This window comes from Anastrepha ludens, chromosome 6 (genome assembly GCF_028408465.1).
Source record: "Anastrepha ludens isolate Willacy chromosome 6, idAnaLude1.1, whole genome shotgun sequence".
NCBI classification, from domain to species: domain Eukaryota; kingdom Metazoa; phylum Arthropoda; class Insecta; order Diptera; family Tephritidae; genus Anastrepha; species Anastrepha ludens.
The window spans coordinates 27340322-27806818 of record NC_071502.1 but is presented as its reverse complement, the minus strand read 5'-3'; the positions used below and the strand labels follow the sequence as shown (position 1 = coordinate 27806818).

Below are 466497 nucleotides of genomic sequence, written 5' to 3'. Positions count from 1 at the left end.
TTTTTTGTTATTTTATTTTTATTTTTTGCTTCTTTTTTTAATTTTTTTTTTTTTAATTTTTATTTTGTTTTATATTTTTTTAATTTTTTTTATTGCATTTTATTTTATTTTATTATTATAATTTTTTTTAAATTTATTTTTTTAAATTTTTTTTTTTAACTTTTTTTAATTTTTTTATTTTTTTTTTGTATTTTCTTTATTTTTTAACTTTTTTCATTTGTTTTATTTTTTTTCACTTTATTTTTTATTTTATTTAATTTTTTATTTGCTTTGTTTTATAATTTGTTTTTTTTTTTTTAATATTGTATATATATTTTATTTTATTTAATTTTTTGTTTGTTTTATTTTTTTTAATTTTTGTTGTTTTATTTTTTTTAATTTTTGTTGTTTTATTTATTTTTTTTTTTTAATTTTATTTATTCTTTTTAAATTTTATTTTATTGTATTTTATCTTATTTTAATTAATTTTTTTTTTTTTTACTTTTTCAAATTTTTGTTGGTTGGTTGGTTGGTTTAAGGGTGACTCCGCATCGGAGTGCCACATATACCGCAAGTTGGGTCCGTTGTGTTGCCCTAGAGCTCATTATGTTATATGATTTCCCCACCTAACCGAGATTTTTATTGTTGATTTTGGTCAAAGATATTAATTCGTTTCGAGAATTTGATGAGAGATTCGATTTTCAGGTTCGAGAGTACTGAAAGATTGTCAATTGTTGGAGAGCCTAGAAGAGCGAGTCGACTTCTGGCTAGACCGGAACAACTGCACAGCAAATGTCTGCTCGATGCTTCCTCATCTTCGTCCTCGCAGTATCTGCACAGGTCGTTCTGAGGAACCCCGAGCCGACGTGCGTGAGTGCCCAAAAGGCAGTGGCCGGTGATAAGAGATGTTATATGCCTTAGTTCGTGTTTCGAAAGACTTATAAGGGTTTTTGTCTGTTTCAGATTGTAGGATGGCCAGATTTGTCTGGTCGTAACGCAAGTAGTTTCCACTCGCCACCTCCGATCAGCAATGCTGTGAAATTCTCGATCGATGAGCATTTTACATGTTGAGAGCGGAATGTGGATTGTGGGTAAGTCACTAACATTTGATTGCGCAGCTCCGGCTCTTGCGAGCTCATCAGCTTTGCAGTTACCTTCGAATCCACTGTGACCCGGTATCCAGATAACTTGGACAGAATTCTGAACACTTATCTCGTTAAGAGATAAGAGACAGGATCGAACCACATCTGAGTGGGCATAAGAGGAGCTGAGTGCTCGAACGGCCGCTTGACTGTCGGTGAAAAAGCGGATATCCTCTAGTGATATTCTATTTTCTAAGAGAGTTTTCGCAGCATACCAGATAGCGCATACTTCCGCTTGGAATACGCTACAGTAGTCGGGTAATCTAAATGATAGATTGATGTGAGGGGAATTGGAAAAGATTCCAAATCCCACTTTGCCGTCTTGTTTTGAATCATCTGTATATATAATCAGAGGGCCATCGATTTCGGTTAGATTTGTCTTCCATTCTTCCCTAGTTGGGAGTGAACAGGAGAATAGCAATATTTTTAGTTTTTTTATTTAAAAAATTTTTTTTTTTTAATTTTTATTTTCTTTTTTTTTTCTTTTTACTTTTTATTTTAACTTTTTTTATTTATTTTTAGTTAATGTTTCGGTTGTTTTTTTTATTTAAATTTTTTTTTTATTTATATTTTTTTTGTATTTTATTTTTTGTTTGTTTTTTTAACTTTCATTTTTATTTTTAATTTATATTTTATTTTATTTAATGTTTTGTTTGTTTTATTTTTTTTTTTTATTGTTTTATTATATTTTTAATTTTTTGTATTATATATTAGTTATTTTATTTTATTTTATTATCATTACTTTTTTTTATTTTTTTATTTAAATTTTTATTTTCTTTTTTTTTACTTTTTATTTTTTGGTTTTTTTTGTAATTTTAAGGTTTTTATTTGCTTATTTTACATTTTTAAATTTTTATTTTTTATATATTTTTTTATTTTTATTTGATTTTATTAATTTTTTATTTGTTTTATTTATTTTTTTTTTATGTTGTTTTGTTTTTTAATTTGTGTTCTTTTTTAATTTTATTTTATTGTATATTATTTTTTATTTTATTTTTTTTTTATATTATTGTTTTACTTTTTTAATTAATTTTTATTTTTATTGTTTTTTTAATTTTCTTTTTTATTTATTTCATTTTATTTGAGTTTAATCCATGTCGGCTATTACCGGAGCTTACACATCCCGCATAAAATTGTCAAGGGATTATGCTCTGGTGGAGCTGGGTCCAAGTTCTACGCCCACGCGATTGCTCGTTGCGCATTGCACTTTTAATATCCGCTTGCTTTTCTTTTCTTACATATTCGTGTTGGAAGATTGCTTTTTTTCTTGTAGCAAGGCTATTTTCGGAAAGCTTCCCATTTAGATGTCTGTATCTTCTCACAACTTGTAGAAATGTAGTAGCAGCGCAGGACATCATTTTCGCTGTCTGTTGAATGCGCTGTCTAACATAACCTGCTCTTGTGGTCCTAAGTTTAACTTGAGAAACACTGTCGTAGTGTTGGGGTTTTCGTGATGTTGTTGTTGTACCACTGGCAACTAGGCTATTTGATGTCGATGAGCAGAGCCATCGCCGGCAGCCGTGGCTTCTGCCGGCACTTGATATACGACGCCATTTGCAAAAATAATAAATCTTCCGATGGGTGATTAATTTTGCGCCACCTTGTATAAGACATTTTTATAACATCAAACCTGCAGAAATTTCAAAAATCTAAGTCACGCTTGAAATGTTTTCGTTATTCAGACTCTGCTCTTCAAAGAAGCTCCTATAACGCTGATATTTTTTTTTTTGAGCTGAAAGTTATGCTGCTTCTGGTTCAGTAGAGTTCTTATAAAGTTCTTATAAAAAAAAGGATTCAATAAGTTTCATCTTGCATTACAAATCAAATTTTATCATAAAAGGCAGCGGTCAAATATGCAAAAATGTGAAACTCGCTATCACAAAGTAAAAATAAAAAATTGAATATATAAAAAAATCATACAAAAAATCCTGTAAAAAATGTACTTAGCTAAACAGTCTAGCGCAGTAAGTAAATGTGTGAGTCGAGTGAGTATAAGTAGATTACACATACAGACACACGTATGTAACTATGTATGAATCAATGGAAGGTGGTGCAGCCGAGATTGTGCAGCATATAAGGCAGTGTTGTAATTTTTGGCATTGTTTTCGTCCGTCCACGTTGTTAGCTTTCATAAAAGAGGAAACAAAAATTAATTATAAAAAATATTAAATTATAAAAAAAAATTATTGAAAATGTTAAACTCTCAAATAGAGCGATTAAAAGCGAATAGCGAATGAGCAGAGTGTCACTTTAAGGCAAACCCTCAAATGTACTGTTAAAATTTCTTCAAATATAACGAATATAAAAACTATTTAAGATTATGACAAAAAAAAAAAAATAGAAAAAACTGTAATATTCACAAACTCAAGCAATAAAAAATCTATCATCACTTAAAGTTTTCCAAAAATAAATTAATAGCATACCATATAAAATATAACTGTATATATGTACCATACTTAGTAACAGTTAAACACAACAATACTGTAGAAAATGCAGCTGCAGAAAGCAACTTCTGTGCACGCAATCAGCCAAAATACTTGCACACCTGAATACAGACCCTGTACAGATACTAATGCGCACAAACACACAGTTACCTAAAGCGTATTTGTGTTTTTTTTTTTTTTGAATTTGAAAATAGAGAATACAAACAATTCAATGGCATCCAAAAACTCATAGCCAGTCTGCATGAAAATTAAAATACGACACCATCCTGTTCCTGTTGATTATGACGATCAGTCGTCTACCGATCAGCACATGAAAATTATTTATTTATCAAACGGGCGACGAAATAAGAGTAATAGAGAGGGGGGAAAAATGTAAATAGAACAGCAAGGATGAGGTGTAAAATTGCTACTTGCCTAATTTTGAAGTTGTGCCTCATTGAAATAACTGCCTCGTCTCCATTTGTTGGGCTATATTCGTTGCTTAATGCTTAATGACTCGACCCAATGCTTGAGAGAATACAGAAGACTGCACGTATCGTAGAAGCGCTACTCGGCTTGCGGTGAATTTGACAGAAACAGCTATTCTGTTGACGTAGTTCTTGAGTGAGCTAAACTAGAAACGTCGGGAGCTTTGTTCTGATAACTTCGAGTTTGTTTATTCGAAATAGTCCCCTCTGGCCTCGATACACTGTTTAGCGCGATCTAAAAGCTTTTTGAAAGAGTGTTTCAGTTCATTGACCGGAATCCGGAATGCCCTTCAGGGTGTAGGTACAAGCCTTTCGGATGGCCTCTACGGACGCAAAACGTTTTGTTTTCATGGCGAAATGCAATTTTTCGAATAGATAGAAGTCACAGGGAGCCATATCAAGTGAATACGGTGAGTGATTGATGGTTAAAATGCGATTTCTAGTCAAAAAATCAGTCACAAGAGTGGATGGATGAGATGGTGCATTATCATGCAATAAGCGCCAGCTTCTTCCTTCCCGGTATTCAGGGCGAGTTCGACGAATGCGAAGCAACAAACGCTTCAAAACGCCAAGATAGAAATTTGCATTGACGGTTTGGCCCGTTGGCACGAACTTCTTGTGAGCAATTCCCTTGGAATCGTAAAAACAAATGAGCATCGACTTGATTTTTGAATTCTCCAAACGCGAATTTTTGGGTGTTGGCTCGTCTGGGGCCTTCCAATCGGCACTTTGACACTTAGTTTCAGGTTCATGTTGCAAGAACCACGTTTCACCACTAGTTACAACGTTGTAAAGGAAGTTCTTGTCTTTTCTCGTCTCTTTAATGGTAAGAAAGAGAAAGTCTTTCGAGTGTTGAATTGTGCGCAATTTTTGGTCCTCAGTTAACTTGTGCGGAATAAAACGTGCATAGACCTTTCGTAGGCCCAAATTATCAGTTAAAATGTGATAAATCGATGTTTTGGAGGTATTATATTTAACTCCGATTCCTTGAATTTCGATGCAGATTTTAGTTCATTTTTGATAAATTTACGAACAATTTTGCTGGAGTTTTCGGTGATTACTGTTTTTGGGCGGCCCGTACGTTCGTTGTCATTTACGTTCTCACAACCATCTCTGAAACGTGGAAAGCACTCATGAACGTTGGCACGAGATAGACAATGATCGCCCTTAATTTTTTTCATCAATAAAAAATTTACCGATTTTAAAACAAAATTCGATATTAGCTTTTTTGTCGAAACTCAGTTTTGTACCGATAACATAAACATACTGAGACTTTAGACGCATTAACTTCGCTTCCACTGAACCGCATGTCACCAAACTTTCACTGTAAGTCAGTTAGGGATATCACTTCCAACGCAGTAACTCATTAAAAAGATGGCGCCATCAAAAATATTTTTATGACGCCAGTCTTGTGTATTGGGGACTTCATCTTGTATACAGGCGTCCCTCGTATAACACGGCTAATTCGTACCGTGCTATATTGAAACCAAATCTTAAGGTGTAAAATTTTATGATAGCTGAAATTTCGTTCCAAATACTATTATACATAAATGAAAAAGGAAGTTACCTTGAAGTTTTTATTAAGAAAAATAAATTAAATTCAATTTTATGATGAAATACAAAAATTTAAAAATACAACAAAAAATATATTCAAAGAATAATAATAATTACATAGAAGGTATTCTTCTTATTGAACGGAAAAAAAGTTCAAATTTAAAATGCATATTTTTCAAAATCGTGTTATATTAATATCAATTCTTGAACCGTGTAATATCGAAACCGTGTTTTACAAGTACCGTGTTATACGAGGGACACCTGTATACCATAAGCAAGTTTTTTCTTCATATGCCGGATCTGACCGGAAATGCATCACGTTCGCAGATAGCGCACAACGGACAGGGCTGCAGAGTTGACATTTGAAATTAATGAATGAAAATAAAAAAAAAATGATTTGGATTAATGGAAATCTTTATTTTGAGCTTTACGCGCCCCCCATTGCTGCAGGTGTCTACTTCGCAAGTGCCAAATATGATTGACGTACGACGCCATTTGCAAAAACTATAAATTTTTAGACTGGAATCCACAGGGAGCACGAAAGAGGTGATGTCCAAAGTGCTCATAGCGACGTAGCAACATGCGTAGATGACCTGGATCGTATAGACGAAACCTTGCATGGGGACAGGTTGAGACAAAAGCTGAAATCAGTGGGAATCATTTGTTCTGGCACCATGCGCCGAGTGATCGTGATAGCAATTAATCATCATACTGTGAAAAACCTGTAAATAGTCACACCACGGACAAACGTTTCATTATTTAATTAATCATTCTTTGGATGTAGTTTATATAAAAAAAGTTAATTGGAAAAATACAACCAGTACATTTTTAAAGATATACACAAAATTCTACTCTCTAATATGAAAATTATCTTCCAATCAAATTTTATGTCAAGGCTGAACACGAGCACAATGGGCTGAAGTGGGTTGATGCAACAGCGTAAAAAAATTTTCAAAAATGTTTGGGGAATGCCGCTGACTTGACAGTTCTTCGCCGAATTTAAATCCGCGTCGTTCCGATTGGGTAGAGCCGACTATCGAGGCTGGGCGGTTTTCAATGCTGGTTATTAAGTAGTTTTGCCAAAGAGGAAAACCAAAGGCTAAACTTAGTGCAAGGGGTTTGTTGCAAAGCAGTCAAGTAGAGGTGCTTGAGAAACATTTGCTGCTCTATGATGAGCTGTGAATAGCGAGAAGTGCAATTTTGTGTTATCTTTAGGAGGGCAACCGATTTGGAAAGTAGTGGCGGTCATCAGCAGTGTCACTTCAATAGAAAAGGGTAATTCGTTGCTGTCATTACTGTAAATGTTTATTTAATTTAAATTCGAGCACAGTCCCGTCAAATAGTTACAAATAGAACTCATAAATGCATCAAAATTGTTCTAAAAATAACACGCAATCTGAGGGAAGAATCGCAGAAACAATGAAGGCATAGAAAATCAATGGGCAGGAAATAATGAAATGCGATGTAGGAGCAGAAAGTAGAATGGAATATTAAAGAGAAGTACGTTGCTGTCTGAAATTCATTGTTGCTTCACTCTGGCAACATTTGAGTGCACTTGTAATTGTAATACTTAAAGTACCTTAAGCCATTCGGCATTAAAACTCTTTTAACATAGAAAAATTAAAACACTAAATGAACAACCCAATTTAGGTAAGGTAAAGCAAGCAAGCAATTAAATAAAATTAAAAAAAAAAAATAGTTAAGAACAAACCATTAGACGACACATTTTGACTCACACTTAAATGCATACAAAGACACAGAAATGCATACAAAGACATTAAAACTTGCAATCGCAGATTTGTGGACAACACCAACCAAGTTTCTTTAAACTTCCTAAAATTAGAAAGAAACCGATTAAAGTAGCCAAAAAACAAAGGAGCGCCTACTGGCTAGCAATTCGTATGCTTTGGCGAAGCCATACTCGCATTCACACACACAAACACATGAAAGGCCGTAAAAGTGCATGCCCTTTGGAAGACACAGGCAGGCGCACTTTTTATCAAACTCACATAGAAAATATTGTATAAATACACACACATGTACATATACGAGTACGCATGCCACACATATACATATGTATGTATATGTATTCAGCTCATTCATATTAATTTGTAGAGTCAGTTAGTTTCTACTTCTAATATTTGCATAAGGAAAATTTTATTCTTTTATAAAATTATCATAAATTCCACTTATGTACGTATAAAAGTAGATATGTAAAAATGCGTGCCCATATTAATAAAAAAATGTAACTGTTACACATAAATATGAGAGGCGTTCAATAATTGTATTTTAGGGGTATTCATACAGAGTTTCGGACGCTGCTTCTTTTTAAATTCAACTGCTGCCGTGATTTGGGCAACAGTCATTGGCCAGTACTAATGACTTATTCGTGGCTGACTATTCGACTTTTTTTAACGGCTGTTAATTATGAAAGGGATTACCAATTATCTTTACGTTAAAAAATCTAAGAAATATAACTCTTTTATTTCTAAGTAACCCTTCTTCTAGTTAATAAAAGAAATAAACCGCCTAATGAACCCATCAATTTCTTTATTGTTTTTTGTTTTTCGTTTTAAGTGAAACTAATCTGATTTAATTTGTTGGCATTTGTAAAACAATTGATTCACTAAACAGCTTTTTGCGTTACGGCCAAGTTATTCGGAATCTGTCTAGGCCCTTAAGCGAGGTATGGCTGTATTTTGGAAATCGTGGTACATTTTTCGCAAATTTTTTTTATTTGTAGAATTGAGCATGATAAAAATAAAAAGTAAAATGGAAAATATTCTATAATTCTGATATTTATTTAATGAAATATCTTCAGTTATCTTTTTAATTAAAAAAAATTAGTTTTTAATACAATTTTTATATTTTTGTGGGCAAAAAATAAAACTATAAATATTTTTTGGAAAAAATTGGATATCTTCATAAAAAAAATTTGTTAGAAAGAATTAAAAAAAACATATTTATTTTGGAAAAAATATAAAAAAGTTTTTTTGGAAAAAAACAATTTTTTTTTTTAATTTATGAGAAAAATATAATTTATTTCTTAATTTATGAACAAAAATAAAACAAAATGTTTTTCATCGAAAAAATGTAAGGTCATTATACATAATTTGTGAAAAAATAGACATTTTGTTTTGGGAAAAATTTAGTTTTATAAACAAAATTTATAAACAAATATTAATTAAAAAATTTGTGAGCAAAAATTTAAAAACAAAAATATGTTTTGGAAAAAACGAAATTTTTTCTGACAAAATTTGTGAGAAAAAATTAAAAACAAAAACGTTTTTTGGGAAAAATTTAAATTAAATTAAATTGTGTATAAATTTCTGAGAAAAAATTAAAATGAAAAATTGTTTGTGGAAAAATTAAATTTTTTTTAAGTAAAACTTGTCAGAAAAAATGTGGTTTTTGTCATGTATGAAATTTGAGAGAAAAAAATTGTCCAAAAAAATTTTTTTTGTACGACATTTATGAGAAAAAATTAAAAAACAAAAAAATCATTAATTAATTTTTAAATTTTTCAACAAAAAAAAAAAAATTAAAAAAAGTTTTTAATTAAACATACATATTTTCCGATTTTGGGGGAAAATGTAACTAATTTTTAATTTTTTTAATTATTTTTTTAAATTAATTTTTTTAATTATTTTTTAAATTTATATTTTCTTATTAATTAATTTTTCCTAGTAAAAAAACATTTTGAAATTTTAAAAAGAATCAGAAATATTTCACTCCAATCCAAAAGCAATTTTTTAAATGTTTTGTTTTTTTTTAATTATTTTTCAAATTTATATTTTCTTATTAATTAATTTTTCCTAGTAAAAAAACATTTTGAAATTTTAAAAAGAATCAGAAATATTTCACTCCAATCCAAAAACAATTTTTTAAATGTTTTGTTTTTTTTAATTATTTTTCAAATTTATATTTTCTTATTAATTAATTTTTCCTAATAAAAAAACATTTGAAAATTTTAAAAAGAACCAGAAATATTTCACTCCAATCCAAATATAATGTTTTAAATGTTTTGTTTTTTTAAATTATTTTTCAAATTTATATTTTCTTATTAATTAATTTTTCCTTACGAAAAACATTTGGAATTTAAAAACAAAAATATGTTTTGGAAAAAATGAAATTTTTTCTGACAAAATTTATGAAAAAAAATTTAAAAAAAAGCGTTTTTTGGAAAAAATTAAAATTAAATTAAATTGTATATAAATTTCTGAGAAAAAATTAAAATGAAAAATTGCTTTTGGAAAGAATTCATTTTTTTTTAATAAAACTTGCCAGAATATTTAGGTTTTCGTCATGTATAAAATTTAAGAGAAAAAAATTGTCCAAAAAAAATTTTTTGTTGTACAAAATTTTTGAGAAAAAATTAAAAAACAAAAAATCATTAATTAATTTTTAAATTTTTCAACAAAACAAAAAACAACAAGGAAAAGTTTTTAGTTAAACATAAATATTTTCCGATTTTGGGGGAATATTTAAGTAAAAAACAAATTTATATTGGTTTAAAATTTTGAACAAAACAAAAATTTTTGTTTTTTTTTTTTCAAAAAAGAAAAAAAAATGTATTAAAATTAGTTCGTAAAAATTTTTTTTTCATTAATTAATGTTTCCTAACAAAAACATTTGGAAATGTTAAAAAGAGTCAATGCCAAAATAATTTTTTTAATTATTTTTATAATTTTTTTTTTTAATTATTTTAAAATTTATATTTTCTTATTAATTAATTTTTCCTAATAAAAAACATTTGGAAATTTTAAAAAGAATCAGAAATATTTCACTTCAAAAATCTATGCCAAAAATAATTTCTTAAATGTTTTTTTGTTTTAATTATTTTTCAAATTAATATTTTCTTATTAATTAATGTTTCCTTACAAAAAACATTTGGAAATGTTAAAGGGAACCAAAAAAAATTCATTTCAAAAATCTATGCCAAATATTTTAGGCGTTAGTCTATATCGGCGAGAAAAAACCACAATCTGCTCATAAAAATCTCTGTTGAATATAGAAAAAGATTGGAAAAATACTGTGTATTGTACTGTGTGCGGTTCCACTATTCTAACCCGTATCGATAAGCCATCCGTGAGTTGAAAGCAAACGAAATTGTCCAGGTTCCAGTCTCCGGCCATGGAACATCAAATGATAGAAAAAGTGTTTTCTAACAGCGGTCACACCTCGTCAGGCAATGGCAAGCCTCCGAGTGATTGTTTCACAGTCATTGGGACGAATGGGCAGGTGCGTCACTATGATTCGAGAGTGCGTAGGCGAATCTCCGTGCATGAAACATCAAATGATAGAAATAGTTGTTTCCAGTATTAATCGCCCCTCGGCAGGAAATGGCAAGCCTCCGAGTGAATTTCTGCCATGAAAAAGTTGCTTATAAAAAACATCTGCCGTTCGGACTCGGCTTCTCTTAGGTTTCTCCATTTGTGGAGCACCATGAAGATGCACGCCACCCAAATAGGAGGAGGAGCTCGGCCAAACATCTAACAGAAGTGTAAGCGCCAATTATTTATTTCTTATCCATATCTATTTCTGACGCGAAAAAGTTCCTCATAGAAGCGGTCAGGCATAACCGTACATACCCGTATTTATAGCAGATTCTACATAGTATTCTTATTGCCTTTGGCAGGGCATATTTCTTGGTATCTGCTTCACAATATTGGAGTTTAAATTCAAGCTGAGAAGCGGAATCTCGAAATTTCCTACTCGCTATGAATACCCCTGCCAAAAATGAAAACAGGGTCATTTGAATATTAAAACCCAAATTTAAACAAAACACCATTAAATGTAGTAAAAACTGTAATTAAAAAAAAAACTTAAAAAACTAATGGATATTTATTAAACACAACAACACGCAACATGCTAAGCTTTAAAAAACGCACACAACTGGCGCCACAGGATGGACCTTAAGCGGCAAAAAATTTTAATTCAAAGAAACCAAGGAAACAAAAATGAGAGAACCTACTAATAAAAAATAAAGCCAAAAAATGAACAGCAAACATTTACTGTAAAGGAACATAATGTATTTAAAATTATAAAATTAAATTAACATTCGATTTTTTTTTCAACTAAGCTAAAGTTAACAAGAAAAAAGTACACGAAATAGTAAAGAAAATCTCAAAGCACTGTACTTAAGGAAGGAAAACAAAAAAAACCAATGCAAATACGCGGTGTTGCAGAAGATCAAAACCATGGAGTTAGAACTTTACTTATGTACTACTACAACAAAAACAATAAAAGAAATTTTAAGTAAAAATATTAAAAAAAAATTATTAAAAAAAATAACTACTTATAAAACACTGTAACTTGTTTGAAGAACTTTTGGCTGCTCTCACCAAATGCTGCCAATGATTTCACACCCAATTGTAAGTTGTATAAAATTATAAAATTATATTAATTACTATTTCTGTAAACGAAAGAAATGTTAAAAGTAAAAAAATCGAAGCAAATAAATGGCAAAACTGACCACTTCACTTCGCATATTTAAGAAGTAATAGCTAAAAATTGTTAAAAGAAAATCAAACTGGTGCTCAGCAACCACTCTAACCTACACACGCATACACACACATATACATATACACACCCATCCATATACACCATCTAAAATTACCATATTTCCAAACTCACTAATCCACTGGTTGGCTATGCCAAGAGGCTGAGAGGCGAAGAGTTATCGGACTTATGCTCGTAGATATTTGTAAATGAACAAATTATTCTCTCAATTCTCCTGTCAAAAATATGCAACTCTTTTTCCAAAATAAAATTAAAAAAAACAAAAACAAAAAATCTATATTTGAATTTATTTCTAATTTTTATGATTATGAAAAATATTTTTTAATTGTTAACTGTGACGAAAACCTTATTAAATTTACTAGTTATATAAATATATATACATACATATATAGATTATATATTCTACCTATACATACATGCATACGTACGTATTGATAAGTGAAGAAATGCGATAGTATGGAAGTGCTGCAAACGCAAGCGACAGACAACACTTTCCAGTTTCTGTATAAATAAAATAAATAAATTACATCAATAAAGTTTTATTAATAATACTTTAGTCAAAAGTAAAAGAAAAAATGCGCGTTTTTATTCTCATTCCCATGGACTATACGTCGCGTATGCGATAGAGCCACAAACACTGGATTTTTAGGTTGGCAACTAAGTAATTGCGGGTTTTTTTTAGAAAATCAAAGGCAATTTTCCCATTGAACTAAAAAACTTTATTCTGTAATGTATGGCCCATTTTGATCAATGACCTTTTGCCATCTTTCAGGCAGCATCATAATCCCACGTTCATAGAACTTCTGGTTTTTATTAGCGACAAGCTGAATCACGTACGATTTGACATCATCATATTGAAATTTTTACCATTTAAGGGGGTATTCTGGTCTAGAAATGTGAAAAAATCGATTTTTTTGCATATTTTCAAAGTTTAAAGTTTCAAAAATATGCCCTTCAACGGATTTCTCAAAATTCGAATTATTTTCGGAAATACAGCGGATTTTGTGACGTGGCGTCTAAGCCGGCAGGGTGGAGCGAATCGCACAATGAACGGCAGATGTTACTGGACCACTTGAGGACTCGTTCTTTCCAGAAAATCTTTTGTATCCCACACAACCTTTATTTATTCTATACATATACATATAGGGTATATTCAGAAACGCATTATAAATGCGCAGTAATTACAGCGCTGGCAACACTGCCAATGTGACAAGTGATGCTATTGATAGATTTGTTAACGATTTGCAAAAATATTTGTTGCATTTATGAACGCGTTTTACACTAAAATGGAAGTATTATTCATGGTGATTATGTTAAACGACGGATGAACTGCGGCGGGAGTTGACTCGATCCGCACTCGACTCACTTTTTTCTTTAAACTGTATTATGAACACCGACGAATGCACTGCATTACAATCCGTAAACTTTGTTATCAACACAATCAGCTGTTTAAATTTTCAAAGCACAAATAAATTTTTGTTTAGCGCAAAATATGGATACTATATTCTTTTACCTGGATTTTGGTGAAAATACAAGAGGTAATTTAAGGCGAAGCCGCCAAAAAGTTAGGGATACTGCTGATGATGTACTCCGGTTGCCTGATGATGCGTAAGCTTTTCGTTGCGGTATATGTACGTAGAGTTACGATAATGTGAGCTCCTTTTGAAGGTTTTTAAAACAGTTTCGGCTTAATAAAGCAGCCTTTGAATATATTTTGAACATATTGAATGGAAAAATGCCTCCCGTTCGAAGATCATGGTTGATATCACCAAAGCTTAAGCTTGAAGCATGCTTAAGGTTTTTGGCCGAAGGGGGCTATCAAAATGGTACTGAACAAGATTTTAACATAGGAATGGCGCAGTCAACAATTTCTACATTACTTTCAGATGTTTTAAATATCTTAGAGGCTACATTATGTCCTAGATGGATAAGCCTAGTCATGACGGACAGTGAAAAGCTAGAGGCCAAAAGATATTTTTTTGAAAAAAACGACAATTCCGGGAATAATTATGTGTGTAGACGGTACTCAAATAAAAATTTTAAAACCAACTGGAGAGAATGCGCACCTTTACTATAATAGAAAAGGATGTTATAGTATAAATGCAACGATAGTAAGTTAATTGTTAAAGTCAGACTAAATTAGTTCACTAATATATTGTGCGGCTTAAGATATGTGACCATAAGCAGCGAATAAGGTATGTAAACAGTAGGTACGCAGGTGCAAGCCACGATTCTTTTGTTTGGGAAAATAGTGATGCTTCGACTTATTTTCAAGCCTTGTATGAAAGTGGAGAAAGAAGCACGAGATTGTTGGGTAAATATACACCAAATAATAAAAAAAAATAATATAGTTTACGTCGCAATATTTTACATAGGAGACTCCGGATATCCACTTTTACCCTGGTTGATAACACCCTTTCGTAACACTCGAGCAAATACGCCAGAAAGTCGGTTTAATAAAAGCAAGGGCCGCAACATTGTTGAAAGGGCAATAGGAGTCTGGAAGAATTGGTGTCGATGTTTGCTTTCTGCTCGCCAACTACACTATGCTCCAGAAAAAGTGGCGCAAATTGTCAACGTCGCGGCTGCACTTCATAACATTCGCATTCATTACAAGATTTCCGACGAATATTTAGATGGGGTTGAAGAAAGTGATGAATATGTAGGCGAACCTATACAAACCCAACGGTACACAGCTGAGGCTACTCAAATTCGCAATGAGATGTTACGCAGCTTTTAGTAATAATAACTACATTCATCTTAATTCATATTCATATATATTTCTTAAAAATTAAATTAAAAAACCTCCATGGTATGTGCTAAAAACTAGTTACAAAAAAAAGTTATCCAATAAGAAAGCTAGTATTCAGTCATTTTATCAGTTATTACAGACCCAACTGTTTATTTATTCCTCCAAGCTGGAAAGCTCTCTGGTGGTTGTGCGTTTGCTAAAAAATATAAATTTTGCCATTTGTATAAATTTTGCCAATATATATAATCCGAAAAAAAACAAATAAAAATGTTTTTCCTTACATTTTATTGCTCTCCATCTTTATTATAATAATATCCGCAACACAATGACCTGCGGATGAGAAACGAGTAAATTTGTTTGAAACGCGTATTGAATGCGTTGTTGGTAATGCCATTTTTTTTAATCGATCCGTAAACCACATTATCGATCCGCATACTGCTTTATCCGACGTTTATTATGATACCGAATACTGTCGGATCGAGTATAACTCCCTCCGCAACCATCCGGCGGATACCATAATAGGGGTGATTGAGTTTAGTTGTTGACGATATATTTGAAGTAAAAAGTGATAGTTTTTTGCTAAATTTAAAGACGTGTAAAGCTAAAAAGAAGATCACATATAGTAAGATTTTCATTAAAACGTAAAATTCCCAAAAATAAATCTTTTTTTTTCCTAGTCGCTAATGCTTTTTAATTTATTGTGATTGTAATTCATTACTTTTCCAATTTTCAAAAAAAAAAAAAGAAAAAAAAAAAATCTTTTTTTGAAACAATTAGAAAATTTTCGCTGCGCGATTTGCCCGTCTATTTTCAAATCTTCATTCACTTTTTTTATTTCTTCCGTCACCTTATTCCACAAAACACTCTTTTTCCTCCTCCCTGAAGCAAATTCACTTTCCATGCTCAGTCGGACTCTGAGAAGCAACTTTACTTCCGATGTACTTAAATAATCGCTAAAATCAAGAAAAATGCAATAAAATATTGTTTTAATAACGTATATTTAATATATCTTTGCATTAAAAGCTAAAAAAATTAGTTTTTTACTCACTTTTCATCAGACATCATATTAGCGTAATCAGCGGCAGTATTAAAATTTTTCCTGCAAATAATGCGTGACGTTTGATACAAAAATGGAGTTTTGGAACGCGATGCATTTGCAGTACTGTCATATTTGCATTTGTGAACGCATTGCCAACACTGCAAAAGTACGTTGCGCATTATAATGCGTTTCTGAATATACCCATATATACTTTATACTTCTGTAATACATACCTGGAAATATATCGCCGATTAATTGTTGCTCAAACTTCAAACGCGATTTTCTCAAACCTACTTTTATTGAGATCGTCGTCATGATATCTTAAGTTCTACTTGACCGATCGCTTTGAAGCTTAATAAATTTTTTTTATTACACATCTGTCTATCGGGCCTGCCTCGGATTTTGAAAAATTTAAGTTTGAAGTATTTTTAAAAAAATTGAAAAGTAAAAAAAGAGGGTAAAAAAAATGTTTTTTTTTTTCAAGTTGACGCCATTTTATGATTGTTTTTTTTCTCTTTGATTTGGGATAATCCGACAGCTACATCCTAACTAATGCAGAGTTTTTTAATTTGTTTGTTTTAGATCAGTGCAAGGGTTGGATTCATGTCAGCCATGGAACACCATTTTTTATGTAGCCCCCACTCCGCCGGCCTATAATTCCACGATTTTTTATTATTATTTATTAATTTTTTTATACTTTTCCAATATTAATAAAAACCACAACAAAATGTATAGTAAAAATGTTTTTCATTTTTTTTATCTTAGTTTTAAAAATACCTAAAATTACAATACTTTTTTCGATTTGACAACTCAGGCCGCTTTTCTTCAACTGCATTGTTTAAATTCGTTAGTTGTTCAAAGGAGACATAAGAATTGATCGTTCGGTTGGATGAGAAGAGTTCAAAGTAGACAATTCCTTTGTAATCCCACCAAAGTGATAACAAAACCTTCTTTTGATGAATATCAGCTTTTGATGTTGTTTGAGTTGGTTCACCTGGCCTGCTCCACGATCTTTTTCGCTTGATATTTTGGTAAACAACCCATCTTTCATCGCCAGTTATCAGCCGTTTTAAAAATGGAGCATTTCATCAGTTTCTTTAGCAAATCGCAGCTGTTAATGCGTTGCGTTAAATGCGTTTCTTTCGGTTCGTGAGGAATCCATGGCTCGAGTTTTTGAACGTAGCCAAGTTGTTTCAAGTGATTTTCAATGGGTGTAAGTGTTACATGAAGCTTCTCTGTTATCATAATAAATCCATTTTTCAGCACCAGGCACGATGTGATGCAGAAAACTTTTTCTTTTCTGCCGTTCAAGAAGCATCTCACTCGTCACGAATCGTCTCTTGATATCTCCTCGGGTGCCGCCGTCAATTGATGTGGCTCCCAGTTACCTGCTTTCTGGACAATTCCCATCGCGTGCAAACGTTTCTGGACGGTTGATCTGTCAATATGCAACTCTTTGGACATATCTTCGAATATTTTCGGTGCCCTTTGCCACCTTTATTATGACTGTTTTTTTCGGGACGAACGTAGACATTTTTGACGTCAGATAAAATAGGATATTTACGCTTCAATCGAGTGTCAACTACTACCATGGAGACCTCAAACATACACCTTCAAATCACCAGTATATTACTAAAGTGAACACAAAAATAGTATCAGCAGCGGCACCTCTTTCACGAGGACGGAAACTTATTCCCATACCCAATAATATGCCATAATCGATTCTACTAAGAAAATATGGTAATGCTGCCATACAATATTACAATGTGAATGAATTATGAGACAAACTGTTTGTCAGTAGCGGCAGGTGAGCAAATCTATTAAGACACCTTCAACCCTGAAACTTCCTCGCACTTCACTTCCTCTTTGCGATTAGCTGATTGAAATATTATACAACGCAAGCAGCGAATAGGACGTAGACTTAAATTTCACGCCGGACACGCCCATTCCACAAGCCCCTTGTCGCAACACTCTCACGATTCTTTGCGAGGAATTATGCAGCTCATTTTACATTATCTTGTATTGGCCGTCGACACAGTTTTGAATCGCATTACTTTTCACATTTGTTTTGCCTGTTCATGAGTTTGTTTGTAAATACAACAAAATTAGGCTAAACAATCGTTAAATAAAAAATATGCAATCACAGCAGCAGCAGCAGCCACAGCAGCAATAATAATGCCAATAAACTACTCGTATAATAAAAGCAACAATAATAAAAAATTGTAATAATACCATAATAGACGCGCAGTGGACAGACAGACAAATGAGCGGAACAGTTCACCAGTACTCCAGCAGGCAGGCAGGCGGCAAGCAACGCGGTGCAGTCATCATGCGAAGTGAGTGATGGAGTGAGTGAGTTGCAGAGGGATTTGGCGAGGCGGACTGCAATTTGATATGCTTGTTTGTGCGATTGATTTGATTTGTAACGCGATTGTTTATTTACAAGTATTTGTGCTCGAAAAATATTGTCGCATTTGTCATTGTTAGCATTTCGATATTTATTTCGCTGCTGTTTTTGCTGTTGCTGCTGCCATTTTTAGGTGTGTGAATACGTAATCACTTTTGTCCATATGTATAAAGGAATGAAATTGGACTGTCTGCTTGCGATTTCAATTTGGTTGCAACTTTTGAGTTCTTATATATCTTGTGGTATACGTATGTATGAGTATGTGTGTATGTAACCAAAGGCAGTTCCATTAGAATTTTTATTCTGCTTTTGAATGGATTTTATTGGAAAAAGTGAGCGCAGCCACTGCAACCCCAAAAAATTAAAATTCCATACATGGATCTATGTCTCAAATTTGTTTCACAGATGAATACATATCCACACACACTGGCGAGCATAAATGAGTTCATGGTGTTTACTTTTCAAATATTATTGTAAAAAAAAAATTCGAATTAATAAAATTTTAATTTTTTTCAAATTTTTTTTATACTTTTTTGAAATAATGTTTTTTAAGTTTTTTGTTGCTGTTATTTTTTATACTTTTTTAAATAATATATTAAATAAAAGTATAAATAAAAAAATTTTTTTTTAGTATTTTTTTTGTTTTTATTTTTTTATACTTTTTTAAATAATAAATAATATTATAAATTAAAAAAAAAAATTGTTTTTTCTTTATTAAAATATTTTTTTAAATATTTTTTTATAATTTTTTTAAATATATTTTTTAAACATTTTTTTTTTATTTTAATATTTTTTTATAAATATTTTCTTCTTCTTTTATTTTTTGTAACCAAAACCATGCAAATTTGCGAGCGAACTTTGGAATAACAAATTTTTGGTTTAGCGAAATTTTTTTAAATATTTTTTAATGCTTTTTTTAACCATTTTTTTTTAACATTTCTGTTTATTTTTATTTGATTTATATTTTTTTTAAATATATTTTTTTAAACATATTTTTTTTATTTTAATATTTTTTTGAAATATTTTCTTCTTCTGCTTTGTTTGTTTTGTAACCAAACCTATTCAAATTTGCTAGCGAACTTGGGAATAACAAATTTTTTGGTTTAGCGAAATTTTTTTAAAATATTTTTTTATACTTTTATTTATACTTTTTTTGTTTACTTTTTTATTTTTTTTTATACTTTTTTATATAATAAATAGTATTATACATTTTTAAATTTTTTTTTAAATATTTTTGTTTATACTTTTTTTAAATATTTTTTTTTTTTAATATTTTTTCTATTTTTTTATAATTTTTTTAAATATATTTTTTTAAACATATTTTTTTATAACCAAAACCATGCAAATTTGCGAGCTAATTTTGGAATAACAAATTCTCGGTTTAACGAATCATCAAAATATTTCACTGATAGCCTTTGCCATAGCGACTTTGTGACCTCTGCTTGCCTCCGCTTGAGCTCCTGAATGCGATAATAAAAACTTCAAAACTTCCATTTGCTGTTTCATGCACGGAAATTCAAACCTATGTACTCCGAATGGTAGTCACGTGCCAACCCATTCGGCTACGGCGGACGTACAATTAAGTTAAGGCGTCTCGGTGGTCTAGTGGTCGAAAATTTAGGGTATTTTTAGGAATTTTTTTACAATAAACAAAATTAAAAACGGTATTTAAATTTTTTAGGTTTTATATCCAACTTCTTTTACATACAAAAATGAATTTTTTTTTTTTATTTAAACAATTTAAAAAATAGCGCTGAAATTGGCCCTCCCGAAAAATTGGACCTGGACGATGTTATCCATTTTGGCTCTTCTCTTTACCTGAAACGCAAAAACAAAAACAAATTCTTAATCAGTAGGACTGCAGCTATGTCCCGCTACTAGAATAAAGAAAAAATTGACGATATGACGCAGTTTTGAATTTGACACTCTAAAAATCGGGATATTTTCAGTTTTTTAATAAAAAAAATACAAAATAATTGAAATAATAAGATGATTCTAGTACAAGCGATAGCCATTGATGTTGTGAAAAAGGTATTAAAATTGCAGACGATTCGGTTGAAAAGTTTTTGTTTTTTTGTTGACAACACCAGGCCGCAAAGAGTCGTTTCGAGATAAATGAGTTTAAAATTTGAGGTGCAGCAGCGCGCGGACCGCTCTCTACCAGTTAATGGGCTGTAGAAGCTATAATATTGGCAATGTCTGCATGAAAATTTGACAGTATATTCTTAAGATACCAAACTTTCGAAATATCGAAAAAACAAAAAATCGATTTTTTGAAATTTTTAGACCAGCGGGTGCCCTTAAGCAATAATTACGGAATGAATTTTTAAGATTCAGTGTTAAGAAATATTATCCAATTCGCCACTGCTTTCGGAGGGTACTACCCAACGGAACGACCTGCACGTACAATGAAGTCATATGGGGTCACATGCCGGCAAAGACATCCAGGAAGCAATTATGTCTATCAGCGGAAAGAAGGATGAACCAACCGGCCTACGGTGTAACCTTCAAAGCTTCCGGATAGCAAACTGCGACAAATTTAAGTCCTGTAGCCTCTTTGCAGCCGATAAGCCCCCAGGTCAGCGTTACCAATATCCAGATTAGTTGCGAGACTAAGACCTCTTTACTACACCCGCATAGATTTCAGTAGAAAGAATAGAGATAGAAAAGATAAAAAGTGGGTGGTAAGACGGATAAATTAGTTTGAGTGACCTTAACCCTTCCACAAATCTCTTGGATTCATTGAGGAATCTTAAGAGATCCGGAAAAGGAAGAGTATGAACCTTATCCATACTCAGTATATCGCAACCCAATATTCTAAGTCTGATTCTGGAAAACGCCGCACAGTCTAAAGACTGGATAGGCATATCGGGCTGTCTACGACCCCCATGGCAGCCATATGCTGACCACTGACGTTGTCCTCTGCGATTACACCCACCAGTACTCTCAGGTTCTTTCTGCCTAAGTTTTAGGAGAAACGTCGCTATTTTCCTGTTTGGTTCTTTCACAAAGCACTTAGCTACTCTGCACGAGTCCAACCCAGACCAACGTCCTCTATGGGTAGACCTCATGAAGTCGTCAATCCATAGTTGAATCGATGCAGAATTGACACCTAGAAAGGGTTCAGAGCCTAGTGGCATACTTGAAGAGCCTTCATTAGCCAATTTAGCAGCTAACTCGTTCCCTCTAATACCACAGTGCCCAGTCACCCAAATAAGACTAACTTTGTTGTGTTTGCAACACTGTTCAGTTTTGTCTTACATTCACAGACTAACTCCGAGGAGCAGCATAGGTTAGTAAGTGCTTTCAGTGCAACTTGACTGTCACTACAAATTCCCATACTGCTGTACTCAGTAGAACTTTCAGGGTTTGATGGCCCATCATAATGCCACTTGTTGGGGCTCCGGATGACTGATTCCCGATGTACTGAAACCAATATTTCCTACTATGTAACGATGAAATGCTGTGGATTCCAATTCTGGTAGACATCTAAAGAAAGAAGAGTTCAGACAGCGATGTTGTATTCGGGCAAAAACGGGGCAGCATCAAAGAAAGTCCCTGCACTTCCTCATTGTTTCTGCAGCTGCGATAGAAGCCATTGATGGCAGAAACAGGTATGCCAATGCTGGTGGAGTGACAATCGTTGTTATAAAACATTTCCTTTGAGTTTTATGTTGTGTACACGCAGTGAGTTTGGATCCTGGTCAGGGAGTTGTTTTAAGTGACTTTTTTTAAGTGAGTAGTAGTCACGCACAGCTGATTCGGCTACGGTGCCCGCTCCCTATTGCGCAATAGTTAGTGTGGAACAGTCTTTCTTTCAAAATTTAATTTTATAAAATTAATGCATTTTTCATGTTAAAATTTTTTAGTTTATTTTGATGTGTTAACCGACCAGTGAAGCCTCTGTGAGCAGGAGAGTCGCCACATAAAATGAGTTAAGGAGGATGTTCTGGTGTTGATAAAAACGCATTGAAACTATTTGCAATAAACCTAACAAAAATTCATCTAAAAATGTGAAATAGACGCGATCCATATTATCATACACAAACACCCACAAAAGTATGAAAAATGCTAATAAAAAAAAATGCATCGCTATTTCTGGCTTGTAAAATACTGCTTGCCATAATTCGCATAAATGTATTAATTAACGAATAACGCAGCGTTCAACACCTTCATCGCCAGACACAATACCAAAATGCCACTTAGCCATTCGGCGCTACTCAGCCTTACAAGCAATTCAACACTTCAAATGTAACAGAGCGTCGGCCCCTTGCCTTTAACTCACCTGAATGCAATGGTGGCTATGCACTGGCACAGTACAATAAGAGCAGAGGAAACAGGCAGCCGGTTGCTCGGGCGGGTGGCCACACACGCCACGACACCTTGACAGCCTGTCTGCGTTCATGTACTTGTGTGTAGCTGTCATTGCGGTATCTTGCGCATTTGTTGGCAATGTGTTAATTGAGCAGAAAATGCACTCGACGCGGCCACGGCGGGCAGACCCTCTTGAAACGCAAGCATTCAAGCCACTCAGGCATTACTCGGCACACACAATGCATGTTTATCGCTGTACAACAACAAATGTTTCTAAGTGGAAGACTTCGAAGAAAAAAAAAACAAGAAAATTGAGAAATTGAAAATCGAAGAAAGTTGGTATTAGAAAGCAGACGACCCTTCTGCGGTGGGCGCACCAGCAGCTGTCCGAAAGAAAGAAGAAAGATAGGAAAGGGCAAGGATGAGTTGAGCAGATGCACGTACCCAAAATGCATACGGATATGTGTATGTATGCATGTGCACTCACTTGTGCATCTTATGCGCATGCGCTGCGCTCTGCTATCATAATTTATGCCAACGCATTAGATAAATGGGAATTTTCGTCGAATATTTATGGAGTTCCATATTCCATTTGACGCTATCGGCAGGCAATTAAAGGACGCAATCCTTTACATTTCACAAAAATTATATTCTATCGGTATAAAATTAAAAAAAAATTATGTCTACATATCTATTAGTGCTATTGTTTTTGTGTGCGCATTGGCGCCATGCCTCCAAATGCGGTGCGCATTCGCTCAACTTGCCACCAGCTGCGCTGCTGTCATCGGCTCACTTTGTAATTGACAAATTAGTCAACTAATTGGCTCCATTTGTTTGCCGCTACAAAACAAATTGATTAATCAATTGTTGTTGTATCCTCTGGCATTTATCCATATAATGAATAAAGATCTTTATACACTATGCAAAATAATTCTTAAAACTTCAGATGCTGGGAAAAAGTTTTGTTTAGAATAAATAATAGAGAAAACTTTTCAAAAATTTTAACATAGTAACTTTTTGACAACCTGGGGCAGTGCGCCAACCTAAACCCCATCAATCTTCTTCATTATATCAACAGCTCTGGCTGGCTGTAGATATCTGCCTGTTGGAGGTCTCGTAATGGTTTCAAAACGGCACTTCGGTGCTACTTGAGGAGTGCCAGACTGGCCTACCTACCTACTTTTTGAGCTGAAAGAGCTCTTCAAGCGAAGAAATAATTACTTATCTGGACAATGAGTAGTTGAGGGTATGGTTTTCGGAATGAATTCCCAAGAAAACGTTTGCCGGTCTTCTTTTTACCAACGTCTTGATGGCTACTTGGCTATTTGAAAAGATAATCGTGAACTTTTATTGAGGTTCATGTAGGCACAGGTCCAGATGGAATGAAAAAATGTCGCTAATGCAAAACTGGGTAAACATCGACATTTAATATAAATATGATCTGAAAGTACCGGGAATGTTTAAATAAATCAAAACAGAGTTAAATTTCAGGCAAATTTGTTTCATCTTCTTCAAAATATGACCCGCCTAAAGCAACACACATGCACCAACGTTTAACCCAGTCCTCCATGCACCCCTTGTAGGCCGACGAAGGGATGGCCTTCAGCTCCTTCGTCGCATTCTCTTTGATCTCCTCTATCGACTGAAATCTCCTTCCACGAAGTGGTAACTTCAACTTGCGAAACAAAAAGTAGTCGCACGGGGCCATATAAGGTGAATACGGTGCTTGCACGATGGTATTTACTTGGTGTTCGGTCAAATAATCCAGCACAATTTGGGCTCGGTGCGATGGCGCGTTATCATCATGCAAAATCCAAGAATTGTTTGCCCATATTTCCGACCTTTTGCGACTTACAGCTTCTCTCAAACAATCCGGTAGCGCTAAAGAGTGACAGATGTGTGTCCTACAGTCCTACGAACATAAGAAAAAATATGGACCGGTTCCCACGAGCGCGGTTCCTTTAAATTAAACATTCCGGGTACTTTCTGATCATAGGGTACTCAGAGAGGGTAAGAAAATACATTTAAGTAAAGGTTATGTAGTGCTGGCTGATCTGTAAAAAGATCTCACATATACCTCTGGAGTCCATTGTTTTTTTTTTAGAAAGTTCAGCGCTCAGACACAATTAAGTCCATTGTACTGCACCCGGGTTTCCTTTTTGTAATTCTCTTTAAATCCACCCGACCTCCAAAGAAATCTGAGTAGAACTTGTAGTGCCAAAGAGGTGGTCGCTTCTTAACACATTAGGGCTAAAGACCTAAAGCCCGATTCGAGCGAAGCCCGGGTAGACGAGCAGAAAGTGGTCTGCTGTCACATGCTCCTCTTCTCAAGCTGGACAGAGTGTACCGTCTGAGATGCCTACCTTTTCCATGTGCTTCGCTCATAGATAGTGGTCCATCATCGGTACAACCAGCTGTCTTCAATCCCTTCTGCTTAATGGCAGGAAGTTCTGCAACAGTCGGTCACGCATCAACCCATTAAATACATAATGGGCCTGCTATGGCCTGCATCAACCATTTTTTCAATTTTTTACTATATTTTTAAGAAGGGGATAAACTTATGCTCTTTTTTTCCTTACCTCCAAATTGCGTCAATGGATTAAGTAAGTAAACTTTAAACTCGAATTGCGGAGTGTACGGGCGTTTTTGAAGTGAAACTTCTAAGGCGTCGACGGACAAGCGAGAATAGAGAGTAAAATTTCAAGGCCATGCAACGTTTTGGACATTTTCGTTCCGCGAGCGAGAAAAAAGATATAACGTAGAGGAAAAGGCGAGAGAGAGCTATACCCTATATATATCTTAGATAGAGTTTAGGCTATTCACGTCTTCCTTTTGTGCGGGCCTTCGTCTTTTCTCCCACTCCTACGCTAAGTTTATAGTCTAAGTCGTACGACGTTACTCGTATTGTAGGAGCAAGAGAGAACCACGTATATATTATACTAGCTTTAATCCGTGACCCAGCTCGCCTAGGAGTAGTTTTGCGGGATTTAGGATATGTATATAAAAGAATTACAAACAATAATTTTATAGAAAATAATTTTTTATTAATAACCATAATATTACAATACCCGGCATCCGTTGCTATGCCTCGTTGAATAAAATCAAAACAACCAATCAGAAAAATATCAAGAAAAATTATTTTTATTAATTTTCTATCTCAGACCGTTTTTGAACTTTGCATTTGGGTCATAGTTGAACAGCTTATGCGGATTTTGAAGTCTAGAGTGTGCTATAAATAGTGGGAAATAGGAAAAACTAAGGTGTTTTAGATTAAATTTAACCAAATATTCGATTATTAGTGACGAATGAGAGTGGCGGCGCGGCTGGGGGCTGTGGGAAGGGAGTTCCATCATAAAAACATGCCTATAACCTTCATTGGGTGAAAATATGAATGTATAAAAATTGTTACGTCATTTGGTGTTGTCGTTTCGTAGTGATGCGCGGACAACCTACAGATACAAGGCGTTAGATAGTATAGTATAGATACAAGGCGTTAGAATATAACAGAGAGGGAGAGAAAGAGAATAACGCGTAAACGTACATCACTAACGCCATAGTACTATATAGAGCGAAAGATAGCAACATATTGTTCTTCTAAATTTTGTCTATTTGTATTCTCTGCAAATGCTGTGAATTTATTTTTTTTTTTTATTTAATTAATTAATAGTCTAAAAATACAATATTTCTTACAGACTATGAAAACAGATTAATGCTGAATAAATTAATTAAAGTAAAATTAAACTTACAATTAACTAGTTTCAATTGTAATGAGTGAAAGAAAAAGAATACATTTTTTATAATTTACAGAAGAAGATTAGATTAATACTAAGAATTTAGTTCAACAATTCATTTAGAACCAATTTGAAGTGATTCTTTGTGGAACAGAAATCCAGGCCAGTATGATTTGAAAGCGAATTAAAATCACCCAGAGTTCTAGAAATCGGAGCATTGGAAGCATAATTAGCTCGTGCCATCCCTAACCGGAAAAAATCATGATTCCGTAAACTTCGCTGAGGAATATTGAAATTGATTTTCTCGAGTAGCGATGGGGAGTCAATAACCCCATTTATCAAATCGAAGAGGAAAGTAATGGAGAGAATAGTCCTTCTAATATCTAGTGATTTTAGATTTATAAGCAAGCACCGACTTTTATAGGATGGAATTGGATCAGTGAAATTTAAAGAACGCAATGCATAACGCACAAAAGCTTTCTGGACACGTTCAAGCCTACTAATATGACAAGCATAATATGGTCTCCAAATAAAGACGGCATATTCTAACTTGGAACGCACCAGAGACGTATACAACAACTTTAGAGTATATGGATCAACAAAGTCTGAACTAAAACGTCGAATAAACGCAAGTACTGAATAAGACTTTGAAATAGTGTGATTTAAATGTTTTTGAAAAGAGAATTTAGAATCAAATACCACACCAAGATCAGTAATTTCACTTCGATGAGATAAGCTAGAACCACAAATGTGGTAGGAAGTGGGTATAAGAGAACAAGATTTAGAATAAGAAATATAAAAACACTTGCTTATATTTAAATCTAACTTATTTCTTTTACACCAAGAATCAACGTTATCTAGATCAGATTGAAGGTTTAAAGAGTCCACTGTACTTGCAATCCTCGAGTATATCTTTAAATCATCGGCATACAAGAGAAAATTTGCGTTATTAAAACAACTAGAAATGTCATTAATAAAAAGTATAAAAAGTAAGGGGCCCAGTATACTTCCCTGAGGTACACCAGAGGACGCAATGAAAGAAATAGATGTCACACCATCAACATTAACAACACATTTCCGAGAGGAGAGATAGGATTTAATCCATTTTAAAAGAGTGGAATGGAATCCTATAGCACTCAATTTGGAAATTAAAACCCTGTGATTAACCTTATCAAATGCTTTTGAAAAGTCTGTGTACACAGCATCAACTTGAGTTTTTTTTTTAAACGATGATATACAATATTCAGAGAACACAGCAAGATTTGAAACAGTAGATCAACCTTTCATGAAGCCATGTTGGTCTACTGAAATATAACGACTAACTACGAAATAGATTTTATCTTTCACTATTAATTCAAATAATTTTGATACCGTGGATAATTTGGCAATTGGATATTTAGATGCATATTCTTTCTCTCTCTCTCTCTTCTCATACTCTCTCGGCTCTCTTCCTCTTCCTTTGTCTGCCTTGAAAGTTTCACTTCTCATAGGTGTACTACACGCACTTTTTTGTTTTCTTTTCCTTCCGTAAACGTGTGTCAAATTCTCAAGCAAATCAGAAGAAAACTGAGGAAGATATACAAGTAGAACTTTGACTGAAAGAATTTAGTACTAGGAACTTGGTACTTGCCAGGCTTTAGATATATTTTTAATTTTTTTTATTTTAAAATTTTTTTAATTGATTCTCAGTGGGCTTTTCATTGCTATAGACAAAGACATTTTTTTTTATGTTTCCTAAAAATGGCGCTCCAGTACTATGAACATCCTATAGAATCTAGCATACACGCCCATGCTCGCCTGCAAATTACAAGTGAGAGCGCTCTACTGCTGTTAAGCATACGGAATACAGCACAAAGCAAGAGTTGTGTATGTAAGAGTAGTAAGTAAACATGTAAGTCCCCCTGTTAATGTATGAGTTGATTCTTATGATAAATAACAGATATGTACAGGCGATGGAGAAACCATGTACGGGATTATGTTGAGTCGTTTATGTTACAGTAAATCAAACTTTTCTAAGATCACATACATTTTTATGTGCAGGTGGTACATACATGTCATCATTATATCTTATGTTTATAAATACCCCACAACGAAATATTTAAACCCCATTTTTGAGTGTACGGATTTCAATGAAACATGCACCGATTTGAAGGAACTAACTTTCTTTATTTATTTATTGAATTCAGTAATAAAACACAGAGGCTCCCACAAACTATTGACTTAGTGCTAATATAAACAATTTATTAATAAAGATTAACAATTTTTTATGGCCGGAACTGGATGGTATTGATCTGGACAACGTTTATTTTCAACAAGACGGCGCTACGTGCCACACAAGCAACAAAACCATTGTTCTTTTACGGGGAAAGTTTGCGGACCGTGTTATCGCTCGAAGAGGTGATCACAATTGGCTTGTGACTTTTTTCTTTGAGGCCATGTGAAAGAGAAGGTCTACGCCAACAGCCACCAGCCCAGGGTCCATTCAAGACCTCAAAGATGGAATTCGTGAGGCTGTCGAGGACATAGGGCAGCCACTTTGCAACTCGGTTATGGAAAATTTCATGAAAAGGATAATGTCCTGAAAGCGTGGTCGTGGTGGTCATTTGCCTGATGTTATTTTCCACTATTAACGGCATACCTTCCTCTTTATAATGAAAAAAATATCCGATCATTCATATTAAAAAATAGCATTTTTCTTTGAATATCAAAATAACACCTCTTATTAAAAACCCCTAGAATAACAAATAAAATGAGCTAAACTAAAATACAACTTAATTAGAAAGAATGCAATTACATTTGCGAATTAAATAATGCAACAAAGAAGAGAATTGAGTTCAAGTTATTAGAAAATCTAACGACGTGAATTCGAGATCTCATTTAATTCGCGAAGAGTCCGAGTGATAGGTGCATTGGACTCGAAATTCGTTTTGAGTATCATGAGATAAAAAGGGAAAGAGCGTCGTGAAATTTTCGGCGAAATATGAAAGCTAATGCATTGCAGAAGAAGATTGTGCCTGCAAAAGAAACGGGCAATCAATGTCACCATGAATTAAATTAAACACAAAAGAAAGCGATAGAATCGTCCTTCTGTACTCAAGCGATTTTAATCCAATTAATAACAAGCAGGAGTTATAAAACGGATATGGGACAGAAAATTTGATTGATCTTAGGGCATATTTAAGAAAAATCTTTTGTTTCTATTATATTCTTATGATGGCAAATTAGTGATAAGGTCTCTAAATAAGTAAAGCATATTCCAACCTAAATCGAACAAAATCGCGCTGAACATTGATTTCATCGTGTAAGAGTCTGAGAAGTTTGCAGTCTTACGTCGAACTAAGCCCAAGATCGAGTTGGATTTTAAGATAATATAATTAATATGATTTCAGAATGAAAAATTAGAGTAAAAAATTACTTCATGGACTTTGATCCCATCCTCAGATTGATGGACATTATTAGAGATAAAATACGTGGATGGTTGAATATCACGTGATTTAGGGCAAGTGACTTACATTTTTTTTTTTTTTGATTTTAAAGAGGTACGAGAGTACAAATGTACTCCAGGAAGAGAGTTCTTTAAGGTCAGCTTGGAGTCTAAGCACATCCTCTGGGCTTCTTATTGAAGCAAATATTTTTAAGTCGTCTGCATATAGTAGGTGCCTGGCAATCGAAAAGCATCTGTTAATATCATTTATAAATAAGATAAATAAGGCGTTTTTCAATAGGTGCGCTTCAACTTTTTTCTGATAGGGAGGGCGAACGACGCAATATTTTTTATTTTTCGCTTGTCATTTGTAAACTTCATTAGTATACATTTCATCATGGAACGCTACACACTTGAGCAACGATTGCAAATCGTGCAAATTTTTTATGAAAATAATCGTGCAAATTTTTTATGAAAATTTATAAATTTTCCAAAAAATCATCTTCAGTGATGAAGCTCACTTTTGGCTCAATGGCTTTGTCAACAAGCAAAATATGCATTACTGGGCAGAAAGCAATCCACACGTGATTCATGAGGCACCGTTGCATCCCGAAAAAATCACTGTTTGGTGCGGTTTACATGCCGGCGGCGTAATTGGCCCATATTTTTTCGTTGACGAGAACGATCGCCACGTTACTGTGAATGGAAATCGATACCGCGACATGATAAACGATTATTTTTGGCCACAATTGAATGGTATGGACTTAGACGACATGTGGTGTCAACAGGAGGGGGCCACAAGCCACACAGCACACGCTACAATTGATTTGTTGAAGAGTAAGTTCGATGAGCGCATTATTTCCAGAAATGGATCGGTCGAATGGCCGCCGCGCTCGTGTGATTTGACGCTTCTAGACTATTTTCTTTGGGGTTATGTGAAGTCATTTGTCTACAGTAACAAGCCGGCGACGATTTGTGAGCTCAGAGCCAATATTGAACGCGAAATTGCTGGAATTTCGTTGAAGCGCTCTTACTGAAAAACGCTTTAGTAGAGGGCCCAGACCACTATCTTGAAGTACCTCAGAAGTGACAATGAAAGGGGCAGAAGATTCACCCTCAAACAGTAACAAAACAATTCCTTTTACTTAGATAAGATTTTGACCATAGATGGAAAACCGAGTGAAAGCCAAGAGATTCCAGTTTACATAAAAGAATTCTGTATGGTCTTGGAGAAATCTCTGTAGTTGCAATCAACTTGAAATCCACACAAAAATGATTCTTGAGTGCCGGAATGGTAACTCCGATATGCAGGTCCATGACACCAGATATATAGGCAAGAATCTGAAAATCAATATATGTACATACATACATACATGTCTTAAACCAATTAGCTAGGCCACTGATACTTGGCAGGAATGCATAGATTGGCCATGTCGTAGTTATAGTGAAAGTGGTAGGTAGGTGGAAAAGGGGCATAGCAGCCCCATACAAACTGAAATCTCCAAATAGGTTTTCCTTGGAATCGATGGACGTTAGATAAACATTTAGGATTTAAATTCCAATTCTAATGTTTCCCGAATCGAAAACCAGATTAGAGAACTATTTTAGAATTCGATTGATTAGAAAAATACTCGGATTGCCCACATAAGAAACATCCACATCAGAAACTAATTAGAATATAACGTTAGAAGACGATTCGATATCTAACCTTTTCTCGATATCCAGAACTAAGCCCCCTTTTTGTAGAGAGCGCTTTATTTGTCAACAGTTTCCCTAATCGCATTCTAACCTTCTACCTTAGGGAAACCTATTAGAATTCTACTCATTTTCTAATCGTTCTCTAACCTTAATGTTTGCTATGAAGGTACTGAAATTTCATGCATCATTACGTAAATAACGCATGCCCTACTTAAGGCGAAAAGCATTAGGTGTTGAGAAAGGAGGCATGGTGCCTCCCATATAAGCTGAAATTTTCAAATCGCTTTTCTTCGGAAACACAAAAGCGAAGATAAAGAACTTTAATACAGTCACACAAAATGCCTGTCTTGGAAAAGGGTGCTTGGCACCTCCCACACAAACTTAAATCACAAATCGTGCGTACAAAATAGATCAATCAATGGATCTTCAAACTCTTAAAACAATTTTTACAGATCGCTACAGGTACTATATGAATAAATATACTGTAAAGGAACTAGACGAGGAACTAAGCATTGGAAGCACAGTGTACATATATGGGAAGCCTCGACCTCCTTCAGATTGCGAGAGTAATGCTACGAACTTGCAAAGCGAAAATAATCAACTGACATGACATTGTCTCACTTCATATCACACACCTAAAATAGGCTTATTCCAGGACGACGCGTGTAATTTATGCGAAGAAGAACACTTCATTTGCCACTGCCCTGCTCGAAGTAGAACTCGTTACAACTGCCTGGGATATTTTACTCTCCATCTCTGAAGGATATTGTGGACAAAAGTTTAAACTGTTTTTTAAAACTCGCCAAGACATGCACTCCGGTCCGGCACTCGAAGTGTAATCAATTAAAAAGGACATCAATTTAGTTTAGAAAAGTACTTTTATTCAATTCAAAGTAAAAAATGTGTGAAAATAATACAAAACTAAGAATCTATTTACTTTTGCTCGATATGTCCACCTTTTGCCTTGACTATTATGGCCTTGAGATGGTCCAGAAACGAATCGCAAGCTGCTCGAATGTGACTTACAGGTATTTTGGTCCACCCGCGGACAATGACATTTTTCCGCGCCTAGAGACAGATGAATCTTTTAGTTTGGACTTTGTTCTCCAAATTGGCCCAAAGAGAATAATCCATCGGTTTCGCATCTGGTGAATTTGAGAGTCATTGTGTGGAAGTTATGAAGTTCGGGCGTTGTTTTCTAGCCGTTCTTGGTTCACTCGAGCTTTGTGAGACGGTGCCGAGTTGTGTTGCACCGTCCTTGGTCTGCCACCAAAATGTTTGTCTACCCACGGCTTCAAAGCAACCTCTAGAACACTTTCCCGATAATATTTCGCATTTACCTGACGCCAGGCTCGATAAAAACGATTGGAGAGCGCCCATCTATGGTTACAGCGGCCCAAACCATTACCTGTGGCTGTTGCTGCGTTCTGGTGACCAATCGATGACTCAAATTGTCGTATGAACGGTCGGCTCAAATAAACCCTAATGTTTTGTGTACATCAATTTTTTGAAGTTTGAGTAAACGAAAAAACTATCGCAAAGAGGAGCCCTTGACTGCGATTAACAGCGCAAAGTGGACGCTCAGATATAATAAACGACATATTAAATTAACAACAAATTAACCACTAGAAAAAATAAATGGAGAAGAAGTGTAGTTGTTGTTGTAGCAGCAAAAACATACCCCATACATGTGCGAGGAGTGCCGCTGGAGTGGCAGTTCTTGGCGGGATATAAGTAAATCCAGGTCATTCCGGTAACGTAGAATCGACTGTCGTGGGAACGAAGTGAGGCGGAAGTGTCGTATAATTCGGTGAATGAATCAACTGGTTATTCAGTCGAGCTTTTAAACATCCTCAAAAAGTAGAGAAAAAAATTCTACTAAAAGCAGAAATGGTTTGTTACATTAAGTATTTCATTTTATACCCAAGCAAAGCCGCGGGCATCAGCTAGTAAAATTATGTAAAAGCCTCTCTACCGAATGTGACTGCGAGCAATGTTTTATTTTACAATAATTACAAATTTCTACGAAGAATACTCACCAGGGTTTTGCCAAATTTATGCTTTAAAGAGTTTACAACAGCATTCGATATTTATTTTCTCAAATAATGGATGGTTAAGTTTCAAGGGCCGATGTAGATTTTGAACAAAATACAATTTTTTTAAAAAGCTATTGTCAGTTTTCTTTATTATGATAATATTAGTATGACTCAATTACGTTTAAAACAAAATATTGGCCAAATAGCCGCCGCAACCTCGGCGGCACACCTCCATCCGATGGTCCAAATTTTCGATGACGCTGAGCCATAATTGAGGTTCTATGCCGTTAATGTGCCGAATTATCTCATCCTTTAGCTCTTGAATTGTTGCTGGCTTATCGACGTACACCTTTTCTTTCAAATAACCCCAAAGAAAGAATGGCAACGGTGTCAAATCACATGATCTTGGCGGCCAATTGACATCGTCGGCCATCAAATTTTTCGCGCAAAAGAGCCATTGTTTCGTTAGGTGTGTGACAAGTGGCACCGTCCTATTGAAACCACATATCGTCCACATCCATATCTTCCAATTCGGGCCATAAAAAGTTCGTTATCATCTCACGATAGCGAACACTATTCACAGTAACTGTCTGACCGGTCTCATTTTTAAAAAAATACAGCCCAATGATGCCGCCGGCCCATAATCCGCACCAAACAGTCACTCTTTGTGGGTGCATTGGTTTTTCGGCAATCACTCTTGGATTATCATTCGCCCAAATGCGGCAATTCTGCTTATTGACGAATCCACTGAGGTGAAAATGTGCCTCGTCACTGAAGAAGATTTTCTTCGAAAATTGGTCATTCACTGTTGCCATTTCCTGCCAGCATTCTGACCATTGACGACGCTTGAAATGGTCAAGAGGATTTAGTTCTTGAGTCAATTGCTCCTTGTAAGCGTGTAAATACAAATCACGAAGTGCGCGATATGCATTTTGATTTGAACGCCCATTTTCATAATAAGCCTGAATAACTTTAGCGCGTTGCTCGATTGTGTATCTTTCAATGTTTCAAATTGAGTTAGTCTGAAATTGAAAAATGTCAAATGAAATCTAGAAAAAAACTTGACGTTTAGGTGTGGTTCACATTCAACATCGGCCCACCATTTACAATTTAATGTGTGCCGCAGCTAGGAATTTTCACACTTGTGTTGTTCAGTGTATGCACATAATGACATGCATGCAATTCAAATATCTTGTCAAGTGTATCTACATTTCTTTGCATTGTTGTTGTTCGCTGCATTGTCAGCAGAATGATTAATTGTCGCGGAAGCATGAAAGCTTTGTTGCTTTTCAATACATGAAAAGGTGATGAAAGGTTAGACAACAACTTTGTGGCGTGACATTTGATTTGTGCTTTTTAGTTTCATATTCAATATTATTTTATTCTAATCGTTTGTTAATATGCCAGTATTAACCCTTAACTATCCAGTATGCTTTTGTGACGTACCTGAGCAGTAGTGTCCAACAGGCAGTCCACTTAAATCTGGCGCATGAGAAGGAAAGCATATTTATTTTTAATGCAAAAAGTATTTTAAGGTAGTAGTAGTCTGGTTAAAAATTGAAAAAAAATTTATTTTTACATATTTTAAAAGTAAAATATGTGGAAAATATGATGTGAAAACTTTAGACTAAATTCAAAATATCAATAAAGTTATAGCGTATATCGAACAGCACGTCGTAGCTGCGTTTTATTAGCCACACAACAGAAGGACCTTTCTTTTGTTCTGACATCACCTTGATCCCTTCTCTGCTCGATGCACCTAAATGTAATATATGTATGTACATCACTACACATTTATTTTGGAGCATAGTTCCATGAGAATTTTGAAAATAAGCATCAGTATACGTTCGTTCTCTCGTGCGTAAATATCGACGAAAAGTGAAAATGGATAGAAAAGGAAAGAGAGGTACCTCGCAGCGCCTGGTCCTGGTAAACGTGAACGTAAGAGAAGTTTTCGAGGTAATATAGTGGTTTAATGTGAAGTACCAAAGATATAGAGACGACAACTCCAACACTCTTAAAAATTGGATTGATGCTGAGGTTTACGGTGGTAATCCTTTTGTCGAAAAAGGCGAGTGTGTCTTGCGTGTGGAAAAATGCTTGTACAGACGTGTGAAAGAGGCAATAAAAGCCCTTACGCAATTGCAAAAAGCGCAGTAGTTGAAATAGAAAAAAAACAGACGAAAACAGAAAACTTACGGGTGAAGCTGAGCCTCCGAAAAATAAAGAACGCAGCTCGAAAAAAGATGAGAAGATTGATGATGCACCAAAAGGCAAATATTTTGCGGTGACTAATAAGTTAATGGTCAAACTTAGTGCGCATTATGGATTAGCAATTATTCGAAACGAAAGCTCGGTGGAAGATATGTGGGCGACTTACTACCATTTGATTTTTACTGACGAAAATCCCCAGCATTCCCATTGTCCGGAGGGTGCGGAGTCCTGGTGTGAGTATCAAAAAATCAAAGCCGAAAAGAAGCAACATACTTTTGTTCATCCGTCTGTTTTTGACGAGGATACCGTATTGCTTTTGAAGCCGATTTATGAAGAATTGTCGTCGGAGAATCTTTTGAAACGCTACTTAGGCGACAAAAACCCGCAAAATAATAATGAAACATTTAACCATTGCGTATGGAATTTGGCTCCAAAACATATTTTTATTGGGCAAAAGACCTTTGAAATTGCCACATTGATGCTGTATGCACTTTCAATGAAGGAGTTCATTCTATTTTGAAAGTTATGGACACTATGGGAGTCACAATCGGTCCGCACGCTGCTAGCTACGCTACGAAAAACAATGCGGCTCGAGTATCAAAGGCGGATAAAGACGCTGCTAAGTCTTCTAAAGCGGCCAGGTCAAGTCGTAGAGCAGCAAAAATTGCTGAAAATGATGCCTACGAAAAAACCGCAGATTATTATGCGCACCAGACATAGACGAGTAATGTAAGTACGAATTTTCTCAAGAAAATCTATTCGAAAACTTTAAACGTGTTTTCTCCAAACAACATTTTTCTGGTTCGTCAACGCAAATTCATTTAACCGATTGATCTGAGAATTCAGCAAATTCTATTTAACTGATTTGAAATTTTAAACAGTTATTCCACACATGACTAGTTCTGGCCGGTGCTAGTTTCGTTTCTTTTCAGCCCTAACTTTCCATATTACAGTCTGATTTCCACCCGAAAAACATACCTTCTTCTTCAAAAGTCCACCATTTTGTTATTTTTCAAACAAAAATTTCCCTATGACAAGCCTACAGAATAATAATCAGTTTAACTTGTTTGTTTCACATGTCCTGAAGAGCTAAAATCCTGTTGACAAGCCATCTATCTTTTTTTTAAGACGCCAGAGGGCTTCAAACTAAGAGAGGAACTTAAGGTTCAAACATGATTGAAAAATAATCTAAAGGGATAGTGGGAACCTAAAGGTGACAAATATTTATAAAGTGAGTGCTTCAATGACAAAAGATAGAGGTAATTAAATATTTATTATTATTATTATTAGCATAGGGCTAATAACCGATATAATAAAGAATAATGAAATAAAACGTATATAAGTATTTTCAAAAACTTTGAGGAAAGTTAATGCAACCAGTCAAGGTGTCTATAGGAAATTCGCCATTACCAATGTCAATAAGTTATTTAGAGAATATGTCTCCATATGGGAAATTTTGCAACTCAACACGCATATTCTGGCTTAAGCGTAATACCTTGACATGTTTCCACAAATTGGAGGACTTTAAACATGCATTGAGTTCATCAGCTGGCGTTGATCGTGGAATCACTGGCAATATTTGACAAAAATCTTCTGCTAATAAAATCATTGCACCACCAAATGGGTTATGATTGCTCCGTAGATCTTGTAAAATATGTTTGTCTTTTGGTATTCTTAAAATATGTTTGGATTTGTTCAGCCCTGCATGATTATTCTTAGAATTTACTTAACTATTTTTATTTATTATTTGTGAATGAAATCATTCCGTAACTCGTTGTGAAATTAAAGCAAAAGAAAGAATATTGCGAGGCCAATTAAATCTTTGGCTCTTACATTATTTGACTTTTCAATTTGGTCGGGTTCGCGATATTATCACTTTTGTGTGAACGCATTAGATCCTCCAACGCGAACACGCACACACACGAACGTGGAATATTTGTATGGGGAAAAGAAAAGAGCTGTTTTAGGGATTTCCCGGAAATTATTTGAATTTTTCTTGCCGTAAAAGCATCCTTGGACTTCAAGGAATATTTTAAAAAAAGAATTGTTAAGATTGGTTCATGCGTTGTTGAGTTATGCGCTTACCAACACATTTTTCGATTCATTTTTATATTATAGAATAAATGCATTAACTCAGTTTTTTTTTTGAAAAATAAATACAAAATACGATTCTCCAGTGTTATGATTCCTCTTGCAATAAATGCATTTTAACAATAACAATTTTTTATGGATTTGTTTAAGATATAACCATAAACAGAAAACAATAATTTCAACCCTCCTATGTTTTTGGAAAATATTTTCTGTGAATAATAAATAATAAACATTTTTCTGTTGAAAAAAATAGCCTACATACATATACACACATACATACATATATTATATGAATGGCATTCAACAATTCGTCATTTATAATTACAGCAGTTTTTTGTTTACTTATTTTGATTTTCCAAAAAAATTATATTAATCTAAATAAAACCGAATGTTAACCCAACAGTAACGATGTTGTACTTGTAGTTGGCCAAGTTGTGTCGCGTGATGAGTAGTCGCGCGTGGGAGAAAAATACGCTTCATATAACGCGCACACACGCACGCACATACACATGCATACAGTCTGTGTCAGAAGAAAAGCACCCGTTTTTTTTTCTTGTAACTTCAAAATATATTTCGTTCTGCTTTTTGCTGTGTAATAGTGCCACTCAAGGGCTACGACGCCAGTGCTAACACAGGTTAGTGTCGTTCGAAACTTTCACGAAAACGCAACCAAACAAAAATGAGAGAAAAAAAAGTACACGAAGCGTTTCGAGGCGGTATTTTTATGCACGCAATCGAAAGGGCCGAGATTATCGTACGCCGCGACTGCGAAAGTAATTAAAAAATCAAAAAGTTTGTTGCGAGAAGCAACAAAACAAGAAAATGGCGTCACAGCATTGGGCTGTCCTTCCCAGTCCCCAGACGCCAACCCCATTGGAAATGTGTGGGGAACTATGAAAACGCATCTTGCCGGAAGGCCAGCCCATGAAGCGTTAATAAATTTGTACGTCAAGTTCGCAAAATCTAGTCCTCTTTGTCGACGAGCTACGCAGAAAAGCTGGTTGAAAGCATGAAGAAGATGCCAGGCTATACTCGACAACGATGAAGACTACACAGCTTATTGAGTAATTGCGATGCGTATTTTACATTTTGTACATACTTTTATGTAAAAAAAATTTTTAAATATATATCTTTCATACTTCAAGAATAATCGCGGTTCCTTTTTTCTGACACAGACTGTAGTTTGTGTGGTATAAACTTTTTTCGAACAAATATTTGCATTGTCTTCATAAAAATCATTCATTTAGTTTTGTTATTATTCATGAGCCGCCTGCTTGTTTATTTTCATGAATATGTGTCTGTATTTATGTATAATATATATGTATGTGTGTTTGTGTGTAAGCATTGTTCAATGCTCTATGCTTGCTGTTTGACGAACGGAAGTGATATTCGTCTGCACAATTCATAAATTTGACAGTAATTTGATGCCATTAACGGCGAGTTGGTTGTCGTTCGCGATTTGTCTATTTTCGTTAATTTATTCAACAGAAATGCTCACTTCATAAAAATATCAACAATCATCTCCCAGTAGAATGTGGAATCATGTTTCACTATGGCATAGCACTAAAGAGTCGTTTTCATATCATTTTGAGACATCCAACGGGCTGGAGGAGATTGATGGCATTTAGGCTGGCGCACTGCCAACGAGCTACCAGTGACCTTAATCGCTTTGCTGCCAAACACGAACATTTACAGAGTAAGCATTTAATAAACTCTTTCTCTGAACGATACCCAGAGCTTCTACCATGGGGGTTAAATAGTAAACCTAGCTTTTCCGCGTGTATACCGATCGTCCAGTGATCGTTAAATACAGCAACGAGATTGGAAATTAAATGATTGGGAGTCCTTAGGACATTTTTAGCCCACCGTTTATTGTACTGGTACCAACGGATTTTCGAAATAGCACATGAAGAAATAGAGCTCCATATTTTCTGCGCTTTGCCTAGAAATAAGTTGTGCCATTCCGCTTTAATAACAGTCAGGGGGATGCCGATGGCCGGGTAGAATACCTCTGATACCAATTCAGTTGACCCTTTACTGGCAAGCTCATCAATAACTTCATTTCGCTCTATGTTTCCATGTCCTGGATTCCATATCAAGGAAATGTTAGCTGCACACTCAAGAGATTTGATTTCCTCCTTACAGCAGTTGATCAATTTGTATATGGCGTCGTGATCGCGGCTTTACTATCGAAAAAAATGTTAATATCTCCCACGCTCCCACGTTCCCTAAACATTTCGCCTGCCTGCAGAATCTAAAAGACTTCTGCCTGAAAAGCTCTAGCAGTATTCGGCAGTTTTAATGAAGTAGATAAGTTGGTTGATTTAGAGAAAACCTCTGCTCCGACTATCGATTCCGTCTTGGAGCCGTGAGTGAAGACAGAGGTGCCAGCTTCGGGGCAGATTTTCCCCTCGTTCCAATCCTGCCTATTTGGAAAGAATGCCCTGCCATGACCCTCAAACTCTAGTTTTGCGGATAGAGAAATTTGTACGAAGTTCAGAGAAATACGGTGTTAACTGCCCAAAAATGCTACCATATCCTAAGAGAGATTGCCTCCAGAGGCCAACCTCCTTTAACCTAATTGCACTTTGAGCTGCGATGAAAATGACGCGAAAGTCGATGGGAAGTAAGTGCAAAACGACAGTCAGGGCAGCACTGAGGCAAGTTCTACATGCTCAGGTGATGCCAATGCATGCAGTCCTTTGCACCCTCCCCAGTTGAGTGATATTAAGCCGCTCCGAACAGCTTCCCACCCAACCAGGCATCCATACATTGAAATTGGCAGATCCACTAAGTTGTATATCCAGAAAACGTGGCTTGAGTCCCCATTTTTTGCGGAACATGGATTTGCAGGAGTAGAAAGCTATGCTGGTTGATTTTTAAAGTGTAGTGTTGGAGTCAAGTATCAATAAAAAATACCTGACTTTCGATGAAAGCGGGAGAACGGGGTTGTTTAGTTGGGGAAGTCGAAAGGGTGGAGGTTTATATTTTCTGGTAAATAGCACCAGCTCCGTTTTGTCAGAGTTGACTTGGAGCCCACAACTGGCAACGCACCGACTGAGTACAGCAATCCTTTCTGAAATCTTAACTATGACCAAGGGAAAGCGGTCCCGATACTATTAGGAGCAAGTCATCTGCTACTACCTCGTGTAATGTAAGCGTGCTGCTCTGGAGATAATTTATATTCGATGTGCTCTCGGATGTGATAATCATTCAATCTTTCAAACACTTTCAGAATAAATTGGATATCCAAATCACCCTAGTTTTCTTTCAGTTGGGGCGACATTATTAAGAAAGATACACGCCATGTAGATTTTTTGCAGAACATGCACTACCAATATTCATGTTTTCTGAAGCATTACAGGCAAGATATACAAATATAAAAAAAAATTAAAAAAAAAAACAATTTTTACCAAAATTTCACACCTTTTAATTATCGTTTTCACCATCAAATAATAGAAAAAGTTTTTTCTAACAGCGGTTGCCACTCGGCAGACAATAGCAAGCTTCCGAGTGTATTTCCGCTATGAAAGAGTTTCTCATAAAAACAATTTGCCGTTCGTAGTCGGCTTCACACTGTTTTTTTTTTTGTTTTTTTTTTATCCGTAGGGGAATCTTACATAGATACCATCTACCTATACATCATACACGATTTATACTGCTTGCTAAAAGTACACCTTATTTGGGACCACGGACAGGCAGTATTATCTTACTAAACTGAACTTGCGATACTGGACACCGACGTACTAAACCCTTAACTCGAACCTCTGTAGCTTTAATTTCGCCCTGCTGTACCGCCGCTTAAACATTGCTTCGCAGGGCCAAGCTGGTCAGAGTGGCTCTTCGCATACGCTTCGGTCTACTCTTCGTCACTTCCTTGTATCTTTTCTTTACTGCATTGCCATTCTCTTTTCCGCAGCTCCCGTAGCGCATGCACAGACCATTCTTTCATCTTGCCCCACACCAACTTCGATTGCAGCATAGGAGTCACATGATTTTTCTGGCGTTTCTCTCCCTTTTATTATTTCTTCGATTGACGTTCTTTCAATTACTTATCTCGAGCGGGAGAAGAAAATATGTTCCGCATTCTTACTACAATTGCCGCAGAACGAGCAGTCCGTTGCGTTAATGTGGCCAAAACTTTGCAGATACTTTCTGTAGCAGCCATGTCCCGTCAGAAATTGTGTCAAGTAGTAATTCGACTTCTCTCAACTCATGCCTGTACGTTTCTGTCCTGAAAGCACAGGAAACTCTAAGGGCGTTTAGTCTAAAAACTGTTTCTGTCTTCTTCGTGTATGTATCCTGCATCAGAGCAGCATCCATAGGGGGGCTGAGTACATGAGTGTAGATTGGATAACTTTAACCAGGAGCGCTCTTCTGCTCTGAGCGAGACCAACAATATTGGCCATAAACGTTGCCAGTGTCGCCGGCACCATGGCTGCTTTTCCACATGCTTTTTTGATATACTCCTTGAAACTTCGATCATAGCGTCCAGATATCTTAGTGCCGCTTCTGTTGGGACGTTATACTCATCAATATTCAGTGTAGTCGTTTCTAACTTTTTCCTGCATGTGATAAGTACGGCTTTCGTTTTTTGTTCTGCTGGCTGAAGTTTAGCGCCGAGAGCTATTTTTTCATATTCGCTGTTGCCTCGCTGCAGATACTTTGAGGAACTGTTTTCGCAACTGTCGTCAACGCAATGTCGTTTGCGTATCCAATTATTTGTACTTCCTCGGGCATTGGGAGTTGCAAATCGATAGGATCGGACCCAGTACAGAATCCTGCGATACTCCGCACGTCACTGCATATACCTTAGGTCTTTCAACTATATCATATAGAAGTATTCTGCCCGACAGTTAATTACTTATGATTCGTAGGAAGTATGCCGTCGTTTTTTCTTCTCCAGTGCGTTCATGGTGTAGGGTCAGTATGCTGAGTTGAAAGCATTCTTGACATCCAAAGTGATACTCGCACAGTTTTCTTTGCTGCCATACATCCACCTGTCGGCCCTAATGGCTTTTTTTTAATATGCATAAATTTTAATAATTATATTTATGTGGTTTTTTGATGTTTTCCTGAACATACCACCGCTTCCAATCGACCTTGAAAGGGAAGCTCGCTCGAGTGCCTTAAGATTAAAAGGTATATCTGAACTTAAAAGTGGGGATATGAGAGGACATTTAAAGATCTTAGAAGACTTCCTACATAGTCCCATTCTTCAGAGGGATGATATACTATCACCCAAACCAATACTCTTCAGGAACTTCCAAGTTGTAATTAATGAAAGCACAGACTGGAGAACTAATTCTATCACTTTCAAATCTGGCTCTCAGCTATGATTTACTGATGGGTCCAAATTGGAAAATGGTAGAACAGGCGCAGAAATCAATAGGCCTAAATTCAAAAAATCGATTCCAATGGGACTCTACCCAACAATATTCCAGGCAGAAATACATGCCATTGAAATATGTGTGATAAAATGCCTTAGCAGGAAAATGAGAGGTACTCACAGCTACATACTTTCAGATAGCCAAGCGGCTCGTAAAGCCCTTCTATCAACAACTATCACCCCTAAATTGGTAAATGATTGCCTTGATGAACCTTCTCAACACGTTAGGAAACCTCAACATAGTAACACTAGGCTGGATTCCGGGACATGAAGGACATGAGGGAAATGAAATGGCTGATGACCTTGCAAAACAAGGAGCAAATATGCAAATTACTGGTTCTGAGCCTTTCTGTGGACTCACATTAATGAATTCCTTAGGAAATGGGAAGAAAGAAAATTTGCTACACCCTGGCTAAACTGTGCCGGTCAGCGTCGAGCCAAACTATTTCTAAGTCCCAACAAAGGAATATCTGATAAGCTACTCTCACTAAGCAGAGTATCTGCGTATCACTAAGCAGATCTGCGTCTCAGAACATATGCTTTGTGAATGTCCTGCGTTGGGCAGACAGAGACTTAATCACCTTGATGGTATCGTAGTATCTCCATGCAATCTTTGGAACAAAAAACCTAAAATTGTGCTAAAATTTTTAAAAAGCCTAAAACTCTAGGGTTACAAAAATAGGCCTTTCACAATAGAAAAGCTCTGGTCGCAGTGCGTAATGGCCTTCTAATTATAATAATGTGGTTTTTGTAGGAGCATTAACTAGATTTTCCTACAAAGTTATTAAAATTAAATCAGATATAAAAAAATTGTCCACACTTGTCAATAAGCGCCTTTCCTTTAGTTTTTTAATGCGTTGTCCGATATTTGCATAGCTAATGGAACAACCAAAAATGTTGTTTAGCCACAAACGTTGTGAAAATACACATTTTATATTCAAGCTTCGCAGCAGCAAGGCGTGGCTGGGTACAAGTAGAATTCATATGATATATTAAATATACGAATGTGTATTAGTTTCATCACACATGGCCATTATTTAATACATTGACTATGTGAACAACAAATAAATTGGCTAAGGCATTGCTTATAACACAGAAAAAGCTAACACAAAGTATCTGTTCTACTTATCTCCTTTTTTGCTTCTAATTAATTGAAGTACTCTGTTATATCTCGTCTTCGCAGATCTCACTGCTGCTTCTACTAGGTTTTTTTTTGATCTAAACAAATGCATAACTATATTTTCTGTTATATTGGAACACTTTTTCACAGGCAATCTTATGAGTTTTTAAAGTTGTACAACTGAAATTATCTGTGCTAGCGAAGTCAAACCACCTGACATTTTCAGGCGAATCAAAGCAAATACTTATTTCAGCTTTCAAACGAATTTCGATTTATTGCTTCAAAGAAACGACTTGTAAGTGCGAGTTACGCAGAATTTAAATTTATTGCTTAAAACGTGCGATTATTTGAACCAGATAACTACGATAAATCATTCGCCAGCGCTGCCCAAGTAGCCAATGCTAAGTACAACGAAAGACTTAAGCTGCGAACTTTTCTTAGTTACTGAAGTTGAAGGTTGAACGCAATGCGGTGTGCCTTAAAAACTTGACTTTTATCAGCTTTTACACTTTATTTACACCGGTCGCCTGACATTGTATGTATTTGCCTACTTAAATACGAAAGTGCTTAGAGGTATTATTTGCTTGTTGTAAATATTAACAAAGCTTTAAAAGCGCATATTAATGGCGGTGAATGACATTAAAAGTACATTAGGCTTAATACAGGGTGTTTGAATCACTTTGGTGGCGGTTTGAATAACTTTGCTAGCTGTAGCTTGAGTTGCTTCTTCCATAGCGTTTTAGAGTTTTAGAAGCGGCCAAAGGGTACAATTTTATTTAGCCGCAGGACACGTGAAATTTTCGATTGGAAATAACTCGTCGAATAACTTCACTTCAAATATCGATTCATTGCGTGGGATGAGGCGCATTTCACTCTCGTTGCAGGAGTAAAGAAAAAAATTGTTGGTTCAAGGGTACCGAAAATCCTCGCGCCCTGCATGAACAACCTCTAAAAATAAATAAATAATTGGCGCGTACACTTCTGTTAAGTGTTTGGCCGAGCTCCTCCTCCTATTTGTGGCGTGCGTCTTGATTTTGTTCCACAAATGGAGGCAACTACAACTTTAAGCCGACTCCGAACGGCAGATATTTTTTTATGAGGAGCTTCTTCATGGCAGAAATCCACTCGGAGGTTTGGTCTTGCCTGCCGACTGGCAACCGCTATTAGAAACAAATTTTTGACGGGTCACAGATTATCGTATTTTCGACTAGCGCAACGTATGCATGTCGGTATCTTACCTCCAAAAAAGGGGTTCTCGCCTGGCTTTGTGGAGCGCTCGATTCGATAGCACTGGACTTTGTTTTGTAGCTCTACTCAAAACCAACAAAAATACCTTCGAATCGTGGATTGTAGGTGGAAAGCCCAGACGAAATGCAAAATTAGCAGAACGTTAAGGCTCACTTACAACCACAAGCAATCTTCGGCATTAATAAGAATGAAACGACGGGACGCCGGAGACTAACGGCAGTTTATTACTGGCTATCGGAGAACAAGCAGTCAAAATGGATATCCCTCACAACGCACACTGTCACAGTTGTAAACAACCGGAGAAAAAGGAGACAATCTTCCATTTCCACTGTAAATGCCCTGCTCTATGGAGGGACAGAATGTTAACTCTGGGCCAACCGCTGCTCGAGAATTTCGAACAACTGTCTGGCTTAGACGTCAACAACCTAATAAGGTTTTTAAACCGCACAGGCAGGATAAAGTAATGCTTTAAATAACCGTTAAATAAGTTGTTAACGAGGATTTGGCAACAAAATGGTGCGGAAGCGCTAGTTGGATTCTGGAAGAATCACCACTTTAACCAACCAACAACTTAAAACCAAAGTTGCACACTAGTTGATCTCAAATACTCGACTCAGTTAAAGCCAATATTCGCCACCAAATCGATGCCATAGTACCAGACATCAACCAAATATTCACAAAAAATGCAAAGAAAAGATCTTAAATGTCTGCCATTGGAAATAATGACCAACTCCTCGATATTATTTGCGCTCATAGATCCTAAAAATCGTATTTTATTAAATTTAACTAAGTAAAATTGTAACTTTTTTTTACATATTTTTGACTAAATCCTTCATAGTTCGCATGTGTCAAGTGTGGCTGGAACACCCTGTAATGTGTGGATCAAAATGAAAGTGTTGTTTTTCACACTTACCTAACATATTATTAATCGAGTAAATATTTATGGTCTGCTTCCGATCAAGCGCTGGCATACACACACACACATTTATGTTTGCAATGTTATGAAATATGTGCAACATTGTGCCTAAGTGACAGCTGCTATAATTGACTAACAATTAAAATAGTTTATTATAGACAACACTGAAACTAGTTTATTACAGTAATACTCTGAAATTATTGTTATTTGAAGGCGGTTCTAATTAACAAGCGTAAAATTATAGATATCGGGTAGTAAAATTGTAAATTAGTTTGATCCTCATCAAAGTAAATAAAGTTTCAGACTGACACTTTTTGTAGTGGCGATCGAAGTAGGTGAGGTTAATTTAGATTCGATGGATTCCACTCTGCACGTGGTCTGGAGTGCTAGCTCTCAGTTTTAAATTTTAGTACTGACCCTCTTTGGTTTCCCATGAGGTGAATTTACTTGATAAGGCATACGAGTTGTGCTAAGTTCGCTTTTCATATAAAATGGCTATCAATTTGGGAAGTGAACTAAGTGAAGACCAAAGAAAAGATGGATAGATTCGGTTAGCGATGACCTCAAAGAGATGTACATACAAAACTGGTGGCGATTATGAAGATATGTGTGGAAGCAGTGGTCTACCCAGGACTGTTATGCTAAGAGAAAAGGCTATTAAAATCCATACATATTGCATTACCATGAAACAGGCGTGAAATTTCTTAGATGCGTCACGGTAAAGTAGCACTCATTTCGTGCCATGAAAACACCGCGAAATATGCCAGCAACATTTTTTCAGACCAATTTAGTGAGTGAAGTGCTTGATTTTGAATACCCCGAAGATATAGTATATAATTTCTAAACGAAACGTCTTCGCCAACTTATTTCACCTGGTGTTGCCACAAGACTTTTATTTTAAAAAATATCTACTTATGCCACATTTCATTTGAGTTCTAAATTTTGTATATTATATCAGAATGAAAGGTGTTTAAAAAAGTTTAAATAAAAAAAAAATTCTGGTGTTGCCACCTGAGTTTAATTGCAAATCTAGCAATTTATTACAAATTTTAATTCAATATTAACATATATGCAAGTATCAAGTGAAAGGTGTTTAAAAGAGTCTTAATAAAAAAATATATATTATATTATTTAGCTTGTATTGCCTCCTGACTTTTTTTTACAAATATAGGGTTGGTCATGTAAAATTTGCTTTTTGAATTGGCTATAAAAAAAAACTAATTAATATTTTTTCAATCTTTTTTTTTTATTTTTAAGATTGAACATTGTCATTTATGAATGAAAAATAATATCGTTCAAATGACTGCCACGACTGGCTTTACAGTAGGCCATTCGATCAACCCAATTTTTAAGCACATTTTCGATTGTTTGGGCTCCAATTTCATGAATGGCAACTTCGATTTCGTGTTTTAAAGCATCAATCGTCTCTGGATGGTTCGCATAGCATTTGTCCTTAACGGCTCCCCACAAAAAATAGTTCAACGGGCTTAAATCACAGCTCCGAGGCGGCCAATTGATATCGGAATTTCGGCTGATTATTCGGTTTTCAAAAACGGTAGCCAAAAGTTCGAGTGTAAGTTTTGCAGTGTGACAAGTTGCACCGTCCTGTTGAAACCAAATGTCGTCCATGTCATCCTCTTCAATGTTTGGAAACAATTCGTTGATCATGTCACGGTAACGTTCGCCATTTACTGTAACCGCGGCTCCTCGCTCATTTTCGAAAAAAATGGCCCGATTATGCCGCCAGACCAAAAACCGCACCAAATAGTGACTCTTTGTGGATGCATTTCCTTCTCTACAGTAACGTGTCGATTTTCTGAGCCCCAAATCCGACAATTTTGCTTATTGACGTAGCCACCGATGTGAAAATCAGAAAAGAAGAAGAAGACTCACCACTTTGGAAATAGGTTTTCACTATTTCCCAATTTTGTTTCAGCGTATAGCGTCCCATTTCGTAAATGTCAAACCTTTGAGTAAATGAAGTATGAACACATTTGACATGTCATTTGTGTTACCATTCTCAAAAAAATAGGTGGTTCAAAAAGCAAACGCTATGTGGCCCACCCTGTACTTCCACCTGGTGTTGCCACAAGACTTTTAATTCAAAAGTATCCACTTATGACACATTTCATTTGAGTACTTAATTAGATGAAAGTACTAAATCTAAAGATAAAAGGTGTTTAAAAAAGTTTAAATATATAAAAATATTTCTTTCTGGTGTTGTCGCCTGAATTGTATTGCAAATCTAGCAATTTATTGGAAATTTTAATGCAATATTAACATATGTATATGCAGGTATCAAGTGAAAAGTGTTTAAAAGAGTTTTAATAAAAAAAATATTCTTAGCTGGTGTTGCCACCTATTTTTTTTTAATAAAGAAATTGGCTAGAGAAACCAATTAGATGTAAAAATGTGAAGATAAAAATATATTTAATCCAATACGAATTTTAAATGGTGTTGCCATCTAATTGTACATAAAAAATAATAAATTAAATTAAATTTCACTCCGCTGTAACAAACCTTATAATTCTAGAAAAAATAAACCCAGTTGAAATGATTTCGACACTTCGTTATATTCGGCTGTCGAACAACATGAATTAGCTGCTTGTCCAGCCGAATTTTTAAATAACCTAAAGGATTTAAATGGCGGCCGCAATGGGTTGGTGCGTGACTACCATTCGCAATTCAATTAGTATATATATACATATAAAGGATTTAAATAATCTAACGGCTGACGCGCTTTGTTAAACTCGACAAAAATCGCTTAAGCGGTTATCACACCAATCAAGAAGACGAAAAATTGTCTACGATAAAACTAACGCCTAACTTTCCAACAGTTAACCAGCCTTACGTTAATTACAAAATTAGCCAGACGTTGAGAAAACGGCCCGTAATGCTTCATATCTACAGTGGGTAACGAACGTGCTACCGAGCCCAGAACGCTAGACGCTAGCCACATGCGACATTCCACTACATAAACACTAAAAACTAGTTAATATCTTCCACTTGCCTTCTAAGCGCAAATCGCAACCAAAATCGACAACATTTTTATGTGAAAATATCAGCAAATCATCCGACCGACGATGTTGTTACATGTGCGAGTACGAGTAAAAGTGATTTATGATCATGACAATTAGTGACAGTACAACAACTTCCGTTCATTTGGTATTTTTGTCGCATACCAATCGTGCAATTATTGTTGTTCAATCGAAAAAGAGATAAAAAAACGAAAAAGTGTGACCAACGGATCAGTAACTAATGGAAGTTCCATGTAAACATGAGAAAACTATCACGACACGCGGAGCAATCCAAGCGATTGCTCATAAAAACAGAAAATTGTATGCAAATATTTTACTCACCCACACATATGCGCACACACTTACATATATATACATATATAATCTATACGTTTAACCATTAGAATTTGTGCTAATAGCCATCATTTTGAAATTGTTTGTTTATTTTTCAGCACAAATAATTGGAGAATTGCAATTAATTTCAACATCAAAGTAATGCCTGGCGGCTGCGCTTGTGTGGCGATGGTTGTAAAAATGCTAAAATATGTTGCCACCAAAGGTGATTATATTCGTATGACTTGTGTGTATGTATTTGGGTATATATGTATAGGGTGGGTTATGTAAAATTTGCTCTTTGAATCGGCTTTAAAAAAAAAAAACTAATCAATATTCTTTCAAACTTCTTTTTTTTTATTTTTAAGATTGAACATTGTCATTTATGAATGAAAAATAATATCGTTCAAATGACTGCCACGACTGGCTTTACAGTAGGCCATTCGATCAACCCAATTTTTAAGCACATTTTCGATTGTTTGGGCTCCAATTTCATGAATGGCAACTTCGATTTCGTGTTTTAAAGCATCAATCGTCTCTGGATGGTTCGCATAGCATTTGTCCTTAACGGCTCCCCACACAAAATAGTCCAACGGGCTTAAATCACAGCTCCGAGGCGGCCAATTGATAGTGGAATTCAAAAACGGTAGCCAAAAGTTCGAGTGTAACATTGGCAGTGTGACAAGTTGCACCGTCCTGTTGAAACCAAATGTCGTCCACGTCATCCTCTTCAATTTTTGGAAACAACTCGTTGAGCATGTCACGGTAACGCTCGCCATTTACTGTAACCGCAGCTCCTCGCTCATTTTCGAAAAAAATGGCCCGATTATGCCGCCAAACCTAAAACCGCACCAAACAGTGACTCGTTGTGGATGCATTTGCTTCTCTACAGTAACGTGAGGATTTTCTGGGCCCCAAATCCGACAATTTTACTTGTTGACTTAGCCACCAATGTGAAAATCCGGAAAGAAGAAGAAGACTCACAACTTTGGAAATCGGTTTTCAATATTTCCCAATTTTGTTCAAGCGTATAGCGTACCATTTCGTAAATGTCAAACCTTTAAGTAAATTATGAACACATTTGACATGTCATTTGTGTTACCATTCTCAAAAAAATAGGTGGTTCAAAAAGCAAACGCTATATGGTCCAACCTGTATGTATGATGTATGGGCATATGTAAGACATTCATGTAAGTATGTATGTACGGCTATGCGAATGTATGTATGTATGTACGTATGCAGGCACAATTTTAAGTTCGCTTTAAATGCGCTATTTGTCAACTACCTGTCACTGATACTTCGTCTGCAGTGCCTGCACTGCTTCTGACTGATTCATTTTTCTTGATATTGGCGCCGAAAAAGTCAGCTTGATTTCAATTAACTATCATTTTTAAATCGTTTTCGGGCTTGCACTTGTTAGTAAAATGTTTATGCTCCGATTGGTTCACACATTTACATGCAGTTCTAAATTTTCGAGTTTATACCCTGCCGAAATCGCGTGTGGTCCATGCACAAATGCCAGAAGTACTCCATAAGGGATCGGGAGTGGTCCAATAATAATCCAAAGAAATGAGTAAAATGTGGTCGAATTAATATTGCGTTGTCCTAAAGCAGGAATCTGTACTCCAGCTTTGCACTGCAATTTCAATAGGTCGAGCCAGGGAGTACCAAGAGATTTGGTGGTTCCTGAAATACTCAGGCTCATTGTATTTATAGCTCTGGGAACATGGTAGATAGTGAAGGAGGAAAGGAGAGAAGTATCCATAGCGTTATTCCGTGCATTACCCCTATGGATTAGAAGCTTTAAAAGCTAAGAGTGCATAATTTTGTGCTTTCGATAATTAGCATCTGAATTTGGGCATTAAAATTTATTTTTTATTATAATTTATTATTTATTTAAGAAATGAGGCTGTATCTGCAGGATAGGATAGGATAAATCGCTGCCCATGCGAGGGCGCCCACTTGGGTAAATAATAAAATTTCGTCCGCTACTGATGAATGTCACCAGGAGTGTGATATTTAAACTCGCAATATACGTTGCTGTAGCAAAAAAGTGAGCGCCCAGATGTCTAAGACTTTGCCCGAGTAGAGCCGGGTTGCTGAGATGATTCCACCGCATCCTCCTAACAGCTTCTGCAGAAAAGACTTGAAGCAATCTCAAGTCTCATCGCATGGGTACCTAACGGACAATATGCGGTAAGGATACCTACCGAATTCGAGAGATGCAGCTGTGTTAAAAAACCATAGGGCTGTTGTTCGCTCGAGCGCCCCCGATCTATCCGTGGCCAGAAGGATTTCACGACTTTGCACATTTACGCACAAGGCCAGCGCGTGCTGTGCGGATGCAAGACTTATCTTTCCAGGTGCAGATCACAGGATCTGAAGGGATCCACAGTCGTCTCGCTTTGCGATGAAACTGTTTCTGTAAGACTTTCAAGTCTTTGGTAATACATTGCTGTTGGAAGTTACAGAATTCGTATATAGTATCAACCCATCTCACTGTGATGGGTCTTGAGCAATTCTGTTGCCAAGACCTGGTAGCGGCTGAGGTGTGTTACAGAGGTAGACGCGGATGGTCGAAGTTTGTGATTGCCCTTCCAGAGCATCGTAAGGAAAATAAGCAGATCCTTACGATGCTCTGGTAGGGCTAACACCTGGGAAGGCCACTAGCCTCGCGAGGTTCTGTGAGCGGCGTAATCTGGGCCTATCCTATGTTGCGATGCTAATGCCCAGCATACAATCTGGGGCAGCAGCAAGTGCAATGGACGAGGCTCTCGACTATTCGAATTTATCTCTTCCTCTTGCCTAGACATACATAACAAGGGCTCACAGCCAACTTTTGTAACTGCTAGCAGGTAGGAGGTGATTGATCTTACCCTATCAAACTCAGAACTTGGGCGGTCAAACAAGAACTGGAGAGTCCTTGCCGAAGATACGTGCTCAGACCACAGGTACATTGAGTTTCAGTGTGGCGAGGAGGCACAAATGCCATTGCCCTCTAGAAACCCCAGACAACCAGACTGGCAGAAGTTTAGGGGGGCGCTGCGGGACCTTGACGTGACGCCAACAAGACTTCGAAAAGAACAGGCCATTGAGGCGGCTGCTGAGAAACTCAACGCTACCCCAACCGAATGTTTTGAGTCAGCCTGTCCAATTCGACATCTCCCTCAGCGGACTTCCGTTCCTTGGTGGAATTGAGAGCTCCGGATGTTGAAGCGTGAGTCGAGCAAGCTTCCAAACCGCGCACTCCAGACTAACCTTGCTGAGGACTGGGAGCGATACCGTGATGCTCGGAGGAACTAGAAGAGGCTTATTCGAGAATCGAAAAGAGCCTAATATAGGGAATTCTGCAGAGGTAGTGAATCTCTGAGTGACACGGCCAAATTGGTTAGAATCCCAAGTGCAAAGCTCGAGTTACTTAGAAAATCTGATGGCTCCTTCACGAGCGGCAAAGTGAGACACTCAGCTTGCTGATGGAATCTCACTTTCCTGGTAATCAGATAAGCGTCAGCCGGCAAAAGCCCTTATTGATAGAGGCGGTTGTCAGAGTTGTTACACCTTCTCGGCATGACCGGTTCGTTGCCAGATCTGTGGTGAATGAGGCCGCCATTCGATTTACCATCAAATCTTTTGGCGGCTACAAGTCACCCGGACCAGATGGCATATATCCTGCCATGCTGAAGGAAAGCGCAGAGTCCGCGACAGCAACCTTGAAGAAAATCTTCTCTGCATGCCTGGTACTGGCCTACATAACACGCCCCTGGAGGATGGTGAGGGTCGCCTTCATCTCAAAGGTTGGAAGAGACGACTACACCAGCCCCAAAAGCTTTAGATCCATCAGCATGACTTCTTTCATGCTTCTAGCTTCCAGTTTCCCTTAAAGCTTCTGATGTCTCTCACGACGATTGCGTGCGATTTTTTTGGTCTTGATGTGATGTAAAGGGTGGTTAAGTTTTAAGGGCCGGTGTTGATTTTGAATAAAATCCAAGTTTTTAGGAAATTATTGTCATGTCTCTTTATTATGATAATACTGGTATAGCTCAATTATGTATGTAACAAAATATTGGCCAAATAGCCGCTGCAACTTCGGCGGCACAACTCCAGCCGATGGCCCAAATTTTCGATGACGCTGAGGCATAATTGAGGTTCTATGCCGTTAATGTGCCGATTTATCTCACCCTTTAGCTCTTGAATTGTTGCTGGCTTATCGACGTACACCTTTTTTTTCAAATAACCTCAAAGAAAGAAGTCCAACGGTGTCAAATCATATGATCTTGGTGGCCAATTGATATCGCCGCGAAGGGAGATTATTCGGCCATCAAATTTTTCGCGCAAAAGAGCCATTCTTTTGTTAGCTGTGTGACAAGTGGCACCATCCTGTTGAAACCACATATCGTCCACATCCATATCTTCAAATTCAGGCCATAAAAAGTTCATTATCATCTCACGATAGCGAACACTATTCACAGTAACTGCCTGACCGGCCTCATTTTGGAAAAAATACGACCCAATGATGCCGCCGGCCCATAAACCGCACCAAACAGTCACTCTTTGTGGGTGCATTCGTTTTTCGGCAATCACTCTTGGATTATCATTCGCCCAAATGCGGAAATTCTGCTTATTGACGAATCCACTGAGGTGAAAATGTGCCTCATCACTGAAGATGATTTTCTTCACGAAGTGCGCGATATGCATTTTGATTTGAACGCCCATTTTCATATTAAGCCTGAATAACTTTAACGCGTCGCTCGATTGTGTATCTTTCCGTGGTTCAAATTGAGTTAGTCTGAAATTGAAAAATGTCAAATGAAATGCAGAAAAAATTTGATGGTTAGGTGTGGTTCCCATTCAACATCGGCCCTTGAAATTTAAGCAGCCTTTATAAGAATTGAATGGTCGGAACCGGAAAGGCTCAGTGCCCAGTGCCCTTTGAAACTGCGTTTATCTCTTATGACGATGAGGCAAATTGGTGTTTTCATGAATAAAAAGCATTATTTTCTGCACCCGCAGCTTTCCAAAAAGCTTCGACAGTACAGATAATAGACTAATTGGCCGGTATGAGGATGCTTGGCTTATAATGAAATTGAAATTTTTTACAGTTTATGTCAAAGCAAATCTATCCCCTTTGGTGTTGTTTCGTCAGTTGATTGGCGCCCGATTGTCAAAGTGCTGGTATTTATACCACATTTCCCGCTTCTTCCTGCAGCTGAAATTTGACAATAGTGCACCAAGTTGTTGTTTTTGTAGCATCAATATCACCTCGCATAGATTCGCATTGGTTTCTGTTTTGGAAGTGTAAAAACAAGAGAAAAAATATACTAACTTTGACTTGCCTTACTTCTCTATGACTTTGAAACGAATTTAAAGTTAGAAGAAACGAGTGCACTAAAACTTAGTTACGGTAGTAGTTGACTGGGAAATCACCGGCGGGGTATGTTTTCTTGTATATGCTGATGTGTGTACGCATGCATTTGGGTTCATAATCGTAGCTGTTGATTTCAGCATCACCTTCGCGAAAATATCAATTTTTCGATTGGGCTACGACAGCTAGTAATTGGCCACTCATTAAGATTTTTTCTTATACACAAATATACAGAAATTTATACACATTTCAAAAAAATTCCATACATTCATGCGCATACGTCGTCGTCGTCAATTGCCTTTCAACACAACAACAATTTGAAATAGACAACAGATAGTCAATCAGTTAATTGCGAGTTTCAAATGCACCAACTTTGCAGTACAAACACTAAGCACATACAGACATGCATACATACATATATACAAACATACAAATACACGCATAGATATGTGCACAACTATGTGTGTGACAATTTGCTGTACATTCACAATAGCAACATCTCTATTTGTTAGAATCGAAATACCAAGAAATGTTGTGTTTAAGTCGGAATTGAAAAGCTCATAAAGCGATTTTGCACGCAAGTATTTGCGATAATATCGAATGAAAAATTTATTTGACGCTAGTACAAATGCCGATAAGTTATGACTTTAGCAATGGCTAACCTGCGCCTTGTCTCATTTTTCTACGAGTATACATACAGATGCGTGTTCGAATACTACCTTTTTTCGTGTTTGGTTTTTGTTTTTTGCTTTGTAAATGCCAACATATGAATATTTAACAGTTGGCGTTGCATATTAAATTAAAAGAGGTCGAATGTTTTTTAAAATCTGATTGTCAATCGGAAAATGTGAACGCCAATGGACGCTGTCTATCCAATGTAATGAATGCATGCACACAGATCCATGTGAGAATACATATAAGTATGCGTGAATAACGAAGAAAATATTGAGTTTTATCTTAAATCAATTTGAAATTTAAATTTGATTGAGTGTGGTTGGTTAGGTTGGGTTGCGAAGAGGGATTACAAGAATGATGAATTAAAAGATTTGGTCATGCGAAGCAAGATTGTGGGCGTAACTTTGGCTGCTAGATTATAGCGGACTTGACAGCAAAATTGTGTCCTCTCATTTCTCACGTATTCTTGCGCTCTTCCAATCCGCCGTTGCTCATCCGGTAGGTTAGGTTAGGTTCCTATGGCAACCGGCTTGGAATAGTCAAATCACTTGGCCTACATATGTAGGTCCGTTGCGGTATCACTGTGTAACACGGGAACCTTAGTGTTTATTCATCGTGGAAGAAGCGTAGGAACCACATCAGACGCACGCCGCAAATATTTATTTATTTATTTTATTATTTTAATAATTTCTCTATTTTATTTATGAAGCGTGGAGTACATAGTATCCCAACACCGGATAGTTTCGTAAGAGAATCGAAAGAGTATTTGCCTAACAACATCGCTCTACTCCCCGATAAGGCTACATAATTACGGGGGAGATGCTATACTGTTTCTTTCTCTTCCTCGTCTCTACAAGTTCTGCAAAATTCTTGAAGAGCCTAGAAGAGTGCTTATCTAACCAAGCCAATGACCGGTGACACAAGCCACAACCTTCGAGATGTTTTCTCTTGAGAGATTGAGCAATTCTTTTGACCTTTTCTTATCTATTTGCGGCCAAATTAACCTGGTGGTAGCACAACTATTTTCTTCTCTCCATGACCTATTGGCCTCCTGAAGAATAATATTTTTTAGCCTTTTGTAATTTGCAAGTCGCGATAGGAATTCCAATATTGTCTCGGTTTTCAAGAAGTCCCCCTCAAGAAGTACCCTTTCTGGCTAACTCATCGGCCTTGCAATTTCCTTCAATATCTCTATGTCCCGTAACCCATACATGGCTGACCTTGAAGACAGTGCTAATATCATTTGGAGCTGCCAGGCATTCCTTAGCAACCTTTGATCTTAGTATAACTGCCTCCTTTGATTTGAGGCCGCGATATCCGAGATGATACAATATTTATCATAGTTTTTCTTACGGTGTATGTGTTAAGGCCACCACCGTAGCCGAATGAGTTGGTGCGTGACTGCCATTCGAAATTCAGAGAGAACGTAGGTTCGAGTCTCGGTGAAAGATCAGAATGAAGAAAAAAGTTTTTTCTAATAGCGTCCGCTCCTCGGCAGGCAATGACAAGACTCCGAGGGTATTTCTGCCATGAAAAAGCTCCTCATAAAAATATCTGCCCTTCGGAGTCGGCTTGAAACTGTAGGTCTCTCCATTTGTGGAACAACATAGGCGAAGGCGACGATAAAGTCGAAGACGAATTGCTTGCGAACGAGATGTAATTAACAGTTAAAACGGATTTGTCTTTAGATGATCAATTGTTTCTAATTGCAAACTATTTCTTTTAACGTAAAACTAACTTTAAATAAATTTGTCTCGAGAATTACACCACTTGTATAAAGGGTTGTAAACTAGTACGCCTGATGGGCATGACTTTAGAAAACACTTGGGCAAAAGTGAGAATCCAAGATAACCGTTTTGAAGGGATCTCAAGTGTAAAACAACGAGATGCGCTTTCATCCCTGCTTTTCAGCCTGGTACTACACGCGCTTATAACTGATATATGTAGCTCCCGGTGGCACAATTTTTTGCAAATCTACACAAATTTAGCCATAATTTCAGCCATAACTTTGGAATGGTTATTGAATTTAAGCATCTTGGAGTTATGCTGAGCGCACAGCACATTTTGCAATACAAGTCAGGATACAAACTGCAAATAAGTCTTACTTCGCTCATATAAAGTTGATGAAGTTGAAATTACTTTCCAAAAACCAGAAACTTCGAATTTACAAAACTGTCATAAGATCTACACTCACATACGGCTGAGAAGTCTGGGTTCTGAAATCTAGTGAAATCGATGAACTAAATTGTTTTGAAAGAAAGATTCTGAAAAAAATATATGGACCTGTGCGACTTGACGAGTTAGACACATTTATCAGGTGTGCAAATGTAATGAGGTATGTCAAAGCACAAAAGGTTCGATGATCACATTTCACGAATGAGCAACGATAGAACTCTAAAAAAGATTTTCGAAACAAATCCACAAGGCGGTCAAGAAAACGATGAACGAGATGACATCGAAGGCGACTTTGCAGCCCTGGGGATATCTGATATCAAACGAAAGGCTGATAACCGAGTGACGAGGGGACGAATTGTAACAGAAGCAATGGTTCACCCCGAACAGTGATGCTATAATAATGATGATGATGTATGAAGAGTTACGGCAAGACAAACGGGTGTTTTTTGAATACTCAAAAATGTCAATTGATACGTTTGATTACATTTTGTCAAAAATTTAGCTATTTATTGTAAAACAAATGAAAAGTTTCAATAAAACGCCGAACGTGACCGCTGAAAGATTGTGTGCATGTTTAAGAAGGTAGATATCCTAATGGAAAATGTTTACATATTTGCCCATTACTTTTGGGGTAGTTAGCACATAAAAGCACTATCTAGACTTTTCGAAAAGTAACCCTTCCTCCATGTGACCCCTGGGGACCCATTTGAAAATGACACAGAAACCCATTCGCAGTATTTTTTTAATCCAAGATAGTTTATTTTAATTACGTAAATTTTCATTAATATATTTTTCAAAAGTAGCTCGTTTTTACGACACAGTTGCAAGCAATTGAATGGAATGTAAACATAACACTACAAGCGATTCGCCTTCGACAAAAGTACCGCACAGCTTCACAGCTTGCGCAACATCTTCTTCTTCATCCTCATCTTCATCCTCATCTTCATCTTCTTCTTCATCTACATCTTCATCTTCATCTTCATTTTCATCCTCATCTTCATCTTCATCTTCGTCTTTGCTTCCAGTCTGTCTGCTACCTAAGAGCTGTGCGCCGAAACATTCCTCTAAACGGGCTCCTTTTAACAAATTCAGATGTTATTCTGTTCACATACTTTCTATCACATTTTCTTTAACTACTTCTGCAGGGAGAACTTGCTGGTAAGGAGCGTCAAATGATGATTAATACAAGAACCCTTTGCCTAGTTTTGGTTAGCCTTGAGTGAAGTTTAGTATTTGTCATATCTCACCAATGTCATAACTACCTTAAACTCTACACTCATTGCATTTGTCCCAATAGGCCATTATGGGTGATTATAATATTGTATTATAATTATTATTTGCGAGAGCGGCAACCAGGGGCACAAAGTGTCGAAATAAATTTAATTCATTGGCATCAATTTGCAGCCTTTAACTTTATCTGTGGCCACGTGAGCGAATCGTCACAGTCTCCACTTCACCTCCATGTTTGGTCATCCTCCACGACGAAACCTTGTGGGTTCTATTCCGACGACATTCTGTTGATGTCAATAGCAGGCTTACGGAATTCGTTCGTGAATCTCAATTTCAATTGGTACTTGGAGTAGCAGCTCGTCATTTGATAGTCAGTTATCAAACCATCAGATATGCAAAATGGCTCTAAGACAGCGATTTATAACAGTTTTAATTCTTTTTGTGGTTAAGACCTCTACAGGCCATCTTTTACAGCCCCATTTGAGTTAAAAATCCGCAGCTTTGTTGTACCTGAACTAACAATTACCGACCCACAAATATCGGCGGGAATTCTTTATCTCCACATCACCGCCGTCTGGAGCAATGAAAAGCTGTCTTCGTCTTGGACAAAAGACATCATCGTGAAGCTGCCCAAGAAAGGCGACCTGCGTGACTGCATAGTGATCATACAAAGTAGGCTCAAAGATACCGCACGCTTCTTAAAAAACGAGCAAGCTGGTTTTCGCCCTCACCGAAACTGTGTTGACCAAGCCACCACACTTCGGATTGTACAATAGTAGAACAGTCAGTTGAGTGGCGTTTCCCGCTAGACTTTAAGAAGGTGTTCGACACTATCAAACGAGACGCAATATGGCTGGTACTGAGTAGAAAGGGAGTTCCCGCCAAGATAATCCGCCTCATCAAAGCTCTCTACGAGAACTCCGAACTGGCAGTGCTTCACGAAGACGATATCAGCGATCCATTCACTACCAACGCAGGCGTAAGGCAAGGTTGTCCCTTGTCGCCCCTTCTCTTCGCTATCGTCCTTGATGCCGTCATGAACCAACTGACCCTGCACAAAAGAGGCATCGTAAGGGGTTTCACCAGACATCTTGAGCACCTGAACTTTCCTGATGATATCTGCTTCCTCTCTCACAAATTCACTGACATGTAAGCGAAGGCGAACAGACTAGTCGCGCTGGCACGCACTGTCGGACTAGAGCTCAACATCGCCAAGACCAAGGCTATGAAAGTTACCCGCAATAACACAAGACAGATATTTGTTGACGGATGCGCGATGGAATTTGACGAAAGCTTCTGCTACCTCGGCTGCATCATCATGGCTGCATCATCATGGCTGCATCATCATCAACTGCTGGGAGTTCGCAAATCTCCAGGCGCACTAAACTACGAATATTCGGCTCTTGCGTAGTCCGTATTGTTGAACGGAAGCGAAACATGGCTGGTCTCTAACACCATCACTCTGAGGCAACAATCCATTGTCAACAAATGCCTCCGCATCATCTGCAGAATATTCCGGTCAAACACCATCAGTAACAACGCACTGTGGAGATTAACGAACGAGGAAGTCATCCTGAGGCACTTTGCTTGGCAGCGCTTTTTGACATTACATTTTGGACCTGCAAAGACGCCGCTTCTCCAAAATGGTAAGTCAACTGAACCGTATTCTCTATAAAATCAATGTTCTCTGGTGATTGAGGAACTCATCCTGAGGCAAATCAAACGCAGAAAGTGGCGATGGATAGGTCACACATTGAGAAAACCACCAGATAGTAGCTCGAGAATGGCACTGGATTGGAACCCGCAAGGGAGCAGAGGTCGCGGTAAACCAACAAAACACTTGGAGAAGGTTGTTGTTGCGCGAACTAGCAGATGCCGACATCTCATGGGACGGTACAAAAATAACAGCACAGAATCGTGTACGATGGAAGAGTCTTCTCGAGGCCCTCTGCTCTCGAAAGGAGTGAACAAGTAAACAAAAAAAAAAAAAACAGTAGATTTTAGTAGCCCACGACTTAACTTAACTTAACTTCTTTATATCAGGGTCGAAATCAGCTAAAAAGCATTATTTGATAAAGATAGCAAGTGAAACAACACGACCCCTCGTCGTAGATAGTTTTTTGCTGTTGATTAGTGTAATGGCACCAAGTTGATAGATGCGCACAATTTTTCATCGCTTGCACTTCATACAACATAGAAAAGTCTCCACCTACGCAGCCAACTAAGTATGCATCTCCGCTCATTTGCATGCCAACTCTATTATTATCGAAAAACTTAAAATTTCATTCATTATTTAGTTTTCATAAATCTCATCATTAGTCAGTCAGTTACTCAGCAGTTATCTGGCCACTTAGCTATTTAAACGCTTAATTGCTTAGCTACTCAACGCTAATCTCAAAACGAAAAAAAAAAAATTCAAAAACAAATAAATAAATTCCGACATGCCACTGAGTTACATCCCATTTCAATTAACTTTTTGATTTATCACCATTTCATTGAGTTTTAACGCCAACTAAATGTTCTCACTCATATCTATGCATGTGTGTGTGAGTGTATTAGCAAATGTGAGCATGAACTCGGTAATGAATGAGAAGATGTTTGAAATATTAGATATTAATCGATAGTAGCTCAATTTTATGAGTATCGAATGCGCATAAAATTAAATTGGAAATTTATGGTCGATAGGCGTATGCAGCCACCTCTTTTACCATTCAGAATACAAAAGCAGAAACAAACAACAAATGAACAACGCAGCAAAACGCTTTTGATTGTAACCAACTGGCGGTATATACACATAGCCATACCTAGTTTTTGGTACAGCATCGCACTGCTCATTATAGGTTGTATACAGGGTGCGCCAACACAATCCGTTTAATGGAATTACGGAATAACTTTGACTATTCTCAAACGATTGTAGTCATCAATTACGCTTTTTTAATTCCAATTTCGTACATACTCAACTATATATCGAATGGGGGTATTGAAATAGCGTCGCTTTACATTGTAAATAACGCAGGCCAATTTTGAATTAAGAAGCAGATTACCTTTGGTTTGAAAATGCTGTAGCCGAATCTGACTGGGAATAGCCGGCGGCTTGTTAGGCTTTCGAAATACTCCTGCTTAAAAGTGCACAAAACACAATTTTTTACTTTATTTGGGGTTATGTAACATCGTGAAAAAATCTAACTTATGGTATTATGTATTTTTTTCTTTCTTGTTCACTCCTCTCGGGAGCAAAGCGCCTCGACAAGACTTCTCTCGCGTTGGTTTCGTTAATCTATTTCATTTCTGACAGAGTAGGTGATTAGCCTGCCGCTATCAGTCCTAAGTAGTGGGGATGGCCAACTACCGTTGTTTAAGAACAACGCCTTCTTTACTGCTTGGAGCGCCATCTGTGTTTCACATTTTTCGGACAGAAGGATCACACGGATGGTTGAGGACTTCACTAAATTACGTGTGTCTGCACTATTACCGCGGCTGCCCGCTTCCTCTTGCTGGCGCCAAAGATGCAATTTGTAGCTATGTGTTTTTCTTTGTTTTTTTGCTTCATTTAGCAGCCACAATGCAAATAATGCGCAAACTATTGTGCGGGAGTAAGGATGGAAAGGATAAGTTTTTGTGGTTGAGGAATGAAATTGGAGGATTTTTTGTTGTTTTTAGGTAGGTAAATTTGGAAAAGGGCAAGGGCCATGCTTTACGTGGGATTCGAACCCACAACCTCTGGGATGGCAGGCTAGTGCACTTACGCTAGACTACCCGGGCCTAGACTACCTATAGTATTAGGTTGGGGAATAAATACGTAGCGTTTTTTTATTTAAATTAAACAAAAAACAATAATTATATCAATAAGTTCATCTCCCCACTTCTCGAACAATTTGTTGATGCCGTTCCAGGTTCGGAAAATACGGCGGATGCAGAAGGACCTCTCATACGAGCTCTTGGAGAGCGGCTTTGACAACTTGTGCAACATGAGGTCTGGCGTTGTCGTGAAAGAGTGTCGATCAGATATTTTCAGTCGAATAGCCTCATTCACGCAGTGTAGCTGAGAAATGTTGACCAAGGCATTCATTTCGAGCATTTCCTAATACTCCATGCCATCCCAGTCCCACCAAACTCATATCGTGATCTTCTTTGGATGAAGATCCGACTTGACTCTCGGCTTTGGCGTATCTCATGAAGCCACTAACTACTTTTTTTGCTTCATATTGATGTACCTATAGGCACCATTTCTCATCTCCCGTCATTCGATACAAAAAAGCGTTGTTTATGACGGCGTGTTGCTCGAAGGCCCGCAAGATGTTAAGAAGCAGTCTGAAGACGACTTTCTTTGTTTTCTTCGTTTTTTCCGCCAATTCACGACTGGTTTGGCGACTGTTCGCCTTTAAAAGTGATTTGAGACAATCTTCATTGAATCAAGAAGGCCTTCCGCCTTTCGGGACGTGTTATCGAAGTCAAAGTCACAATTTTTGAATTTTGCAAACCGTTTCCGTGCTGTGGACTCGCTCATGACAACTTCTCCATACTTGTCGCAAATATCCCGGGCTGCTTCGACAGCTTTTTGACCTGGATAAAAAGCAAAGAAGAGCAGTTGTCAAAAATGTTGATTTTTGTCTCCTCGATATTCCATTTCTAAACCTCGAAACTAATAAAAAATTAAAGTACTCAAAAAAAGTTGTCAAAATTAACATACATAGTTTTGTAGAGCAGAAAGAGTTCTATCGAGTGAATACTTACCCTTTGCCAAACAGCAAGCAAATCGTTTTGAAATAAAAGAAAATATAAAAAAGCCATGAACTTATTCCCCAACCCAATACTTTAACTTATGATAAAGACCGAAGTTGCAAAAGGGTAAGAATGTATTGAAAAATGCAAATTGTACCTCTGTAAGTTACAGTAGACATTTTCCGTTTTGACTTATTTCTGGCATTTAAGTGGAGTTTTGATCTATGGTGCATTAAGAGACTTTTAGTAAAATGGTATGATTAATACTTTTACTGTACATTTTAACTCGTTTCATGCCTCTGTTTTGCTTATTTTTGGCCCTTTTCTAGAAAAGACACAGAAAGGACCCCTCAAAATGTTCTTTCAAAATGTTGCCCGTTATTTTTTCCATAAAACTGCTGAACACATCATGTATCTAAAATCAAAGGATCACATACTTTTCTATGCCGATTTTCCATGAAAATGCGCAATATGCCTCATGACATTGTATTTGGCTAAGTGCGATGATGTTCAAGCAATTACGCTGAGGTTCACCATATTGCATCGAGCACTTGGAATTTTTTGATGTAAAGTTCTGATCTCAAAGTTGCATACGCTGTCGAAGAAGCTTTGAAAATGATTCGCAGTAGCATTTTCTCTTAATGAAGCAATGGATTTCGAAGTGAAGTAATCGACCTCTTTGCACAAATTTTCGCAAATTTTTTCAAACCTACTAGCAAAGATCTGGCTCAAAAATTGTAAGTTCGATGTAAAAGACTTAATCCAACAATAAATAATAATAATAAATATAAACTACTCGATAACTAAAGACTTTAGATTTTAAGACTTTAAATCAGGGTTATCACAGGCAAATGAAAAGTTCACAGTAAATTTGCTTTCGTTTACTTAGACCTGCCATAAGTTATGTTACAAGTTAAATAAGTTATAGATATGAAAAGATAATACTTTTTTAATGAAGTCAGTTATATTTAATGATGCAAATATTAACAAAAAAATTTTAGATTTTCATTCGAAATGATCACCATTTGCTTTTACGCAAGCCTTCAAACGATTAGGCAGCGTCGCTGCTCGAACCAAAGATTGTTTGAGACTCTCCAAATCTACTTGAAGTCTTCGACAGGCCATGTTCTCCAATTCTGATCCCAAACTGTAGCCCAATGGACTCAGATCCGGGCTTCCGGACGACCAATCTTCAGTGGCTATGAGCCCAAGAATATTATTTTTCGTCATTGCTGGGTGTTTTTTGTCTTATGGGCTGAGGCGGAATACTGTTGCAAGAGCTAACGCCCTCTTGAAGAGAGTACTACTCAATTGCTTCATCACGCCTTCTAAGATATTCTCCTGGTACACTTTTGCCCCGGTTTTAACCACTTTCTCGCAGAAATGAGAAGATGTAACACCTTTACAAGGTAGTCCCCACCAAACCATTACGGAGACAACTCCGAGTGTATTTCTACTATGAAAAAACGCTTATAAAAAAAGTCATCTGTCTTATCAAGAGTACTTATCATTTACTTAGTCAAAGCTGTCTTTGGAAATTAGTTGAGATAAATTGTAAATAGAAAAGCAGAAATTTTCCAAATCCATTCCGCGTTGTCGGCGTAATTCCATATTTCCATTAACCAGACTGAGATGGCACCCCCTGTGCGTATAAATGTATATAAGTATGTAAATAAATAAAAAAATAAATGCACACACACATGCACTTACACACACACACAGCTACAGTTTCATTGAAGGCTACCACTTATAGTAGAAATATTCAGCTACAGATCTGTAGTTGTAAATCTGGTTATTTATTGAATAGTTAGAGCAATAAATTCCAAGTATTTAAATTGCTTTCATTTTATAAATGGCTTATCACAACTATATAAAGCCTTAATATTTATTATGTCGTTTCTGCATTTACATATTAATTTTGAACATAGAAGCTCATAAAGAAATGATTTGCGGCAAAGAAGTACTATTTTTATTATATTTCTGGCGAAGCGGCTTGTTGTTCTTGACTTTAATTCCTGATCGATAAAATACTCGTGTAGAATTCCAACTAAAGGGTGTTTCAAGCGGCACACAAAGTTACATCTCAACAGTCGAGTATAGCGTATCCGCCGATTTGACGTTTTTAAAATACTTATAAATATATAATAAATATAAGAAGAAGGTGCCGTAATAACGGAACGGACGAGTAGAGTTTTATGATGAAAAAATGAAATGAAAAAAGTAAAATACCCTGGAATTTGTGGATTTTCATCTGGTCATTTAAATAATAGTTAAATCAAAACCAAAAAAAAAAAAAACAACGGCACCCTCTCAATTTGTTTGGTTAACAACACCTGCCAAAGTTTGCAAGTAATCCACAAACAATATTCCATCCCAAAAAACGGATGCTAACAACTTCTTGGACGATTTCTGGACGCGAAGTCGTTTCGGAGCCGAAGAACCAAGTTCACACCACTCTTTAGCCTCTTGTTTTGATTTAGCATCATAGTGATAGACCCAAGTCTCATCCATTGCCATGAATCGATGCACAAAATTCATTTTATTCTTCCGAAAACGTTCTAAATGTTGATGAGAAAGTCGCATTCGAATGTGGTTTTGTTCCATTGTTAGTGAATGCGGCACCCATTGTGTGGCACAGCTTTCGGCTTTCTGAATCTCAACACCTCAGAAAAAGTATTGCTTACACTTCCCAATGAGATGCCTAGGGCTTCTACCTAATCTCGTTCAGTCATTCGACGATTTTCCAATACGATTTCCTGTATTTTTTCTATGAATTCTGGTGTTGTTGCTGGGTTTGTTTTTGGTCGTACTTGGTGTGGATCGTTTTCAAGGCTTGTTTAAATTCAGCAACCCATCTTTCTACTATACTAATTGATGGCGAAAAGACCTTATATACGTTCTGCATTCGTTCATAAATTTCCTTTCATTTTAAACCTTCCAAAAATAAAAATTCAATCACTGTACGAAACTGGATTTTTTCCATTGTAGTGATAATTCTCCAATGCTGTGACACATCGATACTAAATGGTTTATAAGCAAACAATGAATTGACGGATTGAAAAGACACACATTCGTCCATATAAAGAGTGCCCCCACATAACAAAAAAAATGTAGACTAGTCTCAATTATGGAACCTTAAAAGCTTATTGAACAACCTGTTGTTGTTGTTGTTGCTGAAGTGGTTGAATATTTCCCCTGAAATAATCCTAGTTAGTGACCAGCACTATTTTACTACCACCGTCCTCGTATAATGATGTTTTTTTTTTGTTTTATGTTCTAAGTCATATCTATTTTGTGAGATCCAAGTATAGCAGCACATTCTTTATCTCGATGCCTGAGATCTCATCAATTTGCTGCAATAAAGGCTTACCAAAGGGAGCGGAGTCGTGCCCTAGCTAGCCGAAGCTGGGCATACACATAAGTAGTGGAAAAGCCTTTCCTTCGCTCCTTCCGCTTGACAGCTTCTGCAGATAGGATTGAAGGGCAGGTTGAGTCTAGCTGCATGATCCCCTACTTTCCAATGGCTTGTAAGGGTTGCAGTGATGTGTGAGATTTTTGGCCGAGAGCATCCTAACAGACAACACAACCTACTATACATTTAGGTTTTTCATGTCAATGCCTTTCAGCGAAACGTAGCCTATGAAATCAAGAGGTAATTCTAAAGAAATGCAATTTTTTGATGATTCGTTAAAAGTTTTATACTGAATACATTTCACCACCACCAACTGATATTGACAGCTTTTCTTCCTGCTTGCTTCTGCTGAAGTTCTGTTTTTTGGGCTGCTAGTTCCGGGCTGGCGTTATTCAACCACCTTTGAACTCTTGTTATGGCATCATTACATACATGTTGCAATCAGTCTATGTGCTTATCAATCCCGCCGAGTGAGATATCGTCGGCGTATCCCACTATGATTGTGTTAGCTGGCCTTTCGATTTTAAGAATGCCATCGTACATAGCATTCCATAGGGTTGGTCCAAGAACAGATCCTTGCGTAGTGCTCCTGACACGCTGTAGCTCTTTGGGCCCTCCTCTGTATCGTACTGCAGTACTCTCTGGTTTAAGTAGGCGCGGATGATTCTAATAAGTTACTTTGGTACCGAGAAGCTGCTGAGTGCATACAAAATATTTGCCCAATCGGCTATATTAAATGCGTTTTTTATGTCTAATGTTATAACTGCACATTTTTTCGTCGCGCTGTTGCCATTGATTGGTGCCTTTTTGGCCAAATCAACTACCATCCCTATTGCATCAACTGTATATCTGGCTCTACGAAAACCGAACTGATTGTCTAAGAGACCTCCTGGCCCCTCCAGATACTCCCGCAATCTTTTGCAAAATTACCATATAATCAAAAATCCTTACATCAGTGATAAAAGCACACATTTATACATCTTTCTGTACTTTTGCCTGTATTCTGTATAAATACCCAAGTATGCTAATTTTTACCTAGCCGACAGTCCTGATAGTCAATGCTTTAGACTTAAATGCAACAATTATTTATCATTGTTTCGCTTTAAATAAATAAATAAATTATAGGAAATGAAATGTTATTTACTTGAAAAGCTATTTAATTTTTTAGAAATAAATTTATTTTAAAAATAAACTTTTTTTTGTAATAAAATAAATTTAAAGCAACGTTAAGTTAACGTTTTAAAAAGTGACTGCATTAGATTAAGAATTGAAAACTTGTTTCTAGTTTCCATTCGATAGGGAATTATTAAATATATCTTATGGTCACTGAGGCCATATGCTCTACCACTGAGGCCCTGGTTCCTACCACAGGAAAATATGCAACCTTGGCTAAAAGTATTGGCACCCCATTCATTACTGGATTTTTCGTTTTAAAAAGTGAAGTAATGACCTTTTATGGGAGGAACTAATAATAAGAACATTAATATTTAGTAGGCCCACCAAAATATCTAGGACTTGTACTGGATATGAAGCCAAATTGGGGGCTCACAGTCGCAAACAGAGCATACAAAGCTATGACCGTGTTGTACTCCTGCGGAAGACTATTTGGGGAAAAATGGGGATTGGAACCCAGAATGATACATTGGCTGTACAAAGCAGTGGTTAGTGCTTAGGTCAATTCTCTACTATGGTATTGCAATATGGTGGAATGCCCTTGAGAAGGGTGTGAACATCAAAAAACTTGACAAGGTTCAAAGACTAACATCTGTTCTTATAACCGGTGCGATGTCAACCACACCTTGGAAAGCATTATATGCGAAGATCTCAGTTTTGCAGAAAACAGAGATATTCTAAAATTTCTGAAAAGCACACACTGGTTTTAGGAGAGATAGACAAGCTCCCCACGCGGCATCACAATGGGCTATGAGTCTGAGTGTGCCGCACAGGACAACCGTTAGAAACTAACCTCAACCTCACCTAGTAGGCCCACCCTTTGCTTTGACATGGCATGTCATGCTACATACAAGCTTTGCACACTCTGCTGTACTAATGGTGCCCCACTCGTGGATTAAAGCATTTTCCTGGGCTGTTCGTGATGTTATGCTGTGTTGCTTTACTTTAAGTTTTAAAATGGCCCACATGTGCGCTATGGGGTTTAGATCTGGAAACTGTGTTGGCAATCTAACAATTGAACTTTATTCAAATTAGTGTCGCCGAAATTGCTGTACTTTTGCCTATCCATGCCACCCTCGCAAATGAACATTTCGCCGACACCATCAGCAGCCATACAGCCCCAGATCATAATTTTGACTCCCCTATGCTTAGCAATGGGCGCCACGTAAACTAGAAGGTATTCCCCGGCAACCCATCGCCTCTCGACTGACACACCAGGTGCTCCAAATACCTGTAGGAAAGAAAAAAAATCGTTTAAGGTAAGATTTGAGTTTTTTCCTCGAAATTGGACTACGGTAAGAAGCTATGGTTTTTGATATTTTAAAATATCGATTCATCAGGCCACAAAACATTCATACATTCTTCCGTTTGTAAAATGTTTGTGTATCGGAGAGCTCAATCTAAACGCTTTTGCTGTTTTTTTTCAAAGGCTTCTGCGATGACTTCTTTCGGACTTAGTTCTTTTCAACCTGCTTCATAGCTTCTAGCTGTTCGAGCACTAACGGATTCTCCAATTCTTCCCGACAGCGGAGATGCAAAGGCAGACAAGGATTTTGTACGATCCTTGAGAGACTCGCGTATAAGTTTTCGGTCTTCTCGTGCATTAGTGAGGCGTTTTTTCCACTTTTTGGCTTCTTATGGTAGGATTTTGTCTACGTGAATCGCTTAACAGCACCGCGAACATCCCACCAAATGGGCAATCTTAGCCCGGGATTTCCCTTCCTCACTTAAAACATGGATTCTCACTCTTTTGTCGTAAGAAAGTTAACTTTTTATAGGCATTTCGATTAAAAGAAATTATTTGGAATTACTTACAATTCATTGTTGTAATCAATGGTTAGAAACTCCAGTGACACATTTGCAAAAAGCGGCCGTCCCTTTGGTAGCCACATTTGAAATTATTTGTATTTTAGTGGGGTGCCTCATTCTTTTGGCCAAAATAAATATTTTTTTCCAAAATTGTGTGTCCCGTTTTTTCAAAATAAAACTGGCATGCCAGTCAATGGTACAATTACAAGCGCCCCCCATTGACTGTAAGAAACTTCTTGTAGCCTAAACTGGATGAAATGTATCTAGAAGTGCAAGTGTGTGTGTGAGTTAGCGCGCTGTCTACTTACCAACCAAACAAAAATTCGTTACACGCTTGTGCTGACATCAAAACTTGCATATTAAACTACAACAACAACAACAACAACAATAACAAAAACACACATTACACAATCACCATCGTTGCCCAACAACGAAATTGCACTCGCGCCAAATTAAAGTTGAATAACCGCCGAAAGAGTTGCTAGAGTCAGAATCAAGGGTAAATAGTTTAAGTGCAAATGTAATTCCTAAAATGCGGGCGATCGATTAAAATTAATGCAAATTCCTTAATTTTAATCTGGGTATAAAAGAGTTTTAGTTAATGAGATCCTATATTGAGTTCCGTCATTGAGATTGCAAATAACTTATGAGCCCAGCTGAAAGCCTCCGTTGCTAGCGCTGCCGTTCTTTTTGTTTGTTTAACAATTTTATAGTTATTAAAGCTTTTAAAAAATAAAAATAAAATAAACTTATTTGCTGCCGACAGGTGTTTCTAATGTATGGCATAACCCACGATGTACCGAATACAAAGGTGTGACCAACATTAGAACACAAACAGGCTACTACCGATTTTGAGAGAATCACCTGATTTGCTGACGTAAACGGGGATATGACACTGAGACTGTGTTGGTGATATACGAAAAAAGTTGACATGTGTGAATTTTTAATTATTTTTATTTTTTTGAAAGAGTAACAACTAATTAATAATTATTACACTTATAATATTACAGCACTAGCTACCAGGACCCCAGGCTAATTGCTAAAAGGAAGAAGATAGTCTAATAGAATTTAGAAATGTTTAAAGTTATTGGCAAATGCATGACTCATGTTCATTCGTACTAACATGTGTGCGTAACATGTATACGCCCATCGTGTGCACGATTAAACGTCTAGATGTACACCCGCACATTCACTAACGAACTTTTGTACAAAGTCAAACAAGGATTATTTACATACATATATTAAAAATAATATATACAAGAAAAAAATAATGATTAAATAGGTATCTTACACAGATAAATAAATTTATAAGTGATGTTAGTACTATCGATATGGTTTGGTATTGTTATTATTGTTTGAGTCCAGCACATTCGTCCAGAAGTTGGAGAACAGTGTTGTCGGTAGAGCCTTTGTCTTGCGAACAAATATTTTGAGTTTGCCGCATGAGACATTGGATGAATATTTCGGCGCTTCCCTACTAGGTTTGTAATTTTTGTAGCAGTGATGATAGCTACACCAATGGCTAGCGAAACATTCCTGAATATATTTTTTTACGAGCTTCTTAATGTCTTTATCCAGGAAGTGTTCAAATAGATGTAAAGTTTGTCTGGAAGCTTCTTTAGCAAGCTCGTCAGCTTACTCATTTCCGCGAATACCGGTATGACCTGGTATCCACATAATTTTTATGGAATCCTTATGGTTTAGAAGTATTGTGCGAATTTTTTCAATTAGTGGGGTGTTGATGATGTGGTTAGCAAGGGCTTCGAATGTGGATTTACTATCACTACATATCAGATATTTATTTCCATTATGAAAGCTAAACCGTACCGCTTCAAATAATGCAGATGCTTCAGCTGTAAATATCGAGCAATACGTTGACATTGCACCAGCCGAAATTAAACCACCAAGCTCGTTTGTCACTGCAAACGTAGTGGTGGTGTCAGACTTCGATTCGTCTGTAAAAACAAACTCGGAGTTACCCTTAAGAGGTTCAACAAATTTGTTGTACGGAAAAAATTTACGTGTCTGAATTTAGTTTTCAAAATTCAAAATAGCTAATATGGCCGACAAGTTTTAAAAATAATCATTCGATTTCAGTTAAATTTCGTATAGCAGGGTTTTTAAGAATCTGAATTTAAAAAAATTAAAAAACAAATTAAAACTTTTTGTAAGATCATATACTATAATATGTTAAGAGCGACCCTAATGTATATGTAAGATTATATACTATGTTAAGTACAACCCTAATTCTTCACTATGTTTTTCCGTTATCACTTTCCAATATGATACTGTAACATTATATTACATTTTAATAAATCTTGAACCGCCTAACGCTAAACAACGTGCTTAATAGCTAACACTTTTAATTAAAAAAAATTATTAAAATCTTAAATAAAAAAATTTGAAATAATCATCAGATTTTAGTTAAACTTCACATAGGAGGTTTAGGAATCTTAATTTATAAAAATTAAACAATTAAAAAAATACATAAAGTTAAAATTTTATTAAAAATACCTATGAAATTTTAATTTCAAAAAAGTTAAAAAAAGTTTGAATAATTATCCGATTTTAATTAAATTTTTGAGGTTTAGGAATCTGAATTAAAAAAATTAAAAAAAATTAAGCTTTTATTAAAAAAATGGAAATGTGAAAAAATTTTTTTTTAATAATTTCTGCTTTTAATTAAACTCCACATAGGGAGGTTTAGGAATCTGAATTTATAAAAATTAAAAAAAAAAAATAAATATAAAAAAGTTAAAATTTTATTATAAATAATTATGAAGTTTTAATTCAAAAAAAGTTTGAATAATTATCTGATTTTAATTAAACTTCACATAGGAGGTTTAAAAATCTGAATTAATTAAATTAAAAAAAATTAAAACTCTTATTGAAAAAATTTATGAAAACGTTAAATAAATTTTTTTTAAATAATCATCAAATTTATAATTAACTTCAATTTAGAAGTTTTTGAGGTCACTGATAAGGAATCTGAATTAATAAAAATTAAAGTTTTAATAAAAATAAAAAAATATTAAAAGTTTTAATAAAAATATTAATTAGGAAAATTTAAATTTAAAAAATTTTAAATAATCATCCGATTTTAAGTAAACTTTACATAGGAGGTGTAGGAATCTGAATTTACACACACTAAAAAAAAATTAATCCATTTGTGGAACAACATCAAGACGCACACCACAAATAGGAGGAGGAGCTCGGCCAAACACCTAACAGAAGTGTACGCGCCAATTATTTATTTTTTTTAAAAAAAAAATTAAAACTTTAATTTAAAAATATTAAAATTAAAATTAAAAATTAATATCTGAAAAACAAAATTTTAAAAATTTAAAACTGGTCTTCAAAACTAGTATTGCAAACTCCTCGTGGTGGAATTTGAAAACTTCCCTTTTTGCAGACGAATTGCAAACGCTACAAGACTCAAACTCAGATTTTTAAATAACACAGACAAAGCAGAGGTGTTAAAGACAAAAAGTTTGATAGTGAATCTAAAAAGTTGCAAAAAGTGGCATAAAATCCTTAAAGTGTATACTAGGTTTTTCCATAAGTTTCGCGGTTCGATAAGAAAACACAAATTTATGGTTTGAAATCCACTTTTGCATTCAGTACAGACTATCCGAACATCAATACATTTGTTCCAATGAGATTCCAATTTATGAACTCCATCCCTCAAGTGAGAATCTGGAAGGGCTGCAAAATGCGCTTCCACAGCTCCCTCATAATTTGATGAAAAACGCTTTTCACGCATGCATTTTTTTATGTCTAGAAACAGATGTAAGTCGCTAGGCGCAAAATCTAGCGATACTGTAGCAATCCGATCTTTAATTCATGCAGTTTAAGCCATTGTCGAAATGCTCTGATACGACCTGATGAAAAATATTTGTTTTTCTTTCACAAACTGGGTGTTTTTCACGAATTTTTTCCTTCAGCTGGTCTAAAAAGTTACAATAATATTCAGAATTTATTGTTTTACCCGTTCCCAAGTAATCCACAAGCAAATTTTTTTTTGCATTCCAAACACTGATGCTAACACCTTCTTCGACGATTTCTGGACACGAACTCGTTTCGGAGCCGAAGAACCAGGTTCACACCACTCTTTAGACACTTGCCTTGATTTACCATAGCATCAAGGTGATAGACCTAAGACTCATCCATTACCATGAATCGATGCACAAAATCCACTTTATCCTTTCGAAAACCGAAAGCGCTTTAAATATTGTTGTTGTTGCATGCGAATATGGTTTATTTCCATTGTTAGCGAATGCGGCACCCAATGTGCATACAGTTTTCTGCTTTCTGAACCCAATACTTCAGTCCAAATATTTCTTACACTGCCCAATGCGATGCCTAAGGCTACTACTAAATCTCTTTCAGTCAATAGACGGTTTTCCAATATGATTTCCTGTATTTTTTCTACGAATTCTGGTGTTGTTTCGGGATGTTGTTTTTGGACGTCCTTGAGGTGGATCGTCTACAAGGCTTGTACGACCACATTTCAATTCAGCAACCTAGCTTTCTACAATACTAATTGATGACGAAAGAAAAAGAGAGCGCCCACAAAGGAGAGGGTCTGATGACGTCGAATCAGATCTTAAGGGAATAAACGTACACATTTGGAGAGATGAAGTCATGGACAGAATAAAGTGGAGAAAAATTGTTGATGAAACTATAGTCCACCACGGACAGTAAAGCTAAAAAAAAAGAATTGATGGCGAAAAATCCTTATGCACTTTCAACATTCGTTCATAAATTTCCTTTCATTTTAAACCTTCCAAAAATAAAAATTCAATCATTGCATGATTCCTGATTTTTTTCATTGTAGAAAATACTGTGGCTTATAAATAAAGAATGAATTGGCAGATTGAAATAAACTTCACATTCGTTCATATGAAGAGTCTCGCCACATAACCAAAAAAAAAAACAAAATAGACTAATAGCAAAGCCCGCTCCTATGGATCCGCAAAACTTATTGAAGAACCTAGTAAATATTAGTGGATGATACAGATTTTAAAAATACTTTTTCTTGATCTCTCTAAAAATTGGACTTCATTCATGAAGTGTTCCGCGGTGTGGGAGCAGGTGTTTGCTTGAAGATTGCTGTGGTAAACGAGGTTTTTTTGTGGCTGGTATTTATTTTTGATTATTTATGGTTAAAATGCAGCCAATCTGATTCTCTATACGCGATAATATGCTGATATATAAGTGTCTGTTTGCTCAGATCTCTCTCATCCAGTGATAGAAAAATTGAATATTCGGTGCAGCTTTAAGGAAATGTGCAGTCGTGTCCGCACTTCCACTACCACTTATTCCGGCATGAGCAAGCACCCAAAGCAGTACAATTTTCATTACTATATTTCCTACAAAGCTCATTAATTTTGGAAACTGTGATAGAAGTGCTATACTCGTGCATATCACAGCTTAGACAAGATTAGCTACCAGGTCATATGTAAAATGTTCCCTTTCTTTGTGTGGCGCTTTGACAATTGCAAACAAAGCAGAGTAGGACGGAATGATTCATTCAGCAACAGTTTTCCCGCCTTGCGTAGCAACTGTAAAAGCTGTATTTATTCGTTTAGAATTATCTGTGTCCTTAGCCGTCCAATTTAGAGATTTATTTTTCTTTATTATTTCCAAAAACATTTGCCGGAATGGGTGCTTGCTGATAATTAATTTTTCAAGCTATGCAACAGGTTGGTCGCCTATTTTTGCACGCGCCTGTTATGCAGATCAATGCCAAGCTGTTTTGCATAAACTACAACAACAACATCGCAGCGTACAACTGATTTTAAATTTGCGTTTATGTCGCGAGACCGTAACCAAGAATTTCAATTTATTACCTAAGTAATTTGTTACTAGTAAACTAAGTAATGTTATCGCAAAAATCGTTTCAGTGTTGGCCACTTCTTAAACTGCACTAAAGTTTGGTCAATGCAAAAAAAATAGTTTTATGCTCATGCAAATAAGTTTTACATCTGTTGGACATTTTTTTATGACTTAGATTTTGTTTTAGATATGTAAGGGTAAGGGGTGAATAAACAATTTTTTTTTTTGTGAAAGTAAATTTCTTATATATTTCTTGTCATATAAATCGACCACAATTTTAATATTTTTTCAAAAAAAATTTTTTTTTGTTTTGCCAATGAGTCGAAAGGACTTAATTCCAATCTAAAATTGAATAAATAATTGGCGATAGGTGTTTGACTGAGCTCCTCCACCTATTTTGTTGAGTTTCGCTCGATGTTGTTCTAAAAATTCCGAACGGCAAATGATTTCTTATGAGGAGTTTTTTCTTTGCAGAAATTCCCTCAGCGATTTGCCATTGTCTGCCGCCATTGAAGAAAACTTTACCGTCAATTGGTGTTTCGTGCCCGGAGCTTCGAACCTGTGCACTTCCGAATGGTAGTTACGCACCAACTACGCACCAATTCGGCTACGGCGACCACCCGAAGAAGACATTTTTTTACTTGATTTTCTTCGCTTAACGGATTCTTCAGATATGAGAAATATTTATAATTTTTTTTTAATCCAAAACCATTATTTTGTGATATCTCAATCACCTAATGAAGGCTCTGGAAGTATGCCACTAGGCTCTGAACCCTTTCTAGGTGTTAATTCTGCATCGATTCAACTATGGATTGACGACTTCATGAGGTCTACCCATAGAGGACGCTGGTCTGGGTTGAGCTCGTGTAGAGTAGCCAAGTGCCTTGTGAGAGAACCAAACAGGCAAATAGCGACCTTTCTCCTAGAACTCAGCAGGAAGGACCTGAGAGTACTGGTGGGTGTAATCACAGGCCCAACGCCCGTGGTCAGCATATGGCTGCCATGGAGATCGTCGACATTCCGATATGTCTATACTGTCTTGATGATGAGGACACTGTAAAGCATTTTCCCTCTAGCTGTGCGGCGTTTTCCAGAATCAGACTTAGGATATTGGGTTGCGATATAATGAGTACGGATAAAGTTCATACTCTTCCTTTTCCGGATCTCTTAAGAATCATCAATGAACCCAAGAGATTTGAGGAAGGGTTGAGGTCACTTACACTAATTTATCCGTCTTAACACCCACTTTTCTATCTCTTTTCTTTCTACTGAAATCTATTCGGGTGTAGTACAATGGTCTCCTGACTGAGTGCTTGGACTTGTCCAACCACCCCACAAATGAATGATATTTTTTGTGTTAGCAAAAACCCCGTGGTTTTTTTATTTGTTTTTGTTTTTTTTTGCTGACCCTGTCGGGTGCATTCGTTGAGCGACTCCTAAGATTCGCAAACAATACGCGCAGCCAGCCAGTATAACTTAACCTAATCTAGTGGACTTTGCATTATGATTACATGAGTTCTGTCCACCTGTTCCCTCTAACTCAAATCGTAAAAAACACTGCAACAGATCTGATTTTTGTGCAAGCTAGAATTATTTATACAGTCAACGTCAAAAGAAAGTATACACCGAAAGTTGATAAGTCTTGATTATTTAATTATTTAATTTGCAATTTCAATTTTTTTTCTCTAAAAATATAATTCATACTCCAACAAAAACCATACAAAACAACGTTTCGAATGTGTTTGGTGAGGCGACTTCTCACTCTAAAATTTTGGGTATTGGCAATAAGGGAGGCACATGAAAGGATGCGCTTGTATTTGCTGTTGACGTACCCAAAAAACAAGAGTGTAAGAGTGGCAAAGCGTTCATACAAACTAAAGGGTTTTCCAATAAGAGGTGTTATTCCCGTAAAATATCAAAGGCTTCGTTGCTTGTGTGTCTTGTTGGAAATAAACGTTGTCCAGATCAATAACATCCAATTCCGGCCATAAAAAATCGTTAATCATCTCTCGATAGCGCAATCCATTCACCACAACTGTGGATCCAGCTTAATTTTCGAAAAAGTAAGGTCCAATGACTCGCACCAAGGATAGAGACACGTTGAGGATAGAGAGGTTTTTCAACAATAACTCTTGGATTGTCTGACCTCCAGAGCCAACAATTTTGCTTGTTGACAAAGCCACCGAGGTGGAAATAGGTTTCATTGCTCAAGATTATTTTTCGATGGAATACCGGATAATTTTCATGCATTTCATTGATCCAATCAGCAAAGACACGACGTTGTTGATGATCGACCGGCTGGGGTTCTTTATAAGCCTTAAGACCCAAATCTTTATGCAAAATGCGGTGTAATGACGTTTGCGGAATGCCTAATTCCAAAGAACGACGAGGAATGGACAAACCTGGGTTTTCTTCAACACTTTCGTCTACAACAGCATTATTTTCGGCTCTTCTTCAGCGACGTGCACGAGTTTTTATTCTTCATATCACTAACTTGTCCGAACAGCTCGAATTTTTTCACCAATTTCTGTATTGTGGTCCGACAAGGTGCTCCACGATGACTCAAAAATGTTCGAGCTGTACGAACCGTCTCTGACAAATTTTCACCATTTTTATAGCGAATTTTAATCACTTCAATGCGTTGTTTAAGCGCGGATCTTTCCATTTTCATTTATGGCGTAGTTTCTACTTGTCAAATGTCAAAAGATGACAGCTTCAAAAGTGACATCTACCGAAGTAGCGAGCCAATCAAAATAACACCTGTTATTGGAAAACGCTTTATTTTGACAAGTCAAAGCAAAATTATTCGAAACAAGAAGGGGCAGTATCAAAATATTACAGTTACAGCTGTAATCTAGCGAGAAAACAGATACATAAATTCGTGTAAAGATTGAATCGCTTCACAACTCATAATATCACTCTTATTGGCTTAAAATAAATTTGAATTTTGAACGTAAAAATATTGAAAAAAACGGAAAATATTTTTGTCTTCACTCAAAAGTTTGCCGAAATGTGAAAATCTGTGTTTTACTTGTAGATATGTATGTGCTTATGTATGTATTTTGTGTTTTTTGTATTTTTTATATTTTTTGTATCTATTTATTTATTATAATAAACTCATATCTGAAGCGAGTTTGGGGCAAGCACATATAAAAAGTATACAGACTTGTATCTAAATCTTTTTATATTTCTTAGTACATATATATATATGTACACATATTATATGTTATCTTAATGCTTTAAATGGCAGACAGTAAAATCCATTGCAAAAAATATAAACTTTGCAGAGCTAGAAATACACAAATTCTTGCTGTAATTAATCCATCGATTGCTTATTTAGAAGAAACAAGAATTTACCCATTGATCATAAGCAGTACGTAAGTATATAAGTATAAGGTTGATTATGTGGCATTTACGGTTTTCCGGAGACTTGTTTAATATTTGTTATAAATTGCTGATCGTTTGATATAAAAGTTTCATTCAGTCAAATTAAAATTTATTACGTCTACAGTGGCGAGCATAACTGAGTACGTGGACATTTTTGTGTTGTCATATTTACAATGTTTCGAGTTAAAATGTGCTTTTTTTAATATTTTTCAAACGGGCTAATAAAGGCAAAGCATTGAGACAGCTTTCACTGTTTATTTTCTAACATTTGCTGTCTTATATTTTGTAGTTTTGCCTTTATTATTTAGATCTCTCATGCATTGCTTTTTAATTATTTATTTATTTTTTGTCTTTGAATGGATATATTCTTATAGACTATATTAAGCTAATGTACAATAGTTTAGTAGTAAGAAAAGAACGATTTAAGATGATTGACTAAGATGCCAAACGGCCATGTAAAATCAGCAACAGAATAATTTAAAAACATATTTAAATCTGCACATGCCCTAGGAATCGGAGCATTCACCCCATAGTTGGTTGCCGAGAAGCCAATTTTAAAGGTTTCCTACTATCAGAGCCTCATGTTGGGTATATTAAATTGAATTTTACTTAAAAGGGAAGGACAATCAATAGATCCAGAAATGATACGAATAATAAATGGGCCCGATAGAATAGATCGTCTGCTATCAAGTGGCTTTAAGTCAATCAATAAACATCGAGAGCGGTACGATGGTACAGGTTCAGAAAAGTTTAAAGATCGGAACGCAAAACGAAGAAAAACCTTTTGAACTCTCTCAAACCGATTAGACAGACCTATTTGGTACGGTCTCCAAATAACAGCGGCATACTCTAATCTTGATCTAACAAAAGCACAATACAATGTTTTGAGAGTGTGTAGGTGGTCAATGCAGAACAATTTCGGCGCATGAATGCTAGCATCGCATGATCGTCTTATGACGTGGTTAACATGGCTAGTGAAATTCACCTTAGAGTCGAAAATAACGCCTAAGTCTTTAATTTCCTCAACGGATTGCAAAGGTTAGCCAACAATACTATACGAAGTATTTAGCATATTTTACGTGAAAGCATTTGCTTATACTTAGTGACAAACGGTTTAAATGGCACCAATTCCGGACATTGTGCAAGTCGGTTTGCAACTTTTCAGAGTCACTAACACTGTTAATCACCGCAAATATTTTAAGATCATCAGCATACAACAAGTGTTCAGCAAAAGAAAAGCATGAACCAATATCGTTAATAAAGAGTATAAAGAGAAGGGGTCCTAGGATACTTCCCTGTGGGACACCAGAGGACGCAATAAATGCACGGGATGTCGTATTATCAACGGCTACAACGCAGTGCCTGTTGGACAAATATGATTTAATCCACAACAAAAACGCGGAGTGTATACCCAATGACGCTTTGTCAAACGCTTTAGAAATGTCTGTATAAATTGTATCAACTTGAGATCTGTTCTGGAAGGCTGAAATGCAGTAATCATTAAAAATAGACAAATTAGTGACAGTGGAGCGACTTGTAACGAAACCATGCAGTTTGGTAGATATTAGGCCTTTGACAGCAAAATATAACTTATCATTCACTGTTATCTCAAAAAGTTTTGAGACAGACGAAAGCTTCGAAATCGGTCTGTAATTGCTAACATCGTTTTTATTTCCACTCTTAAAAAAGGCATGTACATACACTACCGGTCAAAAGTTTGGGTTCACTTACATTATTTTGGAATTTTACACAATCAAATCGGCTTATTAGTGGTTTTGGTTTTTAAACGTGCGTTCTGCTACTAGTTTGAGTTTGGGAGATTGTTATTGTTTACAAAGTGACTGTGGGAGACGCTCAGATCAAGAATAAATGTTATGTGTTAAATAAGTGTTATGACTTGCTGCATTCTGTCAGTGCGTCTAGTGCCTATTACGCGTAACATCTTATTGCTGCAAAACTCGCTTCAAGAGTTATATTTTTAATTTTTTGTGTAATCTTTGTTATCAAAAAGGTAAGTAAAACAATTTTTTGTATTCCAAAAAATAATTGTTTTACAAAAACTTACATACAAGTCGACGTTATACAAAAATTATCTTCTAATTATTAAAATTTAAATAAAACTACATATTTCATGTTTTATTATTTAAAATGGGTCGGAAAGCAGAGTTTAGTGTAGAAACACGAGCAGTCATTGTAGCACTACGTGGAGAAGGCTATTCAACGCAAAAATTTGCTTCGTAGTGTAATGTCTCTCAAAATGCTGTCATGAGAACGTTACAAAGAAAGAGCGATACTGGGTGCAATCAGAGTCGTCATCGTTCTGGGAGGTCTAAAACTACGTCAAAAGGAGAGGATAAGTTCATATGTGTTGTAAGCAAAAAAAATCGTTTTCTAACAGCCCCTGAAATTCGCGGACAACTCAATTTCTCGCGCGAGGCTCCAGTATCTGTTTCGACGGTATAGCGACGACTAAGAAACTACGGCCTAAAAGGGTGTGTCGCCGCCAAAAAACTTTTACTTCGAAAGCAAAATACAGTAAAGAGACTTATTTGGGCTAAAAAATATAAAGAGTGGACAACTGAACAATGGTCTAAAGTCTTGTTCACGGACGAGTCCAAATTTGAAATTTTCAACAAACGACGCCGCCAATATGTTCGCCGTTTTGTCGGTGAACGCATGATGAACCAATGGGTTATTCCCACATTTAAGCATGGTGGAGGGTTAGTGTTAGTCTGGGGATGCTTTGCTGGAGATAAAGTTGGAGACATTGTGCAAATTGAGGGTATCATGGACAAAAAAGTCTACCGCAACGTACTTCAACGGCATGCTTTTCCGTGTGGGAAAAGACTTGTGGGCAGCGGATTCGTTTTCCAGCAGGATAACGATCCTAAGCACACTTCATAATTTTGCCAGGATTACATTGCAGCCAAAGAAAATCAAAAACAACTCAAATATGTGGAATGGCCTCCTCAGTCACCGGATTGTAACCCGATCGAGTTGCTGTGGGGCGAGTTGGACAGAGAAGTACGAAAATTGCAACCTACTAATACAAAACAACTTTGGACATTTCTGCAAAATTGCTGGAATCAAATAACAGCAGAATCTTTGCGTAAATTAATTGATAGGATGCCCAGAATATGCGATGCTGTAATAAGAGCAAAAGGCAGATATTTCGAGGAATCGAAAATATGAAAAAATACTTGTGGGTTTCTTTAAAAGTTAACATATTTTGTATTAAACACAATTACTTTTTGTAAAATAACAATATTAAAAAATATTTGTCGAAGAAAATCATGATTATTTGAAATTTTTTTACAATTTTTCAAGTGAACCCAAACTTTTGACCGGTAGTGTATACCTCACAGAAATAAGTATGTATATGTGCAAGCGTATTTTCAAATGAAAAACTATAAAGAAGAAAAGAGCCTTTCCCCTGGGTTCAACCAAGAATTTTAATATATATTTAGGAAAAATAGGAACAAAAAACTATGCAACAAATGTTCAACTTAATTCAATTTATTAAGGGGACAGATACAAGTAAACGGCCATATTTTCTCTGATTTTCATTAAAATTATTTAAAATGAAGAAGTCAATATATTTTTTTCAAAATTGGCATACAGTTTATTTATACACGAAAATAATATATATTCTTTTTTTTTAATTTAATCATTTAAAATGGCGGATGTACACTCAATTCTTCCAGGAAGGTCGCAGCGGGGCTTCTCAATCGGCGCGAATTGTGGCATCTGTGTCAGTGTCCTGAATACAAAAAACCAAAAATTTATTTTTTTGTTAGTGGCATCATTTCTATATGAATAAAAAAAAGAAAAAAAAACAAATTCGCGGTATGAAATGCTTAAAAAAAACAAAAAAAAAGAATTTTAAGGGCGAATTTTCCTACTATTTTTGCTTCGAAAAATTATTTTATCCAAAAATTGTACATTCACATTGAAAGTAATATCATAAAAAAAGATGTGTGCAAAATTTCAGAGAGATCGGTCGAGGCGTGCGTGACAAATGGAGGGACCTACAGTTTCAAGCCGACTCCAAACGGCAGATATTTTTTATGAGGAGTTTTTTCATGACAGAAATACACTCGGAGGTTTGCCATTGTCTGCCGAGGGGCGGCCGCTATTAGAAAAATGTTTTTCTTAATTTTGGTGTTTTACCGAGATTCGAACCGACGTTCTCTCTGTGAATTCCGAATGGTAATCACGCACCAACCCATTCGGCTACGGCGGAAAAACTCCATAGCCTACTTTATTTTCTATATTGGATCCATCCGTGTTAAAATTTATTTCTCTTCTTCTCCATGAGCTCTGAGTTTGTCACTCTCTCCTGCTCTGTAATTTTACCCGAATATACTGAATATAAAACCCTAAGCAATTTTTAGTATTTATTCGAACAACTGGTTTGAGCGATACGCCCGCCGAAAGTTCTTTGGGTACGTCTAAAAACCACCTGTTTCCCAAATATTTATTGTTGTTGTTGCACGCATTTACTGTTACAACTGCGGCTAACAAGCTGTCAACACTAACAAGCTCCACAAAGGCAGACATATTCACACACATTCATGCAGCCTCACTTAGATATAAATCGGACATATTACTGTTTGCTACAATGTTGCATTACATATACCATACATGCATACACATACACACACACACACACACACGTTTATGTGCGCACATTCTATGTGCAATGTAATGCAAGCCTCATTTGGCTGTTTGAGATGCTTACGCCAGCTTAGGCCAGTGTTGGTGGTGATTAGCCGCAAAATTGTTTCTAATGCGATATGCAAATGAGCCGCTAAAACCAACAACAACAACAACGACAACTAAAACAAAAAATACAAAATGCATAGTAGCCCGTACGATGAAGTGCAATCAAAGCAGTAGTCAACTGCAAATAGCAGCAAACTCAAAAAGCGTTTTCAACATTATTGGCTAATTATTTTAAGTAACTTGAAGAGAAGCAGCCAACCACAACAACCAGCCAGCGACACGAAGGGGCAGGTAGGTAGGTGTGTGTGTGAGTGCAGGTGGGTGAGTGAGTGAGATGTTCATTCACATGCGAGTATGCAGGCATGCGAGCAGGGGCCAGTGCAATTTAAGACGTTGAATTATAGCTGATAGTTTCACGATAATAAGATGAGCGATTCTTCAGCGTGGCGCGTGTTGTGGTCCAACTTATTTCACTTGTTTTGGTTGTTGGTGGTTGGCTTCTCTTCCTTTTTGCATAAATTAAGCAGCTACATTGATTGGAAATGTTGTTAAAATAAAATTAAAATTATATAAATTACAAACTAATAGTTTTTATGTTGTTATGTTGGCGTTGCGGCAGCTGTCGATTCTCTGATTGCTTTGACCCACATACTAAATATATATGTTCACATGCACACACACATACATGTGTACACTTTTTAAGGCAATAAAATAAATTGCTTGAATTAAATTTGTACACAGCTGTCTGACCAACTCCAAACGAGCTCTTCGCCTATTCTTTGCTCTCCATTTCTAAACACTGGCATCTGCGTCATTGTGAGTTATAACAAAAATATTATAATTTTCCTAATCTTGGCCCAAATCATGCACCTATGCGAGAGCCAGCCACAGGTTTGAGGAAGAAGCAGTTAAAAGCGACACAAAACACATTTACATAAGAAACGTTTAGCTCTTTTGAACTTGTCACCGAATAAAATCTAAGAAGAAAAAAATGTTAAAAATTATGTACCGATTTTCTTATACCCAATGCCTATACTAGAGGGTATATGTATACTTAAAATATATTGAATTAATATACGGCGGTCGCCGTAGCCGAATTTGTTGGTGCGTGACTACCATTCGGAATTCACAGAGAGAACGTCGGTTCGAATCTCGGTGAAAACACCAAAATTAAGAAAAACATTTTTCTAATAGCGGTCGCCCCTCGGCAGGCAATGGCAAACCTTCGAGTGTATTTCTGCCATGAAAAAACTCCTCATAAAAATATCTGCCGTTCGGAGTCGGCTTGAAACTGTAGGTCCATCTATTTGTGGAACAACAGCAAAAAAAGGAGGAGGAGCTCGGCCAAACATCCAAAAAGGGTGTACGCGCCAATTATATTTATATAAATATATATATGATGTTGGTGCATCAGCTGCGCGAGCGGTTTGAAGTTGGTTTCACTTCCAGTGCTGAACCCTGTATTTATGGAGTGCGTCTTGATGTTGTTTCACAAATAGAGGGACCAACAGTTTTAAGCCAATTATGAACGGCAAATGGTTTTTTATGAAGAGCTTCTTCATGACAAAATACACTGGAGGTTTGCCCTTGTCTGCCGAGGGGCGACCGCTATTAGAAACAACTTTTTATATCATTTTGGTGTTTCATGCACGGTGATTCGAACCTACACACTTCCGAATAGCAGTCATGTACTAATCCGTTTGGCTACAGCAGCCAAATATTTCATTATTTTACGGAAATTTACTGAATAAACCAACACGAAGCAAAAAAAGTACTCTTCAAAACATGCCTTTTCCCCGCAGATGCAATGAACTATCAAATGGAAACCAATTGATTTTTGGTGTGATGAAATAAACTAAGTAAGTTGAGACAGCGGACTGGGTCAGAGCTGCACCTTCTTGCCTTCATGCGTTCTTTACCTTCAGGCAGAAGATTTCAAGCCACAACTAATGCAAATAAGATCAGATGAATTGTAATCCCATTGTGCGCGTATGCAGTGGGTATAACAATGATACGGGTCATAAAATAGTAGCTCCTTATGTTCATACAAGAAAGCAATAAAAACAACAATAGATGTTGCTACAAAAGAAAGTTGTTGCCAATTAAGCTCGTAAATTTGTTAACCAACACAAAAAATGGACGTCTATATTGAGAAGCAGAGAAAAAGTAATGACACACAAAATAAAGCATATTAAAAATAAGAAAAGAAAATCTGTGAAAAAAAACAACAATCACACGATAATGCCCATAACTGGTCAGCAGCTTGGAAACTGGTAGTCAACGATCAAGCGACGATCTTCATAAAACTGGTTGGAATTTCGTCACACGCGCTAGTGAAGATGTCGCGCATTTGGCATCAACACCCCCGAAAAATCAGTCAATGGCACATAAATATTTATAGCCATAACCCAACAACGGACAGACCAACCAACCATCGGCGTACATCGACAGCCGGCGCTCCATAAGTCAATTTGTCATTTAGCTACTTAAGCCGCTTAGAAAGACATACACCACATAGCCCACGCATAAGAGGCCAAAAGCGGCGGTAATAAGTCAAATAAAAATGGCAAATATTTTTGGTAAATAGTATTAATGAAATTGGCCATAAAATTTGTGTGTGTAACAAAGTACGGAGCTAACAACTTTATTCATAAATGTCCGTATGTCCGTACGTTTGTATGTATTTATGCGCCGGCATTTGCATATAGATTGGCCGTCGCTTGGGGCATGAACGTGGCAGCAGCCACATTTTAATTGCTGCATTTCAATTGCAACTGATTTTATTGTCGCTGCTTGTAGCAAATTTGGTCATTTATGGCTGCTACTATCGCCACCACTGCTGCTGTTGTGGCCATGCCGCTAGCGGGTTCGCCACTTCAGCGCCAAGACAAATCAGCAAATCAGCATAGCCGCAAAGCTGCAAAGATCACAGCAATCCATCAGGCCGTATGTGCATAGAATTGTTTTGAAGCTATTAAGATTTGCGAACGTGCGAGTTTGTTGGCACCAGCCACGGTGTGTGATGTGGTGCGGCATGGGGTTGATGATAAGTTAAGTTTAGGCAGGTGAGGCGCTACGCTATCAGGTACAGAGCTTTTGTTTCAGATTTTGTAGCGGCCCGCCAAAACGGGGAGGTAACTCAATTCTACTATTTCGCGCCTGTGTGTTTGCTTTTATTGTTGTTGCCAATTTTTTTTTTGTCTTTCTTGCTGCCAATCGGTAAGCCATTGTGTGCTTGCCATTCGAGCAATCCTCCAGTGATTGAGCAGATCAGAGTTCAAGCAGTAGCTGCTGTCGTATGTGTGTGTGTATGTATGTATGTACATTAATATTCAAACACACATTCATACTCAAGCGCATGCACACATACATACACGGGAACATATCCATCCGCGTGTTTCAGAATAATTGCAGAAATATTTTTCAATTTTTGTTTCATGATCTTTGCAAAGCATTGAAATAAAATCAACACAAGCACCCATACATATTTATCTATGTATGTATGTATGTATGTATGTATGTATGTACATATGTACCTTGACACAAAACATTTGTTTTTCACACATGCAACATTGTTGCTCGAATGTTGTTATATCGCACCCCCCAAATATTTTGCTTGTTTCACCTAAAGTGAATTTACTAAATTTGAACTTAATTATTACTTCCATACAAAATTACTGCATCCGCACACATCCACATTAAACTGAACGTCATTTGCTATTTCAATTATGTGGTTCGTGCGCTGCAACATGTTTGAGGCTGTTGCAAGTTCGTTGCTAAGGTTCGCTCCGACAAACTGTTGTAAGGGTTTGGAATGCCACAAGTTCGCAGTGGATAAGTTGTAAAAGGATTTTGAACATGGAATCATACCCATCTGTGGGCTTTTGACAAAGCAACTTGTTTTGACTTATCACTTTCTACCTGTGAAGCGCTAAATTGCGGACTCTTAAAGCAATATTTAAACTTTAAACTGTTCGTAGTTATTGCAAAGAAGCATGAATTGTTTGTCCGCCACAGCTAGTGATCCAAATATTTTGAATATTGTTGTAAAATGTTCTGAAAATTGGTTTAGTTGCAGGTTTTAGTATAATGACAAACAAATCGAAAAATAACAAAATAAAATAAAATTTATAATTTCAAAATTTATTCAAAAACATTTATTGCAAATTTTGGTATAAAGTTTTTAAAAGGGAAATACCTCCGGATCTTCTCAACATTTCTAAATTTTTGTTTTATAATTTTTTAGGATCACATTTTAATTTTATTTCAATTTAAATGGGAGCAAAAATTTTTTTTTGTTTTAAATTATATTTTCTTGAAAATTTTGCTTTTGAAATATATATCTTTTTTGAAAATAAATTTTTTTTTGAAAAAACTATAATTTTATTGAAAAAATTTGTTTCACTGAAAAAATTTTGCTTTTGAGAAAAAAGTATGTTTTGAAATCTTTTTCCTTCAAAATTTTGTTTAAACAAAAATATTCTTCTTTTGAAAAATTTTATTTTCCAAAACAAGAGTTTATGTTTTCGAAAATATTGCATGCTTTTGAAAAAAATTTTGGATTTCTTAATATTTGTTTCTTTGTTGAAAAATGACAAAATAAAATAAAAATTTGTAAGAATAAAAAAAAGAAAATAAAGTTTATAATTTCGAGATTTATTCAAAAATTTTTATTGCAAATTTTAGTATAGAGTTTTTAAAAGGGAAATACCCACGGCCGTTTTCAGCCTCCGGTTCCTTTAAATATTTCTAAAATTTTTGTTTTTTTAATTTTTTAGGATCAAATGTAGTTTTTAGAACATTTGATTTTTCTTCTTTATACTTTTATTTTTTTTTTTAACATTTTGTTTTTGAAAAATATACCTACCATTTTCGAAAATAATTTTTTACTGAAAAAGTTTTATTTTTGATTCAAATTTATGCTTAGAATTTGTTTACTTTAATTTTCTTTAAAAATTTAGTTATTAAAAAAATTTTTTCCAAAAAAAAAAATTGGAAAAATTTTTTTTATTTCCGCATAAATTTAATTTATTTGATTATGCTTTATTTTCAAAATTAAATTTTATCTTTTTGTAAATATAAATTTTGTTTTGGAAAATATTTAAATAAAATAAAATAAGATTTTGGTTTTTGAAAATATTTTATGCTCTTGAAAAAATTTTACATGTTTCTGAAAATTTGTGCTTTTTAGAATTAAGTATAATGAGAAACTAACTGAAAAATAATCAAAAAAAAAAATTGATTTATAATTTCGAGATTTATTCAAAATATTTACTCCAAATTTGGGTATAGAGTTCTTAAAAGTGACACACTTCCGGTTCCTTTAATTATTCCTAAAATTTGTGTTTTTTATTTGTTTAGGATGAAATATAGTTTTTAGGATTTTTTTTTATTTTCTCTGATATTACTTTTATTTTCTTTAAAAATGTTGTTTTTGAAAAAATATTATTTTTCTGAAAAGTTTTGTTTTAAAAAAATTTTTTTTAATTATTTTTTTGACTGAATACGTTTTATACTGCACATAATTTTTTCTACATTTATTTTCTTTCAAAGTTAGGTTTATATAATATACAATACAATATTTTTTTTTCAAAAAAACTTTGTTTCTGAAAAAATTTAATTTTTTTAAGAAAACTTTATTTCAAAAAACAAAACTTTATGTTTTTGAAAAAAATTATGCATAATTTATATATATATGCTTATATATGCTTTCCAAAAAAAGTTTACAGTGCTGTGCATATGCTAAGCAACTCGCACCAAGTTTCAATAAACTGACTATTTACTCTGAAAAAATAGTCCTTACCGTTTGACTATAATTTTTATTTATTACTTATATGAGTACAAAAAAATATATAATGACCAAAATAACAACAACTTCTTTCTTAATTAAATACTACAACGAAACAAAATCAACCCAATTTTAAGCTGTACATAACTTAAGCAACTATAAAGAAAACGTCAATGCAATTTAGTCGTCTAAAGGTTACAATTGGTCAAAACTGTGAAATTAAGACATGCAACGTGTTAAATACGATATACCTTTAAATCTTAATATATGTTATTTCGTTGTACCAGGCTGCCAAAAGTCAATCTGACATTTCAAAATCAATGAAAATTAATAAATCCATGGTTTCTTGATGGATTCGTAAATTTAACACTACTGGTAATGCCACAACATTAAGAAGTGGCGGGCCTCCACGCAAACTACAAATATCGTGACGATATTCAAATTCAAAAATCGATAAAAAAACCCATTTATTTCTTCAAAAGAAATATTTAAAACTCTTAATTTGAATGTTGATTCAAGTACAATACGAAGACATGCAATCAAACTTGGATTATAAAGTTATAAAGTATGTAGTAAGCCAATGTTGACAAAGAAGCATATGAAGAAACGGTTTCTTATATTTAAGTTGCTAATAGAACAACAATAACATTGTTTTTCTAATTTTTAGTCTTGAATTCGCAAAAAAATATATTGATTGGAGTGTTGAGAAATGGAATACGGTTCTGTTCAGCGATGAGGTTAAAGTCAGCCTTTTTAATTCGGACGGTATGTGCACATTAAGACATCAGAAGGGTAACAGACTACATCCACGTTATTGTAAGCAGACTGTGAAACATGGTGGAGGTAATGTCATGGTGTGGACATGCTTCTCCGGAAACCGGCTTGGTCCTGTTCGTCAAATTGTGGATAAAATGGACCGTTTTATGTATAGGGACATTTTAGAAACCAAAATGCTTTCTTATGCAGGATGGCATATGCCACTTCGTTGCGTGTTTCAGTAGGATAATGAACCGAAACACACATCGAAGTTCGTTAAAGATTGGTTCAGTGCAAATAGAATTCAAGTGCTTGATTGGCCGGCACAATCAACCGACTTGAATCCGATCGAGAACTTGTTTGTTATTGTCAAACGGCGAGTGGGGTCGTATCGATATACGAACAAAAAGGCCTTGTTCAGAGGATTTAAAAAGGGGTGGAAAAGCATCCCAAAAGTTATTTTAAGAAATTTAATTGCCTCAATGCCAAAAAGATGTGCTGCAGTCATAAAAAATGCAGTCAAATACAAAATATTGAAAAGTTGCTTAAGTTATGTACAGCTTAAAATTGGGTTAATTTTGTTCTGTTGTTGTATTTAATTGAGAAAGAAGTTGTTGTTATTTTGTTCATTATATATTTTTTTGTACTCATATAAGTAATAAATAAAAATTATACTACTTACCGTTTGACTATTTTTTTTATTGAAACTTGGTGCGAGTTGATTAGCGTATGCACATGTTTCTGAAAATTTGTTTTTTTGTAGACTTGAGTAAAAAGAGAAACTAACTGAAAAATTGTAAAAAACTTACATTTATAATTTCGAGATTTATTAAAAAATATTTATTGCATATTTTGGTATAGAGTTTTTAAAAGTGAATATTTAATAAATATTTCTAAATTTTTTGTTTTTTAATATTTGAGTATAAAATATAATTTTTATAATACAATTTTTTAATATTTTTTTAATTTTACTTTCTTTAAAAGTTTGGTTTTTGGAAAACAGTTTTTTTTTGAAATTATTTTTGAAATTTTTTTTTACTTTTATTTTCTTAAAAAAAAATTGGTTTTTGACAAAAAATATATTTTTGAAAACATTTAATTTTGGTTTTTAATTTTATCTTTGAAGAAATATAATTTATTTTGACCAAATTTTTTTATTGATAAATATTTTTTTTGAAAAAAATTTCCCAAATTGCCTTATACTATAATATAAGTTACCTTCATGTATTTTTACAAGCTGCATTAGACAAAAATTATTATCGAACTTAGAAATTTATTTCAGCATCTTTCTCTTGCAGTTATTTGGTTACGTCACGCGTACACTCACCACATAAACACAGCTGCGGTGAAAATAGTAGTAGTGCTCACATAGTGGGAAAGAAATAAAAACAAGTAAGCTTTTTTAAATAAATGCTTTTGTTGTTGTTATTTTGATTATGACTGTTAACAACAAAATCTTGAAAGTGAACTTAGAAAAATAATTCATTATAAAAATTTCAAACGAGTTTTTGCATATGGGCGATCAAATACATAGTAGTGTGATTTTGTATGACTTTCTTTTCACCAAATTTGAAGGAAAAATAATACTTAATTTGCCATAATAAAAATTAGTATTTAGTAGCTCATTCCTTGCTCGATATTACCACATAACATCGTCGATGCATCGAATTGATGAGATTTTCACATCGTTCCTTATAGTACCTGGCCATTAAATTTTGACCGATGGCATTTTTTCTGAAAACTTCAAATATCAGGTAAAATTTTCAATCTAATTTGGGCTTTTCCAAATAAAAAAAATGTTCTTAGATGTTTTTAAGAATTTCCGGTCAATTGGCCGCGACGATTAGAAAAGGATCAGTTTTTTTGCTTATAAGTGAAAAGTTAAGTGTGCAAGTGCCAGTGCGAATTAATTCGATCATGTGTGAGGAGGACAAAAAAAATTTAGATCGTCTGAAAAGTGAAAGAATTGAATATTGAATATTCATATATCTAAAATGTAACAACAGTAAGTACAAATTATACATATCTTTTGAATTTGTCACGTGGATTATCCTTTTTTTTATTTATCCAGTTTTTTTAGAAAATCTGCCGAAAGTCGGATTTGACATCGGGACAAAAGCAACAAATTGCAGTTCTTTTGAAAGCCAAGAACCTGAGCTATGCAGACATAGCCAGGACCGTTGGAATATCCAAGGCGTTTGTGGTAAATGTTGCCAAAAATTTGAAAAATACCAACAACATTTTAGCGGTAACTTCAAACAAACACCAAAATTGTCGCTGAGAATTCATCACCTCAACCAGGCAGGATCGCAAAATCGCCTAAAATCTGTTCACTGGAACAGAAATGCTTCAAGTCGGATGATTTTAAGAGGGGTTCAGGAATCTGGAGTAAATATTTTGGAAAGAACGTTACGACGACGCTTATAGGAAAATTGACTTTTTCCAGACGACCAGCAAAAAAGCCAAAACTGACACCCTGTATGCGAAATCGGCGAAAACTTTGGGCATAACTTCACAGAGCCTTCAACGCAGAGTTTTCGAAAAAGTAAATTAAAAAAAACATTTTTTTCCTTTCTCAAATAGCAGTAAGAAGATGCGAATATTCACATTTTTTTATGGTTGTGTTTTTCTTCTTACAGATCATCTTCATCGAGGAATGCCGATTGGAAGCGGTCACAAAAACAGCAAATTTTGTTCGCAGAAGAGCCGGAGAACGATATTCTAACGATTGTGTGCTTCCAACGGTCAAACATTTGGATCGATTTGTTCAATGATTTGGAGTGACATGAGACGGGTCGCCGCGAAATTCGTACCAAAACTGCTCAATTTCGACCAAAAGCAGCATCGCATGAACATTGCTAATGAGATGTTGGACTCTGAACTCTGTCCGCGACGACTCAAATTTGCTCCAGAAAGTCATAACTGGTGACGAATCGTGGGCCTATGGTTATGACGTGGAAACCAAAGCTCAATCATCTCAATGGAAGCTGCCACACGAACCTAGACCGGAAAAATTGGCGCGCTTTCGGTCGAATGTAAAAGTTTTGCTTGCCGTTTTCTTCGATTGCAGGGGCGTTGTGCATCATGAGTTCTTGCAACAGGGTAAAACGGTCAATAAGGAATATTATCTGCAAGTTATGCGTTATTCGGGGACTTTTTGACCAAAAACAATGATGCCACAGCCACCGTTTTCCCCAGATCTGGCCCGCCGTTACTTTTTCTTGTTCCCGAAACTGAAGAGGCTCATGAAAGGGCGACGCTACGCTATGGTTGACGAGATAAAGACGGCGTCGAAGGAGGAGCTGAGCAAGATAAACAAGAAATGATTTTTTGAAGTGTTTCGAAGGTTGGAAAAGACGTTGGGTCAAGTGCATAATATCTCATGGGGATTACTTTGAAGGGGACAAAATAGATATTAATGAATAAAGTAATAATTTTTCAAAAACACAAAATTCGCGATACACTTAGAACACATCTCGTATATAGGTATATATATATATAATTGGCGCGTACATCTGTTTGGCCGAGCTCCTCCTCCTATGTGTGGTGTGCGTCTTGATGTTGTTCCACAAATGGAGGGACTTACAGTTTCAAGCCGACTCCGAACGGCAAATCGTTTCTGTGAGGAGCTTTTTAATGGCAGAAATGCACTCGGAGGTTTGCCATTGCCCGCCGAGGGGCGACCGCTATTAAAAAAATGTGGCTGGTGTTTCACCGAGATTCGAATCTACGTTCTCTCTGTGATGTCCGAATGGTAATCACGCACCAACCCATTCGGCTACGCGGCGCACCTCGTATTCTTTGGGTTATTTTCCTGTTAGAAGACCCAAAGCAGAGGCATTTTTTGGCAAACGAATCGTAATAATTTATGATCTATGTCCAATAGTTTTGGTTGTGTTTTTCGGGTTATGCTCGGAATTAGACGGTCGCGTGTCGTATTGGCGAGAGCCGCTTGTACCATACAGCACGATTTTGTATTCATCTGTACACAAAATATTTCTCCATTCCTCGCTGGGCAAATCGAAGTGCTCATTTGCAAACTTTAGCCTTTGTGGCACATGCCTTTTAGTTAGTAATGGAACTTTTCTTGGGCTATGAGCTGCCAAGAATTTACTGAATTATTTCCGATTTGCTGCTGACGAATGATGAGGCTATTTAATCATCATCAAACAGCACTTACTCATCAATCAATTATCCATCATTATCGACATCATCATTTTCACGATTTTCGAAGTTTTCTATAGCCAATTAGAAGCCATTCAGAACCTACATGCACACACACACAATCCAGCAGACATTGAATATTCGCAATCAAACCCAGCACGCAAACGCAGCTACAGCCATTTCCATACATACACACACACACATGCATACTTGCTTGCATACATAGATCGCAGGTGAGTTCGTGCTCTGCGCATGACTCGAACTTGAACTCTAAGCGCGAGTTGCAGCCTGATCTGTTGCGCGCCAACAAACACACGCATACATACAACCACACGCACACATAATACATAGCCATTCGAACCAACTTAGACGACTGATCAGGCCAGCAACAGCCACACAGCCACTACTAAGTATTTGCTTGCTGACCAAAACATCCAATCCCAGTTGCCAGTTCTCGCACGACATTCGAACTGTTTAGAAGTATTTTAACGGATTAGACGTGTTTTTGGCGTTCGCAGACGAAAGGGCGCGTGTTGTAGTAGGTGCAAGTGGCTTAATACTCGCACTGTTGTGGTGTGCGTTCGACGTAAATGCCTTCATTATTAGCTTAAGCGGCATTCGATTGTTAATTTTTATTAGTGATCAATTTTTTTTATTATTATTTGGCAAGTGAGTGTTTGGAGTCCCGCTGTTGTGGTGGCCTAAAAAGTGTCTTAATGGTGTGTAGTGCGTGACAACTTTGTCGCCCGTTGACGTTGGCGCTGATCCTTCGTGGCTCGAGGCTGTGTGGATTTTAGTAGAGGCTAACTAGCTGACATGCGGATTTTGAATATTTAAAGTGGCGTTAATAAGGAGCACAAGCCGCAGCGCAATCAGTTTTGACGATTAAACACTAAGCGGTCGTCGTCGCAGCTTCAGCAGTGAAATAACAAAACACGAAAACAGAAAAATAAAAAGAAAAAAAAAACGTTACAGTTGTTGGCTGCCAAAGAGCCGCGGTAGTTTGAGAATGTGAGTGGATAATTTATCTCAGCAAATTAGCATTTTTTGGTAGTAAGCTGTTTTCACCTGCTGTGCGTTTGATGGTTATTGCATCGATTCGCGCTGTGGTTGCTGCTGCTGCTGCTGCCGCCAACGGCAAACGAGCGGGCAACTAACACGCCATCAGTACTTTATCATAACTCTTAATGGGTACCTATTTGAAAAAAGCAGTTCAGCAGTTCAAGTGAGGATCATGAAAAAATTGAGGAATGAACGGAGAAGCCATAAAAAAAATAAATTAAATAAATCAACGCTTTATTCAGGCGCGTTATATCTATATTATAAACTACATACACATAGACGAGCTTCTGATGAATGGATTAGTTGTTCAGCGCCTAGAAGGGGAGACGGTTTATTAAAACGCTCAATGACTGGTCAGCAACAGACAGACAGACAGAACTGGTTGCCGCGTACTGACGAGACTCAGTAACTCTTTTTTATTTATTTCTTTTTTAATTTGCTTTGCTGGCGAAACATAAACTAAATACGATTTTAAAGAATCGAAATTAGATGTGTGAATGCAGTGAAAAAAACCAAAACAAATGTAAGACTGCCAGCGACTAAGTTCACAATTGTGGACTCACGAAATGGATGATGAATAGCCGTGAATGGCGTTTTTGCTGCTAAATAGCGGAGTGAGAAAACAAAGTTTCGTTTTACACCAAATAACATGCATGCATACATACGCACACACACACACATACAAATATACTGAAATGTGTACGTTCAAAGTGCCAAACATCACTCGGTGAACAGCTGAGTGAAAAACTAGACCAAGTGATTTATGCTAATCTTCCGCGCTTCAAGTGTACGATGCTCAGCGGGCTGTTGGCTCAGTGTGAGCAACAACAAATCACATTTGTGTACCAATGAATGCATGCACACACATTCATCCATACATGCCATTGTAGCCCGCATTCTCTTGTCTATTCGACTGCTTGTCTGCTCCGCTGCGTCTTAAGTAGTTAACATAATGACTTAATAAGTTTATGCATAGCTGGCCCCACACAAATTGACACACCTATACATATACATATATGTGTATGTGTATGCACGGACTATTCCTTGCGGCCAATTTGTGGCATGCTGCATGATTGGTGGACCGCTGTTAGCCAATACAAGCGAGTTGCGCAGCCGCCGGTGTGGGCTTCTCCCAAATTAACGTGTGAATTTGTAACGACATTTGCATAACGATCTAGACAGGGTAACGAGCTGTGTAGCCCACGGAAAATAGACTAAAAATTAAACGCGTGATTAGGATGAAAGAAAATGGAATGAAATTAAATAAACTAAAATCAAATCAAATAGGAATTTAATTAAGTAAAATAATAATATATGAAAAATGAAATAAAAGAATATAAATAAATAGAATAGTAATTAAAATAAAATTAAATAGAATAAAGTAAATAAAATAAATATAAAATAAAATAAAATAAAATAAAATAAAATAAAATAATGCCCGCAAGGGCATCTCTCATTAGAGAGTTGACGGGCATGACAACCCCGCGGCCCCTAGTCACGACCCCGCACGGACATCCCTCACCGAGGGGTGCTGGAAGTAACGACTCCACGGCTCCGAAGTTTCAGCGAAGAAGAAAACATACCGCTAAAATGCCTAACATGCCGGCTGTGTGAATGCATGTCTGAAGGACACAGTTAACCCAGAAGGAAATCTGTAAACCACCTGGCAGAAGGTTTAAAATGCAATTACCCGTTTCGAAAAACGGAGAGCCGCATTATAGAGGAATCTAATGATTGCAGCCGAGCGAGGATATTCGCTCAAGTGTCGGCAGAAGCCACGGCTGCCGGCGAGGGCTCTGCTCATCGGCATCAGATAGCGGAGTCGCCAGTGGTACAACAACAACACGAAAACCCCAACACTGCGACAAGTGTTTCTCAAGTTAATCTTGGGACCACAAGAGCAGGCCGTGTTAGACAGCGTATTCAATGGACAACGGAAATGAATGAATATGTCCTGCGCTGCTACTACATTTCCACAAATTGTGAAGAACCGGAGCACATGACGACCTATCGTGAGAGAATGCTAGACCTGTTTCTAAGAAGATATAGACATCTGAATGGGAAGCTAACCGAAAATAGCCTTGCTACAAGAAAAAAAGCAATCTTCCAACACGAATATGTAAGAAAAGAAAAGCAAGAGGAAATTAAAAGTGCAATACGCAACGAGCTACGAGGAGTGGAAGGAAGCGAAGAAGAAATAACACCAGAGATAACCGAGGCACGCAACCCACAGCCTGAAGATTTAGCGGAATTTACCAACGTACAACCTGAACTTAACTTGATCTATGAAAGTATTGAAAGCGATGGTCCAGAAACTAATGAAGAACGGGAGGTGAAAGATATTTTCCTTAATTATCTGGCGAATTATGAAGGTATGGATCCTTTGCTAAGACCAAGGATACCCCGATTAGGCGAATCGGAAAAATTAAACGAAGTGGTTAAAACACTTAACTCGAAAATTCTGCCAGCATATGTCGCCAATAGCACCAACTTGGAATATGTTAACACTCTCTTTTATGTTTCTGCTCTTACTACTGTACGATTACTGGGGAAGCACCCAAAGGTACAGACATTTAAAAATAAAACAACGCAAAAAACGCCAGTAGTCCCCAGGTGGCAAAGAAGACTCGAAACACGAATTGCCGGTCTAAGAGAATCTATAGGGAGGCTTACTTCATTTAAAAATGGGGCTAAATCTAAAAGGTTGTTAAGGCATGTATCTAGTATCATCGCGCCGCTTAAGCCTCAGACTGTGGGTCTTGACCAATTATCAGAGATAATTGATAGGAAAGTACAGCAACTCGCCGCTTACTCAAAGCGATTAAGAAGATACCTCAAAAGTAATCAGAGGCGGAAGGAAAACCAGCTTTTCCACAAAAATCAAAAAAGCTTTTATAGAAATCTGCAACAAAACAGCAATGCAGAATCTCAGACATTATATCCACAACAACAAGAGTTAGAGCAGTTTTGGGAGAAAATATGGGCACAAGCAAAACTCTTCAATGCTGATGCGAATTGGTTAGCCAAAGAAAAAGAAAAAGCGGATAACGTTGCACCAATGCACTTCTACGACATAAAAGCAGAAGAAATAAAGAATAATATATGTACTTCAGCTAACTGGAAATCCCCTGGCCTAGACCAGCTACACAACATATGGCTTAAAAAGCTCTCAGTAATGCACGAAGCACTCGCAAGATGCTACAACGAGCTACTGAAAAATATAGCTGCTATCCCAGAATTTCTCACTGCCGGAGTAACTTATCTTCTTCCAAAGGACGCACCATCTGCTGATCCAGCAAAATACCGCCCAATTACTTGCTTGAGCACGACATACAAACTCTTAACGAAAATTATCGCTAACCGAATATATGAACACTGTGAAAGTAACAGCATTTTATGTGAAGAACAGAAAGGTTGCAGGAAGCGCACAATGGGCTGTAAAGATCAGCTTATTATAGACACTGTTATCACAGGAGTAGCTCTGAGAAGAAGGCGGAATTTAAGCGTCGCATTTATTGACTACAAAAAAGCTTTTGATTCAATGCCGCATGATTACCTATTAGAGATATTAAGAATATACAAAATCGATGCTGCCACTGTTGCCCTCTTGGGCCGCTTAATGAGCAAGTGGAATACAAAACTGGTTCTAAATGGAACTGTTTCGAAACAGATTTCAATCAAACGTGGTATATTCCAAGGGGATGCCTTAAGCCCGTTATGGTTCTGCATTAGTCTCAATCCACTTAGCAGGCTTCTCACACTTAAACAAAATGGCTTTATACTCAAAACTGAAGTAAGAGAGCACACGTTCAACCATCTTCTGTTTGTTGACGACTTGAAACTGTACGCAAACAAAAAGCATAAGCTATATGAGCTGATAGATGCCACTAAAGCTTTTAGCGATGACGTGGGAATGGAATTTGGACCAGATAAGTGCAAAATAATACATTTGATTAGAGGTCAGCTTGATGAATCCGAAGAAAACTACGCAGTAGACCAAAATACGATTATAGACAACTTGCATAGCAGCGAATCTTATAAATATTTAGGATTTCTGCAACTTAAAGGAATCAACCACACGCTAGTAAAGCAAAACCTCATTAAAAAATTTGAGGCACGACTGAAAGCTATATTAAAAACTAGTCTGAACAGTGGAAATAAATGCAAGGCAATCAATACCTGGGCCATACCTCTTTTGACATACTCGTTTGGAGTAATAAAATGGTCTCAGACAGACATCCTTCGGATTGAAACGCTGATACGCACCACTTTCACAAAGTTCCAAAGCCATTACCCTCAAAGCGCTGTGGAAAGAATATCGCTTCCTCGAAACGTTGGTGGGAGAGGAATCATTAATATAGCGCGCCTACACTTTTCGCAAACTTTGAAGTTACGTACATATTTTCTAAGCAGCGAGTCCCATCTATTTAAAGCTATAGCTATGGCAGATAATGGCTTTACCCCGCTAAGTCTGATGGAGCAGAATATCCCAGTACCTGAGGGGGTTAAATCCCCAGCAGAAATGATCGCAGCATGGAAGGCAAAAACAATACACGGTGCCCATCCGCATGATCTCGAAATGGAATGGATAGACGCACAGTCATCCAATTTATGGTTGAAAAGAGGAAAACTATTTTCTGAAACAGAAGGTTTCGCAATCGCTATCCAAGACCGAGTTATTCCAACAAGGAATTTCCGAAGGTCGATACATGGCGAGGCAATAGAAGATAGATGCCGAAGGTGCGGCATTTACGGTGAAACAATCGACCATATAATTGCTGGATGTAGCGTACTTGCCCCCCGTGAATATGTCATGAGACATAACAATATAGCAAAGATCCTCCACCAACAACTCGCGATCAAACACGGTCTCTTACAAGCAGAAGTCTTGTATTTTAAATATGAACCAAAGGCAATAATCGAAAATGCAAATTTTAAACTGTACTGGGACAGATTTATATCCACAGATCAAACAGCAGCTGCCAACAAACCTGACATTATCTTGTTCGACAAGACAAATAAAACGATCGAAGTAATCGATATAGCAGTGCCCCTTAATCGCAACATCCAAAGCACATACTCCACCAAAGTATCGAAGTATGCAGCTCTGGCCATAGAACTTAAACGGATGTACAAAGCGAGGGAAGTGAATATAATACCAATAATTATATCTTCCACTGGATTAGTGCCTAAGCATTTAATAAAAAACTTGAAGAAGTATGACTGCCAACACCTCTTAGAAGACATGCAGAAGTCGACCATACTGGACACATGTGCAATAGTTCGTAGATTTTTAAATATTTAAGCAATAGCAATCGCATGGGCGTAGAACTTGGACTACGCTCCACCAGAGCACAATCCCTTGAAAATTTTATCCGGGATGTGTAATCTCCGGCAATAGCCGAGATGGATTAAGCTCAAATAAAATAAAATAAAATAAAATAAAATGTAAAATAAAATAAACCAGAATAAAATTAAATTAAATTAAAGTAAATTAAATAGAATAAAGTAAATAAAATTAATGTATTGTAAAATAAAACGACACAAAAAAATTCTAAAAATAAAATAAAAGAATGTAAACCGAAAAATAAATAAATTAATTGGATTAAAAGAAATAAGTAAAATAAAGTAAAATAGAAGAATTAAAAATTAAAGTGGAAAAATATAAAAAAATTATAAATACACAGAAAAAGTACAAATTAAAATAAAGTCAAAATAAAACAATTAAACATCAATTATTATTTAATTTAATTAATAATTACAAAAATATAAATAAATAATATTAACTAAAATGGGACTTTAAGAAAATTCAAACATTGTATAAATTAAATTAAATAATATACATAAAATAATATAAAAGCAAACGAAATACAAGAATATAAAACAAATTAAAAAAAAATTAAATTAAAATATAAAACTAAATTTAAAAAAAATTAAAATAAAGTATAAAAAAAAATTAAATAAAACAAAATGAAATAAAAGTAGAAAATAAAATAAAAGAATATAAAATAAATGAAGAAAAATTAAATTAAAAAAAAAAAAAGTTTTTTAATTTAGATAGAGTAGAAAATAAGAAAATTAAATAAAATAAAATAAAATAAGAATTTAACTAAATAAATAAAATAAAATGCCATAATACAAAAACTTTAATTTACAAATAAAACTAAATAAATAATGTAAACTAAAATGCGATTTAAAAAATTCAAAAATTAAATAAAGTAAAATAAATGCAAATGGATCGAAGTAATGAAAAATAGAGGAAAAGTAAAGAACATAAAATAACGTAATAATCAAAATAAAATAAAATAAAATGAAGTAAATAAATAGGTAACGTAAAATAAAATATGATAGAATAAAAAGCCTCATGTTCCATACAAGAATAAAAGGAATAAAATAATAAAAAAAAATTAAAAGAAAAAATATTTTATAAATTAAAATAAATTCAAAAATAGATTTTAATAAAGTACAAAAAGTGCATCTTCATGTTGCTCCACAAATTGAGAGACTTCCGACTCGGAACTGCAGATATTTTTTATGAGGAAGTCTTTCATGGCAGAGATACATTCGGAGGTTTGCCATTGCCTACCGAGGGGCGACCGAAAAAAAATTGGCGAAAACATAACAAAAACCCGTCGGGAACAGAAAATTCGTTGGAATAGCTTCACCTTTTCTTGCCTCTCAATGAGCAAACAAATACACTCATGGACAAAATCATAAATAAACTATATTTTGACTAGTTTTGACTACTTTGTTTTCGTTTTTTTTTTATTTGTTTTTAGTTACTTTTTATAGAAGTATAGCTCATTTCCTAACAAAAACCTTAAGCATATAAATTTCAAACTTGATGCAAAAATTAGGAAAACTCCACAAACTTTTCACCACAATTTCATTTCTATCAGTAAGAGTTTTTAGAAACATGTTTGGTATGCGGGCTTCTAAAATTTTAGTGCAATAAAGCACAAGTTTGAAATTCAGTTGATTTTCTGTAATTTTTTTCTTGACGGTGTTGCGCATTTTCTCCATATAAGAAAACATTCCGTGCATTTGCCGGACATTTGTTATATAAAGAAGGCGCGTGAAGGTCAAAACCATTTTTTTTTATTTAGAAAAAAAGTTATTCAGTAACAAAATTGGATGATTAATTTTGCGCCACCTTGTATTTAAATAAAATTGAATGGGCTATAAAACTGAATACCGATTTTCATTAAAAAGTTTGAAATTTTCTAAGAAAGTTGTTCAAAAACAATATTGGATGATTAATTTGTATTTAATTAAAAATTAATGGGTCTTAAAACTGTTTACGAAAATTTAGATTTGATCAAAAATTTTGATTAAAATTTGGAAATTTTGTAAACAAAATTGAAAACTTGAAATTTAGTAAAAAAGTTGCCCAAAAACAAAATTGGATGATTCATTTTGCGACACCTTGTAATTAATCTGAATTTAATGGGTCTTAAAACTATGTACGAAAATTTCGATTTGATCAAAAACTTTGAAAAGAAATTTGGAAATTTTGTAAAAAAAGTTGTTCAAAAATAAAATTGGATGATTAATTTTGTGCCACCTTGTAGTTGAATAAAAATTAATGGGCTTTAAAGCTGCGTACCCAAAATTTAATTTGATCCAAGATTTTGATCAAAAATTCTGAAAATTTCTAAAAAAATTGTTCAAAAACAAAATTGGATGTTTAATTTTGCGCCACCATGTAATAAATTAAAATTTAATGGGCCTTAAAACTGCGCACGAAAATTTAGATTTGATCAAAAACTTTAATTAAAAATTTGGAAATTTAGCAAAAAAAGTTGTTTAAAAACTAAATTGGATGATTAATTTTGCGGCACCTTAGAATTAATTTAAATTTAATGGGCTATAAAACTTAATACGGAAATTTTGATTTGATCCAAGATTTTGATTAAAATTTTTTAAATGTTCTAAAAAAGTTGTTCAAAAACAAAATTGGATGATTAATTTTGCGCCACCTTGGAATTAATTTAAATTTAATGGGCTATAAAACTTAATACGGACATTTTGATTTGATCCAAGATTTTGATTAAAATGTTTTAAATGTTCTAAAAAAGTTGTTCAAAAACAAAATTGGATGATTCATTTTGCGTCACCTTGTAATTAAATAAAACTTAATGGGCTTTAAAGCTGCGTACGAAAATTTAGATTTGATCAAAAACTTTGAAAAGAAATTTGGAAATTTAGTAAAAAAAGTTGTTCAAAAATAAAATTGGATGATTAATTTTGCGCCACGTTGTAGTTAAATAAAACTTAATGGGCTTTAAAGCTGCGTACCCAAAATTTAATTTGATCCAAGATTTTAATTAAAAATTCTGAAATTTTCTAAAAAAATTGCTCAAAAACAAAATTGGATGATTAATTTTGCGCCACCATGTAATTAATTAAAATTTAATGGGCCTTAAAACTGTGCACGAAAATTTAGGTTTGATCAAACATTTTGATTAAAATTCTGAAATTTTCTAAAAAAATTGCTCAAAAACAAAATTGGATGATTAATTTTGCGCCACCTGGTAATGAATTAAGGTTCAATGAACTATAAAATTGCGTAGACAAACTTTTATTCGAGTAAAGGTTTCAATTAAAAATTTTGGAAATTTTCTAAAAAGTTGTTCGTAATTAATTAAATTTTAATGGGCCTTAAAACTGTGTACGAAAATTTAGATTTGATTACAGACTTTAATTGATTTGAATTTGAATTTTTGAATTTGAAATTTAGTAAAAAAGTTGCCCAGAAACAAGATTGGATGATTAATTTTGAGCCACCTTGTAATTAATGAAAATTTATTAGGCCTTAAAGCTGCGTAAGAATATTTAGATTTGATCAAAAACTTTGATAAAAAATTTGGAAGTTTAGTAAAAAAAATGTTCAAAAACAAAATTGGATGATTAATTTTGCGCCACCGTGTAATTAATTCAAATTTAATCTTTAAAGCTGTGTATGAAAATCAAAGATTTTTGAAATTTTTCGGGAAAATTTGTCGAATTTTTATAAATTTTTTTCTAACTTTAAAACTTTGGTTTATCTGATATTCGCTAAAGAATGAATTATGCTTTTATAAAAAAAATATCGAAAATTAAAAAAAAATTAAAACTAGTCAAAATATCTTGTACTTATTATTCTTAGTATCTATTAGTCTGTATATCTATTGTATTTATATGTATATGTATGTATGTATGTATATGTATAAATATGCCTAATTTATGGCGCTTACAAATGTGAAAAACAGGACCTTGCGTCGGAGTGCGAATTCTGACCAAAAGTTTTAATTAACAGCCACGAGAATATTTAATAAAATTACAGTGTAATTCAAAACGCCTAACAGTGCTTTAACATTTCGCGGTTGAAGGTGCAAGACAAAAAAAAAAAAAAACAAAAAATACCAACTTCAAAAACAAAAAATAAAAAACAAAAACAAAAAGTAACGCATCGTACTTCTCCAACGAAAAATAATTATTCTGCACGCCGCTCAATCCGATCACGCAGCCTCTTACCTGCTTCGAACTTCGCGCATGAATCTTACTCGAGTTGCTTATGCGGTACGCGTGAATTTTTTACAGCTTCTAAACTATATATTATTTTTCTCCCAACTTTACTATAACAACAACTATTACCAGCGCTTCCTTGTGCGCACAATCAACTCAACAACAGCCGTCCAACCACCGACCAATCCAATTAGCATCCAAACGCGCAACCAAACGCCGACATTCGACACCTAAATGCCAAACTGTGAAATCCAAAACGTGTAGCAATTTTGCATTCGCCTGGAAATGTGATAGTCTAGTACTTCTAATCGCAAGCATATAAATTTGCACATAAAAATATTACTTTTTGTTAAGGAAAAAGTGTGCACACACACACACATGAGTGAGTTCCGAAAGTGCGTTTGTGCTGTAGTTGTTGTTGTGTATTTGTAGTGTTATGATGCGATTGCCAGACGCACGCACAAAAACGCTACCAAGAAATGTGGAAAAATCGTAACAAGTTCTTAATATTTTTGCTTTGGATCATGGAAATAAGGTGAGTGACATTGAAAGTGGAGCTGCTAATTGATGTGCACAGTAGCGCCCCTAAGAATTCGTGCAATTAGTAAGCGATATTTCAGTCAAGTGAAATGTTGTGGGGACTAGTAGGTATAAGATTCGTCAGTTAAAGTGCGTTCACATATGCGGTGATTGGCAATAAACCTAAAAAATTTATCTACCCGTTCAAGTATGGCGGATTAGCTGTAAAATTTACAATCAGCTGTCAAGATTTTATGAAAGGCTTTTCCTCACAGAAATTGGTTTGGTAGAATATTTTATTGTTTTTGGTTCGGTTAATTACACTGGCACACAAAAAACACACCTTTCTACGGGCATGTTTTTCGACCCGCTGTATATGAATTTCAAGTCAGTTTGGGCCGTCCAGCCTTCAATTTCGAGTAAATTGCGAAAAACCCCCAAAAATAGCGAAAATTCTAATAAAAAAGCAGAAATAGCAAAAAATGGATAAAATAGCAGAAAATTGCTGCTGAAAAAATGGGAAAAAATCTTTTAAACACAATTAAATAAATTTATTGTATTGTTTAATAACAAAATACAAGATTAAAATCTGAAAATGCAAAAAAATTGTAAAATCTATGAAAATGACGTATAAAAAGAATTAGAAAAATGATTTTCCTAACTTTCAAACAGTTGTTCGGTGGTATCGAACTCTTTTATTTTAAAACGATCAATGGAGAGGATTTCTCTTTTGTTTGTTATTATCTTTTGGTATATCTCTATTGAGTGTCCAGCAATAGTCTGCCATAATGTTGATATTCCAATTTCCTTGATACCTAGTCTCCATTTCACTTATGTCTTGTCGAAAACGTTCTCCCTGTTCTTCACTGTACTCCCCAAGATTCTCAGGAAAGCAGTCGATGTGAGAATCTAGGAAGTGTAATTTTAGATTCATTAAGCATCCTAAGTTTTTGCATCGTAAAGTACTCGTCACTTGTACCTGCCATGACGGCACACACGCCGTTAACCCAGGGCGGTTTTCTGCAGTTTTATGAATGATTGAGGGGACTCTGGGCCAAATTCATTGCAGAATCATGTCGAGCAGATTAGATTACATGAAAATCTTCGTCAATCCGGATCCACAAAATTTTGTATACCAAAATAATCCCAATTTTCTCCGATTTTTGCAATTGTTAAGGATATTTTACAATATTTTTAGAATTAAAAAAGTTCATGATTAAAGTTCGATCGAAATTAGTATGTAACGGATCAAAATACATAAAAAATATGCTTTCCTTACCTCAAAAATTTTTTTTTTTTTGCCAAAACACCCGAAATTGAAGGCTGAACGGCCCAAACTGACTTGAAATTCGTATTCAGCGGGTCGAAAAACATGCCCGTAGATGGGGGGCGCCCGATGTACAAACAATTTTTTTTTTTGTGTGCCAGTGTTATTATTAACGAAGTAAAGAAAAGACAAAGAGCAGTAATGGTTAATTTAGTTTGGTGGAGGAAATACGTAAACGATGTCGACTGAGGTTGCAAAAAATGATGGCAGCAATAACAGGCCACACGCTTTTTTCTGTGATATGAATGCAGAATTAATATATCTAACAAAAATTGTATTAAAATTATGTCTACAAACCGGTTTTCTTTGCGGGCGTTCATTTTAAATACTTTTTAAATGGACATTTCTCCTTAAATAAAAAAATAATAATACAAATATTAAATAATAAATTGGCGCATACAAGGTTTGTTCAAGAAATGAAGTGAATTTTCTAATTTCGCGGTCTACGTACATTCGACTTTCGATTATTATTTTTTTTATGTTAGGAGACTCGTCTGGTTTGTAAGACGCATAAATAAGACAAGTTTTTTGCGTGGTCGGTGATTTTCTGCTATCGAAAAAAATGGATCAAAAAAGCTGCATCCCATTTTGTGTAATAAATGGAATTAAGTGATCAAAAACAGTTGAAATGTTGCCGGTGGCATGCGCTAAGAGCTAATACTGACGCAAACTCTTCTTGCGTTTGACACGGATCCTCTTTGAGCAATGCCTCCAATTCAGCGTATTCTAAGTATTTTGGCTTTCTTTCAAGCGGACGGTCATCAACATTAAAATCACCGTCTTTGAAGCGACGGAACCAATCTCGGCACGTTGTTTCACTTAACCCATTAAATCCCAACCTTAAATAAAACATTTTTTTGTAAATGCGTTTATAAAACGTTTATTGAAATAGTGTAATTAAGCTCCTTAAAAAAGAAAAACATGTAAAAAAATCAAAGAAATGCATTTTTTGGGCTGTACCCAATCGAGTACAATAGGATAATATGTATATACATTGCCTGTATATGAAAATATGGAGTATTAAATAAAAAGACACTTTCAAAGACTTCCTTGGTTATTAGTTCGGTTAACAGTATGGAAGTTTTTGAAACATTCTCTCTCCACGCAAAGGGCTACATTGCATAACTCGCAAATCCATCGAATTCTTTGGTGACACTCCCTGCACCTCAGCTGATTCGATATCCTTTTGGGAAAATGGTTATATGAGGAACCAGCTATTGATGCCGTTGTCGATCGTTTTGAAGATATGTTCCGGATATTATAATTGCATAAATAAAATCGCACAATTTCACGTTGGTATCGCAACAAGTCGCATTGACTCTTACTTGCCATTTTATAAAGCTTCCATGCGTTTACTACGCACGAGCTTATCATTGTGGTGAAAAGAGGCCACCACCATTTCTTTCCTCTAAACTTTATATAGTAAGTATTCAAAGCTGGGTCGTGGAGGTCAACTCCTCCCATTGCTGAGTTGTATTCCGCTATCAACTTCGGCTGATGGGCATTCACCTTGCGCTTCTCTTGTCTTGACCATCGTTTGACGGTATGTAAAGGTTCAATTCTATCAAAGTTTGTTCCCACTGTCACAACGCTATTGTCATTCCACTTCACAAAAAGTATTCCTGAGTCAGAACACCTACAAAATTTCATACAAAACAACTATTCAAATAAATCATTATGATGAACTTACATAAAATCAAACTCTCCCCGTTGCTTCTTTTGTAGTTCTTTGTTCGTTTTCAGAGGACATTTTTTGGACCGCCGTTCACGAACAGTCCCAGTAACCTTAAATCCTTGTTCTTTCAAAATTCTAAGAAGGTCATATGACGTAAAGAAGTTGTCGAAAAATACGATGTGATCGGTCGGATGTGGAATGTTTGCCAAAAGATCAAGGACGACCCTTGAACCTAATGGGAGACTTTCTTTCTGATCCTCTTAAGATCCTCCTCATTGAAACAAAAATCATGCTTGTTATGCTGCAAGGCATATATTTTCGTTTGATCGATTATTAATTTTACCACCTCATCGTCAAAAATAGTTTCGAAAATTTCAACTGGGTTCTTAGTTACCAATAACGAACACGCTTCAAGTTGGGATTGTTCGTAAAAATGCGTTTCTGGAATTTCCGCACTTGTTATTCTCTTTCTCCATTTTGGACTTAGATCTTTTGACAACTTTTGCCTTTTTTGTAAGCTTGCAAGTGGAATATCATCATCACTGTCACTGTCACTGCTCAAAAATAAGTCAACTTCGCCCGGAACATCCCTTGGAATATCATCACGCAATATATTATCCTCTTCAATGTCCTCCTCATCTGTGCCCCAGTGGGTATTTGGCGGTATAATAGCGAAGTCGAAGTGACTACGGTCGCTTGATTCAATATAGTCGGTGGCCGCAGAAAGGTTGTGCAACCTCTTTCCGTAAAATTTTTTTACATCAATTACCAAATCTACATGAAATATGCACACAAAATATATATTAATGTTCCCACTGTACCCATGCGAGTACACTAGAATTTAAAACCTACCGAAATGCACTTTTTCACAACTTTTTTCGTATTTTTGTTATAAATTATACAAATTATATGTATTATGAATATTTCAACACTGAAATTTTTCCGTGATAACTTAGATTTTGTCAAACAGAGAGCTTATTGCAAACTAAACCATGAAAAGAAAAAAAAATAGCAAACGTGCACGCAAAGACAAGTGAATAACGGATAACGATACTCAAAAAAAAAAAAAAGGAGAAACATGTGTATTCCTTTTCAACATTGCTCTGTATTATAAAGTGGCGAGTACATTTAAAAATTTGTAAGCGTTGGCTTTTGACGTCGTTTCGAAAAAGATGCTTTTTCTGTACTCAAGCGAGTACAATGGGATCAAATGGGTTAAAGCAGCATCTTCATAAACTTCTTGTAGCTCGCGATGCGCTTCAGCCGCCGTTTTTTTTGAATGAAAGAGGAAAATCAACACTTTCCGCAAATGACGATTATTCGGCACAAAATCAGACATTTTCACAAAACCAAAAGTATTTGATACCAAAACAAAATCACTAATGTGTCGAAGCAGTTTGTTTATCATATGTCTAAGCTTGGATTATGACGTTTAGGTTATGTTAGAATCGACTAGCACACACACAGCTGGCGGCAACTTAGTTGCGCACCTAATATTAAAATTAATAAGAAGTAGTTAAATGGCCAAAGTCCCCATTAGCAACTTAGGGGCTATGAAGTCTTACAATATTTAATATTAATTAAAAAAATGAACGCAAGATTTTTCTAAAACAAGCGTTGACGGTAATATCTCCCTTACTGCGACATGTGAATTTTGTGATAATTAATTCGCAGTCCGGAAAAAATGCTGCATGAAAGCTCAACTCAGCTTTGCTTGGTGTTGCCAAGCATACAGAAAAAATGTGGAGTGTAAAACTCAAATCCAATTTCAATTTACATATTAACTAGCCAGAACCTGCATGCAGAATAAATAACTTTAAAAATTATGCAAATGAGCGCATATTTGCTACACACAGTTGCATGCATTTCAAAAATCATACTCGTGGTATGTTTCTTAGCGGTTCGTTATGCGCTTTGGCAAGTTGGCAGTTGCAATCAATTCGATAATTATCTGCTGGCCTGAGCCAGTTTTTGCCATTGCACCAAATTGCCAAAAATTATTACGAAAATCAAAAAATTATACTTAGCGTCAAGCCTCATTTTTGGCTTAATTACAAAACAGATAATCCAAAGTGTCATACTTGGAGTGAAGAAAATCGAGAAGCCATTACTAAGATGCTACGAGTATTACACGCACAAAAATCGACATGTGGGGTGCTTTTCAGGCTTGGCTCATATTTTTTGCAAATATGCGTGCTACAAAAACAGCTTTTTTTTTGTTATTCAGGAAGACTTTTATATGCACGTGGGACTATATTTTTTATATTTATTTATTTTTTTTTTTCCATCAGCATTACCGCTTGGGTATGAGCTTTAGCTTCTCTAACGATGGTTAATGGTAGTAAAGGGTTAAGGTATGGGCCTTTAGCACTGCGACCATATGGATCTATTGTGCACCCTATGCTGTCTATTAACTGTTAAGTATGCTTATGAATTGTATCAGCTCCTTCTGAGGGAGCGATTGAAGGTCTTCATCTGTAAGCATGAGCTTGTCTAAAAACCTTTTCCTTCTATGCGTCAACCCCGGACATTCGATGATGAGATGCTCTATAGACTCCTCACCTTCGCAGCAAAATCTGCAGGTGCTGGTATTAGTTATGCCTAATTTATATAAGTGTTTGTTGCAGATGAAGTGACCCGTGAGGGCGCCTGTGAGAGTGCGAATGCTCTCTTGTTTAACGTGAGGGCCATGTTAGCTCTTTTAGCATTGAAACTTAAGAACTTTTTGGAGTGTCTAAGACCCTCTACGTTGTTCCAATGCTGATTTATTAGAGTTTTGGCCCAGTATTTTACTTTTTGTTTTAGGCTGTTTTTGTTAAATCCAAACATGGGACTAGGTCCGATGAAATTTACATCTGCCCCTTTTTTGGCTTGAAAGTCTGCCTTTTCGTTGCCGTCATATCCCTCATGTCCTGGTACCTCGATCAAGAGGTGCTTTTTTTTACTTTCAGCTTCTTTAGGTCTGCGGTGATCTTTTGTAGCTATGCTTGCTTAGATCCGCCTTTGGCTTTTGCGCCTTTTGGATTGTAATATAAATTTTTTTTAAGGTCGCACTTCTTCCATGCGCTCTACGTGACCGGCCCAGACTGAGCCTTAAATTGAGCATGAGGGAACTTCAGTTCACAGGTCAATCAGGTAGTTGTTATGCCGTATCTGGTCATCGCCGCTGTCGTCTCGCATGGGACCAATAAGTTTGCTTAAGATAACGCGCTCAAAAATCCGAGGTCGGAATGATATATTGTAAGCTCACATTTTCTAGAGAGTGTATTTGATGCATCCGAGCCGCTTGATGCCCAACGATGTTTCAGGTAAGGTAACTCGCTGTCGCTTCTCTAACCTGAGGCTGGAAAGAATCCTGCGAGTGGCAGAACTTAATCGCTCAGGCACAATTTTTTATAATAGCGTACAATTGTTGGTGTATGCCGATGATATTAACATCGGACGGACTTAACAATCGCGCTGTAAGTTCTGCCTTTTCCAAACTGGTTATAGAAGCAAAGCGAATGAGTCAGATGATGAACGAGGACAAAAAGAAGTACCTCCTGTTATCAAACAAACAGTTGGCACACACGCGTATTGGCACCCACGTCACTGTTGACAGTTATGATTTCGAGGTTGTAAAGGACTTCGTATACTTAGGAACCAGCATTAACACCGATAATAATATCAGCCTTGAAATCCAACGTACAATCTCTCTTGCCAACAAGTGCTACTTTGGGCTAAGTAAGAAATTAAGTAGAAAAGTCTTCTCTCGACGAACAAAACTAACACTCTACAAGGCTCTCATCATGCCCGTCCTATCGTATGGCGCAGAAGCTTGGACGATGATAATATCCGATGAAACGTCCCTTGGGGTGTTTAAGAGAAGGATTCTGCGGAAGATTTTTGAACCTCTGCACGTTGGCAAAGGCGAATATCGTAGGCAGTGGAACAATGAGCTGTATGAGCTTTACGATGACGTAGGCATAGCGCAACGAATAAAGGTCCAGCGGCTTCTTTGGCTGGGTTATGGCGTGCGAATGAATATAAACGCCCCGCCTCGGCTATGAAAGTATTCGATGCGTTACCAGCTGGTGGTAGCATAGGGTGAAGAAGGCCTCCTCTGCGTTGTGAAAATCAGAAGGAGAAGGACTTGGCTTCACTTGGGGTTTCCAACTGGCGCCAATCAGCACGAGAAGCACGAGAACTCGTCTAAAATCGCTTAGCCTGTTATCGCGTCAATGAAGAAGAAGAGGAATATCGGCTGCTATGACATCGTGCCATCGTGGCGGCCGCCATAGCCGAATGGGTTGATGCGTGACTACCATTCGGAATTCAGAGAGAACGTAGGTTCGAAACTCGGTGGAAAACCAAAATGAAGAAAAGGTTTTTCTAATAGCGGCCGCCCCTCGGCAGGCAATGGCAAACCTCCGAGTGTATTTCTGCTATGACAAAGTTCATAAAAAATATCTGCCGTTCGGAATCGGCTTGAAACTGTAGGTGCGTGGAACAACATCAAGACGCACGCCACAAATAGGAGGAGGAGCTCGCCTAAGCACCAACAAGGGGAGTACGCGTCAATTATTATTATTATTATGCCATCGTGGATTCAGCAGCAGAATTCTGCCTGCTCATTTCACCCGTATTCACACATTCGTCCAATCAGTCGTTATTCAGACGGCAACGAAGTAATTTGACTGGTGGTTGCGTTCATTCTTCTCTTCTATCACTAAAACAATCTCAATTTTACTGTAAACGCACCGCTATCACCTCGCTAGTTACGTCAGCAAATCAGCTGATTCCTTCAAAATCACTGAGAGCCGGTTAAGGGTCTCATGTTGGCAACACCCCTGCATTCATGGCAGGAAATGCTTCGCCCTGCTCTTGTTCACCATTAGACTTATTTGCTTCACACAGCTCTACACCTCCAAAACAAGGCACTTTACGCGTAGAATACAAACGTTTAAAAACGCCTTTAAGCGCATTTAAATTAAAAATTCTGAAATTGGGAAACTTAATTTCATAACAAATACAAATTTGCATGCCATGGAACAGCGGAAAAACGCGTTTATTGTCAAATTCTATTAAAGCTGATTTATTATATTTCTAGCAAATCATCAGCTCGTAAGCGAATTTGTGTTTGGAAGCATTTTTTTAGCCCCAGAGTTTGCATACAAAAGAAGAAAGAAACAACGGCAAATAGTAAAATCATTAAATAAACAACGAAAATGCGCCTTTACAACGCCTAAACACCAAAAAATATTCTTTGCCTGTAACTTGAAAGTTTTGCGATTGCTGCTTGTCGCTCGACGTATTCACGTCCACCCCCACTGTCGCGCCAATTTACATCATTTACGTACTTTTCATGTCTGTAGGTATAAATGTATGTGTGTGTGTGTATGTATGTTTGTATGTATGTATGTACAGACACAAGGCAAGACAAGACAAGACCCGGCAAGCCAAGATCCAATGTGTTGAGCGGATAAAAGTGAGGCAAGCAAAAAAAAAACAAAACAGTAAAATCTCATTAAAATAACCAATTAAGCTGGGCAACAAGCAATAATTCAGGTAAATTTCTATTTCCAACGAAAAATCAATTTTCCACTATTACCACAACAAAAACCTGCCATTCATTCATCGCACCAACCGACCAACAAACCATTCAGCAACAACAACTAATAGCAAAGCAAACAACAATTTTGTTAGCCAAGCCGAGGGCTCGAATTATCTACTATTGATGCCTCTGAGAGCACTGGATAGTTGGGCAGCCTTTCAAATATTCGTCTTATTGTTTGCCTGTTTGTTTGCTAGTGGCGTCCGTTTGGTACGCCTGCCAGTTTCTTTGTTTGCCAGTTTGTCAGTTAGTCGATTTAGCGATTTGGCTATTCATCTGTTGATTACATTTGTCACGTGACGGCTGGCGGTCGTCTGTTAACAATTTGAAGCTGCTGCAAAAGTCATCCGTCTTCCCTCGCGTAGCTTAAACAATCGCGCACAACTTCACCTACCTACATACATACATACAAACATACTTACATACCTTTATTCCACTATCTAATTTCCCGCCAAAGCATTGAAACCAAAGTGCTCCACATCTTCATGACAATTCCACCCTAAGCCATTAGGACAATCAGATTGAAGATGCAGAGAATTTTTATAAAGGGTGATCAAATTGGCGGTGCTTTTTCCAATAAGTTTTATTTGACAGATCACGCGTGACTTCTACATACTTTTTTTCAGTATTCATTGACACTTCATCATGGAAAGACTCACGCCTCAATACGGCTTACAAAACGTACAAATGTATTGCGAAAATCGATGCTCTGTGAAAAGTGTTCCTCGCGCGCTCAGACCAACTTTTGGTGCACATAAACGTCATACCGAACGCATTATTCGACAAACCATCGGCAAAGTTCATAATAATCTTACATTAGAGTTTTGCCGAAGACGTGGAAGAATCGACGGCGCCGTTCTCAAAAAGTTGGCTTATCTTGCGGCACTACTTGGGCGATTTTACGCTGAGATCTTGATTTGAGCGCATATAAAATATAGCTAGTTCAAGATTTGAAGCCAGCCAATCTTCCGAAGCGTCATAATTTCAGTCGCCGGGCTCTTGAAAAACTTGCCGAAGACCCGCATTTTGGGACCCAAATTTTGTTCAGCGATGAGGCATATTTTTGGTCAATAAGCCAAATTACCGTTTTTGGGATAAAGAACAATCCGAATCCATTCAAAAATCAACAAACAGATATAATATCAATTGAAAAGAATCGTTTGGTGCGACCTGCGGGCGGGAGGAATCATCGGCTCATATTTCTTCAAAGACGAGACTGGCGCCAATGTAGCAGTGAATGGCGAACGCTGTCACGCCATAATAATTGGCTTTTTGATGTCGGAAAATGAAGTCCGTGATCTCCACAACATTTGGTTCCAACGAGGTGGCAGACGGCGCTACTTGCCATGCAGCCCGTGAAACAATACTGCGTCGTCGTTTCTGTGGGCAATTTATTTCTCGTCTCGGACCAGTGGCCTCCAAGATCGTGTGACATCACACCTTTGGATTTTTTTTGTGTTGTTATGTAGAGTTTAAATGCTTTGTGGGTAAACCAGCTTCGATTGAGGCATTGGAGGGCATTACTAAGGTTATTCACGAGATACCAACCGAAGTTCTCCAGCGAGAGATTCAAAATTGGTGTTTACGGCTGCGAACATTTGAAAGGGATTATCTTTAAGATGTAAATGTCATGAATGGTTCTACACAATAATAATAAATATTGCCCAATCAATTTGAATTTTCATTGTTTGATTTCATTTAAAATCCGATACCTTGAAATCGATCACCCTTTACTTAATAGCGGATTTTGAATTGATAGTTACAGTCCCAACATTTATCTTCATAAATTCTACTGCCAGGCGCAGGAATCTTATTAAGGGGGGAGCCTGCTTTAGAGGCTTCAAAAAATCGATTTTTTCGTGGATTTTTTTGGGAAGAAAAGAAATATTCGATTGAAACGAAACTTTCAGGTTTTATTGTTATATATTTTAACAGTCTTCTCAAATTCTTTCATTAAAATATATGTCATATTATGCCTGGTACAAGCATTATGCCGAGGCGCCTCGAGTGTGCATGTGTCGTTCGGCGGGAAAGATGCAGGTCGCAATTTTCATCTGAATCCAAAAACCCCAAAAAAAATTTGTATTTTAGTATAGTACAGCTTCTAGTTAAAACAAAAAAATTAAACAAAAAGTGAGAAATTCAACAATTTTTTGCTAGTTAAAAAAAAAATCATTTTTTTGGAAAAACAAATTCACTTTAGATTGTTTAAAAAGTGGGTTTGTCATAACTTTCTTAAGGTTTTTAAGGTTCGACTAGAAGAGAATTTAATTCCGAGTACCATCAATGTTATCTCGTTTCGATAGGATGTTTAACTTTTTCCCTATATTTCCCGCCAATTAGGAAAAATCGCACAAATAAAAAACCGAGAAATCGCACTTCGAGCGACCCGGCCGCTCGTATACCTGCTCGATGCTTGCTCACAATTTCCTCTGTAACTCCGAAAATATTTTGAATTTGCTTCTGAAATTTTTAGGACACATTCTTGGATAGTGTGGGAAGACTTTTACGCAAAAATAAAATCGATTTTTTCAAGCCTCTAAAGCAGGATCCCCCCTTAAATCCGTATCAGTTTGGTGCTCAGCTGATTTCAGGTTCATGGACGTCAAACAAGCCTTGATCCTTTTTACTGATTCACTGGTGACCCTCCCAATATCTTGGATTGCTGTTTTGCTACCAGGTATTCGGCTAATTCCTCACATTTGTCTCATTCCTCACTGTCGCCCAATCGCTCAGCTCCAACTAATCATGCAATCAAGTAATCCTAATTATTCGAACAGTGAGAGTTGATTAAAATAAATAAATTTTCACTTCCAAAATCAAAAACGTAGTTTTACACAATTTGTGAATTTGATTTTTTGCAATAAAATAGTATCAGAAGCCGACAAATTCGATTGACTTTCAAAACTAAAAGTCAGACTAACATTTAACGAGAGCGCTTGACGCCCCGAATCCTATTTCAGCTCATTACATATTTCAGATATTCCAGCTGAAAAGTTCAAAATACGCACTTGCTGACAACTTTTGCGGTTATGTAACGTTTTTTGGTTTTTGGTCTTCCCTAAAAGTCGTAATAGTATATCCCAGTAAAAAGCTAGCCCTTTGAAATAAATTTTAATATTTCGACATTGTTTTTTTGGCTTTAGCTTCAACACGTCAAAAGCCTTCAGAAAGGTAGTGATACAAAAAAAGAAGGCAATTTCACTTCAAATTTACGTATGCTGGGATTTTTGAAGTAGCGCAATTTCTTCATACTGCTAGCAGCTTTGCCACATTGTTAATAGTTAAAAATTAATTAAAAAAACATGAATTAAAAGAATCTATACCGGCTTTCTTGCATTGGTAACTTGTATTTATGCAGCTTGTAAATGCGTAAGGTGTTTGGCTGAGCTCCTCCTCCTATTAGTGGTGTGCTTCCTGAAATCTTGTTCACAAATGCAGTGACCAACAATTTTAAGCCGGCCCAAAATGGCAAATGGTTCATTTTTGAGGAGCTCTTTCATGACACAATACACGCGAAAGTTTGCCATTGCCTGCAGTGGAACGACCGCTACTATAAAAACAACATTTTCTATAATTTGGTGCTTCATGCACGGAGATTCGAAGCTACGCGCTACCAGTTTAGTTACGCACAAACACTTCCGATTACGGTAGAGTTCGTTCCCACGACAGTCGGTTCTGTGTTACCGGAACGGTCCGGATTTATATCTGGTCAAGGACTGTCACTCCAACAGCGTTCCCAGTACATATATGAGAAATACTTATTCTGCTACAACAACAATAACAACTACGGTAGGCTAATTCATTTTGTGCCACATACTCAACGCGTTAAATAACTGTAGCACAGACACTTATTGCCAAGTTTTGACATTTTGTGTGTTTCTTAATTAATTTTAGTAGTTTTTTATGATAACAAAAAAACCATATACATCCAAGTTGCAAAAAAACTACAAATCGCCACCAATATGTAAAATTTTTTGAACGGAATTTTTAGAACGATTTTGATTACGCGATTTTATAGTTCATTAAATTTTGTAGCAACAAAATGCTAGTTCGAAATGGCTCAAAAATCGCGTTGATTTTTGACATTTTTTTGTTTGGTTTGCTGCCGGTCTTGTGCATTTGCTTCGTATAACGAATACTCGACAAGTTTTTGTATGGAATGACACATCTAACACCATCATGAATTTTTCTACAAATTCGTACTAAAAAGCTTGAAATTTTTAGAAAATTTCTACGAATTTTTTAATGTTTTTTCAAATGTAAAAAGGAATTAAAAAAATTCCACCAAAAAAAGTTTAAAAAATTTCAATTTTTTATAAAATTGATAAAATCTATAAAATTCTGAAGAAAACAATCAGCATCACCATCAATTTTTCAAAAAAATTCTTAGTCAAAAATTTGAGATTTGAATAAAATTTTCTTTAAATATAAAAGAAATTTAAAAAATCTATGAAAAAAATATTAATAAAAAATTTAAATTTTCTATCAAATTTATACAATTTATAAAGTTATGAAGAAAATTACCAAGAAAAAGTTTAAAAAAATTTATACAAAATTTGTTTCAAATGTTAAACAAAAACTCCGCGAAAAACATTTATACAAAATTTTTATTTTTTATAAAATTCAAAAATTTTTCTAAAAATTTTTAGTTAAAAGTTTGAATATTTTATAAAAGTTTTTTTTCGAATGTTAAAGAAATTAAAAAAAAATCCACGAAAAAAAATTTATACAAAAATTTTATTTCTTATAAAATTTATAAAATTTTGAAGAAAACAACCAACACCAATCATCAATTTTTCCAAAAATTCTTACTAAAAAGTTTGAAAAAGTTTTAGAAAATTGATACACAATTTTTTTCAAATGTAAAAAAAATTAAAAAAATTCCGCGGAAAAAATTATAAAAATATTTTATTTTTTATAAAATTGAAAAAAAAAATTGAAGTTGTGAAGAAAACAACTAGCAGCGTCATGAATTTTTCTCAGAAATTTTCCTAAAAATTTTGAAATGTGTAGAAAATTTATACAAATTTTTTTTAAATATAAAAAGAAAATTTAAAAAATTCCACAAATGAAATTTATAAAATTGTTACGAAAACGACCAACAACATCATGAAGTTTTCTAAAAATTCTTAGTGAAAGGCTTGAAATTTTTGGAAAATTCTTACGAAATTTGTTTTAAATGTAAAAAGAAATTTAAAATATTCCACAAAGAAAAAGTATAAAAAATTTTTCTTTTTTTTTAATTTATAAAATTGGGAAGAAAACTACCAATACCGTTATTCATTTTTCTAAAAATTCTTACTAAAAAGTTTACAAAACTTTTTACAAATGTAAAAGGATTCAAAAAAAATTCCACGGAAGCAAAATATATACAAAATTAAAAAATTTTTTTTAATTAATAAAATTTAAGTAAAAAGTAAATAAAAATTTAAATTAAATTTATATAAAATTCATACATTTTTAAAATTTTGTTGTATGAAATTTTTATATGAAAACAATTTTAACACTCGCGCTATTCCCTGATCCCTTCCACTTCCCTCATTAACAAATGTTTACTACAGCCATTAAGCTAGGCTAAGTTGACCTGATTGAGTTTAAGTCACGCATAGACTGGTTACCCATTACAACTCTACGTTTTTCTACACCTTTGATTAATTTGCAAAAAAGTCTAAATGTAAAAGTTTATTGACGTTTTACAAAACGATATACATACGCATCCATATTTTATTTCCTCTCGATTGATAAACTTTCCATTGCTCCTCATAGTTCCAATGAAAGTAAAGGCAGTATTTGCAAACACTAGAAGATGCCAGCTCAAGTGCCTCATTGAATCGAATTGATTATCTCCATTGTGCCAGTGTCATTAGCAAACACATTTAGCTCCTTTTTCTATACATTTCTTTCAACCTTGAACTCATAAACATATCTCATTGCCATTCAGACATTTCAACTATTCATTAATTTTCTATAATTTGTAGGTTGTCTTCCCAATGTGGAGCTCACTGCATACCACTCCGTCCTTTTGACTATTCAAAAACACAGATGCTTTGGTTTTCCTCTCCCACGTAAAACTCCTGTAATTGTAATCAATTAAGCAAATTATTACTTTGACCACTTTATTTAGTAGCTTATAGCAAATTTAGCCATCATTTTTGTTGGTTGGCTCTACGTCGTAAGGCCAATATTGAAACTCATGACTAAAATATTAAACATGCGAAAAACTCGTTTGATTTACATATGCGGCGCATGGGTGAGACCATAGTGTGCACTGCCTTCTACGAGGCATTCTTGCGTGCACCAATAACTGTTAACCACAGTACGCTTACAAGCGTGCCACGACCTTGAGGTGCTCCAGTGTGCATGGTGGTCCATCTAGTGGTTGGAATTTAGTTTAGTGTGGCTGTAAATAAGAGACTGATTAATATTTTTTAGTTCGATTTTTGTTGGTAAGAGTAGACTTTGGCAGTAAATACGAAATACAATTTTTGTATATTTTTTGCTCATTTATTTACTTAAAAATAATAATCTGGAAATACGGCATTTCTTAGATAATTAAGGTGAATGCTAAGCAAGCCTGAACAATTTTGCATCGCATTAAGGCCGCTTAAGGCTCTTAGTGTATGGGAGCAGAACAGGCAGAGGTGTTCGCAACTAATTTAAAGAAAATATTTTGCCTGAGCGATTAAGTTCTGCGGCTCGTACGATCCTTTCCAACATCAGGTTAAAGAAGTCACACAAGGCTCGGAGAGGTCCTTCCCAATTCTGCCGGCGCTGCTGTTATGGAGTAATGTCATCTTGCATAGTTTTGCGGGTATACCAAATTCAAATACCAATTCAGGCGGGGAAGGTTCCATATGAAGAAGTTCACGCAAGGGGGGGAAGTTACTGATCGCCATTCACTTGGGAGTGGGCAGGACGATTCTTCTGCATATGAATCAAGCAGCTCACAACTTCTGGGATTAGCGCAAGTATCCTCTGAGTAGCTTCCAAATACCCGTTCGGGAGAGAGCCAATGTGAGAAGGCGAATAATCCCAGGATAGCTGGTTGTGCACTAGGTTTGGGACCCGCCACTTAAAAATCTCCCCCAATGAAAAGGTGTATGTACAAAGCCTAGGCTGAGAAGAATAACATCAATTACGATATCGAAAACGAAAACGAAAGACAGTGAAAGTGGATCTCTCACAAGGTGGCGCAAAGTTAATCATCTTATTAGAAGAACTACATTTTTTTTTGCAAATGGCGCCGTACGTCAATCATATTTAACAAGATGTCGTTTTTTCATTCTTCTCTGCGCAGTAACAAGGCGTTTCCTTCACACTTTTAACTTCCTGCCGGCGACTTCACTGCCGCGGAGTCTACATTGACCCGGAACCCATATAAATTTTACTTTATTTTTGAGTGCAGTCAAATTCTCTCGAGTGCGCGATATCAGTGAGCGGAACTTTTTCCACTCATATTCCTTCAAGGGAAGATTGGGCGGGTTGTAACATTTGGAGGCAGGGCATGGCAAACATGTTTACGGATGGCTCGAAGTTGGACGGAAGAGTTGATGGGGGAGTATTATGGAAGGAGCTCTCCACCAAGCTCAAATTTAGGCTTGCAGACCACTGTAGTGGTTTCCAAGCGGTAGTAGTCGCAATTAAGGAAGCAATGAATTGGTAAAATACATACGCCGACAGCCAAGCGGTAATCAGGGCCTTGAGCTCGTTGTTTGTGCGGTCGAAGTTAGACGGGGAATGCCTGACTTCTCTCTCGACTACATCCGAACACTTCAATATTGGGTTCATCTGGGTTCCCGATCACAGCGGCATAGAGAGAAACTGCTGGGCTGATAAGCTAGCTAAGGCACCCCGAAGACGGTTTCATCGCAAAATAAGAGGATTGGGGCTGCCCTGAGAACCTATAGTCTGCTCCTGGAACGATGGTACTCGCATCAACACTGGGATAGTGCGTAAACGTGCAAAGTCGCGAGGTCCTTTCAGCCACAGGTAGATCGGGAAGCAGTAGGTCTCGAATTTGCGACCTCCTATGAATACTAAAAGTAGACATCATGTAGGATGTTAACGCTTTTGGCCAATCTAAGCAGAGCTGGTAGATCCGCTTTTGAGACGTCCTCCAGAGCCTCAAACTAGGGCTCAAAGGCATTGTAAACGCGTTTTTAATAATGCCGGACAAACGCACAGAAGGTGTTCTAAAGTTACCTCAACATCCTCTCTGCATCTCCTGCATTTGTCCGTATTAGCAATCCCTATTTTGTGAGCATGTGCGGCCAACCTGTCAGCATACCTATAGTAGCTCTGCTGTCCTTTCGTGAGAGCGTAAGCACGTATTAAGTCAGTGTTTTGTACTTTGTTCTACACGTGACTCTTGCTGTTTTGCATGTGGTGAGATTAGTTCACCTAGATTCCACTCGCTTTTTTCTTGTAGTCGTCCATTTTGTTGTACATATATAATATAGAGCGCTCGCGTGGCGTGTACTGTTCCATGGTAAAAATCTGCTTGGACTAACGCTTCCAACGCGTTGTGTCATTAAGCGATCCGACGTCTTTGTCAAAATATGCAGGGTTGCCAGATGGGTCCGTCGAATATGGGCAACCCTGTATTTAAAATAGCTTCGTTCGTCATGTTGTTAAAGGCCCTTGATATATCTAGAAATACTCCTAGAGCATACTCCTTATATTCTAATGCCTTTTCTATGTTTAGTACAAGTCCATCATTACTCGTTGAAGAATTTCTTCAAGTAGAATTTTACAATGCAGAATTTTAACAGCCAGATTTTAAAATAATGAATATTGTGCCATACAAATTTTGTACGCAACCCCCAACATCGTCACATCTGAGCTTAAGAATCAATATTCGTACAATTTGGTTAAAAAATATGCAATTTTTTTTATGTAAAGATCATAATTTAGTGATCTAAAGCATAAATTGCTAAAGCGAAAAATAAGTTGTTTCGTCAAAGGGCCAGAGCTATAAAATTTAGCGCACAAAAGCAAAGAATGCGAAGCTATTTCGAGTAAAACACTAAAGACTGGCCACATTGTTGTAATTATTGCACTAACCCAAACCTCCTCGTACAGAGGATGCCGCGCATCGCCAGGCTGTAAACTGAACGAACGCTGAAATTGCGATCAAGATCGCTGACGACAACGGTCACGACAGCAGCAATGATGACGGCTGTACGTGCGATAGCGACAGCTACGGCTGATGGTGTTGAGCGCTGAAATCTTTGGCGATGATGGAAATGCTAAATGATTATAGCTTAAATGGGGAGCAGCAAGTTGCCTTTTTAAGAAGAATGAATAATGTAGATGTGTATGTGTGTGTGTTTGTGAGTAAACAGAAATATTTTCGTTTTTTTATTTTCTTGTTTAAGGACAACAAAACTGGCGTTGGGCGAAGCATGAAGGTTAAGAAAATATAACAATAACATTTGCAATAAAAACAAAAAAAAAAAAAATGGAATACAACAGCAAAAAAAGACTACATACAGTAAACATAGTAATAATAATAACAATAACAAGATCCAGCAGCAAAGGCGACCGCGGCGGTTAAAATAAGAGAAACAGACACCGCGCAGCATCCATAACAGCCAGTGGAAAACGCTAACTGGGCAACGTGCGGGTTTAAAAATAGCAAAGGTTGAGAAAGTCCCTCTTTCTGCTGCTGCTTTTGTTTGTTATTTAAATTTTTTTTTCATTTTTTTTTTGCCTTTGCCTTTGTGCCACATCCATGCATGTTGAACAATCTACTGATCTACGATTCGGGCAATCCACTGTCTACAGTTGGCATGTTGTCATGTCCAAATGTCGGCGACGCGTCCAACTGTTCGTCAACTGCGTCAGCCATGCAACTCGTCATCAGCCAGTCAGGCAGTTGGACAGCCGGCTATTTAAGTAGTTAGGTAGCCAGGCCAACACCAAAAAGGCTGCATGGAATACAGGGCAATTGTTCCTTGGTTGGTTGGTTAGTCGGTTGCCTAGTTTTTTTAAGCGCTGCCTCATAGGCTACTTGCATTGGGCGCATGCGCATGCGCTGTTTGTCATCGTTGCTGTTGCTGCTGTCGCCGCTAACTGCCCTAGTCGTAGCCGTTGCCGTTGCCATTGCCTTTCCTGTTGCTGTTGCTGTTGCTGTGAGGAAATGCAACGTCGTTGGACGTACAATTCATCTTGCGTTTATGTTGTGGCAGCACTAACAATGGTTGTAAAATTGCTATGCCATGTGCAACAACAACAACAACTACAACAACGGCATCAATAGTTGTACACAACAACCTCAAATCACCAATATTGGCAACTAGACACAGCTGCAGTTGCAATTGTAGTTCTACTTACTTTGTTGGTCGCGTAATTTCGCTCAGCCATTCGCTTGGCGTTCATTGCATGCAATCGCTTGATATCGAAGGCAAATCGAATGTTGGATGCTGCTGCTGGCTGGCGATATGAATAGGTGGCGCGGCAATGGGGAGCAGCAATGACAGCAGCGGCATTGGCAGTGGATGGCTGCGACTGGGATGGCATGCCAATAATGAGCGCTTAAAATATTTTACTTGCCTCTTTGCTTTGCTGATTTGTTACTTAGTTAGTTTTGTACTTTTACTCGTTAAGCAAATATCTGCAGTTGGTGCATTGGTAGAAGTGGACATGAACTTCCAAAGGAAAGCTGAAGGCGGCTACAAATGGACATACAAAAAATGAACACGTGCATGTAGTTGTGAGTATGTGTGCGTGTGTGTGCGTGCATAATAGATGTTTATATGTATGTGAGTATGGATTTTTTGCTGTTATAAAAATAGAATGTTACAGAAATTGAATTCTTCAATAAATGCAGCCGCTTTTCCAAAGACCAGAATTTTTCTAAAATAAAGAAAATTAAGAGCTCAGAATTTCTTAATTCCAAATACATACAACTATAACACATTGCTAATTACAAACGCAACATATATTGGCAAGTTGTGACTATTCATTATTTTTTTAGTATTTTTTTATTAAAACATTTTTTTTAATTACAAAAACCTAAATAAATTTTTATAATAATAATTACATAATTTTTATATTTATTACACAATTTTTTTTATAAAATTTTGAGTTTGAAATTTGGTATATTACATTTTTGTTAAAATGTGAAACTTTTTATTTAGAATTTTTAAGAGGAGTTGAAATAAAAAATTTAAAAAAACTAATTTTTATAAAATATGTTTATAAAAAAACAATTATTAAAATAAAAAAAATCTATAAAATATAAAAATTATAATTCTTTGAATCCATGTAATTCAAAATTTCAAACTCTGTTTGGAATAATAATATAATATTTAGAACTTATACAAATTGTTTTAGAAAAAAAAAAAAAAATATTAAATTGAAATAAAAAATATTGAAAAACTAAAATTTTATAAAACATGTTTATAACAAAAAAAAAAAGTATTGAAAAAAAATAAGATTTGTTTTACAAAACAAAATAAATTTTATAAAATATAAAAATTATAATTAATTCCAATCATGTAATTAAAAATTTCAAACTCTGTTAAAAATTTATAAAAGTTGGGAAATTTTCGTTAAAATGTAAAACTTTTTGTTAAGAATTTATTAAAATTTTTTAAGAAAAATAAATAAAATAATAAATTGCAACAAAAAAAATTTAAAAAAAAAATGGAAAAAAGTAAAAAAAAATATTGAAAAAATTAAATTAAAAATAATAAAATTAATAATTAAAAATAATAATTAAAAATAAAAAAAAAATATAAAAATTATAACTCTGCCAAACCCTGTAAATAAAAATTTAAAACTCTGTTCAAAATTTGGAAAATTTCCGTTAAAATGTGAAACTTTTTATTTAGAATTTTTAGAAAAATGCTGCATATGCAGTTCTATTGCACCTTCCATTTTAATCCAACAAAGTGAAAATTTCATTATTAGTCGAGACAATGGGCAGTAAAGCCTGGAAGTTCCATTGAGGGATTACCGCAACTTTTCGAGTTACATTCAAATGCGTGTAGCGATCTAGTGAACCATATAAAAATTATTGATTTGCAAACGTACGTAATACTGCATTGATCAAAAAATTCCCGGAACAACCGCCAGATGACGCTTTAAGTTAACTGATTTAAGTACCTACTGTTTAAGTTTTTGTTTTTTATTAGGTTGCCACATCTCTGATTAAAATTCCTACACCATCGTCTTGAATAAATCTACCACTGCAACTGTTTCCAGTTGATTACACTTCTAAAAATGAATTTGAATTTGCAGCATTGAGTTCGTATCAAATTCTACGTTAAAAGTAGATTCAATAGTGGGAAAACCTTAGAAATGTTGGGAAACTGTTTCGGTAATGATACTCTAAAGAAAACAGCCGTTTACGAGTGGCATGAACGCTTCAGGAGGGATCGTGAGCCCGTTGAGGATAACGAATGTAGTGGCAGGCCGTGGTCATCGAAAATTGATGGAAACATCAATGAAGTAAAAGAAAAGTTGATCAATCACCGCGAGCTAGAAGAGAACTTAAGCGTTTATTGGTATTGTTGCTAATGACTTGCGTTTGCGCCGTATTGCTGCAGAGTTGGTCCCAAAGACTTGAATTTCATGCAAAAAAGAGACCGTGTTAATATCGCCAAAGACATGATTTCCTAGGCTGAACACGCATCAGGCGACCAAACATTCATCAGACGCATCATCACTTGACACGAGACGTGGGTTTGTGAGTACGACGCCCAGAAAAGTGAGTGAGGAGCAAGCGAGTGAGGAGCTCCGAATGAACCAAGACCAAAAAATCACGGGATTTCATTCATTTAACGTGTGGTAGTTTGCCAAGAAAAAAATAATGTTCATCCATCATTCAGTTTATTATTTAAATTTTAGTTTAATTTTATTTATTTAGTAGATGAAGGCCTTCGGCTAGTAAGCATGCAGGCTTTTGGCTATTTATAATTCAGTTTAAGATCACTTTCATATATTAAACGTAGTCGTAATATTCTGCCGGTGCAGCTTCAAGTCAAAAATTTAATTATATAATCGAAAATAGTTCACTCGCAACGAAATGATATATTGCAAATCTTGCCATTTTTCTTAGATGGACTTCAATACCTGCATTGGGCCTTCTAAACTGCCAATGGCAAGACCATTGAAAAGTATACCACAGATATATGAAATATTAAGTGTGCAAAGTAAAAGCTACCATCAGTTTCTGAAAAGCAGTCAGATTTGGATCTTTGGATTTTTTTCTCTAAACTCTTCTTTCATTGGTGCAATGGACGATTAGTGTCATACTACGGTTGAAGTCATTGAATAGACCAAAGTATTGCTTCAATCTTCCAAATATGGACCTTGGCGTTTTCTAAAATTCTAAGCTAATTTTGTAACATAGCCTGTAAGGATTGTAATTTATTGACTTCAATAAATAAATAAATATCCAATCGTCTGCTTAAGTAACAGGTAATGGTAATACCCAAGAAAAATTTCGATGATGAGCGCAGCATGAATGAACCTCGTCGTTTGGTGCTACAGCTTCTGGTGAACTTTGGCTTATTTGTAAGGGCATTCGCTTCCAGTAATTTTCTTTGGGCTCTTGAACTATCCATTCTCATAACGTAGCCTACCTAGCGAATTCTTTTCGCTTTAATGCGGGTGAAACATTTTCGCCTTTAATTAGTTCCACCAGTTCATCATTCCATCGTATGCGACATTTGTCTTGTGCAGTTCTGACTGCGCCAAATATTCTCTATAGCACAGGACCGGTCGAACTACGATTTTGCTCCTGTCATTAAGATGCAGGGACTGCAAACAGCTGTTTGGACTGATGACGGGCTCCTTTCTATGAGCGAAGCACATGGAAAAGGTAGACATCTCAAACAGTGCACTCTGCCCAGCTTGTGAAGAGGAGGATGAGACGGTGGAACACTTTCTTGGCGTCTGCCCCGCCTTCGCTCGAACAGGCTTGAGGTCTTTGGCACTGATATGTTAAGAAGCGGCCATCTTGGCTTCTTAGCACCACAAGTTCTATTCAGACTTCTTCGGAGGTCGGGTAGATTTAAAGAAAACTAAAAAGGGAATCCGAGTGCAGTACAAATTAATTGTGTCTCATTGCTGTGCTGGCTAGTTGTCCTGACAAAAAAAAAAAAAAACAAAAAAAAAAAGAAAGAAGAATCTAAGGAAACAGTATTTCCCTATATGTGTGAGTGCTTAAATCTGGATGCTCTACGACATAGAAAGCTGGAAGAATTCTCAATGAACAACTTGGTAGAAATTGCAGTAAAGAAAATAGACGGCATAGGCAGATTCATAGTCAAATCTAGATGGTCTGACTAATAAAAAGCAATGGTTCTATGTACAAGTGGGGTATGTGCTAATTCGGTCTGGCCTGTGTCACTCAGACAACACCTCTACCCACCAACCAAGAATTTAAAGTGATTGAAAAAAAAGCAATAATCAATAATTTCAATGAAGTGAAGCCATTATCACGGTAAGATCTAGATTTTTTCAAGCTTTCGCGAACACTATTTAAAGCCTTAGTCAACAAGGCCGGCTTATTTCATTCCATCGCAACGCATGTAAGTTTAAAGATTTATGCTGATGCTAGCTGTTGTAAGCTCAAGGCGCTTTGATAGCACTTGCTGACAAATTTGAGCTAAAGGAAAGCAACTGAGCAAAATATTCGCTATAATTCGTAGCAACTGCCAAATATTAGCAACATTTTGTTTATGCATCGTCAATTGTAAAGGGTGGTTGAGTTTCAAAGGCCGGTATTGATTTTGAATATAATACAATTGTTTTAGAAAATTATTGCCATTTCTCTTTATTATGATAATATTGGTATGGCTCAATGACGTGTAGAATAAAATATCGGCCATATAGCCGCCACGGCCTCGGCGGCACACCTCCATCCGATGTTCATCAACGACGAGCGTGAGATGTGCAATTGTTGGGCTCGACGACAAGTTGAGGTGGACGGCTCTTCAACCACACTATCGCGAACAGCAGCAATATTTTCTCCAGTACGAGCTATACGAGCATGCACTGGTGTTTTCACATCTCCTACAGACCCGAATTCCTCAAACTTTTGCACAATTTTTCCGATTGTTCGCACATTTGGACGATTAAATTGACCGAAAGAATCACGAAGTGCGCGATATGCATTTTGATTTGAACGCCCGTTTTCATAATAAGCCTGAACAACTTTAACTCGTTGCTCGATTATGTATCTTTCCATGGTTCAAATTGAGTTAGTTTGAAATTGAAAAATGTCAAATGAAATCCAGAAAAAAGCTTGACGTTTAGGTGTAGTTCACATTCAACATCGGCCTGTGATATTTAACCACCCTTTACTATACGAAAATATACTTTAAACCTATGACCCAAACAGCTACAGTATTGTACTAACGCAAGCAGTTTAAGCAACTCTTTGAATTCTAGAAATAATACATTAAGAGTTCTTTCTGGTCTACAGATGTGAAAATTGAAGGCGTTAAAAATTGAAGAAAAACAATCGGTATCAATTGAAAATCGATTTTATTCATTAGATCAATTCTTTATTTACAAAAAAAAAATTAACTATTTTTTTCAATGACAATAATAAAAAAATTGCTTTCCCTGACGTAACACATGCCACTGGTTGCTCAAGTACTTCTGAAAAAAAATTTCGGTTGATTATTCATCAGGCGATATGTCTCTGTAGTGGGTAGCAGATTTACAAAAAAAAAAACAAATTTTCTAGATATTTTATCTGTTTATTGGAAAAACAAACAAAAAAGGATTGTTTTCACGTTCTCGCTCTTAAAAAATTGATTTTAAAATTATAATTTTGCTACCCGCGAGAGTCACAAGACCACTCAATAACGTATTAAAAATTCAAGTCAATCGCTCAGTACTTTTTGAGAAATTACCAACGCCAACTTGGAAAAAACGGTTAACGCGCTTATACCTGGGCGTCGTGGTCCAAACAGGTATCGTTTTAAAGTACTGTAATGTCTAAATTACAACGAATTTTTGTATTTGAAAATATAAACTATACATCATAGCATGAAAAAAAATCGATTTTTTCGAAATTCTAGACTAGAAAGGTGCCTTAAGTCACTGGGCCACCCTGTACTTGCATATTGAATTTTTGTTGCCAAACGACGAAATTAGCGTGAGAAAGTTTTTTACATTCAAGCGAGTTTTCTACATAAGTCGACTATGTCTTGCGTACATTTGCACGTACACACACATACATACATACGCACATACAAAATCGTACACGGGCATAGCCACGCTTTACAGCCACGGTAAGCTAATTCCCGACCACTTTGAAGAGCTTCAATCATCTTGAAAGTCGTAAACTATAATTCAGCAGCACCGCAGCTGCCGGACTAAATGCCTCATTTTGCCCGTTTAGTGTGGGGCCACCAATTTATCTGATGCGCATAAATGAGTGAGTGATTCCCTCAAAAGGCTAAAAAAGCGACTCTTCATCGGGTTGCAGCTACATACCCATATATGTATGCATGTGTGCGTGTATACGTGCGCCAGTAAGCATATAAATTGTGCTGCACAGCATTAATTTTACTTTGCTGTTGTTGCTGTTATTGTTGGTACAACCGAAATTGGTAAGTTATGCGCATATTTACCAACCTTTCGCAGGGGCTGCCCGTTCGTATGCTGGTACCTCCAAAACATAAACAGCAAATATGCTGCTCACAGAGTAGCGCATTTTAAGCAACAACAGATTACATTTACAGACTTACATAAACACACACACACACAGACACGTATACATTGCATTTCATTGCAGCATTCCACGAAAGTGCTTGTGAAAAATGCACTCTAACGCAGATTTGTGTATTTGTTTTAGGGATGGCAATTGGTTCCATTTTGTTTGGTACCGAACATTTCGGGATCTAGTTACACCAGTCCCGATCTCACGGGACTCGTTTCGGGTTTTAAATCGATATAAATTGCTTCAATCATAGTTTAGAAGCTATCCCTACTTAGCTGGCAACTGCAACCGATGGTCGGTTTTGGCCGCTACCAAAATGTTGCGCCAATCGCCTCTGCCTTTCTAACGTAGATGAGGGCGTCCTTTTTTGCGAATACCAGCAGTACATTTCGAAAAGAGCTCCTTCTTACTGGAGCTTTGTGGTCCATTTCCTCAACGAGACCTAGCCAGCGCAGACGCTGAATTTTAATGCGGTTCACTACGGCGATGTCAGCGTACAACTCGTAGAGTTCGTGATTCCTTCCCAGGCGGTATGCATCATTCACGTATGTTGGACCATAGATCTTGCGAAGAATTCTTCCCTCGAAAGCTCCTAATAACCGTCCATCGAACTGCGTCAATGTACAGGACTTAGCGTCATACAGTAAAATTGCGAGGATGAGTGACCGATTGAGCGATTTTGCGTACGTCGATAGGGGGCTTTACTTTTTAATTGCTTACCGAGTCCAAAGTAGCACCTGTTGGTAGGAGTCATTCTTCGCTGGATCTCTTAGCTGACATTGTTATTTGTGTTAATGTTGGATCCTAGGTGGACAAAGTCCTTAACCGAGCTGAACTCGTAATTTTCAGTCGCAATCTGCTGTCCATTACGCGTAGACTTTTTGGTTGTTCACACAATGCACTTTACTTTGTCCGGCCCTCGTTTACCGCAAGACTCACACGACGGTATTTTTTTTGAATACTGCAGAAAGTTATATTGACTGTCCGCTGTCCAACGCCAACAATGTCGATATCATCAGCGTAAGCGAGCAGCCTGACACTTTTATAGATACTAGTACCGGAGATGTCAATATTGGAAGCGCGCATAATTCTCCACATTAACAAGTTGAAAAAGTCGCATCATAAGGAATTGCCTTGTCGAAACCCCGCTTTGTTTCAAAGGGCTCCTAAAGATCTTAGCGAGTTCTCACTGCGCTGGTGCTGTTTGTTAGGGTCATCCTGCAAAGCCGGTTCAGTTTTGCGGGAATGCCAAATTCAGACGTGGCGACGTACAGGTGATCCCTTATCGTACTGCCGAATGCAGGTTGTGGGTGTCGATCTGCTTCTCATGGGCCTTCTCCAGGATTTGATGTAATGTGAGTATCTGGTCGATGGTAGATTTACAAGGCCTGAAGCTATACTGATAAGGCCCAATCAGTTTGCTGAAGATGGGTTTCAGCCTTTCGCAAAGTACGATTGAAAAGAGAATTTGTATGCGATACGATAAGACTTATTCCATGGTAGTTGGCTCAATTCTTGTGGATTTAACAGAGCACGTTGAGATGCCAGTCGCTGGGCGTGCTTTCACCTGACCATATTTTTCTTATGAATATTTGCATGCCATTCGTTAGCTCATCACCTCTGGCCTTGAAGAGCTCTGCCATCCGCACACGCAGATTTGTTGTTCTTAAGCCCGGAAATAACTCTCAAGATCTCGTCATTGTGACGGTCGAATGGCGGCTCCGCCATCAAGAAACTGCTTGGAAGCTATCCTCTCATATACGCGTACTTTTAATAAAAAAATAAATGGATTTTAAATAGACTTTTCTATAATACATAAAGTGAAACTTTCTTCATTAGTAACAAAACCAAAGACAGTAAATAAAAAATATTGAAATTGCTGCAACTCTGTGATAAGACCCATTCTGACGTAAGGTGCAGAGACAAGAGCTAAAAATGCAATAACAGAAACGATCCTTCACAGGAAAAACTCGTCTAGATTGCGTAAGAAATGAAGCAATAAGGACGGAAAGGAAAGTTACTGACACTATTAATCTTATAAGGACTAGAAGACGAGCTGGGAATGGCCATACAACAAGGAAACCCAGTGAGTGTCCATATACAAGGTATATGGATTGCTAGAGATTCTAAACCAAACGGAAGACCTGCAATGGGAAGACCTCCAAAACGGTGGAAGGAGAGCTGGATATCTACGTCGGTTGAAGACACATAAAATTATTTTATTCTTTTTTTTTTTATTTTATTATATTAGAACTGTGATTTTAATGAATTTTATGTTTACTCCTGTAACGAAATGTAGTTTATATTGCGTGAAGAAAAACAGGCAGGAAAGCTATAATAAAAGTCAAAGAAGAAGCAGTACAAAAGCCTTTCTCGAAATTCTAATTAAAAATCCTGGAATTGGGATGAAAAGTTTGTGGAATTTATCTAATTTTTGTGTAAATTTTTAAAATTGGACGACTTATATGGTTTTCGTGGAAAACTGAGCTATACTTTTATTGAAAAATAATGAATACCTTCAAACACACAAAATAATAAAAATAACTAAAATTGGTCTTTGATTTGTCGGGACAATTACTTGCTGTACTTACACTGTGGTACCTCTTTCAATTTTCTTTAAATCTACCCGACCTTCGAAGAAATCTGAGTAGATCTTATGGTGCCAAGGAGCCAAGGTGGTCGCTTCTTAACACATCAGTGCCAAAGACCTCGAGCCTGATTCGAGTCTAGGTCGGTCAGATGCGCAGAAAGTGGTCCGTTGTCTCATGTTCCTCTCCATAAGCTGAACAGAGTGCTCTGTCTGAGATGGTTACCTTTTCCAAGTGCTCGCGCCTCTGCTTAATGACAGAAGGATCTGCGACAGTCGGTCGGACATGATAGGTAACATTAGTTTTGTCCATCTGCAGCCTCTCTCAGCCTGCCAAGCTTGCTTGTGGGTTGAAGTAAGCCGTTTGCTAACCGTGGCCTCGATGGCTGCAGAAGGAGTGCAGAACGAGCTCTGTGGCCAAATTCTTTGGCCCGAAAATCTTCGACTGAACTATGTCGGTAGACATAATATCCTGATGCTAACATGGGTTCCGGGAGACATGGGTAACGAGACCACTGACTCTTTAGCTAGGATGGGTTATGAGGCCAAATTCTTTGACCCGGGGGGTTGTCTAAGACTATGAGCGCATCTTTGCTGTCGCTGCCGACACATGCTGATTAAGCTCTTCAGTTGCTCTTGCCAGAGAGGCGAAATTAAGGTAATTAGATCAGCGAACTTCAACATAAAACGGATTATAAGAGCGAAGCAATCTATTAGGAACATTGAAACTTATTTGGCAGTGCAGACCTGAACCGTCAGTCGTACCGGATGCTATATCGTATATAAACATTAAGCTTTGAACAAGACGTCGCATCGGAGGTGATAAAATATTGCTAAGTAGGCTCCTCGCACTGTAGGATGATAAGGGACTATCAAAGTATAAAGGTCGAAGAGCGAAACGTACAAACAAGCATTGAACTCTTTCGATTCTAAGGGAATGTGAGGCATGAAACGGATCCCAGATGACGGAGGTATAGCCCAACTTTGAATGAGTTAACTCAAATTTTTTCTGGTGTATCGGTCTTTAAAATTACTAGCATAGCGTCGCAAAAAAGGTGAGTTGGCATATGCCTTCGGAATAATAGAGTTCGTATGTACAATGAACGTAAAAGGCGAATCAAGAATAACACGAATTTTATTGACTGAGACTAGAAACATACATTTTGAAACATAATAAGTTGAGGAAAGAGGATGCATGGGCTTGGAAAACGTGGAGGTATTCAACAAATGAGGTTCTATTTGAGAAGTATGATTTTAGCCGAGTAGAAACTTTGATTTTCAAATTTCCAGAGGATAACTTTCTGCGAGGAATCATTTATATTCTTCTTCTTCTCCTTTTTTTTGATTGGCACCATAGTCCCTTATGCTATTTTGGCCGAGTTTAACAAAGCGCACTAGTCGTTTCTTTCTCGTGCTAGCCGGCGCTAGTTGGAAATATCCAGTGAAGCCAAGTCCTTCTCCACCTGATCTTTCCAAAGTAGAGGAAGTCTTTCTCAACCTGATCTTTCCAGCGCAGGGGAGGCCTTCCTCTTTCTCTGCTACTACCAGCTGGTATTGCATCGAATACTTTCAGAGTCGGAGCGTTTGTATCCGTTCGGACGACGTAGCCGCTGGATCTTTATTCGCTGCGCTATGTCTATCTCGTCGTAAAGCTCATACAGTTCATTGTTTCATCGCCTGCGATGCTCAAAAATCCTCCCCAGAATCTTTCTCACAAACACTCCAAATCGTCTGCGTAGAATAAATATTTCGAATACTTGAAACAACGACAGACGTTATTGATGAAAAGTATAAACAAGAGAAGACCCAGAATGCTACCCAGGGGTACTCCGAGAGTTGACACAGATGTGTAGAATTTAGTATTCCCAATGAAATATTCAACATATAAGGTTCTATTTGAGAATTATGATTTTAGCGGAGTGGAATCCTTGATTTTCAAATTTCCAGGGAGAACTTTGTGCGAGGAATCATGTCTATTCTTCCTCTTCTCCTTTTTGATTGGCACGATAGCCCCTTATGCGATTTTGGGAGAGTATAACGAAGCGCGCCAGGCGCCAAAGGAAGCCAAGTCCTTCTCCACCAGATCTTTCCATCGCAGAGCAGGCCTTCCTCTTCCTCTGCTACCACCAGCTTGTACCGCATCGAATACTTTCAGAGCCGGAGCATTTGTATCCATTCGGACGACATGACCCAGCCAACGAAGCCCCTAGATCTTTATGCGCTGCGCTATGCTTATGTCGCCTTAAGGCTCATACAGCTCACCTTTTCATCGCCTGTGATATTCGCCGTCACCAACGTGTAAGTGTCTAAAGATCTTCCACAGAATCTTTCTCCATGTCGATTGCTTTCAAAAAATCGCTTGGCTTGGTGTCAACTAAGGTTAGGTTAGGATGAAGCGGTTGTTCTGTGGGACACACTCAGGCTCATAGCCCATTGTGATCCCGCGTTGGGAGCTTTTCCTATTTCTCCTAAAACCATTGTGTGCTTTTGAAAAATTTTATAATATCTCTGATTTCTTCGGAACTGAGATCTTCCAATTCGTTAAAAAATTGTCCATCTAGATAGAGCAGGACAATGGCAATGGTGTAAGATTGTCTCTTCCTCTTCCTCACCAAGACAACTTCTACAGAAGTCATGTGCTTGCACACCCATCCTTTGGGCGTGCCTACCTATTAGACAATGTCCCGTTATGACTGAAATCAGTGTGCTAAGACTGCGTTTATTTTGGTTTAGCAAAGATTCTGTCGGTCACAGTTGATGGGCGATTTTGCAGGTGGCTTCATTACGCCATCTTTCGTTTGCTTTCTTTACGATTTCTTCAAGGACAAGTAGCTTACATGTTTGTAAAGGTATGCCTATGTCATTGTCTATGTACTCATCGGTCAACTTGGTGACAAGTCTCGCTAGTTCATTGGCTCTACAGTTACCCTCAATGTCACGATGGTGTCAACTTAAAAAGAAAACAAAAACAAAAACGTTCTAATATATCCATATTTGGTGAAAAAAGTGTATGCCAAAGTCAATGTTGTTTTTTTTTTTGCTATAAAAGGGGCTTTTTCTGTGTCCTTTCCCTATGATTCGTAAGAAAATGCAAATCTTGAAAATTTTTGGGACCGGGATCCCTTGAATTTATGTCCGTAAATATGTATGTGTGTACTCCCACCGTTCAATTGCGTTTTGTTGCTGTTTTTTCTTCTTCAAATGCTTTTGCTTTTCCATTGGGATTTCATGTTCCCTGTTTTGTTCGGCCTTTTCTGCACAATATGACCATTTAATATCGAACAAGCTGTTCAAGTACAACAACACAGCAACAAACACAGCACTGCTACAACTGTTGCTGGCACAATTGTTGTTGCTTACAAGGCGGTAATGCTCTGGCTGTGCTGCTGTCGTTTGTTAGTAACTTTTTTGTTGCAAGCGATATTTATCACACCGTTGGTTGCTGCGCATGCGCCTCTTGCGCCAATTGGTGGCAGCTAACAGGCTAACATTACAACCGATGTTGCCATTACCGGCATTGTAACAAAAACAAAAACAACAACAACAACAGAAAGAGGAGTTCAAATGGAATTACACGTATTTATGTAGGCCTGCTCGTATGTATGTTTGATTGTTCGTATGTTTCAACGACACTAAGCAATGCAGCACAGCAGAGGAATCAGCTTCGTTGTCGATAACAAATAGCCGTAAAAACGATTGGTAGACTCATGTTTTATAAGACGAAACGATCGAAGCGCAAAATTCCAACAGTCAGCGGCTCAGTCGTGAACGATATTGGCCACTATAAAACAAACAAAAGTAACCGCCAAGCAAACAGCCAACAAACAAGCGTAATAATGGACTTTAGAAGTTAAACATTTTTAGTGAAATGATAAAGTGCGGCAACGGATTTTATCATTGCCATGTACTTCCTTCTTTGCCTTCGCTTGACCACTGACAAGATGCACTGGACGAAAAAGCGTGAAAATATTTGCAAATCCCGAGAAAAATATTTTATTAGATTAGGTTTACTGAGAAAAGTAAAATGAGTACTTGAGTAGAAAAAAAGAGTGGGATAACTCTTAGGCTTAGTGGCAGCTATCGCGACATTTTCATTTTAGTAATTCTGCTTCTTTGATTCCAGAAATCCCTGGCGACTCGTCTAGAACTAAAAGTTGGTTTGTTGCTAGTAGCTTGCCTGAGTACTTCCCACAACACTCAATTAGAGGTTCCCGCCACGACTCGCTGCTATCTTCAACATCTTGGACATGTCAAGAAATTCACTTCGTTATTGTTCACTTGGAATTTTTCACTAGATTTCGCTTCAATGCTACTCGAGGAGTGCTAGACTGGCACTTCAACTATTTCACTACTTTTAGTCAAGTAGTACTTGGAAATTTTCACTAGATTTCAGTTTAAGAGGCTGCTTGCCATCTAGCGCCTATTGTGGCGCAAAACTTGACACTCTCTGAGAGATAATGAAGAAGAGAGACCAAATATAAAAACCCACGTTAAAGAGAATAATGAGGTGGCGTCTATCGTGGTACTGTTACTTTGCTCTCAGCGAGTTTGACAATATCACCTGATTTGCGTGACGTCACACCAGCCCAATTGGTGATCAGTGTAACTAGATTATCATTTTCGTAACTTGATCTAGCATTTTTCTGGTCTCTAGCTTCCGAGTGTATATCCCTGTATTAAAACTTATGTTAAGGGGTTAAGGGTAGTCCGAGGCCCGAAAAAATGATGATTTTCAATAATTTTTTTTTTGCTAGTCAGTTGCTTTATTTTACAAAAATAAAAACAAAGCATTAATACATCCTGTTTCGACTTGACTTTAGCAAAATTTAAAAAAAAAAAATAATATTTTTAAAAGTTAACGCTGTTTGTGTGGAGTCCATTTCTCTAGAAGTCCCTTGCGGCGATCGTCACAAATCCTTGGAGATTCATCTAAAATCAATCGGACGAGGGAAATTAGTTTTATTAATAGATAAAAACTTTTTTTTTTGTTTTTCAAAATTAACAATATGGCGGCCTCAGGAAATATTTTTCAGATTTTCGAGAAAAAAATCCACAATTAATTGTTAAAAAAAAAATCGAAATTTTGAAAAAAAAAATCCCTTGATCAAGTGTGACTTTTTTATGCTTTTCAAAAGCAGTATACATTTTTTTGAAATTGTCCAAGCGGTTTTTAAGGTACAGTGATCAGCAGTTCAAAAAACATAGTTTTGAAAAAAGCACATTTAAAGTTTTGCTATTGGCTCCGGAGCGCCCGAGTTTGTTAATTGTTCAATAACTCGAAAAGTATTTTTCGGATTCACTTCAAATTTTCACAGACTATTTATAATATTTTATACTTTAAGAAAATGCCAAAAACAATTAAATTTCTTGAAAATTTTTACACCCCTATTCCCTTAAAAGAATGTCTTCAAAAAAGGATCGAAAAACACTGTTTTGTTATATTTGAGGTTATGTAACAAAATAAGGTACTTATTTTTCAAAAAGTCTTTATGATTTCTTCAGTATTATCAGTATTATATGGTTAGTTACTTATCCCAAGTTGAACGCTTCAAAAAATATACTAATGGTGTTAAAACACAGCTTCCAGGCAGTCTTTTGACATCACCGTTTCGGCGGGCTATTCTATTTTTGACGATGGTGCGCAAAAGATAGAATTTTAGGCTGGATGTGTGGGACGTAGTGCCGCCATGTTGAAGCCAAATATCATCTGCAAGGTTGTTCAATAAGTTTTGCGGTTCGATTAGAGAGGGCATTGCTACTAGCCTCATAAGATATGGTGACGACATATCAATATGAAGCAAAAAATGAGTGGGTGCTCCAAGAGATATGCCAAAGTCGAGAGTCAAGCCGCATCTTCAACCAAAGAAGATCGCGATATGTGTTTGGTGGGACCGGGAGGGCATGGTGCAGAGGGAGATGCTCGAAAAGAATGCCACGGTCAACAAGGAGCTCTACATTGCACAGCTACACCGTGTGAATGAGGCTATTCGGCTATTCGACTGAAAAGACCTGATCGGCATGGTCAAACCATACTCTTTCACGATAACCCCAGGCCCTTTGTTGCACAAGTCGTCAAAGCCGCTCTCCAAGAGCTTGAATGGGAAGTCCTTCAGCATCCGCCGTATTCTACGGACCTTGCACCGAGCGATCTTTTCCGCTCCTTGTAAAATCATCTGAAGAGCGTTACCTTCGATAACAAAGAGGTCCGCACCTTTAAAAACTGGTTCAACAACTTCTTGGACACCAGACCAGGCGATTTTTGGCGGAACGGCATCAACAAATTGGTCGAGAGGTGGGAAGAGATTGTAAACAGTAACGACGAATACATAACTGATTATCTTTTTGATATAATTGTAGTTTTTTTTAAATAAAAGCCTTTGGTAAAACCGCTACGAACTTATTCCCCGAAAACAGTTGTTTTTAATATTTTGAAGATTCTCAAACGCTATACAAATCTTCTTAACACATCAGTGCCAAAAACCTCAAGCCTGCAGAGACATATTGATCTACCTCTCCATCGGTTTTCTACAACTAAGTTCTTCGCTTCTTGAACCGCATACAGCTCCACCTGAAGCACAGATGCCTGCATTCCAAGAGCAAAGTGCAGCTGGATTCCGCGTAGACCCCAAAGCCGGAGCCAAGATCGGTCCTGGAGCCATCCGTGAAAATGCGAAAACAGTGTTTGCCGGGCTCATTTTCAGAGTTTGACCATGACTGAGTCTCTGGCAGTACTTCACTGTATCTCTTTTCAAGTACAACTCTTGATGGCATGGAGAGAATCGTTGAATCGAAGTCCATGCCTTCTCTGTTTTCCAATGCCAGACAGGGGCCATCTCAGTTCCCATTGTGTTTCAGCCTGCAGATGGCCTTCAAGGCCTTTCCTTGGATGAAAGCATCAAGTAGTGGCAAACCAATCAGAGCATCTAATGCCGGGCCTGAAGTTGTCGGAAAAGCTCCGGTGCAACAGATGGCCACAGTGATTATGATTACTAGAAGCTTCATTTGTATCAATATTAAATTGGAAAGTCCACTTTTAATTTCCACAAATTTGTATGATCTGCGGTATTAGTTTTATGGCAAAACATTAAAATTAAATTGGACACCAACGAGGCGCTACACTTTGAAGAGTGTACCCATTTCCTCCTATTCCCACTCTTTCACTCGTGCACGTTTTGTTTGCGGCAGCTGCATGCGAGATAAAAGTCTCAAATAAAAACATAGATTTAAGGCATAAACGCCACACATACTTTCCATAATCCATAAAGATAACACGCACTCTTACCAACTAACAAACATGCACCCATTCACACACACACACACACGCGCACACGTGAGCGCATAGCTGCGGGTCTGCGGCTTTTCTAAGCCACTTTGTTGTACTTTGGCGTATTTTTATGTTGGTGTGTCCGCTATTAGACATCAAAGCATTTAACCAACAAGACAGTCGCGATCGCCCCAGTCAGTTTGGCTTCCATGTACGCAAAGTAGTAATTACCGATGAATGCGACCGGCATTGGGATACACCCCACACCAGCGCGCAACGCGACAGCCTAGCTAGCGTACATTGAGCCATAACCTAAAACTGAGCAACTGAAAAACTGAACACTTGCGCGTCTTTTATGTGTTTGAATGGAGCGAGATGAGACGTTCCGCGGTGCTGGTGGTGGTGAGGTAGTTGTGGTCAGCAGTGGTCTTAAGAGCAACTCACCGTGATTTCATGTTGCGGAGCGCGGCTCGGGACACCAATTTACGCTGTGGTGGGCCGGACGCTCACTACAAAGCCTCGCGCATTCTCCGATTGCTACCAATCCACGGACTTATCGCAAGTTCGTTCGCTGTGTTTGTATGTAGAATCGGCCTGTCTGCGGTAATTGCTGGTCGTGGGATTTTTACCTGTTATTATTGGCACATGTTTCGTGAGTGTATACAAATGTAATGGGGCTTGTCATTGTTGTTATGGCAACGGTTGTAATGTGTAACAGAATTATGTGATTGTTTTCGCTGTTGCTGCTGATAGCCGCAATGCGCGTACTAAAATTATAGTTAGGCCGACCCATCACATCGCAGCCTCACGGCTGATAACCTGGCTGTGTGTGTGTGTGTGTGCATATATTTGCTTGCATGACAAATAGATAAAAGTTGTGTGTGTGTGCGCACCTTCGAAAACGAGCGCGCAAAAAATATGCGCCTGCGCACTTCAACTTACATGATAATAGTCATCTTTTTTTATGGATATTAGCCACTCGACTTGCACATTAAGATTTTAAGCTGGTTTTCAGTGGCGTTGCCTGGCATTTGACGTGCGTGCGTGTGTGTGTGTGAGTATGGGCACGCGAACTGTCAGTTCACAAGTTGTTGGTATAGACAGGCAGACAACAAAACAAAAATAATAAAAAAAAAACAAAACACAAACAAGCGGTGCGGTCGAGTGTCGAGCTTAATTGGTATATGAAATACTCATAAGCGGCGAACGCGTAAATAATGTGAGCCTCTTAATCCATATTTAATGATCACTACTCGCTGGGCGGCTCAATTCCATGCAGCTGCGCACGCATGCGCGGTAAGCGGCGCGGGAAGAGCGCTAGAATGTTGATTACGTACATGCATACCTGTACATACACACACATACGACTTAATTTCATAGCTGTAATCGCTGTAGGAACACAATTAAATTGTTGGATTTCTGATGTCGATGTCAACTCGATCACCGGCGAGTAGTTTGAAGTGCCCTCTGGGTTATTGAGCATTTGACGATTCTACGCTAAGTGCCTTATTTGTTCATCTAATGCCTGCACATATATATATGTGCATTTTTGTATGTATGTAGGTACTCATTTACGCTTACAGGTATGCACAAGCCGCAATTTAGTTATAAAATCTGTTTATAACCACCAGTTCGGTAGCTTTTATGGGGCAATTTATTTATTTGACCAGTTAGCAAAAAAGTTATTCAGAACTGGTATTTTTTCGTCGATATGATATAAGTAATAGGTGTTCTTTTAGAAGCATTGTGAAATTTTATTCAAATGAGCTAGAAACAAATCAATGAAATGGAGAAAATTTTGGCTTTATTGCATTGTGCAAGAACCGAAACCAACTCGGACTATCCAGTAACAACACAGAAAGTTTTCATGTTCTGATCTCACAAAAGTGAAAAAAATGCTTAAAATACATATATGTATGTCTGCGTGAAATGAAAGGTTGAGATATGGTACATAAAAAATTAGCAAAAAATCTTGTGCACTGTAAATTAAAAATTGCACCTACAGTTGGTCCTACATCCTTCATTAAAAAAGCTGTGCAACCTCCATTACTTTGGAACGAATATTTATTAATTTATGTAAAGTTAGTACATAAAGGAAGGTTTCGGAATTTTTTATTTATGTTTTGTCCCGCTCAAATCAAAGCAAGTCCCAAGCTATGCTTTTTTTTTCCACCTTTAAGTCTTTCGCCTAATTTGAAATGGTGTGTTTTGGGTGTTTCTTTAAAACCATGTAAAATTCAAACGAAAAAAGATTTTTTATTTTTGTATTGAGTATTTTATTTCATGATCCATTGTTTAAAAACGAAAATTTTGAGCAATAATTTTGTTTCCAAAAAAAAATTCTTTTTTAAATAATCTTTTATCCTAATAAAAAATTTTACCCCAAAACTTTTTCCAAAAACTACTTCATCCAAATATTATAAGTTTACTTCAGATTACAATTGAAGGTATTTTTTATAAAAAATTAATTTTTTTGCCCCAAAATTTTTAACAAAAAATATAAAATATTTTCCAAAAAAAGTTTTTTTTAAATAATTTTTTATCCTGTTAAAAATGTTTGCCCCAAAATTTTTTCCAAAAATTGCTCCATGCTCTCAAAATGAATAAATTTTTTTCCAAACATTTTAAGTTTACTTCAGAATACAAAGGAAGGTATTTTTCAGAAATAAAAAACAAATTTTTTTCCCAAAAATTTTGAATAAAAAATTTTATTTTTCAAAAAAAAAATTTTGTTCAGTTTACTTCAGTTGCAAAGGAAAGCATTTTTCAGAAATAAAAAAGAATTTTTAGCAAAGAATGAAATTTTTTTTCCAAAAACATTTTTTTTAATAAGTTTTTATCCCAATAAAAATTTTCACCCCAAAACTTTTTCGAAATTTTTTATAAAAAATAAATTTTTTTGCCCAAAATTTTTAACAAAAAATTTAATCTTTTCTAAAAAAAAATTTTTTTAAATACTTTTTTGCCCTAATAAAAATGTTTACCCCAAATTTTTTTCCAAAAATTACTCCATGCTCTCAAAATTATTCAATTTTTTCTCAAATATTGTAAGTTTACTTCAGTTACAAATAATTAATATAATTAAAAAATTTTTTTTTCCCAAGCATTTTGAACAAAAAATTTAATTTTTTTCCAAAAAAAAAAAAAACATCTTTGTTACGTTTAGTTCAGATTACAAAGGAAAGCATTTTTTCAGAAATAAAAAAGAAATTTTTTTTCAACAAATTTCTAACAAAGCATGAAATTTTTTTTTTCCAAAAATTCTTTTTTAACTTTTATCCTAATAAAAAATTTCATCCCAAAAATTTGTCCAAAAATTACTCCATCCATATTCTCAAAGTTACTCAAGTTTTTTCTCAAATATTTTAAGTTTACTTCAGATTACAAAGGAAGGAGGGCATTTTTGAGAAATAAAAAATAAATTTTTTTCCCAAACATTTTGAACAAAAAATTTTATTTTTTTCCAAAACAAAAATCGTTTTCTTAAGTTTACTTTTTTTCAGATATAAAAAATAATATTTTTTTCGACAAATTTCTAACAAAGAATGAACATTTTTTTCCAAAAACTTTTTTTTTTTTCTTTTATCCTAATACAAAATTTCACCCCAAAATTTGTGCAGAAACTACTCCATCCTCCATTTTCTCAAAATTAATCAATTTTTTTCCGAAATATTTTAAGTTTACTTCAGCTCACAAAGGAGGGGGCTTTTCAAAAATAAACAAAAAAAATTTTTTTCCTAAACATTTTGAACAAATAATTCTGTTTTTTTTTTCGAAAAAAAAAAATCTTGTGCAGTTTACTTCAGATTTCAAAGGAGGGCATTTTTCAGAAATAAAAAATGATTTTTTTCTTAACAAGGAACGAAAACTTTTTTTCAAAAAAACAATTTTGGTTTTTAATAATCTTTTATCTTAATAAAAACGTTCACGCCACAATTTTCCTCAAATTATTGCATACTTCATATTATCAAAATTACTAATTCTTTTTTCAAATGTTTTAAGTTTTCTTCAGATTACAAAAGGGGCCATTTTTCAGATAAAAAAATACATTTTCTTTCAACAAATTTTTAACAAAGAATGAACATTTTTTTTTAAATAATCTTTTATCCTAATAAACATTTTTTCCAAAAATTAGTCCGTGCTCTCAAAATTATTAAATTTTTTTCCAAGTATTTTATGTTTCCTTCAGACTACAAAGTAGGTAATTTTTCAGGAATAAAATATAAATGTTTTTTCCACAAATTTTTAAAAAAGAATGAGAATTTTTTTCCAAAAAACCTTATTTTAAATTTTTTTCCCATAATAAAAATTTTCACCCCAAAAAAACTGCTTTTAGAATAATAAAAATGTCCCCTTCTATCCCAAAAAATTAAGCAAAACAAAATTTGTAAAAATATTAAAAAGCACCGCAAATCTTTCAATTTAAAAACTCCATACCAAAATTTTCAACATTGAATAAATCTAAAAATTATTCAATTTTTTCAAAATACTTTCAATCCACTTCTTAATAAACTCTACCCTACAAATAAACAAGTTTCTAGAAAAATTGACGACAATGACCAAAGTACTTGGATTACTTGACATGGAATCGCTCTCGTGCAGTGAAATAATATTTTTGAATAATTTTTTTGTAGTGGAAATGCCTTACTTCCTTATTAAAAACATTAAAAAAAACTAAAAAAGAAATAGTCTTCGAATTACTTACCATCAGCTGATTTATCAACAAAGCTCCGTGCCTTAATGCACCCGCACAACAGTAGTCCAAAAGTGTAAAATGTAGAAATATAGGTGGCTATTTTGTGCTAAAGTAATGTCCACTAAAATTGCATCCCAATAGAGTGGCGATTTCAAGAGTGACGTGGCATTTTGCACCGCTTTGCTGAAAGCATTTAGCTCTCAGAAAAATGGTATTGATTTGAAGAGGTCCAAAAATTGCGAATCAATGGCTTGCAGATGAAGTGGGCTTCATCTTTAGTTTTGAAAGAAAAAGTGGATCACTGATGTCTCTGGCATTCAACCCACATCAAATGGCACAAGTTTTTTGGATTAAATTTGTTCCCGGGAGCCTTGTAAGTATTGTTCTCACACTAATTGCAGCAATAACACTTATTGACGTTTCCTTTAAGTCAGATGCAAGAATCCGAGATGAGCTTCAAAAATACGTTTGAAGGCCCATTTGATGTTCAATTAATTCATCGAAAGTTTGACGTAATGCATAGTCCAATAACAGCAATTCTGTAGCAAATTTAATTTTAATTTGGATATAGTATTTAGTAGGCCAAGACTTTTTCATCGATCTTTAGCTCGCTTTCGGAATTTAATATCTTCTGAATGAGATGCATTTTTTATCATCAAGAGCTGCACTTAAGTCCACGCTTGGATCGTTTTATTCTTCGGCTAAGTTATAAAGCAATTCGTAATCTAGTATGTAAGAAATAAAGACGGAAATAAAAGAAAGTAAAAATACGCAACTTAGTAGACAAGCAGATGCCAAGAATAGTAGAATGACTTGAAATGACGAATTTTGTGCCATCAGCCACACTCATTTCTACAGCGGCGTTGGCATCTTGGATGAATATTATCCACACGAGCTCCTAGTATGGCAGGCACCTTGACACGAGGCAAGAACTTAATCGAATCTCAAACCGTATCTAGTCACCGGGACGAATTGTCGTTTAGGTGATGACTTGTCCTGATGCCTTGCACCGCACGACAACGATGGCAAGAGCTGCCATCTGCTAATCCAAGTGTTATGCGGTCCCGTGCTCATTGGATGATTTGCCGCCAGAAGGTAAATTTGGCTGTATTATAATGGGGTCTCCTCAACGCTGGGTCTAATTGAGCAGTAACGGGGGTCTTATCGGGACAAAGGGCGGTCGTGAAGCGGAGCTATTGAAAAAAACTTAAAATCCCCAAAAAATGTATAGACTGCTGCTCTTGCCTCCTAAAACAGGTAGTTGTAAGGTCGAAAAGAGCAACAACAACACTAATAATATTAAGTTGGGGCATAAGTTCGTAGCGTATCACCGAAGACTTTTATTTACACAAGACACAAAAATTATATCCATAAGTTAATTAGTTATATAGTCGCCGTTGCTGTTTACAACCTCTTCCCACCTCTCGACCAGTTTTTTGATGCCGTTCCGCCAAAAATCGCCTGGTCTGGTGTCAAAGAAGTTGTTGAGTCAGTTTTTAGACGTGCGGAACGCTTTGTTATCGAAGGTAACACCCTTCATATGGATTGAAAGGGCGCGGAAAAGATGGTAATATGTCGGTGGAACGCCCAAAACATACGGCGGATGCTGAAGAACCTCCCATTCGAGCTCTTGGAGTACGACTTTGACGACTTGTGCAACATGGGGCCTGGCGTTGATGATATGAAATATGATGATCTTCTTTGGATGAAGATCAACCTTGCCTCTCGGCTTTGGTGTATCTCCTGGAGCCACTCACTCCTTTCTTTGCTTCATATTGATGTAGAGGCACCATTTGACCATAATGACCGCTTGGTTATCGATAGGAGGCGAGATGCAGAAAAGTAGTTTGAAGGCAACTTTCTTCGTTTTTTTCGTTGAGCTCGTGAGGTACCCAGGCTCCAAATTTCTCGGTAAATACCATTGAGTGAAGGTGTTTGAGAATCGGTTTATGATCGCAGTTCATTTTTTCCGCCAATTCATGACTGATTTCGCGACTGTTCCTCCGCTCCTTTAAAAGTGATTTGAGAAGTTCTTAATCGAATACAGAAGACCTTCCGTTGCCGGACGTGTCATCGACGTCAAAGTCGCCATTTTTTAACTTTGCAAAACATTTCGGTGCTGTAGACTCGACTATGATACCTTCCCCATACACGTCGCAAATGTCCCGTGCTGCTTCAACAGCTTTCTGGCCTCGATTAAAGGCAAAGAAGGGCAGGTGTCGATAATGTTGATTTTTGTCTCTGGGTATTCCATTTCTGAACCTCGAAACTAATAAAAAATTAAATAGCTCAAAGTTATTCCCCTATCCAATATTGACTTCACGAGAGAACGCAGATGGTCGAAATCTCTGCACTTATAAGTTTTCCTAGTAGCGTACTTGATTGCACTAAAATGAAATGTGTGTTCACTTTATATGCGATATTCCATACACCCATACATAAAGAAACACCCGTTAGTTCGCATTCTCGAAAAACCTAATAAATTTATTTAATCAATTAAAAAATTAGCCAAACCGCCATTTATTATGGCTTTGGCTTTCATTAATTGGTTATGGATCAAGATAAGATGAGTAGTTAAAATTTAAAATTTAATTAAAATATTTGCTCAAGTGCCCATACACGACTGCTTATGGCTGTGTACGTATGCTCTTACCCAGCAGCGCTCATTGATATGATTTCTAACAGTTGATATTTATTTAATTATTTTTTTTGGGTATTTTTTTGTTGCTTATTTTTTACTTTTTTGGCCACAGGAGTAATTACTTGCTTGCCACGGAGGAAAAAGTACAACAGGTTGCCACAAGTCGCCCCTCAGTGAATTTGGCAAAACCAGATATTCAATGATTTAAATTTCTTGCCAACAAATAACTTGTTTCTGTCTGATATCTTTTCGATTATCTTCAATGTTTACATTACTCTAACCTCACTTTTTATTTGTGTTTACAAATGTTCCAAGGCTAATTCATATAAGGTGATAGTAGTAGGAGAAAAACTAAATCTATGATTCTTTGTTTTAACAAACGGCCAATCGACACTAGAAGCGCAGTCCTATCTTTTGAGCGCTGCGCCCAGGAGGTCAATAATTTTCTTAGTGTCGAGTTCCAAAAAAATTCAGCTACAGCAAAAGATTCATCAGGTAAATAAAAAGAAATATTATAGTTGCACTTTCTTTCTTCTTCTTCTTCTTAATTGGCGCGATAACAACTTACGCGAATTTGGTCGAGTTTAACAAAGCGCGCCAGTCGCATCTTTCTCGTGCTAACCGGCGCCAAAGAAAGCCTTCATCTTCTTTAGCTACCACCAGCTGGTACCGCATCGAATACTTTCAGAGCCGGAGCGTTTGCATCCATTCGGACGACATGACCCAGCCAGCGAAGCTGCTGGTTCTTTATTCGCTGCGCTATGTCTATGTCGTCGTAAAGCTCATACAGCTCGTCGTTCCATCCCCTCCGATACTCGCCGTTGCCAACGTGCAAAGGGCCAAAAATGGTGTGTTGAATCTTTTACTCAAACACTCTAAGCGACGCTTCGTCGGATATTGTCATCGCCCAGGCTCCTGCGCCATACGATAGGACGGCGCCGAGAGAGGACTTTCCGTTCTTATAGATTACAAATTTAGTTTGGAAGATAAAAAAGCTAACGCCAAAGAATTTGAGAATTAGTAAGCTTCTCGGGCATGTGAAAAAAAACACGTGCGATCATATATCAGTTCTACTATCTGTGAAACACTTGCAACGACGCAACGGAAACAGGCTATCTGGTTCCCAAGATAGATCTCAACAAAGACTATAAAATACGAATACCCGACAGAAAGGGTTGGCAACCTAGAGTCATTTCAGATGATAGTGATCACCATATATCTACTGACGGCTCAAAGATGGACAATGAAACTGGATCGGGAGTGCTGTCGAAATAACTATCCTTAAATTGCTACTTTAGACTCGCACACCGATGCACCGTCTTCCAAGCTGAGTTCAACGTTATATATAAAGCAGCAAAAACGAAAGGATCAATGGATTTGCCTAATGGCAAACCTTACCCTCTTTTTGTTGATAGTCAAGCAGCGTTCACGCCACTGGCCTCTAAATGTGTTAAAAAATGCAGGAGATCCCTCTTGCTTATCCAACAACACAACACTACACTTTATTGGGTCCCCGGTCACTCGGTAGTGCAGGGAAGTGAGAGAGCGGATGAATGGATAAGCGTGTAAGGGAAGGCCGTGAGCTTGACTTTCAGCGATTGGTAGAGGATATAAGCATTCCGCAAAACGAGCTGTACACTGCGATTGACTTGAGCGTAGTCACGAAAATCAATAGACTGTGGTCTCTGACTACTAACCGCAGGATCTCCAAATCTTAAGAGGACAAAATATCCGCTTGCATTCAACAGATCAACTATCAGCTTTCTCACAGATGTTATAACGGGTTAGGGCACTATTCGTACCCTAGCCCGTAGAATGGGTGTGCCTCACCGAGACTTCTGTAGGAGTTGTGGAGATGAAGAAGAAATTGAGTCAATGCAATACCTGTACTTCAAAGAAGTGTTGCCAAATATCTTGGCGATAATTTCTTTGAAGGCCTGAGAAATTTGCAAAGTGTCTCACTGGAGGGTTACTAGTAACCTTCTTAAAAATACGTAAGAGGTTTTGACTGGTTTGCATGTCAAACTCATATACCCACGTCTCATCACCTGTTATGATGCGCTGGAATTGGGTTGTGGATTGGGCCCGAATTCACTTGCTCAAGCATGTCTTCAGCCACCTTCTTCGTGAGACACACTAAGGCCACGAGCTACATCCCTCAAACCTAAATGATGATTCTCCAGCTCCATTTTTTTGACTTTGTCGACGTTTTCATCTGTTGAAGAAGTTGAAAACGTTGATGGGCGACCAGATTGGGGCAAATCTTTCACGACTTCTAGGTCCTCTGAAAAAGACCTATACCACTCGTAGATCCATGTTTTTGATAACGCACACTCACCATAGGATTTCTGCAACATTTTTAGCGACTTGGCACACGAAATCCCGTTCAAGACACAAAACTTAAGACAAATTCTTTGTTCGATATTTTTATCCATAGTGAAAATCACAGAGCACATCTGCTGTTGACGGATTACTACGAACACTTTTTTGAGGAATATGAAAAAAATACGATCAAGAAGGAAAGGTGAGTCAATCTATCCATTTATAATATCAAAAAAAAAAAAAAAAAAACGAGAACGAATGAATAATACTTAGTTTGTATAATGCCATATTAGTTTGCACCAAGTATTTTGAGAAGAAATCGGATCTACAAACTTGAAAGACCTAAAAGCAAAGCATTCAAAGGTGCTGGAAAGATCGTAGTATGGTTATTTTGGTTAACTTCTGCCGAAAAAAATGAGCCCGTGGGTGTTTGGCCGAGCTCCTCCTCCTATTTGTGGCGTGCGTCTTGATGTTGTTCCCCAAATGGAGAGACCTACAGTTTAAAGCCAACTCCGCACGGCAGATACTTTTTGTGAGGATTTTTGTATGGCGAAAATGCACTGAGAGATTTGCCATTGCCTGCCAAGGGGCAACCGCTATTAGAAAAAATTTGTTCTATTATTTCGGTATACTCTTGAAAAGTATCTGTAAAAATGTAACTTGGATTGTATTTTTGATCTGTTTCTTCGTCTGACTGTGTGGCTCGCCTCGTGACCTGGATTTTCATGCCTGCAAGGCAACGTATACCATTGAGGAATTCCGCTGGCAGTGTAATGTGTTACGGACTTTGCAAGGGAGTGTCATCAAGATATGATGGCATCTGGACTGTTTTGTTTCTCATAGATATTAACTCTCAAATTTAGCGCTACTTTCGCATGACAGAGTGTAAAGTGGGAACAATTGAGAATTTTTAATAACATTAAATAGTGAATTTTTCAGGTTGGAAATATGTGGAAATGAGACTCAATGCAAACTAGGCTTAGTACTAAACTCAGCAGAAACATTTCATTGGATTTCCCTGCAGGAATATTTTCGCCCTTCTCAATCTAAATTTCATACTTCTACTTCTGATCTGTGGTAAAGTCAGGAAATCATGATTCAACTGTTGATAGGTGCCTATGCACATACAATAAATATATTCGATATCTACATACATAAATATGTGCATTCGTATTTCCGTTTCGTTCCGCCCAAGAACAATTGAGCTTCATTATCCGGACAGTTCCAGACATTTGCCCGGCTGTGCGCACTTCATCAGCGTCAAAGGTTTAATTTCAATTTCACGCTTACGCGCGCCGGCTCATTGTTTTGCGATTTATTTATTGTTTATTTTTTTATTTATTTGTTTCATGCAATTCATGTACTACTTATAACTACTACATGCACGCATGTCGACATACATACATACATACACACAGATGTATTCTTCATAATTTATTGTGTTCGTTTTTTGTTTCCATTCATTGAATTTGTCAGCCAATGTGAGCTGTGTTTTTTTAGCAGAGTTGAGTTGTAGAGGTGAACAATTAAATATAGAGTGATTCTTTTTGTGTTTTTTGTTGGTTTGATAGGTAGAAATATGTGGTGGCATGTATGGATGTGCGACGCAGTAATGAAATCTGTGAAGTGAGAAGAACGGATATGGCCGTAAAAACGGTACTAATGATGACAGGGTTTGCCTGTGCCTTTGCCTTTGCCTTGCGCAACATTGCCATTGACGTCTACGCTAGCAACAAACGATTAACAAGCAGAGATATGCCGCACAAAAAACACAAAAACAAATAATAATAATAGCCAAATGCGGAAAAAGTGAGAAAACGTATGATGAATGACGGACATGACATGCAATTCATGGCGAAACTGGCAATAGGGAAGAGGCTGAGGCAGAGCGGCGCATACCAGTAAAAATTGTAAATTGCAAACCAAAAAAAAAAGAAAAAAAAAAAACTTAAAACTAAAAAAACAAAAAAAATAAAAAACAAAAATAAAAAAATAAAAAATTGAATAAAAAACTTTTTTTTTTAATTTTAAATCAACCAAAAATGCAAAAAACCTACATGAAAGTGAAAAGCAGTAACAATTTTCTCGACAATCGGAGACAAATTAAATGGTCTTGCTGCCAAAATACAGGGCACTCAAGCATTTAGTCTGGTCGGGTCGCATATGATCGTGGGGCTGTTGGGGATGTCGCTGTGTGTTGGTATTAAAACATGCAACGGGAAACTGCTCCGCTATAATGAAAACTTTGGGGGCATGACGGTCACGCTGAGTAATGACAACAAAATTAGTTGCCGACCGTATGAAATACAGACAGCGACTCTCGGCTTTGTGCTGTCGGCGTTAGGCCGCAACTGTAGCTGCCTTGCACATTTACTTGTATGTAGATTTGTGTGTGTAGTCGATTGAGTGATAACATAGTGGTGTTTTTTTTAACTTGCCGCTTTGTCGGTCAGTTGGGTTGGTTAGCGTCGCTAAACAATAGCCGTCAGCTGTTGATGAGCTCAGATTTGGCAGCGTAATGAAGCGAAATACTTTTTCCACTTAAGTATCCCCGATTGGGGTTAAGTGCTATTCTCACGTATGAGTCGTTCTTAGGACCGACTATGACTACAATGAGGGCGGCACAGGGCGTAGATATGCGCAATACAGAGGGTTATTCCAACCCCATTGAGATCATTTGAGATCATTTCTCAGTATGCGGCGAATGCTACGCTCAGATATTTTCAATTCTTTTGCCATTTGATTGGCACTTCGTCGGATATACCGCTGAAGTCGCTTCTTCTCTTTTTGAACCATTTCAGGTGACGTTGCAGTCTTTTGATGACGGCCCCAATGACGTTTCGCTATGCTACAAGTATCATTGTAACGAGTAATGGTGCGATAAACAAAAACATGCCCGTGCCTCAGCTTCGCCTTGGTTGAAAAATTGGTTGTGGTGTTGGAACTCGTACAAAGGTGCAAAGGTACCGTCAGACCAATGGCATGTGAGACATGATCCCTTTAACACTATAACAGTCCTCCTCCTCGGCTGATTTCCACCCTTGAACCGCGTTAGCATTTCTTCAAGTTGGAGCCGCATTTGTGTCTAATGACACAACAGATTCCGGCGATTACTTTACTTTACGCCCTCGATAGTTTCCACTTCTCCCGCTGCGTTCAAAAGCGACTGTGGAGGAAACGGAACATCGGAGGCTGTGTAATAGTCCGGTACTCACAAACTATTGTCTTGTCTTCTTTTTAATACGGAAGTGTATGTTTGACTCAAGCGTCTGTATCTGACGTCGGTTGTCTAAATAATTAAAGAAATATATAAGTTTTTTTTTCAAAACTGTCGGGTTATGACTTATCTGAATTTAATACTAACGTGTCAGGCGAAATATGTCCACAAATACTTCAATAAAAAAATATGGCTGGCCTTGCCACTTAATTAATTAAATATTATAATAGTACTAAATACTTAATCTCACTTTCTGCTTCTACTGCTGCTACCGCTGTTGTTGCTGCTACCGTTTCTGGGCTTTCCATTCCCTGTCAACGTTGTGGTTGATCCTATGAGCCTCATCACGACAGTAGCCGCGAACGTTTTTACGGCGTCCCATTTAGCAATGATCGAACACATATCCCGGATAAATCTTGTGTGAGAAGGCTGATGTTCGAATGCCTTCTCAAATGTGGGAGGGCTTGTCCAATCACTCAAGGCAGGAAGATTATTGTACTACATATAATCCGGATAGACTACAGTGGAAGGAATAGAGATACAGGATAGATATTATTATGAAAAATTGGTTTGGGGTCACAATCCACCCATCTTTTGGATTCATTGATGAATCTTAAGAGGTCCGTGAGAAGAAGAGTGTAAATTTTTTCCATTCTCAGAATATCGCACCCCAACAGTCTAGGCCTAATTCTAGAAAACGCCGGACATCTACAAAGAAAATGATTTGCAGTGTTCACATTCTCAAGACAGGATAGACATATTGGGTCGTCAATGATTACCGGGGTAGCTACAATATATGCTGCCCACAGGTTTAGAAGAAAGGTCGCTAGTTTCCTGTTTGGTTCTTTCACCAAGCACTTGCCTACTTTTCAGGAGCACATATGGGTAGACCTCAAGAAGTCGTCAATCCATAGTAGAATCGACGCAGAATTGACTGCACTATTCGTTCTTGACTGAAACGTTTGCAGTGGAAAAGCAAAGGTTCTGCGATCTCTACTGTATTCGAGCAACGGCGGTAAAAAGTGCTGTCAGCCAGTTGGAATCGGTGCAGGAATTCCAGGAAGCAGTCGTATTCAGTGAGTATCTAAGTTAGGTGGTAGTCGATATCGTCATGCTTCCTACTCATCTATCGATCAACATTTAGTATGAGTTTGTATGTTCAAAATCGACTCACTCAATAAAAAAATGGCCATACCATACCAAAGTCCCATCACCCAGCTTAAAAAAATTATAGGCACTTCTAACTGAAATCCAAAGAAGAATCTCTCTTGCCAACAGGTGCTCCTTCGGACTAAGTAGACAATTGAGTATTAAAGTAATATCTCGTCGAACAAAACTAACACTCTGCAAGACTCTCGTCATGCCCGCCCTGCTGAATGGGGCAGAAGCTTGGACGATGACAACATTCGATGAAGCGTTGTTTGGAGTGTTTGAGAGAAAGATTCTACAGAAGATTTTTGGTCGTTTGCACGTTGACGACGGCGAACATCGCAGGCGATGAAACGATAAGCTGTATGAGCTTTACGACGACTTAGGCATTGCGCAGCGAATAAAGATCCAGCGGCTACGTCGGCCGTCGGTCATGTCGTCCAAATAGATACAAATGCCGCGACTCTGAAAGTATTCGACGCGGTAACAGCTGGTGGTAGCAGCGGAATCAAAAGACCTCCCCTGGGTTGGAAAGATCAGGTGGAAAGGGACTTCGCTTTATTTGGTGTTTCCAACTGGCGCCGGTTAGCACGAGAAAGAAACGACTGGCGCGCTTTGTTAAACTCGGCCAAAATCGCGTAAGTGGTTATCGCGCCAATTAAGAAGGAGAACTGAAATACTCAGTTTACTGAGCGGCCAGCAGAGGCGTAAAGGCTGCCATGCCACGTGCAGTACCCAGTAGAAATCGTCGGTATTCTCTGCCTCAATTAAGGAGCTTGTTGCATACCCCTTTTGATGGGAAAATAGTTCGCTTGTCTACTTTAAACGCTATGCCGCTACGTGCAACGTCTAAGTGTGAGCTTTCGCTGCCCGGCGGCATGATTGAGTGTTAGACGTTTCTGCTTTTTTGCTTTTTTTTGTTTTAAGCTTTAGCTGATGCTTCAACGAGTGTAGCCATTGACAGCTGCGCATTGATATTTCAATTGCCTTTTGTCTTGGACTTGACAACACGTAGAGTTTGATTTCTAGGAAGTTTTGTCAACCGAGCAGTGCCTGAATCGACCAACGATCAACAACTTAAGTGGGAACAGTTCGAACCGGGCAAACCAAATGCCCGGCAGCGAGCAACTAAGTGAGCTGCGAGTAACAAACGACATTTACCATTAAACCTTAAACCAATTATTACTTGGCTACCAATTTGTACCGCAACAACAACAAGGAACAGCAACAGAGGCGAACATATAATAATAGCAAATAAAAATAAAAATAAATAAAGCAAAAAACAAAAAAGAAAAAATTATTAAAAACAAACTACAATGCAGCAGTAGCACCGGTGGCATGTGCAGCTGAGGCTGGAAAAAAACGAACGCTGAAATAAGGAAGCAAAAAGGGAAAATGGTAAGAAAAAAGGCTATTTAATGACAGGTTAAAAAACATAATGAATACGGTCAATAATACGGCAGTGGCTGCGCAGCTGAACTCTGCAGCAAATGCGCTTGGCCCCAAGTTTGCTTAAGTGAAGCACAGAGAAATGCCAACCAAAAAAAAACAAAAATCACAAAAACAAAGGAAAATAAATGCAATAAAATAAAACACGAGTAAATCAAAAGTAATGCAAATAAAAGAAATATACAAGCAGCTTCGCGCACAAAAGGCGGCGACCAATGCAGGCAGGAAGGTAGGGCGAGACCCCTTAAAGAGTGGTTTATTTAAGGCTGGTAATTTTAATTGCAAGCACTTTATTTCTGCGGTGAGCACGGCGGCTGATGGCCTTCCTACCTTACGTGCAAACCTTCAGTATGTATATGCATATGTGTGTGTGTGTGTGTGTGGATATAAAAGTACACAGTCCGCTGCTACCTCTGGGCATTCACGGATTGGTCCGCAACGGCGTTTCGCACAAAGCGACATATAAATGTATGCAATGTATGTTTTTGATACGAGCTGCTGACAATGCGCGCCAGTCCAGTAATTCAACATAATTTACAAGAATGTTAACAACCGTTGAGACATCGATTGCGATCGGGAAACGGCTTGTAAGACATCATGTACAAGCGCACACACACACACACATACGTACGTGCATAATTACCTACATAGTTGCTTACATATGTATGTACACTTATGTGCCGTACATACGTCTGTCCATGGAAGTCGTGTGAGTTTGTTGTGTGCCCAAATGTGTGCATTTGTATGGAAATGTGGAGCATTGGGGTGACGATGTGTGGGATTTGGTGTCGCTTTTTCTTGATCTCAATAATGCCTGCACTGCGAGTCGCGTTTGTACATACATACATACGTACATACATATAATTACTATGTCATATGTGTATATGTATGTGTATATTTATGTATATATGAATGATATGGATGTATGTATGTTTGTTTGGATATGCATACGAAGGCACATACAAATCGCCTTTCATTTGGCTGGCATTTGGCAAATGTTATAAATTAAATTAATATTTTTCAAATCATTAGTGGGCTAACTTGTTGAATTTCGGCATTAAAACACAGTTAAATGCATTGAACATGCGTTCGACTTGTTTTCTTTATCAAGCGATAGGAGCCCACGCCCCTCTATTTGGCCGATAAAGAAGGTAAAACAGATAATTCTCATACGTGTTGAAGTTGGCATAATTTGTCTATACTCGCATATACCCTGTTGCAAAATTATAATAACACCGCATATTCGCATGCTTTGAATATTTATACAGGGTTGCCCGTATTCGACGAAACTTCAGCCATTTCTATGACTCTTTGGGAACATTCCAATCGACGAGGCTTGTGCGCAGGCAACAATCTTTGCGTCAGTTGAATCTTATACGGGAATAAATACAAATCAATGCGGATAATTCGTTGTAAAGTGGTCCGAGCAATGACAAACTGCTGAGAACGGCGATTTTGGGATGTCCTTGGCGACGTCTCAACACTGGCCCGTACAAGAGCAATATTCTCATCCGATCGCCTTGATCGTACAAACCTTGGTCGTACCTTTCGTACAAACGTTTAATGGTGTTCTTAGAAGGCGCACTTTTCACATTATTTAATTTTTTATACGCACGTTGAGTTTTCACAATTGACTTCTTTTGTTGAATGTTAATTTCAACAATTTGGGAGCGCTCGCTGTTCCATGGTAAAAATTTGATTGGACTGACGCTTCCAACGCGGTATGTCATTAAGCGATCTGACATCTCTGTCAAAAGATACAGGGTTGCCAGATGGGTCCGTCGAATATTAAAAACCCTGTATATCAGGTCAGTCCATAAGTTCGTGTCCATAATTTCACTTTTGTACGATTTTTGTATACAAAAAATTATTCGCGGAATATAACGGAACTATTTATATTTTCCTTGATATATTGTGCATTCAACAAGTGATTTTAATCGCGGATAAGAGCACGTGTTGTTAAAAAATAAATTGGAATTTTCGAACGCGTATAAGAGGCATATTTTGTATTTTTTTTTATAAAAGTGGTAGAAATGCAACAACTGCTGCTGCAGAAATAAGCACTATTCACAGGGAGGATACAGTGAGTGTAAGGACTGCGCAAAAGTGGTTTTCAAAACTCCGAAGTAACTGCGACGTGGAGGATGCCCCGCGCGCTGGAACTCGTGGAAGTTGAGCCAAATTTGACAGTCGATATGACAGCTCAGAGGTTAAACTCTTAGCATGGAACAGTTCACAGGCACCTGGTTCAGTTGGGAAAGGTTTCAAAGCTGGGAAATGGGTTCCGCATGGACTTTCCGTCGCCAATCTTCAGCAGAGAGTGAATGTGTGTTCTCAGCTGTTGCAACGGCTTGAAAATGAAAGTTTTTTGAAACGTATCGTTACTGGTGATGAAAAATGGGTCCTTTACAATAATCCTGTTCGCAAACGCCAATGCTGCTTTTTTCCCCCTCGGTATTACCAGTTAAGATATTCCTTCGAGGAGGTAGGATGTGTTTATTCACTCATTTGCCTGCGTTCATTATCATCATGTCTCAGCCTTCGCATAATTGTTGAGGCTACGTTACAACCATAGTTCCACGTTTCTTCGGATTCTAGCATATATTGCACTAGGCTACCAGCTGTCATGCTCTCGCCGATATTCGAGCGCCACATGCTTCGTTCCCTATCAAATCTAGAGCCCTCCAACAGGACATGATCAGGCGTTTCAAATTTTTCTTGGCATTATAGGCAGAATGGGGAGTCTGTGTGATTGTATTTGTACAAATACTGCCTGAAACAGCCATGCCCAGTTAAAAACTGTGTCAGCATGAAGGTAACGTTTCCATAAGTTCTCCGGATCCATTTATGTATGTCGGGGATCATAGTGAAAGTGGTTTTTCCCTTCCCACTATCGTTCCATTTGGTCTGCCTGTTTTGCATAGCGATATCATCGATCCTCTATAGGGCATCCCTCAGTGAGGCTTTGTTACCAGATATCCGCGCGTTTTATGTATGCTGATATTTTTGTTTCATGCATTTTGCCTTTATATCGAGAGGGAATTTGCCTGCTATTACCCCTGCTGCTTCGTCAGATATGGTTCTATAGCCTCTAATGATTCTGACATTGCATAATCTGTTCACCCGTTTAGCCTGTCTCAAGTAGCTAGGATATTTTACTACGTCGCCCCACACCACCACAGCGTAAAACTGTATCGAGTTGCAGACAATGCAGTCATGTGTTGCCTTGGTTCACCCACATTGGGATGATGCCTTCAGCGTTTTCCCTACAATTACCACAGCTAGGTCATCTGCGTACCCAACAATGCTGGCTTGTTCGTGCTGTTCAACGCGTAGAACTCCATCATACATGATATTCCACAGAGCCGGGCCTAGTATAGAGCCTTGAGGAATGCCTCCAGTTACCTCATAGCTTTTGGGGCCTATGTCTGTATCATACCATACTTGTAGGGTTCTGCTATATAAGTATGAAGTAATTAGCTTTGTCAGATAATTCGGCACATTCGTACTCCGAAGTGTCATCAGTATTTGGTCCCATTTGGCCATACTGAACGCATTTTTAACATCCAGAGTCATGACTGCGCAATATTTTTTGGTTCTTCCTAGCCATATTCTACCAAAAAGAGCAGTTTTTGCTATTTTGTTTACTTATATTATTGAATCTACCGTATTGGCGAGCTGACAGACCTGTATCTTCTTCTGAGTACTGCTCTAGTCGGTTACAGATTATTGCTTCTAGCACTTTGCCAGCGGTGTCCAGCATACAGAGCGGCCTGTATGATGAAGGATCTTCTGGAGGTTTTCCAGGCTTCGACAGTAGGACTAGTCGCTGTTGTTTCCATTTCACAGGAGAGACTCCGCTTTTAATGCATGTTGTGTACATGATTCGAAAAACTTCTGGTCTCATTTGCAGGGCTTTAGGGATTCCATCAATGCCCGGTGCTTTTTACAATTTAATTTGAACTGAATCAAGAACTCTGGCACGAAACAGAAAATCATCGCCATCAACTTTTTTCATCAATTCAAATGTGTCGGTAAACCTTTTGCCGGTTTTAAAACAAAATTTTATATTAGCTCTCCGTTCGAAACTCATTTTTGTACCGATGACACAATCATACTGACACTTTAGACGCAATAACTTCGTTTCCGCTGAACCGAATGACACCAAACTTTCACTGGAAGTCAGCTAGGGATGTAACTTCCAACGTAGTAGCTCATTAAAAAGATGCCGCCGTCAGAAGCATTTTTATGATGCCAGTCTTGTTTATTTTATACTTCACCTTGTATTGAATGGATGTGCCTTAGTGGCTATGAGTAAGCCTATGACATTAAGCTCGGTCTCGCCCAAACTCGTTGAAACTTATTGATTCTAATTAGTGTCGTTGTCTACTTGAAGGAATCGCTAATTAAAATATTACTGAATTCTAAATCACTTGCCGATATCGGAGAGTCTAGAAGATCTACGCAGTTCCCTGATATCGCTTTCCATAACATCTGAGCGAGCTTTTAAAGTGCCGGCAGTTGCTTATCTTATCGATATAAATTTGCTTAATGCATCATTATTGGCATTTCTGCTTTAATTTGCGCAAAGCGATTTCTTCAATAATTAATTTTTCACCTGTTAATTGTGCGCTTTGAATTGCAAAAATAATCTTCTGATCTACATTGATGGAATACATTTTTACTCGAGTTAAATTAATGATTTCATAAAAAGTATTTATTACTCATTTATTACCTCGTTTATTTTTTCCCCTGACTGCAGGCTAAGATTTTATCATTAATGTCATTTAGCTGATTGAAATAAATATTATAAAACAGTAATAAGGAATATTAAAAAATAAAATTAATTCATTGAGTAGTGAAATCTGTCAGCTAACGACACCATTAGCATATGTGAAGGGAACGTTGTTTTTTTTTATATTTTTTTTTACTTAGATAAGAATAGGTGGCGTTGACTTCAAGCGGTCGCTGATGTGAATGTTAGTTTGTCAAATGAAAAGGTTTTAATATAAATCTTGCTTTCGACTGAAATTCGATGAAAGACAATCTACACCTATTTTATGCATATTTATTTTCTTATGTAAAAATGCATACTTGCATGTAGATATATATGTATGCCTTTGGCCGGTGGAGAGTGTAACCAAGAATTATAGAAACAAGATTGCGCCCATCAGAGGGTGCGTGACGTCACGTTTGCCAAGTTGTGCAGGGCTGCCAACCATTTGCTCTTCGCAATAAATTTAGTGCTTTTTTATATATAAAAATGCGAACATTTTTTAGTTCGGTGTTTGTTTCTTTCTTCTATTATGATTTAAAGGTACCGAAGCTTTAAGTAAAAAAAAACTATGTTATTGAACAAAGGAAGTTAAAAAAGTTAACTAAGAGAAGATTTGAGTGCTAATGGAAATTTGTTGATTCTTATAAAGTTTAATTTTTTGCTCCTATTAAGGTTATAGTTATATGTTATAGAATATTAAATCTTTTTCATATAAAACTAATAAGTAATTTTCATTTCACAATTTAAAGTGTAGCTTAAACAATATTTACAACTAAGTCTTGAGGTTTCTTTCTTTTTTATTTTCTTTTTACAGTTGCTTCATCGCTTATTACTCTATTTTGGAGGCGCTGTATAATGTCGATGTTGGTCTTTGTAGTACATCCCCATAATTGGAGACCATAGGTCCACACCGGCTTTAGCACTTGGTTGTAAATTAGGAGTTTATTTTGAGTTCATAGCTAAGAGTTTCTGCCAATTAGCCATTGGAGTTTTTGCCTATTTGGATTCAGCTCAGAAAGCTTTGATTTTCACGTGCTCTTTCCACTTGAGCTTTACATCTAAAGTCATGCCTAGATACTTTGCACTATTAGCATTTGGCACTATTGCTGACAAAATATGAACTGGTTTGTAGATAATTTTTTTATTAGTAAAATCCACGTGAACTGATTTGGTCTCATTTAGCTTTATGTTCAAATTTTCAGTCCATGTACCTACTTCGTCAATGGACTTAGGTAATTTGTACTGTAGATTATTAAAAAAAAAAATTAAATAAATATAAAAACTCTAATTGTATTCCCACTCAAAATATGTTTTTAATGTCAATGAAAAAAATTCAGTCAAACTTGAATGACCCTTTACAATAATAATTCGAAACGCGAAAATGGCGACTAAGCTTAATAATCTTCGGATATATTCACTTAAACTTAAATGTATATATATTCTTGCGTATGTATGTATGTACCTAAGTGCATTTGTTCCCACACATGTAAACATCTGTTCCACACATACACACATACACACAAGCACTTTTCTATACTTGCATTCAATGCGGTGGCTTTGATTTATTCGCTGTCAGATTGGCCAAGATGCCTTAGAAAATGATTTTGTTAGCCAATCGTTTTGCTTTCTGAAAACAGTCATCGATCTGTAGGCACCTGCATAAGTGTGTGTTTAAAAGTAGATCCAAACGAAAAAATAAAAAAAAATAAAAAAAATAAAAAAATAAAAATATAAATAAAAATAAAAATACAAATAAATATTCATCTACTCGTAGGTATTTGTGTGCTCACTTTAGAGTATTTTGTAAGCACAGATTAGCGGCTTAGATTAATGTAATTGTATTTAATCGTATATGTCGATGAGTGAGTCGCCTTTTGAAATATTTTCGTGTTGGCGCATTAATCTTTCTGGCTGTACAAAATCAACTAAATGAGTTCGTGAATAATACATTTATGGCCATTCGGAAGCTTACATTTTCAGCAGGCGATATTCAAAGTTTAATAAATTATCTTTTTTCTTCGTTATTTCGCTATTGTTATAATTATTCGCCTTGAGCCACAGTTGAATTTATGTTGTACTCGATTAAGGCAAACAGCTCATTTTCAAAAGCGTGGGTGTATAATTTCCTTCGATGCAGTTGATACGCGCAAATAACCTGCGCAAATACTTCTATTATGTCGAAATTGACAGTAATAACTTTTGTTGATTTATTGCCTGTGCTGAGGCTTAGAGCTACCGCTCCAGTGAGTAGCGCCAGACGGCCGCATCCAGGCTGAGTTGGATTGAATCACCATCTGGTTGCAGGTTATCGTTGGCTGGGATACGCCTCTGTTGTGCAGTGAGGTAAATGAGTCACCCAGCGCAATGAAAACTTTGACTAAAAGAAGCTACGAGCAGCCGAAAATGTGCGCAGTTGTCTGTCAATTCTGCTGCGTTAGTCAGTTCCGGATTTATGTGAACAGTGAGAGTCGAACATTTATGTTCGCCAACAACAGAATGCTCAAAGATGCAGTGGGTTTTTTGTACTTGGAAGGCAGTCTATCCTTAAAGGCTTTTTTCGATATAAGGTTGTATCCCGGTGTGACGGGTTCAAAAAATCGAATTTTTTTTTACAGTTTTCGGAAGAAACATCTTAAAAATATACCATACAAATTTCAGACAGAAATTTTAATTATTTTTAAAGTTATAGCTAAAATAAGAGAGCGCGCCGTAGTGTGTATGAAAGCGTGTGACACGCCAGCAACAGCTGTTGTCGAAACTTTAAACGCGTTTTTCTCAAAACCATGTTTTCGAAATTTCGGGGAATCACTGACTCAAAACTATTCAACCGATTTGGCTAAAAATGTAACCCGTTATTCTAGACACACATATCTAGATCCCGGACCTTTAAAAGATTTAATTTTTTAATAATAAACTATTTAATTTAAACAATTTATGAAGAAAAAAAATTAAATTTTGAGAACTATTTTCACAAGTCCGCCATTTTGTTTTGGTTTTTTTATTTTTCTTTATATTTTAGGTTCGGGACCTAAAATAAAGTCTACAGAGGACTATGAATAAGTTCGTGCGGTTTTTTTCCGAAATTTGAAACTTTATTGACGTAAAATGGTTACAAATTTAATATTCAAAATATTGTCCATCGCTTACTACTACTTTTTCCCATCTTTCTGGCAATTCACGGATTCCCTTTGTGAAAAATTCGGTCGGTTTTGCCGCAATCCACGAATCGATCCATTTTTTGACTTCATCGTAATTACGGAAGTGCTGGTCAGCCAGGCCATGTTGCATCGATCGGAAGAGATAGTAATCGGATGGCGCAAGGTCTGGACTATACGGCGGGTGGGGTAGGACATCCCATTTGAGCGTTTCTAAGTATGTTTTGACCACTTGTGCAACATGTGGCCGAGCATTGTCATGTTGCAAAATAACTTTGTCGTGTCTATCGGCGTATTGCGGCCGTTTTTCTCGCAGTGCTCGGCTCAAACGCATCAATTGTCGTCGGTAGACATCCCCCGTAATCGTTTCATTCGGTTTCAGTAGCTCATAATACACAACACCCAGCTGGTCCCACCAGATACACAGCATAACCTTCAGGCCATGAATATTCTGCGCCGACGTCGATGTTGAAGCATGGCCAGGGTATCCATACGTTGCCCGACGTTTTGGATTGTCGTAATGGACCCACTTTTCATCGCCAGTCACAATTCGATGCAAAAAACCCTTTCTTTTGTGCCGTTGAAGCAGTTGTTCGCATGCCATAAAACGGCGTTCAACGTCTCTTGGCTTCAATTCATACGGCACCCAATGGCCTACCTTTCGGATCATTCCCATGGCTTTTAAACGTTTGGAAATGGTTGATTGATCAACTCCCAAAGTTTTTGCAACCTCTTCTTGCGTTTGAGCCGGATCTTGATCGAGCAATTCCTCCAATTCGGTATCCATGAACTTTGGCGGCGCACCCTCGCGTTCTTCGTCTTCCAAGCCAAAATCACCACTTTTAAAGCGTGCAAACCACTTCTGGCACGTTCGCTCAGATAGAGCATGCTCACCATAAACTTCCACCAAGATACGATGACTTTCGGCTGCTTTTTTCTTCATATTAAAATAATGAAGAAGAATTCCCCGCAAAAACACATTATTTGGCACGAAATTCGACATTTTCAAGTGTGGTAAAAATATTGTTGTTTACGCTTCAAATAAAAAACTTATACTGACGTTTGTGCCTTACGACAGTAGCTCTCCAATGAATGTTTGGAAATGTGGATCGATGGAATAATAATCAAGTTACGCCGTCTGTTGTAAAACCGCACGAACTTATTCATAGTCTTCATATAATAATCTCGTTGAATTTTTTATTTCAGATGACTTTGGAAGGCTGTGTGTTTCCCCGAACCAACTCATCTTTTTTTTAAGCACTCCACTTTGACGTCAAAGATTTTAAACAAATTAATATAAAATTAACTTTAAAACATTTTTTCCTCTATAGTGCCAGGCTGAGTATATGAAACCAGTTAGCGTTCTCCAATTTTGGCCATTTAGTATATACAGGGTTTGATTGAAATGTAATAAACCTTATTTTTTTAAGCAGTTTTATTAAACCTTTTGGCTTATACAACTAATATTCTTCAAAATAGGACCCTTGAGCGTTAATACAACGCTGGTAGCGGTCTTTCCACTGCAGGAAACATTTTTTAAACTCATCCGCCGGAATCGCGTTCAATTCGAAACGCCTTCAGCTTTCTTTTCAGACGCGGGAACAAGAAGAAGTCCGGAGGGGACAGGTCTGGGCTGTAGGGAGGGTGGGGAAGCACCGAGGTGACCAGAAGGCACAGGTGCAGAGGAAGGCAGTGTGCTCAGGCGCATTGTCATGATGAAGGGTCCAATTGTTGACGAGGCTTCAAAGGCCTGAGGGTTTCCTTAGGTAGTTTTGAACTAGAAAGGTATATTAAGATCGGGCCCCAGCTGTATTGTGTCTATTCCGAGATTCGTTAAGTTTGTCAAAGAACTGTTAACCGTTCTTTGTAGGGTTTTAATGGAGTTGCCTGCTTCTTGGGTTACTTGTGGAAGATTAAAAAGGGGTTTTAGTTGAGTATTCACCTGCATTCTTTTGTTTTCATATTGGTCAGTTAAGTTTTTCCATGCTTGTATGAAACCATCGTTCGTTAGGGGTGCGTCTCTTATTGCTTCTCGTGCTTCGCTTCGGGTCTTTTGGTTTAAGTGGAAGAGTCTTTTTACATTACTTATCCTTGGGTTCTGGATATAAAGGGCTAAATGTAGGCTATGTGACATTATCTCCGTAAAATATGTCCGTGTCGCATGGGGGTTGATGGACTGTAGGTGCAAGCTCGATCATTTATTTACTTCCCTCTTCCACTCAGCGCAATATATTTCTAGTTTTTTAATCATAGTTTGCATGACACTAGGATTATCAGCTAAGAGAACAATATCATCAGCATATAGAAAAAGGCGTACATTTATTCCATCAATCAGTAGATCATCTTTCAAACAGTCATGTAGATCATTCAGGTATAATAAGAAGAGCAAAGCTGATAACGGACAACCTTGTTTCACCCCTGCACCGGTTTCAAAGTAATCTGATACTTCCCTTCCTGTCCAAACTGCTGCTATGGTTGGTTGGTTGGTTGGTTGGTTAAAGTGGTGATTCTTCCAGAATCCAACTAGCGCTTCTGCGCCATTTTGTTATCACATCCTCGTTGCTGCTCTCGTATTCGAACATATACCTATTTTCAATCAGATTTGTTATTTTGTTGGATAATCCCAACTGTCGAAGATTATAAATTAATGGCCTCCTGGGTACGATACAGTTCATAAAGGATATTCCGCGATAGTTGCTTGTTATATTTGCATTTCCTTTTTTTAAAGTTTGAGAAAACTGTTGTTCTAAATAATGCTTCGTCGATTCTTGTTGATGTTGTACACTTTCGTTAGTTCCATGATAAACTCTGTTCAGGCAGCCTTTAGTAGCTCATAAGGTTTTCTGTCTTCTGCAGGTGCTTTGTTTGTTTTAGCATTTTTAATTACTTGTTGGACTTCGATTATTGCTACATCTTTATCAAGGACCGTATCTGTATGCATAGCAGCTGCATAATGAATATCCTTCGTTAACTAAGGCTGATTTAGTAAGTCTTAAAAATTGTTTTTAAGCTCCGATGTCGTAATATCTACACCGATTTTAAATGATTCTCCTCCTATTTCTTTGGCAAAGTTCCACCATTCTTCATAATAATCCTTCTTCGCTTTCTCGCATGTGTTCCTAAACAATTGCTTTGCCAGCAAATATTTTTGCTTGTCGTCTGTTTTGTTGGATTTACTGAGATAATTCGAATATTTAAAGGAAATCTCCCTTGCATTCAAACATCTCATATTAAACCAAGCGCGTTTGAAAACAGCTTTAGTGTGTTTCGCTGTTGTCTTCGGCTCAGACATTTTTATTACACTGCCAAGTTCCCGCAGACTATTGTGCGGGAGTAAGGATGGAAAGGATAAGGTTTTGGGGTTAAGGAATGGAATTGGAAGAATGCTTGTTTTTTAGAAACAGGGAAGGTAGGTACATTTGGAGAAGTGCGAGGACCGTTCTTTACATGGGATTCAAACCCACAAGCTCTGGGATGGCTGGCTAGTACACTTCCGCTAAACTAACGAGGTTGCGTATAAATTCTTTCCACAAAATCGCCTTCTTCATTGGTCAGAAAGGTCGACACGGTGCATATCACTCCTTCACTTGTATGATTGGCATATGACGCCATCTTGTTTGCGCTTAGCTTTTTAGAATATGATGTAGTTGTTGTTGTAGTGGTTGAGTATTCCTGCTGAAATATTCCTAATTAGCGACTGGCGCCGTTTTACTACCACTGTTCTTGTGTTTTATTTTGCTAAGTCAGATCCATTTTGTGAGATCCAAGTATAGCAGCAAATTCTTTATCTCGATGTCTGAGATTTCATTAATTAGCTGTAAGAAGGGCTTGCCGAAGGAGCAAAGTCTTGCTCTAGCTAGGCCTGGCCATTCTCGTTAGTAATGTAAAAGACTTTCCTTCAGCCCTTCCGTTTCACAGCTTCTACAGATGGGGTTGAAAGACAAATTGAGACTGACTGCGTGATCCTTTACTTTCCAGTGACCAATAAGAGTTGCAGTTATACGTGCTCATTCTTCGTTTTCCGGATGTTGTATGACGGCCATGTGTTCCTTGTAGTCCTACACGTATTTATTTGCCTCCACTTACTTTTGGCTAAAGCATAGTAGTGTGACGCAATGGATGCTTTTATTGTGTTAAAAGGGGTAGCGACCGCCACCGCCTCTATTATGTCTAGTGTCAAACCTTTTCTTGCTAGCTCATCTGGTATCTCATTACCTTCTATATTGCTACGACCAGGAACCCATATCAAAGTAATTTGAAACTACTAACCAAGCAGCTCTAGTTCCTCTCTGCACTGTAAAACTAACTTGGATGAACCACATAGAATCGGAATCTAAGGTCTTTATAGCTGTTTGACTGTCTGAGAAGATAGCTACTCTTGCCCCAATTTCTTTGTAGTATTTTAGTGATTTTCATGCTTCTCTGATTGCTAGTAGTTCTGCCTGGAATACGCCGGCATAGTCAGTAAGTCGGATTGTCAGGGATATGTTGAGCGGCTCCAAACAGAGGTCAGTCCCAACACCACAGTTCATCTTAAAACCGTCAATGTAGATTTCAATGGCGAATGTACTAATCACTCTTCCTTTCCTCCTTTCGGTTCCTGGTGGAAAACGTACCGTAAAGTCGTTCTTGAAGTTAAGGTCGGGGACTGTGTAGTCCGATTTGTTTTTGAGCAGTGACGGCCCTTGTAGGAGGGTCTTGCTGTGACCGTACGATCTTGTTATTCAGCTTCCTATATCTCTTTTTATTTTCTTTGTGGTGGGTGAGGCGGGTTTAAAATGCCTTCGCACTTACAGTGACCGTCGTCAACTGCGTCGAATGGTGTAGCCACTAAAGCAATTTCCTCTCCTGGGGAGACTCCCTTCCCGGAACTACCTTGCATTACTTCGGGAAGGCCAAGAACGGTGTCCATTAAATGGACCAATACTATTCACCCACCTCTGGGTCCACCATACCTATTTGTAGCCAGCTTCATGCTATAGGCTCGTCTTCTAGTGTCCCAGTGCCGTCATACCAGTGGTATGTGTGGCATGCTCTCAGGCTCCTCTCACATGGGCGTATGTATGTTATACGCTATCGAGGTTTCTTTTGCATCTGCAGCAAAGAAGATGTTGCGGTAATATTATACCGTCTTTTGCCGTCGTGAGCACATGACTCGAGCGTCTGTTATTTGTCGTCAGTTCGTAGACAGTCCACCTCCTATCGACGGCTGATTTGTCTTTCTCTGCGTTTTGCGCTGCCACTCCGCGCGTTGCAGGTGCAGCATTATCCTCTTTGCAAAACTTTTTACTGCTTTCCAATAGTCATGTGATGCACACATGCTATTGATTAAGCTGTCTGGGCTCAGCTGCTCGCCCAAGACTAACTCAAGCATTCGGCGTTCTTTGTTGAAACGATGGCAGTAGAAGAACACGTGCTCCGCGCTTTCTATTGCATTGTTGCAGCTTGGACAGAACGAAGTGTCCTCCATGTGAAAACGATGGAGGTACTCCAAGAAACATCCGTGGCCGCTCAATATTTGGGTTAAATAGGAATCCACGTCACCAAGCCTTCTGGTCACCCGTTGGCTAATTTTGAGGATAAGTCTATAGGTTCAACGTCCGTTAACAGACGAGTCCCATCTGCTTTGCCATTTTTCTAACGAATGCAGACGTTCTGCAGCTTACGCTTCAGTTGTCGGCTTTATTCCTTATCTGTCATAAAGTTGTCTCATTTCTTGCACAAGTATGTCTATTGGAAGCTTTCCAGCGATGACGCAAACCGCGTCGTCTGATACGGTCCTGTATGCGCACGCGAATTCTTAGTGCATTTCGCCGGTGCACTTGAGCTACTGGTCTAACATTCGATGGCTTAGCTCCTGCCCATATAAGAGCAGCATATAAGATGACTCAATCCACCACACTTGCCAGGAGCTGCCTTCTGGCGCCCTGCGGTCCGCCTATGTTTGGAAGAATTCTTGTAAGAGCACCGTTGACTGGCGCTGCTTTGGAACCCACAGTTGCTAAATGTTGCTTAAAGCAGAGCCGTGCAACAATCATTACGCCTAAATACTTTATTGCCTCTTGCGAAAACTTTATTGCCTCCTCTATCTCTGAGTCTCACCGTACTGCAAATAGCTCTTGGAGTGCGGCTTTGACGACTTGTGCAACATGGGGTCAGGTATTGTCGTGAATGGCATGGTTTGATCATGTCGATCAGGTATTTTCAGTCGAATAGCAGTGTAGCTAGGCAACATAGAGCTCCTTGTTGACTGTGGCATTCGTTTCAAGCATTTCCCAGTGCACAATGCCCTCCAAATCCCGCCAACACACATATCATGATCTTCTTCGGATGAAGATTCGACTTGACTCTCGGCTTTGGCGCATTTCCTGGAGCCACCATTTCTCATTTTCCGTGCTGATTCGGTACAAAAAGCGCTGTTTATGACTGAATGTGGCTCGACGACGGGCGAGATGCTAAGAAGCAGGTTGATGGCGACTTGCTTTGGTTTTTTCGTTGAGCTCGTGAGGCTCCCAGGCTCTCAATTTTTCGGTAAATCCCATTGAATGAAGGTGATTGAGAATCTTTTATGATCGCAGCTAATTTTTTTTCACCAATTCATTACTGGTTTGGCGACCGTTCCTCCGCTCCTTCAAAAGTGACTTGAGAGGTTCTTCCTCGCATTCAGAAGTCCTTCGACAGCGGGTCATGTCATCGGCGTCAAGGTCGCCATTTTTGAACTTTGTAAAGCTCATCCGTGCTGTAGACTCATCGATGACACCTTCTCTGTACAGGTCAGGCAGCTTTGACAGCTTTCTGACCTCGATTAAAAGCAAAGAAGAGCAGGTGTCGAAAATGTTGATTTTTGCCTCCTGAGTACTCCATTTCTAAGCCTGAAAACTAATAGAACATTAAGCAACTCAAAAATACAATTAACATGGTTTTGTAGAGCAAAAAGAGTTCTATCGAATGAGTATTTACTCTTTGCAAAGCAGCAAAGAAGTCCTTGTAAAATAAAAGAAAATATAAAAACGCTTTGAACTTATTTACCAACCCAATGCCGTCAGTGCTCATGAGGGATATTTAAATGGTGTCATGTTTCACCTATAATTATTGGGAGCCGTATTTTGAATAAAAAAGGTGAAACCTGAAGGAATCTAAATTTGTATAATTTTTTATTTTAAACCACATCTAGGCGCGTCTTGTAAAAAACTCTTTGTAGCAAAGAAGTAGCTTCGTAGTTATTTGCACTCTCCTTCGCTCTCCGATACTATGCAATATTCTCATTATATACCAGTCATTAACACGCAAACGCTTAAACATTTCGCATCCAAGTTATTCCTTCAACTAAGTACCTAAGCCCATTTCAATGCTCAAACTTGTTTTCATTTTCTTTCTGTTAGATTAGCATCCAGCTTTACGTCATCCATACTCTGTGCCCGCATACCAGGCCTAACGCCACAACAACGTCAGCTGTGCAGCGAATCGCCGGATGCGCTGATCGCGCTGGGTGAGGGTCATCAGTTGGGCGCCTACGAGTGTCAGCATCAGTTTCGCGGTCATCGCTGGAACTGCTCACAGGTCTGGCAGGAAGGTGTCTTCGCGCACGTCATGTTTGTCGGTAAGCTCTTCTAGATACTGCACTCGCTTTCTTTGGCATGTGCACAGTAACCACACACACACACACACACCCACATATAGAATATACGGGAAATGGAAAATTTAAATCTAAAATGCCATCTCTGTTTTTAGGCTCTCGCGAGGCGGCCTTCACCTATGCCATCGCCAGCGCCGGGGCCGCACACTCTGTGACAGCGGCATGTGCGCGCGGCAACATTTCACTTTGCGGCTGCGATATGCGCCACAAGCCCACCAGCATGCGACGCGCGAACTCCGACTTTGACGTTGGCGGCCTGCAATCGAGCACGCAACCTTGGAAGTGGGGCGGCTGTTCGGCCGACATCGATTTCGGCATGAAGTTCGCACGCAAATTTCTCGATGCACGCGAAATCGAGGGCGATGCGCGCAGCCTGATGAATCTGCATAATAATCGCGCTGGCCGTAAGGTAAGCATATGCCCACACACATACATATGTATGTAAATAAATATCTATAGTGGACCTATGTGACTCTTCTCTGCATGCAATTTATCAACTATTACTTCCCGCAGTTAGTTAAGAATCTGCTGAAGACGGACTGCAAATGCCACGGGGTAAGCGGTTCGTGTGTGATGAAAACGTGTTGGAAGAGTCTGCCACCGTTTCGCCAGATCGGCGAAGTGCTAATGCGGAAATACAACAAAGCCAAACTCGTGCAAGCCATCAAAGGCAAACATGGACTGAAACTAGTATTAAGCAAGTAAGTCTAGGCGGGATGTGGGTGTACGGCCATTGATCATTTGGCACTTTGCATGTGACTCTATCGAAACTTATCGTATACGCTTTTGCAGGAAGAATCGTTTTGGCAAGCATGTCCATATGCCGAAACGCATGGAGCTCGTGTATCTTCAAGCGTCGCCGAACTATTGCGAACGCAATGTGCAACTGGGCACACTCGGCACCATGGGACGCCTTTGCAATCGTACCTTGCATGGACCTCAAAGCTGTGATCTACTATGCTGTGGGCGTGGCTACAATACGCATCAGATACGACGCACGACGCAGTGCCGTTGCCAGTTCAGGTGGTGCTGCCAGGTGCAGTGCGAGGTGTGTGAGGAGAACTACGAAGAGTTCACTTGTAAATAAATACGATTTGTGCTTGTAAGCTGAATTTAGTAAACAAAAAAATGTTACCGTTAAGTGTTAGAATAGAGTTGATGTGCTGAAGTGGCTGAAGTGGCTTATTTATTACTTTTTTCGCTTTCTTGTAAGATATGAGTTCTACTCGCTGGTGTATTTCAGCGACAGATGCAGCATAAAGCTATTTTTCATGTATTTATATGTATGTATGTACGTAGAGGTAAGCATTTAATTCGCCCATATCGAATTGTAAAAATAACTTATTTATGAAATTCTTAAAAAATTAAATTCTAAGTATTATAAATTATATTTTGCACCGAACAAAAACGAACGCAGTGAGTCTTTTATTTTATAGTGGATTTTTAAAGACAGGTAATGGTAATGGCAATGGTAATGGTAATGGTAATGGCAATGGTAATGGTAATGGCAATGGTAATGGTAATGGTAAGGGTAATGGTAATGGTAATGGTAATGGTAATGGTAATGGCAATGGTAATGGTAATGGTAATGGCAATGGTAATGGTAATGGCAATGGTAATGGTAATTGTAATGGTAATGACAATGGTAATGGTAATGGTAATGGTAATGGCAATGGTAATGGTAATGGAAATGGCAATGGTAATGGTAATGGTACTGGTAATGGTAATGGTAATGGTAATGGTAATGGTAATGGTAATGGCAAAGGTAATGGTAATGGTAATGGTAATGGTAAAGGTAATGGTAATGGTTGTACGAGTTAGGCTAAGGCCTTTACGCTCTGCGACCAGATTGATCCATTGTGCGAACCCAATTGCTTAATTATAATTATTTAGTATACCGAGCAGTCGCACCAGCTCCTTAGGAGGGCGCAATTGTAGGTCTTCCTCCTCTAGTAGGTACGAGCCCAGGATTCTGTGTCTCCTGTGGTCTAATGCCTCACAGTTGGTGATTAAGTGTTCCATAGACTCCTCTTCATCACAGCAGAACCTGCGTAATGTTGTAGGAAGGTAACACGCATACATTTTTCATATACGAGGGGGCTTCAATAAGTACACGTGCTAGAAACAAAGATACCTTTTAAAAAACATATATATTTTTCTACATACAGCGCCCGATACTCCCAATTAAAACCCAATTAAAAAGGCCATAAATTTAGTTTGGAAAATTACTTTTATTCAATTCAAAGTAAAAAATGTGTGAAAATAATACAAAATTAAGAATCATTTTACTTCTGCTCGATATGACCACCTTTTGCTATGACTATGGCCTTGAGACGGTTCAGAAACGAATCGCAAGCTGCCCGAATGTGATTTGCAGGTATTTTGGGCCACTCACGAATAATAGGTGTTTTCAGCGCCTAGAGACTGGTCAATCTTTTGGTACGGACTTTGCTCTCCAAAATGGCCCATCGAGAATAATCCATCGAATTCGCGTCTAGTGAATTCGAGAGCCATTGTGTGGAGGTTATAAAGTTCAAACGTGGTTTTTTAGCCATTCATGGTTCACTCGAGCTTTGTGAGACGGTGCCGAGTTCTGTGCAAACATCCATTGTTTGCCACTGAAATCTCCACGGCTTCGAAGCAATCTCCAGAAAATACATTGTAGGGAACAACGAAATTGACCGCTTTCGGCCAAGCGAAACAACTCCTTCGCTCTCTCAAGTTTGACTTGTTGCTGCTTTGGTGTGAGATCAAGCGCCTTTTGTATCTTGTAAGGCTTGACTTTGAGATCATTTTTCAGTATGCGGCGGTTGCTACGGTCAGATATTTTCAGTTCTTTCGCCATTTGATTGGCACTTCCTCGGGGATGCCGCTCAAGTTGCTTCTTAACTTTTTGAACCATTTCACGTGTCGTTGCACTCTTTTGATGACCACCTCCATGACGTTTCGCGTTGCCACCAGTATCATTGTAAAGAGGAATGGTGCGATAAACGAAAACTTTATTTACTTTAAGGGGCTCGAGCTCACGAACAATCGCTGGTTGTGATTTTCCAACCAAATATAATGCGCATCACGCAATTACGTTTGAAATCCATTACTGATTTTCTTTTTTCGCGTTTACTCTCGGCAAAATGCTTCCGTGCGCTTGTAAACAATACTCTGGACTGTTATTTAGCCAACTAAGATACCCCTGATGCCCGTGCAAGAGCTGCGCGAGCGGTCTGAAGTTGATTACATTTCGAGTGCCGGACCCTGTAGTCCCCTTTTGAAAGATACACTTCTCCCAACGCTCCGGGAACTTTTTTAATAGCTCCAAAAAATAGGATGTGTCGAACTCTTCAAAATACGCCTCTGTCTCGGCGAAGACTTCCTCGTTTGCACTGAATTTTTTTCCTGCGAACCATTTCTTCATGTTAGGGAGCACGAAAAAGCCTCAGGGAGCCAGATGAGGCAAATACGGAAGGTGTGGCAGCAATTCATAACTCAATTCATGCAGTTTGGCGGCGACAACTCCGGATGAATGTGCCGGTGCGTTACCGTGGGGTAACAGCACCTTCTTATTCGCCAAATGTGGCCGTGTCTCCTTCAATTTTTTGTGAAAGTCCGAGCTCCAATTACTCACTGTAGTATTGTCCAGTGATCGTTCTTCCTTTTTCTAAAACATCCATGAGGATAACGTTGTCTCCTCCCAAAAAATCGTCGCAATGACCTTTCCGGCCGAGGGGACTGTCTTCGCCTTCTTTGCAGCAGATTCACCTGGAGAAATCCATTGTTTTGATTATTGCTTAGCTTCGGTGTGTAAATATGAATCTAGGTTTCATTAATAATGACAAATCGACACGAAAACTCCTTCGGATTTCGCTTAAATTGCTTCGAAGTTAACGGCGGCATCCGCTTGTTGCTGCTTGTGAGCAATCGCGGCACCCATCAGGCCGACAATTTTTTCATCCCCAACTTATCATGTAAAATATTAATTGCCGTTCTGGTCGACATACCCATTGCCTCTGTTACTTCGCGCGCTTTTGTTCGTGGATCAGCGAGAATCATGTGGTAGACTTTTCGATTGATTTCCTCGGTAACCTGGTAACCACGTTTGCCGGGCGTCCTGATCATTATCATCTAAAATGGATGATCGCCCACGCTTAAATTCGTTGAGCATAGACAGCATCCAACTTTGCTTTTATCTCCTCGCTTTTCACTGGGTGCTCCTTTCTTCGACAGTCTGCGGCAGTACGCCAACCTAAACCCCATCAATCATCTCCATTATATCACAACTCTGGCTGTGCTACTTGAGGAGTGCCAGACCGGTACTTCAACCATTTCACCAACCCACCTAAAACAAAAAGCGAATTACCGAACGAAACTGCCCTTTTTTTATCTTAGCGAAAAACACGAAACACGTCTTACTTGAATGGCTGACACATCCAAACTGACCTATCAATCAGTCTGCAATTAGTTTTGGCGTCGTTTTAATTGATGATAGATTGCAGTACACGAAGTGAACACCAAAATCCCTCAGACACGCCCTCTGTCATCAGATATAGGTACTTATTGAACCGCCCTCATCGGAGTGGCACCTCCATAGGAGGATTGGTTGGTGGGACAAAACAAAGCAAACAGTCGGCGCACTCGCATTGCAGGACTAGTTTCCGTGCACATTTTGGCAAACGGAAATGCACAGAATATATATAAGGCTATCCGAACACCTGGGTCGAGCAAGTCCTAAAAATATTGCTGAAGAACAAAGACGTCGTTCGATCGCAACCTGACAAGCCCGGTGGAATAGATCGTCGAAAAGTAGATGGACGCATTAATACCCATTCGTGCGACGTGGCTAGAAAGTAACCATGGGTAAACAAATTTCCACTTAACCTTAATTCCTTTTAGGGCACGGGGTATTTCAAAAATACCTCCATAGTTGCGGCCATGATAGCCCTAAACTGCTCAACCTGTACGGACAGGTAAGAAGATGTGAGACTTTGCTCCCGAAACTTGTAACACATTAAACAAAGAAAATATTACAGATTTTATGCTGAAATTAGATGATAACTAGGAGTGAATCTGCGCGCATACAAAACATATTCTCAATGCTTTAAGGCGCGCGGAGCTTCGTAGACATTGTAACTAGCAGCCTATGAGCTAACGAGTCCCGTGAAGTATTATATTACCACACCCTTTCTGGCAGTTCAGCGGGGAGAATGGTAGATTGTGTAGAGGTTTTTAGTAGCTTTTTAGGTGTATCTGTGAGGCTTCAAGTTGTGCATACTACTATGCTTGTATACCGGTACTCCTGAGAACTTCCTCTTCACGTGCGTCATCCCAGAACAACGTCACGTCCACGTCGCTGTTGACAGTTACGATTTCGAGCTTGTAAGAGGCTTTGTTTATCTAAGAACCAGCATTAATACCGATGACAATGCCAGCCTGGAAATCAAACGGAAAATCTCACTTGCCAACAAAAGCTACTTTGGACTAAGCAGGCAATTGAGCAGTAAAGTCCTCTCTCGACGAACAAACGTAACACTCTACAAGGCTCTCATTGTGCCCGGTGTGATATGGGGCAAAAGCTAGGACGATGACAACATCCGACGGAGCATCCCTTTGAATGTTTGAGAGAAAGAGATTCTGCGTAAGATTTTTGGACCTTTGCACGTAGATGACGGCGAGTGTTGTAGGCTATGGAACGATGAGCTGTATGAGCTTTACGACGACATAGACATAGCGCAGCGAATAAAGATCCAGCGGCTACGTAAGCTGGTCATGTCGTCCGATTGGGCTTTGAAAGTATTCGATGCGTTATCATCGGGCGGTGGCAAAGGAAAAGTAAGCCCTCCGCTGCGTTGGAAAGATCAGGTGGAGAAGGGTTTGGTATCACTTGATGTGTCCACCTAACTGGCACCGGATAGCACGAGAAAGAAACGACTGGCGCGCTTTGTTAAACTCTGCCAAAATCGCTTAAGCGGTTATCGGGGTTCTGGTACGTGGAATTTTAAAGTAGCACCTAATTCCGCTGGGCATTCCGCCAGTTCGTCATAACTTTCTTGTGTTGGTACCCAGGACGTTAAAGTATTCCTCAATAAGTTTAGATGGTATGAATGAGAGACTGCAGTGCACATATAGCTATATCCTGGTTGTCTGACAAAATTGTGCCTATTTAGCCAGATGCTATCCCTATTCCCTATCCCTTGGATCTCCGCTTGAAAGGCTGCGGGATATCCGCGCATTAGTACCGATGCTTTAAGTCTCGGCCCGGGTCAGGCTGAATGTACTTATATAAATTATTTGTTTCCCAGAGCACTAATCTAAAATAGGTATATTAAAGTTACTAAAGACCTTTAGCGCAGTAGTTATTGTGTCATGCAATTATTAATTTCATTGCGATTTCCTTATAAGTAGCTGGTGAAATTTCAATTCTTTTGGTCAGATTTAATTTTAGATTGTTTCCTTTTCTTTCATGATAGGGAAGATACGCATTCCGACAAGTGCGCTGGATGCTTGGATGACAATAATGAAGTTGAGTTAGATCTTTGTGAGAAAAAAAAGTCTGGCAAGAATGCATTTATTCCCTTTTCTCGGACACTAATAGATTTGCTTATCAGTCAGCACCTATTGAAAATTTATCAGGACCTGTTATAACTAAAGGCGAAATAAAAAATGCCATAAAAAGTTCCAAGGATAATAAGGCAACAGATCCAGATGAGCTTCCTACTGAAATCATGAAATTAATAAACGACGAAAATATAGAAATCCTCGAAATAATTTTCAACTATATTTACGACACAGGAAAATACCCACAAGACTGGCCTAGATCTACTTTTATTGCGCTACCAAAGAAGAAATGTGCAAAGAAATGTTGCGTTCATAGACTGAGGTATAAGCTTCATGAGTCATTCATTAAACAATTTTTTTTTAAATTATTCATAAAAGAATTTACAAGAAGTGCGAATCAGCAATGGGAGAAACACAATTCAGATTTAAAGAAGGCATGGGCACACGTGAAGCGCTATTTTGTGTTCAAGTAACACGGTGGGCAAAAAGTAAGGTGAATTTATTTGTCAAACTTCGCGGGATTAACATTTCGCTCTAGTTATTTTTTTCATGAGTTGGCAGTACTGTTAATAACATCTGGGCCAACTTTCATGTAAATGTCATTATCAGTAAAATATATTACGCTTGTGTTTACCAAACGACCAAGAGTGCATTTTTCGATTTTTACAATGTCTGATTTGATTGAGCAGAGAAGTGCCATCAAATTTTGTTTGCGGACTGAAATTTCGGCTGCGGAAACGTTTAGCATGTTGCAGAAGGCATTTTGTGATTCGGCCATGTCGCAGAAAAATGTTTATAAGTGGTACAGAGACTTCAAAGAGGGTCGAGAACGTGTTGATGACGTGAAGCGCTCCGGACGACCATCGACGTCAACAGATGACCAACACGTCAATAAAGTGAAGGAGTTAGTGCTCAAAAATCGTCGGTTGACTGTTAAAGACCTTACTGACATGATCGGAATATCAGAAGGATTTGTGAAAACCATTTTGAAAGACCATTTAGGCCTACGAAAAGTCAAATCTCGTTTGGTACCGAAAACTCTCAATTTCTTGGAAAAAAGTCGTCGCGCTGATGTGTGTGAAACAATGCTTTCAGACTATCAGGACAAGCTCAAATGCATCATTACGGGAGATGACCAATCAAGCGAATATCGTGCTAAAGGCGAGGCCAGACCGAAAAGAGCACGTCAAAGTCGTTCAAAAACAAAGGTCATGATGACAGTTTTTTTCGATTTTCGTGGTGTGGTGCACTCTGAATTCCTTCCACCTGGCCAAACTGTTAGTAACGAATATTATTTGAGCGTTTAGCGTGAAGCAATTCGTCTAAAAAGACCAGAATTAGGGGCCAACAACTCTTGGTTTTTGCATCACGATAATGCACCGTCTCACACTGCACTCGTTCTTCGTGACCATTTCGCCAAAATTCCACGCATATCGTTCCGCAACAACCGTATTCGCCTGATTTGGCTCCGTGTGACTTCTGGCTATTCCCAAAACTCAAGAGACCACTCCGGGGAACGCGTTTCGAGTCGATTGAGGATATAAAAGCTGAACCGAAGAAGGTGCTGATGGCTATACCGGAAATGGACTATTTGGCATGTTTCGGGGGTTGGAAAAATCATTGGCATAAGTGTATTTCATCGAGAGGGGATTATTTTGAAGGGGATGAAATTGATTTACAGGAATAAGTAAAGATTTTCCATTTTACACACAAATTCACCTTATTTTTTGCCCACAGTACTTCAACTAATCCTGCAAGGAAAAATAGAAGGCAAACGAGGCATAGGCAGAAAAAAAACTATCCTGGCTGAGAAATGTAAGACATTGGACTGGAATCGGCATGGTAGGAACTTTATTGAAGACAGCGAGAAATCGAGGCTTTTGTCATGAAATTATAACAAATTTATATTAAACGTAAAATATTTTTGTACTTCGTGCTAAATGTAATATATAGTATATTGTATAAATTGTATGCTCGCTATATTCGGAATCGAAATACGCAAATAAAGAAGAAGTAATGGGGGTTGTATGGAAACCCAAGCTTCTCCACATGAGTTCCGATCACCCAGTGAAGAAATTGAATGGCGGGAAATATCCACCATTTTAATCGTCCTGCTTCTGTCGAACAGAGGTTAAAGTGTTTTTGAAATAACACACGATAGGATAGAACTTCATCTGTCTTCCGCTTTTTAAGAAATAAGTTGACAACTGTTTAGGGTACACCGATGTCTGAAATGGAGGCATCTGAAACCGGTTCCGTCGAACCCTTCCTGGCAAGCTCATTGGAAATTTCATTTTACACTATGTTGCCATGCCCAGGAACCCTGAGACAGTTCACAAAATGGTTTCTCTTCATTTAAGTTCCAGAATGTTTCTAAATTTCATGCTGAAGATTTCGACTTCCAAGCTTCTCGGCAAAAAAAATTACAAAATTTTTACCCAACAGAGATAAAATGTTTACAATGTTTTATACTTTTTTTTAAACCAAAAAAAAAAAGTTCATAAACCGTTAACCGGTTTTTTATACACCTGATTGCATTTTACATTCCTTCAATCTATATTTTCCTAACTTTTTTACCCACAACTGCCGGCATTGCCAGCACTAAGTTTCCACATGAATTCCAATGCGAATACTCACACAAACTACTTCCACAATTTTACTATTTGCTATTTGTCATTCGCTATTTGCCTTACTTTCTTTTTGCTATTTCCACTTCTAATGGAATTTTCGTACTATTAGCAACAAAATACGTACACATACCGCGCACCTCACAGCCCTTACACCCACCCACCCAACACAAATGTGTGCCACCAGCGCAATGTGAGTAGAGAGTACTTAGCTTAGCACTAAGAGAGATAGAGAGAGTGAGTGAACCGTTAAAATTTCTTTGTTGCTGCTTGGGGTGAGCGAGTGCGTGAGACCGCCTGATATCCTGCGGCAATACGCTGGCGCCACATTTCATTGATTACAAGTGCCATTACCAACAGCAAATGACACACACGCCATACTCTCTCTATGCGTGTGTGTGGCTGTGAGACTACAAAAGCCGTGTCATGTGCGAGCATATGCGCTTAGCATAATTTCAATACACTCTTCTCTAGCTAAACAGAGCGGGCGGTTTGAAGGTGATAGGTGTGTGTGTGGATATCGATAGCTGGTGTTGTTGTTAGTCTTTGCTGTAGTTATTGTTATTTCGTGCTTATTCATGTCACTGTTGCTATTGCTGTTGCTGTTGATACTCAACTGATTTCGTATCGATGTTTTGTCTCATGCGAAACTACTCTAACTCTTCTTCATGCTGTGCTAGTGGCTAGTGCCTGAGTGCTTAGTGCGCTCCATGCGCGTAGTGAAAAGTTTTACTCAACAAAAAATGCTTTCACTAAACGGGCTTTTCCCGATGATTCGGCTACACGAGTTGAATGGCAAACGACAAAAGGCGTAAGGCGTAAGGCGAGTGGTACAACGACGACGACCGCGATTCAATACTTTTGGGTATAACAGTAGCAGTTTGCCGAATTTGAGTTCAGTTCTTAAGGGTAGTTAGTTGGAAAACGGCGTCAAAATCGGGCTAACGGTGCCGCACAATTGGGTGGATAATAATTTTTTTTGTATTGTACTAAAACTAGTGGTGCAGCAGAGGGCAAGAGGCGCACAGAGGGCCTAAGTAGAAAAATGTATATATAAATTTGGTAGTAAATGCAGAAAAAGTGTATACGGCAGTGTAGAAAACATAAAAAATTCATTCAAAAATTGTGTTCAAATGTGAAAAATTCCGATAAAGCAGTTTAGCAGCAACAAAACGAAACGAATGCATTGTGCAACCCACCAAAAATCACACAAAAGGTATATGAATTAAGAAATTTACAAAAAACCAAAAAACAAAAAAAATAGAAGAAAATAGAAGACGAAGGTGTAATGGAGGAAAATTTTTACTAAGTGGTTACGCTTACAAAAAAAGAAACAAAAAATGTTACCAAAATTGCAATAACGAAAAAATATAGCCGAAAAATTCTATGCAAAGAATTGAATGAGTGAAAAAAATTAACGTGAAAATTTTGTTGGGTATAACAGAGAAAACGGTGTAATGACCACGCAAGTGATGTGAAAACTGGAGTGTAGCGCGAAGGCGGCGACGAAGTAAAGTGGCAGGAGGGAGTTTTCTAGGTACAGAAAAGTGAGTGCGAGTTAACGCGAAGTGATGTTGAAAATGTTGGAAAAATTCATTACGCCTGCAAGCGCACACCAACAACACAGCGCGCACAGCATACACAGACGTGGCTTACTTGTTTGTTGTGTGACTAAAAATAGATTTCCCGAAATCGGTTGCATGCGTGAACCGATAAAAATATATTAAAAAAAAAATAAAAAAATAATATTTAATAATTTTTTTTAAATTAAATTATTTAAAGATATTAAAACTGAAACGATAAAAGCACAGAATTTAAGCAAAGTAAAAAAAAAATTTATTAAATCTTCACCTGCACAATTTTGATGAAGCTAACGCCTGAGGTCTTAAAACCAGGCGCTGCAAAACTGTGCTACTATGTTAAGCAGATGCCTATGCATATACACATTTTCATGCACAGACCCACATATGCACACACACATATATATATATGCTCTGTGTGTGTGTGTATGTACAAGAGTATTCACTGATTACATTAAATGCGTGTGCATGCATAATTTTAGGCGTTGGAGCGCAAGATGCGCCAACGACAAGCAAAAGTTACATTTCTTAAACGCCAAGGCACTTACCGTTGGCGCCGTTGAGTGGCCAGCAGAGCAGCGAGCGCGGTAGTGTGCCTCTGTTTGTGTGTCTGTGTGTATAATATATGCACTCGTCACAGCGGCAAGAGGACGTAAGTAGCGTAGAGCAGAGCGCAAGTAGTGCAGGTTCATTGTATTAACTCAATCCAGCGTGGAGGTGTGTGATGTCTATCGATTGAAGGCAAACACGAAATTTATTATAAATTACAGCAACCTACAACTGATATGAAATGGCTTGTATTACATACATACATACACACGCATGTGGCTATATAAATATATTTATGTATATATGTACATGTAATGCTCCATATATCCCTTTGCCATATACATACAGAAAAATTAGCGCTGGTGTTGGAGCGCCACAAATGTACATGAAAAATTATCACAGTTGGGGAATATCGAGTCTATACGAGAGTAGTCACTTAGTAGAGTCACCCAGTGCATAACAATCGGTCGGCTATCGGCTGTCAGCGCATAATTTTAGCGGCTCCAGAGTGGCCACTAAATGTTTCCACCAAATGCCTACCTCTGCTTGTAACACAGCCAAATTCCAACAACAATGCAACGCAATGTTGCTATTCTTAGCTTTAGCGCACGCACCAGAGCAAAAGTAAAGAAATGCTCCACATGAAGCTGAGCATAAAGCGAAGTCGAGTGCGGAAGAGTAAAAATAAATTAGAGTGGAGTTGAGTAGATACGCACACATTGAGTCGCTTGCAGTCGTGTGAATTTGAGTCACATTTGCGCTAAAGTGCAGAGTTGAGAGCTGCTTGGCATTCGTTGTTTGCTCCACAAAAGCAGCATCAAATATTTGTGCGGCTTAGCGGTGGGTGGTTGGATATGTGTCAATGTGACTATGCATTAGCTGACTGGCTGACTAGCTGACTGACTGATTGACTGACTGGCTGGCTGACTGAGTGACTGGCTGACTGAATGAGTAATAAACGGTTTGCGGTAATAGCGGCATATACAAAGTAGGGAAATGATTACAGCTAGCGAAGTGGCGAGCTCGTTTTAGTTGTGAGTTCCAAATCAATCAACTTGTCGATGTGTGCAACCAAACGTCGTTAAAGTTTTGTGCAGTTTACTTTCAATTTTGAACCCAGATATGGATTAAAACTGAAGGCTCTACTATCGATTTGAATTCAATGTTCCACAACAGCGAAAATTTCAAGTGATTTGCGGCTCAAGTGAGGGGTTAGCCTGTCAAGTAGTTATTGATCACTTTTCTCATACCAAAAAGTTCCGCACTATCCGACTTGGTATAGAAACTGGGATTTCCTGCGATATCACCCAAAAAATATCAGCATAAAAGTTGCAAAAATCGATTCTATGAAAAATATCGAAGGAAAAAGTGGATAAAGTCGAATCTATCCGAGCCCTGCAACAAAGTCCGCACGATATTCTACAAGAGAAGCTCGTAAAACGGAGATATTACGAAATTTCTATTTACGTACAAGCAAATTAAATTTCTATTATTATGCCGTACGACTATAAAATGCATAAAAAAAAAAATTTAAAAAAAATACCAACTTAAAATCCAAAGAATTACGAGGTGTGTTCAAAAAGTATCGCGAATTAGGTGTGTTTTTTCAAGAATTATTTATTATTAAATCTGTTTTGTCCCCTTCAAAGTAATCCCCATGAGATATTATGCACTTGTGCCAACGTTTTTTCCAATCTTCGAAGCACTACTAAAAATCTTTTTTTCTCATCTTCTTCAGCTCCTCCTTCGATGCCGTCTTTATCTCGTCAATCGTTGCGTAGCGTCGTCCTTTCATGGGCCTCTTTCGGGAACAAAAAAAATTCACAGATCTGGGGAATACGGTAGTTGTGGCATCATTAGTGTGTTGTTTTTTGACAAAAAGTCGCGCACAAGCAACGATGTGTGAGCAGGGGCGTTATGGTGATGCAAGAGCCAATTTTTGTTCTTCCACAAATCCGGGCGTTTCTGGCGGATTGCTTTGCGGAAATTGCGCATAACTTGCACGTGATATTTCTTATTGACCGTTTTACCCGGTGGCAAGAACCCATGATGCACAATGCCCCTGCAATCGAAGAAAACGGTAGGCAAAACTTTTACATTCGACCGAGCTTGGCGCGCTTTTTCCGGTCTAGGTTCGTGGGGCAGCTTCCATTGAGATGACTGAGCTTTGGTTTCCACGTCATAACCATAGGCTTACGATTCGTCACCAGTTATGACCCTCTGGAGCAAATTTGGATCGTCGCGGACAGAGTCCAACATCTCATTAACAATGTTCATCGATGCTGCTTTTGGTCGAAATTGAGCAGTTTTGGTACGAATTTGCGGCGACCCGTCTCATGCCACTCCAAATCAGTGAAAAAAATCGAATGGCACGAGCCAATCGATATGTACAGGCCCTCGGCAACTTCTCTAACGGTGATTCAACGATTGGCCAATACCATTTTCTTCACTTCATCAATTTTTTCGTTTGTTGTTAAAGTACTCGGGCGTCCGGCACGCTTTTCGTCGTTCACATCTTCTCGGCCTTCTGAGAACATTTTGTACCACCGATAAACGTTGCTTTGATCCAAAGTAGCTTGTCCGTATGACACCGTCAACATTCGGAATGCATCCGCGCACTTAATTCCGTTTTTCACACAAATTTGATACAGGTTCTTTGATCCATGTTTTTGAATAGGTAAAAATCGAAGACGAGCCGAGACACGTGCAAGCAAAGCAGCTGTCAACAATTAATTGAACATTCAAAATGGCCGAACTCGTCGGCATGAGTGAGAGACATGAGTACCAACATATCGCCACAAAAAAATTGAAATTCGTGTATACGTAACCTGCGAAAATTCAGAATTCGCGATACTTTTTGAACACACCTCGTATACGCACAACGAAAATGCATCGAGGTATTCAAGAAAATATTTTTGTTTACTTTTCACCAGGACAAATAAAGTGAAAAGTGGCCTTTGAAAAATGTATCCTTAAAAATACTTACGAACCTCCGAGTGTATTTCTGCCATGAAAAAGCTCCTCATAAAAAATATCTGCTGTTCGGAGTCGGCCTAAAACTGTAGGTCCTTCATTTTGTGGAATAACATCAAGACGCACACAACAAATAGGAGGAGGAGCTCGGCCAAACTTTCAAAAATGGTGTACGTTTTTTTCCTTGTAGACTCTGCTCGGGACTACTGACTTCCCACATGAGCTGAATATTGGCAGTTTAGAGCGCCGGGAGATTTATGATCGCGCCAATACTTTATGCGTTCGCCCGAAAGCCGTCCTTGCTTTATTTAGCCTGCATTCCACTGGGTACCCCTCAACTATGTTCCATCTGGCTTTATTGTGGTTGTCGCTCAAAGCCTTCATCTTGGCGATGACCTCCAGTACGACAATGCATGCAAGGGTGACTAGTCTGTCCGCCTTCGCTTGCATGTCAGTGAGTTTATGAGTGAGGAAGAAAGCTCAGGTGCTCAAGTTATCTGGTGAAACACCATACGATGCCTCTTTTGTGCAGGATCAATTGGTTCATGACATCATCCAGGATGATAGCGAGGAAAAGAGGTGGCAAGGGACAGCCTCGTCTTATGTCTGCGTTGATGGTGAATGAGTTGCTGAAGTTGCTGTTCTGAAACAACGTCAGTTCGGAGTTCTCACAAACTCCTCTTCTGAGACGGATTATCTCAGCGGGGCCCATTTTCCACTCATCGACAGCCAGATTACATCTCATTTCTAGTTCGATTGTGTCAAATGCCTTCTTAAAGTCAACGAACAGCATAGAAAGCGGGAAGCACCACTCAACTGATTGTTGGCTTGGTCAGCACAGCTTCGATGAGTGCGAAATCGAGCTTGCTCCACTTTTAGAGAGTATTCGATACACTGGAGTCTGGTTTGCATGATCGTTGCAAGAATTTTGTTGATGGCGTTGGGAAGGCTTATTCCTCGCCAGTTATTCAAATCGCCTTTCTTGGGCAGCTCCACGATGATACCTGTTGTCCAAGACGGAGACAGCTTTTCATTGTTATAAATGTTCACGGACGCTTGCGCTTTATTGTATCAAAATTTAATGGGCTATAGAATTATGTACGCGAAATTTTCCTGCAATTTCTGAGTAAAAAATTTGAAATGAAGGGGTGCTGTAAATTTACTAAATTTTTGTTTAAATTTGCGCAAAGTTTGAGTGTTGAGTTTATATAGTTTTTGTAGTAAAATGATATATATTTTCATTAAAAAATTATTAAAATTCACTAGGAAAAAATTAGTTGTCAAAACTTGTTAATAAGACCGACTGCTGTTATTTAAGGCAATGTATAAAAAAGTGGAGCTTGAATTTAAATATAGAAATTTGTATTGGCTTATGCGTCTACAAGCAGACAACAATAAGTCCATTGTACTGCACCCTTTCGGGTTCGGTTCCCTTTTTAATTTATTTAAATTTACCCGACCTCCGAATAAATAGATTTTGTAGTGCCGAGGAGCCAAGATGGTCGCTTCTTAAGACATCAGTGCCAAAGACCTCAAGCCTGATTCGAGCGTAGGTCGAGCAGACGCATAGAAAACGGTCCGCCGTCTCATCCTCCCCTCCACATGCAGGGCAGATTGCACTGTCTGAGATACTTCACCCATAGAAAGTGGCCCGTCAGCGGTCTAACAAGCCGCCTACACTCCCTTCTGCTTAATGACAGGAGGATCAGCGACAGGCGGTCGGATATGGCAGATAACATCAGTTTTCTCCATATGAAGCTCCTCTCAGCCTGCCAAGCTCACTTGTGGGTCGAGGTAACTCGCTTTCTAACCGGTTTGGCTACAGAAGGGAGTGGCAGAACGGGCTTTGGACTAAAGAAGTTGGCCTCAGAGCCCATCCTAGCTAAAGAGTCAGAGGTCTCGTTACCCGCCATACCTAAGTGTTGCGGGACCCATATTAGCATCAGGATATTATGTCTACCGACATAATTCAGCCTGGCTTTACAGGACTCAACTACCCTTGAAGTGGTTGGTGGGCTGTCTAAGGACAGTGGACTCTGTGGAATTACGGCGCTTAGATTTGTGGTTTTTCCAGCCAAAGCAATATTCAACTTTTTACTTCAAAAGGTGTCAGCACAAAGTGCTTAAATGTGCCGTTCGTGCGCCTTGGTATATCCGTAACTCTGATCTCGAACGTGACCTCGCCCTTGAGTGAGTTCCAAACACAATAAAGAAGATGGAGCCAATAGAGGAAGAACTAATTTTCCTGTAGGAACGTTTGTTTTTTTGGTACCACTTCTTCTTCTTCTTTTTAAGCATGACAATCCTGGGCGGACGGCGGCCGCGGTAGGCGAATGGGGCAGTGCGTGACTGTCATTCGGAATTCAAAGAGAGAACGAAGGTTCGAATCGCGGTGAAAGACCAAAAATGAAGAAAAAGTTTTTTCTAATAGCGTTCGCTCCTTGGCAGGCAATGGCAAACCTTCGAGTGTATTTCTGCCGTGAAAAAGCTTCTCATAAAAATATCTGCCGTTCGGAGTCGGCTTAAAACTATAGGTCCCTCCATTTGTGGAACAACATCAAGACGCACACCACAAATAGGAGGAGGAGCTCGGCGGAATACCTAGCAGAAGTATACGCGCCGATTATTTATTTAGTTTATTTTTTAGTCCTGGGTGGATCACTGCTTTCGCAACTAAAGGGTGATTTTTAAGAGCTATAGGAAAGTTTTTCAAAAAACACACGTAAAATTCAAAAAAATGCATGACATTTTTATTTCATTCATGCAAATGTTGACCGCGACTGCGCTTCAAATGGTCCATCCGCTTCGCTTAGTCCAATTTTGGCATGTTTAAAAAGACAATAGCTAAAAAATCACCCTTTATCTTTCTCCAGATTTCTCGATCCCTTGTCGATCACCACCAATTTTGTATATTCATCTCTAGCCATCTTTTCTTTGGGATTCCCTTAGTTCGCTTCCCATGCGGTTGCTGCTCGAAGGCCCGTTTTGCTGCTCTTTGCTCTGGTATTCTTTCCACGTGTCCAACCCGGCGTATTCGTTGGGTTTTTGTGTATTTTGTGATGTTTCGCTCCTTGATAAGGTCTTGAAGTGCTAGATTGTGTCGAGTACGATATGTGCCGTCTGCCAACTTTCGTCCCTTTATAGGGTCTTCATCTGCCAACTAAATAGATTGGACCACATATTTTTCGCAAAATTTTCTCTTCGAATGTTGCTATTTAGTAATTTAGTTCATTTATACGCTTACGTTTGAAGGTATTTTGCAGAATATTTTTTCCTATGCCAAATCCAGCATTCAATCCAAATTTGCCATGCAGGCAGCATCAGATACTCCAAAGCAAAAACAAAAATTTTAACTCTCTCTCCTAAACCCTCCGAAATTAAAAAAACTGTATCGGAAAGTGTAAAAATTTGGTACCATCGCAAGATAATTAACCGAAAAGTATTTGCGTTTAATGAAACCATATTTTTTTTTATATTAATATATTTTTTCCATTATTATTATTCCCCTAAATACACACATACGTGCACGAAATAACAAAAATAATAAACAACAACAACAAACGTGTTCGCTTGTGTCAACAACCTCCACAGCGTCATGTAAATAAATCGCCAAGAACAAAAATTATAAATCACATTTGCCAAGAAACTCATCAGCGCCAACGGCAGCGGCGGCGACAGCTACACTCATCAAGCAGCAGCAGCAGCAAAGACAACAGCCGACTAAACAGCCAACAACTACAAGTAGAATAGTCACAAGAATGTCGTTTGGGTCGACAGCCAATTGACCGACAACAAACAAACGACAAAGCACCAGCGCCAACGGTCATAGCACCAGCAAGAACGCCTAAAAGTAGATTATCGCAGCTAGGCGCAACACAAGCGCACACACACGCGCGTCCAGTGACAGCATGCAAGAACAAAATATTTAAAAAGCAATAACAAAAATTATTGTCACTTGCCCAACCAACCAATCAACCAACTGAGCGGAGGGCGCACAGCGTAGACTACCACAAGAATTTTTTCAAGTTAGCGCGCGCAGCAGTAAACGGCAGACGGCCGACGGTAGCAGCAACAGCAGCAGCAGCAGCATTTATTAGCAACCAAACCCGATCAAGAGCTCCCCACTTAACCCTCGTCGTAGTGTATGCGTAGCTGAGGTGAACCGTGTAGGCGGTTATTGGGAAATATTCTTCTGTCAACGGTAGTGCCAAGAAAGCAGTCAAAATTCACCGGCTAAGTAAGAGTGGTAAGTAAGAGATGGACGTGGGCCATGCGCTTGCTTGCCTGAGCTTAGTATATAAATATTTATAGATATGTATATATGTATGTATGTATATGTATATGTATATATATGCATACTGTATGTGTTAAATTACATGCATTTATGCAGGTTAAATTGCCGGCAAAAGCTAAATTGATTTCACAAACTTGGTAAATGCAAAATTTCTATGCAAATTTATTCATTCACATCCAATTCGCATACCTTTTGATGTACTCGTTCATATGTATGTATCATGCAATAATGTATGTACATATATTTATATGTATGTATGTAATCGTATATGACGAGCACACTGGCTCACGTAAGTACGTAGATATGTAAGCGCTCAAGTACTACATAGTTGGCTTGGCAGGACCAATCTAAATGATAATAAAGTTGAGCGCCGTGAGTCGGCGGCGTAGAACGGCATAGAACGTAAGGGCAATCGCACTAAGTAGGTATTTGAATGGAGCGCCTTCTAATTGCAGGCATATTTATGAGGCAGGAAATTAAAAAAAAAAAAAGAATTGTATGCTTAACATTTTCAGAAAGTATTAAGAAACTCTGAAAATTGTAAGAATTTTTTTTACTTCATTTATTTTTATTTATTCAATTTTAAAATTAATGAATTTTATCCTAGTAGCGTCAGTTAGATTTTGATATTACTTTACTTATTTTGTTAAAGAATTTTATTTATATATGTATTTTTTTTTCAATAACTTCAAAACTTTTACTTGGTGCTGAAAAGTCTAAAAATTTGTCTTCTATTTAGAAGAATCCTTTTCGCCACTCTAACTCTTCAAGCATCCAATATGAAGGAAATTGAAGTTCCCATTTGCAGATACTTCGTTTATTTATTTATTTTTAATTGGCACGTACACCCCTTTTGGGAGTTTGCCCGAGCTCCTCCCATTTGTTGCGTGCGTCTTGATGTTGTTCCGCAAATGGAGGGACCTACAGTTTTAAGCCGACTCCGAACCACAAATATTGGGTAGTCGAAAAAGACTTTTTGTATTTCTAATCAAACTTCAACTCATTTTTTTTTATATTTATAATGAACTTTATTAAACCAAATGTGCACCATTTTGGTCGACCACCTTCTGCCATTTTTCTTCTAGAGACATTATTCCATCAGTGTAAAACTTTTGTGGTTTCTCGGCGAAAAACTGCGACAAGTAATTTTCCCAGGCTTCTCTTGAAGCCAACTTTACTCCATTAAGGGAGTGCTGCATTAACCGAAACAAATGGTAGTCCGATGGTGCAAGGTCAGGGCTATATGGTGGATACATCAAAACTTCCCAGCCAAGCTCTCCCAGTTTTTGCCGAGACACATCAAAGATGTGTGTGGCCTAGCGTTGTCCTGAGGGAAGACGACGCCCTTTCTGCTGATCAGTTCTGACCGTTTTTTTCGATTGCTTGCTTCAATCTCATCACTTGTTGACAGTAAAGTGTAGAATCAATCGTTCGAGCAGGCTGGAGCAGTTCATAGTGGATGATTCCTTTCCAATCCCACCAAACACGCAGCATAACCTTTCGAGTCAACACACTGGTTTTGCGACCATTTGTTGAGCTTCACCACCCTTGCACCATGATCTTTTTCGCGCATTATTTTCGTATTTGACCCACTTTTCGTCTCCTGTTATCATTCTTCAGAAATGGTTCGATTTCATTTCGTTTCAGCAAAGAATCGCAGATGTTAATTCGGTCCATTAAATTTTTCACAGACAATTCATGTGATACCCACACATCGAGCTTCTTTTTGTAACCAGCCTTTTTTAAATGGTTCAAAACCGTTTGATGATGAATGTTTAGTGCCTTGGCGATGTCATGGCTGCTTATGTGACGGTCCTGATCAATCTTTTCCATAAGTTCATCGACTTTTTCAACGATAGGTCGACCGGAGCGAGGTGCATCTTTCACCTCGAAATTTCCAGAACGGAAGCGAGCGAACCATTGTTGTGCTACACGAACTGATACAGCATCGTCTCCGTAAACTTCACAAATTTCATTGGTGGCTTGCGTGGCATTCTTCCCTTTTTTATACAAAAATTTCAAAATATAGCGAATTTCTTCATTATTTTCACTCATTTTTGAACAGCTATAACTTTTTTTCAACTTCTCCGAATTTAATTTTTTTTGGTTAAATGAAGCTTAAAATGTCACCTTTCTAACACCATATGATATGACACAATGTGATTCGTAGCACTGGAGATAGATGACTCCAACGACATCTATTGACAAAATATGAAAATACTTTTTCGACTACTCAATAGTTTATTCCACTAGCGCCTGTTTTCAACTTATTTTCTTAACGAATTTCATTTTTATGATTTTTTTTTTCAATAACTTCAAAACTTTTACTTGGTGCTGAAAATTCTAAAAATTTATCTTCTATTTACAAGAATTCTTTTTCGCCACGCCAACTCTTCAAGCTTCCAATATGAAGGAAATTGAAGTCCCCATTTGCAGATACTTCGTTTATTTATTTATTTTTAATTGGCGCTTACACCCTTTGTGGGAGTTTTGCCGAGCTCCTCCTCCTATTTGTGGCCTGCGTCTTGATATTCCGCAAATAGAGGGACCTACAGTTTTAAGCCGACTCCGAACGGCAGTCCATTTTTTGATGAGGAGCTTTTTCATGGCAAAAATACTCTGGGAATCTCGCCATTGCCTGCGGAGGAGCGACCCCTAATAGAAAATAGACTTCGTTGACAATAAGGACTACGAGAATAGTTTCGGTTAACTTAAATGAACTGCTCTTAAGATCAAGCTCACTTCATGGCCATATCGACTTGGTACGAAAAGATTTCCCTATTCCATTGACTGTTCTGAACTTCTCGAGCTGATTAGTTTTAATAAAGGGTGATCAATTTAGAAGTAACGAATTTTAAATTGAAATAAAGCACCGACAATTCAAATCCATTAGACAGCCTTTATTAATTTTATGTCGCACCATTCATAACATTTATTTTCTAAAGATAATCCCAATAATGGTTAATGGTTAATGGTTGTAGAGGGTTAAGGAGTAGCCCTTTAGCACTGCGACCATATTGATCTATTGTGCACCCTATGCTGTCTATTGACTGTTAAGTATGCTTATGAATTGTACCAGCTCCTTCTGAGGGAGTGATTGAAGGTCTTCATCTGTAAGCATGAACTTGTTTAAAAACCTTTTTCTTCTATGCGTCAACCCCGGACATTCGATAATGAGATGTTCCATAGACTCCTCATCTTCGCAGCAGAATCTGCAGGTGCTGGTGTTAGTTATGCCTAATTTATGTAAGTGTTTGTTGCAGGTGAAGTGACCCGTGAGGGCGCCTGTGAGAGTGCGAATGCTCTTTTTGTTTAACGTGAGGGCCATGTTAGCGCTTTTGGCATTGAAACTTAGGAACTTTTTGGAGTGTCTAAGACCCTCTACATTGTTCCAATGCTGATTTAATAGAGTTTTGGCCCAGTATTTTATTTTTTGTTTTAGGTTGTTTTTGTTGAATCCGAACATAGGACTAGGTCCGATGAAGTTTTCATCTGCCCCTTTTTTGGCTTGAACGTCTGCCTTTTCGTTGCCGTCATATCCCTCATGTCCCGGTACCCAAATTAATGAGACATTGTTTTTGGATGCCAGATTATTGAGTGCCTTGTGGCATTCTAAGAGGGTTTTTGAGTTGTATGTATAGCTATCTAGAGCTTTTAGGACTGATTGGCTGTCCGAGAGTATTTTAATTCTTACTCTCTTGTGGTTTCTGCGTTGCATGATGTTTACTGCTTCCATTATTGCGTATAGTTCCGCTTGGAAGATAGTGGTGTCCCTGGTGAGAGTGTATGATTTGTGGATTCTGGGCCCCACTACACCTGCTCCTACACCGTAAGGTGTTTTTGATCCATCGGTGTACCATTTTTGTGAATCATCATTCATCCATTTCGGGTTTGTTTTCCACTCTATCCTCTCTGGAAAGGTAACTGAGTATCCTTTTGTGAAACAGAGGGTTGGGTCAATGTGGTCTGAAACTTGAGCCATGCTTATGGTGTTTTTGATTTTGTTTAGGATATTTAGGTGACCGGTGAGGTTGCCCAATTTGAAATTTACTTTCATGTGTAGCATGAGTGCTTGCGTAGCTGCTTCCTCTTGGATTGCTATATGAAGTGGTGGGAGATTAAGGAGTGCTTCCATTCCAGCTGTTGGGGTAGTTCTCATAGCCCCTGTGATGCATAGGCAAGCAAGCCTTTGTACTTTTCCCAGTTTGGTTATCGTTGTTTGTTGGATAGATTTGCTCCACCATACTAGTGCCCCATACAGTATGATTGGTCTAACCATTTGAGTGTATATCCAGAGGGCCATACTAGGGCTGAGGCCCCAGGATCTCCCTAGTAATTGTTTGGTTGTCCACAAGGATTTCGTGGCTTTTTTTGTTATATTATTTATATGTGATTCCCAAGTGAGTTTTTTATCTAAGGTTAAACCTAGATATTTGACCTCTTCCTTTAGTTCTATCACTGTTTCATTTAGTTTCAATGCAGGAAACTTTAACTTTCTTTTTCTTGTGAAGGGGATTATTGTGGTTTTGTTAGGGTTGATCGACAGCCCCTCCTTTTTACACCATTCCCATGTTGCGTTCAAGGCATTTTGCATTAAGTCCGTTAGTGTCCTTTCATGGTTGCCTTTTATTATAACAGATATGTCATCTGCATAACCAATGGTTATGAATCCCTTGTTGTTTAGGTGCTGCACCAAGTCATCAACTAGTAGGGACCATAGCAGTGGAGAAAGAACTCCTCCTTGCGGACATCCCTTTACTGTTGTGACATTCAGTTCAGCTTGTCCTAGCGAGGCTTTAATAATCCTCTGATTAAGCATTTGGCTTATCCAGTGAGTTATTATTGGGTTTGCACCTCTTTTTTCGAGTGCTGTTTCCATGGATTTGTAATTTGCGTTGTCGAAGGCTCCCTCTATGTCCATAAAGGAACATAGGGCTATTTCTTTTTGATTTAGGGCCTTTTCTATATTGACAACGAGTGTGTGCAGTGCTGTGACTGTGGATTTCCCTTTTTGGTAAGCAAATTGCAGCTTATGAAGTGGTTTTTTGAAGATTACTTCTTCTCTTAGATGATATTCGAGTAGTTTTTCCATTGTCTTTAGCATGAACGACGATAGACTGATTGGTCTGTAAGATTTTGGAGAATCAGGGGGTTTGTTACCTCCCTTAGGAATAAATATTACCTTCACTTTCCTCCATATCTTTGGAATGTATTCCAATATTAGGCTAGCTCTGAAGATTTTCACCATGACTCGGATCAGTTCCACAGTGCCTTTGGATAGAAGTGCTGGGAATATTCCATCCGGCCCTGGTGATTTAAAGGGTTTAAAGGAGTTAATTGCCCACTCTACCCTTTCGAAGTTTACGATTTTATTGACAAATGAGACCGTAGATCTCCGTTGATGGTGAGTTACCATGTCTAGACTATTGTCGATTGATGGGTCTTGACTTTTACAATCTGGGAAGTGAGTCTTTAGGAGAAGCTCTAGTGTTTCTACGAATGTGTTGGTAATAGTTCCGTTTGGATCTTTTAGTGTGCCTATGGGACTTAAGTCACCTTTGGAAAGTGATTTTTGGATTCTAGCTGTTGCTGGAGTATCTTTTAGATCCTCGCAGAAGTTTTTCCAAGAGTTTCGTTTGGATTTCCTTAGTTCTTTGTTATAGTTAGTTAGGGATTTCCTATATTCGTCCCATTTGTTTGTTTTCTTTGCAGTGTTGAATAGTTTTCTCGTTGCTTTCCGAAGTTTGTCAAGTTCGTTGTTCCACCAGGGGACCCTCTTCGTGGAGGATTTCATTTTTAGTGGACAACAGTCTTGATATGAGGCCATGATTGAGTCAGTCATTTCTGTTACTGCCTCTTCTAGTTCCTCTGTTGATGTTATTTTGCTTACGCTGTTATTAAGCTTAGCTGAAAGAAATCCCAATAATCCGTAAACACCAAACATTCGGCCGCCGTAGCCGAATGGGTTGGTGCGTGATTACCATTCGGAATTCACCGAGAGGTCGTTAGTTCGAATCTCGGTGAAGGCAAAATTAATAAAAAACATTTTTCTAATAGCGATCGCCCCTCGGCAGGCAATGGCAAACCTCCGAGTGTATTTCTGCCATGAAAAAGCTCCTCATAAAAATATCTGCCGTTCGGAGTCGGCTTGAAACTGTAGGTCCCTCCATTTGTGGAACAACATCAAGACGCACACCACAAATAGGAGGAGGAGCTCGGCCAAACACCTAACAGAAGTGTACGCGCCAATTATTTATTTTTTTTTTTATTTTTTTTTAATCCCAATAATCCGTAAACACCAATTTTGAATGACTCGCTAGAGGACTTGGGTCGGTCGGTCGGTATCTCGTGAAAAACTTTATCTCGTAATACCTTAATCGATGCTGGTTCATCCACAAAGCATTTAAACTTTACATACCATCACAAATAAAAGTCCAAAGGTGTGATATCACACGATCTTGATGACCAATCGGCCAACCCACTGGTCCTGACGAGAGATAAATTGCTCACTGAAACGACGACGTAGTAAATCCATTATTCCACGGCCTGTATGGCAAGCAGCGCGGTTTTGTTGAAATTAAATGTCAAGAAGATCACGAGTGCAATTTCGGGTACCAAAAAGTCGTTTATCGTGGCGCGATATCGCTCGCCATTCACTGTTACATTGGCGCCAGCCTTGTTTTTGAAGAAATATGGGCCGATAGATCCCCCAGTCAATAGATGGCATCAAGCTGTTCTTTTCAATGGATGCAATGACTGTGGTTGAATGGCTTCTGATTGTTCTTCAGCCGAAATACGGCAATTTTGCTTATGCACGTAGCCATTAAGCCAAAAATGGGCCTCATCGCTGAACACAAATTTGGCTCCCAAAATCCGGACCTTCGGCGAGCTTTTCAAGCGCCTACCGACTGAAATTTTGACGCTTCGGAAGACTGGCTGGCTTCAAATCTGGGAATAGTTGTATTTTATATGTTTTCAAACCAAAATCTTTGTGTAAAATCGCCCAAGTAGTGCCATGAGAGAGGCCAAGTTATTGAGATGTTAAGATCGGCGCCGCCTAGATTCTTCCAGGTCTTCGGCAAAACTGTTTCGGGCTGTACGAAGTCAAATCAGCCGATGGTTTGCCGAATAGTGCGTTCGGTAGGACGTTTTTGTACACCATACATACCGATGAACACTTTTCACAGAGCTTCGATTTGAGTAGAACATTTGTACGATTTCTAAACTTTATTGAGGCGTAAGTCTTTCCATGATGAAATGTGAATGAATACTGAAAAAAATGTTGTATTTAGTAGTAGTTACGCGAGATCAGTCAAAACATCCCTATTGGAAAAAGTACCTTCTATCTGATCAGCAAAACTTGTCCTGTTATGAATCAATTTTGGCTCCATGTGTTTTTTTTATTTCCTTGACATTAAATTGTGTCCAAAAAAAAAAGTTAATGTAACGTTACAATTAAGTGTCGTTCCTAATCGGAACTTAGGGCGGAGCTCTCCGTTTCTTGGGTATTTTGGTTTTACGACTGGGCTACCTACCGTGCGCTACACCACGCACGTCAGTGGGGAATACATCTGGTGAATACATCTAAGGCATCTAGTTTTACCTGTCATATCACATTTTTTCTAGCGAGCCGCTTGCTTCAAGTTCAGATACCCGCTTTCGACCGCATCTCACATGATGAATCTGACGTCGAGGAGAGTTAGCTTTTTAACGAAGTTTACTTTTCCAACCTGTGTGGTCCGGGGAAGATATTTCATTTTTCTGCTACTACCCATATCTGGGAGGTGTTCCTCTATCCGCCACCAGGGAACGCGCCCTCTTCGGAGACTCCCCCGAGTGCAATGTGCTCTCACCATATTTTCTTTCTCATGTTACCAAGCGCTTCGAAGCTTTTGAATTATAAGAAATTGGTAAAAAAAAAATATGTATTGATTTTTCTTCTCAAATATCTGTTCTTAAAACTATCATTGACGCTCTTTACTGTTAAGCTGGTACTGGTAAGCAACTTACGAGAGCATAATTCGGAACCAGCTCTTCTCAGCGATGGCCGTGTTCGGTAGTCCCGATAAGCTAATACGCTTAACGCGAACTACTACGCACAATGTAAAGAACGTAGTAAGAACTCAAAATGATCTGTCGCGGGAGTTCGCCACATGAACGGACTCCGGCAAGGGGAAGGACTCTCATGTGTTCTCTTTGATATTGCTCTTGAAAAGATTATCAGAGGTTCAGGCGTAAATCGAAATCGGCGATTACAGTTTCGATGTAGTGAAGAAATTGAAATACTTAGAAGTAACCATTGATCATGACAACAAAATTTCTGCATAGATTGCTCCCAGAAACCTTACGACGAGCCGCTTCATTACTCTTTACGCAATAACCTCAAGAACCGGCTTTTTGAGAGGAGAACGAAGATATCTCTGTATGGCTCAATTATTATTCCAACGGGTCACTCAGAGATGCATATAAACAGAAGCTGATGATATTTGAAAGTGGGGTTCTACGAAAAATCTTTGTCGCGATATCTGCTAAAGACGAATGGCGAAAAATTATAAGGCACCCGCCTGCCACAGCCATAGAAGAAGGAGTCGCACGCCGCTCGGATGGATTGACGGTGTAGATGAAGTCGCAGGTTTTTTTGGGATTTCAGGCATGGAGGACGCAGGCACTGAACCGCGGCATATTCTGCAGGCGGAGACACGAACAGGGTAGCCCATTAGTTCCTTCAGTTTTAGGTAAAATTGGGTAGCTATAGCGAGAGATAGAGAAAGAGATACCATGTCATAGACTGAATAAACGGAAATGAAATGAAAAGAAATATCACCCAAGTAGTAACATTTTACCAATCTGAAGTTTGAATTTGTGCATTCACGCAGGAAGCGCCTAGTTGGCTCTACCTGTTCCGCCCATTCCTCAACTTTGCAGCTTCTACTGAATTCTCGACGCAGAATTTGCTGTCGATGTTAGCTGGCCTGCCGCTTCGTTTGAGTTGACCATATGTTTCTGGATTTTTAAGAAAGTGTCGGCTTACTTTAGCAGTAATTTCATGAATACTTTTGCCACTTTCGCTTAGCCCTTTAATCAGACCACGCTCTTCACCGGATAAATGCCTTTCACGTGGCATTCTACAGATTAACCCATCAATGAATCAATTATTCTTTGTTCAAAAGAAGTAAAGCATTTTACTTACATTTTTCTTAATGATACCAATGCGAATAGTTAAATTGGACTGCAAATACAGACCTTGGCATACCAAACAAAAATGTACCGTTACTATCAAGAAAGTTATCGATATAAAAAACTTTGCATATATACGAGGGCGAGCAATAAGTCCGTGACTTTTTGTTTTTCTGACCTCTTTACTGAAAAAGAAATACTGCTCCTGTCAACAGGCGTCTGTCAGTTGACTCCTGTCAAAATTTGAACGAGCTGCGTCAGTTAGTTTGTGTTTTACCGCTACCTTTATCAGACTACCCAGTAATTTACAGTCGACCACAAACGCAATCGTGTAACAATTTCACAGGAAGGTTTGGCGTTGTTTAATCGCAATATAGAGTAGTTTTTGCGCCGTTTTGTAACCGTGGACGAAACATGGATCCATCACCACACACCAGATACCAAACAACAGTCGAAACAGTGGGTTTCTAAGGGTGAATCGGCTTAATAAGCATACGAAATTCAGTTTTTTCCATTTTTTCCTCAAATTACAGAAATACAAAAAGTCACGGACTTATTGACCCACCCTCGTACTTATTTCTGTGAGGTATTTGAGATGTCAGTACCCTAGACGCAGCTTTAACACCTGCGTAACAGTTAAATTCTGCTTTAAAAGCAATGACAAAAAGTTCTAGCGAAATTTCTTTTTAAGGCATCGGAGGAAAGAACTACGATTTCTGGTTTGATTGATTGTTGATGTGCAGTTTATAAGATCAACCTATGGCTGCCACAGTCGTCGTCGAGGTTTCGTGCGCTTTCTATGTTTTTGGCCAGCTTTCTTTAGTCTTCGCTGTCCATAGTTCCTGGCTTTCTTTTTAGATCTTACTTGGGATTTTTTTGATTATTCCTTACGCCTTACCAGGTAATGTGCAGTCCCTAATTGTCTACAGATCCCAATAAGCGCAGCTCCTTGCGCTCACTGTTGTTCAGCTGCATAACCAACTTGGAATTTTCCAGAAAATTCCACCAGACTGATTACCCCCACCGCATTATCGATTTTCCATACCCCACTGAGCAAGGCAATCCGACATGTCTTCGTGATCCTTTTCCCATTGTAATCGCCATTAACTTTGCCTTAAGAAATCCACTTATAGATACATTTAAATGTATTAGTCCGAAACAATTTCCCTAGACGTATGTAATCTCATTTCGAAAGCAATTTGGAAGAAAGAAAACGCCGTTTATCTATTAATAATGGAAGACAAGTAATCGTAGACTCGGTCTTTCTGAGCAATTACGCATTTTACAAAGCAACTGAAAAGCGAGCAGATAATTATCGTAAGCGCTTTTATATGAAAAACATGACCCACATATCAAGCGACTCAGAATAGCCTATCAATTGAAGCACGCAACTCTCCACGAAAAGCCTATCGCACGCATACAGTGGACACTTGAATTTGTTGTATTTGTAGTATTTGTAGATACAAGTAGGACATATGGATGTACATACAAACACACACAGCCACACAATCGTACACACACATAAAATGGCAAGCGTTTAGCGGATCAAGCGATGAATTATCAAACGTCGGTTCCGAGAAGTCAGCAATAAAACAAATTTCAGTTGATTGTATGTATGTAAATATATTTATTTATACGTGTAGAAGCAAGTTAGTGCATACACTCACGGTCAAAATTGTAAGTACACCATATTTTGGCCTATTCTTACAACTTTCCTTTCTGTTATTGATTTTCATAAAAATTTTGTTAAAATTTGAGTATTGCAGAAGCTGTGGGGATCCTACAGAGAAAGAGACTGTTCAACACTTTCTCTGCAAATGTCGGGCTCTGGCGGTTAGGCGCTTGAGATTCCTTAGTATACCCTTTGGGGATGACTTGAAGAAATTCTCCAGCCTAGATCCTTTTTCTCTCCTCCACTACATCAACAGCACTGGATGGCTGTAGAAGGTTTTCTTTTCCCAAACATTTTACTTTGCACAGGTAATGGTCCACATTATGGTATCAAAACGGCACGTAAGTGCTACTTGAACTATGCCTGTGGGACTCTTGCCATTTTACCTACCTACCTACCATGGGTATGGGAAGGAGATTGGCCTCTGGAGGCAACGTCCTAAAAGACATAGTACCATCTTGGAACCAGATCTCTCCTTTCTTCTCTATACTTCATACTCTCTCTCTCTCTGATCTCTCCGTCCGCAAACAGGGTTTTGGGGGTTGTGCTAGGGCTATCTCTCCGAGCAGTCAAGATTGGAAAGAGGGGAGAGTCGGCGCGGATATAGGTACCTCTGTTCTCACTGACGGATCCAAGATGGAATCTGGAGTGGGAGCGGGGTTTTTTTCTAAATCAGCCAGCATTTCAGTTTCCTCTAAACTGCCGGAAACAAGCAGCGTTCTTCAAGCAGAGGTCTTCGCGATCCTGCAGGCATGCAAAATGCTTCGGGATCGCTGTTGTGAGGGAAACATTAATATTTTTTCCGATAGTTAAGCTGCGATCAAGGCCTGGTTAACTTCTGTAAGGAGGAACTCTAACGCCTCGAACGTGCAGGAAACATTTCCCTTAACTGGGTTCCTGGGCACAGGAATGTAGAGGGAAATGAAATTGCCGACGAGCTTGCCAGGAAGCGGTCGACAAAACCGGTTTTAGCTGTCCCCCTCTCAGACCTCCGATGTCCGTTGTTAAGGGGAAACTGCACAATTTCTTTCTAAAATGGCTTGAGGAAACTCTCCTGCCTAGATCCATTTTCTATCCTCCACTCCTTCAACAGCACTGGATGGCTGTTTTCTCTTCCCTAAAATTTTTCGCAGGTAGTGGTCCTACTTACCACGGCTATTCGTCTAAAATGCTGACAACAGAGATTCAACAAGCTATATGGTTCCAGTACTCCACTAGCTGAGCGAAAAATTGATCAACACAATTATGTGTTAGATATAACTGAACTAAAAAAAGAAAACAGAAAAATCAGAAAAAGATGGCAGACAATCAGGTCTCCATCTCTTAAAACTGAGTGAAACAGTTTGATCAAAGTGGTGAAACGCAAGATGCAGGAGCACCAAAATAAAACATGGGATTACTCACTCCAGAAAACTATGACTTGCACGAAACGACCAGTCGTGCACAATCCCTCAATCAAACAGTTTATTTATTATTTTTTTTGTCGAGACAGACTAGCAAGTAAGACACTCAGACACCATGAAGTCCATTGTACTGCACTCGAGTTCCCTTTTTAATTTTCTTTAAATCCACGCGACCTCCAAAGAAATCTGAGTAGATTTTGCGATGTCAAAGAGCCAAGGTTTTCGCTTCTTACTACATCAGTGCCAAAGACCTCAAGTGTGATTCGAGCGAAGGCGGAGCAGACGCACAGAAAGTGGTCCGTTGTCTCATCCTCCTACCTACATACTGAGCAGATCAGATTAAACGCCAATGAAGTCAAATCCTACCTCCAAATAGCATTACTTCCCAAGTACGAGGGGATGCGTGGGAGTCTGGAAAAAGCGCGCCACCACTAATGCAACCGAACGTAAATGCCACGGAACGCAGATACCAAACCATGTAGCGGTGACGAAGCCGCTGGGACACTAAATCGAGTGGGAGATGGACGGCGAAGCTCATTCCTACAATAGGTAAATGGGTTCATGGCAGCTTCGGGGAAGTGGGCTATTTTATGACTCAATTCCTCTCGGGCCACGGATACTTCCGAAAATACCTATACCTCATGGGTAAGGTGACCCCAGGTGCATATATTGCGAAGCACCGGGCAATGACGTCGAACTCACGCTTTTTAATTGCGACAGACAGCTCGTGAAAAGAAATGCGATGAGGGAGTAGTTTGGCGATCAGACGCACAGAAAGTGGTCCGCCGTCTCATGCTTCTCTCCACATACTGGGCAGGGTGCACTGTCCGAGATGCCTACCTTTTCCATATGCCTTTCCCATAGAAAGTGACCCGTCATCAGTCCAACCAACCGCCTACAGTCCCTTCTGCTTATTGACAAGAGGATCTGCGACAGTCGGTCGGACATGAAAGATTAACATTAGTTAATGCCCATCTGCAGCCTCTCTCAGCCTGCCAAGCTCGCTTGTGGGTTAGAGTTACCCGTTTGCAAACCGTTTGCTTTGATGGCTGCAGAGGGGAGTGGTAGAATGGGCTCTGGGCCAAGGAAGTTGATACTAAGTGCGTCTTCTCAGGATTTATTTCCAGTTCGTCGTACTTCCAGTTCGTCCGTCCAGTAGGCGCAATTCACTTGCAGATTTATCTGAGCGCACTAGTGAGTATTTCATTCATCGTTGGAGTGCACCTGCACGAGATGATAACAGCCAAGTCATCAGTCTACGCCGTCAGTTTGGGTCCGCTTTCTCCAAGTTTGATGAGTATCTGAATCATCACTAGATTCCATAGAAGATGGCAGAGCACTCCTCACTGTGGAGTTCCTCTGTTTGCCTTTCTTGAAATTGTACTGGACCCTCATTCGTGGGTATCAAAAAGCGCGTTGACTTCATACATAAACTTGATTGCACTAAAATTGAATGTGCTATAAAACTGCATACCCAGATGAGGTTTGAAAAGTTGAACATTTCGATGAGAAAATGTTGAAATTTGTTAAATTGTTGTGAATTTAATGCTTTCATTTATAATGTTTTTGTCATAAAGGGTGGTTAAGTTTTAAGGGCCGGTGTTGATTTTGAATAAAATACATTTTTTTTAAGAAATTATTGTTATTCCTCTATATTATGATTATATTGGTATGGCTCAATTCCGATTTGAACAAAATATCGGCCAAATGGTCGCCGCGGCCTCGGCGACACACCTCCATCCGATGGTCCAAATTCAAGGTTCTCGATGACGCTGAGGCATAATTGAGGTTGTATGCCGTTAATGTGCCGATTTATCTCATCCTTTAGCTCTTGAATTGTTGCTGGCTTATCGACGTACATCTTTTCTTTTAAAAAACCCCAAAGAAAGAAGTCCAACGGGGTCAAATCACATGATCTTGGCGGCCAATTGACATCGCCGCGACGTGAGATTATTCGGCCATCAAATTTTTAGCGCAAAAGGGCCATTGTTTCGTTAGCTGTGTGACAAGGGGCACCGTCCTGTTGAAATCACATATCGCCCACATCCATATCTTCCAATTCGGGCCATAAAAAGTTCGTTATCATCTCACGATAACGAACCCTATTCACAGTAACTGCCTGACCGGCCTCATTTAGAAAAAAATACCAAACCGGCCCAATGATGCCGCCGGCCCATAAACCGCGCCAAACAGTCACTCTTTGTAGGTGCATTGGTTTTTCGGCAATCACTCTTGGATTATCATTCGCCCAAATGCGGCAATTCTGCTCATTGACGAGTCCACTGAGGTGAAAATGTGCCTCATCACTGAAGATGATTTTCTTCACGAAATGCGCGATATGCATTTTGATTTGAACGCCCGTTTTCATAATAAGCTTGAATAACTTTAACGCGTTGCTCGATTGTGTATCTTTACATGGTTCAAATTGAGTTAGTCTGAGATTGACAAATCTCAAATGAAATGCAGAGAAAACTTGACGTCTAGGAGGGGTTCACATTCATCATCGGCCCTTGAAATTTAACCACCCTTTACAATAACCAACGTTTTTGTAAAAAATTTACGAAAAAAAAAAATAACCGTGAAAAATATTGCCAGTATTGCAAAAGCTTAAAAATAAAACATTAAAAGCTTAAGTGCCTTAATTATTTGAGCACAAGTGTACCTGCGTATGTAGATTTTCTGTAGCGATTATCTGTCCATAAATAAGTATGGCATTCAAACTCATTTTGCTGAAGTAAATACATACGAACGTCAGCTAATGACTAATGTGCCTACACACACAAACACACACACACGCATAGTTTATGCGCGCCGGTATTTGTATGTTCATGGATTTGTGTATGAAAATAGGGGCCCCTATGAGTGTGCTTTGAAAAAGGGGTCGGAAGTGGAAACACATTTGACAAGGTTTTCATGTCATTTATTTATTGACAGGCACCTGAGTTCAACTCAACGCCTGCGCGCAATAAAAATATGCCATACATACCAATGTTTCCAAAATGAAATAGAATGCGAAACAAATTCGTTTTTATGTACTTCTTCTTCATCTATTCAATACTTAACTTTCTTATTACGAACACATAAACTTTGTTATGCTTTTCCACTTCGATTGATTTGGATTGGAGATACGGTTTTAGCATTCGGCAGCAGCGCAGTCAACGACTTTGCTATTTTTAGCGCAGAGTAGAATATTTTTATTGATTTCAAATGTCAGCCTTATTTAACGTTCATGTTGCAATACCAACAACGCAACATAAGTAAAGCACAAACAAACAAACACAGAAACATGCATACCAGCAGTGGCTTCTCCACTTCTCCAACAGCCAGCTGTAATGTATGCCATTACATACCTATTGATTAATGCTCTTACATTGGCGAGCTCGTGCGCTCGCTCACTCATTCGTAATGTTGGGCTCGTGTGCGCTAATGGCAACAGCATTGTTGTTGTGGCTTGCTGAATGTTGGCAGTGACTTAATACGAGCATAAACAACAAACACACAGCTAACCATTATTATGCGGTGCACAAAAGTTTATGCACACCCCCACACGCATGCCGTTGTAGGGTAGATGGATGTTGGGTGTGTTGTAGGGGCCGGATGGAATGAGCGTCGTAAAAATGCATCTAAGTGCGTGTTTTTTCCTTTTTTCTCGAGAGTATAAATCGTAAATGACGATATCGTTTAGTCGTCACTGCTGCGAATCGTAGGCATTGATATGCATAAGCCTAAAAGTGTGTGTGTACACTTCGGTGGGAGTATGCACTCACCTGAGAAAATGCTGAGGGTGAGTTAGTGAAAGAGAACAAATGAGTGAAAGAGATGAAGTGTGAGCGAAAGATAGTGGAAGAGTGAGAGAGCCAGCTAAGTTGCAGAGCGCAAATGGCAATTGGGAGCAAGCGATTATGAAATCGAGAAATTATAAGTGTGAAGAAGATTGAGTTGAAAAAATTACAGAACTTTAGGAAACGGAGCAGGCCACGTAAGGCTGCCTTGCGAAAAAGCTTCTATAGAATTGGCAGAGTAAAGGCAAATTCAATTGCTGCTTTCAACAATTTAGAGGAGAGAACAGAGATAAATACACACATATATGCAAACACATATCCACACACACATATCCACAGGCTTATAGGCACTTGTATACCTTACCACTTTTAACGCTCTTTCTCACGTGGAGAGCAATATTCACTTATTTGTAGTATCGCTCACTAATTTGTAGTGTAACTGTCAAAAAATCGACCCAACTGTCAGCGTATCTTCCCTTTTGTCTAATTTCGCCATTCTGTTAGTATTTGCCAACATTCAATTTGTGCACTTTCTTATTTTTACCTTACCTATTTTCCTTTGCAAGTTGATTTATTTTTTTCTACTTTGGCGCGGAAATGTGTAACATTCTACGACGGCCTCATACAAACACCTCTCCTCTTGAGCTAACTACCAGCGAAAACGATATCATTATCGAAGCTGTGGATGAGTTCTACTACCTCGGTAGCCCAATCAAAGATGCAGCAACTCGTATTTGTAAAGCGCGAACTGTGTTTCATAAGCCCAGCAGACTGTGGCGATCTCGCATCCCGTCACTAAAAACAAAACTTAAAATCTTCAACACCAGCGTAAAATCGGTTCACCTTTATGATTCTGAGACCAGACCTGTGTCTAACCACATAAAAAGACGCCTTCAAACGTTTGTCAACGTTCCGTATCTTTTGGCCGAAAACAATCTCCAATATGGACCTTCTTCTGCTTAGTTAAAGCTGTCCAATTAATTTCGAGATACAAGTAAAATGACGAAAATGGAATTGGATTGGTCATACACTCCGTAGAGTGGACGACAATGTTGCTAAAATGACTCTTCAATGGAATCCACAAGGAAGTCGGCGCAGAGATCGCCCCCGTCAAACTCGGATGCGCACAATCTCCCCCGAGAGTCCTACCACCGCCACCTTGGACCAAATGAGACACATAGCGCCTGACACAAATCGTTAGAGAACATTTGCTTCCCTCCTATATTCCGTCCAGGAGCGATGTAATATGCATTGTGATATTTTTCTTAAATAGGATCAGCTGTAGTCCACAGGTAGCTCATAAACTACCAAATCACATCTACCCTATAACCAGAAAGTACATGAAATGTTTAAATCAAACAAAACAAAATTAAATTTCAGGCAAATTTATTTTATCTCTTTCAAAATATGACACGCCTGAAGCAACACACCTGTGCCAACGTTTAATCCAGTCCTCCATGCACCCCTGGTAAGCCGACGAAGGGATGGCATTCAGCTCCTTCGTCGCATTCTCTTTGATCTCCTCTATCGACTGAAATCTCCTTCCACGAAGTGGTAACTTCAACTTGCGAAACAAAAAGTAGTCGCACGGGGGGTCATATCAGGTGAATGCGGTGCTGGCACGTTGGCATTTACTTGGTGTTTGGTCAAATAATCCAGCACAATTTGGGCTCGGTGCGATGGGTTTTCATTTTACAACCAAATTCACCTTAGTTTTTGCCCACAGTAGTATGTGTATGTATATATGCACATATGAATATGTATGTATTTATAATTGGCGCTTACATCCTTTGCTGGTTGTTTTCATCAAATATTGTGGTTCGTTCCTCAACGTTTTTCCACACATGGGAAACCTACAGTTTTATGCCGCCTGCGAACTGTAGCTTTTCATGGCAGAAATATACCCGGAGTTTTGGTATGTCTGCCGAGGGGCGACCACTTTTAGAAAAATCTTTTATATTCATTTCTTGTTTCATATCCGGTGACCAATTATTTAATTGTAATAAGCAGGGTTCTTCTTCTTCCTTATTAGCACAGTAACTACTTAAACGATTTCCTCTCAAATCAACAAAATGAGCTTGTAATTATTATTATTTTTATTAATCGCCAAAGAAATTATTGTGCCTATTAAAGACAAGCTGCTTTGGCTACCGGCTTTTGCGCTTCTTATTATTCAATGCTGGTTAATTGGAAGCCAGAAGTGAAAAAGTTCTTCGACACTTGAGGTTCTCAACTTTTCTGCTGCCCTCATTATCAGGGCTGGAGTCTCTGTGGCGATTCGGGCAACATGTCCTCGCCAGCATGTCCCTACGATCTTTATCCACTGCACTTTGTCTGGGTCGCCGTAAAGCTCATTCAACCCATCGGTTTTACATCTGTGATTTTCCCTGGGACCTACGCGAGACTTTCTCAAACTCAAATTTAGGCTTCCGGACCACTGTAGGGTTTTCCAAGCGGAAGTTGCCGCAATTAAGGAAGCTGAGGATTGGTTGCTCGCTTCCGTGATTCCTGTAAAGGACGTAAATATGCATTTCCACAGCCAAGCGGCAATTAGGGCCTTGGGCTCGTTGTTTTTACGTTCCAAATTAGTCGGGGAAGGTCTGATTTCTTTCTCGATTGAATAGGAATACTTCGATATTAGGCTCATTTTGGTTCCCGGCCACAGCGACATAGAGGGAAATTGCATGACCGATGAGCTGGCTAGGCAGGGGACCCTGGAGACGGCTTCATAGCAATATGAGAGGATTGGAGCTCCCTTCAGAACCTGTAGTCTGCTACTGGAAATATGAGCTTTGCCTTAACTAAGCAAGCGCTGGGATAGTGCGCACACATGCGTTATCATCATGCCAAATCCAAGAAGTGTTTGCCCACATTTCCGGCCGGCCAGGCATACACTAATGATCCGATGACGCTAAAAAGTGACAGATGTGTGTCTTACAGTCCTACCAACATAAGAAAAAAATTTGGACCGGTTCGAACCACGTGAGCGGTTCGTTTAAGATAAACATTTCCGGTACTTTTTGAGCAAAAGGTATTTTACAAACCTGTTTATACTCATTCAGAAGTGAAGCTGATCCCAGGGTTATCATAAATGATGAGAGCCGCAGGCAAATGCGAAACGAATCTTTAGATAGCCACGTCAGTATCGACTCGTCACCTTTTTCTGTAACAATTTTTTACGAAAAAGTCATCTCAACTAACGCATCTGCCATTTAGCTGCCGAGTTCTATTTATTTGACTCTTTTGCTTCGTGGTGTGAAGGTTGTGGAGAAGACCGAAAAGTGATTACTTACAGTTGTGTGAACAGCCTCATAGCACCGATGAAATTAATTGGGTATCCGCAAACGTAGCAGAGAAGGGAGAGCCAAGATGCATAAATCTTAGCCCCACGAGAACAGGACATTTGAGGAGAAGGTGCTGAGATGAACTCATCTTATCTATTAGATATCTCTTTTAGGAAGAAAATAATACCTGGACTCTTCGAGTGGACGCCTAACGGTCAATGTCCTGTCTGGAGGACGAGGTGGAATCGTCTCAGTATCTTTTTCTCAGCAACCCTCTCTCGTACGGCAAAGATTTGGACGTCCCGGCACTCACTTTTTTCCGACTCCTGCGCATAATGTGGATACCACACATTTGACGAAATTCAGCAACAACATGAAGCGGTTAATACGAACGTAATTAGCGACTATTGAGCGCCATCCTCTAATCCAAAACCCCTTCTTCCTATTTCCACTTGTTGTGCTCTTTTCTATCCATTCTTACAGAGGCCAGAAGTATATCTTGACTTTACATTTTGATATATAGTACTTTACCATCATCGAAGCACAGGTCTACAAAGGAGCTCCGATCCCTAAATTACTTGGGCTACTCATTTCGAGGATTCTCACTCCATAATATCTCATTAACTTCGCCCGTCCATCAAACTTCGAGCCATCCATGAATAGATTCACCAGCTTCTGTTTCCAAATACTGTATCCGTTCTCTCTTTCCATAAGGGAATATGAATGGAGAATACTGTGCTCGGACCCAGCGAGGGTGTACATTGAACAGTCACTATGGGGATTGAACTCAAAGATTCTAAGAATAGTGGGATGTTGGTAGCTTAAAGTTTCTAAGAATAGTGGTATGTTGGTAGCTTAAGTCTAGCTTTCAGTCCGAAGCTCTCAGTTTGATTGCGGCAACAGACTGCGATGCCTGCGTGGTACCCGTTAGTTCAGCATTGCGTTAAGCGCTAGCGTAGGCGCGTTCCCAAACAATTCACTAATTCCAATAAGGGTAGATCATTAACTCTCAGCAGCTTCTTAATCGACACGTCCTTTCCAGTGAGTTCAACCAGAGCAGCACTCCTTACAACAAAATTGGCTTTAGCCAGAATCTTTTGTGAATGGCATCATTTAAATATTTCTTAATCCTTTCCTCAAATATTTGGCTTGTTAGCTGTTAGCTTCATCTCAAGGACGAAGTCCTGGTACTTGGCCCTGTCAACCAACACCAGCCCAGCACTCCGCGTTTTGAGATGAAACTTGAGGTGTCTTGTATCTCCTTGTGAATAAGACAAGCTCCACTTTGAGAGGATGCACTAATAGCGTGAATTTTTACAATCGCGATTAGGAAATCTTGCTTCAATTCATACAGGATGCCCAGAGACTTTCTTCTAACAATAAGTGGCACGTTATCCACGTAGGCAATCACCCTAAAGCCCATTAACTAGGGCAAAGCAGATTAGAGGTGAGATAACACCATCTAGGTGAGAACCATCTTCTTTTGCCAATGGCTTTCTTAATCCTATCCACAATATTTGGCTTGTTAGCTGTTAGCTTGAAGTGAAGGACGAGGCCCTGGTACTTGGCCCTGTCAAGCAACACCAGCGCAGCACTCTACACTTAGAGATGGAACTTGAAGTGTCTTATATCTCCTCGTGAATAAGACAAGCTCCCCTTTGAGAGGATGTACTGATAGGGCAAATTTTTACCATTGCGATTAGGGAATAATGCCCAGAGACTTTCCTCTAAGAATAAGAGGCCCGGTATCGGCGTAGGCAATCACCCTACAGCCCATTAACTACAACAAAGCAGACTAGAGGTCAGAGAACACCTTTTTCTTCTTCTTAATTGGCGCGATAACCGCTTAAGCGATTTTGGCCGAGTTTAACAAAGCGCGCCAGTCGTTTCTTTCTCGTGCTAACTGGCGCCAGTTGAACCCACCAAGTGAAGTCACGTCCTTCTCCACCTGACGCAGAGGAGACCTTCCTCTTCCTCTGCTACCACCAGCTGGTACCGCATCGAATACTTTCAGAGCCGGACCGTTTGCATCCACACACCTAGTGAAGTCAAGTCCTTCTCCACCTGATCTTTCCAACGCTGAGGAGACTTTCTTCTTCAACTGCTACGACCAGCTGGTACCACATCGAATACTTTCAGAGCCGGAACGTTTATACCCATTCGGACGACATGACCCAGCCAACTAAAAGTCTAAATCTTTATTCGTTGCGCCATGTCTATGTCGTCGTAAAGCTCATACAGCTTATTGTTCCCGCGCTTACGCTTATTGTGACCGTCGCCAACGTGCAAAGGTCCAAAAATCTTCCGCAAAACCACCTCCTCCCCAGAATTACCAGAGAACACCTCCTTGCGTAGTAATCAAACTCACTTTCCACCAGAGAAAGGCGTTACTCCACTCTACCACAGCCGTTCTGTCGCTAAGCATTCCAAGCATTAAAGTCAATTCCGAATCCAGTTTTTCCAAATAGTTTGTGGTTACCTCCGGAATAGCTTTTACGACGCTAAATTCGAGCCTCTCCCCAGAGAAATTCTAATCACGTCAGATTTTTGGGCAAAGTTTACTCAAAGTATCGAAAAAGTACCTCTTAAGTAAAGTACCTCATCTGATACTAAGAACAGGGTGACCTTTGTCACATCTTTGCCATATCTTTGCCTTTAATTGGGTGCCTATCTAGTCATCTAACTCAATCCCAAATACCTCTTTCTCTTGTCGGGCAAACGATCTGACCCTTACGAGTAAACTAAACTGACCCATAAAGAGTAAATAAATATCAGGCCAAAGTTTAGCCATTTTTGGTCAAATCCGATCCAACACAAAAAGAACCCTTCCGCCGGAGGCCGGAGCGAAAACTGAAGCTCGGTCGAGCTTCACAAATTTTTAATTTTTTCGCTAAACTCAGCAAAAAAAAACAAATTTTTGCACAAACAAAACACGAGCAAAAGCATTCTTGTTTACTTAAAAACTGTTTTTGGTTATTTTTAAACACAAAATTCATAGACAAATTTATTATGTCGTGTAGGGCATAAGGAAGAAAATTCGCGCCAAAAAAAAGCGCAAATTAAGATCAACGAGAAAACCACGAAAAGTTAAAAAAGCGTCTTTGGAGAGCTTAACGTGTTAAATTCACACTCACACCCACACCCCAACACACACACAAACGCAATGAAAGTTGCAGGCCTGCGCTGGGGTAGATGTCGTAGAGCGAACCTCTTGATGTAACTAACCATGGCAATTATTTATATGCTTCAGTCGGTGGGTGACGGTGATTTTGATGAATGTACACTTTCCTCGAATGCGTGACTGCGTATGTGTGCGTGCTTGACAAATAATACTAAGTTCGCACAAATGCACAAAAATGTACAATAGAAAAATATAGCAAAATGTAGGAGGAGTAGGCGAGCCAGCCGCCGGCCGTAAGTGAGCTAATGTAATGTTGTTACTGCTGTGCAGCACTGATGTGTGTGTGCTTTTTTATTTTGTTTTGCTCTTTTTTTTTGCCTAAAGTTGTACCCTTGGGTAACTGCACTCAATGGGGAATTGGAATGAACTAGTTTCACACTGGTATGGTGCTGGCGAACGCAACTAAAATTTTACCTTTTGAAATTCAAGGAAATAAAAAAAAATCTATTTCATGCGGCAAGTTATTGGGCTGTCCGGAAAGAAATTGCCGATATTTTTTTTTTTCAAACTTAGAATGAACTTTAATCAATTATATATTTTCCCTTTTTTTCCATTACCTTTTGTCATCTTTCCGACAAATTCATTATTCCGCGTTCATAGAACTTCTGGCCTTTATTTGCAAAAAAAACTGAACCAAGTGCGATTTTATAGCCTCGTCATTGCCGTCAAGTTTTACCATTTAAGGAGTTCTGCAAAGACCGCAACAAATGGTAGTCTGACGGTGCAAGGTCAGCGCTATATGGTGGATGCATGAAAAGTTCCCAGCCAAGCTCTCTCCGTTTTTGGCGCGTGACCAAAGATGTATGCGGTCCAGCGTTGCCCTAATGAAATCTGACACCTTTACGATTGATCAATTCTAGTTGTTTCTCCTTGATGGGCGTATTCAATTTGTTCAATTGTTGACAGTAGACAACCGAATTAATCGTTTGGTTCCTCTGAAGTAGCTCAAAATATATACCACACCCTTCCAGTCCCACCAAACTGACAGCACAATTTTCTTTTGGTGAATAGCAGCCTTTGAAGTGGTTTGTGGCGCTTCTCCACAGGTAGGTAAGTAGGTTGGGTGGTTGTCGTAGCGACCCACTTTCGCAGGTCCATTGTGATACCACTGGAGCTTAGCCTTACCCTACCTGTTTCTTTTCAAATCATCCGGTAGCTTTGATAAACGAGCAGATGGGCTATGTCCGCTACATCGGTTAGAAATGCCGTATCAAGAGTACACAGCCTTCTCATAGCTAGGCTTTCACACTCACATAAAAGGTGTCTGACTGTTTCCTCTTCTTCTGTAATAAGACAGCTTCTACAGAAATCGAAGTACGGGTGTCCTAACCTTCTAGCGTGGCTGCCTATTAAACAATGACCTGTTAATACACCTATCATTTTTCTTATAGATTCTCTGTTGAGTCTTAGCAAGATCTTCGATCGACCGCTGTTCCAGTTCGGCCATGTCTGTCTGCTTAGTTCGCATGTTGTGAGGTTTTGCCAGATTGTATTTACCTTTTTGATGGTTTCCCTGTCTATAAGTCATTTACAAGTGGCTACAGGCATGGGTATCAGCGCCTTATCCAGTTTGAGATCAAGCGTTGTACCGGTTCGAGCAAGTTCATCCGCCTTGCAGCTTCCTGCTATATTACCGTGGCCTGGCACCCAGATAAGGTGCACTTTGTAGCAATTAGGTACGTCATTAAGAAGTTTAAAACATTCTGTTTTTGACGCGTGTGTTTTAGATTCAAGCACTTTTGTTGCCGCCTGACTGTCCGAGTATATGAAGACTTCAGTTGTGGATAATACTCTCGTTTTTATTACTGTGAGTCCCTCTTTCATGGCAGTGACTTCCGCCTGATATACACTGCAATGATCAGGCAGGTGAAATGATTGGCATACTCCGAGTTTAGCGGAGTAAACCCCTCCACCTACTTTGTTGTCTAGTTTTGAGCCATCTGTGTAGATGTTTATATCATTTTTCTTAACAATAAGTCCGTTATCCCATTCCTCTTTGGAAGGAAATACTGTGCGCTTCATCATACTTGGAGCGCATGATCGTTTTCGATTAACGTTATTGTAAACAATCCATTTTTCCGCACCACTGATACTCCGCTTCAAGAACGGATCGACTTCATTGCGTTTAAGATGCATATCCCTAACGTGGATTCGGTTTTTTAAATGAATTTCTTGCAATTCATGTGGTGTCCAAATATCAAGCCTTTTTTACCAGTCCAAGACTCTTTATATGCTCATGAACGGTTGATTTTGGTTTACTTAACTTCTCTCCAATCTCACGCAAAGTTAAATGACGATCTAATGCGATTAAAGCCTTGATAACGTCTGCATCGACATCAGTTGGCCGACCTGAATGTGGCTCATCTTTAAGTGAAAAATCTCCAGAATGAATTTGATAAACCAATTTCGACACAGTCTTTCTTTTAAGGCTTTATCACCATACAAATCGAGCAACTTTTTAGCAACCCTCTCTGCGCTTTTTCCTTTATGGAAATAATAATGTAAAATCCGACGAAAATGCTCTTTCGTGGGCTCCATATTAAAATTGACGCCAAGCAAACAAATATAGACAAAATTAAGCGCATTTTTTTCACAGCCAGGCTAAAACTGACAGCTAATAACTGTCATAAGAAAAAATTAAAATACTTAGTCACAAGCTATACAAAACAATTATCAACGTAGTCTATATGTAAAATCGGCAATTACTCTCCGGACAACCCAATATACAGGGTGAACGATATGATATTCAAAACACCATAACTTTTTTGTGTGAAATTAGTTTTTATTGATTTCAAATACAAGATTGTTCAAAAATGTTTACAATTTTAAGATATATTCACTTCAGCACGATATGACCACCTTTTGCCTTGATTATAGTCTTCAAACGGTTAAAAAATGAGTTGTATGCTGCACGAAAGTGATCTTGAGGTATTTTGACCCATTCTCGTATAATCGCTTTTTTCAGCGCATCCGTACTGGCATATTTCTTAGTCCTCACCCTGCTCTCCAAAATGGACCAGATGGAATAGTCCATCGGATTTGCGTCTGGCGAATTCGAAAGTCATTGTGTGGACGAAATGAAGTGTGGAACAGGATTTTTTAACCATTCTTGGTTCACACGAGCTTTATGAGACGGTGCCGAGTCCTGTTGGAACGTCCATGGTTTACGACCGAAATGTTTGCGTGTCCACGGCTCTAAAGCAGCTTCTAAAACATTTTCCCGATAATATATTAAGTCGCATTCACTTTGACACCAGGCTCGATAAAAACGATTGGAGAGCGTCCATCAACGGTCACTGCGGCCCAAACCATTACTTGCGATGGGAAATTTCTTCGAGTGGCCATACGTAGGCTCAAATTCTCGTATAAGTCAAGTCGGTTAAGTAAACACGATCGTTTTGAGTGTTTATGAACTGCTCAATTGGGAAACTTTTTTCATCAGAAAACATAATGTTAGGAAATTCGCCACGTTCTTGCAAGCGCAACAACTCCTATGCTGTTTCGCACCGAAATTTTTTTTGCAGGGGTGAAAGATCGTGTGCTTTTTGGGACTTGTTAGCCTTGACCGTGAGCTCATTTTTCAATATGCGTCGAATGCTGTCTTGCGCTATTTTCAGTTCTTTGTCCATTTTTCTTCCACTTCGACGTGGATTGCGTTCAAGTCGAGCCTTCACTTTCGGAACCATTTCTGGCGTTGTTGCGGTTTTTTTTTTGGTCCACCTCCATAGCGTTTTGCAAATCTACCAGTATCATTGTAACGTTTTATAGTGCGATACACAAACATTTTATTCACTTTGAGGTGACTGAGCTTACGAACAATGGCTGGGCACACGAACAATCACACTATTACGTTTGAATTCCATCACAGAAAAAAAGTTTCAACAAAACTGAGACACAAATGCTTTTGATGGCTCATAAACAAGATATTGAACTGTCATTAGAACAATTTTGACGTTGATGTCATGAGCTGTTTTACAGATACAAGCAGTGAGAAGTTGGTAACACTTCATATCGTCCCTTTAGTATTAAAATAGCCTATACATTTTTTGATGTTTTGAGAAAATGAATTTCAAACTTTTTGTCGAAAGTAGCTCTCACTCAAATCTCGTTATGTCTGTAAATATTTATTATTTTTTGACTGACGTTTTGACCCACTTTGTGGAACTAGAATTTGACAAAATTTGGACCACATATAAAATCGACGATGGAGAATCCAAAAATTCAATAAAAAAATAATAGCCTATCAGCACATAGGCTATTGTTATACTAAGGGGACGATATCGTTCATCCGGTGTATGTAAATGTGACATGCAATTTACCTTTTCCTTTCGTAATGAGAAACAGAAAAATTTTTCACTAAAATACGTAGAAAAAACTAAAAATATTAGGTTAGGTTAGGTTGAAGCGGTGTCCATTGTAGGGCACACTCAGGCTCATGGCTCATTGTGATGCCGCGTGGGGAACTAGCCCCTATCCCTCCTGAAACCAAAGTGTGCTATTCAAAAATTTCGCAAGATCTTGAATTTCGACAGAGCCGATGCCTTCTAATTCGTTGAAGAAATGTCCACCCAAAATGGCGAGTCTACGTCTGGATAGAGCAGAACAGTGATACAGAAGGTGCGGGATCGTCTCTTCCTCTTCCTCGTCTAGACAACGTCTGCAGAAGTCATGTGTTTGCACACCCATTCTCTAGGCGTGCCTACCGATCAGGTAGTGCCCCGTAATAACTGAAATCAGTGTGTTAAAACTATGCTTATCTCTTCTTAGTAGAAGTTCTGTGCGTTTAGCATTGAGAGTCGGCCACATCTGTCGGGCTATTTTGAAAGTGGCTTCGTTACGCCATCGTTCATTAGCTACTCTTACAATTTCCTCGCGGCTACGTAGTCTACATGTTTGCAAGGGTATACCTATATCATTGTCTATGTACTCATCAGTCAATTTGGTACCGATTTTCGCTAGTTCATCGGCTCTGCAGTTCCCCTCAATGACATAATGGCCAGGAACCCATGCTGTCACTGACTCAATCATCTCGTTAAGAGATGCGCTGCATTTCATGGCTACCTTGGAGGTTGTCGTCTGTTTGGTGAGAAATTTTATCGCCGCCTGACTATCAGTGAAAATGTAGATATCACCTGCAGATATCGCATCACACTGTACCAGTGTCACGGCTTTCATTATTGCCATTAGTTCAGCCTTAAAGACACTACAGTAGTTGGGAAGCCAAAAACTGAAGGAGATCCCCTGATGCTCGGAATATACACCTCCGCCCACCCTGCCCTCGAGCTTTGAGCCATCTGGGTATACATATATGTCTTACCATGTCCCGTTCCCACTCTTCCCTCGCGGGTAGGAGGGTCACGAACGTTGTAGTGGCAAGTTTAGGCGGAGCTGTATAGTACACCTGTCTGGGAAGGCCCAACGTGCCGTCCAGGATTTTACCGTAGCCATATTCTCTGTTTGACCACTTACTTAAAGTACTCAGCCTTACTGCTGCGCTGCGCGCAATGTACTTTGCCTGCAGGTCTACCGGAAGGAAGTTTAATATCACATATAGTGCATCCGATGGTTTGGTTGACATTGCACTGCTTACAAGAACAGATGCAAGCCTTTGAACCAAATCAAGTTTCTAGATGTTCACGCCCTTCTCCAGGGCGTTCCACCATATTGCAATATCGTAATAGAGAATTGGTCTAATTACTGCTGTGTACAACCAGTGTATCAGTCTGGGTTTCAAACCTCATTTTTTCCGAATGAGCCTTCCGCAGGAGTATAGCGCCGTCGTAGCTTTGCGTAGAAGCACGTGCTGTGAAGTACTGACTACAACCTACGGCTTATTCCCATCCCAGCGCTTTTAAGACGAATATTTGTCACTCCAGTAATTTTTGAAGATTCTCCGGGACTTAAATATCCCCGCCGTATTGAAAGGGTTAAGATACTATACTAAATATCGATAAAGCAAAAAACTCGATTTTTTGAAATTCCAAGACCACCGGGTCCCCCCTTAAGTGTGAGTGTATATGGGAACTAGTTGTGGGTTTATTGAGGGCATCAACCTTCCCTACCGAGCGCATGGACTTTCTTATGCTCACGCGCGCTCTGGCCCTGCAAATCTAAATGCAAATCCTGTTGTGGAAACTATTAGAGTTTTACTATATTTGTAGCAAATAAACATGGAGAAAAATTGTAGGGGAATAAAGAACAAAGATATGGTTTTCTATTTCTGATATCTATAGTACATGCGTGTGTGTGTGTGTGCCTCTCAATATGCCATATACTTTTATTTATAATAAGTGTATGTATGTATGTATGTGCACGTGCAATGCTTATGCACGAAAGTTATAGGTGTATTAAGTATTTATTGTCGTCTAGGTGGCCGTTGCACGCGAGGCTATTTTCAAACGCGTACGTAACTCACGATGCCATCACCGACATCGCTAACACCCTTAACGTCACCTTCTCCACGCATATAAAAATAACTCTGTGCCAATGTGGGTTTGTGGGTGTGTGGGCGGCGTTTGTTGGGTGTTTGTTTCGGAGGCAGCCCAGCAGGCACCCGCGTCTGTGGTTAGCAAAGAAAGCGCAAGTAGGTGTAGCGGCGTTTAGTGGGCGGTTGTTGACCGTAAGGCGGTGGTAGCGGATGTTGTTCATAGTTGTATTGCGGCATGTTATTGCAGCATTAGCTATCGTTCTTGCTGTTGTTGTTGTTGTTGCTGTTGTTGCTCTTGTAGGCACATTAGTTGCGTTATTGCGGTTCGTTCTATTCGTTTGTGAGTCGACTCGTCGATTACATTTCGTTTCGAAAATTCGTTTGCAACCTATTCATTCATAAAGCTTGCAACAACACCAGCCCATAGCAAATGGCAACAGCAACAATTACAGAAACAAACTACCGCTCAGCTTGAAAGTGTACACACACAAGTGGCAGCATCAAGTAGCCTACTCAGAAAACTTTGTGTGCGGTTCAACGTTTGTTGTTGGGTGGGCGTGCACGGCCACTGGCAGCTGGCTTAGGTAACTTACTCGATTTTTAAATCGTTTGAATTGAATTTCATGTAGCCAAAAGAAGGGGGCGGAGACGCGGGCGCCGGGGGTCAATTCTCGAGTGAAAAACTGTTTGCATTTTATGAGTGCCAATGTATTGTACAAATACAAATTCATAACCCATGCGCGCCATTTTTCCACACACACACACACACGCCCCTCACTTAACACTCCCGCTACTTGTGCGCCGATACGAAGACGTGGAGTGAAAGCTTGAAAATGATGGGTGTTGGGTGGCTTCTGTTGGGTAAACCGTTTCATGTGGAAGTAGTCAAAGTTGGGCACTTACATGGAAATTGCGTCTAAACCCATGCACACACACATACACATAAACACCTATAGGGAAGCATCTCTTTTTAATTTTTATATGAAATTTGCGGAATCGTGAGTGTGTGCGTGTGTGTGTGCGCGTGTTTGCTGCCGGTTGAGTGCATTTTAAGTAGTTTTTGTGTGCAAACAAGAAATTAGCATTTATTTCTGCCATAAATCGTGCAGCTAAATGAAAAATATTCGCATATGCACATTTGCACATTTTTAGCGAGCAAAATTTTACTGGTTGGGTAGCTTCGAACCCATTCGCTTTTTATGGTTTTTGGCTTCACAACACAAAACAAAAAATTAATATTTTCTAATAAATGCTTTTGAAAATAAATTTAAAGTTGCATGTTATGCCATTTTCCCGTTTTAGCGTCAATCTCTGATAAGGCGCGCTGGCAAACTATTCACTTTGCTCTACAGGGTTTGATTGAAAAGTAATGAGCCTTATTTTTTTTAAGCAGTTTTATTAAACCTTTTGGCTTATACAACTAATATTCTTCAAAATAGGACCCTTGAGCGTCAATACACCGCTGGTAGCGGTCCTTCCACTGCAGGAAACATTTTTTAAACTCATCCGCCGGAATCGCGTTCAATTCGGCAGTCACAGTTTTTTGGAACGCCTCGATGGCGTCGAAACGCCTCCCCTTCAGCTTTCTTTTCAGGCGCGGGAACAAGAAGAAGTCCGAAGGGGGCAGGTCTGGGCTGTAGGGAGGGTGGGGGTGCAGAGGAAGGTGGTGTGCGCCGGCGCATTGTCGTGATTCAGGGTCCAATTGTTGACGAGGTCAGGCCGAAACCGGGCGACCCGGTTTTCCAGCCGAAGGAGCACTTCTTTGTAAAATGCCGCGTTTACACTGCTTCCTGGAGGTACAAACTCTTTGTGGACGGTGCCTCGATAGTCGAAAAAGATGATAGGTATGGTTTTGACCTTGTATTTCGACATGCGCGCCTTCTTGGGTCGTGGCGGCTGGCTCGTGTGCCACTCCGCACTCTCTCTCTTGCCCTCAGGATCGTACTCAAAGCACCAGGTTTCATCTCCTGTGATACAATTGTGTAAAGTATTATCCTGTTCGTCACTTTCCAATACTTCACGACTCTTTTACACACGGAATTGCTTTTGTTCATCAGTCATAACCTTTGGAACCAATTTGGCACACACTTTGGGCATTTCAAGATTTCCGGTCACGATTTCACGCACATTGTAATAAGTTAAATTTAACTCTTCACTGATCTCACGTAGACTAGCACGACGGTCAATGTTCAAAAATTCACGAACCCACATGTTCACAAACAGACGATTGCGTCGTCGAAGGCCTTCCAGATCGCTGTTCGTCTTCGACGTCCTCCCGGCCTTCCTTAAACGACTTGTGCCACCGTTTTACCTGGGCACTGGACAGAAATTGGCCCCCGTAAGCCTCCTTGAGTAGCCCAATGGTTTCGGTACTCGTTTTGTTTAGCTTTACGCAAAATTTTATCGAATAACGTTGCTCCAACGATCGCTGCATTTTCGCCACTGCAAAATCCAAACACACTTTTAAAACAGCTTTCACGCGCGGAGCGATGTTGACTGCACCGCTGTTGCCAGCCAACTGGGACCGGTTTCTAGTGGACGATCATTTTCCCCCACCAGCCGGTTCGGTTGATCGCTTGGCAGACGCCCCGCGCGGGAAGGCTCATTACTTTTCAATCAGACCCTGTACATTTGCTTTTTACGTATCTAAGTATTTTTTTTTTTATGATGAGGACACATCGTACCCCCCGCCACCGGCGGCCGTCGTAGCCCAATGGGTTGGTGCGTGACTATATTTCGTAATTCAGAGAGAAAAAGTAGGTTCGAATCTCGGTGAAAGACCAAAAATGAAGAAAAGATTTTTCTAATAGCAGTCGCCCCTCGGCAGTCTATAGCAAACCACCGAGTGTATTTCTGCCATGGGAAAGCTCCTCATAAAAAATATTTGTCATTCGGAGTCGGCCTAAAACTGTAGGGAGGGACCTTTTTGTGGAACAACATCAAGACGCACACCAGAAATAAGAGCAAAAACACGGCCAAACACCCAAAAAGGGTGTACGCGTCAATTATATAATATATACATATATATAAGCATCGTACCCTGAACCAAACCTCCTACCGTTAATGTACGCATCTCTTCCCGGTACTTCTTCTTCGTTATTGGCGCGATAACCGCTAACGCAATTTTGGCCGAGTTTAACAAAGCGCGCCAGTCGTTTCTTTCTGAAGCTAATCGGCGCCAGTTTGATACACCAAGTGTCATAGTCTCTGCTATGACATCGCATGCTGCCATGTATTTTTCCCTGCTCTGTAGCATGGACTACGGCCCAGATTCTTTCCTGCTACAAAGCACCAAATATGCTGCGAAGAGCCATAAAAACGCTTACAATCGAAGAATACGTGGTGGACGTCTTCTATCGCGTTTACCCCACAGTATTCACAATGGGGATCCGATTCGTGTTTGAACCGATGGAGGTATGCTTTGAAGCACCCATGCCCGGTCAAAAACTGAATCAGGTAAAAATCCACTTCTCCGTGTTTTCTTTCGTGCCAACTTCATAATGCAGCCAGCTGGAATGCAGCGAAAGTGTAGGTACCTCCATTTGTGGAGCAACAATGGGACGCGCGCCACAAATAGGAGGAGCAGCTTGGCCAAATATTCGAAAAAGGCGTAAGTGGCTCTACTCACTAGCTTTAAAAATGTGATTGATAGTGATTATTTTACGCAAATATGCCAAGCTGAAGATTGGGTGGCAGAGAATATCTATTATTGTTGTAATGTCTCATACAGTTTGCTGATATGATTACATTTTTTACGCCAGTTTTTTGAGTTGTTTAAAAAAATTTTATTTTTTTTTTATTAAAATATTTATTTTTTATAAAAATATTTAGTTTTATATAAAGTGATAATGATGATGATAAGGGTGTTATGGCACTCACAAAAAACAACTTAGGAATAGCTAATTGATTTCTTAAAATGTTAGTGCTTGAGAGGATAGTGTAGGAAAATAATTTTAAAATACTGTAAGGTCTATGAAAAACTAAAAATTTAAGGAAAAAAAACTAAAAAAAAAAAATAATAGAATGTAGACATCAAATGCTTTTTTCAATTGAACTGCCATATTATTATAGGTGGCTTGTGCTTTTTTTTTTTTTTTTTTTTACTTAATTTGTTTGCATTTTTCTGCTTTGATATGCTCACTTATCTTACGTGCGACACATCCAAAGTATAAATTTAGTACTGCGTTAGACGCTTACTTTTATATGAACTAACTTTTAGCTTTCATTGGAAGACTATGCAGAATACCATTTTGCGTTTTCGTTCATGCTCTCGTATTTCTTTTTGTTACATTTGCAGATTTAGAAACGTGACAGATACAATACCAAGAACAAACAAAACAAAAAATATGAGTAAAAATATGAAAATAAAAAACCATACAGATTTACACTCTAAACGTTGTAGCACTCATTCGGGCTTAAACTAGGATCAGTTGTTCGAAAATTAAAAAAAGAAAAAAAAACAAAGAGAGAGCACTCAAGCAAATTTACATAGATTACTTATTGCGTCGCCTTATAATCCTAATCACACATGCACATGCATACATACATACAGATGCCATTGCATAGCCGTATGTGAAAACGGCAGGGAGCAGAGCAAACCAAAAACTAAAACTCAAGAAACAGACAACACAAAGTAAAAGCAAAATATAAGAATTGAAAATAAAAACTGAACTAGAGTATCCCCCTCCACTGAAGGAAACGTAATCGAAGAGCAGTGTGAAGCGCGACAGAAACCGCGGATTAACCGCGGCATATTATGTCACGAGACGATTACAATCCTGTAACTAGCTCTGGTGTTCGTAGCCCGGGTCGCTCAAGGCGGCTCACGGAATTGCCAACAGTCGATCGATCGCCATCACGAGACTACGGTACACGTGGAAGTCCTCTAGGTGATAACCCCCAAAAAAAAATACAATTTTAATATTTATGCAAATACATAAATTATTGGTTTATTTGAAGTTTTTTGAGATTTTTTCACAGTTTTCAGTTGTAGTCTCTGATAAGCAAAAATGCATTTAAATGGAAATGGCAACAAGCAAACAATTATGATTTTAGTTATTTGAAAAGGTTTGCAATGCAAAAGTAGTGACCAAGCAAATTTGAGTTGATTATCTTAAGCAAACAGCACCAAGCAGTTAATTAGAATAATTATGTACTAAAATTTGATACGTACTAGAAATTTAAAATTAAAATTAAATTATTTATAAGAACCAGTTTCAATTTCAATTAAGAGGTGGATTGTTTTGCAGCAGCTGGCTAGGGCACAAAAGTTATCAAGTTAATGAGCAATAAAAAATTAATGTTAATTTAGTACTTAACAAAAATACCAAACAAATTAGAGGACAAGTACTAAAAAGAATTTATTAGAGAGTACTAATAATGGAGTTAGTTGTTTTGTTAAATAATTTCTTTCATTTTTTAGTACTGCTTGATGGACTATTAGAACTTAGAGTCAATTTTTAGTACTAAAAATGTTTTACTTAATAGGAATACCAATTTAATGAGCGCAGAAGTACTAAACACCATTTATTAAAGTGTACTAACAATGAAATTTTTTTTGTGTTAAAAATTCCATAAAATGTTTAGTACTTCTTGATTCACTATAGAATTTAGTAAAAATTTTAGTACTAAAAATATATTATTTAGCAAGAGTACCAAAAAATTAATGGAAAAGTACCAAAAATAATTTAACAGAACACTTAACGACAATACCAAACAAATTAGTTGAAAAGTACTAAAAAAAATTTATCAAAGTGTACTAATAATGAAATTATTTTTTTTGTTAAAACTTAGCATGATTTTTAGTACTAAAAATGTATTACTTAACAGGAACGCCAATCAGATGAGCGTAGAAGTACTAAAAACCATTTATTAAAGTGTACTAATAATGAAATTAGTTTTTTGATAAATAATTTCTTTCATTTTATGGTACTTCTTGATTGACTATTAGAACTTGGAATAACTTTTAGAACTAAAAATGTTTTACTGAACAAGAATAACAAACAAATTGGTAGAGAAGTACTAAAAGAATGTATCAGAGAGTACTAATAATGAAATTCTTTTTTTTTATTAAAAATTTCATTAAATTTTTAGTACTTCTTGATTTAGTTGTGCAACTTAGTATAATTTTTAGTACTAAAAATGTATTACTTAACAGAAATGCCTATAAAATGAGCGTAGAAGTTCTAAAAACCATTTATTAAAGTGTATTAATAATGAAATTAATTTTTTTTGTTAAAAATTTCGTTATATTTTAGTACTCCTTGATGCACTAGTAGAACTTAGTATAATTTTTAGTACTAAAAATTTAATATTTAACAAGAGTACCAAACAAATTAATGGGCAACTACTAAAAAAAATTAATCAAAGTGTACTAATAATGATAAATTTATTTTCAAATAATTTCGTTAATTTTTTAGTACTTCTTGATTGACTATTAGAACTTGGTATAATTTTTAGTACTAAAAATGAAGTAATTTGTTTTTGTTAAAGTACCTCTTGATTGACTTTAGAACTTAGTACAATTTTTAGTACTAAAACTCAAATTAATTTTTTTATTAGATAATTTCTTTCATTTTTTTAGCACATTTTCATTCGCCAGTTTATTTGATTTTTAGTACTTTTTATTTTGTACTAATTTTTCTGCTTCACTTAATGAAATTTTTTTGTAATCATTAATTATTATTGTATTTTTTATTTCCAGCTAATAAAATTTTTAGAACTAAACAATCGAACTAATTTCTTACGACTAATTAATTCTTAGGGGCCTCATTAATTTTACTACTAAAAGGGTGCTAAAAATTTGTGCTTAAAACTTAATTAAAAGTATTAAAAAAAAAAAAAGAGTTTGCACAAAAGAGCTGATTAATGAGTACTAAAATATTTATTTAAACGTAGTTACGAATAGGAAGAAGATAATTAATTCGTTTAATTAAATTGATTAATTCAAAATAATTTAAATAATTATTTCATTGAATTAATTAAACATGACTTAACTAATTAATTTATTTAATTGAATTTAAGTTTTTGTTTTTGTTAATTAATTTAATGAGTTTTTTAGAACTTCTTAATTAATTTTTGTACTACTAACTAATAAAACTTAATTTAGCTAATTTTTCTAATAATAAGATAGTTTAGTACCACAGAATTGTATTAATTTTTTTAGTACTGGTTAGTTAGACCCTTTTTATTTATAGTATTAACAAATAAGTATTAGTACTAAAACATAAAGCAGAAAATATTAGTACTAAAACTTAAAACCAAAAAAAATGTTGCATTAAAAACAAAACAAAAAAATATTACTACTAAAACACAAACAAAAATTGGTGGAACTGAAACCAAAATAAAAAATTTTAGCACTCAAACATAAACAAAAAAATTGTTTGTACTAAAAATAAAATTAAAAATATTAGTACTAAAACTAAATATTGTTATAAAATTTAATCTTGGTGTACTAAGAAATGAGTTAAAAGTTCTAAAACGATAATTGAATAATTTGGTTTCAAATAAATAAGTTTTAGCAAAAAAATTATGAATATTAATGGCATAAAAAATAAATAAAATTATTTAAATTTTTATTTTTTAGTTAATTTATTTAAATTTTTTAGTTCTTACGAGTATTAAGTAATTTTTAAAACATAATAATGATGTGCACACATCTTTAAGTTGCCATACATAAATTCAAAATCCGTTTAATACTTTACTATTTTTAGTACTAAGAAAAAAGATTTCAAATGATTTTAGTACTAAAAATCTTTTTTCTAAAATTAATTAAGTACTAAACTAAGAGAAAATGTTTTTAGTACTAAAATCATTTTAAATCTTTTTTCTTAGACTAAAAATGTTTAAGTACTAATCTTCTGTTGAAACTAACAATTTAGGACTAAATATTTGAAATATTTTTTCTTAGTACTAAAGAAAAAAAATTTTTAGTACTAAAATCATTTGAAATAATTTTTCTTAGTACCAAAGAAAAAAAATTTTTAGTACTAAAATCATTTGAAATAATGTTTCTTAGTACCAAAGAAAAAAGATTTGTAGTACTAAAATCATTTGAAATCATTTTTCGTAGTACTAAAAATGGTTAAGCACTAAAGTTCTGATGAAACTAACAATTTTAGTATTAAAATCATTTGAAATCATTTTTCTTAGTACTAAAAATGGTTAAGCGCTAAACTTCTGTTGAAACTAACAATTTTAGTATTAAAATCATTTGAAATATTTTTTCTTAGTACTAAAGAAAAAAGATTTTTAGTACTAAAATCGTTTGAAATCTTGTTTCTTAGTACTAAAGAAAAAAGGTTTTTGGTACTAAAATCGTTTGAAATCTTGTTTCTTAGTACTAAAGAAAAACTATTTTTAGTACTAAAAGCATTTGAAATCACTTTTCTTAGTACTAAAGAAAAAAGATTTTTAGAACTAAAATTATTTGAAATCTTTTTTTTAGTACTAAAGAAAAAAGATTTTTAGTACTGAAATAATTTGACATCTTTTCTCTTGGTACTAAAGAAAAAAGATTTGTAATACTAAAATCATTTGAAATCGTTTTTCTTAGTACCAAAGAAAAAAGATTTTTAGTACTAAAATAATTTGACATCTTTTCTCTTGGTACTAAAGAAAAAAGATTTGTAGTACTAAAAGCATTTGAAATCATTTTTCTTAGTACTTAAGAAAAAAGATTTTTAGTACTAAAATCATTTGACATCTTTTCTCTTGATACTAAAGAAAAAAGATTTGTAGTACTAAAATCATTTGAAATCATTTTTCTTAGTACTAAAGAAAAAATATTTTTAGTACTAAATCATTTGACATCTTTTCTCTTGGTACTAAAGAAAAAAGATTTGTACTAGTAGTACAATCATTTAAAATTTCTTTCTTTTTTCTTAGTACTAAAAATACAAATGAATAGCTCAAAGCATTAAAAACTAGTTACTTAAATATGTATTTAACTAGTACTAAAAAACGTAAGTGTTAAGTAGCAAAACGATTTTATAAATTATTAAGTACGAATTAATTAAACTTTTTAGTACTTATAAATGAATTAAGCGAAAACATTTGTGTACTAACTGGGTGCTGCAAAATAATGAGAAGTACTAAAATAAGCTTATTAAGTACCAAGATTATTAGTAGTTCTAGTGCTAGTATTAGTACTAAAAATAAAAATCTTAATTAGTACTAAAACAAATAAATTAAGGAATACTAGAAAATTTAACTATTAAAATAGCACCAAATGATTTAATTTATTAGTGTTAAAAGCTAAGGCTGCGCTCTCAGTGACAGCAGATACAGAAATATGACATATCAATCAGTATATAGCAACTCCATGACGGAATTTGAAATCAGTTCAACAAAAACTTAGAGAGAAACTTTCACTGGCTATCTTTGAGCACCAAAAGGATGCAAGGGAATGATGACAAGAAAAAATCCTCGCCAAATAAACTTTGAATTTCGAGAACAGACATTTTACATTAGCTTTTCATGTCAAAAAAAAGAAACAACTAAGATGTCAAACTACGCAATTCTTGGTGGCTCCTTTATTTCTTAAGAGAAAGATTCTATTTTATTACTTTTTTGCAAGACTATTTGCTACTTATAGTCAGGGACTTATGCATACCCTTTCCTGAATCATTAAAAAATATATCCAACAATTACCAGCACCGAAAGATTTGTGCATTCGCAACATAAATTCCTATGAAGGCAGAAGAAAAATGTTGCATATCTCAAGGAGGACTGCCTTTTAGCTATTTTAGTTTCCGTAGACTGCCAGACAACTCCTTACTAACTGTGGACAGTGCACTTCAATCCAAGTACCTACTCCACTGGCGACTTTAGCACCGGCCGCATAAAAGTTAAGTGCATTACGTTTGGAGCCAAAGGTCTTACGCCATTATTCTTTTTCGATAGTAATCTTAAACTTCTTGCCTCTTTAAAAAGCGGAGCTATGCAGTCCATATAGTCCTTTCATTATTCACCCATAAAATGGCTGCTTCACTGTGCCAGCATTTCTCTGAAAGAAGGCGGCCATTCAAATCCATCCGCCCAGTCCTCTTGGTGCAACGAGGATCGCCCGCATCACAGTGTGATTATGTGTACATATAAGTATATATTTTCTTGGTTCCTTGGTGGACCATAGGGTCCCTTGTATAGGTCTCTTATTTTCAATACTATTGATATTTATTTAGGTATCTAAGTATGTATGTATGTAAGTACTCCCCTTCTGTTCTCGTGCAGTGATGTATGAAAAAGAGAATTGGTAGTGAATTGGATTGAAAACTTTTATTGAGCATCTAAATTAAGAATTGCAATGTATCAAATGTTTACTCTCATATATTTGCCATGCACTCGCATACGCACACATGCACACGCACACACACACGCATTTAAGCCACGTTGTTTGCATTTATGCGTTATCAGGATTTTTACAAAAGGCCAATAAATCAATACGAATGCATTATTTGGTAAAGGCATAAAAAGAATATTATATTTGTAATTAAGATGTGTGTGTGTGCGCGTTGACATTTGACCTCTCCGCGTGGTGTGCATGAAAATATATGAGCGTGAAAATATATGTACATATTTATATTGAAAATTTTTATTAACTCATAAATAAATGACGACAATTTGTATATTCGTAGTTGTGTGTGTGCAGCAGGGAACACATGGAATTGACATGTGCAGTTGTTTGAGGAAAACGGAATTTAAAATTTGTTCAACTCAGAAAATGCAAATATTTTTGCGCCACTGAGTGAGGCTAATTGCACGACAACAGTTTTCAAAATATTAAAAACAAGAAACTAAAATTATATAGAGTTGGTTATTATTATAGTACAGTTTTTTTCTATTTTTCTATTTAATTTTTTTCGGTGCTGAATCGCATATTTGACTGGTGGAAAAGTTGAGGGTGGAATTGTTTAAAATTTTCAAAGAAAAGTGTCTAAAGGTCTTTGTAAATATCTGTCTAAATTTTGCCCAAAAAGGTTTGAGAACGAAATTTTTATTCCACTCATGGGCTTTAGTTATTTTTTTTCAAGTCACAGTAAATGCTGATACAAAGGGTTTTGTGAGTTGTTTGGTAAGAGTTGTTATTCCCGTAAAAGTTCAATGGTGTCTTTGCTTGTGTGGCACGTAGCGCCGTCTTGTGGAAAATAAACGTTGTCCAGATCAATACCATCCACATGAAAGAAAATTTCAAATTAGGCAACCTCACCGGTCACCTAAGTATCCTAAATAAAGTCAAAAACTCCATAAGTATGGCTCAAGCTTCAGACCACATTGACCCAACCCTCTGTTTCACAAAAGGATACACAGTTACCTTTTCTGAGAGGAACGAGTGGAAAACAAACCCAAAATGGATGAATGATGATTCACAAAAATGGTACACTGATGGATCAAAAACACCTTATGGTGTAGGAGCAGGAGTAGTGGGGCCCAGAATCCACAAATCATTCACTCTCACCAGGGACACCACCATCTTCCAAGCGGCATTATACGCAATAATGCAGCAAACATCATGCAACGTAGAAATCACAAGAGAGTAAAGATAAGAATTCTCTCGGACAGCCAATCAGTTCTAAAAGCTTTAGATAGCTATACCTACAACTCAAAAACTCTCTTAGAATGCCACAAGGCACTCAATAACCTGGCATCCAAAAACAATGTCTCGAAACGGCAACGAAAAGATAGACTTTAAAGCCAAAAAAGGGGCAGCTGTAAATTTCATCGGACCTCGTCCCATGTTTGGATTTAACAAAAACTGCCTAAAACAAAAAGTAAAATACTGGGCTAAAACTCTAATAAATCAGCATTGGAACAACGTAGGGGGTCTTAGACACTCCAAAAAGTTCTTAAGTTTCAATGCTAAAAGAGCTAATATGGCCCTCACGTTAAACAAGAGAGCATTCGCACTCTCACAGGCGCGGGTCACTTCACCTGCAACAAACACCTACATAAATTAGGCATAACTAACACCAGCACCTGCAGATTTTGCTGCGAAGATGAGGAGTCTATAGAACATCTCATCATCGAATGTTCGGGGTTGAGGCATAGAAGGAAAAGATTTTTAAACAAGTTCATGCTTCAGTTAAACAGTTCAGGTCTTCATCTAACCTTCAATCACTCCCTCATAAGGAGCTGGTACAATTCATAAGCATACTTAACAGTCAATAGACAACATAGGGTGCACAATAGATCAATATGGTCGCAGTGCTAAAGGCCCATACTATAACCCTTTACTACCATTAACCATTAACCATTAATACCATCCAAATCCGACCATAAAAAATCGTTAATCATCTCTCAATAGCGCAATTCATTCACCGTAACTGCTCCTCCAGCTTCATTTTAGAAAAAGTAGGGTGCAATGACTCCGCCGGACCATAAACCGCACCAAACAGTCACACGTTGAGGATAGAGAGGCTTTTCAACAATACCTCTGGGATTTTCTGAGCCTCAGAACCGACAATTTTGCTTGTTGACGAAGCCACCGAGGTGGAAATGGGCCTCATCACTCAAAATGATTTTGCAATGGAATTTTCTGGACCATTTTCATGCATTTCAACGACCCAATCTGCAAAGACACGATGTTGTTGATGATCGGCCGGCTTGAGTTCTTGTGTTAACTCGACTTTATAAGCCTCAAGACCCAAATCTTCATGCAAATGTAATGACGTTTGATGAATGCCTAATTCCAAAGAACGACGAGGAATGGACAAATCTGGGTTTTCTTCAACACTTTCGGCTTCAACAGCACTATTTTCGGCTGTTCTTGAGCGACGTGCACGAGTTTTTATTCTTCACATCACTAACTAGTCCTAACAGTTCGAATTTTTTCACCAATTTCTGTATTGCGGTCCGACAAGGTGCTTCACGATGACCCAAAAATGTTCGAGTTTTACTTTTTTTTTCTGACTATGTTCAAGTGGTGGATGAAGATGTTGCTGTCTCCGGATCCCTAACCAATGGCGAAATTTTATCTGCGACAGATAAGAATGAAAAGAGCAACGATGAAGATGCAGTTGATCCATCAGAACCTTTGGCAGAGGTGTCTGTTAAGGTGGCAAGAGCCTCATTCGATAACTTACAAAACTTTTGTCTACAAAACGAAACTGATGGCACTTTTTCTCCTTAAAAAAACAGGCTAGAAATTTTCGAAATGTGCCGCTTACTGAAAACCTCATGCACTGATCACATTTTTAACTGCGAGGTTCTTCGCCGAATGCAACAAGGCAGACAAGTCAAGGAAGATTACTTACGTAGGGCATATTTTTTCTAATCAAAAATACAGACGGCTTCAACGCATCCTGGAAGGAAAAATGTAAGACAGACGTAGCATAGACAGAAAACAAATGTCATGGCTGCGTATTATTAGACAAAGGTTGGGAATCAGCAACATTCGAGACCTATGGAATGCGACGAGGAGACGAAGTTGCTTTCAGCGAAATCTCAAATAGTATACTTAAACCACAGTGAAGGCAAGGCATGACGTCAATAGTTGACGTGTGCCCGGTGGAATTTGTTCAAAGCTTCTACTAACTCGGCTGCACTTTCACGGAAGACGGCGGAGCAGTTGAAGATGACAACTGGAACCTAAACAAAGCAAAGGTGGCCTTCAGGTGAATGCATACAGTATCGACGAGCTGGCAAATCTCCAGACATTCTTAACTGCGAATATTCAGCTCATGTGTGAACTCAGTATTGTTGTACAGCTGCTCAACATGGCTGGTCTCCCACACCATCACAAAGAGGCTGCAATCTTTCGTCAACAAATGCCTCTGTATCATCTGAAGAATATTCTGGCCAAACACCATCAGTAACGACGCACTGTGGAGATCAACGAATGAGTGAGGAAAGTGGTGGTGGATAGGCCACAGGCTTTGAAAACAACCAGATAGCATTACGAGAACGACCACGGGCTGGAACTCGCAAGGGAGCAGAGGTCGCGATCGGCCAAAGAATACTTGGAGAAGGTCGATGTTGCGCAAGGCAGCAGATGCCGACATGACATGGGGCGGCGCGAAAACAACAGCCCAGAACCGTGAACAACGAAGCGTACAAATTGTAAATAAAAGGGCTTATACTTTTATGTAAGACGCAGTACTTTCTAGAATAGCTGGCCCACTGCACAAATACATACAGATAAGGTGAAGAAATGGATGAAGGCTACAAAAACGAACTAAAATAGATCGGAACCTTTTTGTAAGCTCACCAAGGCCCATATGAAAGAATTTATCAAAAGAAGACAGGTCTGTGAAGACAGGTAATTCATACAAAATTGTGTGAGGTATCAAAGACAACGGCGGGTTCAATAATTTATACTCCTGAAGAACATCAAATAGATTCCGAAACCTGGATAAATCGGGCTTACGAACTCTCTCTCACTACTATGTGTGACATTTTAGTCCAATACAGTGTTACAGTGCATTCTACTTCTGCTTTGATTGGTGCGATAAATGCTTAAGCGATTTTGACCGAGTTTAACAAGCGCGCCAGTAATTTCTTTCTCGTGCTAACCGGCGCCAGTTGGGCACACCAAGTGAAGACAAGTCCTTCTCCACCTAATCTTTCTAACGCAGGGGAGACCTTCCTCTTCCTCTGCTACCGTCAACTGGTAACGCATCGAATACTTTCAAAGCCGGAGTGTTTGTACCCATTCGGTCGACATGACTTAGCCAACGTGGCCGCTGGATCTTTATTCGCCATGCTATGTCTATATCGTCGTGAAGCTCATACAGCCCATTGTTCCATCGCCTGCGATACTCGTCGTCACCTATATGCAAAGGTCCAAAAATCTTCCGCAGAGTCTTTCTCTCGAACACTCCAAAGGATGCCTCGTTGGAGTTTGTCACCGTCCAAGCAACTTTACTACGGCAGATCTACTCTGCAAAACTTGGTCGAAAATATGTGCGAAGCGCACAAAAACCCTACTCAGTTTCGGCAAACCGGGCAGACGCCTAACATTCTCGCTCTCTGCAGGGCATTGCTTGCTTGGCCTACACGCTTGAGCGTTTCTTGAAACGACTGCTGTAGAAGTTAACTGGAATTCAAGGACAAGCAGACTGCAGCTTAACTGTGACAATATTTTACTCTCTAGGTAATGGATTTGAAACCTCAGTCGAGACTTCTTTAAGGCACTTAAAGGTTTCAGATCCATGAGCACCAGAAATCTGACGAAATTTATTTGGAGCACAAATGGGTTTGAAGGTAATTGCAACTCCCTGCGGCATCACAAGAACGCGCAGCCTAAATGTGTCTCATTAACCAATCTTTGGTTGCAGATAAGTCATGGAGCAAAGCGCACAACTAGAAGGTTTCTCCATCGGTACACAAATCTTAGTATTGCAAGCTCACTAATGTTTCAAAGAGAGGACTGTTGAAGTTGGATAGGACTGTGAGCCACGTTTTGAAATTGACTCGCTCAAGGGATTAAAGATGCATAAAATGTGCGTTAAGGAAAGAAACCGTGGATCTCAGTGACGGTATGTGCCCAGCAGCACTTGCCAGGCTAGACTTAAGCTGATGCGGGCAGTACAGCTGCAGAGTTGGGAATACCAAAAAGAGAGTTGGGTTCCACAAAGCACTAATCCAGAGGGCAGAAATATTATAATTTATTTTTTTTGGCTGGTTATTCAAAGAAGTACTTTTGCAAATATGCAGTACAGTGGCGAAGATGGTGATCCACAACCTTTACTTTGTAGTCATTCCAGCTGATGTGTCGAAAGTTACCCCGTATTACCATTAGACAGTAGTTGCTACAAGTTAGTGGATGCCTATGGAGTCCACGGTGGAGTTTTTAGTAACGCTTCTGGGAGCAAAACACCGCATCGCGGGGGTAACCAGTTCAGTTTGTTGCAGTCTTCAATAGTAAACTATGAAATGATACTTTGGTTTGCGGAGATCTAATGGTAGCTCTTCTACTGTCTAACGTTCGCAAGAGAACGTGGGTAGTTAGCCGTGATATTTGGAAGATATTCAATTCAAAATATCGCTGGGAGGATGCTTGGAAATTTGCCAAGCGAGTTTACGTACGTTACGTCAGCAGAACGCAGAAAGGCGAGCAATAGAGCTGTTTCAGCAGTGGTAGCTAGAGCTAAATAATATTAACGCCCTGGGCCGCGTCTAAGCATACCGAACTTCCTGACAAGTTCTAAAGCTAACATGAAACAGTATTCCACAGGAGGTCGACTCAGACGTACCGACGACAATTACAGACGCTTGAGTTAAGACTCGCGACCATATCCTACGCCGACAAGACGGTAAGCCCCCTGGTATTATCGCTCGCTTTCAAAGTTCCATCTGCTTCATTAGGAAAATAATGGTGTCTCCATCAGCGACGCATAACCTCCATTTGGCGTAGGTAGAGAGCCTAGACGCAGATTTATTTTGTGGCTCCACCCTCGATGTAGTGCAAATGCGGTCACGGTGTGGAAGTCAAACGAAGAGCGGAGATATCTTTTAGTGGGAGGGTAGGTTTCTTTATTTGGTGCGACGGCCTTATTCAAACTGTTTCTGACATTTTTAGCCTCTCTTCCCAAAAAAAAAAAAAAAATTAAGTAAAAAATTGTCTGTCAGTTAAATTGTGGTAAAATGTAAGGAAATTTTCGAGCTCCAAAGCGGGCGCTCCTGTGGCTGGCAATTCGGCTTGTGGAACCCTGCAGTGGTTTTCCTCAGTAATGACGACAGACATATGCAAGTTTAGGCTTCACGAAGTCCGCCTATGAGGGCCACTTAATCGCGCTCTTAGAATTTTGATAGATTTTCTACAACTTCGCTCGCACTTCACCCATCAGTCAAATGTATAAAATGGTCATTATTTATTTATTTTTTTTTTATAAAAATCTATGTTTTTTTTTTTGTTCAAAATATTTAATATAGAATAATTACTATTAATGTAGTCAAGTAAGAACTTTTGTAAAATTTGTTTAACTTTCAGTTTACTTGCGTAAACGTGTATACATTTATTAATATATGAAAGTTGTACTTGTAATATTCTACTTTATTGTTTTTTCTTTATAAAACAAAAAAATGCAAACTTGAACCTAATCTTCATTTTATCTTACATCACGCATGCGCATGAAACATTTTTCTGTTGCATTTATCATCGCTTGGCGCAATCATTTTCATTTTCATTTTTCGTTTCAATTTCATTTTATTTTATTGTGGCAATATGTTGCATACTACCATCAACACACACAAACACACACACACACATAATAAATGTATACACCCCCTCTCCCTCCTTGATTGTAAAAAGTAGTTTAGAAGTAACCAAATTTAGACTTAACTCTTCCCAATTGGCCATCAGGCAAAGATTGCCTGTGCAGTCGTGGAGGCTGTGTCGGTTTGTTGCAAGACGCCTCGCACTCATTTCTACTTACGTCTAACAAATAAAGGTTCCTTCTTTGTGTCGTAACACAATAAGGCAGCAAACTGGATTACAACTATGGTTAGTCAATGCATTCATTCATTCATTAATCGCTCCATTCATTCAATGCGTCAATTAGTCGGTCATTAATGCATTCAACTGACATGAATGGCAACGCTTAACTGATGAACTCGTTTAATTTGGTATTCCCATATTTGAGTTTCGCGCCTTAGCCGGATTTTGTTTGAATGTTACATTTGCAACAGACCAGAGAGCTGCGCTTGTCACAAAGCAAATTTAATTTTTTGTATTCTCACTAATCCCGCGTGAGAATTTTGACAATTTGTTTGTTCTTGATTTCATTTTAATAACTTTTTTTATAAAATTATATGCAGTTCATTTTCCTACAAAAACCATATAAATTCAAGTTTCAGAATTTGAATTTTTTTTTTCAATTTAAAATAAAAAAAAATTAATATTAACATTTGTTTAAATTAAATTATTTTTAAAGTGAGAAATTTTTATGGAAATTAAAAAAAAAATTAAATTAAAATTATTTTTAATTAAATTAAAGTATTTTTAATTTCCATAAAAATTTCTCACTTTTCAATCAGAATTTTTAGAAAAATTTGTCGGGTACGCATTTTTATAGCCCGCGGAGAATTTTGACGCAATAAGGCGCAAGTTTGAAGTGGCTGAAAAGTCACTTGATTTTGAAAGAAAAAACTTTTTTTATCCATAAAAATTTCTCGCTTTTTTATAAGAATTAAAAAAAAAAATTCGAGTACGCACTTTTATTCCCCGTGGAATTTCAATATAATAAAGCGCAAGTTTAAAGTGGCTGATAAACCGCGTGGTTTTTGAAAAAAAAAAAAAATTTTCCGATGTTGTCTATTTTCTGCACAACAACGCGGTTTTCGAAACTATCCATAAAAATATCACACTTTTTAATTAGAATTTTTAGAAAAAATTTGGGCTACGCAGTTTTATAGCCCGTGAGTCGTAGTAGCCCGTGGCGGTCTTGACCATTTTCTACACTAAACATTTTAAGCCGGCCTTCGAAGTTATCCATACAAATTCCTCACTTTTTAATCAGAATTTTTAGGGAAAATTTCGGGTACGCAGTTTTAGAGCCAGTGGAATTTTGGTATAATATAATAAAGCGCAAGTTTGAAGTGGCTGGAAAACCGCGTGATTTTTGAGAACCCATTTTTTTCCGCGATGTTGTCTATTTTCTGCACAAGAACGCGATTTTCGAAATTATCCATAAAAATTTCACACTTTATTATCAGAATTTTCAGAAAAAAATTCGGGTACACAGTTTTATAGGCCGTGAATTTTAGTAGCCCATGGCGGCCTTGTCTATTTTCGCTACTCAAAATTTTAATCGGGCTTTCGAAGTTGTCAATATAAATATTGCACTTTTTAATCAGAATTTTTAGAGAAAATCTCGGGTACGCAGTTTTATAGCCCATTTTAGTATAATAAAGGGCAATTTTGAAGTTGTCGATTGCTTAAAAAAAAACATTTTTTTTTGCTGGCGGTGTTGTCTATTTTCTCCACAACAAATTTCAACGCGATTTTCGAACCACTTCACGCTTGCACTCTATTGCACTAAAACCCAATGAGTTATAAAACCACATAGCAGCCATTTCGCTGAAATGTCTGCTTACACATTTGGAAAATTTTCCATAATTTTTTATTTTTTTTTTGTAAAATTTCACAAAATTTGAAACTTGAATTTATATGACTTTTACAGTAAAAGGAACTACATTTCCATACAAGAAATTATTAAATTTAAATAAAAAACAAATAAATTGTCAAAACTTGTCAATAAGTCACTGGTGCAATGCGCTCTTATTATTCTTGATTGGCATAACAAACAGCTTATGATCGCTCATGGTCGAGTTCAGCAAATCATGTAAGTCATTTATTCCTTTGCTCTCTCCTACGTCAGCTAGCAAGAGCAAGTGCGCCTAAGTCCTTCTCCACTTGGATTTTCCAATACAGAAGTGCCTTCCTCTTCCCATGCCAACAACAGCGGGTACCAAATCGAATAATTTCAATGCTGGAACATTTGTATTCATTCCTAAGATTAGGCCCTGTTAGCTGCCGGCATTTTTAATAGGGATATTTTTTTCTGCAGCAAACTTGGTCAGTAATCTCATGAAAATAGAAATACGGAAGAGCTTTATATTTTATCAAAGTCCCTTTCAAGCTCTATCTACAAATTTTGTAAAGAAATCCTAATATGTAGAGAGCGATTTCTTGGCGCCCTTAAAATAATCATTTGTCTCATCAATGGCCAAGGATGTACAAGAAACACTAGTTCACTTCTACATCTAAAAAATATACTGCAATTTCACCATTTGACTGGTGCGATAACCGCTTAAGAGATTTTGGCCGAGCTTAACAAAGCGCGGCAGTCGTTCCATTCTCGCGCTAACGGACGACAGTTGGAAACCAAGTCCTCCTCCGTCTGATCTTTTCAACGCAGAGGAGGCCTTGCACTTGTTGGCAAGAGAGACTCTCCGTTGGATTTCCAGGCTGTATTTGTTATCGGTCTCAATGCTGGTTCAAGATTAAAGAAGTCCCTTACAATCTCAAAATCATACCTGCAACAGTGGGTGCTGATATGGTAGTGCAGTGACTGTTCTTTTGACGACAGGAGGTACTTCGTTTTGTCGATCCAATAGCTCAACATGATAACTGCTATTGATAATTCCATTTTTTTCAAGGTATTCCTTGTGAAACGCCACTAGGATATCTTCAGCTTCAGCAATTTATTCAAGTTGCGAATAACTTTTTTATTTCCAAAGCCTCACAAACCCGTATCTTCTTCAAATTCGAGTATTCTACAAACATCAAGTGTCCAACATCATAGTGCGTACACCATTTATTGGGTTTGTGGCAGCACTTCTCCTCCAATTTGTGAGGTGCGCCTATTTATTTTTACGCCGCCTCTGAGCGCCAAATTTATGCTATGGCCGTTTTTTTAAAGCAAAAAGAAGATTCCGCCTTCTCCTCCAGATGGCGTGTGCAGAAAGGACTTGAAGCAATCCCTAGACTCACCACATGCACTCCTAACGGATAATGTTCGGCAAGGACACTTACCAAATTGGACAGCTGCGGCTTTGTTAACCTTAGAAGCTCCCTCGAACACTCCCAACCTACCAGAGGTCCGAAGGATCTCACGACTTTGCACGTTTGCGCACTAACCCAGCGCTTGCTGAGTTGCCGCGAGGCCCATCTTGTCAGGAGTAGACCACAGGTTCTTAAGGAAAAACCCATCCTCTCGTTTTGCGTAGAAACCATCGCCTCTGTATAACCAGCTTATCAGCCCAGCAGTTTCTCTCTATGCCGCTGTGATCGGGAACCCAAATGAGTCTAATACAGAAGTAAGTAATGAGTCTAGTACAGAAGTAAGCAATCAATTCCCTGCTTCTTTAAATTCGGCTACCTCCGCTGTAAAAACACCACAGTGATCCAGAAGTCTAAATTTAAGCTTGATAGAGAGCTTAATAGTGGTCCAGCAGTCTAACTTTGAGTTTGATAGAGCGCCCCTTGGATGATGCTCCCCCTCCAACTCTTCCGTCCAACTTTGAGCCATCCGTAAATTGACTGACTCCTCCTCAATCAATTTCCTGCTTCTTTAAGTGCGGCCCCCTTTGCTGGGAAAACACTATAGTGGTCCAGCAGTCTAACTTTGAGCTTGATAGAGAGCTCCTCGGAGAATACTCCCCCTTCAACTCTTCCGTCCAACTTCGAGCCATCCGTAAATTGACTGACTCCTCCTCAATCAATTCCCTACTTCTTTAAGTGCGGCCCCCTTCGCTGGGAAAACACTTTAGTGATCCAGCAGTCTAACTTTGAGCTCCTCGGGGAATACTGTCACACCAACTCTTCCGTCCAACTTCGAGCCATCCGTAAATAGACTGACTCCTCTTCAATCAATTCCTTGCTTCTTTAAGTGTGGCTATCTTCGCTGGGAAAACACCACAGTGGTCCAGCACTAACTTTTAGCTTGATAGAGAGCTCCTCGGAGAATACTCCCCCTTCCCCGTAGATTGTGCGCCGTAATTAGATCTATTGGCACTCGTAGTTCACTCTTCCTCTGTGTGACAATGAATTATTCTACCATCTTGTCAGACCTTTTCAGGAAACACTTGGTGTTTCTATAGGTTTCAATTCTGCATCAACGGTTCAACTGAGCTCTACTAAGGCAAGCCCTGATTTACGCGATCTTTCACGCTAGGCTTGAACCTAAAATTTCAAAGTAAAGAGCCGCAGTTCGCCCACTCATCGGCCACTCATTCGTTGCCTTGAACACCTCAGCGTCCCGGCGCTCACATAAGTTCAAGCTCATTCCACACATTGCAACATACTGTGCCATGTAAAACAAAAAATAAATGTAAGGCTTCGAGTGTCCACTTCGTGAAAAATAAAAATGCGAAAATTGTGCCGAAGCCTCTTTTGCAGAACTAAAGAAGCGCCAGCAACACTTCAGCCCATTTTGTACTTTGTTTATGATGGCATAATTAAAAATATGCATATGTATGTGTAAGTGCACAGTTTGAGTGGCTCGACGTATTATTATTGGCAAGGCAAACCGTTGCTGATGCTGATAACATCGCTTTTCCACTTTGTTGTACTGTTTGATAGTAGCCCAGTGCACGCACATCAATCCCAAGGCGATAATTAAAATTTCCATAGACCGGTCAAAGTTCCTCATCCACACAAACACACACATTTCCAGGAGCTAAATATAAAATTAACGCCTTTAGTTCAGGAGCAGTTTCATGCACGCCCTTACACACACACATACATGCACGAAAACCAAACACACTTACATACACACACACACACATACTCGCATAATAACTACTTTTTCCAATTAGTTGAACTGTAAAATTATATGAAAGCTTTTGTCATTCTAGTTAATTTTCGTTTATTTTTCTGTTATTATTTCCATTAATTAACTGCTTTTCACTCTGTTGCAAACAAGTAATTCATTGCCAACATACTCATGCATATGTATTTGTGATAGCATTATATTTTTGCCTACAATTCTCAGTTTTTTTTTTCATTTATTTATTTTATTTTATTTTGTTTTTTTTTTTGTTTTTTCTTTTTTAGTTCAACACTTGTTAAGAAATTTTAATATTTTGAAAGCGTTCATTTAAATGCTTTGACACGTACTAGCAATTCCAGAAGAAATACGATAAATCCCCAATGCACTGTTTATTTTGATACGTTACCCGATTCCGCAATAAACCACCTGATCAGCCAAAAAATTAAAAAAAGAAATATCCCCACCAGCAATCACCAATTAACTAACACCACCGACCACTCTTCACAACCACATCCATAATCCTTGCGCAATCACGTCTCTCTCTCTCTCTCTCTCTGTCTCTCTACTATCACGTATCACATCCCTTAGCCTCATCACCCTCATTATTATCATCGTCATAATTGTGTGAATTACAGCAATGGGCAGTCCATACTATAGAGACATGGATGAGCCAACAAGTCCAGCCGGTGCGGGCCACCATCGCAGCCGAAGCGCCAGCAGACCACCGATGTCACATGCCATGGATTATCCAAGTAATTTGAAATTTTTTATTTATCTCTAGTAATAGCCAGTTAACTTTGAAGCACAGTTACTGTAAAGTCGAATATTAACTGACAGTTAGCGTTTCATTAAGTGGCTGCTAACTGCTGGTTAAAAATAAATTTGAGCGAAAATTTTAACCCCATTAAATAAAAGAGCAGCATCCAATAAACGAAATGCTAACTGTCAGTTAGCGGCAAACACTCTGTGCTAGGTGATAGACGTCTTCACCCAAACCCACTTAGCTGGCGGTTAACTGGAGCTTGATAAATCAGCCTCAATCGAAAGTGGGCGTTATTACCGTTACACATATCTATTTTCTACTGTTGCTTTCATATATTTGTTTAAAAAAAATCCTCACCTAATTCTCTTTCACACAGGAACACGCTATCAGTCGCTGGATCGCGGTGGTTTGGTGGATCCGCATGATCGGGAATTCATACCTATACGTGAGCCACGCGATCGCTCACGTGATAGATCGCTCGAGAGGGGATTGTATCTGGAGGATGAGCTGTATGGACGATCGGCGCGACAAAGTCCCAATCCTATAGGTAAATTTTCAAAAAATTTTAGAGAAATAAAAAAATGTGTCTTTTACTTAATAGCAAAAAAATAACTGAAACTACTTTATATGCAAGTAGTAAAGCACATTCCCTTGCCTCACAAAGAAACATAGGCTTCCTATAGTCTACCCGCTAGTTTTTAAGGGTGTTATAAAGGGTGGTTAAGTTTCAAGGGCCTGTGTTAATTTTGAATAAAATACAGTTTTTTTAGGAAACTATTGTCATTTCTCTTTATTATGATTTTATGGGTATGGCTCAATTACGTATGGAACAAAATCCGATGGTCCAAATTCTCGATGTCGCTGAGGCATAACTGAGGTTCTATGCCGTAAATGTGCCGAATTATCTCATCCTTTAGCTCTTGAATTGTTGCTGGCTTATCGACGTACATCTTTTCTTTAAAATAACCCCAAAGAAAAAAGTCCAACGGTGTCGTTGACGTTTAGGTGTGGTTCACTTTTAACATCAGCCCTTGAAATTTAACCACACTTTAGATAACTTTGAGAGAGTATTTCAAGTACTTAGAGAGGCAATCTAAATACGCATGCCGTAACAAAAGCTACTAACGCGAGAGCGGGGCAGCTAAAGAGCAGGTGCTGAGATGATTCCACCTCATCCTCTATACAGCTGACGCAAAAAGTACTCGAAGTAATTCCGAGTCTCGCGGCATTATACCCCGCGGATAATGTCCCGTTAGGATGCCCACAAAATTTGAGAGCTGAGGTTTTGTCATCCTCAGAATATCCTTCGAACGCCTCCGATTTAAACGTGGTCAGAAGGATTTCGCGACTTTACACGTTTGTGTACTTGCCCAGCGCTCGCTGAGTTGGCGCGATGCCCATATTTCCAGAAGCAGACCGCAGGTAGTCAGGGGGATCCTGAACCTCTCCTTTCGCGGGCACACTACCTCACAGGTCCCTTGTCTGGCCAGCTCATCCGCTTCACAGTTTCCCGCAATGCGCTGTGACCAGGAACCCAGATGAGGCTGATGTCGAAGAATTCGGACGCAGTCGAAAGTGAGGTCAAGCATTCCTTGACTAATTCCGAATGCATCGTCGTAGACCTGAGGGCCCTTATTGCCGCTTGGCTGTCGGAGTAAATATAATATTTACTTTCTTGACTGTTAGTACGGATTTGAGCAGCCAATCAGCTGCCTCCTTGATTGCGGCTACCTCTGCCTGGAACACACTGAACTGGTCCGGTAACCTGAATTTGAGTCTGATGGGGAGCTCCTCGCAAAAGACTCCTCCGCCAACCTTTCCCTCCAACTTCGATCCGTCCGGGAACAAGTTTACCAGGCCCTGCCCCCAAGTGTAGCTCTCCGTCCACTCTTCCCTTGACGGAATATGAGTGGAGAAGGTTCCGGTTGGACTGAACGAGGGTATACACTGATCCTTTGACAGAGGGATGAACAGGAAGTTTCTAAGGATACTTGAGTGCCCATAAGCGAGGTTGAGCTTATAGCTCCAGTCCCTCAGTCTGATTACGGTACGTGTAGCGGCAATTCTGGCTGCGATGTCTACGGGTACCAAATTTAGCATTACGTTGAGCGCCAGAGTAGTAGTCGTTCGAAGCGCCCCACTGATTCCAACGAGTGCCGACCTCTGAACTCTCTCCAGCTTCTTCTCCAATGTCGTCTTCTCTAATGAGTTCCATCAGACTATGACTCCATATAACAAGATAGGCTTTACTATAGTAGTATATAGCCAGAAAACAATTCTAGGTGAAAGACCCCATCTTTTGCCAATTGCGCCCTTGCACCCATACAAGGCGATTGTTGCCTTCTTCACTCTTTCCTCAATATTGGTTTGCATGTAAGCTTGCTGTCAAGGATTATACCTAGGTACTTCACCTTGTCAAAAAGCATCAGAGGAGCGCTCCCTAGTGAGGGAAGTTGAGCTCTGGGCGTTTTATATTTCCTTGTAAATAGGACGAGCTCCGTCTTAAGAGGATTCACCGACAGGCAGCAATCCGTTGCCCATCTAACAACTACATTCAGATATCTCTGCATCAAGTTGTACAGAGTATCCACAAATTTTCCTCTAACGATTAATGCCACGTCATCCGCGTAGGCAACCACCCTGAAGCCTTGGAGCACTTCTTATCCAAATGTAGAACAACAGAGGACCAAGGCAATATGACGAAGAGGTCTTTCAGGCACCTAATACTCCATAAAGGCACAATTAAGTGAACTCTTAGCAGAAAGTAAAATTAATATCCCTTTTACATCATCCCTTTTACATCATTTACGTCATCTCCCGCCACAGAAGCAACAAATTAATGAAACGCTATTCAAATTATAGAACAAAATTCAATTTTTTTTCTACAACTCACCATTCCCACCAATCAAAATATGTTGCCTAATTATTCGATATCAAATACTTTCTTACTTCTGCTCACTTATTAGGCTACCAAACGGGCTTACCATCATCGGATCGAGCGTATCTGGGTGATTTGCAACATCAGAATACAGATTTGCAGCGCGAATTGGGTCAGCTGAAGCGTGAATTGGAGCTGACAAATCAAAAATTGGGCAGCTCAATGCATAGCATAAAAACGTTTTGGTCGCCGGAGTTGAAGAAGGAGCGCGCGTTAAGGAAGGAGGAGAGCGCCAAATATAGTTTGATCAATGATCAGCTGAAGTTGCTGAGCACAGAGAATCAAGTAAGTAACCGGCATAGCTGCCTACTATTCGCGCTGCCATGCAGTGGATGCTGGTGAAAGCAGCAGCACATGAAAATCCATTATTACACGTCTGAATCAAAGGTGTAAAAGTATGCAAGCTTTTTAATATTCAATCGAGTTGGAAATCATGGGCAATAAATTTATCTCCTTTTTCAAAAATTTAGAATGTTTCAAAATAGAAATAAAGCGCCTTAAATTACTATGACAGCAGGAGTTTTTGAAAAGTGTTGACAATTTATGTGTTTTTTATTGAATTTTAAGAATGTTTTTTTTTTGTTAAAACATAGTTCGCTCTCCTACAAAAACCGTATCGTAGATGTAAATCCTTGTTTCCAACTTTGTGCAAATTAAAGAAAAATTCAACCTAGAAAGGGCAATCGAAATTTGTATCCTTTTATTTCACACTGTTAAAAAATTATAATCAAAATTTGTAGCAATTTTACGTAGCAACACTTAAAATTTTTTATTTTATTTTTTTTTAACACTGTTAAAAAATATAGTAAAAAATTCAAACAATTTTAAGAAAATAAAAAAAAAATTTTACCATTTAAAGAATACTCAAAATTTGTTTTTTATTTATTTTTTTTGCACTTTTAAAAAAATAGTCAGAAATCGAAGTAATTTTAACAAAACAAAAAACTTTTCACCATTTTAAGGAATACTCAAAATTTCTTTTTACACTTTTAAATGAAATAGTCAGGAATCGAAGCAATTTTAACAAAACAAAAAGCAATTTTCATCATATAAAGAATACTCAAACTTTTTTTTTTAATTTTTTTTTACACTGTTAAAATATTATAGCCAAAATTCGTAGCAATTTTAACAAAACAAAGACTATTCCACCATATAAAAATTACTCAAAATATATATATTTTTTTTTACACTGTTAAAAATGTTAACAAAAAGCAAAGCAGGCTTAAGAAAACAAAAAACATTTTACCATATTCAGAATACTTAACATTTAAAATCATGTAAGGTCAGTTAAAGAAATAAAAAAAAATTGTTTATGCTGTTAAAAAAATATAGTATTAAAAATAATAAAAAACCAAAGCAATTTTCAGCCACTTGAAACATGCATTGTGCTATAGCACAATTTAATGTGCTATGAAACTGCATACCCTAAATTTTTCTAAAAATTCTTTGACAAGTGTAAAATTTTGAGAAAAATTTGTTGAATTTTTTTTTTCTTTTTGTACTTCCACAAGACTTGAAACGTATATTTATATGGTTTTATAGAAAAAAAATTATTTTTTTTTGTGCTTGCACAAGGCTTGAAACGTACATTTATATGGTTTCTATAGAAGAAATAATTATATTTTCATAAAAATTTCACATTAAAATTAAATGAGAAACAAATAAATTTTCGAAATTTTTCAATAAATAAATAAATACATTTTCGAAATTTTTCAATCAATAAATAAATAAATTTTCGAAATTTTTCAATCAATAAATAAATAAATTCTTAAATAAGTGCTATGGCTATTTAACACAGCGCACAAGAGCATGTTAATAAATATGTGGTATTTAACATCTCCTACTCTTTACATTGCTATACTATATTTTAATAATGTTAATCATAACAGAATACTCAGCAATACTCAGTACTCAGTACCCTTGCAAAACACTGCAATATCAAAGTTCTCACAGTACTCCGCTACATTTGCTAATATTAGCCCAACATAGCACAGTGCTCACATGCTTTAATACCTCTATTGAAATTAAAAAAAAATAATAATAATAATTTCCTGCATATTTTTACAATCAAATATTTTGTTTTTAAAAAATGTTCACATCAATAATTTTCTATGATCGCCACTCCTTTCTGCAGAAACAAGCAATGTTGGTGCGGCAATTGGAGGAGGAGTTACGCATGCGCATGCGGCAGCCGAATATTGAAATGCAACAACAAATGGAGGCATTGTATGCGGAAAATGATCACTTACAGCGCGAAATAAGTATATTACGCGAAACTATTAAAGATCTGGAGTGTCGCGTAGAAACACAAAAACAAACGCTTATTGCACGCGACGAAAGCATCAAGAAATTGTTGGAAATGTTGCAAACTAAGGGAATGGGTAAGTGCAAAGAAATAAATAAAATTTTGAACTTATTGTAGCCATGGAAATAACTGAACTTGCTCCAAATATTTATTTGAAAATGTGAAGTCAAATGTGTAAAAAATAGTCTAATTTTTTGGATAATTTATAAAACTTATTTTCAAGCAGTAGCTTTTATTGGGCATAAAAGTTGTGATTTTATTTGGCATACAAGCTTATTATATGTAAGCCTAAGTATAGTATAATACAATAGTAGACCAGATCCTACAGTATACCGAAGAATTGATCAATCTGAATCTGATTGCTTCGATTATGAAGTTCGCGATCGGGAGACCGTCACGTGGCATAATAAATCCTGCTGTGCTGAAACCAAGTAGATTATATTTAACATGCACTGTTCCATGAAAATTTCTACTTACAAAGTGTCAAATATCGTATCATTAGGTTAACAAATATGAGTTTAAGTTTTGACTTGTGGAAGTCTCTACTATCAAAGTTGTAATACAATTAGAATAGCTCTTAGAATGATCTAACCTGAATTTAATTATAGACCTACTACAATTCAACGTTGATTAACCATAATCCCATGTCGATGGCTCGTTCCTGTCCGGCCAAGTCGTTGAGAAATCAGGAATTTTTTATGAAACCACTTACCATTTGTTTATGATAAAATATTATTAAAATAAAAAATTGTGAAAAAATCTCTTCGGATATATTTAGTTAAAGCTTAGAAGATACCTTATGAATTTTTTCTAATCTTCTGTTGACATAAGACCACGACCACTTCAGTTTTCAGCGTTTGTTGAAATTTTAAATCTACGATAGAAACCGATTGGCAGATGCTCCACTTCTTTCAACGGAATGGATTTGCTTCACTCATTATAAGTAAAACAGCAAATTTTTTGAGAAGGGTTGTCATTGTAGCAGCATAAAACCTTCCCAAAATATTTTTTAAAATTGCTGCTAAAGAAGCAGTCTTTATCGAGATCTAATGTGCATTGTTTCATATACTGAAAATCCAATAGTGGAGCTACCTAAGGCTGAATACTGCAGAGTTGCTCTGCTATGTATTGTACTATGCAGCATTGCCATTGAAGCGTTAATAGCAATAGATCGCTAATTTCCGACACTAAAGTTATTTCCAATACGCAAGCGATAAAATAGACTATAGACTCTGCGATATCAAAGTTGCCCCCAACACCCACGTAAATAGACAAACGGGTTCGTATTACATAAATAATGCGCCAGCGATTATTACTGACCTTATATTTCTGAGATAAAATAATATATGACGGCGGCGGCAGTAGTCGAATGTTGTAACCGAACACCGAACGATAACAAAAGTTTATTCTAATAGCGATCGCCCCTTGGTAGGCAACAGCAAACCTCCGAGTGTTATTCTGCCACATCGCAATGCTGAAAACAAGTGGTAAATAGATAGAACTAAAGCTACTGAATATGGTTAGTCAAATGAGGCAATGCCCGCCAGCTATACACAACCTGCATTGGCTTCACATGTCTTACTCGACACGTTATTATTTTTTGCCATGCTTCCAGAAAGGCACACAGGGCCACAGCCAATTCTTTGCAATCAGATCAGCTTTGCTCTAGGCAGTCTGTTAACTTCATTCCGGGTTAAATTCAAGGCGGGCATTTCTAAATCCAACAATCGTCTACAAGCGTTCAATGGCCTTCTTCGCCTATTGCTGCCTTACGGGTTCTACTCAATAGCGGGTTGTCTACGAAGAACGGGGCGAATCTAACCCCATTTTCTTCCGTAAATCTCAAAGAGTATTGCGGTTTCCTTAGTAGTTCTCCACGTTTGACACACTTTTTGACAGGTAATGTTACCTGGACATAATCAGTACAAAAAAAAAAAAAAAATATTTTCTTTCGAAACTTTTCTTGTAGTCACCTGAATCATAAAAGCATGCTGTTGAATCTGTCTGCATTTGTGGCAGGCATTCTTTAACTGTTCCGGTTTCCGGTTTCATAGGTATAAATATGGTAAATATCATACTTATACACTACTAATAATATCATAACTATATCACAGGAACTTATTGACAATTATTGACTTTTGACAATTTATTTAATATGAATAATATTTATAAAAGCATAGTTTATAAATATAAATACAATAATTTTTGCTTACACTTCTGTAAGGTATTTGGCCGAGCTCCTCCTCCTATTTGTGGCGTGCATCTTGATGTTGCTCCACAAATGGAGGGATCTACAGTTTTAAGCCGACTCCAGAAGGCAGATATTTTTTATGAGGATATTTTTCAAGACAAAAAACACTCGGCGGCTTGTTATTGCTTGCCAAGAGAAAAAAAATTAGAAAAATCTTTTTCTATTCTTTGATGCGCATGCACGGAGATTCGATCGATTGGTTTATGCTCTTAGAAAAACCATATGAATCTAAGTTTCAAAAATTTTGAAAGAGATTTTTTTAAATACTCTAATTAAAAGCTTTAAAATTTCGATACAAATTTGTTTTATTTTTTTTATTTGCATTAAGTTTTAAAATTGTATTTATATGGCTTTTATGGTAGAAATAATTTAATTAAAACATAGTTTTGTTTATATTAATTTTTTTCTGATTAAATTTTTATTAAAATAAAATCTTTTTTAAATAATTTTTTTTTTTAATTTTTTCTTTAATTAAATTTTTAACAAAATAATTTTATTTTTAATAAATATTTTTCTATATAATTAAATTTTTATTAGAAACAATTTTTTTTGTCATTTTTTTATATTTTATTTATTATTTATATTTTTTATTCAAATAAAATTTTTTAAATAAATTTTCTTTTTTATTAAATTTTTTCTTTTTAATAAAATTTTCATTAAAAGTAATTTTCTTATTGTTTTTTTGTTGTAAATTCTTGTTTTAATTGAAGTTTTCATAAAAATATTTTTTTTTTAATTTTTTTATATATATTATATATATTAGTATATATATATATATATATTTATTTAACGTTTATATTTGTCATAATATTAAAATTAAATATTTTTAAATACATTTTTTTTTTATTACATTTTTTTATATGAAAATTTTTTTATTTTGATTCAATTTTTATTAATTTTTTTAAAAATTAAATTTTTAGTAAAATAAAAGTTTTTATTTTGATTATTTGTATTAAAAGTAATTTTTTAAGTTTTATTTATTATTTATATTTATTATTAATATTAAATTTTTTGGTTATTAAATTTTTATTAAAAGTATTTTTTTATTTTGTAATTTTTTATATTTTATTTAATATTTATTATTATATTTCTTTTATATTAATATTTTTTTTAATAAAATTTTTATTAAAAGTAATTTTTTTTTTCATTGGTACTAAATAGTTGATATAAATAACTAACGAGCAATTTGTTTAGGGTTTTTGCGTTATAACTATGAGTTATGATACTCCGCACACTCCTTGCAGAGCAGTTTGCTGCTGAGTGGGGTAATGCGGCTCTTCACGCTTCAGTCTTTCTTTCCACTTATTCCGATCGGTGCGAGCTGAAGCTTCGCCTCTTCATGTGCGTTATGACATCTTTTCGCAACCGCCAGCAACTGGCGCACTACCAACATCACGAACGAGCTCGCTACTGCATATGAGCCAAGGCGCCACTCAAGACTTTGTTTGAAATTAAATAAGACACAAATAACTTGTCAAAAATTGTCAATAAGTTCCTGCGCTATAATTATGAAACACGCTGTAATATAAATATTTCCCTTATCAACTGGCTAGGAATGAAAATAGTATATTGAAAACACTGTATTCAAGTATAGCTGGTTTTATCAATCTGATTTTGTATTATATATAAAATTGATGAATTTCAGAGAATTATCGCAATAGCATTTCATTATTTCCCTCGCTTTCTATTTGAAACTTTCGAATTTCTCATCCAACTCTTACAGGTAAAGAAGAGGAGCGACAAATGTTCCAGCAAATGCAAGCCATGGCCCAAAAACAGGTAATTACTGTTTAAGTTACATATGAAAGTCAACAAAATAATTCGAAAAAGTACAAATAAAAATGAAATTAAAAAATTAAAAAAATTATAAAAAAAAATAATTGTGCCAAAATAAGAAATTTCAATACAAAATAAACCCATACAAAGAAAACAAAAGAAATTTTCAAACAATAAGCAATTCACGCTGAGTTAAAAAAAAAAAATTGTGGAAAAAGCGCTGTGGCCACAAAATCATTCATTTGATTTGCAAAATCCACATAAAACACCCCAATTCAAAAGAAATTTCCTCACAAATTTTGCAATTTTTCATACTTTCCTTTACTACTACTTGAAGTTGGTAGTAAAAATGCTCTTTGGTTGTGTCTTTCGAAAATTTTACATAGCGTAAAGTTTTTGTGTTTTTTTTTTGTGATTGAGCAACATTTGAAAATTTACACCGAAAAAAAATTCAATACTCATTACTATGTTTAACTTGGCTTTAAAATTATTAACGAACACACACATTCACAAGATGTTTTTTTTTCTGTTTGTTTTTCTTTTTTTAATCTGTATGAAAATTAAGTACTTTCTTACTCGTTATTTTTGAATCATTGTTAGCATTTTAGAAATTTGCTACGAAACTTTTCTAATAATATGCTCTTAAAACATATATGATATGCTGATGCTCTGTTATTTAGCGTAACAACAACTATTTAATGCTATACTATTTTTTTTTTTTTGTAATTTTTAATTTTTTTAATTTTTTTTTGGATTTCTCATCTAACATCAGCAGCTCATCATCATAGGCAAAATAACTGTTTTTGTTTTAGTTGTTTTGTTGCAAAAAATTTTGTTGTTGTTGTTTTTTTAATAAATTCTTCATGAGAACTTAATATGAAAGAAATGTTTTTTTGCTGTTGTTGTTTTTTTCAAATTCTTATTTTTTGTTGTTGTTTTTTTAATAAATTCTTCATAAGCATTTTATATGAAAGAAATGTTTTTTTGTTGTTGTTTTTTTTCAAATTCTTCATAAGCATTTACTGTGAAAGAAGTGTTTTTTTGTTGTTGTTATTTTTTTCAAATTCTTCATAAGAATTTAATATGAAAAACATCTTTATTTTTTGTTGTTATTTTTTTCAAATTCTTCATAATGGAATTCATCATAAGCATTTAATATGAAGAAATGCTTTTGTTGTTGTTATTTTTTTTCAAATTCTTCATAAGAATTTAATATGAAAGAAATCTTTATTTTTTGTTGTTATTTTTTTCAAATTCTTCATAATGGAATTCATCATAAGCATTTAATATGAAGAAATGCTTTTGTTGTTGTTATTTTTTTTCAAATTCTTCATTAGAATTTAATATGAAAGAAATCTTTATTTTTTGTTGATGTTCTTTTTTTTAATTTTTCATAAGCATTTAATATGAAAGAAATCTTTATTTTTTGTTGTTGTTTTTTTTTTCAAATTCTTCGTAAGCATTTTATATGAAAAAAATGTTTTTTTGTTGTTGTTTTTTTTCAAATTCTTCATAAGCATTTACTGTGAAGGAAGTGTTTTTTTGTTGTTGTTATTTTTTTCAAATTCTTCATAAGAATTTAATATGAAAAAAATCTTTATTTTTTGTTGTTATTTTTTTCAAATTCTTCATAATGGAATTCATCATAAGCATTTAATATGAAGAAATGCTATTGTTGTTGTTATTTTTTTTCAAATTCTTCATAAGAATTTAATATGAAAGAAATCTTTATTTTTTGTTGTTATTTTTTTCAAATTTTTCATAAGCATTTATTATGAAAGAAATCTTTATTTTTTGTTGTTGATTTTTTTTTTTCAAAATTCTTCATAAGCATTTAATAGGAAAGAAATCTTTATTTTTTGTTGTTATTCTTTTTTTTTAATTCTTCATAAGCATTTAATATGAAAAAAATCTTTATTTTTTGTTGTTGTTTTTTTCTTCAAATTCTTCATAATGGAATTCATCATAAGCATTTAATATGAAGAAATGTTTTTGTTGTTGCTTTTTTTTTCAAATTCTTCATAAGCATTTAATATGAAAGAAAAGTTTTTTTGTTGTTTTTGTTTATTGTTTATTTAACATTCGACTCTAATTCATGAGACCATCGGCTCAAATGCTGTGAAAATATAAAAAAATCGAGCGCAGCTAAGATTCTACGCATACATACAAAATCATAACTTTTTTTCTGTTTAATTTCTTTACTCATAATTTCATTAAAGCGCACACACACACCTACAAGAACACATACCCACACATACATGCCTAGAAATTTGCTCATTACATTAACTTATTAGTTTGAATTTTCGTTTGGTTGTTGTTACTTTTGGAATTGTTGTTGCTTTAACTTGCATTTGAAACTGTATTTAGAGCTAAAACAAAAGCAAAAAAAAAATGAAAAAAAAAATGAAAAAATCAAACAAAAAGAAAACAATGAAAAACCATTTGACTACCATTTCGTCGTACATACAAATATTCCATATTTACTAGTACATTCCATTTACCTTTCATAGTGCATACATACATACCTAGTATGTACAACGTATCTATGTGTGTGTAAGTAACTGTTAGTGTAGCATTCACACGTAAATATGTTCCACCACCACCACCACTCCCTGCGCGCCCAGAAATTCAAGCCGAAAGTAATAAGTCAGCAAACAAATAAATATTCCTAAACTTAGTTATGAATATATGTGTATATGTGTGAGTATATGTGTGTATGTGTATATGTGTATATGTGTGAGTATATGTGTGTATGTATATGTGTATGTCTATGCACTTTTGTGTGTCGGCAACATTGATAGAGCAGAAATTTTAATTTCTCTAAAAACCCTTGTCTCCAAATATGCATGCACACATACATGCATACACATATATATATACATATGCACAGATATATATACGTATACACAAATATATATACATATACTCATATACTATATGCATATATATTCAATACATACACATATACACATACATCCTTAGGTATGAATGTAAGTAAGTAGGCTCATAGCATACGAGTATTTAGGCTGTAGTGATATTGACATGGGACAGCTACAATGCGCAGTGAACTGTTCCAGATTCATAGTAGAACAGTGCACTCACACTCCCACACACACACATTCACACGAAATTTGCTGTTATTTATGTAATGTAGCACCTCACCGTATCCTTGTCCTGCTCGTCCTCATTTCTCACGTACACACACACACACACATACACACATGCATACATATTTCCAATACATTATGTTGCCCATTTCTCATTTCATATTCATGTCTTTGCTTTTTCTACATGATTATTGCTTTCTTCCTACATTTTTGCCCTTTTTACAGTTATTTTCCTTTTAAGCATCCAACTATTCGTTTTTTGTTTTTGTTTTTCGTTTTTTCATGTTCCATCCCTTGACAAGTTTCTTAAGTTGCGAGTGCATCTGCATATACAACAAAATTCAATTTGATAGATTTGCTTGCCCTCGTATCCCCACACCGCCCGCTCCACTCGCCTGCCTTCTTTGTTAATCTGACCCGTATAACTTAAATGAAGAAAAATATTACCGTAATATGTTTTCGCAAACGACGTACTTTACTCGTACTTAGTCTATTTGTATTTTCCGCTCATTTGTTGTATTTGTTATGTTTTTCATTTTCATAATACTCGTCTTCTTCTTATTCGTCTTCTTCTACTACTTTGCTACTCTGCTTAAAAAGCTGTCTATTTATTTATTACCGCAGTTTCATTGTTTTTGTATTTTGTGCAGTAGCGTTTATTTGTTGTTGTTATTTTACTTATTGCATCGTTTTGCACTCCGTGTGCTGTTTGCTGTGTGCTGTACTATATTTGTTGTTGTTTTATTCGTTTTTTCTTCACTTTTATATGGAACATAGTTTTACAAAGCTCCCTATTTTAATTTGCTCGTGATTTCCATGGTATCTTTGCCTTTTAATATCACTTTTTCTATTTTTACGTACATAAAATCCCACTTATTATGCAGATTCTCCTCAACAATTGTTTCTTGCATTCATTGCGCTATTTATAAAAATATTCAAGCATACGGTGAGGCGCCTTCACCTGGATTTACGTGCACTAGTCAGATATGTAAATTTAAAATTTTTCATAAAAAAGTGTACATATACGTCTCTTTAAGTCTCAAGCAATCAAGGATCCACTGTTTGGAACATTTCACATTTTATAAAATTTGTGATAAGTTAATAGGGTATTAAGGGGTTCGGTCGTCCTATGTCGACCCATGGGGTCAGCATATGATCGCCATTGGAATCATTAAGCGCTCGATTTGCCTGTCTTGCTTCGAGCACGCGGATAGCACAAAGCATTTGCTCGGTGAGTGTTCTGCCTTTGCTAGAGCAAGGCTACGTATTTTAAGTTCCGATGTCATGAGAATGAGCAATGTTCGTTCCATACAACTGAAGAACATTTACAGATTTGCCAAAGAATCTGGAAAATTCTCACAGGACTAACTAGTTTTGTCTCTGTCTCTATTCTTTCCTATCTCTTTCTCTTTTACTTTTCTCCTTTCCTCCTTGACTATCCACCCTTTTACTGTCCGGAGCTTTGCATACAATGGGCTCCTTTTTTTCTTTTTGGTGGGTGAGGTAGGATTCAAAATGCCTTCGCACTTACAGCGACCGTCGTCTACTGCGTCGTGTGGTGTGGCCACTAAAACGATCCCTCCCCTCCTTCTGAGGAGACACCCTTCCTGGAACTGATTTCTATATTACCTTGGGAGGGCCCCGAACGGCATCCATAAAGGACCAATTCTATTCACCCACGTCTGGGTCCATCATATTTGTAGCCAGCTTTCAACTATAGGCTCGTCTTCTTGTGTCTCTGTCTGTGCGGTTTCGTTTTGTTGCACTGTGTCGAGGTCAATCTTTTTTTTTCGTAGTCCGTTCTCGATGTTTTTCTTTACCGCGTTCCAGTTGTCCCCGCGTTCTTCCAAAAACTTTGAGCAAAATGCCTACATTTTATCTTAAGAAACTAAAAGGCAATAAAATATTTCAAACAGCACTGAATTTATTTCATTTTGAAGGTCTCTACTCACCATTTTCAGCATTGAATAAATCTGAAATTTTCTCCAAAAATTTTACACAAAATGATAAAAATTTTTCAAACACAAAAATTTTTTAATTTAAATTTTTAAAATATTAAATTTAAATATTATATTGAAATTAAAAAATTATTTGCGGAAAAAATTTAACCATTTTGTTTGAAATTTTTGGAGGAAATTTCAGATTTATTCAATGGCGAAAATTTTGCGTATAGAATTTTCATAAAAACAAAAAAATTTAAATTTAAATTAAAAAAATGTTATAATTTTGTTCACAATTTTTGGAGAAATTTGTCGATTTATTCAATGCTCAAAATGTTGAATACTCTATACCTAAATTTTCCGCATTGAATAAATCTCAAATTTCCTCCAAAACTTTTGAACAAAGTGATTAAATCTTTTGGAAAGAAAGTATTTAAATTTATATTAAAAAAACTTTTTTTGAAAACTCTACACCAAAACTTTAAGCATTTAATAAATCCCAAACTTCCGTAAAAATGCCTAAATTTCTTCCCAAAAAAAATAAAAAAATTCAAAGATTACCGAATTTATTTCATTTTGGAAGCCTCTATACCAACATTTTCAGCATTGAATAAATTTGAAATTTTCCCGAAAAATTTTGAACAAAATAATTAAGTTTGTTTTTTAATACTTATACCACAATATTCAGCATTGAATAATCTCACATTTTTCCAAAACCTTTTAGCAAAATGCCTAAATTTTATCCTAAAAAACTGAACATAAAATAAAAAATGTCGAAAAGTGCCGAATATATTTCATTTTGGAAAACTCTATAACAAAATTTACCACATTGAATAAATCCGATTTTTTTTTCTAATTTTTCCGGTTTGCTTATTGTTAAGCCTACCCAATTTTCAGAAAAAATTACAACAACCACCAAAATTCTTGCATAACTTAACATGAATTCGCTCAACTCTTTAAATTTGTAAGTCAAATATATTTATTCGCTGTCGCAAAATGGCTTCTCGATAAGATCTATCGGTAGAAAAAAAAAAAAAATGTATAATTTAATTCAATTAAAAATATAAAATTAGAAATAAAAATTAGGAGCTGCCGTAGTAAGGGTACAGATAAGTAAAGTTCCACGTCAAAATACGCTGTTGCGTCGGACTGTATAAACTCAAATAGGAAGAAGCTGCCATAACAACAGCACAGACGAGTACAGTTTTATGATGAACAAATACAAAAAAGTGGAATGCCCTGGCGTTTTGTAGATTTTCATCCCGCCACTTAAATTATAGTAAAATTAAGGTCCTTTACATATCCCTGAAACTCCTGCTACCTCCCTAATCAGAATACAAGAAACCAAGGCGAGTAACCCTATATTGGCAAAAGCTCAGTGAATATTTATTAAATATTCATCAAAGCTGAAGCAAAAGTCAACTTGAGGGCCACTCAATTCGAAGTACTTTTTTTACATTACCAAATGATTTTTTTCATTCAAAACTTCAAGCGGATGCTGGACACTTAATTGCTGCTGCTGCTAACAGCCAGTTACACTTTTGTTGTTATATGAGTTTATGCGCAGTTATCTATCAGCAAGAAGCTATTAAGGCCACGACAACTAAAGCGAATGCCAAAAGTGCGTTGGTACATAAGAGGAAAACCAAGAACAATAACAAAAAAAAAACACCAAACGGAAATAACTTAAAGTGCATACAGATTGATTTCATATTGCGCTAAGAGCTGAACTTTTTTTGTGTGTGAATAATCATTTGGCAGCGTAAATGGGGGCAATTGGACATAGAAGACATAGAAAGAGACACATCCACCCATACATACACACGCGCACGTATATAGAACGCAAACTAGCGAGCACAATTCACGGACCGCTGCGGGCAGCCAAGCAAGCACTTTGCGTGACAAGAGCAACAACACCAGCAACCACGTCTGAGATAAAAGCGCGGCAATGTGCCCGAAACCAATGGTGTGACAAGCTGGTGCATATCCTTCAGCTTTCCACGCTAGTCGACGGCAGTGTTTGCTGCAAAGTGAAGTGTTTCACACTGAGTGTGGCACATGAACAGTGATGATAGCCAATAACAACGACAAAAAGTAGAAAATTGTGGAAGAAATTAGGTCACTAATAATTGCGAGGGTAATATAATCTATGTAGCTCTGGATTTATGGCCACCGGCCATAATGACAACATGAAAGGATATCTTGTAAAAACGCGTAGCCTGTAATTGCATTATACGACCGATCACAGAGAAGCGCTAGAAGCGCGGCGAGCGTAATAACAACGACCACCAGTAGGGGCAGGGTAATTTTAGCATAGCGGCGACCATTTCATTGGTTTGCTTAAGTTTTGACGCAATATTGCAGTTTGGTGAATTATTGCCACTAAGGCGTTGCTCGTTTGGTCACATATGTATGTATGTATGCATGTATGCGCGTATGTAGCGGATATGCGCAACCACTTCATCCTTTATGGCACCTCCTGTTGCGTGTTAGCTGCTCACTCTGGCATGCACTCGCTCGTAAATTCCTATGAATGTGTCTTAATAAAATGCTTCTTAAAGCGTAGCAAATGTGCATATCTCATGCCACCAATGCTCCACTTGCCAAAGCCTCTTTGCACGTCGCCTAATTTTCAACTTTTGCTCCTCCCTCTCACTTTCGTACTCTAATCCTTTGGGCTGCTCGTTGTAAAGTAACTAACTTTATATGCGGAATTGTCGTATTGGTTTCCGTTTGCGGCGCCAACGTAATTCACGCACCTCCTCCTCCCTTTCCATGCCTCGCTGTAAGTGTTGGGCCAGCTTGGAATTAATAACCTCGCACGCAAAGGATGTAGTGAAGTAATAAAATTCATTAGAAAAACAAAAAGGTAGCAAAAATAGGAAAGAAATACCGCCGGACGCAGTTAATGCACATTTTTATGCGGATACAAGGACTTTTTTTTTTTTGAATAGTTAGCTACCGATGTCATGAACTGTACAAGCAAAAGTATGCAGGCTCGAAAAATAAATTCCTGCTGAAGCTTAATGAATTACAATCATGTAATTCTGTATATCGTCACCTAATATATGCGAACCGAAATAAACAGAATATTTAGAAATAAAAATAAGTATTTCGAAGGCCTTTGACTTTGACTCACAAAGGAGTTGAAGCCCCCAAGGTACAAATGAAATGCAGCACATCTCTGAACGAGTCTGAGCTGAGGCTTTTCGCCCGAGTAGAATACGGATGCCTCGCTATTGTGACATCGAGGAGAATTGTAGTGAAGATGGACTAAAGAGAATCCATATGAAACTTCTTTTTCTTCTTGATTGGCACGATAACCGCTTAAGAGCTTTTGCACGAGTTTAACAAAGCGCGCCTGTCGTTCCTTTCTCGTGCTAACCGACGCCAGTTGGGCACACCAAGTGAAGCCAAGTACTGATATTTACAACGTAAAGAAGAATTTCCTTCTCCTTTACTACTATCAGCTGGCACCGCATTGAATACTTTCAGAGTCGGAGCCTTTGTTTCCATTCGAACGACTTGACCCAGCCAACGTAGCCGCTGGATTTTTATTCGCTGCGCTTTGTCTATGTCGTCGTAAAGCTCATACAGCTCATCGTTCCATCGTCTGTGGAACTCGTCATTATCAAAGTGCAAAGGCCCACAAATATTCCGCAGATTCTTTCTGTCAAACAGTTTCAGGAACGCCTGGACTGATGTTGTCATCGCCCAAGCTTCTACGCCATACGATAGGACGTGCATGATGAGAGCCTTACAAAGTGTGGGTTTTGTACACCGAGAGAGGAATGTTTAAACCCAATTGTCTACTTAGTCCAAAGAAGCACTTGTTGGCAAGAAGGCTTCTCCATTGAATTTCAAGACTGATATTATTATCGGTGTTAATGCTGGTTCCTAGATAAACAAAGTCCCTTCTTCTTCTTAAGTATCACAATAACCACTTACGCGATTTTGGCCGAGTTTAACAAACCGTTTCTTTCTCTCACGAGAACATCAGCCAGCCGGGCAGAGGCACTTTCTCCGTTAAGGGACCGGACTTTCCAGGTGCACGCCCTCAAATCGTAGTCCTTAGTTCGTTTGAAGCGCTCGTCTTCAGTATAGGGAGCTCTTATCCGAGGCTTTGTTTGTGTTTTCTTTGTAGGGAGATTTTTAAGTGGCGGGTCTCAACCAGTTATCCTGGAATGCTTCGCCTTCTCACGTTAGCTCACTCCCGAACGGGTGCTTGGAGGCTACCCACAGGATACTTGGGCTAATCCCGGGAGTTGTGAGCTGCTTGAATCATATGTAGAAGAATCGTCCTGGCCACTCCCAAGTGAATGGCGATCAGTAACTCTACATATGGAACCACAATACGAAGTCCCTTACAAGCATGAAATCATAGCTCTTTGTTTGATAATGTTTGAAGACAGGAGATACTTCGTTTTCTGTTCGTTCACCTCCAAACTCATTCGCTTTGCTTCTTTGTCACTACTTTTTTTTTTTACTTTTTTACTGTGAATATCTGGTCGATTGTGAATTTTCCTGGTCAAAAGCCCCACTCATAAGGTTCAGTCAGTTGATTGGTGGGAGGCTTCAGTCTTTCTCACAATACGCTCGGTAGATTCCTATACGCAATATTTAAGTACCGTACAACCTAATGAATCCCTAGGCATTTCTATAGGTATACCCTCCCAGCCCTGCAAGCTACTTGAGCTCAGGAAATTTGTGGAAAAAATGTGGGTTGTGGTGGTTGACTCTCAGGGCCAATTTTTGGTAAAAAAAGTTGCGTGCTCTTTTTCACGAGCTCCTATTGCTCATCGTGAGCATTTTACAAATGCGTTAAGGGCACATATTTGCTTGGAGGCTTGCAATTCAAGCTTTCGGCATTTCTTGCGTGTCGTTAAAGATGCGTGCAGCCTAGCAGCCTGACGGAACACAACACCCCTCATTTTAATGAATTATTTCCACTTCTGTTGTTGTTGTTGTTGTAGCAGTAACTTTGTCCTGTCAGTGTAGTGTAAACACCGGTCGTCTTCGTCTAGCTCATCTAACGGTTGGCCCAGGAAACTAGCTGTTTCGACAGGTTGGGTCCAGAGGGAGAGGGGTGTTAGATGAGTGGGTTTGATGGGGCATGTGAAATGGTGGTTAGTGTCGTGCGGGGTGCCTTCACATGCCGGACATATGTTTAGTATGTCGGGGTCGATTCGGACTAAGTAGGAGTTTAACCTGCTACAGTACCCAGAACGTAATTGTGCCAAGGTTACTCGAGACTCTCGGGGAAGTTGGAGTTCTTCGTCTGCTATGGGTGGTGGTTGGACTCCGATAACGGCATTCGGTGGTCGATAGCTTTAGAAGGTGGTAAGGGTCTCCCGATGAATGTCGTTGATGGTCTGTCTATACACTGTCCAATCCAGCAGCTCTCTGTCTGTTTCGTCTTGTCTGTTTCGTCTTGGATCTCGTCCGCGTAATTGAGGAGGTGCCTCCTGACATGCCTGGGAGGTGACTCAGGCTCAAGCAGATGTCTGCATGGGTGGAGCCTGCGGTAACACCCTAGCAGGAACTGTTCGCTGAGCAGTTTATTATGCTCCTTCACAGGCAGCATGTGGGCCTCGTCGTGAAGATGTTGGAAGTGGAGGTGTCTTGGCAGGTCTGTAGCTTCGTTCACTTCTATTCGGCTGCGATCTGGTCAATTCTTGACAGGAGAGGTCTGAATTAAGACTCGATTTGATGGGCGCAACTCATAATAAACGATGCCCTGCTAACGCCACCAAATGCAGAGCAAATTTTTCTTAGCCTTTAATCTTTGGCATTTACCCCCATTTCGAAATGGCAATTAGGGCTCTTTGCTTGATGTTGGTGCGCTCATAATAAGTCCGAGAATGCCCGACTTCTTTCTCAGCCGCATCTGAGTACCTCGATATGAAGCTCGTTTTGGGTATCTGCTCACTGAAGCATTGTGGCGAACTGCTGGGTGGATGAGTGGACCATCAAGTTCACCCCATTCTACGCGTAATGAAAGGATTGCGATTTGCTAAAAACAAAACAATTGTTTGCTTCTGAAAAGATGTGCCACGCTCTAACTCTAAGCTTAAGTCTACAGCGAAAACTGACTCGGATGGCCTTTCGGGCATTTTGCTGAAGAATTGCTTGTGTCTCGCTGAGCCTCTTACAATTATATTCAATAAATCGTTGTCCTCTGGTATCTTTGTTGACGACTGGAAATTTACTTCCATTACGCCTATATTTAAGAGTGGAAATAAAAACGATGTTAGCAATTACAGACCGATTTCGAAGCTTTCGTCTGTCTCAAAACTTTTTGAGATAACAGTAAATGATAAGTTATATTTTGCTGTCAAAGGCCTAATATCTACCAACCAACATGGTTTCGTTGCAAGTCGCTCCACTGTCACTAACTTGTCTATTTTCAATGATTACTGCATTTCAGCCTTCCAGAACAGATCTCAAGTTGATGCAATTTATACAGACTTCTCTAAAGCGTTTGACAAAGTATCGCACCGAATACTCTTGTCGAAGCTTGCGTCATTGGGTATACACTCCACTTTTTTGTCTTGGATCAAATCATATTTGTCCAACAGACACTGCGTTGTAGCCGTCGATAATACGACATCCCGTGCATTTATTGCATCCTCCGGTGTCCCACAGGGAAGTATTCTAGGACCCCTCCTCTTTATACTCTTTTTAAACGATATTGGTTCTTGCTTTTCATTTGCAGAACACTTGTTGTATGCTGATGATCTTAAAATATTTGCGGTGATTAACAGTGTTAGGGACTCTGAAAAGTTGCAAACCGACTTGCACAATGTCCGGAACTGGTGCTATTTAAACCATCTGTCACTAAATATTAGCAAATGCTTTCACGTAAAATATGCTAAATCAAACAACACTTTGCATACTTCGTATAATATTGCTGGCTTACCTTTGCAATCCGTTGAGGAAATTAAAGACTTAGGCGTTATTTTCGACTCTAAGCTGAATTTCGCCAGCCATGTTAACCACGTCATAAGACGATCATATGCGATGCTAGCATTCGTTTGCCGAAATTGTTCTGCATTTACCAACCCACACACTCTCAAAACATTGTATTGTGCTTTTGTTAGATCAAGATTAGAGTATGCCGCTATTATTTGGAGACCCTACCAAATAGGTCTGTCTAATCGAATTGAGAGAGTGCAGAAAGTCTTTCTTCGTTTTGCGCTCCGATCTTTAAACTTTTCTGAACCTCTACCGTCGTACCGCTCTCGATGTTTATTAACTGACTTAAAACCACTTGATAGCAGACGGTCTATTCTATCGTGCTCATTTATTATTCGTATTATTTCTGGATCTATTGATTGTCCTTCCCTCTTAAGTAAAATTCAATTTAATATACCCAATATGAGGCTCCGACAGTACGAAACCTTTAAAATTGGCTTCTCGAGAACCAACTATGGGATGAATGCACCGATTCCTAGGGCATGTTCAGATTTAAATATGTTTTTCAATTCTTCTGGTGCTGATTTTACATGGCCGTATGGCATCTTAGTCAATCATCTTAAATCGTTCTTTTCTTAGTAACTAATAAACTATTGTACATTAGCTTAATATAGTCTGTAAGAATGTATCCATTCAAAGACAATAAATAAATAAATAAATAAATAAATAAATAAAAACTCAGCATGCGCTTGGTAAGTACACAAATGAGCCAAATCAGAACATCCTTCGGGTCATACATAGATCCCAGGCACCAGAACGCCCTTTTAGAGTTAACAAAGCATTATCGCTCGAGTTTTGTGGGTGCCCTTTCCCCGACATAATACTTCGACTTCTTTCTACAATAGCTGTCTGAAGCATGATGGGCTGAGACTCTAGCATTTTCGATCTCACTTTTTCATGAATTTTATCAGTGGTTTAAAGCGCCTCGGTAGTCTATCGTAAGTACATTAGCCTGCGATTTCAGATGTTGTGGGTTCGAATCCCACGTAAGGCACGGTCCTCACACTTTTCCAAAATTTACCTACTTTCCCTGTTTCTAAAAACAACCAAAAAACAAAAAATCCTCCGATTCCATTCCTCAACCACAAAAACTTATCCTTTTCATCCTTCACAACCTTCCTCCCCCTCAATAGTCTGCGCATTATTTGCATTGTGGCTGCTAAAACAAGCAAACAAAGCAAAGAAAATCACACAGTCACACATTGCATCAGTGGCGCTAGCAAGAGGAAGCGGGCGACCGCGGTAATGCAGACACACGAAATTTAGTGAAGTCCTCAACCATCCGTGTGATCCTTTTGGTAGAAAAATGTGACACACAGATGGCGCTCCAAGCAGTAAGAAGACGTTATTCCTAAGCAACGAAAGGTGGGCATTCCCACTACTTAGGACTGGTAGCGGCAGGCTAATCACCTACCCTGTCAGAAATCAAATAGATTAACGAAACCAACGCGAGCCAAGGCTTATCGAGGCCTTATGATCCCGAGAGGAGTGAGCAAGGAAAAAAAGGGGTTAATACAACCGCAAGTACGCATCGTTCTGTCTGCTCTACAACCCTCACATAAAAGGCCGACTAGTTACATATCAGCAGAAGGTATTTCCAGAAAAAAATGTATTTAACATTTAATCTCCATTGCAGAAGCTGTGCGTAGCTTTCCTAAAAGGTGTGCTCCAACCCAAATCCCATCAACCTTTGCCGAACAGGTCTGGTTGGTTGTAGATATCTGCATGTTTGAGGCCTCAAAATGGCGTTTTAGGGCTACTTGTGGTGTGCCAGAGTGGTACTTCTACCATTTCACCTACCTATATTAACTTCCTACAAACAAGGAGATTTTTGAGTCCAACAATCTCTCTTCATTCCCAGAATTCTAAAAATCAAGTCAGTTCTGCAACTATACGCGTCTTGCAATTTTAATTTAAATCTTTACTCGTTCGCTGGGTCTCGATAAAATAATGATAAAAAAGCAAAGCAAATGGGTTTGGTGGTGAACGAACACATCCAGTCATCAAACAAACAGACGCGTCTCGACACCCTTGTCACTGTTGACAGTTATGATTTCGAGGTTGTAAAAGACTTTGTTTATATAGGAACCAGCCTTACCACCGATAACAACGGATTTATATCCGCCCAGAGGCTTGTACGTGAGCAGCATTTGCTAAAAGTGTTTGAGAAATATTTTAAAATTAAAATATCAATAATTTAAGCAATCACAGATCACATCCAATCGCCTTTTTCATGCATCATTACAAAAATTTTCTTGTTACTAAAAATGTAAGCCAATTTCATTTGGGATTGGTCAATACGAATGTGCGAGCAGTTGCTTATGCCTTCCTCCATTACTTCTACGAGTATTTACTTTTCAATCTCTATTTGTTTGAATTTATTTATAAACAAGAATTAGTTGGCGCACCGCAGAGAAGGGCAAAAGAGAGTCCTGTGCCTGCTTGCGCCCACTTGGCTATATTTAACAACCCACAAAGCACAAAGTAGCGCACACCACACAAATAAATAATTGCGCATAACCATAAATGTACGTATAACTCGGTATTTTGTGCCAAATACAAAAAAAACTATACAATAGATTTGCTACTGCGGAATGTATTTATAAGTAAGGCTGCAAAGTGCTCACGAACATGCTAGGCTTGTCGACGCCAGCTGCCCCCAATCGCCAAATAACGATAACCGCCAATGAACCACCAAGCAATGCGCCATGCCTATCAGCTATCCAGTCTACGCCACCAACCAACCAAATAACTATATAAAATATCCAAACAACCTTGTAATTTACACCGCCCTCTTGATTATGACCCTCAAACGGGCAGCCTGTTCTACACACAGCTCGCCACTCTCCACTCACCACTCACCACTGCTCAGCAATCCCAGTCGAGCATATGAAACTTTCGCGCACGTCGCTAACCGCGCACAATGTCCTCGATATTTTGGCAGCACATAAAAATCGTACAATTTAACATGTCCTTGAATCCGTTGCGACACACACAATGCGCGAATTATACGCATAGCTTAGCGTATGCCCTGCTCGCTGCTGCTCTGTGCTTTTTAAGCTGTGCGGAACGCGACGACACGCGTGTGAGAGGAAATAACAAAATGGCACGAAAATGGCAATGGCAGTGGATGGCAAAGTTTATGGTGGAAGAGGGATTAAGACGAGCATAATAATAAAACAAAATTGCGACTTCCACTATTTTGTTATTATGAAATGTGGACGTTATGTTTGATGTTGGTATTACCGATGGCGTCCCTGTTGTTGTTGTGGTTGTTTGAGTTGTTGCTGCCACTTCAGTGTACTACGCTTGATATTGTCGCTGCTGTTGCTAGCACTACGTTTTGCACCACCACTTGCCCGTCATCCAAATTAAGTTCTGTTCAGCTTGTTTTTGTTGTGGTTGTTGTTGTTTTTAGTTAACAAAAGTATTTATTCTTTTTAATTATGCTACGTTTATAGTCGTTTGTTCGTGGCCATTCACAAATTATGCTGTCAGTTGGTGAATTACGAAAATACAAATGAAATCAAATAGAAAAACGTATCATACATGTCTAGTTTTGTTGTTCATACGCCCTGTCATATATAGTGAGAGCATACATATTGTTGCTCATACGCCACGTACCTTCATGTTAGTGATGTGTACGCGTTTATCATGGAATACTCTGCGAAATATTACAATAATAGCAAATGTGGCTGCTAAAACTTATTTTGGATCTTATAATTATTTAGTTATGTGACTCCAAGTATTTAATTTTCTTATTTTTATTTAAAAATCTTACTTCAAATTAGTTGAGGCAAAGCGAGTCCCTTTAAAGGTGCATGTAAATATATATATGAAATGAACTATGACAAATGTGCTGTGATATTGACTTTGCCGTAAAGCTAATTTAATGACGGCACTTAAAAATAGTTCGGAAATTTCGACCGACGCAGCTGATTCGAATGATTAGCACTCAGGAAATTCAATTGCCGACCAATTTTTTTAAGCAAGCTTCCGTACATCCGCAAAAACGCGTTGAAAAATGCCTGGCAGGCGCTGAAACATTCACGATTTAACTGCACAAATTAACGACTTCTGATATCTCTCGAAAAACAATTCAAAGGCGTCATATCATTTGACCGTGGAGGGAATTATCTTAGCAAATCATTTGTAGTGTTTTTCTTGCTTGTGATTAGTTGATCACAGCGACGGAAATGAGTGCTGTGTATGTAGGAAATATGATCATTTTGTTTCTTTTTTTTACGCGGTGTAAAAGCAATCCAATGCCTTAGTCGGTGTGGGACTTTAACGCCACTAAAAGCACCTCAAGTCCGACGGTTCATCCTACAGGGATGCCGTTTTGGTAATTACATCTGGAGGCCGTCGCGAGCAATAAGCTCAATCAGTCAGTTCTATTCGTCTACTGTTCGTCTTGCTGCTTTGTATCAAAGCGACAGTTATGGTTGCTGCCGCGGTCGTCTCGCTTTGTGCCTTCGCATCCAATCAATGTGGCGAAGTTCCACGATAATTCGAGTTGCAAAAGCTTGCACTGCGCTCCATTTTTCATTCGACTCAAGCATTTGTGGGACTAGGTTAATGGGAGTCAGAAACACACCCGTTGTTCTTGCTAGGTCCTCGCGTTCCTTCATGAACCTGCCGCAATAGAAAGCCACATGTTCGACCGTCTCCTCTTCGTCCACGCGTTCAGGACAATAAGGGCTACCAGCTAAGTCTAGGCCATGCAGATATTTTTGGAAACCTCCGTGTCCACTTAATAGCTGTGTTAGGAAGAAATCAACGCCACCGTGTTCTCGGCAGATCCACTCGTTAATCCGAGTGATCAAGCTATGCGTCCACCGGCCTTTTGATGACTGGTCCCACTTCGATTGCCAGTCAGCTAGCGAAGTAGAAAGTTCTGCTTGTTTGAATTCGTCTGTCGGCTGCATACCTTGCGAGTAGTACAACCTCTTCTGTAAGTTTGCCCGGATGTTTATAGGCATTTTGCTAGCTATGACGCTGATTGCATCGGCCGACACCGTTCTATTGGCACATGCGGTCCTCGCACTTGTTCCACTGACCTGCAGTACTTCTTTAAAATGGCGCTTTTTGGCTTCAACCCAGATTGGTGTACAATATTCTGGAGTCTGTCACAGTGGAAAGAATTTTTCTCCTGACAAGCTGTGGTCCTCCTAAGTTCGGTAGCATGCCCATAAGTGCATTGCTAACCTTTGTCGCCTGCACACTAACAGCTTTAAGATGTTCCCTGAATGTTAGTCTGGTTTCAATGTACATGCCAAGATATTTTATAGCCTTTGGGATTCTATATCGTGGCCACCAACTGATATTGACAGCTTTCTTCCTGCATGGTGCTGCTGATCAGCATCAGTTCTGTTTTTTGGGCAGCTAGTTCCAGGCTGGCGTTATTCAACCACCTTTGAATTCTTGTTATGGCATCATTACATACATTTTGCAGTCTATCGATATGTTTATCAATCCCGCCGAGTGCGATATCGTCGGCATACTCCACATGGTCGTATTAGCGGGCATTTCGATTTTAAGAATGCCATCATACATAGCATTCCATAGGGTTGGTCCAAGAACAGATCCTTGCGGTACACCACCTGTCACGCTGTAGCTCTTTGGGCCCGCCTCTGTATCATACGGCAGTACTCTCTGCTTTAAGTAGCTGCGGATGATTCTAATAAGTTACTTTGGTACCGAGAAGCTGCTGAGTGCATTCAAAAGATTTGCCCAATTGGCTGTATTAAATGCGTTTTTTATGTTTAATGTTATAACTGCACATTTTTTCGTCGCTCTGGTGTCATTGAATTTATTAACAGCCTTTTTGGCCAAATCAACTACCATCTGTATTGTATCAACAGTAGATCTGGCGCTACGAAACCCGAACTGATTGTCTGAGAGACCTCCTGGCCCCTCCAGATACTCCCGTAATCTTTCGCTTAACATTCTTTCAAATACCTTCCCAACGGTATCGAGCATACACAGCGGTCTGTATGACGATGGCTGCTTTCCCGGTTTGAGTAATAATACTAGACGCTGTTTTTCCACCTCTTTGGGAATGTATCTTCGGTCAGGCGCAAATTATACAGGTTTACAAACACGGCCGGATTTGAGTACACCGCCGCTTTAAATGCCGCATTCGGTATGCCATCGGGCCCAGATGCTTTGTTGTCCCTAATTCGCGCCAATGTGCTTAATACTTCTAGCACTGTAACCGCCTGAATCTCATACTTTTCTCCCACTTACATATCAATTCTGTTGCTTTCCTCCTGTGAAGGGAAGAGTGAGATGATCACCTTTTCAAGCAGTGCTGGGCAAGTTGGTTGAGGAGCTTGTGGACCTCTTACTTTCGGCATGACTGTCTCATAGGCAATACCCCATGGATTGTCATCCGCGTCGTCGATAATTTTTTTAAAGCATCCCTTTTTACTTGCTTCTATATGAATATCAAGATGCTTACGTGAAACATGTGTGACTCATAAATGAATCATGCGTGACTCATAAATGAATAAATTCGGCAACAAATTTAAACGAATAATTTCTCAAAATAATTTACGTAAAAAACTGGTTTTTTTTTTCTTATTTGTTCGGTGATATTTCAAAGTCTAATTATTCGATTTAACTGAAACTAAATGTTGCTATTGTTGTATGGAGATGCCTGTAATAGTTCGAAAGAAAAAAAATTTATGGGCGGCAAGTTTCCTTTTAGTTTGTTCGGAAGATCGTGTCTTATGACCAGGAATGGTTTTCGCAGCTTTGTTTAATTTAGTAATTTCTGCAAATGGAATTCAAGGTCAAATGAATCAACTTAAAATTATGTGTTTCATTTAAGTTCTGGCCTTGAACTCAATTTGTTGAAATCAATTTTTTTTTAGGCACTTAAGAAGGGCAAAAAAATAGCTAAGCCCAATGAAACTTCCGGTAATAGATTCACGTCGAACTTATTATGAGTCATTACCATTAGATTTCTGTAGCCATAAATCAATGAAAAATGTAAAATAAGTGCAATTGATTTTGCAAACCCTGACACACTCACTGTTCCTCTGATGCAGCTCCAGTATATAGTGAAATTCTATCCCATACTTCAAACAAAACAAAAAAAAAAAAAAAAACGGAATTAACTCAAAGTGTTAAAAGCCCACAACTTAGAGTAGGTACTCACACAAAAGATGTAAGAAATTATAAAAGAAGCTCATGAATTAATTTCCATTTATCTCTAATCATTTGCGACCCTCACCGCAACAGCTCGACTTGGAGAAGGAGATTAAAAAATTCGCCACTGAGGAGAAGGGGGTAAGTGTTGCTGTGTTGCTGTAAAAAAGCAAAAAAAAATCACATAAAAAAACAGCACTCAGTCAGTAAGCTCGTAAGCTCGCTAAAAAATGCAAAGACGGGAGAAAATTCAAAAAACAAAAACACTTCCACCACGCTTAATTAACGCTCGCCGCGCACTGCTGTGTGATTAGTGTTTGCGCAAATTGTCAGGTCCTTGAGTATTGCTAACTTGTTAACGCTCGCCACTGAATGCTTACGTGTGTATGTGTGAACCGTTTTGTAAACTGTTTGTGTGTCATTGTGAATGTGCATATGGCTGTGTGTGTGTGTGTGTGTATAGGCCAACTTTCTACGCCCATTAGCAATACAATAAATAACAAGACCTTGCCGCTAGCAAATGCAATCATGCCTCCAATACCTTTGCATTTAAATACATATACATGCGCACATATACCATATATATGTAAAGTAATTTATGTATGCGTGCGTTTGTGTGCTGTTTTGTCAGTTGGTAGAAAAAATGAAAAATTAACTTGACTGCTTGTTTGTAAATAGTAAAAGTGAAATCACTAATGCAGCCAGTCAATTCATTAGATTTAAATGGCCCAGTTCATTCATTCACTCACACCATAAAACACACACCAACACAACCATAGCGCTTATATATGTGTGTGTGTACTTTTGTGTTTGTATCTAAATGTGGATAATCATAAGCAGCGCCCTTGTTTTGTACAGCCACTTTTGTAGGTCAAACTAATAATGAATGAGTTTTTGTTTCGAAAACAGCAAATCATTTTGCACTCACACACGCGCATATGACAAGCATCAATTGCTAGTTGCTACACACTTACAAAGTACACAATAAATTACTTAGCTGCTCAATTGTGTGCTGTGTTTATTCTACCTTCCATTTCCCAGTCGTTTCGATTTAATTTCATATTGTAAATAAAACTAGCGACAAAGTTGTAAAGAAAAATAATTTGGCTCCATTTAACTTGAACTTTTTCCCAACATGCAATTATCGGTAGCTGCCGCAATTCGTAATCGTAACGTGAATGCGACCATGTAATGCCAACTCGCATGTGGTTGGCAGGTGGCTGGCTCCGTTCGTTCGTTGTGGGTGTTCGATGTTGGTGTTTCTTCGCCTATTTGTAGGCAAGCGTGCAACAGCCAGCGGGAATAGAATACCGAAAATAAATTGAATTTACAATTCATGCACAAAGCAAACAAATTACTTTACTTCAGCAACTCCAAATGCTGCACCTACATTTATTCACGCAAACGATGTGAGTATTAACCCAGCAAACATATTCGGAGCGCGCTCGGAATATGTGGACCGAAGTGAGTCCTATATTGTCACCATAGGAAATATTGACTATCAATACTCATAGATGAATCGTTTATGACTCATGTGAATCATGAAATGACTCATGTGAATCATGAAATGACTCATAGATGAATCGTTTATGACTCACATATGAATCATGAAATGACTCATAAATGAATCGTTTATGGCTCATATATGATTCATGAAATAACTCATGAAATGACTCATAAATGAATCGTTTATGACTCACATATGATTCATGAAATGACTCATAAATTAATCGTTTTTGACTCACATATGAATCATGAAATGACTCATAAGTGAATCGTTTCTGAGCCACATATGAATCATTAAATTACTCATAAATGATTCGTTTGACTCACACATGAATCATGAAATGACTCATAAGTCAATCGTTTACGACTCACATATGAATCATGAAATGACTCATGAAATGACTCATAAGTGAGTCGTTTATGACTCACATATGAATCATGAAATGACTCAAAAATGAATCATTTATGACTCACATATGAATCATGAAATGACTCACATGTGAATCATGAAATGACTCATAAATGAATCGTTTATGACTCATATACGATTCAAACATAATACGAATGTTTAACAGATATATGACTCACAAAAACAAACATCCCTGACTCATGACTCATACGAACTCCGTACAATACTCCGTGCTAGAACTACTCAATGACTCATTTATCATTCTAAATGTTTGCTGGGATGTCACAAAAGGATGTATAAAAGGATGAATTGCAACAAAGCACCTCAAAGACAGTAAAAAGTGAAAAAATGCACCAAGCTCCGCAATTTTCTTGGTTGCTGCAAATTTAGTTTGGGGAAAAATAAATCCATTGTTTTCGCATAGAATTTTTGCGCAAATCTTTTAAAACTGTTCTATGTTCGATCTTTAGCTCCTGAGCGATGCCACGAGTACTAACATGCCGCTCAACTTAGATTCTTTCTATGAGACAATTTTTGATAACTTAAATTCACTCGGAGGAGTAAAAGTGTCGGACATTTAAAAAAACTTGGTTTAACAAAATTTTAAGCTCACCGAGTACGCAACCGAAATCTGGTTTTAATAATTGAAAATTGCGCATCCGATAAGGCACAAATTCAAGTTTTCTGAGTCGCTGATTTTTAAGCTGCTTCTGCTTATCAAAAAAGGTTGCAACTACAGCAGATCTAGTGCCAAGTAGTCGTGTTCGCTTGAAAATTAAGAAATAAAATAAAAAAGTTGGTCTCATTTTTCCTCTAAGCAGGAAAGTATAACTCAACAGACCATCCGAGAAAACTATGTATGTAACTAAGCATTGAATTCATTTTTGGGTTTATAAGAAAAATGTTTACAGTGCCAAAAACAAAAACCAGAGGTGCTAGCACTTTGCGATGGAGTTGCGGATAATCACAAGTTTTCATATAAATTAAGAATTTCTTAAGAAAGAAAAATTATTACAAACTTTTTGTTAACTTATTGCAAAAGCTTACCAAACTCTTCACAATCTCGTATGTTCATCACTCTCTTCTTCCTTCGCTTCCTTTTCCAATACTCAATCACAGTTGCTGCTGTGTCAAACAATATCCTTTCTGCGTTCGACCGATAGGAAATTAAGGCAGTTCCATGACAAAGTGATCATATGTAGCTTCAAGAATATTTCCAACACTAATCAGTAATATCATAGAAGAAGCTATGGGATTGCTCAGCTATTGGGCAACAGACTGTGGTTTAAGTGTGAACCCGAGTAAAACTGAACTGATGCTATTCACTATTCACTAATAAAACCCACATACCAAACTTTAGTCTGACAACATTAAACGGCGTTAGTCTTACGTTGGCCCAGCAAGAAAAATTTTGAAGTGTTATCCTAAATCCCAAACTCAGCTGGAGGTCCAATGTAGAATATAGAATGAAGAAAGCGTGTAAGGGAATGTTGGGTTAAAAATGGGGTCTTCAACCAATGCTATCCGATGGGTCCTACACAGCCATTGCAAGACCGATACAAATGCAAATAACTCGAGCTGAACAAAATACAAAGATCAGCGTGCATTCTAACTACAGGAGCGCTTAGCACCAGTCCTACTCAAGCGCCTAACGTGCTAACACATCTGTTACTACTAGACTTGCACATAAAGACAAATGCCACATTCAGCGCGGTGAGACTCATAGATATAGGAAGCTGGACAACAAGATTGTATGGTCATAGCAATATCCTGCTACTGGGAGTCTCACTGCTCACAAACAGATCAGACTTCACAACCCCTGAACTTAACTTCAAGAAAGATTTTACGGTACGTTTTCCACCGAGAGCCGAAAAGAGGATAGAGGAGGTAATTGGTAGACTCGACATTGAAATAGACACTGACAGTTTTAAGATGAACTGTGGCGTGGGAGCCGCTCAACTTATCCAAATCGATTCGATGTACGGACTATACCAGCGTCTTCCAGGCAGAACTACCAGCAATCAGAGAAGCAGGCAAATCATAAAAATACTACACAGCAATTGGTGCAAGAGTAGCTAACTTTTCAAATAGTCAAGCAGATAACAAAAAGAAGCTGAAGGCCGAGGGTGTGAAGGTGTTACTAGAGCAAGATGTTGCTCTGTGGTTAAGACTTTCCCATAGTAAATTAGGGAAATCTTAGGCATAGAGATAAAAGGTTTGCTGTTATACATGGACCTGACTCAAAGCAAAAAACCACGACATCACACGAGAACAGTGGTAGTAAGATGGCGCTAGTCGCTTATTAGGCTTTTTTCTGTAGAAATACTAAATCACTTAAACAACAACAACAACAACTCAATCATGGTTATTTTCTTCATCTGCAGCATAGCATTCCGTATTATGCCACGTTCAGTGGTGCAAAAGATCTTAAAGTCGTAGTGCAAAACCGCTTTGTTTCTATTCACGATATCAGTCCACAAGTTCGTGCATTTTTTAAAGGTGGTTTTAAAATTAATAAAAAAAGATGTTTCAAGTATTTATTAATCAATAATATATTTTCCTTCATTATTTACAATGGCTTCGCAAAGTTTAGGCAAATTTTTAATTCCCTGCTCAAAAAATGTTCTGTCCTTGGAGCCAAAATACGCTTCGATATTCCTTTTTACAGCTTCTTTTGAGGAGTAGTTTTTCTTGCTCATATGGGATTGAAGTCCACGGAAAAGGTGATAATCACAAGGTGCAATATCCGGAGAGTATGGCGGATGCGGCATTAGCTCCCATCCGAGCTCGTTCAGCTTGCCTAATGTGTGACTTGCGGTATGAGGTCTTGCGTTGTCGTGGTGAAACAAAATTTTGCGTCTATTCACTAAAGACGGTCGATTTTTGTTAAGTGCCTCATTCAGGTTTGATAGCTGATGGGAATAATAATCAGCAGTTATCGTCTCGTTTGGTTCCAGAAATTCATAATAAACAATACCGGCCATATCCCACCAAATAGACAGGAGAATCTTCTTGGGGTGAAGGCCATCTCTAGGGGTCGATTCTGGTGTTTCATCTTTATCTAACCATTGGCGTTTACGAACAGGATTATTGTAAAGGACCTATTTCTCATCACCAGTAACGATACGGTTTAATAAACTTTCATTTTCAAGCCGTTGCAGCAGCTGAGAACACACATTCACTCTCTGCTGAAGGTTGGCGACGGAAAGTGTATGCGGAACCCATTTTCCCAGCTCTGAAACTTTTCCCAACTGAACCAGGTGCCTGTGCACTGTTCCGTGCGATGAATTTAACCTCTGGGCTATCATATATATATATATATATATATTAGGCCGGGTCGATTTTTGGGGAGGCAAAAAAATCGGCCATTGCTCTGTGAAAATCATATTCTAGGGATCAAAATAAGAAACTTTGCCGATGGAACCATACCTCTAAAACGAATTCTGATGTCCCCCAATTCGGGTCGAACTTTTTAGTTTCTTTTCTCATGTAAAGGCCAAAAATGGTGATATTTTGAAATGATTGTTTGGGGAACCCCCCAGGGGAGTTCCAGGGGGTGTGCCACTGGCATGGGTGGATCGGCCGTCCAAAGTTAGTGGGGGTCGGTCATACATTTGGACTCGATTGGAGCACTCTAAATGGGTCAATGTGGGATTTTTTGTTCGACCCAAATTGGGGGACATCAGAATTCGTTTCAGAGGTATGGTTCCTTCGGCAAAGTTTCTTATCTTGATCCCTAGAATACGATTTTCACAGAGCAATGAGCGATTTTTAAATCGACCCGCCCTAATATATATATATATATATTTGGCGCGTACACCCTTTTTGGGTGTTTGGCCGAGCTTCTCCTCCTATTTGTGGCGTGCGTCTTGATGTTGATCCACAAATGGAGGGACCTACACTTTTAAGTCGACTCCGAACAGCAGATATTTTTTATGAGTCGCTTTATCGTGGCAGAAATACACTCGGAGGCTTGTCATTGCCTGCCGAGGGGTGCTTGCTATTAGAAAAAACTTTTTCTACCTTCGCTTGGCGATTCAGACCTACAAATTCATTAGACTACGGCAGCGGCCCTACTTCAGCAAAAATATGTATTTTAACTCTTGCCATTTAAGAAAAACTCATTTTAAGCTATGCTTTACCCCTTTAAAGAATTCACGCACTACTTTTATGTTGTTGGTAACATTGCGGCGCCTCGTCCTAACCTAATTTATTCCCCCACCCGATCATGACTCCAGCAATTTCGCTGCATACGCACGCTGTTTATTATTAATAAAGTGGCAAGTTGCGGCAACTTAGGGGCAAGTGGCACATCTTTGCAATGCCAATAGAAGCTCAGGAGTGTCTGCTACTATTTTTAGAATTTTAATCAGCACTTATGAAATTTTCCAAAGCCAAGGCGAATGCGCATACCAACACACACACTCTTGTATTTCTATACAGTCAAGTTAACTGCAATTAAAGGATGAGAAGTTTGCCATAAACTTTAGTGAATATTGTGGCATGCAGCCGTGGCAAAAATAAAAGCAAAGTGACTAAATAAGAGCACCGATAATGCAGGCAAAGTGCACAATAGCCTTTAGAGAACAACAAAATCGACATTGAATGCCAGAAGGTAGTTTAAGAATTTTAAGGATGGTTGAAATAAAATAATTATACGAACTACCAGCGCCAACCGCGTTTATGCATTCGGTTGTGATGGCAGCGGTGTGCAAGAAAATATGCGGCGCGGTAGTGACGGAGTTGTGTGCAACATCAGCATAATGCGACCACACTGTTGGCAATGAAGCTAAGTAGCGAAGTTGTGTGTGCATGCGTGTGGCATGAATGATGAGCGAAGCATAAAAGGGGACACAAGCAAGCCTGTAGGAGTAATTAAGCAAAGAAACGCATATTAGAGTGTGTGTGAGTGCGGCTGTGTGTGAGTGCGGCTGTGTGTGAGCGTCTAATTTCGTGCCAAGCCAGTGCATAGACTTTCGCAGACGTAGATGTGTGTGGCTCACCTGTATGGGCAGCCTCCTGCACTGTGCGCATTCCTCGACTTGCTGGCTGCTAACAAAGTTGCTCATACGCCAGGTGGGGCATACGGCAGATGTTTCGCTTGCCAGTCTGGCATTGTGTGGCTTTGAAGTTACACCGCTTACTTTTTTTTCTAATTCGCTTCAACCTTTCTTCGTTTCGTTGTTTGTGTCGCCACAATTCTTATTTATTAAAAAGTTGCGCCGTTCGTAATTACATGCCACAAATGCTGGTACGCGAGTATGCGCGCGCGTGTGTGTGTGCAACGTCGGCATGCCAGTTGCCCGTTGTGAAGTTGTCGCGTGAAGTGCCTGGAATTGAAGTGCAATTCAAGTGTTGCAAACGAAATGAATGACATTCGGCATGCCACCTGGCGTACGTCACATCAGCCGTAGCTGCCATTGGAGCTAGCAAAGCATGCAACCAAAAGTAGACATCTTTTCACACACCCATTTATGCAACCGCGGATTTGTAATTTGCATAACAAAATGCTGCTCAATGTTTGACGGGAAATGGTGAGTGTGGTGAGTGGCAAGTGGGTGGCGGTGAGTCGCAAAAATGGCGAAAAAACGACAAATGATAATGATTGCATTCAGCGGCGCTGACGATTGTGTTGGCATTGGCGACGGTGGCGGAAATGGCAAAAACAGCAAAGGCAAACAATGTGCCACATTAGACACTACTTACTTGCAACATAAAGCAGCCGACGGCAACAAAACAAAGTAAATTGCGAAAAAGTAATAGTGTAATAAACATGCAAATAAATAAAGCGAAGCATACAAAAACAACAGCACACAAACACTCGCGCATGCAAGCAAACAGTATGCAGCTACCTGCGAAGGGGAGGCCAAAAAATTCGAGCAATGATGGAAAAAGGGTGTGAAATTTACAATGAAATTATTTTCGCTACTCGTTATGAAGTTCATTTCAGTGCAAGATTCGTACGCTTCTCAGTTGATTAATATAATTTATTTTTGTAAGCAAAAAATACCTTCAAAATATAGCGAAAAATCCCAACTTCACTTCGTCCTCAGCTGTTAAATTTTTTCCTCGAAGTATATTTTCATTATTTCTCAAAGTGAATAACTATTTGAAGAGGCTAAATCTAGACTGCAGGTGGAGTAGTTGATTGTGACCAAATGGCTCACACTTATCTAGGCAACCACATTGATTTTTACCATTCCGACTGATTTGGGGATTTCCGGGGTTTTGGTTGTTTTTATCAAAAACATGCTAATGCGCAGATTTGTTACTGCTACCCTAAGAGCTTCAAAGATACGGAGTAAAGTTAGCAAAGCAACACCTCAAGCCAGTGTGCTCTCTCTCTTCTTTTCTGCGTGCTGGCAATATATGTTTTGCTAAAGGGTCTGGAGGAGAGTGGAGCCTACATCGCAGCCTACGCGGATGATGTTGCTATTGCAGTAAGAAGAAAATTTTCCAGCACGCAATATGGCCAAAATAAAGAAATATTTTCTTATTCAGAAAAAAAACTTTATATGATAAAAAAAGTTTTTATGGTACCGCAATTCTTTAAAGGACTTTGAAAATTTTATTTATTAATTTTTTTTTTATTTTTTGTTTTTTTAAGAACTTTGAAATTTCAAACGATTAAATTTTCAGAAAAAAACAAATTTCAAGACACTTCAGTCTCTGAAAAAAAGAATAGTATCGCAAAAAATCACGAAATTCTGAAACTTTCGATGCCCTTTATTTTCTTTAAGGGGGGAGCCTGCTTTAGAGGCTTCAAAAATCGATTATTTCGTGGTTTTTTTGGGAAGGAAAGAAATATTCGATTGAAACGAAAATTTCAGGTTTTATTGTTATATATTTCAGCAGTCTTCTCATTTTTTTCAATTTTCATTAAAATTAAATTTTTTCATTAAAATATATGTCATATTATGCGTGGTACAAGTATTTTGCCGAGGCGCCTCGAGTGTGCATGTGTTGTGCGGCGGGAAAGATGCAGGTCGCAATTTTCATCTGAAACCAAAACCCTGAAAAAATTTTATTTGAGTATAGTAAAGCTTCTAGTTAAACCAAGAAAATTAAACAAAAAGTGAGAAATTCAACAATTTTTCGCTAATTAAAAAAAATTAATTTGTTTGGAAAAACAAATTCAATTTAGATTGTTTAAAAAGTGGGTTTGTCATAACTTTCTTAAGCTTTTTTAGGTTCAACTAGAAGAGAATTAAATTCCGAATGCAATCAATGTTATTTCGTTTCGATAGGAAGTTTATCTTTTTCCCTATCTCTCCCGCCAATCAGGAAAAATTGAAATCGAGAAATCGCACTTCGAGCGATCCGGCCGCTCGTATATCTGCTCGACGCGTGCTCACAATTTCTTCTGTAACTCCGAAAATATCTTTAATTCGCTTATGAAACTTTGAATACACATTCTTGGATAGTTTGAGAAGACATTTATGCAAAAAAAAACGATTTTTTGAAGCTTCTAAAGCAGGCTCCCCCCTTAAAAAAACCAAAAAAATGAGCGAAAAAAATCATTGCTGACTCTCGAATTTTTAAAAATGTTGATCTTCATATACCAAAAAAAAAGATTTTATATGATCACGAAATTCTTATAAAACTTTTTATTATCTAAAATAAAAAGAATATAATTGAAAAAATCAGAAAATTTTCAATATTTCGGTAACTCTTATTTTCTAAAAAAAAAGAAGCAAAAACTTCATAAAATTTAATAATTACTCTTTATTTTCTAAAAAACAGCAACAAATTCTATTGAGTCTTCAGCCAAATTCTCAAACTTTCGATCCCCTTTATTGTCATTAAAAAAAAAAAAACAAAATAAGCGAAAAAAAAAATTTTTTTAACTCTCGAATTTTTAAAAAATTTGATCTTCATATTCCCACAAACAAATATTATATCATCGCGAAATTCTTACAAAGCTTTTATAAAACTTTTATTATCTGAAAAAAAAATATTATTTAAAAAATTGCGAAAATTTCAAAATTTCGATAGCCCTTAATTTCTAAACAAACAATGAATAAAAAACTAAAAAAAATTACTATTTAGTTTATAAAAACAAGCAACAAATTTTATTGAGTCTTCAGCCAAATTTTTAAATATTCGATCCCCTTTCGTTAAAAAAGGCAAAAAAAAACGCCAAAACTTGGAAATATTTTCATACTCTGAAAAAAAGCTTTATACGATCACGAAATTCTTAAAAAACTTTTATAAAACTTTTATTATCTGAAAAAAAAAATATTGCGAAATTTACAAAATTTCGATAGCCCTTAATTTCTAAAAAAAAAAATGAATGAAAAACTAAAAAAATGTTTATTTAATTTCTAAAAAAAGGTAAAAATTTGTTTGAGTCTTCAGCCAAATTCTCCAATATTCCATCCCCTTTTATAAGAAAAGACTAAAAAAACGCCAAAACATAGAAGTATTTTCATACTCTGAAAAAAAAACTTTATATGATCACGAAATTCTAAAAAAACCCCTCCAAACGCTCCAGTTTCTGAAAAAAATAGTATTGAGTTTCTTGTCAAAAAAATCACGAAATTCTTAAAATTTAGTCTTTTGAATTAAAAGTCCTTTAAAAAATTAAATTTACTTGAAGAACTTCGGCGCCACAAACACTTTTTTTATTCCTCTGCTGAAATGATTTTTTTATTATTACTCGGTTACTAATTACCCGATTTTCAAATTCGATAAGGCAGTACTCTAACCTCGAGTAGTTCTGTACTCAGTTCTAATGACCTTTATAGCTCATTTTCACATGAAATCTTTCATGAAAAATCCATTTATTTAGAATTATTCTTCTAAAATCGTCTAAAAAGATGCTGCCTGAGCACCAGAAAGCAGTAGCGATCATTTAAGAGCGGCTGTGTCACCTTGTACGCCTAAAGAGCGCAGTGAGGCATGATAAACGATTTTTGGGGCTGAAAATTGAAAACATGGACTAAGACGATCTTCACGCAGCCCATGGCATGATCGAAATTTTGCCCATCAAGTTCTTTATTAGCGTTGTCAGTCAGCCGCCTCGGCGATTTCAATAGGCCACCTCGAAGGTGCGATTACCACCTTTTATTTTTGCCTGAACTCATGCAAAGTGTTGATACCAAGTTTCATTCACATAAGAGGTTTTGTTTTCCTTTGTGTTTTTTTTTTTTTTTTTTTTTTTTGTTTTTTGTCGAGACAGCTAGCAAGTGCAGCACTCAGACATTAATTAAGTCCATTGTACTACACTTAGATTCCCTTTTAATTTTCTTTAAATCTACCCGATCTCCGAAGAAATCTCAGTAGATCTTGTCGTGCCAAGGAGCCAAGGTGGTCGCTTCTTAACACAGCAGTGCCAAAGACCTCAAACCTGATTCGAGCGTAGGCTGGGCAGATGCACAGAAAGTGGTCCGCCGTCTCATCCTCCTCTCCACATGCTGGGCACTGTCTGAAATTCCCACCTTTTTCATCTGCTTTGCCCATAGAATGTAGCCCGTCATCAGTCCAACCAGCTGTATGCGGTCCTCCTCTCAGTCAGTCAAGTTCGCTTGTGGGTTGTAGAAACCCATTTCCTAACCGTGGCTTTAATGGCTGCAGAAGTAAGTGGCAGAACTTCTTTGGCCCAGACCCCATCCTAGCTAAGTAGTCAGAGGTCTCGTTACCCACGATGCCCTCGTGCCCCGGGACTCGCGTTAGCATCAGGCTATTATCTCTACCAACTAGTTCAGCCTGGATTTACAGGACTCGACTACCCCTGATGTGATTGGGGGGCTGTCCAAGGCCATGAGCGCAGCTTTGCTGTCGCTACAGACACATACAGATCTGCCCCTCCATCTGTTATCCACATCAAAGTTCATCGCTTGTTGAACAGCAGATGCTTGGAACACAGATGCATGCATTCCAAGAGCGAAGTGCATTTTTGTCCTGCTGGATTCCACGTAGACCCCAGAGTCGGATCCATGCTCGGTCCTGGAGCCATCCCTAAAAATGCGAAACCAGTGTTTGCCGGGCTCATTTTCAAAGTTTGACCACAACTGAGTCTCTGGCAACACCACACTGCATCTCTTGTCAAGTACGACTTTTGATGGTATGGAGCCAAGGGGCATGGAGAGAATCGTTGGATCGAGGTTGATATATTTTCTGTTTTCCAATGCTAGACAGGGGCCGTACCAGTTCCCATTGTGGTTCAGCTTGCAGATGGCCGTCAAGACCTCTTCTTGGATGAAAGCATCAACCATAACAGGTACTTTTCCAGTTGGCTTACCTGTTCATGGAACAACAGCAAGACGCCACAAATAGGAGAAGAGCTTAGCCAAACACCTCGCCATTTTTTCTGTAGTATTTTTTATTTTTTTTATTTTGTACCTGTTCTCGCTAAAAGGATTAAAAAATTCGTAGCAACACACCACTCTATATGACTTACGAAGTTGTTTGAGCACTCGCAGCGCCCGCCTTCCGCTGATTGGTCAACGTTGATGAGCAATCTTCTTAGATGATACTGCAAATATTTCTGCGACTTATTGCTTTCTCAAACCTGCGTGTTCGCGCTTTTGTTAACACTAACTGAGCATATCTCCTCAATCGGTTAGTCATAGCGGCGCTCATCTTGAATAAACTCTCTATCTCGGTTTAGTGGAGCAAGAAAATTATAAATTATTGCTTTTGCTGGACAGAAGTCCCCGCACACGCATTCCAACACTTTCATAACAATCTGTGGAGATTTATTTTGCTCAGCAAGGAACTTGGTTGCTTGGTTAAAGTGGTGATTCATCCCGAATTCAACTAGCGCTTCCGCACTATTTTGTTGCCACACACTCGCTACCGACTTGATTAACGGTTATTTACGGCATGACTATATCCAGTCTGTGCAGTTTAAGGACCTAATTAGGTCGTTTATGTCTAGGCTATACAGTTTCTCGAGACTGTCTAACAGTGGTTGGCCAAGGACTGACATTCTCTCCTTCCATAAGGCAGAGCATTCATAGAGGATAATGAAAATCGTTTCTTTTTTCTTTGGTTACTTACAACTGGCAGTGAGGGATGCCCATTAAGGCTGCTTGTCACTGACAGACCAAAAGCCAGTTGTGATTGTTCTGAGTCTCCAGGCGTCCCGACGTTTCATGTTTGTCAATGTTGACGGTTGTTTGAGGTTGTAGGTGAAGATAAGGAACTTAATCGCGGCAAAAAAATCAATTTTTTTCAAACAAACTCCAATAGAATTGTTTGTTCCCATATTTCAATATCCTTTTCATGAAATTTTCCATAACCGAATTGCAAAGTGGCTGCCCTATGTCCTCGATAGCCTCACGAGTTCCATCTTTGAGGTCTGGAATTGACCCTGGGCTGTTGGCTGTTGGCGTAGACCTTCTCTTTCACGTGGCCCCAAAGAAAAAAGTCACAAGATGTTAAATCACAAGATCTCGGTGGCCAATTGTGATCACCTCTTCGAGAGATAACACGGTCCGGAAACTTTTTCCGTAAAAGATCAATAGTTTCGTTGCTTGTGGGGCACGTAGCGCCGCCTTGTTAAAAATAAACGTTGTCCAGATTAATACCATCCAATTCCGGCCATAAAAAATTGTTTATTATCTCTCGATAGCGCAATCCATTTACCTGTAACACCGATTATTGGAAACCCCTTTATTTGAGGCGTTCGTCTTGATGTTCCATAAATGGAGGGGCCAACAGTTTTAAGTCGAGTCCGAATGATTGATCACTTTTATGATATGCTTTCTCATGGCAGAAATACACTCGAAGGTGTTCCATTGTTGAGTTTCCAGTTAATGCCAAGCACAAAAAAAGGCGAAAAATACACCCCACGTCGTCATTGCACGCACAATCACAAAGAAAAACTGTGCATGAAAAAAGAAACACACAAAAGGTGGAAATGCAATCAGTTGTAAATTTCTACCCACATACACATACACATATACATACGTGTACTATATAGGTATGTATGAGCCGCCGGCTTGGTTACGAAAGCAACGACTTGCATGTCGAGGGCGTCGAGGTGACGTATGCGAAGACTTGCAAGCAATTTAAATTTAAATGTCAAACTATTGATTTATCGACACTGTACAGTTGCAGCTCCCACACGTGGATCGCCCCATCAACAACATAGCCCCGGGCTAAGTGCTGCATTCTAGTAGCTTTGCGCTTATTGAGCTACGCCCACCCAAACACACACACATACACAGGTATAGGTATGTACCCATATGTGATTACGAATGATGGACGTGTAGATGTGTCTACCTGCAATTACAGCAAAGTACTGCAAAGTGCATTGTTCCTCACTGCATTTACCTACACAGCATACGCACATGCACACACACACACACACACTAGCCAGTGTAGATTTGCATACACGCGCATCACTGGCACAGCAAATGATCTTTAAATGCAGCAAAATGTAGTGCAAAATTAGTTTAACGTCTTGCCGCGTACTTGCTGGCTATGTTGCGAGCAGCAATCGCTTGACTTTAATGGCAAATTCAAGGATATCAACACAGAAAACGCAATTTGTTGGCTCCGCCATGGCCGCAGTTTGCAGTTGAAACTGCTTTTAATAGAGAAAATTGGCGCACATAAGTGGCAAACAATTTCGTTTCTCGTTGGTGATGAGATTACTTTAATAAAATAGTGCGCTCGGTAATAAAAATAATAAAAAGTTAAAGTCGAATTGATTTCGTCGTTTTAGAATAGAAACAAAAAATCTATTCAGTGGGAGCAAAATTTCCTAATAGTGGCGATATATTCGAGTGAATTTGAGTTCGCACATGAAATTGAAGCTAAAATTCATAAACGAAATTGTTGTGTGTGCGTTGCAGTGAAGCTTCGTGGCAAACTACATAACTACGTGGCTTAAAGTTACGCACCCGCTAAGCTGCTAATATTCCACAACGACCTTGAAGGTGAGCGATATTTTTTTATTACAATGAAGGCCGTAGCTGGCACAAAGCATCGAAAGCTCCGGAATTCCTTAATACTTTCGCTGCAGTGTGTTTTTTCGGGCAGTTTCAAGAGATTAAATATTTCCTTTGCACAACTGGTTTTTGTGCTATGAAATTGACCTTTTTTTTAACAAAGCCGGGGGCGTCTTCGTGTCCAAAGCGGTGAAGGTACGCTTTAAAGCAGCCATGACCACTTAGTATTCGGCAGAGATAGAAGTCTACTTCTCCGTGCTTTCTTTGGAGCCAAGTTTCAACGTTGGGGATGAGACGGTGGGTCTACCTGTCTTTATTTGCACTGCCCCATCGCGTCTGCCACAGGTCCATGCAGCGGTGGTTTATTGATTTTGTCAGTGCCAGCTGGTCGCATTGGGCTTGGTTGTTCCTCATACGACTCATTTCGCACATCTCCTGCGCTATCAAGTCGAGTGGGCATAGACCAACTATGATGAGTGCCGCATCTTCTGAGACTGTCCTGAAGTCAGGGCAGACTATAAGAGCACACATGCGGTACGTGGACTCACTGCTTCGTACGTATAAAGCGTGTTGGCATGCATCGCGCCAAACTGTCGCGCCATATAAGAGGATAGACTTCACTACTCCAGCCAGGACCAGTCTTGCCTGCTGTCTTGGTCCTCCAATGTTCGCCATTATTCTAGCCAGGGCTGCTGTCGCAGTCGCAGCTTTGTTGCTAGCGTACTCCAAGTGGTATCGGAAGCTAATTCGGTAGTCTACTAAGACGCCTAAGTATTTCACGTATGGCTTTAACTCGATAATACTGTCCCCAACTCTAATCTTGACCGTTTCAACTCTCTTTCGGCAGTCCCTCTATATTTACATGCATTTGCATGCAAATACATTTATAATTCATTTCTTATTATCGCAAGTATCTATTTTTTAATTCCTTACCTTTTTCATTGTTTTTGGCATACATTGAGCTACCTACAGAAGCTAAAATAACCGCTGAAAATATTGGGTTTGGCAACTAAGTAATTGCGGATTTTTTTTAGAAAATCAAAGACAATTTTTTCATGGAACTAAATAACTTTATTCTGTAATGTATAGCACATTTCGATCGAAGACGCAAGGTCAGGTCTATATGGTGGATGTGGCATAACATCCCAACCAAGCTCGAGTAATTTTTTCCGAGTGGCCAAAGATGTGAGTGACCTTGAATTGTCATGAGGGAATCCAATACCTTTTCGATTTGTCAATTCAAGCCGCTTTTCTTCAACTGCATTCTTTAATTTCGTTTCAATGTAGATCTCAAAATCGATCGTTCGGATAGGAGGGAAGAGTCGACAGTAGACAATTCCTTTGTAATCCCACCAAACCGATAACAAAACCTTATTTAGATGATTATCAGCTTTGTTCTTGTTGTTGTTGCTTTAACAGTAATAGAAGCCCCGTCAGAAGCGGTCGTCTTTGTCTGGCTCATCTGAAGGTAGGCCCAGGAAACTTGCTGTTTCGTCGGGTTGTGTCCTGGATCTCGTCGGCATAGTTTAAAAGGTGTCTCCTGACGCGCCTAGTAGGTGGCTCAGGCTCAAGCAGGTGTCTACAAGGGTGAAACCTAATGTGCTGAGCCATTTATTGTGCTCCATTGCAGAGAGCATTTGTGCCTGGTTGTGAAGGTGTTGAATAGGGGACATCAGGAGGCACCCGGTCGCTGTCCGAATGGCGGTATTTTGACATGTCTGAAGCTTTGTCCACTGCGAATCACTAGTTCCAGGCGACCAGACAGGCGCAGCATAGTTTAGAACCGGCCGGCCAATTGCCTTAAATGTCGAAAGCAACAGTTCTTTGTCTTTGCCCCAAGTGCTGCCGGCCAGCGATTTGAGGACCTTGTTGCAACTTTGGACCTTAGTGCAAATTGCGGTTGTATGCGCTGAGAAGGAGAGCAAACTGTCAAAGGTCACACCCAAAATTTTGGGATTGTTTACCGTCGGAATTGGTGTGTCATCGACTTTTAACCTGAGGGACAGTTTGACCTCCTTTGTCCAGGTGGTAAAGAGGGTCGCCGTGGATTTAGCGGGGAAAGTTGGAGACTCCTCGCAGTGAATATCAGCTTTTGATGCTGTCTGAGTTGGTTCACCTGGCTTGCTCCACGATCTTTCCCGCTTGGTATTGTTGTAAACAACCCATCTCATCATCGGTAAACGCCAGTTATCAGTCGTTTTAAAAATGGTTCATTTTCATTACATTTCTTTAGCAAATCGCGGCTGTTAATGCGTTGCGTTCATCGCGTTTTTCTCGGTTCGTGAGGAACCCATGTATCGAGTATTTGAATATAGCCAGGCCGGAGTGCGCGGCGTATTTTTAGAAAGTCATATTTACTTATAAAAACCACATTGCATGTCTGTTAAGCGCCTATGAGTAAAAACTATAAATCTTTAGAATTTCAATACCTGATTGACTGATTGATTGGAATGCTTTCTGAGCAATATTTCTTGCTGTATCGCGCAACTATTTTTCAAAAAAATTTTTTTATTTAATTTTTTTTTTTTTTTTTTTTTTATCAACTTTATCTGATGCTTGTCCTGGAAGGTTTCTTCAAATTTAATTTCCCTTGCGCACTTTTACGACAGTTGCGCCGGTTGCAGTTTCTAATTTTAACAAATGCGGCGCTTTTAAAAATTTTCTCATTGCGGTAAAATATAAAAACGAAATTCAGATATTTTTCATTGTATGGTAACGCTGCTCTTGCCTACGCGCTTAACGAAATTTCACATGCGAAAATGTTGAATTGGGGCTGTCAAGTAATCTGTGTGCCAAAAATATACCTACACATACATATACACATGCACGCACACACATGAAACTGTCGTAAACATAAAATCTACGGTTTTATTTCCTACCAAAGTAAACACACGGGCACACAAATGAGCGCCTGCAAATGGGTACAAGGATAGCAGCGGCCATAAAAAAAATAGAAAAAAAGAAAATGCCAAAATAAAAACAAAAACGAAGAATGCAGCAACAGTAATGCCAGCAGTTAATGCTCACAGCAGTGACCAACTAGCAAATATGCACGCACACACACTCTCTTTCACAAACACACACACACTCGTGTACGAGTACAGCACAAACATTTTCATACGCGTGAACGCATGGTGTCAAGTATACGGTACTTACAAAGCAGACAAATCAATAACACCGAAATCCTCACTACAAGATGAGCTTACGCTTGGCGCTATTGGCGTAAGCGCAGCATAAGCTTTCAAGCCGTTTCCCTCTCCCTCACCTTGCGTCCCCCGTCACGAATGATGGCTCAAAGTAAAAGCTTCGTGAGATGCGAGAGCATGCGCGCCTTAAGAGGAGGCAAAACAGAGAGAGTTAACAATAATACAACGAAGTGAGAGCAAATAAGTTGCATATTGGGGAGAGCGCGCCACCCAATGACGCAAGCGAGGCGGAAACATACTGGAAGCGCACTGGAAGCTCAGCACATGCAATGTGATGATAGTAGCGTACGAGTGAGCTTTTGTGTGGTGTTGCATGCGCGGCGCCCACAGCATAATTGGCAAATGCAATTCTCAGCGCAGCAAAGGCGATGCTCCTCCATGTCACCAGAAGCGCTCTGAAAAGCTTCGCTGGCAGCTGGTGCGGGCAGTTGTGTACGCAACGTTGAGGCTAAAAGACGCAAAACGGATATCAAAGCAATTGTAATAGCGCCACTCGGTCGACTCGCTCCTCGCCTACACACACACAAACACACACACTCGCGCGCACGCCTAAGCACAAATATATGAGAAAAATGTTAGTGATTTAGTGCAATAAAAATAAATTCAGCACAACATAGCGGAGTGTGTCCACTGTCAGACAGTCAGGCAGGCAGCCAGCAAGTAGCAGCGAATGTGTGTTGCGCGTATTTCGCGTAGAAATCTAGAGACGCACGCGGTAACGGGTTACGTAGGCACACTCGTGCATCGGGCAAAGGAAAAGTGGCATCCGAAAAGCTTAAAAATTTAAGGCATGAAAGCAAAAAATATAGGCAAATCGTGCGTTAAATGCTGCTGAGTAGCCTTGAAGGCGAAGGATTTGCATAATTCGTGAAAAAAAGCGTAAATCGAAAGAGAAAACGCGAAGTCGTGAAGCGCCTGAAGTCGTTAAACAAAATTCATTTTTTTTAATTAAAATAAAAAAACTACGCGGAGTTGTAACGTTTCGCATGTGGCGCAAACGGAAAAACGCATATCAATTAAATTGCCACAGAAAAGAGCATTGCGAATATTTGTGGTTACGTTAGTGCGATTGCCTGTAAAGCAAAAAAAGTGACGAAAACGAGAAAACGAGTCCTTGAAAAGGATGTCATTCAATTACTGATTATTGTGCCTTTTCACAAATTACAAACTGCAGCAGCAGAAGTACGCGAGTGTTTACGTAGCCACCAATTTAGCCAACGAGCGCTGCCAGTTCGCAAGAGGCAACGAAAAGCAAATTCGCGATAAGCAAAAAATTATAGAAAAATTATTAAGTTTTTGAAAAAAATAAAAAACCACCGCGTTTTGTGTTTAAGGCAAGCGAAAAAAGTTATGTGAAGTAAAAGTAAATTTTTTTTGTTTTTGTAATTCTGCTGCTGTGACCAAAGCAAAATCAATATTTTCTAAAAAAAAAAGCAAAACGAATAACGAATAACTAAGAAAAGAAACGAGACAAGCGAATAAAGAGGCAACAAAAGCAAATGCAACAACAATAGCACTGCGCTAACTGTGGCAACTACAACAACAATAATAACTAGCAGCAATAACGGCGACAACGAAATCGGGACAAATTTCAAGTGAACCAGCAGCCGCCAGCAGCATAAGAAAAAAAAAAGAAAAACACGCAAAAAAAATAACAACAACAACAAAGGTGCAAGTAACAATAAGCAAAATAGCAGAGCGGCGCAGCGCAGCGCAGCTTTTCATATTTGACCCTTTGGGGCAAAAGCGAGTAAACGACAGACGCGAGTGTAGCAACGCTACAGTCGAGGACGTGCAGACTCCCAGCCAGCAACAAGGACAGAGCGGCGCAAAATAAGAATAGGCACAACAAAGCAGACTGGGCAAAATAGGCAAATTCTGTATTTTTAGCCATTCGAGCAGAAATTAGGGAATAGCTAAGCAACACAAGGCAGGCACAAATCTGTAAGACAAAGCGCAGCCACGAGCCAGTCAATAATAAATACCAAACTTGCAACCTCACTTATGTGTATGTGTATGTATGCGCGTCTCTTTGTTGCATAGGCATAGAATTGCGGATAAAGTTATGGGCAGCGCGAAAAATATGAGCGCTCAGATATCAAGTAACTGTAAATGCAGATAAGCACAAAGCAGTGAAACGACGAACAAAACTGGAAAAAAACCGAGGGAGGAAGGCGCATAGCAAACAAAACAATAAGCGCATTAAGCAAAACTAGGCGAAAAGCAAAGGGCGACTTTTAAAAAGAAAAAAGCAAGAAAAAAGAAAGAAAAATTTAAAAAAAATTTAAGTAAAGCAAAAGCGTCTAAAGTGTGCGCCAACACAGTCCGCTTAAAGTGCAACTAAAGTTGCTCATACGACGTGTTGGGCCAGCTAATAAGTGTTACTTGGTTGGCTGTAGAAGGGCAAGCGCGAAGGGAGCTGGCGTGCTGGAAGGCGACGTGCCAGTTGGTGGTGAGAAAAAGTAAAGGAAACGGGGAAAAGTAAAGCAAAGGTCGCGCTGCAAAAGGAGTTGCGGCACCACAAGCAAGCCAAAAGAGTTGCAATATCAGCTAACGCTGGCTGTTCACTCAAGCAACACATTTACTGCCACTTCACTGCATTCGTACCAACAACGACAAACACACATACACACATATACGCATACATGCAAGCACATGTATAAATAGCAATACTACCAAGAAACAAATATTGAGCAAGAAGAAAGAACAAGCAAAATAACACAAAAAACAAAGGAACAAAAATTAAAAACCACAAATACCACAAGCAAAGCAAAGCGCTCAATTACAATTACATACATGGAAAAGGGAAAAAGTTAACAGCTAAGCAGTGCTAAAATTACACTAAGCGTAGCATAAGCACAACGAGCAGTCGTCTCGCTCACCTGCCAACCCAACTACACCGAAAATATCTGCTTACCGAAAGCTAAAAACCACCAGCACCGGCAGCCAAGTAGCGTTCGGTTCTTTTTTAATTTTTACTTTTTTGACCCGCGCATCCTAGCAGCGTTCACGCCGTTCGTCAGGCGCGAAAAAAGTAGCAAACCAACAAATCTACTGCAAGGCATTTCATTCACACACCGCGCGCCGTTCGCTAACTTATGGACAATGCCTACGTCTACTATAAGGTAGTATTGCGCGTGCTGCAGTTGCGTGCCAATCACCAGCACCAGCTGCGCGCTGCCGCAACATTCATATAGCAACAATAACAAAAACCAAATAAGCATAAGCATGCCAAGCATCAGCAATTGCATCAATGAAAAACAATCAAGTCACCACCAGTCATCGATCATCTAATTGTTGTTCATGCACCGTAAACTCGCATACGTAGATTGAAAGCACCAAACAGACAATCAGTCAATCAGTCAACTAGTCAATCAATCAAACAGTCAGTCAGTCAGCCATTTAATGTGGAAATCCAAATTTGCCAGCATAAAATATTGAAATAAAATTAACATCACTGCTACTACTACCACCACCACTACCACTAACACCTACTTGAACACTACCCCTACAACAAAAGCAAGCATAAACAAAAGAAAATACTGTTAGGCAAAACCAGGCATGCAAATAATTCATCAGTAAATCGATAATCTGTGAAGTGCCAATGATATTTGCATGCAAAAACTTGCCAGAGTTGAAGCAAATTTTTTTATACAATTTTTTTTATGGCTGAAACGTAACTAAAAACACCAAATTTTTTTTTTTTACTGAAACCTAACTAAAAATCTACGAAATTTTTTTATAAAAATTTTTTTATTGCTGAAACTTAACTAAAAATAACCAAAATTTTTTATAAAGCTTTTTTGCACGGCTGAAACTTAACTAAAATCAAAAACATTTTTAATACAACTTTTTAAGGCTGAAACGTAAATAAAAATCACCAAAATTTTGTACCAAGTTTTTCTTCAAACTTAACTAAGAATCAACAAAATTTTTTATGAAAATTTTTTCATGGCTGAAACTTAACTAAGAATCAACAAAATTTTTTATGAAAATTTTTTAAGGCTGAAACTTAACTAAAACTTACCAAACTTTTATATAAAGTTTTTCTCCACGGCTGAAACTTAACTAAAAATCACCACAATTTTTTTATAAAAAGTTTTTTATTGCTAAAACTTAACTAAAAATCACCAAAATTTTTTTATAAAAATTTTTTCATGGCTGAGACTTAACTAAGATTCACCAAAATTTATTTTATAAAAATTTTTTCATGGCTGAAACTTAACTAAATTTCACCAATTTTTTTTTTACTGAAACGTAACTAAAAATCACCGACATTTTTTATAAAGTTTTTTTTCACGGCTGAAACTTAACTAAAAATCAAAAACATTTTTAATACAACTTTTTAAGGCTGAAACGTAAACAAAAATCACCAAAATTTTGTACCAAGTTTTTTTCAAACTTATCTAAAAATCAAAAAAATTTGTTTATAAAGTTTTTTTCATGGCTAAACCTTAACTCAGATCAACAAAATTTAAAAAAAATTGTTTGTTTTTTTCTGAAACTTAACTAGAAATCACCACAATTTTTTTATAAAAATTTTTTTATTGCTGACTTAACTAAAAATCAACAAAATTGTTTATAAAACTTGTTTATGGCTGAAATTTAACTAAAAATCAACAAAATTTTTTATAAAAATTTTTTAAGGCTGAAACTTAACAAAAATCAACAAAATTCGTTTATAAGGTTTTTTACTTTATTTCTGAAACTTAACTTACAATCACCTGTCGTTGCAAAACGCCGTCCTTTCATAGGTCTCTTCAATATTGGGTATAGAAAAAAGTCGCAGGGGGCAAATTCTGGTAAATACGCTGGCTGAGGCATGATAACGGTGTTGTTTTTAACCAAATAATCTCTCCCAAGCAAAGGTGAGTGAGCAGCTGCATTATCATTATGCAAAAGCCACAATTCCGAGCATTTTTTTCATATTACTTCACGTAAACGGCGCATAACTTAGGTAATACTCCTTATTTACTGCACGATCTTCTGATAAGAACACCTGATGCACTGCGCCATGGCAATCGAAGAAAACAAAGCAAAACCTTGACATTTGAACGAACTTGGCGTGCTCTCTTTGGTCTTAGCTCTGCTGGACTCTTCCATTGGGGCGATTGGTCTTTGGTTTCGATGTCATAATCATATACATCATCATGATTCGTAACCATTTATGACCCTTTTAAACAAATCTGGATCATCGTTGACGTCATTCAACAATTCCTGAGCGTTGCTCATGCGATCTTGTTTTCGGTGAAAATTCAGAAATTTTGAAACGAACTTCTCTGTCACACGCTTCATGCCCACAATTTCCGAAAATATTGCATGGCATAAGCGAACCGATATGCCAGCATTCTCAGCAACTTTTCTAATTGTGATTCGATGATTCTCCATTACAATTTTCTTCACTTTCTCAACATTTTCAACGGTTTTTGATGCGCTGAGGCGTCCAGAGCGAGCGTCGTCAGTCACATCTTCTCCACCTTCTTCGAAAAGCTTGTACCATTTGGTAAACATTTTTTGACTCACAGTACTCGCACCGTATGCCACTGGCAACATTTCACGTTTTTTTGACCACTTAGTTCCATTTATTACATAAAATGTGATGCAACTTCTTTGATCCATTTTTTTTTTTTCGATAGCAAAAAATAGCCAAACACGCAAAGCACTTGTCTTATTTATACCACTCACAAGCAAACTAAAGTTGCAATATTGCTAAAACCATGAACATATCTTCAGATGAGTGTACATATGTATAAAAATAAAAACAATCGAAAGGCGAATGTACGTAGCCCTCGAAATTTAAACATGAACACACCTCATATATTCAAGAACTTTAGAAATTGTCAACTGTCAACGTCAAAGGAAAGTGTACACCGCATGCTGATATGTTTGCATGGTCTCATACTCTATTCGCAAGGCTCCTTCTTCGCTCCCTTCTCTTTTCACCTTTGTGGTATCACAACGAACGAATTTTCCATATTTGTCCAAGTGTGCCCCTCGTAAGGGCAGCCATTTAAACTACCTACTATATTGATAAGTTTTGACTATTTATTTATTTATTTTGTATTTTCGTTGTATTTTTTTTATAAAAATATAGTTCATAGAACAACAAAAACTATCGAAAGCAAACATTCGAAGTTTATTTAAAATTTGTAAAAATTGGGTAAATTTTCAAAATAATTTTTTAACTTTTTATTCAAAATTTTTAGAAAATTTTCGGGTATGCAGTTTTATAGAGTACCAAATTCTGGTTGAAGAAAGTGCAAGTTTTAAGACAGTCAAAAATCCCACTAATTTTTAAGAATTTTTTTCGGTCGCGGTTCTATGCATTTTCTCTACGTTTTTTTATATGGAAGAAAGACCCCAACACCGTCAACAGAAAAAATTATCAAATATCAACGCAAATTTTCAACGACTTTAAACTTGCACTTTATTATATTAAAATTTAGTGAGCTAGAAAATTGCATACTTAGAATATTTTCAGAAATTCTGAGTAAAAGCAATTGAAATTTTGATGAAAATTTACCGAATTTTTACGAATTTTATGTGGCAGAAAAAAATGTCTAAAATTAACGCTACTTGAAAGTTACATTTTATTATACGAAATTCATTAATCCATAAAACTGCAAACCCCTAATTTTTCTACAAATTGTGAGTAAAAATTTCAAAATTTTAATGAAAATTTACCAAATTTTATACAAAGTTCGAAGCTTTGCTTTATATGGTTCTTGTTGTAGTATGAACAATATTTTTATAAAAAAAAAATAGCTGAAATTACAAAATAAATAAATAAATACTCAAAACTTATCAATATGCGGTGCACACTTTCTTTTGACTGCGACTGTAACTGTCTTCATTTTAAAAAATATTTAAAAAATTCTTGAGTTTGAGTATTTTTGTGTGGTAATTTCGAGTAATATTTTTTTGTTTTTTATTTGCGAACATTTTTTAATATATCTTCGTCATTTACAATGAGATCTTAGGATACGATATATCGATGCTTTTGTCTCGATGAGGCACTTCCTGTTTATTCCAAATATCATTGATCTGAGGGTGGTTTTTTAAGAGCTATAGGAAAGTTTTTCAAAAAAACACACGTACAATTCAGAAAATCCCATGAAATTTTTATTTATGGAGGTTGAATTAGTTTTAAGGGTTTTTTTCGAAGATTTGGGGCTTTATTGTGAAAAAACGGTACAAAATATTTTATTCGAAGTATTGGCCATCGCTAGCTACAACTTTCGCCCATCTTTCGGGCAATTTCCGGATGCCGTTTCTCCAAAATTCTGGCCGCTGCTTGGCTATCCATGACTCAACCCATATTTTGGTAGCCTCGTACGAGGAGAACCGCTGGTCCGCCAAATCGAGACTCATATGCCGGAACAAATGATAATCGGAGGGAGCTATGTCTGGACTATACGGCGGGTGGGGTAACACTTCCCAGCCAAGCGTTCCAAGGTATTTTTTGACAGGTTGAGCAACATGCGGCCGAGCGTTGTCATGTTGCAAAATAACCTTGTCGTGCCTTTTTACCGTTTCCGGCCGTTTTTCTTTCAATGCCCGGCTTAAACGCATCAATTGCAGTCGGTAATGATCCCCCGTGATTGTTTCGCCCGGTTGGAGCAGCTCAAAATATACGACGCCGACCTGATCCCACCAAATGCAGAGCATGATTTTCTTGCCGTGAATATTCTGCTTGGCCGTCGACGTTGATGCGTGGCCGGGCAAACCCCATGATTTTTTGCGTTTTGGGTTATCGTAGTGGATCCATTTTTCGTCGCCAGTCACCACCCGATGCAAAAAACCCTTCCGATTTTGTCGCTCGATCAGCAACTCGCACGTAAAAAGTCGCCGTTCGACGTCGCGCAGCTTCAACTCGTACGGGACCCAATGTCCTTGCTTTTGGATCATTCCCATCGCTTTTAGACGCTTGCAAATGGTTGATTTATCAACGCCCAATGATACAGCAAGCTCTTCTTGGGTTTGGCACGAGTCCTCGTTTACCAATTCCCCCAATTCCGCGTCCTCGAACTTTTTGGGCTGGCCAAGACGCTCCTTGCCTTCGGTGTGAAAATCACCACTTTTGAATCGTCGAAACCAGTACTCACATGTTGAAATCGACGGAGTATGGTCTGGGTAGGCCTCCTGCAGCAATTCACGGGCTTGGGCTGTATTTTTTTTCAAATTGAAGCAGAAAAGCAAAGCTTCCCGCAAATTGCCTTTCGACGGCACGAAAGTTGACATACTCGGAGCACGAAATCACTGCGTTGTTTATACTTCAGCGAAATGACAGATACTGATAAACAAAGCCTAGGGATGAGGCTTTGTCATGAATATATATTCAGTATTGCCAACGCGATAAAGTGACAAATAGCGCCATCTGTGTGTCACCTTTAAAACTAATTCAACCTCCAATAAATCGATAGTACAGTCCATATAATTTAATGTTTGAAGATTATTTCATGCAAATTTTGCGCTTCAAATGGTCCATCCGCTTCGCTTAGTCCAATTTTGGCATACTCTTTCCAATGTCTCGGCCGGTATCTCACATATAAATGCTTTAATGTTGTCTTCCAATGCGGTTATTGAAGCAGGCTTGTCTGAGTAGACATGAGCTTTAACATAGCCCCACAAAAAATAATCTAAAGGCGTTATATCGCACGATCTGGGTGGCCAATTGACAGGTCCCGAACGTAAAATAAAATGTTCACCGAAATCGCCTCTCAACAAGTCCATTGTTACGCGTGCTGTGTGGCATGTGGCACCGTTTTGCTGAAACCACAAGTCATGCAAGTCAAGCTCTTGCATTTTGGGCAAAAAAAAGTTGGATATCATTTCACGGTAGCGCTCACCATTCACAGTTACGTTACGATTCGCAGCATCTTTGAAGAAGTACGGCCCAATGATACCTCCAGCCCATAAACCGCACTAAACGGTGACCTTTCCTAGATACATTGGTAGCTCTTGCAATTCTTCTGGCTGATCTTCACACCAAAATCGACAATTCTGCTTATTTACGTACCCATTGATCCAAAAATGAGCTTCGTCGCTGAACACAATTGTGCGATAAAAAAGTGGATCTTCGGCCAACTTTCCAAAAGCCCATTTACCAAAAATTCTGCGTTGCGGTAGTTCGTTCGGCTTCAATTCTTGCACCAGCTGTATCTTGAAAGGCTTCACACCTAAATCCCACGTTGTTGAATAACAGAGGCCCAATTGCTGCGAACGGCGACGAATCGATAATTGATGGTCATCATTAACACTGACCGATACAGCTGCGATATTTTCTTCAGTTCGCACTCTACGTTAGCGTGTTGGTGGTTTGCTGTCCAATAATGTAAATTTGGCTCTAAATTTAGTCACAATAGCTCGCGAATAGCCGCTTCAGTGGGCCGATTAAACTGAGCATAAAATGGAAGAAGCGCGCGATAAACTTTCTTAACAGAACACGCATTTTTATAATAAAATTCAATAATTTGCAAGCGTTGTTCGTTCGTAAGACGATTCATGGTTAAATTATAGACCAACCTGAAGATGTTTGACGGTGAAACAAAACACGAAACGTGCGTCAGCTGTTTAAACCAACTGTTTAAAAAGATAATAGCTAAAAAAGCACCCGTTACTCACCTAGTAGATCATTTTAACTCTTACAACGTGGATTAATAAACAGGAAATGGAAATTGTAAGTAATAAAATTTCGACAAAATTTAAATTCATAGATAAAATATGGTCCATGTGGTGTTCATCATTGGCCGCCGTGGCAGATTGATGAACCCCATGAACAAAACTCTCGGTATTTTGCGCTTTAAACGGATGACCCTCTCAGCTGAGTGTGGTGTGAAGTTCAGCAGCATACGACTCGGCTGCTTGCAAATCCCTTGAAATTATGCAAGGGTGCGCGCGATCTCATCGTCGTTCTCTACATACAAAAATCCTTTCAAAATAAACCTATCCCCTTTATGCAAACTAAAGCTACTTTCTTACCAATTAATGCGCGCACGTATTTACAAATAAATGCGGGATAAATAATGAATTTTTTAAGCACAAAAAAAGTACAGTAGCGAGTGAAAATGTTTACGCAGCATAATTACTTATAACGACAATATTGCAAAACTCTCACATAAATACCAGCCTTAGCGCAAGCAAACAAAATTAGCAACAAAACAAAGAGGCAAAAAACAAAAAAGCACACAAGCAGAATATTTATTTAACATATCGCATGAAATAACGCAGACAAATTCTCAAATGGAAATATCCAACAAAAGTTAGGGAACACAGTTGGGTGGCGAAAGAAACTTGAATCCTTGAAAACAATACGCACACGTACGTTGCGTACGCATAGCCTTGAATGAGAAGGATTTGCAACAATAAAAACAATGTATTTTGAGACAATAAAACGTTACAACAACAAGCGATTGTCACGAATTCCCTGCAAATTCCAAACGCACACGACAATCAACGAGCTATGCAGCCTCACTAATTTGAATTGCATACTCGCCTATGCATACATAGGCACACACACACACGCACTCATATACATACCTATATATGGGTATGTGTGACTTTTGTTTAATTTCCCTCCCCTTTGTTGTGCAGCATGTTTTTGTTCCAGTTTAATTTTCACTCACTTTTTTTCATTTTTTGCATAAACTTCACATGTGTGTGTGTGTGTGTGTGTGCCCACTTACATACATAGCGAAGTTCATATTGCATTAGTTAATTCCAACTTCCACATCCTTCAATTACACTCAACCTGTTTTACGTACATACCTAAATATGTAAATGAAGTGTTAGGGAGGTGCGGCGTCTTCTTCACCCATTGTTGTGTGCTGGGCTTGCAGGAGTTACTTGTCTCTGTGGGGAAATGCACAATGCCACAAATCCACGAGTACGTACTTTTCCTCTCATTGCGGCAAGTGCTTTTATTTAGTAAAGTTACAAAAGGGCAGACTCGAGGGGCTCCGATTGCAGGAGTTGTTGAAAAAGACTAAAAGACAAAAAATTCAAGTTTTTTTATTTCGAAATACTCCAAGAATAAATCACTTCACTCATCATTGGTTGGCGCAAAGCAAAATTCAAAAGTTGTGGTGTGTGGTTTTTTTCTTCAATAGTTCAATCAAACTAAAAATTTATCTGTTAGCTCAAAAAGTTTTCAAAGGTTTTGAAAAATAGCTCCTTCTTCAACATCTGCTTGAAGAATTGTCCAGTAGTCAAAAGGCAACCATATAAATTGCCATGGTGCACAAAGAGCTTAAAAAAGTTAAAAAATCTACGGAACGAATTTCTCCAAAAGCATGCGATAAAGTCTCTCATAAGTTACAGATTCATAAACAAACTTGCCTTGCTTTCTTGCTTGCTTTCACTCAGGTCTTTTGCAATTACTTAATTCGCATTTAAGCAATGGGTGGTGCGTTCTCTTCATTAACGGCGTGTCATCTGAACTCTTCCGTGCAATGTCCGGCGTCCCTCATAGCAGCATTCTTGGTCCGTTCTTTCTCGCATTCCTTGTTACTTACTTTAGTTCTTGCTTTTCATATGCTCAGTTTCTTTTATACGCTGTCGCTGAAAATTTACTCGTTAAAAAGTCTGCAAATCATATTTTGCATCTCCAAGCTGAGATTGACGTCTTTATTCGTGGTGCATTCGATCTCATCTTTTCATTCAAAAACATTGGGGGCCATTAGCGATGAAGTCGTATCTTCATTATAATGTAAACTTACGATGTGAGACGACGGTAGAGTCCGAACGAATTTCAGTCCTTCGATTCAGTCTCTCAGTGTCAGATGCCAGAGGAACCAGCAGGCTTTTTATATATTTTATATTTTAAGCTACGCACGATGGCTAAGCGATCTAGAGATGATACGTTAGATAGCAACAGTTCTGACGAATTTTACTTTGAATCTGATAGGACGGAAGATGACGGTATTACTTCGTCAAGTAGAAGTGAAATTCGTTTTTGAGTTTATGAAATTTTTTTCTTGTGTTAAATAAAGCCTCTGAGTTTATAACATTTAACGTATTTATTTTCTTTACCGCGCACTCCAATACCTCCCGTCCTCAGCGACGCTCGTCCGTCCCCAAAGGGTTGATGTTCCAAGCAGAGAACTTCGAAATTCCTGCCCTTTTTATGGAAGTAATAACAAAACAAATTATGCTCGAAACGCGCCAATTGCTTGCGCTCTTAATGAATTCAATCGAATCTCATCTCTTATCGCGCTTAATTTTTCCTTGCCTAATGATGTTTTCATTAACTTTCTGGAACACTTCATTGCGTTAGTAATCCGTAAGAACTTGTTGTCCGTAAACTTTATATTTAAATAAATAAGCAACACTTTGGAAAATATCTATGAATCTGGGAGGAGCATTGCTACTATGTTCCAACTCTCTCTACGAGACGTATTTTGTTTGTTTGTTTTTTTTTTTTTTGTGCCCGAGGCGTAAAAGCAATCGAAAGCATTAGTCAGTGTGGCACAAAAACACCTCAAATACGACCGCTCGCTCATTCTACAGCGATAACGATTTGGTAATCTACCGTCTGGAGGCAATAAGCCCAATCGTCAGTTGCATTCGTCTGCTGTTCGTCTGGCTGCATTTTGTCAATATGGCAGTTGTTCTTGCTGCTGCATTCATCCAGCGTCAGTCCTTCGCCTTCAATCAGGGAAGTTGCCAAGATCTACAATATTTGGCTTTGCAAAAGCTTGTACCGCCATCCACTTTTCATCTGACTCAAGCATTTGTGAGACTAAATTATTGAGCGTTAGAGTGAACCGTTTCTTAGCGAACCTGCTGCAATAAAAGGCCAGTGGGCAGTCCATCCTTCGTCCAAGCATTCTGTGCAACATGAACTACCAGCCACGTATAGGTGATGCAGAAGTTTTTGGAAGCATCCGCGTCCGCTTAAAAGCTCCGCCAGCAAAAAATCAACGTCTCCGTGTTTTCGACAGATCCATTCATTAATGCTTGAGAGCAACCTATGCAACCTACTACTCCCACTTTAATTGTGATTCAGTTATCGAGGTAGTACGTTCTGCTTGTTTGAGTTCCTCTGTCGGCTTGGGATCTTGCGAGCAGAACAACCTTTTTATAGGCATTTTGCTGGATATTACGCAGATTGCATTGTCCGATACCGTCCTATAGACACATTCGCTCCTCAGCGCACTTGTTCTGCTAACCGGCATTGCTTCTTTAAAATGACACTTTTTTGCTCCACCCCGGATTGTAGAGGCATACAGCCTTACAGAGTTCATCACTGCGGAAAGAGTTTTTCTCCTCGTACCGTGTGCTCCTCCTATGTTCGGTAGAATACCCATAAGCGCGTGTTTAACCATCATCGTCTTCCATCTAACAGCTGTATGATGTCCCCTGAATGTTAATAAGGAATCAATGAACATGCCAAGATATTTTATCTCTCTCTCTCTCTCTCTCTCTCTCTCTCTCTGACCTTCACAGTCTATGATGAACCATAGCTTCATCAACAATCCTCCTCAAATTCAGTCTCTCTCTTGCCTCATTACTCCAATTTGCAAACGTTCATCGCTTTAAAGTCTGTTTCGACGTCACCAAGCCATCTCTTTCTTGGTCGGCCTCTCTTTCCTCCTCCAATTGGATGCAAAGTGAACACGCTTTTTTGGAATCATTCGCTGAGCATTCTTATGATGTGGCCATTCCATCTAATCCGCTGTCCTTAGGCTCCTGGAATTCTATATCGTGCCCACCAACTGATATTGATAGCTTCTCTTTCTGCTTCCTTTTACTAATCAGCACCCGTTCTGGTTTTTTTTGGGCAGCTGGGCCATTATTCAACCACCTTTCTTTGGCATTATTACATACACTTTGCAGTCCATCGATATGTTTATGAATCCCGCCGAGTGCGATATCGTCGGCATACTCCACTATGGTTGTGTTAGCTGGCCTTTCGGTTTTAAGAATGCCATCGTACATAGCTTCCATAAGGTTGGTCCAAGAACAGATCCTTGCGGAACACCATCTGACACGCAGTATCTCTTTGGACTCTCCTCTGTATCATACGGCAGTACTCTCTGGCTTAAGATTCTAGTAAGGGACTTTGGTACCGAGAAGCTGCTGAGTGCATTCAAAATATTTGCCCAATTGGCCGTATTAGATGCATTTTACAAGACATATGGATACCAGATATGGAACAGCCTAAGGGTTTAAGGCCAATAGCGCAACTTGGCTGTCACTGCAGACACATATAGATCTGACTCTCTATCTGACTCGCTTCTTGAACAGCATACACCTCCGCTTGAAGTACAGATGCATGCGTTCCAAGATCAAATTGCAGTTTTGTCCCGCTGGACTCCACGTAGACCCCAGAGCCGGAGCCGTGCTCGGTCATGGAGCCATCCCTGAAAATGCGAAAACAATGTTTGCCGTGCTCATTTTCTGAATTTGACCACAGTTGAGTATCTGGCAGCACCACACTGTATACTGTAAAAGAGTACGACTCTTGATGGTATGGAGTCAAGGGCCATGGCGAGGATCATTGCATCGCAGTCCATGCCTTCTCTGTTTTCCAATGCCGGACAGCGGCCGTACCAGTGTCCATGGTGTTTCAGCCTGCAGATGACCTTCAAGACCTCACTTTGAAAGAAAACATCAAGTGGTGGTAGACTAATCAGAGCATCTAATACCGCGCCTGAAGTAGTCGGAAAAGCTCCGACGCAACAGATGGTCACAGTGCGTTGCAGTCTCGATAAGGTCTTCCTAACTCCCACGAGAGACAGTCTACTCATCCAGACCACTGATGCATATGTGATAATAGGCCTTATCATAGCCGCGGAGATCCATAGGGCCTTGCTAGAAGAAAGACCCCATGTTTTCCCAAAAACACTCGTGCACTGCCAGAAGGCTGTGAGTGCTTTGGATGTCTTTGTTTGAACGTGTAATTTCCAGCGGAGTTTACTATCGAGGATTACTCCAAGATATTTAATTTCTTTGGATAGCTGGATTGTGACTCCTTTTAGCTTAGGCAAAACGAGTCCATCCAGCTTCCTCCTTCTGGTGAAGAGAGGCACTTGCCGATAACCCATTCGCACAGCTCCAAGTGTCAATCATATCCAGAGTTTACTGCACTTTCCTACAGATGTTCATAAGCGATGGGTCTGTTACCAAAGAGGCAACGGTGTCCGCATGTGCTTGTGCTTATACTTCCGAGTCGTTTAAGGTGATGAGCAGAGGATTGATCACCATGCACCAGAGCAAGGGAAACGGCACTTAATGAAAAAGTTTCTCAAAAACAATTGGGTCATTAATTTTGCGCCTCCTTGTAATACAAATTTTCCCTACATGACATCCACTGTTTACCAATTCGCGCGTAGATCTACTACCCCAGTGTTGATGGCGCGCAATGGCGACATTTAAACAACCAACCAGTGTCACAAAACAAGAATGTTAAAAATACCCTCACGCGGCAAAGACTTTCACAAACGCGCCACATAAACGAAAGCCCACAGCCTGCATCCCTTAATGCTTTGTAACTACGTATGTATGTATGTATTTGAGTATGTGTGTGTGTGTGTGTGAGTATTTTAGCATTAGGCATTCGGCGGCTGGTTAGGTGTGCCATGGCGAGCAGGTGGCGGTAGTTACTGAAGGTATGTCGCTTCGACACTTTGCATGCCCCATTTGTTTTTGTTGCTGCTGCCCCTACTTCTGCTGTCTGTCAAGACTGGGCATGTTTGTTTGTATGTACGTCAGTGCATATGGAAACGAAAAGTAAAGCAAAGAAAATGCGCACAAATTCATTGTGTACGGACGTGTGTGTATGCCATAGAAGCATTCCCTTAAGCTCAAGTCAAGTCGCAAACAGGAAAGTAGTTAGCCAGCAGTGGCGGCTAAAGATGGCAGCTGACGCCCAAAGCTCACCACCACGTGCCCAAAGCCTAATTTGAAAAACATTTGCTACAAAAATATGTGCATGGATGCTTGCATATTTTCATATATAGACAGGGGTGTAAATATATTAACTTGTGTGTGTGTGGGTGTTGGTGTTAACATGACGCAACACAAAATGTCACATGCTTAGGCAGTACACTTCATAAACGTCACTTGTTTTTATAATAAGGCCTTGCGCATGTATTTGGTTGAGTACGCATTTTTTTTACAGGCACAACTGCTTATCTGCTCGTCTGTTCAGCTGTGTGTGTGTGTGTGTGAAGGTATGTATACATGCCAACTATGAGTGCAGTCACACACATGTTAATTACCTATTTTTATGCCTGCGCTCACATACGTATGTTTGTGTGTGTGTGACCATATGAAAAAGCCACTAAGAGTATACGACTCGCTACACCACATTTAAGTACAGTTATAGGTATGTATGTGGGTGTATTTATGTAAAAGAATTTAAGGAACAGGCTAGAGATGGCAGCGAAGTTTCGGGAATCTAGAAGTCAGAAAGAAAAGGCCTGGAATGTCTGTCTAAATTTGTACTTCAGGCAGTGCGTTTCGCAAACTATTTTTTTCTTAATTAATTTTAATCATTTTTCAATGAAAACATAGTTCAATCTACTACCAAAAATTTAAAAAGTCTTTCGAAAGGTCTAGATGTTCGGTGAAATGGTTAAAGTGCCATTCTGGTACTCCCCAATTAGCATTAAACCCGTTTTGATGCTGTTTTGAGACCTTCAACATACAGTGGCCGCCGCAGCCGAATGGGTTGGTGCGTGACTACCATTGGGAATTTATAGAGAACGTAGGTTCGAATCTCGGTGAAAGACCAAAATGAAGAAAAACATTTTTCTAATAGCGGTCGCCCCTCGGCAGGCAATGGCAGACCTCCGAGTGTATTTCTGCCATGAAAAAGCTCCTCAAAAAATATCTGCAGTTCGGAATCGGCTTGAAACTGTAGGTACCTCTATTTGTGGAACGATATCGAGACACACATCACAAATAGGAGGAGGCCAAATACCCTGAAAGGGTGTACGTACCAATTATATGTGTACATATAAGGACAGATAGCTAAAGCCAACCAGAGCTGTTGATGTAATGACGACGGCTGATTTTTTTTTTTTTTTTGGCGGTGAGGTTGGGTCAAAAATGCCTTCGCACCATATAGTAACCGTCGCTACTACGTCTATAAAAATATCCCTCCTCTTCTCTCCACCCCGGGACTGCTTCCGCATTGCTTCGAGGTAGAGGGCCAAGACGGCGTCCTAAGAAGGGCACTTACTTACTCACCCTGCGTCCAGAGTCGCCTGTTTTGAGAAACCTATGCTCAATGCTCTTCAGCATAGCTTTCCATTTCGCGCTTCTTTTTTGGAATAATATCCTCCACAAAATTTGCGACGGCATTCCATTTTTCTCCGTCTATCATAATTTTTTCGATAATTTCTTCAGGTGTAAACACACCAATAGCTCGTTGCAGACCTGTTCTCTCTACGTTCCACCTCTCGCATTTAAAGAAGGTGTGCTCCGCATCATCATACTCAGTATGTCCATATATGCAGTTGGGTGGCTCACTTTTTCCATTCACCACAAATACTTGCGAAAGGACCCATGTCCGGACAAAAACTGTGTGAGGTAATAGTTAACTTCACCGTGCTTCTACCCACTTTTTTAGATCGGGTATTAGTCTCGCTGTCTATCTACAATACCGTTCAGAGTTCTTTCTTGTCTGCCAAAGTGTGAGCGTTTGAACTCTAATATCGGGGAAGCGTGGTACTGGGATTCCTGTGTTTTTTGCCTCCCATCTCCGTTTGCGCTTTTCTGCTATGTAGGGATGGTTCCGCTGATAACTAACACCGCTGCTTCAGATACTGTTCTATATGACGAAGCCACTCTGGGAGCGCAGGTGCGTTGCACAGATTGCAGAGTTTTCCGCCGACATTGCACCCTTAGCGAATCTGCCCATATTTCTCATCCGTATAAGAGAATCGAGTTCGTCGTATTCATTAAAAGTTTTCGCTTGTTCTGCGTTGGACCTCCAAGGTTTTCCATGATCTTACTTAACATGCCGCTTACCTTGGCAGCTCTTGTGGCAGCATGGTTTGTATGCGCCCAGTAGGTTAGCCTTGTGTCTAATTGCACTCCTAGGTACTTGACCACTCTTTTTGTCGATAGGCATCAAGTACTTGTATGTCTACTTCTAATGGGATACGTCTGTTCGTTAAAAGGATTAGATCTGTTTTCTTGTGGCCAGCTTTAATCCATGGTCTTCTAGCCATGTCTGGACTGGGATCATCACCTGATTTAACTGCCTTTTGGCTTCGTCGGTGTTTCGGGCGATTATTACAGCTGCAATGCCATCTGCGTATCCCACTAAGTGCACATCCTCAGGCATCTCTATTCGAAGGATTTCATCGTAGCTTATATTCCAGAGTTCAGGTCCAAGTATTGATCCTTGGGCCGCACCTCCTGTTATTTGTTTAGTCTTACACCCTTCTCGCGTTTCGTATAAGAGCACGCGATTGCTTAGAGAGCTACAAATAATCTTCAATAGATTATTCGGAATCTTTAATTTTACCTTTAAGGCTTACGACGACGCTGACGGTGGCTGATTTACGTTCGTAATTAGCCGCAATAAGCTACTGAAGAACTTCACCAAATTTATGATATTTAGACCCGCTATATCCGCAGGCGTAGCGATAAAATGAGAGCCCAAATGTTTAAATCTTTGTCAGACGAGAGCAGGGCAGCTGAGAAGAAGGTATTGAGATGATTCCACCTCGTCCTCAAGGCAGCTTCTGCAGAACGAACTTGAGGCAATCCCAAGTCTCATCGCATGAACACCTAACGGACAATGTTCGGTAGGGATACCCACCAAATTCGAGAGCTGGGGCTTTGTTAACCGTAGGAGTTCCCTCGAGCGTCCCCGGTCTACCCGTGGCCAGAAGGAGCTCGCGACCTTGCACGTTTGCGCACTAGCTTAGCGCTCGCTGAGTTGACACGAGGCCCATATTTCAAGGAGCAGACCACAGTTTCTTAAGGGGCAATGGGGGTTAAATGATATATCTAGCTTTTCCGCGTGTGTGCCGCTCGTTCAATAAGCGGTAAATACAGCTACGAGTTTGGAAATTGAATGGCGTGAAGCCCCAGCACTTTCTGCGACCTCCGTCTATTGTACTGGAGCCAGAGGGTTTTCGAAATAGCACATAAAGAAATGGCGGCCGCCGTAGCCGAATGGGTTGGTGCGTGATTACCATTCGGAATTCAAAATTAATAAAAACATTTTTCTAATAGCGGTCGCCCCTCGGCAGGCAATGGCAAACCTCCGAGTGTATTTCTGCCATGAAAAAGCTCCTCATAAAAATATGAGCCGTTCGGAGTCGGCTTGGAACTGTAGGTCCCTCCATTTGTGGAACAACATCAAGACGCACACCACAAATAGGAGGAGGAGCTCGGCCAAACACCTAACAGATGTGTACGCGCCAATTATTTATTTATTTTTTACATAAAGAAATGGAGCTCTATCTCTGCTGCGCTTTACTGAGAAATAATTTGTGCAATTCTCCCTCAACAACTGTCAGGGGGATGCCGATGAGCGGGTAGGGTAGTAGCTAGAATAGTGGAAAATTTTTTAACTTGTGAAATGACCTTCATTGAATGTTTTAGGAGGGCAAGTCTGAGTGCGACCAGTGTACTATTTTCGGAGATAAGCCCCAAGTTAATCCTATGGTTTTCTTGCATGAGGGTGAGGGTTTTCCCACTTTGTCTTCCACACTTAAATTCCAATTCAACTTTCTATTTAATATCAAGCTTAGGTATCGTGGACTTTCGCTGAACGACAAGGTGATTCCATACAATGTCGGAGGTCTTACATCCGCTAAATGATGTTTCCTGGTTTTAGTAAATCAATCCGGAACTATAGCAAGCAGCAAAACGGCTCCTAGTTTTCTAGAACGTTGAGTATCTGAACCGCTATTCCAAACTAATCCAATCTTGAGAAAGTTTCTCTGCAATTTGTCGCGCACTCAGACTCCTACGTTGGGTACGAAAACAGACTTTTAGTGTAAGACCGATCGCATTTCTACAAGGCGTTTAACTGCTCATCTTACCGATTATTTTTACAAGCATCCTAAATTTCTATGGCTTCCACATTGGCGATGGCAAAAAATTGACGAGAGGTGATCTCATTGTACCCAGACCGAAATGAAATTCAAATGAAGAAGTCGTTGGACGTCTTCTTTCTCTATCGATTTTCAATCTTAGAATTTCTACTACCAATCCAATGAGCAGTCTGGCCGGCACATAACTGAGCAGGGCTCTGGAAGGAACATCTACATGTTCGATATATCGCTAGAACCAGCTAAATGATAGAGGGAAGAGAGGACCCACTTGTATAGAAAAAATTAAAAGTTTCGGTTGTGATGCAGGATAGCAAAGAACAAGACAAATGGGATATCAGTGATGGTGTGGATGAAGACCGCACGAAGGCAGAATTATGGTTAAGTTAACGACTTCATGCTACAACTGAAGATCATCAGGTGATTAATAGTAAAGAAGTGAGAACCAAGATGCCCAAATCTTTGCCCAAATCTTAGGCCCTCAAGAGCAGCTTAACTAAGAAGATAAAGCTGAGATAATCATCCTGCTTACAGTTGACGCAAAACCAAACTCGAAGTAATGCCGAGGACACCGCCGTAGCTGAAAAGGTTAATGCGCGACTACCATTCGCGGTGCATAGGTTCGAATCTCCGCGCGTGAAACAGCAAAATACAGTAATAGTTGTTTCTAATTGTGGATGCCTCTCGGCAGGTCAAGGCAAACCTCCGAATATATTTCTGCCATGAAAAAGCTCCTCATAAAACCTATTAGCCATTCGGAGTCGGCTTTAAATTGTAGTTACCTCCATTTGTGGAACAACAACAGAATGCGCGCCACAAATAAGAGGAGTTGCTTGGCCAAACGCCCGAAAAGGGTTTTTTTTTGTTGTTTTTATTTCATAGGCGTTGTGGTAGCGCGCTACCTTCAAGTGGCCTTCTGAAACCAGGCTAAGCCTGTTTCTCTCCATCACCTCTCGCCGCGGGACCACGGTCAAGTATTACTTCGAGGGGAGGGAAGGCGTTTAGTCACCGTTGCTGTGTCGCAGTCTTTCCAGACGCCTCATCTCTTTCATAATCTCGGCCACTAAGTCGCATGGCGCATCCTACTGGGTCAGGTAAAAGTCCACTTCTCCATGTGGCCTCTTCAACCAAAGCTGTAGGTTGGGAATGCATCTGCGTGTCCAACGCCCTTTGGCCGAGTTGTCCCACCTAGTTTGCCACTCGTCGATGCAATTATCTCGTAACGCGGTCCGAGTAGACGGACTTATAGCTCGCTGTGCTCTCGCTATTTGGGCAGTTTCCATTGCTAATAAGTTTAGCGGGTACATGCCAGATATTACTAAGGCTGCATCGCCGGACACCGTTTTAAATGCGCTACATACGCGTAGTGCACACAACCGGTAGGTAGGCTGTAGGCCTCGAAAGTATGATACATGATCCGTTTTATTCACCCAGATTGGAGCACCATACAAAATTTGGCTTTTCACGACACTAGCCAGAAGCTGACGGCGATTTTGTTTTGGTCCTCGTATGGTTAACATCAGCGCCGTTGTGGTGGTGGATGCTTTTTTGTTGGCGTACTCGTAGTGAAAGCTTTGAAAGACAGCCTTTTGTCTATCATTATTCCCAAGTATTTGATTGCGGGAGTGGTCCGATTCTAAAAGAGATCTCTTCTGGTTTTTTTCTGCTGGATATAAGGACTGCTTCGGTCTTTTGTTGCGCTACGTCTAGCTTATTTTGAGCTAGGCAAGATTGCACGCTGAAAACCGCATGGATCGCATTGTTGCGGACATCGTCTAGATGTCTAGATTTTTAGCCGTTACCACAACGGCAATGTCGTCGGCAAAGCCAATTATCTTGGTTCTTTCTGGAATCTTGGCACGGAGAACACCGTCGTACATTATATTCCACAGCAATGGCCCGAGAATCGATCCCTGTGGAACGGCACTTGTTATTTTAGCTTTCACTTCGTCCCTTTGATGTACTGTACCATAGAATTCGGCCATCGAAGTAACTGTGCAATATTCTCCTCAGCTACATGGGGATTCCAATTCGCTCTAGGGCGTCTAAGGTTTTCGCCCAGTTTCCAGAGTTGAAGCTGCATCTCTGACGTCTAGGGTGATAATAGGGCAGTACTCTTTGGTGCCATTTAGCCAGCGGGTGCCGCTGATTGCTTTCGTTGCAAGCTGGATTGCTGAAGATACTGCATCTATCGTTGACTTCCCCTTTCTAAATCCGAATTGATTTTCGGATAGCTCGACTGCTCTTCCGCTGATTTACCTGGTTTTGGAAGCAAAATTAAATTTTGGCGTTTCCAAATAGACGGAAAGGTGCCCTCAAAAAGGCAACTATTGAATAAGTTGCTAAACACTTTGATTTGTTGTTCGATTGCTAGCTTCAAGCATTTATTTGGCACTCCATCCGGGGGTCCAGCGCTTTTGAGTCTGCTAAACTGCTTTTAACACACCCGAAAGGGGTGTAAGTAAGCGCCAGTATGCCGAGTCTCACAGCGCGCATAGTCAGTGTACAATTTACTCTAAGGACAACCACAAAATACGAGAGCTGAGGCTTTGCTAACTTTAGAAGCGCTCTCAAGCACCTCAAATTCACCCGTGGCCAGAAGGAGCTGCAGATATCTGCGAGCTCTGCGGGGCATCAAATATATACTGTGGGCAAAAAGTAAGGTGAATTCGGTTGTAAAATGAAAAATCTTTGTTTATTCTGGTAAATCAATTTCATCCCCTTCAAAATAATCCACTCTCGATGAAATACACTTATGTCAACGATTTTTCCAATCCCCGAAACATGCCAAATAGTCCATTTCCGGTATAGCCATCAGCACCTTCTTCGATTCAGCTTTTATCTCCTGAATCGACTCGAAACGCGTTCCCCGGAGTGGTCTCTTGAGTTTTGGGAATAGCCAGAAGTCACACGGAGCCAAATCAGGCGAATACGGTGGTTGCGGAACGATATGCGTGGACGTTTTGGCGAAATGGTCACGAAGAACGAGTGCAGTGTGAGACGGTGCATTATCGTGATGCAAAAACCAAAAGTTCTTGGCCCCTAATTCTGGTCTGTTTAGACGAATTGCTTCACGTAAACGACGCATAACGCTCAAATAATATTTCTTATTAACAGTTTGGCCAGGTGGAAGGAATTCATAGTGCACCACACCACGAAAATCGAAAAAAACTGTCATCATGACCTTTATTTTTGAACGACTTTGACGTGCTGTTTTCGGTCTGGCCTCGCCTTTAGCAAGATATTCGCTTGATTGGTCGGTTGTTTCAGGGTCGTAAGCATAAATCCGAGTCTCATCTCCCGTAATGATGCATTCGAGCTTGTCCTGATAGTCTGAAAGCATTGTTTCACACACATCAACGCGACGACTTTTTTCCAAGAAATTGAGAGTTTTCGGTACCAAACGAGATTTGACTTTTCGTAGGTTTGGTCTTTCAAAATGGTTTTCACAGATCCTTCTGATATTCCGATCATATCAGTAAGGTCTTTAACAGTCAACCGACGATTTTTGAGCACTAACTCCTTCACTTTATTGACGTGTTGGTCATCTGTTGACGTCGATGGTTGTCCGGAGCGCTCCAAGTCATCAACACGTTCTCGACCCTCTTTGAAGTCTTTGTACCACTTATAAACATTTTTCTGCGACATGGTCGAATCACCAAATGCCTTCTGCAACATGCTAAATGTTTCCGCAGCCGAAATTTCATTCCGCAAACAAAATTTGATGGCACTTCTCAGCTCAATCAAATCAGACATTGTAAAAATTGAAAAATGCACTCTTGGTCGTTTGGTAAACACAAGTGTAAATATATTACTGATAATGAAATTCACATGAAAGTTGGCCCAGATGTTATTAATAGTGCTGCCAACTCATGAAAAAAATAACTAGAGCGAAATTTTAATCCCGCAAAGTTTGACAAAAAAATTCACCTTACTTTTTGCCTACAGGAATTTGTAACAAATATATGCGCGGGATTGCCATCAATTATATTTTCAACATCTCTATTAAATACCCTCGTATGTCAGTCTGTATGCACGAGTATGTACCTAAAACTGTTCGCAACTAAGCGCACCTTCAACCTTGCACGTCCACTTGAAAGCTGAAGATTCGCTGGTAAATTTCAGTAATTGTCGGCTCAGTTTTAACTTTGCGCACACAAACGCAACCGCACATAAACACGACAGTAGTAACTGTAACTAGTAATGCCTGCGGCTGCCCACATCTACGAGAGTGCGAGTCGGCCCTCTACTTCTTTTTTGCGCACATTCTTGGTCAATTTTTTTTTTTTTGTTGTTTTGCAATTCGTTTTTCTTGTTGCCACTGCTCTGTCGCCCCAGCAGTAATTTTATGTCGTTATGCCGCCATTGCCCCTGTAGCTGTCTCGAGGCTTTCTTTTTTAGCGACGACTACAATGCCGCCACTGCGTTATCAGGCCGAAATGACACAGAAAACTAAGAAGAAGAAATAGAAACCCTGAGATAACCAAAAAATTGTCTTTCTATTTCTGTATTCATTACCATGGGAAACCAGAGCCATTTGGCGAGTGTGTATATATGTGTGTGTGTGTCTGTGTGTGTGTGTGTATGGCTGTATGATGCTATTGTTGTTGCTGCTTGATTAGAGAAGTTGGCACCGAAAAGTAGAACTTGTCCGAGGACGAAAACTGCTAGTCTTCCCCTGTACCGCCATGTGGTGGCACACTTGCCACAACCGCAGATGGCATACAGTTATTTGTAGTATCAGCATTTTAACTGCTTTGCTTAACGCTTGCAGAGAAATTCAGTTAAAACATTTATTTTGCTCTCGTTTTCTCTGCTGCCCAAACACACTCTTCACGCGCTCCCTACCTCGCCGTATCTCTCTTTATGTGCATAGCTGTGTGTAGGGCATTCTCTGTTATTCATATGCACATATATATGTATATGCACCTTATACACACACACACACACATACACACTTGTGACGGCGCTCTTTTCTTTTCCTCGCACGTATGCGTTTGCTTTCTGCCTCTTTATGCGCAATCAAGCATCCACTGCTGTGTGTCGCTGCTCGTCGTTTGCTCTCAGCTCTCAGCTTACCGCCCGTAGGCGTCCTGTTGTCTACGTGCTACGTGCCTTGTATTTGTAAATGGCCTCCTTTCTACGCCTAACATTCCACACTCTACATTCTACACTCCTCTTTTGTGTGGTTTGTCGTCTGCGCTGGGTCGTTGGGTCGCTCGCCTAGCAGTTAGTTACGCAAGCAATGATTTTGGCCCAAAATGGAATTGTGACTTTTTCATTCTTCGCTTTATCTCTGATTGCTTTCGCCTTAAGTCTGACATTTCAATTTCAATTTTTTTGCCACTTATTTATTTCAGACCTCATGAAATGTTTGTTATTCACTTAATATCCGCCATTATTTATGTGTGTGTGTGTGTGTGTAAGGGGGCACTCGTACTTGTGTGCGTGAGCATCTGCTTGTTCATGCAAACACAATAACTTACTAATTAACTCAGAGATAATTCTTACAAATCCTCCATTCAGTCATTCGAATATTTTTTGGGAATTCTTCAATTTATCAAACTTATCTGAAAACGCGTAAATATCGTCGGTGTGTGCACACTTAGGTGAAATCATTATTTTTCCAACTTCTCCGCTTAAGCTCAATCAATACATTTCCACTACATTACCTCGCATTCGACCATTCCTTCATGCAACATTTTTTTCATTTTATTCGATATTCGTAGCTTTAACTTTCTTCGATTGGTTTTCTAGTTTTTTTCGGTTACTTTCAAATTAATCATTTATTTTAACCTCAATAATTATCCTTGTTTTTCCGATGTGTTTATTTGTGTATGTGTATGTGTAGGTTCTTTTGCCTCATCCTTGCTTTGCATGCATGTGTTTGTATTGGCAATGAAATGCGTGTGAAAACTTTTGCTAGATGTGCCAAGTATTTTAGTTATAGTTCCAATTATATTTACCCACATTTATTCGAAATGACAGAAGAATTATTTCAGAGTTCCGTTCTTGCTGATCCAAAGAAATGATTTTTAAATAAAAGTTACACAAAACCAAGCGAATAAGGTAGCCAATATTGGAACATATGGATTAAATATTTAAAGCAAAGCTAAGTGTTAGTAATGCAGGAAAAGATTATCAACTGTTTACGCCTAAAGTCAGAAAAGTATATTTAAATTATAAGACAGCGTTGGTTCATATTTTCTTAACACACTGTAAAAGATGTTTTGAAGACTTGCAGGTTAATAAATAGCCACAAAAATACTAGAGTTAGGAGAGAGAAATTTTTTGATTTAGTTGATAGTAAAATTATGGTAACACATGGGCTCAAAAGTTCAAGGTCTAGCTAAGAAAGAACGTTTTTTTTTTTTTTGTTCAAAAATTAACCTGCTTCATTAACGTAATTTCCATCTCGAACAACGCAATCACTCCAGCGCCGCTCTAACATTTCAATCTGACATGCAAATCGATTGTCAGAATTGAGTATAGGGGCGAAAGACCAATCGAACCATCTAGTAGCTGGTTCCCTCTGAAGTTTTCCTCCGGGTAGCTGGTGCATTTAAAAATTATATAAAATAATCTTATCTGGTAAAGCGAATGATTAGAGGCCTTAGGGTCGAAACGATTTTAACCTATTCTCAAACTTTAAATGGGTAAGAACCTCCCCTTTTTTGATATGAAGGTTGAGGTTATGATATAATGTGCCCAGTGGGCCACTTTTGGTAAGCAGAACTGGCGCTGTGGGATGAACCAAACGTAATGTTAAGGCGCCTAAATTTTCTAGAGCAACTTAACTTTTTTCTGAAGATAGCGAAAAGCCTCCGCTTCAGCGATAGCCTCTTCTTTCGCGCGAAAGAACAACCGAAAGCGATAACCTCTTCTACCTGCGTGCAGTATTTTTTAGGGCGGCGAACAGCCAGCAGACGCTGGGAGCCAAATGTGGTGAATGGGATGGATGTGGCTGCTATTCGAAGATCTATTCATGTATCATAGTTTCGCCATTGTTTTGATGGACTTGTAACTCCTTATTTTTGGTGAACAGTGAGCAAAGGCGGCACCCACTTTGAATAAAGCTTTCTCATAGTCAAATGTCTATGCAACATAAAGTCAACGCGATCTTTTGATGTTTTGTCAATGTCAGCTAACTGACGCAACTACGTTTTTCGATCATTCAAAACGATTTTGTGGATTTCTTTGATCCTTTGTCACATCATTTGGGCGCCCACTGCGTAGTGTATCATCGGTGTGTCTGCGAGCACGTCAGGCAGTCTGAAGTCAGCAAACTATTGATTTATTGCTGTTTCTGATAGAGCGATGGAGCGGTGTCCCCATAACAACTCTCAAGCCATTGCCTCGCTTGCACGGTATTTTTTCCCATCAAGAAGCAGTTTTTAATTAAAACACAAAATTATTTGTAATCCACTGTTTTGATGTTCTTTTGATCTCTTCGAGTGACAAAATGATAAGTCAAAATTTTAAGTTTCAAATTAATTTTATTCAGAAAATTTATCTGTTTCTTTAAATCTGCCAAGTACTGCTAGTGTTTTTCAGGCAGAAAAAAGTCTTAACTATTCTGCAGGCATGCAAAACGCTTAGGGAACGTGGGAGCGAGTACAATATCAAGATTTGCTCCGACAGTGAAGCCGCGATCAAGACTCTGGCGATGTCATTGTGTAGATCCAAACTGGTTAATTCTTGTAAGGAGCCGATCAAATCTCTTGGGTGTGCAGGTAACATTTATCGCATATGGGTTACTGGACACAGAAACATTGAGGGAAATGAAATTTCTGATGAGCTTGCCAGAAATGAGTCGACCGAATTGGTTTCAGGGATCTCCTACCCGGTCAATGGCACCCTCCTGAATGTTGTTAAAAGGAATTGCACAACTTATTCCTCAAGAAAGCACAGTTTAGACGGAAGACTCAGAAAGTTCTGGGGCTTCACGTCATTCAATTTCCAAACCCGTAGCCTTATTTACCGCTTATTGGACGAGCGGCACACACGCGGAAAAGCTAGATTTATCATTTAACCCCCATTGTTTCTTAAGAACCTGTGGTATGCTCCTGGAAAGATGGGCCTCGAGTCAACTCAGCGAGCGCTCCTACGATTAACAAAGCCCCAGCTCTCGAATTTGGTGGGTATTCTTAGGTGTTCATGCGGTGAGACTTAGGATTACCTCAAGTTCGTCTGTCAGAAGCTGTCTTGAGAACGAGGTGGAATCATCTCAACACCTTCTTCTCAGCTGCCCAGCTCTCGTCTCGCAAAGATTTAGACTTCTGAGCTCTGATTTTTTCGCTACGCCTGCGGATATAGCGGGTCTAAATATCATAAATTTGGTGAAGTTCTTCAGTAACTTATTGCGGCTAATTACGAACGTAATCAGTCACCGTCGGCGTCGTCGTAAAATGCATGGTCATCATCGCCTCCAATCGCAAGGCTCCTTCTTTCTTCCCTTCTCCTTTCTTCTCTCCCCTGCATGGCATCACAACAGACGAATTTTCATTATTTGTCCAGATTTAACAGCTAGACGATTAAGGTCACTGGATGCTCCTTTTTTTGACAGCCTGGGGCAGTGCGCCAACCTAAATCCCATCAACCTTCGCCATTACATCAACACCTCTGGTTAGCTGTAGTTATCTGTCCGTTGGAGGTCTCAAAATGACATCAAAAAGGCTTTAATGTTAATTGGGGAATACCAGCATGGTACCGCAACCATTTCACTTGCCTAATTAATTTGACATCAAGAAGAAAAGTATTGCACATCACCCCAGCTATTCCTACTAATAATACAAGTAAATAACAAAACAAGAAAGTATCGGAATCAGAGCTGTCTGCTCTCTCTGTTTAACTTCACAGTCCCCATTAGGCGAGTGAGACTCCTTGTGAGTCTTTTTTTTTCTTCAAGAAAACTTTTCGACATTCTTGGTCTTTACGTACTGTCTTCCACCAGTTTCTGTCTACTATTGCTAGAAGGTTCTCTTCTACTTCGTTTGCCTACCATAGTCTATGCCCTCCTTTGCGCATTTTCTCCATATAACGAATGCAGATTTTTATTTTATGGAGTAAATGCGCAACACCGTAAGGAAAAAAAATTGCCAAAAATCAACGGAACTTTTTAGCAACTTCAAACTTGCACCTTCTTTTACTAAAATCTAATAAGCTATAAAACTGCATACAAAAAAATTTGCTAGAACTTCCAAGCTTGCATAAAAAACTCTGGAATTTGTATGCATTTTTCTAATTTAAAGTTTGAAATATGGATTTAGACGGGCTTTATTAGACAATGAGCTGTACTTTTATGAAAATAATGATTCAAATTTCAAAATAAATAAATATCTCAAAACTTGTCAAAATGTGCTGCTTTTACCATTTTGTCTTCAACTTTATGTTCACACAACTTTGAGATATGAAATGACACTTGCCTCTTTTTCGATTCATCACTTCACTGCTCGCTAGAGTATTACGCTGCGCGCCAAATGATAATTTGTGTGTGAAGCAACAACAATTTAGCGACGTTTATAACCGCTAAGCTCACAAGCGATATGCTTAGGCCAGTGCTTCCACGTAAACGTAGTTGTTTCGGCTTATTCCCTTTCTGATAAGAAATTTAATCAAAGCGCAACCATTCAAATTGTGAGAAACCTCTAGTTTCCATTGCCTAGGTTTTGTTGCTAATAAACCAAATAAAAAATGAGTATTATTTAAAGGGACATAAAAGTCTTGCAACAAGTTTTATCAGTAACCAAAAGCCAGCGTTAAGTGCCTTAGGTCGTCGTATTATCAGATGCAAGTCTCGCAGATTGAATTTGTATAGCGTAGAAGAATTTCACACGATTCATAAAAATATCCAGTAAATACAAATCTTAAATACTAGTAATTAGTTATGTTAGTGAAGTTTTTAGTTTAGTTAGTATACATTATATACCTTTTATCTAAAACTTTTTATTTAAAAAACCAAAAAAAAAAAAACAAAAAACCATCCATTAGATTTAAAGAATTTCTGAAGTTCTATGCGTTTGTTTTTACTACTTAGCATTACATAGTTTTTTCAATTAAACGCTTTGCTGTAATTAAGCTTTTTCTCATTTCTACTTAATTCACCTTTGCTTTGTTCTTTCATATATTTACATTTGTGCTTGTAATTGAACAAAATCTACTTTTGAATGTATTGTTGCCACTTTTGAAGTATTGCAATATGCTGAAATTTTCTTCAAAACCTTAACTATTTAATTGCATAATCAAAAAGTAATATTGTGTTAAATATATATAAAAGCAGATCAATGCACAAACAGTTATAGTGTTTGATTAGCCAAAATCAACTGAAACAACAGCTACAAAAACAATAACAAAACAGCATACCAACTAACGAACTAATATAAAACTAACTAACTAGCCGAATAAAAACAAAATCATTTTGAAAAGAAACCATGAAAATAGTGAATCTCTATTTGAACCATTGCTAGTAGTTCAATAAGGAAACGAAGTATTTAGCAGTATTTGAAAATGAAGAAACAAGGAAGAACGTGAGCAGAACTAGAGGCTAGCCGAACGAACGAACGAAATGAATAATTCTTTTGTCATTTTATTGCCAAAAGATAGATTTTTCACGAAACTTATCGATGGTTAATGGCTCCAATTAATTGGCTCTGTGTAAACGGTGCATTGTGCTACCAATGTGCCGACACAATTTTTTTCGTAAAATAATTGATTACACATTATTTGTTGTTTTTTTATTTATTGTTATTATAACGTGATGTGCGAAAGTAGTAAACAAACTAAAACGAAAAACAACAACACTGAATACAGGGAAGTTATTGCAAGCAAGAATTTTTTTTTTTAGTTTTTATAAAAAAAAAATGTTTTATAATTATAAATTAAAAACAAAAACAGTTTTTACTTAACACAAAATTTATAATAAATTAAAATAAAGGAAATTAAGCAAAAAGTTTTAATTAAAATTACATAAAAAGAGAAAAATGATTGCAAACAAAAAAATTTAAAACATTTTAAATTAAAATTTTTTGTACTTAAAAAATAATTAAATTAAAAAATAACTAAAAATAAATTCAAAAATATGGAAAACGAAAGTGTTTACTTAACACAAAATTTAAAATAAAATAAATTTAAAAAAAGTTTTAATAAAAATTACATGAAAAGAAAAAAATTATTGCAAGCAAAAAAAAATTCAAAACATTTTAAATAAATTTTTTTTTGTAATAAAAAAATAATTAAATTAAAAAATAACTACAAATAAATTTAAAAAAATAGAAAACAAACTTTTTTGATTAACGAAAGTTTACAACAAAATATAAAAAAAGATATTAAAAAAATAAAAATACGGAAAATTGTTTTTGTTAATATCTTTTTACATAAAACGAGAAATTGAAAAAAAAATTTAAAACATTTTTTTAGTCACAAAAAAAAAATAATTAATAACATAAAAAATTTAAATTAAAAATACATAAAAACAAAAAAAAAATTTAAAGCATTTTAAATTAAAGACAAAAAATCAAAAAAAAAAAACTGTAAATCAAATCAAAATTAAAAATAATTAAAAATAAATTAAAAAAAAAAAATTAAATTTTTTTATTTAAGAAAAATTTAAAACAAAATAAAAATAATTAAAAAAAATTTTTAATTTTCTAATTTTTTGAATTTCTTTTTATAAAAATATATATAAAAGGCGCTTACTCTCTTTTCGGCTGTTCCTCCTATTTGTGGCGCGCGTCTTGATGTTGATCCACAAATGGAACAAGAATCAAAAAAAATTGAAATACAAAAAAATGCAATTAAAAATAAATTTAAAAAAAGGAAATTAATTGAAAAAAAAAATGTAAAACAAAAGTAAAAAAAATAACATAAAAATAAAAAACCTTTTCTAATTTTTTTTATTTCATTTTAAATATTTCTTAATAAAAATATTATAAATAAAAAAAGTGTTAGTTTTCTAATTTGTTTTGTTTTTATAAGAATTAACAACATATTGAAATAAAAAAACATTTAAATAAAGAATTAAATTAAAAATAAGTAACCAAGAGAAAGTAAAGTTTTTTTCAATAAAAATATTTAAAACAAAATAAAAAAAATAACAAAAACGAAATTAAAAAACAATTTCAATTTTCCGATTTTCTGAATTCCTTTTTAAATTTTTTTAAACAATAAACCATTTTTTAATAAAAAACTTCATGAATAACTCCTTTATTAAAAATTAAAAAACAAATTTATATAAAAAAATTTTAGTTTTCTAATTTTTTTTATAAGAATTAAAAACAAATTGAAAAAAAGAACTTTAAGTAAACGCAAAATTAAAAATAAATTTAAAAAAGAGAAAGTAAACTTTGTTTCATTAAAAAAATTAAAACAAAATTAAAATAATTAAAAAAAAACGAAGTTAAACGAAACTTTCAATTTTCTGATTTTTTTAATTCTTTTTAAGATTTTTTTAAACAAAACACAATTTTTGTAATAAAAATCTTCATAAATATCTCCTTTAATAAAAGTAAAAAGAAAGTTTAAATTTTAATTTTCTAATTTTTTTTATAGGAATTAAAAAAATTTGAAATAAAAAAAAATTTAAATAACAACAAAATTAAAGATAAATTAAAAAAGAGAAAATAAAATTTTTTTAATAAAAAAAAATTAAATCAAACGAAAATTGGAACAAATTACATTTAAATAAAAAACAATTAAAAATAAATTTAAAAAAGAGAAAGTAAAATTTGTTTCATTAAAAAAAATAAAAGAATTAAAAAAACGAAGTTATAAAAATTTTTAAATTTTCTGATTGTTTTAATTCCTTTTTAAGTTTTTTTAACGAAAAACAATTTTTTTAATAAAAACTTAGTAATAAATCCTTCATTAAAAATTAAAAAAGAAAATTTATATAAAAAAAATTTAGTTTTCTATTTTTTTTTATAAGAATTAAAAACAAATTGAAATAAAAAGAACTTTAAGTCAAAACATTAATAAAAATAAATTTAAAAAACTGAAAATAAAATTTGTTTCATTAAAAAAATTAAATCAAAATTAAAAAAACAAAAAAAAATACAAAAAAACGAAGTTAAAACAAAAATTTACGTATTCTGACTGTTTTAATTCCTTCTCTCAATTTTTTTATCAAAAAACAATATTTTTTATAAAAAATTTAATAAAACTCCTTTAATAAAAAAAATATATATAAAAAAAATTTAGTTTTTAAGTTGTTCTTTCAAGAATTAATAAAAATTTGAGTAAAAAACGAATTAAATAGCAACAAATTTAAACAAAAATTAAAAAAAGAGAAAATAAAAATTGTTTAACGAAAAAAATTTGGAACAAAATTAAAAAAACGAAATTAAAAAAAATTTCAATTTTCTTCCTTCTTAAATTTTTCTTAACAAAAAAGCTTTTTTAAATAAAATATAAACAAAAATTTAAATTTCTTTTTATATATAAGAAATAAAACAAAAATTGGAAAAAAAGTTGTATTTCTTATATTTAAAAAGAAACTAAAATCTTTTCATCAAAATTTTTTTTTTTAAATTAAAATTTTTTTTTAATTGAAATTTTTTTACGTTTTAACTTTTTAATTTTCTTTTAAATAAAAAATATTTTACTTTTCCATTTTTTTTTTAATAGAAATTAATTTTTTTCATTTAAATATTTTTTTAATTTCTTATATATAAAAAGAAACTAAAAAATTAGAAAACTAAAATTTTTTTGTTTGTTTAAATTTTTTTTGATTTTCTTATATTTAAATGGAAATTAAAAAAAATTGAATATTGAGAATTTAGTTTTACTTGCATTTTTTCTCACAAAAGCTTTTTCAATAATCAAAGAAAATAAAAATAAATAAATGCACAGAAAAAGACAAATCCAGCGAAGTAATTTTAATTCGTTTTCAAAAATTTAATTAAAAGAAAAACAAAAGAAAACTTAAAAACAGATATTCTTTTTAAATCTTTAAAATTTTTGTTCAATATCAAAATGAAAAATAATAATTAAAAAAGAAAATACAATAAATAAAATTAAAAAAATTACAAAAATGAGAACAAAAATGCATAAAAAAGAAAGGTCGAGCAAAGCAGTTTTAATCTGTTTTAAACAATTTAACAAAAAATTTTATTTTTCTTTTTTTTAATTTTTTTTTTAATATAATAATAAAAAAGGAATAAATAAACATAAAAAATTTATATTAATTGAATAAAATAAAAATACATAGAAAAGGGAAAGTCAAGCAAAGCAATTTTAATATGTTTTAAACAATTTAAAAAAATTCAAAATTTTATTTTTCTAGTTTTTTTATTTTTTTGTTAAATATAAAACTAAATAAATAAACATGAAAAATTAAAAATAAATTAAATAAAGTACAAAAACACATAGAAAAGGAAAAGTCGAACAATGCAATTTTAATTTGTTTTAAACAATTTCAAACATAGAACTTAAAAAATCCATTACTCCAGTTGTGTTGTTCATATGCCACACATTCGAACATTAACGTACAAAGTTAATTAAATTTTTTTTTGTTTTTCAATTAATAAATAATAATTCTTTCAATCCGATAATTGATACTGTTTACAATAAGCTTTTGTAATACTTTTTGCTGAATGAAAATAATCAAATACATTCCTGTTACTAATTAATAAGCGAATGCGCCGTTACTCTCTCTCTCTCTGTCTCTCTATAATTGAACATACAATTTTCTCTTTTATAAGTACTCGTATATTTGGTACTTGGAATACTACCACCACATGCAACACTGATTTCGATTGTACTTAAACGAGAAAAAAATGTAGCATTCACTCTTATTCGCCTTAGAAAATTTCATCCGAAAAAACAAAACAATAGCGCGCGCGATCAAATGTGCACAATGGAACGATAAAATGATAAAATAATTAATGGCGAAAACGTGTAACCCGCGCTGAAGTAACGATGATTGGAAGTTTTCAATTTTTTATTTTTTTTAATACTTAATACTTGTAAAATTTCCCAACTCAGAACTTAATTCACTTTCACTCTTGAACTGCAGTTTTTCAACTTAACTACTACAAGTATATATAAATATATATATTACTTTTTGGTTTTGTATATACAACTTATTACGTATGAATATATAACTCGATATATTTACATAATTAACGATTTGTTGATACACACCAAGTGAACGGCGAAATGCAAAGGAAACTAGAAAGTACAAAATTGTATATAAACATATTTCAATAATTCAAAAGCAAGTTAAACACACAACTTTACCAAAGAGAAAAAAAATTAAACAGATAACCCAGCAGCTGAGTAGCAGCTTAAGACTGTAGAGTCCTATGCAAGAACAGAACAAAACAAAAAAAGAATAATAAGAATAATTAAAGTAAAGTAGCTACGTCAGCCAGCCAGCCGCTCAACCAGCCAACCAGCTAATCCAGCAGTCTAGCAATTTAGCAAGCATACAAGCAAGAAACCAAGCAAATAGTCAATCAGTCAATCAGTCAAGCAAACAACCAACCAAACAAGCAGTCAATCAACTGAACACCCTCACTCCTCTCATCAGTCGCAAACGCGCACAATTCAGTTATGCAACTCGCAACCACAATGCACCCCTGGGTAGGGCAAACATTTCCTTGCATTGTGTCATTGTCTCATTGTGTATGTCTCTCTGTTTAAATGTTACCGTTATGAACGAAGATATTTCAAATATAAAAAATTTGAAGCAAAGAGCGAACAGCGTTAACTCTCACTGTATGCAATTAGACAGCAAACGGCACGCGCACACACATACACACATATAAACTATCATACAAAGCGCACACTTGCATACTTAAATATACTATGTACACACATACATACATAGATCGATGAAATGCAATCGGCATATAAATACACGTTCGTTCATTAAAACCCAAAAACAACAAGGCATCAAGCAAACAAGCGCCACCAACTAGTTTTCGTAAGATTTTCATGATTTTCACACAATTACAGCAAAAAAGTAAAAAAACCTTTTACATTTAATTTTAAAAATAAAAATAAAGCTTTTTTAAATTAAATTATAAATATTAAAAAAAAAAAAAACTTTTTTTAATTTAAATTTAAAAATTTAAAACAAAAATTTTAAATAATTTTTAAAATTCAATTAAAAATTTGAAACACAAATTTAAAATTTTTTAATTCATACTTTTATTTATTAAATATTTTTGATTTAAATTTTTTTGAATTAAAAAATGCATTCATCAAACTTTAAAACGAACATTAAAACACAAAAACGACAGGGCAAAAAGCAAACAAGCGCCGCAAACTAATTTTCGTAAGATTTTCTTACACTTACAACAAAAAAATCAAAAAAAAAAATTTTTATATGAAAAAAAGTTTGAATTAATCTTAAAGAGAAAAAAATTTAAAAAAAAATTTTAATTAAAAAATATTAAATTAAAAAGAACAAGACAAAAGACAAACCGCCGCAAACAAATTTTAGTAAGATTTTCTTACACTTGCACCAAAAAAAAAAAATTGTATATGAACAAAAAAATTAATCTTATAGAAAAATAAAAAAAAATGAAAAATTAAATTTTTTTTTAAATTCATTCATCAGACTTCATCGAAACACACGCGTGCGCACTTACTAAGTATTTGCCAATTTTTTTTTTCAATAAAATTCTTACTCGTTCACCGAAACAAAAAACAATTAGACAAAAAGCAAACAAGCGCCACAAGCCACAAATTAGTCTTCGTAAGATTTTTTATTTTCATACACTTTCAGCAAAAAAATAACAAAAAAAAACTTTTTTAAACATTTTTAAAATAAAAATTAAATTAAAAGCAAAACAAAAAATTAAAAAAAAACTTTCTTAACTTAATTTTTAAAAAAGTTTTTTTTTTAATTTTTAAAATTAAATTAAAAAAATATTTTTCTTTTATTTAAAATGAAATTTTTTTTTTTCTCCTAATTATTTTTTTTTTTTAATTAAAAAAGTTTTTTTAATTCAAGCTTTTATTTATTATTTGTGATTAAATTTTTTTTTATTAAAACAAAATGCATTCATCAGACTTCATCGAAACACACACACGCACACTTACCAAATATAATATTTGCCAATTTTTTTCGATAAAAGTCTTACTCGTTCAGCAATACCAAAAACAACACGATAAAAAGCAAACAAGCGCCGCAAACTAATTTTCGTATGATTTTTTTGCACTTACACCAAAAAGATTAAAAAACAAATTTTTTATATGAAAAAAAATTAAAATTAATCTTGAAGAAAATTAAGAAAAAAAAATTTAAATAAAAAAAAAAATATGTTTATTAAATTTTTATTAAAAATATTAAAAAAAATTAAAATTAAAAAAAAAAATTTTTTTTATTCATTCATCAAACTTCATCGAAACACACACACGCGCACCTACTAAGTATTTGCCAAAAGAAATTGTTTTTTTTTTTCAATAAAGTTACTCGTATACATCAAATTTGCTTGTGGTTGCAGCAATCGCTCATTTATTTTCCTGTTTTCTCTTCCTGTTGTGTATAATTTTTTAATGTGTCTCTATGTCTCTGATTGTAACTGTCGCTGTCTCTATTGTTTTTATTTTTTTTTGTTCACTCTCACTTCTCTCACTTGCCTTAACTACTCTCAACTTGATCGATATGATTGAAATTTAATTTTCCATGTCATTCTTACTGAATAAATCAATGACAATAATATACATACATACATATATTTTTGCACGTTACTTCTATATGCATCTAAAACTTTGCCTAATTTAATTACTTTCTGCATTTGACAACAGTCTGAACACAGCCGAATATTAGCCGAAAGAGTTAGGGTCGGAGAGCAACAAAAAATATTGGGCAAATATAAACCAATCACAACATTCGTTTGCATTTATTGGCACACTCAGCACAATACGCACATATACATGCATACATACCAACATACATACACTGATATGCAGTTTTGAGACACGAGTTCGACCATTCTAGAGCACTTTACCCTAAGTCTCTCATATACACGAAAATGTTTAACTTTTGAGTGCAGCAGCTCCCTTAGACAGTTCTTAAGTAAGAATAAACTCAATATTTCCTTCAATACAGCAGCAACTCACGTCACGCTTAACACAAATACTACAACAACTTCTTAAGCCAAAGTGTAATATAAATGATGAGTGGATTTTTCTATATTTTTCTTCATTTTTTTTTTTTGTTACTTTTTTAATGACCTTTCTCCCAAATACACTACTACCCACCCACATCTGCTACACTTTGCAGAGAGGCTTGCCAAATAAAATTAATTAAAAACAAAAGACACTTAAAATAATTTTTAAATAAATTTTATATGAAAGAATTTATGAATCACAATCCTCCTCAAGTCCTTTTGAAATTGCTCACTTCACGGCTTTTAAAGTGTAATTACTTAAAAGTTGAAAACAAAATTATTACAAAACATTATTGTAAAGTAAGCTAAATATTTTTAATAATTTTTTAATCAAATTAGTATTCGTATTTTAGGTGATATTTCGGAATTTCTTAAACTAAAAAATACAAATAAAAATGCAAATAAAATCAAAATTGTAAATAACAACAAAGAACGCAAAACCGAATCTATTGAATGCCACAACTGAGCAGCCTAATTTGTCATACAGCTGCATTGGTGAAAAAAAAAATTTTTTTTAATGCATGTCAGATGCAATAATTTTGCGAAAAAACCGATAAATTTTTTTATGTAACTATTTAATTATATATTTTGAAAAGTATTCATACAAAGCAGCGTTAAGCAAAAATTGAATGGGGCCAGTAGTCCGTAAGTGTTCGCTCAAAATCTGAAATTTTGGTGATGAATATGATGAAAAGAGAGACCAAAACGAAAGCAAAACCAAAAATAAAAACAAAAAAAACCAAAAAGAAAAAAAGTCAAACAGAAAGCCATTTATAAAAGCATAGAATTAACTAAAATATATGTTTAACGTTAACAGTACCATTACCAATACCAATACCAGTACCAGTACAAGTACAAGTACCAGACAATTAATTAGTATGCAGTTGAATATTTTGTTACTTAATTTAGTGTGCAAGTACTTGAAAATTGTTCAATGTATGTAGTTATATGATTTCGTTTGGCGCAGTGTTTGTTCGACATGCGTTTGATATTTGATATTTGGCGCATACACACACATACCTATAACTAGCAAATAAATATTTAGTATGCCACGTGCCCCCGCCCCGATAAGTGGCAGCCCGTCTAACCGCACCCCGTATGGCGGCACGTATTGCGTGCCATCGTCAGTGTGTATGTAGATGTGAGTTCAAGGTCATGCGCATTCTACATCAGCCAGTTTGCATTGACCGCACGCGCAAATAGTTGATCAGCGAGCGCAGTAATCGCAAAATCGCTGCCAAAACCTCTTTCCAAAACAACCAAAAGACCAAGAAAAAACATGCAAACAAACAAACAAACAAATTTAATTGACCTCACTTAAATACTTAGCTCATACAAACAACATACAAGCAAGCCAACAAACAACAATAGTAAGAGAGTAAAAACATACTTAGCACATTTCCAAATAAAAACGCTCTTCTTCTTCACAACCAACTAACCAAGCAAGCAAGCAACCAAGTAAGCAAGCAAGCAAGCAATTAACAAAGAACAACAAACAAAACCAATGCAATCAAGCCAAGCAAACAATCTCAGAAACAAGCAAATAAACAACTATCCAATCAAGTCAACCAATCAAACACCCTAACAAAAACAAAAAATAAACAAACAAGCAAACTACCCAAGCAAAAACTCTTTCAAATCGCCCATTTCAGATGTACGGCCTCTACGGTCCGACCGGAAGTCCGCCGCTACCCGACATAATCGGCCAATATTACGCGCCTGCCGGTTATGGTCTCGGTGTTGGCCCGCCACCACCACCGAGCGCATACGACATGTTCGGCCCCTCCGGCTCGGCTGGTTATTTGTACGATCCCACAGCCACCACCACAGCTGGACTTTACGGTCAACATCCATCGCCGATACGTCGTCGTCGTTATAGCATTGCTGGCCTGCCATCAGCATCGATGTTGAACGACTACTATGGCCTGTATCAGCCGCAGATGCATCAATCCTCCTCCTCGAATATAGTGAATCTGTTGAATGAGGCGCACAAGTCCATTTCACGCTCCTCCCAAATACTAAATCAACATGCGCGTATGCAACAGGCCACCCAACCGGTTACACCGCTCTCCAGCTATCCCGGTCGTATCATTTCCAGTTATCCGACATTGCATCCGGGCGATACATCGCCACCATACCTCAGCGATAATCTGATGCAGATGTCGTCGAGTTTCTCATCACAGCCGAATATGTACTTCCAGCAGTATGCACCCACGTCGGCGGCGGCTACGGCGGCAGCGGTCCAACAGCAATCGGCAGCAGCAGCAGCAGCGGCGGCGGCGGCGGCAGCAGTAGCAGCACAACAAGCGGCCACCGGTGGCCATTTGGGCGGCGGACGGCTATTGCGGCCCGCTTACTCAGTGTCAAATTTAAATTACTTGAACTATCCGAGCAAATACACTTCAGGTGGTGTTAGTGGTATTGGTGGTAGTAGTAGTTATGCGAATCCATTCTCTCAGTCCATATTCAGTCAAAATGATATGCCATACAGCATGAGTACGTTGCTACAGCAACGCAATCTAATGCCATCGCTGCACGCCTCCAATCCGGCAATTTCGCAGTACTATCAGTACGCCGCACAGGCACCGCAGCCACAGGCAACGCAGCATCAGCATCCGCTTGCCTATAATCTGCAACAGCAATTTGCGGGCACACAACATTATGCACACCAGCTGCCGCTCGGCGCCCAGCACCCGTCGGCGCACATCCACCACTCGGTGCAGCAGCAGCTGAATCCGATGCATCAATACCACGTGCACCAGCAGCAGCATCATATGCAAACCCATCCGTTGGCGGCGTTGCGTGAAACTAGTGGACCGTTTGCGGCCACACTTACCAGCAGCGCGCTTGACGATGCGGCGCTGACTGGGCGCGGTGGCCTAAGTGCAGGCGGTGGCGTTGGTGGCGTTGGCGGTGTGGCGACTGGTGCGTCGGGCGTGGCAGCTGCGTCGTCGGCATATGATAGTATGCATACTTTGCCGTCATATCATCATCATCAACAACAACAACAGCAACAACAAGCACAAGCGCATCATCACCTCAGCCATCTAAGCCAGCAACATCTCAGCCACCATCACCCCACAACATCAGCCCCATTAAGCCATACAAGCACACCATACTATCACCATCACATGTCGCCATATTCGAAACTAGATTTAGACTATCCGAAACTGCCATCCGAGCATAAACGACAAGTAAGTTTCAAATTTGACGTAGATACGCTATCTTTAGACTCCTAAGGTTAAGTTAACAAGTAACAGCTGCAAAAAACAGGCAGCAAACCGCAGCAACCACAACAACAACAACAATAATAACAGCCAGCAGTATTAGAAGAAATTGAAAGGAATTCGGGTGCGATTGATTTATTAGCAAGAGCGAAGAAAAATCAAATAATAGCTAAAGCGAAATTAGTAGAAAGAGTCACAAGAAATTGAATAATAAAAAACAAAATAAAAAATTAGGTTTGAAAAACGAAAAATAAAAAAAAAAATTCCAGAAAATTAAAGCAAATGAATATTAGACCACAAAGCAATTGGCTGCAAGCAAAATTAGTAGATTGGCAAAACGAAAAGTTTAATTCTATTTACGCAGCACTCAAACGAAGCAAAAGTCACACGCTTACGAAAATTATTACAATAAAAAATTTTTAAAAAATTAAAAAAAATATCTCAAAATATCTAATAAGTTAGTTGATCACATGGATGGGGTGCGCAGTGCAACCAACCACAGCGCAACTGCAAAACGCTGCTTGCATTAACGCTGCCCATTTACTACTTCACCAGCCAATTTGGGAACACCAAAACAGACGCCTAACAGAAATCGCATACTCTTGAACGGCAACAAACGATTGGTAGAAAAGATTGATTAGGACCGACGACGACGACAACGACAACGACGACGTGGCACGAAATCAAGTGAACTGATATGTATGTAGTGGTGTCTGAAGCTCTTAGCAGCTGAAACTCAAGCTTAGCATCTAACAAAAGCAATGAGTGCGCGCAACAACGCAAAAGAGCGCGAAGAAATCAAATCCCCTATCCCGCTATAATAGTTAGTTGTTTGTGTACTGAGTCGTACTACTCTACAGCTCTCAAGCAACAACATGCGACTAACATCACAGGAGTACGTATATTGCTCGTATACTCGTATAGAGGGTACGAAAACTGAAGAAAGCTGAGCGAAAACGTTTTCACATATCATGCGCATACACGCGCATACAGGCGCATAATAAATGCATAGGTCATAAACGTAAAAATGTAACAAAAAACAAAAACCAAAAAAAAAAAGCATAAATAAATAAGAAACAAAAAAAGACGCATCCAACAGCAAATATATTCCGCAAAATCGGTGCATTGAAAGCAACTACAAAGCAGTTACATTTCAGCTACCAATACATACGCATATACATACAAAAATATATGTGTATGTGTATGTGTAATTAAATATTATATATAGTCCATTAATAGCGTTGTGTGTCACATGAATGCTGCTTTTACGTACTTAATATACAATACTTACATACATATATACATATATACAATTACAATATAATAAACACACACACACGCATATATATATATATATATATACATGTATACAAATATACTCGGTCGCATACTCGTCATACTCGTAAAAATGGTGCTAATGAAGGCATTTAGGCGCAATGGCAGGCGTGAAGTAGTCAAATATTTACTAGTATATGAATAGTTAAAACAAAAACAACAACAACATACATAAGCATATATAAGTACGCACGTACACATGTACACACATATATGCGCGTAAAATGAGTAAGTACTGATTATGATATACAAACACACACACATGGCGAACAATTAATAAATCGTTAATACTTAATGAGAATGCCAAGGTAAATCTTTAATGTGTATATAGTTAGAAAACATATGTGCCATTCTGCATATGTATGTGTGTGCTTTTAATGATGATCACCCCACGCCCCGTGCTGAGCGGTGTTAGCCACAGATTGCCGCTTCAACGAACTCATCCTTGGTGTTATTAGAAAATTATGTTATTATATTTGTTGAAACATCAGTGATTATTTCAGGACTTGCATTCACTAAACCCCCCGCCCCCTCTTCTGAGCATGAATGTGTGAGCTATGCTACCAGTCAAAGGCAGTGGTCAAAGTCAATGCGTTTACGAACTGGGGTTGAGCAGATTCCTGCAGAGAAAAAATACGTCCAGCAGCGCCAAAAATGCGCTAAAAGAAAAACTGTTTTTAGAAGGGATAACAGTAAAAATAAATTTAAAAATATGTCTACATTGTTTATTAGTACTTGAACTTTATAAAAAAATTTATTTTCGTTTTTCTTTATAAAAATTAGTAGATAAAAAATCACGTGACCCAAAGTAAAGGGTGGTTAAGTTTCAAGAGCCGGTGTTGATTTTGAATAAAATACAATTTTTTAAGAAATTATTGACGCTTCCCTTTATTACGATAATATTGGTATCGCTCAATTACGTATGAAACAAAATATCGGCCAAATAGCCGCCGCGGCCTCTCCGTACACCTCCATCCGATGGTCCAAATTTTCGATGACGCTGAAACATAATTGAGGTTCTATGCCGTTAATGTGCCGAATTATCTCATCTTTTAGCTCTTAAATTGTTGCTGGCATATTGACGTACACCTTTTCTTTCAAATAACCCCAAAGAAAGAAGTCCAACGGTGTCAAATCACATGATCTTGGCGGCCAATTGACGTCGCCGCGACGTGAGATTATTCGGCCATCAAATTTTTCGCGCAGAAGAGACATTGTTTCATTAGCTGTGTGTCAAGTAGCACCGTCCTGTTGAAACCACATATCGTCCACATCCATATCTTCCAATTCGGGCCATAAAAAGTTCGTTATCATCTTACGATAGACACAGTAACTGCCTGACCGACCTCATTTTGGAAAAAATACAGCCCAATGATGCCGCCGGCCCACAAACCGCACCAAACAGTCACTCTTTGTGGGTGCATTGGTTTTTCGGCAATCACTCTTGGATTATCATTCGCCCAAATGCGGCAGTTCTGCTTATTGACGAATCTACTGAGGTGAAAATGCACCTCATCACTGAAGATGAAGTACGCGATTGATTTGAACGCCCGTTTTCATAATAAGCCTGAATAACTTTAACGCGTTGCTCGATTATGAATCTTTCCACGGTTCAAATTGAGTTAGTCTGGAATTGAAAAATGTCAAATGAGATGCAGAAAAAAACTTTACGTGGTTTAGGTGTGGTTCACATTCAACATCGGCCCTTGAAATTTAACCACCCTTTATAATGAAAAAAACGTTGCTCCACGGTCTACAGCATTTCTCCTTGAAATGTTCATGGATCTGTAAAAAATAAAAAAATTCTTATAAAACAAAGTTGTACTTAAAATTGTCGAACCGAATTTTGGAATTTCGAAAATTTTGCAATTTACCGGATTTAAAAATAAAGTAAGCGTTTTACGTCATAAATGTCACAGTTTTTTTGTTTATAAAATTTTTTAATAAAAATATCAAAAACCCGGATCTATAGACTACAGAGAAAACACTTTGAAATATTTAAAAAAAACTGCATCAAAAAATATTAAAAACTGTATGAGTTATCATGCAGACCGTGCCGGAAAAAGGAGTTTAAACTCTCAAGTGCCGCAAACGAAGGACAGATACCGATGCCCATCAAACTCTCGTCGGGCAGTAACATTTTCGTATCTATGGGGAATTTTTACAGTCATCTTCCACAAAAATATGCCTGAAACTAAAGGGTTTTCCAATAACAGGTGTTCCAAGGGAATGGATTGCGCTATCGAGAGATGATTAAAGATTTTTAATGGCCGAAATTAGATGGCATAGATCTGGAAAACGTTTATTGTCAACAAGACGGCGCTTCGTGCCACACAAGCAACGAAACCATTGATCATTTACGGGAAAAGTTTCCGGACCTCTCGGATCTCTCGAAGAGGTGATCACAATTGGCCACCGAGATCTTGTGACTTAAAACCTTGTGACTTTTTTCTTGGGGGCCACGTGAAAGAGAAGGGCTATGCCAACAGCCCAGGGTCGATTCAAGACCTCAAAGATGGAATTCGTGAGGCTATCGAGGATATAGGGCAGCCACTTTGCAATTCGGTTAAGGAAAATTTCATGAAAAGGATTTTGTCCTGTAAGCGAGGGCTTGGTGGTCTTTTGCCTGATATTATTTTCCACTATTAACGGCATACCTTCCTCTTTATAATGAAATAAACATCCGATCATTTGCATTAAAAAATAGAATTTTTCTTTGAATATCAAAATAACACCTCTTATTGGAAAAGTAGTAATAATCAGTAAAAACAAAAATCGATTTTTTCAAAATTCCCGACGTATGTAACGCCTTAATAGCAGCTAAAGCAAGGTGAATTGCATGCCTTAGGTGACGCCTTTAGAAAACAGTCAATTTATTTTTCGCGATTTTGACAAGTGTGACGTCAGCTTCCTTTCCGATACAAAACAAACGAACAAAGCAAACAAAAGGAGGAAGAAATATACATACATTTTCGGGGAAATTCAGTGAATGCCTTGGTAAACATATGATTTGTGAGATTTAAACTAATCAGCCTGCGATCGAAAACGAGGTGCCGTATTTTAAATTGTGAAAGCAGAAATTATCACAAAGCCTCCAAATGCAGTTTGTTTGCGTTTTTATGCAGAAGACGCCGTGGCAAGAAAGTGTGTGTGTGTGCGTATACTTCCTTGCGTTTGGTTGTTTCCACTGCTTTCGTCTACTCTTCTTCTTCACAAGCAAGTAATTTCCCTTCCTTTTGTTTGTTTGTTCATGGACTCTTACGACACAGCGAATTCGCACGGCGCAAATTATTTCTCTATCATTCTCAAAGCTACAGCATGAGCAGTAATAGATCACAAATTAGTCCCGATTTACACACAGAGACATCTGAAAAGGAGGCACTGAAAATTCCCTTTTGATATTTCTTTCGCGGTCATACGAGCGAAATTATTTTCGGCAACATTCGTTGCTTTTGATGTATACTTCTTCAGCATCTTCGGAGGTTCAATATATTCTGGAATCCGTAAAATGTTAAGTGGAAAACATTCGTCAATAGTTTGTTAAATATTTTAAGGAAGAAGGCAAACTGGATTGATTAAATAATATGGATTTTTCATTATTTATTTTCATATATAAATATATAACTTTTTGTACTTGAATAAGAAAAATTTCATAAAAAATACTTCATATATAAATACTTAAATAGAAATTAGCTTGAGTATCTAGAAATGGAAAAATAATTTCGAATTCAACATAAAAATGTCCCATAAGTTTTTTAAATCATGCCTAATTTACTAGCAAAAATCATCCAGTATTTTTCCGGCAACATTCTTCTGTTTGTCATCGCTGATTTCTTCCATTTGATTGGAAACCAACACACAACTTTCTCACACAAAAGAAGAAAACGCATGAAGCAACTGACTAAAATTGTCTCGCAGCCAACTGTAAGATTGAAAATACGAATAGGAAGCACAAAACGTGTCGCCAGTATGGGCAACAAAATCGACTCTCTCTTCCCCGTCCGTCCCTCTACAAGGAAATCGAAATTTTTCCCTTTCAAATGTTTCCCTGTGTAAATCGGCACTTATGAACTCCCAGATAGTGACATGCCTGAGGGTATTTCTAGCTGTGGCGTTACAATTGGATGAGCAAGAAAGAGAGCGGCGTCGTACGATAACTTCGCGCATGAATAATAGTGAAAATGAAAAGGAAATAAAAATGAAAATGAAACAGAAATAAAAATTAAAAATTAAAAATGAATAAAAATCAGCAAAAAAGGCATACCAAATTATTACGTCAGCAAATCAGCTGATTTGGCCGCCGTAGCTGAATGGTTTGGTGCGTGACTACCATGTGGAAGTGCACAGATTCGAATCGCTTGTCGCATTTGAGTGACAATTTTTTTTCTACCAGAGCTCGCCGTTCGGCAGGAAATGCCAAACCTCCGATTGTCTATTGACATGGAAAAGCTCCTCATAAAAATTATTTAACGATCGTATCGGATTTTAAATTGAAATAAAACAATGACAATTCAAATTGATTGCGTCATCTTTTTTATTTTTGTGTAGAACCATTCATGACACTTTTGTTTTTTAAAGATAATCCCTTTCAAATATTGGCTGCAACTGCGCCGTAATTTGACCATCCGTAAACACGAATTTTGAATAACTCACTAACGGACTTCGGTCGGCAGCTCGTGAATAACTTTAGTGATGTTGCGCTCCAATGCTTCTCTCGAAGCTGATTTATCTACAAAGCATTTAGACTCTCCACAAATAAAAGTCCAAAAGTGTGATACCACACGATCTTAGTGGCCAATTCGCCAACCCATCGGGCAATTTAGTGGTGCGAATCGATGTCGCAGTAAATCCATTATTTCACGGACTGTATGTCAAGTAGCGTCGTCTTGTTGGAACCAATTGTTTTTTGGAGATCACGGGCTTCAATTACCGGCATCTGACGTCAAAAAGTCGTTTATCATGGCGCGATATCTTTCGCCATTCACTATTACATTAGCGTCAGCTTCGTCTTTGAAGAAATATGGGTCGATGATTCCTCCAGCCCATAGGCCGCACCAAACGGTTATTTCAATGAATGCAATGGCTTTTTGTTGGTACTTCAATGGCTTCGGGTTGCTCTTCAGCCCAAATACGGCAATTTTGCTTATTTTCGTAGCCATTAAGCCAAAAGTCTCACCGCTGATCGCCATAAGTTGGTCTGAGCGCGCGATGAACACTTTTCACAGAGCGTCGGTTTTCGTAATACAATTTCACGATTTCTAAACATTGTTGAGGCGTAAGTCTTTCCATGATGAAATTTCAATGAATACTGAAAAAAATGTTGTACTTAGTTTAACAGTAGACACGCGCGATCTGTCAAATAAATCTTATTGGAAAAAGTACCTCCAGTCCGATCGCCCTTTACATGCAGTTAACGTCCAACTAAATATTGACCAGTTTTGCCTACTTATTTATGTACTTTTTAGTTTCATTTATTCTTGTATAAGAACACTGTGCATACTACAACAAAAACCATATAAAACAAAGTTTCAAACTGTCTACAAGATTTGTAAGAATCCGAGAAATTTTCAGGACAGTTTCAAGCTTCTAACTCATAAAGTGCAATTTTCGAGTAAGTCAAAAATTACACTGATTTTTGATAATTTTTTTGCACGCGTTCTTAGGCGCTTTCTCCATTTAAAGCCACTTCACATTTTTCTTATATGGAAAAAAGCACCCAATACCGTCAGTAGAAAAAATTGTCAAAAATTAACGCGATTTTTGAACGACTTTAAAGTTGCATTTTATTATACCAAAATTCAATAATCTAAAAAACTGCATACACAAAATATTTCTAAAAATTCTTAATATCACAGAAAGTTTGAAACTTCAGATGGTCATTTGTCAACTTTGGTGGTCATTTGCCGATTTTTTTAAATGTTATACAAATTTGGAAACATTGTTTTCGTTGGTTTTTGTTGTACTATGAACTATACTTTTATAAAAAATAATTTAAATTGCAAAATAAATAAATAAGCAGTCAAAACTTATCAATATGTTGTGTACGCTTTCTTTTGACGCTGACTGTATATACTTTATAAGTCGCCACCTTCTGTATTCTCCCAAATGTGATAACAGCTGATGAAGAGAGCGCTAACTATTTCACCGCATTTCAGCTCCATTTTCTATCATTCAAACGGCAGAAAAACCGCATTTATAAAATAAATATAAAAATTTTATTAAAATTATAATTAAGTGATGACGAATCAGTGACACCGCGAAATTGGTAGGGCTCCTGAAAGGAAAGCCCTGAAAAGGGATCCAGCCGCAAAGCTGGGGTCACTTAGGAAATCTGATGGCTCCTTCACGGAGAAGCAAAGTGAGGCATTCAGCTTGCTTATGGACTCTCACTTTCCAGGTAATCAGATGGGCATTGGCCGGCAACAGCCCTAAACGAAAGAGGCTGCTATCAGAGCTGCTACACCTACACTTGGCGTGACTGGTGCATTGCCAGATCTGTGGTGAATGAAGCCGCCATTCGAATGATTCTGTTATATTTCCACTTCTAAGTTTCAAACTGTATTTGATTGTGTCAACTCTGTTAATAGTCTACAGCGTCAAGGCGAATCAATTAAGGGTAGTATCCAAGGCGAATTGAGTACCTTAGGTGGCGCTATTAAAACACAATTACTATATTTTTCATGATTTTATCATCTCTGACGTCAGCTACCATCAGCTGATTTGTATTTTTTTTTTTTTTTTTCTTTCGCCATGTCCATGTGGATCTCGTCAGCGCAGCATGAAGCAAGGCGAATTCATTCTTTGCTTTCGACTTTGCCAATTCCTTGCTTTGACAATCAAATACACAAAACATTGTTTTTGGTCCAGTGCCACCACCTTTAGTGAATGTCCTGAACACATTTTTGAAATTAATATTTATATGCCACCTCTGATTTTCGAATTTCACTGATCACAAACTCACATCTGAAAAGCAACGGAATAGATTCAATGGCACGAAACCAAATTAATTTCCAAACAAATCTAAAAATGAAAAGATTCAGATTCTTTAAGTTCCCGTGAAAGTCCAAAAATTCTGAGATTCTGAAATTAAATAAAAATTGCGTCTTTATTTCATTACTATTTTAAAATTTTCATCAGCAATCACAATCCACAAATCGAGGCGAGTTTTATACCGCCTCCGAATGTTAGGTGGTTTTTATGAGGAGCTTTTTCATGACACAAATACTTGCGGAGGTTCGCGTTTGCCTGTCGAGGGCGTTCGCTATTAGAAACCCTTATTTTTATTCCGGCTTTCGCACCAACCCATTCGGCCCCAGCGGCCGCCAAAGCTTTTGAATGTATAGCCTTTTTTTTGGGAGAGGCCACTTGACAAAATAATTCCTTAATTGACGAAAAGTATTCAACAGAATCCTGAGGCTTTCAAAATTATAGCTCCCGACTGAGTTGGACCTACACCTACGCATGTGTACTCGTTTTGTGGCCGCTTAATATTCAATAAGATAATAATAAATGAGAAATAAATAATAATAATAAATAATTGAATAGCACGACACTGCCTTCCTTATACGAGTATTCGCCTATTGGCTAATGTTTCGAGGATAGATTTCAGGAATATTGAAGATTTCATAGTTCATTGGATATTCGAAATCCTGCAATTTTTTTAGTGTTGACTTTTTTAAAAGCTGGGCTCAATAATTCAAAGGAGGTGCTGAAAAGTTGAAGAGTGTTGCTGTGCATTCAAGTTCAGAAGTTAGCCCCTTTTTTCATCGCTTTCCTGGATAATACAAGTAAATAGGCTAAACTTTTTTATCAAATATATAAAATTATAGGCTTTGCCCGATCAAATCTCCGCTTAAGGGAAAAATATTAAAAAGAGCTGAGCTCTTAAAAGTTTTAAGTTCACTTCTCAAAATCTCCTAGGATAATATTTAGGTTTTTTTGGACTTTTTATCAAATATTTAAAAATTTAATTGTATAAACTTTGCCCGATCAAATCTCCGTTTCAGCGCAAAATATTAAGCAGAGCTGAACTCTATTTAAAGTTCACTTGTCACAGTTTGGTTAAAGTATAAATTTACGCGATTACTTTTATGGATTTCAACCTCTCAGGTGGCTTTTTTTGGTTGCGACAGAATTTTAAATATAGGTGGTATTATTGTATTTTTTTGTTACTAATCAAATTCTCTAATCAATAGCCCAATTTATGAAAATATGTTTAGTGTTTCCCGAGTTTAGTTTAGCTTTGACTTTATTTCACAAACTCCACTATTACTAACTTCTTCCGCTCAGCATTCGAAAGGCATAACTTTTAATCAGATTTAGAAGCCAAAATTTTGCACTCAGAAGTAAAAAAAAAACTACTGTTTCTATAGAAAATTTGGTGTACCATAGTTTTACTGATCTCTTTTGAGTGCGCAGTTACTGCACTTTTTCCGCCATCATTGAGCTTTGAGGCTGCTAGCAACTAAGGCACGTTGGTGCACAATTGAGTTTCTAAAGTAATTTAGATTCCTTGATAGACGAAATAAGTACCAAAATCTCTGAGAAATAACTCAAGCAATATTTGTTTGTTGTATAGTAGAGTTTCTCCTTCAAATTACCCCTTATATACTTTGACTACAGTGCGCTTCGTGTTCGGGGCCGACCGAATGCTAGTTGCGCATATAAAGGATGGTTAAGTTTCAAGGGCCGGTGTTGATGTTGAATAAAATACAATTTTTTAAAGAAATTATTGTCATTTCTCTTTATTATGATAACATTGATTTGGTTCAATTACGTATGGAACAAAATATTGACCAAATGGCCGCTACGGCCTCAGCGATGCACCTCCATCTGATGGTCCAAATTTTCGATGACGCTGAGGCATAATTGAGGTTCTATGCCATTAATGTGCCGAATTATCTCATCCTTTAGCACTTGAATTATTGCTGGCTTATCCACTTACACCTTTTCTTTCAAATAACCCCAAAGAAAGAAGTCCAACGGTGTCATTGACGTTTATGTGAGGTTCACATTCAACATCGACCCTTGAAATTTAACCACATATTGACGTGACAATTAATTCCAAAAAAATTCAGTTGATATTTGTGCAGCGTTTTTTTTTTTTATTTAAATAGCAAGAAGAATGTCAGGAGCGCTTTGAGCGCAAAGATATACTTCGCTTCTGAGGCATTGGAGGAATTTTTAATTTTTGAGGAATTTTTAATTTTTGAAGGAATTTTCAATATTTAGTAGAATCATCCTGTTTTGGCGGAATTTTTAATACATATTTAATAGAATCACAAAGTAAAAGCACACGAGAAATGACTTAGTCGTAGCGGAATGGGTGGGTGCGTGACTACCTGTAAGGAATGCGTAGATTCGATTCTCGTATGAAACAGCAAAATGTTAGAAAATGTTGTTTATAATAGCGGTCGCTCTTCGGCAGTGAATGGCGAATCTCCGCGTGTATTTCTGTCATGAAGGAGCTCCTCATAAAAATCATTTGCCGTTTGGAGTCAGCTTAAAACTGTAGGTCCTCCATTTGTGGCAGAACATCAAAACGCACGCCACAAATAGGAGGAGAAGCTCCTCATAAAAAATCATTTGCCGTTCGGAGTCATCTTAAAACTGTAGGTCCCTCCATTTGTGGCACAACATCAGAACGCACACCATAAATAGGAGGAGAAGCTTGGCCGAATATCTCACAGCAGTGTATGCGCTGATTATTTATTTTATTTATAGACTAAGTTGTCAGTTTTGATCACAACGACGCATTGACTTTGACTACACCATTCCATGCTGCTCTCCATACTCTCCGTATTTGGCATTCTACTACTATTTAAAAAGATTATCTAAAACGTGATATTCTCTGATGGAATTATACTCACTTCAGAAACAAAAATACTAATTAAGTTGTACCCCGAAATTCCCCATTACTCTTAAGCCCTTTAAACATTTTTGCACTACAAATTGTTTCCGACCCCCCCAGCATTGTCGGAAAGCAAAAAACGCAGCTCAGTGGCGTATGCGCATGATTTTTGAAAACTTTGACATTACTTTTTTGTTCACTTATATAAATTTAGAAAATATGTTAGCATAATTTAGAAAATACGATCTGAATCTATCTGCAGTAGTAGACATACAGACCTATGAAAATATTTAATTATTATTGTATGCGTAAATGATAAGTTTCCATTGGAAGGAAAAAAGTGGTAAAAAAGAAGGAGTAAAACACCAATTCAATGTGCCATGCCATTTTTGTGTATTACAAACACACATATAAATATATACAAACATAAATAGGCATAGAAGTAGGAGAATGCTTAGCAAAACTTTACTATTGCACTTATAAAACTTATTGAACTTATTTACTTATTAACTTACTTAGTTAACGGCAACTCAAAAAAAAACAGAACTGTTTGAGGCAGCAAATGCAATACTTAAGTAAATATTGTAATTTCTTTTAAATTACAATCAAAATACAATACAATTTGTTCGAAAAATTTACTTAGAAGTCCACCAGCAACAATTACTTTTACTCAATTGTATTGAAGTGACAGAGAAAGGGAAAATATTATTGTAAAACAAAACGAATATAAGAACTTAGTTGAATTGAAGTTGTTGCAGAGAACTCAGGACAATTTTCACAAAGTTAAGCAAAAATATTCAAAGATTAAAGAGAAATTAATCAATTAAAGTAGATATTAAAAATAAATAACTCTCGCTAATATCTGCGTCTAACTGCCCGTCAAACGCGTTGCTACCAACAACAACAACAACACTAATTCAATGAAAAGTCAAAGCGAAAATGCACCAGCAACGCAAAAAGCAAAGCAAAACCAGTAAGACTGTATATATGAAAAATTATATGTAAAAAATGGGAGCAAAAATACAATACTAGATAAAATATGTTAAAAAATTTTACATTATTCTATGGGAAAATTGTTACTTTTGATGGCAGGCTTATAAGTGAATAGAAATTTAAATAAATATCTCGAAAATGCGTTTTACTTGCAGGTCTCACTTGTAGGTACTTGGTTACTTTATAGACTTTCTTGTGCAAAACTATAACGCGGAAGCGAAATTCAAATAAAATTTAACGCTTCCTTTATTACTATTTAAAATATAAGTAAAAAGAAAAGCGTAAATTTAAAGAACAAATTATTTGGAAAAACAAAAATTATTCAAAACACAATTACTTAAAAAAAATATTTTAAAATGCATTATTCCTAAAAAAAATGTTTGGAAAAAAAAAATTATTTAAATAAAAATTATTAAAAAAAATTACTTAAAAAGAATTATTAAGAAAAAAAAATTTTGAAAAAAATTTATTTGGAAACAAAAATTATTTTGGAAAAAAATTTTTTTTTTTTAATTTTAGAAACCAAATTATTTGGAAAAACCAAATTATTAAAAAAAAAATGTTTGAAAAAAAGTTATTTAAAAACAAATTTTAGGAAAAAATGATTTGAAAAAAAAATTTTTTTTAAAATTTTAGAAAAAAAATTATTTGGAAAAAAAAGTTATTTAAGAAAAATTGTTATTTTCGCGAATAATCCGCCTCAGAAATATATGAACAAAAAAGTTGTTTTCAATTATGTTTTAGAAAAAATTCGGCTTATAAATTCTTGGAAAACAAAATTTAATTTGAAACAATTTTAGTTTTGAAAATAATCGGCCTAAGAAATACAGTGCACTCCCACTTAAGCGGACACCTAAGGGACTGAAAAATTTGTTTCGCTTATGAGAAAAGTGTAAACAAAGTTTCGTAAAAAAATCGGCGTAAACATTTTTAGGAACGAGATAATTTGGGGAAAAAAATTATTTTGAAAAACAAAAATTATTTAAAAAAAAAAAATTTTTTTTCAAATATTTTGAAAAAAAGACTTATTTAAACAAATTAAAAAAAAAAATTATTTGGAAAAAAAAATTATTTAAAAACAAATTCTTATTTTCGCGAATAATTGGTCTCAGAAATATATGTACATACAAAAAAATTTTTTTCTATTTAATTTCCAAAAAAATGCCCCGTAAAAATTCTTGGAAAATAAAATTTAATTCGAAAAAAATTTTGTTTTGAAAATAATCGGCCCAAGGAACACCTAAGGGACTGAAAAATGTGTTCGCTTTTGAGAGGTGGCCGCTTATGAGAAAAGTATAAGCAAAGTTTCGTAAAAAAAATCGACGGAAACATTTATAAAAAAAAAATTCTTAGAAAAAAAATTATTCGAAAAAAAGAGGTTGTCTGTAAAGTCGGTTTACTGACGATAGTTTAATGTGACAACGTCATAAGAAAATATTGATGGAATGGTTGCAATTTTCAAAACAAATAGAGGAGGAGGTAAATGGAATTGCAATGGAATAGGTCAAGTTACTTTACACAAACGTGAAAAATGACGAAAGATTTATCAAATTCATGAAAGATATCTTCAATTTCGATTGTGCATCAGACGTTAATAAGTCAACAACACTAAGAGGCATCATCATCGATTTGACTTTCTCAAGACATATTACACTTGAAACACTCCCTTTCATTTCCTATTTTTCCTATCATCGTGTATTCTCAACAGAGAAATGGTTCATTACCATGCACACAGGAAGAAGGCATATGCAAATACAAGTATATGAATTTATATACAAATGCGCATATACATACATATACATACATTTATATGCTCACTCAAGTAGGACAGAGCCAGATGTCGAACGTTGCTGAACGCGGGGGCCGATTGTGCACTTTGTCGTTCGTTCCGCGCTCTCGCTTGCAGTTCAAGCATATTAGCTTACATTTGCTTGCGTACGAAATAGATTCGTATATTTGATATGTCCATAGGATTTGTATGCATCTTTACATATAGATTTATTCTTTTTGAAAATTGCGCGAAATTGTATATGTATATGCATGTCTTATAAGGTATGTGGTAAATATTACCATACATTTTTTCCTTCATATATAATAAAAAAATTAATAATAATAACATTAAAACAACAGGTATTATTAACAAACTTGGTTTTATTTTAAATTCTTCAAGTGAATCAAATTAATAATAATCAATAAGAAGGCATATGCAAATACAAATACGTGAATTTATATATGTACATATGCGCATATACATACATATATACGCTCACTTAAGTAGGAGAGAGCAAGATGTCGAACGTTGCCGTTCGTTTGCTCTGTTTGCTTTGTCGTTCCTTCCGCGCTTTCGCTTGCAGTTCATTCAATGCAATAAGCAAGGTAACGGCAATGAGCAAGGTAACGACATATGAGCAAGGTAACACTAATGAGCAAGGTAACGACACATTTTTTCGTGCGTGCAGCCTGTTAAATCGAATTATAAGACGTTATCACATAAAAAAATTTTTAAAACAAAATTTTTAGAAAAAAAATTATTTGAAAAAAAAAATTATTTTGAAACAAACAAAATTTTTAATATAGAAAAAAAATTATTTGGAAAAAAAAAAATTATTTGAAAAAAAATTCTTATTTTCGCGAATAATCGGTCTCAGAAATATATGTACATACAAAAAAATTATTTTCTATTTAATTTTCAAAAAAATGCCGCGTAAAAATTCTTGGAAAATAAAATTTAATTCGAAAAAATTTTTTTTTGAAAGTAATCGGCCCTAAGGGACTGAAAAATTTGTTCGCTTTGGAGAGGTGTCCGCTTATAAGTAAAGTGTAAAAAAGTTAATAATATATGAGGTCTGACGTGTTATGGGAGGGTTGGCCGCTCAAGAGAAAATATGTTAAAAGAATTCTTCAGGATTTGATGTATGTACTGAAAAAAGTTTTCGCTTAAAAGAGGTGTCCATTAGGAGAGAGTACACTGTACTTGCAAAAATTTTAACAAATGTTATTTTCCAAAAATAGAAAGCAAAACATTAAAAAAATTTATAAATTCCAAAAATAGTTTTTTAGATTTTTTTTTCAAAATATAATAGAATCAGCATTAAATTTGAAATTTGAAAAAGTTCATTTTTAGATTTTTTTCCGAAATATAATCAGCATTGAATCTAAGAGAAAATAAAACAAAACAACAAACTTCCTTTTACAAAACCAAAAACAAAAACGCAAGCATTTAATAAAAAATAATAATTTTTGGTGCCGAAAAGCGCATGCATTTTTTAAAATAATTACAAAAAACAAATACAAAAAACAGAAAAAAAACAAATGCGCATACAATTTACAGAAAATACAAATTTTTCCCCCAGCTAGAGTGTGATTAGTAATGAAGGTCAATTACAAAAGTAATGTAATGTTGTTCATAATGCAATGCAAACGTTGAAGAATTTGAAATAAAAATGTGAAAATTGTGAAAAAGCAAAACTACAGATAATCGAAAAATAAATTTATGTAAGGTAGTTAAATCGAATTGTTGAAACAAATCTAATGTGAATGTATGTATGTAGAATAGAGCTACAAATAATGTATTGTATTGTAATAGCTTGTAATGGTTAGTAATTATTACTTAAATAGAAATAGAAAGAGAAAAACAAAAACGAAAAAGCAAGAAATCGCATATTATTGCATATTAAGAATGTACTAAAAATTTATTAGCAAAAACAAAATATTTACCTACTCGTAAAAATGTTTTACTTCCAACTTGCAAAGTTTTACAACGCTACTAACACATTTACTTATACACATTTGCTTATTGCTTATGTATGCATTTAAAGCCCTGTTATTCTTACTGAAGCATTTGTACTGCCCAGGCGTGCAGCATCGCCCAAAGATAAACGCAAATAATCCAAACCATTTAACAAATTTTTAATTGATAATTTTTATTCTAAAATGGAGCGAAATGTTGACTCAGGGGTCGAGCATCGATAATAGACAATTTGCAGTTGTTGGCCAGGCATATTTTTAGGTTGATTTTCCATACAAAAAAAAAAAAAACAATACTACTCAAACCTGACTCTGGCCGATTGCGGTAAGGGACCAGAGTTTTTCCTCAAAGTAAATGAATTCAAAATTCAAAAAGTTATTGAATCGCCAGCGAATTTATTTCGTGCAGAAAACGGGGTTTCCCAATAAGAACTATCCTGTTTGTTTTTTAAGTAAATGCCAAGCGAGAAAATGTGCAGTTAACTAAGAAAAGAAACCAACTTCGATCCGTTTGCCCATTTGCTGGAGGACTGTCATCAGACTTTTTCTTTTTTGCAGAAATGACCGTCAGTTCTTCTTTTTCTTTCCTGTTTAGTGTAAAAACTTGTCACTCATTTAAGGAAATTTCACACTTTTTGAAGAAAAAATTAATAATTAAAAAAAAACATTGATCAATTAAAAAACAAAATGTTTAATTTTGAAAACAAAAAAAAACAATTTAATAGTTTTCAGATTTATTCACATTTTTATAAAAATTTAATAGTTTTGAACACAAAAATTATTAAAAAATTAATCTCATAATTAAAAAAAAATTAAAATTTCATAATTTTGAAAACAAATTTACTAATTAAAAAAAACCAAAAAAAGAAAAACATTTTAATAGTTTTGAAAAAAAAATTAATAATTAAAAAACATAAACTGAATAATTTTGAAAAAAAAATTAATAAAATTTCAAAAAAAAATTTATAATTTTGGAAAAAATTTAATACCTTTAAGTTACATTCAATTTTTGATAAAAATTTAATAATTAAAAAAACAAAATTACAAACAAACGCATAGTTTTGAAAATAAATTTAAATAATAGTTGTGAAAAAAATTTAATAATTAAAAAAATTAATAATATTGAAAAATTTTTAAATTTTACGTCTATTCAAATTTAAATAAAAATAAAATTTAATAACTAAGTAAAAATATTTAGTGCGAAAAAAATTTAATAATTTTTCAAAAAACTTATAATTCTTCAAAAAACTTAATAACTTTTCAAAATATTCAATAATTTTTAAAAACATTTAATAATTAATAAAACACTGATTAATTTTGAGAAATATTTAATAATTTTGAAGAAAAATGCAATAATTTTGAAAAAAAATTAATAGTGAAAAAAAAAGTCTTTAAAAAAAAGTTAATTAATATCGAAAAGAAATAATTATTAAAAAAAATTAATAGTTTTAACTAAATTTTAATAAATAAAAACAAACGTAAGCATTTTGAAAATTTAAGAATTTTGAAAGCCGAAAAAAAACAACTTCATAGTCTTGAGATGTATTCAAATGTTATTCAAATTTTGAACAAAAACATATTTACTAAAAAGTTTTGATATTTTTCAAAAAAAATTTATAATTTTAGAAAAAAACTTCATCCTTTTGAAAAAAATTTCATCATTTTGAAAATAGATTAATAATTTTGAGAGTTATTTAAATGCTAATAAAAACTTGAAAACTAAAAAAAAATATTACTCAAAAAAATTTCATAATTTTGAAAAAAAATTAGATAATCCAAAAAAAATTTAATCAATTTGAACAAAAATTTGATAATTTTGAGAAAAATTTAATATTTTTGAATAGAATTTAATAATTCTGAAAAAAATCTAATAATTTAAAAAAAAATTTAGTAGTTGTGAAAATAATTAAATGTTTTTGAAAAAAATTTAATAATTTTGAAAAAAATAACTATTAAAAAAAATTAACTAATATTAAAAAGAAATAATTATTAAAAAAAAATTAATAGTTTTAATAAAATTTTAATAAATAAAAACAAATGTAAGCATTTTGAAAAAATTTAAAAATTTTGAAAACCAAAACAAAAAGTTTGATAATTTTCAAAACAAAAAAAATTACTTAAAAAAAGTGCATAATTTTGAAAAAACAAAAAATTAAAACATTTTTAATAAATTTCAAAACAGTTTAAGAATTTTCAATTTTTTTTAAATTTGATAATTTTGAAAACAAATTTATTTAAATGCAAAAAAGGTTTCATAATTTTGAAAATATTTAATAATTTTAGAAAAGGGCTTCATAATTTGGAAAAAATCTTCATCATTATGAAAAAAATTTAATAATTTCGAGATTTATTTAAATGTTGATAAAAATTTGAAAATTTTCGAAAGAAAATTTACTTAAAAAATTTCATAACTTTCAAAAGACATTTAATAATTAAAAACAAAAATTGATAAATTTGAAAACAATTTAATGATTTTGAGATTTTTTCAACTTTTGATAAAAATTTAACAATTTGAAAAAACAAATTATTTATAAAAACATTTTCATAAAAAAAAGAATTTAATCAATTTGAGAACAATTTAATTGTTTTGATAAAAATTGTTTCTTTTTAAAAAGGAATTAATCATTTGGAAAATAATTTAATAATTTTGATACAAATTTAATAATTTTGATAAAAATTTAGTAATTTTGAAAAAAAAAGTTATTCATAACAAAAATAAAAAATCTTGAAAGGGCTTAATACTTAAAAAAATTGCAATCATTTTGAAAAAAACTTATTACTTTTCAGAAAAATTTTAATCAATTTGAAAAAAAATTTAATAATTTAAAAAAACAAAATTATTTAAAACACAAATTCACAATTTTGAGTAAAATTTAATAACTTAAAAAAATGTAATGATTCTGAAAAAAAATTTAAAATTTTGAAGAAAAGCACTATGTAAAAAAAATTTTATAATTAATATAAAAAAAAAACGTAATAGTTCTGAAAACAAATTAACAACTTGAAAATTTTTTAATCATTTTGAAAAAAAAATGTAATAGTTTTAAAAAAGAATTTAATCATTTTGAAAAAAAATTAATAGCTTAAAAAATGTAAACCTAAAAAAAATTTTCCTACTTTTGAGATCTATTCGAATTTTGACAAAATTTTTAATAATATTGAAAAAACATTTAATAGCTTATAAACATGTCAACTTAAAAAAAACTTAATACTTCTGCGATCTATTCAAATTCAATTTCAAAATATTTACAACTTTGAAAAAAAAAAAAATTTTTTTTAATTTGATAATTGTGAAAAAAAATTCTTTTTAAAATTTCATAATTTTGAAATTTTTTTTTTTATTTCATAATTTTGAAAAAAAATTTTTTTTTTTAATTTCATAATTTTGAAAAAAAAACGTAATAGTTTTGAAAAAATTTAACAATTTAGAAAATGATTTGTAATCATAATAACTTAAAACAAACTTTCGTAATTTGAAACAAATTTAATAAATTTGAAAAATATTTAATAATTTTGAAAAACATGTAATATTTCTGAGATTTATTCTTGATTGAAAATTTAGGAACAGGGTTAGTAGTGCGAAATATTTTCCTTTTTTTTATTTATTTTTTTTTGTTTTAGAATAAAAGTTGTTTGGAAAAATATTTTTTTTTTTGTAATTTTTGAAAAACAACCTCCCAGATTTATTTCTGTTTTTGTTTTTTTTTAAGCTGAGACTATTGGGCAAAAAAAAAATTTTCAGTTTTTGGGAAAATATAATTTTAGTAATTTTTACAAAAAACCCCCTTCAGATTTTTTTATCCCTTTTTTTTAATAGCTGAGACTATGCTCTGTAGACCCTGCAAGTTTTATATTGGTACTCCCATAAATTTTCGAGCTATATTCAAATATGCAGAGCGAACCAATGAAAAAGTATTTTATCCTAAGAAAACTAAAAAGTTGAGCTGGCTGTAATGAGTTCTTTAAAATCAAGTCTCGAACACTTTTCCGCACTTATCGAACGAAATTGCACAAATTGCTTGCCCAATATTGGCCGGTAGCTTCCATACCTCCACTCGCTTGTTTGCATACTTCTTCTTCTTCTTAATTGGCGCGATAACCGTTTACGCAATTTTAGCCGAGTTTAACAAAGCGCGCCAGTCGTTTCTTTCTCGTGTTAACTGACGCCAGTTGGGCACACCAAGTGAAGTCAAGTCCTTCTCCACCTTATCTTTCCAACGCAAAGGAGGCCCTACTCTTCCTCTGCTACCGCCAGCTGGTTGTTTGCCTACTGGACCCATGAAAACATGGCCAAAATCGTAAAATTGCACTAACGGCCGATTGATTTGAAAATTTGAGGAGCGAGCACTCCGATTGAAAAATTCTTCAATATGATATCTCAGGGCTTGAGATGAAGTTCCTGTCTATTTGTGGCCGTCCGATGGGACATATTTTGTTTGTTAAGTTGCTTTTTCGTTTGATTGAATTTGAGAAGCAATTTGAAGAATGCTGCACAAGGGCTAGTGGCTCTAGAAGAGTGCAAAGTAATCCTAGCAAATATATTTAGTTTTGCCCGAATATGATTTGAGTGGTGTTCGATGTTAGAGAACTGAGTGGACTCGCTTAAATTAGATTTCCCATCGCGATATTCATAAATGAAAGAGCGCAAACTCAAGGAAACCTTAGAAAACCAACTATCACTGACAGTTAACCAAAAATATACAAACAAAAAAGGATAGTTCCCACTGCACTCTCGCTTGGTTATGCAATTTCTAGAAAAGCAACAAAAAAGTTTATTTTAAAAAAATTGCCTCGGCCAACAAAAAAATTCCACAGCTGCCCAAAATCGGCAAACCAGCACTTTTAGCAACGACAGTCAACGATTCGAACCGAAAACCAAAAAACAAACTACAAAAAGTCTTGAATGAATGCATAAACTGTGAAATAGAGCAACAACATGTGAACGAAATTGGCAAAGTACCAAAACGAATAAGCAAAACCAAAAATCAAGAAAAATTTGTGTAATTAAAAAAAAAATAAAAAATACCAAAAACCAAAAAAAAACACAACTCTGCATTTTGCATACAAATATATCGAATACAATAATAATCGTACTCGTAAATAACTCAGACTAGCCAATATTTCAGTGTACTCGTATACATGCATACATACTTACAAAAACAACTTGCATTTAAACAAAAATACCGTCAATGGTACTGATACTATTTACGTATATGTAAACTGACTGTTATTCTTTTTCGATTAGCATATACAAGCATACATACAGGCGTACCCGCACACGCGCCCATGTGCGTGCTGCTGTACGCATACATACAAATGTAATGGAGATATACAAAGATATGTAGAGGATAGTTGTTAAGATGATGCCGAATTATTATTCAACTACCTGCGCAATAATAAAGTTAAAACAAATTAAAATTGTATTTGTGCATACATACATTTACAAATACATAACAAAAACAATGCATAGCTAATACGAATATAATCTTAAGCTAAGTTCCATTATAAGTAGTTTAATACTTGCAAAGTACGCAGAATTCCTGGTGCATTCAAACCAAAAAATTACAACTATTTGCTATATAAACCCTTTCGAGCGTTCGATTTTTCTAACAACTTTCAAGTGCATACTTACGTATATGTCAAAGTGGGACAAAATTAATCACCCTATCGCAAGATTTATATTTTTTACAAATGGTGTCGTACGTCAACCGCATTTGATGCCGGTGAACCAGGCCGCTGCGTTATATAAACAGCCAAGCAAAGGGGAGCGCGTAAAGGTCAAAATAAAGATTTCCTGCTCTAAAAATCAACTTCTTTTGTGCTTAGTAAAAGGAGTTAGTCAAATACAAAATTGGATGATTAATTTTGCGCCTTCTTGTATTTGAGTTTTACTAATATAGTAAGCTTTAGGCAGTCAAAGATTTTCATATGAAATAAGCGAGTTAAGAAAATCCGTCGCCCTCTCTTTGCAGGGGTATTTTTTATTTTTTTTTATTTTTTATTTTTTCTGTTACTTACTTTTAATTTGTAAAATGGCGATTTCGTGTCAAGTGATACAAAAGGACATCAACGTAATTTTGATTTAACTTATTTGTATGCTTGAGTATAATAAAAAGTAAACCGTAAAAATTGTGAAAAAAATTTAATACTTTAAATTGAATTCGAGTTGATTAAAAAATTATTCAATGTTGAAACTTTTCGTAAAGAGTTTTTTGAAAAGAAGTATCTTGAGTTCTTTTTAACGCTTTTACTAATTAATTTTGAAATTTTTCGGGGTAAATTTTAAAGAAAAAAAATTTAAAAAATTTTTTTAATTTTTAATTTTTTAGGATAAATTTTAGGGGAAAAATTGAAAAACAAAATTTGAAATTTTATAGGGTAAATTTTAGAGAAAAAGATTAAAAAAAAAATTTTTTTTTTCTCAATTTATATTTTTACAAATATGAAATTTACTTTTTAATTTAATAATTTAAATTGAATTGGAAATGATTAAAAAATATTGTTTAATGTTGAAAATTTGTGTATGGAATTTTTTGTTTAGAAATATCTCCTGTTCATTTGAACATTTTTATAAATTAATTTTGGAATTTTTTAATATAAAATATAAGCAAAAAAAATTAAAAAAAAGAGAATTTTCTTTTTATCAAAACATACTTTTAAAAATATAAAATATTCCTTTAAAAATAATTTTTTTTTTGAAAGTTTATTAAAAATTAATATTAAATTCAAACAAAATTTTTATTGGCATTTTTGAAAAATAACACCTATCGATTTTTTTTTTGTGTCTGATAACTGACTTTATGCTTTAATTAAATTTACAACAACATATACAGTTTGTCATAGTGAAGAAAAATTTAAAATTTTAGCTTTGATCGAGAACTCCAACAACAAATAAAAAGGCAAACAAAAAATTTACACACACATTCCATTACTGTACTTGTCTACGACTATTAGGCGCCAACAGTTATTAAAAACACACACACACATTTCAAAAACAACAACAATAAAAGATGTTTACTCTATTTAAAAAAAAATTATTGCATAACTGATGAAAACAACAAAAAATTCAATCTTTTGGGGTTAAAATTTTGTATGTCCTCCTTGGGCATCAGTTACCGCTTGAAGACGGCTTCGCATTGATTTAAGTAGTTTCGGAATATCTTATTCCAATGGTATTTTTTCTCACTCTTCTCTGATGAATCTTATTAATTCAGTTTTATTAGTTGGCGATCTTTTTCCTACTTTTCTTTTTAAATGAACCCACAAATTTTCGATTGGGTTAATGTCGGGACTTTCGGCGGGAGTATCAATAACTTTGGTTCAGTTGTAAAGTAACCAGGACCTGCATAAATAAGATTTATGTTTGGGACCACTATCTTGATAGTATTTGTATTTAAATTTGTTCGAATTCTCCGGGTCAACAAAGCCGAATTTTCTAATACTGGAAGTCAATTCGTTTTTTAAAATATCAAGATATACTTCCTTGGTCATTATTTCGTCCAAAATTTTGATTTCACCCACTCCCTTTGTTGATATACAACCCCAAACCACTACTGACAGGTTTCCAAACTTTACGGTAGGGATAATATTTTTGTTTTGTAGTTCTGTGAGTGGCTTACGCCAAACACTCTGGGGTCCATATTGGTAGTAGAGCATCATTTTCGTCCCATCTGAGAAAATAACGTCATCGCAGTACTCTGTGTGCTCGCTCGGTGGCAAATCGCAATCTTTTATCGGCGTTTTGTGCTGATATCAGTGGTTTTTTCCTAATCTAAAAAAAAACGAAGATATTTCGCATTGAAAAACTTAAATTTATACCTCAATCTTCAAATCTTGAATAAATATCAAAAGCATTGAATTTTTTTTTTTTAATTATTAAATATTAGTTTTAATCAATACATTTTTTTCAAAACTATAAAATTTTTGTTTTAATTATTAATTATTTTTTTCAAAATTATGAAATTTTTTTTCTCTGCAAAATTATCAAAATTTGAGTAAATCTCAAAGTTATTAAATTTTGTTTTAACTACTATTTTTTTAACGATTTTTTATTTCAAAAATTTTTTTTAAATATTTTTTCCCCATATTATTAAATTTTTGTCATAATTTTAAAATAAAGCTCAATACATTTTTTTTTGTTTTTTTTTTCAAAATATACTTTTCAAAACATGAAAAATACTTTTAAAACAATTTATTTTACTGTTTTTTTTTGATAAATTTATTTGAAATTTATTTTTGTGTTCAAAGTTAAAATAAAAAAATGTTTTTCTGGCATCTTTGAAAAACAACACCTCTCAAATTTATTTCTTATTTTTCTCTTTATTAACTGAGTCTAATTATTTTTTTGTTCAACATATGCTTTTAAAAATATAAAATACATATGTAATACTTTTAAATTTTAATTTAATTTCAGTTTATTGAAAATTTATTTTCTTTTTAACAATTTAAAAAAAAAATGTTTCTGCGCCATTTTTGAAAAACAACACCTCGTAGATTTGTTGCTCATTTTTGTCATTATAGCCGAGCCTATTTTTCAATAAATACATTTTTTTTCAATATGAGTATACTTTGTTGAAATATGATACTTTGAATATCAACCCTACAAATGTAACAATGCGTATGTCAGTTAATTACATCTCTGGTAAATATGTAATCACTATTTTGATTATACGAAAATTAAACGTTGAGTATCACACATCGTGTTTTTTATTCGCCTTCGGAAAACTCAATTTAATTTATCAGGTTATGGGACCAGATCGCGCGTGTTCAATTTAGAGTGAAGTTGAAGATTTATTTCGGCATGAGTTCCATGTACCAAATCGAGAAGCTGGACGAAAAGAATTATGATTCTTGGAGCGTTCAGATGCGTAGCGTGTTGGTGCATTCGGAATTATGGAAATATACGTCTGGGGAATGCAAGAGAGAGGATATAGCAGATGAAGGCGAAGTGGCGCAGTGGATTGCTCGCGATGAGAAGGCTTTGGCCATGATTAACTTAAGTGTAAGGCCAACGCAACTGAATTACTTGCGGCATTGCAAAACATCGACGGAAGCGTGGAAAAAACTGAAGGAGGTTTATCAACCAAGTGGTCCGGTAAGAAAAGTTTCGCTTTACAAAAAGTTGTTGAGCCTAAGAATGACAGAGGGCGAAAACGTTGCGACGTACTTAAATGTGTTTACGACAATAATGGACAAATTAGCTGAGGTGGGCTTAGAGCTAAATCAAGAGTTAGTTGCCATCATATTATTGTCTAGTCTTCCAAAAGAATTCGAGAATTTCGTGATAGCGATGGAGACTAGGGACAATCTTCCAGCGGTTGACGTGTTGAAATTGAAAGTTCTAGAAGAAGGTGAGCGTCGTGGTAACGTGAATGAGCATGCATCAAACGAAATTAACATACAGCAAGCATTTGCAGCGAAGTCGACGCAGGGTAGCGACAGAGAAAAGAAAAACGGTAATTTCAAAAATGTTACATGCTATCGCTGTGGGCAGAAGGGCCACATAAAAAGCAATTGTCCGAAATCAAACAAGTTCGTGAATTCAACGAAAGAAGATTCAGCGAAGAAGCGTCAACAACAATGTTCGTTCACTGCTTTAGGTGCAACAGACTTCGACACGTTCGGCAGAGGAAAATGGTGCTTAGACAGTGGTGCGACTGCGCATATGTGCTGTGACCGTACGTTGTTTTCGAACTTCGTGAATCATACAGAATCGATCGCATTGGCAGGGGACAACAGCATTCGTGCCGAGGGTAAAGGCGATGTTAAAATACAAACTGGCATGTGTGATTTGACATTGAAAGATGTTTTGTACGTTCCTTGTATGAGAGGCAATTTTATATCAGTTGGCCGTGCCGTCGAAATGGGTTGCGAAGTAAGCTTCAACAAAAAATATGCAACGGTAAAAAAGAACGGTGATGATATCTTACGACTCAAACAAAGCAACAACTTGTTCATGTTTGAAGATAAGCATAGCAGTTGTTTTGGTGCCATGCAAAAGCAAGCAATCATATGGCATAATAGGTATGGGCACTTGAATTATACCAGCTTGAACGAACTGGCACACAAATCTTTAGTTCATGGGATGGAAAAAATAAGTTTCTCGGAAAAGCCAGTATGTAGGACATGTATGTTATGCAAAATTCATACACAACCGTTTCCAAATACAAATGAGCATAGATCAAAGAATTTGCTAGATTTGGTGCATACGGATGTATGTGGGCCTTTTGATACACCATCGCTAGGTGGATCAAAATATTTTCTGACATTCATAGACGATATGTCAAGAAGGATATTTGTCTATTTCATAAAATCAAAAGCTGAGGTGTTCAACAGATTTGTCGCATTTTGTACTATGGTTGAGCGACAAACAGGAAATCGTATTAAAGCGGTAAGAAGCGACAACGGCGGTGAATATATAAATAAACAGTTGAATGATTTTTTCGAGAGTCGAGGCATTATACGTCAGTTGTCAGTTCCCTACACTCCGCAGCAAAACGGGGTAGCGGAAAGGGCCAACCGCACGTTGGTTGAAATGTCCAGAAGTTTGCTGGTGCATTCGGGTATGCCCGATTCGTTGTGGGCAGAAGCGGTAGCGACGGCAGCGTATTTGCGCAATCGTGCGCCGACCAGAGCGCTCAGCAATGAAACGCCTTATGAGGCGTGGTATGGCAAGAAACCATCAGTGCAGCACTTAAAAGTATTTGGTTCTGTGGCGGTGGCGTTGGACAAAACGCATCATAAGAAATTCCAACAAAAAGGCAAGCAGTATGTAATGGTTGGATATTCTCTGGTGTCAAAGGCATATAGGCTATATGATGCAGAAATGCGGCAAGTAGTCGAAAAGCGGGATGTGTTATTTGATGAATCCAAAAGCGTTGGAATGTGTAATGATGAACAAATTACATTTGATCTGGTAGATACGAATTCAATTCAAGTTAGCACTGATACAGCTGGCCGTGTAGATGACGATATCATTAATTGCGATGGCGATGGTAATGTAAGCGATGAGTATGTAAGTGCTGAAGAAGATGTTGAACGCATTGGACGTGGTAGGCCTAAGCTTTTGCGAAATGGCCAAAGGGGGCGGCCACGAAAAATATTTAATGTTTTAAGTGCTATGAGTACAAAAGATGTGTATGTGCCTCAAACATACGAAGACGCAATTGATAGCAATGAAGCAGATTTATGGAAAACAGCTATGAAACACGAGTTTGACTCTTTAGTCACAAACAATACGTGGTCTGTGGTCGATTTACCGAAAGATCAATCAGTAATTGGCTGCAAGTGGGTATATACGTTGAAGCGCAATGAACGCGGCGAAATAGAGCGGTACAAGGCACGTTTGGTGGCCAAGGGTTGTTCACAGAAATATGGCGTTAACTATTTAGACACTTTTTCGCCAGTGTGTCGATTCGAAACTATACGGCTGATACTGGCATTAGCAGCAGAATTAAAATTACATTTACATCAAATGGATGTATGCACAGCATATTTAAACAGCGAACTTAAAGAAGTAGTGTACATGAAACAGCCACAAGGTTTCACTGAAAATGATAAACCCACAAAAGTTTTAAGGTTGAACAAGGCCATATACGGATTGAAGCAGTCTGGAAGAGCTTGGAATTTTAAGCTAGACGAAGCGCTAAAAGGTCTAGGTTTTACTCAGTGTGAGAGTGAACCTTGTTTGTATAAACAGGATGTAGAAGGTAACCTATTTTTAATCCTTGTTTATGTTGATGATCTACTTTTAGCATGCCAGTCAAAGAGCGTCATGACTAAGGTTAAAGAACAAATATGTAAGACATTTGAGTGTATTGACAAGGGTCCTCTGCGTTTATTTCTGGGCATGCAAATCGATCGCGAAGGTGAACTAGGCGATATTACCCTTGGGCAATCACAATATATTAAAGAATTGTTGACACAACATGGTATTGAGGCATGTAGACCAGCATCAACACCATTGGATGCAGGTTTTCAGGTGGCATGCAATAACGAACATTGCGAGAAAGTTGATCAGATTTCTTATCAATCTACGATTGGTGCCTTGATGTGGTTAGCGATATCAACAAGACCTGACATATTTCATTCGGTAGCAAAGCTAGCACAACGAAACAAGGACCCACACCACGAACATTCGGCAGGAATTAAGCATATATTAAGGTACCTTGCATCGACCATAAACACAAAGCTTCGATATAAGGCAAGTGGTCAAGCATTAATAGGTTACGCCGATGCAGATTGGGGCGGTAACAGAATTGACAGACGTTCATACACGGGCTATGTATTCTTCTTGGCAGGAGGGGCAATTTCGTGGAAGTCAGAAAAACAAAATTGTGTAGCGTTAAGCAGCACAGAGGCTGAATACATGGCAATGTCATCGGCAACAAAAGAAGCATTACATCTAAGGCGAGTTATAATCGAAATTGGGTGTGGTGATGGTCGAACTCCAACGATATTGTACGGAGACAATATAAGTGCACAAAATTTGGCAAAGAACCCTGTGCATCATGCAAGGACGAAGCACATAGATATAAGATATCATTTTGTCAGAGAGATTGTTCAAAAGGGTGACATAAAGTTAGAGTATGTATCAACAGATAGTATGATAGCCGATATTTTAACAAAAAATTTGTCAAAAAAGAAACATACAGATTTAATGAAATTGTTAAGTTTAGAATAATGACATTCGCATTGAGAAGGGCTGTTGAAATATGATACTTTGAATATCAACCCTACAAATGTAACAATGCGTATGTCAGTTAATTACATCTCTGGTAAATATGTAATCACTATTTTGATTATACGAAAATTAAACGTTGAGTATCACACATCGTGTTTTTTATTCGCCTTCGGAAAACTCAATTTAATTTATCATACTTAATAATATGAAATTTAAAACTTAGTTTCCAAAAACAATTTTTTTTTATTTATTAAGAAAAAAATTTTTTTGTGCTAACATTTTGCAAAAACAGGTTTTGCGCAATTTTTGAAAAAAACCCTCTAAAATTTTGTTATTTTTGTCATTAATACTGAGCCTACGTTCTTTGTTTTTTATTAATTTTATTTTCCAAAATATACTTTTTAAAAGTATAAAATATAATTTTAAAAATTATTTGTTTTTCTTTTTGAAAAATTTGTGCTCAGAGTTTAAATAAAAAAATTGTCCTTGACATTTTTCAAAAACCGCATCTCTCACTTTTTTCTTATTTTTGTAATTAATAGCCGAGTCTATTTTTTATTAAGTACATTTTTTTCAATATAAGTATGCTTATTTCATATTTTTAAACTTACTTTTCAAAAACAATTTTTTTACTATTCTGGACAAAAATGTTTTTGTGTCATTCTTAAAAACAAAAAATCTCTCAATTTTATTTTTATTTTTGTCATTAATAATTGAGCCTACGTTTTTTGTTTTTCATACATTTTTTTGTTCAAAATATACTTTCAAAATTTTAAAAATTATTATTATAATTTTTTTTTTTTACTTTATTGAAACTTTCATTTATGTTCAAAGTTTAAACTAAAAATTTTCTTTTGGCATTTTTCAAAAAACATTTTTTTTTTGTCATTAATAGCTGCGTAAATTTTTTTTAATACATTTTTTTGCTCAAAATATACTTTTAAAAATATGAAATTTACTTTTTAAAAACAATTTGGTCTTTTTGAAAATTGTATTGAAAATGCATTCAAAATTATAAAATTCTGGAAAAAAATGTTTTTGTGCCATTTTGGATAAACAAAACTCCTATGAGATGTATCTTATTTTTATTATGAATAACTGAGCCTGCGGTTTTTTCTAATAAATTTTTTTGTTTAAAATACTCTTTTAAAAACAATTTTTTTTTAGTTTGTTCGCAAAATTCAACAAATTTCAAAGAAATGATCTCGAGCACTGAGAAAATATGTTATATGAAAATTTTTGTGTGATTGGAGTTAATACTTTTTTCCGAGCGCGGGTACAAAAATTTATATATACCTATTTTCTTATTTTCATAATTTTCTAGGAGGATTATATTTTTGTCTTATTTTTATAAGTTCTTAGCAGGATTAAGCAATGGGTCTACAGCAGGCCTAGGGGTGTCAAACGACAACCACTATACCTACCTAGCAGGATTATCAATTTTTTCTTATTTCCATAATTTTATATATTTATAAAAATTTATTGTAAGACAGCAGCCGATTTTCTTCGCATATGAAATATTTCTCAAAAGGTTTTAACAGATTTTTTTGTTTTTTTTTTTTGCTCTTCTCACAACTCGAAAAGAATTTTATATAGCAAATAATGCAGAATCTGTTGCAGTATCTCTCATAACTTTCAATATTTCAAAACTAACTGAGGCATTTATTGAATATTACATTGTATTCCAAAGCAGTATTTATACTCTACTTATACTTATATACATGCGATGCAAACATACATACATACGCTGAGTAAAAATTTGGGCAAAAAGAAAAATGAATAAAAAAATGTAATTAATATTGCTAACAAAAAAACAAAAAACAACAAAAACAAAAGAAAACAATATTATAAATAATCTTCAAACTTTACTGAAATATAATAAAAAATAAAAGTAAATAAATAAAAAAAACTAACCTAAACAAAAAATCTCATACATTTTGGCAATGCCTACTCTCTGTAGTACACCCACAAGATGTTTATGATTTTAGCAAATACACCAACCATCGTACACATACACGCAATTATGCGTCTATCACCATTTCACACGCATACACACACACACAGGCATGCACGTGCCAGCGGATTTCGAAAAACTAGTAACTAAAGCAAGGAAATTTCGAAACATCTCAAAACATCGACTATGCAGTCATACATACATAAATACACACATATATAGGCACTCATACATATGTATATGCATACAAATGCACACAATTGGAAGTTTGTAAAGCACACCACCACAGCCCCTTGGCAACATGAAATGCAATACACAAATTTTGTAATTTTCATCGACAAGAAAACGCTAATTGTCGTGCCCTGGCAAGGCATTCATAAAAACAAAAACAACAAAAATTTGCACACATCTCGTGCTCAAGCGCATACAGAGTTACAAACTGCGGCAAATATTTCCATTCAGTTCATAAATCTCATGCACTTTCATATTCACGCTCACAAGCGCGCGCTCTCTCTCTCTCTTTCTCGCTATCTGCATAGCCTCTCTTTCGATGAACATTCATAAGCTTTCGTCATTTTTCAGCGTTACACTAAAAAAAAAATGCACACATTTCTCATTGCCATTCAACGTAAGGCAACTGAAGTTGTCGTCTCTTTAAAATACACACTCACACAAACATGCTGTGTAACAGTAAATTAATATATCGAAATTTATTTTTTCCAAATTCTACCTTGGTTGGCATTTAAGTTGGACGAATTCCGTCTTGAAATACAAAGAAGGGATCAAGAAATATTGGCGATGGCGGCCAAAATGAAAACGTTAGAAGAGCAACATCAGGTAAATAAATGATTGGTGATTATGAATTCTCTTACACACAAGCATACATACATATGTATATGTACATTACAAATAAGTATTATAAAAGGGTGATCCGAACACAAGTTCCTTCTTGAATTGAAAATTATATTAGTTTGGGGACAAAAGAAATCCAATCTGCAGGAAACTTGCGCAAATTGTTTAAAACTCTTTTATGGTCGATCTTCAGCTCCTGGGCAATGCTACGCCTACCAACAAAAACCTTAAATTGTTTGATCGATGCTTTACGAGATATGGATCACTACAGCCATCTACCGAGCGAAAAATGCATTTCTTTTTCTTCAAACTAATATTAAATTTAGGTACTAAAAAAGTAGTTTTTCGTAGTTTATTTTATTCTAGTAGTGCGTCTAGAGAACCTAATTATTCAAGATTTTGTTCGTCTATTTCTGGCGCTACCCCGCAAGTGACTCGAATGATCTTCGACGCTATAGGACGCTATATGCATCTGATTGTGCGCATCAAGCCGATCTTCCAGAACGTCACTGGGAAAAAGTTTCTAAAAGAGTCAAATCGAAAATCTGAGAGGGCGAATTGACAACACCAAAATATCTGAGAAAAAAAAAATTGTTTATGTGATGAGCTGCATGGCTTGGCGCACCACCTTACGGAAACCAATGAACGGCCAAAGCGATTTCTTTACGTTTGTCCCACAAAAAGTAGCTTATCATGGCACTGTAGCGACCAGCGTTGGCCGACATGCGGTTCCATGCGTTTCCACAACAGTCAGTTCTACGTTACCGAAACGACCCGGATTTATATCCGGCCAAGGACTGTCACTCCAGCATCATTTCCCGTATGTAAGCATGGGGAATATTTATGTTGCTACAACAACAACATGCGGTTTCATGCAGCGCTAAGTCAATAATGCCGATTTCCAGTTGGGTAAACGTTGCCGGATGCTGAAATGAAAATCAGTCTCGTCACAAAAAACGTTTTTATAGGTCCAAATCGAGCTCTAATTCAATCTGGCTTATGACGCAGACTACGAAGAGAGAATAAAGAGGAGAATCCTCACTTGATTTCAATCGAACAATCAATAGGACGCAGCGAATAAAGATCCAGCTGTTTCGTGGGCTGCGTCATGTCCTCTGAATGGATATAAAAGCACCGGCTCTGAGTACGCGATGCGCTACCATCTGGTGGTATTAGATTAATACAAAAGGCCTCCTCTGGCGTTGGAAAGATCAGGTAGAGAAAGCCTTGGCCTCACTTGGTGTAGTCAACTTGCGCCGGTTAGCTGGAGAAAGAAACGACTGGCGCGCTTTGTTAAACTCGGCCAAAATCGCGTAAGCGGTCATCGCCCCTATCCAGAAGAAGAAGAATTCAATAGAACTTTTGTGTTCTTCTCTCATCAGTCTGGTGCGTGAGACATTGGGATCGATGGCGAGGCAGTTTTCCTAGATCAAGTAACGCACGCTCAGCGACAGTGAATGAATTTCCGACGAAGGCTATAAAAGGTGTGATTGAAAAGTAATGAGCCTTATTTTTTTAAAGCAGTTTTATTAAACCTTTTGGCTTATACAACTAATATTCTTCAAAATAGGACCCTTGAGTGTCAATACACCGCTGGTAGCGGTCCTTTCACTACAGGAAACATTTTTTAAACTCATCCGCCGGAATCGCGTTCAATTCGGCTGTCACAGTTTTTTGGATCGCCTCGATGGAGTCGAAACACCTCCCCTTTAGCTTTCTTTTCAGGCACGCGTAGAAGAAGAAGTCCACAGGGGACAGGTCTGGGCTGTAGGAAGGGTGGGATAGCACCGGAACCTCCATCTTGGCCAATGCAGAGGTGCAGAGGAAGGCGGTGTGCGCCAGCGCATTGTCGTGATGAAGGGTCCAATTGTTGACTAGGTCGAGCCGATTTCCCGCACATTGTAATAAGTTAAATTTAACTCTTCACTGATCTCACGTAGACTAGCACGACGGTCAATGTTCAATAATTCACGAACCAGGTTCACATCTTCGTCTGTTTGCGTCGCCGAAGGCCTTCCAGATTGCTGTTCGTCTTCGACGTCCTCCCGGCCTTCCTTGAACGACTTGTGCCACCGTTTTACCGGGTCACTGGACAGAGATTGGTCCCCGTAAACCTCCTTGAGTAACCCATGGTTTCAGTACTCGTTTTGTTTAGCTTTACGCAAAATTTGATCGAGTAACGTTGCTCCAACGATCGCTGCATTCTCGCCACTGCAAAATCCTAACACACTTTTAAAACAGCTTTCACGCGCGGAGCGATGTTGACTGCACAGCGAACTGGGGCCGGTTTCTAGTGGAAGGGGAAGGTCCAACGATCATTTTCTCCCACCAGCCGATTCGGTTGATCGCTTGGCAGACGCTCCGCGCGGGAAGGCTCACTACTTTTCAATCTAGCCCTATAGCTTCTGACCTCAGTAAGCTAGAATCACGAAATTTCTGCACGCACTTAAGTGTAGCTGCCGCAGTGAGAGCTTCATTTCCGCATTTTCTTTAATGGCTACACCGTTTTAGGCAACATAGCGTTCACTTTGAAAATATGTTTGCAATATTGCAGAGCATCAATATTATTGTTCTATACTCTTTTAGGAGCTTAAGGAGGCCAACCGGTTTAACCTAACCTATTATCGCGCGCTTTTGAGGCATAGATCGTTACATTTTATTCCCTCTTATGATCTGGTAATGACTATAGTATAATATTTCGAATAGGAAAGAGCCGTCAGTCATTTTGGCAAACAAAAATTTAATACGAAAAGAAACTTGTGTTTAGACCACCCTATAAAAACCTGAATTCACATCTGCTTAGCCTACGCTTCAGTTTTTGTGAATTGAGTCAAGTTATGTAGAAATTATGTAGAAAATTGATCCCTCTCCCCCCTGACAATTTGCAAAAACAAAATTTGAGAATTATTGTAAGTCACAAATTGATATTTGTAAAATTTATAGGACTATCAGCGGCACATAGCGGTTCTCAAGGAGTCGCTATGTGCCAAGGAGGAGCACTACAATATGTTGCAGACTGATGTTGAGGAGTTGCGCGCCCGCCTGGAGGAGAAGAACCGCCTAATTGAGAAGAAGACGCAGGGCACATTACAAACGGTGCAAGAACGGAATCGCCTGACTAGTGAACTCACCGAATTGAAGGATCACATGGAGATTAAGGATCGCAAAATCAACGTGTTACAGCGAAAGGTGCACTATAATAACGAAATTCATACAACACTAATACCACCACGCTCGACCAGTACCACATCAACATTTACACCAACCCAAACATACTACACTGAACTTTAATTAACTTGTTTGAGATTTTTGCAACGAACTTTCAGAGACGAAAATAAACTAATATAAATTAAAATTTTTTTTCATTTATTTGTTTTTTTGCTATTGGTTTTCTACTCTCTCTCTCCACTCTTCCCACTCTTGCGTTTCTATACTTTGCTGTTGTTTTTTTTTTTTTTTTTTGTTTTGTTTTTTGTGTTTTTGTTACCATTTTATATGCGCACCACTCACAACACAGATTGAGAATCTTGAGGATCTGCTTAAAGAGAAGGATAATCAGGTGGATATGGCGCGTGCACGTCTATCGGCAATGCAGGCTCATCACAGTAGCTCTGAGGGCGCTCTCACAAGTCTCGAAGAAGCCATTGGTGATAAAGAGAAGCAAATGGCCCAACTGCGAGAACAGCGAGATCGTGCCGAACATGAAAAGCAAGAGGAGCGCGAATTACATGAGCGTGAAATTGCCGATTATAAAATCAAGTTGCGCGCACTCGAAAGTGAAGTGGAGAAATTGAATACACGCCTGGAGCGTGCCGTCACCGAACGTGAACGTCTCGAAATCAAATTGGAAGCATCACAAAGCGAATTGGGCAAATCGAAGGCGGAATTGGAGAAGGCCACCTGCGAGATGGGACGCAGCAATGCCGATTGGGAGTCGACCAAACAACGTATCGCACGCCTCGAATTGGAGAATGAGCGCTTGAAACACGATCTGGAACGTTCACAGGTACTGGAATGCATATAAGTTAGGTATAAGATAGAGAAAATGAGCTTAGTCTAACCAAAAAAAAAAAAAAACGGCGCGCTATTTTGCTCACACTCTCTCGCTCTCGCTCTCTCTCTCTCTGTCCAATTCTCCAATGCCGATAACTACATATATATGATATTATAAATATATGAATAAGCGTTGAATGTTTTGTGACCCTAAAATTATTAGCCTATTTAAATGCATAATCAACCTGCATACGCATTACCAAATCTTATAAAAAATAACTAACTATTATACTATAATACTTATGTATTATAAATATTCGGATGTTAATCCATAAAAAAAATCCAAAAAAAAAAAAAAAAAAAATTATACTTTACGCAAATAACTATTTAACTTATTTACTCAATTTACTTATCTATAAATGTGTGTTTTTAAGCAATAATGTTTTACTGTGCTATTATTATTTACATGTACACATTTACTCCACTCAACCACCTACCTATCTACAACTATGTTCTACTACTATTACCACCTACTACTATAACTACCACCATAATAGATGCAGCTAGAAGAACAGACCACACTACATAAAGTAAGATTTTTTCTATGAAATCCCTAAGAAAATTATAATTTTTGTACCTATAGCTCACGAATAGCATTAAAATTAATTAACTAATCTAAGCTGTTGCATAAATCAGCAGGGAAATATAAACCATGATTTTTATGCTATGCATAAGTAAAAGGCTACGTAAATGCTCACTACCGAACAGTGCGCGAGAGTTGACACATTTGAGTAACGCAATGAAAGCAAACGAGCAGCGCGCGAGTCTCAACATAGCAACAGTAGATTACAATGCAAGAGCAACAAACAACAAAGTGCATTTCAAGTATTTAGTGAAGTACCGTTGCTATGTTGTATGCTCTCCACAACAATTTCATTGCGACGCGCTCTATATATAACAAGTCTGCACATGTTATGCTCTCAAGTCTATATTGCTGGAGTGAAAGTAACTGTACAGAGAGAGCACTTACGAAGCCTTTATCACCGGTTACGCTTCATTGCACTGTATATAAAAATTAGTAGTTGCTAAAAATATTTACGAATTTGTTGTTTTGTTTTTGGAAGTACAAAAAAAAAAGTTCAGATTTCACGTGTACTAGCAATATAGGCGCGCACATTTATTACTAAACTTAGCATTTAAAATGTATCTTTGCTAAGAAACTCATAAATAATTTGCATAACTAAACATCTAAATCGTTGTCGTGTTGCACCACATAAGCATTCATACCAGCAGAGTTATTTTGTTAAGAGACAAAAAATAAATAAAATCAACATTCCGGGTATGCGCAAGCGTGTCACAAGTGACGTATTGTTGTATGTTGCGAACTTTGGACGACTAAAAATCTATATTAGCCATAGTGCACTTAATAATTAGTGCAATTAGCGCATAGTTAAAACTCTAAAAATAGCAGATTTAGTGATAATGAAAGCCTTATTTTAAGTACCACTAAAAAATTAGTGTCCCGACCTTGCGAAAAATAGAATTTTTGGGGTTTGCAGCGTACCGTGCAAGTCTTATTATGAATTCGCATATAGTTGGGAAAATAGTTGCTCAATGCTTTCAAGTGCCCTAAACATTTATTTAACCCTTAAAAATTTTACGTATTAAGACTATTACGGCACTTGCGACACCTTGTGCGCCACCACAGTGTGTTGAAGCAAACATTTGACAGCAATGCTAATTTATTTGAATATAGCACCAATACCCAACAGGACTAACACTAACACAAAATTACTACTAAAAAGCACTACTGCTTGGTGTTGAAAACCTACATACTTACAAATACAAAAACATAAATGAAAACTTGCAGTGGCATTCCCTGCAAAAAAACAGCCGAATGCGAAAATTCGTACTAGAAAACCTAACTAAATTCCAACAGAACATGAAGAACTAATTATTACGTAAATAAATATAATTCAAGTATATAAAGGGTCTTCCAAAAGTGACGCCTAGATGTGAGTAAGGAAAAATTCCTAGACGGTACCTTTTTTAATGTTAGCTTTGACATTTGTTAAGGAGACAGATGTGCAATTCGATACGATAGTACAAAAATTATTGAAACTTATTATGAAAAATATCAATTTTCAAGATGGATCAGCTGATCACCTCCCGTTACCCGCTGCAATTGTATTTCGACCCTTAGTTTTTCATGAATCGACTGTTTGTCGAATTTTGCCTATAGACTACCAGATTTTAGACCTGCTTATGGTGGGCATTTAAATGATCTGATTTTTCTCAAATAATTGTTAGAGCCGCATTTTGAGTAAAAATAGTGGAACCTCAAAGAATCTAAATTTTGCATATTTAATTTGAAACAACATCTAGGCGCGTCTTTTGACAGACCCTTTATATGTATGCTTGATATAGTGGTGATGCTGGGTTCACAATATGAACGAATTTTTCAGTCAAGATATGTGTATTATTAGAAAAAATACGCCGGGTTGTATACGAGTGCATACAGGATACGAAAAAAATATAGCACCTCAATATTTGGAGCACCTTCGACTATTTGTTTGTTTTTTCATAGAGAGTTTTTTTTTTTTTGTAAAAGCATAATTCACCGCCTAATGAAAAAACACATTAAAACAAATTTTGAACTTTATACAAAAATTAAAAAATTCGACTAATTTTCAAAAAAAAAATTGAAATAAATAATAAAAAAATATTAGACACGCAGTTTTATAGACCACTAAATTTACTAAGGCAATACATTTAAAGTCGCTAGCAAATCCAGCCGATTTTTTACAATTCTTTTCCTCGGCGGCGTTGACTATTTTCTTCATATAACAAATCAACGATTTTTTGTTATTTTATATGCAAAATTGAACCACTTCCTGTCTAACAAAAACCCACATTAATCCAAATTTTAAACTTTGTACAAAAATTAAAAAAAAGCGGCGTTGCCTATTTTCTCTATATAACAAACTTTTTGTTTTTTTTTTGTTGTTTTATGTGGAATATTTTCAGGCACTTCACTGTCTAATAAAAACACATTAACCTAAATTTTAATCTTTGTATAATACAAAAAAAAAATCCAATTTTTAATCGCGTTTAAAAAAAACTATTCGAAATGCAGTTTTATAGTCCATCCAATTTTAGTAGAGTAAAATGCTAATTTTAAGTCGCTATCAAATCCAGCCGATTTTTTGTAATTCTTTACCTCGGCGGCGGTGCCTATTTTCTCCATATAACAAATCCACAATTTTGTTTTTTTTTTTTGTTTTCAATTGAAAATTTTGAGCCACTTCACTGCGTAATAGAACACCACATTAATCCAAATTTTAAACTGTATACAAAAATTAGAAAAATTATGCAAATTAAAAAAAAACATTTAAATTTTTAATCATATTTCAAAAAACAACTATTCGATACGCAGTGTTATAGTCAATTTTGTACTCCATTAAATTCTAATAGAGTAAAATGCAAATTTTAAGTCGCTAGCAAATCCAGTTGATTTTATAGTTCTTTTCCTCGGCGGCGTTGCCTATTTTCTACATATAAAAAATTAACGATTTTAGTTTTTTTGGTTCATTAAAATTAATTAAAATTTTGAACCCCTTCACTGTCTAATAAAAAGCCGCATTAATCCAAATCTTAGACTTTATACAAAAATTAGAAAAATTGGGCAAATTAAAAAAAAAATTTAATTTTTAATCACAATTAGGAAAAACTATTCGATACGCAGTTTTATAGTCCATCCAATGCTAGTAGAGTAAAGTGCAAATTTTAAGTCGCTAGCAAATCCAGCCTATTATTTTAATTTTTTTCCTCGGCGGTGTTGCCTCTTTTCTCCATATAACAAATCCACAATTTTTTTTTTCTTTTTTGGTTTTGAATACTAAACTGTTGAATAAAAAACGAAAAAAAACGAAAATTAGAAAAATTGGCAAAATTTTCAACACAAATTTTAAAATCAAATTTAAAAATTTAAATTAGAATCAAAATTAAAAAAAAAATCATAAATTTTGGGTACGCAATTTTGTAGTTCATTTATGCAAGAGCAAGTTTTAAGCTGTTAGAAAATCCAGTCGATTTTTCATAATTTTTTTCTTGGCTATGTTGCCAATTTTCGCCATACAAAAAAGCCATGAATTTTTTTGTTTTTTCATGTACACAATTTTGAGCCCGTTCTAACTTGCACTTTATTATACTAAATTGCATGTGCTATAAAATGATGCACAAAGATTACTGTTTTAAATTCCTATTAAAAAATTTAAATTCTCATTTAAAATTTGGCAAATTTGATGAAAATTTGCTGTGTGTTTATAAATCTTGCACAAAGTTGAAAAAAATTAAGATAAAATTAAAAAAAAAAATAAAAATATATTTTTTCTTTAATTCCCACTAAAACATCTTAATTCTTATAAATATTTCGAAATTTTTATAAAAGTTTGCCGATCGTTAATAATTCTTGTACCAAGTTTGAAAAAAAAATTAATATAAAATAAAAAGAAATTAAAATTAATTTTTTAAATTATCATTAAAAAATATAAACTTTTTGGGAAAATTTGCCGCCTGTTGATAAATCTTGCAAAAAGATTGGGCAAATAAATAAATAGTCAAAATTTGTCAAAATGTTGAGGTGCTATATATTTTTTGCGAACTGTAAGCTACACAGCAAGTTAAACTCCTGCATATGCAGAATACATCTCGACTTGCCAAAGATACTTCTGTCTGAAAATAGAGCCTCTACGATACTGGCTACCTCTTCTCAATTCATTTCCCTGCACTCTGGCACTGATCCCGTCGGAGCTGCATGTTTTTTAAACCTATGGCTAGATGACTTCGAGCACAACATTTGGTGACAATAACAATAACAACACCAAGTAGAACTGTGATAATTTGCCAGCTAACGCCCAAACTATGTTTATCCTCTAGATCTATCAAGAATGCTCTGCCGTGCGTACAATTTTTTGGGGTCATGTGACAGGTAGACAATTTCGTAATGAATTTGAAGATCTCAGTTCTGCACAAATCAGGAATATTCTAAAATGTTTAAAAAGCACACACTGGCTTAGTAGAAATAATGACAAGTTCCCCACGCGGCATCACCATGGGCTATGGGCCTGATTGTGTCTCACAGGACAAGCGCTTCAACCTAAACTAACCTACAAGGTGGCGCAAAATTAATCACCCTATCGAAAGATTTCTAATTTTTGCAAATCGTGTAGTAGGTACGTCAAGCGTGAACTAAACACACACACTCATAATATATATATTTTTTTTATTTAAGAAAAAAAGTAGTGAAACACAAAATTGGATGATTAATTTTGCGCCACCTTGTATGTATATACATATCGGTAGTAATAAATACCTCTACTTCGTTCTCTTCTTATTTGTTATTGCGCTTTTGTGCTACGTATTTTATATGTAAAAACATGAGAAAATAATTGAACTTTCCTCTTAAGAAGTAAAGTATACGCAGTGGTTACCCCTGTTCGCGTTTCCTCTTCTAAACTTTAAAGTCCCTTAGAGAAATAAGTTGCTGAGAAAATGAGAAACTGAGTATGCAGTATTAATACATTTAATCTATAGTTTTGCACGCATATGAAATGTTTCCTAGATAAAAAAAACATTACTTTTTGTCGCAAGAGTTCTATATGGAACCAAAATCTGATAGCAAATTTCATGGAAATAGAAAACAGAATAAAATGAATTTCAGTAAATCAAATATGTTTGATAATATCCCGGCATTTCTCGAGTAGCGCAATCCTATAGCCTAGCGAAAGCTGTTTTGAAGCACTGTTAGGCAAGCCTCTATTGAATTAGATTTGACTCCATCTAAAAAGTTCTCAAGGCAGCGAAGCATATGAAAGTTTATGACGCCAGCAAATAAAAGTTTACGCGCTCAAAGAGAGAACTGAATGGAGGTTGCATCAAAACCTTCTAGCCTAAATGTTTATGAGCTCGAAAAGCAGAGTTTATGGAGGTTACCTCAAAACTTCCTAGCCTGAAAGTTTATGAGCTCAAAAAGCAGACTTAATGGAGGTTGCCTCAAAATTTCCTAGTCCAACGCAGCTGTCTTAGTTCTGCATTCTAACCCTCATTCGAAAAAATTTCGACCCAAAGTAGTGGAAATTTCTTAAAACTCAGTTTACTAAAACTCAGATCTAAGGCCCCAATTAATCTCCTAAAAACACTAAGCTCCAGTTCTGATCTGTGTGAAACCACTGTCGCCCACTGATCAGTCAAGTTCACCCATTCTAACTTTACCCAGCTTCCACGCTTAGTTTCTGTTGCGTCATAAAAATTGCGCACGACGCGTTTGCTGTTAATCAATTCTGTTTGCTTCATCTGGCTGTCGGCTTCTGGCTTCCATCTCCTTTGCTTTGTTATTCAATTCTGTTCGCTTCATCTGGCTGCCAGCTTCCATCTCCTTTGTTTTAGACCAGAGAAGTGCCAAGCAATCAATCCATCAGGCCACACTAGCCACTCTCCGCCAGTCTCGCCAAACACTTCGCAATGTCTTGCGTGACATCAAACCAAGTCACGCTAATATTTAAGAAGCTTCTCCCTTTTTTCTCCATTTAATTCGGTTTCCGACCGTTTCTGTAATATTGTATTTCGCAGTTATGAAATCTGCCGGTTAAATATTTCGTATGCAGTCATTTTCATGAACTTCTTTTTGCAGCCAGTCATTTCATCAAGTAGCTCAAGACTGTTTGCTGATCAATGTTTAGTGCCCCAGCAATGCCCTGACTACTTAACATAGATGGATTTCGTAGTGTCTCTAATAAAGACTGAGTTAAAAATCCTGCCCTCTTGCATAGCCTAGGCGAACTCAGTAGTTAGAGCGCGCGCGTTAAATTTATCTCTCCCCATGCATGATCAACCACTTTGCGCTGACTTTAAAGTCCATTTTGCGCAATTACAGGGTCCCACTCATAATAATCCAATTGGAAATTTAATTTGCGCACATTCTCCCACTTCATAAACTTTCACGCTTTCATAATTTTATACAACCTCGTTCTGATGCATTTCCCACCCCAGTAATACTTGTGAAATTTGCTCATTAAGACTAGCGCATTGACGAAACGATATGCCGTCCATCTTATGAACTCTTCACCACTGTATACAATCATAGATTTACCATACATACAAACACAGCCAGCCATTCAAACTACAATATTTTATTGCCTGCATAAATAATAGAAATATCTTAGTATCTACCAAATCAGCTAACAATCACCAGTTCATTACAATAACCTAAAGCGCTCGAATATTTTTACCCGAACTCCGGCACTTTAGTTGAGCTAACTTTTAAGCTTTGGAATGCCACATTTTAGGCGCTTCATGTGTACATACAAGCATACATACATAGTAGCCAACTCAGCAGAGAAGAGTTTTCAATAATAATAATTCAAATACTTTTCAGTCGGTACAAAAATTAATGCTCGAATCGGGACGTTTATCGGTAAGTGACTGTCCGCAATTTTTACTCGTTTTTTACTGCATCATTTCGAAAGCATCCAATTCGCAAGCATACGAAATATAGGCATGTATTGTATTGTAGTTTTTATCGCTACTGTACCTCATCAAAATCAGAAAAAGTTGTTCATAGGTCATGACAACACGCTGCTCCATGCATTTTCATTCTATGAGCAGAATTAGAAATATAAAGAGTTGAATTGGAGTAAAAAGTAAAAGGTAAATGGGTGTGCGGTTTAAAGTTAACTACAGGAAGCAGGGTGCGCTCAGGTTCGTGTGGTCTCCGCTATCGATTTGAAACTTCTCATGAATTGTTCGAAGTTTGATATTTAGAACTCTGCCTTTCGTAAGATTGACCGTCCATCGATTTTTTATAGATGCATACACACCTAGTATTCGATTTCATTGTCTCACGATTTTCTAGAGCACCCGAAAACCTCTTACTTTACTTGTTATAGTACGCCAGTCGTGCTAGGCGCTCGTTAGCTCAATTATGGAGTAATACACCGTCACTTCTCAAAGAGTCGAGTGTGAACGCAGAAAGCCTTTAACATTGTTGGAAGGAGCATAACGAATAAGATTATAGGTTCAGTGAAGCAGAAACTAAATACAAATTTGTTTTTTAAATATTTTGAAATTTTTGAAGATAATCTCATAACTAAAACCTTTGATATATGAAGAGCATAAATGTTGCATTTTTTCGTAGTAATCTTAAAACCCACAGCCTTAAATGTTAGTTTTCAACATTTTCAGTAAAAAGACGGCGAATGTTGACTGATAAGTAGATACCAAGTCAAATAACTAAGCGTTAAATGCACTACTTTTCATTGTGATGTAAATTTATAGATGTGAACTAAAATACTGCAAAAAATGTATTCCATTAGAAAAGTGAAATATTCAGAATTCTTAACTCCAGAATAACCAACGCGTTAAGAGAAGTAAATATGCAGCCTTATGTCTGTGTGTATGTATATGATGAATGTAGAATAAATAAGTATTACAAAAAATTTACAATTTTCGCATTGTCAATTTGCTTAAAAAATGTACCAGCGACCATTGCGAGATATCAAAACTTCGTTGTGAAAGAAACAATCCAAAATTCTTGCCTACATTCAGGCGCACTATCAGTTGGTTTAAGTATTCCAATAGCAGCTATAAAATCGCTGTCCAACAGTCAGTGTATTCGAGTATTTCTGCAAATTACGGGTAAACGTTCATATTGAGGGAATTTGTGTCTTCAGTCACGCCGACTGAAATTTTCTAACAAATATTTTCGTAAAGCATTTTAGCTCGCAAATGTGTCATTCAGAAGAAATTTTCGCAGTTTTCTTAAAAACAGCGCAAATTGAGCCATAAAAAAGGTGGCTAAGTAGTGCAAATGTTCCACAAAAGTGAGTCTTATCAATTCAGTGAGTTTTATCAAACTCATTACTGAACATTGGCAATAATGGCGTCAACTTGATTTATAACAAGGGAGATCAGGGACTTAAATTGCGCTGCAAATATTCTCATAGAACTCCACAAAAGAGCAATGGCAATAATTTTCTATACAAAATTGGCTTATGACACTTTTTGCAGGTACTCGCAATATAAAGGTTTCTATGATCCACTGAGCGATTCCAAGTCAAGTAATTAAAGACACTTGGTTTTTTTTTTGGACACTTTGGTCTTTAATTTGTCTGAAAATTTTTATATTTGTAGGAGTTTGAAGAAGTAAATTTTAATAATAATACAAAATTAATATAAATTATAATGAAAATTTTGAAATGAAGTTTTTAAAGTAAAAATCTTCGGTTCTTTTAACATTAAAAAACATTTTCTTGACATTTTTAAAAAGCATTCGAGTAGGCTGACTTTTACATAGGACAAAATTAAAAAAACAAAAAAAAAACAAAAAAAACTCTCCAAAAATTTGTGTATTTTACCCTAAATTAAAAAAAAATTATTTATATAATTGTTTAATTTGTTAAAAGGCACCAAGATGTGAAAATTATTTATTTTAAAAACTCCATGTCAAAATTTTCAGCTTGAATAAGTCTCAAAATTATAATTTTTTTTATTTTTTTTCAGTTTATTTTTTACTTAAATGAAATTTTTCTTATGAAGTTTTTAAAGTAGAAATCGTCGGTTCTTTTAACATAACAAAATACATTTTTTAAAAAGCATTTGAGTAGGCTGATTTTTACAAAATTTTTAAATAAAAAAAATTAATATATAATTATTAAATTTGTTAAAAAGATCCAAGATGTGAAAATTTTAGCATGGAGTTTTCAAAGTAGAAATCTGCGGCTATTTTCTAAATAAAAAAAGTTTTTCTTTTTGAGATAAAATGCATTTGTTTTAAAACATTTCAACAGACTGATTTGACAAAAAACCATGCCAACAGAAATTAAAAAAAAATTATTTCCAAAATTTTTTATATTTTATTCTAAATAAAAAAAAATTAAATTTATAAAATTCCACAGGATTTTTGCTTTAAAAACTCCATACCAATATTTTCAGCATTGAATAAATCTCAAAATTTTTAATTTTTTCAGTTTACTTTTAGTTATTTTTTTTTTTAAATATACCAATTTTAAGCAAAATTGAAGACCGTGTCCAAAATTTAAAAATTTTACGATTTATTTACGTAAGTGAAAATTTTGAGATGGAAAGTTTTTAAAGTGGAAATTATCCGTTCTTTTCTAAATTAAAATTTTTTTTCTATGTAGAATACATTTTTCAAAAAGTATTTGAGCAGGCTGATTTTCCCAAATGGCCAAAAAAAAAAAGCCAACAAAATTACAAAAAAAAAAATTATTTCCAAAAGTTGTAGGTATATTTTTTTTACTAAATCAAAAAGATTAAAAAATTATATAAAATTGTTAAAAATAACAGCAGACTTTTACCTTAAAAACTCCGTGTCAAAAATTTCAGCACTGAATAAATCTTAAAATTATAAAATTTTTTTTTTTAATTTTTTCTGTTTAGTTTTTTTTATAAACAGGCCAACAAATACACACATTTTAAGAAAAATGTAAGGCACAAGTCCGAAATTTATATAGAGTTTTTAAAGTAGAAATCTTCGGTTATTTTCTAAATTCAGAAAATTTCACAAGCTAAAAAACAATTGAGTTTATTTGTAAAAATATGTAAAAAAAAGAGATTAAAAAAATTTCTAAAAATTTCTAAAATTGTTAAAAAGAACCGAAGATTTTTACTTCCAAAACTTCATACCAAAATTTTCAGCTTTGAATAAATTTCATCATTATTAATTTTTTTTTTTTTAATTTTTTTAGTTTAATTTTTATTGTACTCAAGTCTAGAAATATAAAAATTGAAGACCGTGACCAAAATTTAATAACTTCACGATTTATTTACTTAAGTGAAAATTTTTATATGCAAAGTTCTTAAAGTGTAAATCATCCGTTGTCTTCCAAATTAAAAAAAAAAAAAATTTTAGGTGCAAAACATTTTTTAAAAAGTATTCGAGTAGGCTGATTTTCACAAATGTCAAGAAAACATGTCAATAAAATTAAAAAGAGAACAAAAGATTTTTGTTTTAAAAACTCCATACCAAAATATTGAGCTTGAATAACTCTCACAATTATTTTTTTTCTAGTTTTTCTCAAACGGAGGGCATTGTACCATCGGCGTCAATGACTTGAATGCAAAAAACTAAACATTTTTTTGCTTATTAATGTCATGATTGAAATTTTTATTTAAATCGATAGTACAGTTCATATAATTTAATGTTTGAAGATTATTTCATGCAAATGTTAACCGCGACTGCGCTTCAAATGGTCCATCCGCTTAGTCCAATTTTGGCATACTCTTTCCAATGTTTCGGCCGGTATTTCACATATAAACGCTTATTTTTGCTAAGAGAAAATTATTTCTTCGAAAAGTTTTCGAAAATTTGAAACACGTAGAAAGTAATATAATATAATAAAAAGATGTGTGCAAAATTTCAAGGAGATCGGTGAATAACTTGTACTCTAATTCGAAAAATATAGTTTTGAGAAAAACGCCTTTAAAGTTTGAATACAACGTAACTATACCTCTCCCGGCGCTCGAACGCCAAGAATAGAGTCGCCACGGTTGACGATCTGTAATATAAGAAATACTTCAATTTACGTTCTACAAATTTTTTTACACATTCTTAAAGGATTATTTTAATATTTTATGAAAACAAATTTTTTTTTCCAAATTTTACAGGTATCTGTCCCCTTAAGAAGCATTTCAGGAGTTTGATTTTCAGAAAAGATAAAAAACTTTTTTTTTAAATATATAAATTAATTCAAAGTTATTAAATTTTTATTAAAAGTTATTAGATTTTTTTTTCTCAAAAAATATATAAATTAATTCAAAATTATTAAATTTTTTATAAAAATAGTAAATTTTTTTTTTAATTTTCTCAGTTTACTTTTTATTGCACTCAACTATTTTTTTTTTTTACCTACAAATGTACCAACTTTCAGAAAAATTTAAAACCTTGTCCTAAATACTTGGATCACTCGACATGAAATCACTTCGCTATAAAAAAAAGCGAGATGCGTTGGTTTATAACGGAAACTTATGATACTCCCCAATTGGTCTACTTAAAATGTGTGCTCAGAATCGCATTAACGCTTCTCTACCCCAATAAAAAAATCGTCACTTGTTGTGCAATACATTTTGAGCGCCCGAACTTCACTAAAAAGCAGCCGAATCAAACGCGAATGTTCGTCATATATATACACACACACACACACGTGCATAATCCGATCCATGCATATGTGAATGCTCTTGTAAATAGAAAAATGTATATACATACATACATACATACATACATCTGTATATTGTAAAAGTTGTGTTGTTGTCAAACTCTGTACATACATACATCTCAGTGTATTTTATGCATAATTTTCCTGCTGTATAAAAATATTGCACGCTTCCCATTCCTTAAGGGACCATTGCACATGCATACATGCATACATACATGCATTTGTATATATGTACAAACATTTAAATTGCATTTCCCCTAATTACGACTATTCGATTAACCTCGTTCCTGTGTACACTTAGACCACATTCGGCCGCACAACAATGACAACTTCACAGGAACTGGATCGGGCACAAGAGCGCGCCGACAAGGCAGCTGCGGAACTGAGACGAACACAGGCTGAGCTGCGCGTCACACAGGTAGGAGGCATTTACAATATTATTGATATGACCAATATACAACTACATACATGCATAGACGTATACATATACACATATACATTTACATAGACATATACATATTAATATATATATATATACATATATACGATATATACCGTATTCCATATGGAGTCCTTAATTGCATTTGTTTACCGATATTTTTCATCGCAATACATACGCACATACTTACATACTTACATACATGCATACGTACATGCATTCAGTATATATGTAATGAATATCTATTGAAAGTCAAATGTATCAGCTATCGTAATTTACTTAAATACATACATACACGCATACCAGCACACACCTTCGACCGCATCTGAGTGATATGGAATTTATGATTCATAGGAATTTGACTTGAAGTGGTATTCATATTCGATTTGTTTCAATTTGATTGTACTGTATAGCGGCAAAATGTTGCATAGTTCATGAAAAACGCTTTTTCATTTTTGTGTTTGTTATTTCATATTTTTTGGCTATTTAAAGTGTACGAATAATAGCGCATCTCAGTGTAATTTAAGCCAATTATTCAGTACCAAAAATAAGATTTTTCATATATTTACACGTATTTAACAACAACAATTGTGCCATAAGAAATACCTATTCACATCGCACACCAATGCTAGGGTGTTAGATGTTACAAAATTACAGCAAAAACCAATTACAAACAAAAAAATTACACATAAAAACATTACAAATACAAAACAATTACAAAAAAAATTTCAAAAAAATATATATATATTGGGTTGGCAACTAAGTAATTGCGGATTTCATTCATGGATGGCTGGAGTTGAATTTTTAGCTTTGCAGACGTAGTACAAATGTAAAGCACATTTTGTTATTTAATATTATAGTTTGCAATTCAGCTGTTAATCAGTAAAAAAAGTTTTTTGATCGGTTGCGTAGTTTTCGTTTGGCGTTCGTTGAAAAATGACCAAAAGGAGCATTTTCGACATATTTTGTTTTTTTTCTTTCCGCAAAGCGAAAACCGCATCGCAAGTTCATAAAAAGTTATATGCTGTTTATGGTGACGAAGCCTTAAAAGAACGGCAGTGACGAAATTGGTTTGCCAAATTTCATTCTGGTGATTTTTCACTCAAAGATGAAAAACGCTCTGGCCGTCCAGTTGAAACTGATGACGCACTAATCAAAGCAATAATCGATTCGGATCGTCGTGAGATTGCAGAGAAGCTTCATATATCACTTACATAAATTGAAAATCACTTAAACCAACTTGGCTATGTTCAAAAACTCGATACATTCGCGTTTCTCACGAACTGAAAGCAATGCATTAACAGCTGCGATTTGCTAAAGAAATGTAATGAAAATTATCCATTTTTAAAACGTCTGATAACTGGCGATGAAAGATGGGTTGCTTACCACAATATCAAGAGGAAAAGATCGTGTAGCAGGCCAGGAGAACCAACTCAAACAACATCAAAAGCTGATATTCACTGCGAGGAATCGCCAACTTTCCCCCGCTAAATCCACGGCGGCCCTCTTTACCACCTGGACAAAGGAGGTCACACTGCCCCTCAGGGTAAAAGTCCATGATACACCAACTCCGACGGTAAACAGTCCCAAAATTTTGGTTGTGACCTTTGACAGTTTGCTCTCCTTCTCAGCGCATACAAGCGCAATTGCCACTAAGGTCTAAAATCGCAACAAGGTCCTCAAGTCGCTTGCCTGCAGCACTTGGGCCAAAGACAAAGAACTGTTGCTATCGACGTTTAGAGCAATTGGTCGGCCGGTCCTAAACTATGCTGCGCCTGTCTGGTCGCCTGAAACTAGTGACACGCAGTGGATAAATCCAAAATACTGCCATTCGGACAGCGACGGGTTGCCTCCTGATGCCCCCTATTCAACACCTTCACAACGAGGCACAAATGTTCCCTGTAATGGTGCACAATAAACTGCTCGGCAAGCAATTTCTGCCGGGTTGCTACCGTAGGTTTCACCCTTGCAGACACCTGCTTGAGCCAGAGCCGCCTCCTAGGCGCGTCAGGAGCCACCTACTAAATTACTCTGACGGGATCCAGAACAAAACTAACAGACATTTACTGGACCAGACAGTGTTTAGACAGTCAATAAACGACATTCACCGGAATACCGTCACATCCTTCTTAAGCTCCCGTCCTGTGAATGCCGTAATCAGAGTCCAACCACCACCTATTGCAGATGAAGAGCTCCAGCTTCTCCGTGAGACACGCGTAACATTGGCACAATTACGTTCTGGATATTGTAGCAGGTTAAGCTCCTACTTATCCAGAATTGAACCCGACATACCAAACATATCTCCGGCATTTGAAGATAACCCGCACGACGCTAACCACCTCTTCACATGCCCTCTAAAACCTTCTCATCTAACACCCCTCTCTCTCTGGATCCAACCGGTCGAAACAGCAAGTTTCCAAGGTCTACCATTAGATGAGCTAGACAAAGGCGACCGGTGATTACGACACACTGACAGGGCAATGTTACTGCTACTGGGTATTCTATTTCTACGCCTCAAAACGAAAAAAAAAAATTAAAACGCTATGAACTTAATCTTCAACCCAATACCATCCGGCTCCGGAAGCTTATTTATTCGTGGACCTATTGTGAATTGGCATCTTAGTAAACTCATACCGAATCTTTAAAACCTTTGAACACAGAATCAACTATCCGCCACTCGTGGGATCTAGCAGCGATTACTCGGTATACTATATACATCTCTATGAGACGTCGAAAAAATAAGTATGAACTAAAACATTTCAAAAACACCACTAATAGCGAAGCAGACATACATATAAAAATATTTTAATATAAATACATTTACATTTTTACTCCCACTTACTCGTAGGGACAAATAAAAGCTAAAGGGTGGTTAAGTTTTAAGGGCCGGTATTGATTTTAAATAAAATACAATTGTTTTAGGAAGTTATTGTCCTTTCTCTTAATTTTGATAATACTGGTAAGGCTCAATTACGTATGGAACAAAATATCAGCCAAATGGCGGCCGCGGCCTCGGCGGCACACCTCCATCCGATGGTCCAAGTTTTCGATGACGCTGAGGCATAATTGAGGTTCTATGCCGTTAATGTGCCGAATTATCTCATCCTTTAGCTCTTGAATTGTTGCTGGCTCATCAACGTACACCTTTTCTTTTAAATAACCCCAAAGAAAGAAGTCCAACGATGTCGTTGACGTTTAGGTGTGGTTCACATTCAACATCGGCCCTTGAAATTTAACCACCCTTTACATAGCAATGCACTTTAGGCGTCACTATATCAATCAGCGCTCGCTAAAACTGCTTACACTCATTTGCAGAGTAACGAAAAAAGAAATTTATAAAATAAAAATAGAAATTTGTACTTTAAAACTTGACAAAAGCTGGGCCCTTTGCACCAGAAACCCCAATAACTATAGAAAAAATTAAAAAAAAAAATCAGTTTCAAAAAAACAAAAATTCAGTTTCATTTAATGGCGAAAACATTAGTTCATCATCGATCGATCTCACATATACATGCACACATGCACACACGCACACTAACACACCGTCATTTTTATAGTTAAAATATTTAATTAAAATAAAATATAAATATGTGTCAACTATTGCTCTAGTACTACCTACTATTGCTATTGCTATTGCTACTACTACTACTACTAAATAACTACTAAATACTACTACTGCCTACTACTATTTATGTAAACTTAACTAATTCTCTCTAATGGTTATTTCCAAACAATTCAAATAACCGTGTTGTGCTTACGTTCATATTATAGGGCGATACAGATAAACGTTTTGTGAGTAATTGCTTCCAAAATCGCAAACAACAAGTATCCAAAGTTTCAAGATCCTCGTTTTGAGTATATCAAGTACATTATATACATACATACATATATATCTATACATCGAGTCTAAATACATGTCATGTGCTCGTCACTACCTGCATACACACATACATACATACATACCCGTACATGTAACATAACTACCTATTCAAAAAGCTCAATCCTCTATCGAAAACATTCGTATATTCATGCATTCGTGCATTCGTATATTCGTACATTTGTATACATATTCGTATTGACATGCCATCGTGTCGTTGAAACCTCTCAGCATCCAAACTCCTGCCTACATGTGTATGTATGTACATACAGCCATCCGATGTTCTCACTCAACCTATCAATGCCGCCCATACTAATCAACTTTTTCGATCAAGCATAATTTTTGCTAATTAATTTCCACATAAACATCTGAAGTTTAAAAAGAAAAACTAAACAAAATGTTTACTAATTTTTTACTCAACTCTTGCGCATACCGATTAAACAAATTCTCTTGCATATTTTTGTTGAATTTATTATTCGCTGTAAAGTAACTTAATTTGCCTTAGGCGCTTTTGCTATTTGAAGCTACGCTAGCAGAGCTGCTTTGTCGAGTTGTTTGTTGGTGCAGCTGGAACAATCAATTTGTGTATGTCTGTGAATCAAATAACACTCAAGTAAAGGGTGATCAATTTAGAGGGATCGGATTTTAAATTGAACTAAAACAACGAAATTTCAAATTGATTTTTGTGTAGAACCATTCATGACATTTATTTTTTTAAAGATAATCTCTTTCAAATGCTGACCGCAACTGCGCAATAATTCCGACATCCGTAAACGTCGGCCGCCGTGGCCGAATGGGTTGGTGCGTGACTATTATTCCGAATTCAGAAAGAACACGTCGGTTCGAATCTCGGTGAAAGATAAGAAAATGAAGAAAAAAGTTGTTTTGCTAATAGCAGCCGCCCCTCGGCAGGTAATGCCAAACCAACTGTGTGAGTGCCCAAGTCTGCGTGCTCTACGACATAGAATGCGGGGGAAACTCACGATGGTCGACTTGAAAGACATTGCAGAAAAGCAAAGAGACGACATAAGCAGATTCGTAGTCAAATCAAGATGGTTCGATTAATAAAAAGCAGTGGTTCTAAAAGTTGTGCATCAAAATGTCATCTTTTGTGCTAATTGAGTCTGGGCTGTGTCACTCAGACAACACTTCCACCGCCACTACCACATCCAAGTGCAAGCAAATACATCCGTATGCAGAGATGGAACTATGCTTAAGCGGCGCAAATGCCTGGGTTAACATATTTCACCAGAAAAGGAAGTAGAATTCAATAAAAAACGGATAAATACTAAAATTTTTTGGACATGTTGGGCTCAGAGAAATACTATGAATCCATGAATCTTTCAGAACGCACTACTTGATCCCCTTATAATAACAATTCGGAAAAATATTAAAATCTACGTGAGCTTGCGCGATTTAAAAATACTGCAGCAACTGATTTTACATAAAAATTGGATATCGAAATTTTTTTTGCAAAAAAAACTATTTTTAGCTTTGTACACATCTCCAAAAGTTTCTTTTAGTAAAAGTAGTGTTCAAAATATCAAAAAATCGTTTCAAAAAAAGTTATGTGGATTTTCGGACTCTGCAACTAATTTCACATAGAAATTGAATATCGAAATTTTTTTTGCAAAAAGAGACAATTTTTTTAGTTTTTTAAATATCTCCAAAATTTGCGTTTTTTTTAATAAAATTAGTTTTTAAAAATATTTTTTCAAAAACACCACATGAAAAAAAGTATGTAGATTTTTGGACTCAACAACCGATTTTACATAGGAATTGGAATTCGAAAATTTTCATATTTTTCCGAAAAAATATATTTTTTAACTTTAAAATACCTTCAAAAATCAAGTTTTTTTTTCAATAAAGTTGGTTTAAAAAAAAAAACAGTTATGTGGTTTTTCGGACTCAGACAACGATTTTATATAGAAATTGAATATCGAAATTTTTTTTGCAAAAAGAGACAATTTTTTTAGTTTTTTAAATATCTCCAAAATTTGCGTTTTTTTTAATAAAATTAGTTTTTAAAAATATTTTTTCAAAAACACCACATGAAAAAAAGTATGTAGATTTTTGGACTCAACAACCGATTTTACATAGGAATTGGAATTCGAAAATTTTCATATTTTTCCGAAAAAATATATTTTTTAACTTTAAAATACCTTCAAAAATCAAGTTTTTTTTTCAATAAAGTTGGTTTAAAAAAAAAACAGTTATGTGGTTTTTCGGACTCAGACAACGATTTTATATAGAAATTGAATATCGAAATTTTTTTTGCAAAAAGAGACAATTTTTTTAGTTTTTTAAATATCTCCAAAATTTGCGTTTTTTTTAATAAAATTAGTTTTTAAAAATATTTTTTCAAAAACACCACATGAAAAAAAGTATGTAGATTTTTGGACTCAACAACCGATTTTACATAGGAATTGGAATTCGAAAATTTTCATATTTTTCCGAAAAAATATATTTTTTAACTTTAAAATACCTTCAAAAATCAAGTTTTTTTTTCAATAAAGTTGGTTTAAAAAAAAAACAGTTATGTGGTTTTTCGGACTCAGACAACGATTTTATATAGAAATTGAATATCGAAATTTTTTTTGCAAAAAGAGACAATTTTTTTAGTTTTTTAAATATCTCCAAAATTTGCGTTTTTTTTAATAAAATTAGTTTTTAAAAATATTTTTTCAAAAACACCACATGAAAAAAAGTATGTAGATTTTTGGACTCAACAACCGATTTTACATAGGAATTGGAATTCGAAAATTTTCATATTTTTCCGAAAAAATATATTTTTTAACTTTAAAATACCTTCAAAAATCAAGTTTTTTTTTCAATAAAGTTGGTTTAAAAAAAAAACAGTTATGTGGTTTTTCGGACTCAGACAACGATTTTATATAGAAATTGAATATCGAAATTTTTTTTGCAAAAAGAGACAATTTTTTTAGTTTTTTAAATATCTCCAAAATTTGCGTTTTTTTTAATAAAATTAGTTTTTAAAAATATTTTTTCAAAAACACCACATGAAAAAAAGTATGTAGATTTTTGGACTCAACAACCGATTTTACATAGGAATTGGAATTCGAAAATTTTCATATTTTTCCGAAAAAATATATTTTTTAACTTTAAAATACCTTCAAAAATCAAGTTTTTTTTTCAATAAAGTTGGTTTAAAAAAAAAACAGTTATGTGGTTTTTCGTACTCAGACAACGATTTTATATAGAAATTGAATATCGAAATTTTTTTTGCAAAAAGAGACAATTTTTTTAGTTTTTTAAATATCTCCAAAATTTGCGTTTTTTTTAATAAAATTAGTTTTTAAAAATATTTTTTCGAAAACACCACATGAAAAAAAGTATGTAGATTTTTGGACTCAACAACCGATTTTACATAGGAATTGGAATTCGAAAATTTTCATATTTTTCCGAAAAAATATATTTTTTAACTTTAAAATACCTTGAAAAATCAAGTTTTTTTTTCAATAAAGTTGGTTTAAAAAAAAAACAGTTATGTGGTTTTTCGGACTCAGACAACGATTTTATATAGAAATTGAATATCGAAAATTTTTTTGCAAAAAAAGAACAATTTTTTTAACTTATTAAATATCTCCAAAATTTGCGTTTTTTTTAATAAAACTAGTTTTTAAAAATATTTTTTCAAAAACGCCACATGAAAAAAGTATGTAGATTTTCGGACCCAACAACCGATTTTACATAGGAATTGGAATTCGAAAATTTTCATATTTTTCCGAAAAAATATATTTTTTAACTTTAAAATACCTTCAAAAATCAAGTTTTTTTTCAATAAAGTTGGTTTTAAAAAAAAAAGTTATGTGGTTTTTCTGACTCAGACACCGATTTTACATAGAAATTGAATATCGAAAATTTTTTTGCAAAAAAAAAAACAATTTTTTTAACTTATTAAATATCTCCAAAATTTGCGTTTGTTTAATAAAACTAGTTTTTAAAAATATTTTTTCAACAACACCGCATGAAAAGAAGTATGTAGATTTTTGAACTCAACAACCGATTTTACATAGGAATTGGAATTCGAAAATTTTCATATTTTTGCGAAAAAAAACATTTCTAGCTTTTACAACATCTCTCAAAGAAACGATTTTTTTTTTAATAAAATTAGTTTTTAAAAATAGATTTTCAAAAACAAACAAACCACATATGTAGTTCAAAATTATGGGACTCCGCATTCGATTTTACATAGGAATCGAAAATTTTCATATTTTTGCAAAAAAAAAATATTTCTTTTTTTAGCCTTGAAAATATCTCCAAAAATCGAAGTTTTTTTTATAAAACTCTTTTTTTAAAATTTATTTTCGGACCCAGCAACCGATTTTACATAGGAATTTTACTTTCATATTTTTTCGAAAAAAAAATATTTTTTAGCTTTTAAAATATCTCAAAAAAATTAATATCTTAATAAAATTAGTTTTTAAATTTTTTTTTCGGACTCGGAATGGAAATTCGAAAACTTTCATATTTTTGTAACTAAAAACTATTTTTAGCCTTTTACATATCTCCAATCCTAGAGTTTTTTTAAATAAAACTAGTTTTAAAAAATATTTTTTCATTTTTCAATCTCATGAAAAAAAGTTATATGGATTTTCGGAGTCTGCAATGGAGTTTACGTAGGAACTGAAACTCAAAAATTTTCATATTTTTGTGAAAAAAAAAGTAATTCTTAGCTTTTTAAATATTTTCCAAAACCGAGTTTTTTTTAATAAAATTAGTTTTTAAAAATATTTTTTCAAGAAAATCACACCAAAAAAAGTTATGTAGATTTTCGGACTCAGCAACCGATTTTACAGGAACTGGAATTCGAAAATTTTCATATTTTTGCGAAAAAAAATATTTTTTAACTTTAAAATATCTTCAAAAATCGGACTTTTTTTCAAACACGTTGGTTTTTTAAAATAAACCACATCAAAAAAAAGGACAACTCACCAACCGATTTTCATTACATATTAAAACTCCAAAATGTTCATATTTTTGCAAACAAAAAATATTTCTTAGCTTTGTAAATATCTTGAAAAGTTGAGCAATGACTGAATGATTTTATTACCTTTAATTTCATGTATCACTTTCATGTATGGACTTTTGCTCAATTAACAAACGCTCCAAATGTTGAAAATTAGTTCAATCAACTTTTTTTTTAATACAAAATTATGCTTTGGTGATATCTCGAAAACCACATCACAAAAAAGGCTGAGAATCTTCGAACTTAGTGGCTGTTTTAGTTCGATAAATTGGATGATCTAGTTCTTAGGTTGTTTCTTTTTTTTTTTTTGCGGTCCAGAAAGTCTCGAATTGATTGTTCCAGTGCAAACGAACCTCTTGCGAACTACTTACATATTTAAATCGATGAATAAAAAGTTGTATGGATCATGTTTTTTTAGCTTGGATAATCTGTTGTAAATGTTGTGTTTATTTGAAGCAAATCATCGCCCTCATGTAATAAGAAAATCGTGAATATACTAAAATTACAAAAAAAAAAAAACCAAAAAAAAAAATAGAAAAAATCTTCATGATTTCATGTTGTAATTTCATATGCATTCATGTTCTTATTCTTATCGCTTTTCAACTGTACTCGTGCATAACTCCACCCAATCGCTAGCAGAAAAATCAAAGCAATGAATAACACGCACGCGCACCTCTGTACATATCGCCAAAAAAAAGTCAAATGATTGCATAAACCGCTCGTTTCTATGTCATTGCATTGCTCGTGCTCGTTCCACTCTCACTCTCACTCTTACTCTAACTGTCACCAAATACTTGTTTGGCTTTTTCCACTTTCTGTGTTCCATACTCATGCATACATACTTACATACATAAGTCACCCAAACAAATGTTCGTTACTTTGTTAAAGACTTTTCCATTTCAATTTGTTATTCGCTTTTTTTTTTTGCGTTTTAGTAAGTAAATTCTTGTAGTTGTTTAAAAAATCCTTTTGTGCAAATGCCATGAAACAAAAGTTTCGATTCAAAAGATTTAATATATTCCATTTTTTCCTTTTCCTCTTCCCCCACTTTCTCCGCATTTCAGTCGGATGCAGAACGTGCTCGTGAAGAGGCGACAGCGTTGCAGGAGAAGCTCGAGAAGAGTCAAGGCGAAGTGTATCGACTTAAGGCGAAGCTTGAGAATGCACAAGGTGAACAGGAGAGTTTGCGCCAAGAACTGGAGAAGGCGCAGAGTGGCGTTTCACGCATACATGCCGATCGTGATCGGGTAAGTTTCGAATAGAATAGTCTTAATGTACAGTCAACCACAACACAGTTCATTCAATTAGATACTTTAACATATTTAGGTTGTGTAAATTATAAAATATTTATTTCTTAACAAAGGAATTTACAATAATCTTGTAAGCTTAGCAAAGCTAGCAATCATAGTCATCTTCAAGCTGGTTCATTTGAAAAGTACTCCCATTAAACAATCCTAATCGGATCAAGGTGAACTTTACACTTAATTGCTCTTTACTGCTAACTGCTCTGTTCGCTCTCACAGCAGTCGACCCCCACTTGCATTGTAACTGCGAGCGATACGTATGATGTTCGCTGTTAACTGCACTCGCTTTCCCAGCAGCGGACTCACACTTGCATTGTAACTGCATGGAATGCTTTAGAGTCGGTTTGCTTTACGTAGGGTAAAGCTGATGAATTTACCAGGACGTTCAATAATGTGTGTGACTGACACATAGATGGCGGCACTAGTACTAAATCAATATTTTTTTCGAAAGTTGGCGACCTTTTTAGGCTTACTGTCAAAATCATATGTTAATCCGACCATTTCTTTACAAGTTACAGTGCTTTAAGTGACGCTACTTTTGAGTTAAAAAAAAAAATGAATTCAAAGCAATTCCGTGTGCTGATTTATCATTGTTTTTTAATGAAAAAAAAAATACTGTTCAATGCCAGGAATGCCTTGAAAAACATTATTCGGACTCTGCTCCATCAAAAAGCAGCATTTGTTATTGGTATGCCGAATTCAAACGTGGTCGTACAGACACCGATGACATTTCATCTACTGGAAGGCCAAATGACGCTGTTATTCCGGAAAACGTTGAAAAAACACTGAAAATCATTATGTCCGACCGTAAAGTGAAAGTAAGGGAGATTGCTGACATTCTAAAGATATCAGCATGCAGTGTACACACCATAATACACGAACATTTGGATATGAAAAAGGTGTTTTCCAAATGGGTGCCGCGTTTGCTCACACCGGAGCAAAAACAACAACGAATCGATGATTCAAAGAGCTGTTTGGACATGTTTACGCGCAATAAGTCGGAATTTTTGCGTCGGTACATCACAATGGATGAAACATGGATCCACCATTTCACTCCAGAGTCAAATCGGCAGTCTGCTGAGAGGCATGCAGCCGGTGAAAGCCGCCCAAAGCGACCAAAGACGCAGCAGTCGGCTGGCAAGATTATGGCGTCTGTATTTTGGGATGCGCATGGAATAATATTCATCGACTATCTCTAGAAGGGGCAGACCATCAACAGCGACTATTATATAGCGTTATTGGCGAAGAAAAAAGTGTTGTTCCACCAAGACAATGCACCGTGTCACAAATCAAGGAAAACGATGGCAAAATTGAACGAATTGGGCTTCGAATTGCTTCCCCATGCACCGTATTCCTCCAGATTTGGCCCCCAGCGACTACTGGCTCTTCGCAGACCTCAAAAAGATGCTCCGTGGTAAGAGATTTGGCTCAAATGATGAAGTAATCGCCGAAACTGAGGCCTATTTTGAAGGCAAAGAAAAATCGTTTTACAAAGGCGGTATTGAAAGATTGGAAAAGCGTTGGAATGATTGTATCTCCCTAAAAGGGGACTATGTTGGTGAATAAAAACGAATTTTGGCAAAAAAATGAGTTTTAATTAATTAGTCACACACATTATTGAACGAAGTTATAGGTTATCGGATTTTAAATTTAAATAAAACAATAAAAATTCAAATTTATTGAGGAATCTTTATTGTTTTTGCGTAAACCATTCATTCTTAGGCTGCACGAAACTGCTGTTTTCAATGGATGCAATGGCTACTCTTGAATGACTTCGGGTTGCTTTTCAACCCAAATACGGCAATTTTGCTTTTTAACGCAGCCATTAAGCCAAAAATAAGCATCAATACTGATCGCCATAAGTTGACCTGAACGCGCGATGAACACTCTTCCCAGAGCGTCGATTTTCGTAATCCAATTTTACGATTTGTAGACGTTGTTGAGGCAGAAGTTTTTCCATCATGAAATGTGAATGACTACGGAAAAAAATTATGTATCCAATTTGACAGTAGTCTGTCAAAAGACCCTATTGGAAAAAGTACCTCCAATCTCATCACCCTTCATAATGACCTTTGAGAACCCATTAAGTCAAATCGTTTGCAAACATTCAAAACTAATTTGTTGTACAATTCAGAAGGCGACTGAGTGCCAGAGTTGTTAACTACAGTTATCCAATGGTGAATAAAAGATTTTGGCCAAGTTTAACAAAGCGGGCCAGTCGTTTCTCTCTCGTAGTAACCGGCGCCAGTTGGACACACCAAGTGAAGCCAAGTCCTTCTCCACCTGATCTTTCCAACGTAGAGAAGGACTTTTGTATTAATCTGCCACCAAAAGCTGATACCGCATCGAATACCTTCATAACCTGAGCGTTTGTATCCATTCAGACGACATGATCCGGCGTACGTAGCCACTGGATCTTTATTCCCTGTGCTATGTCTGTCTCATACAGTTCATCGTTTCATCGCCTGCGATATTCGCCGTTGGCAACTTGCAAAGGTTCAAAAATCATCCTCAGAATCTTTCTCTCAAGCACTCCAAGCGTCGCTTCATCGGATATTGTCATCGTCCAAGCTTCTGACATAACAGTATTAGTTTTGCGGGGATACCAAATTTAGACATCGCAGCATATAGGCAACTTCTTTTCGTGCTGTCAAATGCAGCTTTCAAGTCGACGAAAAGATGGTATATGTCGCTTCTCCTCTCATGGATCTTTTTCAAGCCTTGGCGTATTGTGAATATCTGGTCGAGGATTCACTTTCTATGTTTAAAGCCCCACTGATAAGGTCCAATCAGTTGGTTGATGGTCGGCTTCAGCCTTTCATACAATACGCTCGGTAGAACCTTATAGGCGATATTTAGAAGACTAATCCTTCGGTAATTGGCACAGATTGCTGGATTACCCTCCTTATGGATTGGGCAGAGCACACTTAAGTTCCAATCAGCAGGCGTACTTTCATCCGACCATATTTTGTATAGGAGCTGATGCATGCACCTTACCAGCTCCTCGCCGCCATGTTTGAATAGCTCAGCCGGCAATCCGTCGCCTCCTGCGGCTTTGTTATCCTTTAGTTGCATTATCGCAATCTAACCTCGACATGGTCGACAGTAGCTGCCATTAATTAACATGCTCGAGAACTATTACCTCTATAATTTAAATACGTTCTGGATGTCTGTAACAAGATCGCCGTCTTTGATCTTACAGGAAAACCCCCAGGTTTCAAGATCTTTTATAAGCCGCCGAACTTTCTGGTAGAATTTTCGGGCGTTGTTTCTATTAGCCAGCATCTCAAGATCCTCGCACTCACATATTACGGCCTCTCGTTTCTTCTTTCTAATAATACGTCGCTCTTCCTTTGATGTTGTTGTTGTTGTAGCAGCATAAACATTACCATACATATATGGGGAATGCTGCTGAAGTGGCAGTCCTTGGCGGAATATAAATTCGGGTCGTTCCGATTACGTAGAACCGACTGTCGTGGGAACGTCTATCTTCCTTTCTGAGCTCCCGGCTCACACATGGCTCACATTATGCCCGATCTAAGTGTGACTCTATAGGCAGCATTCTTTCATTTCGCGGCCGCATGACATTCCTCATCGTACCAACCTTTATTTATCATTCTTAAATATCTCTTTGCTCACCACGCATTCTTTCATCGCAACCAATTCATTCAATAATCACTCAAAATCACTCACTTTCAACCGCTCCGCCCACCACAGGCCTTCTCGGAAGTGGAGAAGATGAAGGAGGAAATGGAACGCACGCAGGCCACACTGGGCAAGGCACAACTGCAACAAGAGAAGCTGCAGAATTCATTGGATAAAGCCCAGAATGAGGTCGATCACTTGCAGGAGAAACTCGACAAATCGGTCGCTGAAAACCGCCGTTTGGTGCTCGAAAAGGAGAAGCTCACCTACGACTACGACAACTTGCAGTCGCAGCTGGACAAGGCGCTGGGACAGGCGGCGCGCATGCAAAAGGAACGCGAAACACTCACACTCGACACGGATCGCATACGCGAAAAGTTGGAGAAGACGCAGGTATGTACCGCTAACCGCCACACACACACACACACACACGCATTTACTTAGTCATTGTATGTACATAACTACTTACATAACAAATTTGGAAGCTGTACTAATCAAAAATAGAGTATTTGTTATGTACTATCTATGAATATAACTGTACTACTAATACGTTACTAAAACGGCTATGTATGTGTATGTAGTATGTACTTACTTACACAGTATGTTCAATAAATAACATAACTTTTCAGATGTAGAATAAAACACGTATCGTACTGTGTTTGAAAGTTATTTTTTATTCAAAATAGTATCCATTTAACTCGATACAACGTTTAGAACGATCAACCAATTTCTGCATGGACTTTTTTATGTCATCCAAGGGAATTTTCTTTAACACCTGTGTCACGGTTGCTAGAATGGCTGGAATATCATCATAAAACGCACCTTTCATGGCAGTTTTCACTTTAGGGAACAGAAAATAGTCGCATGGTGATAGATCAGGAGAATACGGAGGGTGGTCGATGACACAAATATGTTTTTGCATAAAAAATTCACGAACATTTTTGGTTTTGTGAGGTGGTGCATTATCATGCAATAAAAACAGCTGTTCCCCCTCTGGATATCCAGGTCTTACACGAACAATTCTTGACCACAAACGATGTAAAACTTGTAAATAGTATTCTCCATTAATAGTTTGACCTTCTGCAACAAATTCCTTGTGTACAATAAGGGTACTGTGGGCAAAAAGTAAGGTGAATTTATTTGTCAAACTTCGCGGGATTAAAATTTCGCTCTAGTTTTTTTTTCATGAGTTGGCAGCACTGTTAATAACATCTGGGCCAACTTTCATGTGAATGTCATTATCAGTAATATATTTACGCTTGTGTTTACCAAACGACCATGAGTGCATTTTTCGATTTTTACAATGTCTGATTTGATTGAGCAGAGAAGTGCCATCAAACTTTGAAAATGAATGAAATGAATGAAATTTCGGCTGCGGAAACATTTAGCATGTTGCAGAAGGCATTTGGTGATTCGACTATGTCGCAGAAAAATGTTTATAAGTGGTACAAAGAATTCAAAGAGGGTCGAGAACGTGTTGATGACTTGGAGCGCTCCGGACGACCATCGACGTCAACAGATGACCAACACGTCAATAAAGTGAAGGAGTTAGTGCTCAAAAATCGTCGGTTGACTGTTAAAGACCTTACTGATATGATCGGAATATCAGAAGGATCTGTGAAAACCATTTTGAAAGACCATTTGGACCTACGAAAAGTCAAATCTCGTTTGGTACCGAAAACTCTCAATTTCTTGGAAAAAAGTCGTCGCGTTGTTGTGTGTGAAACAATGCTTTCAGACTATCAGGACAAGCTCAAATGCATCATTACGGGAGATGAGACTTGGATTTATGCTTACGACCCTGTAACAACTGACCAATCAAGCGAATATCGTGCTAAAGGCGAGGCCAGACCGAAAAGAGCACGTCAAAGTGGTTCAAAAATAAAGGTCATGATGACAGTTTTTTCGATTTTCGTGGTGTGGTGCACTATGAATTCCTTCCACCTGGCCAAACTGTTAATAAGGAATATTATTTGAGCGTTATGCGTCGTTTACGTGAAGCAATTCGTCTAAAAAGACCAGAATTATGGGCCAATAACTCTTGGTTTTTGCATCACGATAATGCACCGTCTCACACTGCACTCATTCTTCGTGACCATTTCGCCAAAAATTCCACGCATATCGTTCCGCAACCACCGTATTCGCCAGATTTGGCTCCGTGTGACTTCTGGCTATTCCCAAAACTCAAGAGAGACCACTCCGGGGAACGCGTTTCGAGTCGATTGAGGAGATAAAAGCTGAATCGAAAAAGGTGCTGATGGCTATACCGGAAATGGACTATTTGGCATGTTTCGGGGATTGGAAAAATCGTTGGCATAAGTGTATTTCATCGAGAGGGGATTATTTTGAAAGGGAGGAAATTGATTTACAAGAATAAATAAAGAGTTTTCATTTTACAACAAAATTCACCCTACTTTTTGCCCATAGAGTACCCTTAGAATCGTAGAACGTGATCAACATTGCTTTGATTCTTGACTTCTGAAAACGCAATTTCTTTGCGTTTGGCTCCCCTTTCGTCTTCAATTCTGCAGATTGACGCTTAGTTTCAGGGTCATATTTGAAGCACCGTGTTCCGTCACCAGTTATGATCGAATCAAGAAAATCTGGATCGTTTTCTTCATGACGTTTTTACAATGCTCTGCACGAGCGATTTTTTTATCTTCATTTAATTGATGTGGAACAAAGCGTGCACAAACCTTTCTTTTACCCAAATCGTCAGTTAAAATTTTCCAAATAGTACCAGTAGATGAATTTAATTCTTCAGCCAACATTCTTACAGTGAAATTTCCGTCAACAGCAAGGATTTCGCGAACTTTTTCCACCAATTCAGCAAGATTACTTGCTTCTGGGCGACCAGGTCTTTTATCATCATTCAAATCTTCACGATCATTTTTAAATCGTTTAAACCAACACATGCCCCACAAAGTCTGCGTTCACCCTACAATAACTTTTTAGTGAATGAAACACACGACCTGCTTTTATAATTTTTATAAATTTGTATATATTTTTTTATTTTTATTATATGTTTAAGTTTCAAAAACAAAAATAAATTTCAAGATTCCTCACCTAAGTTTTTAGATAACGGTGAATAATGGCTGTAACAAGTAAATAAAGCGACCATAAAGTCTGCGTTCAGTCTTAAAGTCTAATAAAAAAACATGATATGCTATATGCAAAAATTAAATCTAATATTTAGTTGGATATCCGCGTTGCTTCAGGACTTCACTCAGCCTATTTGGCATTACTAGTTTCTCTGTTTCCCCTGCTGTTATCTTCCTCCATTCTGCCTGCATGACCTCCGTAAAACCTCTTTACTAGTAATCGCTTGCTGACGAATTCTTTTTTCCAATAGATCCCACAGATATTCGATGGGGTTAAGATCTGGGGACTGTGGCGGTGTTTCAAGCTGTTTTGGAGCGTTGTACAAGGGACAAAGCTTAACGATCTCGGCTGTGTGCTTCGGGTCGTTATCTTGTTGAAACCAAAATGTTCTTGATAAGTCGAGATTTTCTGCACTTTCTTTAAATTCCTTTTTAGTATGTTCAAGTATCCCCATTTATCCATCGTCGAATCAATAAATTCTAACTGACCCACCCCATTTGCCGCCATGCAGCCCCAAACCATAACCCCGCCACCTCCGTGCTTAACCGTGCCAACACGATTTTGCTTTTCAAGAGCAGTTCCAGGTTTTCGCCAAACAATTTGACGGCCTTTTATACCGAATATACAAAATTTACTTTCGTCTGAAAAAATTACTTCTTTCCAGAACTGGGGAGGCTTATTTATGCACTCATTAGCAAACTGAATGCGTTTACGTCTGTTCACAAGAGAAATGAAAGGCTTTCTTCGGGCGACTCTACCATGGTATCCAGCTTGTCGTAGAACTTTTCTGGCAGTTTCAGCGCAAATTTTTTAAATGTTTGATTTATGTTTTCAACTAATTTTGAGGATGTAATCCGGGGGTTAATCTCTGCCAAGTTGATTATAGAACGCTCTTCCCGGGTCGATAATTTTTTCGGACGCCCTGACCTTGGCTTAGATGTAAAAATTCCAGTTTGCCGAAAATTTGTTACAACTCGATGAATAGAGGAATACGTTCCCTCAATAGATTTTCCAATATTTCGGAAACTTTTTCCGTCTTTCCACATTTTTATAATTATTTTCCTTTCAGAAACGCTTCCATGTTCTTTAATTATCTCCAGTTGTAAATAAAATGTTCAACTAAGCTTTGTTAACATTCAGTCGAAGTCATGCGCAATAAAAAATTAACATAAACAAGGAAAAATATCTTAAAATTAACGGTATCATTAAAATAAACAGGCTGAACGCAGACTTTTTGGTGGCACATTTACATGCTGCTGAAGTTATTTTCCCGTTATCTAAAAAGTGAAGTGGGGAATCTTGTTTTTTCCCCCCCTTGAAAGCTAGGAATGTAGTAAATAAACAAATTGTAAAGATTTCAATTTAATCATAATATTCTTTTTTGTTTTTAATAAATTTAAGAAGGCTATTCGGGTGAACGCAGACTTTGTGGGGCAAGTGTACATTTGAACGAGCTAAATAATCATCACCATAAACTTTTTGCATCAATTCGTACGTCTCACTAAATGTTTTTCCAAGTTTAACACGGAATTTAATATTTGCTCTTTGCTCCATTGTATTTTTACGACACAAGCACGAGACATACTGAGACAATAAAAGGCGCGTAACTTTTTAACCTGTCAAACGATTTAAATGCGGTTGAAAGCTGATTTAAATAAAAAATAAAAAAATACCAGTCTAACGGTTAGACGCGATAGAAGTGAAACCTTCCGTAAAACAAACTGAGAGAGAATGAGACGAAAGCAGCATTAGGAGCGGGATAATTATAGGTTCATTATAATATTGCTATGAAGTTCATATTTTATTTTCTTCATTTTATTATTATTCATCCTCAATGTTTTCAATTTCAACAAATGATACGAGTGGCTTATGATAGCTAAAATATGATACAAATGCTTTGGTTTCGATGTTGTCAACATAACTTTGAAAGACCGCGTCAATTGTTGTTTTTGATCGTGTTGTCGATTCAGTGCGATTGTTACGCATTTTAAAATTGAATGTTGTATTGAGAAAGTCAATTAAAGGAACCGCTGTGTCCAATGCAAAATTTACGTTAAAATCGCCACTTAAAATCATTGGAACTTTATCGTAATCTTTTCTAAGTATCCGCGATACTTCTGGTGTATACTTTATTAAATTTTCGTGAATGAATTCCGTGATGCTATTTATTGATTGATTCGGTGAAATATAAATTGCCACAATTAAAACTGTTTTTGTAGTTTTATTTTCTTTTTGTTTTTTTTTCTGTCGTTATTTACGACACTTTTCTGCATTATTTTTCGGCATAATTGCGGTAAATATTTAAAAATGAAAATATTTACGAATATAAAAATACGGACGCAATACAGCACACGCGGTTGCTATTATGAGCATCGTAACGCGTATATTACACAGACGTACTAACATACATACAAACATTCGTAGGACGCTTGGTCTAAGCAAGTATTAGGTATACATAATACATAATACAATACACATACGTACTAGCATACATACAAACATACATACGTATGACGCTAGAACTAAACACCAAAGCAAGTAATAGGCAGTGTAGTATACATACTACAATACTCACTATACTAGCGTGGCTCAGCTGTACGCAGCCACACACATATACGTATATCAACATATAACGCTTCGTAGTGTCGCTTTTTCGTTTCATCGAGTCTCAAATCACTCCCAACGTTTCTAAAGAAGTTTTCACTTCAAAAAGTTATGTTATTTATTGAACATACTGTGTATGTACTACAACTCTCACTTCTCTGATCTGGAGCTATGCTATAACAACTAATACTTTGTATGTATACTCGTATATGTGAATGGTGTGAGCTAAATGTTGTTATTGTGAACACTTAAGTTACATGAGAGTATATGAATATTTTATTTGTAAACTTGCTAAAAAAAAAACAACACTAAATTAGATGCAACTAGCACGCGTGCAAAAGGAGCGGGATCAGTTCTCGGATGAGTTGGAAACACTCAAAGAGCGCTCCGAATCATCGCAAACCTTACTGATGAAGGCGGCGCGCGACAGGGAGGCCATGCAAACCGATTTGGAAGTGCTTAAGGAGCGCTACGAAAAGTCGCACGCCATACAACAGAAACTGCAGGTAATGCCATACAAACATACGCACCCACCCAATTATAGTTACACGCCAACCAGCACTTCAATGCGCACCGAACAAATCGCAACACATTTGAGTTCTCACATGCAATGTCATACTTATACATATATACATACATGCATACATACATACATACGTTATGCAGGTACATATATGCGCGTTGTATGAGTTGGCTTCTAAGATGCTTTACATACTCGCTGAGTTTTCAATTCCATATTTGATTTCAAATTTTAACTTCAATTTGCATGCATTGAAGTTTCCGATTGGCTGTTTGTAAATTGTGTTCTAACCCTAGATGAGCGTGCCTATGTATTAAACATCTATGCGCCGTACATACAACTCTTCCATTAGGCCGCTATTTGGCCGTTAGAGGTCAATAGCTCTAATTTGCGCTATGCTCGTCTTCCTCTTTGCAGATGGAGCGTGATGATGCCGTCACTGAAGTGGAGATACTTAAAGAGAAGTTGGATAAAGCACTCTACGCTAGTCAGAAACTCATCGACGAGAAGGACACCTCAAATAAGGAGTTCGAGAAGATGCTTGAAAAGTACGATCGCGCACAGAATGAGATTTATCGATTGCAGTCGCGTTGTGACACTGCCGAAGCGGATCGCGCCCGCCTGGAGGTCGAAGCGGAACGTTCTTCTTTGGCCGCGTCCAAGGCGCGCGAAGATCTGCGCAAATTGCAGGAGGAGAGTACACGTCTGCAGGAGGCCTGCGATCGTGCCGCTTTGCAGTTGAGCAGAGCCAAAGAGAGTGAGGACAATGCTCGGGTGGAACTTGATCATAATCGTGAACGTTTCGATAAGTTACAAACTGATTTGCGTCGTTCACAAGGCGAAAAGGAACATTTACAATCGGAGCTGGAACGTGTCACGTACGAATTGGAGCGTGCACATGCCGCACAAACCAAAGCCAGCGCCAGTGTGGAGGCCGCTAAGGAGGAAGCAGCGCATTATGCCGTTGAGTTGGAGAAGATGCGTGATCGCTATGAGAAGAGTCAGGTAGAGTTGCGTAAACTCCAGGACACCGATACATTTGGACGTGAGACCCGCCGCCTTAAGGAGGAGAATGAGCGCCTCCGTGAGAAACTTGACAAAACCCTTATGGAATTGGAGACCATACGTGGCAAGTCGCAATATGAGTCCGAATCGTTTGAGAAATACAAAGACAAGTATGAGAAAATTGAGAATGAAATACAGAATATGGAATCCAAACTGCATGAGACCACCCTACAACTTGAATTGTCCAAGGGCGAGGTTGCTAAGCTACTGGCCAATCAAGAGAAACAGCGTAGCGAATTGGAGCGGGCGCATATTGAACGCGAGAAGGCACGTGACAAGCACGAGAAACTGCTGAAGGAGGTGGAGCGATTGCGTCTGCAGCAACAGTCGGCCATCAGCCCTGGCGATTCGGTGCGCGCATCTATGTCGGCGGGCGAGCGTCAAGAGATCGATCGATTACGCGATCGTCTTGAGAAGGCGCTACAGTCGCGCGATGCCACCGAACTGGAAGCGGGCCGTCTCGCCAAGGAGTTGGAGAAGGCGCAGATGCATTTAGCCAAACAGCAGGAAGCGAACGAATCGACGCGCATCGAATTCGAACGCATGTCTGCCGAACTCGGCCGCCTGCACGATCGTCTCGAGAAGGCAGAGGCCGAGAAGGAGTCACTACGCCAATCGGGCCGCAATGGCGCAGACAAACCGCATCCACAACTCGAAAAGCACATGCAGAAATTGGAAGCCGATTGCAAGCAATTAGCCATAGAACGCGAGCAGCTGGTGCTGCAATTGGAGAAGAGTCAAGAGATATTGATGAATTTCCAAAAGGAGCTGCAAAATGCCGAAACGGAATTGCAGAAGGCGCGTGAAGAGAATCGCAAGCTACGCAACGGTCATCCAGTGGCGCCAGCAGCACCCGCAGAAATACAAGCCATGCAACAGGAAATCCAAATGTTACAGCAAAAGTTGCAAGAATCAGACAAAGCGCTGCAGGCGGCTAGTGCTGTTGCCGGCGCGAGTGGCGCCAATCGTGAGGAGGTCGAGCAGTGGCGTAAGGTGCTCGAGGTGGAGAAGAATCGCGCCGAAATGGCCGACAAAGCCGCACAAGAAATGCATAAACGCATACAAGTAAAGAGATAATAAAATTTATTAATCGATATTTTTTCTGTCCCAAAAGGCGAGTTAATAACTTCACACCATTTTGCAGTTGATGGACCAACACATCAAGGAACAACACCAACAAATGCAGAAGATGCAACAACAGATAGCACAACAGCAACAACAACAGCAGCAACAACAACAACAAACCTCCGGTAATGCTCAAGAAGTCACGAAGGAGCTGGAGAAGGTGAAAGGCGAACTGCAAGCTGCCTGCACGGAGCGCGATCGCTTCCAGCAACAACTGGAGTTGCTGGTGCAGGAGCTGGAGAAGAGCCAGGTAAGTGTAGCTGATAAGCGGGATAATTTTTACTTACATACACACATACATTTATCCTCATTAACATCAAATTCCAGTTATCGAATCAGGAGCAAGCGAAGCAACTGCAGACTGCGCAGCAGCAGGTACAACAACTGCAACAGCAAGTGCAGATGCTGCAACAACAAGTACAACAGCTACAACAGTCGGGCAATGCCGGCGCGGCCGCCACCGATGTTCAGCGCCAACAATTGGAGCAGCAACAAAAACAATTGGAAGAGGTGCGGAAACAGATCGACAACCAAGCCAAGGCTACGGAGAGCGAGCGCAAGATCATCGAAGAGCAGCGCAAGCAGATCGAGGCCAAGCGTAAGGATATCGAAGAGAAAGAGAAGAAAATGACCGATTTCGATGTGCAATTGCGCAAGCGAAAGGAGCAAATGGATCAGTTGGAGAAATCGCTGCAGACACAGGGTGGCGGTGCGGCCGCAGCCGGTGAACTCAATAAGAAGCTCATGGACACGCAGCGACAGTTGGAAGCGTAAGTTGCATGCTCAAGTTTCTAAATAATTGAATAAAATGAATATGAAATGTAACTCGCATTCTGACTCATTCACAGCTGCATCAAAGAACTACAAAGCACCAAAGAGGAGCACAAAAAGGCCACCACCGAATGCGAACGATTGCTGCAATTGGTGCAAATGTCGCAGGAGGAACAGAATGCCAAGGAGAAAACCATTATGGACTTACAACAGTAGGCGATATATATTTTTTGTAGTTTTGCTCTCCTAATCCTTCTTAATTTTCATTTACAGAGCCTTAAAGATCGCTCAAGCAAAAGTGAAACAAGCACAAACGCAGCAGCAACAAGATGTAAGTGAATTTGGTTTTATAGTTCTGGCATTTACGAGGGTAAAGCAATACGCCTCTAAAGCGTCCAATAAGGCGCACTTTATTCAGCAAGAAAGGTTTTTTTTTGTCGGGACAGACGACCAAGTACAGCACTCAGACACAACTAAATCTATTGCACTGCACTCGGATTCCCTTTTTAATTTTCTTTAAATCTACTCAACCTCCGAAGAAATCTGAGTGGATCTTGTCGGGCCAAGGATCAGTCCAGCCAGCTGTCTGCAGTCGTCCTCTCAGTCTGTCAAGCTCGCTTGTGGGTTGTAACAACCCATTTGCTAACCGTGGCTTTGATGGCTGCACAAGGGAGTGGCAGAACTTCTTTGGTCCAGAGCCCATCCAAGCTAAGGAATCAGGGGTCTCCTTAGCCACGATAACCTCGAGTCCCGGGACCCATGTTAGCATCAGGCTATTATGTCTACCGACATAGTTCAGCCTGGATTTACAGAACTCGGCTACCCCTGATGTGGTTGGGGGGCTGTCTAAGGCCATGAGCGCAGCTTGGCTGTCGCTGCAGACACATACATATATGTAGATCTGCCTCTCCATCTGTTTTCCACAACAAAGTTCATTGCTTCTTGAACAGCATACACCTCCGCCTAAAACACAGGTGCATGCATTCCAAGAGCAAAGTTCAGTTTTGTCTTGCTGGATTCCAGAGCCGGAGCCATGCTTGGTCCTGGAGCCACCCATGAAAAAGCGAACACAACTGAGCCTCTGGCAGTACTACACTGTATCTCTTTTCAAGTACGACTTCTGATGGCATGGAGTCAAGGGGCATGAAGAGAATCGTTGGATCAAAGTCCATGCCTTCTCTGTTTTCCAACGTCGTACCAGTTCCCATTATGTTTCAACCTGCAGTTGGCCTTCAAGGCCTCTCCTTGGATGACTGCATCAAGCGGTAGTAGACCAATCAGATCATCTAATGCCGGGCCTTAAGTAATCGGAAAAACTCCAGTGCAACAGATGGCCACAGTGCGTTGTAGTCTCGATAAAGTCCTCCTGACTGCCACAAGAGAGAGTCTACTCATTCAGACCACTGATGCATAGGTGATAATAGGTCTTATCATTGCCGTGTATGTAGATCCATAGGACCTTTGCCAGAAAGCTGTCAGTGCTTTGAATGACTTTATTTCAACCTGTGACTACCAAATAAGTTTAGTATAGAGTGTTTACTCCAAGCTATTTGAGGGTAGATCAATACGCCCCTAAAGAGTCAAATAAGGCGCACTTTATTGAACAAGAAAGGATTTATTTTACAGCATAGCCTCAATCAGTGCGGTGCGCTACCTATAAGACCGTGCGTCGGTAAAAGATGTACAGACAAAATTTCTTATGGACTTGAAATGCAGACTCAGTTTTTCATTTGCTCATCATTTTAATTTTTTAATGGTCTTTGAAGTACCGTAGAACTTAATTTTGGAAAAAAATATTTTAAACACTCATCGTATTGTTGTTGTTGCTGTAGCAGTAATATAAGCCCCGTCAGTGTAGGTTATACTATATGTCGGTATAGTCTACTGAATTGACTACTGAACTAGTCTGAAAAAGACACGAACTCTTTTTGTATTAGTCACGAAAATGCAGCAGACTGAGTTCACGTTGATTCCGAACTAGCCGCGAAGTAGTCCCTAACTAGTAATGAACTAGTCGCTAAGCAGTCCCTAACTGGTCACAAACTAGTCGCACACTAGCTCCTAACTAGTCACGAACTAGTCACGCACTAGTCCCTAACTAGTCACGAACTAGGCGCCAACCAGCCCCTTACTAGTTCCAAATTGGTCTTGAATTGTCTACGTAATTCCTATTTATTGCATGTAAACAAAAATTAAGGTCTGCGTATTAAATATGATTTTTTGGCTTAAAACTTAAAACTCTTACGATTTCTGATTATATGTAACCATTTATTTAATTGCTTTCTTTCAGGCTGGACCAGCTGGATTCTTGAAGAGCTTCTTCTAAAGCGCATTATTGGAAAACAACAAGATGCTAAGAAGCAAAGAGAGCAACAACAAGCACTTTTCATTAATACATTGTACATTTGACTAGCAGTAACCTCAGTATTGATTTCATTATAATAATGAGCAATGAACAATGGACATGAGATATGAATGTATTGGAAGTCTTTTTTTACTAAACTTTTTGCTGATTGCTGTCTTTTTCTAATCATTGTTTTTTTTCTAACAAAATATGCAAATTAATGTTTAATATCGTGAATTACCTGCTGTACTCATTATTCTTCATAACTACTAACTACTTGCCACTAATCTACACACCTTAACAAGCAAAACAAGCAAAACAGAAAAAAAAAAACAAAAAACAACAAGCGAACATAGCCACATACATACTACATACCACAGGAAGCAGCTCCGTTGGATGGCAAACAATGTGGAACGTGGAACTATTGGACTGTGGGATAGTGGGATTGCTGGATAGTTGGATAGTTGGATTGTTTAGCGCCCATTGCCTCTCGCTCTCGCTCTCTGTCTCCCTGTACAGAAAACCCCCAACGCATTACTGTTACCATAAACGTGTACGAGCATGTATGAACTTGTATAGTTTAGTAAATGGCATGTGATGCTTAAACGCGGAAGGATGCTTGTATGGAAGGAAAATGTGCGGATTTAGCAGAGAAATGCAAAAGGGAAAATAAAATTTACAATTCGCAAATGCGTTGATTTGGCAAAATAAGAACGCAATTTTTTGGTGAGAACACAAATGTCGCAGAACTATAGAAAATTAATACAAAAAAAAACAAAAAAATAATAAATTAAAAAAATAAAAACTAAAACAATTAAAGGCAAAGCATAAAGAATTGTGAGTGTGTGTTTATGGTTGAAAAGCTGAGATAGCTGAGACGAGTAAGAGTTGCGAAAAACCAAACACAAGTGTAGCAAAATAGACGTGACAGCTAGAGAAAATATATAATAAATATTAGGAAATTCAAGTAAAATTAAATGAAAACAAAACAAATGCAAAATATTTAATATATAAACTGTATCCAGAGTTATAGTTAGATTATTTAAAGAAGAAGGTGAATGCAAATAAATAAAATTAAATGAATAAAGAAATAAATAATGTAAATACTAGAACAAATTGTAGCAAACAAGAAAGCAGCAACAACCTTTATTTCAAATGATTTAACTAACATAGAAATATACAAATATAAAAAATTTACATAGATTCATGCTACATATACATACAAACGTACATACTTATACTAGTATATATGTAAATGAGAACTTGAAAGCATATACATACATACAAACATGCGAGCATGCATAGAATACCACAGTGTATTAGTGGAAGCTGCAGCCATGCCATGCAAATTTGGAATAGCAAATAAGTCATGCATATACACACATATTTGCATATACATATACATATTAACATATAATAAAGTAAAATTAGAAGAAAAAAATATACATATGCATACAAATAATATGGTTATAAACATACATACATACATTAGAATAACCAAATCAATGGAAAAGCAAAGCAAATATTCATACTCGTAAAAAATATAGTACATACATACATATAAATATACATATAAATAGTATGTTCAGCAATATATTGATTAAAAGTACCTTTAAAGCAAATTGAAAGCGAACAAACATTTCAAACCGATTTACTTCAACGCAGCTGCACTCTCACATTTCTCTCTCACTTTACGCTGCAACAACAGTTCGCCGTGCGCTGATCAACAACCACCACCACCACCCAATAGTTGTTATTGTATGTACTGTAATTGTCCAACTTTTCAACGTAACAATAACATTTACTTAACATGCGCGCGCATACATACAGACACTATTGCTTGAGTAACCCACACTAATGTACACACACACACATATATCGTATACATATATATATATAAGTACATACTGCATGCATACAACTAACAGCTATCAACTACATAAATGTGTATGTGTGAGTAATTAACTTAAAAAATATATACCGCCCTTTACAAAAAAAAAAACAACAACAAAACAGCATAAGCAAAGTAGGGTACAGCAACCTTTAGGTAGTATATCAATACAGCAGCAATTTAAGGAAAGCGTTAGGCACCCGTTACAAGCCCAAAACTCAAGCGTCTACTCGTCACATATTTCAGCTCCAAAGCAATTATGGCATAAATGTCAAACTAAGTAGTCTTTGCTTTGCAAATTACCTACACAGCTAAGCGACATGCATATATACATACATACATACAAACATGCAAATGTACATATACTTATACAGCCTTTGCCTATAATGCAAGCCATATCACTATGCCCATATCTACTACTTAACACTTCTAATTACGTAACTCCATTTGTATAGCAACGCGTTAACTTTAGTTTGAAAAAAACAAAACCAAATTAATTCAACAAATGCTTTCACTTATTTATTACTTGTCTGTATGTATTTGTTTGCTTTTTTCATTAATATCCAATTGTATGTCGAAAATGTACATATATTAAAATGCGAATATACCTAAGCTCATTCATAACATGCAAATATAGCCATGTATGTACATACAAATATGTAAATAATTTGATGTTGAATAAAATTGCATAAAAAGTATCAAAGCATAAAAAAAATGAGATTAGCTAAATTTCACAGTCAAATTGGTTTTGACTGCAATTTAAATGCATTGCAAACAGAAAACACACACACACAATCATCAGCATCAGCATGAAGCGAGTATTAGTACACAAAACCTTAAGATCACCAAAATACTTCATTGCTGCTGTATGCAAATGTTAAGGACTGCTGCATAGCCGCATTGCACTCAGTTGATTGTGTACCAAAAATGTCTATTGTTAAGTGAGAAAAATTGAGAAGCGGCACGAGTGTAAAGCTTAACTATGGAGGAAATAGAAAAATAGAAATATGAAGCCAGCTTCACGGATCAAACAGGGTATGCAACTGTTGCCACAAATTTCGCACTTAACACATGGACGCCCGGGAGCGAAATTTTCATTAGACATTTCTTGGCGATTGGAACCGATCTTTCTCTTTTTGGTGATAAGCATGATTCAATAACAATAACAGTGAACAATTCATTGATTGTTTTCGATCGAAGCGGTATTTAGCGCGTTCGGTAGGCAATGGCAAACCTTCGAGAGGATTTCTGCCATGGAAAAACCGCTCATAAAAAACCAATTGTCATTCGGAGACGGCTTAAAACTGTAGGACCCTCCATTTGTGACGCAACACAAAGGCGCATACCACGCATAGGAGGAGGAATCGGCCAAGCATCTAACAGAAATGTACGCGCCAATTATTTTTTTTTTTTTTTACTTTATTTAGCGCGCTCAAGATCGACATATAACACCTAGACTCAAAAGCCAAATAAAGAAAGCCTAGCAAAGAAAACACTTTTTTTTTTTTTGTCAAACTTAGCTTCTTCATCACTGCCATTTCTATCAAGAACAACGTCAACAACCATTCCAGCACCGCTCTAACATTTCAATACCACTTTTGTGGAATGATTTATCTTTTGCCTCAAAATAGCGAATAGCCTCAGTTGCAGCGATAACCTCTTCTATCGAGCGAAATTTCTTACCGGCGAGCATTTTTTTAAGGTCTGCGAACAGCCAGTAGCCGGTGGGAGGCAGATCTGGTGAATGCGCTGGATGTGGGAGCAATTCGAAGTTCAATTCATGTAGTTCTGCCATTGTTTTGATTGACTTGTGACTTCTTGTTTTTTGGTCAACAGTGAGCACAGGCGGCACCACGTTGAACAGAGCTTTCTCATAGTCAAATGTCTATGCAACGTAAAGCCTGTTAGGACTTCTTCGATCTTTTGATAACTTTACGATGTCAGCTAACTTACACAACTTCATTTTTCCATCATTCAAAACGATTTTGTGGATTTTTTTGGTGCTTTCTGGTGTTAACGCCCCATTTGCACGTCCACTGCATTGTGCATCATCGGTGGTCGAAGAATCAGTCAGTTTGAAGTCAGCAAACCATCGTTTTATTGTTGTCTCTTATGGAAGGAAATTTTTAAGCCATTACTTTGATTGCATGGTATTTTTCCCATCAAGAAGCAGTTCAAAATTAAAACACGAAGCTCTTTTTGCTCCATTGTTTTGAAAATAACAACAGTAGCGTCACTTTTAGCACAAAACTCACGAACTAGGGAATAGAATAGCACGAAATCTTAACAGCTGTCTTTCTAAGGTTAGTACTAACTGAAAAAGCGGTCAATGCAATAAAACTAATGTCATCAACTAATGTCAGCCCATGTGTTAATATGATGTGAAGTCTTTTGCAGACTTTTTCTTGAGTTTGGTGAAGGTTATGGGATTGGCAACAATTTCTGTGACAAGAAGGCTTGAGTAGGAAATGAAGCGTCTCAACTTTAAAGGTCAATTTTTTTTTGCAATTGCGGACTTTACTACAAATTATTTAACAAATAGAAAAACTAATAAATAAACTGGTCGATTTATAAGAAAATTAATTTGGTTTAATAGTCCAGGGATACCATCAAACTTGAAAAAAGTGCATTTTTTCAAAAAGCACCTTTCCCAGCGGTAATGGCAAATCTTCAATTGCATTTCTGCCTAGCAAAAGCTGCGCGTCTGCCTCTCGAGTGCGGCTTAAAGCTTTACGTGTCTTCAACTGCAGCACAAAATCAAGGCGTAGCCACAACTAGCTACTTTTAGGAATACTAGTTACTAGTTACTTTTAGCACTACTAGTTACGAATTACTTTTAGTACTACTAGCTACTAGATATTACTTTTAGTACTACTAGCTACTAGTTACTTTAAGTACTATTAGTTACTAGTTACCTTTAGTACTACTAGTCACTAGTTACTTTTAGTAAAACTAGTTAATAGTTACTTTTAGTACTACTAGTTACTATTTACTTTTAGTACTGTTAGCTACTAGTTACTTTTAATACTACTAGTTACTAGTTACTTTTAGTACTACTAGTCACTAGTTACTTTAATTACTTTTTCTCGTTGTCAACAGTTGGCATCATACCTTGCCTGATCCTTCACATTGATATGTATATGCATACATACAAAGAAAGTACACATACATTTACATTAGTTCATGTACTTGAAATACTGTTTTGAACATACCTTCGAAAAGCAAAAACAAAACAAAAACAAAAATATTTAAAATCTAAGACATCACTGCCATGTTGCAAATAACTAATTATTAAAAATATTGTATCTACAAATTATTTTCGCTAAGCATGTATGTATGTACGTTTAGTAAATAAAATTCTGAATTTAATGAGTGCATTTAATTATTTTATTTAGTACTTACGTAGTAATGCACACAAATATGTCACGGGTGTTGTTTTCTTTACTCGTTTTTTTATTTCTGCATATTTTAATACTTTTTCTGCTCACCTAACCCCTGCATTAGATGATGTAGTTGATGCGGACAATTGGAATTTAGTTGTGCATTGAGCTACAGATAAAACATGCCATATCAATTAATTTAAATAAATATACAAATACATGTCGAAGCGAAGCTAGCGAGGAAACTGTGGCAGTAGCCATGGGATAGTTAAATTTGGTAGCCTGAAAAATAGGAGATAGTGAAATAAGAGTAGTGAATGCGCATACAGCTGCTTACAGGTAGCATACGAGATATTTGTGCATATGAGTGTAAAATGCTAATGATAGTGAGATACATGTGTATGTACGCACACATACATATATGAGTTTTTAGTACATAGATATGTTAGGCGTTCATATGCGCTGTAATTGACATTGACTGGCACTGACTATGAATAGAGCGTAGCGTAGCAGTTAGCTTTGTTTGCTTCGACAAGTTGCGTTCGTATTTACTTTGAATGCAAATATGCATACATACTTATATATTAATGAACATATACATACATACATATATGTATTGGAAAAGAGCTAGAAAAGTTCACCAGCATTTATTTAGAAAAGTATGTATTTCTGAAAAGCGAAAAACTAAACATAACCATAATCCAAGCATGTAAGCACACATTCTCACACATGGACATGCACACACACACACACGAGCACGCTGAAGATAATGCAAATAATAGAAAAATGTAATGAAGAACTATAATTAGTAAAGAGCTTGAAATATGTATGTAATTAGCAAAATATTATGTAGGTACAGAGAGCAACCATATCTCTCTCTCTCTCTCCCTCATTTTGAACCTAGCGGGATAGTTTTACGCCTGCAAGTAGTTGGTGTGTAAATCAGTTAGGCCTTACAAACTTTAAAGCTTACATACAAATATAGAATTTTATGCAACTCGAGAGAGCGTACATACACACTCAATATATGCAAACGTATGCAAGTAGAAGAGCGTAGCCCAAGTGAAGCATTTGACGATATGCGTGTGTGTGTGTATGTGTGTGATATCACACATGCACCTGACTATGGAAATTAACTTTTTGCATGAAAATCTCTAAGAACACAACACAAGACAACACGAGTTATGCCTTATTCTACTAAACTAAAAAATACAATACATTCATAATACAATAATAATAATTCAACTCATGCCTACACACTTACCAATACTAGCAACTATCGTATGTTCCATCAACATGGAAATTTGCTTAGCTTAAGGAAATTATGCAAATACCAGCAAACATATACACACACATATGTATGTATGTGCAACTCATTTGCTGTTAAAAAAATCAAATAAAGTGAAAAAAATAAAAAAAACTAAGATACATACGGAGTATTCAAACCATTTTACCCACTCATGCTTGGTATGGAAATACATACAAACATACATACTTATGTATGTAGGTGTGAGAAAAAAAATGTTTCTTTCTTTTTGTACACATATTCCAGCCAAGTATGATAGGCTACTTCATAAAGCCTTATCCATGCAATGCTTTAACACACAAAATCAAGGCGTAACACATCCACCAATCCTATCAATAAACATTTTTCATAGCAACAAATAAGAAACTTTAAAGGCATTCATTATTCATATACATACACATTCACATACACATAAACATATGTAAGTATGTTACAACATAAAATGCTGAAGTATGTAGCTATGTTAGTGCATAAATGCATGTGTATGATGTTAGTTAAGAATGTATGTGTCTATCTACATACATATACCAGGTAATTGTGGTAAGAAAAGCAATCTTAGGCGAAGACAATATACTTTTACAAAACAATACAATCCAACAAACATATTCATAGTTAAAGAAACACTTTATAAACTTTGCTAATTCACTTCCAAGCACACACACACTCACACACACATAGACACCTAGAAACATAAAAATATACACGTTAAAAAACCAACAAAAATTAAATGGAAAAATTCTACATATCCGTAGTTGTTTCACAATTATCCTACTATAATACATTACAAGCGCAGGCATTTCTCTTATTCTTTGTGTCTTTTTTCTCCAACTTTGTTATGTCAAAGTGACGCCGAGCAGCTCTCTGCAAGTTCTGTTAAAGAGCGTCTGAATTTGCCTAGCATTCACATCAATGTTGTAATGCAGTATGTTAACATTAGTTCGGTTGCCTCAATCAGAGAGTTAACATTATTTTATAAGTTCTGTATGATTAACATTTTTCTCAGTAGACAAGACAACTTCTATGGAAATTTAACATTATTTTATGAGCTCTGTATATTTAACATTTTTATCAATCGGCTAACATTATTTAACATTATTTTATGAGTTCTGTTTATTTAACATTTTTCTCAGTAGACAAGACAACTTCTATGGAAATTTAACATTATTTTATGAGCTCTGTATATTTAACATTTTTCTCAATAGGCTAACATTTTTAACATTATTTTATGAGTTTTGTATATTTAACATTTTTCTCAATAGGCTAACATTTTTTAGCATTATTTTATGAGTTCTGTTTATTTAACATTTCTCTCAATAGGCTAACATTTTTAACATTATTTTATGGGTTCTGTATATTTAACATTTTTCTCCATAGACTAAACGACTTCTGCAGAATTTTAACATTATTTTATGAATTCTGTATATTTAACATTTTTCTCAATAGGCTAACATTATTTAACATTATTTTATGAGCTCTGCATATTTAACATTTTTCTCAATAGGCTAACATAATTTTGTGAGTTCTGTATATTTAACATTTTTCTCATTATTACATTATTTGACATTATGTTATGTGTTCTGTATGATAAACATTTTTCTCCATAGGCTAAACGACTTCTGCAGAATTTTAACATTATTTTATGAGTTCTGTACAATTAACATTTTTCTCAATAGGCTAAAAACTCTTGGCAAAAAGTTAACGTCAACACTTAATAATTAGCATTTCTCTCGATGGGCTAAGCAATTTCTATATATGTACTACGTAAGCACGTGCAACAAGTGAAAATTCTTGTCGATATATCACACATACATACATACAAACACATACTATAAATATTTGACTCTAATCTACTTGTTATCCCCGCCGTCGTGTTTCCCTTAATAAAATGGCATAATGCAATAATAAAAGGGGGCACTTTTTTATTAGCTTTCTGTCATTTCACTTGAAATATAGACGAGTATGTAGATAAGTTTATTCACCTTCCCATTTCTTGGAAATTAAAAGCAAACATACAGTTGCACATATTTCATGCAGAGATTTGTAAATTTAATCCCATTTAAATTTGTACCGAAATTTAAGCCCATAAAACAATATTAAAGCAGTTAACTTTTTTGAAAGTATAATTAAAAAAAATTGTATTAAAGGGTGATAAGCGCAAATTGAAATATGTATTAAAAAAAAAAAAAAAGATATGCAACAACAAATATATAAAACATTAAAATAGGCAAATTAAAGTAAATAATCAGCGTCACACATAAATATTTTTATGTCCGTTGTTGAATTATCCGTATGTATTTATTATATTAAAACAAATACAACAGCGATTATTAGGAAAATTGCAAAATTCGAAAATTGCATTGATTAAAGCGATGATAATAGAAAATAACTCAAATTTATTCAGACAAAAAGTTACAGTTATTGCAGAAAAATTATAAAATATTTATATATCAAAGCCAACTAGCATTAAATTCATAGTTAATTGATTTCAGTTTTCATTGATGCGTTTTTAAATAAAACTAACTAATTTTTTACCTCAGTCAAAATGGAAATCTGATAGTGAAAATAAAAAGTAAATAACCAAATAAAGCAAATTATAGAAGCAAAGTCACTACACAAAACCAAATTGAATTGTAGAAACTGGAACTGTGGAACTTGTGGCCGAGGTTGCGAATTTTTTGGCGGTGTACACAACTGTACATACATAACCGAAACAAAAAACAAAGAAGAAAAAAGAAAAAAACAAATAAAGGAAGAAACAAAACAAAAAAAACTGCAAGAAAAGAAAACACAGACATGAATGCGAATGCAATAACCACGCATAAATAAATATACACATACATACATACATACATAGAAACTACAAAGAAATAAATATAAAGACAAAATTGAAAGAAGAAAAACACACAAAAACAAAAACAGAAACAAATACCAACAGAGAATACTCATGGTCAGTAAATTACATAATAATAATAAACTCTATTATATTTCATACTAAGAACAATAGAAAAATGCAGATTTAAGATTAAACAAGGAAAACAGCCGTTGAGGTGAACTTTAAATAAATACAAAATATAGCAGCAAATTTTTCTGTAAACAATTTTTTAACAAATTCGGTGATCTACGATATTAATAAATTACTATTATAAATATATATATACATATATATATATATATATAAAATTATAAATATGATATATAATATTAATAATATGAAATAAAATAATGTTTTTTAAGCAAACAAATGAAAAACCAAAAAATAAATAATTAAACAAATACTTATACATATATACAAAGTTAAGTAATGATAATTAAAGTAATATTAAAATATGTAATAGACAAAAATAAAAGACAAAAAGAAGCAAGTAAATAAAAGAAAGTAATAACTCAGCAGACACAGTGGACATAACATTTTCAACACCTAAATTACACTTCACAGTACACACACAGTTAGAAAATGAAATGAAAATTCAAGTATTGTTATCAACCAGATATAACTGTAACACTAACAACCGGAACAACAGACAGTACCGACATGAAATTGATAATATAGAAGAATAACGAAATGATTATTTAACATGTTCATTATATATAAATGTCATTAAAATGTTCTTCAAAAACTGCCTACAAATAAAATATATTTAAAATGATATTTAAGCCAATGCGTTTTAATTTACAAAATTGGCAAAAGGTCAATGTTAACGTGCATTGTTGCGCAAGGTCACTTTGGCAACTCATTTCGCATTTTCTCATCTCTCCGTTTTTCTCTCATTCGCCAATCAACAGCTGTCAAATAGCAGCAAATTTAGTTGCTTTCTATTTAGCCGTTGACGAAAGCGCATGTGCGCCGCAAAAAACCAGTGTAAGATAGAAATTCGTATACATATTAATTTTGATATTGTATTGTACAGGGTTGCCCATATTCTACGGACTCATCTGGCAACCCTGTACCCGTTTGTACGAAAGGTTTTCGACTGGTAATGCTCTTTCTAATCCAAAGAGGCCAAATCAAAACCGACCAGGCGATCGGATGAGAATATTGCTCTTGTACGGGCCAGTGTTGAGACGTCGCCAAGGACATCCCAAATTCGCCGTTCTCAGCAGTTGGGCATTGCTCGGACCACTTTGCAACGAATTATCCGCATTGTTTTGCATTTATTCCCGTATAAGATTCAATTGACTCAACAATAAACACATGGGTCCGTCGAATATGGGCAAAGTTTTCAGCTTTCGATTAACAAACGCAGTTTTACTTTATTATTATTTATAGGAGATATATAGTACAATATAACCCTAACTTAATTAGCACACTGGCTACTAGGACCTTCACTGCTTAATAACGATTACAAAATGATTAATTCTAACTGTACAATTTTTACATGGTCTGATATATTAATACATTTCATATATGTAATTGTATATTTTAATCACATTGTCAAAAGTAACATTATTTAATAGAGTCGATGGTACCATAGTTCCGAATGCAGTAGTCCGTTTGGTGGTTAGTGTGGGACAGAGGTCTAGGATGTGTTGGATTGAGAAATGCCCTTCACAAAACTGACAAGCCCGGGAAGGAGAGTCCAGGAGAAGATGTTCGTGTGTTAGTTTAGTATGACCGAGTCTCAGACGCATGAAAGTTGTGATCTGGTGTTTGGAAAGAGTAGTTGGGAATAGGGATTTTTTACAATCAGGATTTATAAGGGTGTATGGATGATTAAATTGAGATCATTCAACCTTTTCAATTGCAAGGAATGGAGGTTGATAGCTTTAAGGATTTCATTCGAACAGAATGTGTCGAAATTGATGGAGGGTTTGGAATATGTATTTTCTTCCCTCTTGGCCAATTTCTGAACACGAATTCGTTTTGGACCCGCAGAACCATGTTCACACCACTCTTTAAGCTCATGTTTTGATTAAGAATTATGGTGATAGGCCTAAGTCTCATCCATAGCCATAAATTGATGCACAAAATCCTTTCTAAAACGGTTTAAATGTTGCTGAGGATGTCGCATTCGCATGTGTTTTTGTTCCATTGTTGGCGAAGGCGGCATCCATTGAGCACACAGCTTTCTGAAACCCAATGCTTCAGTCAAAAAATATTGCTTGTACTGCCTAGTGAGATACCTCGGGCTTCTACTAAATCCCTTTCAATGACTCGATAATTTTCCAATACAATATCCAGTATTTTTTCTTTGATTTCTGATGTTGTGGCTGCTTTTGAACGTCGTAGACGTGGACCGCCTTCAAGCCCTGTCCGAATAGGTTTAAATTCGGCAATTCATATTTTTACTGCGCTGATTGATGGTGAAAAGTTCTTATACACTTTCAACATAGACTATCGATTTTCTTGGCATGTATAATATATCGCTTGATAAAATTGAAGTTGAAGAGTTGATTACCTTCGGTGAATTCTTGTAGTGCGCCGCTGAGAATAAATGCTGCGATAATCACCCAGAAATGGTTCAGAAATTGAACTATGAAATTGAAACTGCCATTGGTGAGGTGGGTAAGCTCCCAGAATCACGAGAATGTCATACAAACTTGTGTTAATAGAATGGACTACTATGAAACTTCACGAATTTTTTACACAACATAAACTTATTATATATCTATTATAAATTCATTCAATAAAATGCCCATTTATTGCAGCTCGATACGGGTTCGGAAGCAATTACATGCCCTAATCAACTGCTTCTTATTCATATAACGGTATTGATTGCAGCCTTCAGAGAAGAAATGGTTTTATGAGCATGCTTATTGATTTCACGTTCAACTAAGGCCCATACGTAGTAATCCCGAAGATGAAGGTTTGGGGAGTTAAACAGCCATAAATTCAGTGTTATGTGGTTATGGAAATTTTCAGACATCCATTATTGTGTCGTCATCGTTGGGTGTCAAGCAGCAGAGTCTTGCTGAAAGATCTAAGTGATGTCACCACGCACACTCTCAACCCAAGGTTTCACTGCCGTCTCTAAAACCTCGATATATGCAGTAAAATTCAATCGAAATGCTTGCATAGAAAAGTGTGACATGGCACGTCCTTTGTTGCTCACAACATCTAAAACCACACCAGTGGCTGGAAACTTCATGTGCAAGGAAACAGGATCTTCTGTAGCTATCTAACTTTCTGGTCATTTCTGCTTTTAGCTTTTTGTATTGGTCAACATTTTTTTCGTCAGAAAACAACCATAACATCTCAGGCGCTTCAGGGTGTTTAATTTTACTTCGAAAGCATTTTGTTTAGAAAGCTTTGATTGATCGCTGTGCTCGTATTATATTAATAAGAATTTAGTCAATGTAGTGCACCCAATGGCCAAGACTTCGACCAAAGAGATCTTTTGTGTCCTGCTTCATGTTTTAGAAGTATTTATTATTAGTCCTATGGTGCGGACTTACTACCATTAAATGTTCTCAGGTTCTAATATTTAATCTAGATGTTCCCTGGATGCTGGATATTGGACAATTGAACCAAGGGCATCCCTGATTTCAATCGGATCCATTTAATTTCGACGAAAGATGTGCAGTCTTGCAAGCCTTTTGACTCTGATTTCTCATAGGATTTATACCGGAGATATTCATGGAAAACTAGACAAATAAGACCCTTAGAAATATAAAACACACTCGCATTTGAAGGGTTCTCGCCTATGATCGTTTGCACTTGTTGAAAAAGAAAGAATTCGATGCTCTGAACAAATTTTTATATCAGAACTACATTTCTAAATTAGAGAGTGTTATCAAAGAAAATTGTAAATATTTTTGGCAGTTCATTAACGGTAAAAAGGAAACCACTGGAATTCCGGATAAAACGCAATATTTGGGGGAAACGTTGTTGGACATTCAAAAAATTAATAACCTTTTTGCAGATTTTTTTTTTATCTGTTTATGTTTGTCAATCTGACACCGGAATAGAAGATACCTCTTTTAACAGCTCACGAACAAATAAAGGTTTCCAGCTCTCATCTAATGATGTACTCAGAAGCCTTTCAGCCTTGGCAAATGACCCAACTCCTGGAGAAGATGGCTTCCCTCCTATATTATTAAAAAACTGTGATATATCGTTAGCAAAACCATTAACAATTATCTTCAATAAATCACCAGCTTCTGGTGAGTTTTTACATAATTGAAAAAAATCGTTTATCATACCAATACATAAGTCTGGAAGCAAGTCGGAAGTCCAAAATTATCGCCCTATCTGCAAAATCTCTTGCTTACCTAAACTCTTTGAAAAGCTAGTTCATGATTTGATTTTCTTTCAAATTTCAGATCTCATATCGCCTAATCAGCACGGCTTTGTTAAGGGTAGATCTACTATTACGAATTTAGGGTTATGCGCAAATTTTGTCTTAAACCAATTTGAAACAGGCCAACAATACGATGTCATATTCACCGATATTTCGAAAGCGTTCGATAGAGTCAGCCATAGTATCCTACTTAAAAAGCTGGGCTCAATTCGTCTTCATCCTAGCTTACTTAACACGTTGGCTGCCAATGTATCACTGGTGATCATTTCAAAAACCTACCTCCAGGTGCCAATGTATCACCGGTTATCATTTCAAAAAACTACCCCCAGGTGCCAATGTATCACCAGTGATACACGCTTAGGCCCCTAGACTTTAGGGGCTGGGACCCTAACGGAAGGAGTTTTGGGAAAATTGAAAGTTTATTTTAAAAGAAAAAATATTTTATTTCATAGTAAAATACAAAGCTTTGAAATAATACGAAATTAAAAATGAGAAAATTCAATTCAATTCTGGAAACAGAAAAAACTATATTTTTTGTTTTTAATTTTAATGTAGTTGTTGAAAATGTTTAAGACATAGGTATGGTGACCTCCGATATTGGGCGCAGTATGTTGCCACTAGTTTGGCCTCCTTCCTGGCGACTGACGAAGAGTCGTCTTTAATTCTGAATAGCACATGCCGCAACGATGTCTCTTGCGCCTACCATCCTTTGTTGCTTCTGTCGACGTTATTAAAAAGTGTTTTCCCTGCGGAGGTGAGCGCGCTATTGAAGCGCTATCTTTTCGACTCATGAAAAGGATAATGCTTTGACGAAAGTCAGATATTTGCATTTTATAAGTTTTTGATACTGTTTCAGAGGACTGGGCATTATCTGCGAAGTGAATGAATTTGAGCAAGATCTGGAACCGGTTACTCCATGATCTCCTGGCGATCAGTATCTTTCCACATATTCATCCTACTGCTGCTGCGAGTACCGATGCCAGTTACTTGAGAGTTTGCATTCCTATTTGTCTCTTCAACAATAATATCCAATATCTCATCGGTTAAAAACTTTCTGTAATATTGAAATGGCGTACCGGCATCATATTGCAAAACCTGGGGTGGATTGGTAAATTCTTCAAAGTCTCTCCGGTAGCAGGCGAGGTCCATGCTGTCGTAGTTTCTGTCTGTTTTTCATCAGCAGTATTATTAACATTTGTAGCAATAATATCGAGGTCTTCATCAATACTGTCATCACTCCTTGTATCACTGCCTGAATCCGCGATGTACTCATCTTCATCTGGACTAAAATCCTCACCACTAACACTGGAATTTTCCATTGAATTCAACGCGTCACGTATTTCCTCGGAATTCATAACTTCACAACTTCACTTCAATATATTTCACTGTAATTTGCAACCAACTGCTCGCTATGAACTCAAGTTTGATACTGATTTATTTTGATTTACTTCTTCGAAATGTGATCACCGGTGATATAAGAATAGTTTTAAAAAAACGGCAAGTGGTCACCAACTTTAAATGTACGTCATTTAGTATCAAATGAAGAATATCGTGATCTTGTACGAGTGTTTCATTTTTTAACAGTATTTTATGTTCAAATTAGCCACTCTTATATTACATGGAGAAAACTCAGCTCAGATTGCGTTAGATTCGTTGAGGTTAATGAAGTTTGATTAGGTTCATTTTAGTAACGAATTTCCTGTAAGGTTATGTTATTTTGTGTTATGCTAGGTAAAGGTACGTTACTTTTATTTGTAGATGTTTTGAATCGAGTACACATAGAAGTACAATGCAATCGGTTCAATTGTGTTACGTAGGGTTCTATTTACTGAAGTGAGATTAGGATAAGTTATACAAGGTTACATCGAGTTTGGATAGGTTGGCATTGCAAATTAATCAAAATGACTTCCTTTTGCAATGCAGAAAAGCAGGACAGTGGGCTCGATTGTCTCACACTATGTACGGTTGGATTGATTTCGATAACATTAGGTTAGGTGAGGTTTAGTTAGGTAATACCACGTCCGGGTAAGTCAGAAAATTGCAGAAGTAAGTCAGCGAATTGCGTTACTTTTTGCATTATTTTTTTTTACGTTATAATATTTTTCTACGGTCTCTGTTCAGCACGAGAATGTTTTTTTTTATTCGTAAGTATTTTATTTGCAATCTATCTTAATATAATGATATTCAGCAAATTAGGTCTTATAATCTAATAGCAGCGGTAGTATTTGCACAAATGCAATACTACTTATAAGATTACGATATTTGTTCTAATATTTGATCTTAAATGTATTAAATTTCAATTGTACTAATGAGTTGCTTATCTTCTATAGGAACTTATGTATTTTGTTTTTTATTTAGTGTTGAATAAATAATTTAATTCAGCAAAATTAGAGAAATGGCAAGTCTAAGATATGATTACGCTTCAGTCGTATTGTTTCATTACTTGAGTCTAATAAGCATATAGCATTCGTATTTACATGGTTTGACAGCCGTGCAAGATATCTGTTAGAAAAGTTTGGAATTTCACTCTTTACAAATGGGATATCTAAGTCCTTGTGTATTGCTTCATTTGTGACAAACCAAGGGGCGTTAACAAGTGCACGCAAAGTTTTTGATTGGTAGCGTTGCAGGATTTCTATATTCGATTTGCTAGCAGTTCCCCAAAGCTGTATACCGTAGGTCCATACAGGCTTTAAAATAGCTTTATATAGTCTTATTTTGTTTTCAAAACTAAGCTGAGATTTACGACCAAGAAGCCAGTGCATTCATTCGCTTGGTTTTATTTTTAAGCTGCTCTTGTTTGGCCTTAATATGGGATTTCCAAGTAAGGCGTCGATCTAAATGCATTCCTAAATATGTTACCTTGGTATCACAGCATTATTTAAAAATATTCTAGGGCAGAGAATGTTCTGCTTTTATTTTATTTCTACAAAAACGTTTTCCACTTGGAAAATTTCTAATCAATTTTGATGAAATAATGCTTGCTAGATTCGGAATGGACACAGGTAGGAGAAAATATACTTAATTATACACATAGGTATTTCGCGAATAATAACGGAGAACCGCATTAAATTTGCAAATATGAAAGTAGTGAACAAAACTCTCAGTTTACTGATTTTTTTGGTTTACAAAAAAATCCGGTACTTTGACACATTTTGATCGATTTTTGAAATTAAATGCTTTTTACATTCGAAATAGACACAGCTATACGACTTTCTACTAATAAATAAATCTTTCATTTCAATATTTTCGGAAAAATTGATTACAATTTAAGTTTTGTGTTGAAAAATCAGTGGTTATTTTAGCTTAGCGTGAAAAATAGAAGACATACGCCAGAAGGACTAACATTTAACTCAACAAAACTGTTTCAAGATTGGAAATCGGATAAAATGCAGACGAGCTACGAATTTTTAAGTGTCAGAAAACACCTAAAATCGGTTTTTTAACGATAAATAAAAAATTTGTGGGTGTTTGTTTTTTTGAGCACTGTTCCGCATCGTTCTCGGCTAGATCTACAGTGCTCATCATGTCTCTTCAAAAGTTCTGATTCACTGTATCACCGTGTTATGCATCCCACCTGAATATAAGAGACTGTTGAATATATTATTTTAATTTTTATTTTTTATCTAATTGTTATGGACAAATCGGCTCAAAATTAATATATGAAATGTACAAAATTAACTTTGTATTAAAATGATGGCTTTCTTACCATTTTTTTAACGCCTCTAGCCTTTTCTAACTTTTCTTGAGTCAATTTAATTTTTTATATTATATGATAATCTGGTCGCACAGTTGTTACTGCGACCATATCACAAAGTTATCCGCTGCTTGAACGGTTTTAACTCTTTGCAGGTTTAATATAGTTTTTCTTTCAAACTCAACAATAAAAACGATTTCACTATGAAGTTTTTCTAGTTTGGTACAACAAATGTCATTTAAAACAAACTTTTATATCTCGCGAGTAACTTCTCTGTAACCGCAAATATTTCTTGCCCAACTCTTTTCCGCTTCCTGGCGAGTGGTGCTTTGCAACAGTAATGCCAGGTTGTCGAAAATTTCCCTACTCGAGGGATATTTTGCAACAAAAATTGTTTAACGGAAAAAGGGGCATTTTGACGTTTCAAGGGATTTTCTTGAAACGCAGTTATCGATGCGCAATAGATCAAAATGCAACTAAGATTAATTGGTCGTCTTCTAAGACCTTTCCACCAAAGACAGACAGATTTTGGGTTTAAAATGAATTTGAGTGCTGATACTCGTATTTATATGGAATTTGACAAGTGTTTTGGCTGGCGCTTGCGCTTGAACGCACTAGCGGCAGCAACCTCAAAAGTAAGCTGCGGCAGAAACGTCACCTCGGGTTTATGCAATGCAATGGAAAATGCGTATTAGCTGTCGAAAAGGAGGGAAATTGAGAAACGAATTCTAGACGTCTTGACATTTATAAAAAAGACAATTCACTTTTAAGCAGCCGCCTTTAATTTCGTTTCGTAAAATTATTCGCGCTGACGACGATTTGCATGGACTTACATTTGAGTGAAGCGTAGATTATAATATTTTATTAACTAACCTACAAAAATCTCCAAATTGAAACAGATTTCTCCGAATGTCGCGTTCCTTTATAATTAGGTTTTGCTCTCTTTCACGAAATAAAACGAAATGTCCCCGTTTGTGATGGAGTTGTTTTCGAAGAAAAGTATTTGCATTTTTACAAAGTTCATCTTTGTCATATAATTTGAACTTTGGCTTTTGATGACATTTTGGAAGAATTGTAATTTTCAATCTATGGTCGTTTTGCAACTCCACCCTGAGTATAAATCACTTCTGTCTTCATGCCCTAACCTTGCATCGACTAAACATCATTACTTTCGCAACATTGACCCTCTTGAAATATTAAAAAATCCAACCGAAGCCAACATATCTATATTATATAACTATCTCAAAGATACTGATTTACTTCGTCGGATCTAATCGAGCCATTATCAACCTGCCAGCGGAAAGCCTCCGATACTAGCGCTGCACTACTTTCAGTTTGTATAATAATTTTATTGTTATGTAAACCTTTATAAAATAAAATAAATAAAATATATGTACATATTACTTTTAACTGGTTATGTTATGTTATTTGTTACTACTGAAAAATGTGCTTGAAGTCTTTGGGAATTTGCGTGATTTTTCTTACGATGAGTATAATTGAGTTATTTCCCGATTTTTGTGGGAAATTTCACCGAGTGCAGCTGGCATCACTGTATTGCATTGCTTATAAAAGTGTTGCCAAACTTCAAAGAACGAAGAAGCGCCACCTGCTGGCAATTTATACGTATCTTATTTACCGCTCAAACGCGAATACATCTCTGCATCTTGGACCAATTGTCATCGTTTGACATTCTCCCAATTGGAAGAATGCATATTTTTCGCTTTTGTTCGCCACTTTCAGCAAATTTCTCAATTTATGTGTGTGTTGTGTGGAAAATCGACATCGGATGCAAAATTTTTCGAAGCGATTTTCATACGAATTTCGTGGCTGCTGTGAAATACTCCATAAGTCGATAAGTGTTTGAAAAAGCTAATAAGAAAAGTGGTGTGACGGGCATAAAACATTTGAATTGGTTTAATTTAAACTGAGCACACAGCTCTGGTGATTGGGAATTTTTAAGAATTTGCATCTTCCTCTGAACTTTAGCATAGTTACATATTTAAAGACACAAAAAAAAAAAAACACCAAGAAAGAGCAGTAATAATAGTTGTTGAAGCGGTGGAGCAGCTGAAGCAGCACCAGCCGCAAAGGCAGGAACGACTTTTATATAAACGGCAGCGATCAAGGATTATGGATCACAAGAAATCTCCAGTAAGAAGACAGAAGCGACAATCGAAAGCGATCGAGGAAAATTTCTGGGACTGCAGCGTCTGTACGTACAGAAATACAGCTGAGGCATTTAAATGCCGAATGTGCGACGTGCGGAAAGGTGAGTGACCCCTATACGAGTAGTACGAACCTTACATATTCATGTGTACATAAATCCCAACGTACATACATACACATATGTGTGCATCATATACCGTAAAAGAGATTTCCAACGGAGCAGCAGCCATCATCACATGTGCCAACGGTACAATTTGTCTAATAATACCCACACACTTTCCACTTTCCCGGTTTTGCCAGTTCTAGAAATAAAGCACAGTTAATATTTGTGCAAGCTACTTAAGGCTAATGTGTGAGCATATTCACCAATGTTTGGACAATCGTAAAACACATGACGACAAGTTACTACTATTTAGCTCATGCATTATAATTTAAGGTAGGAACGAGCGGTGCACAACAAAGCTTTGTAATGGGGCTGAGGCCAAACGCTGCGTTGGCAGCAATAGCGCAATTGGAACAGTGACAAGCGGTGGCAAGAAATAAAATACATTGTGCAGCTTTTATGGCTGTATGGGAATGAGGTTGTGTACACGTAAATCAACTGGGTCGACTGCGCTGTTGCTTAACGCCGGCGCGTTACTTTGGAATATATATAACAAAAGTGATAGCACCAAGGGAGTGGTGGGGCGGCGATAAGTGGTATAGAATTGGGTTGAGTGTGCATTATCTACAATTGGCGTCACATTGCATTACTGCTGCTGTTGCGGTATAATCTATGTTGCCGTATTATAACTGCGAAGTACATACATACATAAGTATGTGTACATTAAAATGTTGAAATTTTCTCACTTGCGCCTTGTACTTTTATTGCATTCCTATTATTTTCTTATTTCACTTTTAAACGTGCATATGTATGTATGTCGGTATATTGTTTTGTATGGGTTTGGTGTTGCTGTCAACTAAAGCTATCATTTGCATATCTTCTTTGGTTAGCTATTCTGCTTCATCATTTCTGCCAAGTTTATTTTTTCTTTCTTGCGAGAGCGCTTGGGGCTCTTTGGTACTGTTGTTGGTAGAGTCGATGCCGCTCCAAAAGAGGGAGATAAGTCAACAGTGGGAAAACAATTGCACCGGAGCATAAGATAAAAGGGAATCGCAGCAAAAATATGGATTTTAAGGCTGAACTGTATGACGGCCTTCTCAAAGGCATACTGAGGCCATTATTACGGTTTCCTTAATGCTACTATTTGCTTGTTTTTATTATTCGAGTTTCTGAAAGCTCAGGTATATGAGAGACTTAGCATAAACCGTTCATGTAAATGACGTTATTTTTTTTTTTTTTTTTTTTTAAGTTTTTGACAGTCGCATTGAAATTCACTTGAAAGTGAATACTTTTTATTGAAATATGATTACAACATATTGAGTAATATTTATTTAAAAAATTATTAAATAGGCACCGTACGTTTAGACTTCGTACTAAATAATGACAATAAACTTTACTCCCGTGGCATGCTGAACTTGACAGTTTTTTAATCCAAAGCAAACAAAGTGGTTACATCGAGCAACTAGAATATAAATATATACGTGGACAGTCAAGCGGCAATAAACACATATGAAATTTTATCTAAAAACGTTCTTAGGACCAGTGAAGCCATAGAGAGACAGCCATAGCCGCAGACAGACGGTTTGCAGGAAACGAAATTGTAGATGAAATTGCCAAAAGAGCTGTTTACATATAATTCGAACAAGAAAAGGACATACTGAAGCCTTTAAATCCGGTATACAATAACATCGGAGCACCATCGTTTCCACGACAATCGGATCTACGTTACGAGGATCCGGATTTATATCCGGCCAAGGACTGTCACTCCAGCAGCATTCCCCGTATATAAGTATGGGGAATGTTTATGCTGCTTCAACAACAACATCGGACCACCGGATAGACAGGAGGTGGAATAATCTAACCAGTTGCAAAACCGCGAAAATCAGGTGTACACAGAATGCAGATAAATACGCCAGATTCGTACTAGCCCTGTCTAGAAAGGAAAGCGGAACTATTGTAAGTTTACTGACAAGCCACAATTTGTTAGCGTGACACGCATACAAGCTGGGAAGTGCAAACTATGATATCTGCAGATTTTGCAATGAACTAGCAGAGAGGGAAACTCTTGAACACATTCTATGTTCTTGCCCTGCATTAGCTAGAACCCGAATAAATTTTTGGGAGCTCTACAATATGAGAGGTTAGAATGTCGCTCGGGGTTAGAGCTTCAAAGCTTACTTAGATTCGCTAAAGACGCAGGCTTATTACAAGAAGTCTACTACAAAGAAACGTAAGGGTCAAGCTCCATCTGGTACCACTAAGGACCAATAGGTCTATGTGAAGGCTTTCAACCAGCCAGATCAACTTAGCCTATCCTAACCTAAATAAATTGATCCAATTGATAGCCAAATGAATAACTATTTCAAATTGTGATCTGTGTACTTCGTTGCCATTGGCTGCTCGGTCGGTCATACAGGATAAGAAGCATTTCAAATTAACTTTTCTAAAATCACGTTTTGTGGAGGATTATTTCTCGGCAAACAGCTGGAATTTATTACTGTGAAACTTATATGCTTTGTAGCATTAAAATTAGTGCTCTTATGGCTTATTAAAAATCAGGAATAAAAAAAAAAATTGCGCATACACTTCTGTTAGTTGTTTGGCCGAGGGGTGGGTCTTGATGTTGTTCCACAAACGGAGGAACTGATAGTTTAAGGCCAACTCCAAGCGGCAAATTGTTTTTATGAAAAGCTTTTTCATGGCAGCAAAACACTCGAAGTTGTGCTATTGCCCGCCGAGGGGGACCGCAATGAGAAACAAGGTTTTTTAATATTTGATGTTCGTGCAAGGAGATTCGAACCTACGCACTCCCGAATGGTAGTCACGCACCTACCCATTCAGCTATGGCGGCCGCTGGATAAGATATGTAAATACAAAATGAGGCAATCTAGCATTTTATCATTCTTGATGACAAATTTACAGCAATTTAATTTTGTGTTCTAAAGGAAGGTGCTTTTGCCCACTCTGTCGCAGAATAAATTGTCATAGAAGGGCGTTGAATGGATTTTTGGTTGTTGCTGTTATTGTATCATCATAAACATTTCCTTTGTTTGTATGGAAATGCTGCTTAAGGGACAGCCCTTGGCCCGGTATAAATAGGAGTCGTTCCAGTTACGTGGAGGGATACGCTTGTGAGAGGTTGATGCCAAGCGGATGCTACGCCAAATACTAAAATAAATAACGCCGAATACACTCAACTGCTTCCTCATGGAGTCTGAAAACATAGTAAGTTCTTGACTGTTGACTCACTTGCCTGCCGATGTCAACCCCTGCCGCCCATTTGATTTCCTACTGAATGAAACTAAACTTCAATTTCTAGAGTCTGGAGAAGCCATGCGTCTTGCGACAAGAGTGGCACTTTTTTCGTCAACTAAGAAATCATATTTGAAAGCGACGGATAGCGGAGTATCCCTCCAGATTGACCCGCCGAGAGAGAAATGGAAGGAAACCATTGCAGATTGGTGATCCGCGTCTTGTACGGCTTGGTGCATTATACAAATTAATTTAGGATTGCATCCATAGATTGGAATCCAGATTCATACAAGATTGAGCCATCTCAGGCCCGTGACGCCGACACAGAAAATAAACAAAGGAACATAAGAGCACGTGACGTTGGGTTTTGGTAGCATTGATGGGAAAAAATATATTTTGATCACAAATTTGGGCAGATTTTAGGTAGGCAGATTGTTAAAATGTTGGAAGCATCACTCTAGACACTCCCCAAATAGCACTAAAGCGCCGTTTTGATACCATTGTGAGACCTCAAAAAGGCAGATATCAACACCCAGCCAGAGACGTTGATTTAACGGAGAAGATTGATGAGATTTATGTTGGCGCACTGTCCCAGGCTGTCGTAGAAAGGAGCACCCAGTGACCTTAATTGTCTAGCTGTCAAACCCGGATGTTTACAAAGAAAGTGCTCAAGTGCTCAACAGTCTTCTTCTCTGAAACCTCCCCACAACTTCTGCAATGGAGATTAACTGGAAAACCTACTTTTTTCGCATGTGTGCCAATTGTCCAGTGGCCGGTAAACACAGCTACAAGTTTGGAAATTGAATAGCGTGGAATCTCCATAACTTTCTGAGTCCTCCGTCTATTGCACTGAGGCCACTGGGACAGATTTTATTGGGTTCAAATAGATCTTGGCTTGTGCACCAAATGTTTAACCATTCAGAAGCATTTTTCTGTAAGAAATCGACAAAATGGCCGATTGATTCGAACCACGCGACTCGATTGGTCGATAAAAGTGGTCGAAAGATTGGTCGACAAAATGCGGATCAGTGAGAGAAATGGAATGCAAACTGATAGGGAATGTGTGGAATTGAAACAAATATTTTCTTTGGCAATATTGAAAACAGCAAGCATGAAAACCAAATTGTGTCCACAGAAATTTTAGTATTGATAAAAATCTATTGATTTTTTTTATATTTTTTTTTTTTTATTTTTTTTTTTTTATATTTTTTTTATATTTTTTTATATTTTTTTTATATTTTTTTTTATATTTTTTTTATATTTATTTTTATATTTTTTTTATATTTTTTTTTTATTTTTTTATATTTTTTTTTTTATTTTTTTTTTTATCGACTTCCTTGTGGGGGACGATTGAACCGCCAATGACAAGATGAAACGACTGACACACATCCATTAGCCTGCTGCCGTTGCTGTTGCGTTATTCGCAGTCATGCACGGTTAATAAAAACAATTTTTATTTACTTCTCCAAAAATGTGCCATCGTTTCTTGTTCTACTTAAGGCGGGGAAGTGCGCTCAATAATTGTATTGGGGAAAGCCGTATACTTAACTCCCATATAGCAAAGGAATACACTACCAATGGCTCTACAGGATAGAGCGTGGCATCTTTGGATATTCGTTGCAGCCTTTGTTAATGATCGGCACCACCTGGATTTACATATATCCGGCCTAAAACTGTCACTCCAGCAGCATTACAAGTACATATATGGGGCCCGTTTATGCTGCTACAACAACAGCAACAAAAACCACTTCATTTTTCAGAAGCACTGGAACTATTTCTTAACATTCACCATACATGTACGGGGAGTGCTGCTGGTGTGGCAGTCCTTGACCGGTTCCGGTAACGTATAACCGACAGTCCCCCCGACGTCTATAACTTGGTAGCTTATTGCAGTAAATTTTATGCTCATACAAAGCAAGAAATTAGCAAAAAAGTTGAATAAGTGCAGACTAAAGAATCTGTGTTTTTAAATCCGTAGTGGGAAATGGGGAAACCATCAACAATCTCTGAGTTAAGCTAACAGACCAAGGGTAAAGTTTCATAGATTACAAAACGCTAGTGACAGCGAGATGTATTGTCACCACCTCAAGGCCAAGTGAGAATGTTGACCAACAATAGGCCCCCTCTTTCGCCAAACATAAGAGGGTGAGCAAGTGGCGAATAGATGGAACAACTGGTATAAATGAACATATCTTGGCAACGCTGAACAGTTATTTGTGAAAATAGTGGATTATTGTGAGTGAGTTATAACTGTACTCGGTCGGAGCAAGACTTGTTCGATAACTTCCATGCAAATCTTTCGTCAAGTTAGTCGAGCAGAAAAGTGGCGTATAGAAGAGGCCTAATGTTTCATTTCATTTGGTTATGGAAACCCTTTCTTATCGGGTATTTGTACTGAAATGGAACACGTCCTTGACTATCACAAGTGTCGATCAGTTTAGCACATGTTATTTACAAAAAACACACCAAGTGAGAGTGATGGCATCAGTGCAACGACAAGTCGACAATTTCCAACGCAAACTTGAACAAGAAAAGTTATAGAGACGCGCTACATAACAAACCCACAAAGCCATTGTAAAATTTCGTTTCGAAAAAACGCAATTACTTTTTATTTAAAACTATTACAAGAGTGATTTTATTAAAATGTGATAATCTTTATTGCAGGAACTTCCACACGCAAGCCACGCCTAAATTCAGCACTCGTCGCCCAACAAGCTGCCACCTTGCCCGGAGCATCAGGGACCATGCCCAACGGAACCAAATCTGCATCGGGTTCGCGGCACAGCGCCGGACACGAAAAGAATAAACACAAAAAGTACCCAGCCCGTTTGAAGAACGTGGACCGCTCGACGGCACAAACGCGCGAAGTCACCGTCAATTCGGTGACAGTGTTCATTACCGAATATAAACCCAAGCCAGTGGGCAGTCGACGCGAATCCAGTGAGCAGAGTTTTAGCGAAAGCAATGATTCGCGGAGTTAAATTCACTTAGCTATCACCGAGAATAGGCAACAATTGAATTCAAATAGCAAAAAAGATATTATCATCGTATTTTATTAGATAAGTTTATAAGAGAATTGACACTGTAACTAGGCAAAAAAAACACGATTTTAGCTAACCAAGGCCACGACGAATATATAAAATGTAATATTTGCATTTGCGAGTAGTTTTTTGTAAACGCGTTTGTTTGCATATGACTGTTGCTGGGCACAACCACAACCACTATTGGAACGTGCCGTCAAGTCGGAGTATTGCATTATTTGTTGGACAATTTTGTACATCAACGAATTTGAGTTTTGGTATTGAAGCATATGAAAACAAAAAGAACAACAAACAAAACAATTATGATGTGGCACGGACTCAGAAAAGGGGACTTGTGCTCCTCCTAAAAAGTGCATCAAATATAAACTGTGCTGCAACACTGCCTTCAGTTCACGGACTAGATGTAATAGCCAGGGCATTTCACTTAGAAACAACTTTAAATGGCATAGAAAATAGTAAAGTAGCAAATAAGTACACCGAACAAAAACCGTAAATGATAAAAATGATAACCTAAAGCAAACGCATCTTAAACATAAAAAAGTAAAAAAAAGAAAAAAAAATATATAAGTGACCAGCAGCAACACCCGAAACAATAAACGGCTCATAACTGGCAAATCCCTATGACCACGCCGCAGCACTCCGCATACGAATGAACAGCATCCAACCTATTATATGTTTGAGGTTTCACGTGTTAAGCAAGAAATATTTTATTGGAACTCAGCTAACATATTTTGTTAGTACTATTTTTATGTAACTCAATGGCTTATCGTAAAGTTATACAAACCTTAACAGAAAAAAAAACAAAAACGTAAAAACTTCCTGTAAGAAAAAACATTTATTCCACATACTTTAGGTTATTTTGTATTTAGTTTATAAGTGTATAAAATGTTTCTGTAAATTTCATGTACAAGTACAACAACTATCAATTATTGTATTTAATATTAAGTTGTTAAAGCAAAACTAAATAGTTATCATAGTCCCTGTGCATATTTGTAAAGCTATTGTAAATAATGTAAGCGTATTTTAGTTTTATTCTACATGAAGTCGACCAAGTCCTAATTGGTGTTGAAAATGTAAACTCATTTAACTACTTACAAATGTGCAAAAAGCTGAGAAACTTCAGTACTTGTTGTTGTAGGAAACATTTTTTCTTTTAAACGCGTGCAATTGAACGCTTCAAATTATACAAAAATTGCCATGACTTTCGAATCTACGAAACGGCTAATGACTGTTACTTCAGCAGCATTACCCAACAACTTTTCGGTAAAACCAACAAAACAACAAAAATTAAGTTGAAAAATAATCAGCAAAAATGGCATTGAAAAATAATGAGCAAAACTATGTTTAATTTGAATGAAATTTTTTTATTTGAAACTCAAAGATTTAATTAAAAATAATCAGCATAAATATTTTCGAATATGAAAGAATACCAAAAATATTTTTGAATATGAATGAATTTTTTTTTTATTTGAAATTCCTACATTTAATAAAAAATAATCAGCAAAAAATTTTTTTATATAAATGCAATTTTTTTATTTGAAATTCAAACATTTAATTAAAAGTAATCAGCGAAAATTTTTTGCATATGAAAGAATTTTTTTTATTTGAAATTCCTACATTTAATTAAAAATAATCAGTTAAACAATATTTTTATTTGAAATTCAAGCAATTATATTAATTAAAAGTAATCAGAAAAAATATTTTTGCATATGAATGAAATTTTTTTTTATTTGAAATTCCTACATTTAATAAAAAAATAATCAGGAAAAAATTTTTTTATACAAATGAAATTTTTTTATTTGAAATTTAAATATTTAATTAAAAGTAATCAGCAAAAAATTTTTTTTATGAATGAAGTTTTTTTTTATTTGAAATTAAAACATTTACTCAAAAATAATCAGTTAAAAAATATTTTTATTTGAAATTCAAGCATTTAATTAAAAGTAATCAGAAAAAATATTTTTGCATATGAATGAAATTTTTTTTATTTGAAATTCCTACATTTAATAAGAAATAATCAGCAAAAAAATGTTTATATAAATGAAATTTTTTTATTTGAAATTTAAATATTTAATGAAAAATAATCAGCTAAAAAATATTTTTATTTGAAATTCAAGCATTTAACTAAAAGTAATCGGCAAAAATATTTTTCCATATAAATGAATTTTTTTTTATTTGAAATTCCTACATTTAATTAAACAAAATAATGAGCAAAAAATTTTTTTACATAAATGAAATTTTGTTATTTGAAATTTAAATATTTAATTAAAAGTAATCATCAAATCAAATTTTTAAATATCAATGAAATTTTTTTTATTTGAAATTAAAACATTTAATTAAAAATAATCAGTTGCAATATTTTTGAATATCAATGAAATTTTTTTATTTGAAATTCAAACATTTAATTAAAAGCAATCAGTAAAAATATTTTTTAACTTGAATGCAATTTTTTTTACTTGAAACTCAACAAAATTTTTTATATGAATGAAATTTTTTTACTTGAAACTCCCACACTTAATTAAAAATAATCTTCAAAAATATTTTTGAATATCAATAAATTTTTTTTAATTTGAAATTCAAACATTTAGTTAAAAATAATCAGCAAAAATATTTTTGCATATAAATAAAAAAATTTTATTTGAATTTCAAACATTTAGTGAAAAACTCAGCTAAAAAATATTTTCATTTGAAATGCAAACATTTAATTAAAAATAATCAGCAAAAATATTTTTAAATATCAATGAAATTTTTTTTTTTGAAATTGAAACATTTAATTAAAAGTAATCAGTTAAAATATTTTTAAATATCAATGAAATTTTTTTTATTTGAAATTCAAACATTTAATTAAAACTAATCAGCAAAAATAGTTTTGAGTATGAATGATTTTTTTTTATTTGAAATTCAAACATTTAATTAAAAGTAATCAGTAAAAATATTTTTTAACTTGAATGCAATTTTTTTTATTTGAAACTCAAAAAAATTTTTTATATGAATGAAATTTTTTTATTTGAAATTCCCACACTTAATTAAAAATAATCTTCAAAAATATTTTTGAATATCAATACAATTTTTTTTATTTGAAATTCAAACTAACTAAATGTTGAAATTCCCACACTTAATTAAAAATAATCAGCAAAAATATTTTTGCATATGAATAAAATTTTTTTATTTGAATTTCAAACATTTAGTGAAAAAATCAGCTAAAAAATATTTTTATTTGAAATTCAAACATTTAATTAAAAGCAATCAGTAAAAATATTTTTTAACTTGAATGAAATTTTTTTTATTTGAGACTCAAAAAAATTTTTTATATGAATGAAATTTTTTCATTTGAAATTCCCACACTTAATTGAAAATAATCAGCAAAAATATTTTTGAGTATGAAAGGTTTTTTTTTTTTTTATTTGAAATTCAAATATTTAATTAAGGGGGTATTCTGGTCTAGACGCCTTTATTTTAGGTATTTTTAAATCTAAGATAAAAAAAAATTAAAAACATTTTTACTATGCATTTTTTTTATGGTTTTTATTAATATTGGAAAAGTATAAAAAAATTAATAAAAAAATCGTGGAATTACAGGCCGACGGAGTGGGGGCTACATAAAAACGGTGTTCCATGGCTGACATGATTCCAACCCTTGCACTGATCTAAAACAAATTAAAAAAATTCTTCATTAGTTAGGATGTCGTTAACGGATTACGCCAAATCAAAAAAAACAAAAAAAAAAATTAACGAAATGGCGTCAACTTAAAAAAAAAATGTTTTTTACCCCCGCTTTTTACCTTTTCAAATTTTTTAAAAATACTTCAAACTTAAATTTTTCAAAATCCGAGGCAGGCGCGATAGACAGATGTATAATAAAAAATTCTTATCAAACTTCAAAGCGATCGGTCAAGTAGAACTTGAGATATCATGACGACCATCTTAAAAAAAGTAGTTTTGAGAAAATCGCGTTGGAAGTTTGAGCAACAATTCCAATAGGGAAAATAAAGGGTGTGTGGGATACAAAAGATTTTCTGAAAAGAAAGAGTCCTCAAGTTGTTCGGTAACATCTGCGATTCGGTCGACTCGGCCGGCTTAGACGCCACATCACAAATCCGCTGTGTCTCCGAAAATAATTCGAATTTTGAAAAATCCGTTGAAGGGCATATTTTTGAAGGTCTAAACTTTGAAAATATGCAAAAAAAAAGAAATCGATTTTTTCAAATTTCTAGACCAGAATAACCCCTTAAAAATAATCAGCAAAAATATTTTTGCATATGAATGAAATTTTTTTAACATTTAATTAAATTCTTTCGAAGTTACGTCTATGACTTTAACGCCGTGTAAACTATTTGTTTTATATACAACTTTATACAAATCAGTAGTAAAACCTGCCCTAGTGGGTATTTAGTGGCTTTCTCATAAAACGCAAATGCTATTTTCAGTTTTTCAAAATTCCTACGTAAGCATCCCTGCTGTTAAATGCTGAACGGGCAAGCGTTCATATAAAGCAAGTTTCATACAAAATAGCAAAATAATTTTCTTTTAACAAAAAAGACTGATTATTCATATGAAATACAGATGAGAATGTTTAAGTTTTCGTTTTAAGGCATTGTTATATAATCTAATTGAATACGTCGATGCGTTATTTTCTTTCAAATGAAATTTTACATCTCTTATAATAATAATTGAATACGAAAATTATAAAAAAAAAATCAATTTAAGAAATTTGTATTGTATTAATTAAGAAAATTAGTATTATTATTTTGTTACAGTAAGCGAAAATCTGTATAGAAGTACAGTTGCAGTCATGAAAATACGGACACCAGAGAAATTGCCGTTTTACGCTGGTAGGTGAAAATTTTTGTAGATTTTTTTTTGGTTAATAATCTTGCGAAACAGCCTATTAAGGGGGGAGCCTGGTTTATGAGGTCTAAAAATTGCATCTCTTTGCGATTTTTTTTAAGGGAAAAATTAATTTAGCACTGCAAAGTTGTTCTATCTTTTAATGAACTTTTAAAAAGTATAAAAAATTTTTGTACTGGTTAAAATAAGTTGAAAAAAATGTTTAACATAGAAATTAGTAGAGCGCTGCAACGCTGGAGTTTCCAACTGGCGTACAAGATGCAGCTCGTAATTATTATCTAAAGCAAACAATTCAAATGGATTTCTAATTATCATGATTTTTTATTCTAGATGAACTAAGAAAACTGAGAGAAATTCCAAAATTTCAACTTTTTGGAGGTTTTAAAGAAAAAAATTCACTTCAACTTGGTATAAAAATCTTGAAAAAATTTTCCATTTTCTAGTTCAAATATATCTTTCTATCTATTTTGTTAGTTCAAATAGAAGAGAATTTAATACTGAAGGGAACAAGCTATGACTCATTTCAAAAGGTTCATTAGTTTTTTTCATTCATGTACGCCAATTCAAAGAAATCATAAAAATGAAGAGTTGAGAAAAGAAGATAAAGTTTGTACTATAGCTGTCCGGTCATAGCGTAACTATCTAACGCTCGCCTACCTTTGGCTTTGTATCTACGGAAATATTGAGAATTAGGCTCTGTAACTTTGTGTGAATATTCTGAAATATATTAGGAATCGCTTAAAATCGAATCGAAAAAAAAAATTATTTTTTTGACCTTATAAACCAGGTTCCATCCTTAACGCTTTTGCAACAGCGCTCGAAATGCGCGATGTACTCAAAATACCTTGCATCGGCAAAACTATGAAAAAGAATCTACTAAAATTATTATTACTCTTAGCTCTTAGAAAAAGCTTTTTCTTCATTTTGGTCTTTCACCGAGGTTCGAACCTACGTTCTCTCTCTGAATGCCGAATGGTAGTCACGCACCAACCCATTCGGCTACGGCGGCCGATTGCGGATTATTCCGCTGAATGATGCAAAAGTGTTAAAACAGATGGGTTGTTGGTTGTTTGCAGTGTTCATTCACCGAGCATCCAATTAGTGCTTCTACACCATTTTGTGGCCACATCCTCTCTACCAACAAGTTATACCATTATTTCTTCACGTCTACATCCCGTTTGTGCGATTGGGAAACCTTATAAGGGAGTTTACGGCTATTCCGGCCAGCGCTTCGAGGTTTTTTAAAAAAGCGGCTTGCCAAGGGTTAACATGCGCGCCAGACTAAAACAGTTTGCCGCATCAAAAGTGTAAGAGGAATTGCCATATTCTTGACTTATTTCAGTCGTACCACTCAGAATCTCATAATAACCTTGTGGCGGTTTAGTATGCAAACAGACTTAAAACCCCGATAGAGGCAGCATCGACCGAAGATTTGTCAATGGTTATATTTTCCCCATAGATTAAAGAATTTGGCAGCTCCAATCTGTCATTATTGTAAAATTCCCTATCTCTTTTACTTTTCCCTGACGCTATCAAACGAAGCAGTTCGTTCTAAGAGAATAAAATCCGCAATAATCCACTCGACATCGCCTAACTGAAACGAAAGCCGTTTCAAAGCAAGAAGCTGTTTTACACACTTTTTGGGTGTTTGGCCGAGCTCCTCCTCCTCCTATTTGTGGTGTGCGTCTTGATTTTTCACAAATGGAAGGACCTACAGTTTTAAAACCTTAATTGATACAGTTAATGACGACGCCAAGATCTTTGGGCTGAACAATTGCAGGATGTCTGAAAAGGTACGAGAAGTTCTTGAGGGGGAAGACCGTCGCGCCAACAATGATGATGCCATTTTTAAGCAAATGGTTTTTTATTAGGAGCTTTTTCATGGCAAAAATGCACACGTAGGTGTGGCATTGCCTGCCGAGGGGCGACCGCAAGTAGAAAAAACTTTTTCGATAATTTTGGTGTTTCATGCATTTTGTATACCGTCCATCATTTTGGCGCGATACAACTGTGTCGTCTCTATCGTCTCTATCAAAACGGCGCTTCAGTGCTACTTGAGTAGTGCCAGACTGGCACTTCAACCATTTCACCCAACTGTGTCGTCTTGAATGATGAGGTTATTTTTCGTAAGAAATCAAACTTTCTTAAAGTAATCGGCGGTTCAGTGGCTGCTCTGCAGTGTACACTCTTCAACAAAGTTAGCTGTCCAGGGGGGCGGAGTAAATAATAGCGCGTAGCGCGTAGCTTCTGTCAGGTGTTTTTTGCCGAACTGCTCCTCCTAATTGTGGTGTGCGTCTTGTTTTAAACAGACTGCGAACGATCAATAGCTTTTATGAGGATCTATTTATTTCGGATAAGAGGAAAGTAGAAGTGTGACTCAAAGGGTGATTTCTTAAGAGCTATAGGAAAGTTTTTCAAAAAAAAAACACACGTGAAATTCAGAAAAATTCATGAAATTTTTATTTAGATCGATAGTACAGTCCATATAAGTTAATGTTTGAAGATTATTTCATGCAAATGTTGACCGCGACTGCGCTTCAAATGGTCCATCCGCTTCGCTTAGTCCAATTTTGGCATACTCTTTCTAATGTTTCGGCTGGTATCTTACATATAAATGCTTTAATGTTGTCTTCCAATGCGTTAATTGAAGCAGGCTTGTCTGAATAGACATGCGCTTTAACATAGCTCCACAAAAAATAATCTAAAGGCGCTAACTGACAGATTGACAGGTCCCGAACGTGAAATAAAATGTTCACCGAACTCGCCTCTCAACGAGTCCATTGTTACGCGTGCTGTGTGGCATGTGGCACCGTCTTGTTGAAACCACAAGTCATGCAAGTCAAGCTCTTGCATTTTGAGCAAAAAAAAGTTGGATATCATTTCACGGTAGCGCTCACCATTCACAGTTACGCTGCGATTCGCAGCATCTTTGAAGAAGTACGGTCCAATGATACCTCCAGCCCATAAACCGCACCAAACTGTGACCTTTTCTGGATACATTCGTAGCTCTTGCAATTCTTCTGGCTGATCTTCACTCCATAATCGACAATTCTGCTTATTTACGTACCCATTGATCCAAAAATAAGCTTCGTCGCTGAACACAATTTTTCTATAAAAAAGTGGATCTTCGGCCAACTTTCCAAGAACCCATTCACCAAAAATCCTGCGTTGCGGTCGGTCGTTGGGCTTCAATTCTTGCACCAGCTGTATTTTGAAAGGCTTCACACCTAAATCCTTTCGCAAAATTTCCCACGTTGTTGAGTAACAGAGGCCTAATTGCTGCGAATAGCGACGAATCGATATTTGATGGTCATCATTAACACTGGCCGGTACAGCTGCGATATTTTCTTCAGTTCGCACTCTACGTAAGCGGGTTGGTGGTTTGTTGTCCAATAATGTAAATTTGGTTCTAAATGTAGTCACAATAGCTCGCGAATAGCCGCTTCAGTGGGTCGATTAAACTGACCATAAAATGGAAGAAGCGCGCGATAAACTTTCTTAACAGAACACGCATTTTTATAATAAAATTCAATAATTTGCAAGCGTTGTTCGTTTGTAAGACGATTCATGGTTAAATTATAGACCTAACTGAAGATGTTTGACAGTGAAACAAAACACGAAACGTGCGTCAGCTGTTTAAACCAACTGTTTAAAAAGATAATAGCTAAAAAATCACCCTTTCGATTTTTTTTTTAGATTCAATTCTGAATGGAGCTGCTTTTGATATAAAAATGTATTTTCTTTTTTTTTTGTTAAAAAAGTATTCCACCCAACGAATCTTAAAGCTGCTAAACCTAGTGGAAACTTCTAAGTACATCACCTGAATCACTTGTCCGTATTTTGATGACCTCAACTGTACCTAAACTATTATTTTTGAAATATGTATTCTAATTTTTTATATCCCCACTAAATTTGTATAATTAAATGATTATCACTTTTAAATAAGCATTTAGTTAAAGGTGTCTAAGTTGACTAATTTTTTAATGTAGCTAATAATTTGTTTTTTAATATGCATAAGTACATGAATTCGTTTGTTTAAAAATTTCGAAATATCAATTATTTTGTACTGTACGGCTAGCAGCCGCACCGAGCGAAGCGTAACTTGTTTTGTAATTCACTATTAAGTAATTTTTAATAAAAGGTACACTTGTTTCAATTTGTATTATATACATATGTACATACACATATACATAGACATCTATTTTGTATTTGGTTTCTGTTTTTAAAGAAATTTGTTCCAGCAGCGTTGCGCAACTTAGTGAATTATGTGTGGCAAGTGTGAAGTGCCCTTGAAGCATTTCTCAAGCCGAATTCTAGTTGTGTGTGTGCCCCCAAAAGTAAATTATACTATTTTCTTTAAACTCATTAAGCGCTTTAACTATGCTATAAACAATTTTTTTTTTTTTTTTAATTTTGTAAAAAATTGTCCTAGTGATATTTCGTGCTCCCGCAACCAAACAAGAAAAGAAAAAGAAAAAAAAAATTAATAAAATACCCCATAAACAACGAACAAGCGCCGATAGTATGAAGAAATAGTGATTTCTTTTTACCAACACACAAATATGCATCTGTATTTGTAATATACGCGTGTGCGTGTGTGTGTTATGAAACTTTGTATTGACATTTTTCTAATGAAAATTTTGCCTTTTGAAAAATAGCGTTAAGTTTTGTAAATCAATAAAATCAACATTTTGTATCAGACCGGTTTTCGAGGCCTACGCACTGCATGAAGGTGTGTGTGTGTAACAACCAATAGCGTAGAATCCATTTAAATATACATGAATACATACATATACAATAGACAGCGGAAATTACAGAATTCAATACCGAAAAAATAAAATAAACCAAAAAAATTTACATTTTTCTTCTAATTAATTTTTCACAAAATTAAACTGGCCTTTTGCAGTATGCAAATGATTTTTTTGGAAATGTAAAAATTCTCTAAACATCTAATTTGAGTTTTGGAATTTCCATAAAAATAAAAGAACAAACAGCATAAACTTCAAGAAAATTAGGCAAAAAATTACATGACTTCTGCTAAAAACTGTTTCCAGCCACATCTTTTGGCTCTTGGTACATGTCTAGGGATGGCAAGCTGAATCAAATGAAGTAATTCTGGTAATTAATAATTCAAATAATCGGTAATTCAAGTAATCAGTAATTCTAGTAATTAATAATTCAAGTGATCGGTAATTCAAGTAATCAGTAATTCAAGCAATCAGTAATTCAAGTAATCGGTAATTCAATTAATCGATAATTCAAGTAATTAATTATTCAAGTGATCAGTGATTCAAGGAATCAGTAATTCAAGTAATCCGTAATTCAAGTAATCAGTAATTCAAGTAATTGGTAACTGAAGTAATCGGTAATTCAAGTAATCAGCTATGCAATTAATCGGTAATTCAAGTAATCGGTAATTTAAGTAATTGGTAATTCAAGTAATTGGTAATTTAAGTGATCGGTAATTCAAGCAATCAGTAATTCAAGTAATCGGCAATTCAAGTAATTAATAGTTCAAGTGATCGGTAATTCCAGTAATCAGTAATTCAAGTTATTCGTAATTCAAGTAATCGGTAATTCAAGTAATCAGTAATTCAAGCAAACAGTAATTCAAGTAATCAATAATTCAAGTAATCAGTCGGCGGTCCCCGTAGCCGAATGGGTTGGTGCGCGATTACCATTCGGAATATACAGAGAGAACGTCGGTTCGAATCTCGGTGAAACACCAAAATTAAGAAAAAGATTTTTCTAATAGCGGTCGCCCCTCGGCAGGCAATGGCAAACCTGCGAGTGTATTTCTGCCATGAAAAAGCTCCTTATAAAAAGATCTGCCGTTCGGAGTCGGCTTGAAACTGTAGGTCCCTCCATTTGTGGAACAACATCAAGGCGCACACCACAAATAGGAGGAGGAGCTCGGCCAAACACCCACAAAGGGTGTACGCGCCAATTATATATATATAGCAATTCAAGTAATTAGTAACCAAAATAATTCAAGTAATCAGTAATTCAAGTAATTATTAGATGCGCAACTAAGTTCCCGCTGTTTGTCAATAGATGCCGCCAGCAGTGTGTCCTAGTCGATTCTAATATAACCTAATCATCATAAGCCAAGCTTAGACATATGGTAAACAAACTGCTTCGACAAATTAGTGATTTTGTTTTGGTATCATTTACTTTTGATTTTGTGCCGAATAATCGCCATTTGCAATTTTCCTCTTTCATTCGAAAAAAAAGGCGGCTGAAGCGCATCGAGAATAAAAAAAGTTTATTAAGATGCTGCTTAAAGTGAAACAACGTGCCGATATTGGTTTCGTCGCTTCAAAGACGTTGATTTTAATGTTGACGACCGTCCGCATGAAGGAAGGCCAAAAACCTTCGAAGAAGCTGAATTGGAGGCATTGCTCAATGCGGATCCGTGTCAAACGCAAGAAAAGCTTGCTTCAGTATTGGGAGTTACCCGTCAATCCATTTCCAAGCGGTTGCGTGCTTTGGGAAACAGAAACAGGGGACTTGGGCTCCTTATAAGTTAAAACTAAGGGATGTTGAACGTCGTTTTTTCGCATGTGAACAGCTGCTCCAGCGACAAAAAAAAAGAAGGGGTTTCTTCATCGCATCGTGACGGGTGATCAAAAATGGAAAAATGGATTCATTACAGCAATTCAAAGAAAAGAAAGTCATGGGGACTGCCTGGCCATGCTTCTACGTCGTCGCCTCGGCCGAATATTCACACTGCGAAGGTTATGCTATGTATTTGGTGGGACCAAGTTGGTGTTTTTTATTATGAACTGTTAAAACCAAGCAAAATCATCACTGGGAATCGGTATCGACTTTAACTGATGCTATTGAGCCGATTGAGCCGAGCACTGCGCGAGAAGCGGCCGCAATACGCGGAGAGGCATGAAAAAGTGATTCTACAGCATAACAACGCTCGACCTCACGTTGCCAAACCCGTTAAAACCTACCTGGAAACACTGAAATGGGAAATCCTACTCCACCCGCCATATTCTCCAGATATTGCGCCGTCCGATTATCACCTGTTCCGATCGATGGCACATGGTCTAGCTGACCTGCAGTTCCATTCATATGAAGACATCGAAAAACTGGCTTGATCCGTGGATAGCCTCAAAAGATGAACAGTTGTACCGCGACGGTATATGAGATCTACCAGAAAGATGGGAAAAAGTAGTAGCCAGCGATGGGCAATACTTTCAATGATTCACTTGTAACCAATTTTTCAGAATAAAGTTGTATTTTCATAAAAAAAAACAGCGAGAACTTAGTTGCGCTCATGTAGTAATTCAATTAATCAGTAATTGAAGTAATTAGTAATTCAAGGTAATTTTTTTTTTTCCAGATAGCGCGTCAAAGTCTAATCAAATTTCCTGTTCTAATTAACCGAATCACTCCCCAATTAATGAAATTATGATATTTAACCTTCTGTTGGGCACACGGGTCTGGCTAGACTTTTTCGAGTTTGGATGTGAATTTAAGGGGCTCAATAATGTTTTTCTTTGCTAGTCAACTGCTTTATTTTGCAAAAATAAAAATAAACCACAATTTCAAAAAAAAAATTAATAATTGTAAAAGTTATCGCTGTTAGTGTGGAGCCCCTTTCTCCAGAAGTCCCTTGCGGTGATCATCACAAGTCCTTGGAGATTCATCTAAAATAAATCGGACAAGAGAAATTGGTTTTATTAATAGATAATCTTTTGCCTGATCGAAGTTTTTTTTTTGTTTTTAATTAATAATATGGCGACCTCAGAAAAGATTTTTCAGATTTTCGAGAAAAAACCGATAATTAATTGTTAAAAAAACCGAGAATTAATTGATAAAAAAAAAACGAAATTTTTCAAAAAAAAATCGCTCGATCAGGCACAAGTTTTTTTTGATTTTCAAAGTAGTATACATTTTATTGAAATCTACCAAGCGGTTTTTAAATTACAGTGATCTCCAGTTCAAAAAACATAGGTTTGAGAAAAACACATTTAAAGTTTTGCTATCGGCTCCGGAGCACCCGAGCGCCCTTTGTTAATTATTGAATAACTCGAAAAGTATTTGTCGGATTCACCTCAAATTTTCACCAATATTTTTAAGATATCATACTTTAAGAAAATGCAAAAAAAAATCCAATTTTTTTTAAATTCTGACTACCCTTAACTCCTTAACATATTTCTATTATAGCTGATGCTTTCCATTTCAATTCAACCGGGCTATTCGGGCCAGGTTCTTCGATTTCGATGTAACTCAAATATGTTGCTCTCTGGTCAAAATAATAAGACACGTATTTTTTTGTTCGCCCGAAAAAAAATTTGTTCAAGATTTATCGGCAATTTTGTTTTTCGGCTCAAAATCGATTTTTTTTAATGAAATAAGAAAATTTTTTGTTTAAATGCTAAGTTATGAGCAAAAATTAACCGATTTTAATGATTTTGGGTTCAAAATGATCGTAATTACTTGTACGAGCGACTTCGTATAGAAACAATTGCAAAAAAGTAGTTGAAAATTTTTTATAGCCCGGTTGAATTGAAATGGAAAGCATCAGCTAACGACTTGAGCTTCCAGGTACACCTAGTTAATTCTCTTTTTACACGAATTCGAGTTGAAAGAAAAAAAAATCTTTTTTTACACGAATTGTTTTGTTTTTTAACCTGATTTTCAATATTTTATGAATTGTTCTTATATCTCAGAAAGCAAATAGAGTGAGATTTTTCGTCGCATGCACGAAGCGTTTAAATTAGTCTCTGAGACTCGGTAGATTTTGCTCTCGCCGTTTAATAATTTATTTCTTATAATATTTTTAATGAATTAAAATGTTGAAATAAATCCTTAAGTGGACTTAAAAAATATTTTTTTAATATTATTTTACCTAATTCTCTTTTAACACGAATTTTTTGGGAACCTATCCATCGTGTAAAAAGAGAAATAGGTGTAGCTACCTAAAATTTAGTTTTCTATCGATTAAAAGATATAACCTATTAAAAGGATCCTCGAACGCGACGAAAAAGGGCCAGGCCCGTTGCTCAACTGAAGGTTTTAAAAAAGGTGTCCAACAGAGGGTTAAACAGTGCTGACACGCGCACCATTTTCTGCACATTAAAATTCGTGTTATGCCTCGCTTCAACATTTACCCGAATGGCAATTCTGCTTGTGCCCAAAAGAATCCTGTCATCTTTTAAAGTCACATCACTCACAGATTACAATGAAAAGGCACATCAAATGGAGCCTGTTTATTCCAAATTTTTCCTGCTTATCTACAAATAATCGCACAGATTATCTACTTTTTCGTGCCTAACTCCCAATCCGTAATTAAAAGGCGGGATTACCCATACAAAACTGTTCTTCCAAAATCCGAGATTATAAAATAATCTTAGTTTATAGCGACCTTTTTCCCATACAACCCTGTGTTTCCTGTGAGCAGAAACGTCAAAGTAAAAATTAAATAAAATGGACACCGGCAAAATAAAGAGATTTGTTAATATAATTCTAATAAAATATTTAAGAAAAATCGATTGTTACAGAAAAAGCCGAAGGATATCCGACTCCTCGAAAAGCACTCCTTAAAAAACAAGTCGTTACTGGAAGAAATGTCTAGCTGCCAGAACATGCCGTGCCACGCCTACAATACACGAATGCGCGTAATTATTATATTCACTATTAAAAAAAGCTGATAAACGAAGGGGGCTCAATGAGTAGAGATGAAGAAACCATTTTCCAATTTTTTTTTTTAAAGATACACTTCACTTCCTCCAACGCTTTGGCCATTTTTTAACCCCTACAAAAAATAGGATTTGTCGAACTCCCCAAGATACGCCTCTGTCTCGGCGATGGCTTCCTCTTTTGAACTAAATTCTTTTCCCTCGAGCCATTTCTTCATGTTAGGGAAAAGAAAAAAGTCACAGGGAGCCCGTTCGGCGGAATACGGAGGATGCGGCAGCAATTTATGCAGTTGGGCGGCGTTACCATGGTGAAACAGCACCTTTTTTTCGCCAAATGCGGTCGTGTCTCCTTCAATTTTTTGTGAAAGCGGTCCAATAAGTCACTGTCGAATTGTCCAGCGATCTTTGACTTTTCCGGCCGATGGGACTATCTTCGCCTTCTTTGGTGCAGATTCACCGGGAGAAATCATTGTTTTGATTGTTGCTTAGTTACTGGTGTGCAATAATGAATTCAGGTTTTATCAACGGTGACAACTCGACACAAAAATTCCTTCGGATCTCGCTTAAATTGCTCCAAGCACTGCTTCGAAGTTAACAGCCGCATTAGGTTGTTGTTGCTTGTAAGCAATCGCGACACCCATCGAGCCCACAATTTTTTCTTCGCCAACTTATCATGTAAAATATTAATTTCCTTTCCGGTTGACACACCTATGGCCTCTGCTACTTCGCGCACTTTCGTTCGTCGATCAGCGAGAATCATGTCGTGCACTTTTTGAATGATTCCCTCAGTAACCACGTCTGCCGGCCGTTCTGGTCGCTCCTCATCAAAAGCAGATGTTCGCCCAAAAACACTAAACTATTCTACCAAACCAATTTCTATGAACGAAAACCTTTCGAAACAATCTTCACAGCTGATTGTCAATTTTGCAGCTAATCTGCCATATGTGGACGGATATTTTTGGATCGTTCTTGTGGTTATATTTATTACTTTTATGATTAATCATTTGATGCATTCAACGAGTAAGAGATTTTGCTTGCCATCCCTTGTCATTTGGCCTGTGCACATAAACATTTCTCATAGTAAATTTAAGCGGACGAAGATGAATTTTCGCCAGGGTTTTTTAAAGAAAATATTAACACATTTTATATGAATACGCAATAGGTTTACAATAGCATTAATAATACAGTTAGTAAACAAATTTACAATATGTGAAAACCATATAAAATCAATTTATTAAAACAACAACAACAACCAAATAATTCAAGTTCACTGTACACATTCGTGGAGGTAATGGTAAGAAAATTACTTGATATTTTCTTTTTTTTTGTGGCGATTTTATGTAAAATATCAATAATATACAACTTACAGTTACTGATAGCAAACAATGTTTCTCGGCATTTACTCTATATTTTCAATATAGACACATACATATACACAAGTGTGCATATATTTATTTAATGTTTAATTTTTTTTTAATTTAATTGTTGGCAACATTAATGCAAAATAGTTTTAGTAGGTGTTTTAAATTGAGACACGGAGGTAATAAGTAAATTTTAGTTTCTAAACAAAATTATAAAAAGCTGTTGTATCATAAAAAATTCAATAAATTATGGAAATTGTAATTATAATTTTAAAAATAAATGAATAATATATAAATGCGTAAAATTTAATTAAAAACAAGTTAGAATTGTTTCGAATGGTCGTCGTTTAGTTGGGGAGCGGCAAGAGTGTAAAGTGAGAAGAGCCGGGAAATTGAGGGTAGAACTGCTTTAAGGGGTTATATACAGTTAGAATTGTTAAAAAATTTATAAAAATTTCATTTTTTCCCTCTTATATCCCAAATGTCAAACAAAACAAATCTCAAAAAAAAAAAAAAAATAATCCAACGTTTATCTTATTGCAATAAGGTAAAATTATATTTAGAAAAGCTGCAGCGAATTTTGAGCGGTCAAAAACTTAGTAGTGTAACAAATTGTAAAAGAAATGTTGACAAAACTTTTATATGATGGTGATTTTATTTTTGTTTTTACATGGGATTTTGTTTAGTATTTCAATTAGTATTTTGTTGCATGACCTTTATTCTTTAGAATTGCAGCACAACGGCGTTGCATTGAATCTACAAGTTTTTGACATCTTTCAATCGAAATGGACTCTCATGCGCTCTTTACAGCTTCCCATAGTTGCGTATTAGATGTTGGCTTGCGTTGCGACATCAACCCACAAATTTTCAATGGTGTTCAGGGTCTGGTGACTGTGGTGGCCATTCTCCTCAAACCATCTTTTAACAACTTTGTACCAGTGTTTGCGATCGTTGTCTTATTGGAACGTCCAAACAAGCGGCATTTCGTCTCTGGCAAATGGCAGAATGATGTACTTGAGTATATCAACATATGAAGCGCCTGTCATCATTTCCTTAACCCAATGAATGGGTGTGGGACCCTGCCAAGAATAGCATGACCAGACCATAATGCTAGAACCACCATGCCTTACATATTGGCGCAATCTCTTTCCATCGTAAAAAACAATCTTCGACTCGCCCGACCATAAAATGTTGCGCCATTTGGTCGTAGCCCAATTTATATGTTCTTTGGTGAATCGAAGTCTCTTTTCTACATGCGTCTTGGTCAACAACGGTACTTTTTTTTACTGTGAGCGCCCGGGTCGTGCTCACGCAAACGCCGCAGTCTCAACGCTCGAAGACACTTTTAAGGCATCTTTTATCTCAGTAGCAGCCGCAAATGGAAACTGCTTTGAGTATCTGACGATAGACTTAATTTCTCTTGCCGACATTGCTAGCTTTCTTCCACGCTTTTTGCCACTTGGTTTGTACTTAATGGCATTACGTACCATTGTGGGTGAGCAGCCAATGATATTTTGCACTTCCACATAAGTTTTTCCATCAGCAATCAATTTTTTTATGAGTGTAACTATAGCTCTCCCAGCGCTCGAACGCAAAGAATAGAGTCGTCACTGTTGACGATCTATAACATAAGAAGTACTTAAATTTACGTTCTAAAATTTTTTTTACTTATTCTTAAAGGATTATATTAACATTTTTTGAAAAAAAATTTTTTTTCCAAATTTTACAGATATCTTTCCCCTTAAATATATTTTTTAGTAACACTGGCACACAAAAAAAAAAAAGTGGGGAGTACTTTTGACTAGACCCATATATCCCTATGTATTTTGACGCGCTGAATCCGAATTCGGTGTCCGTTTTGCCCGTACACCCCCAAAATTTTAAGTAAATAGCGAAAAACCGTGAAACCCCATGAAAAATCGCTGAAAATCGCATTTATAGACGTTTGTCAATTTTAAAAACTTTTCTTTTGAGTGTATTATACCTGATTTCAGTGTATTTTGACGCACTGAATCCGAATCCGGGGTTTGTTTTGCCCGTACACCCCCAAAATTTTGATTAAATAGGCTAAAACCGTGAAAAACCGTGAGAAATCGCTGAAAATCGCCTTTTTATACGTTGGTAAATGTTAAGAAGTTTTCTTACGAGTGTATTATACCTGATTTCAGTGTGTTTTGACGCACTGAATCCGAATCCGGTGTTTGTTTTGCCCGTACATCCCCAAAATTTTGATTAAATAGCGAAAAACCGCGAAAACCCGTGAAAAATTGCTGAAAATCGCATTTGTAGACATTGGTAAATGTTCGAAAGTTTTCTTGTGAGTGTATTATACATGATTTTAGTTCATTTTAATGTGCCTAATACGAGTTAGGTGTTCATTTTGCTTTTAACTACAGATTTTGCATAAACTGTACATATGCGACTGTGATTGCATAAAGAAAATGATAAATTTTTTTCATTTATTTTTCATTGAGTGCTTATGATAGAGATGGAAAAATATGTGAGAAATGCTGCTCTTACACTGTTCTTCTTTTGTAACGTATTCTTTTTTCTTCAAACGATCTATGTAATGGATTTCTATTTCTCTTCTTGTTCTTCTTTTTTTCGTCTCTCTGTAACATCCAGCACAAATACGCCATCATGTTGACATCCCATCTTCCCTGATACCGATTCTCCATTTCACTTATGTCTTGATGGAATCGTTCACCTTGTTCTTCACTGTAATCTCCTAGATTTTCAGGAAAGTAGTCGAGGTGAGAGTGTAAGAAGTGCAATTTTAAGTTCATTAAACAACCCAAGTTTTTCTTTGTTACAAGTATGTATCTGATTTCTTGTAGCATTATACTCTAGAAAAGCCAAGTTACCCACTAATGTAGAGCTGCGGTCGCTGGATGACGACGACTGCGGGCCCGCTTTCTCACCCTGACCAGTCGCCGATACTGGGGTATCCCTCCCCTGCATCGTAAAGCACTTGCTTGTACTTGCCATGACGGCACGATAGCCGTTAACCCAGGGCTTCGCCAGATTGCTCTGTTGCCCACCGTCACCTCGTGGAGGTGCCCTGGTCGCAAGTACAAGCAAAAGAATAGATTCATATGCCAAGGTTTCTTCAGTAGTAAAACTATCCATGAACTAGCCTATTTAATCAAAATTTTGGGGGTGTACGGGCAAAACAAACACCGGATTCGGATTCAGTGCGTCAAAACACACTGAAATCAGGTATAATACACTCGTAAGAAAAGTTTTTAAAATTGACAAACGTCTATAAATGCGATTTTCAGCGATTTTTCATGGGGTTTCACGGTTTTTCGCTATTTACTTAAAATTTTGGGGGTGTACGGGCAAAACGGACACCGAATTCGGATTCAGCGCGTCAAAATACATAGGGATATATGGGTCTAGTCAAAAGTACTCCCCACTTTGTTTTTTTTGTGTGCCGGTGTAATTAATCGAAGATTTTTTCTCACCGATAAATATATATATATTTTTTTATAAGCAATTTAAGGCCGAAATTTTGGTCACAAATTGATTTTTTTTTTTGAGAAACTGCCATTTTGTCCAAAAAATTCATTTTGCTTATTCCTTTGATTAATTACTAGATTTAACATTACTTACTGTTTGGTTTTTTAATTTCAGGGAATCCGGTTCAGAGATATAGTGATCCGCAAAACGTCATTTTTGAGAGGAGTTCCCGGCGCTGTAGCTCCTTTCCAAATAAATATTTTTATAAAATACAGTTAAAAGATATGTGTACAAATTTTTAGATCAATAAATTTAAAAGTTTTTTCAGAAAAAATTGTGGAAAATTCGCCTTTTTCGGCCTTCTAACTGTATATAACCCCTTAAAGCCCACAGTTTTTTTCAATTCAAGTTTAATAAATTATTGAGAACTTTAGCGAACCATATTTTGAAAAAAAAATTATAAATTTAAAGTTCAAACTTATCATTTCATTCAAAATTATCACCTGAAATATTTAATACCTGGGACAAAGAGAGAGTGGTGTTAGATGAAGTGGCTAGCACTAAATTCAAAGAAGCCAACACTCGACAAATTGCAACTAAATATTTCAAGAAACAGTTTCTATAAAAATTATTACAATAAAGGGTGATCAATTTAGACGTATCGGATTTTACAGTAAAATATATTAAAACAATGAAAATTGCAATTGATTGGGTAATCTTTTTTATTTTTGTGTAGAACCATTCATGACATTTATTTTCTAAATATAATCCCTTTCAAATATTCGCCGCAACTGCGACGTAATTCGGCCATTTTGAATGACCCGCTGGAGAAGTTGGCTTCCAATGCCTCAATCGAAGCTGATTTATCCACAAAGCATTTAGTCTTTACATACCCTTGGTGGTCAAGTTAAAGGACTATCTAGCAAGGAATGTAAGTTGGTTTATTATCATTGTCCGCGTCCAAGGGCTGCGATAATGGTAGACAATAACACTAACTACTTTCCACTTTCAGAGTTTGCCAGCCAGGATCTGGCAGCTATCCAAATAGAAATCGCAACGGAAAAGGGGACACAGGAAATTGTTTGTGCGTCTACCTACTTCCCGGGCGATTCCAACGATATACCTCCCGTAGAGGTGCAGGCGCTTATTGAGCACTGTCACTCACGGAACATACAGTTCGTGATCGGATGCGATGCAAACGCGCATCACTGTATCTGGGGAAGCTCGGATGACAACAATAGAGGTGAGTCTCTCTTAAATTATCTGTTAAGCAAAAACGTAAACATTAGTAATAAAGGTACTAAACCTACGTTTATTAACGCTATTAGAGAGGAGGTACTAGACCTTACTCTAACAAGCCCATACATTGCTAACTTTGTGAGAAATTGGCATGTGTCTGACGAAGCCTCTTTGTCAGACCATCTACACATAAGGTTTGATCTACCAGGTAGAAATGATCTCAGAAATGAGGTCTTCGATCCTAAAAGAACAAATTGGAAACGATATCAGGAATTACTAGAATCGAAGGTTGATTCACTGCCTATCAACATAAGTTCTGTTGGTGAAATAGATGAGGCAGCGTTTCAACTAAGTGATACAATAATTTTAGCATACCACGAAAGCAACGTAGTCAAAACACGTAATGTGACTAGAAAGGTCCCATGGTGGAATGATAAGCTTGCCAAAATGCGTAAAGAAACAAGACAACTTTTCAATCGTTGTAAACATACAAAGGTATGGGACGACTACAGAGTTGCTCTAACAAATTACAACAAAGAATTGAGAAAGTCTAAACGCGAGTCATGGAGATACTGTGAAAGTATTATCGAGGCGCCAGAGGGCGCCAGGCTCCATAAAGCTTTGTGCAAGGAACACTCAAACGGTGTTACAACTTTAAAAATACCAGATGGGTCGTATACAAAAAATCGGAAAGATACTTTGGAATATATGCTTCAAGTACACTTCCCGGGATCTATAGATACGTCATCGACAGTGAGGGATGATCAGCTAACACCAGACCAAGGGGTCGTGGCTAACAAAAAATCCTGGAGTCTGTCAGGACGTATCTTTACCCCAAACAAAGTACGGTGGGCCGTTGGGTCCTTCCAATCATTTAAAGCACCAGGGGTAGACGGTATTTTTCCAGCCCTCCTCTTACGAGGGATAGAAATACTAATAAAACCACTTGTTGCCATTTTTAGGAATAGCTTTAGTATGGAATACATACCAAACGTTTGGCGTAAGGTCAACGTGATATTTATTCCAAAAACGGGCAAGAGGTCCAGTGAACTTCCAAAGTCATATAGACCTATTAGTTTAACTTCGTTTCTCCTAAAAACAATGGAAAGATTGGTGGATCTTCCCATTAGAGAAAATCTAGAAAAGAACACACCTTTGCATAAATCGCAATACGCATATAATAAAGGGAAATCTACAGAAGGAGCTCTTCACTTTCTCGTATCAAAGATAGAGAAAGCTCATTATTCTAAGGAAATAGCCTTATGCGCATTTTTAGATATCGAGGGTGCATTTGATAATACAGATTATCGCTCGATTGATAGAGCATTACAAAATAAAAACATTGACAAGCCGACCATAGGGTGGGTAAAGGCAATGCTGGAAAGCAGAGAAATCAGCTCATCTCTAGGAGATGTATCAGTCTCAGTCAAAGCATTAAAAGGATGCCCCCAAGGTGGTGTTTTGTCACCTTTATTATGGTCCTTGGTTATTGACGACCTCCTAGTCAAACTAAGTGAGTTAGGCTTGGAGGTAATTGGCTATGCTGACGATATTGCAGTGAGTATTCCTGGCAAATTCGACAGAACAATATCCAGCATTATGAATCAAACATTAAATTTCATTCTAAACTGGTGTCGTGCAGAAGGACTTTCTATAAATCCCAGCAAGACTATTATTGTACCTTTCACAAACAGATATAAGTTGGACCTTGGTTCAACTACTGTCGAAGGAACAAATATAAACTATTCCAATGAGGTCAAATATTTAGGAGTTGTTCTGGATAAAAGATTAAATTGGAACTCTCACCTTAAATCGGTGATAGATAAAGCCACCAGAGCCATGTGGGCATGTCGCAGTCTCCTGGGGAGAACATGGGGTATTGACTCCAAAATGATTCATTGGATGTATACAATGATGATTCGACCAATCATTACCTATGCGTCCCTTGTTTGGTGGCCCAAAACCACACAAGAAACAGCCAAGAAATTACTGGCAAGTCTTCAAAGGCAGGCCTGTTTGTCTATAACAGGTGCCATGCGAAGTTGTCCTACAACTGCAATTGAAGCGATAGTAGGATTATCCCCACTGCATATATTCATATGGAAATGTGCAGCTAGAAATGCACTAAAAATGCAAATCTTGTCAAATAAGGAATACAATGACTTTGGTCATATGAGTATTCTAAGAAAAATACCGGATAGGGATATTAGCTGTTCAGTAACAGACTACATGATTCCGAAACGGGTCTTCAATAGAAATTATGAGATAATTATCTCAGACCGTGATGAATGGGAAATTGGAGGACCTTGGGTTAACCCAAAAAGTCTGGAATGGTTCACTGATGGTTCAAAAACAAATACTGGAGTTGGTGCCGGGATCTTTGGACCCAACACAAAAATTTCAGAACCCATGGGCAAATGGCCCAGTGTCTTCCAGGCCGAAATCCAAGCGATTTCGATCTGTGCACTGACAAATCTAAAAAGGGGTATCAAAGGGGCCCACATAACTATATATTCGGACAGCCAAGCGGCACTGAAAGCACTAATGTCTCATTCTTTGGAGTCGAGACTAGTGGAAGAATGTGTAAACAATCTACAAAAATTAAGTACAAAAAATACGGTTGTACTTTGCTGGGTTCCAGGTCACTCTGGAATCGAGGGTAACGAAATTGCTGATGAACTGGCAAGGGCTGGATCGACATCAGACCTTATAGGACCAGAACCATATTGTGGTATCAACTGGGCGGAAGCTAAATCTAGGGTAGACCAGTGGGAACATACTCTCAGAATAGCTTACTGGAAAGATAATCTGAAACTTCGTCAAGCCAAGAGGTTGGTTAGACCTTTTACCTACAAAAAGGAACTGATTAACTTACAGAAAGTAGATATCAGGAAAATAGTAGGCTTTCTTACGGGCCACTGCTATCTAAACTATCATCTTAACAGAATTCAACTTCTCAGGGACACTGAGTGTAGACTCTGTTTTGAGGATGATGAAACAACGGAGCACTTATTGTGCGAGTGCGTTGCACTGGCTAGAACCAGAATGCAAACTTTCCACCGTGATCAACTGGATCCGGAAGAAATAAAGAAAGCTCCTATTACAGATATACTAAGGTTTATACGTGTAACAGAAAAATTGTTGGAAGAACATGGCTTTCAACCAACTCCTTTCCAAAGGCAGAGAACAACTAGGCAAACTAGAACCTGATGTAGTGGTCGGGTAACTTTCGCGGATGATCAGAAGGATCATCCATACTAAATTAGGTAGCTTGACACAAAAGATCTTTTAGGTCGAAGTGTCGGTCATGGACCACCTACTAGGATAAATTATTATTATTACCCCCAGAAATAAAAGCCCAAAGGTGTGATATCTTATGATCTTGGTGGCCAATCGTCTAATCCACTGGTCCGAGATGAAAGATAAATTGCTCACCGAAAAGGCGACGCAGTAAATCCATTGTTTCATGGGCTGTATGGGAAGTGACGCCGACTTATTGGAACCAAATGTTGGTAAAGATCTCGGGCTTCAATTACCGGCGTCTGACATCAAAAAGTCGTTTATCATGGCGCGATAGCGTTCGCCGTTCACTGTTACATTGGCGCCAGACTCGTCATTGAAGAAATATTGTTTGGTTCTTGAATGGCTTCAGGTTGCTCTTCAGGTCAAATACCGGAATTTTGCTTATTGACGTAGCCATTAAGCCTACATTGAGCCTCATAGCTGAACGGTTATGTACATTGAAGTTGGCTTGAGCCTTGGCCTTTTAAAATACTCTTTACTTATCATTTGAAGTTTCATGTCCATAGGGTGAATCAGCTATAATAAAAAAATGCAAAATCCTGTAAATAGCAAACAAAAGCTATTAGACAGTTTGATATCTTACGTCCGCAATGGTGAATGAGCTCTGTACCTACTACCACTACAAACGCATTTTACATTTAGTAAAATCTCACTTTAAAAGACTTGATATAATACATGGGCTGAAAAGTCCCGGGCCAAACAAAGAAAACTCGTTTGTTTTGTTCAAAATTAGCTTTATTCATTCACGTAATTTCCATCAAGAACAACGCAATCATTCCAGCGTCGCTCTAACATTTCAATACAACTTTTGTAGAACGATTTATCTTTTGCCTCAAAACAGCGAATAGCTTCAGTTGCAGCGGCAAACTCATCATTCGAGCGGAATTTCTTACCGGCGAGCATTTTTTTAGGCCTGCCAAACCAGTCCGTAGTCGCTGGGAGCCAATTCTGGCGAATGCGGTGGATGTGGGAGCAATTTGAAGTTCAATTGACTTGTGCCACAACGCGTTGTCTCGATGAAGCAAAAAAGTGAGCCATCGTGGCACACACTTTGAACAGAGCTTTTTCATAGTCAAATGCTCGTGCAACATAAAGCCAAGAGGTTATTTTGATATCTTCACGATGTCAGCTAACTCACTCAGCTCTACTTTTCGATCATTCAAAACGATTTTGTGGATTTTTTTGAAGTTTTCTGGTGTTACCACCTCATTTGGACGTCCACTGCGTTGTGCATCATCATCGGTGTCTCTGCGACCACGTCAGTCAATTTGAAGTCAGCAAACTAACTAACAAAAACATTTTTCTAAAGCGGTCGCCCCTCGGCAAGCGATGGCAAACCTCCGAGTGTATTTCTGCCATGAAAAATCTCCTCATAAAAATACCTGCCATTCGGAGTCGGCTTGAAACTGTAGGTCCCTCCATTAGTGGAACAACATCAAGACGCACACCACAAATAGGAGGAGGAGCTCGGCCAAACACCCAAAAAGAGTGTACCAGCCAAATATATATGTATATACAAGGTGGCGCAAAAGTAACCTTGCGATGTTTTTTGGCTGTAATTTAAAAAAAAAATGAAAAACTTTGATTCTTCTTGTGGATTATTTTTATTTCGTCTTTTAATTTTTTTTACATCAAGTCGAGAATATAATGTCATGTAAATGGCCGCCACCACAGTTGATTGCCATTTGAGCCCTTTTTATGGCATTTTCCATCACTTGGGCCAAACTTCCGGCGATAGGTCCTCACATTCTTGACGGATATTGTCTTTAAGAGCTGCAAGAGTCTGAGGCTTGTTGATATAAGCCCGCGACTTCAAAAAGCCCCACAAAAGAAGTCTGGAGCGGTCAAATCAGACGATCTTGCTGGGCAGTGCAAATCGTCAAAACGGGAGATTAGGCGCCCGGGAAATGCATCCTTCAGCATATCGGTTGTGGCACGTGCAGTGTCCTGTTGGAACCACATGTTTTCCAATCCCAATTCATCAAGTTGCGGCAAAAAGAACTCGTTGATCATTGCTCTGTAGCGCTCACCATTCACAGTAACCGTTTGGCCCGCGACGTCTTCGAAGAAAAAAAGTTCCGATGACTCCTCCAGTGAAAACGGCACACCATACAGTGACTTTCAGCGGGTGTAATGGCTCTTCGTGGGTTACACGCGGATTTTCAGTGCCCCAGAAGGGTAAATTTTGCTTATTTACGTACCCGCTAAGATGGAAATGGGCCTCATCACTCATGATTATTTTTGATGAAAAATCATCTTCCTCTTGGTGGTGATTGAGGATGGCTTGAGCGTATGTTAGACGCGATTGGCGGTCAGCAGCTAACAGCTGATGCACCGTCTGGACTTTGTACGGAAACATCTTCAAATCTTGTACCAAAATTCGCTGTAAAAACCGTCGATTGATACCCATTTGCATGGCACGTCTTCTGGTCGATGTCGACGGCACTACCATGACATCCTCGGCTACAGCAGCAATATTCTCTACAGAACGGCTACTCCGGGGTCTGCCATGCCTGGCAGCATCTCATGTTGTGCCAGTCTCTTCAAGGCGAGCGGCTAAACGTCGCAGTGTTTTACCAGTAGGCGTTGGACGGCGAGGAAATCTGCGACAAAATTCACGTTGTGCCAAAGTCACCGACCGCTTATTGGCCAAATAAATAGTCAGCAATATTCCGCGTTCTGGAGCAGTGTAGCGTAACATTGTTTATTAACGTGTATTTCGCATGCGCTTACTACACAAATGACAAAACAGAACTGACGTTTGGGGCCAATCGCAAAATTTATAGCATTTTCTGATAGGAGGATTACTTTAGCACCACCTGTTATTTATATATAACTATCGTTTTATTGCAGTTTCTGATGGAGCGGAGCGCCCATAACATTTTTCAAGTCATTGCATGGTATTTTTTCCCATCAAGAGGCAGTTTCAAATTAAAACACTGAATTCTTATTGAACCATTGTTTTGAAAATAACAAAAGTAGCGTCACTCTTAGCACAAAGCTCACGAACTAGGGAATAGAAAATCATGAAATTTTAACAGCTGTCTTTTTAAGGTTAGCTTAAGGTTACTAACTGAAAAAGCGATGAATGCAATAAAACTAGTGCCATCTATGTGTTAAACCCGGAACTTTTCATTGTTTATAGTAAAACTATTTATAATTGGGTATTAAAATGCAATCCACCACTATTACTCCGATTAGCTATGCTTAGATTCGTAGTGTCCTGTGCCATGGCGTATACGCAACCTTTTAAATTCACATCTTAGCCAAGGCACCAGAGTAAATTCTGACAAGCCATCAACTGCTGTGCATTCATTAGCAATAACTTTGTATTATAAACTAATAACACTATATCCACACACACACGCACACATACACGGCTACATATGCAAACACATAAATGTTACTGGTATTCAGTTTAAGTAAGTAATTGATGAGCCAACCAATATCAGTGAACATTTATCAAAATTTAAAGCTGCCGAGATGTTGGGGATGTAGTTTTCGCAAACAACCCTTCATTGACACATACCAACAAACACATATGCGCAAGTATGCATGTATGTATGTATACCCCAGTGCTCCACACGCTACGCCAAGCGCTGCTGTAGCTATTAAATGTGACTTAAAGCCGTAGAGATTTGTTGTGATGCAAATTTAAAGTTGAAGCGTAGACAAAAATTACAGCAACCCAGATACTCGCAGCTAAGCAGTGATGTGCTGCATAGAGCAGCAAAGGAGGCACAAAGCAACATTTGTTGACGTATCTCAAAGATGTGCCACAGTTCTTGTATGTGTTTAGGCAAACATGTGTATGTGTGTGTGTATGTGTATGTATGTAAATGTTATCCGTTGTCACTGTTGTGCGCTTTGAGTTGCTTCCTCACTTCCTTCCTCAGTCGCATTTCTTAGTGTACTTGTCATTGTTACTACTGCTTTTTACCGTTTTTTCGGTGTGTAGTTGCTTTTGTTGTTGGCATTTTGTTTAGCACATTCATTTGTTTGTTAGATGGTTCGCTTTGCTCGTTCGCAGATAAATTACAAATTGTTTCGTTGGCTCGCCGTTCGTCGTTCGTTTCACTTTTCAGTTTTCAGTGTCTTTTGCCCTGTGCCTTTGGTGAAGTTGTTTTTTTTTCGTTTTTTTGTTTTTATTCTAATGTTGAGGATGCTGTGCTTGTACGTCTCATCTACTCCTTCCTCCATTCATATTTTTTGTCTAGCTACCCTGTAGCCAAGTGCAAATGTTTTGTTCACAACGAGAAGCGGCGATATGCTGCAGCGGCGCAGTGTTGTGGGTCTGGGGCCCGAGTGCGTCACTCATGTCACTCATGCCAGCGCATTAGAATGTGTGTGTGTGTTTCACAATATATGTATGGACATATATTACCAATGTGTGTGTGTGTGTTTGTGCTTGTGTCAGCGTGCTGGCGCATAGCATACCAAATACCGCCTTTCCCAACATTTATCCAAGTTCTGTGTTGTCTGCCTGTGTTGTCGCTCCTACGGCTCGTCGTCCTGTCATTTGCCATTGCCTCAACTCTAAGCTTTTCTGCCAAGCCATTCTCATTTATTTGTTGCCATGTGCGCTGTGCTGTTGTTGGTGCTGCTGTTGCCCGAATTTCTCTTGCATGGCTGCCTATCTCGTTGTCTCGGCCGCGTTGGCGTTGGCTTGATGTGTTGCCGTTGTCGGCATCGTCATCTTTGGAATTTCTCTAAAAATGTTAAAATTTCGAAACTGAAAAAAGCAACACCTACTCATACATAAATGAAATGAGCGCGCACATTCAAGCAAACACTACGTTAAAGTTAGGTTGCTGATGCCAGCCGGTCCAACACCTTATCTTTAACAATGCAAAGTGAAATGTACCCAGTGATAAGAAATCCAGAGAGAACGTAGATTCGAGTCACGGTGAAACACCAAAATGAAGAAAAAGTTGTTTCAAATAGCGGTCGCCCCTTGGCAGGCAATGGAAAACCTCCGAGTGTATTTCTGCCATGAAAAAGCTCCTCATAAAAAATCATTTCCCGTTCGGAGTCGGCTTGAAACTGTAGGTCGTTCCATTTGTGGAATAACATTAAAGACGCACGTCACAAATAGGAAGAAGAGCTCGGCCAAACACCCAGAAAGGGTGTACGCGCCAATTATATATGATATACATGTGCGATCTCATTATTATTATCTTCTTCTTAATTGGCGCAATAACCGCTTACGCGAGTTTGGCCGAGTTTAGTGGCAGTCAAAGTGCGCCAGTAGTTTCTTTCTCGTGCTAACCGGCGGCAGTTGGACCCACCAAGTGAAACCAAGTCCTTCTCCACCTGATCTCTCCAACACAGAGAAGATCTTTCCTCTTCCTTCGCCACCACCAACTGGTACCGCTTCGAATACTTTCAGAGCCAGAGTGTTTGTATCCATTCGAACGACATGACCCAGCCAACGAAGCCGCTGGCTCCTTATTCGTTGTCATGGACTATTATCACCTTACGCCAATATATTTAGCACAGGGTTGCAAGGCGTACTTCCAGCATTTATACTGGCGAAAGTGTCAAAATTTGTTGTTTATCATTGTCTCAAACTTTATCCACTGTCTATTTCGTAAATTTCTTCTCCAACTCTCAACGATTTTTTGGTTTTTTGTTTGTTTTTTTTGCGGATGAGGTGGTTTAAAATACCTAATACATCATCACAGCTGCCATCGGAGCAATGGTATGCACAGAGACTAAAAAACTCCCCCTCGTTTCGAACCGTCGCCCATCCTGCAACCGCTTTTGCATTACTTCAGAGTGTAGTTCCATCTTCCTCATTACCTCATTATAAGGTTTATGCCTGTGTGCCTGCGTCCAGGTCCCGCTTTTTCATCCGGAGATTTTTTCCCGTGAATCCACTGATGATTGTCCACATTTCCTCGCTGCTTAGCTTCTTGTCGATTACATTTTCAGTTGTTATGGGACCGAATGCATTCTCCAGCGTTCGACGTTCTTGATCCCAACGGATGCATTGGAAGAATGTGTATTCAGCGTCATCTTCGACTGCGTCACCATATATGCATGTGAGGTGTTCGCATTTCCCTATTTTGAACAGGTATTTCTAGAAATAGCAGTACTCCAAAAGATTTTGGGTTGTATAAAAATTTTCCTCACCGAAGTTCCTGCTGTACCATGTAGTAACGTCTTTTATTAGCATGGCCGTCCATCTGCCGCGTGTTTCATTTCTCCAGCCGTCTTGCCATAGCTTTATCGTTTCATCCTTACTTCGTGCGTTGCAAGTTTGTTTGCTCCTACTTACATCCTCTCGTTCTTTAATACCCACAACTTTTTCCGCTCAACGGCTAGTAAATTTTTCGGTATTGAACCACTTATCACTTGAACAGTTGGCCCTGACTCTGTAGTCTCAACGATGTTCTTTCTTATTTAATAGTCTGTGTGCAAGTGTATCCTTTCGGAATAATCAGCTTGGGATCACCCAGCGTAAGTAACGTAATCGTCTCGATTCTACACGACAATCCCGACTAATAAATTCCACATGAATGACTGTAAGTTAAGTCCGCAACATAACCAGAATCGGAACCGTCCCCCTCGAACCCTAATTACTGATATCATCGGTCTTAAAAACTACGCCTTCTGCCTTTCTGCAATGGGCAAAGAAGCGAAACGAGTGGGTTTAAGGTGACATCAAACAAAAAGTCAGAGCACTAGCTCTGCAGTAGTAAAGGGCTTCGTTACTTTGAGAATCAGTATTGAAATCCAATGGCGAATTTTCACGTGTTGCTAACAAATGTAGAATTGGACTCTTAGTACAATTGAGTAGTTAAGTCCTCTATTCCTAACAAAGATCACACTTTATATGTCCCCAACCATGCCTATTGTATGGTTCAGAAGCTTGGACAATGAAAACATCCGATAGGCCGTCCAAGGGGTGTTCGAGACAAAGATTTCAAATACGCTTCTTGAGCTTTTGCGCTTTGGCATCCTTTTTGGGTGTTAGACTGAACTCTCCTTCCTATTTATAATGCGCGTCTTGATGTTTTCCGTAAATGGAGGAACCTAGTTTTGCGCCGACTCCGAACACCAAGTGGTTTTTTATGATAGGCTTTTTAACAACAGGTATTCCATTGTCTTCCTAGGGGCTAGAAAATGCCTTTTCTATAAATTGGTTTATAGTACCCCGGGTTTTGAATCTGTGCACTTCCGCCTCACGTCGGACCAACTCATCCGCCTACGGAGGGGCGACCAAAGATTCAGCGACTCCGCTAGCTAGGCAATATCATATCAATATCGTCCGAGTGGCTGCCAACACTCCAGCTCCGTTTGGCATTTTTTTTGTTTGTTTGGTGGGTGAGTGCCTTCGCACTTACAGCGACCGTCATCTACTAGATGAATGGTGTGGCCTCTAAAACATTCCCTCCTCTCCTTCTGGGAAGACACCCTTCCAGGAACTACTTTCTGCATTACTTCGTTAGGGCCCCAGAACGGCATCTCTAAAGAACCATTCTATTCACCCACATCTGGATTCACCGTATTTGTAGCCACATTTCTGGCTATACGCTCGTCTTCTTGTGTCTCTGTCTGTTAGGCTTCGCTTTGTTGCGCTGCGCCGAGGTCTATCTTTTCCGTAGTACGCCCTCGATGTATCTCTTTACTGAGTACCAGTTATCCTCGTGTTCGAGCATTTTGCTGATTATGTTGTCCGGCGCGATGTCGCCAATCTGCTGCCTCAGAGCATTTCTTTCCGTGTCATAACTGAAAAACGTTCAGCGTCATCGCTCGGCACCTCGCAGTACATGCACTTGGAATCACTTACCTTGACCATGCAGTGTAGGTGTATCCGGATGTATCCGTGGCCCGAGAGAAAATTAGTTGAGAAGTAGTTCACTTCCCCAAAGTTCCTTTAGACCCATTTGCCTATTGATGGAATGAGTTTCGCCGTCCATCTGCCACTCGGATCAGTGCCCCATCGGCGTGGCGACCGCAGTATGGCTTGGCATCTCCGTTCCCAAGGTATTCGACGCGGGGTTTTGTTGATGGTAATAAATGAAGAGGAAGGCTACCTTTGGAAATATCAGGTGAAGAAGGACTTGACTTCACTTGGTGTGCACACTTTGTTAAAGTCGGTCAAAATCGCTTATGCGGTTAACGCGCCAATCAAGAAGAAGAGTGGCGTTTCATTTACTTGAGAATCTGTAAATCGTAAGCTCTCCAACTAAGGCCGAGTTGTGTCCGTCTGGATACATTAAAGCTAATCTGAAGCTTGCCGTAGAGATCTACTAGTAGGAAGATGCGAGATTTATTTGATTGAAAATCATTAATAGTTTCTCCCCACTGGGTTAATGCTTTTGGAGTCTGTACGTACATTGCAGTATTCCACCCTAATGTGGCGTGTGTGCAAGTATGTATTGTTCCGTTGTCTGTCCGTAAGCGCACCCTCCTTATCGGTAACGCTTATCTTCATGTACTTGCCTTTGCCGTTGTCGTTGCCACCAATGCTGCTCCGAGCTCACTCTGCTTTCTCGTCCTTCCCGGCCATTCCTATGCGACCCAGTGCGTTATTCTCTGGCTTACCTTTTTCGTCTAACTGCTGTTTCGTCCATTTTTTTTCTTTCCTTCATACAACCAACTCAAAAACTTTTGTAGGTGTAGGTTGGTATGTTGCTATGATTAGTTGTTGTAGAGTTTCTTTTACTTCAAAAAACATTGCAACGTTACCAAAATTTCGCTGATTTCTATGCGAGCTCTTCTATAGCACGACGGATAAGAGGGGGCGAGCAGAGTCGAGGCGCTATGAAGAGGTATTTGTATGAATATATCTGTGTATGTATGTGTGTATATATGTATGTATGTATGTGTGTATGTATGTATGCATCGATGTTAGTATGCATGTGGTAAGTTAGCTTTGGCGGCAGGCCTCGAGCACAAAGCAAAACTTTGCTCATAAAAATTGACTGGCTTAAATTGTGTTACGGAATATGTAGTTTTGTATGGATGTATTATTTTGCCTAAGTACGAGTATGTGCATGTGTATGTATCTGCATAAGTATGCCGGAGTGTTTGCAATCGTGCAGGAATATAAAGAAGGCTTGACAAAGCAACTCTCGTACGTGAAAGGATAAATAAATGAATATAAGAAAGGCGACTGGTTGGATTCTTCAAAATCTTTTCAAAGCTGTGTAACTCATTGATAAAGAGAAAATCTTAAAAATACTGAGCACAGAGATTTTAATGCTTATAATGTACAACAACAACTTGCAATACGTGCACCGAAGTAGTATCATCGAAGGGGGGATTAGTAAGAGTTTTTTGAAAGTAGTCAAAAATTCGTACAGTGAAGGTTTATTTTTATTTTTTTATTATTAGAATATAAAAAAGATGTTTTGAAAGGTATTTAGAATATTTTTCAAATTTCGCTGATTTTTGACGATAACGCTTTTAAGCACTTAAAAGTATCAATTTTTTGTGGGCTTGCTTGGTTTTTTTGTTTTTAACTTTAAAACTTATTGGAAGATGTAGGTCAGGGTCTAATAACCTAAACAAATTCTACGATGATGAAAAATAATTATTCGATTCAATGAAGTATTAACTATTTATATCTTTGAAAACAGGTTACCCAAAATTAACTAACAAATAAATTTAAACAAAATAAAATAAATCAAATTAAAGTAAAATTAAACTAAATTCAAATATATTAAAATAATATGAAGAGAAATAATTCTAAATAAATTAAAGTAAAACAAATTAGTTTAAAATAAAATTAATTAAAACAAATTAAAATAATTCTGTAAGATAAAACGAAGTAAAATCAATAGCATGAAATATGGTGAGAAAAAATAAAATAAAATAAAATACTCCACCAAAATATCGAAGTATACAGCTTTGACCATAGAACTTAAACGGATGTACAAAGCGAGGGAAGTGAATATAATACCAATAATTATATCTTCCACTGGATTAGTGCCTAAGCATGTAATCAAAAATTTGAGGAAGTATGACTGCCAACACCTTTTAGAAGATATGCAGAAGTCGACCATACTGTACACATGTGTTCGTAGATTTTTAAATATTTAAGCAATAGCAATCGCATGGGCGTAGAACTTGGACTACGCTCCACCAGAGCACAATCCCTTGAAAATTTTATCAGGGATGTGTAATCTCCGGCAATAGCCGAGATGGATTAAGCTCAAATAAAATAAAATTAAATTAAATTAAAATAAATAAAATAAATTAAAAAAATAAAATAAAATAATCCGTGTGGAGTTTTCAATCCGTTCTCCCATCGGACGCGTCCCCGGGTGGCGGATAGGGGAACGCTCTGTAGATATACAGGGTAGGCGGGAAATAAAATACCGCTCGCGGACCAAAAACTGGAAATCTAAACCCGGCAGCGACTGAACCAGATTGGGCGGCTCTCCGGTCGGCGTCTGTACTTCAGGTAAGAAGCGGCTGTTAACGCACCTGCCAGCAGGTATAAAATGGAACCATTATAAAAAATGAGAAGAATAAATCAAGCCTCGGATAACCTTAATCTTAATTCTAATCATGTGTCAGAGCAAAACTTGTCTGATCAATTAAGAGCAATACGCAGACATGATTACATCACAGAAGCAAGAAGGGAAGAAATTACCCAGGAAGTGGCGAGAGAGCTCGGTAGCAACTCTGGAGCCCCAGCAAGCCCTGTGCAACCAAACAACACACCACAGGATGGTAGTATGGATGCAGAGAACGAACAGAATGTCCCTTTAATTATTGAGCCCGTCAACGACAATGCAGAGTAGTTTTCAAGAAAATTATGCGAAATATAGGGGAATGCCTGTGATGAGTCTGCCGCACTTGCCGAAACTAAACACCTCTAGAAAACTCGGAAAATTAGTTGACTATTACAACGCTGTTGTATTACCGGAAACACTGAACGAAGAGATTAGTCTCGAAGAACTTATAATAGTCATATACTGCGTTGCTAAAACTATATCTGAAATAATCACTAACAAACATTTTGAGAACAATCAACATAATCAGAAGCCAAAACACTCCAGATCAACTGACAAGAGTAATAAACCGAAGTGGTTGATAAGACTCGATATGAACATTGAAGAGCACCGCCGAAAAATAGGGAAAATAACAGCATTGGTAGGTGGAAACACTTCCGGACGATTGAAACGCCAAGTCCTCAAAATATGTAAAAACTGTAATACTCACTCGAAGTTCGAAAATAATGAAGAAATGCCCAAGCGTACGCTCGATACGCTCAAGCAAAAATTAAGAACGCTAACCACCAGAAGAGAAAAATATAGCATGTCTATGAAACGCAAGCAACACAATCGTATGTTTGAAAGCAATCGAAAGCTATTTTTACGACAATTAAAACAAACCCCGAACGTTCAAAGGCAGACGCGACAGGCATCAATGGATGAATTTAGATCATACTGGTCGTCTATTTGGTCGAAACCTCAGAAATACAACACCTCGGCAAGCTGGATAGCAGAAGTTAGAGAAAAGTACTCTAGTATCCCAATACCTGGTTTCTCAGCCGTAACACCTGAAGAGGTTGCGAAAGTTGCTCGAAGGCTTCACAATTGGAAAACTCCAGGCTGCGACAACTTGCATGCTTACTGGTTCAAAAAGCTCACATGTATACACGACAAACTTGCAGCCCTCTTCACCACAATAATAAACGCCGAAGAAGAATTGCCAAATTTTGCAACGCTTGGTACGACATAATATATAATATATGATTCCAAAATGTGATGAAGTCAACGACCCTTTAAAATTCAGGCCCATCACCTGTCTGCCAGTTATTTACAAAATACTTACGTCGTGCATAACTAACATCTTTTATGAGCATATCGAAACACATAATCTGATTGCAGAAGAGCAGAAAGGATGTATACTTGCATCACAAGGTTGTAAAGAGCAACTGATTATGGATCAAGTTGTCCTTGGGCAATCTAAACAGAAGAACAGAAACCTCTATGCAGCTTATATTGACTGGATGAAAGCATTCGATTCGGTTCCACACTCCTGGCTTATTGAAGTACTCGTATTTACAACTTCAATTCCAATATCATGCTCTTTCTAGAAAAAGTTATGCAACGCTGGAGGACAAGAATAAAAATACCTGGCCCGGAAAGCTCTCAATACACAACCGAAATAAACATTCGAAATGGCATCTTTCAAGGTGACTCGTTGAATCCGCTCTGGTTTGCTCTCAGCATGAACCCCTTAAGTCACATCCTGAATGAGACGGGACATGGGTTTGTATTAAAACACGGACAGTCTGGAAGATTCCGACTGAGCCATCTTTTTTACGTAGATGATTTGAAACTCTACGCAGCAATTCCAAACATCTATATAAGCTTTTGAGATGTGTCGAAACCTTCTCCAATGACATTAAAATGCCTATTGGACTTGATAAATGCCGAAAGATCACAATAGTTAAAGGTAAAGTGGTTTCTCGACATGTAACTGCGGAAAGTAGCGGACTCGATATAACAGAAATGGAGCCAGGGGAGGTATACA

At 36.9% G+C, this 466497-nt stretch overlaps 4 protein-coding genes and 1 long non-coding RNA gene across 7 annotated transcripts; 4 read left to right on the top strand and 1 right to left on the bottom strand.

Annotated features, from left to right (window-relative positions):
* Window positions 1–105338: 105338 nt before the first annotated feature.
* LOC128866547 (protein Wnt-2) lies at window positions 105339–173709 on the top strand. The gene is made up of 5 exons (XM_054107368.1): window positions 105339–106157; window positions 172066–172283; window positions 172415–172728; window positions 172833–173020; window positions 173112–173709. Exons 1-5 carry the CDS (start codon window positions 106102–106104, stop codon window positions 173404–173406), a joined length of 1071 nt encoding a protein of 356 aa, XP_053963343.1. The 5' UTR covers window positions 105339–106101; the 3' UTR covers window positions 173407–173709.
* Window positions 173710–182309: 8600 nt separating this feature from the next.
* Window positions 182310–408788, top strand: LOC128867922 (plectin). 3 transcript variants are annotated; one of them, XM_054109549.1, is made up of 24 exons: window positions 182310–182711; window positions 190189–190843; window positions 224115–224706; window positions 242664–242780; window positions 243168–243338; window positions 245758–246014; window positions 247864–248110; window positions 252009–252064; window positions 329054–330595; window positions 361937–362026; window positions 364985–365230; window positions 365559–366047; window positions 366592–366624; window positions 373470–373508; window positions 378569–378685; window positions 388638–388820; window positions 392595–392915; window positions 398546–398734; window positions 399166–400878; window positions 400958–401188; window positions 401266–401708; window positions 401787–401921; window positions 401983–402040; window positions 404000–408788. In XM_054109549.1, the coding sequence occupies exons 3-24, from the start codon at window positions 224574–224576 to the stop codon at window positions 404033–404035; spliced, it is 6846 nt and encodes a 2281-aa protein (XP_053965524.1). In that variant the 5' UTR covers window positions 182310–182711; window positions 190189–190843; window positions 224115–224573; the 3' UTR covers window positions 404036–408788. The 3 variants fall into 3 exon arrangements, with proteins under 3 accessions (XP_053965524.1, XP_053965521.1, XP_053965522.1); XM_054109546.1 differs by lacking the exons at window positions 182310–182711; window positions 190189–190843; window positions 224115–224706; ... (4 more) ...; window positions 252009–252064; window positions 329054–330595 and adding an exon at window positions 288634–292386; XM_054109547.1 differs by lacking the exons at window positions 182310–182711; window positions 190189–190843; window positions 224115–224706; ... (5 more) ...; window positions 329054–330595; window positions 373470–373508 and adding an exon at window positions 288634–292386.
* A 14439-nt stretch (window positions 408789–423227) lies between these two features.
* Window positions 423228–439170, top strand: LOC128868469 (YY1-associated factor 2). The gene is made up of 2 exons (XM_054110590.1): window positions 423228–423834; window positions 429751–439170. The coding sequence occupies exons 1-2, from the start codon at window positions 423696–423698 to the stop codon at window positions 430065–430067; spliced, it is 456 nt and encodes a 151-aa protein (XP_053966565.1). The 5' UTR covers window positions 423228–423695; the 3' UTR covers window positions 430068–439170.
* Window positions 423742–424502, bottom strand: LOC128868470 (uncharacterized). Its single transcript, XR_008455124.1, has 2 exons — window positions 424098–424502; window positions 423742–424033 (listed from the first exon to the last, which is right to left on the bottom strand). It is a non-coding gene; the product is annotated as an uncharacterized LOC128868470 (long non-coding RNA).
* Window positions 439171–464787: 25617 nt separating the features above from the next.
* Window positions 464788–465699, top strand: LOC128865984 (uncharacterized). The gene has a single exon (XM_054106433.1). It carries the CDS (start codon window positions 464788–464790, stop codon window positions 465697–465699), a length of 912 nt encoding a protein of 303 aa, XP_053962408.1.
* The last annotated feature ends 798 nt before the right edge of the window (window positions 465700–466497 follow it).

What these genes read in the sequence shown, in the direction of transcription:
- LOC128866547 (XM_054107368.1), top strand. Translation starts at nt 106,102, where the DNA reads ATGTGGAAAAATCGTAACAAGTTCTTAATATTTTTGCTTTGGATCATG. An exon ending in CTTTGGATCATGGAAATAAG is followed by an intron (nt 106,158 to 172,065) that starts GTGAGTGACATT and finishes TCTTTCTGTTAG; the next exon opens with ATTAGCATCCAGCTTTACGT. An exon ending in CTGAAACTAGTATTAAGCAA is followed by an intron (nt 173,021 to 173,111) that starts GTAAGTCTAGGC and finishes ACGCTTTTGCAG; the next exon opens with GAAGAATCGTTTTGGCAAGC.
- LOC128867922 (XM_054109549.1), top strand. Translation starts at nt 224,574, where the DNA reads ATGTCACGAGACGATTACAATCCTGTAACTAGCTCTGGTGTTCGTAGC. An exon ending in TCAACGTGTTACAGCGAAAG is followed by an intron (nt 365,231 to 365,558) that starts GTGCACTATAAT and finishes CTCACAACACAG; the next exon opens with ATTGAGAATCTTGAGGATCT. An exon ending in TCGAATCGGGACGTTTATCG is followed by an intron (nt 373,509 to 378,568) that starts GTAAGTGACTGT and finishes GTGTACACTTAG; the next exon opens with ACCACATTCGGCCGCACAAC.
- LOC128868469 (XM_054110590.1), top strand. Translation starts at nt 423,696, where the DNA reads ATGGATCACAAGAAATCTCCAGTAAGAAGACAGAAGCGACAATCGAAA. An exon ending in AATGTGCGACGTGCGGAAAG is followed by an intron (nt 423,835 to 429,750) that starts GTGAGTGACCCC and finishes TCTTTATTGCAG; the next exon opens with GAACTTCCACACGCAAGCCA.
- LOC128865984 (XM_054106433.1), top strand. Translation starts at nt 464,788, where the DNA reads ATGCCTGTGATGAGTCTGCCGCACTTGCCGAAACTAAACACCTCTAGA.